At 40.8% G+C, this 576,716-nt stretch overlaps 5 protein-coding genes across 6 annotated transcripts; 3 read left to right on the top strand and 2 right to left on the bottom strand.

Annotated features, from left to right (window-relative positions):
• Positions 1–65,065: 65,065 nt before the first annotated feature.
• On the top strand, positions 65,066–69,310 carry RPL34 (ribosomal protein L34). The gene is made up of 5 exons (XM_074147793.1): positions 65,066–65,082; positions 65,935–66,008; positions 66,117–66,216; positions 66,957–67,060; positions 69,183–69,310. The coding sequence occupies exons 2-5, from the start codon at positions 65,944–65,946 to the stop codon at positions 69,265–69,267; spliced, it is 354 nt and encodes a 117-aa protein (XP_074003894.1). The 5' UTR covers positions 65,066–65,082; positions 65,935–65,943; the 3' UTR covers positions 69,268–69,310.
• Positions 69,311–73,038: 3,728 nt separating this feature from the next.
• OSTC (oligosaccharyltransferase complex non-catalytic subunit) lies at positions 73,039–78,179 on the top strand. Of its 2 annotated transcripts, XM_074147653.1 has the most exons (4): positions 73,039–73,266; positions 73,513–73,606; positions 75,236–75,433; positions 76,772–78,179. In XM_074147653.1, the coding sequence occupies exons 1-4, from the start codon at positions 73,128–73,130 to the stop codon at positions 76,788–76,790; spliced, it is 450 nt and encodes a 149-aa protein (XP_074003754.1). In that variant the 5' UTR covers positions 73,039–73,127; the 3' UTR covers positions 76,791–78,179. The 2 variants fall into 2 exon arrangements, with proteins under 2 accessions (XP_074003754.1, XP_074003755.1); XM_074147654.1 differs by lacking the exon at positions 75,236–75,433 and having other exon boundaries at positions 73,128–73,266; positions 76,772–76,790.
• Positions 78,180–111,616: 33,437 nt separating this feature from the next.
• On the bottom strand, positions 111,617–126,210 carry ETNPPL (ethanolamine-phosphate phospho-lyase). The gene is made up of 13 exons (XM_074147048.1): positions 126,142–126,210; positions 124,011–124,129; positions 123,694–123,853; positions 122,729–122,803; positions 120,896–120,989; positions 119,803–119,919; positions 117,997–118,079; positions 117,280–117,505; positions 116,256–116,410; positions 115,403–115,492; positions 115,061–115,191; positions 114,091–114,158; positions 111,617–113,216 (listed from the first exon to the last, which is right to left on the bottom strand). Exons 1-13 carry the CDS (start codon positions 126,195–126,197, stop codon positions 113,085–113,087), a joined length of 1,506 nt encoding a protein of 501 aa, XP_074003149.1. The 5' UTR covers positions 126,198–126,210; the 3' UTR covers positions 111,617–113,084.
• Positions 126,211–139,023: 12,813 nt separating this feature from the next.
• COL25A1 (collagen type XXV alpha 1 chain) lies at positions 139,024–475,842 on the bottom strand. The gene is made up of 36 exons (XM_074147547.1): positions 475,465–475,842; positions 474,761–474,830; positions 299,855–299,899; positions 297,604–297,611; positions 262,921–262,938; positions 243,298–243,324; positions 243,106–243,132; positions 231,117–231,188; positions 230,140–230,247; positions 226,212–226,247; positions 216,530–216,556; positions 213,747–213,791; positions 202,118–202,171; positions 200,508–200,534; positions 198,093–198,137; positions 193,163–193,195; positions 192,969–193,004; positions 188,982–189,026; positions 175,134–175,196; positions 174,233–174,301; positions 173,288–173,332; positions 171,189–171,233; positions 170,017–170,094; positions 166,951–166,974; positions 165,471–165,515; positions 163,811–163,855; positions 163,415–163,495; positions 162,629–162,691; positions 160,842–160,892; positions 160,479–160,505; positions 155,361–155,414; positions 149,617–149,670; positions 148,358–148,384; positions 147,561–147,614; positions 141,524–141,601; positions 139,024–139,197 (listed from the first exon to the last, which is right to left on the bottom strand). The coding sequence occupies exons 1-36, from the start codon at positions 475,840–475,842 to the stop codon at positions 139,024–139,026; spliced, it is 2,178 nt and encodes a 725-aa protein (XP_074003648.1).
• Positions 475,843–527,935: 52,093 nt separating this feature from the next.
• SEC24B (SEC24 homolog B, COPII coat complex component) lies at positions 527,936–575,510 on the top strand. Its single transcript, XM_074147349.1, has 24 exons — positions 527,936–528,059; positions 533,451–534,149; positions 540,991–541,176; positions 546,476–546,580; positions 551,644–551,724; positions 552,948–553,129; positions 554,742–554,926; positions 556,085–556,187; positions 557,062–557,188; positions 557,830–557,939; positions 558,899–559,011; positions 560,517–560,635; positions 561,000–561,055; positions 561,376–561,582; positions 562,222–562,345; positions 562,988–563,146; positions 563,588–563,761; positions 564,445–564,555; positions 565,580–565,755; positions 567,318–567,455; positions 569,572–569,676; positions 570,768–570,860; positions 572,577–572,680; positions 573,928–575,510. The coding sequence occupies exons 1-24, from the start codon at positions 527,936–527,938 to the stop codon at positions 574,040–574,042; spliced, it is 3,696 nt and encodes a 1,231-aa protein (XP_074003450.1). The 3' UTR covers positions 574,043–575,510.
• Positions 575,511–576,716: the final 1,206 nt, after the last annotated feature.

Raw genomic sequence — 576,716 nt, 5'->3', positions numbered from 1 at the left:
AGGATAAGGGGCAATGGTTTTAAACTGAAAGAGGGGAGATTTAGATTAGATATCAGGAAGAAATTATTTACTGTGAGGGTGGTGAGGCACTGAAAAAGGCTGCCCAGAGAAGTTGTGGATGCCCCATCCCTGGAAGTGTTCAAGGCCAGGCTGGCTGGGGCTTTGAGCAACCTGGTCTAGTGGGAAGTGTCCGTGCCCATGGCAAGAGGGGTTGGAACTCAATGATCTTTAAGGTCCCTTCCAACCCAAACAATTCTATGATTCTATGATAATAAAGGGGGAAAGAGAAGAAAGAACTATAGTTTTGAGTTGTAACTCAGCCATAGTGGTCTGGAGTCTGCCTCCCAATGAGTCTTCATGGTTGACTCATTGACTTATCGGTCCTTCATCGTTGACTCAGCAGAGAGATTAAAGATTGGACTTGCATACATGCTTTTTTTTCTTTTTTTGCTGAATATGGGGTCTCCAAAGGTAAAGCAGTAGTGGTTCTGAATAATTAGCCATGTTTAATCTCTGGTCAATGATACCATAGTAAGTTGACCGAAGTCAGGAAGGTGTCCCTGCCCATGGCAGGGGGGTTGGAACTCGATGATCTTTAAGGTCCCTTCCAACTCTAACCATTCTATGATTCTATGATTCTAAGTCATGTGCAGTTAACCATTGCAGAATAGCTCGCTTCCATGTTTGAGTTGCATTATCATCCATTATTCTGAACATACAATTTTAAAAACAAAAGTTTGAAAAATGTTGATTTTTGTTTGCCTCCCTAGCCATTTCGAGGCTAAGTTTTCTGGTATGGGCTCAGTGAATGTATCTATGAAAATGTCTTTCTTCTGCATGTGTAAATCCAGTAAGAGAGTGCACGTACTTGCGTGCCGAATCACCCAAATCACATGCACTGGTGTGGTGCCCAATAGTCATCGCCACCCCTCTGCAAGAACTACAAATGCCTTGAAAGATGTGTCCTTATACTACCCAAAATAGTCTTGCTCTACTTCTGTCCTCTCGTAGGTTTAATAGTCAAAAGGAGCGAATAAACCAGGTAAAGGCAATTCCTGGCAGATTGGTATATATCTGGATAGGTAAAGGGAGACAGAAGGAAAAGAGCTTCAGAAAAAAAATTTGCCAAAAAGAAAGCTTCTAAGTTTTCAGCTGGAATTTGCCTCTGAACATCTCCTAAAAATGAAGGTCTGTAATGATTCTGAAATAAAATTTCCAAAGTTGTACATCATTTTGTTTATGAGTAGCCTGAGGGAGAGAATTCAAGAATCCCTTTCTGGGTTTCTCAGATTACCTGAATTGCATCATACGTAATAAGAAAATTATTTTGTATTAAATATAAAAGGTGGTTTTCAACAGTTAGGACTTGCTATAACTTTATTATGCTATAACTTTTAAATTTTATTGCGTGCATGTGATTAAGAATTTTGATGTTGTTAGTGATATGCATTGTAGTGCCATAGCACCATGTGATGCTTGCCAGGAGCAGGGCATTGTACATTGGTGCAAAAGAAGCACATAGAAAAATCCATTCTCAGCCTTACTTGATATCTACCTGCCAGTTTGTTTTTATCTTTGTTATGAGTAGTGTTGTTGATGCACCGTCCCTCGTGCAGGAGGTCAGTTTTGGCTGAATTGCATGTCAGCCTTCTGGGTAGGCTTCGGGAGGACTCTGAATGACACTTGGTCCATGCATTGGTCCACTGCACGGAGAGAGATTTTACTTCTTGACCATCAGCAAGTGCTCACTTGTAAGCAGTGCCCATGTGTCATCGACTTCAAAGAGATCCTGAGGTCAGTCAGAACTAAGTTGAATTAGAGTTAAGCGTAATGGTGTGTCCCAGTAACAGTTGCACAAAATATTTGTTTAATGTTATTTATTTATTAATTTTAATTCATCCCACCTCTTTGAACAAAAGTAAAATCCCAGAACAGACTGTTGGGATGTGCATGTCCTTGCTCTGAAAGGTCTGGACTTGCAAACCTTGAGAAGTCTAAAGGGCTTCTGGAGCTTTCAAACTCTGCTCGGCTACTACAGCAGTACTGTATGCAGAGAGACAGGTGGGTGCACGTGCTGGCAAATGGGAAGATGGCAGTAAAACAAAAAAAAAAGAGGGTAAACTCACCTCCTTGAGAAGGTGAAAAGTGAATATAAACAATATTGTACAAATTACTGTAATCCTATAATATATCATTGGTTTTTGCTTCTGAATGGAGTTTTTCCAGCTGTCCTTCTGTACATTTGTGTATCATTTGTGATGTTATACTGTTCACGTTCATCAACTGATAAAGCTTTCCAGATTTCAAAAAAAATCTCTTAAAACCTTACTGCAGAGGAAGCTGACTGTCTAGAAAGGATTTGGGATCTTATTTTAGTTATCCAAAGGTCAGCAGGCAGAGGAGAGAAATTTGTGCAGCTTTGAAGTAACTTTTGCAAATGCCCTTTTGTCCTTAGGGACACACGTGCATCTTAGGTGCAGAAATACTCCAGCTGACTTAATATGAGCTAACTGGAAGCAGGACAGTGCACAGTAGAGTGAGACCACATCTGGCTCTGTAGGTCATATTTTACCATAGTTATGTCTGCTGAGTCTGAGCTAATGATCCTCGAGATCTCATGAGAGAAGAGTCTCTGGCTGTGGCTCATGTATATCACAGCTGAAGTATGTGGAGGAGTGCTCACACAGTAAATCAGATTTAGGTGAATTTACTAAGCAAGCCATGGGTCCAGCTTATTCACAGTAGGCACAGTTAGGTCCAGAAACAGCTGGTATGGTCCAACATACCAGCTCTGTGGTGACAATACTGTATCCAAAAGGTGCTGGAGGAGGTGTGTTGCTCTGAGGGGGTTGTAGATCTAGAAATCCCAGACAAATCTCCAAAGTTCACAAGTTCTTGTCAAGATTTCCAGGATTAAAAAATTGGATGTATCCAGCAGAATTACACGTTTTGTCCTCACTTCTTGGGCCATGGTGCATCTGGACCTCCATTAACACGGTTGGTATTCAGGTTTGAACGCAGTGTAAGGCAGGAGGCCAGGGTGAAATGTTTAGTACTTCTGTGTGTCGCTTCCCTGTGTATGCTGGTCAGGTATCTGCAGTAACCCCTGTTGCTTGAGAAACCACATCCTAAACCAGAGAGACACTTTTAAAACTCTACCTGAAGCCCACAGCTGTTACACTGATGAAAATACTGTGGCCTGGATTTTGTTCTTCCTCTTAGTGTGCTCTGTTTTCCCTCCTTTAATCTGCTATAGATTTGTGGCAAGGGTCTGCTTTTATGCCCAGTTCTCCAGCTGGGATGAATAAAACAAACAGAGGTCAAGTGACTAATTCAAACCCAAACAGTGCACCAGCCCTTCAGCTAGGGTTTTAGAATGAGCTTAATGAATGATTTTTAACTCCTTGTTGCAGCCACTGCTTTAAGCTGTTCCCAGCAGGCTGGCTGTCAGGTCCACCAGGCTGCTGAGGACAACAACTTGCCTGCCTCTTGGTGTTGAAACCACCATAGTACAAATTACCATAGACCCAGGGAAAACTGTTTGCACTGGTGAATGAACACGTATAGAGCACAATTGTGCGTATGACTGTTGTACAAATTACACTGGTGTCAGCTTTTAGGGGGCATGCTACCTGTGATTAGTCATCAAAAAAGCAAAGTCTGTATATGGGGTGAATGCACGACTGATCCTTGAAACCGAGGTGGTTAATTGAAAGAAATTGTGACACATTCAGAAAGAAAATACATAGATACTGTCTAATAAGCTGTTTGAATCTGCAAAGACCTGTGATAGGAGCAAGGAGGCAGAACTAAAGCCGAGAGGGTGAGAGTGCTAGACAGCTGACTGAAGCCGATGTTGTTTGAATTAGAGTTAGGAAAACAATTGCCCTGCACATCACCCAGCCTCCATCCCTTCAGCAGGAGCTGAGGGCTTTTTTCCATGCTCTTCTTAGGGTTCACTTCTCCCTCTCCTATACATGCTTCTCTGGGAGGGACAGGGATGAACAAAAAATTCTTCCCCTTGCAATGCTACTTGTTCCTTACATGTGGGACTATTCCCTGCCTGCTCCTCACAGTGAGCTCAGCACTCCAAGGGCGATGAGAAGCAGCTAGCGGGCTGTCTTCTCCCAGGCTGGCCAGCTGTACGGGGACACAGAGACAATCTTTTACCGGGATTAGTAACCGTGAGGCCTTGGAAGGGAAAATGCCCCTAGCAAGAGGGCCTTCAACATGACTCCCACCACAGGGCTGGGTCTAAGTGGCACAGCCTTGTCCGTAGCAACTTGTCTGTTCTAGTTTTATGTGACTCAACAATAGAGTTTCCACTGTTTCCCTTGCAAGTCTCAAAAGAAAGCATGTCTTACAGACCAGATAACCCTTCCTTATTCATGTGGAATAATCCCACTAAGAAGTCATTCATGGGTAAAGCAAAGAGAAGCTGTCCCTAAAACAGCTTTCTGCATGTGTTTGAGCCAGTGGATTCCTGCATGTACACTGTTTTGTTTGTGGAGCAGAACACACAGGCTAGGAGCAGCCTGGGGTATGTGAATGTAACTTCTTAGTAATATGAGCAAAACACCACCACAAACAGCTTCCCCTGCTCCCCACGTCTTTCTGGGTTCTACTTGAATGGAGAAGTAGAGAAGCAGGTCATGTCATGAATTCTGTTTGCACAAACAAGGAACAGCTTCCCCCACATATAACACAACAACCTCTAGTAGGTGTTCGGACTGCATGAAACCATGCAGTCCTCTGTGCGTGTTTTAGGTGATATAATTATCCAGCTGAAGGAAACAAATTTAACTCCTTTGTGGTGTGCACTCTTTCCTCTTAGGAGTGATGAGGTCTGTGACTCATGAACTCTGAGCAAGAAAGAAGTATTACACACTTGAGTAAAGACTTTGCTAGGCTTGGGCTATCAGGTTATGAACGCAGTAATAGTCCCAGGCCCTGGAGAGAGGCCCCTGAAGAACTGAAAGACAGGTGTCTTGTCAACCAGTTGACACGGCAGTTCCATCTTATCCTTTGGCAATCTGTGCTTCCAGTGAGTCAAGTGCAGCGGCCTTGATAACAGAAGGGGCTGCCTTTGGCACAGCTCCGTAGCTTTGAGCAAATACACTCTCGCAGTGCAGAGGAATGCCAGGTAGATGATGTCAGAGATGAATCCAAAACCTGTTCCTGCTTGTATTGCAATCCTTCAGATAGATTGGGGTTGCGACGAGTGAGGCATGGTTTGATAACTTGTCCAATGGGACAGCTTCAGGGGGCTGTGTGCAATATTCAGATGAGGAGTGACATGCAGAACAATGAGGAACCCCACAAGCCTCATCAGCCAGTCTCCCTTAATAACAGCTTGAAAGGATTAAATCTTTGGCTGGTTGCACCTTACATTCAACCAGACCGTGTGCTTGGAGACGGCACAGCATGATAGTGACAGCTCAAATTAGTGTGCTTTTGGTGAAGCTCTTAAAATCACCAGAGTTAAAAGGAGATCCTAGGGTCAGATGTGGCAGCATCCAAGAGTCTGTTAAGTTTCATAGTTGAGAAAGAGCAGAGACAGTTGCACTAGCTGTTTGTGAGGAGAACAAAATCACCTCAAGCCTTGTCTAGCTAAAGTTTAAAAGTGCTTTCCAAGAAATTGATCAGTGTAGTCAGTATGGGATTTGGATAAGGATTTTTTGGGCATTTTAAAAAGAAATAATATTGGAGCTTTTGGTTATGTCAAGGATCTTGGTAAGTGGTTTACTCCTTTAAGACTTTCTCAGCTGGTGTCAGGTCTGGGCCATCAGATATAACATCAGGCCAGCACTTTCATGCCCATGTTTTTTTGGGCATGATATATTAAGATAGAAAAACTGTCAGCTGGTTTGCTTGAAAATAATTGGACCTTGTGCCCAGGCATTATGACCAGGCAGCTCATTTTGTTGGGTTAAAAATGGATTTAACTTCTTGGACAATTTCTTGGCTGGCTGTCCTCTAATGTCAGTTGGAAACACAGGGCAGGGTTGACTCTTTGGCAGTCAGTCTTGCTACCTGATCAGCATGAACAGACAAACCAAGAAAATATTCCAGCAATGAAGTGACAGTCTGGGATGCAATGACAGTCTGGGACCACATCTGCAGCAGCAGTTTGCTCAGAACACTTGTGCTAGGAGTTCTTACTTGCTTGCAAATATGATAAGGTCTAGCAAAATATTTCCCTTCTGCGTTCACATGGATTTAACAAGGAGTATTTTAAGAGAATCACAGGAGTGACTTGTGACCTATACAAACTTCAGATGGACAACCGTATATGCTAACTATGGAAAAGTTTGATTCCTGCAACAGTAGGAAACTCCTCTCTGTAATTCATGCATAATTGCATCTGTTGCTATTAAATCCCTTGAATGAGGCATTAGGGGCTTCATTCCTATGCGTGATAGAATTACATCAAGGCAGTAAGACTACTTTTCACAAATAACCAGAAGTGTTGTCTATTGCTGTGAACTACCCGAGAGCTGAATGTAGCTTGTCAAATAGTTCTGGAGGCCTCTATGTCCTGGCAAGTCTATTGCCATGAAACTTCCATGATGAAAAGGTGGTGAAGTTCAGCACTTGTTTCTTTTTTCTGTGGTAGAAGCTGAGCTATCCAAGGAATGCCTGTCTGGGTTTTGGCACAGGGGCTTAATGGGTTGTCCCTATCAGTATCTGTGAGGTTGATTCCAGCTGCAGTCCAAGAAGGAGGTCTCTAGCCCTGCCAATTTTATATTTTTCCTTTATAACTTACATACTCGGTTTCTTAATAATCTCCAAATTTCTTGAGGTTGTTCAGAAAATATGCAACAGACACACACACACACAGAGACACACACACCCTCACATCCCCAGACAGAAACATTGCTGAAGAATATCTGGAAAGCAGAACTTTCAGAATTCATTGCAAATTTATCGATGAAGCAGAAATTCCAAATTGGAGATACCCGACTCCCCACCAAGATGGTAGAGTCAGTCTTAAAGAATGAGGTCACATTGATAAGAGTACATGGATAAATATGATCCACTGAAAAAGAACCGGCGTGACCTCTGTAAAGGGAAGTCTGATAGCATTCTGTGACAATGTCAATAAGCCTGTGGATAAAGGTCATCCAGTGGACATGTTACACTAGGATTTTCAGGAGGTCCTTGATGGTGTTTCACACCAGAACATTTTAAAGACATAAAATTGCTGTGGGGATAGAGGAAAGGTTCATTTCCAAACTGAAAGCTGATTTAGGGTTAGGAAGCTAAGAGTCACTTAGTGGCCACATCTTGTGGTGGAGAAAAGTCAGCAGTAGCATCCTTTTGGTATCGTTACTGGGACCAGTTTGACTGTGAATCTTCGTCAGTGACAGAACATCTCTAATTTTTGGATAAGCAGTTTTGGGAAATCAAATGCTACACCAATGGTGAGGAACAGCCAAAGAAACTCATAACACTGAATGAACAAAAAGGTGGTAGATACACTTCACTTTAGGTAAGTGTGAGGTAATTAGTCTAGAAAAAAAGTGATCTTAAGCAGGCCTACACTGTGCTGGACTCTGTACTGTAAGTTACCACTTTCATAAAAGAAATCTTCAAGTCACTACAAGATTCTCCAAAATTCTTGGCTTAATGTGCTGAAGCAGATAAAAAGCCAACAAAATCATCAGCAGGAATGACATCATGAACAAAACTGAAGATGCATTTTGTTCCTGTGTTGGGAGCACCATGCCGGGCACATTTCTCGTCTCTGCATCTGAAGAAGCTTATAGTGGGGTTAGCGAATGTCCAGAAAAGGATGACTGAAATGATCGAGGCAAGAGAGCAATTATCTTACAAGGAGAGATTAAAAATGCTGAGACTCTTCAGTTTGGAAGCAAAATGGCTGAAGTGGGATATGATTGAGGTCTGTATCACAAGAAGATGATATATAAACTAAGTGAGGAACTGTTACTCAGCGAATCCTGTAATACCAGAACTAGTAAGCACTTTGTGAAGTGAGTAGGTGATCATTTAAAAGGTATAAAGTAACCCTTGATAAGGCAGCTAATGAACTTTTGGACTTTCTTACCCAGGATGTTTTGGAGGCACAGTGTCGGCAGGTTCGAAAAATGTTTAGACAGATTCACAGATAAGAAGTCTATAAACAGATATTAAAAAGAATAGTCAAGGATGTGCCCTCTAGCACTAACACCACTGCAGTTCCTGAAGGGATGAGAGGGGAAAAGGACCACAGAAAATGGTTAGCATTATCTGCTCTCCATAAATGGCATCACTTATGTCCTGTGGTGTCATTGCCAATGATCAGCTATTTGTATGCTTGAGTTAGGTCTAATTTCATGACAAGTTTTCCCTCCAAGAATAACACTGCATGGGCAATTTATAGCAGGTGCTGATATGAGGTATGCTTAAGATTGGTGTTAGTGCGTTTATGATTACCACACATTGCATGACACCATTTGGCGTATAACTTGGTACAACTGATGTAGCGTGTTTCTTTGTGAGGCTTGCTTTAGGGCTTCTTTGCCAACAAGATGCTCACAAGTTCTTTGTCAGTCTTTGGGTGAAGGGGAAGAGATGTTCTGTACAGACCAGCACAGGCAAGATACTGTAGTGGAACAGTGCTAGTCCTCCTTGATGAATTCTCCATTTTCAGAAAGTACTTGAGAGAATTAAAGTTCTTAGAGGCTCTTGACTGCAAGGAGGTTCTTGCTGGAGGAATTCCTCTTTGAACAAAGCCATGGTGCAAACTTCACCTTCATAGAATCACAGAATCACAGAATCACAGAATGATATGGGGTTGGAAGGGACCTCTGGAGATCATCTAGTCCAACCCCCTGCCAAAGCAGGTCCACCCAGAGCAGGTTGCACAGGAATGTGTCCAGGTGGGTTTTGAATGTCTCCAGAGAAGGAGACTCCACCACCTTCCTGGGCAGCCTGTTCCAGGGCTCTGCCACCCTCAAAGTAAAGAAGTTCCTCCTCATGTTTAGATGGAACTTCTTACATTCAAGTTTGTGCTCATTTCCTCTTGTCCTGTCAAACTTCACCTTGCAGCTGCCAAAGGTATTGCTGTTGTGACTCCTGTAGTCTCAGAGACAGGATAGGGTGGTATTGACCCTACTATACAGAATGATGCAAAAAGGAAGGATTTAAGGTGTCTCCATTGGCAATTGTCACCACTTAGCTGGATCTGACTTCCATTTTGCAGCTTTTTTATTACCCAATATATGTCACTGCTGTGGACATGTAGTAAAAGTCTCCTTATTTTCTTGCTGAAGGAAATAAGAATAATTTTTACCCTTGGAAAAGCAGACTTCTGTGTTTCCCATAGTTCTTTTTCTTTACAGAAATGATTCTCACTGTCTTGGAATGAGTGTCTCGCTAAATAAAGATTATCACAGATGTCCTCCCCAGCCTCAGCAGAGACTTGGTGATTGGTCTTGGCTGATGGTACTGATGTGGCCAAGTTCCCAAAGTGCCAGTGAGTTTCTCAATGACAACTATAATGACAAAATGTGCTTGTAGGCATTTCCAAAATATTAATTTCCTTTATACATACTTGTGTTCATTGAGTGCAAAGGGCATTTTCTTGGGTGTCTGTGAAGTAAAATGCACTAAGGAATGAAATACAAAAATCTCCGTCCATCTCCCTCTCATTTTGCCATCTCCAGAGGAGGCAATTTCTCAATAAGCTGCTGAAGTTTAACTGTTCAGACATATGATGCAGTCTGATAGGCAGCACAGGTGACAACGGCCTTGTTAGCTTGCTGATTTTGCTTGTTAAATTGAAATCTGTGGCCAATGACTAATGATGTAGTAGGCAAGAAATATGCCTTCAGCAAGACTACAATTTCACTGTATTTCTCCGTGTGAGGCAAAGTGAGAACTATGAGCAATGTTATGATGACAAATGTCTTAGTCCCACAGAACTACAAAGGGCATAGTCTGTTTCTGATTGGGACTGTCTATCTAGTTGGCTTCAAGCTGATAGAAAAGTCATGCTTAAGAATCCCGTGATACGGCTTGATTTCCTCAGTCTGTCCCAGAGTTGTCATCTCAAATTGCAATAGGGCACGTTCATTTGTATCCCACAGTGGCAGAGATTTTATTGCAAGTGCTTGCTGGTTGAAGACTCCATTCACCTCTCAGGGGCTCCAGAAGTCTTGCTTCTTGTCCCTACTCCTCAGCAGGATCCAGTCCTGATGATCAGAAATTTGATGGCATATTTATGGAAAAGATTGCACAGACTTTCATCAGTAGTACGAGTTACAGCAGTGAATGAATGACTGTCCTGCATTCCCCTAGCTGTTGCTGAACGAAGACAGAGGGGAAGGAACAAGATGAAATATGATATAAACAAGAAACAGAGCACCTCAGATAGATAGGCATTAGCGCCACATAAAACTGAGATGCTCTTATAATGCATCCAATCATATATCTTCACCCGAGGGGAATGTGGAAGGACTGTGCACCAAAGAATTGATCATTGCTTCTTTGAAACCAGAGCAAGTCAAGTGTGAGCCTGCCTGAAATGCCTGTTGGAAACCTCTTTCTGACTAGAAACATTTAGAGATAATTTGTCAAATTGATCTTTTACCATCAAGAACCAAAGGATAGAGAGAGAGGTTTTAAGCTCTCACCTTCTAAAGAGAAACCCAAAGGAGAGGAGGGAACGGCCAGGTTCAGTGTTGCCATGAGGAAAAGAGGCCGCTACCAGGGGCTTCTATCACCTTCTTTCAGCCACAAAACTGGGATGGAGCAAAAGTAGGAAAACCTCTGCACATAAATGTGAGATGAAGTGATTTGGTTTCTGCCTAGCACAGGTCAAGAATCCAGCAAACATATGGCCACCAATCTAGTTATCTTTAAACAGTGAGAGAAAAATCCATTAAACAGAAGAAAAAGCTATTGTGAAAACACAGGTGGTGTGCAACAACCACTTCTGGGTATGCGTTTCTTAGGGAAAAGCACAGGAGAGACTTGACTTACCAACTATCTAGACTGTCTAACCATCTCTCCATACTGATAAGCTGGTGCACAGAAAAAATGTGGGGGATGATGCTGACAGAGGAAAGTGGAGCAGAAAAAGCACACACTTTATTTATGCAGAAAGAGTAGGCCCTCAAAGCTACAAAACAGGCTAATTGTTTAATGTAATGGGAAATTGTGGGAGAAAATGCTTATTGAGGTAAATTGCCACTGGGAGAACAAATTGAGAAATTTCTTTACTCAAGTGCCTTGCAAATCTGGCTGATGCTGAAATACAGCTTTGGAGTCTAATTTGAAGATACCTGTTTATCTTGACCTGAAAGAGGAGTTACCAGACAATACTTAAAGCGCCTGAAGAAAAGGCTTGGGGAAGCTCGTGCATTAGTTTTGGGTAGTGTGGTTTTACAAGAGGATGAGACAGCTAGTTCTGGTTCTGCACCTGACAGCCGTCAGGTGCTCTCCTCCTCAATACCCACAAAGTCATTTCTTCAGCTTTTGTCCCTCGTTTATTTCCCAAGTGGTAGGAGAAAATTGTGATTAGGTGGGGAAAAAAGTTTCTGTCTCCCACACTCCTGCGAGATATTTTTTTGAAAGGAAGATGCGGCAGGAAAGTTCTCAGTAGCTCACTGTAATGATTTTTATCCAATATCTAATGGTGTTTGTTTATTCTAAGCAGTATTACTTTCATCTGCTTAAAGGATGTAATAAAACTCCTTAAAAATGTTATGGGATCATCTACCTTGATTAATTCTTGGCAGGTAGGACTGCCCATTGTCACCCCCCGCCCCTAATCGTGCTCCCCATAAGCAGTACAATATTTGATCGTTAAAGCCACAAGAAATATCTCACATTACTCAAATAAGACGGTACTTTCCATTTTAGTTTACCTCAGGCAAATTAAATGGGCCCCCTTGAAACAGTGACAAGAAGAGTTATAGGAGCTTAGCACCAGACGCCAATTACGATTTGAGAACTAAATGCCATAATTAACAAGACGTATACTTTAATCTAAAGCAACTCAAATATGTGGCTGGATAAAGAAAAAAGGTAAGGGTAAACTGTGTAATTATAATAAATCGGTGTACTGAGGAAGTGTGTACCTTTGAGGTATATTCTTTTATTCTGCAATTAACTTTCAAGTGTTTTGCTAAATACCACCCCCTTCCACACACACATACAAAAACTTCCTTGCATTCTCATTTTCACCAGCCCTCCGAATAAGTATTTATTTCCGCATGTCTGTGGATGGTAGGTGTGCCAGTAGCTGCGCATGGCAGTTTTCTCCCTAGCTATGGACTTCTCACAGATGCTCTGTAATGGCCCAGTTCTGCCTTCAGGAACAGCAGCAGGAGCAGTATCCCTACGTGCTGCTTGGTGCAGAGCTGGAGTGCTTTTGAAAAATCTCACTGCAAACTTCTCTAGCATAAAGGAAGCTTCAAAGACATACAATTTCTCACTAATATTTAAGTAGCATGTATTTGCATACTTGGCTTTACATTACTATCTGATAAATAAAATCATGCTCCTTCTATTTTTCCTTTTAACATATTTGAAGGATAGCCTAATGCATCCTTTTAAGAGCCTTATTTATACAAACCTCTGCTTTTGCCATATTTCTACCACCTGCAATACACTTTTATGTGCCAGAACCAGACAAGTGAAGAGGAAAGGAGAAGGGACTGTTAAAAGTGGAGCTTTGCGAGTATAAGATGAATGTGTCAAGGTTAAAGTATTCCTCTAATCCTGGAGTCAGGAAGGAAAGCTGCAGCTAATAAAGTCCATCCATGCAGTTTTATTCACTTGTGTGCACTTTACTAAAGGAAGAGGTACAATCTGGAGACCAATTACAAATCACTCGTCTGGTTCTTTTAATCCCTTTATTTCCATATCTGATCAAACTAAAGATTTATTTTTTCCTACGTCTAAGTAAAGAAAAAATTCCTAAATTTATGTGCAATGCATTGTATTCTGTTATTGACATGCAATCTCATATTTTATCCTGAAGCTTTTCGGTTCCTTTGGCTAACGGTTTCTCATGGCTATCCATGGGTCAAGATTTGTGCTTGTTCAGCATTGTTTTTTGATGGTTTGACGTGGTTTGGAAAAATTGGGGCCATAAAGCTCAATTCTAGTAGAGAGCCGCTGCTTTAGATTGCCCCTTGGCAATCCCCATTGAAACTAGTGCCTGGAAGCTCAAAGGACAAGGATACGCACGGCAGCAGGCAGAATGGATGCCTTAGTATTTTCTGGTTATGCAAATATATTTCTGTTTTTAAAATACCGTATAGTGTTTTCTAAAAATTTGGAGATGAATTGTGGTACAGCTGCACCCACAGTTTCAGCTACAGACAGTCAGAGACAGCACGGAGGACTCGCAGCATTTAGAGTGAGAGCAGGGGAGAACGCTGCACTGTTGAGGATCCACCTTCAACAGATCATGTATCTGGGAATGGTATGTGGGAGCAGTGCAGGGCAAGGCAAGGGGTGTCCCGCTCCTCACTTGAGGGCATTTCAGCTATTGCTGGTCATCAAGGAATGCAGTGAATGGTTCAGAAGCTTGAAGTATTCTTTCAGCGCTGTGAAGAAGGACAGAGAAGGTTAAAAACAGAATAAACACCACAACCTCGGGGAGTTTGAGTGTCTGCAAAATCCTCAGTGTATGCGTTAGCGTTTGGACACAGAGACTTGTTAAAGAAGCTCCTGTCTCGATTCTAAAAAGACGGAGCACTTAATTGATCCTCTCACTCATTAAGGATATATATCCTCATTATATATCATATCCTCATACAATATCATTCTCCATTTCAGAAAATTTCTCTCTGCCTTTTGTTGGTCCTTTGAGTGATCTCTTCATGTATGTTCTACCCAATCCTAATTAATAGCCTATATTATCTTCTTGGTAGTGCAACGTGAGTGAATGTGACAGTTACTACTGGCATTCAGTGTGGTAGAACATGTATTTTATTCTCTTAATCATTATGCTCCAGATGCAAGAAATGCCCCACATCAATGAAGTTAGCTTCAGCATAAGTCTGCTGTGCAGGTGCTAACTGTGCAAGCTCTGTCTGCTCCTTATCACTCGTTCCCTCCATGTTATTCTTTCACTCTGAGGCTGCGTGTCTAATGCTGCTACCCAGCAATGAGAATGAAGTGGGTGCCTGCGAGACAGCAAACCCTGAAGTCTGACTGTTGCGCTGCTGGTGATAAGATGTCAGCTAAGATTGCATAACTCTTCCAGCAAAGAAGTCTAGCTGCGAGTGAGAGACTCTGAGCAAAGCTCACAGGGTTTGATTCTGTCCTCAGATAGGGAGAGCCCCAGCGATGCGGAGTACCTTATCAGATCAACCACCTGATTTTACAAGATTTGCAGAATGCTGTGCCCTTCAGCTAAGGCAGATGCTGAGCGCTGGGTATGCGTTGCGCTTTCATTCAGTGATGGTGTAATTTCTTAATACCTTACACTGTCACTTAGAAACCATGCCTCAAGTTAGAGGGACTCAGTGTATGTAGTGCCACACCAGTTTCCATTGCTGGCTGGGCTCTCTTGAGAATTCTCTATTGAGAATTACCTGAATGTTGTAAACCAGTGAGAAAAAGCCAGACAGGGTCTGTTTGGATGCCCAAGAAGAAATCCAAAGTGCAAAAAGGTTTGTACCCACCTTGCAGTCACGCAATGGCCAGATGTCTGCTATGGGCTGATGCACTTGCCACAACATAGCCAGGCACAGTGAATAAATGGTTATTTAAGTGCTGTGTGTATGGAGATAATGAGAAGCAGCGAATGCCACTTAAAGCTCTTGCACTGTACTTTGCTTAAATGTCCGGAGAATCACTCTCTCCTGATATTTACCTGCTTTTTGCCATTTCTCTCCGCAGTATCTCATTAACCCAAACGTACCATGAGCCCAGTCCACTGGTTGAATCTTGTTTGCAGGAATTGACAGCTTATCCATTTGTACGGGTATGTTGAATATCTTTGTTAACTTCTCACACTATTTTCACTCTTTACTGTTCCCTGGATTTTCACACTTCTGTGACAAGTATGAACCATTCCCTAATTTGGCTTTACTAGGCTAGGATAATGTTATTGAAACCTGTTGACTAGTTACTCTTTGTGTGCTTATGTTTCTAATGCGTGTTTTGTGTTTAGAGAGGGAAGTAAACTTTGCAAGAGGAAAAGAAAATGCATATGGCTGGGTAGGGCTGAATTTTCAGCCTGCTCTGTTACTGGAGGGAATAAATCTGGTATGATTGTGGATGAAAGTTTCAAAACCACGTGGTGGATCTAGTACCTTTGGAAGATACATGCCTAAATCTGTGCAACTGGCTTGATGTTCTCAATCTGCGTCTTGAAGCATTTGCAAAAGGTAGCAGAGCTGGAGCTCCTGGTTGCTCCTTTCATTCTAGATCATCTCCTGACAAAAGTTTCTAGGCTCCCAAGCTGCTTTTGAAAGTGAGGTGAGGATCTAAAGCCATTTAGATGTCTCCACTCCCTGTTAATTAACCAGGCAACAAGGTCTGAGCAGTCCAGACCAGCCTGCACCTGGGACAATAGTTCTCTTCAAACCTTTCCCATGTAACTGCATCCTCGCTGTTTCTGCCCTTGCTCTCAAGTGCCTGGGTTTCGTCTCTGTGCTGCACCATGCTTTCCCAGTCCATTGGATCATTGTGGGAGACCTTGTCAAAGGGCATTGTCCTGCTCATGTGATTTTTCTCTGATTGCAGAGGTTGTGATTCTAGAAGAGTAAAGCTAAAAGTGTCTACAAGTTGCAGTTTTTGGAATAAGATTTAGGTGTATAAATTATATGCACTTGAAAAAATTTACTTTTGCTCCTAATTGTAAGAATTTCCAGCATATTTTTGAGTTTGGCATGATTTCTTTCCTTTGCGTGTGTGAAATACTTGCCCATATCTTTTCATGTATCTGTATTTATACATATGCTACAAATAAAAGTAGATTTGAGGGCAAACACTGTAAAATATTGCTTGAGGATTTAAGCTGAGATTGTAATAACGTTGCTTGAAGACTCTGGACAATATTGCTTGAACAAAGGAACTCTTTTAATCCAAACGGGTTTGTTTACTGTAATGACTCTCAAACCCAATCAATATTTGTTTTATTAACCTGTTGGATGGATTCAGTTTAAAGTCTTACTGTAGTTTGTTTGAAGTGGTTTGTACTTGGAAGCTCTGTGAGAGGTAAACAATGCTGAGAGTCACAGCAACAGTGGCGTATTGTATTGAGCTATTCCCTTTTGTATGGAGACTGTTGACCACTTGTGTTGTTTTTGAAGATATCAGCATATGCTTCTTTCCTGACACAACCTCAAGCATTCAAAAATCCCAAAGGCTGGTAAATATTTATCAAGATGCTTTAAAAATATTTTTCTCGCGAGTGTTTGCTGGCTCTGCTGTGCAGTTTTCTTCTCTTTTAATATTGTGATACAGATGCACGAGGAGGTGAACAAGATCATTGTTCACAAACATCAAGAGCAATGCAGCTGTGCCTTATTATATTAAATCATATGATGACGTACCATTTTTGACATATGCAGCTTCTCTTTATTGTAAATTAATCACCCTAAGAATCTATTTTCATTAGTTAGAACATTAGTGTTTTGCCTCTTTATGTTTTGCATTATTTAGAATCATCATGGGCTGAGTTGTTTATTTACATAATTAGCTCCATATGTCTTCACAACGTTCAACATATGGTTGCAACTATGTGGGACTCCTGTCCCTTTAAGAAGCTGTGCTGGCCCTGAAGGCAAGCCTGGGAGATCTCCTCTGGGCATCTTCGTGATCCTACAGTCTTCACCACCTTGAGCTGCAGCAGCCACTTTGGACTTAAAATACGCCTTTCCTCTTTAATTGGGGTAGAAAAAAGAAAATATCTGTGCTTGTAATTGCTGGTGATAGCAATGCTCACTAGTGAGAGGTTGCGTGGGGAGGACCAAACCATTCTGCAAAACCCTGGTATTGTCTTAGCTGCAAGGGAGCAGCCTTCTCAAAAGCCGACTGTGGCCTCAATTCGTTATGATTTTGAGGCATCTGTAGTCCTGCCAGACTTTCATGCTCAAAAATCCCGAGCTACCCTCCAACATAATGTGAGGTTGATGGCAAGATCATGAGATTTAAAAAAAAAATAAATCAGTTCTGGATTCTTTTATTTGCCCTTTGATGTTCAAGCCCTTGGTGGTTCCCATTTCCAAGCTTTTGTCTGAGAATATGCACACTAGAAACTTTGCTTTAAAGAAAGCTGCGAATAATCCAAAATTACATGATCTCCGGGACCTATGGCGTTGACCTTCCCCTGTATCCCAGATTTGAATATTGCAGCATTTGAAATCCCCGGCTTGTGGTCACTCTTTGGTTGTCTCCATCAGTGCTGCTGCGGGTGTGCCTCGTAAAGCAGCCATCCCGCTCCTCTGATCCTCCATCTGCTCCTCAGCTGATCATCAAGGGGATGAAGCCTACGTGCTCCGAGCCGGGGCAGGGAAGCGCCAAGTGGAGGAATAAAGCAGCAGCGGGTTTGTAGCTCAGCAGGAAGGAAAACTGCAGACCTGCGTGCAGAAAACGTGTGAAAGAGAAATATTAAAAAGGGGGCAGAAAAAGGTTAAAGAGAAGGAACAGGCAACATAAATGTTGTTAGGTGTAAGAGGCACATAGAATGATAGAATTGTCTAGGTTGGAAGGGACCTTTAAGATCACCTGTCTTCTTCAGTTTTTACTTTGTTTCTGCAAAGTTTTTTTTGTTTGAAGCAGCCTTGCTCTGGAATTGGTATTTTGTACATCGTTATCAGAGTTTCCACATGCGCCTGTGGAGTGAACGATAGCACCCAAGCGCTGGCAACCCCTAAACTATCCGACTGAGTTTAGGCATTAAATATAACTTGGGAGCATGGTTCCCCAGTGGATGCTTCAAAACAGTGAAGGGTGCTTAAAGGTGTGTTATTCAGGGGACATAAAATTCCTCTGTAGCTGCTGCTGCCTTCTGATTTTATATTCTGTTTCATGAAAACACTGACTGCGAGTGCCCCAGATCTGCAACACGTACGCCGCGCAGTCAGAAAGGGAACTCGGTACAGCCAGGGGAGCTGTGCCAGCCATCCTGTCAGTAACGGAGCGCTGCTCTGTTATTTACCAATTTTATTCCCCAAACCCTCGGGGATTAGGGAAGAATTACTGCCCCTTTCCGAAGGGTACCGACACTCAGGCAGATTAAACACCTTGTTCAAGGTTGCACACAGAGTCTGTACTTAAGCTGACAAATGAATTTACGCCTCCTGAGTCCTAATCCAGAGCCCTTTCTACTAGAGCAAAGATAACTAATCTGAGCTCTTGAGCTGTATGTGGCGTGAGAGCGCTTTCGGCAGGGCTGGCAGGCGAAGGCAGCAGCGCGCTGCTGGCACGGGCTGCCCAGAGCCAGCTCCCAGCTGCGGGGTGAGGTGAGCTAGAGCCGGGGCAGCCCTCTTTGGCCCCCGTGGGAAGTGCAAAGCCATCAGATTCGGCCTTGCCCAGGGCTTCCCAGCTGCTGCCCTGGTGAATGGCATCATCTCAGCCAAGCATCTGGGACATGATTAGTGCCCCAGCTGTGTTCTCACCTCGTATCGCAGAGAAAGGTAAGCATGATACCCACAGAAAGGACCTGGGGGTGAGTTTAGGGACAGTCTTTGTGTCTTGTAGCTCTGCCCCTAACAGAGTTTAATATGCAGTTAGTAAACACAGTAAGTTTTGCCACTGAACCATTTTTGCCATCCTGTACTTAGCTCATGTAGGCATGTTGGGCTGATTTACCTACAGTGAAGTTACAAAGTGTACATATCTTCTTCTCCTCCTCTTCCTCCAATGTGTGCTTCATCCTTGAGCTTCCAGCCTGATCCTCTTTAGCTCCTCAGGGTTTAACTGCCTCGCACCGTTTGCAGAGGCTTTGCGGGCTCGGCTGAGACACTGCTACGAATGTCTGCAGAGAAGCATCCTGCATATGGCCGATATGATTCATGTTGCGCAAGTGAACCCACTCTAACAGCTTTAAGCAATTGCTAACTGCCTTCAAGCTCTGCCCCTTCCAGTGTTTGCCACCCCAGCGACTACAATAAGGCATACCAAGCATGATCTGTGGTAGACATTGGCCAGAAGATGTTGTCCTGGGCTAAGTATTGCTGTCGGTCATGGGCCATCCCACATCTACTCACAGAGAACACCACAGTAGACTGCAGCATTAAATCCCCTCTCTGCAATTATGCTGAATGCCATTCGTTTTGGACAATGCACAAGAACGGGTTTTGTTATTCATTACCAAGTCCTCTGAGGATTTGCCTTTTTTTCTCTCTTTCTTCTGGTGATTGTTCTAAAACCCTTGAATCTTTAATTAGAATGAAAATTTGCTTTATTGCTCAAGAGTCTCAACAATATAGCAGTTTGGATGAAATGCTCACAGTCCAGACACAGCTCAGCATGCTCCCTTCTACACTCTTCTCACCCCACCACCCTCCCATGTGCTACACATACGTGTCCACTTTTCTTGCCCCTGTAAATAAATTCAGTCCCAAGACTTCCACGCAGAGAGATGCTGTACAACCCCCATTGCACGTCCAGCTACTTTCTCTGTCTCCAGCTTCCTCCTTCTTCTTCACAATTGCTCTGTGTATTCTCTCTTCTTACCCCTTCTCTCCCTAATGCCTCCCGCACCGGTGTCCTGACACTGAGGTTCTCACACTGTGACTACCACTGTGGGAAAAAGAGCACAGCACTTACTTTTCAGTGTCTCCTGGCTGAAGCGGTAAGAGCACCCCTTGAACACTGACTTGTTATGGACTTTGCGAAAGAAACGTTTTTCCAATGGGCTTGAGCTTAGTGTTGCAAACCTCTGTGTAAATTAGTGGTTTAACAAAAGAATGATCTTTCCTGAAGACATATGAAATATCTTCCTTTTTGACAAAGTTACTTCAGTAAATATGTCTCTTCATCACCTAGCCTTTAGAAGAGTGCTAAAGCAGGCAGTAGTCCCCAAGTCCATAGGTCGCTTAGCTCTTCTCCCCTGATGCATAAGGATTGCTCATTCATCAGATTTTTTTTTTTCGCCTTCTAGTAAAAAGTGGCAGGAAAGGTTGAAACAAAGATGACTTTATTCCTGTTTTCTGCTTTCTCAATATTTTTTGTCCAGGGCTTAAGTGGGAATAGTATTCCAAAAAAAAAAGAAGAAAAAAAGAAGTGTGATTGAGTACAAGCTCCTGTTTAAACAGGATACATTTCAGGCTGCCAAGAGGACTTTTACAGAACTAAATACAAAGATCTTAACTGAAAAGGAAAATTGATTTAATATCTTGACACAGCCGTTTTTATTATTTATTTTTACAAGGAACTATTCATGTGTGTGTATGATTTTTAAGTCTTACATAAGTGACATGCCTTTTTTCATCTACAAATATTCAGGTTAGCACATGCAGGGCATTGATTTTACGGGTGATACCAAGTCATACATTTGTTACAGAAGGGCAAGTCAGATGCCTGGTTTGTAATTTCTTTTTTTTTTTTTTTAAAACGTGTAATCCATGTGTTTCAAAAGCCGCTTTGTTGTTGAAGAGATGGTCAGCAAAAATCTCAGCAGCTCATATTTCGCGCAGCCAGGCTTTTACCGTCTCAGCATCGAGCAGAAAGATGAGTCTGCTCATGATGTTTACCCACCTTGGGCTCGTGTTTGCCTAATATATATGAAAGGGATTCTGTTATCATCAGGCAGGCATTCCGGAGGAAACGCTTTCAGAGCCAAGGGAGAGGAGTGGAGGGGGGGTGGGGGATGCTGGCTCCCACCCACGGTGACTGGGGTGTCCCCGTCTCTCCAGCACCACCTTGTGGGGACACCCCCCCCCCCCCCCCCGCCCCGTGGGAGCCATGGGGGGCTTAAGACTTAGGGGTATGCACCGGTGGTCTTAAAAAAAAGCATGGGTATGTTCCTCCTCATCAGTCGTAATTTTTCCAGTCTGCTTCCAGTTGGTATCTGGTCTGCTTGATCACGGGTATCACTAGATACTGGGGCTCATGAGGGCTTCCTCTCGGCTTTTACTACTGTTCTGCATGAGCTAGGAAAACCGCTGAGGTTATTTTTGCTTTGGCTTTCCCATCTGTGTAACACGTGCCGTGGTTGAGTAAGGTTAATAGGAGGCATAAATAATCCCTAAATAAAGGCAAATGACCAAGAAATCCTGGACTCAGATCTTCTGATAAAGTTTTGCTACTTAACAACTGGATTGCTGTTGGCTTTTGGTGCTGCTTTACTGACCTGCTCGGGGCACACCACCCCAAAGGCTGTGCCTGTGTCCCGGGGGAGCTGTGCTGCTTGTGACCTGGCCAGAGCAGAGAGTGTTTATTTAGAGTTAAGGAGTAACATTTGGCTTGTGGGAAGGGGAGATGAGGGAAACAGATTGGGGCAGGATGCTTCTGGAGGGGAGTAGGTAGGTTGTTTAACGATGCGAGGGAGCAGCTCGCCTGGCCTGTGACAGCAGAGGACATAGGTGCTGGGAATACACCCAGGGCTGTGACTCCAGAAGCAGAGGTGCTTCAAAGCAGAAACCATCTCAAAACTGAAGCAGGATTTCCCCCTGCATTTACTGAAGGGCGATAATGCCTGAAATTCTTTGTGGAATAAAACCTAGCTGACAGATTTACGCTGGAGTAGCTTTAGCTTTTCTTGTCCTGGGCAGGAGGCAAGACTGCCCTGTAGCCTCCGTGGGGACGTTTGACATGGGCTGTGCGCCCAGCATCCCGTGACAGGAGCGTACAAAATTGTCACGCTGATGTTCCAGTGCAGGAAGCTGCTGGTTTCAAAGAAAAATCATAGCCACTGTGTATTTGCATAAGGCAGAGCTCAGAGACCTTCTGGTGAGCAAAAGTGGAAATGTCTTTTCCCTAAACGCAAGCAGCGTGTGCTAATCAACTAGTGTGTTGAATTTTCAGTCGTAGCTCAATGAGACCTTCCCAGTGAACCGTGTCAGCCTGTTAATAACATGAAGATATCTTCTAATAGACTGGTCATAACTGGGTTCTGGGTTAAATATACTCGAAGTTCCTCAGGATATGATTAAAAACTTGTAAAAAACCATCCAACTTAAACTGCAATTCTGCCACTTTTCTGTCCTGTATCTCCTAAGAAAGGAACAACAATTCAGAATTTTCTTCAAAGTCTCATGAAATTTCAGTTTTCAGTGTCCATGACTAGAAACAAGGGCTTAAGTTTAACCACCGAATAGATATGGTTGTGAACAAGTCAAACTTCCCCACAGAACATGCCTTAGCTCTCACCTACTATCTGAGTCAGGCTCCACGTAGGGTCTCTGCTGCGTTGGCAGTGACCATGCCTAGTGTCAGCAGCTGCCACGTGAGGTGCACAGCCATCAGAATTCGTGTTCTGGAGGTCACCAAACAAATGTGAGAAATTAATGTTGTTTGACCTTAGTTTCACTCCCGGATTAGGTCTCAAAGAGCTCTCAGATTTGTGCCCTGGTTTAACAGAGCACCCCAGCAGGCACTATCTTCCTCATCATAGTTTTGTGTTAGACTAGGGAGTCAGGCAAATAATCTCGTTATAGTTTACGGAGGCAGCAACCTCTCTGACTTCACTGAGGTTTCTCATATGTTTAGGACCTTGTCTGATTCAGGCCCACAGACATTATCAGTTCCCTGATCTGTTATTTTTTTTTGTAAATTCAGTAGTAGTTTGTGGAGTTGTAAGTTGTCATCCAGAATTTCTACCAAATCACATCTACCCTGGATTACTGATCTGTGTTTTTGCAGATCTGGCTGAGGGTGAAATTTGAATCTGAGCAGCTGCCAAACAGGGCATCTGTCAAGAAATTTACATACTGTTATATTTCTGTAGTTCTGCACTCTATGTAAATAATACTTGCCTCCTGGCATCTTTCACACAGAACTGATTTCCTCCCTGTGGTTTCTTGCCAGAATCTTGGCCATTTCAATAATTGAGACTCGCACAGAGACCTCAGAAATGTTAATACCCAAAAGCACTAAAATCACAGAACACTGCATGATTATGAGTATTCTAAAAACTGTCTTAGGAATCAAATACGCCATAGCTAGAGAAACATCGTATTTCCTTGCCCCAGCTCCGCACACCTTCATAATACAACAGATGGAAGCTGGAACAACACCTGCTTAGTTGATATTTGCACTCTGGAGGAAGGTGGAGGCCAGTACAACTATTCCAGCTCCATTTCACCCAGCACCAAAACAAGGGGATCAGGGGATGCATCAGAGTGGCGAGAAGGTAGACTCATCACCAGTTTCACCAATCCATATGTGGTGCTAAATATCCCATAACCCACAGCCAACTAGTATAGCGCTCCTCTGGCTTAGTTCAGGAAATAGCAGCAACCTGAGAGTCAGGAATTTATAACCAGCTCCCTAAGGGTCTCTTTAATCTTGATCCAGGAGGGAATGCGTCTCCAGTCTTTATCAGCAGGATCTTCCCAGACTGATTTTTGTCTCTGTGAGTGCTGTATCAATGAAATCATATGTACTGCTAGGCAGCTAAATAAAACAGGGCCAGGGAGCAAGCTGGACCACAGATTGCCTTTGCTGCCTAATTATTAGCACACTTCTGACACGAGCCAAGGAAAAGTGTACACGAGGACTATTCCCAACTGGAAGTATGGGGAACACCGTGCTGTTTGGCTTCTTCCAGCTTCTGTGGTTTGCTTACCTACATCCACCCCACTGTCCTCCCAGGCTTTGCACCCTCAGGAGGCACCCACATGCCTACCTACCCCAGGGCATGCAACATGTAACCTCAGCATCTTGCTGTGAAATCTGGTGAGCTGCAAGACATTATTGCACGCACTTTGAACTGAAATAAACACATGAAAAATAGTAATTATGTATTAGACTGCAGGGCATCTGTGGAGCCTACGAAAGACTCTGGCAAGTGCTACACCGTGTGGTTAGGCCATAAAAGGTCCTTGGCCCTTTTTTATTAACTTTATAGGCAAAGGTGCTGGCATTAAAAATTGTGTTACTATGTTTAGCGTGCTCCAGACAATGTAAAAATTCAATGAGCTCTGTAATCCTCAAAAGAAAGAAAACATCAACCCATCACCATGTCCAAAAACAAGTAGGAAGGTTGTGCAATTTCTGTGCCTCTCTTCTTTTGCAGAATATTTTGTATTCTCTCCCATGTTAGCTACCCTGGTAGAGGCCCATTCTGTTTTCAAAGGAAAAGATATTTTATTACTTAAATGCATAAATCACAATATTATCTCTCTATCTTGATGAACTATGTTTTCTAATGAACACATGCATGTCCATATTAATTGACACTCATTGAAGGGGAATTTGGTCCTCGTCTTTTTGAAGCTGAACTGAAAGGCATTCATAATTCATTCTCATTATCAATTTAGCTTTGCAGGGGAAAAAAGTATAAGAGATAGGAGCTTCTTTGCTTTTTTCATGCCTTTTTGGGAAAGACACTATTTATATGTGATATGTGATGAGATAGAGGGAGTAAGTGTATAGAGAGTGAAGATGTATCGAATACCTAGACAATCTTGAACTACTTTGAATTATACCACTACAAACCCAAACCAAGCCCAAGAGTGAAGCTGCTTTGGTTTTACAGGGCTAGTTTTTCCTGGGCTGTTAGAGTACAGACCAGATGGCGGTCAGAAAACCCACCAAGTTGTGTCATATCTTAGCCACATCTGTCTGGAAGCGAAGATTTATTTGCTTAAAATCCTCTTTCTGAAACTTAGCTGTTTTTGGTCAGTGCAACACAGCGATATGGAGGCGTCTCTCTGACCTGTTGTGCCCATTTGTTTGTGTACTGGATTTGTGGTGGATGCAGCAGGAGGGTAACGCACCTTCGCAGCTGCAGTCGGTGGGGACAGGCTTGGGCAAGGGTCTGCCCTCTCAGGGAGCAGAGAGGAACCCTTCACCTGTGAAGCATGGATAGGCAAGGCACTGAGATGGGCAAAGGCATGCCAAAAAAAGCCAGGGATGTGAGATGCAAGCACATTGCCAGTTCGCTCCACGGGATCTGTGTCCACGTCCTGCCAAACGTGAGTGGGATGGGGAGATGCCACCCCAGCAGGAACACCAAAAGCACCAGCGGATTACGTGGCCGCAGGGTCTATCAGCAGTAGACTTGGGCAGGATCTACTTCATTTTCCAAGTGTTTAAAAAGGGCTGATGGTAGAAAGACTTTTTTTGGTGGCCTCCTTCCCTCCCACATCGAGATCATCCTAACCTCTGGAGCTCTGGGGGGTGGCAGATGCTGCTGCTCCTTGCATGACTTCCTAGAGTGTGGCAGTTTTGCTGGGGTTCTCTGAATGAGGGGTGAGAAGCGTGCTGTCTTGCTGTTATATGACTTTTTTTTTTTTCCCCAGTGGTTGATTGTGATAGATTCACATAAACCAGTGAACAACTGGCCTTCATTATTTTTATTAAACCCCCCTGCCTGATCAGATCATACTAGCAGAATCACTTCAGTCTTCTCTTCGTATTAATTGGTTTATTTCTTCAAAAGGGATTTTATTTTTTTCCACAGTTCCACTGTATTTTCTATGTATCTTCTGGAGCAAAAAGAAATCAATTCTTTGAACAAGTTGCTTCTTTCAAGAGCTCTTTCCTTGTTTAAGTGGGCTCCAGTGTATTGAGAACTGAGCTGGATGCCGCTAAGCTAACAACATTTCCAAGCATATTCCTTGGGTGTTTCTCTACATTAGCTAGGTTTAGGGAGTTGCCATGGAGGTATATTTGCTGACAGATGAGTCAGAATTATTTAAATATGTCTGTCTGGATCAGAAAGTTTTATTCCAAATTATGAAAGGTGTGCAAGCCTTCATCTTTGAAGAGCCCCTGCCCCTGCAGCTCCCTTCCTGCTGGCTTGCTGCCACTTTGTTCTCAAAGCTCTTTCCCCTTTCAGGTCCTCTCCGGCTCTAGTGCTTTTGCGGGGTTGTCTTCTCTGCTTCCTCCGACTGGAATTGAAGGCAGTGAGCCTCTCCACCAAAGACCCGGTGCAAACCTTTGAAATCAGTGGAAATCTTGTCTTCCATTGGCTTCACTAGGTGTTTTTTTACCCATGCACCGCCTGCCACCCTTCAAGGGAATTAGAAGTAGTTTCAGGGTTTCTCCCTTCTGAACCCCCTGTAAATGTGGAATGACTGGGACGTCCTCTCTCTTCCTGTGCTTTTTGCCTGCCCAGTTTCTGTATGACCTCGTTCTTCAGGTCTGGGGTCTCCTTATCCAAGAAAAGGGAAACAATAGATTGAAAGTGCGATTTAGGGAAAGATTCCCTTCGCTGGGTGTCGCATCCATGGATACCTTAAAAATATGCCCGATGAATCACAGGCCTGAGTGGAAGAAAAGAATATTAGTAGAAGAGTGTCTGTATGTGCTTTCTTCTTCCTGAGGGCTGTGAGCCGAAACACATTTGAAATTCTTCAGTAGCTTGTTGACAGCAGAAATAAGCGCTCAGACCCGACACTGAAGAGCCCCATGCTGTTGTGGGGTTGCAATTGCAGTAGCTCTCTTTTGTCTTAGGTGGGCTTTCCTCTGTCTACAGGAACGTTACATCTCCCTGAGCATTGAGGTGTTTTGTGTTACCTAGTTCCTTTTCAATTTTCTATATCCTCTGAACTCTTACGCTATCAGAAAAGATGCTATCAGTTACCCCTTTACACACACCCACATTGGTTCGCCTCTGTAGCAAGGAGTATAATTGCTAATGTCTGTAAAGATGCACATACAGGTATGAAGACCAAAATAGTAAACAGATGTCAAGCGTAATTATGATATACATGCGTGCATGTCTTCATCTGTACAGAAAAAATAGCTTCAGAAGTATTTTGGTTGTGGTCTTAATCCAAATTCACTTCACCAGCCTCGGGTTTTTGCAGACCCACTTATCTCTAATTCTGCATTACCTCAAAACAGGGATTTCCCATGTTACTTTTTACAACGCCAGAAGCACTAGTCAAATGGAAGTAGGTCTGATGCAGCCATATGGAACAGCATGACCTGGAATTGCTTGCTTTTGGCTGTAGGCAACCTTGCTTTACCTTTATGAGAAAGTCTAGATGAAAGCAAAATCGTTAAGAGTCTGCAGGTACAGCAAGGTGAACTCTGTGGTACTAAAGGCACAGAAGGGCAGATGCTCAGCTGATGTCACTACTCGCAAAGTTTTTTCAATAAGGCTTTTTTAAATTAACCTCTTTTCCCAAATACGTAGTGTTTCAAATTGCAGGAAAGACAGTATGAGCAGCTGGAGTGGTAGCTGATTAGACCAGGTGGATGCTCAACTCTATTTCATGAGCACATATTTTCACTGAATTTCACTGAATTTTTAGAGTTGGAAGGGACCATAAAGATCATCTAGTCCAACTCCCCTGCTGAAGCAGGATTGCCCAGAGCATGTTAGAGCATGTTACTCAGGACTGCATCCAGGCGGGTCTTGAAAATCTCCAAAGAAGGGGACTCCACAACCTCCCTGGGCAGCCTGTTCCGGTGCTCTGTCACAGCTGTGTCATTTTGACACAGTATTTCTTCTGGTTAGCTTCTACACAATAGAAGGCTGAACGTAATTTTCAATTTTCATTCTCAGCAAATTGATGGAGTAAGATTTCATGGGACTGCATCTACCAAACTTTCTTCAGAGACTGTCTTAGGCACGTGCATCTTGTCTACCTCCTACCGTTTCTGTTGTCAGTGACACGTGTTTCTTCTCTGACATAATCGTGATGTCAAAATCAGTATAAACCAGATTCTTACCTCTTTTTTGGGTCACATTGGTCTGTACTTGGGAGGGGACTCTTACTATTCATACAGACTCAGCTGTACTAGCACAGAGCAGCTCAGAAATTAGTGACAAATTGTTATGTCATTAATATGCAGGGCCAGGAGGACTGAAATATCTGTGGATGTCTGCTAATTTTTGATTGTGCTTTTTGTTGAAACAGTGTTTCATATCTAAGAAGGTTCCTTACTCTCACAAAGCCTCACTTTTTTCAAAAAGTTTTATGTCACCAAAAATATCGTAAAATTTAAAGGAACTGAGTGACAAAGTTGTCACTCTCAAGAAATCTAGGAAGAAGCCGTATCAGTATGATCGGTCTGTGATTATTTCCATTTGCAGCAAAGTTGACTAAATAGTTAATTGTCCAGCAAATAGTTAATAGTCCACCAAATGTCTTTCTTCCTTGGAAGCAAAGCACTCACTGTGCCACCTTTTGCAGTTTCCTCAAACATGATCTCACCCCAGTGTATGAGTTCAAAGTGCTAATAAGGAGAGAGGCAAATGAGATATTCTTCTTTCACCATATCCCAAGAGGTCTGGAGCATTTGGTCTTGTAACACTTGCAGCCTATGTGGTCTTGGGGGTTGGGATCCTCTGGTGGTTTGGGAATGGGGCTGACCCATTTGTCCTTCCTTGCCAGGATGTGACTGACCGGCAGCTCGTACAGGTCTCGGCAGTTATTACGTGGTGCAGGTCTCCTCTAGCAGAGCTTTCCATGACGATGGGGAATGCCACAGCCTGAGGTGTTTGCCACCACGATGGTCTCTCTCTTGATGTCTTTCAGAAACGGTTTCCTGCATGCAGAGTATCCTCCATATTCTCCTGGAATCTGTAAGCCTGGAGAAAAGCAAGCACAGAAGATTTAGTAACTGCCCCTCCAGATAAACACAGATTTGCCACTTTCATAGATTTGTGGTCAAAACCCAACTTTAAATGATACTTACATTGCTTTTCATTTACTATATTCATCTTGTGTAATGACTTTTCTTGCTGCTGCTGCTAAATACATTAGGATATTGTCTTTTCTATTGCTCTTTATTGGGCATAGGAAAAGCACACAAGCTTCTGAGCTGACAACACTGAAGCACATTTAGAGGAGAAAACAGACTAACTGAAGACCTCACTTCCACCCAGAAAGTTTGTGCCACCAAAATTATTGTAAAATTGAAGGGAATCAGCTTTTTAATTTGCTTATGCTCTTCACATTAGAAACTTTAGAGCAATTTAAGTTCAGACACTTACCTGAGCTTTTTAATTGAGGAAACTTGGCTCCCTCTGTAGTCAGAGAGGAGAAAGAGAAACACATCTCCAGATAGGAGTTCCAGCCCAAGAGTCCAAAATTGTCTCATTATTTTCCATAAAGAATTAGACATCCTACACCATAAATACATGTTGCAGGTTTTTCCAATTTGCTAATGCTTTTGTGCATCTTTCACTTACTTAGTTTCTCATTCATTGAAGAAATCTTTACAAAAATATTCAGGAACGAGAGAAACTTGCATGCAGGATTTTACACGTATGCTAAGTTCAGGTCATGTATAAAGATTTCTCTTTTGAGAATTTGGATTAATTATTCAAACTTTTAGAAGAGTCAGCAATGATCTCTGAAACCAAGCCTTATATCTAGTGTCACAGCTAATTAATGCAAAACCCCCACAAAGTCAGCTCATCCATGCTATTTTATCTATATGAATGGGATTTCTGGTAACACTTTCACACACCATTCTTTTTCCACCTCCTCTGCTGATTTGGCATATAAATATCAGCCTATTTACAGTACCCACAGAAGAAATTTTGAATATTGATGAGGTTTTCTCCTGTTTTAAACGTGAAGGGCTTTGTGCCACATGAAAGCCTGCTTTCCCTCTCTCTTTCTAACATGTTACTTTACACATAAGTTAAATGACTTTCTTCTTAAGTGACGAATGTGACCAAAAGGTTTGAGAACCTATAAATCAAGCAAGCACGCTTTTAAGTTGTCGTCTACCTTTTGCAGTGCGAGTTAGGAAAAAAATATCATATTATCTTCCATGACAATGTAGATACATCTGGTAGGACTGGAAATATGTAATGAAAACTGTGAACTAATGTGAACTAATGAAACACCTGTCTACTGTGCTCTGGGGCCAAGCACAAGTCTTCTCAGCTTGCTCTTATGTTAGTGGGGCGTGGGAATTACTCATCCGCTGAGTAATCAGCGTTGCTTTCAGAAGGTTCTTCCTTCTTTCTCTGAGATACACACACACATAAACAAACAGATCTTTTAACAATTAGGATTTCTTTTGAGATTAGAAGATATTTTCGCTAGAGTGTTTAACCAGAAATGGAAACAAAAAATCTCAAAATTTCATTGGAAAATTTCAAGGTTTTTAAAACTAGTAAAATAAGGGGGTTTGCTCTTGAAATTCTTTTCATATTTTCAATAAAATAAAAAAACACAGTATTTTTCATAAAAAAGGGTCTGTCCCTATCCAGACATTTTTTTGTTTGTTTATTTTCATTACTTTTTAGTCTGACTTTGTTTCAGGATGTTCATTTCAACAGATTACAAAACTGCATAGAATGAGCTCTGCCATTCTTGTCGTAATTTTCTCTGTATTATTACTGACTTCAGCATGGCTATTTGATAGTATGGTTAAACTGAGTGAAGATGGCATACCCTTCTTCTGACTAATATTTTGTCAGATTCATATCTTAAACCTATTGCTTTTTACTAAGTTAAACTAGCATTGCTGATTCGTACATTTTTGGCCAAGTCCAAAAAAATCTCCCATTTATTGTATTAGGAATCTTGCTCTGCTCTAGGATTTTAACATCATTATTCATTAAAAGGAACGCTTGACATTAGTAAAATATGTTTTACTGACTAGTGCTTTTGGAAGGTTTGTTTTAATAGAGTTTATAATTTAAGAACTGAGTTTTCACGTCTTCCAACATATCTTAAACTTTGCTTTATAAATTACTACAGACTCACTGAGAATTAAAAAAGGGGCATCAGGAGCTAATATCAGTGATGAGAAGGATAAAAACAGAAACCCAGCAGCAAATACTCTGCCTGTTTGAGCCAGAGATTTGAAACTTTCCCCAGCTTGTGGGTAATATCACATTTCCCCCTCCTCTGTCCCCACCCTCCTACTGAGATCAAAAGACAATATTCCTGCCTCTTTGTAAGCACTGTGCCATCTGCACAGCTCCATTTGTAGAAGCAAAGTCCGACTCATCCTCTGTTTCCTCACTTAGATGTATGATACAGTCTGTACTGCCAGAGATCTGATGTGGTAGGAGCAGTTTTCTTATGTGTGAGCCTAACAAATTGAAACCTGCCTTCTGTGCTCCATCCTAGTTGAAACAGCTTCCCACAAAGTCAAGCATCAAGATCACAATCAGTGTTTTGGGGCATAATATGAGCAACGTATGCTTATTTCTTTTTAAATACCACAACTCTAGTGGACAAAAATGCTTTTTATTAAATATTTGTGGCTTGATACAGTTGTTTGCTCTTTTACTACACTGAGGAAAGGTAAGATGTATAGGCAGCCACAAGAAATGTTCTTCAGATGGTGGCCTCTCCATCACCATTCAAACACCTGTTGAAACCCCAGCTGGCTGGAGGCCAAGCTGTTCCTGATGGATGGGCCACCACTGCTTATTTTGGTGCGGCATGGCAAAGAAAAGCTTCCCGAGGGTATTTACAGCACCATCAGTAGTGCTCACAGAGGATGCCCTTCTTCCTTCTTAAATGGTTATGGACCAAATCAACTGCAGGAAAGAATTTTTAAAAGAAAGTAAAGATGGCAGTTGACAACTGGGTAGAAACAATTTCTGAGGTGGCCAACAGCCAGAACTGCACATTTGGAAACAAGGATTCTACTGGTTTTAAAGAAAAGAATGATTATTCAAGCAAACAAAAAACCCAAAAGAAGATGTGAGAGATGGGAGGTGGAGTGGAGAGCAATGGCAATGAGAAAGTTCTTAGCAATTGTTATTACCTAGGTATTAGAATATTAAGGAATGGAGGGGGAAAGGGATTCTTTCTAGAAAAAAACCCATGTCTGGTAAGGATAACTGAGGAATAATTTAGTCTCTTTGGAATCAAATTAGTGTGAATATGTTAAAAGTATTGCTAATAATGCAAACAAGATGAGAATGCTCAGAAAATATTTCACTTTCATGTTGGGAATAACCAAACAATACTTTGCTTTGGTGTTGGGAAGATTCAGATAATGTCACCAGCTGTGGATGAAACACTTTTTAATCCAGCAGTAGCTCAGGAGCATTTAGTGTTAAGCAGGGAGTCTGAACGTGGATATTTTCAGTCTGCAGGTCTTGTCACCCTACTCTGTTGGTGAATCCAGGGCATCTCTCCATGTTTCAGGTCAACGTTTGTTTGTATGTGATCCCTTCCTGGTGTTGTCATTTGGATTCTTGGGTGACTTCCCACGACACAGCAGGCTCTCAGGTCAGCCATTCTCTTTAACTCGGTGGTTTCTTGTTTTTTAGTGGTTTTGATAAATCAGTGACAGTTCTGGTTCCAAGTTCTGGGGTTTGCCTTTCACTGCTTCGCAGATGAAAGTTCAAAACCTTGAAAACCCTGTCGGCTGCATTTCTTCCCGTTATCTCTGTATCATGCTTACAGGTTTTGTATCTGCTTGAATAACAGGGAATATATATCTATATATCCAACTCTCAGAAAGTATCCCAAAAGTATGGATGTCAATAAAACCAAGGCATCCAGGTCACAGTGGTGCAATCCTGTCTGAGACCTTGCAGTGCAGCTCCAAGGCTATGGAGGTGGCTGTGGGAGAACGAGGTGCGTTCACTATCCCTCCACAGCAGAAATGCATGGCTTTGCAAAGATTGAGGACCCAGACCAGAAACGGTTAGGAAACGCTGCTAGCCAGCAAGAGCTCCAGGCAGGTCTGGAGGTGGGCTGTGAGGAGGTGCAGTCCAATCATACTGTGCTCAGCCAGGTTCTGCTCTGAGTCAGTTCTGGTGAAGGGCCTGGAAAACAAATCATATGAAGAGCGGTTGAAGGAGCTGGGACTGTTTAGTATGAGGAAGAGGAGCCTGAGGGGAGACCTCATCACTCTCTACAACTACTTGAAAGGACACTGTAGAGAGGTTGGTGCTGGTCTCTTCGCACAGGTAATTAAGGACAGAACAAGAGGGAATGGCTTCAAGCTCCAGCAGGGTAGGTTTAGACTGAACATTAGGAAAGAATTTTTCACAGAAAGAGTGGTCAGGCATTGGAACAGGCTGCCCAGGGAGGTGGTTGAGTCACCATCCCTGGATGTGTTTAAGAGATGTTTAGATGTGGTGTTGGGGGATATGATATAGGGAAGAACTTTGTAGTGTAGGGTAGATGGTTGGACTCGATGATCCCAAGGGTCTCTTCCAACCTGGATGATTCTATGATTCCTGAGCCAGGTCCTAAGCTCTACTCGTCCTCCCTACCCTTCCCAGCAGCAGGGGTGTCGATGGTGAGAGGGTAAGCGCACCTGCACTTCAGATGAGCTGTTTCTACATCCTACTCCTATACAATTGTGCGTGAAGCCTGTGACAGCAGGCAGTTCCAGGTAAGATGCACCTTCCATGCACCCTTACTGCATAGTTGCATCTTCCACCTTCCACCACTGCAGCAAGGAGAAAGCCTTGTGTGCAGTCTGCTACCTTTCCCCAAGCCTGGCTGAGACAAAGCCCTCCTTTGCACCCTGGCAAAGCAGAGGAGGCATCACCACTCTCTATACATGCAGCAATTGGCCTGCATACTACCCAGTTTTTCTTTATTCAGTCTGTCGCACACTGGGTCTGTGCTTGGTTTATGCTATCAGGAAATTAAAAAGGGGAAGTTCGTCAGTGGGGTTGTAACAAATTGTTCCTTGACTCAGCAGGAACAAGAATAAGCTGCCTCCATTTGAAGAGACTGTACAAACTGTCTGTATTTTCCTGGCCCTGTTCATAAAGCTCTTGAGAGTGTAGCATATTCAGCTGTTAAGAAAACTGCTGTTAGGTCTTTACAACACAGACAAAAGAAAAACCAGTGTGAGGTATGGCATTTTTGTTTAGTTCTCTGCTTCAGACAACTGGCTGCAGCCAGAGATACCAGAGCCACTGTGAAGTAACTGATTTCTTGGTAGGAAGAAGAACCCGCTGCTGCTGCACAGCATTTCATGTAAAACTCAGGTTGCCTCTTTCCAAGTAGAGGAAGATGCCTACCTGTGCAATGAAAGTCTCAAAGTGGCCTCACCTTTGTGGGCTACTAGTGGGATGCATGGAATGATGGATGGTTAAGAGAATGAGATTAACAAGCAGTCACCTAAAATCTACTCCTGCACGTGAAATTTATCCAGGTTTAACTATATAGAGCTGGAGATGTTCACGTAGCAGTTGTGCTTAAAGGAAATTCCTATGTAATCAAACAGCTGGCTTTTTAAGAAACTGCCCCGTATATTTTGCCCAGGATCCCCTCTGTGGATGACTCTTGATTTTTGGTGTTTTACCTTTGTTTAGCTCCACCAACATCAGCAGAGTCCTCTTTGTTTGCCCAGAGGAAGGCAGAACAGGACCCATCCTGTTCTCCCCAAGAAGCAGAGCAGGGAGCTGGTGTGCTAAAGCTCTGATTATTTATCTGGCTCTGTATGTTTCCTGAGAGAACTGGAAACAAACTCGTACATACAAGCTATTCAGCTGGAGGTGACCTATGAAGCTGAATTAAAAAGAAAAAAAAAGGGGGGAAAGAAAAAAGTTGTGGTGGGAAGGAAAGAAGACAGAAGGCGATGGCTTTTGTGACAGCAGACTATAAAATGCTACTGTCTTTTAGGGTACGTCTAGGTGTATATTACACTCGGAAAGCAAATTTCTCTGCTCTGGGCTCACCTAGTTTCTCAGAAAAACAGCATTTGATAGCTTTGGCTCAGTGAATGGACCACTTGGCTTTTGGGCAGGGTACTGGCAGAACAGTCGTAGGTCTGTCCCCATATACCATGCAAGTCTACCCCTAGTCATTCTGATGAGACTACAGAAAGGCATTTTGGGGAGTGCAAGCCACATAGCTCTCTGCTAGTCTTACTGTTTGCTGTGTATGCATGCAAATCCCTCGGATGAGTACCAGCTGAAAGGGTTTGGTTCTCTTCCCATTAAAAATAAATTGCAAAAATTGTATTGATTTCAGTGCAGGAGGATTGGACCCTTAGCCTCCAAGAGGATATTTAATATATTCCGTTACTAGCATCTTAATGGGATACAGCTATACTGTGCTGCACACGGAGCTGCATATGATACAGCTCCCTGAGGCTGCTTGACAATATGCTCTCCACTTCAGAGACTAGTACATAAATACAATTCACATGCTCTGTCTTTAGTCATGCCACAGTTTTGTCAAGCACATCACATTTTTCTGCCTCGGGCTGCGGTGTGTGCTGTTAACACATCTCTCCGGACTCAGGTCAGTGAGCGCAAGGGACAGGATTGCATTGCTTCTGCTTCCATGGGACTTCCCTGTCTTTTCCTGTCATGCAATTAATTTGCCTCATTCCTCTTTTAGCTTTCTTGGGGTTGTTTTTTTTTGTTGTTTGGGTTTTTTTTTCCTACCACATAACATATATAGCCACTGCACCTTTTAGCTCAAATAGGTCCCCAAAGAAAGAAATCGTATGTGGTGTCAAAGGCCTCATCTATAGTACTGAGTTCTGCTAAACCACGCTGATTTCCAGCTGCTGAAGATTTCGCCCATGACAATTAGTCTCCTTAGCTTGATATTATTACCCTGAATTGAGGTGTAACAAAGCAAAATCCAGGAGGGTAAAATCCTTTTCTCTTAGAAGACACTAAAGCTATATTTAATGTAAATATAATGTAATTTGTGCAATTCGTTCTTCTTTATTTTATCTTTCAAGCCGATGTAAAAAATGCTGAAATTTAGGAAAAATAAATACCTCTCTAATATATGACTATTCTGAGTAAGTGAGATTTACTCACTTTCTTTCTCAAATTGCCACCAAATCTACTCATCTTTCTCAGATTTTCTTCCAGAAAATTTTAAACCTGGGCTTCCTTAGAATTAATAGAAATTTATCATAGGTTGAAGTCTCGGATAGCCTTTGAACTCTTAAAAATTAACAAAGGAAAAAACCCTTTGGCTGCATTTTCAGAAATAGTTTCCCCACTCATAGAGCTGGTCCACAGCTTTCCGATTTTCCATATGAAATTTAATAAAAAATAGAGGGGGGTGGGTGGGTGAATAGCCATCAATATCTCTCTTGTGTTTAACTAACACCCAAGACGCTTCAGGTGGAGAGGCTGGATGGTGTATCGGGCCAGGGGGTCTTTGCTGCTCCACATCTCCATGGGCAATGTTTCTCCCAGGATGCTGGCATTATTCTGAGGTTTACTTCCCTCTCTCCTTGGACTGATTTCGCCATAGCCTAATGTACACAGCAATGAAATAGATGAAAGCTGACCAAGGGCACGCAGAAGGCAGTACAGCTGTAACTGCAAATCCTTTTTCCTCCATTCTTGTTGACCGACCCCACCCCTTAGAAAAGCTTTTGTCTAAGAAAAGCAAAATCAACATAAGACTATGCAGATGCATGACTTGCTTTGTCTCCAGCAGCAGTAGTAGCTGGATGAACAAAGAGACTGCTCGGCTTCCTGTATTTTCTGGATCCAAAATGGAGAGTACTTTACAATAACAGTTACTTCTTTCATCTTGGAAACACGCCTTCATAAAGAAAGCGTAGTTAAATAGAAATCACAACGACGTCTCTTTCTGGTCTGTTTTGTAAAAATTTAGTGGCATCACTCATTTCTAACACGTGAGCATTCATTTTCATGATTGTAAATCCTTCAATTCAAAAGATAATGAGAAATGTTAATGGCTAAAGGGAGAAAGGGCTTATTTCTGAAAAGTTTCTGTCTCCGCTGCACATCAAATGAAAACGTAAGAGACAAATCAGTCTTCAGAACATAGTTGCAGCTGAAAGGAGCTTGGTAGTAGTCATATACTCACAGACAGATTCTGGCCTCCAAATATAGTTTTGATGTACCATACAGATGGAGATGATCACTGTGTCCCTCACTATTTACTACTCCGTTGTGTTCCTGCCTGGGGTGGGGAGTTAAATGAACTCCATTTGTCTGTGAGACTCGTAAAGGCTGTTGATATCTAAGTAGGTACTGAGGCTACTGCTAGGACTTTGCGCTGCTCCTTTAGGCACATGTGATTTAGGGACGTGTGCTTTCAGGGGAAAGAGTGGCCAGTAGAGCTTCAAGTGGCCATTCCTAACCCCATCCTGGGCTTTTCTGCAGCTGCTAGCCTGGTTTGGACAGCTGCTTGGAGAGATCTGCCCGTGCTGGGACAGCCATCCCTTCTACCTTTGGGCTGCTGTACTGCCTTAGGTTGCTACAGCCTTAGCGCTGAGGCCCTGCCTTGCTCTACCACTGCATGACTAGTTCTGGCCAGGCAGCTATATGTTTGTCATCTTAAATTCCTTCATCGGTGACATGCCTAACGAAGGCATTTAGACCCCTTCGCTGTTACATATCTCTTCCCTGGGCGGGGGGAAGATGGCCTTATGTGAATACTGGACAGTTACAGTGGCTTTTGTTTGTAAGCAAGAGTAGAGCTTCATCGGAGCCTGCGCTGTCCTGATTTCTCCTTCTGCACAGATAGCTCAGCATAAAGCGTAAAACTCTCTTTCCGCTCTAGGCACTACATGGTCTGATTACAGCCATGCAATGCCACGTCCCACTCCCAGGGGACGGCTGAGGGTACTACAGTTGTTAGTTCAGACCCTGAAACCTTCAGTTTTGGAAATGGCGTGCATAGACTTGCAAGAAACAAAGGGAGAAAATGCCACAAAATACTGTGGAGCAAACACGACCTGGTTTGTGCAGGATAACTGGAGACAGTTCGGCAGAGGCACTTCCCAAAGTCACAAATTTTCTTTGCTGTCTCTGTGTCTGCTCCTGAAGGACTGCAGTGTTTTCATGGAGTCCAGATGTAAGACAATAGGTCAGTGTAAGTAAATACCCAAAGCAAAAGCATATTGCAGCTGCTAAATTGTATGGTTAACACCAAGAGTTAGGCTTCATACGTGAAAAGTGTTTTTTGGTTAGAGGACCTCGGATACAAACCCACAGAACAGCCTCATCTGCCAGGCAGGGCATGTTTTAGGATCTTAATTACTGAGGTCCTCATGTAGACTATGCATCAAGTTTGAGAAAGATAAAGGGGGTCATTTTGCTTCTGGTAGAGTATGTTTACATTGGCATTTTTTAATGATCAGATATTGCTTGTGGAAACACTGCATTCTCAGTTTGGGCCCAGTAATACAATATACATAAAACCCAGCAAAAAGAGTACCCTGGTACAGCATAAAACTACATAGGATGTGGCATTTTGTGTAAAACAACAGAGTGGGGGAGGAAAAGGCTGAGTAGTAATTCTGAAAAGGGAACACTTGCTTGTTTGAGATGCCCTTCTGAATCAGTGGAATTTTTTGCATGAACAGCTGCTCGCTGGCATGAGCACGGGCTGCAGAATTTGGCCAGTTGGTACCAACTGAGCTTTGGTAAATATAAGGCCCAGGTATAATTTTTAATATATACCATGGACACCCTTTCTCATAATTTAGTCTATGCACAAGTGAAAGGAAACTCATCTAGAAATAAAGAGGCTGACATGTCACATCATGACATTAGCGTTACATTTTGTGGCCCTTGTTCAATGCAGCCCTCGAGTGATCTGTTCCAATAACGCAGATAACAGCTAGTGGGATGATTCACCCATCAAGCAATAACGAGCAGCCATTGCATCACCTTCTGTTGTTTATTGTATCCTGAGGCTTTTCAGAATACAGTTGCCTTGATAAAAAGATAAAAGAAAAGAACATAAAACTTAGGTGAAAGAAAATTCTTATTAAACTGAATCTACTTCTCATCTCCTCTTTCTCTGTTCCCTTTAAAGTTATTATTAATAGGGCCAGACTGTTTGATAGTGAGCAAGCATCTGTATAAGAACCATTACTGGTGCAGCAACACCTCTGAATGGCTGCTCGAGTCAATGAATCACTGAGGTCCGAAGAACATTGGACAGATTAGGGCGAAGTCCAGCCCAGAAGTGAGAGACAGGTACTATGGGCCAAATTCTGAAGACTGTTCCATTTACTTGGATTTTCCAGAGGTCAGTAAGAACTCTGCCAGCATTAAGAGAGCTGAGTAAAACCTGAGTGACCCCCTAGGCTTTGAAGCCGTAATAATGTTTATGTCTCAAGCTCCTCTCGGAGTTCATAATGAGCATTAATTAAATATACCTCAGGGCTCCCTATGCAAGAGCAAAATACTCTTACTCCCATTAAAGGCAGAGAGGAAACCAGTCCTTGTACAGGAGGGCTTGGAGCTTCCTCTGGGAAGCTCTGGGTCCTATTTCAAAAGACTTCTGAGTTGCCAACTGGACATCCAGAGAACCGTTGACCAGCTTTAGCTATGACGTTGAAGATTTAGCTGTGACATTGATCCTGTGGCTTGATTTTCAGGAGTGCTGACTTCCTCCAGCTCCCCGTATCTTCAGGCAGAGTTGTTGGTACTTAGAGATCCATATGCCAATATTCTGTTTCGCTCTAAGAACATCAGGTAGAGCCATAATCTAGTGGACAGTCAGTGCAAGAAGATGTTGAAGATAGGGAGTGTGCTTCATCTATGTGAGGTAGGCACTAAGTGCTAACTTAGAAATAAATATACCTGAATCGTAAACCTCAGAGATGAACAATAGGAAGTCCTCTCTGGTCACCAAAGAAATAATTCAACAAATTCATTTAAGAAATTAAACAAATACATTGTTCTGGGTGCAAAATGAGGTGCCAGATTTTACTCTGGGATGCAATGTTAAACCTTCACAGCTTTCTTTTGGGAGTGCTGACTAACTCTTTACTGCAGAATGCCCCACTTGATGTGTCATCGCAAGCCAGAGCATACAATGAAACAGCGATGAACTTCACATTGAAATACTTACAGGAACAAAACTCACTTATTACCATCATAGGGCCATTTGCCTAGATAAGGTTTTCTGATCAAATGATCAAATGCTTATTTTATCGGCTCTTTCAGAACCAGCACCCACAAGAACCTTGATAATGGTGAAAACTTGGAGGCAGGGGAGAGATTTACTGTACAATAACAAATTATCGTGGTTCATGTTCTCTTTTGCTGCTGCTGAACACACTCTGTATGCAACCAGAAACTGCTCATGAACACACAGGAGGACTTCTGCTCTTTGTACGCCCCGTGGTGGCACTCCAGTGCTCTCTGTGAAAGCTCACTGTTGGAGTTTAGGGCCCTGACCAGCACCAATTTCAGTGAGGGATGAAGAAAGGAGAGAGTAATGTTGGGCTCTTTTAAAGAATAAGATGGAAAAAGCACCACAGATTTTTTTTTCTAGAACTGGCTCTGCATGGGCTGTCAGTCCTGCAATGGCAGCCCAGCGTTTACACACAGATCCCCCACACCGTGTGCCTTTGAGACTATCCTACCAATAAACTAAAGTAAGTCATCTGCACTTTGTGTGCAGGTTCCCTTCATCCTATTGTTTAGCTCCAACAGCATATGAGTGCATGCACTCATAAGAATTTCGTGCTAATACATGAATTTCTTTGTATTTCCTCCTAAAAATGTACAAAGATAAATCAGTCTCCCCTTTTCCCTGGATTAAATCCAACTTATGGCACTCCTGCTTTTCTGAAATCCTTATGGTTTCTCCAAGATTTCTGTGGTACACGTGAAAGCAGAGTTCGGTTTATAATTCATGAAATTTTAGCTTTAGTTTTTTTTTTAATCTAGATTATGTCATAAAATCTCATATTTTCACTTTGTCAGCTTCCTAAAGTAAGGGAAAAGTTATAAACTTTTGCCCCATGTCTAAAACAAGACTTTTCTTATGGCAAAGTGACCGGCAGGAGGAAACTAGCCAGACAGTCTGAGTGACGACCTGGGGGGGGTGATGGAAGCCCCTCTGGGACAATGCTTTTTCCTGCTTCTGGAAGTCCCTCCTATTTCCACATTGGCTTCTGCATCCGGTACTTTACCAGGATTCTCTTTCACATCAAAGCATCTCTCCCCGGGCTACACATGTAGGGGCACAGCCTTAGTTTCTATGGGAAATAGTTTTATCCCAAAGGAAAGGGAAAGAAATGTTTGGTTTAAATATGCCTAACACTCCCCCTTCTGTATGAGGCGCTCTGTTGTTACACTTTCTCTGGTCCCTTGGGATATCAACATACTCTTTACCACACTCAAGCTTATTTTCTTAGTCGAGGTGTTTCGAAGGGGCTGTGGGGGAATTTTGCTCTCATCCACACTGGTTAAACAAACATCAGGCTGAAAGCTTGCTAAATTAATGGTACCAAATTCTTTTTTGCTGGTCTTACCCTTAGGATGAGTTAGTCCCAATTCTATCATTTAAAAGAACTCCATGATGCAGACAATGTGGAGTTTCTGCTTCTCTCCTAAAGTTGTTAGAAACGCAGAAGGGTGATAGAGCCGCTGCTTAGCTTAGTGAACAGACAGGAGGGATCCATGAATTTGTATGGAAGTTGAAGTCAAGGAGGTTTCCTCGATAAAGAGCTCTAATCAGAGGTGAGCTGCTGACTCTATATATTGCGGAGTGTTTTGTGTAACTTCAGTCAGCCTACAGAAGGAAAAGAAATCCTTGGAAATGAGGCTGCTCTTGAGTGCGCCTCTTGAGTAAACAACCTACAAGCAAAAGTTGCAAGCTTCATGATAGCAGCTATCACGGCTGTGGTGAGGTTTGTAGCTGACAGAGATGAATGAAACAGATGAGCTTTTAAGTGCACTAAACCTTTTTTCAGACTTAGTGAGAAGACAAGAAAGTGTTTCTGATTTGACTGTGGGTGTGGGACCATTCAAAACTACACAAGTGCTTGCCCGGTAGCCATGGCTGATACCAAGGAGGAAACACCCGATGACTTCCGTAGTGGTGAATTAAACCAAGCCTGGGTACTCCAACCACACAGATTTCTCCATATCCCAAATACTTACAAAACATGTGCAATCCGGTAGCCTAGTTATTTGCTTTTTGAAGTCTCCTGATTTTATTTGTTATTCCACTGTTGATGCCATTAGTTCCTCCCCCATTTTCCTCAGTTGGCATTTAATCTCTTTGGGTTGGTTGCTCATGCCTTCAGGGTCACTGGGTTTCTTTCCACACCAGGCTCTTTGATTCTGCCCCTACTCGGGAGCTGGTTAGTCTTTCGATTATCTGAAATGCTTTGAACGATGACTTTAATTACACTGCCTTGTAAGAGGTTCTTCTACAAGGGTTGCTAACTGCAAGGCCCCCGACTGCCTCAGTAGCCATGCTGCTAGGTGGAGAAAGTGTGAAGGAGCACATGTAAATGTTTTATAAAGACACTGAAGTGCAAAATTGACATAGGACCTTCAAGAATGTGAGACTTGGTTTGGTTTGGTTTGGTTTGGTTTATATATATGTATTGGTACTAACAGAAGCTAAAATGCTTACGCCTACCGTGGAAAAATGTTGAATCTGGAAAGGGATCTCTAATGTCTCAGAAGTGTGGCATTTTTCTTAGGGACAGATTCTCAGCCATGGCCAAGCAGACCCCAGCAGAATTGAGGATGTAGATGAATTGGAGACTGTCCAGAAGAAAGCAAGAGGAATGATAAAAGGTTTATAAAACATGAGTGATGAGGAAATGTTGAAGAAACTGAGTTTGTTTAGTCTAGAGGAAAAAGACTATGGGGAAAAACGTATGAGTTTTCCAATATGTAAACAACTGCTTTAAAGAAGACAGCCATCATTTGTTCTCTATGGCCACTGTGAGAAGGAAAAAAAAATAAATCAATGTAATCTGCAGCAAAGAAATTTTAAGCTACACTTTGGGAATTAGGTTTTCTCTGGATGTTGAGCCCTTTCACTGGCAGATTTGAAAGCAGGTTAGACCAACACCTTACAGGTGGCTAAACCTGATCCTGGCTCACGGGAAAGTGTGGGACAAAGTGATTGCAAGAGATTCTTTCCAAGCCTTACAGGTTTATAAATTTATGAGGGAGGACTATGAAGGAAAATGGTTTTGGCTGGGTAAACACGTAGTTGCATTTTCTAACTGGACATTCTAGTCACCCTGATGCCACTTCAACAGTAAGAAAGTAGGTCTTTGTGGCAGCTGTACACTGATGTGGTAATTTTGGGAACAGCATTTTATAGTCACACAGCAGAAGCTCCAGTTCCTTCCTCTTTGGTCAGCCTCTTAACTTTCCTCCCTCCATAAGGCAGAAATCCATTCTTTTGGGATAGATGTTTTGGTTTCCCTCTTGCAGGACTTGGAGGAGCTTGATCAGCTCCTCCCACTGGTTTGAAAGAAAAGCCCAATCTGCAATCACAACCAATTCCAATCTTTCCAGTAGGAAAAAAGGCTGATGGTGCCATGGTGGAGCAACACAGTTGCTGGAGCCGTCACACCTTAGGCCAGCTGTTCTGGGCCCTCACTGCCACCTTGAGGAAGTTTTCAATGCACGTTCATCTGATGTGACGGTATCGGGCTCCTCAGTGCATGCCAACCGCTGTTGTACGGTTTGATTTGCAGTCCCGTTGGCAACAGCAGCAGGAGAGTGGTATTTGCTGTGCCTATATAACAGCGAGATTGCATTCAAGCTGGGGAAAGGTGCCTTCTGGCCCAGCCAGATGATGGGTCAAGGACAAAGTGGAGGAGCAGCTCAAAAATCAGAATGTTGTGGTAAGAATTTTAAAACCACTGGAAATTGCAAGGCTAATACATTTAGGCAATAGAGGAGGTAGACAGGGAACCTTCAGAAAATGTCCTTCTGGTTTTTTACCTTAGAATCCTTTTCCAGGGAATGATAATTCATTTATAATTAATTGCTAATGTATTTATTATTATCAATATTGATTTCAGTTGACAAGACAAGGCATAAAGTTAATAAGTATGAGGCATTGTGTGGAAAACCTGAAGTACCTCCAGGTTCGTTGCTGTGCCAAGTAGGTTGATCAAGAGCCAAAGTCGCAACACATGGCATCAGGGGACCCCTTACTGCCAGCCTGCCAGAGAGGACAAGAGTCCTGGAGGCAGAACTTCCTTCAGCAGAGGAGGCGTATCCAGGCAGCCTTGAGCAGGCCTGGGGGAGGTAGTTTACTTCTGAGATTAAATCCAATCTGTGTCTTAATAGAGACAACTCCTCTCCACGGTATCTTTCAGCATCCTGTTAATTAAAAGAAGGATTAGGATAAATTTGCAAAAATAAATAAATTAAAGAGAAAGCAACTTCTGCCAAAAAAATGAACTTTCATGTTCAACTTTTGCTTGAAACTAACTTCCCAGGAGCCAACTTTCTTGGGGAATAGCCTGTTATCAGATAAAGGAAGGACTGAACAAGAAAGATAATTCCTTTGTTATAAAAGCCACCCCCTTTTATCAAGACCTTCTCCCCTAGCTTTTAATGCTCACTGACTTACCTCTGATCTCTTGGCATTTTTTTATTTTCCCACCTGTCTGTCAACCTCCTCTGAGGGTATTTTCCTTCTTGAAGCTAAACTTTGCAACACAACTAAAAGAAAGCAAACAGAAATGGCTTCAATCACTCTCATTGCTTAAAAATTCATAATCATTTCTATAGCCGAAGGCAGAAAAGCTAATTATTTACTGTCCCAACCAGTCTTATCACCTCCCGGGAAAATGTGCAATTGAGCTGGCTGTGCTGATACATCTGCAGAAGGCAGCTCTCATCACTGGGACCCACGTGCACAGCATCACCGGTGGGAGTTTTTCAGCTTTGAACAGAGCTGCTGCAGCAGGTTAGCTATAAGGCAGAGGAGCTCAGCCACTGGGGAGTGGGAAGACAGCAATGTCTTGCTTCTCTCCCTAGTGAACCTTCTGGCCATCTTGATATTGGCACTTACAGAAGAGTGAGCTATTTAGGGAAAGATTGTGATTTTTTTTATTTTTTTTTAAGTGCAGCCTGTGTAAGCTTGATAGTTAGAATATTATAGAAAAGAAGGACCAGAAGAATTCTGGCTGGTGTGGACAGATACCCATCCAAAAAATCTTCCCTGAGTGGTGGCTCTGCCTTTCTGTTGATTTGCTTGTTAGCTTTTTATGGAAAGGTGCCCAGCTGTGGTGGCTGCTGTAAGAGATTTGGGGGATTAGGACTCACTCTCACTCTACCCTACCTTATGTTGCTGTAGGGTCCCACTGGAAACTCTTTTATGTGGACATCCTATTCCTCATCCCTTTGAAGTGACTTTTTCCCTCTCCTTCTCACCTGTCTTCCAAGGGCCTTTCATAATCTGCCTCCAAACTGAGTTCAGAGTCCAACATTTGTGACTTCTGCGTTACATGTTCTGGACCGAAAAGACCTTCCCCTTGAAAGCTCAAATTCGTTGAACTCCCCCACCCAAACTCACAACAGACTCTTTCTCCCCATCCTTTTCTTTGAGCAGGCTCTTGCATTTTATTGTCATCTTGAGTAGACTTGGTGCATTTCTCAGTCAATACTGAGGAAGATAAACTTGAATACACAGCCTATATTGAGGTAGTGTATATGTACCTCATTCATATAGCTGACATCTTCTGAGCCAGAAGAAGCATTTTAGTAGTTTTAATTCAAATTCTCATACATTTTGTTCATACGAATGTATGAGCAACATAGTATGAGCATACAGAGTACATAGATAATTCTGAAAAATAAGGCTTTGCCATGACCAAAATTCAGAGAAGTACAAAAATTGAACAGAAGTCAGGTTTGAGCAAGATAGAGAACAGAAAGCAGTTTGACTTCATAGAGGAAAACGAAGTATTGGCAGTTTCTTGTATGTGCTGTTGAATTGTAAGAACTCGAGCTGATCTCTAGCAGCCTTCAATTACTATAGCTGATCAAAAAGCCTAAAGACCTAGATCTTTCATGGTAGTTAACTGTGAGTGGTGGGGATCTAACTGAAGATGGCATGGGCAGGGACAATACAGCAGGAATGACATGGTGATAGTACAGAGAGAGTAATGTGGCCACCAGCACTGGGGCTGCATGCGGCAGGACTAGGAGAAGCAGCAGATCTGAGAGAGTGATGATGGGAAGGGCCATGGCAAGGCAGAGAATGAAGCTGGGGGAGCAAGCTGGGAGATAGAATCATATAATCATAGAATGGTTAGAGTTGGAAGGGACCTTAAAGATCATCGAGTTCCAACCCCCCTGCCATGGGCAGGGACACCTCCACTAGACCAGGTTGCTCAAAGCCCCATCCAGCCTGGCCTTGAACACCTCCAGGGATGGGGCATCCACAGCTTCCCTGGGCAACCTGTTCCAGGGTCTCACCACCCTCACAGGAAAGAATTTCTTTCTAGTATCTAATCTAAATCTCCCCTCTTCCAGTTTAAAACCATTACCCCTTGTCCTGTCACTACATTTCCTGACAAAGAATCCCTCTCCGGTCCATGTCCTTCCTGTGCTGAGGACTCCAGAGCTGGACACAGGTGGGGTCTCACGAGCGCAGAGTGGAGGGGCAGAATCATTTCCCTCGACCTGCTGGCCACACTTCTTTTGCTGCAGCCCAGGATGCATTTGGCTTTCTGGGCTGCCCGTGCACATTGCCGGCTCATGTTGATGGGAAAGGCCCTGGCAAGGCAGGGAATGAAGCTGGGGGAGCAAGCTGGGACTGAGATGCCAAACATATCCATGCTTGGCAGGTGGAAGAAGGTAGGCTTTTGTCATACAAGTATGTTTACGTCCCATAATTGCTTTGCCCAGTGAACACTGTGGAAAGACCATGCTACTTGTAACACTTGGAACCAAATTATGCTTTTGTGATTTGCATCATAAAGCAACCAAGCATATATACAGGCCTAGCCTTGTACCCAAGAGAGACTAACTTGTGCCAGGGTCACCTCACAGAGGTGTTTGAGGATTCAAGGAAAAGGCAGGGTCTCCAGCATGGTATTTAGGTCTAGACTTCAGCACATTCAGACTGCTGCTCAAAGCTTTGCCTTGCTTTTGTTCCACCTTGGCCTTTCCCACCCTGGCTGTGCCCCGGCTCCTGACATTCCAGCTCTTCCTTCAGTTGGGCTTTGGCTTCCTCTCCTGGCCTCATGTCAACGTGTTGCTCTCTCCACCCTGAGCACAGCAGCCACCCTGAATGGCCCGCAAAGGCTACCACTGCCACAGCTCCCTCCTGCTTGCCAGGGGCAGTGCCGCCTCCTCCCAGCACCCAGCTGGGGTACCTGCCTTCACACCTGGGGCTAAAGTCAGCAGAGTTTACTCATTTTAGGCAAAACCTCTCAGCAGTTGAGGTCTAGCAGGATAACTATACTGACACGTGCATGGGGAAGTTTCTACCTTCTCATTTGTTTTCACTGAAAGAATTTAGTGCTGTTTCCCAGGGCTGCTATGAGCTTATAGACTGCAGTCATGAAGTAATGCCAGGATTTTTCCCTCGTGAAGGCACAGGACGAGAGACCTTCCCCTTCCGGGAAAACCCTAACTTCTTTTCTTCCCATGTTTTCACTATCCCACCCACCCAGCACCACTCGATGTTGCGCTGATTGAGTAAATGGTACAGAAGGATGCTAACATCTGGGTGTTGGCAATGTGTCTCCCAGATGGCCAACACTCTTACTTCCTCCTTTTTTAAGATAAAAGAGTCCATATTACAGCCAGTTAAAGGAATATTAGAGAATTGATCTGAACACAACAAAGTGAATAGATCAACAGTTACATTTACATCCTCTACTGCCCTCTATTGAGGATGGGTACATCTGCAGAAGAAAATCTAAACTGCAGTTACTCACAACACAATACAATTCAGCTTAGAGATTTATCCCCACAAAAATCATAACTTTTTAACCCATATGTGTAGTTCAGGATCCATTTTCATTTGCAAAGCTTTTTGACATACTTATTGTATCCATTATTTGTAGGTTCCATACATGAAGGCAAAATTGTCCTGGATTAACCATCCAATCCCCTGGATACTCTCTGGGAGAACCTGTTATATTAATAACCCAATTAATAACAGACCTGTTATGATAATCTGAAATAAGCCATTTGGGACATGATGATGCCAGGTGGAACCTGCCCTGTAGGTTCCACATACAATGTATTCCACACAAAATATGGCAAAGGCCATTTACTTTTACCCTGACCTAATCAGCTCAAATTTCAGTGAATGAAAGAGCAGTTAGCTGTACTAGTCATGCTTAGAAACTGGAATGACAATGCGTTTATCTAATAAAAAAAAAAAAAAACTCAGAAGAAAATCTGCCTTGACTTTAAAAACACTCTCTGGCAATGTGATTCCTTGGCAGTATCTTTCCTTCTTTGGCAATATTTTTGGAAAAATGTAGAGGAACAGAACGAGTTATAGTGATGCTAAGAGAAAAAAAAGATAGACAAGATTATCATGCCCTGTATTTTTCTACCACTTATCATCTGAAGATCTCTAAAGGCTTTACAAGTAATTGTTCACCAAGTAATTATCTCAATAATCACAATGGACAAGCAAAGATTGAATTTGGTTTTGTTTTACAGATGGGGAAATCTGAGACAAAATTAAAGTTTAAAATGTTTAAATTCGAGGTGACTAAAACTAGGGTTCTCCAGTCTCCTCTTAACCTTTCAAAATAAAAACTTTGATATTCAGAGGTGTGTAGCACTTTCAGCTTCATAAGGGACAGCAGGGGATTCACACTGGTAAACCATATGACCAACCATTTTTGTACACCATACAAATGTGTGTGTACACCATACAAAATGGTGTCATTTTTACAGAGGTTGGATTTTCCTATCTTTTGCATCTCAGTTCCATGAAATGACAGGTTTACAATTCCATGAAATGACAGGTTGACAGCTTTGGTACAAATCTGAGCTCCCTGAACTGGAGCTGGGTCTCAAAAAAACCAAGGCACTCTACTAGTTGAGATCTTATGGCATTTCATAAAAGCAATAATCCCTCCTTTGCCAAGCAAGGATTCTCTCCCACAGACCATCTACGTGGTTTCCATCTGCACATTAATTGGAAACTGCTTGGGGTAAGAAAGCATTTATACGTTTCTAACTGCAGCTGTTCCCATGCGCTGGCAAGGTGCAGAGAGCTCTGTTCCCACAGCCCAGCCCTCCGAGGAGAAACCACAAGCCGGCTGCAGACCTCCAGCAAGGAAAATCTGGGGCATTTGGGTAGTGTCGGCCGGACCGAGGTGGAGCCACGTACTGCTCCTCACTAGAAGGAGCGGTGTGCCTGTTTTCATGTGGCAAAGGACTACCTGCTGCGTGTGCTCCTGCCTTTGAGTCTTCGGCAGAGAGTCTCTCCTCCTGTCTGCCAGCTGTGGTTGAAGGAACGTGTATTTTGTGTTGCTTCTGCCAGGTAAACGTCTTTAATGCCCCCAAAACTGATGCTGATGACTTCCTTCAGGCATGTGAGCCATGAAACACCTAGAAGAAGCCTACAAACACAGGTGAGCACTCTGAGCACAGAAACTAAGCTGAAAAGCAGCAGAGGCTGCACAGATAAACTACTTCAGGGCCTCACTCTCTTACTCAGACCCTCTCTGGAAACTGGGGTTTTGCCCATACAGAAAATTACAAGGACCCCGAAGAACAAAAATGAGAGCTGGTAGATAGGCTTTGCCTTGCTTTTATTGGGAATGGTCCAATAGTATCTTATACTCGATCGGTTTATCACAGCAGCTTTCTCTCTATGCGAGGGCTAACAGCCTGCATAACATTCACCCTCCAGGAGAACTCACAGAGCGAATCTGGGAAAGATTTTACTCATAAAAAGCCCACTTGGACATCTCCTCACCCAGGAGATGGTAGGCACAAGCAACCAGAGAAAGGGCCTGGATGGATTGTATGCTAACTGGAAAACTGCTTTGCAGACTTGGTCTCTATGCTGATCCCCCTTGGAAACTCAGCCTTGGGATCTCTTAAGAAAAAAAATACCATTTATAAAACATCAGAGCAAGTTTGTCCGTAGCATAAGCAAGCTTTATTCCACGGATATCATTTTAGCAGTGGATCCAGATGGTGATCTACAGCAGTTTAGTAATCAGAAAGATTTTTACACTGGTCTGAGATAAAATCTCTCTCTGGTCTGAAATCAGAGAAAATGACTGACAGTCTCTCTACCACAAATAAATAATATAAAAGAAGAAAAAGCCGTATGGAGTATTAATCATTATGATTAAAATAGTCAGCAAGTGTATTTTAATTCAATGTAAATGCAGGTTTTATGGAAGGGAGAGTACATAGCTAAATGCTATGTAGCGGTTCTCCATTGCTACAGGGACTTCATTGCAGTATAGTTAAAGCCTCATCCTATGTTTCAGCAGGGCTGAAAGCCTGTTAGTGCTCTGAAATGATGAAAGCAAATGAAATTGAATAGCAAACAAAAAAAGTTCAGACTTGATCAGTGATGATGAGAGAACTCCAACTGGGTTCTCTTGGGAGCAATGATCAAGAATTAAAGTCTTGATTTTTTTTTAAGCTAACAAATGAAGCTTCTTTATTCTACTTAAATGGGATAAGAAAAGCCCTATTAAAGAGAGCTAACAGTAGTACTAATCTGCAAACTGCATCCCTGTTGGCCCCAGTAGGAAAAAAAAAAAGAAAAAAAGGAAAGGCTTCTGAAAATGTTTAACAAAACCCACAGAAAATGAGAGGAGCAAGAGATAACTCAAAGATGTGCAACTTTGTGTCCACAAAAGAAGAAAAGTCTATTTTCACAACTGAGGGAAAAGGCGGGAGCATGGGGTGCCGCCCTCATCCCTTGCGCTCCAACTCCAGAGTTTACAGTCTGCAGGCTGGCGGCAGAGGGGCTCTTGCCAGGTGTATGAAGGTGGCCTGGGTTTTTGCATTTCTTTTTGTTTTTGACTAAGGACTTGATCCCCCCAGGCACCTGCCTTACCAGGATTACTTGCATTTCTGGCAGGAATGATCTCAGCAGGTGGCTGGGGGGGGGTCGGGGGGAGCAGCATGCCCTTTCCTGGGCAAGCCTCAATATTGGCCTTCTCTGCTGACACATTGGCAGCCTTTAATGTATGCTCATCTCCATATAAGTATTGCTTAGGCTCCAAATTTGGCCAGTTGTGAGATTATTACACCATCTGTAATCTGCTGTCCTGAATCACTGGCTGGCTTGCTGGCTAAGGGGATCTTTCAACTGTCCTGCTGTATCTCTCCCATGTCCATGAGCTCTTGGTGGCACCGTTCAGCATGGCTGACTTGATTCTAGCTGGCAGGGAGAGCAATAGCTGTGAAGATGTATCAACATCACTGGATGCCAACATGTGGAGGCAACCTGAATGCATGCCCACGACTCCTCAAGAATTAAAATGTGGCTGCTAAACCTTGAGGCTGTTTCTGCACAACCATGGTGACCTGTGCCAGCTAGATTAGTGACAGAGTAATGCCGTAAGGACACCTTCACAGCGCTGGTGGACTAATCCCTCTGCAAGGGAGGAGAGAGAAAGCACAAGTGAGATGAGGCAGAAGATCCCTTGGCATATGTATGTAAGAACTATATAATGATATAATAACTGGGGTCAAAAATACCCTCATTAATCTAAGACATAGGAAAGATGGAGGGGGGATTGTGCAGGGAAGAAGGATAAAACTTGGTCCCATTGTAAAACTATGTAAAGCAATAGTTGCACCAGAGTCTTGCATTACTCTTTTTTTTTTTTTCACATGGACCAAGCCCACCTGTGAATCAGTAACCAAAATGCAATTTCCTCCTTATCTCAGATCAATGTTTAAGTGCTAGTGATCAGCAAGAGCTCTTGGTATGCAGATTAGGACCCTGAGCTCATTTAGCCTCAAGATGAGAAGGCTCAGGAGGAATCTTATCAATTTGTACACATACTGAGCAAGGAGGAGTAAAGAACACAGAGACAGAAATACAGGAATTACTAAAATGCAGGAAATTCAATTTAAACATAAGATTAAGCTTATTTACTATGGAGATGATCAAACATGGGAGCAAGTTGCTCAGAGAGGCTGTGGAGTCGCCATCGCTGGAGGTACTCAAAGCCCTACTCAACACAGCCCTGGGAAAACTGCTCCAGGTGACCCTGCTTTGAGCAGAAGGGTTGGACTGGGTGACCAGCCATTTTTCCTTTTTCACCCAAACTCATCATGGACTCAAACTGCAATCTCTTGAGGAGATCTGTACAGTTCTTAAACTACTTCTCACCAAAGACATGGGAGATGTCCCGTGAAGACGCGTGCTCTTACATAAAACTCACAACTTCTCCAAGTCCTACAATTTTAGGTAAACATTTGCCCCTAACAATACAAGCCATAAAGTGCTTCTTGACTTCCTGTTAGTGATTGTATCAAACAGAGAGAGCAGTGGTGAATTCAAGGTCAAAATTGGGCCCTTTACATGAGTCTCAGAACTTCTAGCTCGTACACGCAAAGCCTGTTATGACAGTATTGTGACACAGAATAATCAGCTCATTTATCCAGGTTATAACGGGTCAGAGTTTGGACAGCGATTGCAAAGGGAGCATGATGAGGTCCTTTGGGTTGGGCTATATTTTTCAAAGAATCAAACCTGATTCCTAATACTGGGAGGTGTGCTTAAATTACATGACTATATATTTTAAATAGAAATCCCCCTTAATAACCTGGATTTAATGCATTTTACAATGTATTTATTATCTCACACTGTGATATTTTGTAACTTAGATTTTCAGCTAACGAGTAGCTCATCTAATGAAAATAATGATTTTTTTATGCTGTACTACATGGAAACTTAAAGTATTTCAATTAAACAAACCACCTCATTAGTGTGCCTCGATAATATAGTTGAGTTTTCTTTGATATGGTCAGAAATATCTAGCATGCTTTTGGGATGCAATCAAACTCTCCAATAAACTTGTTGCTCAAGACAGCTGCCTAGCACCATGTATTTCTTGAGCAGTCAAATGACCTAGTTTAGAAGTGTTTGAAGCCATTTTACACTGTGGAAGGAGAACAAATTAACCTTGTTTAACAAGTAGTTTTCAATTTGTGTTCCAGCACTCTTCTGCACTCTACCATCTCCAGCACTGTAGCACGGCCTTATTTCATCCTTCCTGTTACCTATCATATATACTTAATGCTACAGCTTTGGGAAGCACCCCTCACCTGCTGCACAGACCCTGGGAGGAGGCGCTACCATCGCACCCTGAAGCCACAGGGCTGGTTATCTGAGGTCTGCTTCACTCTTTCCTGCTCTATAAAGAACAAAAAAGAAAATCACAGTCATTGTTGCCTTTCCCTTTCATTTCTTTGGCCTGTTCTCTTGAAAGGCTTGTTTGAATGAATATTGCAAAGACAGCAGAGAAATCTGCAGCAGAAACCCAGCTTTTGGTCGAGCCAAGACCAAACTGAGCTACATCTTTACTGCAGAAGATTTCTGTGGCTCCAGCTAGTTCTTGTTGGGATGTGAGGGCCAGACCTTTGGCTATTATAAATCAGCATAGCTCTGTCCAGGGAGCTGGCTTTTATCAGGTGAAGATCTGGATTCAGATTCCCATTGTTCCTCTGAGAATGAGCATTTCTGGGTAATACTCTTTCTGTAGGGTTAGTGTATCTTAAAGCTACAGTGAGGTGCTGCCTTTAGGCTCTCCCCTTGGAAAATTTGGTTCGGATCTGGCTCCCATCATAGGCAAAATGAGTTGCAGGAAATCTCTCTGGTTTTTAAAAGTAATTAGCTATTCCCTTGTTAGCTGCAGTGAACAATACATTAAACACAAGATAGAACCATAGAATCATAGAAGGTTAGAGTTGGAAGGGACCTTAAAGATCATCGAGTTCCAACCCCCCTGCCCTGGGCAGGGACACCTCCCACTAGACCAGGTTGCTCAAAGCCCCATCCAGCCTGGCCTTGAACACCTCCAGGGATGGGGCATCCACAGCTTCCCTGGGCAACCTGTTCCAGGGTCTCACCACCCTCACAGGAAAGAATTTCTTTCTAGTATCTAATCTAAATCTCCCCTCTTCCAGTTTAAAACCATTACCCCTTGTCCTGTCACTACATTTCCTGACAAAGAATCCCTCTCTGGCTCTCCTGTAGGCTCCCTTCAGATATTGGAAGGCTGCTATGAGGTCTCCCCGGAGCCTTCTCTTCTCCAGGCTGAACAACCCCAGCTCCCTCAGCCTGTCTTCATAGGGGAGGTGCTCCATCCCTGTGATCATCTTTGTGGCCCTCCTCTGGACCCGTTCCAACAGGTCCATGTCCTTCCTGTGTTGAGGACTCCAAAGCTGGACACAGTACTCCAGGTGGGGTCTCACGAGCGCAGAGTAGAGGGGCAGAATCATTTCCCTCGACCTGCTGGCCACACTTCTCTTGATGCAGCCCAGGATGCGGTTGGCTTTCTGGGCTGCCAGTGCACATAGCTTCACCTTTTATATGTATTCATTATAAAGTAAAAGCGGACGCAAAGGCATTTACTTGGTGACACTTAGTCTCTGTGCCAGCTTACCAGTGGTAACCTTTCCTTTCACTCTAGTCCCTAGTCAGATCTTTAAAATAGGAGACTTTAGCGTGGCTTTTTTTCACTGTTAAAACTATATTAAGCAACAAACAAACAAACAACAAGCTTCTCACACACCAAACTTAACTGGTGAGCTGTAATACATTTGGGGAGCTACATGTTACTTCCCATCTGTGTTTCTGTCTCCCTCAGCAGCAAAACTAGAGTGGGCCATGTTACTTTTGGTTCTAATCAAGTCAATTTTTGATGCCTTCCATTCTCAGCCCAAAGATAAGATACTTGTCTTTGCCCTGTTACAAAGAGATATTTGCACCCAAAATCATAGAATCCAAAATGTAACCTCCCATCCACTTACACCTGCCTGTTTCAAAACCCTAAATTCTAAGCTTAATGTAAGTTGGCAGTATCCCTTTAATCAAAATTTAATGCTCGTCTTGAATCTCCTCACAGCACTTAAAATCTAGAGGCTTTAGAAGGCAGAGAATCATTAGCACCACCATCCCCCTCTGCTTCCAAAGTGAGCGGGATGTTTGACCGTGGGTTTTACACAAATGTGGGTATTGTGTTGCTCTCCAGAGCCCTGTTTCGGGATTCGTGCTGCTCTCCACGCAGCTCTGTTTCAGGATCAGCCTCTCAGACTTTTGCTCTGTTTTGCTGTCCACGGCGGGGGGGGGGGAAGGTGCAGAGCGATCTAAAAATCTGCTCGAGTGCAAGATGCAGCCAAAGATGAACTTTTCTTCAGAAGTTCAGAGGAGGCCCCTGCTTGCACCTGCCAGCTCTGTACAGACAGGTACTAAAACTCACATCTGAGTACATCAGAAATACTGCATTCAGCCATCTCAACTTCTGTCACAGGCATATCTGCTGAGAGAGGAGTCAGCCAATTAGTCTGGGATGTTCACAAGAGCTCGGTTCCCGTCCGGTTGATCCGATTCCTGGACCTGTGAGAAGCCTGGCTTGCAGCTTGGCAGCTGGGGGCTTGGAAAGCTGGCTGGCTGTGAGCCCCTCTGGAAATTTGGCCTTGAATCTGCAAATATGCAACTCAGAAACCCCTGTGAGGAGCAGCCAGTCTGATCCCAAGCATAAGCCAAGTTCATCGCAGCTTCATGAAAAAATAACACCTTCTGGGGGTTTTTGCCATGCACGGCAAAGTACAGTGTTGCAGAAATATTTTGTAGGCAGCTTTCTATACAATAACCTGCTGTTCTGCAGGCACAGCTACTTGACATTGATCCAGGCATTTTTTCCAGCACAGCATCACATTTCGTGGTGCTATCAAGCAGCACAATATACTTTGCTTTACATTTTAATATACTCCGTTGTTTTCTTCTCAAAACGCTTCCTTTTTCTTCCAGATTCCCTTCAGCCACAGTGATCTTGTATTATACGGCATTATTTCTTTCTTGCAAAACTTCATAAATACAGATATATATATGTGTACTTCTAGGCCTTAATTTTTTCTGTTAAACACCAGTAAAAGTGTATCTGGACAGATAGGTAGATATTTCAATGTGTCCCTAATTTTTAATGTGCAGTTTGGATTGTACCTAGTGAGGAATATCCAAAACTTCAAGTGCACATATGCTCTCTCTCTCTCTGCTTGTCTCCCTTTTGCATTTAAAGTGTGTAGTAACTCACTGGACTTTTACCTTTGGAAAATTTGGTTCAAATCTGACTTACATTGTAAGCAAAATTGAGTTGCAGAAGATCATTCTAATTATTGAAAGTGTTTGCCTAATCTTTAGCATGTTGGAGCACGGTGATTACCATTTGCAGTATGTTACAGTTATAGCTTTTAACATATGTTCACAGCAGGGCATTACCTTGATACCTCCTGTAGTGAAAACCAGCATGAGGGGAGTATACGCTGCGTACCATACAGTGTGACAGTCTGAAGGGGGGTAAACTTGGGCTCGTGAATGAGCAGTAGATCATTGTTCGAACGTGAATAATTCTACATCGTTTTAAGATGTCCTTACCTATACAGAAAATGCATCCAAAGGGATTGTTACCTGACTGAAGAAGGAAGGTATTTATGGAGAAGAAGGGTAGGGAGACATGGGGAGAAGGCAGGAAACAGCTCCTTTCATAGACTTCACGCCGAGACACAGATACACTTAACTGAAGGGGGAAGAGGGGATGCTTTCTTCTGTCTTCATATGATGAAAATAAGAAGTGATCAGGATAGATTTTTGTTGTCCTCTGGGCATTAAAAGTTTAAATGCAAAATGCATGACTTATTATATCTAGCCAACTCTTAGGGGTAAATAGGCAGTATGGGGAATTAGTTGTTGTTAATTGGACTTCTGAGCTGAATTCCCAGGGTGCTGCACTGCAAGCATACCCCTTTTGTTTTAATATTGAAATAAGGAGAATCCAGCTCTGCTATGGATTCATTCCAGTATAGAACAGCAAAGCACGCTAAATCATCTTCACCCAAATACTTAGCTGTATTTGTTGAATGTAAATATTTTAGGGTAAATTCCTACATGTACTGTAGAAGGTATTTGGTTTTTCCATTGGCCGTTTTAAAATTGTAAGGCTGATCTTCAAGTAGCATAAATTGCCTAATTGTTCTGTAACACCTGAAGATATGGCTCGCTGTTTCTTAAGCCATCATCTAAATATATAAAACATTTTCTATGAAATTTGGGATGCTCGATTCTGCCACTGGTGGATCGAACTCCTTAGAATTGCATGGCAATGAGTGTCGTTTCAGTGACAGAATTTTATTGCAAACAAGAAGTGCGGTCTTGAAAATTGTTTTTTGTGTTGTTCTATTGACATCATGCACAGTCTTTCTTCTTTAGAAAGTTTTAATAACAATCACAAAATAAACCCAAAGTTCTCTCACAGATTCGGGAGATCTGGAAAAATAGCTTTTGCTTCAGGCTTTTGTTCTAGAACCAAGTCCAGTCTGCATATGCTGAAAAATGTGATAACGTAGCAATGCCCGGAGCAGAGGCCACAGGTCACACATCTCCTTTAACACCCTCTTGTAGCTGATCCTCCTTGCATCACTAACTGCCACTGGTATAATCCAAAAGGTAACAGAAAAACCCAGGCTAGCCTTGCATGCTCTCGTCAGTAGAACAACACAAAAAAATGTTTCTAGTGCTTCTGAAGTGCTCAGAAAAATAACCTAGGGAGACGTTTAAATGAATTATAAACCCCTTAGAGAACCTAAGCAGCAAAACCTTCCTGTACCTCTTCATGTATCTTTAAATCATGAACACAGATGTATTTTTTAAAGGTATACTGATGCATGATTGATCTTTCATTATTCTTTACTTCACCCCAGAATGTCAACATTTGCCATGGTAGGTAGCCCTTTCTATTTTAAAGAACAAAGCAACAGCAAAATGTCCAAAATGCCAGATCCCTTCAACACTTAGCCTTTCACTCACTAGTTTGGTTCCAGTCAATTCAAAGGGATTTTATTGTTTATTGGACTCAAAATGGAGTCTAACCTATACCTTTCTCACCTGTTCATGGGATCCATGTCAATTTATGGCAGATGTTTTTGAGTTGTTTATTGTGGTAAGCAGCTCTGTGGAAAGGAGCAGCTACTCCTAGTATTTGGTGTTTGCTATTCTCCCAAAACTTCTGCAAATAAAGAATTGCACGCTAATTCTCTTCACAGAATCCCTGAGATTTTATTAAACAGTAACATCAATTACTCTGATTTTAAAACTGGGGAAGTTGGACTTAGACCAGTTAAGGACTGGCACGTAGGTAACTAGATTGTTGAGGTGTTGGGCAGCTCACACTGAGCCAGCCGAAGACACTACATCACCCAGAATGACGGTAACCACCATCAGTGCCCACACAGCTGATTACACTGCTATTAATGAAGTGATTTACTCAAATCTGCCATGGAAAGCCATGTCAGTGAGGGCGCTTTGCCCCTTTGATCCCAGGCACAGGATGCTGGGAGGCACATCTTCCTCGTACGGCAGGAGAAATGTGGCCATCCCCCTCGCCTCGGGCTGTTGGGGGAAGGAGCAGTGAGGTGAGGATTCTGAGCAGCTCTGGAGATGTTTCTAGCGTGAGTCTTTCTGGAGATGTGAGCTGCCTACAGCATTATAGACATTGCTGGGAAAAGATTGCCTCTGCGCCCTTGATGCCTGGATGGCCAGGAGGCTTAGACTGAGCAGCAGACAGGATTCAGCTTGCATTTGGCACCAAGGATGAAATACAATTCTCACAGCTTGGAAGAGCTGGGCAGAGCCCCTTTATTTTTCCATCGCTCCGCACCGTAGATGGCTGGAGTGATGCAGCCCCGGGGCACCAGGAGGACCGACACGGGAGATGTCACAGGGACCCCTACTTCGTCTCGGGGACTGGATGAAGAGCAGTCGGTGGCCGTGAGCCGCCAGCATGCAGAATTCCTGTCCCAGCTGCCTGCGCTGCCCGTGACCTTGGCACCCTGCTCCCTCTTAAACGCTTTCCGCAGGGGGAGGGGGAGCGCGCACAAAGCCTCTTTAATTAGGCGCTGTGTAGGAAGGACGAACTCCATCCCAAGTGAGATGGAGGATTGCATGTCTCCTCCAGATGGTGGAATTATTTTTTTTTTTTTTTTTTCCTAAGGCAGGAGAAAGTAAGCAGGTGTGAGTACGGGGCCTACCTGTATTGGTTTTAATCAGCAACTTTAAGCAAACTCGGTGTTCTCATCAGAAAAGGGGAAAAATAAACAGCTGAGCACTGTGATTCATTTACACTTCAAATATACTTTGAGTTGGTTATTCCTCAATTAATCAAATAGCTGGTGTATCCCTAAAGTAGTATAAAGTGACACGCTGTGTGAAATCAATTTTCCCTTCCAAAATCATTAAATTCAGTAGCCTGTGACTACATCCCTGCTAATTCTAGTACCGGTCCTTTCATCCTCCATTAACTTTGGCACGCCTAACAGGCTGTCAAAAATAATTTCCCAGAACGTAAATAATTCAGAAATTAAAAATTAATAAATAATAACAGAGAGCTACTGGGAGATAGACTGGGTCAATTAGTCAGCTCTGCATTCTGTTTCTTCGCAGCAGGGGGGCAGCCACATTCGTTACTAGAATCTTTCCTCCGATTCCTAGGTCTGATTTACGGCTCTTCATTACTGGATCCAGTCAGACACAATTACCTCCATCACTATCTCAGTTCCTAACTTCAAAGAAACACACATTTTCTTGTCTGTTTTTTTTCTCCTTGCAGCAGCCTCAGCTTGACGTCCCTGGAATTTCTTCCACGCGGACTAATTAATAAGACTTTGACTTATCATATTCACTTCTCTTCTTTGATGTCCTACCTTAGTCAATCATCCTATTTAATTAGAATTTCAATGATAACTTTACTTATCTCGTGGCTAGATGTAAATTAAAATAACGGGATTTTAATTCTCTTTCTTACGGGGTTATGACATTTCTGACAGAAAAAGTTTCAACCCAAATATGATGTTATGTACTTCCTATGCTAGGAGTGCATTCCACTAAATTGTTTTTCCCTTTGCTACAAAATAATTTTGCTTGTTTAACAAGCTCCACTGAAATGGAAATGAACTACAGTTTCTCGTAACGTAATTTGCACAGGTCCGTGTTGTGAAAGGTTATGTTGATATAAATGAGTATAATAAGATTGCAACACATGCCACATAGTTAACAAGGAAAGGGAACGGGATTTTTAAGAAAAAAATTAACTCTGGAAAGAGAACAGACCATAGGACCACTTCTTGTTTCTGCCCTTTCCGGCAGTTGCTAGTACTTTTCCAAGGTTTCTTGCTTCCTTCCCTCATTTACAGACCTAATCCTGCTCGTTGGATCCAAGCAGCACCTGAGGGTGGACTCTGATTTCAGTGAGACATTTCTAAAACACATGTCTATCTGCTGTTCATAGAAATGGTATTGTGGCTACGGCTTAACGGGAGCAGTGTATGCCTCAGCTATCACTTTTGTCCTTTCTGCAGTACCCAGTATGTGCTTGCATATACAGTCTGGCTTCCCTTCCCGTGCCTCTTAGAGTCTGCCAGCCTAGGTCAGTAGGACAGCAAGTGAAGAGAGGTTGATGGGGCAGCAGAGTCCTCGTGGGGCCTGGGAGATCCCTGGAAGTGGGACAGGAGGGTGGGAAAGTAAAGGGAGATGCTTTTTGGGGCTCCGGCCAGGCTTATTGAGCCGTACTCATTTGGGCATTTCTTGCTCTAACTCTGATGTATGCAACCAAGCAAACGGTTATGCACATAGATAGGGACTTTCAGGAAAAAGAGGGTTGTGGAGAGGACCATGTAGAAAAGAAAGCAAGGTTGGTCAGCATATTGAGAACTGGTCTTAAACTGAAAAAAGTGTTCTTCTGGTGCAGTAGACAAAATACAGTGATGACTTGCTGGCGGTGCAAAATGCACCACATTACTAATCTTCCATCAGATATGATTGTCTTCCTAACAATCTCTGGTAGAAAAGAGGTTTCCGGTTCTACACTGCCAATAAGCAAATGCACCCTGGAATCCAACCTCCAGTTTTCTCAGGGAAAAAAGCCCACATCCTCAGGCCCCACTGACATCCTAGGCAGAGAAAAAATGGGTTTTATAGGATGCCGCTGTTACTTTTCCAAGTCGATGGGTTGTACATTTGCTAATCCTTCCCCTTTGTTGTATTCAAGGCAAGAAGAAAGTGCAGAAAGAGTTAATGAGACATGTTGGACATGGAAAATAACTGCTCCCAAAAGAGATAGCTCGGTCCTGTGAAGAGGTAGGAGTAGCAGAGAACATGAGAGAATCACTTGACTAGCACTAATCTGTACAAAATGGGCTTAGCAAGCTCCTGCTTCAAATCTTATCCCCACATTAGATAGCATTAAACCAGTTGTCATAAAGCTAACATTTCTAGATGCTCTGGAGAGCCGTTTGCCTGACAGCCCTGTTCCTCTTACAAAATAAACTGAAAATGTTTGAAAAACTAGGCCAGTGCATCAGCAGAAGCAAACCGCTGGAATTTAACTGACAGCTCCTAGAATTTACACCAGTTGAGTTTAGAGCCCAAAATCAGGTAAGTTCAAAAAATATTGATAGTGTTGTTCAATAATAAAATAGTAACCTGTTGCACTGACAACATCTAAACTATTCCATCATAATTTAATAGTGTTGCTCTTTAACAATTGGATTCTGTTACACTTTTATATTTAGGCATCATTATTTAATCTAATTTAATTGGCTTTCTTAATCCCCCCAGGGTTCTGGGCCTAGAAAGTTCATATTGAATACTCTAATTGCTCTGAAATTTACTTGTTGTCTGAAATATGCTCCTATTTTAAATATACCCTAAAATCTAGTTCATACGCATTTTCTCTTCTTTCACGAATTAGAAGAAATCTGGTGTCCATAATTTGCACTTAAAAAGACCCAATAATTAACCAAAATAATAATTATAGATCGAAAACGGGGAGGATGCAGCGCAATGAGCGGTGAGTTACAAGCCCGTAAATAAGGCCGGGAGCACACATCAAAGCTTTCTGAGCAGCCGCCACTTTCCAAGAGCGATGCCGAAGCTGCTAACGATGGCAGCGGCGGCTTCCTACGTATTTAATGTGCAGGTCCCCGGCTATCACGGCAGAACATTGCTGAGGCCAACGGAGCATGGGAGGCTTTCAGGGCTGAGAGCCGCTGGGCCCAATCCCGTGGTCCTTGCAGGTGGCCATGTCCCCACGGACGCCATGCGAAGGCTTTGCCTGTACAAGTCAGCATCGTTGGCGGCAGTGGCCACCAGGCATCCACACGCACCGGGAGAAGGCAGGGATGGACTTGGTGTGGCAGAGCGGGGCCACCACCAGCACGGAGGCAGGGGAGCAGAAGGGATGGAAAGGCGTGCTTCAAAAACATCTTGGTCTTGGATGCAGTTTCCTACATATTTAATGCGCAGATCTCCGGCTATCACGGCAGAACATTGCTGAGGCCAACGGAGCACGGGAGGGTTTCAGTGCTGAGAGCCACTGGGCCCAATCCCGTGGTCCTTGCAGGTGGCCATGTCCCCACGCAAAGGCTTTGCCCGTACAAGCCAGCATCGATGGCGGCAGTGGCCACCAGGCATCCACACGCGCCGGGAGAAGCCAGAGATAGACTTGGTGTGGCAGAGTGGGGCTACCACCAGCACGGAGGCTGGGAAGCAGAAGGGATGGAAAAGCGTGCTTCAAAAACATCTTGATCTTTGATGCGTCAGTGCCACGTGGTGGGGCGGGAGCAGGATCCGTTAGGGAGGCTACCAATGGATAGCGTGGGCCTTCCCAGCTGCTGGATTCAGAGCGGAGAGGCCGGCTCGGCCCCTCAGCTTGCTTCTCAGCTCATCAGGGACCTGCGTGCGTGGGATGGGAGCTGACACAAACGCCTGGGAGAAGAGATGTAGGCCAGCGGGCTCCTTCTAGCCAGCGTTCCCCCTTTCCTTCCTACTGAAGTGGCACTTAACGCAGTTGTGAGGGGCTGATAGAGGTGGCTTTCATGTGTTTATTTTTTTAATAACCGCAAATCTGGCACCACTGGAATGCTGCTTCTGGCTGTTGACAAGCCATCTTACGCTCCATTAGCTCTTGTGGTTTCCTCTCTTTTCTTTTCTCAGGGATCTACAGCTATTAAACACAAAAGTCAGAAAACACGACCCAACTCAGGAAGCTTCTAAGGTGATGACTGCTGAACGTGGGGAGGGCGTATTAAAGGAATGATGGATTATGAGGCCCCATCTGGAGCACTGTGTCCAGTTCTGGGCTCCCCAGTTCAAGAAGGACAGGCAACTGCTGGAGAGGGTACAGCAGAGGGCTGCAAAGATGATGAGGGGCCTGGAGCATCTCTCTGATGAGGAAAGGCTGAGGGACTCGGGTCTTTTTAGTCTGGAGAAGAGAAGGCTGAGGGGGGGATCTGATCAATGCTTATCAATACTTAAAGGGAGGGTGTCAAGAGGATGGGGCCGGTCTTTTTTCAGTGGTGCCCAGGGATAGGACAAGAGGAAATGGGCACAAACCTGAATGTAAGAAGTTCCACCTAAACATGAGGAGGAACTTCTTTCCTTTGAGGGTGGCAGAGCCCTGGAATAGGCTGCCCAGGGAGGTGGTGGAGTCTCCTTCTTTAGATTAGATATTAGGAAGAATTACTTTACTGAGAGGGTGGTCAGGCACTGGAACAGCCTGCCCAGGGAGATGGTGGAGTCGCCATCCCTGGAGGTATTTAAGAAACGTGTAGACGTGGCACTTCAGGGCATGCCCTCGTGCCTGAGATTGTTGGGTTGTGTCTGTTTGTGGGTGGGTGTGGTGTGGGGTTGTGGGTGTTTGTTTTGTGTGGTTGGTTTTTTTTGTTTGGTTGTTTTTTTTGTTTTTGGTGTTTGGGTTTTGTTTTGGTGTTTGGTTTTTTTTTTTTTTTTTTTTTTTTTTTTGTAGTTGGACTCGGTGATCTCAAAGGTCCCTCCCAACCAAGAGGATTCTGTGATTCTGTGATTCTCTGGAGACATTCAAAACCCGCCCAGACACATTCCTGTGCAACCTCTCTAGGTGGACCTGCTTTGGCAGGGGGGTTGGACTAGATGATCTCCAGAGGTCCCTTCCAACCCCATGCGATTCTGTGATTGTGACTATCCACGTCCTATGTTTTTCCTAGGTACCTATGGCTTGGAAATGGGATTTTGGGTCGGGTAGACCTTTGACCTGACCAGCAGAGGAAGCTTTATCTCTTCATATTCCTGCCTGAGCGCCTGCCCTGGCGTAGGTGAGAGACAGCACGTGCTATGGTGGTAAATGGGCAGGAGGAATTTCTGCCCAGGGGTTCCCGTGCAGCTGCGAGGAGGCGCTCAGCAAGCGTCGGTACGTGTTGCTCTCCACAGACCCCGGTTTTGGGCACAGGGGCCAGGAAGGTGGGCGTCGGTGGGTTGTATCTCCAGAGGAAGGGAAAGGCAAGGAGAGCACCTGGGTGCCCCAGGCAGGGTGTCCTTGAACAACTTGAACACTGCAAAAAAGAGAGAAGGTGCAAACCTCCCCCCGCTAGGGCTGGCAGGAGAAGGAGCGGGGGACCCTTCAAAGGGGAACAGCCTTCTGCCCGGGTGAGTTTTGTGTGAGAACACACGGATTCCACACACCGGTTTGGTGTGGAAAAGCGTGTATATGAGTGATTTGTAATTTAGAGCTTAGAACAGCAGACTGAGGAATGGCTTATGGGCCTGCAACTGTGTAACTGCCATAATAATGGACAAAATGTTCTTTCGGAGGAAAGAAGTTGGTGTTCTAGAAAAACAAGCTTTTCAGAAAAACATATAAAAATAAAAAAGGTCAAGGCAGGGGGGAGGAGAAGAGCATTTGCGTAGGACCCCTGGGAAAAGTGAAGCACCTGCAGCAGAAAGGATTTTGTTGTGCTTTACCACATCCCCCCTGGCTCCACCACCTCCATCACCTCCACGAACCACCTCCATCACCTCCACGGACCACCTCCATCACCTCCATGGACCACCTCCACGGACCACCTCCATCACCTCCATGGACCACCTCCACGGACCACCTCCATCACCTCCACGGACCACCTCCGTCACCTCGGCCGGCCGGGGCTGCCCCTCCTTCTGCCGCTGAGCGGCGCCCCGCCCCAGCCGTACAACATGGCGCCACACTTGCGCCTCCGCTTCCGTACAACATGGCGGCTCCCTTCCCCACGGCGGCCGGGAGACAGGGCACGGCACGCATGTGCTCCTATTCCTTCCGGGTTCCAGTGCGCCGCTATTTCAACGTTGACCCGCGCCCTTCTGCTTCCTCTTCCGGGTCCGGCGGCGCCAGGTATGGCGGCGGGAGGCAGAGGGCCGTCGGTGCCCATCCACCCCCATCCGCGGCCCGGCGGGCGGTGTGGGCGGCCAGCGGGCCCGGGGGGGTGCGGTGAGGGGCAGGCGGCGCTGCTGCCCGCACCTGGGCCGGCGGCGGGGGGGCAGAGCTGCGCGGTGGAGGGGCCAGGCCTCCCTAGGCCTCCGCGGCGGGGTTCCCGGGCCTCCGGGAGCCGGTGCATGGGTGTGCGGCGCTGCGTCCCGCAGCCTCCCGGCCAAGCGGCCGAGGAGCGCCAGCCCCGGCAGCAGGGGGCTGCCCCGAGGGGCTCCGAAGGCGGCCGGCGCCTCGCTGGGACCTTGCGCCGCTGCAGGAGGGGGTTGCTGGCTCCGAAGGAGGTTGCGGTCTGGGCCTAGTTCAGTTCGCCGTCATACGAGATAGGGAGGAGACGGCGCTGTGTTTGCTCCAGCTCGTTTTTCGGCCTTTACCGATGAAGCTGGTAGAAAACACGCAGCTGGTGAAGTTCTAAACAGTTTCCTAAGGGAGCGTGACATCATACCGGTGAGACCAGGATGTTGAACTGCGTTAGTGCAGATGAACCTTCGTTGCGAATCACGTTCCATCCATTGTCACGTATTTTGTCGTGGTTTTTTTTTTCTCTGGGGTTTTTTGTTTTTGTTTTTTTAATGTAGTTGTGTTGGCTGTCATTGATGAGGAAATGCTTTAGTTTTGTTCATATTGATACAGAATCAGCAGCTGCTGATTCGGATCTAGCTCGGTGCTTCGGCGCAGGCGATGCTGTGATGTGTGAGCTTCCATTTGGACATGAGTGGAACCCTTAAACTAGTGCTGTTTCATTTTTGACTAATTTAGGTGTAAAAAATGGTTCAGCGCCTGACCTACCGCCGTAGGTTGTCCTACAACACAGCTTCCAACAAGACCAGACTGTGAGTAAGACGTGGTTTCTAAAAAAACGTTAATTTTTTAAGAAAGATAAGTTTAAATTTTGATTGTTACATTAGTTGAGTATTTTTTTTTTTTTTTGCCATATTTAGGTCCCGGACACCCGGGAACAGGATTGTTTACCTTTACACCAAGAAAGTAGGGAAGGCACCAAAGTCAGCATGTGGTATTTGCCCAGGAAGACTTCGTGGTGTAAGTATTAACCTTACTGGCATAACTACTTTTTTTACAACAATGGGTTTTTTTCCAGTAAAAAGAACCTTTCCAACTAATATGCCTGTTTCTTGAGGAATTCTTGTTGGAACAGTTTTCTTCTTTAAAATGTTATCTGAATGTTGTAAAGTTTAACTGTTAAAACAAGCTTTGAAAGCTTAAAGAATAAGTGCTTCTTTTAATGCTTGTGATTCTCGTTTCTTTTATATCTGAACCTTCTCGTTCTGTAAATTGTAACTGGCTGAAATGTTTATTATTATTCAGCAGGTTTACAAGTCTAAATTTGAACCTATTAAGTAGGCTTTAAAAAAAAAACAACCACACATAAGCTAAGTTTGACTTTCAGTTTTAAAAAAGAGGAATTAATGGTTTTAACATGGTATTTTTCTCCAAAGTATATTCTTGACGCAATGCGCTTGTGATGGAAATGCTTGAGTAATGTCTGTGAGCAGCTTCTATACTTGGGAAAACAATCTATTTTGTAAACATTTCTTTTTTTTACTGATGAATCTATTGGTGACCCCCTGTGGCAGAATGAAGAGATCAGCTTAGGAGTGCTCAAGACGGCATGTACAACAAACTGTGTCTTTTTTGCATTTGGAGTAGTCAACTTCAGGTGGTGCTGGGTTTTTTTAAACTATCGAAGTGATTTAGTTTTAATACGGCTGTTATTCAAAATTACTGTCTTATGATACACTTCTTATTTTCGCTTTCTGTAGGTCCGTGCTGTGCGTCCTAAGGTTCTTATGAGGCTGTCAAAAACAAAGAAGCACGTTAGCAGAGCCTATGGTGGTTCCATGTGTGCTAAGTGTGTCCGCGACAGGTAAGCTTAGAAGAAAGCTGACTTTATTCTTGAGATTACTTCATACGAGATTTTTGCGTCTCGTGTGTTTTCATAATGGGGGCCAAAACTTTTAAGACTCTTGTCCGACATCAGTGTAGTAAAATTGTGCCGGGTGAGCGTGGGGCACATTAGCAGTGATGTCTGCGATTTTTGCCCCTTGGATTTGAGATAGTTACTGTGTGTGGTGCTCCTTTGCAGAGAGCTTGTGTTCTTCATGATTTCTTACAGCACTGTTGCTTTGGTGCTGAACAGTCTGCGCATTTGGGATTTTTATTCTATTTTCAGCCCCCGTAGTAAAGATTTTTCTTCGTTTGTCTTACGCAAAGATACTAGTGTAAGATCAGTTGAGCTTTTGGCTTCGTTGTGGTGTTTTGGGATTCAAAGATACTACTTTGTTGCATATTAAGCATCTTTATGTGGTTAAACTTATTAAGATGGCCTTTGCTGGGCCTCACTGAGTTCAATTTCATTGGATAACAATTAGTCATGGTGAACCCCAGCCAGCAACCAGGACCATGCAACCCCTCGCTCGCTCCTCTCCCCTCCCACTGGGATAGGGGAGGAGGTTCAGAAAAAAGGAAAGCTTGTAGGCTGAGATAAAGACAGTTTAACAGAACACTGATGAAAGAGAAGATAATAACGGTAATGATAAAAGAATATATAAAATAAGTGACACAGTACAGTTGCTCACCATTTGATGATCCATTGCCCAGTCCATCCTGAGCAGTGATTGCGGATTCTTGTCCTCCAGCCAACCCCCATTTATGCACTGAGCATGGTGTCTATGGTATGGAATATTTCTTTGGCCAGCTTGTCCTGTCTTTGCTCCCTCTCAGCTTCTATGGGAAGCTGAAGAAGTCCTTGACTTTATAATATAAGCACTACTTAGCAACAGCTAAAACAATATGTATTATCAACATTATTCTCATACTAAATCCAAGCCGTAGCACCTCCTAGGATGAAAATTAACTCTGTCCCAGCTGAAACCGGCACACAACTGTACATCCTATTCTTCCTTGGCAAGTTTGAGGAAAAAATGTGTGTTATAAAGAATGTCATCGCTAGTAGTGGTAATCAAAGCAGATCTCTGGAGTCCGTAGTCTAATACCAGTTTTTTCATTTGTTGTGCAAATCTTGCCAGCATTTTTATTTTTTTGTCTTTGCTTCTGTGAGTTCAGTGGCATTAGGTTGTTACAGCTGCAGATCCGTAGCATAACTTCTATGTGTTAAAAGCCAACTTTTGTGGTGTTTTCCCAAACACTTTATGAGCTTGGTAGGTTGTTTTTAATACATGAGTATGCCTTATTCTGCCTAAACCAAAAATCACAGTCGCCTCCTTCCCTGTAATTGGCAGGTTCTTTCCTGCATCTGTTTAGGCGTATTTGGTGTAGGCTTTGTGTACTGCAATAGTAGGCATATGTGCCAGATGCATATGGAATGCCATTTTAATGTTTCAAGGTGGAAGAGTGTGTGGTATATTTGTGCTTTTAACTCGAAATCATCGAATAGGCTGTTGATGTGAGTACTATCCCTTAGGTCCATCTGCATGGTGGCCCTACATGTCTTCCAGAAATATTATATTTAGGCATGACGTGGCCTACCAGAGTTTTCTCTGTTTATGTGCAAAGAAGCTTTAATCCTGAGAGGGGAACTGTTCTTGCTTTGGTAACTGGACTCGCATAAAGTTTTCTGTGGCTCTAAGAGAGCTGACCACGACTGGTCACGCCAATTCTGACTTAAAGAACAGCTAACTAGTTTGGCAGTGAGGAGTTTTGCTTTTTGCCTTTGAAGTTAGTGAAGGTGGTACTACTTCCGGCATTCAGCTGTCGGGTATTACCATGCCTGCCTACAAGCCACTCGCCCTAAATTTGCAGGCACACTGGGCCTTCTTCCCCAGACTTCTACATTCTTACGGTGCCACTGTCCCTGTCTTTTGACACTGGCAGGAACAGCAATGGTTTCTCTTCTTATGCGATTGTGGACCTAACACCACATGTGCAATGAATGTTGGAGACAGCAAAAACTAACTGTAGCTTTGTCATGTTTTTGTGTTTTCAGTTAAGTGGATGTATGTTGTAAAGTTCTTGTTTTTTCTTTCCAGAATCAAACGAGCTTTTCTTATTGAGGAGCAGAAGATCGTTGTGAAAGTACTGAAGGCACAAGCGCAGAGCCAGAAGTCAAAGTGAATCTATTTGTAGTTTCAGCCCAATAAATGAAAGCTCCACTTTTCTTGTGTCCTGTCATTCCACGTGTTAGTCAAAGCTGGTAGGAGCTGCTTCTCACAGCTTCTGTGATGCAGAATTGGGTTCTGGCGCAACAAAACGCGTAAGTCAGGATGCTGCGTTCTGTGCTGCGGCAGATAGGGAGATCAAGCGGGTGGAAGGAGGCCCGGTTAGACAGGACTGTCTTGCAGTCCTGCAGAGGGGTTGGAGTTACTTCAACCAGTGCAGTTTTTTTCTTCGTGCAATGGCTGTGTGTGATGTCACCAGAGGACTTCGCTCAGGAGAAAGTTGGGAATCTGAAAAAAAAAAACCGAAGGGAGACTGTGACTTAGAACTGGAAGAGAGATTGTCAGGTGAAGAAGAGGCGAGCTAGTATGGCCCTAAGGTAGATGTGTTGGTTTTTTTTTAATAGTACGTGCTGCGGTTATTGTTACTCAAATCTGAGGGTGGAGGGGAATTGTCTGACTTCTTGAAGCTAGTGCTGTACCCAACAGATGGTCACGTACTGCTGCATCTGGATCTCCTGGAAGAAAGCTGCAGCTGTTGTATTGTGTTTGGTGTCAGGTGCTTCCTGGATCAGCAGTTGGAGGTACAATACAAGGAGAGCTCTGGGGTCCAGGTGGGATAGATCTTCCAGAATTGGGTTTTAGAGTAGCAATTTAGGCCTCTGGTATTGAAACTTGACTTGGGTCTTTATCAGAGAGGATGTAATGGTAGCGTAAAAAGCAATTGTAAAAGGTGGAATTGGGCTTGTTTTGCTGCTTTGCTTCATTCTGTTGTGTAGAGAGAACCGTAAATGTGCCTCTAACACTAAAGCACAGGAGTGCTTTAATGCACTTGGGGTATTTCCCGTGGGAGCAGTGGTATTCACCCCCAGCTCTGAATTTTGGAAATTTGTACGATGGGGAGCGGGTATCTATTTTTACCAATAACAGATCTTTGGGATTTTTAAATAACTACTTTTTTTTTTTTTTTTTCCAAAAAGTAGTGGCTGTACTAGTAGTTACAGGAATAAGGAAGGAGAAGTAATTACTGAGCGCGCAGACTCGCTGGGAGCAGCGAGGATGCCGTTTGAAGAAGTTTCTAGGATGACTGGCGGAGTCTGTGGCTCAAAGATGCGTGCAGGTTCCTCCCTCCTGGCTGTCCGCTCTCTGTTCACACCGTGCCTAGCTCTGAAGCTTGTCGGGCCAGGAAGGACCACAGAAAACTGAGTTGGTGGACAGACCTGCCCTTTCGGCGCCCGCGAGCTGGTGGTACCGTGGGTCAGCTGCCCGTTAGCTCTCCACCATGGTGTTGGTGCCTCCTGGGTTCGATGACAGGAGATGCCAGCAGTCCGGGATGACTGACTTTAACACTCTGCACGGGGAAAAGAGCTGCACCTCCCCAAGAATTTTCTTCACAGCGTCCCCAAGTCATTGAAATAATTCTGCCAGCATTCTCAAAAGGGAGAAATGTTGCAGCTAACTCATCTGGCTTCTAAGTACCAAGCATTTATTTCTCCTCAGCGCGATTATGCTGAAAGTTGTTCTTAAGGCTGGAGCTAATTAGAGGAGGTTCTAAGACTAATGTTAGTACCCTGACATTTTTGGGTGCCGTTACTATAGTTAGTCTACAAGGTTTTAAAATTTTATTGGTTGTTGCCTTTGCTATGCTAGTGCAAACTTAAGGACTTTGGCGTGCTAGAAAACCAGTTTTAAAGCAGGGAGTGGAAAGTAGGGCAGGCGTGTCTAACCAGCCACAAAAGCGCTCTTATTTTATATTAAAAGCTGTGAGATAAGTTCTCCTCGTGGCTTTTCGGAGAGGAGTCAAGATGGAGGGAGAATACTGTTGGAATAATGGGGAGAAATGTCATGAACATCTCCTGACAGGGAGATTTTTCGAAACATTTTCCTTTCTGCCCCCCCCTTCCTTCTTTCTGCCCCCCCCTTCCTTCTTTCTGCCCCCCCCTTCCTTCTTTCTGCCCCCCCCTTCCTTCTTTCTGCCCCCCCCTTCCTTCTTTCTGCCCCCCCCTTCCTTCTTTCTGCCCCCCCCTTCCTTCTCTCTTTTGCGCCCGCCCCCCTTCCTTTTGCGCCTGCCCCCACACCCCACAGCTGCAGAGTGGGTCTGGGGGGGGGTGCAGGACTGTCGTGGTTTTGGCTGAATTTACCAAAACCGGACCGGCAGATGGCCCTTCCCCCCACTAAAAGAGGAGAGAGGAGGAGAAAGAGATAAGGAGATTCAAGAAGTTTAGAATGAACTAAACTACTTTAATGAAGAATTAATATTAAAATAAAAATAAAGAAGAAAATAATGAAATAGATACAATATATACAAAACCGTATCAAGCTCCCAGGATGACAGTCACGTCACCGGCAGGCACTGGGGAAGTCCCAGACTGGACTCAGTGACGAATGGGAACTGGGTTCCAGGTCTGGAGTCAGGGACACACGGATCGGGATCAAAGGCAGATGAACAGACAGAGTCCTCTCTGGACGTCGGCCATCGCAGGAAGGGGCTGACCCTTTGATCCCTCAGCTTTTATACTGAGCATGGGGCAGATGGGATGGAATACCCCAGTTGGTCAGGTTTGGGTCACCTCTCCTGTCCACTCCTCCCCACCGATGTGACCCCTCTACGTTTTTTCCGTTTCCGACCCTCTAAGGGGGCAAATAACGAAATTGGCTGCCCTTGGTTGTTACAGCAATAAGGATAAGCAAGGGCTTCCCTGCGTACCATTCCTTGGCATGGAGCACAAACATTGGGCTTATCATTCTGAGAACGAGCAGTTTTCTCCACGATATGCCGTTAATTTCAGAGAGTTAGAGGAGGCCTAGCTAGGATGTAAAGTTACAGAACAGAAAATTGGTTCGGTTTTACTTCAAACCGGGACAGGGACCCCATGGGCTGCCGGTGCCTGGGGGAGGCAGGCACCTTCGGGCAGCGCATGCGCTTTGAGACACGCTCACCTGGAGCGAGGGGTTGGTGTTGAGGTGGTGTTTTTTTACTGCCTCTTAGTTGTTAAATTCTGGCTTCCGAAAGGCATCAGTTTTTCCCGTTTGGGGTTTTTTTTTTGGTGGTGGGTTGTTTTTTTTTTTATGGACCTGTTGCTTCTCTTCAGCTAGGGCTCCGGTTCAGCCCCCGGCTGTTGGCTGTCTATTCTGACGGTTGAGGCCTATTCCGGTTCTTTTCCTTTCCCGGGGGGCCCGGGCCCCTCAAGCGCAGACGCGGAGGTGGGTTTCCTCCCCCCCCCCGCCCCGTTGCCGCGGTGCTCGGGGGACGCTTCGCCCCAAAGAGCCCTCCCGCCCCTGGGCGGTGGCTGCGGGGCGGGTGTTGCGCCTCCCCCACGGGGAGAATTCCATAAGCGCGGCTAGTGGCGAGCGCTGGTATATCCGTGGGGGCACACGCGTGTCCGCGGCTACCAGCCCCCCCCCCCTCGGGACCCGCCGGGGGGGGCCACGTGGCCGGGCCCCGCGCCCCTGGCCCCGCCCCCAGACCCCGCCCCAAGCGCCTCGCCGTTACCCGGCACCGACACGTCAGGCCTGCTGGGTCCTGGCGGGTGAATAAGAAGGATACATCCGCCGCCGGCGGTCGGTCCGCGTTTCTAGATGTGTTTTGCGCAGAAAAAAAAAAGTTGTTGCTTAATGTTAGTCATGTCCACCTGGGCATAGCTTTTGTGTGGTTTCTCTTAGATTGCCTTTTAAAAAAAAATAATTATTTACTCCTGTCAGGACGCGGCATCCAATTTCCGTTTCCGCCTTCGTGTCCGGTGTGGGAGGGCGGCCGCGGCGGGGCGAGGCGAGCAGGGAGCAGGGCCGCCGCGGCTGTCGTTGGGCCGCACCGCCGCCATGGAGACGCTGTACCGCCTGCCTTTCGCCGTTCTCGAGTGCCCCAACATCAAGCTGAAGCGGCCGAGCTGGGTGCACATGCCCTCGGCCATGACCGTGTACGCGCTGGTGGTGGTGTCCTACTTCCTCATCACCGGAGGTGAGGCCGGGGCCTGCGGTGAGGGTGGGAGGGCGAGAGAGAGACCCCGCTTACGGAGTAGCCCGTCCTCTGTGGAGCGCGCTGCAGGCCCCTGGCCCGGGTAGCAGAGCCACTGGCCCCGTGTCCGGCTCCAAATCGGTCGTAAAACACGAACCTCAGGCAACCCTGAGCGTCCCGGTGGTGTTAGGGTAGTTCTTGCCGTTTGCTCCCATGAGTCGAAGGTGATGCTTGCTTTTCTCCCCACAGGGATTATCTACGACGTGATCGTGGAACCTCCCAGCGTGGGGTCGATGACAGACGAACACGGGCATCAGAGGCCAGTGGCTTTCTTGGCATACAGGTAGGAGCAGGGCTCTGCCCCCACCAGGGGGCTGCTGCAAGTGCCGAAGCACAAGTGGATAAATCTGTCTGGCAGAGCTGTACATTTGCGCTTTTTTGAGCACTCTGTGCAAGGCAGGATCTGTTCTATATCAGTCCTTGGTTTGTAAATATTTGGGGAAAAAAAACCAGCATTGAAATCAGTGGAAATACAAAAACTCAGTCCTTTTAAACTTTTAAAAATGAAAACTCTGGTAAGAAGAAAGTGTTGAGGTGGCAATACTTCTCTTTTTTTCTATACCCTTGCTATTAAAGTTGAGTTCTATAGTGGGTGCAGACACGTTTGGTCATATTTCATAGCAGCATACATAATATTTGTGAAACTTTTGGTTCTGGTCTTTTAAACTCTAGTGGAATTGGGACTCTTGTGTCTGAGGCTGGAGAACACAGTTACAAATGTGTAACAACAGTGTCTTCTTTGACTCTTTGGCTTTTACTGAAAATAAGTTAGAGACTGCTTAGTAACAAATTGGTCTGAAACGGGTTAAATCTACATTTGTAACTGTGTATTTTACGTATGTGGAAACAGATAATGTTTTTTGTTAAATGCCAAAAGAGTTCTTTGAGTCTATGACGTCTGTGACCTGCCTCATGTAGATTTTGACTTGGGTTAGATGTAGTATATGTCTCAGACTCGCTTGGATTGTTGCAAGGTAGATGAATTAGGCTACTGCAGGGAGCTGGTAGCACTTTAGTACAAGTCAGTGAAAACAACATGAAAGAAGAAGATATTGTCTTCTATATATAAGGCAATAATGATAATCTTAATTTCTGTATTAACATCCACAATAGTTTCAACCATTCCAATTTTATGAGATTGCTAGTATTGCTCATTGCAAGGATAGGAAAAAGGTTCAGTAACTGTGGAAAGCAGACTTGTGATCCAGGTGCAATATTCTTTCTGCATCTTGGTTTCCCCTCCCTCCATCTGAGCTTTGTAAGAAGGAAATCCAGCAGTGTGGACAGACAGAGGGCTGGGGCACTTTCAGGCTGGGTCCCCACAATTGATACGTGCAGGCTCAGCGAGCCGGTAGGAAAACATGCTGCAGGCAAGAACCGCTTTTGCTGTGTGCTGGAACCAGTAGATGTGCTTCATGCGCTGATATAGCGCTTTGAGTGGGATTTTTACCAAGATAAGGATTCAGGCGCTGCTGCCTAAACGTCGGGATGGAAGTAAGACTTGGAAAGCTCATTGGACCAGGGGTCGTGGTTCCATGCCTCGAGTCATCTCTGCCACCAGGTGCTACTTTGGACTAGATTTTTCTGAAAACTGATGAGCTTGCAGGGTAGCCATTGGTATACGCTATTATGTGTAAAATCGTTAGTATGCTTGGCTGGTCACCTTGCAGACTATCAGTCCAGAACATAAATTGAATATTAAAACCTTGATGTAATCCACAACATCAGTTTCCATACCTACTTTTTGCGAGAAAGCCAGCCATCAAAGTTAATCATTGTGTGTATTTGTACAGCTAAAGCAGGTTGAGTAGGTGGGGTTTTGAAGTGTGTAAATAATTTCTTTAAAACTATCTTTTTCTGACTCTCTCTTCTTTCCTTCACCTCCCCCCCCCCCTTTTTTTTTTTCCTTTAGAGTAAATGGGCAATATATTATGGAAGGGCTTGCATCCAGCTTCCTCTTCACAATGGGTGGCCTAGGATTTATAATTCTGGATCGATCCAACGCACCAAATATCCCCAAGCTGAATAGGTTTCTTTTGCTCTTTATTGGATTTGTCAGCGTGCTTTTGAGCTTCTTCATGGCCAGAGTTTTCATGAGGATGAAATTACCGTAAGTGATTTAATACTCTTCGGCTTTTCTTCTCTTTTGTGGCTCATGTGTGCCTATGTTAAATTTAAGACTAACAGAGAATACAATGAGGTATGGTAGAGATCTGCAGCTTGGCTATAAGTGGCTTTTTTCAATGCTTTGTTGGAACAAGCTACCTTGAATGAGGTGGGATGCTTTTGGGGCAAGCCACTGTAAGATTGTGCTGTGGTTAAAAAAAAGGTGACAGTACCCGGTATGACAGAAGATAGGATTAGTGAGTCTGACTTAAAATAAGGTAGACCAAACATGTACTGGTCAGGTAAAAGTAATTACAAGCTAGGGCTTTGAGGAAAAAGCAAATGTCAAAGAACTTGAAGAAAGGCAAGTGAGTTCTTTATTCTGACAGGATACGCAAGAGATCGTAACTAGAAGAACTGATGGCAGCAGTAATGAGTGTTCAGAAACATCCAAAGTAAACATCTAAAGTAAAGATGATGTCTCAGGTTTTCTTTCTTTGTTGCTTGTAAACTGAACATAACACTGAAGCATACAATATATGTGATATTTTAATACGTCTGGTTTCACAGATCAAAAAGTAGGAAAGATCTGGAGCTTTTAGGCTATGCAAAATTGAATTTTCAATTTATTTTTCCCTTTATATTTTTGAGTCTATGTATTTCATTTAGAACAGCTGAAACCTGATGTTTGGAGATGGTGGTAGTTAATTTCTGGAGTAGCTCTACTACATGTTGATTTAACAATGACAGTCATTCCTCCTTTCTTAAATATTTTTTTTAACCTCTGCAGTGTATTAATAAAAATTTGCTTTATAACACAGAATTGATGGGTTTCCTGGGAGCAGGAAGCTGGATAGGGACCTGCTCTGTGTTTTCTTGCTTCATTGAGTACAGATGTGTCTTAACAGTTTTCTTTCTTAAACTCATCAAAGAAACAGGGCTTGAGAGAAATGGAAGAGAAAGAGAGACCAGAGTTGTGCTGATTGCCAGAAAATGTTGGGTTATACTAAGTATCTTAACACTGGTAGTTTGCATAAAGGGTACAAATAAAGCACCCTTCATGGAGTGTAACCTGGGCTTCCAAAATTCTAAACAATTACCAAAGCTGGATTGAGAACAGGCTAATCCATTTTCAGAGTTCATGGAAGAAACTCAACTGAGGAAGGAGCGTGTAGTTAAGCTGGCCAGTGTGTACCTTGGGCAAGATTTATTGTTTTAAATAGCCGTGATCAGCAGAGTTTTTGGCAGTCTGAAGTTTTTGTTTTAAGACCATGTCTCTTCAATTTTGAGGAGTGCTGCCTGTGTTTGCTAACCTTTTTTCTAACTTAAATTTTTTCTGTAGGGGCTACTTGATGGGTTAGGACCTCTTGTGACGTATGAAAGCCTGAGGTGAATTTATTCCTCTTCATGAAGTGTTCAAGAAGAAGCAGCAAGAAACAAATCCCATAGATACCATCAATAGGAGACCTGGTCATGAGAACCAACTGGGGAAAGAATGCTTTCTCTGCAAACAAACTGTCATTACCAGTGGCTGATTTGTAGTTTTGAAGCAATGCTTTATCATTTCTGTTTTAGGGCTTTTGAAAAGAGCAAGTTACCTAGCTGGGTTTTTCTTTTATATCCCAACTCAGTATGAAATAGAGAACCTATCTTTAGCTCTACCTGAAATGAGTATTAGCCATTGGCTTGACAGTTCTTTGTTGCAGGTCTGTCTCCTCTTCCCTATGTGGAACGATTATGTGTGTGAATTGGAAAAGAAACACTGAAATGTTTCTTTCTGGGCTATAATTAGAAAATTAGTAACTTTGGATGCTTTACAGTCAAAATACGTGTCTGAAATTATTTCAAAGGCACCTTTTGCCTTGATATTAATGGCTCTATGTGAGCAAAACCAGACATGCACTGGGAAAGGCAAACTGTATGAATGTGGATTTCTTTTTGAAAAAGTGTACGAAAGGAGCCAAATAAAAATTATTTTCTACAAAATTATTTTAATTCTATGCAGTTTCTGAAGCTCTTTCTTGTGTGGGTGGCCTGTTCTACATCCAGGCTTGAGCTACCATACCATGACCACATAATTTCAGCTCTTATTTTTCACTACTGGACAATGACCTTTTTTTCTTTTAAATATCAGGGACAAGAAACCTCATATTCTCCATGAACTTGTACTGTATCCAAACGACATACTGTTATCAGTAGCCAAGAAAACTTAATTCTGAAGCTGCTGCTTTTTTTTGTGTGAGACGAGGGGCTCAAACTTACTTTGTCTTCATTTTAAAAGATTGAATGTTACTATCATGTTTCACTGAAATAATGTATTGCATTCTGGGGGAAGGAAAGATCCCTCCAAATCTCCATAAATGTATTTTTTGCAAGCCATATATGTTTGAAGCACTATTTTAATCTGTATAATAATTGTCAGTGAGAAATGTTTATTCCTGTAATTATGAAGTAAGTATTACTCTTCACCTACTTAATCAAATTTCTGAGCTAGCTGTTAATCATCTGGATTACGCCCCAGGATGTGTCGCTTCCACCTCCTCATACAATGTGACTTTTGCATATGCTCATGTTACATGTTTGTCATTAAGATTTAAGGTAGCTTAAGCTGTTTTATGAGGCTCATAACTGCAAAGTTTCCAGTCTTTTCAAAGCGGTTGTCTTTTGGTGACTCGGTTTTGGTGAGATGCATGCTTACCTTCCAGGGGGTGTATTGATATTATGTAAGTAAATAAATGGGTATGTAAGTCACCTTTTTGATACAGCTGGGGGGGAAGTCAAACCAGAAAGTCATTTCGCTGAGTATAATGAGATCCCTCTGTCTCAGTACTTGTCCCACTGCAGTTCAGCTTCAGCCTCCAAGTTTGTAGCTGATTCTACATGAGTGTGCTCTTAAACAGTTGTTTTAATAGTATAGTTGAATGCCTGTGGTCCATCAAATGCATTTGATTATAATTGCATGCTAGGTGACATAAATTGAAACAAATAAAGCAGATTCGTAATTGCAAAGTAGAAGATAGTTTTAGGAGAGTAAAACTAAGATGATGACTTTGTCTGCAACAAACAAGATTAATTTATCCCTTATGTTTCCTTGGTACAGGCTACGAACTAGATCTGCTATGATCCTCTGCCAAAGCATGAGGCACAGAGAGAATCAGGAAAACAAAGGCAGAGCAGAAGACAGACCACACAGAAATGAGGAGTGTGCTAGGTAGGAAGATGTGAGAACGCACAACTGGGGATTGGTTCATTTTGGATGTGAGTTGGAGGCTTCTTGGTCACTCAAGGGAAAATTTCTAATGAGCACTATCAAACTGCAAAGAAGAGGTGTTGCTGTGAGTTATAGAAGTCCAATTTTCAGTTAAAGAAAGGCTGGTATTTTCTCTAAATGTCTGCTGTTCTTCATCGGTGACAGCAGGTGGCCTCAGCTGTAGGAGTTTAGGTTACTAATAGGAATATTGCAGTGACTGAAAGAAAACTTCCTCTAACTAGTGACAATATCTGTCTGTGTTTGGTGCTCGTATCTTCTAGGGTGAATCGAACTAGATTGTGGGATGGGAAATTAAAAACAAAATTGAAACACTGTGATAAAGGTAAAGCTGAGCTGATAGGAACACATCTTTCCATGATGAAAAGCAGAAGTTTGGCCTACTTCCAGGTGCAACGGAAAGAGTCAAGCTGAAGTGTAGAGGTCTTGATTTTCTGGCTCTCTTGCTGGGGAAAGTACTGAATCCGTGACTCCCCTGTAGGCTTCAGTATAATCTCTGAGTGATGATGCCTAGTCAATGTAGTCAGGAAGAGATGTATAACCTGTGTAGCTGTTGAAAGTGAGTATATGCATATATGAGCCCTTAACAGTCCAAGTGATCTTATATTTAATTGAGTTAAGCTGAAAAATACCTCTAGGTAAAAAAGCCCAGACATTCTGGTTTCCATTTTTTTTCCCCCGAATGCTTTTTCCAGACTTCTGCAAATTGTGGAACAGTAACGTAGAATCATTTAGGTTGGAAAAGACCCTTAAGATCATTGAGTCCAACTGTTAACCCAACACTGCCAAGTCCACCACTAAACCACGTCCCTAAAACCCATGTCTACTCATCTTTTAAATACCTCCAGGGATGGTAACTCAACCACTTCTCTGGGCAGCCTGTTCCAGTGCTTGACAACCCTTTTGGTGAAGAAATTTTTTCCTCATATCCAACCTGACACAACTTAAGGCCTATCACTTTTTACCTGGGAGAGGAGACCGCCCCCCACTTTGCTACCCTCTCCTTTCAGGCAGTTGTAGAGAACGATACAGTCTCCCCTCAGTGTCCTTTTCTTCGGGCTAAACAACTCCAGTTCCCTCAGCTGCTCCTCACAGGATTTGTTCTCTAGACCCTTCACCAGCTTCGTTGCCCTTCTCTGAACTCACTTCAGCACCTCGATGTCTTGTAGTGAGAGGCCCAAAACTGAACACAGTACTCAAGGTGAGGCCTCACCGGTGCAGAGTACAGGGGAACAATCACTTCCCTAGCCCTGCTGACCATGCTATTTCTGATACAAGCCAGGATGCTGTTGGCCTTCTTGGCCACCTGGGTACACTGCTGGCTCATGTTCAGCCGGCTGTCCACCAGTACTCCCAGGTCCTTTTCTTTTGGGCAGCTCTCCAGCCCCTCTTCCCCAAGCCTGTAGCGCTGCATGGTGTTGTTGTGACCCAAGTGGAGGACCCAGCACTTGGCCTTGTTGAACCTCATCCCGTTGGCCTTGACCCATTGATCCAACCTGTCCAGATCCCTCTTTAGAGCCTTCCTACCCTCAGACTGGAGACGGAATTAAGTACCTCAGCCTTTTCCTCATCCTTTGTCACTATGTTTCCATCCCAACCAATAAAGGATGGAGATTCTCCTTAGCCCTCCTTTTGTTGTTAATATATTTATAGAAACATTTTTTATTGTATTTTATGGCGGTAGCCAGGTTAAGTTCTAGTTGGGCTTTGGCCCTTCTAATTTTCTCCCTGCATAACCTCACAACATCTTGGTAGTCCTCCTGAGTTGCCTGCCCCTTTTTCCAAAGGTCATAAATGTTTTTTTTCCAGAGCTCCAGCCAAAACTGTCTGTTCAGCCAGGCTGGTCTTCACCACTGGCTCGTCTTTCTGTCAACCAGGCTCCTCTATGGACCAAAGTCTGCCCTCTGGAAGGCTGAGGTATTAGTTCTGCTGACCACCCTGCTTGCTTCTCCAAGAATTGAGATGTGTTTGGGAGATCCGTGCCACTGAAACAATTTTTGGAGGGAGGGGGACACTTCAGCCATTTTGAGGAGATACTGATAAATACTCTTGCTGGTAAAGGTAAGCATGACATTAGACCACCATTAGATTTTCTTATTAATTTACAGCATTCTAATTCTAAATATGTTGTGCTTAATGGAGTTTTGCTTAGAAGGCTGAAAGTGCTCCAGTTAACTACTTGCAAAGCTGGATACTTGTTCACAGAATACTGCTTGATATGGTTATTATAGTGTACCTATTTCCAGTTCCAGTTGTTTATTTTATATGCATAAATACATGTTCTTCACATACATGAATTAGGAACCACTCCGTATTAGACTTCTTAAGAGTTACAGTCTTAGAATCTGAGACAATCCTAAATTTCTTCTGCTGCTCTCAATACAGGGAGCCAATGTGGGTATGATGAAGACAGCAATTCTTATTTATTTTCCTGACACGCATAGAGATGCTGCATACAATGGAAACTGTTTTCCTACAGCATAGCAATGTCTGTGACAATGCAATAGGTACTGCACGTTTGTGAATCTGATGGTTGTATTTTTCCTCCAGCGTTAACGGTTTTCCTCACAAAAAGGGTCATGGCGATAGTTCTGGCCTATTTTTAGAATTTCTAATTGCCGCTTCTCAACTTTGCAGTTACTTTAGAATATTTTTCTTCCGGAACATGGTTAAAGAGGATTGAAACTGTTACAAGAAAGCAATTGGAACAATTGTAAGAATCTTAGGAGAACATTTTGTAACACACTGCAGTCGCATTGAGGCTTTTCAGCTATACTGATGATTGGAGAATTCTGAATTTCAGTAAAAGCAAAAATTATAACTAACGCATTGAACTCTTTTTAAAGGGTAGTGTTTCATGGGAAGCAGCTACTAGAAATATAAAAGTTTCTAGATTATTTTGTTTCTTTGGTAAGAACTAATTATGCTGGTGTCCTTTTTGTTTGACATGGATACTCATCAGCAAAGAACTGGACTGAGACCATGAGCTCGTTTTAGAGCAACAGCTGTGGCACTGTAATGGGAGTCAAGCATGTCTGACTTGCACCAAGTTTTAATTGGAGATAGAGATGCGAGGCACTGCATTCTGATAGCTAGTGTCTTGAATCTATAAGGCAACTTGCCAAGCTCCTGTTTAATGATATCAGTTTAGTTACTAATATTCTTCGGGTATAAGATGGAGTTTCTCTTCATCATGTAACTATCCCATATGGGTTCTATAAATGTCAAAGCTCTTAGAATGTTCTACCTGCAGGCTGCAAGAAATAGTGTTTAGGTGTGAGTAAATCAGATCAATATGGTATCATCTGCTGCCTTATGCATTCAAAAAACCGACACTTGTTATTTCCTTCTTATTTCTGTATCAGTTTTCACTACAAAGATCAATGTTGAGGTGGGGACTGGTATGCCTTTGTTGTCAGTGGTCATTGTATGGTCCTAGCTGGAAGAAGGGAAAGAAAAGTTTTGAATGGACTCAGGCTGGTTGTGTTATTCTAGAGTAAACTCTGCAAGTTAAACTTTTTCTATGTTACTTAGTAGACAGGCTGAAACAGTTTCAGAACTTTTAGTTATTCCTGACAGTTCATGAATGATAGGTAATACGTTCACTATATTCAGCCTTCCAGTACCTCATCCGTCTTTAAATGCAGATGGAGAGTGTGAGGGATGGGGAATAATAAAAAAATAAACTTGAGTCTGAAGAAAAAGGTTTGGGGGGCAGGGGAAGCATTTTAAGCACCTGGAAGAAGACAGCAAAAAGATGAGCAGCCAACTTTGATTTTTAAAGAATAAGTCATGTAAAGAAAAAGATATACATGAGAGTTATGGGCCCCACGGATAGAGAGAAAACAGACGTTTAGGCTGTATCTTTTGATACAGTCTTGCATGTTATGGAAACTTGGCTTAGTCAAAACAACTATAAGCTGGATACCAAAGTACTTTGAAAACCATTTTCAGAGTGTTTACTGATTAGTTGATGTCATTCTGTCAAAGTGGAAAGACATTTTATGTTTGAGGTCTGTCCTGTGGTTAGTTTTGTTTAACACCCGGTGATCCCGATAGAGTAGGGAGTACATACTAAACTAGCAGAAATCATGTAATTCAGAGAGGAGGGCAGAATTAGGATGCATAATGTTCTTAACAAGTAAAAAAGAGTGCCCTAAAAAAAGTAGGCTGGTTTATTCTTTCTAGGAACAAGTGCAAAATACCAATGCTACACAAGCGAAATAATTGATGAAACACAGGATTCCTCAGAGGAAGTCCTTGGGTTCTGCTGCACCGCAAGCTGAAGAGGAATGTTTGCCTTTTTTGCAGCAATACAACATCACTGAGATATTTGCAAAACTTTTAACTACAAAGTATATGAGGCGTAAAACTAAGTGTGGAAAGGAAAGGAGTAATTTCCTTTCTGCATCAGGAGTTGACAGAGCTTAATTAGCAACAAGGAAAAGTTGGGATAATGCTAGAAGAATATTTTTGAGGGTAAAATAGTTGACTACTGGACTAGATGGTATGTGGCTGTGAAGGAATTTCTGCTGTGCACAGCTTTAAGAATAGACTAGGCAGATGCCTGTTAAAATCTGCAGATATGTCTGGTGTTTTGGGGTGAGTGACTGCCTTCTCGAGGTGTCTTCCAACGGCTGCCCATCTTTATTATTCCATGGATGAGAACAAAACTTTTGACTTTCCAAAGACTGACACTCTTTGTCTTTAAAAACAGTTATGGAAAGGTCTTTGTAAATAAGTAAATCCATCCTTTAAAAATATCCCTGTGGTGCAGTTGTGGGACAGAATCCTCCTGGCCTCCGTTTAGTCTGAAAAAATCAAGTAGTTGTACGACCTAGACATGACAGCAGAAAGTAGCTCCATTAACTGCCTACTGCCAGACAGAAAATGTATTAGCTGCTGGGAGTAAAGAAAATATAAATGTATGGATGAATGTTTAAGGCCTTTTCCTTTCATAATTTCCATGTTAGTCTTTCACCTAAAAGGTGTTACAATTAGGTGGCTGTCAGTAGAGCTGCTGTATTAGAACAGGACAATGAGTGGGTGGACGGAGCCTGTGATAATTCTAGGAGGTATTTTGCTGATGGAGCTTTCTGTCTGTTTCTGCCTTCTCTGAGCTGGAGCAGCAGTAGACACTAATACACTTTTCAATTACATAGGCTTCTCCAGATCCCTCCTTTCGGGAACTGTGCCCCACTGACCCATGGAATTTAATTTCTTCTGTGTTTTTCCCAAGCGTGTCTGCCTCTGTCTGCTACAGTTGGTTGTTAAACCAACTCTGAACTACTGTGTTTCATCTCTTTTTGCTGGCCTGCTGCTGGCCTGAGCTCTTTTCAAGGGATTTATGCTATTGTCTTTCAGCAGCTGCCATCCCTTGTTTCTTTGCTGTCATTCTAGACTTCCGAGTTTCAGGACACCACTGCTGGTTTTGATTGCTCTTTTTCTAACTGCTGTGGTATATCTGCCTTCAAAGGGTATTATTTATCAGTCCCCACAGCTCTTCCACTTCCTTATTCTTCCTCCTCTGGTACTTTCTCTTTTATCACACTGAAATCCATCACTTGGCCCCACCAGCCACTTGGCGATCCATCAGCTTTGCTCCTCTTGGCTTTCCTACCTCTCCGTTCCTTCTACTTTAACTAAAGGTCCTTTAATTTTCCCTGCTGACCGCTGTCTGAGCTACTTCACCCTGCACTGACTCCACACTTCATTAGCTCCTGCTATCCGTGGCAAAGCTCAACCTCCTGGCTTCTTTCATCCTTTCAGCCTCTCTCATCATATTGGTCGTTCCTTTAACTGTTCCAGTTTTCTCTTAGCCGTCTCATATCTTTGTCTTTATTGTTCTACACTCCACACCATCTGTTGTGCTGCTGCCTGCATGACTCATCCTGAAAACAATAAAAATCCTACTGCATCCCCAAGCATTACACTAGGGAGCCAGCGAAGGCACTCCTGTATCCAGAATCTACATCAACAACAGTCAAACCAAGATCCTTATGGAATTCAGGTACATAATTTTTGTTTAAATCAATAGAAGTTAACTGCCAAATACATCTGAGAATCCTGCCAAAGTTTCATCACAGCTCTAAGAAAAGGAGGCAATTGTTTCCTGGGGCTGAATTTAAAAACACCTCTGCAGGGGTAACCTGAAAGTTCTTAAGTTTCTTAGCAAGTAACTCTATTTTTTTTCTGCACATACATACAATTACTGAGTGTTTTATGAGCATAGACAACATATGGTCTGTACACAATGGAACAAACTAAGAAAAATCTGTCACAAATACCAAGATTCATATACACAGTAGACAAGGCAATAAATATGAAAGCTCATAAAACCAGGGAAATGGAATGTTCCATCAGACTTTTTTTTAAAGGTACATGAGGCACACAACGCTCAAAACCACTGCTACTTAACAAAATTGTTTAATAAATGAGATTTAAGCCATCACTTGGTTTCATAGCCTAAGCAGGAATACTTTTAGATATACGAGGAAGTTTTTTCCCCCTAATGTTTTCAAAGGCAGTAGAAAGACATAGTGACCTTAAATATTTTCTTGTCTCATCTAACACCTGGATAAACCCATTCTATACTTCACTGAAATCAATGGGCACAGACTGGTGCAAAGGGGAAATCAGGCTTCTGATACTTTAATGTGTCTAAGAGTGTTTAACTGCAGATTGTTTCATGGACTGTGACTGAAGAAGCCTCATTTTACCTACTTTTGATGGTCAGTGCAGAGTATTGCTGTTAAGAGTCATTTAGATGTGGTGTTGGGGGATATGGTGTAGGGGAGAACTTTGTAGAGTAGGGTTGATGGTTGGACTCAATGATCCCAAGGGTCCTTTCCAACCTGAATGATTCTGTGTGCAGCTGCATTTGGAAAATAAATGTCTTTTACTTAAACATTGCAACCGATATCTGAAGCTGACTAAAGAATTTCTTCTACCATTAGTAGTTACAGCATCATTATTAGCTACTACTCTTAATCTTCTCCAGCCTTCAAACTTTTTAATTTTACTTATCTGCAGTTTCAGTCATCTGTTAAGCCCTTGGTTCACCACTGGATGGCAGTCCCTGCCATGCTGTTCACTCTGGGAAGGAAAGGCTGGTTTTAAAAGTAGCATACTGAAATCTCATCCTGCTTTGGATGTGAATATGTACGTGAAATATTACAGTGGTGAGTATATTTGGATCCATATGTATGTGAAAGACTTTTCTGTAGATTTCTTTCACTAAAATTCATTTTCCGATTGAAACTTCAGGGGTTAAAAGTGTGCAAGAGGATAGCAACTTGCACTTCTATGGCACCATCCTGCCAAAAATTTCAAAACACTTTATACAGACTAGGTCAATGAAAAAGTCAGTGTGTGTGTGTATATATATATATATATAAAAAATATATAAATATATATGCTGAGTTTATACATAGCTTATAAAGGGCAAAAATATTTGGAGTATTCCAAAGTGGTATGAATTACTCAGAATTACAGTGTTTACATAGAGAGGTAAAAAAATAAAGCCTCAGTTGTTTGATTAAACATCCACTGTATGTCTGATGGTGAGAAAGGAATTAAATGGCTAAAAGGAACGGACTATTTAAGTGGTTAAAATGCAGTAAATGTAGCGATAAGAACTATGTAGTATTCAAGTGATGGCTGATGTCCATAAATTCCAATTAAAAGTCAGAACATAAGTTGCAGAGGTAGAGAAAGCCATGTGGACTTCACCAGGATTTGTGTGTATGGTTATAAAGTAAGGTGAGTTTACTACCACAAGGTTGTAGAAAACTTCCCACCAAAACGTGGAACTCTCCCTGCTGGCATCTGTCTTGAAGCATAATGTGAAAAAGTGTAGATGTAGCCCCCATAAAATACCGTAATCTGTAAGATGCATTTACCTAAGTTAGTAGGGATTTCACCCCAATGTATTTTAAGGCAATGAGAGTCTCTTGTTTCTCTTGGATAGAAATTTAACTGACAGCTTATTACAGATAAGCCCTGTAGATGTCTCTTCAACAGTGAAAGGGAGATAAATGAGAATAGGAGGAAGAATGTATGCATCAGTGCCTGTAGAAAAGACCCCTTTCAACACCCTTTACAGATGCCTGCATCTGAGCATTAATGTCTGTCACACAGATGGCTGGTTTTATGCCCCTTTTACAGATGGAATGTTGAGACAGTAAAGCCACTAGCCTAAAGTTACGCAGCAGCTTAGTAAGCAGAGCTAGGAATAAAATGTAGATCTAATTGTCGTTTCTGCATCCTACCAACAGCATGAAGCGCTGTCAGTTCAGCAGCAAGCATTCACTAGAGTTTATACAAAATTTTTTTTAAACCCTAGATATTTTCAGGGTAATGATGACTTTTGAAATGCTTTTGTCAAAGGGCGCTTTCTACAGAAAAAAAATATATTGCAGCAGCATTGTACTGAAACTTTAAGCACAGTACTTCCCCTCCTGCTTACTAGTTTGTTGCCAAGCTCTGTCTCTTCCATTTCCTGAGATGGAGACTGTTTCACTGCAAGATCATTCCTGGTGTCTCCTTCACCCTCCTTTACATCTCATATATTATTGAAACGGTTGCTCCCAGCTTTCTCGAGTTGGTCCGTTGTGCTTAACTCTTTCCTTCGATAAATTTTCATAGGAGCCCCGTCGTATTTCCACTGCTGTTAGCTTTTTTGCTTGTGCCCCATAAACTTCTGCATTATTCTTTTCCAAGCACACCCTCCTTAGAAACGGCCTTCAAAATTAGAAGACCAAAGTTCTGCTTTGGGGCTCAGACCAGCCCTCTCCATCTCCTCCTGCTGCCCATCTGTTTGCAGCCATCTGCTGCCTCTTGCCCAAGTGCCATTTGCAAGCTCCTTGGGGCAAGGGCCGCCTCTGTTTCTGCCACACCTTGTCCATGTAAAGGACTCCTCGGTGCTTCAGTTACACCCATAGTAGATTTTGCATTAATTAAATTTTATCACGAGAAACCCTACCACCAAATTCCTGAGCAACTGTACTGTTTATTTCCGTCAGATCGAGGTTTCCGATTACTTTCTTTCTAAAGCTCTCTTTGCAACTCTTCCACAGTTTTCCATGTCCAGCTTTCCTTTCCTTTCCTCTCCTCTCCCTCCACCCTCCTCCCCAGCTTTCTGCTCGCAGGGAAGTGCTGGTGCCCTCATTAGCGTGGCCCAGTTCTTTGCATTTCCGAGGCCTTTATTCAGACTCCCTGCCAGCGACTTTCTCCCTGTTTATTCCGAGCTTTTCTCTGCCTGGGAGCGTGCCCTGGCACACCCTCCGCTCCTGGCCAATCCTTTCCCACGCTGACGCAAGCTGTTTTTTGGTCTATTGCCTGTCCCAAGATAACCTCCCTCGCTGTCCCCTCACGGTCACATCCTGCTACTTAGGAAGAGAGGGAGTTTTCTCCTCTGCTGGATGGTCTTGGTTGGGGAGACTACTGTCTTGGGTAGATAATCAGGGAGACAAAGCACGTTACTTTTTATTGTACTTTGTGCTGACACCACAAGCAGAGGCAAGTTGTGCACAGAGCAGGGCAAGTGGCCACATGGCAATGATTTTAGAGCAGCTCCAGAGCAGTCAGATGCGTGCGCTCATCCTTTCTGGAAAATTGCAGGAATTGAATGATTTAGTACTTAACTTCAGGAGAGGCAGGATGTTTAGTTATTGTTGATGATTCTTTCACTTCCTAGGCTGAGGAAAATACCCCTAAAGAAAAATTGTCCCATAGGGTTAGAAAGACCAGTTGTTCAAAAAGGGTTAATTTGGAGTGCAGTCAGGTTAAAGCTGCAAAGCTTTGTTCCTCACTGAGATACAGGCTTCTTTATGGTGTGTGAACGTCCATGATTCCAGGGTTTTGGGTTGGCCCGCTGTACAGACAACCATGGCCCAGCTGTCACTGGCATCCAGAAATATAACACATTTGCCCAGGGCTTGGAGATGTCTTTTAAGGTTTTCCTGTTGTATGGCGGGCGTTTATAGCCTTCCCCAATTCACACAGTGGAACCATATTTGTGCTCTGAAATTCAGGTGGTGATTGCTGTGTTGCTCTAATAAATTCAGAAAAAAATATATCTGCCTGAAAAGTCTCCTGTATTCTCCTGGGTTCATTTATGAAATGAAATTGCACATAGGTTAGGTATTAGTGGACCAAAAGAGGTTGCTGTAACTTATGCCTGCTTAGCCATAATCTCACACAGTTGTAAAATATTTTATTAAAAGCTTTTCATAACTGAGACTCCCTTGCCCTGTTCATGTTTATCTGCCTCATAGTGGGGGCTTGGAAGAGGCTTATTATAGGCAGCTTTGTGCTATGTCTGCGCTGAAGGAAACATCCTTTGGTCCTAAGGAACACGCTGTGGGTTCACATACGAGCTTTCAGGCAGCTCCATGCTAGTTGCCCTCCACATAATCTCTGACACACTCTGGCCTGCGATGATTCCTATTTCTGATTTGTATTTTCTTGTTGATTACAGAGTATACTTTTTGCAGTTACTATTATTAAAAATATATGGTCATTGCTTGTTCTGTGGTAATGCTTAGAGTAGCAAACTCGCATTGAGTTTCATTGTGTTGGCTACGCAAACCCACGGATGGCGTTGCTGAGCTCATAGTAGGTTGGGTAGGCAGGGAAGAGGAGTTTGGTGATGACACAGCTCTTCCTCCACAGGTACCACCCCTCCAACCTGTAATCTCAGGTGAACTTGCATACGTGGTGGAATTGAAACTTTCTGGCTGCTGCCAGAAAGTTGTTTCTGACACATTTCAGGGAGTCGCTTGCACGGTACGTTTGACATATTTTCTCGTCACCTTGAGAAATGCCTGCCAAGTTTAATTCTTGCCTGTTTTTGCAGTTTGGGAGGATCTCTCCTTGGCTGATATTCCCCTGGAACTTCATTGCTCCTCATTTTACTTAGATATGGTGTCCTTTAGGGACCTTGGAAAAATTCCCTGGTGGGTATTGCTTCTGGGTAGACTGTTGATATTTATGTCTGTGAAAGTTGGATGTTTTGTACCATGTGAACACAGACTTCTTTTAAAACCAGACCGAGAAATATAATTGCTCTACACTTACTTGATGACTGCAAGGGTACATGGTATTGACTGCTCTTATTAATGCAGTACTTTTTTCTTGCTGATGAAAGGAAAGATGTGGGAAGTGTACTATCTTGGTCCAAGATCTTTCACATGATTACAGTTCATCTTTAGTAAAACCCAAGAGTGACCACCAGGATAGCAGAGGATGTGGATTATTTTGAATAGCTTCTGTATATACTATTTGTGTATGTGACTGTTGATATTGTAGGTGCAAAGGGTTAACCTAATCCTAAAAGGATTTCACATCCGCAGGAGGGCATATGATACTTAACCTAATTCCTGAAATATTTAGTCACCCAGTTCAGACACTAAAATGTATTTTTCTCCTGAGTCCCAAAGAGGACATACAATATAGGACAGAAGCAGAACTATAGCTTCATGAGCAAAAAAGTCTGCTGACTGGCTGAATCAGCCTTATCTGCTGTAACTAACAGGGAAGACAGAAGAATGATAAAACCCCAGGGGAAGGGCAGGAGGAGACAAAGATATTTACCTTCTGCTCTTTAAAAAGAAAGTTCTTTTCAGCAAAGAGATCAATAACTAGAGGTGGTGCTTGAAGGGAAGTGCACTTGAAGAGAAGTTTGCTTCAGTGGCCAGTCCAGCCCAAACCACACCACCTGCATTGCTGTGGAAGGTGAAATAGACTCTGAGGAGGGGTTAGGCAACTGAGATGGAGTCCTGCGCTTGTGTTTCAGATGCATGTAGCAGCAGCAATAGGTATGTCTCACATGGTGCAGAGCTGCCAGGTGGATGCTGACATGAATCAGGTATCCACACGCTGCAAGACAAGGACATGATGAGATGCTAGGTGGAGTGCTGGAAGCAGCACAGCTGCATTAGCTTGGTGCCACAGAGATATAAAAACTTATTGGTATGAGTTTGGGTGCTAATGTTCACCGTACTGTGTTGCTTCAAGGCCTGAAAATAAGTCACTTGGTGATACCTAGATCTTTGTTGTGTTGTGTAGACATAGCCTGTATCTTTAATTTCATTTGTGAGTCAAGTGATTGAGGTGAGAATTTCCTTTTGACAAACTGGGTGTAAGGAAGTGGGAAGGTGAAGTTCTGGCAAGAGCATGTATGGACTGTGGGGGAGTCTTGGAAAGTTGTGCCTTAAGATCTTGAGGACTCTGACAGGAGGAAAGAAAGAACATCATTGCTGGAGCCTGGAGAATGTTTTCAGGCCAGATGTAGTGCCCCTGTGTGAAAATTCTTCCCGACCAGAGCAGCAGGAAGGAAAATTGGGGTCCAATACTGAAATATGCTGACTGTTCACATGATGGACTCTGTCAGTGTTGCAATGATTTTCTTCTAGTTTTTTTATGGGCTTCGTTTTGTTGTTGTTATCTCCTCACCCTGTTTTAAGCTTTGCAAGAGAAGTTAGATCCTTATGCAGATTCCCACTGATACCAACAAAAATCAGCAGTGAGTGTCAGCGAAATCCTGACCAAATGTGAGTTTTCCCTGCAACGTCATTCATCTCAGGATTTACCCGACAAACTCATTCTTTCCTTGTTTTATTTTATAAAAAGATGAGGTATGTTCACTTGCTTATAATTAGTAGCATGACAGTAATAAGCCATTAAAAGAAGGACAGAGACTTTGCAGATGAGCTTAGGAAACTCTTGCTGCTCATGAGGGACTCAGCGGCAGTGATTGTGAGGGAAGCTGATGTGAGCTCTGGCAGAGCAGGTGGGGTGAGGAAATGTGGAGTTAAACATGAAGGGATAAACGGGAGGGAGGGAGGAAAGGAAGTCGTATCTTGGGATTTGTAGGTGGTGACAAGAAAACTATATTTACTGTGACAGTAGATAGTGAGCTAGTGGGACATCTGTCATCCTTACTTTTCAGCTCTATGGAAAATACTGTTAGGGCTTCAAAGTCATATTGCCTTTTCAAAATGAAATGGTCAAATAGCATGTTTCAGGGAGGATCACTGTCTACCTTAATCCCATAAATGATCTTTGCCTTTTGCCCTTGGTTTGTTAATTCCCTCAGCTGTTTTGTGTGCACTTATCAGACATGTAACAGCCAGGCCAGCATTTCTCATCGTTATCAAGGATGATACTTTGAGCTCTAAAGAAGTAACATATGTGGGTAAAAGGCTTGCAATTTGTACAATATATTAGCTACTGGTTTCCAAAGCATGAAAATCAGTGGAGCTTTATAACCCCATTGTAAATAGGGAAAGACAGACTTTTAACTGCTGGAGACAGCACCTGCAATGAAAAATGCGTTATGAAACCGTGAGCATGTTCCTTTATCACAGAACACTGTTGGGAAATGCATTAACTGTTAACCACCAGTTAACTGGCAGGTCAGGCAGACAAACCAAGGATTCAATGTTAAGGACTATTACCTCTTGCAACAACCCTAGGTATGACAGCTCAACTGGGAAGCTGGCATAAATCAGTAAGGTCTTGTCAGTGTGCTTCCCCTGATGCTGTCTGTTTTCTAGTGATTTGGGAAAGAGCGTATTTTGGTCTCTGGAGATACTAGAATGCTCAGCAGTTGCTCTCATGAATACTTAATCAAAGCAAATGAGTCTTCTCTACGAATAGGTATAAACTCTCCGTCTGTGCATCCACATTAAAAAAAAAATAAGTGCTATAAAATATGACTATGACATGTAGGGAAGATAACAGTTGGTCGTATTTCAAGTGCCCACTGATAGGCAATGGCTTTATGAAAAAGGACTTTAATTCCTCAAAGAAGGGCTGGTTAAAAATGAAGGCTAATGATTGAAAGTAAAGAATGTTGCTTGGGAGAAGTATTAGCAACTCATTAAAATACCTGAAAGGCAAAATAAGTCTGGTTTTCTTCTTAGTAAACTATGTGTAAAACCTTTCAAAATTTGTGTTGCCTTGAGTATAATTGAATGTGTTTCATTCAATGAGAGAGAAAGCAAGGTGTGGAGATATGTGCTAGAAGGAATTCAGGTCTTGTCCACCGAGCTTTCCAGAGCTGTCGAATTCTGGGGCTAAGTGACCACAGCCTGAAAAAGTGGCAAGACAGAAGGATTTCTAGTCATACCAGATCAAACTCTATTTTTGGCAAATGGTAAAACTGAAGTTTCAGAAAATGTTTGAGCCATCTAACAGTGTGCTGCTTTTTTGTTTTGTTTTGTTTGTTCAAACCAAAACAGCATAAAACTAAACCATGAAAAAAGAGGGATTAATTTTCTGCTGTCTAAGCTGACCTGGTTCTTTATAGCATCAGATAAGTGCCCGTGCTGGCCAAGGTGAAGGGTGGGAAGATGCAGGCAGGGGCCAAAGGATGTGGAACTGTCCTTTTGAGCAGCAACTAGCAATTCAGTAAGGCACAGTTTTACAGTATGTGGAAGCCAAAATTAACTCAAAGACTATGCAAAGAGGAGATTCAAAGTAATGCTATTTTAGCTAGGCGATATGAACTTTCTTAATCTTTTTTTTCTGAGAACTGTGTTCACCCCCGCGAGTTGTTGCTTCTAAAAAGGAACACAAAGTTGAGTATTCCAGATTGGGATAGTCACAGAAAAATGAAATAGAAAATAAAACCTTTTGGAAGTGAAATGAGGGGGATATAGAAACATGAATTTGGTCACGCATCAGAAATCAGGAGAAAGGGTACAAATCTATTGTTTTAATTTTAGATAGGCTGAAAGATTTCAAATAAATAAAAAAAGCCATGAGCCTTGCTAATAAATGGCAGCAATTGTCCAGCTTCCACCAAGTTTTTTTTTTATTCTGTGAACCAGGCCACCAAACATTGGCAGTCAGCGATTTGGTTCCAGCTTGATCTTGGAGTTGGCACACGGGTAAAACTCCCAGGGGGTTTAGGTGGAGACCTTCCAGATGGGAATGACAAAATAATTCAAACGTCTTCCCATTTGTCATGTCATTCCTTCTCTGGATATCTTTCTGGGGTCACGTGTGTGTGTGGGGGGTGATGTACGGTGGCATTGTGGATAGGGAATTGCTTTTTCATGTTAGATATATGTGATGGATTCCACAAGTGGCTTGATTCTTTTGTCTTTACCAGGCAAAATACCTAAGAAATTCACTAAGTATTTTGCCTGAATAAGGCCTGGAGAAAGGGGCCCAGAATGTGAATTCAGTCCCTGGGTCACCTGTGGATCAGTCACCCAAAGGCTTAAATGTTAAGTCCTTTCATGGCTCCATGAGGATCCAGAGCACCTTCAGAAAGATCTAGCACCATCCCAGCCTAACGGGGACCCAGCTTCGAATTGCTGCTATTTGAATTGAGGTAGACCATGGTCCTTTCCTGCTTCTGCTGGGAAGTTCCCCCCAGGCCTGTCATGAAAGGTTATCAGTGTAACCCAAGCGGCAGCCATTGCGGGATAAAAGCAGTTAATTTCAAGTAGAGGGACACAAGGTCAGAGCACTGCAAACCCAATACTGCGTCTTGGGTTACAAGGTTATGGTACAGGGGAAGGAGGGGGATGAAGCGTAGCCTAGTAAACACTCACTCAGCTCTCGAAAATAGAAAGTGACATAGATCCTAATGGGAGAAATATGAAGCTACTGTATAGTACATATTCACCTGCCATTATCACTTACATATGCTGAGAGGGAGGGCAGCTGGCTCCAAACTCCTCTCCAAAGCAGAGAGATATTTTTAAATAAAGTTAATGCATTAAATTTAAATTACTCTGGCAGCAGGAGAGACTCCGGAACCTGCAGGAACATTTTGGAAATGTTTCACTTTGGATAACAGTATTTCATGGTCTCTCGGGTTGAATCGGTGTTGTACCAGCAGTTTACACTCAGGTAAAACTGAATATAGAAATGATAAATCTGTCTTTCTGATACAGTCTTAATCCATTTGAGCATCTTCCTTTTCATCTGTTGTATGCCAGAAAGCAGATCTTTGAGGGACTATCCTCAATCTGTGTTCTTCAAAGGAAACCTCCAAGTGGAACATAGTTCATTGCAAGGGAATCACCCTCGGTGCCGTCTTTGATTTATGTCTATCTGCATATTTCATCAGCTGCAAAATTATATGTAAGACAACAGCTTATGCACTGTTGTTAGATACAAGCATAAGGGAAAGATTCTAGCTGTGACATTTACACTGCTATTGCAAATTGTATCGGAAATAAATAATGCAGGCATAGATAGTAACGGGGCAGTAATAAGATTAGCAAGAAAGTCTCACTTTACATTTGACAAGAAAACAGAAGACACTAAAGTAAGGAGGTTGGCCAAAAGACTCTGTCAACTGTTAGTCTGTGTAAGCCAGAGTCCTGATAGTGTCCAGCTATGCTTCTGAGCCAGCACAGCGTGCTAATTAGCTGGAGTGCCAGGTCCTGCTCTGCCTCTCAGTGCCTGTTGACATTGGAACAAGCCATAAAAAACAGGTTCTGTTTCACAAATACCTCCAAGGCTTTCAAAACTTTTGGAATCTTCTGAAATCTCTAATCAGACAAGACTTTGTTGAAACCTCTGCTAGCAGAGTGAAAAGGTCAGTCTCTGTATTTAAGTTTTTCTCTCTTATGTACACTGGACTTGCAAAATCTAGTCAAAAAAGTTGAAACTGATAGTTCAAACAAATGTGTTTGGTTTGAAAAAACAATTTCTGAAGCAAAATCTACTCATTAAACAGACCCACTGTAATTCCAGCCTAGTAAGCCAAAATAAGGCAGCTAGAGGGGTGGGTCTCTCACTCGAAGACTCCCGCACAGAATATTTTTGTAGTCGCTCTTTCTCACCGCGTCTCAATTTTATATGCCTCCATGGCCCTGGAACTTGTTGCATGGGTTTGGAACTGTTGATCAGAAACTTTATTGGCAGTTTGTTCCTGCATAAGGGCTGTCGATGTACCTCTGCCCTGTACTGTGTGGAACTATTTATTTGATTCTTTTCAGGCGAGCCATGGACTTTTACTCTCCTGATAAGTGTGTTCGTAGTACCTAGAAATAGTGTAGTGTCCTGCTGCTACCAATATATGTTCCCATGTATCTGGGAAATGAAGCTTCCCTACCTTAAAACCAGGCTGTCTAACAGTTTTAGAAAGCCTGAATCAAATTACAGCAATTCTCCTTTAAGTGCTTTAAAGTTTGATTATCTCCTTGTAATGTACATCCAGTCAAATGCAGTGCAAACAGTACTGTCCAGGGGACATGCAGACACGCTATGCAAGTGATATAATCTAGTAAACCGTGATATTAGTGCGTGGATGTCACGCCAGCCTCTAAAACCACAATTAGCTCTTCTTTTCTTTGCCAGTGTAATACAGAGATTGTCATTTACCAATGATTACACTTTGTATTTTATTAACGATCAATTGTTTCAGTATCCATGGGCCTGGACCAGACTTTTGACGTTCCAGGTGCTATACAACTAAACACCAAAATGGCAGTTCCTGAAAAACTTTCAGTGGAAGTAAAGCAATTCAATAGTAACATGCAGCCACTTAATATTATACTGGCAAACCCCAAGGAAGCGCATAAGAGCAAAAGACCAGACAAGACAGTTAGGATTACCTGATTTGATTTATTAATACACTCAGGCCTACATCATGCCTCCTACATCAGGCCACATCAGTCCTACATTAACCTCCAGCTAAACTGGAGTATTTATTCGAAAGAGCTGGAAAATAAAGGGAGTTCGGCTGGAGACACAGCTGAGAAAGGAATTGGAGTTAACATTGGTCACAGTAAATACAGCTTTGAGTAGATAGATAGATCGTGTGGGGGATGTTTGGAAACTGGGATTGGAAAGATGAACTGGATGTCAGCAGAAGGTAATTCTGCACCTCAGGACCCACCCATAGCAAAGTGTGCATTCAGATATTTGTTTTGAAAAAAGGAAGGAGAAAGAGGGAGAGATCAGAATCAAAAATTTCAGCAGGGCAGTTCTGGAGTAAATATTACAAAATGGGGGCAATTTAGCAGCAAGACAAGTAGTCAATATAAAACATGCCCTGATAGAAACCCATATATACTAATTTGTTTATGTATCTGTAGCCTGCTCCGCAATAATGTCAACCTTTTCCACGCCGCTTATTAATTTCCTCAGTCATCAGAGACACAAAAAAAAGGAGAGCCTTTAAATACTGATAGAGAGTATTTATTTACCGCTTTTGCCTTTTTTATTATTATTGATTAAGATACCTGATAGTGTTAATAGTAACTGACTACAAACAAATGATTACTCATGGTTGATGTCGTATGTCCTGCCAGGTTGCTCAAGGGTCAGTACGAAATTAAACATCAAACAATAAACCCTGCAATAGCTAAATGCAGCAAACCAACTAAAAGATTGGGGGTTCTGCTTAGGTCATGCTCTCACCACCTCTAAAGGGTGTATCTGCTGGCCACTGCTCCCTCTGCCCTCTGGGTAGCCTGAATCATGCATAACCCAGGAAAAGACTCAGCTTTTGCGATTACAGATTCCATGAAATTCTTGCAAACGGATGAGTGGAGTCAAAAGTTTGTTCCTCCCGAAGGGCACAGGCAAGTCACTGGGTCCTTGCAGTCCCAAGAGGGTTCAAGAAAATCTGAATCGGGGAAGGGAATGGATGCCCCATCCCTGGAAGTGTTTAAGGCCAGGCTGGATGGGGCTTTGAGCAACCTGCTCTAGTGGAGGTGTCCCTGCCCATGGCAGGGGGGTTGGAACTCGATGATCTCTAAGGTCCCTTCCAACTCTAACCATTCTGTGATTCTGTGGGAAAACTAAAGAGCAATGTTAGTCATTTTAAACCACTTGTTTCAGATGTTACTAGCTGTGTAATATATGCTTGAAGAAACCTGATTCCTGCATTATTTTTGGGAATTCAAATGATGTGTAGTGTTTCTTGCACATCCTTTTATGTTTATTTTTCCTATGCCTGGGGCCTTTGCAGTATAAAAACATTGAAGTCACATACTTACCCAGAGCTTAGAAAATATCCCCTTTATCTTCCAGTCCAACATTGTTCCTGTCACACAGTCAATGCACAGCCACTAATTCTATAAGCCTACTAGGATGTTATATCACCTCCTATGAAAGCCTTTGACGAAGGTGATTCAACTAACACAGTAAGCAGGTTATCCTATTGCATAAGTTGCTTTATAGTAAAATTAGACATGGACTCAACCAACAAAGTTTGCATTGAGATCCACATTTTTCTGAGACTCGAATTCACTGAAGTAATTTAAAAAAAATTTTTCCTGGGCTAACTTCATAGAATCCCTTCCCTTCCCTTCCCTTCCCTTCCCTTCCCTTCCCTTCCCTTCCCTTCCCTTCCCTTCCCTTCCCTTCCCTTCCCTTCCCTTCCCTTCCCTTCCCTTCCCTTCCCTTCCCTTCCCTTCCCTTCCCTTCCCTTCCCTTCCCTTCCCTTCCCTTCCCTTCCCTTCCCTTCCCTTCCCTTCCCTTCCCTTCCCTTCCCTTCCCTTCCCTTCCCTTCCCTTCCCTTCCCTTCCCTTCCCTTCCCTTCCCTTCCCTTCCCTTCCCTTCCCTTCCCTTCCCTTCCCTTCCCTTCCCTTCCCTTCCCTTCCCTTCCCTTCCCTTCCCTTCCCTTCCCTTCCCTTCCCTTCCCTTCCCTTCCCTTCCCTTCCCTTCCCTTCCCTTCCCTTCCCTTCCCTTCCCTTCCCTTCCCTTCCCTTCCCTTCCCTTCCCTTCCCTTCCCTTCCCTTCCCTTCCCTTCCCTTCCCTTCCCTTCCCTTCCCTTCCCTTCCCTTCCCTTCCCTTCCCTTCCTCTTTTTTTTTTTTTTTAAATAAATAGTAAGACTCTAAAAAATGGCATGCAAACCAAGTATCTCCTTCAGTGCCATTGTGAATTCTGCCCTGAGTTCTTCCCTTCAAGGATGTGACTGTCCACAGTGGAGGAAATGAGATCTGTTGCGGGCTGTGGGCAGGAGGAGGACTCTGGGGATCAATTCCTGGAGCTTCATTGCCCAAAATCTTTGTGGATGGCTGCTGCACTGCAGGTCAGTCGCTGCCACCAAGAGACTAGGAGTTGTGATGGATGAGTAGGGCAATGTGAATGCAGTGGAAGTCTCTGATAGGATGTAGGGTGCAAAGGGAGATTCCTTTTTCCAGACGAATGGTAAACATAATTTCTCAGACACTTACAATTACTTATTTAACTAGAAATTAATGCTAGGAATGAAGTGGAGCCAGCATGATGCTTGTTTACAAGCCAACCTGCTAACTTTTTCAACCATCTTGTTTAATTTGTGTTGATAGTTCTTTTTTATGGTATATTAGTGCAAGATAGCATGACCTGAAGGTTTGTGAGCTGGTAGAAACCGATGGAGTGTAGGTTTGAACTTCAGGCTATCTATGCACTTTGGGGGTAAAAGCAGTCTGTAAATTCACACTTTGTGTTTCATACGGTAGTTTGAATGCATGAAACTGGGGATACGGGCCCATGAATGAAGGTACTGATCCAAGGCCGTTGTGACTTGCATAACTTCACTGAAGCCAGAAGTGCCACGGTAATACCAGCTGGGAATACGTTCCATTCTAACAAACTTAAGAGCTGACTTGCTTTATAGAGCTGATGAACAAGCAGAAGCTTGATACATCCTTTCATGTGAAAAGCTCTGTGCAGCTCAAGTACTTATAAGCGTGTTTCAGGATGGACAATGCACACTCTTCTCTGTCTCTCTTACTCTGTGAGATTGCTCCAGACCTTTGAAATGTTCAAATTCTTGAGAGAATGTGCTTCTCAGGCAATTTAGAAAAGAACAGTCCATGGAGGCAAGGAATTAATGCAGGATAGGTAACAAGACATTTCCCTGCCGCTGTCATAAGCAATGTAGATAGTCTCTCCTAATCTGAAACACCTTGTCTCTTTTAGATTGATCCTGGTTTATATTGCAAATTAGTGGAAGACCAGTGGAAGACCTCCTGCAGTTATTCCACGTCCCTCAGCTCAGTCTGTATAGCTGGCTGTATACTTGGGTGGATACCTTCTTGTGAAATGAAAGATAGCACATACAGGTTACTTGAAAATTATTCTGGTGGCTCCCTACCCGAGCCACAGAGGGTTTCAAGTGTTAATATGCCTAGTTAAGTACTGTAACAGTGTGTGTTGCCACACACTGAGATTTTACGTATCTTAAAATGCATTGTTTGCTGCCAGCCATTTTATGTTGAATTCATACCGCTGCTGAAGCCTAGAGACACTCCTGCTAGAGACCTTGCGTCTCTTCTTTTTTAAATTTTGTTTTCTTAAGCTGAAAAACATTATCATTGGCATGTTCAGTGGCTCTTTGGGTATTGTCTCCAGCAACACTCTTCGTCAGCAGAGTCTGAGGGTCACCTAAGTCCTGGTGTGGTGATTTACAGTTGCAGTTTTGTCAGAGTAATGAGTGCCTCCGGAAGGCATCTGTATGAGACCGGTTTCTAACTCCCCAGCCTCAGGGTACACCATCCAGTACCAGATACTGGCTCTGTTCACGTCCGAAGCATCCTAGAGCCATGACTTGACAGAGATGAGATGAATACACTTGATGATTGAATTTCTATCAAATTCACCAAAAGCACATCATATGGAGTTTATAGATTCTATGCTATCTGCAGCAGGACAGATTATGCCTCAACTGGCATAACATCTGTCAAAATAAACTCTCTGCTCCCAAAATTTAATAAGCTGAATCTGTACTGAATCAGCTCTCTATAGCTGATGGCCACAGTGGTTTTGATCTGGTAGTAGCCAGCCTAAGACTGTCACATCAAATCCTGGCCCCAGGTGTATGTTTTGTGGTCAAGAGCACAGTACTGAAAACTGGGCTTCCTGCCTAGCTAGCTGAAGGCTCGGATACAAACACCACTCATATTCAGAACACCAGCTTTTAGGACAGTCAGAGCCACAGCCAAGGAGAAGAAATACGGAGTGACTTGAATGACCTGGAGTCATCTCTTGCCACTGTTTTGATTTTTTATCATTTTTATTTTTTTTATAGATTTTTGGTTCAATAGTTGTGCCAGGCATTCCCAATAGAAAGAGTGGTTGCACACGCAGAAGAGTGACCTTATGAGTCCCCTTGGAGGAGCTTGATCATTCAGTCTATGAGGGGTTAAAAGTCATTCTGCAGGCAGTTCTGACCTGCTATGTGGTACTGGAAATGAGCATGCAGGCTGTCCCTCTTGCAGGCAAAAGGAGTAAAAAGCTGTCTAAAGAGCCACTGATTACTAGTGTCATCCTTGCTCTGTTTAGAGTATGGAGACCAAAATTCCTATGCAAGACTATGGATCTCTCTAAAAGTAGCGCTGTTGGCTGCCTGGTGATTCATCGTGCAGCCGTAGTGTTCAAGCTCATCCTCACCCTACCCCTTGCAGAGTTAACCGAGACAGAGCCTGCTGTGCAAGCTGCAGAGGGGTCTCGGGCGCCATAGTCCTGAAGTTCTGAATCTAAAGGTATAAGCAAAGGCCTCAGATACCTGGAGATCATTAGTTACAACATTTGCTGTAGAATTCAAGGACGTTGGGAGGAATTAATCAATAAAAGGGTTCTCCAGAAGGACTCTCTTCTTTTTTACTATTCCCTTTATCCTTACTACAGAGCTGAATTAAATGTATGCCGAAAAGCCTACTGAAAAGGAAAGGAGAGAACAGTGGAAGACAATATCAAATTCAAGTACTTCTGAAAAAAGAGCTCTCAACTCTGATATGTGCCAGATCCCAAACTCTTTCTTTCAGAGTGGTTAATCTAAAGTGGAGTGAGACAGACTGATTCTGGGCATGTTTAGTTTGGAGAAGAGGAGGCTGAGGGGGGACCTCATTGCCCTCTACAACTGCCTGAAAGGAGGGTGTAGGGAGGTGGGTGTTGGCCTCTTCTCCCAAGGGAATAATGACAGGACCAGAGGAAAAGGTCTGAAGTTGGGGCAGGGGAGGTTTAGATTAGATATTAGGAAGAATGACTTTCCTGAGAGGGTGGTCAGGCACTGGAACAGCCTGCCCAGGGAGGTGGTGGAGTCGCCATCCCTGGAGGTATTTAAGAAACGTGTAGACGTGGCACTTCAGGGCATGCTCTAGTGCCCGAGATTGTTGGTTTGTGTCTGTTTGTGGGTGGGGTGGGGTGTGGTTGTGGGTGTTTGCTTTGGTTTGGTTTTGGTGTTGGTGTTCTGGGATTTTTTGGGTGCAGTTTGGTGTTTGTTTGGGTTTTTTTTGTTTTGGTTTGGGTTTTTTTTGTTGGTTGGACTCGATGATCTCAAAGGTCCCATCCAACCAAAAATATTCTGTGATTCTCTGTGATTCTGTGATTCCAGAACAGGTTTTCACACACGAGTTATTCTGCAACAGTTATTGCAATGTACATGTACTCTGTCCTGGTCAGAATTAACTTTCAAGTACAGACAAGCCCTTCCATTAGACTTGAGCTAATTGCGAAAACATCTATTAAAGGTAATTAGTTATAAAATCTGCAGGGGCATTCGTAGTTCATTTTGGCTTTGCTTTTCACAAACATTTTGTGAGCTGGCACTAAACCCCCTATCTTTTCCAAGCAATAGGAAACCTTGTCAATTCTTCTGTGACAGTGTTTACCCGAGTATTTATACCAGAACTTTCGGTGTGCCTGATCTGAAAATTGTTAAGGAATCAGCAACACGGGGAGCACTTGAAACTTAAATAATGAAATCTCTGTGAACAGTACTCACAGCATTACAGATCTAGATTATTCCTGAGCAGCCTACTGGCTCACACGAATGTTTATGACTTTCACAATGGGAGCACAAGTAGATCTGGCAAAGACATAAGCCTACACATGCCCGTTTGCCCAGACTGTGGCCATCACTAGCTTCGTTACTGCAGATTCATCCTGCAGTGTACATTAGTGCCAGTATCTAAAGCAACAGGAGAATGAAGTTCCCTGTGCATTTTGCGTCAAGTTTCAAATCAATGTTGAGTTTGTCATTGACATTTCAATGACAAGCACACCTCCCTGTTCAAAGGATGAATTTTGGCACTGTCTCCTTTAGTTAATCCTTTTAAAAGTGCTTAAACATCAATGGTAGTATTTGGCTCTGCATGCGTGATTTCTGGGCAAGTACTCAAAACTTACTAAGCAATAATCTTTTTGTTTAATCATTCACTGCAAACATGTTACATAAAATGGAGCGATAGAGTCACGAGACTCTTTTTTCCACTGGTGTTGTGCAAATGATGAGACTTGAAAAATTTTTGAAAGCTAGGCAGTGCAAAATTAAATTTGCTGCTGCTGTGAGAAACAAGAACTTTTTTCAATCCAGTGGAATTATGTCTCCTTAAGTCACTAGTGCATCTCTGCCCATGTGTAGTAGATGATCCTTTGGAAAACCCAGGTTACTGAAGGATTGATGCATATTTGGTTCAGTGACAGGCGGAGTGAGGCAGATGCAATGCAACATTAGAAGCTGCATAGGCTTTTATGGAGCCTAAACAAGAGGAAACGCTTCTGTACTGCCAAAAAGCTTCAACCAGTTCAAGAAAGCCATCATTGCATACCCACTGGGAGAGACTCTCAGGTCTGAAATGAGGCAATGCTGCTGCTCTAAGGCCCTCAGCAAGTACATACTACGGGCTGGATTGTAATAACCTCTACGCAGGCATTAGCAGGAGAGACTTATGGAAATACACTGGCACTACTACGTGCCCTGTTGGCTGGCAGAGATTTCTTCCATCTGTCCTTGTGTTGTGCACTTAGAAGGTGCTTAAAGCCGTGTGATTCTTTTGCTTCCTTGTTTTTATTTCCCGTTTGCCTCTTGCTTAAGACAGTCTGGTGCCCACGGGCTGGAATGCGTTACCAGTTTCTCCCTACGCAACCTTCTCGTTGTGCCTACGGTTTAGTTGCAGCGAACCTTCCCCCTTGGGCAGCCTGCTGCATGCTGCGTTCAGCAGGAGCCAAAAGCAATCTTTGCTTTGCAAGGAGATGTTGCGAATGAAATGGTATTCATTTAGAGAAGGCAAAAAATACAGGAATAGAAAATGCAGGTGTGAATGGCCAACTGCACTGCAAAAAATGAATGCTGTATTTGGGCAAGCCTTTGGGGTGTTTATTGTGTAAGTATAAAGCACTTAATTGAATAGAAACCAGTCTGGAAAAACAAGAAAGAAAGAATAGATTGTCTTGAGGTAATTCACCATTTGGCAAGCACAGGGGGTTGTTACCAGACGTGCCAGAGCTGCCACCTTTGATTTTCAGCCCACTAGCAATCAGCATCGGAGCCTGCCTTAAAACAAGGCGGAAGGACAGTCTGTGAAAGGACCAAGAGAAAGGGGATGAGGCAAGCTAGTTGTGCTCCTTTCTCTCCAGGTACTTTTTGGGCATGTGTGAGAGGAAAAGCGAGCAGAGAGATGAGTTTCATTTAGGCAGTTTTGAAGATACCATGTCTGTTGGTCAGTATTCCTGTAGGTGCTGTAGTTTTGCTCCTGAATGCTGAAAAGGAGATATTTTGTTTTCAGAAAGCTAGGTAATTTGTGTGTACCACTGGTCTTGGGCATTAATGACTGGAGAGCAGCCCTGAGGAGAAGGACGTGGGAGTGCTCATGGATGAGAAGCTCAACATGAGCCGGCAGTGCGCACTGGCAGCCCAGAAAGCCAACCGCATCCTGGGCTGCATCAAGAGAAGTGTGGCCAGCAGGTCGCAGGAGGTGATTCTACCCCTCTACTCTGCACTCGTGAGACCCCACCTGGAATACTGTGTCCAGCTTTGGAGTCCTCAACACAGGAAGGACATGGACCTGTCGGAACGGGTCCAGCGGAGGGCCACGAAGATGATCAGAGGGATGGAGCACCTCCCCTGTGAAGACAGGCTGAGAGCTGGGGTTGTTCAGCCTGGAGAAGAGAAGGCTCTGGGGAGACCTCATAGCAGCATTCCAATATCTGAAGGGAGCCTACAGGAGAGCCAGAGAGGGATTCTTTGTCAGGAAATGTAGTGACAGGACAAGGGGTAATGGTTTTAAATTGGAAGAGGGGAGATTTAGATTAGATATTAGGAGGAAATTCTTTCCTGTGAGGGTGGTGAGACACTGGAACAGGTTGCCCAGAGAAGTTGTGGATGCCCCATCCCTGGAAGTGTTCAAGGCCAGGCTGGATGGGGCTTTGAGCATCTAGTGGTCTAGTGGGAGGTGTCCCTGCCCATGGCAGGGGGGTTGGAACTCGATGATCTTTAAGGTCCCTTCCAACTCTAACCATTCTATGATTCTATGATCAGAGCAGCAGGATTTTGGGTGCTTGAACTCTGTGCAATCCCTAGTGTCAGTGCAGGTGGAGAGACTTACAGCCCCAGACCACAGCAGCTCCACCTCAGGAAAGCTCAAGACCATGGAGGCTGATGCCTAAGATACCAGATTTCAGCAAGGTACTGAGCCCTGTCGTGAGAACGATACATAAGGTGACAAAGTGGTTGTAGCTTTTGACGATTTTCCTGTGTGTACAGTTAAAGAAACCTGGGTAATTTTGTTTACAGACATTTTCTAAGCATTTAATGTTTCAAGGGTCTCTAAGGCATTTTTGCTTGCAAGAGCTCATTTCTGATAGTATTAAACCCATAGGTAAACCAGCTTAATCCATTTAACAGGTTTTGTGCAAAGATTTACTCAATTTGAAGAACAGCATGCATTGAAGACCTGGCCTCATAAGTGAGATTTTTTTTTTTTTTGATTAATATAGTCCAATTCATAGAATCATAGAATGGTTTAGGTTGGAAAAGACCTTAAAGATCATCAAGTTCAACAACATCTCTGAGCAACCTGTTCCAGTGTCTCACCACCCTCAGAGTGCAAAATTTCTTCCTGATATCTAATCTAAATGTCCCCTCTTCTAGTTTGAAGAGCCCATGTAAATGCCCTTGTAAAAAGTCCCTCTCCAGCTTTCTTTAAAGTACTGAAAGGCCGCCATAATGTCTCCTTATAGCCTATAGGAGCCTTCTCTTCTCCAGACTGAACAACCCCAACCCTCTCAGCCTGTCTTCATGGGAGAGGTGCTCCAGACCTCCAATTATCTTTGTGGACCTCCTCTGCACCCGTTCCAATGGTCCACATCCTTCTTGTGCTGAGGACTCCAAAGCTGGATGCAGTACTCCAGGTGGGGTCTCACCAGAGCAGAGTAGAGGGGTGGAATCACCTCTCTCGACCTGCTGGCCACAGTTCTTTTGATGCAGCCCAGCCTTTCTGGGTTGTGAGCACACATTGCCGGCTCATGTTGAGCTTCTCATCAACCAACACTCCCAAGTCCTTCTCCTCAGGCCTGCTCTCAATCCATTCTCTGCCCAGCCTGTATTTGTGCTTGGGATTGCCCTGACCCAGGTACAGGACTTTGCACTTGGCCTGGTTGAACTTCATGAGGTTGGCATGGGGCCACCTCTCAGACCTGTCCAGGTCCCTCTGGATGGCGTCCCTTCCCTCCAGCACGTTGACTGTGCCGCACAGCTTGGTGTTGTCGGCAAACTTGCTGAGAGCGCACTCAATTCATCAATGACACTTTTAAAGCTCTGCAGTTTTCAGGATTTGTACTTAGATGGTATTTCCTTTCTTGTCCAGCAGTAGTCTACAGATACCTTAGTGCCTTTTCTTTTTCCTTGCTGCCTGTGGAATATTTTTGCCCATGACAGCAGTATGCCGACATATTCTTAGAGGGTTCACCTGCAATTACTAGTCTCTACCCAAGACCCCCCCTTTCATAAAAGTTATTTTGTTCATCTCAAAAATACGTCAAACGGTGATTCCTTCTGTTTCATATTATATTTATTGAACATAAAGAGATCGCCTCACAGATAAATTGCTTTGGAATGTATCTGTATACATTGTGCATATATAAAAAGACATCTACAGAGATATATACACACATACTGTACATGCACACATATTATTTGTAGAAGAAATGCCCATATAAGCAGCTGCTATTTGTTTTTCCAGACTGTTCTTCTGGAATGTGAGATAGCAAGTTTATACAGAAGGTAGTATTGTCAGTAGCTGGCAAGGGACAGGGAGGAAGATGGTGCTTGGTAACTTTATGAATACTTGAAGACAAAATAAAGTGAACAGAAAATATATCTGGAGGTGGGTACCCAGCAGCACCTGAAGGTTTATGAGAGGAGGGAATGCTTGCAATACGGAGTGCTCTCTTAGCATGCTTTGCAGGGTGCCCCATCCCCTCTCACATCCAAACTAGCAGAAGATTTATAGAGCAGTTTAGGTGTAGTAAAAAGAGAACGGGACTCTTGTTGGGGATGCAGGGAATTAGTAAATAGGGGCATGAAGGAAAAGTCTTCTGAACTTCATATGAAGCCATGCACATTTGTAGGTAAATATTTTCATACAGTGCTCGCAGGTAACTCTGCAATCTCTCTTGTGATTCAGGAAGTAGCTTAACACACTTTAGACAAAAGAGTGAAGATGCAGTCCTTAACTGTAGATATTTGTTATATTTACACATCTATGTCAGAAAAAAACTTTCTTAAATCAAATCTAGATTACACTGGAGCTCCTTTTTTACCTGCAGTGTCACCACCTGCAACAGTGTCCTCATTTAGCTGTGACTCAAGAAAGCAGTTAAATGCCACGATTATTTTTGTGTAGATGTGTAAGTTGGAAGGGAATCTGGTCCTATCCTGTAGAGACTTGAAGGTCTCACCTGTACTATAATGCTGTTCTTCAAAGGTGAATGTGCAAAATATAGTCTGCTCTTATATTCTAATTTATTTATGATTTTTATGACCTATGTCTTGCCTAATAGAGAGTAGAATAAAGCTAACTTAATTGAGAGCTGATTGTAATTACTGTGAACAGAAATCTTTGTTCTCAAGAGCAAGCCACTGGAGCGTGTTAGCAGCGCATTTTCCAGATGAACTCCTTTCCTGCCTTGTTTTGTGACTAGAATGAAGAAACTAAGGAATGGAGAGCAAAAACTTTCTTTTTGCTTATAAGAAGTGCCCTGTGCCAGCTGAAAATGTATTTAGAGACCTTTAAGCTTCCTGGGAGATGCTAGCCAAACTGCTTGCTTCCCTGTTACTCTGTGGTTGTGTCGCTTCATTGCTTCATATTTCGCATAATCAGTCTCTGACTTGGAACTGCACATTGCAGGGCTTTATTTCCTGAAAAAAACACATGCAAGTAGGAAATAAAATGAGGTAACTGCAAATAAGTAAATTGAGCTAACTGTACTTTGTGACTTGCAGTCCTATATAATCGGGATTGTCCCTGATAAGGTGATTAACTTTTACAAACCATGACAAAGGTTATTACAGCTGCTTTTATACATGGAAGTAAATAGAGACGTAAAGATGTTAAATCACTCGCTGAGCCGTGTAATGAATCAATAGCTAAGCTGAAGCCAGGAATCCTTTTCCAGGCTTTCATGCGACCACAAGGCTTTCTTTCTTGTTGATTATTAAAGTCTTTTAGCAACATTCAGTGCCGTGCTGAAACACATTTCTTCATGTTCTTCCCCTCCTGCTTCCTTTAATTTTTTTTTTTTTTTAATTCCATATTGTTGTAAATGTATGTTATTGTGATATTAGAGCAGTGTTTACCCTAACACACATGAATGGCTGTGAGCAGAGGTGGGAGAGACTGGAGCTTGATTTGCTTAGTGCAGATTGGTCTTGAGCTGTGAAGCTCAGTGAAGGCTTTACACTTTTGATGCTTTTTATCTAGGGTCTATATTAAGGCCCAAATATGTTTCCTTATAAAATATCAACATGAAGAGTCCTCCTGTGTAGACTTCTCTCTTGGCCTTTGTAAGATACACGGCATCTCTGCAAGTTGAAGCCTACAGAGATGACATGACACAGTCCAGCCACACCACGAAATGCAAAAATATAACTTGTCTTTTCTAATTCAGCTTTTTTGCTGAACCACAGGCACGAACAAAATCAAATGTTCCAGGTGGGAAAATACAAATGCGTATGGGTAGCAGAGATAGGGAAATCCCGTCACAGCCATTTGGCCTTGTATTCCCTTGCATAATCGTTCTGCTGGAGCTTGGCTGGCAGCAGCACAGGCCAGGTCCAGGTTGAAAAGGGACACTACTAGAACACCTGCTCAAGCCATCACTGAGAAACTTGGAAAATTAAACTGACCTTTCTGCTGCTATGGGCTAATTTGCTCTGCTTGCAAGCATTAGTCTCTTGGTTTTTTCTAAATTATTATATTAAATGGAGAAAAAACCAAGGTAGATCAAACATGCTTATATACAATATGCTTATATGTATGTGTACAGTACGTAACTGTACAGTATAATGAATACTCTCTCATTGGCATCCCAGTTCCTTACTTTGTTTTCTCTAGCATATTACCAAATGCAGCTTCTTTAACAATTTCTGGTTTTTCAGCTCTTAGCTTAGAGTGTCTGCAGCACTGGGAACTTACTACCCAAGAGATACCTGTACCAATACTTATGTCCCATTTAAACAGACTTCTTCACTTAGAAATATTTTTCTGATGGGTGCTCTTGACTTCTTTCTCTGGGCTCTATTTTTTGCATGTTGGTGCTGAAAGCTGTGGTTTGAGATGAAGATGTCCCAGGGCCAGTCAGACAGTTGACCCGGACTTTTACACTGGAAGTGGACTTTCACATTGGAAATGAGATTTTCTTTCTGCTTTATGATGTTTGCTGGGGGGGTTTTTTGAACAGTAATGGCTTGCACATTGCAACAACACACATAAAATAAGTGTTTCAGGCTTCATTTCTCTCCCTTTTTTACCAGATATCATCGGAGCTTGCTTCTTCTGGGGGCTTGTGTGGGGACTTTTCCCCTCTGGACTTTGGTGTGTTGGGGCTGTCTGTTACTTCGCAGTCACCAAGCTTAACAGCTATGAAGATTATGAATGTATTATCTGATAATACTGTGTTGTATGTCTAAGAAATGATACATCTAAAAAGCAACAGAAAAGATGTAATACTCCTGCATAATTCTTCTACTCAGTGTGTTCCCCTTGCAATGTTTAATAGAGCTAAGGCTGAGGTTTTGTTTTGCCTAGACATGGGCACGTGGCATGCTCTGTTTCCCTGGCAGTTCAGTGGTGGTGTGTTGACATGGCAACTTTTGATCCTGATCCTTCTTCCCAGAACAGTGCTGTCTAAGGCACAGCCTTCTGACTCCACACAGGTTCAGTCCTGCTTGCTTTCATGTAAGGTAATTAACTGGCGATGGGTTTGGACTCTCACAGTGTCACTCTTTCATCCGTATTTGCAGCAAGCACCGACCTTTCTTTTTCCCTTGTTCTAACCAGTCTGTTTGCTTAAAAGTCTTAAACACGCAATATAAAAGTGATTGAACCAATGGTAAACTATGAGAATGCAATAAAATTACCTTGATTCAGCTTCCAGTAGGATGATGAGCTAGACTGAAGATAAAAGTAACTAACTTGGGATGGAGTCCTGCCTTTCCCTCACCCCACTGTCTCTTCCTCCTGCTGCATGTCCTGTGCAGACTCAGGACTCCTCCATCAGCCTGTTCGTTAGCCTTGCAGAAAACTGATAGGCAAAAAAGTGTGATCTTATTTTTTTCTGCAAGGTTAGTGAGTTGAACTGGCTTATGGAGGCGTCTGAAGAGTGTAAGGGCTACAGTGGAGGTTGAACTACATGACTAAAAATGGGAATTGCATAGGTAGGACAGGAGAGGTAGAAAGAAGAAAAAGGGAAGCAGAAAGTTGGAAAGCGGAAAAAAGCCTTGCCTGTTCAGTGGAGGGAATATATTTGATCAGTTCAGCTGACTGGAACTGCTATCTCTTTGTTTAGCCTTGATTATTTCTGCTTTCACTCTCTCATCCTTTAGTCAGTCTCTTCTAATTAGTAAGCCCTTCACAGTAGGGACTGTGCATAGTCTTGCGGGTGGACTCTGAGATACTGCAGGAACGTTAACAATGATATAGCAAGAGTAATTCTAGTAGGTTGAGTTCAACTACTGGTAACTGTTAGGTTGGTTCCTCCATTTAAATGATAGTGTTTGTTTTGGGGTTTTTTTTAAGTATGTATTATAGAAGTGATAGCCTCTCTTGTTTAAAGAGAATAGAAGACTCAGTTGTTCTAGGTAACTTGCAGAACCAATAGGTAGAGAGCTTCTTGACTTGTGAAGCAGAAACTGGGTGAAAAAAAACCAGTAAATTGGAGCAGTACTTGTTCCACCATGTGTTTGAAGAACGTGCAGAAGCAAGACACAGGTAGGGTAAAGGTAGAGGCACAGGCCCCTTGTGTTTATGAAGCTGTAATCTTAACCTCCCTCCAGACTTAGGCTAATCGGATTTTTTCTTCTAGTTATTTGACATGCGTTCGAAAATTAAATATTATCAACTTGCCGCAACAGTCAGTGCCATAGTCTAGATTAGTGGGCTGTGTGCCTTTGAGCTTAACCCTTCCAATAAATTGCACAAGCATTTGCTTGCTGGGAAGCACATACTGCTGCACGCGATGGAAGAGGTATAACATAAGTAGCCCCACTCCATAGGGTGAGTGACCTGAACCATGCCTTTGGATGCACACCAAATTAGGTTCATAGAATCATAGAATGGTTAGAGTTGGAAGGGACCTTAAAGATCATCGAGTTCCAACCCCCCTGCCATGGGCAGGGACACCTCCACTAGAGCAGGCTGCTCAAAGCCCCATCCAGCCTGGCCTTGAACACTTCCAGGGATGGGGCAGGTTGACTTAGGTCTTTGTGTAGTTTCATGTTGGAAAATCCTTCCTGGCACAGCATTAGCAGAGGCTGCATTGTGGCAGCTGAGGTAACATCTGGCTTGGAGGTTAAGAGCTGCCGACAGCTGAGGGCCATGTAAGGCCTCAGGGAAACACAGGCTAGCTAGTTCTGCTTCAGCATGGAGACAACCCCCAGCCAAAACTGAACTTACTTCCCTCATCAAATCGGTATTACTGAGGAATAAAATCAAAACAAAAAAACCCACCTCTTTGTAGAGGACATCATAATTACAAATAAGACATTTATTTTTATGGAAGAATTATTTAAGGATCATGAAACAGAAGATAAGCCAGCTTGAGGATGTTGGAAGATGTTACACTGGAAACATCAATATTAATGTAGCAAATTGTGGAAAACACGGAATTAGGTAAGGTGCTCAATTTTCAGTCATAGCAGTAGGATCATTAGCAGCAATTACAAAACAGTAGGACTTAGGGTATTAAAACTGAAGAGGAAATAAACTTTGTCTTTTTTTTTTCTGAAGTGCAAACAATTTGTAAAGCCCTCAGTGTCTTCCATAGCACCGAGTTGTGCATGTATTAAAAAAGGGAAGCAGGGCCTGCATGCTCTCGTTGAAATTTAACACTGACAAGGAGGCAAGTCAGCCTAAAGTGTCTGCAGCACCGATAGGCAGTGGCTGCAAAGTGTTTGCATGCATGTTTTATGCAGTGGTCCTCTCATTTTAGTAATCTATCAAAGGTTAGCACAGCCATTTATGTGTCAGGATCCCACGAAACTCTTCATCGCCACTGACAAAAAGTAACAGCACTGCTACAACAGGATCAGGCAATAATTCCCATGACAGTCAAAACAACTAAAATCCATGGGAATGCAAGCTGGGCTGTCCCTGGGAACCTCATTTTGAGAGACCCTCAGGTTAAATTCAATCAATCAGTGTGTCTGAATTGATATATGCTCTATTTGCATATTTTTTGGACTGAGAGGGTTCAATATATAAACTTTGGGGAAAAAATAATAAAATCTTACTCTATATAAATAGTTATCTATAAAAGTTGCTTTATCCATAGAAAATTAGAATGCAGATTCTTCATTTTCTTTGAACATAGAGTGAAAATGCCTTGTAGAAACATTGAGTCTCTACACACACAGTGGTAGACAGCATCGTTAACAAAGCTATACCAATTTGCATCAACTGGGAATATGGTCCATAGGACCTAAGTTACACTGGAAGATAATAATGATTTCTCTCTCAAGCATTGTTTTGTGAATTCAGCCATTAAAACATGGGAAGTAATTAACATCTCAATATTGCATATTGAAATTTAAAATATTGTAAAAACAGCATATTAAGCATATAATTTTAAACTTAAAAGGATTGGCATTTGCTTGTATGGTGGTTAAGCAATTCAGATTCTGTGTAATATGGGTAAATCCCCAGATTTCACTGAGTTTGTATACCTATGTCAAGCCTGCCATCAGCACCAAGGTATTTGTGTATCACTTGTCCATTCCGTCACATCTAGATTTCAAGCCACATGGTGCAGTTCTCATGTATCTGAAAAGGTATTTTAAACTCCTATTGAAGCTAATAGGAATTCAGCCAGTGTATGGAAGGTAGAACTAGGCTTCACACAGATCCTAGGACTTGGACTATTGCACTCTTCATCTCGAAAGCAAGCTGGACACAAATTCAAACTGAATGAGGAAACCTTCCCTCTTCATGTTCTTATTCTTTTACTTGGCACTGAGCGTTTTTTAGAATAAAGCCCATTTTCTTGTCTGCAGGCAGCTCCATTCATATGGCCAACACTTTCATTTGCACCTTCTGGTTGAGAGCTCCCTTCAGTTGTCTGAAACAGAAATTAAGTGTCAGTGAAAGCACATGCATGTCTTCCAACAGGTAGCCACTGGACTTGCTTCCTATTAGGTAGCTCTACCTGACTCTCCTCTTTCAGCGGCACAACTTCTTGGCTTTGAAAAAAATTGGACTGAGTGTGTATAAATGTCTGTAAGAGGAGGCTTGCATCCCAAATCTGGTATCATCTAGATAGCCAATAATCCACAGGGTCTCTGCCTTAGTTACTACGTCCCTAGACAGCTGAGCTATTGCCTTCCCACCTTTCACAGCATCACTGGAAAACTCACCAAGGGACAGCTCAACGAGTCCTATAACACAGTGGGTGACGCATTTTTAAGGGTGTGAAAAATTATAAAGGATTTATCCAAAGCTGGGGCTGCAACCTAAGATGTCCTAATTTGGATGCATGTCAGCCATTCATACTCGGAAGAGCTATGGTGGAAATGAAATCCTTGGAACTCTCCAAAAACTTGGACATCTTCCAGGCTGAATGCTTGCTTAGAAAGCCGAATATCCATCAGTAGCACACAATACCAAGAACTAGTAAAATTGTTGGCTGCTGGGCTCACCATTTTGTGCAGCTCAAAGTCTGGTCAGTCTTGTTTGCACACAAGGCAGACAAAGTGAGGGGCTTGTCTATAACATGTTTCTCATTGTAGGTCTGTATTACTCAACTCTTTTTAGATTTGCCCCGTAACACAATCCTCTCCTAGTCTAGTAGTGGGTTACGTTCTGAGCTCAGTTTCAAGGCACAGAACCACTCACACAACCAAAAATGAAGGTGTGCTCTACCAAAGTAATATATACTTGCTTTGCCAAACACCTATCTGAGTAAGAGTTCAAAAAAAAATAAATTCAAAACCTACTTTTCTTTTACACTGTGCATTTGTAGATGCATTATTTTCTGTCTTCATTCCAGTTGCCTCTTCCATTTCTAAAAAAAGTAATAATTAAATTAGAAAGAACCAGAGCTAAGTAAGCATACAGTCAATTTAACAGCTGGCTGAAGTAAAAAATACCTAATCAGCTATTCCTCTGGGCATTTATCACACAGGAGAATAAGTGAAGAATGATGAATACTTCCTAAAATGTTTTTCTGAGGCAATGTGATTAATTTATCACAAGTGATAATTAAAAGGGGGTGAGCCTGGGGGTGTTTAGAGAAAAGAATGAAATTAGCAGCTCGACTGTAGCATGTGGATTCAAGATAGACCTTTCAGAGCCGAACTCTGCCTTTGTCCACCAGGTTTGTGCTAGTGTAACTCCAGTTGTTACAATCTCAGGAGATGGGAGGGTTCAATGTAGAATGGGCTTGGAGAGTCCTTACACTAACAATATACCTGTTGTTATTTTCCCCTGCATTGGTCCCCAGGTAAAAGACAAATAGAGCTTGAAAACCTTCAGGCTAAATTTGAGCGAGACAATCAAGTTCAGTATGCCAGTTAAAAACAAAAAACAAACAAACAAACAAAAAAAAAGGTAGAGCACATTATGGAAAGTTTCACCAGTGTTTCAGCAGAGTCTTTCAGGCCTGTGCTGAATTAACATATTCGCTCCTTAACATATAGCATAGGTGACCAGAAATGAGTAGAAACACTGAGTCTGTAAGAGAAAGGATCAAGAGCAAGATTTGGCCTAAAAAAGTTTGGATGAAGTATGTATAGGGCTTTTTACTTATTTATAATAATTTACATTAAGAACAGCAGTTTGGACAAGTGGTATGAAATGTAATTGATTACTTTTCCTTGCATGTAATGGCCTAGATTATGGTGGCTGGTGTTTCTAGTAGGTCATCTGGAAATGAATGAAGAAGAGTATTCCTTTGAGCATACATACCTGTGAGAAGGGCATCAATTGTCTCCACTACATGTTTTGCATCTTCCATTGTGAAACACATTGGTGGTTTAAATTTTAGTATATTTCTGTGAGGTCCATCTGCACTAAGAAGGATTTGATGCTCTTTCAGCCTGTGGAAAGAGGAAACTTTTGCAATAGACACAGGTACAGAAGTATATTGTGTCCTGTCAGACCCTTCAGGCCGAGTTACATTTTGAAACTTTTCTTTTTCTAGTGCTATGTTATGAAAAGCTACACAAATTTAGACTGAAATTAATGGGTAACTGCTGGGGAACATTAGGAGGGTTTGATCACTGCGCATAGTCTTTAAAAAACATTTACTTGTAAATAAGGTGAAGGGCTTCAGCTGTGGCTGGTGTTCGCTTTTGTTGATCTTTCACCAGATCCACTCCAACAAACAATCCAACACCCCTGGAGAAGAGAAAAAAAAACAAAAACCACCCACAGACAGGTGAAATCCAGTGTCAGTAACGCAAGCCTTTGCTGCAAATGCAAAAGCTGTTTCTAACAACTGCAGTTCCCTTCCCTGGGGTGCAAGTGGGGAAGAAGCAGCAGGAAAGAGAGGAGACTTTTTCTTTGGTTGTCTTTTGGCACTGGCTATTTCAGACAATCAAGTGAGGTAACAGATATTTCTGGATAAATAAATTTATCTGGCTCATTAAGACTACATGGCCAGTTAAGACTAATAGAATAATTTTCTCTCTTTTCCTGCAAACCTCAAGCCAGGGAGCTCTGGAAGGCAATTAACCAAAACCAAGAACTACAAAACCCTACAACCCAGCCCCCCCCCCCAAAAAAAACCTCCAACAATTGAAGGCAGTTATAATGGTAGTGACATGAGATAAGGAAAACCCACACTGTGGACCGGAGATTTGAACAAGGTCTCCATCTGCCCAACAGTGTGCTGACAACTGGGCTATTGCACACGGATGGCTCTTTCTCCTACTCTCTCCCAGAACTTCTCTAGTGGCTATGCTTATACCTAACTAAGCAGGTGGATGGACAACTTTTTTGAAAAATTTATTGCCTTACAGTATCTGTTTTGGGTAGTCCATTTTAAAAAAGAGGGGTAGCATAATCATGACATAATGTTCCTGTGTTCCCCTCACCCCAAACTTGTTGATTTTTCTTGCACAGTTATTTTTCTTCTCTGACCTTGCTGTAAGGCACCCACCTGATATCTCCCACTAAGGGATGTTTCTCCTTTTGCTCAGCGAGCAACTCCAAGAGATAATTTCCTACGCATGTAGCATTTCCTTGGAGATCTTCTTTTTCTATCACCTCCAGCACAGCCAAACCAATAGCACAAGACACTGGATTGCCTCCAAACTGATAGTAAAGACAAATAGGAAAACGAAACCCATCAGAAACATTAACTTGTGTCCATCCATGTAGTTTTCAGTTGCCCTTTCCCACTTGGTATGTCATGAGGAAAGCTTGAAGAGGTGGGTTTTTTTGCGCTGTGGAGCCCTGACCCCCACACTTTGGGCAGTGTAAGAGGCCCAAGGGAGGGGCTCCCTCTTCCTCCGCTTTGGGTTTCAGTAATTTGAAGATTTCACAGCTGAAGCATTCAAGCTGCTCCCGTGGTTTGCTGATTGCATGCGTAGGCAAAACACTCCTGTGAAGAACAGCGGGTGACAGATCTGGTACTTCTTGAGCCAGAGTGTATAAACTCCATTGAAAGCAGGGAGATTCATGGTAGTTGGGAAGAAGGCTCAGTCACAGGAGCAGAAAGAGGACTCAGTAGACATGAAGAAAGCTGCTTTTCTGGGCCATGCACACAGCTCAAATGTTTCCTGGTAAAGGGTCGCTGTTTAACAAAAGGTGACAACTGCAGAACAAGGTCTGCCAGGGCACGAACCCCCCCCAGAACAGAGCCCATCCTAGAGAATGACATTTTACATGGTCAGCATTTCAGAGGGAGCGGAGAGAGAGAAGTAAGGAAGAATTTATGTGTATGTATGTGAGCTGAGATACATGACTTGCCAGAGATCTAGTGTTGGTCCATATTAAGATATGCCACTTGTTACAGAGCATATTTCAAAGCCTCTGCACTTGCTTTTAGATATTAGACTGTGGTTGACTTGAGCTCTTAGTAATGTGATACAGTGATGGATGCAGATGTTAGCTGAACCACCTGAACTTCTAAATGCAGACCAAAATTTAAAAAAAAGGCAAACGTTAATCTACAAACTTACTGTATTGAAATACTCCAGTCCGGAGGCACCAAAACTTTCAGCGATTTCCCTTGTTGTGACCACACAAGACATAGGGTGTCCATTGCCAATGGGCTTTCCCATGGTGACAATGTCAGGCACAAAATCTTCGCCTTGCAGCTGGAATGCCCAAAAATGCTTCCCCACTCTGCCAAAGCCAACCTGGACCTCATCAGCTATGAACACTCCACCCGCCGCACGCACGTACCTAAGAACAAACAGAATATGACTAGCGGTGCAGTACACGTCTCAGTTAGGCAAGCTAGGACAAGGGAGTTTGTATTACAGAAATTCTCCAGTGTGAGACCAGGTTAGAAAAAAAAATAGAACGTGGCTGCTGAGAGACAGCTATAGCTATTGCAATTGATAAAATTTTTAGTTTGCTAAATTTTTTGATGCAAAACAGGGGTACTGTAATGGTACTGCAGGGTCATAGCTGTGATGGTTCAACTTCATCTCCCACCAAAATTAGGGCCTGAGGATTAAATATAGAAAAGGAAAGACAATTATCCAGCTAAAAACAATTAGTCAGCTGATGAAAAATAGATCTGGAATCATACTCTTCAAAAAGTAGAAAGGAACCACAGATAGCCAAGAACAAGAGAGGGTTATAGCTGAATTGATTGGATAAGCCTATAGTGAAAAACCTGTTTCTTTGGTTAATTTTCCAGTTACACCCTTTTGAAGTGATGTACGTACTCTGCCACTTTCTGGAAATAGCCCACAGGTGGAATTACTTGGCCTCCACAGCTCTGCATGGATTCAGCTATGAAGGCAGCAATCTACAAAAAACAAACTCAGGTGAGAGCCGTGTTCATCTACTTGGCCTTTACACAAACATCTAACAATCTAGAAATAAATGTTTAAACATGTGCCTTAACTTAATCACACAATGGGTGGGACAACCAAGGGCTCCTGAGAACAGCTACGGCTAAAGCATTTATTTATTTTGTAATCTGGGGTGCCCAAATTCGCAGTAGCCAGGGCCACCTTTGCAACCTGATGGGAATACAAGGACCTCCGCTAAGGCCTAGTCCTACAGCTGTTGAAGTGGAACACACTGGTGTCAGCGGCTGTCGGATCGGGCTCCTGGGAGCTCTGTAAATTTATTTACAAATTTCAGTTTACAGGAATTTAAAGTGTTTGCCATTCTCCCCAAGAGGTTAATGAAACTTGCTTAATGCCAAGGCTCTCCAGTAATGGGTATATGTGGTGATCAGCTTTTTTTGTTCAATCCTGAACACCAAGTAGAGGTGGGCTGAAGCTGAACTGCAAGATGACCTGAGGCTATGCTTTGGGCACCCCTGCCTAATGCAAATAACTACACAAGTAAAATGTCAGCATGAGGCACTTGACAAAAGAGGAGAAAAATTCTACAGGTGAAATAATTCCAATTGCTAGGAATGAAAAAGAAAGTTATTTCAAGTCAGGAAGGGTAAGAGCAGCAGATCAGATACACTGGAACATCAAAATTTGTTTCTTGTCAACAGCAGAGGTCTACGCAGCAGAGATAGGATATTACCCCAAAGTCTCAGCATAAGTCTGCTATTTAAGGGATTGCATCCCCACACCACTTGTGAACCCCTCCCTGAGCATCAAGAGGTCTCTCTGGGCTGGTGCAGTCTTCCTGGAAACAAGGCCGAGCAGTAACGTGTAAAGAACCATACACTATATTTGAAGAGGCATGCTACGGCCAAAGAGTACGAAGCTTTCCATAGCATGTGAGGCTTAGCCTTTAGCACAACTTGTCCTGCCACAGGTCTATGTCACCAAAACCTAAGAAATATGCAAAAGAAAGGAAACAAGGGAAGAAAAAAACAAAACTATCCGTTAGTAGAGAATAAAAAAAAGTTGATGAAGAAACTAAAAGAAGAGTGATGTTAAGTCCATTGGACTAGAAGGAAATACGTTGTTCCAATCTCCACTGAAGTTTTCTGTGACTTCAGTGGGCTTTGGATCAAGCCCTACATGTCTCAAAATACTAATGCCATCACACAGAACATAACACACATTTTAAGTAAGCCTGTTCAGAAATTTTCTGTTTTTATCAAGGTCGTATTGTATATGATCGAAAGGTTCACCTTTGTAGATGACCCCGAAGTTATCTAAAGGTACTAGACTCAGAAATGTATAGTATCAAGATTTTATCAGCATATTCTCTCCATGTCCTGGGGACTTTTATATATCCTTGCTAGAATTTGTGATGTAGTTTCTCAGCTGGCCTCAAAGTTTGTTCTAAGATATTTACAATCAGGAGATTCAATGCATAAAATAGGAAATTAAACTGCTTTGATTCTATCTGCTTATTTACAACTATTGATGCCTAGAAAAATTATGACAAGAGCATCAGGTAGAAAAATGGCCTGTTTTGAACACAGAATCCACCATTGAAAAAAGAAGGGCAGGGGGAAGGAAGGGAAACTGAGTAAAGAAACGTGTCCTTAGTTGCCCCGTGCCACACTTAAAAGATGAAGCCTCAGCATTTCTAGAGCACAAAATGTATACCTTGCGTCCATTCTTCTGTGTTTCTTCAATGATCTTTTTCACCTCTTCAGCATAGGCACTTGCTGGATCTGGGTGGTCTTCCCTGTATTTCCCTCTGTAGATATCTGGAGAAGGAGCCTGAAAAAAACAGTTTGGTTTTTTTTTTTTTCAAAGCCCATCCTTCTATGAAACACTTAATTTATTTTCTATTGCTCTGCATTTTTGTCTTTCCACACAAGTAGACAATAGGAGTTAGTACAGCCTGAATTTCTGCATGGAATTGCAAAAATGCTTACAGGAGCATACACTCAATCCAGCCCTGTGGTGTGTTCAACATTACTGGACACAACTGTTGAATGAGCCATCATCTACCTGATCCACCTTTTAAGACCGTCCATCCTCTCCCCAAGACACACTACTGCATCATCTTATTTCAGATTCTTGCAGAAAGATCCATTTCTGCAACTGGAGAATGGGGTTCTCCAGTCTGTCGCTTCCCCTTCAGCATCCTAGTCACGGTACGAATCTGTATGACCTTCAAGCCTCTACAAGTGGTGTTGGGAGAGGTTCCGTAAATAGGAGAAAGGAAGCGGTATAAAAAGGTGGATACTACTTTGGCAGTGTGTTTCTAAACAAAGAGGTCTAGATAGGAAAGACCTGCTTGGTGTACATCTTTGAGCTGAGAATGAGTTTTGTCTTCATAAGATATACAAGTTCAGGCTGAAAATCAAATAGTATCCCACTCCGTTGGACACTCTTGAGCTCTATACCCAGATCTGTGTGAACTTGTGGGGTCTGCTTTTCCAGTTTTGGGAATTAGATTCCAAAGTCCTGCATATCTTTAGCTAAACCAACACAACAGATATTGGCAAATTTCTTCAAACAGTGCAGTGACTCAGTAGCGCTATGAAAGAAATCAGCCTCACAGCTGAATACCCTCTTAGAAATCCAAAAGCAAACAATTTTGCTGTATCTAATCCACTGACAAAGAGAAAAGTGTATATACTCTAGCATCAGCATATCAGAATGAAAGCATATTTACATCAGAAGTGGGTAATTCAATATGCTACATAACAGGCATAAAAATAACAAAAAGCAAAAAAACCACACTTACCACATGCACAAACTCCTTCTTGCTGTCCTTTCCCAGCTGATTAAATTTATAGGGACTGATGTCAATCAGAGATGTAACATGGCCGTGGTAAGCGCTGCATGAGTGTTAAATATCGAAGTCACTTTTCATCAAATTTACAGAAGAACTAAATTTACAACTGTGCCCATAAATAATCCAGAATAAGCAACTGTATCTGCAACACAGTAGCACTGTTTGCGAAGGGGTCTTGATTGGATTTACTCAGTATTTCTTTCAAAGACAACATGAAATTGCTGTTGACTTGAATTCACTAGAAAGACTGAAACCAGAAGGTTTTCTTCTTGCATAAGCATGGGGACAGACCAAGATGATGTCCCCTGGACCGCACTGCCCCTAAGGTGGCTGCCCTAGCAGCCTTACCTAGTGGCTGAAGGGGAGGGTCCAGAACCCTCATTTTCAACCAGTGGGCCCCACTCTGGCCAGCCCAAGCTTTGCAAGCCAGACCCCAACGCCGCTGCAAAGACTCTAAAGAGTGTGCTCTGCATCAGAAAGGGGAATCTTCTGCAGCAGCAATACCACACCACTACCTGCCCTGAAGGCCCTACAGGCTAGACTGTTTGGCAGAAGCCACTTTGAGGATAAGGATGAATATTGTTTGAATATAAAAGCTTTATATTGCAGAATATGCTCAAGATGGTTACTACTGAGGCCAATTTGATTTAGAAATGAGAAACACAGCCTTTCAAACCTAAAGCATGTAGCAGCTTCACTCAGGGAATAAACACTTTCGTTCAGCCGTAAACTTGAAGCAAAGTGAACCTCAAACCAAATCAAAGACCTGTCACAATCTCATAGGAGCACACTCCTTTGTCTTCTTTACACCTTTCTACTAGCCAGTCAACAAAATCTGCCAGCGGACACAAAGAAGGGTGAGAAAGCCCACCCTGACTGGGATGGCAGCTATGGCAAAAGCCTACAGAGCCTTGGGACCTGGGCAAAGAAATACCCGGTGGTGTTCAGGAGGAGAAGACATTGTAGTGAAACAGTGACAGAGCCAGCTCCATCCTCAGCCTCTCCTGATGGAAGCTACTGTCAGTGGCTCCAAATCTTGGCCACGTGAGTCCAGGAGGGCCAACAGGGATCTGAGCACAGCCGAGTCAAACAAGCTTGGTGCCATTCAGATGGAGACACATGCTCTTGCAGTTGCTCTGGCTGGACTTTCTAATCACAGCCTGAGAAGAAGAGCCATCCCTACAGCAGCGTAACTAACCCTAGAGCTGCATCTAGGACAGGGAAACCCAGAGACACGGTCAGCCACCTTCCCCATGGCTGATGGCCCTTTCAGTACCTCCTGATTTTGCAGCTGCTTGGTTTTGTGTGCGGACTTGTGTTCACTGGAGGAGAGCTGAGGATCAGTGCAGCACCGCTGCAGAGCTACAGGATCTTTCTTGACCACTGAATATTTATTTGAGCAAAAAGAAATGTGTCCAGCGGAGCATGACAAAAGGAAAGCCCTTTTGCAGAGCAGTCCAGTGGCCAGACCGCTCCTTGATGTTTCAAACCAACATTCAAGTCTCCAGCCTGAATTGCCTTGGGAGTCTCTGTGGGAAATGCCCTGTAACAGGTGATTGACCTTCTGGGGTGACTGACAAGCTTATTTTTCAGAGATCTTCAAAACTTGTGTTTATCCAAATGTGGAAAAGGGATTTCCTGACCTGTTCTAGTATGAAAGCAACAGAGCTTTTCTTTCAGCAGGCAGTGGAGTACAAAGAGCGGGGGGCTGCTGCAAAGCCACTTCTGAAGCAATGGCAGGAGTTGCTGGCTGCATTCACATAAGCTCCTCTATGTACTTACTTTTCAAGGGTGATCACATCTTGGTGCCCACGGTACTGCCGAGCCAGTCGTAAAGCAAGATCATTTGCTTCAGACCTGCATCATAACAGACACAGCCACAAAATAGTGAGGAAGGGCTTCCAATTAGAATGGTATTCTGACACAGAAGAGGAGGCTCAGGACAAATGGATATCATAAATCAACACAGCAGGCTCTGTTACTATACAGATTACAATGCTAAGGTTGAGACTGCAAATGCCACGTAAGAGGGCAAAGAAAAAACAGCTCTTTGTATAAACAGCAAACAAAGAGATGCTTTCTTTCCCTCCCCCAGTTTGCTTGTAGATATTTACATCCTCGTGGTACAAGTGACACCGCTTCGCAGCTGAGAGCTCAGCGCAGCCGCAAGCCCTCAAAAAGCAACAGTGTGCCAGCCCCGTCTCCCACCCTCCACGAGGGCTCCTTCCTCCCCAGCGCCTGCACCATCGGGCAGCAGAGAATGCAAATGTGCTCCCCGGATCAAGACTCAGACTTCCAGCCTGGCCCGTGGCAGTCCCTCTGCTCACAAGTCCCTGCAGGTTGTCTGTTCTGGCAATGTAAGTGATCACAGACTAAGCGGACCACCTAAAGACTACTCATTTCCAAGGTCATATGTCACTTTACAGCTGGCATTCACCAATCCGTACATAACATTCACCAATTTGCAGTCTAATTTGCTTTTCTTGCCTTTCCCCCCTCTTTTTTGAACAGCGTTCAGCAGACCAGTTCCGTGTTTTGGCTCTCTTGCATTGAGCCATCACGCTAAATATGACAGCCGCAGATAGGAAGGATCTTTCCATCAATACTGGAAATATTTTCGTGGCTTATTACTAAGTCCTGCTTCCTAAGATTTGGACCAAGCTGATCTGAGCGTCCATCTCAAACAGGCCCAAAATAGTCATAATGGCAAAAAAAAAAAAAAAAAGTAAATATTCAGACATACATACCCAGAGTTAACAAAATAGCAAACGGAGAGTTTCTCGGGCAGGGTGGCTGTGAGACGCTGTGCGTACTGCACAAGGTTGTCATGCAGGAACCGGGAATTCGTGTTGAGAAGTTCCATCTGTTTTGTTGCAGCCTTTATCACGTATGGATGACTGTGGCCAACTAAAGAAGTAAATAATTAGTTATTACTAGCAAGCAGCCAGTTATTGAACCACACAAGGGCATTCAGAGAAGCACTGTGAATATCATCACTTGGAAGAAGTGTGTTTCCTACTAGAAATGAGGGAATAGAAGCAGTCTTACAAGCTGAGCTGCTTACCATGTGCAACGTTGTTGATACAGTCTAAGTATTTTTCTCCTTTCTCATCAAACATATATTGGCCCTGAGCACGCACTATCTTCAGAGGGTCCTTGGCAAAGAAAACTTTGCAGGAAGGCCTAAAAATAATAATAAAACAACACCAATTTAGTTTTCTCAGTTGGTCCCCCTCCTTTGAGTGTTGAGGGGGTTGACGTTTTGCAGCTCTGGAGACAACTGCCTCCCTCTGCAAAGAGCCTGTGAGTGGTTTAGATGGCGGTGAAGCAGGGTTCTTGCTGAAAATAAAAACAGCCCCCGCGCACCTCCCCAGGCACAGAGGGAACAGAGGTAGGTCTTTAATAAGGGTGTTTTCAAAGCATGACTGTCTGCAAGTGCTTTCACAGGAGCACAGTGACTGCCAGTCATTCCAGGTCCTTATATGTCCTGCTGCATTTCTAGGCTGTAGCTCTGTTTGTTTCCATGCCTTATGAACATGTATGGCCAATTAACTGGCCGGGAATAAAACTAAAGTTGTTAAGCATTGTTTTATACTACAGCCAAAAATTGATTACGCAACGGATGACTGTACTGTATAGAGGTCACATTCAAGAACAAAACACTAACACCTTGCAGGCTTTACTATCAGAGGTGCTGAGCAGGCCCTAAACTCTCAGGATCTCATCCTGGCTGTTTTGGATAAATCTTTAAAAGTGGCTTTTTATAAGCATGCAAATCGCACTGGCTTCCAGCAAAACTCAGGATCCTTGTAAAATTATTCAAAGTACTTTCTAAACACTCTTTCTTCTTTTCTTTTCTTTTTCTTCCCCTCTTGAAGGACATGACAGCTATGTAATTAAGTTGAATGATATTGCTGAGCAGAAGGAAAGTCTTCTGAACTTTTAGTAATGTTTATATGGCCTCAGATAAACACAGTTGTTTCCAGGTAACTCAGACAGCGCTGCTAATGCATCCCTATGGTCACATATATTAAGATTATGAACTTGTAAAGTCCAAATGCGAATCCTAGAAAGTGAAGGTGTTTACTCTCTCATAGTTTCTAGCCCCGTTGCATTGATATTTTTCTGAAATCTTCGGCTATTCCTCTGGTACACTTTAAAAGCAGTGCACATCATCAGCAGCAGCAGCAGCGGCCACTGCTTGACTACAGTTTTTTCTTCTGTTAGGTGTCAGTCCTTTCTGTGACAGTTTCACTTTGTTTATCTAACACAGCCCAATGCTGTAATCCGTGCACAGGCAAGAGCCCCTTAACATTGAGCTGGCTCCTAAAGAGAAGTTTTTGTGCATGTTTTACGAAGCCAAAACTTTTATGAACCTGTAGTGAGCCTTTTCTACATTCCACACATTTAGGATGCAATCAGCAAATAGTCAGCGCCGGTTTTAACAATCTGGACTTATTTTTCCCTTGGTGACACCTACTGAAGAAGGAGGAAATAATACAGTATCGCAGCGCGGTGGGATCAGATAGGCGCACAGCCAGGACACAGCTCAGGTCACAACTGCAGGCAGCCTTCCTGAATTTCCCTCCCTCAGATACGGCTCCAGAAATCTCCTAAGCTTCAGTTAACAGAGCCGCCTGGTTTTCGGGAGGATGCCGCTTATTCACGCAAGCGCCCCGCACAGCCCCGTTTCCGAGCCGCGCCCGGGTACCGCGTTCCGGCCGCTGCCGGGCTTTGCTTTGCTCCGGGAAAAAAAAAAAAAAAAAAAAAAGGAAGTAGCGTGTGATGGGCTGTGTTTTAAGGAAGCGGCCCAAAGACTCGGCAAGCTGAAGGGCTGGCGGGTCGGGTCCTTCCCCTCTCGCCGGCCGGGGCTGTGCCCGCTGCCGCGCAGGGGGACCCTCACCCCCTCTGCTCGCCCCCGGCCAGCGACCGGCGTGGGGCCGGCCGGGTCACTGTCACTGCCGGGGGCGGGGGGCGGGGGTCCGGTACAGCCGGTGGAGACCTTCTCATAGACTCACGGACTGGTTTAGGTTGGAAAGGACCTTAAAGATCATCGAGTTCCAACTCCCCCTGCCATGGGCAGGGACACCTCCACTAGACCAGGTTGCTCAAAGCCCCGTCCAGCCTGGCCTTAAACAGTTCATTATCATTATCCTCCTCCTCCGCCCCGCTCCCGGTCCCGCCGCATCCCCTACCCGATGTGCTTCCTCCGCAGGGCGAGGGTCTCCGCCTTGCTGTAGCGCTCCTCCATCCCCGCGGCAAGGCTCGGCACGGCCGGGGGCTCCCCCCCCGCCTCTTATACCGGCACCGGCCCCCGCCAAGCCCCTCCTCCCCGCCTTCCCGGGCGGGACGTCCCGGCCGTCCTCTCCGCCCCCCCGCTCCCCGTCCCCCTCACGGAATCACGGAATCAGGGAATTGTCAGAGTTGGAAGGGACCTCTAGAGATCATCCAGTCCAACTCCCCTGCCAAAGCAGGGTTGCCCAGAGCACATCACTCAGGACTGCATCCAGGCGGGTCTTGAAGATCTCCAGAGAAGGGGACTCCACCACCTCCCTGGGCAGCCTCTTCCAGGGCTCTGTCACCCTCACCAGAAAGTTTCTCCTCATATTTGACTGGAACTTCCCATGTTCCAGCTTGTGCCCATTGCCCCTCGTCCTATCGCTGGAAACCACTGAAAAGGGTCCGGCTCCATCCTCCCTCAACCCACCCTTTAGGTACTTGTAAACATAGATAAGGTCTCCCCTCAGCCTTCTCTCCTCCAGGCTAAAGAGCCCCATCTCTTTGAGCCTTTCCTCATAAGGGAGATGCTCCAATCCCTTAATCATCTTAGCTGCCCTACGCTGGACTCTCTCCAGTAGTTCCCTGTCTCTCTTGAACTGGGGAGCCCAGAACTGGACACAATATTCCAGTTGTGGCCTCACCAGGGCAGAGTAGAGGGGGAGAATGACCTCCCTCCACCTACTGGCCACACTCTTCCCCATGCAGCCCAGGATCCCATTGGCCCTCTTGGCAACAAGGGCACATTGCTGGCTCATGGAAAGTTTGCTGTCCACCAGAACTCCCAGATCCTTCTCCTCAGTAGTGCTATTCTTTGGGCCACTTGTGTGTACAGTTTAGCTAAGGCTCTGCCGCTACAGGCATCCTTGGGGGGGGGGGGGTCACCAAGCGGTTGATATAGTCAAAATTAGTGCTGTAATTCAAGGACCTTCCCAAATCCTGATCTTCCAGAACCTGTTTGTAAGTGTGGGCTGCGATATATACTTGTATACATCCATCAAAGCCAGTACCTGTACTTCTTATAAAGCGGGGCAAGGTAGTAAGAGTTATGGTTTTCTATGTTTTTATACATGTAAGTAGAAAAAGGCTCTAGCCCTGGTGCCCAGATGCATCGGTACACTCTTTTTCAGTAGAAACTGAAAGAATAACGGATCCTATGATCTCTTTCTAAGCACAGCAGCAACATAGAAGCGATTTGCTTGAATGCGGCGTTCCTTCATGGTTACCCTTGATAACCATCTCACTGGACATCAAAGCCCGTAAGAAAAAGAGGGGACGATTTCATGGGGAAGAAGGGCAGGATTCACGTCTCGAGGCATTGGATTTCAACACGCAAGCTGCTGGTTGGAGTGCCTCAGCTTTTCCTTCTCCCTGCCACGGATGCAGCCTTCTCGTCGTCTGGAGGCTGCTCCTTGAGCTGCATGGGCCGACAGCAGAAAAACCTGCGCCCACGTCCCTGCTACCCCATCTGTAGATCATCTGTGCCACCTGCAGCGCTGCGCTTGGAAGAGTCTCCAGAGAGCATAGTGAAGCCACACAATTTCCTGTGCTGATGGTACTTGTCTTTTCTAGATCAGCATCCGGTAAGTCATCCCAAATTTTGCAGACAGAAGAAACATACCTCCTGATTTTTACATTTTTTTATATCTCTGCCAGTAAGCTTCTCTAGTTAAGCATTCCTTTCCTAGAGGTGTTTTCCTGAGCTTCTTCAGGCGGTGTTAATTTTGAAGCTCCACAGCTTTCACATCCCTGCTCCATTGGAAACTTTGCCTCACCAACCAAGAAAACAGCTGTGTAGCAGAGGTGGTAGGAGGCACCAGCAGCTCCGTATCCCGGCAGAGACAGCAGCTGCCTGTCCTCAGTGCCTCGTCTGGGCAGAAGGCAGCATGGACTTAAAAGACAGGCGGGCGCTGTCGGCTAGGACAAGTAACGTACAGGCAGCGATGGGATTCGTTGGTGGCTCTCGAGAAGAGAGCAGGCGTTTAGCTCTGCTAACACCCGCGTGGAGCCCAGGCTAGAGCTGCCAGGAATGCTGTGAGCAATGCTTTTCTGTTTTGCCCACGTCTCTGAAAGCTGGGGAATGCTATTTAGCGCGGGGTAGGTGTAGTTCAAGGTGTACACATTATATACTAGCCCTAATTGCAATCCCTTTGGAACAGCAACGTACAGGACGGCTGGGGCCCAGGCAGTGGATGGCAACATGTGAGTCAGAGTCCGAAGGCATTTCAGGAACGATGATTTTCCTGCACCCAGCTGGTGCCTGCCCTCTGTTGGTGCTGAGCACAGACAGCCTTGTCCCTCCTCCGGCGCTGCTGGGAATGCTAACATGGAAAAAATTGTGGTGCTTATGCTGACTTGCCCCGTCTTGCTCACACAGAAGCCCTGGACCACAAACAGATTTAACTGATATGCAAGCTGCTGTGCTTCTACTCCCTGCCAAGCATGCGTCGGCAGCCAGCGCAGCTTGTATCAGGGCTTTTTGTTCCAAGTTTAGAAAAAGAAAGTTTGTTCCCAGCTAAATTAGTAATTGCTTGAAGGAATACTAAACTTCATCAGGAAAGCTCAGAGCAGTAGGTGAAGTAGCTTGTCAGGAGGCAGGTTGCTTCTCTGTTCCTTCACAGCCATGGGAGGAGGCTTAGCAATCACGAAAATACCCCTCCCTCTCGGCTCGTAGTTCTTGCACGCTCTTTTGACGGTATCAGCAGGATACAAGGACATCAGTGTCTTCTGTAGAGCAGAGGAGGTCTTTCCCCTCCATTAGCAGAGAGATCCTCCCTGAGACACAGGGCTTCCTAGCATCTTGTCACTTGGCTTTTTTAGACCTCGCCTGCTCCTTCCACTTGCCCTCATAATGCTGTGGAATAAATACTAGCAGCTCTTTCTCCGTGATTTAGAGAATTATTAAAACGGAGGTGAGGTGGGGTAGGGGGGGTGTATTTTATTTTTTTTTAACATACTGTTTTCTCCACCCTGCTCTGTTTGCTTTCCGAACATTTTAACTGATTTTTTTCCCACACTTATTTAAGGGTACCAGCAACCGGCAGCCTGGCTCCCTGGATGAATGATCAAAAGGAGTAAATATTTCTAAGAGCTATTCAAAATATCCAAGTAAGGTGCCTTCCTCTCCTTATTTAACTGTTAAAGGAGTCACTGGGCCTCTGAAAAACAATGTATTGCTAATGCATCCTGCGAAGCGAACCCATTACAGATGCTCAGTGGAAAATGCCCTGCACTGAAGATGGGTTTCAGTACAGAAAGGTAAAGACGGACAAACCGTAGCCCTCCACACCTTCTCAGGGATAGCCGGCTGCTTGGTATTGACTCTGAAAGGGGGACGGACTTGCCCACAAGTTGATGCAGCGATCGGTCCAGCAGGTCCCTGGGTCAGTCAGGTGCAGGGTGTGTTAATCGGGTACAAACAGGCCGAGGGGAAGGCAGAAAAGAGCAAGATTATGTTACTCGCCGAGCCTCGTGGCAGCATCGCTTTCCGGAGGCATTTGCATGCTTGCTGAATAATTTTTGTTAAGAATGGTTTCAGTGCTGAATGTACCAGTTGTGTTTGCAGTTCCGGACTTTTAAATGGCAAATTTACTTTATACACATCTTTCTGACACAAGCTAATCGATAACTAAGTGCCGGTTGATATTTTAGATTATTTTTTCCCCATGCTTGTTTTTTAACAGTTTTAGCTCAGCCAGAGTCTTACCACAAACACAACAATCTTAGCATGCCTAAGAGAAGAGAGCTCCTAAAAGCTGGCAAAAGTTAGCTCCAAGAGGGAGCAGCCAGACAAAGGTGATGCCAGTGAGAGCTCATGGCTGCTCAGTTTAGATGCGGGCACCTGGAAAACTCAGTCAAGCTGTAACCTGCCCAGGCAAAAATAATCAGGGTGTTTATTAGTTATTTAACATTCTGTCTTGGTATAAGCACATGGAAAACCTGCGTCTTGGTTGGTGTCAGGAGCTGTGTCCACCTTCCATCCCAGAGACAAACTAAGGCAGCTTGAGCACAGCTGTGCTAGCAGGCTGTGATCTCCCTGCAGAGGTTCGTGTACAGTATTTTCCTGAACACTACAGGTCATGCCTATATATATTTATGTATTTATGCATATATATTTCTCTCTATGCATATATTTATTTATATGTGCCCATAGACATATATATACATACACATATAAGGAGCATCCAAGCTCCAAGTTTTGAGCAAGAATCCAAACCCGCTGCTTTTTTCTACAGCAGTCAGAAGGAGAGGAGAATGTCCATGTCTGGAAATTAGCAGAAGCCCAGAAATTAGCAACCCTGGGAGACAGACTCTGTTTGCAGAGATATGACTTAAATGTTTTGGCATTCCCTTGTTTATTCTCTTTTAAAATGTTTTTGGATGTAGTTGTTACTACTTGTTGGAACACGAATGGTTACCAGCTCCTTGTTTTGTTTTTAAACATTTCTTTGTGTGTGGTTATTCTAATTGAACCACTAGGTGAAGCTATGTGAGATGACGATATAAAAAGCCACTGCTGTTTCATTTTGTTTTGACTTCTGCAGAATCCTTGTTACAAATGCGTAGGGATTAGCACGTTTGGTAGGTCCACAAAGCAGAGTTTGAGCTGAGTAATGGCCGTTAAGTATTTAATTAAAAGCTCCATTAAAAAAAATAAATAAATAAAAGAGGGAGGGAGAGCAGCAGGCGTTTCACACCCAGCCCTGCGTGTGCTTTGGCACGTCACAAAACTGTGAGGGAGGTACTGGGATAGGAGGGAAGTTGTGTCCCAGGAGTGCGGTAGGATGTGAAGGCTACAGGGTACCGGTTAGCTGAGGTGTGGCTTTAGAGGGAGCGTGGTACCGAAAAATAGCAGGGAGGCAGTAAAAGGACTGCACGGGAAATGGAGGGACAGTTACCTCTGCCCGCAGCAGCCAGAGCACGCTGGCTGTCACCGTACCTGTAACGACACTACCAAAAATACGTACCCTGCAGGCAGAGCGCTTACGGTGACCCGGCTGACATCAGAGCAGCCACGGCACCGGGAGGGATAAAAAATGGGAATTATGCAGAACACACCTTGTGTTTGTTTCTCGGCAGGACAGCTGCCTCGGAACCACCTTCCCTCCCCTACAAAAGGAGAAGAAAGCTGGAAAGAAGCCAAGGCCAAGAGCGACTGCGGCGAGAGCAAGGACTTCTCCTGGGCCAGGCGTGCGGCCGTGGCACAGCAGCCTCTGCTCTCGGCACGGCCGGGTGCTTCGCCAGGGACGCCGGGCACGTTAAGCTGTAAGCACCTCATCCGAGAAAGGCAGCAAAGCTATTTTTAGCCCCTCAAGAGTCTAAAACAGAGCTAGATAAGATTAACGGACATTTATGGAGATTACCAAGAGTTAAGAGTAGAGGTCAAACCCCCACGGTGCTCGTTCTCTCTCTTAGCCTGGAGTGACTGCGTTTTTGAGGTGAAGGAAGGGGAAGCCAATGGGAAGTGTTTTGTTTGTCTGAAATATTTTGGGATTTAGATTTATGCTTTGAAGAGATTACAGCTGCTGCCCTATGTTTACCTTAAAAAAAACCCACAACCCTTTGTTCAAGAAGACTCCTGCAAAAACGTGTCTTCTTAGACCGGGGTGCTTGAAAATACACCGTTTTGCAATAATTATTATGCTCCATCTTTTCTGAGCAAACCCGACTCGTGGTAAGACAGACCTTCACATTTTCCAGCTTGCGCCGTTTGCGTGCCGCTGCCCGCATACATCTTTATTTCTCATCAGTTCAGGTTTATTTTTCACCTTCAGTATTACAGAAAGGGAAGATCGGTGATTTCCAGCTTTATTTCTTCGGATCCTAGGGTTCCTGTGGACTCACCTAAGCAACAGCTTCGACTTCTGGTTAATACACAGATCCTTGCAGCTTTTCCAAAGCGAGGAAAAGCTCCGTGGTTTGCGGCAAAGCTTCTTCCTTCCTTACTTTTGTGGATGCCCGTAGCCTGTGCTGCCTGTTTAGAAAAGATGACTGGACGGACTTGACTATGGAGGGAAAAGACGTATTAAGAATAGGAAAAGTGAGGCTGGTTTGTTTTTGTTTTTTTATTGCACGCTATAGGAAGATGGAACGTGGTGCAAAGGCCCTGATTTTTGCGTGAACGCGAATACTGACCGACACGACCTGCACTGGATTTCAAACTACAGATTGGCACACGCTTTTTCCAGCCCGGACAGACTAGAACAATTCTTTTTTTTTGCCCCAACACTAAGAACTTTATAACTCTGCAAAATCAGCACCAATGGTTAAATTAATATTTTAATAATTACACACTTTTTTACATTATGAAAATAAATCATAAATAGTGTAAAAATAATTCTGAAGATCAACTTCTCACAAGAAAGAAACAAAACCCGAAGTACAAAACTGAAAGAAAACAAAACAGTATTCAACTGAAAAACAAGGAGAAATTTTAATAATAAAAACAAAAGCATGCTGTTTGATCGGGTTCAATTAAGTCAGGACCAGAGGCCACAGGAAAGTGGTAATTAATAACAAATTAAAATGGGTGATTAAAATCTCGCAATTCTTTACACTACTCGTCAAAAGAGGTCTCGTGACATATTTACAGTGCTAAGACACTCAAAATATTTCTAGTATTGATAATATGATACTGACCCATGTGTTTTTCCCCCCAAGCATTGTAATCCTTGCCAAATTACTTTTCTTTGTATTTTTATCTCTTCTACTGCATTTATGAGACCATTTGCAATACAAAAATAACGGCACATATAGATGAACTTAAAAAAGTAAAAAATACAAATAAAAATATATAATATTTTCCAAAGGAAAAAGTCAGATACATACATCTTAGTAGCATTTTTAAAGTTGTGTGATATTTTCCCAAACATGTACAATAATATAAGAACATCCACATATATGTTAACAATATGTAAAACATTCTTCCACCAACCCAACTCTTCATAATACTTCAGAGAAGCGTGCAAGTACCAATGGTATCTGGGAAATTCATACAATTTCTTTTTTTTTTAAATAGAAACAAGTAAAACACTAACGGTCCCGGGTTAAGTTAAGGCCCCCTGTTTTCCAAAGAAAATTCCATTTCCAAGCAGCATTGATAATTGGATGCATTTAAAAATAAAATGAAACAAAAACCACACTCCAAATCCTTTTTTTAAAATACAAACTCCACTTGTTTTGCGGAGTATCTTTTCCAAATTCTGTCAGAAATTATGGCGGCAGGCACTTGTTTCTAACAGCATTTAATGAATCCAACCACCATGTAAAATACTTCAATAACAGAGGGTGCAAGAAAACCTTCATTTGTACATTACGGCGACATTCAGATCCAGAAAAGCAAGTTGCAGAAAGGAAAAAATCAAATAAAATCAAAAGCAGGTGTTAGTTTTAATTCTGGTCACTGAAATTGAGTAATTTTTTAGCAATGACTAAAAATTAGACTTTCTTTTGACCACTGTCTTTGCAGATATTAGTGTTTCGTGCGACTCTGCAGTGTGAGAATTTAGATCTCTCATTAGGTAAAATACAGAGTTTTAAAAACGCAACTTAAGATTGTCAAGCGGCAGAGATCAGGAAATTTTAAAAAGAAAGGTCAACTTCCGCATGCCTTGAACATCTCGATCCCATTCAGTAGCCTGCGAGTATCTCTGCAGTTTGCGCTCACTGAAGTGGTCCTGATTTAGGCAAAACCCCACCGTCGAGGCTGATAATCCTCCCCTCGTAACCAAGCACGGGCCCTGGGTCCGTCCTTCTGCACGTCGCAAAGTGCCCTGCGAGGGAAGGACGCGTCACCCTCCCCGTTTCGCTACTGGGGAAGGGGAGGCATGGCCAAGCGAAGAGCCTCGCGTGGCTGCGCCCGGGTTTACCGTCCCGCTTCTGCAGCGGTCAGTGGGACAACTCTCTCTAAACCGTGATGGGATCCAGGATCTGAACCACGTCTCCTGGCGCGGCCCCCAGCCTTACGCGGCACCACCTTCCCAGGAGGAGCACAGGTCTGCTCCTCTCATCTGGGGTCGCATCGTCTCTTCCGCCGGCGCAACTGACGCGCAGGCGCACTCGAGTGTAACGCTCGATGGAGCCAACGCTAACTTTCCACACTGTACATCAATCTTAACAATTATCCCTTTTTAAACTCTATACGCATGGGCAGGTATATGGTTTGATCGTTCTGAAACTCGCTCACGCTTTGTACACGGTACACTGAAAGGATATACAAACAGCTGGATGAAGAGTGCCATTCTGCCTTGCTACACTATCAGAACGTGACATCAAAATCAGCAATAAATAAAAATATAAATCAAAAAAATACATTGTATCATCTTTCCATGAATTAACATTTCATGCTTTACCTCAGGAAAAAAATAAAAAGGCGTCCAAAGCATCCTGAAAGAAAGATTCCCCGCAGCTAATCTATGAATATGAAGACAAGGACCATGTATATCAGACGTATTCCATACAGCGCTTAAAAGACTTGCTGCTTCTGTAGCAGGACTTCTGCACAACGCGCTTGTAATACACTGGAGTCACAGGTGATTACAAAACGTGGCATGAAACAACACTGAAAACTCTCAAAGAAACAAGAATTAATCACACCTGAAAAAGTCAGGGATATAGAAACCGTGTAGACTGATACCACTACACATTTCTACAACTGAAAAGACCGGTAGAGGAACCAGTGTTCCTGTCACAAACTAAACAGAACAAACCATACCTATTTGGAGGAACGCTACTAAAAGGTACAACACCACACGGGGGGGTCAAACTGCAGCTTTGCCGTCAAAAGAAAATAAGATATACTAGCACCAAAAATAGATGTTTTCTAAACGAAATAAACACGTTGCAAGTCTTCACAGGGTGCTTTGCTCGATGGAATACTAAAGCCAGTTCTTTTTTTTTTCTTGTACTGAACGTGCAACTCTTCTAGATACTGTTAGGTTTCATTTCAAACCAATCCTTGAGAAGCGAATATTAACATCAAATCTACGTCTGTAGTTTAGCCTGTCAAATTAAATTTTTTTATCTGCTGTTCAGCCACGCTCATTTAAAAAGAATGGACTTTTAATGATATTGATCAACACAGAAGCTTTAAAAAGTTAAATTATTTGGAAAAAAGAAAAAAAAAGTATTCCTACCTGGTGGGAGTTAAATACAGAAATTACAAGACCGAAAAGAATGTGAATAAAGGTGCTTAAGCGTTTCTTCAGCAGGGTCTCAGTGCCAGAGAGTTAAGGGAAAACTGAGTTTTGACTAACGCCTAACAGTAGCATCTATAATTATGTCCTGAATGAAGAAATCATGAGCAAAGGTTCTATAAATGCATATAGAAATGGATGCTATGGGGACATTTTAAAAATACACATATAGAAAATTTAAAAATATGAAAGTGCTCATGACAGCATGCATTTAAATAGCTCTTTATCTTCTTGCTATTTTTTAAATGAGTTGTGTTCGTGGACACTCTCGATACGGAGTTGCTAAAACCTCTAGCCAGATAATAAACATCCTACTGGATTTTGCATTTGGATACTCTGAGGGACATTTAAAAAAATATTTCATCTTACTGTATGATTGCCAGTATTTGATATTTTATAAAAATGGTCAACTTCTAGTCTTCACATCTATAATATACCTAGCCAAATGTGCCAAGTCAGGACATGGGCATAAAAGACTCTTTTCTTTTAGGTGGGCAGCTTGTTCCTCAGCCTGTTGGCTTTTGAGATAGTGCTTCTTAAACAAGCAGACTACAACTGGCAAGTTGGAGGGCTTACACGGTCCTCCTCTTGTCCCCTTTCTGGAAAGTCCTTCGTTCACATTACTGCTGTAGCACTCTGGTTATTAACAGTTTATACTCAGTCTATGCCATGTGAAGGCTTTTACTATTGTAATCATGATTATTCAACTAGATCAATATTTGCATCTCAGAAAACTTAGGCAAAGAAAACCATTTTTCCTCATATCTGTGAATACTTTTTTATTTCTTACTATTTGAAAAATGGAATTGAGTAGTAAATATATATATATATTCAGTATATCTCTATAGCATTGGAATTTTGTTTTTATTAGTAAGGTACTACTGGATGGAGGGCACTAAATTAATTTGTAGTCTTAAAAATCTACGGAAGACTTTCCTTCATGAAAAGCTTTTTTTGTGTCTGATACGCCAAAATGACAATAAAGATTTAGCAAAGTGAAAGATGGCATTATAGTGGCTTCTCCATTGATCTGAGATTGTGAAGCAATACAGAAAGTGCAACCACAGCAGGTCCCCATCTTCACATGATGGAGCAAGGAAAAATTTGCATTCCGAGAAGGGCAAGGTGCCCACACATGGACGGAGACAGGCCGTCTTCCTCAACTTTAGTTTTGGTCTACATATGAAAGACAACTCTCAGAAAAGTAACTTCAAAAGTTTGTGATCATCCTGCTATACGCTGGGAACAGGAGTGGTATAAAAAGAATTTCCATCTGCCAAACACGGCACCATTTCTCATAAACTGAGTCTCTCAAACTCACTACAGTGCACCATATGAAGACTCAAAACTGGAAAAAATACCTCGTGGCAAAAACTACAAATGTGCACAAATTTAAGCATTTCTAGCAATAAAAAAAAAGCGGCGAAGCAAAACTTTGCCAATGTTTCTCTAGAAAGCTACTCATCTGAACAGAAGTGGATAAATATCGACACCTTTAACAATGTAATGTGATGACAACTGTGCAGTGGTAATCACACAGACTTGTTTCTCGCCAATGTTTTTTGGGTAACAAAGTCCACTAAGTTCACTGTAACGGCAGAAAAAGAACAAGATGAATAAATCAGTCTGTGAAACACAAAAATAAACTTTTTCTTTTTTTAAAGGCTTAAAGACTCTCAAATCAAAACTGTTAATACTGAAACAAGATGAACATATGGCTCGAAGTATTTTCTTCAATGCCATCATCACAAATGTTGAATAGATTATTGAAATGCATCCTTTATGGCAACACTTATGGGAAAAGGAAACAAAATTAACCAGAGCTTCCAAAAAATTCTGCACAGAAGTTCAGCTAGTTTTGTGTAATTTAAACTGAATCACCTGAAAACCACACCATGGTACATACGTCTCTGGTCAGTTCCATTATCCTCCTCCTCTGGAGGATGTTCTGATTCATCCCTGCCTCAAGAATGCTTTTTCCTCCAGCAGTCCCAAAGCACAACATGCAGAGCACACACTCCGTCTACCCTTGAGTAAGGTTGAGAAGCTTCTGGTCTCAGGTGGTGTCTGCCATCAAATGATCTCTGCAGCACCTCTGTAACCTTTTCAAACAACCCACAGAGAAGTCTGGTTTCTTCTTCAAACTTCTTTCCTTCTCGATTAAGGACTTGACAGGGCCTATCGTGAATGTCTTCACGACCGTGAGCAGTGCAAGGCAAACTGGTGCTGATAACAGGCAGGACCCTCTTTGATCAAAGGGGCCAGGTGACCCGCAAGACTGGAAGCCATCCACCTGCAGCTGGAACTCTATCCCCCAAAAATTCAAGGCCTCTTTCTATCCTCCTCTGGTTTATCTCTTTTTAGCAATAAGCCATGGTGTGACTCCCTTGAGATGACAAAAGGAAACGATTCAGAAGTTGGAATCAAAGTTCACCGTGAGCAGCCATTTAGCATGTGATGTGATCACACAACAAGCGGGTTTGGCACACAAACTCATGCTTTTAGTCCACACAAGCAGATACGGTGGCATGAAACAGCGAAGTGTTTAAGATGGACATGGAAGCCAAGTCAGTAAACTCCAACGGCAGCCGGTACAGTACATTTCATAGCACTTTGCTCTTATTTGGTCACAATTTCTTGTAAACTAGTTCATGGCACTCATTGTCCATGCAGGTCCACAAGCCAAAACATAAGAATTTACAGAAATAATCAGATTTCTATTATTGATCGTTGTATCGAGATCTCTCTCATTAGAGAGAGAATCTTCGCAGGTTTACCCTGCAGTTATATTATCATCTAACTGCAGACGTAAGTGAAAAAAAGATGTACACATGGACTATTGCAAACAAGTAGAAGCAGCTACATGTAAACATATCTCAGACTTGTAAAATAAAATTTTCAGTTTTCAACTATAAATACAAAAAGTGGAGCACTATATACACAACTTCATGCTCGTAAGGTTAGATTCATCACTGCAGAGACAAAAAAGAGACACAGATTAATCAAATTAGTAAATCGGTATTTCAGATTTCTATTCCAAATACATGGATATGGCAGGGTTGCAAATTCGGACGGGTATTTCCTCAGCACCAGCTATTTTTCAGAGACAAATGCATGCAGGAGGTCACTTATGCTTTATGTTTTCTAATGTATTATTCTAATGTAGTATAATGCCACCTACGTTATTCTGAATACTCTGTTTTTAAATCTAGCACTGTCTAGGTTAAATCTTTACTAAAATAATGTTGCCAGTTAAAATTAGCATACGTAATAACCAGGAGAATGTATTGAAGATAGAAAGGTAAGGCAAAGACAAGGGCAGGATGCACTGGTCTTCTAGGTATCCCAGAAAAATAATAACATAATAGATCAATATAAATACTTGATAAAAATGCCACATCCATGAACTTTTATAAAGAATGGGAGGCAGTGATCATGTGCAGAAACCAAAGGATGTATGACTTTTCATATGAAAGAGAAAAGTCTTGGACTTTCCAAAAATCTAACGCCAACTGTTTCTACAATACTGCCTCAATGAGGCAGTACGTCTCTTACAGCCTCGTTACAACCTCTACACATATTACAACCTCATCACACCAACTACTGTCACAGAGAGGTCTTATTTTGTGTTGCTGCATGTATCTGTCTAACAGGCTCTGAAGTACATCCTGATATTATGACAGGCTCCTCTGTGTGCCAAGGATGTACTGCCCCTGGAGAGAAAAAGCTCTGCCATCCTACCTTTTGCCAACAGCCAGGCATCGGTAATCCATCGGGACCCTGTTTCAGCGGGAGGAGGGGAAAAAAAAAAAGACATAGTTAAGTTTGATAGGATAGGTATCCCATCAATATCTGCTAGAACAGCTGAAGCAGCTCTGACTTTTTATCTAATAAGTAGCAACCAGTGCCTAACTTATTTCCTCTCTCGGCCTCAAGGTGAAGGAAAAGCCAAAGGAGAGGTTTACGCTCTAAATACATACGTGCGCCTCTCTGCCATAAAGATTTGCTTTTTCCTAAATCATTAGAACATCTTCATCAGTTTCTTATTGCTGTTAGAGCTCAGGCTGCACATTATTTTAAATATAATCTGTTATTCACAACAATCTGTAGCTGAATGTACAAGATCAATGAGAAAAAAATATATTATCGCTTTTATCTGGAGGGTATTGTATTTTATGGGCCCCTAATATAAAGTTAACCCAGATAGCAAGACTCAAATTTGAGTGGTATCTTTTCTGTTCACTTTCATTCTTAGCTTTTGAATGAAGCAGCAAAAACTCAAGGCCTGAACATACCTCAAGTGGCACAGTGGAAGAAAACATCAGTGGTGGGAGCAGGGCAGTAGAGCAGCACTATTTCATCACTTGGATAACACAGCTATCTAATTTCTTCGTATATTAGCGAGAGTCACTCCATTGCTCCTCTGCCACCGCCCTACTTCCACATATCTCCACGCATCCAGAAAGATCACAGACAACTTTTGACCACAGTCATACTGGTTTTCATGGAACTAATTCCAATTTATGCGGCTATACAGGGCTTAGCCAAAGAGTTACATGCTCATAGTTAGGAGCACATATCATGTTACTCGACTATATATGAGAAGAAAAAAAAAAGATCAGGCCTTGACATTTTTTAGACTATAGAATAACAACGATTATTATGTGAATTTACAGGTGAAGATAGTGGTTAATGAGAACTTTTTGAATGTGCTTGCATGTAATCTGATGGGAACGGCTTGCTGCCTCAAGCCACAAACAGTGCTCTTCGCTCAGCAGCTTATTCTATGAACAGAACACTTTTCAGCCATCAGCGAGTGAATCTCCAGATAGAAATGATAATACAGAGACAGAGAAACATTTTTAAATTACAAAAGCATGCTCGATTATCCCCAACAAAATATGAGATATGGTTACCATTAACTGGAAGCAAACAAAATGGACTATGGAATAATCTTAATGGGCTATGTATTTAAGATTAAAATCCATTGACTTCAAATTAGAAGTGCTGTAGCTGAAATAAATTCTACTTAATTTAACATTCATCTTAGGAAGAACCGTGCTTAACCACCAAACAATATCAGAACATGCAGATCAAATTTTACTGCGAACAATTAAAAAGAAAATCATCCTTGTATCTTTAGGAAATGTGTATGTACTGTTTCTTTTATCTTTTTTTTTTTTTTTAATTATTTATTTTTTTTAAATGGAAGAGAGTTTAAACTTACTTTGCCATTAAATAAAAATCACTGTTGCCAGATTGGTACAAGGGAGAGGGTCAACAGGTAGCATTTTAGTATAGGTGGGAACTTGAATTCATGCTAACATAGGGTGGGGAGTGTTGTGTGTATTCCAGGAAGGTAAGTTCCAAGGGTAAGACCATTAAATTGAAGACATTAAATAACAAAGACAGTGAGGGTTTGGGCTGCAGACCGTTATCTTCTTACAAACCTCAGGTGAGCTTTTTGTTTCCAGATCTGTTTGAATAATATCTGACGAACAGGCCAGACACGCAACGTATTACGAGTGTAAGGTCTGGGAGAATGGGCTCCAGCTTGGCTTACTGGAAACCTACGACTTGATTTTCAGCAATAATATCTGCATCATTCTGTACGTGACTCATTTTGGCCAAATCCTGAAAATATGAACCCAAGACTGTACGGGTTGCCCAGGGTGCAGGGTAGCTCTGGGACAGGGTAGCGTGAAGAACTGAGCCAGTGCAGACAGAAGTCATCAGACTTGATTAGAAGTGGACATTGTGCTGGATTTCTACAAAGACTTTCGCTCAGGGTGAGTAAGGCAATAGGCGTTTTGTGAGGAAAATAACAAACAAACGATTCTCAGGGGAAATGTAGGAAGGACACAAACTTATAAATTGCCATGTGATGTGGGAGCAAACTGCCGAGAGTTAGGTTTGAGGTGTCAACAAAAACGTGTGTTCTCTCATTGCGGTTATGGTCACTGAAGCAGCTGGTTTGTTCATGCACATGCATGTGTTACGTGAATAATGTAAAGTCAGCTGTAAAACCCATTACTTTACATTGAGAATGGCTGACTACAAACAAAGGAACTGCATGCAGGGTTGGTAGGAAAGAGAAATACTGTACCAATTGGCAAGGGGCATCCAGCCCATCCAGGCCAGGCTGGCCTGGCTCCCCTTTTTCCCCCTTAATTCCACGGAATCCCTGTTTGTAAAGATTAACTGGCAATGTTACTGTCAAGGAAATGCCTTCAGTATTGACTTAGCTGGAGGTAACAAATAACAATGGAGAGGCAAGAGGAGCAAGCTGACCGCCGTGGTGTGATTTTAACCTGTGGGGCACTGACTCTGGCACTGCTCAAATTTGGTTCCTTTGGCTTGAAATGCCAAAGGCAAGAAAATAATTTAAAAGAAAGACCAACAAACCCCACAAATTTAGCCTGAAGGTCTTACGTCTGGTGCTTTAAAAGAGATGTGGAGGTTGACAAGCAAAATCTGCTCCAGAATTTGCCAGAACTTGAGATAAGGCTGCATTAACAAAGGGTAAAGGTGATACAGTTAGCTGGTGCTTGTTCCTCTCCCCTCATTTCTTATTCCATCAGTCTACAGCAGGACAGTCGATTGTCCAATACACAAGTGAGACGTACCAATGGGCAAGGTGCATCTAATCCAGGAGCACCCTGTTCTCCTTTCTCCCCTTTAGGCCCCTTTTTGCCTTTCTTTCCCTTTTCCCCCTGTGGATACAATGGTTTGGATAAAACAAGTTTCATTCTTTTGGAAAAAAAAAAATTAAAGAAAGATTGGTTTAAAAGTTTGGGTTTTTCTTTTTAAGCCAATGGAGAGCTGAAAGGACACTTACCACTGTGTTCTGGTTTGGATGGTGCATTATGTGGAAAAATAAATTATATGATCACAAGCAAGTACTGCAATCATTCGGTATTAGTTTGTGTTGGTATTTCATATCAGTATTATGAATATTTTGAATCCTAGGACAGGGCTTGAAATCATTGATTTCTTGAGACAGAGGCAAATCTGCAAACCCCCCCCAAATCCACGCTCCAAAATAAGAGTTCTCCTACTTATTTTAAGTGACAGTACTGAAGTGCGCACACAAACCTACGCTGAATTTGTCTGCTTCCCTAGAAGATTTGTCACCAGTCAGGTGTAACTTTGTGAGAGCAGAGTACACCAGCAGAGTCTCTCTAAAAAAGACCTGTGGCACAGATGCTTCGCAGGGACGGCTGGTCTCTGGCTAAATTCTATAAACTTTCATGGTGTCACGTCAAGGGTGAACTTGGCCCAGTGCATCCTTTGCTGAACTGACCCTTTGCACTCCGGTAAGAGCTTGGGATAAATCCCGTTCTCAGCGGTGCCCACAGAAACGCACAGACATCACTGGGGGTGTGCTGCTGTCACTCCACATACAACAGGACCATTTCAAACCCTGTTACAGGAATCAAAACATCCAAACTGCTTGATGGAGAGGCGCTATGACACTTTCAATGATTTCATAATGTCTTGATATCATAATCAGAAATGATAATTAGATTCTTTATTTAAATATTACAACATTTAAATGTACTCTCTACTGCAGGCAACATTTCATCTACATTTGTTACCAAAATTCAGTCCTATGATTTGACCCTGAGGTGTTTTTTTTTTTTTCAATGCAAAACTTTCAGCGCTTTAATTCCTCATGGAAATGAGCTGACTCCCCTCAACAATGCTACCTGCAAAGATGGCCTCACCTTCAAGCAGTGCAAGATGTTTAGGGAGTTCATTTTATAATTGGTTTCACACCAGTTGATCACAATGGTAAATGAGTTTCAGGTTTGCTCTCAATTTCACAAAAATCAAAAAAGGTTCTGTTAAAAAAAATGAAACAAATTGGACTAGGATTGTAAAAAATGGGATAGGAAGGATGAGTAAATCAGGAATATCACAAAGAAATGGGAAAAATAGTCATAGGAAAATTAGTATGACATTGGAGAACCAGCAAGCGAGGTTGTGGCTATTGGGAGGATTTAATTTGTGAGGAAAAGGGTAAAAAAGACAGAGGAATTGTAAGGAATGAAGGTAGAAGGAGAAGGAAGGAATGCCCCTTTGGAAGACAGACGGATTTTGGTGAAGCATAGTAAATAGACAGTTAACTAATTCCACACCAGTACAGAAAAACTTAATTCATTAACAAGAGAGAAAACCCATTTTTACACAATTAAAAAAGAATTAGCTATATCATACTTAAAAAAGGAAGGAAAGCACATTATTCATGTAATATCATAGCATACTTGACACATTAAAATGAAAAAAATCTTTTCCTTGAACCAAACATACTGCATTCATGACACGATAGGAGCAAAAATTTCTTGTCTCTCTTTTCTGTGTGCCAAAAAGTTGCAGGATAATATTAAGGAAAACAGCAGCCCGATCATTATCCTTTACCAAATTATAAGATTGTGATGTAAAAAAATCCCCACGAGTCAGGATCTGTAAGCTGGTTAAGTTTTCATCTTAAACCTGGCATGCGTAGCACAGAAGACCAACAGTTTCAGCATCGAATCTCGTTATCTGTGCTCCATGCAACACCCATGTGTTTGCAGCAAGTGTATGCAAGCACAGAGCATGGACATGCTCCAAAATTTATTCTGAAAATGGACACTACAGTTTGGTTTCTGACTCTTTTTTTATATCTTTAGGACTTTCATTTCTTTAACTTGTTGGGTTACAAATCAGCAGATAACTATTTAAATTCCCAGTTTTGCAGGGCAAACCTATGAACTTACTAAAACCAATGCAGCCGTCATCTGTGTAGAGAATAGTCTGGATCTCCTGAGTACTTTACTGCTTTTTCTATGGACTGAGTTCTTGTCTCTTAATCTTCACCTCCTTACTAGAGAGACTCACAGGAGATACGGAGAATCTACATCTGATGAAGATTAAAAAAAATTAATTCCTGCCTTTCCTCAGTGCCTAGAGAAATACAAATTTGTGCCACTTCTGTAACACCATTATGGTTGGAAGAATCTCCAATCCTCACATGCACGGATTTTCATCAGTGCAGAGTGTAGGGGGAAGAGGACGATGCCTTTCCAGCCACTGTTGTGATACGTCGCACTCCCCTGCCAATATTTATAACAAGAGACACAACTGCACATTCGGGATCAGGGCGCCCTTCCCTCCTCCTCCTCACAACACAATCTCTACCTTTTGTTAAAGGCTATTCATTTATTAAAAGAATTTTTTTTTTCTATTCGTACAACTTGAAAACACAAAATGAATTGTACAAACCTTTTTTGTGCTGCGTGCTCCTGGACTATAATTTTATACGAGTAGAGCTAGAACACTTTTAAAAATTATTTTTACAGCCAAGTTAAGCAGACGTTATAATGCAAACACTGACTTGCTTTCGCTGTAGCAGAACTGACAGGCTAAAATAAAAACCATCAATCTAGGACTCATCTCATACTGGAAAAAAAAAAAAAAAAAAGATTTATTCCCTGCCTATCATAGCATGTCTATGAAAAAAACCAAGTATGAGTGGTTCTCAATAGATTGTTAGTAATGATATATATTTTTGCAATGCAATCTGAATTAAATTTCTCAACTAGAAACTCACTAATCTCAACTTGTGTGACGTCAGTCTAACAGCCAGTGCTGTAAGGAATATTTAAAAACCAAGAAATCATGAGCTGGACTCTCAACTTGTAAACTGGTTTATCTCTGTTGAGATAGATGCTGTTACACCAATTTGGTCAGAGACAATTGGTAATTTACATAAGAAAAAACATCAGAACTGAGAAAATTTGTTATAATGAAAGCTTCTATTAGCATGAATATGAAAGCATTACCTTCTGTCTTTTGAGAGTCAGCCTTCCATTTGGAAAAGGAATGACTGAAGCAGCTAAGGTGGTTTTGGTGAAACCACTTTATTTGAAAGATACGAGTATTCCCTCATTTCTGGAAAAAAATGTGTCAAACCTGTGCAACAGAAGTCTCTTTCACAGAGGTTTCAACTATTTCTTCCCTGATTTTTCACAGAGGAAGACCTTCCTTTGCCTTCTAATTTTCTTTGAGTATTCTGAGAATTTTTAAGGCAGAGATTCCATCTCAATTTTCACTCTACAGACTTCCTGGCAATCCTCTTAGTCTGAAAGCCTGTAAGATACCGTAAGACATCTGTCAGACCTGCTAAATACTTTATCCCATGAATTCTCCTCGAGAAACAGGTTTTGCCTTTTTCTGAATTTTTAGGGAGATGGAGTAGACTTTCTAGGAGATGTGTCCTGCAGCCCAAGGTGAACAAGGGGCAGCCTGAATCGCAACTGAACTCCAAAAAGGGCCTGACTGTGCCTTGTGGCCACACAGAATTCCCACACACAATTTTCTCGCCCTCTTGCAACTGGAGGTCCTGTGTTTGAGCTATTTAGTCTCTGGGAATAATGAACTAATAGGCAAAAGCAGTATGCTGGACTCCAGGACATTAAAATACTTTTACATCCTCAGTGCAAGAATCTCAGCTGTTCCATTTTCACATGATATCAGATTTATATAAGCCTGTTTTACCAGCTTTCCAGCTTTTCTTCCACAGATCTGGGGCTCTGGTGGCTTTATTTTGTCTGCCTATCTCTAGCTGTACATGGAACCACAAATTCAGAAGGTCTGGCTGTAAGGGACTTCTGGAGGTCACCAGCCTAACCTCCCATCCTGAGCAGGACGATTCCTGACCATAGATCAGGTCAGACCAGACCAGGTCCTGCAGTCCTCCATGGGCAGTGGTTAAGCCACCTCTCTGGGTAAACTGTCCCAGTGCCGTGCTGCCCTTCTAGTGAACAAGGTTTTCCTGATAGCCACTCTGAACCTCCCAGGAGCAGGTCGTGGTCTTGTGTTTTCCCATTCGCCATTACCCAGAATAGTTTTGCTCCAACATTTTTGTGTCTTCCCTTCAAGTAGTTTGGCCTCCTCTTTGTCAGACTAAGCCAGTCCACCTTCAACCTCTTCTATCAGTTGCGTGTGCCCCAGGTCCCTGCCAGCTTGGTAGCCTTCTTCCTCTCCAATTACTCAGCTGGGAGGCCCCAGATACCATCTGCAGTATTTAAGCAACCTCACCAGGACTGATCAGAGAGGGGTAACAACTTACTTTAATCTTCTGGACACAACCATTCTGATGTATCCCAGTATGAGAATCAGGGAATTGTCAGAGTTGGAAGGGATCTCTAGAGATCATCCAGTCCAACTCCCCTGCCAAAGCAGGGTTGCCCAGAGCACATCACTCAGGACTGCATCCAGGCGGGGCTTGAAGATCTCCAGAGAAGGGGACTCCACCACCTCCCTGGGCAGCCTGTTCCAGGGCTCTGGCACCCTCACCCTAAAGTTCTTCCTCATATTTGAATGGAACTTCCTATGTTCCAGCTTGTGCCCGTTGCCCCTCGTCCTGTCACTGGGAACCACAGAACATACCGTTAAGCTCATTCAATTTGGCACCCGCTGTAATTCCCACTTAGCACAGGCTGGCCATTTTGCCAGTCATCTATCAGAGCTGGCAGTTATCAGTTACACCTTTCTACTGATAACTGCTCTCAAAAAGAAAAGCTGTTTGCTTGTGACAGACAGATCTGTAGTCTTTGACAGCAAGCAAGAGCTCACCATTCATTGTGACTACTCTGCCACGTCAGACATTGCCTTTATAATACTCATAGAGCACCTGCTTAAGCAACAGTTATTCTGCAAACTCAGTAGCAGATTGGTACTGTTGTACTCAGTACACATTTGGTGTGTAGCATGGACAGGCATGGTACACTAGGATCAACAGTTATACTGCAAATACTGCCAAGGAACTGAGGTCTCCAGTATAAAATTGCTACCACAATGACCTATTTCAGTCGTCTGCATTAAAAAGTTCAGGTTGACAAGGATTTTCAACAAGTGTAGGACGGATTGGAGAAAAAGAGCCTAAAAACAAGGTGTGCTTCGGAAGATGTTGATATTATTAATTCTGTGCATAATTTTTTGTGTTTTTTCATGATTTTGCTTAGCATGTATCTGTGACCTGCCTTTTGGCACACAGTAAAAACAAAGATAAGTTTTAATGGGACAATTTATAGCATAAAGACAGCAGAACTGACTAGGCCGAGGAATCAAGCAACAGTTAATAACACTGTGGTCACCTTTTCTCCCTTTTCTCCTATATCACCCTTTTCTCCTCGAGGACCAGGGAAACCCTATAAAAACAAAATGGACAAAGATCGGTTGACTTTTATTCACATGCAGGTTAAGCTTTCAAATACTCTTGGAAAACATAAAAAAAGACGATTTCATTACATGCTTTGTATGTATATGTGTGTTATATGTGCACATGTGCATGCACAGAATAGCATGTGAGACAAGTCAGTCATAATGTTTGGTGGAGTCATTTTGCCAGCAACGGAAAGTGATCATATCACTCAAAATGGCAGTAGTCCATGCTATGTAGCGTATGCATGTTCTGGAAAAGACTCCTCCAGGTTAGGGATTTTAGTGTAGGACTAGAGGAAAAGGCTTTTAGTAAGTCCTTTTAGCATGCCGAAGAGAGAGCCTATATTTTGAAATGTATCACTTACAGGTTATGGAATTATTCTCTTTAATAAGGATAAATTTACTTAACCAAATGTTAGTGACTCCTTGTTCTTCTACAACCGAGTCACAAGTCTGAATATTTTCTTACCAAGTGCAGCTTTTCAGCCTATTGACTTCCAAAGGACCAACTACTTGTATTACTAAGCACTATATCTGGTGGGGTCTGTCGATAAGAGCTGTATTTTGCATAATCTTTGTCCTCTTTATCATAGAGAATGAACAAATGCAGCATTTATCACACTGTATGTACTGCATGCACACTAAAATGAAAGGCGTTACGCTCAGTAAGCTATTTCTTGAAAGACGCTTACCTACCATTAAGAGTGCATTTGTCATACATATTACTTACATCAAGGCCAGGCTCGCCATCTTTGCCCTGCCAAAGAACCATATAAACTACATTAGCATCCCTAAGCTGTGATACAAACGGCCACCTTGATGCCCAACTTCTGTGCTCCCTTCATACAGTGGTACCCCCTGTCGCTAAGGGGGCACAGCCAGCATTGCCTTAGTGAAGGGCATTTCTGTCAGTGTTTAACATTTCCAGGAACTGATAACTTGACTGTAAAATCTTGCTTGACTGTAAAATTTTGTTTGCACGCAGATACCAGGGGCAAGCTAAAAATACAGAAAAGCCTATCCTTTTTCATTTTTAGTTCACAGGAAGGGGAAACAGAAACTGGATTTTTAAAATTTCAACTCAGAAAAGTGACCCTCAGATAAACATGCACTGCAAGCTAATTTAACACTCCACAGAGCCTGAAAACTATCCTTCGTCATTGACTCCCGATCCAATTAAATGGATCCAATTAAACCGTGAGTCTGTATTCCAGCTTAAATTAATTAATCAAATAGATTAGACTGGAGAGGGTATGGAAACATTGCAAGTCTCTTGCAGCAGCTGGTTGTGCCTGGCCAAGCACATTTACACGGCTTTTCTTGTGTCAAAGTACAGAACAGACGTGTATACGTACACATCCAACCCAGTCACCAGCAGAGTAAACACAGCAAGTCAACTGATTTTATTTGGGCTACCCTCCCTAGGCCAAAGGAAGTTCTAACTCTTATTTTAGAAATGGATAATATTTAAATGGTTGATTTAAAGCATACCATCTCCACCTATGAATGATCAACAACGAGCTTCGCAAATTGCTTTTGAGCACAGGACACAAAAAGGAAAACAAAACTGCTCTCTGAAGTGTCAAACAAAACAAAAATACACTGGTGAAGTAGCTTTGCAGCACGGAAATCCAAGGAGCTTACCGACATTAAGAAAATCACAGCTTTCCATAGTTGATCCTGAACTCCTGTCACTCTCGCATGGTCCCCAGACACGCGAGATGGCCACAGCTGGCAGAAACAGGAGCACTTGCATTCTGGATTTCCTCTCTCTTGCTGGTTCACGTCAGGTCTGTTTCATTACTTTTGCACGACCACACGCACGGGTAGGAAACTAAGTCTGCGATACAGACCAGTGACCTTGCACTATCAGGGATTATTATCTTTCTTTGCCTTTTCCAACTAATTGTATTGCCAGGTGAAAAGCAGTCATAAAGCACACAAAGTTTAATCAAGGAGTGATGAAAAGTACAATGTGTACAAACTTACAGGCAAGCCGTAGGGTCCTCTAGGTCCAGGTTCACCTACAGTTCCCTTTTCACCCTAAAAAAGGTTACAGAACAAGCAAACAAAAAAGTTGTCTGTCTTAGATAGAAATCATCTCTACCAAGTGCTTTAGGTTAAAGTTTATGCATTCCTAAATCTTTTGAGGGAAAAATATCCAAGCTCATTTATTTTTATTAAATGATTAAGGGGGCAAAGAGAAGGCACTTTCCAGGCAAAATGACTTTTCAGGCATACGATATTACATTTGTTTTTAAATCCATTAGTAACTGAAAATATTTTTCAACCTGAACTTGCACCAAATTCAGCCTGTAAAAGCTGCAACATCACGCTCAGTAAAAATCTGATGTGGCAATGAAAACTGAGGATATACAGCATCAAGCTCCAGTACAGCAGCTGAGATGTGACACAGAGACAAGCAAAAATAATGTGTCAATCAAAACTTGTATGTAAGCAGGCAATGCTATCAACAGTGACACTGTGAAGATTATCCCATGCACTGTACTGTGTTGCTAACTGCTCTGCTGGATTCTAGATTAGTGATGTAAATACCCTGGTTTATGAAATCAAATCTGTATTAATGTGCGAGACAAACAAGTATCATAGAATCATAGAATACCAGGTTGGAAGGGACCTCACGGATCATCTGGTCCAACCTCTCTTGGCAAAAGCGCGGTCTAGACAAGATGGCCCAGCACCCTGTACAGCTGAACCTTAAAAGTGTCCAATGATGGGGAATCCTTCACTTCCCTGGGGAGATTATTCCAGTGGCTGATTGTTCTCATTATGAAAAATTTTCCTCTTGCGTCTAATGGGAATCTCCCCAGGAGTAACTTGTACCCATTACCTCTCATCTTTTCCATGTGACTCCTTGTAAAAACGGAGTCTCTATCTTCTTTGTAGCCACCATTTAAATGCTGGAACATTTACCATTTATGACCATTTATGAAATACGATTTCATACGATGATTTATGAAATGGTCATAAGGTCTCCCCTAAGTCTTCTTTTCTCAAGGCTGCACAAATCCATTTCTCTCAGCCTTTCCTCATACGGCAGGCTTCCCAGTCCCTTGATCACCTTTGTGGCCCTTCTCCGGACTGTCTCAAGCCTATCCAAGATTAGTACAGAGATTACTCCAGAAGTTTGGTCTCATTCTGCACTAAAATCCATGGAAAAATTACCAGTTTCCAGAGGGATGCTACCAAAATAATTTTGCAAGCTTAATACAGAGCAAACTTTTCCAAATGAAATGAAATTTCAAGATGACAAATTTCAGGCTGACAGTAGTAATCATCTTTCCTCTTCAATTGTTCTTCATCAAGATCGCTATGGAGTTAAACTTCCTGAGTTAGCCAAAGTTATCCCATGTAACTGCAAGCACAGTGCTCTGGGAGCTTGTTAGGGAGGCAGGGCTGGTAAGCAGGTGCAGGCAGCAGTCTTGTTTCAGACTGTGGAGCCCTTTCCTCTGAATAAAATCCAGCAGAAAAGCCATATTCTCTTGAGAGAACTAAACTGCTCAAAGCAGATAAAAAAGAAAGTCCTGACCACCTCCAGTTTTCAAAGCTCCTACTCTGGATTTGTTATGTAGAGTTATTTGGATCCCTTCTTCACCTCCTTTCCTTAACATACATAATCTAATGCAAGGCTTTGTGCAAGTCTCCTGGTCTACAGAAGTGCTGTGTTTCATCCTAGCAATTGCTGCGCTTAAGCTCTTCAGATAATTCTGTGTACAAGAGCCTCTAAAAATCTAGGCTACTTACTACTCATTATTAATTTATTATTCTATTATTAAAAGCACAAGACAGAGATGTAGATGTGTGCCTAATTAATACTGGTGATCATCGGCACAGCCAAGTCCCTTAGCACAGTTCTGAAAATGGCTTCTAAATCTCAATTTTATTGGCTGGATAATACAAAAAAGCAGGCACCTGAATAAACCGAGCCTGAACCTGTTGTTGAATAAGCACAGCAGTAAGGAGTTTGTCAGAGCAACTGACATTTGATCAATTTTAGATATTTCGTATTTTTACATAGGCAGACACTGTCTATACTCACTTTAGTCTCGGTGTGATTGGATGTGTAATGTCTGGTCTTTATGGATTCTGCAAATCTCCAGCTGTTTCTGAGCAGCACTTAGGCTGGATCGCCTTGCAGAACAATAGGAGGTGTTGGGAAGTAACAGCTGATTTGCAATACAGTAAATCCCTTGCAGTTTTAAAACTTTCTGCTGATAAGAAACTAATGTGCTGACCTATGTATATAACAGCTACAAAACTGATCAATACGTGAAATATGTCAAGACTAGTTAACTATCTTTTTTTAAAACCTTCAACAGCAAAGATGACTGTACGAAGTTCTCTCAAGATAGGCCTGTAACGTTGCTAAACATATGGTAGACATAAAGATCCTGAATGTATCAGTCTAGGATATAATCTCATCTGTTATGTAAGAATATATTTAGAGAGATGTATCTCACAATTTTTTGCCTCCAATACAAAGCACATGCTGAAATGCGTTTGGAATATCAGATGAGATCATGAACATTTACAGATTATATAAGATTGATGGACTGTCATAGGCATACTGCCCTCAGCCACCATGATAAAGCCCTTCCTTCAAGGAAACAGACATTTGCAAACTTCAGGAAGGTTTTTAATGTTTTTTTGTAAGATAATTCATCAGTACCCAAAGAACAGAAACCATAGCCTTTGGTTTTGCCTCCTATTTCACTTCAGTCTCCTGAATCATGAGCAAATATGAACTACCAATTGCATGAATAAAGTTGCATAATTGGTGTCTCCATTAAGATTGATACGGAGATTTCATAACACTGCCACGGAGACAAACATTTTAACCAAATTAAAGAGAATGCACTTTCCCTCTCAGTACAGAAATTGTGTAGTGATGACAGTGCTGCACAGGCTACACATCTGAGAGCCAAAACCAGCCTCAAAACCAGGTCTTTGCCATCAAGACGAGTTTCAGGAAATTAGTAGTTTGTTAATTTTGTCTTTCAGCTTCTTTTAGGTGGACAAGAAGTTGGATACACATTGTGCCTGTCCTTACCCTTCAGTTTTACATGTCCCCTTTCACTAGTAGTAGTTGAAGATGTTTAACTATTTACCAATGTTCTCTATTTTTGCTCGACAATATGTGAGATTAATAGGTACACAGCCAGATTCAGAGGCCTATTATGATCAACTCCTCTATTTAATGAAGATGGTCTCAGTAAAAGCTGTCTAAGTACCTAGCAAAATGGTATTTTCAATAGCCAAAGAATTCATTAAGGACTTTAAGACACCAGCCTAATAGATGATATTATTTCACACTATTAATTACCATTTCTGTTTCTACCAAAAGAGATGCACAAAAACACAGTATTGGAATGTTCACTAGTATCATACTTCAGGAAGTGTTAAATCCTGCATTACCTTTTAATAATCAATGAACAGTTTAAAGTTGAGGGAGAAAATTACATGGTTAAGCTCACACAGTGAGTTAATAGCACATTTGTTCTAAAATTCATGTTTTCCTATTTTCCAGCGACATGCACTATTTTCCTAGTCTACTTTCTCACCATCTAACTACATTTTGTATAAAGACTATCTGATGTTTTCTATTTTAATTAAATAGCTAAATTGGAAACAAACCAACCAACCCTGATTTGTACAACAGTCTCTTCTACCTAAGAAGAGTAATTCAGCATTGCCTCAAATGCAGCCCATGCAACAAAGAATCCATGACTTCTGTAGAAGAAATCACTAGGCTTCTGTTTGATTATATTTGCTTTCCTTAACTTTTAAGGAGACATAAATACATAGCGACCAGTATTTTATATGTATTCTCTTAAAGTGAGATTGTCTTTCCAAATTTTACGTAATGTGGATTTAAGAACATGGTTTTATTTCACGTTAGGAATCCCTAGTGCCCTTCTAGGTTAATACTGGACCAAAGTTTTTCTTATCAGAATGGAAAAATGTGATCCTGTCCAGTGATAGCGAGCAGTGGCACTATGCAGCATTTTTAATTAAAAGCCAATGTCTGAAAATTGCAGGCAAAAATGTTTTCCTCCTGCTTTCACATAAACAAGTTCAACAGTTGCAAATGCAAGTTCTAAAACTGCATTAAAAACACACGATATGCCATTTAGATAGGGAAACATCAATGCCAGGCACCTGTTAGATAACTATGCTACAAACAACTTCTCCTCCCAAGCAGTACTGAATAATTCAATGAACAATTACAGCAATAATCTTGCTGGTTGATTGCTTGGAAATAAACCCCTTCCGTCTTTCTTGTGAACTTCCTACCATTCATTTAGCTACACAGAAAACGGCAGGTGTGCAGGAATTTCTTGCACACCTTAGTTTCTATATTTTTGCAAATCTGTCCCTCTGTGCTTATGCGATGATTGAACTGCTTTATATCGCAGCAGTTCCTATCCCCTTTGTAACTACTGCTTGTCAACAGCTGTAGACTTATTATGGCTTTGGATACTTTCATAAGAACAAAAAATTACAGTTATCTTCCATACATTAGGAGAATAGTTTATATTGTAGCACATTGGTTTTGAAAGAAATTTCAACCGGTAGTACATACACATATCCTTCAAGATAAAAGCTCATACTGCAAGAATAAAATGTACAGTATTTATATATGCATACATGTATATCTCATATAAATTATTTCCTGAAGTTCAGAAGATGATGTTCAACTACCTTTTCACAGAGCTGATAGAAAAAAATGTTACGTCCTGGTTGAAAAAAAGACTTGAATCTGTAATCCTCTAGGAGGAAAAGAAAAATATCCAAGTCCTTCAAACAGTTAACTAGTCTGAGTGGTAACTACAGTCTACTGTTCCTGTTTTGGACTGCGCTGTATGTCTTGTATTTATTTCTCAATACACAGCTCTGTAAAAATGAATCATCAAGTCACGCATACCTTTCTCAGATGTACTGCTGTTAAAGCTAACTGAACCTGTGCCATATGGCTGCGTCCTTAATACAGCAAGTCTGAAGTCGTTTTAGCACAGCTGTTTTGTTAAAGTGAGAAATTCAGAGAGACAAAATTCTGAGCTGGCAGCTCTTTTAGTTAGTTTTTAGTTAGTGTAAGGTATCATCTTTCGTTTTGTTGTACAAGTTGATGGTTGTATTGTTGAAGATGATTAAGGTCCCTATCCGATTTCCACTGGAGAAAATCTACTGTGACTATTTCAAATGAAATAGGAGGGGTCCTATCTTGTAAGCTTAAAATAAAAGAAGGAAAGTTTAAATTTTATAGAGGTTAGGGATTTTTTTCAAGATAAAAATATTTAAGCACAAAGAGGTGAGAAATACTCCTTTATTTAACCATTGCATACATATATAATCAGATCACACTATCTTCTTTTGTCCCAGTTTGTTCTCTCAATCCATTTAAACAAAATAATGGAACCAAAAAAAATTATGCTCTTGAAAGCCTTGTAAGTTGAACTTAAAAGTCCTGTAAGTTTCTTACTGATTAGTCATTACAATATACCAGCTCCTCTGAAGTTAATGAGTTACAAAGTCAACCCTTCAACAGATAAATGTGTGTGTAACTAGAACACCTATACAGTTTGGGGCTGATTCTTAAACAGATGAGATACTGTTTTGTTTAGTAACATCTGGGCACACTCTAAGTAGCCATATGACATTTTGCCATCCTGGCAGTCGCTTTGTAAAGACAAGCACACGGAACTTATACTTACTCTGTCTCCTTTAGGACCTGCAGGGCCATGGGGACCAACTGGGCCATCTACACCCTACAAAAGGAAACAAAGAGGGTAAGAGAGAGATCTTGTTCTTTACAAGTCTTTGGTCTTAATAGCTGTCTTCTAGCCAAGAACTAACATGGAATCAGTCTTCACCAGTTGAAAATTCAGACTTAATTGTGATGGGATCTGGCCAAACAAATCCATTAGGCTTTCAAGACTCCCCGTATAAACTCTCATGTTATGAGGTAACCCATCTTTCTTCTAGTTGGATTTTACTTTATTCATGGAAGTCATAAGATTTACAAAGATTTTAAAATTATTGAAAGAACAAGGGTGAAAGATTTTTTTTTTTAAAACTTTGATTATTTTAAAAATTGAAATATCCACCTGTAAAGTGGACATACTTGTTGCAGTGATCAATGGGAGGTTTATAGAAGCCTTCAAATACACAACTCCACTCTTCTTTCACTTTATCCAGTTCTTTATCATTATAAAAAGCAAAGAATTCAACACTTCTGTGAAATTCAAGAATGCCTGCAGCCCCAGCACGTCTGCATCCATTTCACTGATTCCATATTAGCATTAAACAAGGAACGTTTTCCTGTGTAAACCAAATCCCTCATCTTCCTCAGGAAAATAAGCACCCCAACCAAGGCAGTTATCCAACCAAAAAAAAAATCAAAACCAAACTGCCTTTTTAAGATTCAAGCTCCTTCTACAGAGAATTATATTCTCCTTCCCCCACATGTTGTCCTAAGAGTCTGCTGGAAGCCCCATCTTATACAGCATGAGAAACGTCTGTGGCGTTTGGCCTTCCTTCCTCCGTGCCGTGTGTGAGCGTGGGTGGCGGAGCTCTAAGAAGACACAGACTCGGTAACAAAGAATGACACAGAAAGACGAGGGACTCACCCGGGGTCCTGGCTTTCCGTCTAAGCCAGATGCTCCCTGTGTGGTTAGGTGGAAGCATGGATGATGGGTACAACACGAATGACAAGAACGTGAGATTAGTAAGTGGTGCTGATGAATAAACATAATTCAAACGTACAGTACAAGTTGTGACGGGGTTCTGGAATGGGCATCACATTACTACAGCATGTTAGTTAAATATTCACATAAAACATCAAGAGTCTGATTCTCTTCTCCCATTAGTGTAACATCACTGACCCACCCCTGCCTTCACATCACAGCATATTAGACCAGAATAATGTCAGGCTATAGGAGTGCTACAAACATCAGATGTTAGGCTGATTTTGAGCCTTAACGCATAAATATTTGCTTTGTAATTTACTTGCATGCTTCCTAATTTGTAAATAATGACTGTAAATAATACTTGAATACTGTACTACACAAAGAAAGAAAAATGTATGTTAACCGTGATAGGAAGTATTTAAGTGCAAGAATACTGCATTATGCAGCCAACAAAATCTGGATCCTGACTATAATGGTCTCATTCATTTCCAAGAGCCCGGGAGACAATCACGTTTCCTGTTTTCCCAAAATACTCCCAGTACAGAGCAGAGCCCAGGGCTGGAAGTGGGAAGCACCCGGCACTGCAGGCTACTTGCTTCAGCATCCTCGGGGACGGCATGACCTCTGGTGGATTTTACGCGAATAACAGAGCAGCAGCGAAAGATCTGTCCCACCATTGCTGGGGCTAAAGGGACTAAAACTATTTGGGACATAGGGAATAATCTGGGCCAACAACCCTCCCCCCCCCCCCCAAACCAAACAAACACCACCCCCCCAAACAAAAATAAATCCCAAAAACCCAAAAAGCCTCATTAATGGTGAAAATGAGCCATCTTTAGAAAGTCAAACACTTGGACTTTGCACCTTAAAATGACATTTAGAAAAAGTAGCAAGCAGGAGCAAGACAAGATCTATATAGAGTTTAAAAACTAATGGCATATTTTGCTCTGGGTTAGAACAAACATTTATTGCAGAACCAAAACTTTCTTCTTCCTTTCAGCCATTTTAAGGGGGTTGGCTCAGACCTCCAAAGCTCCCTCTCTACATAGCCGTAACTGTCAACTTGAAAATGATAATTTTTTTCAAAATATATTAAAACTCTCAGTGACATTGACCTTGTCCAGAGGCCCTGCACATCATTCTTGAAAGTATTAATCTGAGGGGTTTGGTTTCCTTTGGGTCAACTAAGTCTTTTTCCTCCATTTTGCTATTAACAATGTAATCACACGGAGTAATCCTCATGTTAAAAAAAAAAAAAGAAAGAAATAATGCACTCTTTTGTGAGGAAAAAATAAATCTAACTTTTCAGAGTCCTTTCAAACACACAGAGTAAGCACACAAAGTATTTTCTCTTTTGTCAACCTTAATTTTAAGAACCACAATGTTCCACGTGAACATTTATTTTTAGGGTCCTTCATTTCTTTGTAAGACAAAATTAATGCCAAACACTCAGAATGGAAATTTTCTGAAGAACAAGGCAAAAGTAACAACCCCCCATCCTTGATGAATGAGAAAAAAAAAAAAAATTCCTTAAACCAATTTTTAACTTTTCTCAGTTAGACCTCTCCATTTTAACTGCAGAAGTGCAAACAGGAAGAATAATCGAAAAGACGGGGGAGAAAAGGAAGATTCCTTTTTCAACGCAAACACCACACAACACTTAAATAACAATATGACTAATGTAATGGGGGTGATGGCATCCTTGTGACACTGGACACTTTCAACTGACACGTAACAAAAACCTGACAGCACTGGGTGTTACAGGACATTACTTTGAATGACAGCACAGATTTGGGGCAAAACAAAACCAGACTGATGCTCTGCTCTAAAATGGTATATTCTGTGTATGCTGTTGAGTAAACCAGAGTTGTTCATCAGGAGTAGAAAGAGAAGTTTGCACTGAGATTGAATAGTTGGGGTTTTTTACTTACTGGAAGACCAAGGGGCCCTCTGTCACCCTTTTGACCTGGTTCACCCTTCAATCCTTTAAGACCATTTAACCCTGGTTCACCCTAAACGTAAAAGTATAAATGCCAAATTTTTGGTGCTGTAATGGGTGTTTAAGCTGGGATATAAGAAGCCAGTCTCAGAAATAGCTGCAAATTCCAGTTTGAAACAAGGACACAAAGTCAACCTTCTCGGCCTGCTGGCAATTTACATACTGCTCACTGGGCAAAAGCACTTGGGAGGTGTCTGCTGGAGATTTAAAATCTGTGTGAAAAAAGCTCCAGGAAACTTACGAGTCACAGATTCTTGTCAATCTTTTCCTAATAATTATCACTATAGTTAGATGGTTTGAATTAAGCGTGAGTTTCACGGGTTTTTGGAATTTCCTCAAATCCCATAAACTACCCTGTAGAGATAATTCAAACTGAAAGAAAACTTTCAGAAAAATGAAGCTCAAAACTGAAGGCTTCTCCAGTGGGATCTCCTGAAAAGTACATTTTGTAAGGAAGCAATATTTTTTTCTTACGGCAAACTGGAATTTGCAGCAAAACCTTACATAAAGATATTTTAAACCTTTAAGCACATATAATTAAACAGTAACCAATTAAAAGACTCAGTGTAGGTAATGCAGTGCCAAGCTATTTGGGAGGCCTGTAGTTTCTGAGTTCATGGAGAGAAGTTTAAACAACATAAGAAACGGCACTTGTCTTCTTGTGATTGTTAAATTATGCATTGGCTATTACGTTGAACGTTACTAAGAGGATAATGGTGGGCTTGGAACTGCCAATAAATCATTCTCGCATCGTGAAAAACTACCTCAGCATGAGGCCTGCCCAGTCAAAAAGCGTGCTGACCATGCCTGCCTCTTTTGGGAAACAGAAATACGTGGGTATTTAATCCAGACTGCTCCCCATGGCCTTGTTCCTAGGTTTCCCTTTGATGTGTTATGTTACCTTATACCATATTCATATTTTTAAAAAAATATATATCTGCATAGAATCTAGTTTGCTGCTTTAAGTAACTCCAGACCCCGTCTGCCTGCTTTGCACCCTGCCTAAGTAGCCACTTCTTCATTCTTCTTCTATTTGACTCAATGTGACTTTCAGAGTGGTAGCACTGAAATTGCTCAAGTTTTGGAAACAGACCTGAGAAATCTCACAAAAGCCTGAGTCTCAGGCCAAAAGCCTGAGGTAAGGCAGGGCTGGTGCTAAGATGGAACAGACCTGACTTCAAAAAATGATTTATGACTCAGGCTTCTTGCACCAAGGTAACACAAACAGTCTCATAACGATTCAAACCTGTGATTTTCTGTCTCACACCTTCAAAAAACAAAACCAAACCCAAAAACTAAACCAAAAAAATGCTCTTCCTCTTATTTCTTTTTTGAGAAAGGTGCATGGAATTAGGGAGCCATAGTGATTAAAATGATCATGCCTGACAACACCACTGGCCCTAATGAATGCTATGCTATAGTGTCATACTGAATTTTGGTTTACTGGTGATTACTGAACTAAAGCACAAATTAAAATATTCCAACTCTGCCAAAACCTGCTTCCCCCCTCCTGAGCTGTTTTCATGGGCTTAGACAGTCCCCACAGTGTATCTTCATGTACTATGCTGTGGAAAATGTTCAAATGGTATTGAAGGGCTGCCTGATCAGGGCTTCCAGGTTGGAAAACATGAAAATACACACATGAGCTTCTGATGGGGAACTTGCATATTGTGTGAAGGAACTCGTCTGCAAAGTACGTGGCAGCTAAGAAGGTGAAAGGCCATTGGTACTGGAACAAGTAGGAGATGCAAGAGAGCAAAAATGAACAAGAGCTTATTTGACTCCATTTCCTGAGCGTGTGTAACACGCTTCTGTGTTCAAAAGTAATTCCAATTGCTAGATGAGTGAGTGAGTAGCTTGGCCATAAACAGGAAACTAAATAATTTAGTGCCACATCACAAATATTAATAAAAAAAATGGATTCAGCCAATGCTCAGAAGAAATACTGTTTGGAAACAACCAGAGAAAATTTAAAAAGCTTTTAAGCTATCTGTTAATATTAAAATCTGCTTTAAGGTTTAAGAATATCAGAACCATTTATTACATGAGGCATAAAACAAAACATAGGTGCATGCATTAAAGAACAAAGCATGACACTTCACAGACATCCAGAACATGACTACTCGAGACAGCCATTAATTTACCTTTGGGCCAGGCAGTCCATGAGGTCCCTGAAAATAAAGATACCATTTTTCATTATGGAAATAGGCCACGCATTTTTAAGAGTTTGTTGCTTTATAGGGGTGCAAGCTGCATCTGTATTTTTGTCCTCACAAATTAAATGCAGCTGTCAATAAAACAACTGTAAACAACCAATTCAGAGTATGAACCAGACCTAGGCATGTGCAATTTGTTTCTCTACTTCCTGTGAATTTTAAGACATGCAGAAAAGGTCCTAAACTACATCCCTCTCTAATGGTCACATACTCTCATAACACTTCAATTAAGCAGGCATTAAAATGACAATTTTTAAGCCCTTTCTAGCCCGCTCTTCCTCCCAAGCTTACCATAGGGCCTGGAGGACCATGTGGCCCTGGTGGTCCAGGTGGTCCTATCATCTACAGATAAAAAACAATGGCATTAAATCATGTAGAGTAAAGAACTCCCTCACAAATACCAGAAGACAGACTGACCCTTTTCTTGGCGAGCAAACATAGCAATGCAATGGTGCACATTGACAGCATATCTAGAAAGGCTTTTAGGAATGGGAATTACTTTGATTCAAAAGACAGGGTACCTGAAGTGTAGATTTGCCTGTGCCATATGGCAGCTTGCCTGTCTCCTGATTCTTGATCCTAGGGTCTAAGATACTATGACTTTATATATATATACTTTAAGACACTATGGGGAAAAAAAATCTCTCTAAAACAAATAGTACTGAGCAGGGATACTTGAACTTTTAATATTTTATGGTATGTGCTCCTTAGTTTTCCCTACATTACAGAATCTACAGAAACAGAAGAAGATGATGTGTGATTTTATTCCTCCACAATACTGATGAATGGAAAAGATACTAAATTTAAGCTAGGGTTTGAAATATTTTCAAAATTGCCCTTTTTCTCTCCTTTTATTTCACTTAGCCCACTTGTACCAAGAATTCCCTAAGTCACTAAAATAGGTAATCAGGTTACTCAGCATTTAGTGCATGCATATTCTGGGTTGGTTTCGTGTGTTCCTAACAAATCCATGGAAGAGAATTTCATGATGATATTTACGGTTCGGTATCATTTCTCTTCTTGGGTTTAATTCTAAAGGGCTGTTATCGTAACCTGCAAGGTGGCAGCAGGTCAGGAATTCCTATTCCAAAATCAGGTCTCCACATTTATGCTCATCCCCTCTGCTACACTAGCTGTTGGTGATGGCAATAGTGGAACCAAATGAGTTTTGAAATGTCAGACACATCTCATGAAATCTGAAAGCCTTTTTTCGAGTGAAAACAAGCAGAACAAGATGAACGAGTTAGTGAATTAATTTGTAACGAATTAATTTTCATTTCTGAGAGAGAGAGAGCTGGAGATACAGTGTGCCCAGCATGTCCCGCTATGGCAAAAGGTAACCACTTTGACACCTCAGAACTATGGCTCCAAATACCCAGGGCATGTCACCACTGACAAGGTAGTGGTAGTTAACTTCTGCTCTGAGGTTTTGAGGTTTCCTAACTTACTGTGCTCTGATAATGTTAACATCTATATCAAAAAGGTACTGTCTTTATGGGGAGGAGTTTTTGTTTGGTTTGGGGTGTGGTTTAGCTTTTTTTTTTTTTTTTTTAATGCCTTTATAACGCTTTGACAAATCAGGAGAATGTCTGGTCCCATAAAACTAATCTCTATCCTGGGTTACATGTCACTATTCCTGACATCACTGAAGTCAGTCTAGCCTGGTTCTCACTGGACTTTCTGAGATCCCCAGAATACAAGGTGTTGAGAGAGATTTGGGTGGGTTTTTTTCCATCAGTTTTATCTCTCTGTTTTATGTTGCAAAGCATTTATCTTTTGATGCATTACGGAACCAGAAAGCTTTCACTGAGGTGAGCAGGGCTGTTGTCCATAGTGAAAGAAGAGGATTATATCTTCAGAATTTCTTAAACACTATTTCGCTCTACGACCAGACCTGTTCATTCTCAAAAGGGCAAATGATTATTCAAAAAAAGAAAAATACACTGAAAGTTCAAGCGTAGGAACCATCAAGGATGTCAGGAAAGATCAGCCATGAATATGAAGTATTGTCCAGAATGGAATGCTGGAGCACCACTGCTGTATTCCTATGTTCACAGCAACACCACGCTGAGACTTACTGAAGGACCTTGGGCACCCGGCAAACCAACATCTCCTTTTTCGCCTTTAATACCATTGGCTCCCTACAAAACAGCATTTATAAACAGCTTTAATCTTATTAGTATTCAATCTAGAAATGATAATACTTATTTGCAAGTAATTGTAATTTTTTGAGAATAATAATACAGCTGACATATAGTGGGATTTTTTTTAATTTATCTTGGTGTTACTTTATTAATAACTGTTAACAAATGTAAAGGTGTGCTTTGATTTGTCAGCTATCAATTGCAGCATGATATTTATCACAAGTCCTTAAACTGGCATCCCATTCATGATATATTGGATATAGTTTTGGAATTGTTTCTATTTTTACTGAGAAATTTCATTTGTACATACATATGTATATAGCAACAGGGTGAATGCATCCCGTAAATACTGATGCATTTTCTCTCCCCTCCTCAATCTAAGTCATCTGAAATTCCTGACAAGTGTTCAAAACATAGCTCCTTTCTCCTACAAGCTACACTTGCCCAAGTTGTGCCGTACATTACAAGAGAGGTACAGATCTGATCAGCATGCCAACTAAGCTCTTCCCAAAGCAATGTTATGTTTGACCACAAGGGGAATGAAAAATTCTGACAATCTCACACCTCCTCCTAGATTAGCTGCAGAACAATCTCAGAATTTTCCTCCCCAGCGCTTTCTGTCCCATTTGCAATTTATCAGCACTGTTGGAAATTCTTGATAGTGGAAGAGAGAAAAAATACAAGTATTTTAGCTAAAATTAATTCATTTTTCATACTCACTGGCAGGCCAGGCAGTCCAATTCCTCCCTTTTCGCCAGGCATTCCAGGATCACCTGTATCTCCTTTTGAGCCTTTAAGACCCTAAAATATGTACTTATTTAGTAAATTGTGTAAAAAAAGGAGACACCAACAGAAGTCTAGCTTTGATTCTAACAAAGTAAGATTCTAACAGAGTAAGTCATTCTGCAGATTGACCTTTGCTGTTGATATGTAGAAATGCAGCCATTATTAGACCTCAGAGTATGCAGCAACACAATAGTGAACTTTATTAATTACTGTCATGTTATTATTTAGATCATGAAATCTCAGCTACGACTTGGGACCACATAAATAATCTCCTGAAATAACCCATGGTTGCTCACATGACCCGCACTCCATGATTTACGCATACTGTACCTGCTCCCCATCAACTCCTGGAGTTCCTGGGGATCCTGGTTCACCCTGCAAGAGATAAGATGGAATTGTATTATCCCAATTGTCCAAGACATTAGAGGAAAGAAGCAGTGATAAATGAACTAAACTGCTTAGTAATGTCTGAGATTAGTAAATTGCTACAATTAACAGCAACAAAACCAGAGAATATTCGGTCAAAAAGAACAGTCTACATACAGTACCTTTATGCTACATACAGTACCTTTATGCAACATGTTGAATAAATAGCCCTGCTGATTAGGCCAGTACACATATTTTGGGTTGTATAAAGGCCAGACAAGTGCATAAGAAGAAAGAAAAAAAGAAGAAACCCCAGAAACCTGGTGAAAAGACCACAATCCAATGGAAACTTTGTCAGTTACTGTAATAAATACGGAATCACAGCTCTCAACGTATGTAGGGTAGAGAGAGATTTCATGTTTTCTTTTCCTGGCTAATATAAGTCACCCAGTGAAGGAGTTCACATTCACAACGTTGCCCACAAGTTACACTGATGGGCATAGACTATATTAGAAAGAAACTCCTGTTAGGTTGAATTCTGCCATACATCATTAATTTTGGATGGGAATGCTCACCCATATGAAGGAACACAACCTCTTCCGTTCTCCAGCTCCTCTGTGTTTTACAATACATTCCAGGCTGCAGAAAAGCTGGGTAGATCCTAATGCAGAAAGTCATTTCTGCACATTTAACTCTGTATTCCATTATCAATTTTCATGTAGAAGAACAAACCTGGTTTCTCACAATTTATCAAAACAATTAACATGTATAAGGTGATGTATTTCCATACAATACCTTGGATGAAGCCTAAAATTGAAATGTCTGGCATTGTTATTGAAGAAACATGTATTTACTCTTGGAAAAGCTTAGTGTGACTGATAGAAGATACAATATATCCAGTATTTAAAAAAATAGGAGAATTATCTCAACTGATTTAAAAGCAATTAAGGAGGGTCCACTAACTGCAACACTTTTTTTGTTTCCTTTTTAAAGCATAGGCAAATTTATTATTAAATTTTATAGAACTGTGCTGCATATGGTATTCATTGTCTCTGTGTGGGCTGCTCACTAAGAGCTCTGGTACTACGCACAGCACCAGCCAGGTGGGATTAGCAAACCTGGGTTTGCAGCCAGGCTCCTGCCCACAAGCGCATGTTTTAATTTTTCCTGACATTAGAAAATACTGTGCTTGTTTGGGTGGGGACCACTGTAATATAAAGCTGCCCTTATACTGTGGCCAGAGGTGCTCTGCACGTAGTTTTGTCTGCCTCATTCCCACCCAGCCAGAAGTGATACTTAGGAGCCACGCTCTGATTGTGTGGCTACTTTGCGAAGTCCTAGGGAACAGCCTCAGTGCAGATCCATGGGCGAGATGCTTCTGCCCTCTTTCAGTACCAATTCATTTCCCTGCTTCTCAGATGAGCATCTCTGTGTGGCAACTAAACAAAGCACCTATTCTAGAAAGCTTCATTTCAAAAGGCGAGGATGCAAAGTTTGAAACATGCCATATTTGGTAAAATTACAGTTAAACATGCCGTACAGGAGAGCTCCCTGTACATGTGTGCACACATCAGTTAAAATACCTCCACCCTTAAGATATAATGGGTAAAATAAGGAAGATCACCTTTGGCCCTTGCAGCCCTTGGGGTCCCGGTGGTCCTGGTGGCCCCTAAACAGAAAAATACAAACCTCTCAGCTTTTAAATAAATTCCTGCAGGACTTGCCAGGTAAACACAGGCTGAATGTTAATATAGGTACCGTAACAAAATGGGTTAGATTTTTAACACAAGGGGAACCAAGACTAGTTATGGACAAGTTGTTAATTTATGATGTCTCTCAACAAACAGAAGGGTACCACAAAAATCAATGCTAAAAAAACAGCGCAGTTCATATTTGTTTAATAAAGTCCTGCTGCTCCCATTGATGAAGTGGCAAAGCTCCTCTTAATGGCAGGGAGGTCAAAACTCACCTCAGCCACGTTTGCCAGCGTTCACATCCTGATCCAAAACAAGCCATGCTCAGGAGAAATCTCCAACTGAATGCAAAGAGGATTCTGCTAAAAGATGTTAAGTGCATTTGGGGATACCCAGTGCTGTGTGAAATTGCCATGGAATAAATTGTAACTATTTCTTCCATTTCTGCCTCAGGTTGTGGACACAGTGCCATGTATCAAATATTGGTCTGGATGGTGAACTGTGGGGATGCTTTAAAAAAAAAGAAATTTAAAAATCCCCTCCATGAATACAGAGAGACTATTTGTACGCATAGGACGATAGGACTAACGGCAGTCTTGCAGAGAAGAACTTGAAACAATAAGAAGAATAAAATAATTTGCTTACACCAAGTCTGCAACTTTAAGGGAAGGCTGAACTGCAATACTATAAGCGTCTCCAGCTGGTGTCAGTATTCTCAGAAATTGGGTCTGGCCTGATGTGGCTACACCTTCCACAGAAACTGGCTGGAGTAAGAGCACTGGAGCATTCAGTCATCCGCACTGGGACAGGTGCTGGAAAATTTATCTTTATTTCTGAGATCTGATAAGATGGGACAAGAGAACTCCTCACACTTGGGCTTTCTGCTTAGCTTCAGTTGTTAACGGAGACAGGCCTTTTTCAGAAAATACTTTGCATCTGGTCTGAAAACTCCCAAATGATGTTTCTTCACAAACCAATTTGAAAGAACAGAGTTTCTGCCCTGAAAATAAGGTTGATAATAGAAAATTGTATGGTCCTCAAATCCTGCTTCATGTTTTCTCTGGTCTCCCATGTAGATGCACACAGATGGGAACATACACCAAAAAGTCCAAAGCAGCTACCGGCCTAGATGTGTACCTACAGAAATACTGAGTTCTGTATTTTCCTGGTCTCTAACTTAAGTGAACTGAGGTTTTGCCATTAATTCAGCAGGAGCAGAACTGGTTCTATTGTTGAATTGCTTTCAACAATGGGTTCTCTGTTATGGGAATGCCAAGCAAATAAATACATGTGATGATGACCAGGGTCGACATCCAATGAAGACGTGTCCTGAACTGGCAGAATTATGAATACGCTAAAACACAAAGGGGAAGTTCTACAACACACAGTAAGTCATGCGATAGGAATTACCGTGACAGTCAGGGTGGCAATCCTCTGTTGGCAAAATGTATTAACAAGAAACACCATTACCAGAATTGAACAAGGATATAATTATTCTGCTTGCTATATTTCTTATCTCCACAAAACCTAAGCTGCACCTGGAAGACATCATGCCTCCAAAAAAATAACAGTAAAAACCATATTATTTTTAACTCTCAATGTTCTACCAGCTGCTTGGCTTCTATGTGTATCAGGATTTTACATAAGCGAAGACTGCAGGTTCTCATACAATTTGAGAGATCAAATAAATTATAGCTAAATAGCAAAATCATAGCAAAAGTCTTCCAAAAGTTTTTTTAAACATTTTAAGAAAACATGATGAGTTTGTGTCTTAAGTTGAATAAAGGGCTTGCCATATGTTTTGCAAACTCTGCAGGTTTCACACCAATGTTTAATTAACAAATATATTTCCTAGAGTGGAGATATAACATTGATTTTCATATAGAAATGCAGATGCACAAAGGAGTTAAGTTCTAAATCCAAAACTGCTGGTCTTCAAACTCAGTATTGTTATTGTATTGTATTGTATATTACAATTCTGCTGAAAGGAAAAAAGACGTTTTTATCAGGTAAGGAGGCAAAATATCTTGACCTGCTACTATTATTTTGCCAAAGAAGAATCTAAAAGCAAGTGAAAAAGTGTTTAAATGTCATTAAAATGCTTGTCTATATTTTTAAACAGTAAAACCCCCAAATACTGCTCCTTGCACATGCTTTGTTATTGACTGTGAAGAACCTACTGGCCTACATGGAACAAGAAATATTTAGCTTTTCTAGTTTTCCTATGTGCAAACAAATATTTTCAAATCTTCTGTTTTAAGCTTTAAAGGAATCTTCATTTGCCAGTGAAACAATATACACTGTTGTCAAGAATCTGGAACCTGCTCAATACAAAGTACTTGGAAAAAAAAAAAGTTCTCTAACACATGGTTTTAATATATTGATTTATTTTTTCATTTTAACATATTAGTGGAAATATATAAAGAACTTTAAAAATACTGAAAAGTGCAGTTTTTCTAGATATGAAAACCTAAAATAGCCATCACAAATCAATGTTTGCATGCTTACACTAATGAGTTCCTTTTCAGCAGCATATTCAGATTTTAATATCTGATCCTGTAGCTCCTACAAAGGTTAAACTTTTGCAGCTACTACCTGTTGCCTCAGGAAATTCTGCAGAATAGGTCTGAAAAACAATTTCCATAGAGACAGGAATTTTGTATCTGGTCCTCCAAGTGAAAGCCATGCGCACTCAGCAGGGGTCTTGCTCGAACTAAGGTGACAATTTTAAGATTGCAATTTGCAGTGCTGGTGGACCAAGAGGTCTTATTCTCCACTGACACATGAGATTGAGTAGGATGCACAAGGCAAAGTAACTAAATTGTTCTGAAGCTTCTAGGCTGCTTGATGATTTATTACTAAATTCCAAAAAAGCAGACAGGCAGCAGACTCTTGTCAACTTCTTAAATCAGCAGGCCAAATTCTGTGCAAGTTCACAGCTCAGTGCTGAGCACTGAAAGTTCTCGTATGGGAGAGCTGCACATCTCAGAGCCCCTAGGAATTTGTCACCAGGAGACTTGGGAATGGGTGCTTGCCATCTGAAAGGACTAGGCTGGATTTGGCAAGGGTATAATTGATTGATCCTGTATAATCTTACTTATACCATCCTTGCTCAGCCATTCCCATTAATATCAATTATTTGTTGCCCTGGATCAGAAGGTGATGACATTTGAAATGATTTACAATGGGATAAGGGCTTCCCAATCTGTTTCAATCACTGCAATAGGCTTTAGTTGCTTTTTAAGACTTCTTTATGTGCTGCAGCTTTTCTGAGGAAGCTTAAGAGTAACATTGATGCCACAGTTAAGACACACAAAAAAAATACAGGATATACAGAGGCTAAAGACTCTGGTAAAATGATACATTAATTTTGGGCTACTTCAGGCATCTAATGCAGAGAGCAATATAAAAGACCGCAAGCTGTGAGTTTCAATTCCCTTAAAAGTAAACAAAATAAGACAGATACAATGCAGACCCTCAGAACGTGCCTATGTAGACTTTCCTGTAGACACCACTCACAATGAAAGAGTGGACTTAGCCTTAATGACATACAGGCTTTTAGATTTTAGTAAAGGCAGTGAGATTTTTTTTTTTTTTATTTTTCAAAAGAGTCTTGAAAACCAAATGACTGGCCAGACATCTATCCACTCCCACTGAGTAAAAGCAAGAAAAAAAGTTCAGCCACTTCAGTGAGAAAATGATCAGATGCACAATGAGCCAAATTCAGTCTTCAAGTTGCACATAAGCAAACCATTCACTTTGGTGGGGTTATACTGCACAGAATTTGCATCTGAGTATACTGCAATGTAAATCACCTTGACTGCAATGACATATGTCACCTTGGTACTTTGCTTTTATGCAAACACTCATTCATTCTTTTTGTAACCTTCTTTTAATCCTCCACACTTTCCTGCACACCAGTCAAAATAAGTTTTCTGGAAATGAATAAGCGGGAAGACTGGTGCTTGGTCTATTTAACATACTCAAGTTGCTGATTGAATCCACAGCTTGCTAATGGAACCATGTTACATGGTCTCCAAATCTCAAACATTCTGCTCTTTGCATTTTGCAGGAAGAGGAGGAGGAAAAGGAGGAAAAAAAGAAATGTCAATATTATACTACATGAACTGAAAAGCAGACACTTCTGTTGAACCTTTGTATGTGGTTTATTACATGAATTCAGCACTAAGCACCAGAGCCAGCAATGAATCAGCTTCATCCTCATGAGATGATGTCAATTCTCTCCAGGGGAAACGAAATTAATTCACTCAGCTAAACTGTATCAAGGAAACAGTTTGTCTAACACCAAACAGCAAACCTGGTTTCCAAATATAGGATGAGTTCCTGATTAATAAGTTCAGCAAATCTTTGCACACAAAATGTTTTCAAGGCCTACACAAAAGAGAAATACAATGATGTCAAACTGCTTTTTCCCAGACCAGACTAAGCCACTCCAGCCTTGTTATGTTTGCATACCTGCAGAGCTTCATGGATATTGCCATTATAATCAATTATCTCTGTTGCACCTTGATCACCCTTCTGTCCAGGTGGTCCCTGTAATATATTTTCCATAAACATGTTGAGACACCTGCCAAAGACTACTCTAGACATTTAACTACAGACACATGCTTTGACCTAATTATGCTGTGTTGGAATCTTGTTGTACTTAAAATATATTACGACAAACCACAGAAGTTAACATTAAACTAAAGTTTGTTTCTAAAGGTATCGTGGCTTAAACCCAGCCGGCAACTAGGTCCATGCATCTGTTCACTCACTCCCCCACTCCCAGTAGGGAATCACAGAATCTTCTTGGAAGGGAGAAGAGGGACAGAAGGAGGGGGAAGAAAAAAAACCTTGTAGCTTGAAATAAAGACAGTTCAATAGAGCAGTAATGGAAGAGGATAATAATAATAATGGTAAAAGGATATACAAAGTGATACAACACAGGTTGCTCTCACCACCCAACGGTCAATTGCCCATCCCATCCCAAGCACTGACTGCAGATTCCTGCCCCTGGCCAACCCCCGTTCATGTACTGAGCATGACATCTATGGTATGGAATATCCTCCTGGCCAGCTTGTCCTGTCCACGCTCCCTCTCAGCTTCTATGGGAAGCTGAAAAAGTCCTTGACTAATATAAACATTACCTAGCAACAATTAAAACAATATGTGTTGTCAACATTCCTCAATATTCTTCTCATACCAAATCCAAACCACAGCAGCTACTAGAAAAAAAATTCACTCTATCCTAGCTGAAACCAGGAATAAAAGGAAAACAATTTTTTAAGAAAGATTAACATAAACAAGCAAGTCAGTACACAGTGACTTGTGCTGCAGTGGGAAATATATGAAACCTCTGTTGCTAAACATTTGAGCAGTTCCAATACTGTAGTTCTGTATTGGCTGTGAACAATGTCAGAAAATCCGGCATGTAACATCCTGCTTGTGACTTGTGAACAGGAGACTGCTTCAAAAAGCAGCAAGGGCTGTTAGTCATATTAAAGACCAGTTAGCAGCACCCATTCCACCGGAGTCAAACGACCGATTTCATCAGTTTAACTGGAGTTGCTGCTACAATTTCAATTCATAGTGTGGACTGAATCTACGAGTATAAAACAAAGAGCTGAAATGCGAAGCACACTTACCCGTGGACCTGCAGATCCTGTGTCACCTCTGTCACCTGTATCGCCCTACGTAAAAATGACATTTGAAAATGAATATGCCATTTGACAGTTTATCCCTTAGTTCTTCCCCTTTAAATACGTTTGCCTTAAATAAACCAGTTTAAAAGGCCTCTCATCATAAACAGAATGTCAATCTTAATTAACTAAAGGAAAAAATCCTTCAAAATCTGTGTATGGTAAAAGGGTTGTAACATTGTTACTGTGTATGGTAAAATTGTCAGGGATGACAATGTTGCATTTAGTTCTGTGTGAATTGTTAAGAGCAAGGTCTTGGGTTGGAATAAGAAATCCAAAAGAACCAATCAAAGACAAATTACCAATTAAGTAATTTGTGTAACTTCCACATTCTTAATAGAACTATTATCAAAAGCTTTAAAAGAAAGCCAGAGAAATTAAATCACTCAGTCTGAAAACACTCAACAACTTCTTCAAAGCTGTGTTTCAAAGTATATAAACTTTTCTTTCTGTGATCACTACTCCACTTTCTCAATGTCCCTGCTCTGAGTTTTTGCCCCCCCTACAAACACAATATTACTGTCAGCAAAACAGTTCCTTTACTCCCTTAATGCAACAGGCTTAAGATCTTTACCAGTTTGCACACTGCTTTTTCTTATATATTTCAAGCAACAGAGGGAATTTCAAACATTTATGCATTCATTACCCAACATCCAGTGATTATGATTAATTTTATTTCAGTCATTTTCACAGTAAGCTCTTATATTTTTTTATTACTCGAAATTAATTTGGGTAAGATCTGCAACTTTTGCTCCTGTTGATATCTATACAATTTTGGTACAAGTCAGGGAAGAGTGATTAATTCATCAGTGGTAACAGAAAACATAGAATCCAGAAAACATTTGTGAGGCTAATGAAGGAATATAGAGAGCAGTCTGGTGGCAGGACATAATCAAGGTTGTGCCATCTGCCTTTCCTTTCAGTGTTGCCTTGGCAGCAGCTAGTGAACACATCACTGGAGTTGCTCAAAAATGAAGTTCCCAATTACTAGATCAACTTCTGTGGGCCAGATTTTCAAGACAGGTATGCAGGTAAAATGAAAATGATATATTCATTTTTGATAAAAAGAGAATTAAAGGGGATACCCTTATCTTTTTGGTGCATTTGTGAGGTGCCCAGGTACTGTAGGCAAATGAAAGGCTGATTTACTCTTCTACTCTCACTCTGATGCTTTAATCCCCTCATCAGCTCCCTCACTTTCCAATGTTTCTTTCTGGTGAGAATGAATGAGGTTGTGGCACTTATTTAATTGTAACCTTAAGCACTGTGAATGGGCAGCTCTTCAAGTACCTTTCAAGTACTGTAAATACTGTCCTACCATCCTACATTGTCTCATGTCTTTACTCTGACAGTAGACTCAATAAACACCTAAACAAATCTCTTTTCATTTTGCTTTGACTCCATAATAAAGCATGGAGTTCGGTGAGCACAGTATTCACACAGCAGACGAAGTAAGAGGAAAGCATATATTTTCTCTCTCTCTCTACATCTATGTGAACCAATGATACCTGTATAGAGATGGATGGATGCATGGATGGATAGATAGATATAATCAAAGTAGCTTTTTAAAGCAGGTAAAGCAGTAACGTAACCTAGAAGTCTTGCCTTTGTAGAACTTCTGGCCATCATATCTCAGCCTGCAGTCCATAGGATACCACTGGTTCCTAACTCACCAAAGTGTGAATCCATAAAATTTTTGTGAAAACCAACTAAATCTCCACAGGCAGGTGTTGATTCCTGGCATGTGTGAGGACTAAACCACATCAGTTACACAGAGATAAACCAGGTTGCATGAGGAAAACCAGAGCAGAGTGAAATAGATGTTATAACAGAAAAAGAACTAGAATCAAAGTGTTTAAAACACACAGGATTCAACTTTAATAGCTAAAGCTGAAAGTCAGAAGGTTTCACTTTTAAAGAACACTGCAGACTGTTACAGGTTCTTTTAAAGAGTTAAGTGAAGTTTCTGTGAAATGTCACAAATAATTTATCCTAAAAATCATTGTGTTAATTACTCCACTAAAGACAGTTTCTTTACTACTAACCTTTGACCCTTTGGGGCCTCTAGATCCCGGTTCACCTGTTTTCCCCTGTTTGAAGGAAGATAGAAGAAATATGATAGAGAAATGGGAGTGCACGTAAAATGAAATTAGTAATGACTAACTACTGTATGGAACAGCAGAAACACTTCATTTTATATGAACAAGATAATGAATCTGTAAAGGCACTGAATTTATAGCACCTACAGTAATATATTCTTTAACACCAGCATGCAAAGGCCACAGATTCCATCCTTCCAAAGGAAAAGTATGATTGGCATTAGTAAAGAGTAGACATCACTAACACTGGTATGCAGGAATGACCTATGTCATTCCATAGCTCCTGAAAAATGACAGCTAAGAGACAGAGAAGATAGTTAAAAATCCTAAAATAAGGATATTAAAATAAAGTATTACCACAACTTTTTTTCCCAGTGACTCAGATGAATACAAACTAACTGGCCAAAGAGCACAGAATCTGCCTGATTTTTTTCAAGATGTATTAGGAAAGGAAAACTTGATGGTATTGACACAGTGGGAAATATTAAGACAATGCTAAAATGTAGTGAGAACGATCTTTTTTCTTACAGGGTTAGAAGACAGCATGCAAAATGGATTTTCTCTGCATTCAATAACTACAGTGGTTCAAGCTTCAATGCTGATTGTTAGGGACCCGGAGGTCAGGACTTTAGCTGGAATGAATTAGGCCAACTCCATGACAGTGTGTGTAGGTAGTGTCTTTACTTTGTAGACCAAATAAGAGTCCATTCAGACTGCAGGTCCACAGCTGCGAACACAAAACTGTCATTGTATTCTGGACTGAAATGGATTATTTGGCAACATTTTCATTTAGAAGCTCACTCACCAAGTTTTGTTCTATTTTTCAGCAGGAAAGGATGTGTTCATAGTTGTAAAACTAACAAAACATTTCCAATGTAAAATCAGACTGACCTTTGGTCCAGGAACTCCAGGTTCACCTCGCTCGCCCTTCCCAACAGGGCCTGCCTCTCCTCTGTCACCCTATTGCAACAGAGACACACACATCACAAAACACTGGGCAGCCTTCAGCGCACCACAACTCAGAATGACCACAGAAACCAAGCCATCAGAAGAAAACATTTTTGAGTTCATTTATGATTTGTGATGGGCTGGGGAACTATCCCCTGAGTAAATACAGTCTTCTTGAAGGCCGGAGAAGAGGGCTTAAAAATGGCAATGGAATCTCTAAGGTATTTTTTTCCCCTAATCTGAAAGGACTGGAATAAAGTTCCCCAAACTGTGAGACTGTTGTAGGATTCATAATATTCTAACCTTGCCACACAGTGGCAAAAAACCAAAACCAAACCCATAGTAAGAAAGAAAAACCTACACGTCTAGTGGATCTGTATTTTCAGAGTCTGGTGTGTTGTATCAAAGTTCTAATGCCTGCACACATTTTCGAGTTTTTTTTTCTAAAAACCATTTATGACAACATAGTTTCTTTAGTCACGCATATTCTGCCTCTTGAACAAATAACTTTCGGGACGTTAACAGGAACAAAAGCAATGGATGAACTTAAGTTAGGAATGGATATAACATCTGCCTTCACATTTTTTGAGTACAAAGACATATATATCATAGCACTGGTCCATGAACTATGACTTGCCATATTTCCAAGCACTGCATATACCATATTTTAACCGGAACTTTAAAATTCCTGGCCATTATGAAAACATGACTCAGCATTTTATGTTTCTGGATAAGAGACTCTTATGCAGTTAGAACAGTCTCAGTCTCTGCTACATGCTGAGGAAGTTGAATTTGACTTTGGCTCTAAGGGCTTCACACCAGACTGTTGGCCAATTACCCTTACCTTTGTTCCTGGCAGCCCTGGCAGCCCAGGTTCTCCTTGTGGACCAATGAAACCCGGCTCACCCTTTAAAAATACGATATGAGAGGAATATAAGATTATTAGCTATTTATCAGTATGCAATTACAGTAACATAAGTGTCTTTTGGGTAGTATTTTCCCTGTATTGCTTACAGCTCTCCAGCTGTGATGCAACAGTTACACAGACACACTTTTCATCATGAGTAACTTTCATCAGCACAAATTCTTGTAGCAAGCCATCACACAGCCTGTGAAACACAAACGAAGCAGAAGGTGTCAAACGTAGTTTTTATGAGGTTAAGGACTGTTAATATGCAACCTGGACTATAACATTATATACCAAACTAATATTAAAGCAAGTCTGAAAGCAGGAGGGAAGCTCTGGGTGATTCCTAAATCTAAAAAGGGATAGTTCATTTCAGTCATGTGTTACGAGGTAGTTTTCTATTGCAGCATGTGAATGGATGGGCAGGGAGGGTGAGGCATGACAAAGCAATGACAAATGGAGAGGCCAGATGGTACTGCTGCAATGTGTAGTACCAGGGAGGTACTTAGCTGCATCATCCCCAAAAAGGAGACCATAGACTCATTTAGGTTGGAAAAGACCTTTCAGTTCATTGAGTTGGATCAAAAGTGATCTCCTTTCAAGTCAGAGACTCCCAGCACCATGGTATTCTCCCTCCTCATTCTGACAGTAAAATACTTCAGTTCTCTGCACCTGGACAACTTCTCTGGCTGTGAACAGCTGGGAAAGAGCCACAGCTCTCCTCATTCCCTCTCTGTTCTGCCCACATCTTGCCCATTCATTTGTACAAACATGACAGAAAAATAGCAGGAATCAAGCTGACTTGCAGCAGAAGCAACATTAAGCAGAGGAGTAAGGACATATTTTATTACCTATCTCCATGCCTGAAGGGGGATAAGGGAAGATTAATAAGCCATATGTTTTCCTTCACAAACTCTCCTGAACAAGGTTTCCTGCTATTTAATCTTGTATTTTTTTCACATAAATTTGAATCAAGAAGATGTACCCACAAGCTATTGTAAATTTTAAAATCGGTGGTGTAACCAATTTAATAAAGATTTTTTTATTAGCCTTTTAACAATATAACTGAACTTAATAACTAAAAATTACCCATAAAATGCCTCTTTAAATAGCTAAAAGACAGATGTGTCATAATCTTGTCTTGACATAATTACTAACAACATATTGAGACAGTGAAGATAAACAGTTGGATAATATTTCTCTTCACCTCTTAGTCTCCAGAGAAATACAGGTATGCTGCACGAGGCAAGCAAATTAGGAAGCATTCTTGCACATTCATCTGCACTCTCATCAACAATCTGCCATTAACAGTTCAAAGCAAAGAAGGTCTCTAACAAACCTATAATCAGAGAAATCTTTCCTGTGACTATATCGAGAGCCATAGCAATCTCTCAGTGACCTCCACTTAGATTATCGAAAAATACAACTGGATAATGAGTTTTCTCATGTGAAGTTCCATGGTTCAAAATACGGTAACAAAGGAATAAATGAAGACAAATATGTCCTAGAGAAGCATGGTATTTTTCTGTCATAGGAAAATAACCCTACAACAAGTCTTTGTATCCGTGCCCACCAGCAAGGATAACATAAAGTTGTCATTGCAGATGGAAGCACTTTACTGTCAGTAAACGCAGCTTCAATCATTTCATTTTAGAATAAGACGGTACTTGATTACCCCAAATTGTTTTAATACTGACTTTACCAGGCTGAATATTTTGGCCATCTAATTATGACTTCAAGGCAGAAGAAATATGCTGTGACTACATGATTCAATCTTTTCAGGGGTAAGGCTGAGAAGTGTCATTCAGAGGTTGATGCACCATTTTTGAGTCAGATTCTTGCACTTTGCTCAGGACTGTACCAATTGCCAAAGTCCAAAAAGAAGGCCCACCTTCCCACAAAATCTCTTAGAGGCAAAAAGAAAGTGCTTTGCGGTAGCTAGTGGAATTGATAATGGAAGAAGCTGGTGGCTTGACTAGCATAAGTAGAACACAGATCTTACATGACACAGCTTTAAAACATTATCAAATGTTGGGTGGAAGAAGTGGTGTGTCAGCCGACACTAGGAACTGACTGACTGGGTAGCAGCTCTGCTGAGAAAGATGTGGTGGTTATGGTGGATACCAAGCTGAATGTCATCCAACAGCGTACTCTTATCACACATGGAACAAACCGCAGTAGTTAAGACCCGGCTACATTAAGAAAAACATGCTACTCTCCCTCTGTCTGCTGCTAGTGAGGTTAAGCAGATTAACAGACAGATCTGTTTTGCCATCTGAACTAAGCTTCTAAGTAAAAAGACAACATGTTTGGACCATTTGAAACTAAGCCGTGTCCTCTCTAATATTTCAAATCTCTTGAGTGTAACCACAGCGTAAGGCATTAACTGAAATGCTCATTGGGTGCATTTCTGCACCATTCAAAGTTAGCAGAGGTAATGACCATATCAGGTTTGTCTCCGGCATTTCTGTCCTGCTTACTCGGAAGAGAAACATTTACCTGAGAAGCGATGCCCATTCTTCATACCTACTGTATCCTGCAACTATATTCGGCAAATATTGCTGGCTTCCTGCTTTATGTTATGCTTTATGCCACTCAGATAGCAAAAAAAGAAATGAGAATCTATCAAAATTAGCACTACCAACGATGTGTGAAATGTAACGTTTCTCTCAGTAAGGCATGCAGATGTCCCTGCTATGCAAAGGCCAGGGAGACTGTTCTGATTAGTCCCATCACACAAACACGATGCCAGAGCCGTAGAGGAATGTGGTTAGGAAACCAAGGACTAAGGAGTTTAGGTTTTGTTTTAAATATATGACACATCTGTGATTTAGCTGGCACATAGCTGCAGGAAAGCAAGAGTAAAGGACTGCACTTTCATTTGACAACATTGTAGCTCTGGGATTCACTGAAGCATCTACTGATCTTGTCTCCTGCTAAAATGAGCTCAGAATTTGCTCCAAACTACCGTGAAATGCTGAATGAAACAGAAGCAACCAGAGTGACCAAGAATTGCTTTTCTAAATTTTTCTAAACATCTCACTACAACTTCTTACAATAAACCCAACGTTTTATCCATTAAGAATATACCACAAGCTTCTTTGCCTGCTAAAGCCAGGGCAGGTGTCCCGGTTTGAAGTAAAACTGAACCAATTTTCTGTTCTGTAACTTTACATCCTAGCCAGGCCTCCTCTAACTCTCTGAAATTAACGGCATATCGTGGAGAAAACTGCTTGTTCTCACAATGATAAGCCCAATGTTTGTGCTCCATGCCAAGGAATGGTACGCAGGGAAGCCCTTGCTTATACTTATTGCTATAACAACCAAGGGCAGCCAATTTTGTTATTTGCCCCTTTAGAGGGTCAGAAACGGAAAAAACGTAGAGGGGTCACATCGGTGGGGAGGAGTGGACAGGAGAGGTGACCCAAACCTGACCAACTGGGGTATTCCATCCCATCTGCCCCATGCTCAGTATAAAAGCTGAGGGATCAAAGCATCAACCCCCTTCCTGCGATGGCCGACGTCCAGAGAGGACTCTGTCTGTTCATCTGCCTTTGATCCCGATCTGTGGGTTCCTGACTCCAGAGCTGGAATCCAGTTCCCATTCGTCACCAAGTCCAGTCTGGGACTTCCCCAGTGCCTGCTGGTGACATGACTGTCATCCTGGGAGCTTGATACGGTTTTGTATATATTGTATCTATTTCATTATTTTCTTCTTTATTTTTATTTTAATATTAATTCTTCATTAAAGTAGTTTAGTTCATTCTAAACTTCTTGAATCTCCTTATCTCTTTCTCTCCTCTCTCTCTCTTTTGGGAGGAGGGGCGGGGGGGAAGGGCCATCTGTCAGTCCAGTTTTGGTAAATTCGGCCGAAACCACGACAGCGGGGAACACAAAATCTGCAAAGAGGAGTTAAACAGGTAGGTTTTGAAAGAAAAGTGAGGTACTACCCCATTTGAATTACTGTTTGGCAACTGTGTAGAAAGCGATCAGCAAGTGACGACTCTCTGCGCCTTTTAGTTTAAGCGTTTTGGCACGGTTATGAAATCACTGCTTAAAAACCACCACATTGCACAGGAAGCCAGCAAGATGAATTCCAGTATTCAAACTTCATCTACTGTTAGGGCTTGGATTAATTTGTATGAATCATACCACACAGGCAACTTAGTATTAAAAAAAAATAAAAATCAACAAGCTTGTGAATTGCTTCCATTTTACAGAAGTGATTTTTTATCTTTTTAAGAATAATTTTTAATATCTTGATATGTTAATATTTTAAGACATTAAGAGACTATCTCTATGCATACTCATTTTCACCCTCAAGTGTCTGTGAACTATAGAAATACTAGTGGGTCAGACAGCAAATGATATACTACTACTCACAAAGCTTGTTAATGTTCATTTTCAACCCTAATCATAAAACGTTGGAAACAGAAAAGGGCCCTATAATGGCATGCTGTACACCTAGCCTAATGTGAGCTCCATCAGAATTTAATAGTAAAAAAGCTACCTTGTAATTTACTTCAGAGGATTTTTACGTCAAATTTTTATGAGGATTATTATCTAGACATATTCATAGCTGGTTTTCATGATGATCAAAGCTTTTATGGGCTGAAGCCGAGGCTAGCTTTGATATTAGAGGTTAACCCTAAGACACTCTCTTCGCTGTTGCTGTCTTCTTTTAACTTTTATAAAACCTGTAATTGGCTGAAATTTAGACTTTCACTCAAAAAAGGTCCACCCGTTAAAATCCCATTTGCAATGCTAATCGGTGTTTTAGACAGCACTGATTTGGCAAACGTTTATTAATAATGTAGTTCTAACACTAGCTCATTAGCATTAGCCTTCATTGCCCAGCTGAGACATGCAGCAACACAATTATTTTAAACCTTGTTCTCACAGACAGGCTGAGTCCAATTCCAGTGCCTGAAATACACAGCTCTATGTTGCTACCAGCAATCAGTAGAGAACAGCAGTTGTTGGATACACTGTTTTCCCACAGAAGGCTCTTCCTTCTATAATTATTCTCCTAATGAATATAACACAGATTTTCCTATCCAGATCAATGTTTGCCCAAAAAGAAAACCTGTGCTGCAGAAAAGCGCTCAAATCAGCAATTTTTCTGTAACAATGAAATAAATTCTCTTCTGTTTCTGAAGTTACAGAAGCTATCCTACTTTGGTAAATAAAAAATACCTGAAGTCACTGATAAAATACTTTATGGTTGCTAAAGCCATAAAACACACGAGCCAGTTATTCCCTTCATGGATATAAACTGTGCAAGAGCTCTTAAATTTTTTTTTTAATTCTCATCGCCACCTTACTATTTTCCTTCTACATCAGATTAGTGCATTATTTTCTCTGTGCTATGGAAACGAGACTAAACCAACCTTTAGACCATGAATTTGCAAAGAACAATGTAATTTCAATCCTTACCCTTATCTAGTGCCATGGACTAGAACTAGCCAGAGAAGTTTAAATGTCAAACTCCCACCTTTATTACACAGTACATTGGTCCTGCGATATTTTATTCGCTGTCTGCCCCAGTGCTGGGACCATGGCAGTCCCGTGCCTCAGGGCTTACTGGAAGGTCTACCATGGAGCCAGAACACAAGCACCTTTCCCTGGTGTTCACTTGCAGGTCTGAACATGCCAAGGCCAGGACTGCTGCATGCACACCTCTGGGTTGGCAAATCACACCAAAGCATCCAGAATTTTTGTGGAGAATTCTGGTAACATGGGTCCACCCCACAATTTGGAGAAAAATGGAAATAAGCAGAAAACCTAGCTGTGTGGGTCTGAGGAACCTTGACGTGCTCCAACACAGAACCTGGGGGCAGGCCCAGAGCTTCCAAACTCCTGCTGGTAGGTCTAGCAGTTCTCCAAAAGTTCCTGTGTCTGGCATGGGGCAGCCGGCAAACTCCTCAAGAGCCACAAACCTTGGGAGAGCCCAAAGTGTCTTTTCTGACAAATACTGATATGGAAGGGTCCCCATCTTAAACACATCAAGAGACCAAGGTACGCTTGTCTTAAAAGTTACCCTGACTCCCTCAAAGACATATTTAAAAGAAAAACAGTATGATGCCCTTGCCTTGCCTAACACTACCGAAAGAAACATGCAAAGGTGGAGATACATAGAACGAGAGCTAGAAACACCCCCCCAAAACCCAGATGCAAGGCAATTTTGAGAACAGCTATGAAGTGATAATAAATTTGACTTGGTTCACTGGTGTCTGTGCTGACTTTCCAGAAATCGCCATCTGCTGTCCTCAGACTTTGTTTCTGAGATTACCATCTAGCCGAAATACTGCAACTTCTCCACTCCGGAAAGGAGTGGGGGCCAAACTCTCAGGAGTCTAGAACAGAGCAATCCAGGGCAATTGGTGAACCCGTGCTTGCTCGTGCCCTGCCTATGTCTGCAGCACTCGGTTCCAGTAAAGAGATTTCTCAGAAACTCAGCCGGCCTTAGACTATAGAAGTCAGAGAGAACGGCACCTTAGACTTTCTCACTGTGAAGGGCATTAAAGGGACTTTATATATAGCCTGATGTCCATGGGAATTTTGCTCTCGGGAGGACTACAGTATTCAGCTCATAAGAAGGAAATGAGCAAAGTAAAAGGAAATCTGATAAAAAACCCTAACCCCATTTTATAAGGTCTTTGTTAAGGCTTTTCATACCCGTTCTGAACTGGCTCCAGCAACGGCCAGTTAAAACAGGTTGTCTGGCTCACTCACCGCATTTGAAACAATATCTTTACTCCCTAATCAGTCTCTAAACTTAGAAAAACAATTCTGGTTTAGAATTTCCAAACGCATGTTTAGCCTTTATGATTCATTTACAGTTAGAGAAGTAAAATCTTACAGCCTGGCTAAAACCCTGAAGGTTCACAATGAGCCCTACGACATGTATTGCTTTTTAGCGAGCCTAATTTCCTCATTGCTGTTAAGTTCTGCCTGCTTAGAAGGTATGCTGCTTTGGAAGGCTGCTAACAGAACCAGCAATAATTCTGATTAATTCTGCATGCACTAGTCATATCAAGGACTTCTTACTTAAAGGCTAATTATAATTCAAGTTAGCATGGTACCTACTTTTGAGGATTAGAATAAAAACACTTGTTGTAATGAGTGCCTCGTTATTAAACTTTAGCAATGACTGAAATGCTAAATTATGAAGAGTCTAGCTCCCAACTGTTTCCTTTAGAAAACAGATGACAAATATAAGGAATTTTTGTTGCTACTCTGAAAGATAAAGAAATTTATTGCATGCACTCATTTCTGACCATCTAAAATTGTGTATTTGAGGCACAGAGATACTTTCAGAATACTGAAGTAACATCTTTGTGGATGACAAAATACTTGATTTCTGAATACAGCAGAATACTGGACTCTCAGATTATTGTTCTGTTTTCAAAATTTTGGAATTGAATTTTTTTTTTTTTTTTTTTTTTACAAAGAACAATTAAACTATGCTATAAAAAAGATGCTGTGAAATAGATCCTTATAAGCTCAGTCTTCCAACTAGTAATAGCTTTAGAGGAAACAACATCCTGTGTTTCAGTTACTTATGTTTTAGCCTTTTCCAGGAAAGAAAATGAGAGCTTTCATACTGGGGAGGATATAGTTTCTGATGGATTAGTAAGAACTGTGTATATCTCAAAGTATGCCCCCAGTAAACACTCCTGACACATGCATACCATCCGATGTTAATGATGATTTCATTTTCTGGCCCTGATTCTCAAAATTAATTCTGGGAAATTACATGTCTACCCTATGCAAGTGATTACTGCCATAACATATGGAAAGCAGACAGCTAGGAATGAACGAACAAAGCTAGATATGTAAGTACATACATACAGATATATGTTTGTATATATTTTTCAGCTCTGGAAACTGAATACTGAAAATTAATTGCACAGTTGTGTAATTTTTTTATTTTATATTTTACTGACCCATGCATAGAGCTACTTCTGAAAACCAGCCCTCCAAATTCAAGTACTAAGTCCTGTTTTTTTAGATCAGTTCCCATTCTCACAGAACATGCATCCTTATAGTCTACTTTTCAGTATTTCACCTATACTACATTGCACATTTTCCCCTACTCAGGCAGAAGACCCACTCTTGAGAACACGGTATGTGAGTGATGAAAGTATGAGTATTTCAAAATATATATCAGCCAAGGCAAGTGCATACAGGGAGAAATCCAAGTTTGTACAAAGCAGGGTTTGAAGCTGAATCCCCACAATTTCTGTTGTTGCAATTAACAGGTTCAGCACATGTCTGTATCCAGGATTTGGAAATGCTTGTCGCAAGGTCAGCTGGTCCCTTCCAGCTCCCAAGTTCAATCTAGAAAGAGTTCTGAGAATGGCGACCTATAGGATAAAGACGAACTGAAGCCTGGATAAGAATAACTGAGTCCTGGAAAAAATGGAAAGAGATAGATATAGGCCCTGCAGGTTTCCTGGTAACAGTCACTAACAAGGAAGAAAAACAGGAAGAAGAATGGAAATACGGAAAAGGAAAAATGCATTAGGAAAAGGTACTCAGCCTTCCTAAGAACTCCTGGGAGAAAAGCAGAGTTTGAAGAACTTTCCTATAGGTCGTGAATGGCATTGACTCCAAAATGAAATACTTGGAACTACCATTTACTTCAGATTTCCTTCCATTTTGCTACCAGATGACAAAAGCAACATCTAAATACATGAGCTGCAACAACAGATGCTTTCTTTTAGGAAAGAGTTTAAATAGGAGATTAACTTCTATGCATCCAGCTTGAAACTTCTGCCTCCCATTCTCTCTGAAAGTTTTCTCTTGTAACAGAACTCACTGGATGAAAGGAGTATCAACTCTTCGAGAGCTAAAAAAAAAAAGTTCTGTGGAGCAGTGAGTTTTTCACTGTTTACATGGAATTAGGAAACTCACAGGATAAGATCTTCGAGTATGAACAGAAAAAAAAGAAATTTAAGTAAAGAACAGATGAAAATTGTAACTGCTCATATGCCCATATCCTTGTCCAGGTTCTTCCAAAACCTTGCTCAGGCACAGTCCCAGGGAAGTCAATCTTTGGATTAACTGTATAAAAAGATACAAGATGCTGCAGACTGGCAAGTCTATTGAATCAGCCGGTTTGCAAACACAGAAAACTTGCTCTACATCCCCAAAGCAGAAGGGCTAAGTGGCCTTTCTTTTCTCATGCCAAATCACTCAACAGCAGCTTTCTTGAACACGATAGAATAAAAACTTAGTTGCGCTCACAAGCTTTGTTTCAGGATTTGTTTTGAAAACAGAAAGAGAAATGCCAGAAAATGCTAAAGAAAAGCCAGATCCTGCATAAAGTTCAGCTACTGAGAAAAGGCTTGTGTTTTGTGAAGGTGTCCCACTGCAGTGATGAAGTTGAGGGCTGTACTGCCCAAATGCCAGAAAATGTAACACAATGGATTTGAGAGATGTCTGACATTACAATGAATAAGGGTATGCATGATTTCCATTACAGTAAGCGCGTGCTGCTTTGGACGCATCATCCCATGAAAGTTATGAGTTAAAACAGACATCTGAAGTTTATGTTTCATAGAAAATATTCTGCGTCTGCTTGGCGTCAGATATCAGAGCGATGAGTTAATATTCTGTGTTTAGGTGCCTTACTTGATTCCCGAGTGACACAGGGGAACACATTCAGGGGCTCATTAAGTTTCCAGCCATTCCTAAACAGCAACAGGTGCTTGAGAAACGTTCCCCAGCATGTCACAGACAGCTTCATCACTGTCTTGGAAATAACTGACTGCACTTGTGTTTCCTCCATGGCACCAACTGACAAGGAGAGAACGAAAAAGAACAGGAAGAACTCCCAAAACATCCGCATGTGCATAGTGAATGGGTCTAGAAAAGTAAGTAATGAAAGACCCTGCTGCATACTCTGAATGCAGACATGATACTTGCATGTCCATCCAATGCTGCTGTTCATTCAGACTCCAGTATCCCGTTCAACCAGGCTCTAACAGGTTCTGAGGAACGTTGATTAATTAATTGAAATGGCATTATAAGAAGCTGAAACTTTTCCAGCGATTAGTATTTATTAATCCTTTAAGTAGTTTGGCTACATGTTCAAGCATGCTGGACTAGATGCCTTAGGAAGTTTCTTCAACCATGAGAAGAAAGATGAGATGTAGCTGGAAAGATATGGTCCACTGCCTGGCATAGCATTTAAGTTTTCACAGGCTGGTTTAGCATTTGTAAAGTGCTATGTATGTGCACAGTTACCTAAAGCATTTCATAATACAGCCTGCCACTGGAGAGATTCATTCACAAGAAAGCAAATTTGTAGTTCAACTAACAAATTTAAAGGAGGCTTCAATTCCTTACACTACAGTCAAAGTGAAATATTTAAGACCAGAAGAACTACATCCAAGAGTTTTCTATTTGTAAAATATCCCTGTATCTTGACCTTCTTTTCTTTATATGGAAGTACTAGAAGATACTAAAGGAAATTCTTTCAAAATCAGGCAACATGGAGTCTTTTCTTGCCTCTTTCTTCTCATCTACTTGAAGATGCCTGCATGTATGAGTCCACCAACATCCAACAGTTTCAAAGCTGTTTAGAACATAAAAGCCCTGTAAACATGATCCTCAGACAATTAGTTTGTTCATTTGAAACCTCCTGTGTGATTTGAGTTACTGTATATCAAACGGATATGAACTTTGGCTATTTATTTAACTAATTTCCAGAAAATATATTGCCCCCATTACTTGACTACTTGGCTGGTTGAACAAAGGGTTAAGCTATATCCATTCATCTACAGGCATTAATGCATTTCAGATGCCCTTGCCTCCTAGCCCTAACCTTTCAAACCTGCTTGGGAAATGTGTTTTATCAATAACTGAGGGTAAAAGCCAGAAAACAAATGGAATGTGTTAATTTCTAGAACATCATAGGAGACACAAATTTGGAGAACATTCTGTAATTCCAATTATATAGGACTGAAGAAACATCAAAAAGTGTAGCGAGAATCCTAAAGCTTTTTAACTACAAGGGACCTCAACAGGAAATTTTGCAGAAGACTTTCTAAGTGTACATATGCATGCCTGTGTAATGTAACAGAAACCGAAGAGAACAATACTACAAAAAGCAAGATTAGTATCAAAATAATACCAGCAATACAAGAATACTCAGCTTTTTGTACTGGGAAAGAGATTAAATGGCCAGTGCTTTACATTGAACCCCATCACTTTCTCCTACATGCCCCTGTTGTGTTTTGCTTGAGTTGCCAGATGTCCATCTCACAAAGGTTGCGAATCGGCTGCAAAATCCCTGCTGACAGCTACTGTGCTGGCACGCAAATGCACGAGAACTCTGTAATCCATTTAAGTGTTAGGAAAAACTTCCCTTATGGAAACTTCTTATATGTTGTAACAAGTTCCTAGATGTTGTAATGACATTTTGTGAGGTTTGTACTACGTCTGATGCATTATGACACCACTGCATATCACTATTAAGATAGAATAACAAAGACATATCTTAGAGAGTTTTATAAGGTCCTGATGGGGTCAGATCCCAGAAGCCCTGAAAAAAAAGGTAACAAACAACAAGGAATAATTTAAAAAAAAAAAAAAAAAGTCATTGCTCCAAATAAGATTCCTTTCAATTTTGTGCAGTAACACCATGATAGCACCAACAGATTGCAAGTCCAGACAACTGGCTTTCCTCCACACTCAAGTTTCTCGTCCTGTCACTGCTATTTCAAAAGTAGCTTTCAATCAACACCACTTGACTGGAAATATGCTTCTCCAAAAGATATCACTGAGGTTGTTCTTAGAAATTAATGAGATGATTTTACCATGGTGGTACGTAAATCTTTGCTAGCAGAGGGTGAGAAAATGGGTTAAACTACTGCTTTTTCTTTGCTGATGAGTGCCCACATTCCTAACCCCAGCCATTCTCTGGTTTTTGCTACCACTTCTCGTGCCACTGACATAGTCCCTGCAGCAGAAAAATCCAGGCTTTTTTCTATAGATTCCTTATTTAAAGAGAGTTTAAAAATGCCTTCAATCAAACAGCACCCATCCTGCCAGTCTGATGTGACCAGAGCTGCTTTGTGCTCTCCTATGCACGTTCTGCTAGCTTGCTTGTCACCACCTAGGGTACACCCAGCCACCTCAATGCAGGAGTGCACCAGATGGAATTTCTTCGCTGAACCACCACTAGTCTCCCTCTGGCCTAGATTTTTAATACAAGCTAGCATTCTCTTAGAAGATTAATATTTGATCAAATTATTCCATCTTATTCTGCAGGCATTTGTACTGTTTTCCACTGTATCCGTTGAATTCTGAAACAAATTTTCTGGGAAAAACTCCCACTCTTCATCCATTTTTCACGTCACATCTTGGCTTTCAGGTGAATCTGAAAGCTCCCCTTCTGAGACATTCTTAAGACCAACAAATAAAGCTTAACAGCAATAATTTTCCCAGAGCAGAGACTCAAATTTAGACTTTTTTATTTACTTGCTGATAATATGCATGGACATACATGGTCTGTGTGAACATGGAATCCCCAAAGACCAGTTGATTTTGGGGGTGTAACTCCAGCTGGTTTTGGCGAGTGCCCTTGGGACGCTGACAGTGAACTCCAACTGAGCTACCTCTTTGCTCACCATTAAAGTAAACAGAATAGGGACTGCTGTCAAAGGTCCATATAAAAATACAGTTTCATCACACAAAGGACTCCGCTCCTACATGATCGTCACTAGTCAATACAAGGTTCATTCTTGCAGAAAATGAACAACCTCCCTGGGAACTATATTTTCAGGTATTGCAACATACAAACTTTAATACGCACATTCATTTCTTCCCCTAATTTACCAGTAACACAGAAGGGACATTATGCTTCAATGCTGTGGCAATTCACAGGTCCCTTGAGAAAACCACTGCAAATGTTACATTCCATGAGATGAATCCTGAATCCTACCAAAACGGACAAGATTTTGGCCTCTGGCTCATCCCCCTTGTTATTAGAGAAATTATATAAAGTATCTCCTGAGGTATACACAGGGCCATGCTGGAATGCAAAGAAACAGTTTCAAAGAGATTTTTTTTTCTGGAAGAACAGTCTTTGCCATGAGGGAGAAGCAACCACTCCAATCTGCACTCACTCAGGATATGTGAATCCACTCGCTTTGTGCAGCATTATAGAGTCACAGCTCAAACTGCGCAAGCGTCTGCAACTCCCAATGCAACCACTTATGCTAGAACTAAACCAACCACATGTCTTTCGTATCAACTTACCTAAAGATCCCAGACAAACTGGAAGCCAGGGACTAAACCAGGCATTAGGTCAGGGACTGGAGCTAATACTGAATAGAATCTTATTAAAGCATTTTGGCTTGTCAGTGGAAATCACTGCTGAGTAATGGAGCACAGAGTATTTTTGTCGACAGAGCCATTTCTCTACAGCCTGTGTATAATTAATGCAGTTCTCTGACTGGAGGCTTGGTAAATTCAGTAGGCTATTGCTACTGGAAAGCACCCATCAAAGTGGAAAGCAAGTAAAATTTTGATGACAAGCCTCTTCCATTAAATAAAAATATAAAAAACTACAATATTTGATTTTTATTTTTTTTAAAACACTTTGCTTACTCACAGACACTTAACCAATTTTCCACATGAATCCCCAGTTCAATACCAGAGACTAAGAGGAAGCTATAGCACAAGTACAGTAAGTCCATTTTAGTCACATTCTTACAGTCCCTCCCTCTTTGTGGTGTCCCCCCAGTACAACAGAGACTATGGTTTATTTACCTTTATCCCAGGAAGTCCAGGAAGCCCAGGAAGACCTGGTTCACCCTATACAGGAAAATTACATAATATTACAGACATTATTCAGTTATGGTCACTGTCCAGCGAACACCCCTGTATATTCTGCAGCAAGATAAAAGAGCACAGATGGCTGCTAGGCAGTTCAAGCAGGACTGGTATTTTCAAAATGAGTGACTTAATGTACAATTAGTAAGAGTCATGTTAAGAACCTGAATATCTTCTGGGAACCTTGGATGTGAAGACAACACCTAGGTTGCAAATCCATGTCAGGAAAGCCAAACAGGAATTCACATTAGCCTTCACCAAAAAGGGAAGAAAACAAGCAGCACTGGTTCATTTTACACGCTGCCATTTCAGTTCCATACTTACGACAGATGTTTGATTCTGTTCCATTTTCAACATTCAGCTAGATATTGTGCTGTGTAACTGTCTGATTTAGCCACAAAGCAATTCAGAAAAGCTTAGTATAAATTGTGCAATTCAAGTAGAACTGCCTAATTGTAACTGGGCCATCTTTTTTATTGAGCTATCCGTAGCATCATTTCAGTGCTTGCTATTTATCTGCGAATACACATGGTGTAATGAAGGACAGCGGGAACGTAACCTTCTATTGCTTTATCCAGAAATGCCTTGTTTATTTAAAACTGCAATGAAAAGACCTACAGTACCGCATTTGCAAGGGTAGTTTTGTAACAGGAATTGAAAACTGACTGTATTAATTTTGAAATGAAGTTGACATTAGTCTAAGATGACATTAGTCTAAGACATGACAACATTCGCACAAATGGTCATTTTGAGATATCAGTTAAATGGAAAGATATTGTCTAGGGAAATAAAGATGATGAACAGAAAAAAAAAAGAGCAATAACATGTGAAGAAAACATTATTTTAAAGGCTGGAGATTTTATTTTAACAGAGAGATGGATTCTAACCAGCACCTTGGATCTGAATATTCCTTGAACCTTCTGGAAGCTCAGGTCTGAACTCTGAAGCCAACTTTTACCTTTATAACGAGTTGAACTATATTCCAGATTTTGTACACTCCTGAGCTTTACAGAAATCCAGATTTCAACTCTGTGGTTTGGGCTGATTCATACAGATTGTGCTATTAAAATATTTTATATGTGTGTGTATACACACACACTTACATACATTCATACACTCACATACACACATATATATACACACAAACATAAACACATGTATACATAATACAGATGTTCATCAGACTACAGTACCCAAAGACGCTTCTTTGAGGCAGTAATATTTAACAAATTTGAAGCTCTAATAACAAAATTAATTCTGCCACAAACTTAAAGACACAATAGAGGGTTTGCAAATTGCTTTACCAAATGAAGTGATTTCTAAATGTTATAGAAGGACCTGATAACAGCTTCTTTGTACATTTCGGTCACTCCAAAATCTTAACTATTCACATTGCCTGAAAGCACAGGAAAGATTCCAATCTCAAAATATTAACAATAAAATGAGATGAAAGAATAGAGGCTAGGATATAATTTTCAATAGACACTATTATTTCCTAGTATGTTGCCCAACACTTTCTAAAGCAGAAAACGAGTTGTCACTCCTGCAAAAGAATAATCCTTAAAAGGCCTCCATTACATTACTTCCTGACAAAATGCTAGCTCCGAAATCCTACTCCCCTCTCTTTTGCTCTCCTATTTGAGGAGCCATACATACCCCATTAGTACTGTGACCTTTTCTCATTTAATTGTGGAAGCACTAAATTTCACTTCTAAGCACAGCATTTGAATAATTATAACTGTAAATCTATTAGTATTGCTGCAGTAGGTCACTGTTTAGTCTCAGGACAGAGCTAACCCTCATAGAGCCAACATGACAAGCAGAAAGGATGCAGCAAAACCAGTTCGGAGTCACAGTAATCTAAAACAATTAAAATGCCCCTCAAAGATACATTGAGCAACTTGAAACACAATGAAATCACTAATGCTTCATTAGCACTAGTATTGTAGATGAATGCATAACAGTTTCTTTTCTGGACCTTTCCTGATACAAAAGCTCTGAGCATGCTACATAAGATGAATGATTTTTAAAGAAACCAAGGCTGTATACTAACTCCATCTCATAACGCTCAGGTTGGTGGGGCAGGTCATTCTATCACCTCTCCAATACATACAGCACACAAGAGGCTGGTCAGGCCATTCGAATACCATCGCATTTCACTTCGTGTAAATAATATTCAAGTGGGCAGCTGAATATTTACCTGTCCTTAGAAAGTGGATAAGGAATAACTGGAAGAAGAGGAAGTAGTAAAACATAAGGAAGGAAATAGGAATGGCACACAGTAGGGGGAAAAATGTTGAGATGATGGAGAGGGTAGAGACATGCCTCCAGTTGAAAAAAGGGTTCCCCCCAACCTCTGGTTAGGTGAATGGGTCCCTTCTAAGCAGGGGGAAGAACAGCAGATACGGGGCACCTGGCTGGCGGAGGCACCTTGAAAGCACACATTATGGGAGCTGCTGGTTCATGTTGGGGACGTGAATATGGCATACTTGAAGCTTGTGATGTGAAGTGGAAAGAACACATTAAGCCCCCTTTGGTGCGAACAGCAAGCTGAACTGTAGAAAGTCTGAACCGCGTACCTCCTGCTTATCCAAGCTACCTAAAGGAGATCAAACCTAAGTGCCTGGGGACGAGGATCCACCCTGCTGATAAATCACTGCTAGTTTTGCCTCCATGGCAGCCAGATAATGAAAGTATGAATCTCAATGGGCTCTTAAGTACATTTTCTAGTTTATTACCCAAGCAGAGCATACGCTGCGGAATGCGCACACTGAATGATTCTGTGCATTAGATAGCTTTAAACTACTTTGATTACCTCTCCTAATTAAAACTGCATTTTACTGAAGAACTGTGTTTGCAACCATAATAGTTTTGTTTATTCTGTTATAATTGATGACAGTTAAAATTTCTCAAACAAAAAGACTTAACTTCTTATTTTATTTTATATTTATATGTGTTTTGGGGTTTTGCTTAGTCACCTTAAGTATTAGAAAATGGTTGTACTGTCATTCACTCTATAGAATTTTAGTTCTTGGCTGTCTGTCTAGAATACCTGCTAACTCAACTGGCAGCTGGACTCTGCTCCATTCCAGCAGCAGTGGGTAATTTTCAATGTTATAAGAGGCAAGAACAGTGCGGAAGGCTCCTGAGGGAAACCAAATACTGCAAAGCAAAAATCTGGTTGCCTCATTGTCTCTTTTCTTTGCCCTTTCACCAGCTCTCCCAGCAGGACCTGCCTCCTGTTCTCATGAAAGGCAGCTGAAGGCACAGCATTCACTGTGTTTGAAGTACTATGGATTCAAAGAGAAAATTCCCCAGCTTCAGAGGGCCTCATGCAACGCAGTCATTACAGCTCCTGCTGGACCTTTACTTGCAAAAGCAGCCTCAGCTACTCAGCACCCAGGGGAATTTCTTCCCCTGGAAGGAAGAACAGGGCAGCATTAGCTGGTCTATGTCCTTCCAAATGTGCCGCGTGCCTCTGACAGTTTAATTCCCCTTACAGGTATATGTGAAAGGGTTTCCAGTCAATATTTATTATCTTCCTAATGAGATGTAATAAGGTACCATAGTCTGAAGGTTAATACTCAGTCATACATGCAGGGTTAACTTGTGATCACTCAAGGAGCAGAGCCGTTCTTTGTCAGTCTCACCAGCTGCAACTGGATAAGCTTTCAATGCAAGAAGTGCGCTGTGGCTAGGAGAGGAGGCGAGTTATTCTAACATTGCTTTTCATGCTAATTAGTATCATCATTCCTGTGCTTTTTTAAAATACAAAATGATCATACACCAAATGCGTACAGGCCTTGGGCTGTTAAATTGGGATCATCCTAGTATGGGTAAGTGCCACTGGTAACATCTGTGTAACATTATTTACCACAAATCCAACAGAGAGGAAAAGGAAAGCTGAACATTTCCAACTAATACCTTTTGTCCAGGCCGTCCAGATTCACCAGGTTCACCCTAAAAGAAACGAGATGAATGACATGAGATCTGACAAAATGAATTAGAGCTGGGGAAAACCATTAAATTAACAGTACCTGAAATGTCTATCACATTACAAAGTAACACAGACCAACCACCCCTCTTCTCCCTGTAAAACTGCTTTAAAACTAAATTACCTTAATTCCTGCAGCAGAAGAACCAGGGTCACCCTGATACAAAATCCACAAGAAATAATCACACATTACATATACAGTTTTTGAGGGAACAAATATAACAAAACTTACTATGATTCTATGATTCTATAGAAAGGCTATATAACAAAATAACTATATAGCAAGATTACCTGTTCTCTGTGCTGCTACATAGAAATTTACCCAATGAATTAAATCAATGTGATGCACAAAAGGAACAGTATTGCTTTCAAGAACACGCAGAGAGATTTAATTTTGCTCATCCAAACAGCATAATAGTTAGCCTCAAATTTCACAACTAAAAATGTAGATGCAATAATTGCAGATTTTGTATAAATGCACTTCATAAAGCCAGAAGATGAGACATATTTTGACACCTCCAAATTGCTGATATAGATTAAAACTAATTACTGCCATTTACAAAGAATACGAGCAATCATTTTGACCTATTCTAGAGACGGCAAGTGTCAGGTCTCAACTGAAAAATCTTTTTGTGCAAGGTTAGCCTTGAAAAAAACACCCCAGTGACCTATGTGTTTATCTCCATCAGGACAGGTAATAGCTCTATTTCCACAGCTCTTCAGCATATTTAAATTGATAGTTTAATGCAGTTAAGGGTTATACTTTAATGGATGAGAGAGCTATAGTAATTTATGTATTCTGAAAGGTCTCTGTTCTGAGGGGGCATCTAGCATGCAAAAAGATGTGCCTGTGTTTTGCTGGGTTGACTGGATTTGATAGGCAGTGATATGCACAAGGGCAGAGGATCAGCGAGTGACATGGTCAAGGAAGCTTTTAGCTCCTAGTTTTGTACAACTGTCACAGGATCCTTAAAATTCTTGTATACTCACTTCGCTGCATTTTTTTTTTTGTTAAATGACGTGCCAAACAAAAATGAAAAAAAAACCCCTAAATTAATGAAAAGTTTGCTAGTCAAACTACATGCTGTTGAAGATGGCTAGAGTGCTTTTATTTGAAGAACTGTCTCATTAGTCATTATTCAAAATAAATTTTGATTGCTACACAAAGCAACTTCATCCTCCCCAACAGCCTCCTAGTGATTTACATAGGTATCATAGAAGCCAGTACTGTAATCCACTTTGAAGATGTTTAAGCAGAGTGTAGATGTTTAATATTCTTTGCATTAAAATACAAACAGGAGATACCCATTCCTGCTGATTTGGTGAAGCTGGAGAAAGTGTTCTGTGAATGTCATTGTTTCAAAGTTGGTTTGGGTATGAGGTCTTTTGGTCTCATAAAATTAAATGGTACCAGATAACATGCTCACTGTTCTTCGAAGAACAGCAATAGATTTTCTCTACACAGTTACTGCAGCTCACTCTTATGTGAAGAAAAAACAAAAATCAGTTTTATGAAGGGTTGATTCATGTCTAGAAACCTGAGCTGCTTCATTTTGATAGACATGCATGAGTGATACTGCTGATACCCCTTACAAGCATGTACAAATGCAAAGCCTCGAGGACTTTTTATAGCTATAAAGTGGCAAAGCAACTGGTAAGAGACATTCACCAGTTAAACATTTTAAAGGATAGTGATGGATGTGGGGAAGATAAGACGCAAAGTATTTATAATCCACCTTCATGCAAGAATGAAAATTAATATGGGATTAAAGAAAAAATTATGGTACAGCATGTTCTCAGTTCTCTGACGAGTCAGACAGTTTGAAAATGAAGAAACTTTAGCAGGGGAACATGCCCACATAAGCAAGATACTTGGTAGTTTCTAGGGACTAAGGCTACAATAGAAGAGTAGAAGCAAGAACTCAAATCTGGCATTGACACTGTCTACAAAGCAGGACAATTAAACAAAGGCGGTTTCTTCCTTATGTCACAGGTCAAAAAGCAGGCACCTAAGTTCATATTTCTGAGAGCTACCAGGTACAGCAGTTCAGAAAACAAAGCTACATTAATTGCACAAACAGGAACCCATTCCTAAACCAAGTCTGAAACTGTTGTTGCCTGATCTCTCTCACCATATAGATGAAAATTTAGAATGTCACAGAAACATTAACCTTTTAAAGAAATGTTTTTAAGTTCTGTGAACTAAAATTATGTTTTTAAGTTCTTAAGCATATGTGTAGCGTTATGATCTGGTGCAACGGTCTCTACACTCATTTACATAAAAAAAGCAGGAAGGGTTTGTACGTGTATGTGGTTGAACACCTGAGAACTGAATGGATACTAGTATTATCTTACCTCTGAACAATAATTCTAGCAGCTCTCCTAAAAACAGTCTTTAAAAACTGAGCTTTAATAAATCTTACACTTGTCCCCACAAGCGTTCAGCTGGCAAAAAACTTTCAGTACTCATCTGGTAGTGAAGCTCCATAATGTAACACATGCCCCAAACTTTTCAGAGCTACCCAGATACAAGGCACAGGTTGTGTAGTAGGGAAAAACTGGCACAGAAGATATGTATAAGCATAGTGCCTCAATAAGGCTGGCTGTTAAATTTGCTGGAGCTCAATTTAATCTGCTTCTTTTAAGACAATAGACATAATTTTTTTATGTTAATCTCCTGCCCAAGAGGGAGCACCCAGTGGAAGACACAGAAGGAATGCTATTGAGCTACTTTGAAATCCTGCACTATAGCAGGGATTACAGTCAAGGTAAATTTAACTGCCTCCTCAAGATGATCATGACACCAGTAGAGAAACTGCAGATACAATACAGAAAAAAATACAGATGAATAAATATAGCAAAAAAGTCAAGGCTACTCCATGTAATTGTCAATTAACTGTGTCTGTAACAGTCATTCTGATATACTCTAACACTTATATGATTAGCGATTGCTGGGCAGATTCATCCTGGAATTCTACATAATGATCATACAGTAAAAACTCCCCCCTATGCTGAAGAGCAGGAAAGAATACAATGCTTGTTAAGTACTACAAATGTAATGTAATGACACCAAGTTTAATGCTTGCTCCTAAATTATCTGTCCAAAACCAGCCTCCTAAGCTCCCTACAAAGTGCTGTTTGCAGAGCTATCTACCAGAAACTTTCAGCTGCAGCTTTCCTTTAAGATCTAGATCTTTTTTTCTGGGTGGCAAACTGTCTTGCAGGCAGGGAAAATAAAAGAAAAATAATGAAGTCAACTAAGTCACAGTTCTGCTCACTCTGTTGTAAAAATTCCTGCAGTGGATTCTAGCCTGTTTCAGTTAAAGCAAGGCACTCCACACATAAAGCATATATTCCCATGTCACCACCCCACCTCTGAAATTTATATGAAACTTGAAAGAGATGGGAGACTTCTGTGTCACAAAGTTCAAGTTTATTGAAACTTCTTCAGATACAGCAGTATAAGAAGTTTCCCAGTGACCTATATTTTCCACAAGTTTATTCCAACTAGACTGCCAAACAGTTGAAAGCTCCCACAGAAATATTTAAAACTGTACTTGGGGAGAAAGGATTTACCACTGAAAGAGGGAGAGAACTTTTTCTTTCCTTAAACAAGATCCCAAGCAGGGCGATATGTGCTCTGCAGACCACAGCGCAGGATGGGCATTTTAGTGGATGCAAACTCCCTCTCACAGCTGACAAAGTAGAAAAGCAACAAGTGAAGCTACATTAGGCTTCCCAGGGAGACTATTAACTTCATGTTTACTTGTTGCATGACTATCTCGCTGAACAACAATCTCATACTTGCTATGAAATTATATTCTTGAATCACATAAAAGTGGTTCAAGATGATCTTACTGGCATACACTGTGTAAGTAACTAAATAAGGTTCTTAAGACTTTCATCTGGGTTAATAAGCACGACCACAGACGAAGTATTATTTAAATGAACTCTGGGAATCAAATAACTTGATATTCTTAAACCTAACGTCTATTTTTAATTGCTGATTTTAGAATACGCCCCATAAAATCCTTGTGTTCTTGAGAGCATAGCTTTACTGTATCCAAATGATAGGACCTGAAAGATTTGCATGCATTCCTTACCAGCTTGATAAATCCATCATAAATTTCTCCTTGCACTAAACCGGTGTGAGTTGGTTAAGCAATCACACATATAGGGGTACAAGAAGAAATTTTTATTCTTCTGCCCAAGTGTAGTCACTAAAATGACTGTTTTTAGAAGCGTATGAATTCCAAAGTGATGGCCAGAAGAGATCATTATGACTGATCCTTCTTCCTGTGCGGCACAGGCTTTGTTCCGACTGCTAAAGACTATGACTTGTGTAAGTAAAGCACATTTAAAAATTCAAGTTTTTTCTTTTTTTTGCAGTGATACAGCATGAGTCTCACATAAAATAAATCAAAACTAAGTAAAATAAAATTTTGACAATGTCTACTCTTTAGTGACTTCTACCACACGTTGGTACTTTGCAACAATGAACAGACAAGGTATTAAGTGAGGTTATCGCTGATGTCATCTGGCAAAAAATATTTAAAGTGCAGTTTTTACCTTCAGCTCTCAATTGTCCAGCTGGCAACTCAGAGGGAAGTTACCTATCATGATACCATACTTTTTGTCCCATATTGGTTTGGTCCCTCTCTTTGAGGGGAACAGAGAAGGCAAAACGTAAAAGGATATATCAGAAATGGCTATAACTCAGCAGACCTAGTTCCAACAGTCTGGCAGGTTGTGACCATAGTATACATACCAGGTTGTATGATGCAAATTTCAGCAAAGAGGGGTGCTAATTAGAGACATGCTGATGTATCCTGTCCTAAAGCTGTTGCTGTATAAAGTCAGAAATTTTATGCTTATTTGGAAAGAAGAGCAACATTTTTTCTGCTGTTCATAAAAATGAATTCAGTCAGATCACTCAGCATTTAAAAAAAAGGTTTAAAATGCATTTTTCTTTTGATCAAATGATTATATTCATTAGCTGACTGTACTGTAAGCATGCCTAAAGCATGCATTTTCTCTACCAATAAGTAGTGTACCTTTTCTCCGGTGTCACCCTTCGGTCCATTTTCTCCAGCATCACCCTATAATTAAAATACATATTATATTTTAGTGATTTTATGTAAGCACACAGCATGCAGAGAAGAGTCAGCATTCCAAGATGATTAGCAAGCTAATTTTTTTAATCAGGTAGTCAACCTCTCTATGACATGGTCAGGAAGCATGGTTTATATAGCTGCTATGCCTGTTGATTGATTATGTCTGAGAAGATTACAGTCTTCAGTATACCTGTAATCCCTTTCACAGGTCCTCAAAAAAACCCACAAACTATCAAATAACTATCTTCCTGTAGGTGTAGTCTACGGAGTTCCCCAATTCGTTGTGGTTTAGCAATGAAGGAATAATTTCATGATGATTCAGCATTTTAAATTGCCAGAATGTATAATTTTTTCCAACAGAGACATTAATCTAAATGCATCTAATCACATTCGGTGACAGCTGCACAATTCCAATACTTTTTATTAGGATTCTCAAGTAATTTATGGTATATACTCTCTGAATCTGAAGTCCTTCATGAATGCTTCACAAACTAGAAAAGTTTCACTGAATGCCACCCCTCCAAGGAGCTACCAGAATTACTGTTCTCTCTACATAAATTCTATGCATTGTTCATTGTTAAAAAAATTGATGTTCAGATAACTTTTTCATGATTGGGTAGACATTTTCTATTTTATAAACAGGTTTGTAAAGAAATATTTCAAAAGATTTATCTATATAAAGACCAAATTTCCATGTATATTAATAAGGCCATATAGTAAGTGCAGACTACACCATAAAGTCTTCATTATAGATGAGACTGCAGGCCAAAAATTTCTGTGGGATTTGAGACTCATGTAAAGTGTGAGAAATATTTAAAATGCCAAAAGTATTGATAAATGCTGAGTCTAAGTAGGCTAAAAAACTTTCCACTAGGTCTTGGTCGGATAATCATAGCAGTAATCAAATAATACTCAGCATCTGTCATATTGCTCTGAAAACCTTAATGTAAAATCCCATTCAGGGGACTTATAACAGAGATCATTTTATATACCACAGTCACTGACACAATGGGAACCAGCTAACAATCCAGCAGCACTTTCATTAAAGGCTTGATGAAACATGGAAACATGAAACAGCAACTGTTAGGAATGTTATTCCAAGTTCTTTTGACATGATAAAGCATATTGAGGGCATTTATAATTACATTTTTTAGGAAAAGACAAAGGTTAATTATGGAAAAATATACTGATTTTAAGTAATGGAAATTCAGTCTATGTTAACATTTTTGCTTATTCTTTTTGTGTCCGAAAACAAACGATTACTGAAGTTCTCCAACAAATATGATTTTAACCGAAGTAATTATTTAATGAAAGAGATTCCCAATTATATACTTCTACACAAAGGGTATATGCTTTCAAGATTCCCCTGGACTATTTTTATGATGTGCTTTTGAAAATGTGAAATGAATTGCCTTTGCAAAGCATGCTTGCAGCTGCTATTACGTGGATTTACACAGATCTGGGAGTGAAATTCAATTGCAACTGCGAAGACGTGCAAATTGCACTTGAATTCAGCATCTTACTTTTTAAAAACATATCTCAGTGTACTCACAGAAGATGAGTCTATGTACAGATTCCTACTCAAAATAAGGCTTACACCATTTCTCAAACTGCCCTTGTACAGATGCAGAAGCTTGACTATCACTCAGTGTGTACTCTTATATGGATGCTCCTACTGGCCACACTCCCTGGAAGAGCAGAATTACACCCATGTTTTGCCGTGTGGCACTCGTTCTGCCTCCTCGTCTTGGCGTGGCTGTAGACATCAGAAAAGTAACTCCTCACTAACTCACTGCAAATCTGAGCACTGTTAGTGTACCATTTGTGCTGCCAGTACTTCTCCCGACAGTCTATAGCCTAAGATCATCGAAGCAAATTCTCCTGCTCCGACTTAAAATGACCCAAGCAAGAACACAGGACTAGACTTTTAGTATGCAGAGAATGGTTATCCATATATCATTTAGAGTCAATGTATTTATCAGTCTGTTAACCTACTTGTTTTACTCTACACAGGTGACAGAGCACTGAAATCAAGTTATGAGAAATGTGTGGATCTTTCCCTTATTCAGATGGGCTCATCTTTTTTTCTGAGTCTAATCACAGTTAGGATTAGTTGCACAGTTGTTCAACTGTGCAGCCTTTAACACGTGACCGTTGCTCTCTGTGACTAATTCCACTGCAGTAATTGCAGATCAGTAACTTCCATTAGTAGGTCTTATTTGACACTAGTAAAGGCTGCACAAAGCTGCTCAAGTTCTAGGTAGTAGCTGCATTTATTTCTTTTTAAACTCTGAATCAGTGCACTGGCAATTCTCCAAAAGAAAACCACCACAAAGGAAGTGAAACATGTCTCACCTTTTCTCCTCTTTCTCCAGGGTCACCCTGATGAAAACAATTGGAGCAAAGAAGTTGTAAGTTACTAACACAAGCAAAAATCAAAGTGTTAGTATTACTATCATTAGTATGTCAATTATCAACAATTGGCAGTACTGATGACATTGCCTCAGATGACAAAATCCAATACAAAAATCTTCAATAAACAATAAAATATTGTAAATTTAATGGAACTTAACAGACAGTATATCTTCAACATAATTTCAAAAGCTTAATAATCTGCATGTAAAGAATTTCCCACCCCCCACCTCGCCATTTTGTCCTAGATTAAATCCTGACGAATGGGCATATGCCTTCGTGAAGTGGGCTGCCAGGACCTAAGGGACCCCTACATTCGGTTGTCCTTATTTTGGGAACGAATGAAAGAAAAATCCAAAGGCTAAAGCAAGGGGAGTTTTATGATTCTGTTAATGGCTTAGAATTAATGGCTTAGAAGGCTCTTCAGAAGAGACAAAAAGCCTTAAGTGTCTTGAACTAATTCATAATTGATTCAGAGGAAAAAGCCTTTGGTGCTCCTTACATTCTCTGTAACAAAAAGACAGCATATGGCCATTATTTTTTTAAAATTATTTCTTGCTTGAGAAGCTAGCTCAATGGCCAATGCATTTCTGCGCACCAGCCTGACCTTGACAACTCATCTCTGCATTTCTGGCTCAGAATTGCACTCTGGCTCATCTTTGCCCCTTCTGATGGCTGGCGGTCGCTAGGCAACTCAAAGACTACAGCTGTGAATATGAATTAAGCATCAACTGCCATAATTTGGTTTCTTCTGTATACAAAGTAAGAAAAGGTCATGCTCCCAAATGGTTTGTTTTCATTCCTGATGGACAAGCAGCCAGTCAGTAAATGTAAAAATCCTGCCCTGCGTGTCTGTCAGCAACAGCGTGAGGCACAGAATCAGCTGAGGAGCACATGTGCAGCAAAGACGCACGCTCGCAGCTGATGGGATTAGAATTTAGCATTACCCATTCCAAGAGGCCCACAGATCCCATCATCTCAAACATGTCGAGCTTTCTTTTAAATGAAGTTATCATAAGCTTTATGTTTTCTTTCACTTGTTCGATATTAGAATAGCAGAAAAAAATATTTGACAATAAAATAAATGCAAAGAGACATTCAAATGTACCAAATACAGATCGACACATGCTCCTAATGAAGCTTGTTGCTAACTTCCATAATAGCAGGATCAGCCCTCAAGACTTAACCCTGACATTCATCAAAGAATTGACTGCAGTAGCTCTTGAAAAGAAGCCTGAAACACATTGTAAGGAGTATAAACAAATCCTTTCTAAAAAAGGTCCCCAAATTCCCAAACACTTGCAGGCATATTGCATTCACTTGGCAGTGGATGCATATGTGTCAGTGCCACTGACTGGGATTATACATGCACAGCAGAAGAATACGCTTCTTTATGGTGAAACGTGTAAAGCATCTTACAGCACTGATCACTGGAGGGAGCAGATCATTAAAGGCCGGTCAGAATATAAACCCAAATTGGAAAGCATGACCATCATCTCTACATGCACTCACATACTGTGCGCTTCTCTTTTTAATCCATTTTCAATACCAACCTTAAGCCCTGCTGCTCCCTTCTCTCCTGCTATGCCAGGCAAACCAGGTTCACCCTAAAGGCAAAGAAAACAAAAGATGGGGTTAAGAAAAACAAGATGAAGAATATTAACAGCATTTCACCGACTGTCTCACATTGGGTAAGTAATGATAAACAGAATTTAAAAAGATTCTGTGAATATGTACTCCACAGTTGGGCACTAAAATGCCTTATTTCATCAGTTACAGTGGATTAATTCTAATTAACTCCTGTATAGATAAGAAATAATTCTATTGAAGGCAGCGGAAATACACAGGTGTCAAACTAAACAGAAAACAAAACTGCAATCTCCGATTCTGAAAAGCTGGCCAATTAATCTTAAGAGCATAGTCTTCCCAGCAAGACTGTCAATGCTTTCCTCTTCTCTACAACTTAGAAATATTGCAAGAAAAGTTTATCCTAAATGATTTTGACATTTGTGCTTCTGGTCTCATATGGAAGGCAGATAACGAAAAAATGAGAAGGGCCCATTCCAGAAATGGAAGAGTTGGGAGAAACAGGCAGCTTTTTCATTTTTTAAATATACCTTACTTGTCCATTGTTCATACTCTTATACAACTGGCTGAAAAGTAGATTTAAAATATTTTAAAATTTTCTTCATTACATCAATGATCCACATTTTGGGTATGTTTAATGGACAGCATATATATTCTTCCACAGCTCAAGGAGTCATAAATAATTTTCCTAAATCAATCAACAAATAACAACTATTTACAAACTTCTTTTCTTCCCCCAAATTTAAAAACAAAAAACCCAATCAAACACAAAAAAATCCAAACCCCAAACAAACCCTTATAGACATTTCCTAGTGTTTATTTCCCAGATTCATGAAAAACCCACAGATATTATTTATTTTAGGTAAAATGATAAAGCAATGGTTAGACTTTATTGTAAAACAAAAAGAGGTGACGGCTAACTATGTAAAATCTTCTGCAGAAGTATGCCTCAGTTTCACAACACCTGTCTTCTTTTGGTAACCCTCACGTACACACAACTGCATTGCACTTCTAGGGTGGCAAGGCCTGTTAAAATAACATCCAAAAAAGACTTGAAAAAGCCTAGGTTCTTCTATAAGCCCTTTGCTATGTAAATGTATAAAAACGTGTGAAGGTTAAATGCAGTAACGAACATAGTAATCAAACTAGAAACAGTAACTCATATCAGAAACTCAGTGGACAATTTTCATACAGTATTCAAACTTAGTAGACATGGTGGACCAACCAATTTAATTTAAAGGCTTGCTCCAAATGCAACAACACATATCTTCCAAACCTCCGTAAAAGCCTTCCATTAAGAAAAGGCTTTTCTCCTTACTTTCACAGTCTTATTTTAATCATAGATATATAAACTCTGATTTTCCATGAAAGAAGGATCTATTCTACCATTCTCTTTCTAAATTAGGTAACAGGATCATCAATTACATTCTAATTTCATCAAGAGTTGGGACTATTTCAAAATATAAAACAAAACCAACGAGGTTCTAGTGAAATTCTACTGAGGTATTTTCCAAGCCAGAGAAAAAGCGTTAGGTACCATTAAACTCATAGGGAATTAAGTAGCTCTTTGAGTCAGCCCTTTTCAAGGCTCCTTTGTATTACAGAAGCTCTTAGGGCTGATACAGTAGGACAGGCATTCGATATATAAGTGGTCAGGATTTGAAGCTGTTGGAGATTAGGTGTAAGTGTCCTAAAGGATTGACCTAACAGGTACTTGAAGAAAACTGCCAGTTGACAAAATGAAGCAGAAGGGACCAATGAATATGCACTTCTTTCTTCTCATCCCCACACCCCAAACAAGTTTCTGTCCCCTTCATTTTAAAACAGCTGCTGGCGGCTGACACTTTCAGAGGCTTAAATCTCCAATCACAGGTTTCAATTCCCAAGCTTGCACTTTCCTCCCAGGTTTACATACCAGTGCTACGAATGCGGAGAGCTACTACTGTGACAAAAAAGTGACCGCAAAAATGGGACAAAAGAATTATCTTATTTTCTATGGAAAAAAAAATGAAAACCTCAGGCTGTCACCTAGTCATAGTAAATCACTATTCATACTAACAGTCTCATTTCTGACCTACATGCAAGGTTCCTATGGCCAACGCCACACATCTGGCACTCCAAGTACTAGTCATAGGCATTAGCACAGCAGAAATTAGCTCTGGGAGTGGGAAAGATTGAAAGCAAACCTAGAAGGGCAGCACAGAAATGACACCGTGTCTTCATACTCTTGAAGCGATTACCCTTCTCTTTCTAATGACCAGAAGAACACGGGCTAAAATAATTTTCTGTCATACTTACAATATTCCTTTCCCTATTTTAGAACCCTATTTTCTTGTCCATACAGGGAATCAGGGAGTAACAAGATGAAATAAAAACGTACAGCACATAAGCTACTCTATATCCTACCCCTGGTGAACATTCCCAGTGCACAGCAAAACAACCTTTGTGCCAGGAAGCCTCCCTTTTTCACACTGCATGTCTTGTGGGCATGGCAGTCTGGCTTTAAGTGTAGATATTTAAACAATTCCATTAAAGCCTACCGTAAAGAAAACAATCAAACAACAACAACAAAAAAACCTCCACAAAAAAAACCCAGTGTTTTTCTCCATCCCAAATCAAACCCCCAAAAGAGCAAAGCCTTGACAGACCACCCATCAGCTAGGAAATTCCAAAAGTAGTTATGAAGCAAAATGGCAGCTAACATTTTGAAGGTGAGGAAATTAATAGCTCTTCCCTTGCTATGCACTAAAATACTGTGTTATTTTAGGAATATTGGTCCCAAAAGGCCATTTTGATTCTTGGCCTGAAAATAATTCAAAATACTTCTGTTAGGAAGTATACTTAATTACTTTCCTTCCATTTCAATACTCTTATTTATTTATTTATTTATCAAAGCATTAGTTAAAACTGGAGTGCAAAATGCTGTATGAATATGTGTCAGCTCCGCAGGTTAGTGTTTTGGAGATTAACAAAAAGTATAGCTGCCCTTTAAAAGGCTGAAGACAGTTACACTCCGGGAGTGATGCATACAAAGGAAAACTAGACATTCAGTAATGTCATCTGATGCTATTTCACAGAATCACAGAATATTTTTGGTTGGATGGGACCTTTGAGATCATCGAGTCCAACCAACAAAAAAACCCCCAAAAAAACCCACAAAACCCCCCCCCAAAAAACCACCACCAAAAAATCCCAGAACACCAAACACCAAAACCAAACCATAACAAACACCCACAACCCCACACCACACCCACCCACAAACAGACACAACCCAACAATCTCGGCCCCTGGAGCATGCCCTGAAGTGCCACATCTACACGTTTCTTAAATACCTCCAGGGATGGCGACCCCACCACCTCCCTGGGCAGGCCGTTCCAGTGCCTGACCACCCTCAGTAAAGTCATTCTTCCTAATATCTAATCTAAACCTCCCCTGCCCCAACTTCAGACCATTTCCTCTGGTCCTGTCATTATTCCCTTGGGAGAAGAGGCCAACACCCACCTCTCTACACCCTCCTTTCAGGGAGTTGTAGAGGGCAAGCAGGTCTCCCCTCAGCCTCCTCTTCTCCAAACTAAACAGGCCCAGTTCCCTCAGCCTCTCCTCGTATGACTTCTTCTCCAGACCCCTCACCAGCTTGGTGGCTCTCCTCTGGACACCCTCCAGCAGCTCAATGTCCTTCCTGTAGTGAGGGGCCCAGAACTGAACACAGCACTCGAGGTGAGGCCTCACCAGGGCCGAGTACAGAATCAGACCGCTTTTCAACCTGGTAAAATGAAAGAAGTTATAAAACTAGATACTTAGTCTCACATATTTTTTACATTCACCAGGCCATGGCTAATGTCTTTCCTGACTCACATTCCAATCTCTCTTTAATAGCACTGACAGCAAAGGTATTAGGCTGCAGAAACAACTGCCTTCTGCACATCATCTACCTTTCAGATCAAGACAGCATAGTTTTATTTCTTTTTTTCTTTCACAGAATCACAGAATGGTTGAGGTCGGAAGGCACTTCTGGAGATCATCTGGTCCAACTCTCCCTGGTCAAGCAAGGTCACCTAGAGCTGCATATTCAGGACCACGTCCAGACAGCTTTTAAATATCTCTAAGGGTATATCCAAGGATATCTACAGCCTCCCTGGGCAACCTGTGCCAGTGCTCAGTCTCCCTCACATTAAAAAAAGGTGTTTCCTGCTGTTCAGAGGAAACGTCCTGTGTTTCAGTTCGTGCCCATTGCCTCTGGTCCTGTCACTGGCCACCACCAAAAAGCACTTGGCCCATCATCTCTGCACGTTCCCTTCAGGTGTTTGACCACATTGATGAGATTTCCCCCGAGCCTTCTCTAGACTGAACAGCCTCAGCTCTTTCAGTCTTTCCTCACAGCAGAGACACTCCAATCCTTATTCATCTTTGAGAACCCTCATTGGACTCTCTCCAGTATGTTCATGTCTCTCTTGTACTGAGGAGCCCACAACCAGACACAAGAGTGTCCTCACTAGTACCCCAAGAGTGGCCTCACTAGTGTTTTTTCCCATTTAAAGAGTAACTTTGTTTATAGTACATCTGATTTTAGGTCATAGCTTGCCTTTCTGCAGTCATGAACTCCTGCAAAATCATCACTCAGGGGCAGAAGGACTGAAATCACTAAACCACAACGTGATCTAAAACCTTCTAGTGCCTATGTAAAACACAATCCTTGATCCCAACTAAAATTATGATGAGGGCCACACTGCACCCTCACACAAGAAAAAGATGCAACGCCCAGAGAAATTGTGTGAAGCCACCCTCAGAGCTTGGAACTTTTCCCTGAAAGAGATGGACTGTGGGGAGATGTGAAATGTCTCAGTACTCAGTTTAAAGGAATTGTCACTAGCCCTTTCTGCCCTTCTCCTGCGTTCTTGTTCTCAGCTAGACCACACCACGGAAGCTGTGCTGTTAGCAATGAACACCACGTGGGACAACCATGATATACCATAACAATAAAAAATTCTCCCTGCTGGCATTGAAATGGGCTATGATTTCCACATACTGCCTCAGCAATGTGGGGCTTATTTGACACCGTGACTGACAGAGAAACAGCCTAGTGGGATGCTGTGGTACCAGCACCATCTTATCTGAGTATACTGTTTACCAAGATTTTGCTGTACTTGTAAAAGTAACAAAACTACCAGATGCGCAAATGTCATGCCCCAAACAGGTAAACCTGCAAACACTGCATCAGAAATATCTCTAAGGGTATTTAGGTAGCCTTTAACTTCTGTTTCATATAAAGTTAATTTCTCTTGCCTTTGAGTAACTGGACCAACCCCAAAAGAGGATTGTTTTCACGACATGACCCACTGCACAAATAGACTATAAAGTACTAGAAAATGCAAGAAAAGCTGTCTTTTCCCAGATTTAATGTAAAAATTATGTAGTACTAGAAAGTAATTCTTTAGCCTCTTGTCTGCTGCAGAAAAGGACAAGGCCACTAGAAACTTTGTAAGCACTTAACTCACCATTTATTCACCACTAGCATCGAAATTTATTCAGATCCAGTTTGCTGAATTCACAAATGGTCTCAGAATGGTGGAAATAAAAATTTCCAGCAAATGTGTTATTTTTCTTTCACTTACCGAAAATCAAGCAGCTTAACCCAGCAGGAGTGTAAATGTTTTTGATGGTCATCATTATTTGATGACCACTCACACAGAAGAATGCTGCAGACACAGTGGGACTTTTCTGCTGTTGTTTATAAGCTATAGGGAAATTGCAGGGTCCCCATCAGTGGAATGATGATGGCACATTTTCAAACAGATACGTTGCAATGTTGTGTTTCCTGCCAGTAGCAGAAAAATCTTTAACATGATACAGGAGCTAACCTGTGGATGGGGAGCTGCCACCAACACAAGTTCCACGTGTTAACCCCAAATGCACTGATGGGAGGGCAGGCACTTTGGTTCCTCAAAAGTAGCATCACTCCAACAAACTTAGTTATTGTTACTACTTAGCAGGAAGACTGTTCCATCAGCAAACTGCAGTGTGAAGGCATGACTGAACGAGTTATGTAAAAGATCACCACTAGCTATTTGAAACCTTCTGATAATTTCCAGAACCGGCTTCAACAAAATGCTCTGAGACTCAGAAATGTTTGGATTTTTCTTCCAGTTAATATCAATTACCAGGGCAAACAAAATGCTAACATGCCAAGAATAGACCCAACCCAGCCATTCAATTCAGGAGTTTCAGGCAATTCAAAGACTAACCAGAAGGATGTTCCTTTAGACCCTGGCACTCTCAAGCGTATATCAACTGTATAACTGCATTAACATTGACAGACTGTCTCTGCCTTTCCTGTATTTGGGAAAAGAGAAACTTTCAGCACCTTGCCCAATAAACAGGTGTAATAATTTTCTCAGATATCCTCATGGTACAGGGAGTCTTAATGCTTACACTGATGTGTAAGGGTGGCTACAAACAACATGGAGACTTCCTTTTTACAAGGAGCCACATGGAAAAGACAAAGCGTAATGGGTACAAGTTACTTCCGGGGAGATTCTGATTGGACACAAGAAGAAAATTTTTCACATGAGAACAATTAGCCACTGGAATAATCTCCCCAGGGAAGTGGTGGATCTCCCATCGTTGGACACTTTTAAGATTCAGCTGGACACTGTGCTGTCTAGACTGTGCTTTTGCCAAGAAAGCTTGGACCAAATGATCCATGAGGTCCCTTCTAACCTAGTATTCTATGATTCTATGAAGCGAACCTGAATTTGATGAGCACTCAAAACATCTAGAGCACTGCTTGGGCTCTGCTGCTAATATGAGAAAAATCTGTCAGTGTGAACTCATAAAATCTGCTTCAGAAGAGGTCTGAAAATGTGTCACCCACTAGAGTTCAGTTCATATCAAAGGAGTCAAGGAAGTTGAAAGCATGTTTCTCCTTACTGGAGTGCTCTGTGCCCTGGGGGCATATACCTTCATATCCAGAATTAATCAGCTAAAAATAATGTGGCTGGAGGCCCCAGCTTTTCTTGCTTGTAACAGGAAAACAGCCTGGAGGCTGCTGTTCTGAAATAGGTTTGCTGTTGGTGAGATGCATAACTCTGTCTACACCAGCTGGTTGATATCCACCTCGCCCTGAGAAGAAAGGCTGTCAGTATTGCTATATTTTTCAGTCACTAGAATGTAATCAATTTTAAGGATAAGGAAATACAAGAGGCCCCCAAACATAATCCAGTCTAATTTTACTCTAAAATACATAAACGAGGACAGAAGGGGAAAAAGTGGTTTCTCAGACATGTTACTGCGATTTCCATTTCAAACCAGGGTTGAATTACCTCCTTTCAACTTGCTTTTCACCCTCCTCAAAAGTAACTTAAAATTGTTTGTTTAAGGACTGGAAATCTCTCCTGGCCCACTCACCAGCTGAAATTAAGTGGAAAGACTCTTCAACAAGACTCAGCTGGCCTGCAAACCTGTCTGAGAATTTGTGAACTACATTTAATGATGTTTCCTTGCTTTAAATTTCTTTATTTGAAAAAATGTTAGTACATGCATACCCTTTCTCATTTTTCTAAACAAATGTGATAATACTGCTTTCAAAATGTGTCTCCTACAAAGTAAGCACACACTGTTGGAAAATGTATGTAAATTAGAGTAATAAGAAGCATGAAAAAAGTAATAAGAAATCTGCACACCCAGACTCTGTCTGCTGATAAGAAAGGAAATGCTCCTGAGGTTTATCAGATTGCTAATGCCAAACTACAGAAACAATTTGAAATGAAGGGATCTGTCCTGACCACACATTCTGTTCCCAATATACCTGTACAAAAACCCAGAAATACCAAGTACTATGTAAGAAAAAGCGTTCCATGGAAGTATGGAGTGAGGGGTTTATGCACTCCAGACAAACTCCTATTTAAAACAAAGATAGTTAGTTGCACAGACTCCAGAAACTGGGTTCCTTCAGCCCAAATGCAATCCTTACTTAGGGAACCTCCTTTTTTTCCTCCTTGTGTTGTTGCTGGAGTCACTTGGAGCCCTTATCAAATCAGTACCACTTAACAAATACCAGAATATGTATTCTATACTTGCACAGTTGAACTTTCCAAGAACCCCTCTGTGGCCATTTCAACATGATTAATGTAGAGATCAGATATCCCTAGATCACTACAACCTCATATCTCCATGCAGGTATAATCCTTCTTCATACTATTCAAGTGTCTGAGGACCTCTTGCCCGGGATCAAGAAAGGGAAGGTTATCTCCCATAAAGTCTTGCTAGGAAGCAACCTGCTACAGGTGGACTGCACAACAGTGTGCGAAGAAAAGGGAGTACTCGGAAAGATTCTCCTTGCTATCTAAGAAGGTTTCTGTCCATGCCAGAGGCAACACTCTCTCGAGCTGCAGATAATTATTAGGCAACTCCTTTCCAGTTACTGTTCTCAACAAGATAAGCAGAGTGTGGCTATAGTTTCCCAAATGTAGGAACAAAGAAAGAATGTAAATGCCCTTGCAAGACTACCTGTAAAGTTTCATTGGATTGAGCCTAAAAGAAAAAAATGTGTTAAGCTTTTATGGCAGTGACTTTGCAACCTCTCTTAATACAAGAAAAATCTACTAGTTAACAGTTCTGCAAAAACATGTGGGTTGTGTAAAATTGCACTTACTCTAATATCTAGAAATTGTCTAAGAGAAGTGGTTCATATGTTAAGGGACTAGAAAATTATTCTAAGTGCACTCAGAATTTATGATCTCATTTCCAGACCTATTGGTCAGACTTGTCAATCGTCTCCCATAATCCACTATTTCAATTAAAGAAGAGGTGAACGGAAAAGAAAAGGAAAATTACAGACACATAAGATGGAGATGACCTAACTCTGTATTATCCAACAGCTTAAGGAAAGAGCGAAACTAATTCACTGCTGACATTCATCGGCTGAAAAATATTTCATTGTCCAGATGAGGAAAACATTCACGCACACACTTAATATTAAGCATGTGCTTAACACTCACTGCCTTTTAAACTAAGAAAAAATATTAACTTGGAACTTAGACAGAGCAAACTCACTGATTAAAAGGCTACCAAGATAGTAAGGCTTTTGTAAAGCCTTTTGACTACGTAACTTTGAAAAGGGGATGACTTGCATCACACATTCAAGTCAAGTTCAACTATTCTGCAAATCAACATGAATCTGTGTGAGTAAAGCCAGGGGTACCAGCAGCCAGCTCATAGTACAGCCCAACTCTTAAAATTACTACTCTGGTCTTCATTCAACAATATCTTCTGTGTCACACTGTACTGAGAATCTGTTTTTTCATAGAGGTTGGAAGAATGGACCTTCTGGTAGGAAATACTAGCATGGGAGTCCTAGATCGCACTATACTTTCTAACTTTAGATAAATACTGCTTCAGTTTAACTTTATTTCTACTACTACTTCCAAGCTAGCGGAATTCATTATTCATTAAAAGAGATACCAACATTCAACTTTCATCTGCTTAGTATTATATGGAAATAATACATTTTCTGCACATAAGGAATTGCTTGATAGTCAATATCAACCAAAAACTGTGAAAGAAAACAACAGAATGTGACCACCTTTCATTTTTATCTGTATGGGTTTTGTCCTGGCATGTAGATTTTAGTTTAGTAATTATTCTATTTTTTTCTTAAAGGGCAAAAGTAAAATAATCCAGCTGTACTAAAAATATGTTCACATCTTTATTAAAGTGGTAATAATTTAAGAATGTCTTCAAAGCTTTAGATGCCGTAAATATTGAAACAAATCAAATAAACATAAACCCATAAATATTGAAAATACTAGGAGCTGTTTTTAAAGCATGATTTGAAGTTGATAAATAGCATTTAAAGATGTGTTTGCATTTTCCCTTAATCAAAAGCAATTGCATATTTCTTTTCTTCCCCATGAAGCATGACTGGAGGCAGGTCTTCTAAAAATAAACATACAACTTTGCCAATACAGTTTAAAAAAAAAATCCATATCTCCCAAAATCGCACTTTAATAATCAAATAAGTTTTGCACATTTGACTTACTTCGTCAACATTCATTTTTTGTGCTCATCTGAATGAAGATTTCTGGCTAGAGTTTGTGTGATGATGCTATTAAAAGTAAAGCTCTTGGATAAAATGTGAATCATCAGTTCTATTCTGTTCAATGTGGTTTGCAACTTCACCTTGTCCAGTCTTCTTACATCTTCCTCAACATCCAAAGAAAATCATGCTACAAAGTGTGTCTTCACTGGCTTTTCACTCATACTTTGGCCACAAAAACTACCTGAATTATGTACAGCAACAGCACCTGTATTGGCAAGTACTGTCTACCATTCATGTTGCAATTGAATGTAGCTATAAAATACGATGAAAAAATCTCAGGTCTTAATGCAAATTTATTTCATAATATTTTCTTGTAATTCCCCATGTGCTATATATAGTTAATTCTTTATATATATATATTTATATATATATTTATATATATTCTATAGCTAATTTTTCTTTTGTTGTTTCAGAGTAGTCATAATACTCTGAATATTTTGAAAATAGTTTAATAGTTTCCTGGCATAATAAGTATCACTGAAGTGAAATATCTGGTTGGACTATATGTTACGCTACTAGAAACGATATATCATTTTGTCAGGAAAGAGGAATTACAATGAAATTATTCGAAACATCTTAGCGCTTTTATTCCTAGGGCTTTTGGGGAGGGAGGCCACAGAAGAGATTGTACAATATGATCCTCATACACTACCATCTATTGCTGCTTAAGTGTGGTGAACAACCTCTATGATACATTTTTCTTTTGGTATTCCCTGCAAGTTCTTTTGAAGTTCACTGGGAATGTTAGTGTGCTTGTGAGAACAACAGATGGATAATACTGTTTACAGTCAGGGAGGGATATTATTTAAACTTCACCACCTGGATTTGCCAACAAACCTTAGCAACGCTGTGAAACAGCCCTGCTGCTTTATCGTGTCCCCTCCTTATGGAGACCTGTTCTGAACTAGGGGTTAACTTGGTGATGGCACTGAAAGATGACACCAAGTTGCCTGAGGTAGCATTTCCTCCAGGTTGTGTTCAAGAATATTTCTGTTTGATTTAGTTCTCTGCATTTTCACCCCCAACTTAAATTGCACATTATATTATTCTCCACCCGTGTTTCCAGTCGCTTTTTAGTCTCTATTTATAGGTTGTATTAACAACGTATTGGTTCTATATAAATACCCAATTATCAACATACGTGTTTTTATCATGGGAGTGAGGTAACAAAAAGTAAAAAAAAAATCTGCAGAAAAACTTAGTTTGTAAACATACTCTCTAAAGTTGCACACCACTAATACGCATCTCTGGAATCTATCAGTCATCATCAAATCTGAACATCGAACTTTCAGTTTAATTAATTACATTTGCTGCCTGTTCAAGTAAAACTAGAAAAAAATACTTCAGAGCACAAACCAGATTGTACAGTCTTTTCCACGAAGCCAATTTGAAACCACAGCTCTGGATGTAAGGTTGCGTATTGCTCATGTGAACAAGCCCCAAGTAGTTTTAATCAACTACATAAATAATGGCAGTGCTGACAAAGTCGGTGAACTCACCACTTGTCCGTCTCTCCCTGGAACACCAGGCACTCCGACAGAACCCTGGTGGGAAACAGACGCCGGTGTTTAGCAAATTAAACAGGTCATGAAAGCTTTCATCTCTTAATACAGTACTTAGGAATGATGGTGAATACTTGCTTATTGTAACTGCAATAAATTTTTCAAAACGTAATTTTTATCCAAGTTCTCTTTTCCGTTGACATTTTATACTAATTAGGCATGTTCTCATGTTGTATATTTTAATGACTATCTCACTGTATGGTCTTTTCCAGAAACAAGCTTCAAGCTGATGGTTGCTTTGCAATGTCGTGGATGCTTCACAAGAAATGTAAGAATTAAAATACAATTCCATTTAATGCTCTCCATACATTTGAGACTGATGATACACAATCAAACACAGCACCTGAACAAAACCATTAATGCTTTAAGAGGGATGGTTCAAGCTCAATAACTGCTTGCGCCAACCTATTTTAAGGCTTTTAAGAGAGAATCTGCAACAACTCAGCCTGAAAGTGCCAATTACAGATACCTTCTTAAATTGCATCAGTATTACTGCAATCCAAATTTAAAAGCCAACACAGGCCAAACACAAGGAGCAGACAAAAAGGAAAGCAAAATATTAGCACTGACTTGTGATATCAGAGGAATCTTTCACAAAGCTCTCACACTATAAGTTTCTGTATGATGGACAATTTTTTTAAGGAACTTCTGCAACTGTTGGTACGGCTGTTCAGTGAAAACCTGAGGTATGAGGAAAGCAAGGAAACTCATGGGCTTACATGGTGTTCTCCTCTTTTTATATAACAATGGTGTTTCTCAGCAAGGAAACTGAAAGCATAATTTTTATTTTTCATTTATAAACACCTTAACAGGATACAAAACCACAATAGCTATTTGAAAGGCTGGCACGCTAAAAAGAGGCCAGGGGACTGGGAAAGGCAGAAGCTTTGTCAATAGTGAAATATGCAGTTTCCCAGAACCCTTAAAACAAATAAGCACCCTGTGAATCCTTTCATGCCCTGCTTTCTCTGCATCCCAAGAATCAGTGCATGACATTTCCCCCTCTATTCATATTGGTTAGAGGTTTCCCTAGAAATGGTTTAGTCAAAGGACACCAACGCCCAGAGGGAATCTATCCAAAATGGATGCACATGTTTGTCAATGAATAGAGTTGAGAAATTCTGTGAAACAAGAAAAGGAAGCAACCCATGAGGGCCTCAAAAAACCTCCAACATTTGAATGCTCAGGAGGCTCCAGCTCATAGCAGAGCTGCAAATCAGGAAGAAATAATACACTGGCATCCCAGTGCATCTCCATGGCCCAGAACGCCGTCCCCTTACTTCCAAAAGCTTCCACTTTGGCATTCCCGTTGTTGCCTCTTTTTGCTAGATGCATGTTCATGACTGCTAGGGACATGACAAAGGGACTCTAGTGAACATTTTCACTTCTTTGCATAATTTTTCCAGAAAACTTGAAGACAAAGCTCAAGAGGGCATTACACCGTCAGCCTCAATAAACTATCCTATTCATAACAGTTCCTCCTCTCAGTGACAGTCTTCTATAGCTGCTGATTTTTCTTATGAGACATAGGATGTTAGAAAGTGTAAATAAAGCTGATTCTACCACGCCTAGTAAAAGTTTATCAGATATGTAAACGCTCATCAGCAAATGGATTTTGCTGATGCTGTACATGTAAAATACCCACCTTCTCAAGTCTAAGGGTATAATTGTAGAATGGCAACTTAGACATCAGTATGACTTTACAATGTCGCATTCCTTCATTGCCGAACATGAAGGGTAGGTAGTCTTCTTCTTCAGCCTGCAAACTCTGTGCAGCTGACAAAATTCTACCAATTTATATGCTTTGGGATTATGTTTTTATGTATCAGTGGATGCTTCTTTTGTTCAAAAAGTTCAATTTGAACAGATCCAAGCAAACCTTCCCCTTAAAGAATATTATGTCAGAACAAAAAACAGAGGTGGCATCCTTCTCACATATGTTAATACTATTTATTCCTTTCCTATTTCTTTTTTCTTCATATAAATTAAGCCTGTTTTATTAAATATCTTCCATACAACTTTTTCATCTTTTGAAATCAACTAGAAAATTACCTGCCGTGGTGGTGCATGGGTGAGATGCTGGGAAAGTGCCACTTATTAGCTGTTATTGCTGATATATCTAGGACCATTTTAATAGTGTAATTCCATAAATCCTAAGCTCACTCCATCAAACTAGGCAGTCAGCTTTAATGAGTGTAAATAATGCTGAAAGCATTCCCAGGAAGTCAGGTCTCGGGTTACCGAAGGAACAGGAAGACACCGGCAGACCACCTGAACACCGCCAACCAAGCACCATTTATCAGCAACACCTATGTCCTTTGTTTCTGCTGCTCAATTTTTTAGTCATATGGCACTGATCTACTTGACTAAGGACATACATTTAATCAGAAACTCTATCTCCCCACCTTTCACGACGTTTTAACTTTGGTTTCCTAGTGGTACTAGTGCACGAATAAGAAAATTATAGTGACCTTTTCACCTGAAAGTTAAGTAGACAGATTGAAAACAGTCTGCTCTGCATTGCTTGAACTTCCTATGATGGGGGAAATGAGAAATCTGATGTCTCACATTATGTTGCTGTACTTTGCAAAAACAAGATTCAGAATCTAAACTAACTGATTCAATGCGGTATGCAGTAGCTAATTCCATTCACCTTTTCTGCTCACAATCGGGCACCAGGAGGAATAATCACTTTCACAGTATTGTTGTTTATACTATACCTTTTGTCCTGGAGGCCCCTGAGGTCCCTGCAAAGGGAAAACAATTCAATTAACATCACAGTTCTAGCCGATTTAAACTGAAACGACCAATTAAAACAGCCTTATTGTGTAAGCATTCTGACACTGGACTGAAACCAGCCAATGTTTTATACATCAAGGAAAACTAAAACTTTATGCTCAAAATGCACAATGGGTCTTTTCTCTTCTCTTTTGGAACTGATCTAACTACAAACTGGAAAACTCAAATGTTCTCCCCTTCTGATATTTTCTCTTCCAACCCATCCGTTTCTTCTAATACTGACAAATCCTTCAGCATTAAGACAACTGTGTTTTTTCCTCTTTCTGATACCAGCTAACAGGCAGTTGTGTGTTCACAGCATAAAAACAAAGGTTATGCAAACAAGTATTTTTAAGATAGAGAAAAGCGTAAGCCTCAAAATCTTCTCACCTTCTAGGTATCAGCATACTTGACTACGTGTTACTCAACACATGATCTGTGCCATCACTTGCAAGTTAATAGAAAAATCATTAAGAATCATAGAATTATTCAGGTTGGAAAAGACCCTTGGGATCATCGAGTAATTAACTTCAGAAATTGTTAAGAGCACTCTTGGGAAGTAGAGTCACGATTTTTGTCCCCGTGACCTAAGAAGGCAGGAGGAGGTATTTCAATTCAAGAAAGCTTAACTGCTTAAATTTAACAGGAGTCAAAGTCTCACTGATATTAACAGCACCCATTTCTCATCTGTCACCTCTGAAATACCCAGGTGGTTTATGGCCACAGTGGAGAGGTGAGGCAGCAGGAAAATTGACCAGCCAACAGTGTCTTTGACATTTTGGCAGTCTGATTTGGTAAGAGCTAGACTATGTCCAGCACAGTTCTTACGCAGCCTTTCCCTATGTTCCTACTATGGGTCCTGGTGCAATCTGTGGGTGCTCATGTTATACCAATCAAGGTGAATTCTGAGGCCGTGATGGTAAAAAACAAAAAGCCAAAACTGCAGAATCCAAATGCTTCTGATGTGTGAAAGAATAAAAGAGGATTTGATTGATATCAGAACTGCAATTATTCAGAAAATCACCTTGAACAAAAGGATTGCTGTTTCGGAATGCAGGGACAATTTTATTTTTAAGGTAGTGTGAAGTTTGATAGAATCCTCCCCTGTTGGTAGATGCAGGGCTTGTTGGAGTATTGCTCTGATGTAACTTTAAATTGCTAACATGGAAAAGCTCCACTGGTGGTAATTCTGGAACTGGATCCACTGATACATATGAAACCTTGCAGTTTTAAATGCATACTCGTACATCTAAGGTTGGACATCAAACCTTGTAAAAGGTTTGCAAAGATCAGTGTTGCTTGATTGTCTCAGCAGAACTAGAGTCTCGTAAGCATCAGGACAGGGACAGATTGCGTTAATGCAAAGCCACCTGTGAGGTGCACTGTGACAAATTCGCTCCCCTGTCTTCAAAAGGATGCAAAAGTACCACAGCACCCAGCACTGGTGATAATCAGAGCAGTGAGTAGAGTGTTCATCTGCTTTTTTAGACTGGGGAAAAATCCCCCCACCCCATTGCATTTCAAAAAAACTGCTGTTTAAATCAGGTCTTTTCACAATAAATGCCTGAATTCTAACCCCATGAGTTGCTAGAGGCTGAGGACACCAGTAATACTGAATGTGGTAACTGAAGAACAGCCTATTTCTTAAGCACTGCTTGCAGTCTCCAAGAAAACTAAAGATGGGGAAAAAACTAAATACAAAAAATCAAGAGAATGTGGTAGATAACTGGCCTGCTGGGTAAGGGACATACTCCACAATTTTTTTTTCCCTTTTTTCCAGAGAAGGAGTAAGTTTCTTCCAGAGCATCCCCTTCTTCTGTGAGAAAGATGCAAGTTTGGCTAACATCTTAAAAATTCCAAGAAATTAATGCTCAAACTAGAGCCTTCCTATATCACCGTTACCAAAATAGGCTCCAAATGTCTAGGTCCTGGGCATCAGTTATCTGTAGACCTTTCACATATTAACCTGTTGCATTCTGGGGGTATTTCAGGTCTTGAGAAAAATCCCTCCATCAGTAGGTCAGACTGAATAACGAACAACTGAAGACTACCTTCATACCTCATTCCTGTTACTTTTATGTCCAAGGAATGGATACTGCCTTTTCAGTTTCTAACTACTTAGGAAGCTAATAAAACCTTCTAAAGACATTCAGCTATATCAAAGTACCATTTGGGAGCCCTCAATACAAAGTTACTATTTGAAGGTAAAATGATCATTCACTTATTAATACTATCCCCAAAGCAAACTGTTAAACGTGCTGCTCTGCTGAGCGCTTTGTGCCTGGTGCTTGCAGCTGTCAGCCCGTGGGATGGATGCAATTCTCCAGGTGTCTGCAGGAAAACATCTTTCCCCAGAATCTCCCCCTCACTGTTGTCACCATTCCAGTTCCTCCAGAGGAGTTACTGAGTAAGAAAATATGTACATAGTAGCATAGTCTTGCTCTTATTTTGCCTTAAAAATTAATCATGCAAAGAAGCAGCAGATACTCATCGATAAATATTTTATACAACTAGCAGTTTTTCATTCCTGGTACTTAAGCCTTTACTCAATCTGGAAATGGCTGTGGTGTCTCATGCCCACCGTGCCACCTCGTGACAAGAACTGTCCTCAACAATATGGCTACCTTCAGCCCTATGCTAGGAAACCAATCACAATTAAAAGCTTACTTAAAGGGGTACATGTCACAATTTACACATGATAACAGGTGCTTCTTATCCTTTTAAAGTTCAGACTGTAAAACATAGCTGAATAGGAACAATTTTTCTTTAAAGCACTGCTCCCTAGCATTGGGAAAGAAAATCAAAGCCACTGGAAACTTAGGAGCTCATCCATTGACAGCTCCCATCCCTCCCCCACAAAAGCCTGCCAGCAGCCACTCAAACAGAAAACTTGAAATTAAATTACCAGCAGAAAATGACTTCAAAAAACTGTAAAATACTCCAGAATTGCTGTAAATTGCCTATTTTTCTGTGAGTTACCTACATTCTCTGAGCAAGGTACAGAATCACACTGGTGAGATAGAAATAAGCAAGTAAATGCAATCTGGGAGAAAGGGAGGAACATGAAGGGATAAAATAAAATAAAAAATAAAATAAAATAAAATAAAATAAAATAAAATAAAATAAAATAAAATACCAACAAGACTTAAGTTTACTTCCAGATGTGTAACTGATACCTTCTAGAAGAATTTAGATAGGAAATTCAATGACCATGTGGATTTTTCCCCCTGATTATTCCACTGAACTGGAGAGAGTACTGTGTTGCCCACTTGAACAGACAGTAAGACCAGCAAACAAAATCTGTCTGTAGCTCTTGAGACAGGAGCAGAAGGCCAGAAATACATGGTTTCCAGCCACCTTAGCTTGTTTTGTTTTTGATTTCTTTCTCTTCAACTGTTCTGTGTTCCATAGCAGCCACAGTGGTATACGAGCCCTGCTGGTTGCTCCAGTACAACCAAAGTGAGGCTTTGCAAATACAGACTTAACTAAACTTCACTTTAGATAGTTCTTCTGCCACTGGGTCCAGGCAGCCCAGTGCAGACAGCTGCTACGACTGCTCCCCACCTCAAGCCCAAAACCTCTGCTCTGCAGTGACCAGGCACACATGAAACACACAGTAGTCTTCACTAGTTGGAGCTCAATCTACTACCACAGTTAATATATTGTCACTCAGCCTCCATCACTATCATCTCCGGGAATATGAAGGAGGTAAAACGAAAGCCTTTAAGACAAGAGCTACAGAATTCTTTCACCTCCTGCCTATATATATGGTATTCATAATTGATCGACAAACCACTCCATAATAGTTTATGCCGATGATGCTGATAGTAAAAATTTGTCTTTTGCCTGTATCACTGGAAGCTGCCAGAGCTTCCATGGAGGGATGCTCAGGATCAGCTCCTATACCACTGCTGACTAATGTTAAAAAGCTCATTTTATAAACAGCATCTAGGCTTCAAAAATTCCACTGAAAGTTCATGAAAACCGTTTGGATGAAGTGACCGCTGAGCATTTTTGAAAATTACACTACTTTTCTTTAAATTGACACATTACTGAGAAACTAAAACTGAGAGGGTTGAAGATTTGGTTGTGAGAGTTGCCCAGGATAGGAAGATAACTAAATATAATAAAAATTAAAAATAGTTCTTGCTGTTTCAGATACCATGAACGCTTCAGAAGAAACCTTTGCCAACATGTGCAATTGAGTAAACTAGTTAGGCAGCTATGACAAGCTACTGCAGGGCTTCACTGAATTAGGTTCTCATTCAAACAGCTCCTCAATAGGTGGATGGAAGAAGAAGGTACGCTGCTCCAAAGAAATTAAACTATCTGTGTTTCTCTGGAGATGGAGAATTATTTGATAGTTACTTAAGCACTTGGAAGACTGGGTAAGCAAGTATAAACAAATGTTTATCAAAGTTGTCTATGCAATTGTGTTTTTAAAAGATAAAATATTTTCACTATGAATGTCACTCTTCAATCACTGCGGTTTTTTTGAGATCAACAGACCTCCAGAGCTTGCATCATATCAAACCTTGGCATAATAGAAATAATTGAATGAAGGTGGACACTTCAGGCGGGCCTTGACAAATAACTATCTTGAATAAATTAAAAAAACCTGAAATGACTGCAGTAAATGTAAATGTAGTAGTTCTTCCTAGGCTTCCCTTTTAATGTTACAATTGTGTTTTCCTTTAAAGCTTACTGTGTTCCTTGTGCTTTAACAAGCTGCAAAATAAGAAATAATTCTGCCCTGTAAAGGTTAAAGTTTAAGTTTCAAAGCACAGTAATTCAGGGTGTGATACATTAGCAACAGCCTCTCCAGGTGTATCTGTATCCAGCTTCTAGTGACTCAGTTGCTTAACATGAAAACTTGAACTACGAACTAGAAAATCTGGGCATTTTCAATTTGCCAGTCGGGGGCGGCAGCAGTAATGATTTGTTTTACAAGGCATCGGAGTTCATGGAGAGGGAGAGCAAACACCAAATGAAAATACCTAACAAAAATATAACGGAAGAGTGAATGTTTTTATATACTGAAAAAGTTATGCAGCAGAATATGTCACAATGGTGAAATACACTGCCATACAAGAAATCTCTTATTCCAAAGCTTTGCAAAAAAAAAAAAAAAAAAAAAATCCTGTTTTTTTAAGCTTCCAAATTTCCAATGTAAAGTGAAAGCTCTTTGTACCTAGAAGACCAGGTAGGTACTGTGTCTATATGGGACAACAAAAGTTCTAAGACTGTCCCTGATAATATATATTTCCCCTTTGGTCCATATAAGAATCTTTAAACACTTAGAATGGAATCATAGAATCACTTCGGTTGGAAAAGACCTTTAAAATCATTGACTCCAACTGTTAACCTAACACTGCCAAGTCCACCACTGAACCACGTCCCTAAGCACCACATCTACACGTCTTTTAGATACCTCCAGGGATGGTGACTCAACCAGTTCTCCGGACAGTCTGTTCCAATGCTTGACAACCCTTTCAGTGAAGAATTTTTTCCAATCTAAACCTCCCCTCGCACAACTTGAAGCTATTTCCTCTTGCCCTACCACTTGTTACTTGGAAGAAGGGACCAACACCCACTTCGCTATAACCTCAAGTAGTTGTAGAGAGCAGTAAGGTCTCCCCTCAGGCTCTTTTTCTTCAGGCTAAACAAGCTCAGTCCCCTCAGCCACTCCTCATCAGATTTGTGCTCTGGAGCCTTAATCAGCTTTGTTGCCCTTCTCTGGACACGCTCCAGCACCTCAATGTCTTTCTTGTAGCGAGGGGCCCAAAACTGGACACAGTATTTGAGGTGCGGCCTCACCAGTGCCGAGTACAGGGGGACAATCACTTCCTTACTCCCACAAATCATTTTCTTACCAGTCTAATGGCATAAAGTACTTAAGAAGGAAACCTGAACTAGCAGATGTACATGAAGAGGAAAGCACAGGTTTCATACAAAGTAGTTATCTGCATTTCAGTTGAGCCCGTGTTCTACCCACTGATAGCATTTTCTGTGTGTAACGTTACACGTGTGTAACGGGCACATGATGTAATTCTGAAAAAGTGTTCCTGCGTGGTTGAGCAGTGTTTCATAAAGACTGCAATTTCCAGAGTACTAGTATTGAAACGCGAAATGCTTTACTATTGATGAATCACCTAGATAAAAGGACAACCAGATAAGAAAATAGATCACATATGATGGGAAACCTCTTGTAACTTCTGATTAAGCGGTGCCCCCTCCAATGCTATCTCCCTTAACTGATTAAAAGAGCAGGAATATCTATTAATTTAGTGCTCAGGCAGAGCTTCTTATAATCATTCTCTTAGTCACTGTTGTGGTAGCCATCACTGAAGTACAGAGGTCACAAAATGTCAAAGTCTTTTTTTCCTGAGATTTCCTGCAAGTTAAGGTCCATGCAACTGTATTGGGGAAAAAAAGATTAGTTGCTGTGAGAGGCACAGGCTGAAATTTTCCATTTCATCTGTGAGTTCTTAGTAAACTTTTGCAGCTAAACAGCTTAAGAACAACACCTTATAAAATTTACTGTGAACATGCTACCAGAATGAAAAAAAAAGAAGGCTGCTGCAGAACTCTGGCCATTGAAAACAAAATCACAATTAGTAGTCTCCCGGAGGAGCTATGAAGATTCACACCGACTGAGGATCTGGCCTTGGCCATTGGCCGGAAAGGCTGAGTTGAAGCCAGCAGCACTTCCCAGTCAGTTCTGCCTGGTCCCTGTGAGTTCATTTTGTTAATTTTAACCTAAGAAGAAGAATTAATATTAATTCGTTTTAAAGATGTCACATTTTGCAGTCTTAGCTGCAAGGTTACACTTTCCCACTTTCACAAATGGTAATATCCTTTGGCATAACATCCTCTTTATTCTCAAAAACTAGCAAAAGCAGTAACATTACTTCTTACTTTCTTGAACAGATGCCCAGCGAGGCTGTATAAGCACAAAACTACTAGTTTGGAAAACAATATATCTTAAAGCAGAGGGATTTTGCATTTGGGTTAATCATTATAGTATAGATTTATTTTGCAAAGAGACACCTTTACCTGAATTCTCTGGTTATTCTGGACTATTCTGTTCATGCTAAACAACTGTAAAATCACTTATCTGTCTTTAAAGCCAATTTTGGGGGATAAAAAAAAAAAGCGGTTTTTTTCAGTGACAAGAAGTGGTTGATTCATACAGTGAACACGTTTAAATTTAATTCTTTTCCAAGGAGCTGAAAAGATTGCAAATTTTGATCTTCCAAATTTTTATTACTATGCACTAGTTTAAAATACTTTAAACATAAAAGCACCAAAACCTCTACCATGTGAAAATTAGAAACAAAACCATGCATACCTTCTATCCTATGAATCTGAAAACGTTAATCTATCAGTGTCAGCCTTTGAGATTCCCCATCACTGACTCACTTTAAGTTCTCATGAATAGTCTACAACGAGAAATCCTAGCTCTTGGGTAGAAAAGAATCACAAATTCATTTATGATTCATTCTGAAAATGAGATGATAAAACAGAAAAACTCTCGTATGGTATTTAAGAGTCCTTATCACCAGGAAGAGCAGACAAATGTCATGGGAAAAAGGATGGATTATGAGAGGCAGGACATAACTTTAACTGAAAAGGTTGAAAAGCTAAGAAAATTACTGGCCTTCCCTCTTGCATAGCATACATTTTGCTAGTTCCACATAACGCTTCCTATTTGCTCACATGTCCAAGGCCCTTTCCAGTAAGAATCAAGTACTGTGGCATGTACTCTAGTTCTTCATCCAGGATGGAGGCAAGATAGAGCCAAGGAGAGCACCAGATGCTGTGAAACATTCCCTACAGTTTGGATGTACTTCCTGAAGGTTGCGGAAGCACCTGAATAATTGCAGCACCTTCCGTAGGGAACAGAGTCTGGAAATCTGTACAGGCATAAGGAGTATGTCAGAAGCACCAAGAGGAATTAAAAGAAATTAATTACCTCTCCCTGATACTCTGATGCTCTTTACTTGATCTATACACAACCTAACATTTAAGCTGTCAAACTGCCTTTTAGAGCAGGCATTCAGAGCTGGTAATTCATGTAAACTTCAATAATTCATGCTTGCTGATTTGATTTTTAAAGCACCTTTCTCCTTATTTAAACAAACCTTCATTTAGAAAAACAGTACCAGTTTTTTAGTTCTTACACACAGACAGTTACTTTAGAGCAGTGGGAATCTTCTGAACATGAACACTAAAAGGTGACGGACTATGTTTTGCTTTAAAAGCCCTCAGGTATTCTATGACCCCAAAGATCTGATCTTGTGTAAAAGGAAGACATTGTGGCAAAATCTGAGTGAGTTTTGTCCAGAGGCCAAGTAGGAGAAAATTCCAAACAAAATAAAACAAAACAAAACAAAAAACACACACACACACCCTTCCCAGCTATTGCACCTATTATTACCAGGCCCTCAGAAAGCAAAAGGAAAAAACAAAAAAAGAGCCTGGAAGCATGTTAAAACACTAGGTGATACCTTTGGGAGGCTTTGGTTTTGATTTTGTTAAACCATTATCTCAAAACGAAAAAGTCCAGGACTTTGACTGCCTGATCACAGCAGGTATTTCCAAGTCTCAGAATCTTATCTTTTTCTTCCAAAAGATATTGGGTTTTTTCAATTCAAAATGTTTTGCAATTTGTCAAAATAAAATATCATCACACCTGTTTAAAACTACATAAATTCAAAAAGATAGCATTCATATCTGCACTGATTGATGAGTATATAATCTTCTTCCTCAGAAGCATTCAGGAATCAAAACCACATGCCACGGGCTACAATTGTGTCATCTCTCATAAAAATAAGAATGACCATGAGTGTTTAGGGAGATCTTAAGGGGAAAAAACCCACCACATGTTTCACAGTTCTGGGAATTTGTGACAGGCAGAAACTTCTGATGCCTTACCCTGTGGCTGAAATGGATTTACGACCAGCGGAGCTTCAATTTGCTTCCAAATGAATAGGATTAATTAGTTCCTGATGCAACAGAAAACATATACTCCCATATATGATTATTTGTAAAAAAAATGCATTCATTTGGTTGATACATTCTCACACACACTCAGAAAAAACCCAAACCCTCAGGAGAGGAAAATATTCTGAGAGTTTCAGCATGCTGTGCTGTGTCTTCACTGTTCCATTGGGCAAAGGGCCAGAGCTATTGCCACAGAGACAGCTGGGATTTTGGCCCTTAAAACAACTAGATGGTTCTTGTACTACTCAATGGTCTCAAGGTGGAAACAGCTCCACTCTACAGACAGTAGTAAGCGGGCGCCAGGAACTGGGAACACCTGACTTGGCTCTTTTTTGCTTTGCTATGCCCTTAGCTGTTTTATTTCCCTCTACTTCTGCAAGCTTACAGAAGTTGGCCTTATATGACAGGCAACTGTATGTAAAAAGAGGATATTGTCTTTCTCATGTTTTCTTCACAAATGAGACTTCAAATAGTCTGTGACAAAGGAAGGTTAGGAAATACACAGATATAAAGATACAGATATAGATATAAAGCTTCCTGGAATTTCACATTTTAAAATCTGTATATGCCATGTATCTGTTACAGTTTCTTAGCAAACTGAAAGAAATGAGTACTTACTGTCAGTCCTTGTTCTCCTGGTTTTCCTGGCTCACCCTTAAAATATAAAAAAGAAGAGTGTATAATTTCAGTAGCACGTCTTGAATTCAGTTTTCTACCTAATAATAAAGTATCTTAAAAGTCCATTCTTAAACAGGTATGGCAGCTGACTGCACATTAAATGTATTACTTCTTTGCTTTTTAAACTAGTAGGCCAAATCTCAGACATTTTAAGAGGCAAAGTACTATTTCACAATCATGTAATTGTATAGTTCTCAAGCCAACAGTTAAGTATTGGTGTCCTGACTCTGTCCCTTGATTCCGAACATAATATTCCATTCCAGTCAGTGGTGCTAATGGACACAGAGAAAGGTTATTTTCACATATGTGCCGAATGTAACTGCTTACATATTCCAAAACTACTGCTCTGTGTCATCACCTCAGTCAGCAGGCATAACTTAACATTACAAATTACCATGTTCCATAAACCCATGAATATTGGTATTTTGAAACCATGCAGTAATTACTCAGCTGTTAAATACCTGGATTGGCTTTCAAAATGGTAACTCATCATTTTTCCAATGTATTCTCTTTCTGTGGGCACAGCTCTACATAAAATCAGAATCTACCTTCTCCCCTTTCTTCCCATATGAACACATACCACTGTCTGTAGAGACAGTAAAACATATCAGTTGTACAATACGGGCTAAAAATACCCATCCAAAAAACAGAGTTCCTATCATTTCAGTGATCTGGTTTATAGATCACTCTCCTGTAAAACCAACAGAGCACTTGTCATAAAAGAAAACCTGTCAAAAAACTGATGAGAACTGTTCTGATGCTGCTGTTCTTGGCAACTAAAAAGAACCAGAACTGCTTCTTTGGGTGTATGCACATTGCATTTAGAAGCAAACACGTAGCATCTGCAAACGCACCTAGATATTCAGAAGACAGAAACCACACAGACACAGGTTTCTGATGGCTAATTACCCAAGCTTGTTGGACTTTTCAGGTCATTGTGAAGCCTTGCTAACTCACGTATACAGCAACCACACAGCCTGAAGTGAGCATCAAGACATCCCCACAAATGTTGGGAAATAATGGTGAAATAATTTCAAGAGTTTGTATCATATTCTATTCTTATTACCAGCAAAAAATCCTCCTTCTTCTTTTACTACTTCTTGGAGGTGTTAAAGTTTCAAAGTCTTTGTGCTGGTGTCTGTGTGATGCAAAGGGAAGGCACATATTCTAGGTATCACTTTGTAGGGAGGCAATTACGCTTTGGTTTCAACATGTTCTTCTGTTGACATCCAAATAAAGGCTTAGCAGAGGGATGGACAACCCTCTCTCACACCTCTACTCTTCCTTGGTTCTCTCTCTGCTGGCAATAGGCCCAACAGCACTTCCCTAACATTTCTACCTCCTTAGCTCTAGCGATTTTCTGCCTGAGAAACCAACACATTCTCATCTCTGGAAGCTTTAAGTATCTGCAACAGGATGCACACTTCTGGGATGCAAAGCGATCATGACACAGATGGAGACGTGTGGGCACAGATGGAGATGTGTTGGCACAGATGGAGACGTGTGGGCACACAGGCTGCTCCTCAATCCTGCAATACTGTGGGAGAGAAGTAATCGTGATTGCTCCGTGTACCTTGCTACCTCGGCTGCCTCACTTTCTCAGGATACAAAGCAAGTGTATGGGCATGGGGGAAAGCAAGGGCCCAAACATCATCTTATGGCTCTGGTGATTGAGGAGGACAGGCTGGAAGAGAAGCCCCTGCTTTGCTTAGCACTGCAAAAGAGTGCCTTCTAACTGCCTTCTAATGGTGGTTGGCCATTGTAAGGACCATCCTATAGCTGTGTGATGCTGCAGTGTCTCTACTCATAACACGGTGCGGCTATTTTTTTGTTGTCAGCTCTTTAGCTCAAAGGTCCATGCAAGCCTTTTAAAAAGAAAGTTCTCACTACCTCTCAGCTAAGTTTCCCTTTACAGGCTCTCCTGCTTGACTGTATATCACATAGCCATGGAGGAAGAAGCCTTTTGAGGATCAGCAACATTAACCTGAGGGTACAGGACAGTAGGAAGGAGCAGGATGGTAACAACAGTCAGCAATCCAGATGATTTCTATCTGAGTGCTTGTTTGTATCTGATTCTAAAGCAGTATTATGAACTGACTTTCCATAATGCTATAGGTCTTAAGATAGCCACAGCTTAAAAATCTATAAAAAGAAACTCTCCCTTGCCATCTAAAGTCAAAATCACCACAGAACTATTATGAAATGGAATGATCTCATTGCATAAAATGCATTACTTTCCTGTTATGACAAACACTAATGTTCCCTTTGCTAAGAAGCACAAAACCCCAAGCAACACACAGTCGCGCCGCAGTCAGCAACACCAGCTGATTCTCCCAGCCTCTTCTACGCAGGTTATAAAAACGGTATCACTGCGGCCAGAAATGGCCCCTGGTTTCAGTCTCACCCTCACTACATCAAACCAGAAGCCACTCTGCTGACCGCAGTCCATCTCACCGCATCAGAAGGGCACAAGTGAGGCCCACATGAGGCCCAAAGCCTGAGGTGCTCCAGGACCAGGAAGAAACGAGGAGGTGGCCAAAGTAAAGCATTGCAATGGAAGCCATAAGACTCTGAATGGCATTTCATAACCTCAAGCTAGAACTTATAGGCAATAATGGTAAAAAAAAAAACAACCCAAACCCCAAACGACAACAACAATAAAAGCAACCCCAGAGAACTACAGGCCAAGCCTTGCTGGATTTTCACAGGAAATTTTAGCAGGAGCCTTACTACTATCATTGTATTATATCATATTTGTACAGTTAATACAATTTCAGATGAGGAAAACTGAATAGGGCCAGAACAGGAGCACAGATATTTTCTTCCCTGGTTTTATCTAAAAACGGGCCTGCAGGCAAATTTTATGCCTTCCTGCCCTGGCCCCACAAAATGAGCTCTGCTTTTTCTTCAAAAAACCTGTTTCTGTTTCCAGCGCTGGTCCTCACCTTGCTAGTTCCCTACGTGTCCTCTTGGCCGTGATCTTTACTTATCAAGGGGGTGCATGTCTGTGTGTGGGGGGGGTTGCATCTGTACACGTGGCATGTCAGTTGTCGTGTCTCCTTCCTGCCTGTGACTCCATTTCCAAACTGATAAGGCAGTGGCATTCGTGACGAAAAGAGAGGTATTTCTTTCAAAAGAATTAAAATTAAGGAGGCTACAAAATACAAAACCAAAACCATACTCATACTTTGCTAAAAAAAAAGAAAGAAAAAAGAAAAAAAAAGCCTGTGTTTTATGCATCTGCTTAAAAACTGTGTAGTCATCAGGTCACGAAGTGCCAAGGGCAGTGGGTCTGATCCTGTGCCTAAAACAAACAAGAGGCAATATACTGGATTCTGCTGGTTGTTCTAATGAAATATGGGGGACGAGCCAAAGAAAATGGTTCTGTTCTACTTGTGTAAAGATGGCAGAATCCGACTGCAAAATTCATCATACTTCAGGCAGCATTTAGCAGTTTCTTGCTTTAATTCCATGATTTCTGAGGCTAAATCATTAAGAAGCGAGAAGTCAAGCCCAGCCACTCTACAACGTCTCAAATTCAGCTTTATCTCAACGTTTGAGTAGAAACATTTGCCAGTTGTGGAACAGGGCAGACCCTCCTCATGTAGCTATTAAACATCAATGAGCAACTGAGAAACCTTAGAATGTGTGGGGAAACAAGTGGGAGGCAAGGAACCTAGGTGTTACTCTTGGCCCTGCTAGGAACTTGCTCTGTGTGTGGGGGACTTCAGGTACACCATGAAATCTTCCTGTGGTTCCACTTCCACGTGTCTTACTTGCCAATCTTACCTCAGAAAACTTCTTTGAAACTGAGCTGGCACACACTTGAGAGGAATTTGGATACCGCGACAGCAACAGACTAACTTACTGGTATGCCAGGCATCCCACGAGGACCATCTTTGCCGGTATCTCCTGGGGGACCTCTGGGTCCTGGTGGCCCTGGAGGCCCAGGGGGGCCAGCTTGTCCTTGGTCCCCCTAAATTAATGAAAAAACTCATCAGAAGTTTGCTTTACAGGCATCAACCACACAAAAAGACATCGATTTACCCAGAAAGACTGAAAGACTGGCTGGAAGAAGCGGTCATGAGTTGGACACTGGCTTCTTCACCGCTTATGGCAGAGACTGCACTTTGCCTTGAAGACCAAGGGCTTGTATCTGTCCAGTGCGATCAGCTACAGAGCAGAAGGCTCAAATTCTAAACCGCTTGTCCTACCACAGGACGTAAGCCAAAATTTGGGGTAGCCTTGCAATATTTTACTCATACAGTTTTCCAGAGCAAGTAACTGTTTTCAATAACCAGCTGTTCGCTTCACAATTGGCATAATCATAACAAAGATAAGGTAAAAAAGAGGTCACATGCGAGAATATACAGTTTGCACAGCAATTTTCCAAGCCCATCAATGATGCAGGCATGGATTTCAAAAATGAGCATGGAAAATAACTGCTTTTCCACAAAGTTCTACATAATTTTTCATCTGTTTGGAGGAGTTGTTTTATAGTGACAATCAGCCAACTCCTATAATGACTTAAACCTATTAATTTGTAAAAGCCAATTGTCAAGAGAGCTGCCAAAACATCTTACCTTCCCCTTTAAAAAAACAAGACACCAAGTCTGGTGCTCAAGTTGTTAAATTTCCAGCACACCACTGCAAACCGCTGGAAAAAAGTTGACTGCATCTTAAACATGGATCATTTAGCAAAGCTACCCATAGCCTTTTAATTGTTAATATCATTAACATTTTCAAATGAACAACCTGCGATAAGAAGGCATTTGACCAAAAAAGTACAGCAAAGAGTAAACTGAATGTAAAGAAGAACCCGATTCCAGTGAGATGAAGCACTACCTTAATGAGGCGGCGTTTAATGAGCTGCTGATCAGCAGAGAGAAACCCATGATTGATTTTAGGAAACACCATCTGATCAGGCAGGTGAGGTCAAAAGTTGAAGATCAGAGATGACAGAATTGAAGAATAGACATCAGAAGGCCCGAGAAAGAAATAAAGACATAGTCATTAGATTTGTAATAGCTAAAATAATATAAACCGGTGCTTCTGCCTGACAGAAACTGTGCATTTTCTTGGGAAGAAATTGACCTCGAATGTACAGGACACACTGCTTCATGAATTAATCAGATACAATGAATTAACTGTGTAACTTTTTTCTCTTCAGATTCCAAGTGAGCATTCTTCATTTGTATTAATTTTTTCATTACCCAGGCCCTAAAAATCAGTATTTTTATACGCTGTTCCTTCAGCAAAGCTTCTAGAGACAAAGCACCAGTTCAACTTTCAGTCAGATTTTCTAACCAGCATATTGTGCCATGAAGAATGGTGTCATTTTAACAAGGACTGTAGTTCCAGCTTTACCAGATTGCTTCAATCCTTCCTGCTTAATTTGCAAACGCACTTTGAAAAAATCTGTATCTACAGATTAAACCTCTGATACCCAACACAAATAGCTGACTCTATATGTAACCAGTATAGAGTTCACTGACATCTTCCACACTCCTGTATGCCTCACGGACCAGAGCTACAGACAAATCTCATCTGAAAATAAAATGCTGACCCAAGATCCCACGGAATGTGGGTGCTGCCGGGGTTAACACCATACACAGTTGTAGATTTGATCCCATGCTCTGTATCAGGAGTACTTATAGCAATGTAAAGGCAGTGAGGGTTGACTTAGGTCCACCGTAAGGATTCATTGGTGTCCCGTGGTGCAAACAATTTTTCATGTGCACTTTTATGCTGATACAGAGAGACCTGACTGAACAGGTACATGTCAGCCACAAACCTTGACGGTGAGGATCTGATTACTGTGCAGAGCAGCGACTGTGGGGAAGCCTGGCAGACCCTAGGGACACAGCATAACATAGTACCAAAACAGCACAACACAAACATCACAGAGACAATTTACTAACAGACAAACGGAACGAACACTATGTTTAGTATACCCCACATTACCTACTGATGGGAAACAGCCTCTCTGTCATATGGGAAACAGAGTTAGCTTTGCACTGCACTGCAGATGCAGGCTCTTACTTTACAACTAGAATATCTAGAGATTTTAGAAGAAGCAGTCCCATGGAGGTGACTTTCCTTAAAATTACAATAAATTTGACAGTTGTTAGACTACCAGCCAGCTGATGACTGAGCCATTTTCAATTCAAATGTGCTACAGCACTTCAAGAGAGCTACGTAGAAAGCTTTGATTCCGGATTGCTGCAGAGCTTGGCAGCAGTGACGGTGGATTTTGAAGCGCTTTGTATAATTGTATGTATAATTTGTATAATCCCGCTCCTCACGTTCTGTTTAACATATGACATTCAGCACATAAACTGGTAGTACGTACACAATTATAAACACTGAACAACAATCTACTGCTAGATCTTGGGTAGTCCAGAATGGCCAAGGTCAACGTTTCCAAGACACATAGCAGCATTTTCATATCCAGGGCAGAATTTTTCCCCTCAAGCGCTTTGTGCTGCATATGGTTTCTCATATCCTACTCTACCAACACGTGCAGAAAAAAAGAAGAGTGTGGCGATTGTGGCCTGCTGTGACAATACAAGGAGTGAATTTTGCTCTCGGTTCAACACTTTTCTTGTGCTGCCTTGTAGGGTGCAAATTAGACCTTCTGATAAAGCTGAAACCTCACAGAAGGAAATCCCCAAGTCTTCTCCCTGCCTTTAGCATAGCGCACTGTCTGAAGCACAGGCTTATTCAATGGCTGAGAGACATCAGGCTGAGGAACATAGAGTAAAATACAGTCTAGCAGCTCCAAGCCCCCTACATGCATGCACGCACACATGCCACCTCTATGAGGTGGAGCTGGTAGCACAGCCGCTCTGTATGTGGCCCTGGAGTACGTGGCAGCAGCAAGGCTGCAGCTTGGCATCTCCAAAAGGGAGGGCTGTGCCTGGCTCTGGCTGCCGGACGAGGTGGCTTCCAAGAAGTCCAGTGTGAAGTCTCTGCTGGGGCAACACATGTTGCCACAGTGCCCGAGCCCTTTGCAGCCCAGCTGGCCTGGTGGAAAGCACCAACAGGCAACAGCGGCCTGCCAAGGTCTTCTCAACTGCAGCAGATTACTTTAACATGGCAAATACTTTCCCTATTCACCTCCAGGAGCAATCACATCAGTGATCCTCTGGATCAAAAAGACTGCACCGGTCTTGACAAAAAAACGGCTCAGCAACTTTCTGATGCGTACATGTCCTTCACTAGCACCTCTGAGGTGCATTTATTCCTGTTGTTCCTCCACCCGTGAGAGGAGGAAGCGGAGACTCTGTGAGGGGATCCCATAAAGCCGGTGGCAGTTTTGCCAGCCTTCCCACTTCGTTCTGACAAACCGTGGTGTGGCTGACTGCATTGCTCAGTGACCTGAAATCTCCTCTTTAGAAACAAATAAAACAAAACCAAAAAAGGATAAAACTCCAAACATTTAAAGAAACTCACTCCTGAGACACTGCTAAGACTGGAATGATACATCATTTAGAAAACAGATGTATCAAATTTGCATTTATCTTATTATGGAATATAAGTTAAAGAAGTTATTAGATGGTAATGTGCCAGAATCTTTACATCTGTGACTCATTAGCCCTGCTGTGCACATGGTCCCTTCTCTTCTAGATAAAACTACAATACCCATGTAATGGAAATGAGTACAAACAAGAAACCTACAAAAGAACTAAAATCTGAATAGCAAGCAATAAACTTTAAATGTCATTTATTAAAAAAAGGGATAAAGAGAAAATCTTTTAACAACTTCACTTTTACCCATCAGCCTTTAGGATTACAGCACAGTAATTTTCAGTTACCTCTAAATGTAGCATATTTGCAATTTGACATTTTACAAGGTGGAAACTCAAAACTCATATTAGGTTTGGTTTCATCTTGAACACGGAGAGCTGAGCATTAATTAAGAAAGGAGTTTAGTAAGAAAAGGTACTGGTTTGCCAAGAAAGACTTTTTTTTTTTTTTCCTTGAGAAGAAATGAAAGAATTCTGAAAGTTTTGTGTAGCTCCACACAAAAACATTTATGTAGAGCACTTCACAGCCCAGCCCTAGTGCTCTCAATGCCTCCCAACACCACACAGACAAGTTCAAGAGTAGCTAGCAGTACTGCAGCTTTCTGCCTATATATATATATATACATATAACACATAAGAAAAAGGGACGACTCCATTCTTCCATCATCAGCTTAGTAACTTCTTTCAGCTTGTTCCCAAGAAGGACAAAGTTTTCTTTCCTTTGCCCAAAGCAGGCATAATCTCAGACCTAATGGTCAGAGACACGCAATGCCAGCTTGGACCTGGATCATCTCCCCGTAAGTAACACACATATTTAGAGAGAGCCAAAAACACGGGGATATTAAATGGAACCCAGCAAAGAAACTATAATGGGTACATAGTTTTCGTATGCGTGGGACGCTTTAGAAGGCATCGCATCTTCTGGCATCCACGAAAGATAATGTTGGCACACGATGAGCTTCTAAAAAGGCATAAAAAGAGCTATCCTTCCCACAAAATGAGTTCTCTTCCTTTCCTGTCACTCTGCTATAAATATAGCCACAAATATCCCCTAGATCTGTTTTATTTTTTCTCTATCTAAAGCTGTTCTCAACGATGGATTCAAAGTTACTCAATTTTCTCTTTATTTGGTTTGATTCTTGAACTGCACATAGGAAGGGCTCTTCTTCTACACCCTGGGAGGCCCCCACAGAATACAAAACACTACAGTGATCAACAGCGACCACTGGCCCACTAAATTCCTCTGCTGACAGCAACTCAAGCTCACCCTGAATTGCTAGCTGGTTACAATTTCTAAATTAGCACATTTGTTGCATGCCTTGCTGCAATTTTTGCTCAAATGCCAAGCAAAACATGATGCTTGGTGGAGGCTAATAAACATGTGATCACAGAATGTAGGATCCTGCTCACCTACCTGGAAATGTAGATAAAGCCTACTCGTCCCCATACAATGGCTACAGAGAAAACCAAAGGATGCCAGAACATCATATTATTCCCTCTGTCTGATTTTTTACTTAGATTAAATAGTTTTCCTGTTACATCCATCACAGCCTCCAAAGACGTAATTTACACTAGCAGTCCCAGATTTTTCACAGTACGTTCAGTGTATTCACAGTGCATTGGCCTACATGAGGCCGATATTAGAAGGTCGTCATAACCTTGTCATATGGCAAGCATAATAACATTAAGTAACAGCATTACCGGTTTTACACTATGCTGCGTACACTCCATTTTTACTATACTGACACAGTCCTCCTTAGGATTTTCCTTCTGACCTGCCAATAAACCCAAGCTGCACAAGCTTACGTGTTCCTGCGAAGACATGGTAAATGAGACAGGAATTACCACCTGCTGTTCACTTGCACTTCCTAAGGTTACAGCCAGCTGCTGCTATTTCACATCAAATCACACAGGCTTCAAGCCAGAGTGATCCTGACACTCTTTATGGCTGCTTTACCTTCCCCCAACACCACCTCCAGTTCTAATTAATCCCTCAGACCAAGTGCCAGTCCTGCAGCTAATTATTGTACCTGCCCTGGGGAATACAGTGTTCGGTATCACCCTGTATGGTGCCATGGACTCCCAGCAGGAGCTCTTTTATATAATCCCTTTTATCATAACTGCTGCTTTCTCCATCAGCAGATCTGCTAACTAAAACAGTGCACCACAACAAGCCAAGGATCCAAGAATTTCTTTTCACTTAGGCAATCATTCCGCAAAGAGTTTTAATTTGAATACACTATGTAATGATTCAGACTTTGTATTAAAATAATAAAAGTGTAATGCTTAAGAAATAACACAAACAGATCATTACAAAAGTGTTATTTTCTGTAATGACCTCTGTATTTTCACAGTAAACTCTATCTGACGCCGCACTCAAAATGAACAAAACTGGAAAAAGCCAGCATTTCTCTATTTTGGTCCTAGTATTAGACGAATTTTCAGTGAGGCAAATCTCTTTTCCACACAACTCAGCTACGAATTCTGATGAGTGATCACCATCTGACCTGCACAAAATACCCTTCCTGAAGGTAAACCTATCACTCTCACTGAAACTGATGGTAGGCACCCAGTTAACTTCCAGAGAAGTTGGTCCTCCCTCAAACCAAATTGTTTCTCCCAGCAAAAATATTCTGTCCTGGCTTATGTTGCTCTTAAAATTTTATACCCAACTAGAGTTATGTGACATAAGTAAGTGGTTCAAGCCACTTCTATGATATTGATTAGGAGTGGATGAAATATTTTTAAAGAGTTGTTTTGGATCAAAGTGCTCTAACTCAAGTGCTCAGTATTGCAGCACTTCTGTAGGACAGCTGTGGTTTGAGATAAAACGGCTACATGATGTTTTCTCCGTCACAGGACAGGGCTGTAGGAAAAGGAACAGGATGTACACAGACTTCCTTCCTCGCCATTCCTCCAGCATTACTAAAAAGGGGCAAGATGCAAACCAACTGGTGGTGAGTGAAGAAATGCACTGCCTAGCTCTTAAGACAGGAATGACAACATCCTCATCTTGGGAGCAGGTATGTGGCACTCTCTCTAGAGTGTCACAGCTGTTCTGCATTCCCCAGGGGAACCTCAGGAGCTGAACATCAAAGGCATAGCTTGGCCCTGGAGAGTCATCCAAAGCCAAAAGGCCATGGAAAGGCGGCACATCTCAAGTCTGAGTGTGCCAGTGCTTCAGACACAAGTTGGCAGCCAGCAAATCTGAGTTCTTTCCTACCCTCTTCTAGTTACAGAGCTCCCAGTTACCTTGCTCCAGTTTGTTACCCTACTTTCAGCTTAACGGAGAAAAACCTAGGAGCCACAACAGCCTAATACTAGTGAAGCAGAACAGATAATTAGTCCCAGGAATGGAGTAGGTAAATTCCCCTGTTGCCTTTCGGCAGATAAGGAAACAAAGTCTCAGAAGTTAAATTAACTGCTCACAGACAATTTGGCATTAAACCAGACATCCGGCAGTTTTTGTCAATGATGCTGCTTCAGTGAAAGTTACATTAACCGAAGGAATCATGAACAGTTTTTTAGCCTTCTTATTGTGGCACACTAGGGGTATAGTTTGAAACAGTGATTAGATGTAGTTTATAACTTGAACTATAATTTGCTTTACACAGGACAATTAACAACAGAATAAACAACTATGTGGGCAGTCGTACTGTTAAAGCATGAATTTAAAGCAGTACTGCGTTTGTACTGTATGTTTGAAGTAACACATGGTAAACCGGAAAATATGCTTTTCTACACACGTAAGAATATCACTTAAGGGAATAACATCACTATATCACCACCTTTACTGCAGCTTTTGACAGCATATTCATATAAATGAAATCAAAGAGTATTTAATCAGAAAAGAAAAAGCCGGGCACAAGGCTAATTTATGCTAATGAAAGCTACACAGTCCTTCTATTAAGGCAGATAAAATTCATGAGCAGTATTTATAGAAGAAATTAATAGAAAACTTAGTAGGATATAATCAAACATCAAGGACAGTCCTGGAAGGAATTCACTGAATACGTTTAAATTATGTAAAATTATATTTAACATAAGACTCCAACTATAATACCAAACCATTTTTGTTTTGACAAGAGGTTGAATGAGGATAAAAATTAGAAGCATGCACTGTTTGGGAACAAAACTTCCTATTACATCACTGATTTACCAACATCTGCTACAGTTTGCAATGCCTCCAAAAAATGGAGTCTTGCTTTTGGTGAAGGCAAGAACTCAGATTAATTTATATACTACCATCTATTTTGTGAAGCAAATATGTTCCTTTCTCAAAAAAAAAACAACTGTTCTTTTCTTAAAAAAAAAAAGGGTCCACTTTTGAATAAATATAATACAGAATAAGATGACTTTAAAAGAGGGTGAAAAGTTAATGATCACGGTTTAATCATCACTCAATAAGTAGTATTTTCTGATTTATGAATGAGGTACTGATTCTAATGACATGAATATAGGTTTTAGATTTATTGCCAGTAGGAGCAGGAAAAGTCCCAAAAAATTTATATAAATAAAATATATATTTCCTTAGAAATATTTATATATATAAAATATATAGTATATAATATTATATATATATAAAATATTTATATAAATAAAATATATGTTTCCTTAGAAACATATTAACTAATAATGGACACATATTCAAACCAGACTTTTTAAAATTTTCTTAAAAAACAATGAGGTCAAAACCTATTGCTTGGATATATTTAGTTTCCCTTTGATATGGGACAGTTTATAAAAGTTGTATATATAATGCAACAAATGAAACAATATTTCATTTAAAAAGGTTATTACATGTATAGATACATTTTTGTATTTAGTTATTTCAGCAAATAGACTGCTGCCAGGACCATTTCTGTCAATATCAGATAATTTTAAAATATTTTCCCAGCACAGAAGTGTAGAACCTGCAAAATTTATATTGTAAAACAATGATTTCTCTCTAGCTGGCAGCAAATAAGAAGCAAATGTATTAAAAATAAACAGGGAAGAGGAAAGAGTTAAATAGAAAAGAACATTATATCACTACCCAAACCTAACTGTTTTAACAATACACAAGGAACCTTTCTAATCTTCAAGTCAATAAAGGTTAACACAATAAAATAAACTTCTGAGTACCTTTCTTTTCTAGAACTTAATCTCTTCTGCTGAAGATATTTTAGAGACGTTATCAGTTCTCTGCAGACCCAGCTGCTGGGAAAATTTACTTAAACATACCAAAAGGAGAAAATAATTTTATGGAAATACTTATGTATGGCTTCTGGGTGGTTTCTCATCGTACCTAGACCAAAACCAATTTAAAGGCAGCTGCTAGCTGATGATTTCTAGACCTGATAAGCAGGCAATCTCTCACGTATCTGAACCAAAGGACAGAAGATATTTATTATGTCATTTACAGAAGGATGGGAACAGACTGATTAAGACACTCAGTACTAGCTGTTCCATTCCCAAACATTCACCTTTGAAGAACTATTACCATTAATCAGGGTACAATCTCTACTTGGACAATATATCCTTTGCAATCCAACCATTACGAAATCTTCAAAGGCTGAGCAACTGGAACTGAGCAGTGTACTGACATCAGCATTTATTCTAAGAGTCCACAGGCTAGAACTTATCACTTTTAATTTTGTCATGGCTCAGTACAATAACGCAAATCTCCATGGACATGTCATGAAGCCATGTCCTCTGCAAAAATAAAAGCATTCAAAAGATTTACTAACATTACTGTTTCTTACACTGGTGTTGAGGAAAGCTAGTTCTGCATTTGACCTAAATGTTTAGTCTACCAGAACTTCAGAGTAACAAAGAGAGATCTGATATAAAAATATATAAAGAGATCAAAAAGAGCATTTCTTCAAATGGACTTTCGAATGCGTCCACCACTAGCTTATCTGCAGTCTCATGTGACCAAAAGCTATATTAACCTGCTGTTCAAACCCACACTCAGGGCATGAATTTTGACATCACCCACACTACCGGAATGTAGTTTTGGCTCACATTTTCTACAGGCAGTATGGAATTAAGTAGATTAAGCCACTTGGCATTATGAACTAGAGCCCTTATGCCATCTCTGTGTGATGGTGGAGACTGATCAGCAGATTACTTCTGAATACTTAAGAAAACCCCTGAGATTCTTTAAAAAAAGAAAAAAAAAATCAGACCAATTATTTTAAAAACAAATGTCTGATCTCTGGGCAGTACTTGCAGGGTCGGGTTCCTACTATGATATTGATTTAATGAAGATATTTGCAAGAAAACCTGAACCTCAAAGCAGTTCAGGTTCATTCAGGATGTCCAGTGACTGTGAACAAGAAGTCTTGAGATAACTGATTACCGGTTTTACAGTTTTGAAATGATTTCAGAAAGAAGGATCTCTCAAAAGTCTCAAAGTCCAAGGTGAAAACTTGGGTGGGGATAGAAAGCAACAATTCCTTGTTTTACAAATATTTCTCTTTTCATTTTAGCAGGACTTTAAAAATTTCAGGTCTCATCTTGACCTGGACAGTGTTTACATATTATTTTGTTTTCTTTTACTAATGAAAATGCCCGGAGGAAAGAAAGTAGATTTATAAGGACAAGGGTCATTTTGAAATTTCAGTATTAAAAATTACTTGGAACAATAAAAATCTTTGCAAAGCTCAATATTAGTCTCAAGCCAATATGTAAAATTATAAAACCAATGAAACTTCAGTCTCCTTATCTGTAAAGCATGAATTAACTTTGAAATGTCCATCACTTTTAGTTATTATATCCAGTCAGTCTGCAAATTTGTCAAATCCAAATGTTGATGTCATCCCGCAGTCATGTTCAGGTACAATATTTCTCTAAAATAATACAGTACGACGGCTTCTCCGAAAGCAGTTATTTTACATAGGCAGTATTGGAAAACCATGAGCAAAGTAATCAACCAGGTTTAAATGGGTTTAGTTTCATTTGGTGCATGACTGGCTTACATGTATAGTTTCCATTAATTATATTGTAAGTCCTCTGGCACAGCAAGTTGAGCAGATTCACCCTGAAGACAGTCAGCAGAAGAGAGAACTGCTGTACCATGAAACATAAAATAGTCAGAGGCACCGTAGTACTTATTACTTGTGAAATACAGAAGGCAAAAAAGGAGAAGTTGCTGTAGAACACATTCAAGTGCAATTCAAAATACCAATAATATATATATAAAATAAAGTGAAAACCAACAATACTGGCCAAATTACCTAAGTTATATATTTTAAAAAAGAGGTACGTTACTACAATACACATCGACTAAACAATCAGTGAAGGTTCAGCTAGCCCACAAGGTGCTATTCACCACATCTTCCTCCCTACTGCTGACCTTATTCAATTCCTTTTCTATATTCAGATATAGAATTCAACCTCAACTGCCATCTGCTGCTGCAGATAAAACTTTGTGATGTCCTTGATTTAGCAAAACCATAAAGCAGCCATAACCATGATTCGTATGGACCAGTGAGGACTCTACTGCCCTCCAGTAAAGGGGGCATATCTTGGCAAAGTGGGACACAACAGTCTCTGTAGAGTAGATACTCCACTGTACTCCTTGAAGGTGTTCTGCCTACAAGGTAACACTGAACAAACTTGCATCTTCTTATTGGGTATTGCCAACGCTGCCAGCCCAGGGACTGAAAGCCACACACGCTTAACCACTTTCTTACATCTCTCCAACATTTTGCCGAGATTTCTGGACCAGTGGAAGCTCTGCCACCTTTGCTTTCCCTCCAAAACTGTCCTCTGCTCTTCCATTTTAAAACTTCTCCAACATCCATAATTCCACGTTTTTATCCTCAGCTGTGTAATAGTCTTCACAATATTGTCTTTCCGTATTTATTTTTTGCTGTATCCCTCTCTGATAGCTCCATCAAATTTGCTCTCCTGCTCTGAACCGAACACTAGTTCTTTGGAATGTAAGGTGACTTAGTGCAAGCACCTACGCACAGACCTCTGACTCACGCGTTCTGCACAGAGCATCTCCTCTCCCAAGCCACGGGCACTGCTCCACTCTCCTCTTCTGCCCTCCCTCCTCACGTTCCCCACAAGGTTCTGTAGCCCAGAACCAGCCAAAATATACAGGCTGGATTGGCATCTGAGAGATACTAAATTTGCTTAGAAGTTAAAAGGAAATTTTTACATTCTTCAGAACCTTCAGTGTGAGTATTAGCTAGCCTAGATAAAACATGTTCTCATACTGTTACTCTCTGCTTCCTTTGTATTTCTTTAAACAGTTTTCCAATTCTTCTTGTTGAGTTTCAACTGAAATAATATTTAAAGCTGTTCACTAATTGGCTTCTGTCGTTATAACGTGCCCTCATATCACCAAGCGTAACAGGACACCTAATTGAACCCTGTAGGTAATACACCACCAGTAGCACCAACACCAAATTCAACTACAAAAGCATGTTGTGACTTTAGATAATCTTATTGACTACAAAAAGTAAAACAAAACAAAATAAAATAATAAAATAAAATAAAATTGCAAATTCAAAATATTTAGTACAGTTAATAGAAAAAATAAATCCATGGAACAAGCTGTTATGGAAAAATTTATAAATGTGTAACTGAAGAGAGTCACTATATCATCAGGACAATACAACCAAACATTTTCTAATGAAGCACAGATGTAAAGAAAAATGAACTGGCACGACCAATCTATCTGAACTTTCACCCCCGTATTCCTTTTTTTCCTGTTAAAATAAACATGATATTTAAAAATTAAAAAAACCTTTCTATTTCCACAACTAAACCATGTTCTGTCTAATTGTCTGGATGCATTTACAAGGTGATAATATTGTTATTATTTAAAATATTAGATACATATGTGTCAGGAAAAAGCGCTAATACGTGCATACGTGATATTTGTTTAGAATTCACTAAATACTAGATCCATCTTACATGAAATCTAGAAGTACATTTATTAGAAACCCACCAGCCCTGTGTGTTGTGGGAGCCCATGCAAGGCGTGAAAACATTGCTGGGGAAACTGAAAGGTTTGGTTAGGAAAGCCAGCTTTTATACAGCAGAGCAAAATCACTGTGAAACCTGCTGTCACCCGTAATGGAAATCGTATATTCTAATGCATTACTTACTATTGTTGCCCAAATCTTCCCAGACACTATCTGGTCATGTTCAGTATTTCTGTCCTGCAGACACTTACTTCAACATGCAGGGTAAATGCAGCTAATAAGCATAATTAGCTCAGACAGTGTATTTAATTTAGTTTTGCACTAAAGACTAATTGCCTACTCAGCGAAGGGGAAGTGTAACATTGTTTTTAAGATGCTTACCCGAGGGCCCTGATCACCTTGATCTCCCTGCAAAGTGGAAAGATGAGATGATAGGTTTAACACAGCATCTGTGTGCTACCCAGCTCTCTTACATATTCTAACATTACACTGCGTCAATACAAACGGTCTCTTTAGTTCATGCTGGGAGGGCTTTCCGTTCACCTTGCAAGTGTCACCCGGGCATCAACTCACCTTCTCGCCTTTTGGACCAGGAGGGCCCTGAAAGAAACAGAAGCAAAAATGAATTACTGATGCTGCTGAAGTCCTGGGACACAGCAAGAAAGAGGTCTGTGCCAACCTGCCATTTCTTCCTAACAAGGTATTTCCTTATCGTTTTTCACTCCAAAGCCCAGGGCTATTCCAGAAGCGGCTTCTTCACTGCAGTAATAATAGGCACTGCGTGGTTATTTCTTGAATAGTTTGCTCACCCCATGTGTTGAATCCGACCACTTAGACATGCAAAACTATGCCTGAAATGGCAAAATTTCTATTGATTGCAGCAAGGGACAACAGTTTATCTCCTATCAGATAATAAATGTGTTCTAAGACTGTAAAACTTCTTTGCAAGTGCAGCTAATAAATTCAGAGACGCATAAATCTGCCATGTATTTTGGCACCCTCCTTGGCTTAGATTGCCAAAGAAAAATGGATCAGGGAATCTAAAAGTTGTGTTTTCATTCCTATCTTTGGCAATGCTGAAGCTGATGTTTAGTCTCAAGCACACTGTTTTAGGCAAAATGGGCTCTTTGAATACCATGATTTTGCAGAAGTAATATTTACTGTTACTTACCCCCAGACCAACAGTAAGGTGACAGAATCACAAAACAGCGAGGTCCTTTCCTATTCCGTTTTTATTGAGCACCTTCCAGAAAGCTACCAGCAGGTTTCTAAACCACTAGTCTTCAGGTTAGTATCGTGTGAATAGAAATGCTAGCACTCTGCAGAGAACTGACTGTTTACACAGTGCAGACTCTACCTCCAGCTTTCTGAAAGATACACAGGTGTTTCATTACAAAGAAGGACCCGAGGTACATACGAAAACAGCTGGAAACCGAGAAGGAGCCATCCAAGCTAGCAGGGTCCACTGCCGTAACAAAAAGAGAAGGTGTGCGTGTATGTATGTGTAGGCGGTACAAGAAAAAGTTGCCACCGGCAACATAATTAGAAATAACCCAGTGCAACATAGTTGAGCTGAGCACGTCTGAACCATTTCAGAATATACACTGGTAAAAATTCATGTGGTTCACATAAATTCACGTGGAAGGAAGGTCAGCCTGCTGTGTATTAAAGATGTGATCAACCACAGGCAAGTCTTCCAGAATCCCTATTGTAGCCAATTTTCTGCTTATTTTTAAGGGCTTCTGATGCATGCCAGAGAAGAGCATCTGCTGGTAAATCTTTCAAGGAGTTAGAGCATATGCCTCTCCTTCCATAATCTGCCATCTCTTCTGTCTCTTGCAGAGGACGCAGAAACAAGTCTGCTACCTGACGTCCCCGCATCTCCTTTAGAATGACAGTGCTCACTGCAAGGGAGCTCTGAGCTCACTGAGGGAAAACCATCTACTCAATTAACTATGACCCCTCTCCACTTTGTGTTGCCCTGCAAGAACTTGTCCTCTTTAAAAACAAATTAAACAAAATGACTTAATAAATGGATAGGACCTTGCTGCACTTTTAAGAGTTCTCCATCTTTTTTTTATATTTTTTTTTAATACTTTATCCCCTACTGTCCCTTTCCAATGCACTGGAAAGTACATGCAGCAATGTCTGCTGTTAGCTACAGACTCCACATGTGCTTCCTTGGATGTGACATTAGAGCAGACCAGCTTTTCAGCAGGCCCATTTTAAAACATGCATACATGCCCTTGAGCTTGTGAATTCCCAAACTCCTACCATCAGTAACACAGTAATTGCGGAACAGGAAGAACTAAAATCACTCAATTCTGGCTGTTACTGCCTTTTCCAGAGCGAACAACGAGCACAAGCAAAGGGCTGTGCTCGTGTGTTCAGTCTCCTTGAATTATCAAACCATTACTGGCTCTGAATATCTTACTGGCTGCAAACTGCAAATAATATGACCTCTATCTGCTACAGTCAGAATCCTATTTCTTGGGTCTTAGGCGTGAAATTATAAATAACATGACATGACCAAGACTGCAGACACATGTTGGTTTTTGGATCATGCCGCGATTGGGGGAGTTGCTCCTGCCTTCATCCAGATGCTCAACGCCGTTGTTACGCCCAGGGGTAGCCCTACTTCTGATGGGCTTTGGCTCACAACTGTTCCGAGGCGTGCCTGCCACAGCTCTGCCAGCTGGTACAAACTAAGACAGCAGAGACCCCGTCAGCTCCCTGAGCTAAGCGAGCTCACTGGAGCAGAAATAAGGCAGAGAGTGCTCACACGAGAGGTTCAGCCGGCAGATCTGGGGGGCTACCAGGCCATCTTGCCGGCAAGATGCTCAGCTGTTTCCACCCGCAGAAGTGGCCTCTCCCCTGCATATTTTCCTCTGTTGAGAGTTCTCTGAAAGCATAATCCATACCTAAACATGTTTTTCAATAAGACTGAACCACATAGCTCAATTAAATTTTGTTCTTTTCCTGTGCAGGGTTTTCTGAAAATTACCTGTCCACATCATATTCAGAAATCCATGGGGTTTTTTTCATTGCTGGCAAAGCCAGCAATTATGACTGCTTGGTGTTTGCTCTCCCTGAGTGCCACACACCATTGTTTCTGTTAAGTCAACCTTCCAGCATACAGATTTTTCATACAAAGTCTTCACCAATACCTGACAACTTCATTGAACCAGAAGTTAAAACCAGCTTTTTCAAAAGGCCAGAAGAGCATTTCTGGTGTGAACATTCTCACAAGTCCCTGCACTTGTATTTGCAACGCTTTTGCTTTCTACCAAGAGTCTTGAAAAACAAACAAACAATTGCAAACAAAAATAGCTCTTTTGGACGCTAGTGAAGAGAATCAGTGGGGTTTCATCAAAACAAAATTAATGCAATTCTTTCATGGCTTGTTCACCCATCTCTGGCTCTTCCCCCATTGTTTCAATTGTTCTCTATTGTTTTTGCAACTTTAAAAAGAAAATTCCTATCCTCAGCCTTTGACATCTTCTTTCCATTTGCGCTGAGAAATTCTCCCAAGGTTTTTACTGCAGAATTTATTAGTGTGTACACGGAGTGGAGGCAGGGAAGAAGAAAAATCTGAGGGAAAGCTGGCTTTGTGGGGGTGGGGTGTGATTAGGAGACAGATTTGTTTAAAGGAGGGCAAGGTTTCTTCTGTTTAAGGGTATAGACACAAAGAACAGAGTGAGTAAAATAACACTAGCTTTGTAGGCCACAGCATAGACATCCTGCTTTTTTCCCAGGGAGACTTCTGTGCTTTCGTTTATGAGATGGCAGAGATCAAGCCGTTAGCTGCTGCACAAATGTGAAAGCATTTTGTGTAAGTTATATGAAACGTCTGAGGTCAGAGCATTTCTGAAATAACTTTACAGTGTTTTCACTGGAAACAGAGGCTCTTTTCTCAAAGTGTAATTATCTACTCCAGACTACTATACATTTCCAAGGAGAGTTTATAGCCTGTTTCACATAAGCAAGGCCTTGTAAATCACAAACACATGCAAAATCTGCATTCATAATTAGGCGACAAATACTACTGTTTTTAAAACAAGGTCTTCTAAACCAGACTGAAAGGCCTCCAGGCACCTGCTAGCCGAGAACAAAGCCGAAATTAAGGTCAAATCCATTCAGCAGTCATATTCAGGATTACTGACAGGTGACCGTTGGTGTGGGTTTTTTTGGCTGAGTATGATCAGCATGATTTTTTACACAGCTGGCATTTTATACGTCTTTCCCTGAAAGATGCTCATTTTGTATTCCACCCTTGCAGCCATTGCCACCTTTATAGTTTTGCAGCAGTTACATTCAGAGGACCTCTTGAAAAGCCAGTATTTGATTTATACTGGTTTGAAAACGTTCAAAATTATCTGAATTCTCTTATAGATACACTGTCTTCATATTCCCTTTGTTCTAGATCTGCCTTTCATTGTAATACAGGCAGTTCTACCATGACTTCATCAAAAAGGCTCCAAGCATCAAGGGGACAGCAGAACTGAAAATAGTAAGGGATTCTCAGGAAGGGGTTCAAAGAAACAGCAATGTTTCTAGGTTCTGCAGAAAGCTCTAAAGTCAGGGCAGAGGAATCCAGATTTTTAGTGACTTTTAGATAACCCATATGATGCCGCTGCAAAAAGGACCTGCCAGTGCTCAGCACAAGCTGGCAACCACCAACCAAGCAGAATCAGTGGGACTGTGATGGTCCCAGGTCCCAGTGGAATTATTCACCTTCAAGACTCCTAAGGAACCTGAGATGTCAAACTCAGCAGTTCCCATCAGACAGAACTGCCACAGATGACATGGGTAATAACAACCTTTTAGACGCAGGCACTGCTCTCCTAGAGTTCAACCACAACAGCCACAGGCTAAGGCAACCCCGCAGCGAGAGGACTGAATGTTGCTTGCAAGATCCAGCCTTTCTTTTCATCTGGGACAGAGCAGCATACAATGCCTTCATCCCTACCAGCAGCTACGGCACCCACAGTAAGAGAATAACCAGCAGTGTAAGGGAATATTGGCCTCATGGAGACAGACAGAAAAGCGAACCAGACAGTCCAATGTCATCTGGACAAATTCAAAAAGGAAAGCAACTTGCCAGCACCATTTAATCATGTTTTCGCAATTAAATGATGTGCCATACATTGCCTAATTTAATTCAATTCCTGCAGTTTCTTTTGAGGGCAAAAGAAATGGTTTCAGCACATAACAACAAGGCAGTGTGCACTTGCAGCCCAGAAAGCCAATGCATCCTGGGCTGCATCAAGAGATGTGTTGCCAGCAGATCCAGAGAAGTGATTCTGCCACTTTGCTCTGGTGAGACCTCACCTGGAGTACTGTGTGCAGGTCTGGAGCCCTCAATATAAGAAGGACATGGACCTGATAGAGAGGGTCCAGAGGAGGGCCACCAAAATGATCAGGGGGTTGGAGCACCTCTGCTACGAGGACAGGCTGAGGGAGCTGGGGTTGTTCAGCCTGGAGAAGAGGAGGCTCCGGGGAGACCTCATAGCGGCCTTCCAGTACCTGAGGGGGGCCTACAGGAAGGCCGGGGAGAGTCTGTTTACAAAGGCCTGCAGTGACAGAACAAGGGGTAATGGCTTTAAACTGGAAAAAAGCAGATTTAGATTAGACATTAGGAATAAGTTCTTTACCATGAGGGTGGTGGAACACTGGAACAGGTTGCCCAGGGAGGTGGTTGAGGCCCCTTCCCTGGAGACATTCAAGGTGAAGCTTGACAAGGCCCTGGGCAACCTGGTCTAGTTGGGGGTGTCCCTGCTGACTGGGGGGGGGGTCGGACTAGATGACCTGTGAAGGTCCCTTCCGGCCCAGATGATTCTATGATAACAAAGTATTCAGTTACAAAAGTAAAAATTTTTTTTTCTTTGTAATTTGGCTCATGACTTTCACAAATTACAAGTTCCTGACTGGAACAACATCCCCCAGTCTAACCTATAGTTGCTGTAAAATATTAGGATCAGATATGCTGAATCATGAGACAAGAGGTTACACAGAATATTATGAAATACAATATTATTTCAAATCTCCTACACTCATTTTAGTCTGGTGTCCACTATGCAAGCCCTGAACTACCGAGCAATGTGGTTTTGGCGTTTGCTAATCTTGGCCATGTTTGCAGGCAGTGTTCACACACGCTAGTTTACAATGCCAGCATCTCACCTTGCATCAATTTTACAAGTGCTCACAAGAATTTCCAGTGAATCTGAACAGCTTCTACCACTGAAACTATATTCCCTTTTATGTATTTTATTCTTCCCTTGGGATATGACTGACTTATGGTGAAAACTTTAAAGAAAAAACCCAACCCACCGCCAAAAGACTCTTACCAATCTTTCCTTTGCTCCCCTTATACCCTCAAGTTTTTGTTACAATATTCCAGAGCAGAGAAAAGTAAACATGAATATTTGACGCAATAACTGTGCCTGACTTAATAAACATTATCTAAATGGTGCAACCTGAGAAACATAAAACTGATATATAAGAATCTAGATAAACAGCTCAGTTAACATTCACGTCAACAAGTAAATTGTAAGTGAATCCTGCCATAAATTCATACAATCATATTCAGGAGTTAGTGATTTATGCCAATACATAAATTAGACAAGTTCATAAACTGCAGGCAGGAGAACAAAATCTACCCAAAATGCAGCAAGAAAACATTTAGACTGTAATTTAGAATTGTATTTTCATTTCTCATGCAATGCTCTTGCTGGGATCTGCATGGGGTGCTTTTTTGAACTTTATAATGCTGCTCACAAAAATCATCAGATTGCATCACAAGCTGCAAAGGGGTCACTGCTGACTAATCCAGTCCCAGGAAGAAGCATAGGGCTCAGTCTCCCAAGCAAGAACCAGCTAGTGGTCTCCCCTTCCTTTCTCTGACATACTCGCTTTCTTTAACTAATCGATAAAGCTGTCCTCTCCCCCTGCTTTTTCTCCCCTTCTACAGACAAACACAATGTTTTCTTTGAAAATCTACAAATCTCAGCACAAATAGTCCCATCAAGATTCCATGCTATGGAGAATATATGACTATGTACTCAGTGCCTGAGCATGAAAAATCAAGGATTGGCTTCGCTATTACCATAAATGAATTTAAGCAAACATTATAACCTGAATCAACTGTGAAGTTTCATGTGAGTCGAGTAGCTGACATACATGTCAGTAAGACCAAAGACACTGTGACAGAAAAGCTTGTCACTTTATTAAAGGTAAGAAAATGTCTTCTGGTAAAGTCAAAAGCCTCCTGACCACCACTTACTGCTCGATGCACTGCAATACCTTATTTCCTGAACCTAAGCCCTCATTGCCTTGTCTACAGTGCACGTTCCCACCCTCCTATTTGCAAGACAAACAGAAATTTACTGACAATATTAGAGTTTTGATGCAATACTGTTAAAGAAAACCTCAAAGGAAATCCCGCTCTACTAAACTTGTAAAGCAGCACGTAAAAACACAGGTGAGAAAATCTAATACTGCAAAGTCTCTGATTTTATAAGAAAACATCCAGAGTTTCTGTTTTCAATAACACCATAGGTGCAAGGAAGATACAAACACATAATCTTGGTTACATCAAAAAGACAGAAACACAAATTTTTGGCTGGTGCTCAGAACTGCAGGAAGAGATTTGAAAACACAACTGATGTGTGCCCTACAGAATCAAAATTCCTTAAAACAGACTGAACAGCGATCTTTTTCTATTATGACTGTTACATTTGCTGTTTCCAAACCAGTCTCAGGATTTTTCTGGTGTTGAATTCATGATTTTAAATATTTTTTTTTAATGACAGTACAACAAAGATACCAGTTTCAGTGTTCAATACTTGGTTTCTAAAATGTTCCAAAAATGAGACATCTTTTTGATACAGACTGGTTCAAGCTTCCTACTCTTCCGCCAGTCCTCCAGCAGATCCCTGTCTCATTACATGTCCGCCTGGGACTTGAAAAAGCATCGCATGCTATCTCTGAGACTAACTCCTCATCCTCCAGTATCTCCAGTAGTCTGTTCTGCACCCCTTTACCTTCTCAGAGGCTCCCTTCTTCTTTCTCCTCTTCCTTTTGCTGCATTGAGAACAGACACTCGGAGTCCCACTTCATCTTGTACTGGACTACTATGCAGCAGGTTACTTTTCTATCTCTGTTTTATCCTCTCCAATAGGAATACACGCGTGTGTGTGTGTCTGCATGTGTGACCACGCTGGTGGTGGAACTTAAAAACAAGACTGTGTTCCTCTATCAGCGTTCACTCAGTAGCTGAAGGCTTATGCCGCAAGTGACAGAGAAATTAATATATGGCATGGTAGATACGGAATAGGCAAAAAGGAGTCTGCTATAAGTAGATGAAAATATTTATTATAGATCACAGACTTCTTGATAAGATTCAATAGGTTATAAGATTCAATAACAAGAGAAAGTACAGTTGACTGGAGCTTTGTACTTTCATTAATAAATATTCACTGCAGTCAACAGAAATGATCCCACAGAAATTCAAGGAGCAATCAATTAAACGACTATAAAAAAGCATGTTGGTGGGACAAGAAAACAAAGAAGAAGGAAAGGCTGCTTTCAAATTTTGCAATAAAAAAAACAGGAGTGCGAGAAGTTTTCAAGGTAGATTGCTTCACCTTTTCCTCAGAAGAACTACATTTATTGTCGTGTCAAACTACTGAAGCGAGAAGGAAGTTATAGCTCTAAACAGTTTTTATTGCCACAGACTTCACGCCTTTTATTTTGCATTGGACATTAAAAGGGATATGAAACAAAGGAAAAAAAAAATAACTAGCACTGCTTAACCTCCCAATTATCCCCATTTATTAGAATAACGTAGTACCACTCGCCAATGCAGTCTGTACCAGTAAACAACATTGTACAAATAAAGAGCTATTTTGCTCAAAAAGCCCGATATTCTTCTGGCCCCCTGGTCTAAGGAGATGCAACAGGTATTGATGCTTTGAACCCCATCAAAACATTCTACTTTATGGATGCAATTAATATGCTTCCAAAACCAAAAGAGAACTTGGGAAAACAATAATTAAAAAAAAAAAAAAAAAAAGACTTAAAAGGAAGACCAATATAGTACAGTGGAATTTAGGGCTTATAAAACTGCAGGGATCATGGAAGTACATTCTGGCTTTCTTTCCCGACACAAAAGAAATTGAAAAGAAAATATTACACCTCCTGCCAATCAAACTCATGAAATCCTTTTTCCAGATTTTTGAGATAAAAAATACGCCATCAAATATTTTTTATACTTCCTTTGGCAGATTTTTATCCATAGGCCAGCTCCCTCATTTATTCCTAGAAGCTTAGAAAGAAAGCAGCTCCTCACTGGGAGTTAACAACTTCCTGTCATTTTCAGAAACAGTAGTTGACATTCTAATGTTTCAGCCATTTTTTACCTAAAACTTGCACAGTGGCTTCTAAAATTCAAAGACCTCTGGGGCTTCCCTGATTGCTTAATGGCCTGATAGATGATGCAGCTGAAATGACAGCGTCCTTTGGTCATTTGGTCTTTTTTTGTTTGACCTTGAAAGAACCTTTTTGATGATGATGACAGGCTGAACTTCAAGCTTTTTGAAGAAAATAGACAAAGGAAGAAAGCAAGGGAAGGGGAGCGTTACAGAGCAACGCAGATTCACCATTGCCGGTCACTACCTACAAGAGGAGTACCTGTGGTCATTGAAACGTTTTCTAAGCTCCCTAGCCTTCTGCATCTTTCAATTTTACTGTCTCTATTACTACTGTGGAAAGAAATAGCATTAGAAATAATATCTACCAGCCAGATCCTCCTTTGACCAACAATTCGGTCGAGGAGAGGATTTATGTACTTCATTAACAGATGCTGCATAGGATACAGCTCTACGAAAAAAAATCATAACCACAGAGAAACAAATGATTGAAATACCTGAAAAACTCTCTGTTCGTCTACTTGAAATAAGTACTAGTTTAAAAACAGTGAAATGAAAGTCAGCTGATCCAAGTAAAAAAGCCCAACTCGATCATTGTGACCCATACCCATTTCTTTCTGTTTTCACAGATTTTCCCACTTCCCCATCTCTCTCTTTGGAAGAAATTAAAAACAACCCAAAATTCATTATTGAAAGCACTAAGATTAACTTCAAAGAATCTGCTGCTAGAAGCCTTGTACTCTTTGGTATTCTTCTTGAAGCATTTTGGCCTGTACCTGCTATCATATCAAGGCATATTTGCATTAAAGTAATAAAGGCTGAACTTGTGTAAATGAGCAAAGCTGGACACCTCACATACAAACAAGGTTTTGCAGCCAACATACGTTTGCTGTATTTCAACATTAAAACTGAATTTCAGCAAACGGATTTTAATACAGACTTTTGAACAGGGGAGGTCAATTCCATTTTCCACTTACTGTGGCGAATCCAGACTTGTTTCAGTAGCGATGCCCTGAGTTTCATTCAGTATTTCACGGGCATGTCATCCTGTACATACACGGGTTTTAGTTTTCCAAACGTTACTACTCGGTACTGGATACATTTGCTCATTCAAGGTAGTAAAATGACAAAGAAAGATTTAGATATTCTTTTAGTGTTGCCTACAAACGCTACCATAAAATGCTATTGTAAAAGAAGTGGTGTGTTAGATTACTTAAATCATGAATGGTTAAAGGAGAACGCCAGTAAAATATTAGTATAAAACCATAGCCGAGTAAAATATAGCCTAAGGGACAGAAAGGCTTCTGAGACTGCAGTATAATCTCCACAGTTTAAGAGCAATAAAATTATTTCACAACCTAGCTAACTTTTTTAACTTGAGGATATGCTAATGCTTGAGAAAAACATATTTTAATGAAACGCCAACATATATTTCTCTGAGGATCTTATCCTTCTTTCTTTCCTATGCCCCTCTTGCACGTCCTGTAGTCCCTTAAATAGTTTCCGTGCATGCCAGGCAGGCTACGTCGGTACCCAAACAAGACTTTTTACAAGAACTTCCTTGAAAAATGTAGTGATAAAACCTACACTGTACAAATCCAGCTGAGGCAACCGGTATTCACTAGGTTATTGCAAATGTCTCCATCTTGCTATCCCGGCTACAAGTCATTTCTAAAAGAGACAAAGGCTTGACACTAAGTCACAACTCTACTCTTGATGGGGATGTGTCAACCCTTAATCACAGATTAATTTATTAGAAGCCATTGAGTATATAGAAATAAAAGTGCATAAAAATACTATATAAACTAATGTATGTTTTATAATAATACAAAAAAAATGCCAGCAGAAGAACTAATTCTTTTGCATCTCTTCCTCAATTTCCTCATCTACAACAGGGGAAAGCTACAATGACATACTTCATAGAGCTATTCTGAGAACTGTTCAGATTTGTAAAGTTTGAGTTGAAACACTGAATAAATGTGAAGGAATTTTTATATCAACTACAAACATACACATACTTCTATACATAGGCTTATATAAAAGTGAATATCTGAAGATATTTTTGTAACCTTTAAGGCTGGCAACATCTTTCTTTATACAGGAAGCAATTTAAGACAACATAAAGTTTATTAAAAACAAAACAGTTTTCTCCTCAAGACTAATAGTTTGGTCTACAAAATTCAGAACATCTTCAGGGGAAATTACACACATATGTATATGTATACTTAAATGGATATTCGTTCTTTTTGGCAAATGATCACTAACAGACATACTGTGCAATATAACTGGATTGTATTTCTGAAAATACGTGGTTCTCTTATATGTTTCTCAGCAGCTCACAACTCTTGAATGTTACTGATGGATCTCAGCAAAAAAACAATTATTAGGAACTCCTATGCTATTGCATGGACAGGCAAAACATTTTTCAAAAGCAGAATTCTGGATTAAAGCTCACAAACAGAATGGACGCTTCCATGCCATGCTCATTAATAACATTATTGGCAGCACACAAAACACTCCAATGAAAGGATTTGCTACGTTTTCTATTTTTTTCCTTCCTTCTGTCCTCCAAACTTGACTTGTGCTTAAAGGAGACAATAAGTGCATCATCAGAGCTTTCCATGCCAGCACCAATTCAACGTAATGAACCCGAAGCATTTCTGCTAATATCTAAGGTTGCTCAAAGTAAAATTTCAATTGATAAAAGTGTCACTTTATAATGGAAAATACAAATTTTGAAGCTTCCATCTGGCAGCCTGAGATCCAAAGCTCCCAGGTCTGCTCTAGTTTGCAGGACTTCCAAGCTTCCAGCACAGAAAGGTCATCAGGGCTCTGGACTGATAATGGGTGATCAAGGAAACTGATATTTTGAAGACCTTGTGAAAGACAAAGGTCTTCGATATCACAGTGCTATCTTTAAGTCACCATAAGCTTGGTGAAATACACATTTTTATAACTCTTAGTTTCATTTTAATTTTTTTTTTTTAAACTAATGAAACTACTGGGATCTGCAACAAATTGAACTGGAATTCAAAGCTGAAATACAGCATTAGGATCAGCAAAAACAATAAGCCAGTAGGAGTTTAATACTGAATTAAAAACATGTGCAGCAGGATAGTAAAATACTATATAATATCCTTGAACAGGGTGCAATACTTCGCTTTGACATAAGTCCTAATAAAACACAGAACACATTAGTGTATTTCTGCCATCTGTAGAATAGGATGAAGGAGATTCAAAGGTCTTTTGATAAAGAAATGATTTAGGAGCACAAGAAATATTTCAGAGTTCTTAATTATATTTTGACAACTCTTTGTACATCTCATAATGTAACCACAGTGCTAGGCTTGGTTTTTGTACTCCTATGTACTTTGTTAAGCTAAGCAATGCTATGCAAATTAAGGATTACAAGTAATTTTCGCTTCACAGTTCTTCACTTGCTGTTAGAAGATCTAGTATGCTCTGTTGACAGCTGCCACTTCTAGATGAATAGGTGGAATGATAATGTGTAATTCCCCATAACATTTATATTAGCATATGTACTGCGTGAAGCAGACTTTCATGTTTATTTTATTAAAACAAAACATATTCTTTTCAGAAATTAATGATGCCACCATAGAGAAAAGTTGGTAACATCCTACAAATAGAAAGCTCTCCTTCAAGTTTTCTTTTAGTTATATATATATTAATTTTGTACATTTTTTTTATTCTATGACTTGTTCTTTTACAGTACCATAAGCGGTCACTATGTGAACTATGAAATGAGGGGATCAGCTTCTAAAAGTTTTGGGCCAAACGACTTAAACTCTTCTAAGAATCCATCTTCCAAGCTTTCTTCATCTATTTCATACAGCTACTCTGGAGGGAGATCTGCAGGTTTACCAGAAGAAAATACCTTCATAACAACAGAGCCTATTTTACGAAGGCGTCCAGAGCTGGCATTACCTTGCATGAAGAGCCCTTTCCACAGAATTCTGTGCAAGGAATATTCTTATTTTTGTGTTTTTAGAAAATCGAAACCTAGTTTGAAGAGGTAATTGTAAATTCCGATATTTTTCTGAATCAGGTAAACAAATCAGAAATAAATTGCCAGTCCCAGGAAATGCTGTGGAACATTTGAACATCTTGCTATTTCAGCACAAGATTTCCAGAGATTTTTTAGTGAAATTTTAGCTCAAAAGCACGCCTATCAGAGTAGGTAAAAGAACACAGTAGCACAGCCGGGGCCATCTGACATAGGATGAGCAGAGCTCTAGCAAGCGTGATTATCCCCAACTAAGTTCACTTAGCAGGGTACAGTAGGGAAGTCATTAATCTGCCATTAGAGGCTCCTTTGCAAATCCTGGCAAAAGGGTAGAAAAAGTCAAGTAAAAAAACATGTTGGAAGCAAAGCACAATATTTAATGCTACAAGAATTTTCCTTGTTGATGCCTGGAACTTACTCCCCTTGGCTTTTTCAAATTATATGTAGTGCTTCATTAGTCTTGGGACAACTGATAGTCCAGCATAATTTGCCTCTAAATCTCCAATTCTGTGCTCTTTTCACAAAGCAAAGAATCCTCTTATTTGCACTAATGTCATCTGCTTAGCTGAAGAGGCATTTAATATTCATAGCTATCCTGGTTTACACACGTACGTAAGTCTACCAGGAGAAACTGAAGTGGTTTATATTTTAAAAGTGCTTATTGTTGCTGCCGATTCCTCTTAAAATTCACTTGTGCTTTATTACATATAAAGCTGAGAAAGCAACAGTTAAATACATTAACTCTTTCTGGGAAGGTCTATTTCTTGCATTGTTTCCTATCATAAACATCAGACAGTAAACAAAATTTTGTGCATGATTTCTCCTCCTACATTCTCTGATGTGGTTCAAAATGACTGAGCTATATGGTGATAAATCTGATGGAAGACAAGAGCTAGATCCTTGCTTCGTATTTGGCAACTACCAAAAAATGGAAAGCCCTTATGATGGCATTAGTTTCTTCAGGTTCACAAGTCAACGTGGGCTGTTTCCTAAAAAGATTGCACAATTTCAACAGTGTTCAGGAATTCTATTACAGCTTTAGAAAGGAAGGAAAATGGTAAACAAGTGGTAAAGCTCTGCCCACTAAATACCTATTAGACTTAGTACAAGCTGCTTTATTTATGTGATGCCCTCAGTTAAGATTCATTTCTGATCTCAAAACTGATAGCAACACGTTATTGGCAGCAATGGGATCAAGTATTTAGCCTTGTTATTGGTACGGATACAAGTAAGAAACGGACTTGCTTTTTAGTTTTTTCAAACAAACATACAGTGTTTGGCTGTCTTCCTATGTCTACCTGGTCATTAGATGAGACTAATTATTTTTTAGAAGACACTACAATAATCTATTTCTGCTGCTGTATACAAGCTCAAGCTCTCAGACTAAGCCTAAGCTTATTTTCATTTGCACAAGTATAACTAAGTTTGGACTTGATGACAGTAGTTGGGATGAAATGTGTGGTGTGCATATGAAAACTTAAAATCTATAAATGTTTTAAACTTACTTAGGAAGAATTTCTTCGAAAGACAAATAAACCTGTTACTTTGTCACCGTCAGTACTTGTTCTTCTTTGCCAAAGCCTAACAAACTCTTTGTTCTCCTTTGAAAATACATTTCCTCCTTAACTCACAGTACCTACACGACGTCAAGGTTCTATTTTGCTGTATGCAACACTCACTGACACCAATAATACCTAGGGCAGGACATGGGCAATGCACTATTTATACGCTGGTGAAGACACTTCGGAAGAAACAAAAAACTGAACCCAAATCTTTGGATGCCAAATGGTCTTTGGCTCCCTTTAAATGAAACATTTCAGTAATGGGGTGCACCCCCCCATGAATTTACACTGTCTAATGCATATTCTGATATCTATGTAAGTAATCACAGTTTTACATAAGGTATTAAGAAGAAACTAAGATGCACAAAGTTTATTGAAGGAATTTAATAATCTACACTGAAATAAGGGCCTGACAGCGTCTGACAAAGCGCATACACACACATAAAGATATAAAACAAAGATAACATCTCTCCATATTTGCCTTGAAAACAAAAACTGTATCTCTTCTTTGCTAACAAACTGTTAAAAGTTTGATAGCAAAATCTGACCCGCAACTTGTAACTCAAAAGTAGACTAGCATTGGCATATTCAAACTGAATCATACAACCCTTCAGCAGGATCAGAAGTTTACAAAGGAGCTTAGGGTATCAGCTGCTATAAGAAGAAACAACCTGCAAGATCATTGTCTAGAGTATGAACAGCTGATGGCCTGGATACAACCACTGGGCTTCTCTAAAGTAAAGTAGAAACTTTACAGCACTGTGTATCTCAAGGTGATGAAATGTTTCTCCAGCCTCATGCTGATTCTGTCCTTCCTAAGTGTACTCCTTATCTCCCCCACTCTCCACACAAGTAGAGAGACTATGCAAACTGCTGGGAACAAGGAACAGGGGGCTTAAACTTCAATTTATAGTGATCAGAACAAAAGAAGCATGTCCAACTCCAAGGGTCTGACTGGTAGAGACCACTTTGCAGCATTAGTCAACAGGACATATTATGTATCTTGGCCATAGCTTAAAAAGCCATCAGAACACACGCATGATCACTTGACCTTATCAACCGCCCCAGTACTGATTGGCATGTGCTGAGAGGAATATTTAACAAATCTTGGAGTGCAGATAACTATCCAAACTACCCAAACTGAAACTCAGCAGGACTTAAAATACATTTTCTTTAAACAACCCCCTTCCCATCCTTCCTGCTGTCAGATCTTTAACTCTTTCCTAAGGTCCAGGATTCTTCCTACCACCACAATGTTCTCTAGGAAGTGATAAATAAACTTCCTACACACACTGCTGCCATTCAAAACAGCTAAAAGTTACAGCCTATGTCCTGCTGGTTATTTTTCTCAGGCCTTGACAAAAACCAGAAAGAAAAAGTTAAAATGGTTCCAGCTAGCTCTGTTGACAGCACAAGCCTGTAACAGCCTGTCTAACCGTGACTCAGAATCTCTGCCATCAGAAATTAAAAATACTCCAGTCACATACCCTAAAGCTTGACGGTGAGAAAGACACATGCATACATTTGTCACCAGAATTGCTATGGTAACCCTTTATCATGCACACACAACACTGGAAAATTTCAGACTGAAATAACATCACTTCCATAGACATTTCACATACAGGAAAACAAGAATCTCATGAAAACAAGTATCGATCATGAGTATTTTGTCCATTTCCAACGCAGATTCGAATGGCTGCCAAAGAGAAGGGAGAAGCATCTGTGGGGCTGCTGTATCTCAAAGTCCCACAGAGAGAGTGATCATGGATGCTGACAGGAGAGAAAGTATGTTGCACCAGAGATGGGCTAGGGAGAGGATACTGCCACGAGGAAGAAAACAGTTGGCTGACTGAGACAAAGTCACAGCGAAACACCACCCTGCCCCGCATTTATAGCTGCTAACAGTTTTACTTCAGCAGGATCTTGTAAAGGATCATTTTGTCTTCTGCCACCATAATACTAAATGCACCGTTTTCTAATATTTATATGAACTTTACTTCTAAACAACAAAAAAAGCTTAAACATAACAAGCCTCCTCTCTTTACCCATTTAGTACATTCCTTATGGAATTAACTTTAGACTAGAAGCTGTACTCTGTTCTTTGACAACCATGAATACTTGCATTATACTAAATGGGAGATCTATGTGCAGAATTTGGTTGTATAGATTTATTAGGAAAATAAACCTTTCTGGTACAAGCTAATCTAAATACGTATTTACATTCTAAACAAGAAAAAGCAGGTATTCCTTGGGTTCACTTAAAAGCCAGAATTGAAGTTTCAGAAAAAGTATTAAAAGTTTTATTATTTGCTCTTCTACAAAGAAACTCAGTTAACATGGTATTTGAAACAGCCTTTTTCTTTTTTTTTTTTTTTTAAACAGGAAACCAGAATCATAATAAGGTATTTTATTTTTTGGAGGTTATGCTAGAAATTATTTAGCTATTGATCATGGTCTCTACCTTTCAGTGATAAAACAGAGCCATGAGCTTTTTCTGAAAAAATGTTTGTGGGTTGTAATAAAGCTTCTTTTTACTTAAAAAGGGAAAACACGAAACAAAATTATCTTTTGTGGTGTATTTTTGAAGAAAAGAAGCAGTAAAAATTCAAAGATAAAAAGATAGGAGGTGTTGTTGATCTGTCATGTATTTATATTTTTAGCCAGCAATTATGTACGTGTTGGGTGAATTTAGTGTGTACTTTTAGAAAATCATAGGAAAAAAGAATATGTGTTAATAAAACACTGAGTGTAAAAAGGATTAGAATTTATCTTTGATCTTAGCGTAGACTTACATGGCTATGACATCAAAAACTTTCTAAGTGCTTCTTTTGTCAGCATAGCAATTCTGATCTTTGAAGCCAGGAAGCCCTTACTTACTAACCAAACCAACCAATACCTTTCATTTCGGATTTCTCATGGACACAGTTAAGACCGGGGAAATTACTGGCAGCCATGGGTGGCTGAAATTTCTGCAAACATTTTTTTTAATGACAAACTGAGGGGTTTGGACATACTTTATCTGTATGTGAACAGGTTCTGTTTTCTAATTTTTTTAAGTCTTGAGATTTTCAACACAGCTTTCAGCATTTTTAAAATGCTGTCTCATGAAGTTATCTGGGTCTGGGTTTCAGTTTAAGACATCTAAATGTACAGCCTACATGTAGTTGCCTAAGACACGCAGATGTCAGCATAGGCTAGAGAGCAATTCAGTAGAATGGCTATTAGATTCAGTAGCTGCCTGTAATCAGAATCTATAATTAAGAGGCATGAATGTATGCAACTAGTGTCATGTGAGAGGTTCCCTAGGTATCTAAGACAGCTGTCCATGACTGACAGATACAACAATGGCCCTACACAGGCTCCAGCCCTTGTACGCACAACCGCCAGAGGCAAGGCTGGAGACCCTGGATCAGCAACAAACACCTGTGTGCGGGGAATGTAATTGAGCCTTGGGAGCTTACAATGAGCTGAAGAGGTCTCTAGGAGCACTGAATATTGACTCAACCGTCACTGACTACAAGGGGTGTTTACCCACTTCCCATGTCAGCACCTCCACACAAGCTTCTCTCTAGGTTTAGGCATCTTGATCTAGAGCTGAATCTTGCTCTGACTGTCTCGTGCCATTCTGACCTCCTCACCAGTGCCCTTGCAAGAATTATCCCTGGACTCAATCAGCCAGTCGAAGTAACTGAGTACATAGATATCCTCCTGCCACAATACAAGCACCTTGAGCTGAAAAAGGAGGAAAAGGCAGCATTAAGAATAATGGTAAGTGCTGCTCAGAGCAGTGGCAATGGCACAGAGGTGAACATTTCCACTGGGACGAACTATTGAAGTTAGGATGTAAGAATTTTCATCCTAAGTCTTGTGGGTCCTAGTACCTTGTACCCGTTTTCTTTATAATCATTCAGGGCACAGAGAAGTTGATACAATGAGGCAGGGGGGAGATTTTTAGAAAGTTTTTCCTATGGTTTGCTCCCCTCTTCTCTTGCAATCATGTCAAGATTTCTCTGCCTTTTTGCCCTTTACACAGCACTGAATGGTGTGATCTCCATTGAGGTTTTTTGCCTACAGTCACCTTTGGGCATTTCATGTAGAGCAATGAACTCCAAAGACTGAGAAGCTGTTTACAAGCATTAAGCAAGAGACACTCTTCAAGCAACTGAAATGCAGGAGGTGGGGGTCCAAACCCAGAGGGAAAAGACACGGGTGGCAGCACAAGTCAACGTCAACTAGATGTTGATGAGGATACTCATTCAAACTGAATGGGATCAGGGCTTGTAACACAAACCATCTTTCAACAGAGAATGGTGATTAGAAACAAGAAGCCTGAGGAGTATGCTTCCTTCTCATAAAGAAAATCTCAACTTAAAAATATTATCAGGCCCTCACAGAAATCCTGGTTCAGGCAACTCACTTGTGCTAAGATTGTCCCACAGACCAAAGTTTACTTCCCATAATGCATCTTGGGTATGCAAAAAGGTAGAGATTTTCAACTGATTTCACTAAGTTTGGCTTTGGTACTGGCTTCCCTCTCCTCTTCCTTGCTCTTCCACATTTCTGTACCGCTCTTTAACTCAATAATTTACATTAAACCTAGTGTTTCCTTTCTGCTGGTCAATTTCTACCTTAAAACTGAAGTTAGATCCCTAGATTTCCATGTCTTCAGTTACAGCTCACAAGACAAAGTTCTACTGTTCTTAAATAAAGCAGAACTAATTCAAAGCAGTGTATATAATTAATCAAAATAGCTAGCAGTGCAATATTTAAAATAACTGAGGGCTGCCTGGATTATAGCAACATTATTAGCATGTGATTAATAAGCAGTTGAAGTATTACATTTGCTACACATTTGCTAAGTTATTTTATCTTGCTTTAAAGTTAGGTGGCAAAGTTTCAAGCCATAGTTAGGAGATTTGCTTTATTCAGTATTACGTTGTTAACCTCACCATCTGGTCAAACAGCTGAGGGAACTCAGACAACCATATGGGGGGGGGTGGGCATGTTTCTCTCTCGGGAAAAATTTGCCTTACTGAATTATGCAATGGTTACCAGTTTCTACCTTCTTACAGTAGGATTAAAAAAAACCCAAACAAACAATCAAAATAGTTTGAAGATAATCCAAGTTTGGTGGGCCCTGTATTTAGCCTTAACTTATATAGAAAAATAAGTTGGCACTTACTTGGGGACCAGGCTGACCCTGAAAAACAAGAAAAGGAAAAGGTTATGGAAAGTTATGACAAGGATTAACTCCTTAAATAGTAGCAAATAGTTACAGTATTATAATAAGGAGATAACAAAAAGTACAGTAAATATATTAAAGTCAGACTCTGGACTCTTAAGTTATATTAAATCTGAATGTTTTAATTCAAACTGATGAAGTTTCTTGCAATTAACTGATTCCAGAAATAAATTATAACAACATTAAATCTGCACTTAAGAAACTTCATGCTTGGGATAGTCAGAACAATATAATTTAGAAACAATAGAAAGACCTAATTTAATTGTTCTCAAGGGAGAAGGAATCCACAGATGCTGACCTGATTTAGAAGTAGCTATTGGGTGCTTTTTCTCTGTTATTGCTCACCCCCATGTTTCAAGGAGGTGCTAATTACTGCCTATTGAATGAATAAAGTCTAAAAACTGAAGGAAAACATTGCTGGGCAAATGATAGTCTCTTGCCATTGCTGCAAGCACCACAATTTTAAGCAAGTTTAAACCAATATTTAAACCAGCAAGTCAGCAGCAGATGAACCCTTGTCATTCAGCCCAAGAGATAGCTGATATATTTCCTCTCCCTTATTTATCAACACCACCTTCGGATCACTCCATGCACCCTCTGCACCCTGCGGAGGTGTATGCATCTCTTGTCGCTGCAAGCCCTTACAGAGCAGACTTTCTATAATTAAGATTCCTAGCCTAGGAAAGTCAGTGAAAGTCATCAGTTATTCTAGCCCACTCATTAGAAATTATTTGCATGAAGCATAATTATATTACAAAACAGTATAGTAGCTGTGACTATGAACTACAACCGCCTGCCTGGTTGTACTACAACCACTATCAACTCACACTGTAAAACAGAGACAAATATTTATACATTTCTCCCTATAAAGAGAGAATTTCTTAAACCCCTAGGGCTAGCTTAGCTTCTAGCGCTTTATGACACTTCAATAATATTTCAGCTGAATTGAAACTACATTTCCTTTTGTTGAAAGAAAATGAACATGAAGACTTCTCATAAGTCTTATAAAACCTCTTCACTTTAGCTAGAAGGAACTGCTACACAGAGTTGAAACTTTTCCATCTGAGCATTAGGAAACACTTTTTTACTGTGAGGGTAACCAAGCACCGGCATGGGTTGCCCAGGGAGACTGCGGAGCCTCCATCCTTGGAGATACTCAAAAGCCGTCTGGACATGATCCTGGGCAACCTGGTCTAGATGGCCCTGTTTGAGCAGAGAGGTTAGAACATATGACCTCCAGAGAACCCTTCCAACTTCAACCATCCTGTGATTCTGTGTGATTTTAAAAGGAAGAGGGGGGGAGCATGTCAACCGGGAACTAGTAGCTACAAGAAAAGCAGTTGAAGAAAAATGCATTTTTTAGTAATTAATAAGATTTTTTTCCTGCTACATTAAAATGAGGAAAATGTATTTTAATTCACATGCAAGTTTTTAAAGATTTAAAAAAAAAAAAAAAAGAGATAAGAAATATTTTAAATAATGTTACAGGGAATCATGTTAAAACACAGAATTATTGTGGCTATCTAATCCTTACACCGAAGGCAGCCTAAAGCGTTCCTTGTTGTAGATGCTGCAGTTTTGTATTAATTCCTTACAACAACACTGCACTATAGAGGTTTTCAGACAACAATTGTTCTGGCTGAGGTTTGCCAGTTCCAGTATGAAGTAGAATTTTCTGAATTGGTCAGTTCCATGAAGTTACACATCACACTGGGTTAATGAATACAAACGGTACTCCTCAGCACACAGCCTCTGCCTCAATCTTCCCATCGTAACAGGTTATGCTATATCTGATCCTAAATTCATCAGGAATTGCTTGCTGCTGCAATGTTGCACAGCCTGTACAATAAATACGTATAAATTAACTAAACTGAGACCTATGCATGCAAACTTTTATATACAAACTCACAATACATGTCTCACAAGTATATCTAAAGTTGAAATACGTTTTGATGAAATCATTAAAGTCTGTCTCCAAGATGTTTTTAAAAAAAATTGAAGTCTGAAATTACCAAAATGTTTCAACAAAATGTTGATTTAAAGCAGTAGAAAATTAATAAACAGAATATATACATATATTTTAAACAAAAATATTTGAAAACCGATAGGTTTTTTTTCAATCTAACTCAGACATACAGGCTACTAAGTGTCCACATGGTACGTGCTATCTGTATGACATAAGAGACATACACACAACACAAACATACACTGAATTGAATGTCAGGGACAGAATCGTGCTTCCATGAAAGTGTTTTCTATTCTGAATCTCAACAACATTACCAGTTTGCCTTTTTGTTATTGTACATTTATAATTACTCTTTTATCACGTTTGCAGTATTGAGAGAGGAAAGCTGGAAACTGAATTTCTATAGAATAATTGTTTTTCATGGTGACACAGAACTCCATGAGATAATGAGGAATGTAATAGTTGCATTCCTCTTAGTTTATGCGCGCTGTTAATATTGCAATTATCCTGCATTTAACTGTAAATGCAGGTGCTGAATAAAAAAGTACTCATAGCAGCATTGTTTTATCCTGTTGGCTATGAGCCCCTTGAACATGGAAGGAACTTTGCATTAGTGAAAGTAAGTATTTTGGGTTTTTTTTTTCAGTTGCCCCCAATCCTTCAGTATTTTTATATACTCTTAGATACTAGTACTGCAGTTAACCTTCCCTTCTCACTAATGATCCAGTAAGTGACACTAACCAGAGGCTGCAGCAAGCACTATATTATGGAACTCATCAGCTCTGCTTACAAAATTACAGGTAGAAAGAGGCATCACAATACCGACCTTTCTGGTTGTAAAGGGTCATTGTCACACAAGAACAATTCAAAGTGTGGGAGACGAAAAAAGGGGTTGTTCATTTTGCCTTTTCTCACTTCTGTATGCTGTGAAAGGGTCAGGGTCAGTAACTCTGTGAGTTCTGTGTTCATTAAAAAACCCTCTAACACGAATACAATCTGATAGTATAACTCATTTGAACAAGCTCAATCTCAACTAATATGCCTGTGTTCCCAAAACGGCTCCAGTATTGCTGAAATCACTCTGGCTCACTGCTGTGTAAATTGTTCTCAATGCATGCTCCTTGTGTATTAAAATATTTCAGCTGGAAGTATTTCTCCAATTTTAGATAAAAAACAGGGTGAAAATACTCCTCAAGACTGAAAAGTCAGCATTACTCTTATTTTTTTCTAAGGAACATCTCTTTATTCAAATGTGTCATGTACTCTAAACTTGATTTTTGTAGCTACCAACTGACTGCTGTTCTTTGCATGCATTTACAGATCAGTTCCAACACCAATAATTAATCAGATGTATTTTAGTGGCTGCTGCTTTGAACCTCTGGATCATTGCTCATTTACTTGATTATCCAATACTGATTGCTGCTTTTCTTTTTTTTTTTTTAATCTGCATGACTACAGTGGGTATAACTCGATAATATTTCATGAGTACGGCAAAATCTTCAGAACAATTTTCGCTTCTATATTCTTATTTACTGACTTACTGCATTATTTTGCAGGAAAGAAAGGGGTTTATTTGGCAGTCTATTCTAATTAACGTGATGGAAGGTCTTCTACGGTTGATAGTTAATCCCTTCCTAGCAATTTAACCTAATATTGGTGGCTGATATGTCAGTGATACTAAAAGAAATATAAAAGATATATGGAGTAGCCAGGTCTAGCTGAAGTCAACAGGTAAGCTATCAATCTCCTAAAACAGGAGATTAAAGAAAAAGCCTACTGACTGGAGGCTGCAAACATTGCAGAAAAGTTGCTTAACAGGAGAAAGAGAAGTCAGGGAGTACAGGAAAAGGTCTTAAGAGAAGAAAATGGAAGCTGACACTGCCAGTTAGCAAGTTGAGCTTGCAGAGGAAACGGGGCTTGTAGTAAATGAAAGGACAGAAAAGAAAAGAAATATTCAGGGTATCAAAGAAAAGGGCTGTCCTGGAAAAGGAGGAAGAGAGAGGGAGCAAAACCAACAGCATGAGAAAGTGAAGAAACTGGATTTTCACAGTTTTTGCATGATTTTAAAGAGCTGGGAACATAAACTTCCAGGCTCATACATCCAAATATATGGATACAATAATATATGCACAAATCAAAATATGTTTAGAAATGCATTGTATAAAATTAAATGTTATTTCTAACTTAATTCAAGTAGCATCTCCCTAAAGATTATCTGGGATAGCATACAAATGCATTTAAAATGAGACACGGGGCTGTTGAGATCTCATCAGCTAACAAAATCCAGGCAGAGAAATTAAAACACAGAAACGAAGAACCTGGGGAAAAAGGAAACCAGCAAGAGCCACAGACAGGCGGTCAGAAATAATACCCGGCTGTTTGAAAGGCACCACCCAACCACCCTTGTGAAGCACTCTCTGGACAGAGCACCCAAGCAGGAACATCTGTCTTCCAATCTAACCCGGAGAGATAATGATGAGGAAACAGGAGGGGCATGGCTGACCTCCATTTCCTCCGAGAGACACAAAAGACCGAGGTGGCTTTTCAGCACTCTGTTAAAATCTACGCTACCGAGGCTGAAGTAAATTATGCCGAATGAAGCCAATATGTGATTAATATACATTTCAACATGAGCAATTAAAAAAAAAAACAACAAAAAAACAAAGAGGGAAAATGTGCAAGACCTAAATTACACTGGTTTTGAACAAATCACCTACCAGCTTTCCATCCATACCAATCGGACCCTGGGATAATCAAAAGTCAAAACAAAATGGAACAGTTAAATCAGAGGAACGCTGAAGATGGGGAAAAATATACAGACTTGGGGAATACTGAAGGCTTTAGAAGATGAATAGCTAACTCTATGTCAGCACTTAAATGCGATACCTTAAAGATATTTTGAGAATGAAAGCACAGAAAAGAAACAAGAAAGGAAGCAGACCTAAGACAGAAGTAATAAAAACAGTATTGTGGGAAGTAGCCAGACAATAGCTGGTGTTTAACAAAAGATAGGTTCAATATACAATGAAGGAATTGTTAGTTCAGTAAATCACAGTGGTACAACATAACTAAACATATGAAATAATGCATCTGGCTTGTGTATTTTTCTTTAAATAATTGAGAAAACAATAGGAAGCTATTTACTGAATGCTCTTATCACATGGTTGCAAGATGAAAAGAGCTAACACTTAAAATCTCACAACAAATCTTAATTTAAATCAACATTATAATAATGACAGTTAATAAGAAACTTCAGCTCATGCAGGTCACTGAGGTACTGAAGATTTCTGCCTATACTTTGGCCAGTAAGTCCTGTGCTTTACACTGCTTTCCTTCCCCCCTCATCCCCCACCCTTTGGAAATTAACCTTACAATTAACCTTGCTGATACTTTGCAAGTTACTTATTTCCTTCAGAGTCCAGAGGTTGATTCCAGTTATATGGATGCAAACTCTAGAAAGGATTTTATGTGAACGTACACTGTTGTAACTCAGAAGGTGGTTCTAAACTGCATGTTTAGGTGATCAGAGGAGAGGGAAGAGAGCTAGAGAAAGTTGGATTAATTTGAAATTTAATGGTTAATTGCTATGTCCTCTGAGAAATGAACAGTCAAGTTACCTTTCACTGAGAATGGAATCAGAGGAGACAGAGAAGTTGTTTCTGCCATTAAATTCCTCTGTTAGGCTGAAACTGTGAGCTTTCAGGCTTTTGTCCCATGCGAAAGGGACACTCAGTTTACATCTGCTGGAAATAAATTTTCTCGTAAATGCTGGCACTGCAGCCAGGCTATCCCCCGGAGCTTCACAGGCACTCCTAAGCATGCAGCCCCTTAGGGATGATTGCTCACACTGCTTGATTTGGATCACTGTTGCCAAGAAGACAGCACATAACATATTTGCTGGGTTTATGTTGATCCATCTTACCCTTGCTGCCTTTTGCCCCGTTTCTGAGCACTAGTTTGGCTTGTGAGCAAAACCTGAAGTGTAATAGTTTAGTCTAAATCAGGTCTGCAGTGCTTCTGCTGACCCCTTCACCCTGGAGTGTGTATTCTTACCTTCTGCACTATTACTAATAGATACTATAGTCATACGAATGAGTCAGTTCAACCAGCTATCAAGAAAGCAACGATGAAAAAGTGATGCCATATAATCTAGTGAGTTCCCTAGCTATCTGTCCTCTCCCAGCCTAGATCATGGACTCTGCTAAAAACTCCAGACATGCTTAGTTTGAAAGAGGATGTCAGTTGGACGTACATATTGTGAAACTCATGATTTTTCGTAAATTATTGGCTTTCTAAGAAGCCTGTGCGCTAACCTACTTGTCAGATCCAATAACAAGTTACTGTCTCTGGGCAGCCCTACAGGAATAAAACCTCTTACCTCTCCTTCCCTCCAGCTCTTACTGTGGATTCCTGTCACACCATGAGTAGATGACACGCTGACAGTGTAAAGCAGGTCACCAGCATCTTGGTTATCTGCATGACCACTACCTTTTTATGTGCTGATGTCCTGGGAAAGTTTGGGACTGATAGGATGACCTACCATATCTTTCAAATGTTATCTCTGAGACAGTTTTTCCCTGGTATCCAATAAAGAAAGCAATGCTTTCCAGTGCATTAACAGGACGGTTTTTATTACTGTGCTTCCTCAGTGCCTCTTGATCCCACGTGTGCAGCACACATACAGCACTTGTTAATTTTCTCATAGTTATTGAGCAAATTTCTAAATATGGTACTGTGCACCCCAAAAATCAAGCCAAGTCTGCAAATTACTAGCTTTCCCAGATTTTTCTAGCACTGTACTACAGGATATTTATCTAGTAATATTTACACACACAGCCTATTGCAAGTGCAAAAATGAAGGCTGAGCTGAACCTTGCCTATGAATACATTTCCTTCTAGAAAGCAAACTACAGATACTACCAGCTAAAACACTCAACAGTAAGGTCATGGTAAGTATATAAAGTTCCTCAGAGGATTGTGTAGGCCAGCAGCTAAGCTTAACTGTTTGGTCTGCTGCAAGCTTAGCCCAAAAGATTTAATTATTCTTATGAGGAATGAATATAGAAAAGAATTATACAAGTATTTGTAGAAGGAAAATTGCGGGGTCAAACTGTTGGTTTAGAGGGACCAGACAACAGCTCTTGCAGTTGTAACAATGCTTGTATTTTGCATATAAGCACTGTAGAAAAAAAAATAAATCTATTTGTGCTCCTTTATAATGATAGGTATTTTAACTACTGTTACATTTTTGCCTGCTCTTTATCCATGTTACATAGTTCCTGCACTTGAATTAAAGGACTATACCTAGCATCTTGAAGAGTCTCAATAAAAAAGAATCAGAAATTCCCAGTAGGCTGAAGAGAAGCACCTGCTCACAACTCAAAATAATAGGAATTTCCCTCATGACTCCTTTTGTATCAGGACTGTTTGGTCTGAAGTCTAGGAAAGTCTTCTGGGATTGGCTTTATAGAATAGAAGAAAGAAATTTACTTGAGACATACTGCCCTAAGGAGAAAATCAATTATCTCTGAAGATAAGAGTCCACTACTGTGAAAATGGGTAATAGTCTTTCATTATAAAAATACTAAACCTTTAACAGCAAAGCATGGTAATTTCCTTCTTTCCTCAATTACTTATTTCTAGTGTTGTAAATAGAGAGAAAACACTTTTCAAAAATGGAAACAATCAAAATCTCCTCACCTGATACAGGCTGGGTGAGAAAGATGACCTTAATACATAAGGCTACTTCAGAATGCACTGAGAAAAATTCAGTATATCACAATAATTATTGAAGTTCATTACATGATTACATGTGCAAACTACTTTCTGCTTTGCTCTCTAAATAACTACTTCTACAGATTAACATGTAATTTTTGACAAGTACCAAACACATGATCTTCTATAACACAATCCCCATAAAATATTGGAGAAAACTAGACAAGGTAATGCATCACGAAAGAGAAGGGGATGTGTAAGGTTATACAACAGACACGTACACCAACTATTTGTTCACTTACTGTAGATACTACAGATGGTATTGAAATTTTTTCCTCTGGACTATGCATTTCCTTTCTAGGTTTTCCCTTTTTTAAATGTATGCTATTATTGGATATTTACTTATGGTATTACATAGACTTTTTTCCAAGATCCACAATAGTTAAGATCGTAAAGATCTTTGTTCAGTAGATTTTTTTTCCAAACAACACCCAACTATTTACATAGCACCACCTACCTATCTAATAACCCTAATACGGACAGAGACAACACGTGGGAGGAAGGGGAATATGAGTGCCATTTTGGTGTGGTTTTGTGAAAATTAGCTTCCACTCCTCAGGAATACTATAAATATAATATTTCTCAAAGAAAGATATTTTTAGTCAAATTTTGAATGCTACACAAAATCAGTTATTTTCCATTTAAGGAGTATCTTTTTACATATGGGTTACTCTGGAGGTAAATATTTTAAGGATTTTGGGTTGTTGTTAGAAACTGAATATGTAAGTAAATGCATGAGAAATGTTTAGAGTGTTCCTATCAAACAGATAGCCAGTATTATTACTTTAGGCAGCTTTACTGCAATATTCGTTTCTTCAGAAAATTCTCAGGGAAATGCGAAGATAAGAAAAGATATCACATATTGAAATCTACTATGTGATAAAAGAATCTTCTGAGGGAAGGAAAATAGGAAGATTTAGATTATCTTCTTACTCTTAGCTTCTTCACTCATCCTTCAGAAATCTTTTTCATTTAAGGAATGCTCTTCAGAAGACTGAGTTGTGAACCAGGAGATACATAATAAACAAAAACCAGCCACCATTTCTTTATAAAATGCAGACCACCATCTATCTAAAGGAAGTTTTAGGGGTTTTGTTTTTGTTTTTTTAAATAAAGTGGATTAGCATATTTTAATACTGCATAATTTTGGCAGGTTTATATTAATCGGAAGTATGCAAAGAAATGTGTTTGTTGCAAACACATTTCTTTGACATTGCAAATAATTCCAATTCTAGTTTTGTGTATTAAATTACAAGCAGGCCAATTATTATTTCCAAATGCATAATGATTTCTCAAACTTTGATGGCTCATTGTTTTTCCTGACTATTCAGTGTGAAATCAAGTGTTTTGGAAAAAATTCTCTCTCCCAATGCATACCATAGGTGTCTAAAATGCTCTTTATATACAAAGTTAATACAGAAACATCTGCATGAATACAGAGACATGAATACAGAAAACTGACCAGAGCCCCAGTAACACCATCCTGGATTGTGTTTCAGTTTACTGGAACTTCATGGCACAAATAAGTGGCCAAGGTTATTTCAACATTTCTGATGGCCAGTGTTGGCCCAACAAATCAAGACAGTGAGATATAACAATGCCATAGCTCAAGTTGGCCAGCATACAAGTATTTTCTGGACTCAGTTTGTAGTATACTGAATTAAAAGCAAGTTTTCGCACTGAGTGTGATTTGGCACTCAGTTGTCACAAAAAAAAAATTTTAAAAAAATAAATGCCATTTTAAGGTATCCACCAGTCACTTTTTAAAAAATCTTTTAGATCACACATTTGACGGTTTTAAGATATAGCAATTTAGAGATCACAGCAGCATTTCAGAATTCAGAAACTCTTATCTGATCAAAACATGTGAATAAATTATTCCACATTTCTAAACAATCTGCAATAAACTCGTTTGTTGAACTGTTACTTGCAGCTGCCTGAAATCTCTTGTGTCGACACATATAGAATAGGAGATTCAGAAGAAAGCAGGAATCTAGTTTTACAGCAGCTGTATGAGCTGCATGCCAGTTACTATGTCAGACTGAGTTTAAAAATACCTATGTGGAAAAAAGAAAAAGAAAAAAAAAGAAAATCTGTCTCAAACTCTCAAACAGCAGGTTTGCAGATCATCACCACTAAGTTCAGGTAAGGTGAAAGATGACACATTGCCTTTTCAAATCACTTATTTTAGTTCAAGATTGATAGAAGTTAAAAACCCCAGAACTGTCAGGTTTCCTCATCATGATAACATTACAATCCAGAATCACAGAACTGTAGGGGTTGGAAGGGACTTTCAGAGATCAATTAGTCCAACCCCCCTGCCAGAGCAGGTTCACCTAGAGCAGGCTGGACAAGAATGCATCCAGGTGGGTTTTAAATATCTCCAGAGAAGAAACCTCTCTGGGCAGCCTGTTCCAGGGCTCAGTCACCCTCCAAGTTCAGAAGTTTTTCCACATGTTCAGATGGAACTTCCTGTGTTCCAGCTTGTGTTCGTTGCCCCTTGTCCTGTCACCAGGCACCACTGAGAAGAGCCTGACCCCATCCTCTTGACACCTGCCCTTTAGATATTTATAAACATTGATGAGATCCCCTCTCAGTCTTCTCTTCTCCAGGCTAAACAGATCCAGGTCTCTCAGCCTTTCCTCATAAGAGAGATGCTCCATTCCCTTGATCATCTTGGTAGCTCTCTGCTGGACTCTTTCCAGCAGTTCCCTGTCCTTCTTGAACTGGGAGGCCCAGAACTGGACACAGTACTCCAGATGTGGCCTCACCAGGGCAGAATAGAGGGAGAGGATAACCTCCCTCGACCTGCTGGCCACACTCTCCTTGATGCATCCTAGGATGAATCTCCACATCTGTTTTTCTCTCTCCTTTGGTTAATTACAGGTTTATCAAGGCTGACTTTAATTAGATATAATATCATATTCCTAGAAAGAATATATAATTCCTAGCAAGTCTGATGAGATTGCTTTTCAATGAAGTTCTGTTTTAGAGCTTATGTAGGTAATGAGTATGATAAGCTCATCAGCTAGCTAAATTACTCCTAATGATGAAACATTATTGGTTCTTTTCCAACGACAGGAAGAGATTGTTGTTAAGAGCAGTGAGATAGAACAGCCCAGGTACAGAAGTCACTTGCTCCAGGCGTGGGAGAAAAAAAAGGGCACTAAATCAACCTGCAAAAAATCTCTTCGGCCAGCAATCAGGACGTTATTGGAAAAAACCCACATCATCCAGATCATTTGGACTAGAGAAAACTTTACTGCGAAAAGAATGAATTACAAGAATACAAGAAAGATAAGCCTGCTGTCTAAAACCCTATTACCCCCAAAAGCAAAATTAGTGACAAAGACAAATGAAGTACTGCAGTGCTCTTTCAAAGAAGTCAATTTCAGAATTTCCTCAACTCTTCCCTCAAGCAGTTCGTATTAGTTACTATCCGAAACACAAAATTCAGCTAGATGGATCACCACCTGGAGATGGCAAAATAAGTATAAATGTATTCCAAGGCAGGGATTTAGAGTTTTAAATTAAGGGTTTTTAAAAAAACAACAAAATTCACAACACTGTTAGGCTGCTTGATCTTCACCCCTCCCCAGTACAGCCCACTGTTTTTATTTCAATGGAAAAACTACATTCACTGAAAAACAAAAACAAACAAACAAACAAACAAAAAAAAAAAAAGAGAAGAAAAAAACAAAGAAAGAAAAAATTATATTCTTCATTCCTTAATAGCCTCATGCTGTATTTCCAGGAATCTCTCATTAGGTTGCAAACCATGTATTAGCTCTCCCATCAAGAACTCCTATGAAATTGCCTTTATTGAGCCAACAAGCATCTCAAAACATACCCTGGAAGCACAGAAGAGACTCAGAAGCAAGGTCCTCATAAAACCTGGAGAATGAAGAATGGCAGCACCATGATTAAGGCTCTAGACTATACCTCCATCAGCCAGAAAAGCTACACCATGCCTAGACTAGGCTCTCAGCACTGAGACTTCAGTTCATGAGCGTAAAAGTAATCGGAAGTTATTCCAATTTATATTTTAAACCACCTGTCAAGTGTAGTGCCTTCAGTACGGAGAAAAACGCAGCCACTGTCAATAGTTGGCTGCCAAGCAGAACTGACAGGAATCGTACACATACTTTGCTGTTCTTGTTACAGAAAAGAAAATATTTCCATTTTTTCATATGTTCATAAAAATATTTCATTTTTTCCTCAAATTCAATTTCTTTGAATTTGAAGAAAGAAAAGGACAGGCGACCTGAAGTTATGAATTTCATGAAGTGGCTCTAATGTCCAGATTAGCCTAAATTAGATGATGGAAATCATCAATAATGGAACAAGAGGGAAGATGTGGGACAGTTTCAAAGATTCCAAAATAAACCAGAAATGCCAGGTACAGTCTCCAAAACTTTTCCTTGAAGCAACATCACTCTAGAGAACAAAATTCCTAGCCAGGAGCCCTACATGCAGTCTGAATACTCTAATAGCTCATTTGCAAATATGTAAGATGCACTGGTTATGTCTAGAAGTAAGCAATTTGGAGTAAAGAAAATTGTTCAGAGTTTGGCTAGTCAGAGAGTGGCTGAACTACAAAAAAAGCGCCACATATGGTAACAATAAGGGAGTACAAAGAGTTCTGTGCAAGAAAAATTATAGTCACAGCTTTTCAAAAGTATATTTCACAGCTGAAAAATAATTGCCAAGATACTTTTTGTTTTTATAGTTTATGCAGGAAGTCTGACAGGCAGTTTGTTGTGGTGCATTTTTGAGCATCTGAGCGCTATAACAGCTCTTACTGCTGAAATATTGTCCCGGTTTGAGGTAAAATAGAACCAACTTTCTGTTCAGCAATTTTACGTTTTAGCTAGGCCTCTTCTAACTCTCTGAAATTCACAGCATATTGTGCAGAAAACCGTTCACTCTTAAGAGTGGTAAGAGCAATGTTTATACTTCATGCCAAGGAACGGTGTGCAGAGGCTCTTGCTTATACTTATTGCTGTAACAACCAAGGTCAGCTAATTTTTTTATTTGCCCCGTTGGAAGGTCCAAAACAGAAAAGCATAGAGGGGTCCCACCTGTGGGGAGGAGTGGACAAGTGACCAAAAACTGACCAACCGGGCTATTCCATCCCATCTGCCCCATGCTCAGTATAAAAACTGAGGGATCAAAGGCTCAGTTCTCTTTCTTCAATGGCCGATGTCTGAAGAGGACCCTGTCTGTTCAGCAGCCTTTGATCATGACCCATGTGTTCCCAACTCCAGACCTGGAATCCAGTTCCCATCCGTCACTGAGTCCTATCTGTGACTTCCCCAATGCCTGCCGGTGACATGATCTTGGGAGCTTGATACAGTTTTGTATATATTGTATATATTTCATTATTTCATTTTTTATTTTATTATTAATATTTCATTAAAGTAGTTTAGTTCCTTCTAAACTTGTAAATCTCTTTATCTTTCTTCCTCCTCTCCTGGGAGTGAAGAGTGGGCAGAGAGCATCTGTTGCCTGTAATAGGCCAATTTGGCCTAAACCATGACAAATATATATGCATAAAACCATAAGAAAGAACTGTGCAGATCTAAGTTGGAATGAACTCTTCTAAAAGACTGTAGGTAGGCATCCTTCTGGATGAGCCAGCAGTGTGTCCAGGTGGCCAAGAAGGCCAACAGCATCCTGGCCTGTATCAGGAATAGCATGGCCAGCAGGAGTAGGGCAGTGATGGTGCCTCTGTACTGGGCACTGGTGAGGCCTCACCTCGAGTGCTGTGTTCAGTTCTGGGCCCCTCACCACAAAAAAGACATTGAGCTGCTGGAGGAGAGCCACCAAGCTGGTGAGGGGTCTGGAGAACAAGTCACACGAGGAGAGGCTGAGGGAACTGGGCATGTTTAGTTTGGAGAAGAGGAGGCTGAGGGGGGACCTCATTGCCCTCTACAACTGCCTGAAAGGAGGGTGTAGAGAGGTGGGTGTTGGCCTCTTCTCCCAAGGGAATAATGACAGGACCAGAGGAAATGGTCTGAAGTTGGGGCAGGGGAGGTTTAGATTAGATATTAGGAAGAATGACTTTCCTGAGAGGGTGGTCAGGCACTGGAACAGCCTGCCCAGGGAGGTGGTGGAGTCGCCATCCCTGGAGGTATTTAAGAAACGTGTAGATGTGGCACTTCAGGGCATGCTCTAGTGCCTGAGATTGTTGGGGGATTTTTTTGCGTGTGTATGGTTGGACTCAATGATCTCAGAGGTCCCTTCCAACCACGAAGATTCTGTGATTCTATGATTCTATTTATCATCGTCAACACTGCACACATTGCAATATATACGAAAAAAGGGTCAAGTATGACTGTGAAACCCAAACTGTGAAGCCCCTTTGTTATTTCATACATCAGGCTACCAGACAGACACTGTTTTTCTCCTTGTAGCTTATACATCTCATCAGCATCTGCAACATTTGGACAGTCATGCCTGTATGACAAATTACTGCAAAGGGAAACTACTGTTGACCTCAGAAAGAGTAAGAGCAATATAATTCAAGTTATAGTAAAGAATGGAGTCATGTGGACCCTGTTTTTTGTTTTCATTCATTTTAAACGCATTGTTTACCGTTGACTAACATTGTTTATGTAGACTAAAATGCTAAGTATGAGATACCTAAGTAATACTCAGATATTTCTTCAGGAGAGAAAAAATAAAAAAAAGAAAATGACTGGGGGATGAACAGATTGAGAGCAGCCCTGTGAAGAAGGACTGGGGGATACTGGTAGATGAAATACCAGGTTGGATGGGACTTTGAGGAACCTGATCTAGTGAAAGATATTCCTGCCCATGGCAGGGGGTTTGGACTAGATGATCTTTAAAGGTCCTTTCCAACACAAACCATTCTATGGTTCTACGAAAATTGTAAAATGAACCTGTCTAAGCTTGGCAATTCATATATGGTACAGTGAGCTAAGAAACAGCACACTGTAACTGCCTGCTGTTAAAAAATGAACTATATTAAAATTGTGATCTTAAAGTGCTTACTCCCATATGCTTCATCTATCCATAAAAACAGCCTTGTGAATGGTTGCAGAACTACATGTTTCCATAAAAATACTTCATTATGCTACTGAATTCCAGCATCGGTTACGAAGCACTTGAACACGAGGAACATACACACAGACCAGAGAGAAATCTGCAACACTCTACTTAAAAGTTCTTGTTTCTCCTGAAGAAATAGAAACTCCTGTATCCGTAAATAGAAAGCACATGGCTAATTCATCAACGTCAACATCACTGTGTGAATATATTTGAAGTGGTTGGTGCCATATTGATGAGAAAACAATAAACTGTGAAAAATGTCACTTCTCAAAAATTAGCTGGCTAGCATTCAGCAGGAGATAGATTGTTGTAACAGCTGTGGCATAATGACTTTGATGAATTAGAGTTTTGTTCTCCTGAAATAATTCTGAAGAATCCATCTCCTCACAGTACCATGGAAGTGAATCCATTTGCTCACTGAAGCCCTACTAAAGAACAGTCTTCCTTGTTATCCATATTTTGGTGTCTTTACAAAATATGAAAGAAATCAATTTCACTTCTTTCAGTCAATCTCTTTTCTGGTTTCCACAAATATTCTCTTTTCAGGGGGAATGAGGTCCATTAAGGAAAAAGAAAAATACAGTCTTTTGGTAAATAACATAATATCATGGAGAACTAACCTTCAGAGGTCAATTTTGGACCTTCCCTCAGTGGAACCATCAGCTTTGGAAGATTAGCAAAACTCAAGGGTAGGTAGGTAAATTGATTTTTGCTCCATTAGGATAGAAGAATCTGACCATCATGCTCCTTTTATCCTCCTGTAGAGGCACATATTTTGAATGGGGCTCTCAGGGAATTAAGAAAAAGATACAGCTGCATAGAGATATTTTGACTTACAATAAAGGAGATCAAGCAGAGTGGATACATTTCCATAAAAGAGGAGAACAGTTACAAAAGGTTTAAAAGAGAACAAAGCAAAAAGCCAAGTTACTGAAGTGTTGATAAATAAACATGTAGATAAAAATCCCAATTCTCTTTCAACTATTATATGGTCAAAGAAAGTTTTGTCTGAACAATTCCAGGATACCCAAAATCACAGAATCACATAGGGTTGGAAGGAACCTCCGGAGATCATCTAGTCCAATCCCCCTGCCAAAGGAGGTCCACCCAGAGCAGGGTGCACAGGAACGTGTCCAGGCGGGGTCCAGTGAATGTCTCCAGAGAAGGAGACTCCACCACCTCCCTGGGCAGCCTGTTCCAGGGCTCTGCCACCCTCAAAGGAAAGAAGTTCCTCCTCACGTTTAGGTGGAACTTCCCATGTTCAAGTTTCTGCTCGTTCCCTCTTGTCCTGTCCCTGGGCACCACTGAAAAAAGACCGGCCCCATCCTCTTGACACCCTCCCTTTAAGTATTTATAAGCATTGATCAGATCCCCCCTCAGCCTTCTCTTCTCCAGACTAAAAATACCCAAGTCCCTCAGCCTCTCCTCATAAGAGAGATGCTCCAGGCCCCTCATCATCTTTGTAGCCCTCTGCTGTACCCTCTCCAGCAGTTCCCCGTCCTTCTTGAACTGGGGAGCCCAGAACTGGACACAGTGCTCCAGATGGGGCCTTACCAGGGCAGAGCAGAGGGGAAGGATAATCCCCCCTCGACCTGCTGATCACACTCTTCCTGATGCACCCCAGGATGCCACTGGCCTTCTTGGCCACAAGGGCACATTGTCAGCTCGTGGTCATCCTATTGTCTACCAGGACTCAAAATGCCAATGTTCCTATGCTACTCCTAGTCCATAAATGCAATATTTCCATCTGGGATACAACATACAAAAAAAAAAAAAAAAAAAAAAATTGTGCAGATGCACCATGTTAAAATTTAAATACCAAAGCAGGTGCTTCCAGCTATGTGCTGCCATATGTGCTCAAATACTGGAATATAAAATTCTGCACATGCAAGCCCATTCAGATACTTCTGTCATGTACCTACCAGATTTAGAAGGCACAAATATACATGCAGCTAGTTTAAAGACACTACTGCTCTCTTAAACACACTATAACCTATATCATTTGTTAAAAGATGATGGTGCTGCATACAACTCTGTCCCCTCCAAAACGACTTGGAACCAGTAAATTCTCAAAAAATATAAATTATTATGGAAAACTTTTATGAAGTACACTTAAAAAGATTATTTCATTCCAGGAAATAAAACAGAATTCAGGAATGCACTGGAACTTTTTTTACTCTTTCTTCCTGAAATGTTTCCCCATACAGTTTTCGATGATGCACCAACTGTTCTATTTCCCCAATTTAACGTCAAAAGAGGGCTGTAGCAATGAAAGATTTTGTATTTTAAGAAAGGATTATTTCTAGTCCTTGAAGACAAACTTTCACATAAATCTTGCCATGATCAGTACCAAAATTTGGTTTCCAGAAGGAACGTCTATTACTGTGACTATGAAAACAAAATCATTAAACGTGTAATAACAAAGATTATAAATCACGAAATACTCAGACAGGCATACAGCACCTTTATTTACATGTCTGTGCTTTTACTAGTTATATTGTACCACAGTAGAGTATCTGAACGCTACCTTATTTACTGCCTTAATGTCCTGTCCCACTGACCTCAGACCTCAGTCCTAGCGGCCTTTCAAGCAAAACACTAGACAATGCAATTTAAACCCAAGGTGTAATATTTGGAAGTTCATGACAAGGTTGAAAGTAGCAGGCTGATCAGTTCACAAGAGCGGGGAGGATGAGGAAGAGGAGTGAGAGGAGAAGTTGCATATTTGTTATTGTAAGCTTAGGTATAACTCGGCCCTGAAACATGACAATGAAGAGAGTCTGAATAGGAGACAATGTTTGAGATAGAATAACCTTTCTATTGGTATCAATATTTTTATAAGAGATCATAGGGAAAACTTAAGAACTTTCTGCTTTTCAGTGTTTTACTCAAGAGCAAACATCAAAGGCATTAAAAAGCAGGAAAATTCTAAGCCTACATTAAAAGTAAAAATAAAGTGTTATCAGAAGGAAGCAGATGCTTGAGAGTGTAAATGCAACACCATATTGGCTGCCAAAAGATTTGAGGGACACAGAAACCATTTTGCTTGGTAAGGAAATGAAGCAAAAGACAGAGGAGGAAGAAAAGAAACTCAGTCAAGAATGAGTCAATACAATAAAGCAGCCGTGAAGGGGAAAGCCTGGAGCCATATGTTCACCAGCTAGGTGGAGTGTCTAAAGGGAATTTTGGTTTGCTTATAACTGGCTCAACAGAGGCAGCGGAGAGGATGCTGGAAGAATCTTGTCATTTTAATTCAGAGCCTCGGCAGCAATGCTGCTTCAAATTACTTCTGCAGTTCTTTTTTTTTTTTTGTAGGTGAAAGGATACACAGGCCCAACTTTCAAACAACTTCTCCTGACAATTCTTCCTCTTTTATGGCAAATTCCACTTACATATTTTTGAAATTTATGTGAAAGGAAGCAGATTTTTTGGTGTGGTTTTTTTGTTTGTTTGGGTAGTTTGGTTCTTACACTGGAGAACAAAAGTTCATCTCTACAAAAACTTCCTCTTGAGTTGGTGCCTGTTTCCCCCCTCAAGCTACTTGGGAAAAGTACATCTGCTTTTTGAAGCTTGCCTATCTAGAAACAAATTCAGAGATTTTTCTAGTTTGATTCTGAAATCCCCTTTTAACTCCAAGTAGAGACAGCATCTCATTGCGCAGTCAGAAAGAAGTCTTTCCTTCTTCTTTGACAACTGCTGCACAAACAGAAATAAGCCAACTCAACCAACAAAACATTTAACCAAAGAAACAAAAGTTACCAAAATCAGATCAACCTACAGTATGGAGCGTGGGTTACCCACCCCAGCCAAGAAAACCTGCAAATTCAAGTATTTCATACCTGTGCCTTTCTGAGCCATAGTCCAGCAAATCATATACTCCTTGCCCATGTTTTCTAATTTCAGTCAAATTAGGCAAGTTAAACTGCATTTCACCAGAGCTGAACAAATTAATCCAAAACTAGAATATAGTTCAGTGAAACAGCTTTTAAAATCCTAAATCATTTACCAATCTCATTAGTACACTTAATCTCAAAATCTCTAGACTATTCTTTTAAATTTTGTGGATCCACACATGAATGCATCCAAATAAAACATTTGCATGACTTTTTTCTGACATAACTGGTTTTCAAGATTATAAAAGGATTTTTGCAGAAGCTGGTGACAGCACAAAGAACAAAAATGTGTTTCTTTGCATTCCCACCTAGGGAGAAACGATTTGGATATGATGGCAATACCAGATTACACTTTACATACCCTAAGGGCAGAGACCTAAAACGAGACATCTCCTATCGTATGCAGAGTGGATTAAGAAAAATCATGATAATTGATCCACACAGCTGGAAGTGGAAACACTGAAGTCATTTTCTCTTCAGAGACTGGCTAATCAGTCAGACTACCTGAACAAAAACCACAAGCCTCACTCCGAAGGAGTACTCCTATTAAAAAAAAGGAATGTGGACTTGCACTTCCACAATGACTAGGAATGCAAATACTACGTTATATGTGACAAATGTTACTGAACTTCTGTATGTTACTCTTGGTGCTTTTGGAGCACTTTCAATGTTCACTGTCACTTATGAACGACTGTACCATTGTTAACATCACCCTCTGAAACTAACTGCAAGTGGCAAACTAAGACAATTCCAACCGCTGGAAGACAAAAATGCACTACACATGTCTAATACTACTGAACTAAAATATCCATTTGAATGTAAGCCTTAAACTCCAGCAAGGTGATACCACTGTTTCACAAAAAAACTGTGTGAGAAATAAAGAGCTTCCTTAGCACCCACAATTTTTCTCCAAATTTTTTCTCCACATAGGTCCCAAATCCACTTTGCCCTCTCATAGTAAGTAATACTGATTTTGTGGATTGCTTCTCTGAGTAAGTGCTGTTCAGCATTAACAAAAAGTAGAAGAATCTACCCTTACCTTTACTAATCTTAGTTGCAATTGATCTGGTAAAATGAGAAATCTCTACAGAAAGAACAGCGTGAGTTTTTACAATTTCCAATTTTTTCCTGGTTTTACCTCACTTGCTAAGAATTCCAGCCTTCCAAGCAGGAGTAAACAGCAGTTTATTTTGGTAAGAATATCATGTAGCAGCAATAAACCTGTTTTTACATTAAAAACTTAATATTCTTTTCAACTGATGTGTGCATGATTGTTTTTCATCATGCTCCTTTTGTGAGGCAAAGGGTTAAATTCCTCTCATTTATACTGGGAATAGCTACTGTGAATGTATACAAAATAATCCGAAAAGAATTCTTAACTCAGTGGTTCTCTGTTAGATTATCAGTACTACGCAGATCTCAAGACTGGCAAAAATAATAAATGTTAATTGCTTTACCTTAAGCCGAAGAGGGGAAAAAAAACCAAATAAAACCCACCACTTTGTGGGGGTGATTTATGATCTGTATCCTACACAGTCACAGAAAAATTCTCCAACTGACATTCCACACTGCTTGTATAAATCTTTCCTATGAGACAAGTATGTTTGCTTTCAGAAACTGCTTTAACTAATCTTGATTTTGATATGCACACATGTAGCTGAGGAAATGAAAACAAGGGCAGTCCAAACAACACCCTAGTATTTCCTTGTCATACAAGAGGCAAGACACACACTTAATGCGCACATCCCAAAGATCCCCAGGAATGGAGAAAAGGTACTTGAAGGCTTTGTTCTACCAGCTAACTTCTGGCATTAAACAAGAAATCCAAAAACATAGAGCTGAGAACCTTGACAAACGCTAGCCAAATAATTTCTGGTGTAATTACTGGATGATGCTCAGCAGTATGGGGCCCATTACAGGCATATGAAAGAACTTTTTGATCCCCAGTAGGGAAAAAGTTCTTCAATCAGCTTTATAGGAAGAATCAGTTCAGGTGCCTGCCTCCTCATATGGCCTTTCTCATAAATGGGAACTGAACGCTGGCTGCAGAGGAAAGCAGGCGTCCAAAGAGCCTTCGAGAAAACACTTCCACCTTGCGCTTTCTGGAAACCAGAGAACCCAACCACCTAGTCTAGCAATTTCGGAACAAGTTTCTTCAATGAAATTTTACAGCCTGGACCTCGGCTAGGATTAACAATGCACTTAAACTGCCACACAGGAGTATTCATCTGGGACCTGTATGGGTAGTAATGTTTAACGTAACTTTCAGTTATATCTTAAGTCCTTATGAAAAATCCACTGTGAAAGAAAATGACGTATCATGTTTCCAACCCTCCTTCAAGATGAAGGAACCAATGACTTAAGAATTCTTATAGGGCAGTATGGGATTTCCCTTCCCATTTGTGACAGTTATAAATAGTAATTACATATAAGATTTCTATCGTAAGTGATTTAACATTTTCTTTGAATCTCAAAAATTCTTGCGAGGAAGTGACAATTCAGGCAAATTGTAAGAGGCATTTTTAACTATCACTGGCTACTCGCTCTACAGCCACCTGCAAATGTCAAACACAAATTGAGACCCAGAATTACAACTCCTATCTGTGTGTATACTGGGAAAACATTTGGAACACAACGTTTTCCTCCAAAGTGGTTTGTTTCATAAATAAAGCTATTTCTGTTACACTAGAGAGTTATATCAGGCATTGTGAGGAAATGACTGGGAAATTTCAAGTAGCATGCCCAAAGAAAGGCAAGTATGGATGACCTTAGGTACAGTTCAAGCATTAATTATGTCTGTCAAAGCGTGGATGTGAAAATCATAACTGTAGCTTTCTGCATGCCCACCTGCTTAGCTGCCAAGCTGAACTCAGTAGAGTAGCCTATAGAGACTAAAAATTTATGTGTACTGTCAAATAAATGACAAACCAGCTTAATTCCTTTCTCTATCTATACATGCTTTATTATGAAAGGTAAGGGTGAGGGTAATTTTTAAAGCTGCAGAGGAAAATACTGAAAAAACACATTTGATTTTTAAATTAAACCTACCCTATCTATCTACCACCAGCTATAATTCTGTATTTACCTGATAGATAGATGGGGTTGTATCATTTTGAACTGACATCAGCTGTGAGTCTAATCTACACTGATTCACACTAGCCCACAGCATCCTAGCATATCCTAGCACTACGCGCTTAGTTCTCATCACACACTGACATCTACGAAATGCCATGCAGAGATGTGGATTTAGCAATACAGGAGTTCTCTGTCCATGCATCTGAGATGGAAATTGCTAGTTTATAGAAGGATCTTGGAGGATCCAGCACATGGTAACAAATGTAGGTATTACTGATGATACCTTGAGGTTATCTATTATAATTTTGTTTTATTATTCTACTGACTTTTTATATCCTTATTTATAATGCTATGTAGAAAATGGACAAAAATAATTTAGAAAGTTTAATGTGTTTGAACCAGAACATACTATGTAGACGGGCATTTGCTGCAGCACAAGTAATTTTCTTAAGTCATCATGTGAAGTTCCTACTTTAGCTCATCTATGGCAATTTTTTTTTTTATAATTGCAAGTGAGGAAAAGGGTAGCGATATCTTCTTATATTGCTGCCTTTTGCAGGAGAGGCTGCTGGTACCTCACTATCACAGTCACAGATATGGAATAGCTTGGGGCACTCCAAGTGTCCTCCAGAGAGCGGCAAGAATAAACACAGCCTTCTCTTATTTATGCACTCAGCATTACATGAATGTAACAGATTAAAGCATTCAGCCTTCTCAATTCACTCAAAATTAAAACTGGCTTATAAGAAGCTAATAAACATGTTCTGATGTGTAGCTTTAGTTATCATCTGTGACAAATTAACAGAGCAACTGTAAGCATAAGAGGTCTCAAACTTTTCTGTCCAAGTCAACTTTTATGATTATCTTCAATCACTGAAAAAAAATAAGCATACAAAGAAATCAAACTGATGAATTGTATTATATATTATATAATATATTATTTATAGACCCAAAGGTCATAAAAAACATTATGGTATTAATGTGGCTGACATCATTACAAAGGCTACAGCCATTACTCAGACAGCTATGTGAATTTAGAGCCTCTCCCACAATTTGTAAGAAAAACTGGAAGTTTATTTGCTGATTATTAGTAGTATGTCTTCACCTCCAGTATTTTTCTAAAAAAATTACCACATTCTTAGAGCCTTCCTCTGGTTCTCACGGCACAGAAACACTACCTAGTCAACCTACTTTACCAGCAAGCGTGTGCTAAGCCTGTTTAAACTGAAGCATGTGTTTTGGGAGGTAACTGTTGTGGATTCTGGCATTGTATTATTGATAAATTCCGATTTACTGTGTTGTGACTGTTAGGAAGATTTCTGAGGTGCCATTGAAGTTTTCTGGGAACAAACAATTCAACCCAACTTGCCACTATAGACCTATTAACCTATTCTACAGGATGGCAACAACTGCAAGCAATAAAGGTGTAACTCACTGTTTTACAGAGTGGACTTTCTCTCTTAGGTATCCGAATATTCACTGCCAGAACGCAGTTTTTGACACTGCAGTTTAAAATTGCAATTGGGACCATATCTATAGTTTGATATCAACGCAAAATTTGCACTTAAGCAAGCAATGCACCTCTGGTTGGCCTTTGTTCAAGGCTCAGATCACATAACACGGCTTTGGCCTCAAAAAGGTCATACTGGTATCCATCACTTAGAGTGCTCAATTCCAGCAGCTAAAGCTACCATTGAGTGCTGGACGTGACAGATGTATCCATGGAAAAGACTGAAAGCATCTTTTGCCTACAGCTGTAGAAAGCTGGCTTAGCTTCATGTGTAAGAGTGGAACTAAATGCCATGTCTCCCCAACTCTTGCTCCTGCAGTTGCTGGCCTGGCTAAAATAGAGAAACGCAGCTCTTGCTGTAGGTTCTGTGACAGGGCTGTAGCACTTGTGTACAGCACACAAGGAAGCCTAGGGACTGGCTGCGACAGATCAGTATTACACTCCATGTGAGCTGAAGTATGTTCTTGGAAGACTCACTAACAAATGGCTTGTATGCAGAATCATAGAATCGTCTAGGTTGGAAGGGACCTTTAAGATCATCTAGTCCAACCATCAACCTGACTCTGATAAAAAAAACAAAAGAAAACCATACAACACCTCCCCCCAACATCACTAAACCATGGCTCTAAGCACCATTGTCAACCCATCTTTTGAAAACTTCCAGGGATGGTGCCTCAACCACTTCCCTGGGCAGCCCATTCCAATGCTTAATAGCCCTCTCAGTGAAGAAATTTTTCCTAATATCCAATCTGAACCTCCCCTGGTGCAACTTGAGGCCATTTCCTCTTGTCCCATCGCCTGTGACTTGGGAGAAGAGACCGATCCCCGCCTCTCTACACCCTCCTTTCAGGGAGTTGTAGAAAGCAATAAGGTCCCCCCTCAGCCTCCTTTTCTCCAGGCTGAACAACCCCAGCTCCCTCAGTCTTTCCTCACAAGACTTACTCTCCAGACCCCTCACAAGCTTTGTTGCCCTCCTCTGGACACGCTCCAGCCCCTCAATGTCTTTTTTGTGGGAAGGCGCCCAAAACTGGACACAGCACTTGAGGTGGGGCCTCACCAGTGCCCAGTACAGGGGGACCATCACCTCCCGAGTCCTACTCACCACGTTGTTCCTGATACAAGCCAGGATGCTGTTGGCCTTCTTGGCCACCTGGGCACACTGCTGGCTCATGTTCAGCCAACAGTTGACCAACAGCCCCAAGTCCTTTTCTGCCAGGCAGCTCTCCAGCCACTCTGCCCCAAGCCTGGAGCACTGCATGGGGTTGTTGTGACCCAAAGTTTTGGTGAACCATGGTAAGACTAACTGGAGTTCTGATTTGTTGTGGTGAATGTATTAATGGAAAGTGGTTATGTGAAATAAGAAAAAAAAGGTCTAAGGACTTATTTTATACTCATCCTGAACAGTCACTCATTTTCTGCTGAATCTAAAGCATTGGCATCAGCCGGCAACTTTTTGTAACAATGGTCAAGGAGTGCATGGTTGCGATAAATAAATCTATAAATCCAGTAACATCTTGAGATGGACAGCTGACCAACTGTATCTCTTGGAGGAAAGCAGAGGATTCTGTCTGCTCCCTGAGAACAAGCAAGAGTTTGAGGCAGATGGATCAACTGAAAACCTCATGTCTCCCCAGCCAATCACCTCTGCCAGGACTAAAAACAAGGATAAAGTATATAGAACTGAGAAAACACATGCTAAGATCACAGTACAAAGAACATTTTCAGATTACAGATGTTTTTAATTTTCTACATATTTAAACATTAAAAAAAAATAAAATTAAAATCTGAAATAGTTATCAATGCTTCACTACCAAACCTGAAATTTATTGCAAGTTTTGCTGGTATATTTTTAAGACGTTACTTTGGTCAAATGCCAAAAATAAAAGGTGGTCTGCAAAGACACCTGCTGAGAAAAATAAATGCTGGGAAACTTCCATAGGATCACAAGCCAAATCTTCAGGGTAAGGTCCGGAACCAGCATAGCTGCTCCTTGAGCTTAAGACATTTATATTTTACTACAACTGTGAAAAAGAGGAGACCTGACCAGCTACTGGAAATACCCCAACTCTTGCAGAAGTGCTTAATTCTGCCACAGGCTGTGCTTAATCACAGATGAAACACTCCCAATCTTTGGTCATTTCTTCTCTTTTGATTATTCCAATTATGTTTGTTTTACAGCAACTGAGCTGTCATAGTATCTGAAGTTGAAAATCTTGCATTTAGGTGGGATTAATTTTACATACTATATGCTTTATTTACACTAAAAGGTAGCAACAGAATAAAGACTACTAGATACATCTGAACTGACGCAAAAACCCCAGCCAACACCTAACCCTTCTTTTGATAGACTTTCACACCAGATCTGTTAAACGAGAGAAAACAAGTTTTCCAGAGCGATTCTTTTATTATTTTTTTTAGCAACACTGACAGGGAAGAAATAAACTGGAAAAGCAGACATCCCAAAGGACACCCTAATAAGAAAAATTTATGCATCAATAGTATTTCACTTCTTATGCTAAAAATCGATTTATGTCATTTAGTTTTAAAGAATATATAAAATAACTCCAAAATCAAACCGGTACTCCCCTAACTCTGTAGGTGGCCTAGAATCTCCTATAAAAACCCTCCCAGAAACAAAGTCAGTTCCAAAACCTGGTCACAGCTACATTACTGAAATGTCATACCCACAGCTTGTAATCATCAGCAGCTCCTGTGAGATATTGGTCCCGATACCTCATGCACAGATAAGAAACATTCTCTGCGACTTGTGGTCCCAATGATGTGCACGGAATTGGAGGCAGGTACAAGAGGAAGAAAACCTCCAGGGTAACTCTCCCATGCAGGTAAGCCTCCTGCTGCTGACTTACAATGGCATTGGGTTTTCTCATTTTTAAACAGACAACACATACATAATATACCTGAGAATATTCTTCTTTTGAGAAGTTATTGCTGATACTGAGTACTTGCCCCAAGTGCCCACATCAGTATTTCTGTCTGTTCTGCAACTGCTTTATGCTTCTTAAAAATGAACAGGTGGGAGAAGAGACAGATTTCATGGCTGCTTAATGCAGGCAAATACACAGGAGCCCTTAAACATTGCCTTGCCTTGTCGCTGCAGGGAACAAAGAATGAAACCCTGATGCTTTGCCCTACTCAAAGGTGCTCTTTCCAAACTGGAAATTTAACCCGTATAATTACATCTGAGTTTCACGCTAGGAAAGGAAGGAGGGAGGAAGGAAAAGGGAAGGGTCTGTGCTACACTGTTTCTTACTACGCAGCAACACAGCAGGACAAGAAAATGCCTTTTTCCAATTTTTCACAACAGCAGTTTTCATGTTCTTCCAAATTAGGCCTACTTCTTCAAACTCGCAGCCCTTCCCTGTTCTACCTGGAATCCTCTATAACTTTAGTAACACAGGACCAGAACTGGGGCTGAGGGGGAATCAGACCCTTCTAACAGCAACCAGGAATTCTTTACATATCAGGATAATAGCTTGTCATATGGTATACTGGGACACATTTCTGTGGGTGCAAAAATCAGCAGTAGGATGATAAAGACATTTTCTAAGTTAGAAGGAATTATAGCAGACTAAAGAATAATGGAAATTCTCTTCTGTAGCTCTAAACTTTGCCACTTTGTTATCTTCACCACTCAGTTGTAAGTCTGTCAAGAGTTAGGAATATTTTAAGTAAAATGACAGTTTTGAGCAAGTGGTGGCATTTTACAGTTACAGGAGAACAATCTCCAATTTAGACACATCCTTTTCTGCAAGAGAGGAATCCGTCTATATTTCTTGAAGATGAAACAAGAACGTTAGGAGAAATGGGATTTAATACAAGGCACATGGTCGCTTGGAGTAGCCATAGCTCTCCACAGCCCTAAAGGTCTTGTAAACACATTAGGTGACATCACGGAAAGATGTAGGAGAAATTTCCCCGATACCCTTTTATGAAACAATACTATATGGGAATCTTCATACTCTGACACTTTATTCTGAAAATAGTGCAGCTTTACCGCCATATATGCAACAGCTTCCAGGATGATTTACTTGGATGTTGAGCTTGATCTGTACCCCAACTTGGGAGAAGGGTTAGGAAAAATTTTCTCAGTCTAGTTCAGTTTTTCAATGGAAAACAGTAAATAATTTCTACCCATTCAACCAGTTTTTATAAAATTCTTTTTCCCCTGCAGAGCACTAACACGGTTTGGCCTCTCCAATGCATTCATAAGCTGCTGGGGGGTTTGTTGAGTTTTTTTTTTCCAAGTTCTAGGGTTATTTCTCAAGTGACATTGCCATACAAAACCCCTGCACCAAATGCCTTTGTTCTCATTCTCTAATGTTTCTGCACTCTTCTGTTCTCTTTTATTTAAGAAGATGTGATAGCCTATTTCAATTTTAGACTGAAGTTGGAAGAGTTACTACTCTGAATTTGGTCACTCTCTATTATACAAAGCTCTTAACAAGGAAAAAAAGAGCTGCACTGTTGTACATTTTTAGAGTATTCATAGTGCCTTACATAAGAACCAATTAATCATGGTCTTATAAACCCCTTAATAACTATGTTACTCATTAGGAGTAAGTCCAGCTTATTTTCTTGACTTTTGATACCATATCTTCCCAGGAACTTAGATTTCTCACTGTAATTCCTTTTTACTATTATTATTTCTTAAGGTACCTTTAAAATTAGAATGAACACAGAAAATGAAAACTTAAGTCTTGGAGGAAATAGCCACTAGCTTTTGTGAGATCACAGTGCCATGTTTTGGCCTACTGAGCACACAGCTTTTTTAGGTTATACGTGGCAGATATATCACTATCCTCACAGAATATCCGATAAAAACCAATCAAGATTAAAGCAATAAGGTTTCTACAGGACTTAAATAGGACTCCAGAGAAATAACTTTAAACACTAATAGCCTTTTCATAGAGCTCTACAGGGCTGTATAAGTACTTTTAAAGTGTATTGCACTTGCCGTTACATATTTCCCATTCAAAGTAGGAGGATATGGCTGAAACTGAAGAGGTCTAAACAGCCAGCCAAGTGACAACTTTCAAGAACCAAAGCCAAATTCTATTCCCAGTCATTTTCAAGCAGGAAGAAGTGCTCAATCAGTGCTAAGCACTACTGAAGGCATGCATTTGCCTCTGCACGCACAGATGGCTGCACGCATGCTCAGAAGTGCATTCAGACTAAACTTTGCCCATTACAATGCCACTATTAGATGGAGCAATTTCAGTAACATGGCTTCCAAGAACCTTTATTGTCTTCAGATCCCACAACAAATCTCTTCAAGAAAACACCTGGACCAGGACAAAGAACTGGACCTTCAGCCTCTAAAGAAATTCGTATTTTTAAACTGTCCCTGTAGAGCCTTCAAAACATGCATGAGTCCATCACTAATACATTCATTCAGCTTGTCAACTTACATGTTAGGCCAAGAAGTTAAATCTATGAGGCTTTTGCGCTTTGCACAACATAAACTGTACCTTGTGTGTTAAGGTCATTAACTGGAATGAGGAACAACAAAGATACTTAACTTCCATGGAAGTCGTGACACAAGAGCCTGAGGGCTCCTGCTGAATGCCTTCTTTGCTTCAGTCTTTACTGCTCACGCCAGCCCTCAGAAGTCCCAGACCTTGGACATAACAGAGAAAGTCTGGACGAAGGAAGACTTCCCCTTGGTTGAGGAAGACCAAGTTAGAGACCAGTTAAGTAAACTGGATATCCACAAGTTCATGGTTTCCTAATGGGATGCACCAGCAAGTGCTGAGGGAGCTGGCAGAAGTCACTGCTGGGCCACTATCCATCATCTTTGAAAGGTCCTGGAGAACAGGCGAGGTGCCCGAGGACTGGAGGAAAGCCAGTGTCATCCCAGTCTTCAAAAAAGGCAAGAAGGAAGATCCAGGAAACTACAGGCCAATCAGCCTCAGTCTCCATCCCTGGAAAGATGATGGAATGGTTTGTTCTGGGCATCATCTCAATGCACATGGAGGAAAAGAAAGCTATCAGAAGTAGTCAACGTGGATTCACCAAGGGAAAATCATGTCTGACTAACCTGATAACCTTCTACGATGGCATGACTGGATGGATAGATGAGGGGAGGACAGTGGATGTTGTCTACCTTGACTTCAATGAGTCTTCTGACAGCATCTCCCACAGCATTGTCATAGGTAAGATTAGAAGTGTGGGTTAGATGAATGGACAGTAAGATGGATTGAAAACTGGGTGAAAGACAGAGCTCAGAGGGTTGTGATTAGTGGCACAGAATCTAGTTGGAGGTCCGTAACAAGTGGTGGTCCCCAGGGGCCAGTACTGGGTCCAGTTCTGTTCAATATATTCATCAATGAGCTGGATGAAGGGACAGAGTGCACCCTCAGCAAATTTGCTGATGACACAAAACTGGGAGGGGTGGCTGGCACACCGGAAGGCTGTGCCACCATACAGCGAGACCTGGACAGGCTGGTGAGTTGGGCAGAGAGAAACCTAATGAAGTTCAACAAGTGCAAGTGTAGGGAGCTGCACCTGGGAAGGAATAACCCCATACACCTGTACAGGCTGGGGGCTGACCTGCTGGAGAGAAGCTCTATGGAAAAAGACCTGGGAGTCCTGGTGGACAACAGGATGACCATGAGCCGACAATGTGCCCTTGTGGCCAAGAAGGCCAGTGGCATCCTGGGGTGCATCAAGAAGAGTGTGACCAGCAGGTTGAGGGAGGTCATCCTTCCCCTCTGCTCTGCCCTGGTAGGCCCCATCTGGAGCACTGTGTCCAGTTCTGGGCTCCCCGGTTTAGGTACAGGGAACTACTGGAGAGCGTACAGCAAAGAGCTATGAAGATGATTAGGGGACTGGAACATCTCTCTTATGAGGAAAGGCTGAGGGACTTGGGTCTTCTTACTCTGGAGAAGAGAAGACAGGGAAGATACCATCAATGCTTATAAATATTTAAAGTGTAGGTGTCAGGAGGATGGGGACAGTTTTTTCAGTGGTGCCCAGTGACAGGACAAGAGGAAACGGGCACAATCCTGAATGTAAGAAGTTCCACCTAAACATGAGGAGGAACTTCTTTACTTTGAGGGTGGCAGAGCCCTGGAACAGGCTGCCCAGGAAGGTGGTGGAGTCTCCAGTCTCTGGAGACATTCAAAACCTGCCTGGACATGTTCCTGTGCACCCTGCTCTGGGTGGACTTGCTTTGGCAGGGGGGTTGGACTAGATGATCTCCAGAGGTCCCTTCCAACTCCATATCATTCTGTGATTCTGATGTCACCGTGGGTCTCTTTTCTTCTAAATCTCAATCTTTGTATATAAAGCTCACAGCTGGATGATGACCAAAAAAGGTTTATTTTTTAGCAAGCTTTTCACTCCATCTTGTCTTCCACACACTTGTGCACTCACACACGCAGGTTAAGGACTATAAATGAAATGGGAATGTGTACTCTGAAACTTGATAATGGTTTCAGTATATTCAAGCAGGTCTCGGTACTAATGATTGATTCCTCACCAGCTGACTTTCAACTACTCATAATAGTAAAGACAGGCAATGGATGATGTTTCATTGGTAACATTTCTCAGTAAACTCTGCAACTACAGAAGATGCCCAGAGAAAAGCATTGAAAGGAGCAGCACCGAAAGAAGCATGACTGGCAGGTCAAGGGAGGTGATTCTGCCCCTCTACTCCTCTCTCATGAGACCCCACCTGGAGTACTGTGTCCGGCTCTGAAGCCCACAGCACAAGACAGACATGAAGCAGGTATAACGGGTCCAGAGGAGGCCACAACAACAATCAGAGGGGTGGAGCACCTCTCCTATGGAGAACGGCTGAGAGAGTTGGGGTTGTTCAGCCTAGAGAAGAGAGGGGTCTGGGTAGACCTTATTGTGGCCTTTCAATATATATTATAAGAAAGATGGAGATGTATTTCTTTTTTTACCAAGACCTTTAGTGACAGTACAAAGATTTGGGCAATGATTTTAAACTAAAAGAGGTTAGATTTAGATTGAACATAAGGAAGAAATGTTTTATGATTAAGGTGTTGAGACACTGGAACAGGTTGCCCAGAGAAATTGTGGATGCCCCATCCCTGGAGGTGTTCAAAGCCAGGCTGGATGGGGCTTTAAGCAACCTGGTCTGGTGGGAGGTGTCCCTGCCCATGGCAGGGGGGTTGGAGCAAGATGATCTTTCAAGGTCCCTTCCAACTCAAACCATTCTGAGATACTATGATTCCATAAAATTGTCCTCTACCTGCAGATGTTCAAGGTACACAATTTGTATCTACCAACAGAAACATCTTTAAAATTCACTGAAAAATTAGGCATCTCTTTATGAAAGACACAGGCAAATCAGTATGGGAGGCCCCTCCATGCTATACTTGAAGTGCTCAAAGATTATTATCATCCTTTAACAGTCACTATGTTGTGTACATGTATTGTCTCTGAAATGCATTCACTAAAACACTTTGTCACTTGGTTTCTAATACACACATGACAGTAGGCATATACTTCTTTCCTTGAATGGGACACTGCACTCAACTTGCCTGACTACTTGAAAGAAATATATTATTGTTACATTTTAGAAAGATGCATTATTTCATATATTATTTTTTTCAGGCAATAAATCATAAAGATATGAATAAAACTGACAGAAAAATATACATTATCAGAAGATTACTCTGTGATAGACAACACAGCCAACTGCTAGGACCTCTGTAATAGCATTGTACTATGTTCAAAATGCAACGGACGAAGCAGTCAAGAGCAACAGGACACAGCTAAAAGAAAGGACTTAGAGGTTCCATATGGCAACTGTACAGCTTTCTAACATGGAAAACTGAGATGCAGTATCCCACTAAATAACTTTTTAAAATTAGAGTAAACAAATAATTTTGTATGAAAGAATGCAGAAGCTCAACATAAAATATGTAAATGTCAAACAATAAGCACATCGCATTTATGCACTGTAAACACTCAAGTTCTTTTTAAAAACTTCTAGAAGTGAGCTTTTTTGCTGTGGGTATTTTTTTTTTTTGAAGGAAAGTCCTACATTTTCTAGGCATCTAAGAAACAGAAAAAAAGATCTTTTTGACAGTAATAAAGCAAAACCAAAATACAGCAACAAGATTTTAGAGTAATATTAAGCTATCATAAACATATGATGAGTTACCGGATAGCCATTTCGCCCTGGTAGACCCTGGTTGAATGAGATGAAATGGTATGACACACATTAACAACACAGTCATGACATATGGCATAACAAACATGCAGAGTACATTACCGGCAAATTATAATTTGCATATCTATTAAGTTTGTGTATGTGATGATATTACAAACCAACAAATATGAAAGAGGTACTACACAATGAAGAAATGAAGCTTTGGTGATGGAAATTAAATGTTTTAACTTAAATAAACATTCCAATTAAAAGGTTACTGGCTACTTCGGATGCTCACTGAAATTCCTTTTGTTATGAAGAGCATTATCCATGAGGGGCTGATATGTGGTTTAAAGAAAAAAAAATTTCAGTGCCTAGGCAGTAAAGTAATAGACACATAAGGCTACCACCAGAACATAGGTGCCAAACAGGAAATTTGAGAATGCTACAATAGATCATGAAAAAAAAAAAAAAAATTGAAAGCCTCAGACTTTGACTGTTATCACGTGTGACACTCAGTAGTCATTTACACGGAAATAAGCAGAGCACTGCAGTAGCCGTGGAAAACACAGCATACGCCTAATTCCATGCAGTGCTATGTGGGATATACAAATATTTTCTATTTTAAATGAAAACGATTACCACAGTCTCCCAGGTGAAAACACTAACTGAGTTCACAACAGTTGCCCCTAGCCAGGCTGTCTATGAAAATAAAAAAATGAATTAGGAACAGAAATTACATTTTTTAATGCCTTGTAGCAACTTAAAACCTTATTACCCGTCAGTAAGATGAAATCTTGTTAAGTTATGAATGTGAAACTTGGAATTTGAATTCAGATATTTCTTAAAAATATTCAGTCTTGGGAGCTATTTCAGGTTTGCGTTAATATTGCAATATTGCCATGATCTAGACTTTTTTTTTAATGGACATATACTAAAACAGTAGGGAGCTGAAGTCAAAGACATTCATAACAAGGCACATAGTGAACTCTTGCCATGTTGTCTTGCTACAGGAAAATCACTTGTATCATGATTTACGGTTGTTCCTTTCTTTCATGGGAAGACTGCAAAAGAAATTGGGGAAGTCAGTGTTCCTTTCAAATAAACAGCACCATTATGCATTAAGCCTGGGTTTTCATTAATAGCTTGTTAAATGAATTTGCCACTATGAACTGCTGAGCACATGGTCAAAACCTTTCAAGGATAAAATAGTATCACTGCTCAGTATGTGCAGTTTACAGTAAAATCATTCCATCACAGCAGAAATTCAACACATTAATTCACTATTCTCAAATATGCATGTAGTATACAATAGATAGATCATCTGGTCCTGAAAATATTGTGGAAATACTATATCTATCAAAGAAAAAAAAAACAGAAGTCTGCGAACACTGTGAAAGAAATACTGTCTTAATGGTCACGCTTTTGCACCATATGGTGCACATGGACAATTGCATGACAAACACAAATGCTTGAGATGTATGTGTTTAGTCCCATTCTTCAAGTCAGACTTTTGACCTACCCCAGAAATATACAACAAAGGAAAAAAAATCCAACCAACTAAAAAAACAAACAAACAAACAAAACCCCAAATAAACATAAAACCCCAGAAGAGAGAAACTGTTTTCTTACAAACAGGATTAGCACAAGAGTCAATCACTTTACGAAACTGAATAGTGCTATTTTTCATTTTACAGGAGCACTTTGTGGCTGCAGTAACAGTTACACTGCAATGAGCTGGAGAGCCTGTAGACCTCCAAAGAACAAGGAGCCTGAACTCCACCAGTTTGTGATAACTGCAGGGGAAGTCACCACCCAGCTAAAGGCGGAGTGGACATAAGAGTCCGGACGTAAGATAGCCCACACGCACATTTTTATACTGCAGCAAAATATCTGTTATCAAGCCTTAAGCAAAACGAACGTAACATACTTACGTGGAACTGTGATCCAAACTGCTATCTGGAGTTCTGAATACAAAGCTTTACTGTTTTAGAGACTTATTTCTTAAGGAACTCTGTGATTAAATTATTCCGCTCCGAGATAATTAGTGTTTATACTGTGTAAGTATAAGTATCAAAATTCCCTCTCGATGGTACATGATCATTTTATCACGGTGATAACTTAACAGGATCTAACAGATTTCTCCCTGATTCTGGAAGTACCAACAACGTATCACTGTACTTACAGGAGGTCCTGTGGGGAGGGGGAGAGGGAAAGAAGGTAAAAAAAGAGAAAAAAAGAAAACGTAAGCTTATGAAGTTATTAAAGAAAGACAACATATGTACGAAGCCACGCACACGGCCTCAGGATTGTAAGTGAGCAACACTGCTAAGACATTGTACACATTTTCCCATTCAAGGACTTTTTAGCTTCGGTTGTGCTTTGCAACCTGTAAATATGGCTAGTGACTAGCTGCATGCAAGCGCGCCTTACCAACTCTTCAGTTACAACCATGCAATCTTATGCAAGTTGCTTCTCCATCCATTCCCATGCAATTTCATGCCAGTTAAAAAATACCTGCCGTGGACTACAATTCGTTTTGTCAGACTCCACAAAAAGCACACGTAACCACATCGCCAGCCCCAGCTAGCCGTGCAGCTGGCATTTGATCACAGCTTGGCTGCAAAATCGCACAAAGTACCCTTGGCATTTAACCTTGGCATCTCGTCAAAGACATACATGCACCGGCATCTTCCAGCCTTCCAACTTTGCCTACGAGGGGAGGTCTCAGTGGCCACCTGACAGGGCTGAACTTTCTTTTCATCACCTTCCTTTCTCAAGGCACACATATAAAATGCTCCCTATTAAAATGTCACACTTCGTGAAGTGATATTTGCACATTTTTTCAATTATTTAGACTCAAAGACTTTTGTATAGCAGTTCTTGGAAACATTATCAAAGGGCCACAAATCAAATCTACTATTTCAGTCTTATTAAGTTGAGCAGCTGCAGCTCCCAAATCAATGGCATTTCATTAAGCTTTTATGCCTCTCTCTAATTTCTGAATAAAGTGAAGTGCAAAAGGAGTATAAAACAGCAGCAGCTGTACTTTGAGATTGCTTTTAATATTGACAGCCTTTTGGTTTTAACAATGCAATTTTATTGTCCAGTAACTAAAGCAATTTCTTTCTCCCGGTAAACATTCCTGAACAGCATTTTAAGGTGCAGGTCTGTTTTTAAATCAATTTCCTTTGTTAATAGTTTAATACATGTTTATTTGAGATGTAAAATGAATCGACACGCATCCTTCAAAGCAATTGCCAGGATCATTTGTAAGACAATCTTCAACCATAGAATTTCCTTCCGTATCATAGCATTTTTCTCTGCGGTAAATACTAATCCAGCACTGAATGGAAACACCAAGGTGATTTATATGAACCTTTAGCAGGGCTCGCCTTCAGTTCTGTGATGCAGGAAAACACAGAAATAGTTTTTAAGAGCCCGATAAGTGATCATTTACAGAGATAAGAAAGGCCACATAAGATTTACAAAGATCGAGTTGATTGGAAGACTTTCCTGACTGGCAGATTAGACGAGTCAGCCAAGATGATTAGAAACGATCATTTTCTCCTGCATCGCCTCCAGGAAGTTCACAGTTATGAAAGACTCAGTCCCGCAAGATAATCAACAGTTCCCATTCCCTGACTGTCAGCAGGAAGAGGTGCTCAGCATCTCGTAACATTGTCTCATATGAAATTTCAAGCTCCACACCAACAGCAGGATTCTCTCAACAGCAACCTCCCTGGTACAGGGTAACAAACCAACAAATGTTTTTCTTGTTTCTGTAAGAACTTAATTGCTACTCATTTCTAGTAAACAACTTCTCTCATACAGAGTAGTCTACTTGTCACGTTATTTCCCTGAGTACCAACATTCTTAACATAAGTGATTTTATTTATTCTTCCTTTATTTCCTTCTAAAATTGTCTCAAATCAAGGGTGCGTGATGACGGAATCACGGAATCGTCAGAGTTGGAAGGGACCTCTAGAGATCATCCAGTCCAACTCCCCTGCTGAAGCAGGGTTGCCCAGAGCACATCACTCAGGACTGCATCCAGGCGGGTCTTGAAGATCTCCAGAGAAGGGGACTCCACAATCTCCATGGGCAGCACTCCCAACTACTGACTTACATGGAGTTATTCTAACTCGCTCGTGTGAGAAGACACCAAAAATGGATTGACAATTACCGATGTGTTACCAGTGGTACCATGTCAAGAATTATGAAGTGTGCCTACAAATTAATGACGATCAAGTCTAGAAAACTATCTGGAAGGCCACCAGGTGTATGCCAAGGGACACAAATTTTTACCAGAGAAATTTCAGAAGTCTGTCTCAGAGCACACAAGCAATGAAACTAAAAATGAAGGCATGCTGAGTACGCATGCTCACAAAAACAGACATCAAATAACAATGGATCTTACGAAACTGAAGACTTACCAGTCTCTCCTCTTCTGCCCCGCTTACCTCTTTTCCCTGGAGGACCTAAAAAGAAGATGATGGGTTGTTAACTTTTTTTCTTGAAATTGTAAGTAGACTATCATTTGTGTTCAGATGTAATGGCATTAAACAGATGCATTACATGGAGTCCAGAGACTTTGGCTGAGCAAGGGTAAAAGATAATGTCCTGGTTTGAATAAGATAAAGGTGAAAATAAAATTGACAGCTACATGGTCTCAGAGAAAAGGCTGGGAGAAACTTAAGATGTCATCCAGTTTATCCTCTTTCTCAAGGGAAAAAACACATCTAAATTATTACTGCTACTTCCACAAGCATTTTTTCCCCAATATTTCTGACAAGTGGAACATTTTTCTTTATGTCCAACTTGATGCACTGAAGCCCATCAGCTCTTGTGCTCTTTCCACCAAGAGAAGAATCCCAGAGAAGAAATTGTTTCCTTCCCTCAAAAAAAGTCTTTATATTCCTCAGAATTGCTACACCATTCCTTCAGTCTTCTTAAACCAAACTTATCACTGGGCATTAAATTTCATTCAGTTATTCCTGTATTAAGCCCAAAGATTTGTATTTATTTCTAACAGTAAATCCTCCTGAAAAAGTATCCACCCTCCACCTGAAAACATCCAGGAGATGAAGAAACCATAACCTGGCCATCCTCCAAACACTACTAACAGCGTATGTGTTGTTAGACACCGTCTAAGGTGCTTTGCTTCCGGTTTGTATCTGTTAGCCATAATGCAACAGCTTAGTCCCTATATGCTTTTTGGTAAGGAATTCTTTACTACTCATTGTCCTTTCTCCACAAATATTTACATCCTGTAGTCACTGTCTTTTACCACTTCTAGAGAAAAAATAAAAAAATAAAACATATAAATATAAATAATAAAATAAAAAAAATTTTGTCCCTCGTTTCCGCACTCCAACCTTCAACACCCTTTCTAAACTGCAGACATCAGTACAACCTTCTTCCTCTCTTCTCGGTGACCTTGACGTACTGCTCCTGAGAATGCAAGGAAAGTACATTTGCACTTCTCCTTGTACGGCTCAGAGGAGAGGCAGCAGCTGTGGCCGTGACACAGAGTACTGAACTGCTGCTGCTCTGAAGAGAGAGCTACAGGTGGGACTCTCAAAGCTGCTGAAGAAAGGCAAGTGCACAGGTGGAACTTCCAAAAGCAGCGACGCGTGCAGGAGCACAAGTACCTCTGCTGTGGCTGCATCCCACTGTTTGTAATGGGTATTAGGTGCACAGGTGTTTTTATGCAAATAGTTAAGCAACTGTCTGCTGCTTTAAACAGCTAATGGATTTTACAAATCATCTGAACTATCATCCCGTAGCTTTTGAACGCACGTGAATGCCAAGTCTTACTTTGCATTATATATTTGGGGCAATCTGGCTTAAAAGACTAAGATGCTGAAAAAGAAACATTAGTGATATAATTTCAAGCTGTTGCCTTGAAGGTACAGAGGTTTATTCCTATTAGAACATTATAAATCTCACTAAAATCCTTCTTTCTTGTTCTAATAATTACAGTAGCGGCATAATGCAACACAAGTTTAAGACAACAATATTATACAAAGCAAGAATGGCATAGGATATTCATTATCAACAGCATACTTAACAAGAGAATCCTATTTTGTTATTGTATGCTGAAAAATAGCAAAAGCGGCACTTCAGTGCAGAGAACCTTGCAACTTCCTCCTGAGACACTCCAGCCTCTGCAAGAGATTATCTACGGAAACTTCTTACACAGGTAAGGGCATGTTAGAGCACAGAAGTTTCTATACACACATACTTTCTTTTTTTTTTCCCCAACTAGCACTGAAACCTATGAAGTCCCTATGCTTGCATATACCTCTGCAGTAGTCCTCAGTGGAGATTTCCTGGGCTATCCCCAAGCTCTCAATACAGCTGTGGTTGCTCACAAACATGGAAGCACAGGAGAAAATTATAAGGTTCTTCACCAGGTAATGACCTGTCTTTTGGCATGTAACAAAATATCCCCATCCTGTTTTGCAGAATATTATTTTATTAAACTTCATCTGTGTTACAGATGTGCACACGCACACACACAAAGGTGTCTGTTACCAAGTTTCCTTCTGAGAAAACAACAGAACTTTGAAACTAAAAACTTCAGCTACAGACCAGCAAAAGGCATTAAAGCCACCAACAGAAACCCCTTCAAGCTATGAATTTTAGGAAGGAATGAATTTTGTCCAGCAAATCGTATCTCCATAGAGCATTAAACTGCCATTTTAGTAGCTGTGCACAGTGATGACAAAGAAGGGGCTCCATTTCAGTTCTTTCCTCTAACATCCAGCACTCATCCCTTCTAAACTCTTATTCTGAGATTACTAGATTCAGGTGTACGTGTCAATCATCAGAAAAATGCTTATTATTAGAATATTTCCAAACTAACCACATGACCAAAGCTAGGAAAATTACTCTGGATTTACACCAGTATTAATGAAATCATACCACCGCCCCTGCCTTTGATTCGTCAGGCCAGCAGTATTTAAAGGCCACTGGGTGATGTGAATCCCTTCTCCCTCTCATTAAAAGCTTTTTTGATTTCTGCACTACTTGGATCTATGTTAAGGTAGCAGCATCTGCAAACCTCTTAGAAATTGTGAGATGAGAGGTGGATCTTGCAAACTTCTGGGGCTTGGGGACCATTTGAGTAAATAATTTATATATAGTTACCTATTTTTTTAATTTTTACCAATATAAAAAAGTTATTTTCAACAGTTAATTACAGTTGGTTCAAGTTCACAGAAACACTAACGCTCACGTTTAAGGTCATCAGTAGATGACCTACAACTTCAGAAACTACACAAGCTCTCATGTTTTCCTGAACAGGCTCTCTAAATCTTAACTGCTAACATCATCTGTTGCTCCAGGAATTTCCAGTTATCAAAACCCTGGGCATTTTGCTATAAATATTAATTTTCCATCTGTTTACAGTTTTATTTCTTTGCACTAATCGGAGGATTTCGTGGAGACTCATTGCAGCAGAAGGAGCAGTGAATGAAGTCATACTAGACACATTGTCATCTTACAATAAGTCCACAGACCTTCACAGCTTGCACAAGCTACACAACTATTCGGAATTTTCTTGCACGGGTTAAAAATCTCTCTAGAATAGTATCAGAAATGTGCATGCCGAATTGAATTTAATCCAGAGTATTTAAAAACTAGTTTGTTTTGAACATCTTTTTATATTAAAAATATAAAACTTAGAAAGAAAAACACAAGTTTGAATCTCAGCGGAGTGAGCTGGATTAATAAAGATTAATGATACTGAGCAATAAGCAAAAGCTAGTTTATAGTAGCCTAGTTTGCCAATACATTGTTTTCCTAAGATCACTACATTTACCTACAGGTAGGGAGTAAAAGTAAAGTGCCAGAAGATAACCTGGTTTTCATTTTTAACTTATTTTAGCTTTGAAATATTTGAAACAATTTTATTCTTCAAAAAAAAAAAAAAACCATTTGTGAATCTAATTTTTATGAAGAGACAGTTTAGAAAGGAGGTTTTTTTATTCATTCAAATGTCAAAAAAATTAATGTCACTGCTATTCCATATCTACCAAGGGAATTTTGAAAAGTAAATAAACTGGGAGGGGAGAGGGGCATTATATTCCCAAAAACTAACAGTGAATTACTTATCTGATTTTATCTTCTCAAGCACAAGCTAACAAAAAAAACCCCACAAACAAACAAAAAAGCCCCACACCCCCAACACAACTGATGTCAGCCAGATAACAGCTTTAGACTTTGACACTTGATATTTTTACTGAAATATAAGCAATAAAAAGTAAAAGTTAATAATAAGGCTTTTCTCCTCCCTCCCCCAAATTCCTCCAATACAACCTCAAAATTCTACTCAATCTTCAGTAGAAGTAGCTGTCAAAATAACTACTGATATAGTACCATTGGAGAGACCACGTAGGAACAAGAATGTAACTATTAACAGGTTTTCCAAGACATTTTCAAAAATATCAAGCACAACTTTGGTCACATGCACCCTCTAGCAATGGGTATTCTAATCTTTGCAATCAGAAATCTCATATTATAGTAATCCAAATCAGAAATAACTAGTACAGATAGACTATGGTCAAGTCACTGTTGTGGTCCTAGAGAGGTTGCCTCAATGGACCTTATTTCTTTTTAATAATTTAATAATTTGTCCTTTATGGGCACAGTAGTGACAGAGGTCTGCGGCAGATGTACTATTTTTATACTGCTGTATGGGAGACAGTTTTTACTAGAGGAAAGCAGATTACAACTGTGTGTACTGCACAATATGCCTTGCTGTGTATCAAAACAGGTCACATAACCGGCCACGCACCCTAAGGGGTGGGAGCCAACGTGCCATCTTCACGCTACAGAAAGACTCAGCTATGCACTTAAGCTTTAATAGATAAAAGAATCTATCTTAATCTGATTAAGAACACCATAAATCTTAATTTTAGATCTATGCATATTTTTAAATCAGATACAACAGATGGAAAATACACTCTCTTAAAATGTATTCATTATTGCATTTTTTCCAGTGGTTAGGCTTGAATCATGAGTTAAACTATGACATCATTAATTTATTAAACACCCCAAAACGTAAAGATGGTGTATATTTTTCACACATTAGACAGCAAAAGCAGGATTTTCTTCATTTCTCCATCTACTTTCTAAAAAAGACATTCTAAAAGCATGAACAGGTTCTCCTTGCTCAAAGGGAAAAAGGACTGACCTATCAATAGTGTAAAACAAGAATAATGTTTTTGTTCTCAGAGATACATTTTTAGCTACAGAATGAATAATATGCACTTCAATAATGCACATTTATGAGGCACTGAAAAACTGGTCTCAGGTTTTTAATTGGTATGAATCAATGACGATGACTAAGTTACGTTGCTTCACACCAGCTAAGAACTTTGAAAACAGAGGGAAAGACAGCGTGCAGTTTCCCTACATCAAGCTTTGGCTCCGTAACTTTCTCTTAATCTTCTAAAGACTAATCCTATGCTGTTAAGGAGATACATTCAATAATTAAGTGGCCAAACTGTGAGAGGAAGTTACGCCATAACAGTCGAGTCTTTCAAAAAAATCCATATATTCATCTTTAAGGATAAGGGTGGTGCTAGCATATTGTTAAACTGGCACCACCTGTGTTCTTTCATTTATTAATATAGTTACAGCAAACAAATTCTACTTTTCAAAGCATCAGATTGGAGAAAAAAAAAAAAAGAAGAAAACACATTTGGTGGATGAGAACTAGAGTCCCTCTATCAGCACCTGCCAGTGCTTTGCCGTCTGGTCATCAGCTGACCTAGAAAGTCAAGTTTGTCCTAATTTTGGAAAGAAGTACAGTGGTATTGTCTAGTCAAAGGAAAAGGATTTACCCATCTCGGGTTATACCAAACCCTAACAGGTACTCACTGTCTCTCTAAGGAAGAGCTCCTACACCAAACCGACGCACCAACCTAGGGATAGCACAGGAGTTCAGAATCCTGCTCCCTGTTTTACCGATGCGCAGGCCCTTGCTCACATTATCACTTGACACACACACATCGCTACTGTTAAAGGTAATGAGTATTCCACGTGTACATGAAAAGAAGAATATTTTCCTGGCCATTCGAAGGACATCCATTTCACACGCAGCTTACAGCAACAGAAGATTTTGCCTGTCAAGTCAGAAAACTGCATTGATCCAATGGCATTTTCAGAGTAAATCTTGAGCAACTTCGCTGAAGTTAGTGGAGTTACTTCAGTATCATTAGGCATAAAACTGCCAACTTTGCTGAAATCACATGATTAAAATATCCAGAAGTCAGCTGAACCAAACCAACCAAGCCACCCAAACTACTTTTTCCAATTTGACTGTATTTCAAGCTCCATCACCCTAATTTGTCAATGGATTCAGCTCTCTCCTTTCCACTTCCAGAATACAACCCAGCTGCCATTATTTAATCCTGTTCCACATTTCTCCCTGCCAATCAAACTCAGGAAGGACTTCAGTACGGCACTGAACAGAGCCAACCCCTCACTGCTCGCGGGGAGAGGATGGCTTCCCCAGCAAACTGACGCCTCGGTGTTTTTACAGCCGTAGGAGCAGCACGTTGACAGTACAGACCAGCGACACAGGCAGGCAGCAGAGCAGAGCGGCAGCCACGGAGCCTGGCACCTCTTCCTGTGAAATATGCACACCATGAGCAGCACGGTGACTCCAGCTAATGCTGGCCTGATTAAATGCCCCATCCTGCTAGCCTCCTCCTCCTCCTGGAATGGTCACTGACTTCAGTGAACAGTCCTGAGACATCCCAACAGGCTGAGCTCTCACCTGATGGATGTTTGGGCACTGTGAGATTCGGCATACACAGCCATGGTCCTTTACCATAGCACTGCCATCAGTTCCATCCCAAGCAGGGAAGAATGGGAAGATTTCTATCTCCCAAGCTGAGCGTGTTTCTACAAACACTGTATGGATCTATTCCTGCTTACTTCATCAACCTTTTTCCTTTTCCCTCTTTTCTCAGATCTTTTAGCTCATATAACACTTGGACTCTTCTTTTCTCCCACTATGCATAATCATCCCACCCGATGTGTCGGTCTTCTGCTTTGTACCTCAGTCTGTCTGGGACAGCCTGCATGAATTTCCTTCCTCAGAAAATTATCTACCTCATTTTGAGCCTCAGCTGGATAAATAACATTCATTGTTTCACACGCAGTACATCATCTTTTTGGCTCCCCATGAAACGTCATTGCATGGCTGGCTTGGATACATGTCAGAGGCTATTATGCAACTCGGCTGAGGAAATGCCAAAATCAGTCTATCTGATCCACAGCAAAGAAACCTGACCTCCCTAAGGCAGATTATTTGTGCCACTTCTGTGCATGCTAAATACCATCTGATTAGAGGTATCAAACCTAGCATCATCTCACTAGTACCGGATACTACTGAGAGAGCTCAAAGAATCCCACGATCATCACTTTTAAGATAGCCAGAACTGCGCATACACCTACATATTCTCTCTTTTTCTTCTCTGGTAGTTAAATATGCTTAAAGCTTGAAAGGGAACATCCCTTCCAAAAATTCTAAAATAATTCAATATTATAATTCTGAATTAATTCTGTAACTATATCATTGTCTACCCCTTTTTTCCCCTTAACCCTGTAAAACTCTTGGACTAAGCAACAATGTGTGACAATAAGTCTCACAGTGTAAAAGATACTTCAATAAATATTTGTTTCTTTTTGACAATGGTAAGTATACTGTCTCCTAAAATCACAGATGTCTCTTTCTGTGTTGTTATGAGACTGAGAAACTTACATTCCTTACCCAGCTTCTTGATACCATTGTGCTAAATAGCACATGCATTTTTGAGATGTTCTCTTGCTTGCCTCCTTTGTAAGGTGAACATACCCTATTTTTTCAATCTCTCCATCTGAATTTTCTCAAATATTATTACCTTTTCCTAAGCTTTCTCCTGCTTCTGCAGTGAATCTTTCAGCATGTTAAGGCCGAAACATCTCATGCTTTGTTCACAGTCCTGAGCTCTCCCTTCCATACCGCTCCTACAGGCGGAGCGCTAACGCATGTCCAGCAGAGCTGCCCTACTCCAGGAGTCAGCGGCTGGCGAGGAACAGCCTCACACAGCCTTTCCTGCAGAGCCTGGCAAGAAGCCCCTCTCGGCCCTTGGGTTCTCAAGTGCTTTCCCAAGAGCAGGTCCTCCTTCTAAGCACTGTCTGTACTCAAAACTTATTGTCATAATTTCTCTAAAGACAGATCGCTTTAAATCTGCAAGTTTCACTCTGCTTCATCTTTCCCCCTAACAGTACACTGGCTCCAAATGACATCCAAGGTAGATATTTCTTAAGCAAGACTTAATATCTTCAACTATAAAGTAGAAGATAAGCCTTGACAAGCAAAACATACATAAAATTCAATTTTTGACACAGGTAACCACTGGACATACTTTATTGTTTTCCATCTAACCTAGAAGTCCCAAGATACTTTCCTTCTGTAGCAGCTGCAGTAGAGCAGCAACCCTGGGTTTGGAGTACTCCCTAAACATTGCGTAACTTCCACTTCTCTCTCCCTCCACCTCCAGTCCTCACAGATACAGTTTTCTGGCAAGAAAACTTCACTTGTTTGGCCCTATTCAAACCCAGACACTGGGAGTGTTTGAAGTCGGGCTTTCCCTGCCCAACCCACAGATATTTCACTGGGCTGAAGCTGCCCGAGAGCTTTGTGAATGCTGCTGGTGCTGCTCCCTGGTGCTCGATGCTCGAGTGCTTAAGGGATATTCCCCCCTTAAATTGTGCTGCTGGCTACCAGCTCCCAGCCTAATCTGAATATTGGACTCATTAAACATTACATAAAACATCAGGTGCACGTATCTTCTCTTAATGTCACGATATAGGGTGGGTTATCTACTTTCTACAGATACAGCACGTGACCTTATTAACGCAGATAATAGGTGTGAGAGCAAGTTGTTCTGTCTACAAATCCTCCTCCTACCAGTTCGCATTTTTTTTTCTCTGTGTTTGTTTCATTATTGTTGTTTTCATGTTCTGAGTGACCAGCGTTCTAGCAAAAATGGCACCACTGGTTTACCTAACAGACCTACAGCATATTTTGCATTATTCTTCATCCTTACGTATGCTAACACTTTGGCCATACCCTTTGTCACAGCTGTAGCGTTAGGAAGGCCTTCACTGACCTACTCATACATATATCACAAATCTCTACAGGAGGTTTACAGGAGTCTTGTGATGCACTACAGTCCCAAAGTTTAATCATATTGATGTTTTCTCTCTCTCTTTTCTCTTCAGTAAGAGGAGGACGGGGATAGGAAACACTGCTGCTTACATGGCCTCATTTTAGGAAGACTTAAAGCAGAACAAATAGGTTCTTGAACTTTGCGTTTTTCCCAGGTTGCTGTATCACCAAAGTGCTGCGGCAGAACGTGTACCTGACGGCATTTCAAATACTGTCAGAGGTGAAGATTCACATTTATAAGACAACCAACAAAGCGATTCACCTCAGATCACAGCTTTTGTTTCCAACCAGAAGCTCGAGTTATGATTTATCTTGCTAAAACAGTCTGAAATAGATACCAGAAGCCTGGGCTGGAACAGTCTGCTGGTTTTTGCAGACTAAGTTTTAGTGGTGAGGCTACTAAACTATTTTAATGAACATATAACACTCCAAGCACACATGGTCATCTTTGCAAACACAGAAATAGCTGCTATCACCTGGCTGACAAATATTGCTGAGGGACAGCTGAAGTATGTAGGGATAGCTATTCTACACTAGCAAGTCATGAAAGTCTTCTCATCATTTCAACTTTTCATTCCATTGTACTATTATCATGCCATATCAATAGTTGGCCCTATGATGCAAAAAGCATATGTCATAGTGAGAAAAACTATTAAAAAAAATTTAGAAAAACTATTTAAGCTTCATTTTACTTTTTCAGATACTAAAGAAATAAGGTATCAGAATTAAATTCTTCTTCAACCTCAACAGAATTTAAATTTAGGTTCTTCAGGAACAGATTTAGACGTCTAGACATTTTTTGAGGACATGCAGCCATACCGGATTATTAAGCAACTACACAGTACGACTCTAGTTGTATAAAAGAAAAAACTTCAGAATTAAAAGTCCTTAAAACCTAATCCTGCATCCCCCTTTAGGATCTCATGTTATATCTCAAAGTTCTGCCATCAGGAAAACGACAAACAAGAACAACATAACAACAGCGGAAAGCACATCGTCTTTCTCAAATGCAGCACTTCGGTCACACTAACTCAGAGAGTCTGTCACAAGTCAACTTTTCTCTAGTACCTACACATTAATGCAGGCTATGGCTCAGAACAGAGCAAGACTGCAGCATTTTAGGTAGTGCTGTTGAGAAACAGGGACTTTTCCATATCAGTCAATGCACCCCACCACCCCAGAAAATGGCAGGTACCCTTCCATGCACTAAGCACTATGCAGACAACCATCCTGGCTGTGGCATTCACGTTACTTGTGTTGAGTTACGCTCCATCTGAGCGATTTTTCACTTAAGCACATTGTCACATCAAGCACGTGCACGGGAGGCTTGGGTCATTACTGTCTCTGAGGGTTCACTCTGACCTAAGGAAACCCGTGACCTCAAAGCTTTCTCAGGCAACCAAACGTGCCCACCTCTTCTCCCTTGAAGAAAAGAGGACACGTCTCCCATGTTGTAGTGGGATGAACGCAGGTTTAGATGTATGGGCCATACCAGCGCTGAAACCCCCACAGCATGTTAGAATCAAAATGGCCTTTTTTATTTCCTCCCAAGTCCTACATCAATTTCTTTCTCCTGCTATAACTTCCCACCAGGTTCTTCATGTTCTTTTCCCTTTGCATTTCATCAACTGGAATTTTTTTTCTGTTTTGTTTTTTTAAAATGCATCCTTTCTCCTTGCTGGCTATATGGGCTCTCAGCTGCCAGGCCCAGTACAACAGCAAGTAGGTGCAACAGCTGGAGAAAAGTCCTGCTCAAGCACCCAGATGCCTATTTGACACCCCCTCAGTACTCTCGGGAGATGTTACACAGGCTGTCGGTTTTGCTTTGGACTGCTTGGAACAGCTCACCTCAGTGCAAATGGGAGCTGCGTTAAGCACATGAAAATGTCCAAGGCTTGTAACTTTGTGAAACTGGACTGTCATCTTTTCCCCCAACATGACAATAGCAGAAGGTCATATAAACCTGACAAAAATACCAGCCAAGGTTAAATCTCAGTCTTTCGCTCCGAATTACGGCTAAATGAGGTTTTATTAGCAAAGAACAGGCAAAGCCAGAATATATTTCCTTTAACAGCTGGCTCTGATTAAAAGGAAACACCAACAGACTGCGGTTAATTTTTGGCAAAAACATAAGCCACTGAAAACTGAGTCTCACAACGGCGAGGGAGAGGCAATGTTAATAACTATGTCAGCTACTCGCAAACCTTGTCGCAGTCGCTCATGTTATTTTCACTAGCAGTAGTGAAAATAAAAGTACCTAAGGATCAACGATTCAGATTACTCTGAATGTTCCTCATAGGTTGGGAGTTTTGCTACAATTTTCAACAAGTATCGATTTTGATTAATATAAGTGCTTTTGAAAACCTCACTTAAAGTGCCTTCAAAAAGATTTTTCACTTTAAACACTACAAAACACTCTGAAGGTAAAGTATGACACTCCAGTTTCACTTTTTACACTGTTTGTTACAATACCTACAGAACTAGTCATTTCTTGAAAAGAGTATCACCTTTTAAAATAGATATAACCCGACTTTTTTAATCCGACGATATTAGCAATATTGCCTTAGACATTATTGAGAGGGTATAAAATTTATCATTTTATGTAATGTGGATAGATACTGAGGTAGCTGCTATATGACCAAAGAGCAAGACATTTTTTAAGTCTGCATTTGAAATGAACCCGTAAAAGCAGATGGCTTACCAACGGTTTACAAGCTGTAGCTGAACTGAATACACGCTTAAGTGACTACAGTCTCTTTCAGTTTTAGTGCTTCTTGTAAACCTGCAGTGATCTACCTTAAGCTATTTATAAGCTACTCAACTTTTCCACATCTTCTATATATTCTTCTCAGCTCAAGAGCAAGTGTAAAATCCAGATTAGATGGAAACAAGTAAAATTTCCATCAGGTAATTTGTCACATCAGTTTCATTTTATCCTCAAATATTCTCCTGCAAAGGCACTGAATAGTCTTTCGAGATTTTTAAAGATGTGGAACAACAACATCAACACCATATTCAGTTAAAACTGTACAACACAAATGAAACAAATATTTAATATCCTAGACTATCTCCACTTACATTGTGGAGTCCAGGTGTCTCCTCTTACTACAGATTTGATCCGCATGCTTAACTTTTAAGCCATGATTGACAAGACTTTCGTGATTATGATGACAGATTAAAGTGTTCATTGAATTTAGAGGGTTTTTATTTCAGTTGTGACAGTAGTATACTGGGAGACAATGAAATACAATACCATAGGATTAAGGGCAGCACATAACTAGTCAGGCACTGGTACTGCAATCATCTTGGCCTAACCCACACATGCTGATCACCCATTTAAACATAAAACCCTACCCTGAGCAGAGCATATTCCTTTCAAAGTCTTACTCACGTGCCTCCTCTCATTTCTAACATAATAAATATATCATCTGACGAGGAGCTTAGTGACAGCTGCAGAAGTTAGTTCTAATTACAAGAAAAAATAACTGGCTTTAAAAGGTTCAATAAGTCTCTATTGCATAACAGCACCAAAGCAGTACAATTGCTGCTTACTAGTAAAAGTAAATAAATAGCGTGCCAGGGCTGTGTTACTCCCAAACTCCAAATATCAGTTTCTTCTGGATAATGTATAAAAGCATCTGCTCTGTTGATACACCATTCACCTACAGAAAGGGAAAACAACAAACCGAACACAAACACTTCAAAATGTTTTGTTTGAATTATCACAGGAGCTACACAACTGCAAAAGACCAAAAATGATAAAAAGGAAGTAACTTGTTCACTTTGGTTTACATCTTACAGCTGCCTGTGAACTTTTGCAGTGATACTGGCTTTGGTGCCTAAGGAGACATATATTCAACCTGACAGCAGCAGTAAAATATTTTTATTATCCTGGGCTATATCCTGCTCCTTAGTCCCTATTATTTCAAACAGCATACTTGCCTGAAAAAAAGTCTTCAAAGAAAGTACAATCTCCTATGCTTTAAACACTCTCGTGAGACTACGCTCGTGAAATATAGCAGTGTGTCTTTGATCCACTGGACATTACTTCAGGTTGAGATGCGAGTGCACTGGATAACGACAATAAAAAGAGACTTCAGCAGATGCCAAAACAGCCAGGACTTGGATCGCTCTTGCTGTACAAGCCTCTTTCTTAATTTAAGAGGACAACCAATGAAAGTTGTACTGGATCAGGCTCAGAGTAAGAATTAATAGATGAAAGTTTATTGTACACTATACACCATAGTGACTTGTTTCACTGTAAGTTTTCAATTATTTTCCAAGTGTCAAAAAATTGTCTAAGATAAATGTAAAGCTTGGTACATGTCCCACACAGAGAGCTCGCAGAAAGCAGCACAAGGGAATAGATGCTCTCAGCTGCTTCCCTGTGACCAGCTGTATCTTCGGTAGCTTGGAAGCCATCCAATGCTGTAACTTTGTCAGCCAGCTGTAACCCCATGTTGAACTTCAAGAACTTAATCCACTCTATTATTGCCTTTTCACAGGTGGAACCTGTGCCCTTTTCTTTTATCAAGGTCTGTCTCGTGACATAATAGAGACTCCAAAAATCTAATGACTGTTCATATGAATTTATATAGATCATCCTTTACTCATAGAAAGAAAATGACTAGCAGTACAAATAAGTAAAAAAATTCCATCTCTAGCAAAGCACATGGAGTTAATCTATCATTTTAGACTGCCAGACACACAAATATACACTGAGTCAAGTACACACACAAAAGAGCTTTCTACTTTAAGGCAACTCCAGAGGGCCTTATCAGCTTTGATTGAGGCAAATCTCCCCCTGAGGCTACAGGGCTTTTACTTGGGCAAATGCTGAATTAAAAAAAAAAAAAGGCTTCTTTTCATTTGGCTCAGTCTCAAAGGAAAAACAAAGTAATGGATATACTTCCTAATATATTGTAAAGCTAGCTTCCTCTAACATACAATAGTTTACACATCCTATTGTGTAAATAAGAGTTAAAGATCCTTATACACCAAAATTACACACCAGATACTTAAAACCTGTTATTGTTCATGCTTGAAGGTTAGCTACAAACCTTACTCATAGTATTTTCAGAGTGAAATGAAGACATTAACCATGTTTTTTACATACCTACTACAAGCACAGAGTGAATGCTAATTAGACTGGTACTTCAGTCAATCAAGTTAATCAAATTCGTAGATAGCAGCATACTTTTCTAATTGTGTCCTTGCATGAACAGGTAGGGGTGTAAGCCAGTTACAAAAATAGCACACCTCACTCTCAACAGGGCAACCTGCTTTGGTCTTCCATCTGCAAAACACAACTGCAGCTTTCCACAACCAGAAAGTAGCAGTAACATTTGGAGTGAAATAACAATAATGGAGAACAAGCTTGCAAACAGCGAGCTCTTGGCTTTTTACAAAGGAGCCTGGCATGTTCTGCGTGAAGAGCTATTGAAAATCTGACTCTGAGCATCACGATATAATCTTTAAGGAGCTGACCATAACAGAAGGTTATTCCCTGTACAGATGTCTGAGCAAGAGTTACATTATTAACCTGCCCAGATGTGACGTATTCAAGGTGTCACAAATTGAATAAACCACTTTTTACAAACATCTTTCTTAGTGAAACTGGACAGTATGACCTAACATTGCCTCAAAAGAATGGGAAGTTGAAAAGCACTAGGCTCTGTATTACACCTCAAGTGCTGTCCGGAGCTAATAAATTTATATGGTGCTGTACTTAAATAACCTGAAAGCAGAGTTTACAGGAAGTTAAACATTAACACTTTGCTATGACTAAGTGTTGCTTTTTACTAGAGGCAGGGAAAAGTGATATTCATAACATAACGGGAAGTTATATTCATAACCCCCATCAAGGTTAAGCATTAATAAAAGAATCTTCTTTTAAAATTTAATCTAAAATTCAAGGACTGTCTGAGTCAGGAAGTGAGACATCCTCCTACTCCCTTATGGTTACAACACTGTCCTAGCAAGGGCCACAGTCCTGCCGAAAGTGTCCAGTGTTTTTCTTGTGAAAACAACAAATGTGAGAGAGAAGAGCTCTCAGATCTTTACTTAGATCCCAAAATCGGTGATATGAACTCATATGTTCCTGAATAAAATACTAACTTGGCAACAATGTTTGGAACAAGCTATATTTTGCACATAAACCTACTTGGCAAGCCAGACCGTATGTTATTGGAATAATTTCTCTTGGATAAGGGCACAGACTAACTCCTTGGTGTCAGGCATGAACAAGCATGCTAGGGTCTGGCAATGTTTCTCAGATGTTAATACAGGGTCACGATCATCCGCTGAACATAAAACCCAAACCACTTCTGAATTAAGGCTACAATATCAACCCTAATTAAAGGGATGCTAAGTGCAGCCAGCAAAAGCCTATCCAAACTGAAAAGATGCTGCAAACCCACCTGTTTACTGCTGCCTTTCAAATACAGCCATAAACCCGGCAGTGCTAGAGTGCACATGCACGCATACCTACAAACACGCACAGAGAAGGAAGAAGACTAGCAGACCTTGGAGAGGCAAGCCCTTTCTGTGGGCCACACAATGCAGAACCTGAAAGTCCGCTAGGTCCTCAGGTATGTTAAACGCGAAAAACAGACCGTAGAGCAAATATTAACCATATTATTACAAAGTTTAGCATTTTCACTATAACACGGTAAGAACTGCAGAGAAGAAAAGGATTTTTATTGTTATTTGCAACTCTTTTCTTACGTACTTACACAACCTCTTACTTCCTTACTTACCTTACTTCTCCCCCTCTACTCTGCACTGGTGAGGCCACAACTGGAGTATTGCATCCAGTTCTGGGCTCCCCAATTCAAGAGGGATAGGGAACTACTGGAAAGAGTCCAGCGTAGGGCAACAAAGATGATTAAGGGATTGGAGCATCTCCCTTAGGAAGAAAGGCTAAGAGAGCTGGGACTCTTTAGTCTGGAGAAGAGAAGGCTGAGGGGAGACCTTATTAATGCCTATAAGTATCTCAAGGGTGGGTTGAAGGAGGAGGGAGCCAGACTCTTTTCAATGGTTCCCAGTGACAGGACAAGGGGCAACGGGCACAAGTTGGAACATAGGAGGTTCCACTCGAATGTGAGAAAGAATTTCTTCACGGTGAGAGTGACAGAGCCCTGGAACAGGCTGCCCAGGGAGGTGGTGGAGTCCCCTTCTTTGGAGATTTTCAAGACCTGCCTGGATGCAGTCCTGAGTAGCATTCTCTAAGCAATCCTGCTTCAGCAGGGGAGTTGGACTAGATGATCTATATGGTCCCTTCCAACTCTAAAAAAAAATTCAGTGAAATTCAGTGAAACCTGTTGGCGAGAGCAAACAATTCAAGTTGCCCAAGTTAACACTTAAAAGTAATCAGGAAAAAAACCCACAAATTTTGTTAATAATGCATGAGTCTCTACTAGAGACAAGTGGCCCAAACACGTTTAATTGAATTAGAGAACAGGCAGATCCAGATCGTGTCACGAGAAAACTGAGACAACAGATGAATGAACAATTTAACATCAGGACAACATTCACATATTAAATGAAGTTAGACCTTTAACTATTAATCTATCTTTTTGAAAGATTGTATTCATTTCTGTGCCAAAGAATATCCACTCAGCTACTGGTGCAACATCAGGCATACCATTAAAATCACTTTATAGCAGAATCGGAGACAAAGGAAGAACATCTCAAGAATTTAAGGGTATATCAAAATCAATGGTGTTGAAAGTAGTACTAGGATTAAGCACTTTTGGATGAGGATAGATGGGAAGACAAAAATCTGCAACAGGTCACTGAGAGGCTCAATAGGAGTTCAATAGGGGTGGCCAATTCGCTTCTATGCTCTTGAAAATCTTGCTCCATTCACCATGGAAAGAGTACTTTGACAGCCAGATACTGAGTCATGTAGCTATTACGTATTAAAAGAATCATTTGGTGGAGAAAGGGAGGAGGGAGAGAAGCTTTCTGCCTTTTTGGTCTTGACTGCCTGCAGAAATGTCATCACTGCCAGAAAACATCCAGATTTCAGCTGCTTCGGCTTCATGGTCTGTAATGTCATTACTGTTAATATGTTCAGATTTCCCTCTTCTCATTATCACAATAGTCAAAGAAAGAGATTGTTCCTTCACTTATGGAACAACCAGTAAATGCAACTAGCACCCTATGATTGAACCCTGATTTTGATTATTCATATGTTCACAAAGATGCTACAGTTTTCCCTCTTCTAAGGTATAACAAGATACAAGCAATCTTTCCCCTAAAAATAAAAACCAACAAAGACAAGCCAGAAAACAAAGGTGTTGCCAGTTGGTTCAAAAGGTCTCTGAACCAAGTATCTTTCTGATTCGTGAGCCTGGTACTCTCCTTGGCCTTGTCTAAAGCCTGTCTGAAATGACCTACAGACAAGGCATGTTCTCCATTGAGCCTCAGGTCCCCCAGTACTGAAATATGTATAAGGTAATGGATATATGAGGTTGGTTAGGACCTGTTATGTAACATCTACTCCCAGTTTATTCAATTAAGGCTTTTTTTCAGTGAGATTCACACAGTATTTGCCCCCCTTCCCAAGCCACAAACATTCTAGCACCACGTTACAAATATTCTACATTTAGTACGCAGGTTATGGTAATTTCCTCTGTAAAGCACGTGAGTTTTATGGAAGAAAACGCCTAAGTGAGAGCCAGTTACTGTTAGTAGCACCATACTATCAGTGCCACTGGTACACTGTCAGTCTTAAATAATACTGAGCTCATCTTCCAGGGTACAATAAGGTAACTTTCACCATTCAACACATACAAAGTTTTGTAAGGTAAAAATACATACCTTGGATATACACAAGAAATACTGTTACAAAAAATTCATAATAAGCGGTTGTCTCATTTCTCAGACCGTCGTGCATAGCAAAAACCTCTGAATTCCTCTGAAGAGTTTGGCTGTAGATATTATGGCTATTAAGGCATTGATTTCTTCTTTGTATGCTTGATCAGGAAGTGTGGAACCAAAAGTTTTACGTTAAAGTCTGCAAGTGTATGTAATGTATTGTCAATATTTGAGGAAGAACAGCTCACAGCGGTGAAGCTATTCGAAATCAGGTTATTACTTCTGCATGAAGAAACAGATTAAATATGGAAAACGGTTTGCTAGCACCACTAAAATTGCAGGTGCTTGCTACCATGGAGCTTTTGGAAATATTCATGTATTTATAATCTCTGGTTAATATAGAGTTTTTACAGCAGGACCAGCAGGGAATTAATGAAATTACCTTCCAGTCTTCTAAATTGCACAAAGAATTCTAAGATTTTGTTCAATGCTGTCTTGCAGTTCTCTCAAACAGCGAATCTACCATACAGAAAATAAAGTAATACTGAATTATCAATGGTACCCAAGTCATTTGCCCAGCATGCAATGTAAAATCTTGATCATTAAGTTTTTCATACATCTTAAAAAGCTGAATGTTAGTCATGACTATAAAAGAATCTTTGCCCCACTAAGAAATTTTGCACCACATGGACAGAACAGGGTAGAAAATACTAGACTGGAGCCCAAAGTCCTCATTTATTACAGTAAAGGTGTAAAGTGCTTTTTCTGTTCCTCCCTCTTCCTGCAATCTAAACAGTCCTCATAGCCTCCTGTACCCAGCACCAACCCCTGGTATCAGGATCAGTCTCAGTTTTCTGAACTACCTCATTCTTGCTTGCTACACAATGTAGAAGCATCTTCCAGCTATTTCTTTGCTTTCCATGAGACCTAAAGGTATTTGTATATATCTAGACATATTACACTAGAGTGCAGAGTGCACTTTCACAAAGAACAAAAATGCTAGCTGACCATCCAAAGTATCTCAATACCTTTTCTTTGTAATGAGACTCTCAACACCTTCCATAGCAGTAAAATGCATAGACATCACTCCTTTTTTCATAATTAACTGTCCAAGTTCAGGATGCTGTCACATATAAAAATTACAAACAAAGAAATCAGATTGAGAGTTGCAATCTTCTTAACCTGTGCTTGCATTCCATAGAAAATCACACTGCCATACCATATGTTGAAGACTTCCATCAGTTAATACCTGCCTGAAGAATGGGAATTTTTGAATAAAGGACATAATGTGCAGCCTTGGGAATTAGCAGTTCTTATTAATTTTTTTAATAAAATAACAAAAATCTGACAAGCACACAACTATTATTTTGTCATCTTTCCATCAACATGAGAAACCGTTCTCAGGACTACATAAAACCCTTAAAGGAGTTTAAACTGCTTTCTCACACAACACATAAACTAAGTTTCAAAGCCCAAAAAGAATGTGAATAAAAATGGTACTTAATTCAGAATCCTGCTGTATGTGTGAATATCCTGAGCCTTTCCAGTATTTCTAATATCTTTGCACTAGTTTGCTATATTCCTCCTATGAGGAGTGACTCACTTTGGTTTCTCTTGAGAACTTGGGCTCCCAGGATCACACCATCACCATATGAGCTATAAAAATACAGAAACTAAAAACTAAAATTTGAATCACTCAGTATTTACAGTTGCTATACTTTGCACATGAAGATAGTTTATATACTGTCAATTCTTAGAGTAGCCATCTACTGTAAAGTCTTGGTCAATTAACATTAAAAGGATCTAATAGACTTTCTATGTTTCAATGCAGATTGACTCTACTTCCTCTAATATCAAAACTATTACATGAGGGAAGAGAATAAATGTTCTGTATTCAGAAATCACAATAAGCTTACTCTGAAATGTTTATTTAGTAGGATTATTATGGATGAGAATAATATTATATTACTATGCTTATTACTGTTTCTGGCAGTGCAAGATCAACACATATGCGTCTATAACGTTCATGCTATTAATGTATTGCTCTAGGTTTCAAATCTGCAAATAATTATCTCCTCCCAGTACTATGCGTACTTCTGCAAATTAAAATGCACAGTTCCTACCCTACCACAGCAGCCAGGGTTTTAAGTCCAACCTCGCAATGACGGGATTAAGAAATATGCTCGTGTACTGGTATTTAATGGTTCTAAACAAAACCCTCATAGCTAACAAAACAAAAAAGCAGTCAGTGCAGGATCATTGGCTTTCTTTTTTCAAAATTACAATCTCTTTAGAGACATTTTTCAATTATTTCAAGGTCAAGACTTACTTCTCAAAACTCACTACTGCTAACAACAGGAATCATTTACTAAGCACTGCAAGATCTTTAAAAGGCCATGCATAAACATCACGTACTCCAGAGCAATAGTTTGTATCAGCCCAAGTAGCTATGGCACATTTTCACATCAGTGACTTAACATTATCGCTACAGGAGGCCTAAATGTTTTCTCGACAGTAAGCTATCTGCTTCATGAGTTCATGCCAGTTCTGCAATAGCCACGTGCAAACTTGCAGACTGGGATTTTATTCCTGTCTAAAGCAATGAACTCTGAAGACATCTGCAGTTGGGCATAATGCCCACGCTGGTACAATTACAATGCTATGTCAGCTTCTCATTGTTTAAGGTGATGGATTTCAGATCGGGGCACGTTATCTTGCTGGAGTCAATGGTATTTTTTTTCTTGGAAGCAAGCTGGAACAGCAGAGGGCTCTGCCAATTTCAAAGCACCGTAATGTGTCTCTACTCTACAGCCTTTTTCTTAGGTGACACTACATAGCAATTTCTATTGTGTACCCTGCCAGCACTTTATCCTGAACAGGTGCTCAACAAATTTTCAGACTATTACAGTGCAATGTATCTGAGAAAATCAAGATATGAACAGCCAAGCCTCTCGACAAAACAGTAACAGTAGCATGCAAGCAGACTGGCACATTACGTTTAACAGGCCCCTCAGTGGGATCCCACCCCATTTATTTGATCAAGGATCACATGTTACGTTGACAAGGGCAAAAGAGCTTTGAACTTTGAAACAACGGACAAAATTCATTCTCTGGAACAGTGACCAGTTTTGTTCAGAATTGAAGAGAAGCCTTTTGGCTTCAGAGTATCTTCTTGTTACTCAGCCACCACAGAATGCAGTGTGATCCAAAATGTTTTCCCAAGGCTTACTCTTGTTAATTCAACACTAGTAAAATGTAATACCTTTGGTATCATGAATAAAACAAAACTGGCCATTTACATATTTTAACCTATGGTATTTGAATAAAGGTTTGTAACATTCCTTACAACAGAAAAAAAGACTGTGAATATTAAGTATCTTGTTGAAATGTACAGCCTCTTGTTTGGTTCAGAAAAATGGGAAAAACAACAAATACAGAGTTGTTTAGAAGTCAATGCTGGATAAAGAGCAAAAAAGAATCCCACACCCATCCAGCACAACCTAAAAAGCTACCAATATGATTCACTATGGGACACTTTCATAAAGATTGAGACCATACCAGATGTACATTAGAAAAAGGATAGGTGCGGTCACCTGAAAAAAACCAACCCCCAAACCAAAATTACTTTATATAAGTAGCTTTTTAGAAATAAGGATACCGGTTTTTTACAAATAAATTAACTACAAACATCTTTGAAATAGTTATTCCAAAGGTAAGCACGTAAAAAGCTGCCAGTATTTTGAAAATCCATAAAGGGATAACTTCCCACTACAGACTCTGCTCCCAGGAATGCACTGTTGGACATTAAAATCACCTGAAAGGGGTTCACAAGGAGACAAGAGGTGGCAGAGGCCTGCAGAGCGCAGCACCAACAAGCCCTAGAAATTAGTAAGTGAGCTACCTTCACAAAGTCTTCACTGCAGACCATCCTTGATTTTAGCACACGCTAAGGCCAGAATATCCTGGAAGGAGACATTTCCAGGTTCACAATTCATGTGTGTTATGTGATTCTGAGCAGGTCATGAAACCTCTCCAGACTTCAGTGTTTCTCTGAATGAAACAGGTACAACCACCCCAAACTCTGGATGCTGCTGATAAATGCGATGTGTGCAACACAGCTTGAGATCATCGATCAACATCCTGTAAAAGAGCAAACTATTACTAGTTCTTCTTCATCTGCTGCTCCATGCTTGGGAATCTAGTTTTAGCAAAACAGATCATACAGAAAATCACAATATCTTCACAGACCTTTTAAGGAGCTAGTTAAAAGTACCACCAGAATTTCTCAGGCACCTACAGAGCATTATCTGAGTGCCACAAACAGATTCAATAACAGGTCCAGTGGCACAGTAAATTGCATTGTGTTGGGCAGCAGGGGTCGAGGTAAGAAAAGGGTTATCAGACAGTGAGTAATGGAACACCTGCTGTCACCTATAGTCCGCTTTGAGTCCACACTATCCAGTTTCACCACTGACAGCATCAGAGCATGAGTAATGCTGCAGGCCAAACATGGACCTGTCCATCAACCTCCCAGTGTTTGGACAAAATGTCCAAAGAAGCTGATGTAGTAGCGACATTCAAGAAATGCAGGAATCGTGGCTGGATCCTAGCCACTCAGCAATGGCATTAGTGATTCATGCTGTGGGCATTATCCTTAAATTCTATGAAATCCTTCATTGTATGAGAGTCACATACAGGGAGTCAATATGGCCCCTCAGGACAACTCAAAACCTTCCTCCCTTGTAAAGCTCTTCAGCACTGAAAAGAATTTGAACTGATATCTCTAAATTGAAGCATGAGGGCAGACAAAAGTGCTGCCGAAGCATCCAGCCGTGCATCCAGACGGCTAATGCCGGCCTGATCCACCACCACGCACTGACCCAGTGCACCCCTCCCCATCCACCGCCCGGGCTCTCGTCTGCACAGGTGCAGGAGGGGACTCCAGATTTAAATGGAAACAGCAGAAGCGCTGCTCATTTGTCACGCACAGGATACGTGGTTAAGACCTAGAGGCCCTCTTCTTTACTTTGCCTCCTCAGCATCTCAAAGGGAAACATTTACACACGCCTACAGACAAGGATTACGGGAGCTGGATCCCACTCAACCGGGGTTGAATTTTCTCTCTTCCCTTACTACATCATTGTATAGAAGAAAAATATTTACAGTCATGACTGAGAGTTTCCCTCTGAATCTGAATCAGTAATTCTGGCTCTTTCTAAAGTCATGTTTATTCTACGGAAGCTTCCACCAATTTTAAAGATATGTTTTCTTGCATATGACCTGCAGGATATCTGGTATCTACAGCAGTGGTACATGCTGGAAAACGATCAAACAACTCTATACCTGCTTTCTAAATCATCGTAAGTCTCAAAAATATGAGAATCATTAGAAACATATACAAATGCTTCTTTATAATGGAATCATATCATTACATATGTATACTGGAATTATATATTATAAGCTCATATTGGGTTAGGAAAAGGGTATGCATACCGTGGTGTTCAGACCATCATTATATACTTAGAACTAATGAAGTGTCTGCCTATGAGCAAGAAGTTCCCTGAGAAACTACCTTTATAAGCTGGCAGTACAGTGGTAGTCAGCTCTGAAAGAGATTTCATTTTCTAGAAAGGTTTTCAGACAAGTGGAACTGAATCAATAGCTACTTCCTTTCTCTGATGTTCTCTAGGTTCTTCAGTTAATTTAGAGTTGTTGCCTACCTACAAAGAACAACTTAAAATCTTTTTAAAAACCAAGTCACTGGAAAACACAAAACCAGCGTTCAGCGTTAGCCTCAAAGTAAAATAATATCTTTTTAGGCACCCTTTCACCTTGCCAGAACTCAATCACTAGGGAAGTACTATATTTCAGGCAACGATACTTGAGAAGAAAAAGCTTCTATGAAGTGCCTCGGAAAATCCAATTTCTAATCATTCGATTACTTGAGCTCTGTGGCTCCCTTCCATGTTGGGACAGAGAGGTTGACGTGGAGAGGATGTGGAGACCAGAACCACAGATGGGCAGTGCAGAGTACTCCATTTATTACCATGGTCATAACCACAGGGCTCCTGTATCACCAAATAGGTGGCTGCAAACACCACCTTACTGCGGGGCTGCCGTTAGCTTGTCCAGTTAATATTGTGCCCAGAATTCTCATTTTCATAATACACACCACCAGGTGTTACCTACCCAAGGCACTGCCTAGATAAATGAGACTTGACTAAATCTGCCCAGCTCAGACTGACTAGATTAATCCAGCATGTGCCAGATAACAAAGGTAACATTTCTTATAACACATACAGGCAAGAGGCCAGAGGGTGATAGAAACCACAGCAGCAGCAACCACTAATTAGCCTCAAGGAAGGAGGAAGTCACAGAGATTGGCTTGGGGCTATGTGACTATGCCAATGATCTAATATAGAGAGGAATAAATAGTTAAGACAATACTCCCAGGGCAGGCAGAGGGACTGGGGGGGAGAAACGCGATACGTGGATGTTGGATACCTTGTAGAAGCTGCAGTCTGATGAGAACAACTGCTACACGTAGAAGGCAAGCAGTCATCCACACACTTTGCATGTTGCCTAGTTGAATGAATACCCCATTCCCCCAGAGCTGGACAGGTCTGACCTGTGGGACTGAGCTCTAATTTGTGTGCGATACGCACATGTTTGTTAAACAGGAATAGCTATTGACCCACTGTATCTGTCTTGCCAAATAAATACATTTTAGATAATACGTCAACATGAGGTGTGGTTCTCTTCCAGTGGCCACCTCACTCTCTCTACCATGACTACTTCTGAGCATTAGTTGCAATGCAGTGCATGACTAACTATACTAATATGAAGACTCATAACAGCTTCAGAAAAGTTTTTAGAAGAATTAAGATACCAGGAGAAAAAAAGGAAGGAAAAAAAATATTAATTCGATGACCACATAAAAACCCCAAGCAGATGAAGTAGCTATGTAATACACAAATGTCACACTCTCTTTTGGAAAGGTTAATAACAACAACTCTTAAAAGAAAATCCAAAGCCTTGTGCCTCACATCTGCAAACTGCCAGGTGTTTGCTCTTAAAAACAAAAATTACCTTTAAGTGACAGAAATCACTTGTGGAGAAAGTCAGAATGTTTTTAAACGAAATTATTTCTCTTGAACAAGGAAGTCTTTTTGCATTTGTATAAAGCAAATATTCTAGACAGACAAGGAAAGAGACATAGGAGCGTTGTCAAGCTTTTTCCAAGGTTTAGCCATTTGATAAAGCCTTTGATAATTTATTCATGAATGTTTAATCTGGGGCTTTAATCTTCAAACGCCTTCGTAACTAACAGATTTGCTTTATTTTCCTTCCATATCCTGCTCCCACATAATTACTTTTTAGTTTTGCAAGCGATTTTCTGTATCGATTAGCCCAGCAAGGAACACGTCCATCATCCAAACTTAACTATGCTTATCACAAATTAGTGAAAACTAGTGGGGAAAGAACCCACTCATGTTGTTTACTCAGACTAAATTAAAAGGTACATTTCTGGCATGTGAGGCAACCACTGAAATATAGGCCTTTCAAGTACTGAAATGTAAATGAACACTTTCCTTCATCTCTAGTTCGCTGCAAGTGTTACTGTGATGGTAATTTATTCATAAATGTTATGAAGAAATACTTTCCTTGTCACTTTCATTTCAAATACTAACACTCCATTTTGGATGTCCAGAAGAATATACTATATTGAAATTACACTTGAAAGTTTATTTTCTCAACCACCATCATCTGAGCTTATAAAAATAACAGCACTCTAATGAGTAAAGTTATTTTGGGTTAAGTATGAGGTACTGAGTGATGAAGGCAGAAGGGCACAGGCAGAAGACAATGCTTGTGGCAGTGTTTCTTGAAGAGTCATTTATAAGGATAACTAAACACATTAGTCAAAAAAAATTGAGTATAAATACCTTCTACAACTGTGCATGTAGACTCATTTCCTCATTTTTTAACATTGTGAAAAGGGGGGGGGGAAGTAAGTCAATTGCAGCGTATGTTTATAAGAGGCTTACAAAGACATGGAGAGCTTTCAAAAGCAGCTTCTGTCACTTCTGAGGTCAACAAATTATTTTGGGGTCAATTATGTCAACTCTTCACAGCCTAAGTATAATGTGTAGCAGACTACTCCATTCCCCTTTTGTAACAAATGACAATTCTTTAGCTAAAACAGTCATTTAACCAATTTCTTTCTTTAGAAAATGATGCAGTTGAATTTGTTCCAATCTGAAACAGGCTGACGCATTTCAACACTTATCTGGAATAGTCTGCCACTGGGCTTGCATGTACGAGTGAAGTAAAAGATTTTCCAAGGACAACGCTCTGCTGTTGAATATCTTAAGATCAGAAATGAGCCCCAAACCTGACCACTTGCTAACAGAATCACTGAAAGCTAAGGAACCCCCAAATGGTACTCAAAGCCATGGTATTTATTTAGGTGTCCAAAAAAGACCGAAGAACCTAACATCTCAGATTATTACTTACTGAAATACACCCTTCACCTGGACGTCAACAGCATATAAAGAGGAAATCTGGATATCGGTTACATTCCTGTACTTCAAAAACACCTCTTGTTTGTCAGTCTCAATTATGAAGAAGAGATAAGGCAAACATTTTGAGTTATTATAGAAACATATGTATCTTTGGCAAACTAGTTGATAAGAAGGTGGCTTATTCTGGGATAAAAACACAAAACCCAAAAATGCTTTACCTAGAGATTTTTTAAAAACATAGAACAGAGTACTGTATTTTACAAAAACAGGTTTTTTCATTTTATGATGCAATCTTTTCATACCTACTACCATATCCTGAGTTCTAAGGATTACTTATTTATTTTTTTTAGTGATAAGACAATCCAGCTTTCCAAATTGTTTTCAGTGTTTCATATTATGAATAACATTCCATTCAGCATTTTTCAGTGATTCAGTTCACAGTGTGAAACTCATTTTTTCTCCCATTCCAGAAAAAAACACTAAGGTGATCAAAAGCTCTTAATACAAATGTTAGCTATATATTCTGGTTTTCCCTGAGGATAAGGTGTTCAAAGAATTTGCTGGAATGAAAGGATTTGATAACTGCATGGAATAAGATGAATTCTGCATCATTATCATTGAACACAACCAACTATGGAGAGATGAACTTGGTTATCCGGGAGAACTAGCTAAATTTTTAAAAGCAAGACCTTCCCAATTTAGGTGGTAAACTGTCACTGCATTCCCTTCACTGTATGATCACAGATCACTGCTCTTCTCACTACTTAACCTATTTTGATGTCATCCCATCACTTGACTAATTTCTTCTTTCACTAACTATATCAATACAGAAAACTTTTTAGAGACACAGCTGGCAGACCTCATAGAAACTAATTGCACAAATTATGCAAAAAGCAGCAGCTTGCTGAATAAAAAAAAAAAGCAAAGCCACAAGATACTGAGGTACTAGTGCAAAACAGTCATCACATGAAGCACAAGAAAACAGCACATGGTGGATTTATGGTAAAAACCTCCCCGTTCACATGGGAGAGAGATCCTCAACAACTCCCGCCACATAATTCACTTGCTGTGTCACCGCTGAAGCGGGGTCTGCAAACCCTAGGTGGAACTTTTTGAGCTTTGACAACCATAACCTTATGAATATTTCTGCATCTGCACCTAGTGCCAATCACTATCATATGTACAACATGGACAGAGGTGACTGCACAAAAGGTACTTCTTTGCAAACATGAATGTCTAGGGACCTCATAAAGGGTCTAATCTTCTCCTTATTTGCTTTGGGGCAATTAAACAGCACTTATTCTACCACCTTTGGAGCCTCTTCCCTTTGAAAGTCTTGCCCTGTACCCGTTTTGCTACAGCTGACAGTCAGTCCCCAGAAGGAGGCAAGCTTTCAGAAATGGTTCCTCAGTCAGCAAGAGATCCACCAAACAGCAGTTCCTTGGTGACACAGGCTATGCCCTCCTGAGAAACAATTTCCACAACCTTTTCAGATTTTTCTATTTATTACAAACAGTACTAACAAGATTTCCTCATCTGACTACAAAAAAAAAAAAAAAAAAAAAAAAGAAAAAAGCTGACAAAGTGTCAAAGTGTGCTGCTACCAGAACAGGGAACCATTAATTCAGACAAAAGCTGCTTAGAATGGGCAATTTTACTCTTTCCTGAGTGCACTGTAGTCATTACAGAGATAAACTGTATTAAAAAACAGCCAATCTCTGAAGACGTGTCAGAGATGACTAGTAATGAAAAATGAAAAAAAATTGAAATCAGCATTGCATTACAGTTTAACTCAAAGACTGCATAATACACAACTTTCCATTTGTTACTCAGAAGTATCTCCTCAAAACTATGACCAAGGCTAGATTAGTCTTTTTTTTATTTATCTCAAGTAAAACATAAGTGCCAGCCAGCTCTTTGCTGGTGAGTGACATCCATCCTTCCTGATGCTGAAACGGTCCCACAGATCACTGCCGACCAACCCTCCTAGCACATGCGATTTTGTTTTTATACAACTTGGAGGTGACTCAGCAGACAGGGTACCTACAGCCTGCCGGCTAAAGAGCCAAACCAAAGCTTTGATGAGGTGCAGTCAAGCATCTGTACAGCAGCATATTAAGAAGTCTCCCCAGCGAAGAGGGGGCAGAACTCCTGAAGTCTCATTATTGTGAAAAAGATGGCAGCCCAAGTTGTGGAAAGTGTTGGCTCAGTCTGCACTTGGACAGGCTTGTCTTTTGTGAATAATACGTGATAATTTCTTTTTATGGAAAGGAAATTATTTCCACTAAATTCTGCAAAAAAATTCACTGTCAATCAAAAGCATTTTTAATGAACGTGGAGACAGAGCAGATTGCACTCTTACACAGAATGTCCTGTGAGGGCTAAGAAAGCCTGAGAACTTACTCTTTGAATGTGTTTCCACGTAGAAATAACCTGGCACCTAGCCCACAAAACAAACAGATACCTTGCAGTCTCACAGTACAGCTATTTTGGGAACAACAGTGAGTTCTAGAAGCTTCACAATAACGTAAGAAATTTCTCCATAGATAACTACTTTATATTGCATTTAACAGGGACTGATTCTGACCTCAGTCAACATCCTTTCTCTCTCCTCTTCCTCTGTAAGGAATGATTTATTTATAGTGATACAGCAGCAGTGGCTAAATTAAAGAGGAATCACAAAAGAAAGAAAACTTGGGAAGAAGTTTTGCATGCTAAGCAACAAAACACACTTTGTATTTCAGGTCAGTTTTTGGTCCAAGGACAACATACCTTCCTAGCTGTTCTGTGACAGCATCCAGTTGTAGCCACGTATGTGTTCGTAACTTGGAGACTTACTAAGACATCAGACTCATTTCTCCATGAAACCCAGTTTAACTTCAGTGCTGTATACGTCAGGTTCTCCAAGGCGCCAATTACGATGCTGGAAATGGATTCATCATTTCTTGGAACTGACATTACAGAGAAACACTGAGTAATTAAAAATAATTTCAAAATTCAAGTATTTGCATTTTAATACTCAAGTCTTAGAATCTCTGTAACAGGCTTGTTGATCCACTAGCTAAAGAGGAGTTTCAATAAAAAGGCTAAGGAGCATATACGTATTTGATGCTTTGAAATATCTGTATCTAACACTATTCTGATAGAACAAAGCTGCATGGCAAAAAGGCTGGTAGAAGCTAAATTTTATCCTACAGCATAGGAATACGTTACAGATGAATTAAAAAAAAAATCTTCTCTTGCATTTGCTCATCATCTGTTTATTTTTTAAATACTCTGTGAGATATAAATATCCTTCAGTCAAGGACAACAGGAGAAAAGATAAGTTATTCCTCACCTTAAAGAAAAATTCATATAGCTTTGGATATAGCCTGGCTTCTATCTGAGTGATTCTGGAGAGTTTCTTTTTGAACCTGCATTTTATCCTTTTTTTTTTTTTTTTTAAATTTATTTCATAGACTATTTATGTTTACAGCTTAATTTCCTCCATAATGGCATTTTAGGCATTCATAAAAAATCTCATGAACGTGGCTGGAATCAAGTACTCATCTCTCCAAGTAGTTCTAGGAGGAAAAACTCTCAGGGTAGCTCTGCAGGCTGGATGTCCCACTGTTTTCTAATCCTCTTGCTGTTTCTTGACTCCATTTTCTAGAAGACTGTGCCTTTCATTTATTTTGTGTCAACACTGTGATTGCTATTACTTTTCTCCTCCTTTATCAACTGCAGGCTTCTAGTTATCAGCTAGCATAGCTGAAGTTGGGTATTGAGCTGAAAACATTATTAGGTTGCACTGCTGGAAGAAAAGAAGGCACAACAACATGTCTAGAGCCAAAGCACAGTAGCTAGAGAGACGGACAAATTTTCAGAACAAATTGCAGCTCTGTGTAAAGGTAGTCTGCAGCATCCAATACCATACTTTGAAAAAGGATAGACGTTTGCGACATTAGACTTCACTGAGTAATATGAATTAAAAGCTTTTATGGTTTTGCAAGCAATTATCCAAAGGTTATAAAAAGTCCAGCTCAAATTCTCTTTTTATTTATACTTCATAGCGGGATTCATGTATCATGTTCTCAGATTTTATTACCTTTCCTGTCAAGAAGTAAAGAAACAGCTATTTCAACCAAACTGTTCAGTTAACAAGCTCGAGTCCGTATGTTCAGCAACTGTTCACTCAATGCATGAAAACTGTAGCTTTCCCTACACAGGGGCACCCCATAAGTTATATTCACATTTGTTTCTCAATAGTTCATCATAGTTACTGCAGGTTCAATTATTTAACAAGCTAATACAGCTATTCCCCCTTACAGGAATATATTCTTATTGTACTGATAACTGTTTAATACATAAATATAAAGCAATCAGATTACATAAGTGACAGACGATACCATACCTCATTTAAAGATCTTTAGAAGAAGAGGTCCATATTGAGCTTGCACCAACTTAAAATCATAGAATCGTTTAGGCTGGAAAAGACCTTTAAGATCATCGACTCCAACCATTAACATAGCACTGCCAAGTCCACCACTAAAGCATGTCATCCCTAAGCCCCACATCTATGTGTCTTTTAAACACCTCCAGGGATGGTGACTCAACCACTTCCCTGGGCAGCCTCTTCCAACGCTTGATAACCCTTTCAGTGAAGAAATTTTTCCTAATATCCAACATAAACCTTCCCTGGCACAATTTGAGTCCATTTCCTCTCATCCTATCACTTGTTACTTGAGAGGAGACTAACCCCCACCTCACTACAACCTCCTTTCAGGCAGTTGTAGAGAGTGTTAAGGTCTCCCCTCAGCCCCCTGTTCTACAGACCAAACAACCTCAGTTCCCTCAGCTGCTCCTCATAAGACTTGTTCTCCAGACCCCTCACCAGCTTCATTGCCCTTCTTTGGACACCCTCCAGCACCTCAATGTCTTTCTTGTAGCGAGGGGCCCAAAACTGAACACGGTATTCGAGGTGTGGCCTCACCAGGGCCGAGTACAGGGGGACAATCACTTCCCTAGTCCTGCTGACAATACTATTTCTGATACAAGCCAGAATGCTATTGGGTCTTCTTGGCCACCTGGGCACGCTCATATTCAGTTCACTGTCAACCAATGCCCCCAGGTCGTTTCCAGCCACTAACCCCCAGGTCTGTAGCACCGCATGGGGTTGTTGTGACCCAAGTGCAGGACCTGCCACTTGGCCTTGCAGAACCTCATGCCATTGGCTTCAGCCCATCTATCCAGCTTGTCCAGATCACTCTGCAGACCCTTCCTTACCCTCAAGCAGATCAACACATCCACCCAACTTGGTGTCATCTGGAAACTTACTGAGGGTGCACCCTCATCCAGATCATTGATAGAGATGAGAAGAGAAGAGAACAGGCCACAATAGTGAGTGACACGTGGGAACACCACTTGTGACCAGCCGCCACCTGGATTTAAGTTCATTCACCACAACTCTTTGGGCTCGGCCATCCAGCCAGTTATTTCACCCAGTGGAGTGTATGCTTATCCAAGCCGTGAGCAGCCGTCTTCTCCAGCAGAATGCTGTGGGAAACGATGTCAAAGGCTTTAGTAAGGCCCAGGTAAGCAACATCCACAGCCTTTCCCTTATCCACTAGGGAGGTCACTATAGGCTGGACCATTTATGCTCAGGATATGGCATTTCCATGATCTTTACATAGTATGCTAATACCAATCAATTGCCTGGTTTCTAAACTATTTTAGCAGTATGTTTTTACAATTTTCCTTCTTCATGTATGGGAATCCTTTTTTTATTTCTTACTACTTACAAAGAGTTTATCTTAAGCCATATATGTACCTCGTGCATGATGTAAGGTTCACAGTTTGGTTAGCAGGTTGTCAGAGTTCAATTAAATAATTTACATCACACAGATTTGGCAACACATCTCATGCCATCTGTTTGAAAAGTTTTGAGAGCTCAGAGATTAGTCAGACAGAAATATTAATTCTTACTCGGAATACATATTGTGATACTTCATTTGCCAGGAAGCCGCAAGGGAAAGAAAGCTTTGAAGTATTAATTCACTTCACAAAAAAATAAACAATTTGGTGGATCATCTATAGGGTCAGGGGAACAAACCAGACAAAACCAAGAACTAACTTAAAAATATCAAGAGACATTTTACAATTCAAACTGTTTGGAGGAAGAGATAATAAATGAATGCTATTCACCTTCGTTTATATTGGCCATATGTAGAGGAGAGAACTTCAGAAGCAATTTTATTTTAGGTAAAGGCTCATGAGAAAACCCAGGTTGGATCAACTACACAAAAACGACTAAGCTACTCCAACAAAATAATCTCTAGAAAGGAAAAAAAAACCTTGTATTACTTTAAGGTTAATAATACTAAAACCCTTTGACCTGGTTAAGAACAAAGCCTGGGCTCAAGGTAAACAGAGGTTTTTGAGCATGACAAAGCACTGAGCAGACCATGGTGGAAATGCAGGACTCGGCATCATTCACACAGCTAAAGCCTAAAAAAGGGCATCCAGCACCCTAATGGTGGATGATTCTCTGCTGAAGGAAGCCAAAGTATCGCCTAAGAAGAGGAAATCTACTCATGCCCAATAAGAGCTCAACACTTAGAAGGAAAATATAAAACTTGTGTCAGATTTTGATGACAAAAATATTAGAGTGGCTGATGGGTAAGTAAGATGGGCATAGGGGTTATTGTATGGTAAGGGAAGAGGCCATGGTACAAACAAGGTTTAAATTTCTCTTCAGAAGTCTCTCAGCTGGTTTGTTTCCTGAGGACAAGCACTTATTTTCAAGATTAATGACTTCAATCAGAAGCTCTCTCATTTTACTTTAAACAATATGTAGGAAAAATAATTTATTGTTGAGTTATGGTGTCTCCTCCTTTCTAGGTGTTCTTAGACTTTATATAAAATATTCATTACTATTCATATTATTGCCAGTTCTGCACAGGGATTCACCACAACAGCAGCAATACTTCACAGCACGGAGCTATTTCTTATCACAGGGCTGCGGTTGGCAGCCCTAACAGTTGGAACTTCCTAAATCAATATTGTGTTATCCAAAATAAATAAGAAATGCCATTCTTGAAGCACTAAATGAAGTTCCCTTGAAACAATGAGGAAACAACATCCGCAGAGGGAGAGACGGTCTATCGATTTTCCAAAGAACTCCTCTATACAGTCCTACTACATCACTCTACATAAGAGTGTATGCAAAGGCCTTCATCGCTTCGGACAGTAATTTATAGTCCTTCATCAAAATCACGTGCTTCCTGAAAATATTCCTGGACTTACAGCATGCTGCTTTTATTTAAGCAGATCCACTGCTGCTACATCGCTTAAAGCTGACACTTGCTTTGCAGGATAAAAGCAATGGAGTATGTCTGTCTGTTCACAGAGAAAGGGGTACTTGGTAGCTGGAATGGAATGTGACCGTTTAACACAGGGGAAGACCCGAGGAAATAAAAGGGGTGTTTGGATGCCCACAACTTTAGGAGACCAAGCCGCTGAAATGTATCAGCTTCTACCAGCGCTGTTCTCTCAAAAGATATTGTCAAAGCCCACATATCCAAAGATAATAACTTAGAAGACATGGGTAATCACCTGCTGTGCTCTAAGCTAGTGAAATGTTTTCTAATGTGCAAGAAAGTATGCTTGAATCTAATTTAATTACCTTGGGCATACCAGAAGAGGTATCCTTTTCCATTTCTCTTTCTTTCAGAATAATAATTAAGCATTTTTTAGCATGAGACTAGCTTTGATCCCAAATTTACACCAGCCGTCATCACCATCACTTGAAAGCACTCCTGTCATTTCCACTTCTTTGTTTAACAAACTTGGAACACAGGCTAATCCCACTCAGATGGCTTCACCTGTTTGTAAGAAACTTAATACATGCAGGGAGGGAGGGAGGGAGAGGCAGAGATAAAGTGACATGATGCATCAAGCTCCCTATGCCAGCAAGTTTTTTCGTGGAAACCACTATTTGGCAAACGAACAAGCTAGATGACCGAACAACGTGACGCCCCCAGTGTTTTGTCTATAGGGTGTTATGTAACAGCTGCCCTACCAACAATACTTTCCCTTTCTGGGGGAAAGCAGGTAGGTAGGCAGTAGAAAGCAGTTTCACTTTTAGCACACAGAATCTCATTGCCCGGTTGGGAAAGCTAAACCTAACAGCAAAGGAGATTACCAGCTTATTGGATAGACAATGTTGAGCCCATTCTAAAACTTTGATGTGAGCATCAGGTGTCCAAATCCAGTATTTTGATGTCTAGACAGAAGGATGCAATGTTTCAGTGCTGTACATATACCCAATAAATAATGGAACAAGGGCGAGCTTTTCATGCTTACAATAGTTTGTTTCATGAAGACAGTCATTCTAATCTTTAGTAAAGATAATAATCCAGTCACATTTCAATACCATGCTTATATATCACATCATACGTACAGTGAGAGAGAAATTCAGGAAGTTCCACGTGAAACTGGCAGGAGTTGTTTTGGAAGCAAAACTAATGCTCAACCAATTCCATTCATTTCTGTGAAGGAGAAATATATATTTTTCCTTCAATTCAAAATAAGCTGTGTTTTATTCCACAACTTAACGGCGGCTTTAAGAAAACACACAGCTCCATTGATCCACTTGGCTTGCCTGCCACAGGTTACTCACACTCATGTCAGGAAAGGCATATTGTCTAATGATCAAAGCCAAGGGGCTGGCAATCAAGACACCCGGCCTATATTACAGAAAAAAAAAAAGAATAATAAAGTGGATTCATTGATCAAGGATAGGTTGGGACTGTTGCTTGCTCAGGTGCTTACCAGAATAGCTCACAAGGCCTTTGCACTTCTGCAGCAACATTAATAACTAGGCACAATCTCAGCCTCTGCCTTCTCCCAATTCCAAGCCTGTCTATGACTGATACTTACGCTCTAAGTTCCTCTCATGTACACATTAGTCTTGTGACTAGGAATAATAAGCACATAGTGTATGTTTAGATGAAGAGCAAACTCTCCAAAAAACATGTCACTGGTCAGGTGCAAGGCTTCTACAGCAGAGACAAGAGTCAGAGACTGTTCAGATGTGTCCTGTGGTTATATCTGACCCACTCCATGGATTCTGATCCATCAACGTGGGAAATAAAATAACCTAAATAAAACTGCTTGGTTTAAACCATCCATGAACAAATAAGATACTGAAAAATCATAATTGCGTCTAGAAATCTCATTAGAACAGTACACAAATTTCTAGAATTTGCCACCTTTGATCTCATTTGCCATGTCACATGATAAAAGTCTGCAATGGTAATCTGGTGCTTGTTCATCCACAGAAATTTGTGAATCTGTACAGCGCTGCCATTGAGTTTCTCAAGGTCTTCACATTTTGGAGATGCTACAGTTGACCAGCGTCCAATCTTTCTGCCAGGCAGAACCATGCAGGACGCGCCCACTGTCAGGGGCTGCCATGCCTGTGCTCGCCTCAGCAGTTGCCTCTGCCACTGCATTGTCGGAGCTGCAGACCCCAGCCCCGCTTGCCAAGCTGGCACAGCAGCAATGGGCTGCTCTTGCCCTCTACCCGCTCACTCCTACAGGCTCACCTTCCCACAGGCACCTCCAAGCGCTCACTGCAGTGGGTTGAGAAGTGAACCAACTGGACCTGTAGCAACCTTCTCCCAGCTGCCACCTCCTCCAGGGAAAGAGAGGGAATCTGGCCCTCCTACTGCCCATTATCAGATGCTGTGCCTTTCCGCACCCCCAAAGACGATGCCACCATGGGCTGGAGAAATGATCTCAGCAGGCTACAGGCAGTCTATACGCACTTGTGCTAAATGAGTTATTTCATCGGGAGGTTTGGAGTGCTTTATCAATGATGGAAAGGTAATAATGGCTTTACATTCCGATCTAGTGTGAACAGCATCCAAACAATTAACAAAGCTTTTCTGAACTCCTTTTCCAAGCAGCCAGATAATTAGTGTCTCCTCCTAGGGACATTTTTTGGCCCAAATCCTCTTTACTTTTGTCAGCAAACACCAAAGACTGTTCCCGATTCTCCTATCATCATGTGAGACTACATCTTTTATTGCTGTCCTAGCAGCAACAAAAGAAATATTAAACACATTCTGATACCTAACTTACTTTCCCCCTCTAGTTACAATTAGATGCTTCAGCTCACAAAGCAGCGAGATGCTGGCTTTTTTCCACTACCACCAAGCTGCATTTTCAGATCTTGCCCAATCACCCTTGAATTGTAGGAAGTTATTTCTCTCTCTCATTCTTGATCTAAAGCAGATGGAAGCGGAATTCCAGATTTTGACTTGTGTAAGTGACGAATAATTTAAAATAATAAAGCTCAAGGGCCAGATTACATGCAAGGAAAGCAAATGTGGGAAGCCCTTGGAGGGCACGAGATAGAAAGAAGGAACAGACAAGAGAAGAGGCCAGATTACAGTGGTCTACATGTACATGAAGTTTTTTTCACTGTTTCAAAATAATTATACAGTGAAATCTTTTAGAATATGCTCATACTTAAGCACAAAGATAAATTTCCTGATTTTACAACACATACTAAGTGTATTTATTTGTACTAAGGCTTTCATTTCACACTTTTCATTGTGAAAGCACAGTCAGACAGGTATATGATCACCTACTATAAGGCAACGTCACTTGTGAACAAAGACTCTGACTGCAAATACCGCAATTCAAGAGGAGCTTTGGTAGGAAACAAAATAAAACTGGAGATATCTGAACAATCATGAAATGTTCAGATTTTAATTAGCCTTGAGCTAGTTCAAAAGAGCATTGTTTTTCTACAATATTTATCTGAGAACCACAGTACAAAATGTTTAAATTTCATCTGCTGCATAGTTATAGCACTCGAGGTCAAAAAACTTTTTCCCGAAGCTACTACTAAATCAATTCTTTGTTTCTGCAGTGAGCACAGGACTGTGAGGGCCTGATTCCAAACTAAGTACCCTACAATTTTATTGAAAGTTAAGGCAGGAAACATACAGCACCATTGAAAGATGTCCCTGAGCAGGAGAGGAGAATATTTGTTTTGTCCCATTTGTACCACATCACATTTATAAGAATCTACAATTAGGGCGTAAGTCTTGGAAGATCCGAGAGGAGTAAATTACTTTAATAAAAGAATTTATTTTTAATTATATTCAACAGGGTAGGAATAGACCAAAATAGCTCAGTACACAAAGATGTCAAAGAAAGATATGGAAAAAGTAAACAGGCAACCTTAGAAATAGACCAAAATAACACAGAGTCCAGAAGTACAGCTTTTTAAAATGTTCCCCTACTGTCTCATTGAGTAATAAATTAATCACTATATTTAGCATTCTTGTTAGCTGTTCATACAGCACAATCTTCCCCATACCACTCAGATTAGTGGAAAGGTACTCTATTTGTGAAGGGCAATTCCTGTCAGTCACTTAAAGGGCAATAACCTTAGCCTCAATTAACTTGCCAGTTTTGAAACTTGTATTTCAACTGGGAATCAATCTAATATCATAGCTCATGACAACCCAAGAGACCTCAAAAACGTCAACCAGTAGTGAAATGTTCTCTATTCTACTGTCCATAGCAATGCAGTTGTTACCAAAGCAACATCACCACAATACCCATATTTTAACTTCATTCCCTTAGCACAAGGCTGGAGATGGGTATTTCAGAACACAAATATTCAAGAAAAAAAGTAAAAAGACAAAAATGTCAGGAATAAAAGGCCACCTGGCCCTGAATATCTCCTTACTTTAGGATGGTGTTAATGCAGCCATTCTGTTTTCTCACAATATCCCTCAATACTGCCTTTCTCTAGAAAGAAGTCTAGGTGTCTCTTGAATTCTTTTACGCTTTTATGCTTCAAAATAGCTTCCCCATAATTTATTCCATGTGTTTATCATCCTCTCATGAAATACTCCATAGCCTGAACAGAAATGGACAAAAGTTTCCCCATCAAGGTGACATGTGGCTATCTCTTTCTGCTCCTCCTGGGCCTTCCCTGCATCCACACAAAGCTGACTGAGCTACTGATGAAGTTTTCTTTTCTCTCCCCAGTGAGAAATTCATAACCAGCAGCTCTCTGTGTCTCACCTTACTAAAAAAAAAAACTCTGCTAAAATCGCAAGACTTTTTTTAAATAAATGACATGAAATCTATCCCTTTTATACTATTAAAATATGTTGTATTTCCTTCAAAAATTAAATGCTTTAGAAGTACTGTTATCCAAGACCAATAAAGACCAATAATACAATCTCAGAAGCTCAAGTCTCATTTACATTGAAGAAGAGCATAAACAGGGCACATCCTGGCCCTTGTAATAGTTTGCCAGACATGTAGTTTCACATGACTCTTCATACATCAGTACAAGGAAATTAATTCAAAACAGTCTGTTTGATGTTAATAGCATTAAACTGGCCCAAGAAAAATGAGCTCAGTCTTGATTTTATCCCAGTATCTTGGCATTCAGAAGAATCATAGAAGCTGTACGATAATCTCTTGACCACTCCACTTGCAAGGTGTTCTGTGAGAGACAATGTTCCCTTCCACTCAGAGAAATGCTAGAGCTGGATCCACAGAGAAAATCCACAGTATCTCAAAGGGCTGTTCCTTCATTACATATTCTGATATAAGCTAATTTGGCTACCTTATATTCCTTGAAACCTCAAAGGAAACCTAGATAATATTAATAGCAGAAAACTGATGGAGAACAGTAGAATCCCATGTTGGATACTGCAGAATCCATGCCCTTCCATGGCAGAGCCATCAGTGTGCATAGACTCATGAAGCACAAGGGCTACCCTCTATGAAGAGCTATAACACCAAAAGAGTATCTGACCACTCAGAACAGTTGTAATACAAATTCCTTATATTTGCAGCACATCCCTCCATAAAGGAGCTCTTCTGACTATAAGGAAATAGAAATCCTACATTAAACCAGAACTTGACTTCTTTATTTTGTATACATACTTCAGAGCAGAAACAGAAGGAACCCACAGTATTATTTAATCACCATGAAACTGTCTCATACTTCCACTTGATCAAAGTGTCACAGATTAAATTACACTGGACAAATGAAGAGAACTTGGACATAAGAAATTATTTAATCTTAGATCTTTAAAAGAAAAAGAAAAAAAGAAAGAGAAAGAGAAAGAGAAAGAGAAAGAGAAAGAGAAAGAGAAAGAGAAAGAGAGAAAGAGAAAAAAGATCAATTGGGTTTATCTGCTTAAAGGAAAACTGTGTCACCAGCTATTTTATTGGGGGAGAAGGCATGAAATGTTCCTGTAGCTGACGACTGAGAAACAATTTCCCTTCTATTTTGCCACAATACATGACATTTTCCTTAAACACATCCCATTAAATATTGTTCTGAAAAAGCCTTCAGTTACTGAAAGAGTTTCTAAGGAGCTCAGAGCACTGGAATTTCAAACCCCATAGGAGAATTTGGTTAGAAAGACAGATGTGGTCGTATTCATGAAAGCTTGTTTTCCATATTCTTAATCACCTCCAGACATCATAGAAGTCATATTGTGCAAGGAAGGTATAGTAACATATGTTTTGTTTGCTGCCTACAGTGTGTGTTACATTCCAAGGAAGGATTAAGTATCTGTTTGGGAATCAAACACAAACCTCATGCTTTATCAATAGCTAGAGAGTCCCAGGATTGATATCCCAAGATTGATAACATTACTGAACGTACTTGAGAATTATTTTTCTTTTGCAGAGCGAAGAAATGAATTATGTAATTTACAAATGACAAATTCTATTTTACAGATTTTTTTACTACATTACCCATTTAAAAAAAATAAATCTGAATCTAGGATCAATATCAACAGAAGTCCACCTCAAAGGTAGTAAAAGTCAGGAATTAATTCCTGTTACAATCTACATGAAGCACACAAAAAAGTTTCTCTTTCTGATGCTCAAACTCTGTTGAGCCTTTGGGCTTCTGCAAAGCCTTCTGTCAAGCAGTTTTCCTAAAAGACTTTGTTAGCACATAGCATAAATAATCCTTAATTCTTTCCTTTCTCTGATATTTTGAGACAATTGTTACCAAATGAATGAACAAATAGATAAAGCTTGCTGTCAAAAAACAAATAAAGTCTGAGACTTACAGATGTTTTTATGGGGAAAGCATGACTAGCAGGTGAAGTTAAGTAGATACTGCTTCGCTAAGCTGTCACGTTACATTTCATTATTGTCTTTCAGTTTCTAATGGGATGAGAACACTATATGCTTACTGAATTACCATAAAAAGAGAAAATACTCAAAATTATTCCACTAGCCAATGAAAATTTGCTCCTGTGACACAGAGCAAAAAAAGCAAAACTGATCTGCATGTCTTTCCTTGACTATTTTTTGAAAAACATAAATAAAGTATAATCACAAATACCATGCCACACTCACATAGTAAAATTGTTGACAAATTAAGTCAACAAAAAGGAAAGCAAATGTTCACTACATCAAGTTGATTATCTGCAAAATAAAGACAACCATCAAAGAAATACTGACATCTTTTAAAAAATGAATTGCCAATTGGAAGTGTGTTAGCAATTTTCCCTATTCACAAAAATAGCCACAACTCAGCCTAATTGGAATGCTAGTCAAGTCTGTTTCTGCAAAATTTTAAGTCAGCACCTTTCAGCACCCATATAATATTTCTAAGGAGAAAGCATGATAAATATACTGTTCCTGCTTCATGAGGCAATATCTTTAATGAAAAGAGATTTTCAACTTGTATTCATAATCCTCTTCCTTTCTTATGTCATTTCATTAACCAAGAAATGATAGCTCAGTCACTGAAACTGCAAGCAAAAGTAGGCTGAAGCAAACATTCAAGTTTTTACAACTTTTTGACACTTAACTCTTTATTTTTTTTCCCCACAGTATTGTCCCATAACCCCTTTCTTTCATTTTAACACCTCATAATGAATTCAGATAGCTTTTCTGTTATGGGTTGTTTGGTTTGGTTGTGGTGGAAAATTCTGTGTAGCTTTGATTTATACTGCATTCCATATACAAATTTGAGGGAACAGGTCATTCCAGATGCAGCACATGACAGGTTTTGCTCTTTTCCAGATGGGTGTTATCTTTAAGGTTTCAGTTTATTTTTACATTTTCCTGTATATTACAATGACTAAACACGGAAAGAATTCATTTATGCAGTTAAAGACTAACTGGAACATCAAATTATAGGTCGAAAGAGATTCATTTAAAAATAAGATTTTAAGGAAGCTAAATTAATATAGATTAAGCAAATGCAGCGAATATGCTATGAATGCAATTTTAGAAGACGCATAGAACATTTCTCTGGCAAGAAGAAATCACTCCAACCACAGATATCTTTTATTCGAATCCTTACTTACATTCATACCTGACAATTGAGTACTGTCGTTCAACACCAATCTTTTGTCAGATGTGCTATTTCAGTATCCGAAGTTGTCAAAGCACTACGTATGGCTGTTAACTATACCTGCAAGACTAACACAAGGAACAAACTGCAGATTCTCAATTATTTTCCACCAGCTTTGTCACAAACTAAATTGCAGGAAAGTACCTTGATACTCATTGCCTTCCAGCCCTGAAAGCCATGCATTAGCAGAACTTTGTTCCACATTTCTTGGTCTTAAAATATTTCCCATTGCCTTTTACTTCCCTGTACTTTTCTGTTTGTACAGAACTCCTCTAACCCTTCTTTTCAGAGAGAATGGGGGGTTTAGTGATTATTGTAATTTCTTTTTGTACTGTTTATCCACTGGAAAGTGAATGTAGTGAAAAAGAGCCTACGCGACTCTGAGATCACGTCATCTGGGTTCTGCAAATAATCAACCTGTTGCCTCAAAAGCTAGACTAGAAGTTACATTATACAAATTATTTGACACTGTGCAAGTCTGAATGACTGCAGCAAAGCATAGACCCTTCAGACACGATTGCCACTGAGCAGTAATGGGCTGACAATGTTTTTCTCTAAATGAGGTGTTAATTTCTCAGAAGTCTTCCATGGTCAGGGCAAAGAGAAGCAACTTGGCTAGAGAGTGGATCCCTATGAAGCTCCAGGACAAGCTGTTCACTGTTGACACTGGTTATCTAAGGAATTTGTCAGAGGAGATTGTTTCTCAGGTTAACACTTCCAAGGGCTGGGGAAAGGAAAAAGCCAGACTAAGAAGGTCCTTCTCATTACAGCTCATTAAACTCTGGGTTGGGTCTTAGCAGCTTGGCAAGCAGTGGGCAAAAAGAGAAGCAGGAAAAATGAGACTCATCTTCAGCAAAACATGGGACTGTATTGCCTCCTCTTCCTCTTGTGGACAGCAAAGACTACCAGCACAGGATAGGGACTTCAGAGACAAACCCTCCTACCACCTGCGAAGGTAGCCCCAGGAAGGAGGGCTCTGCTGCCACTGTCACCGCCACACTAGCCTGGCAGCCGGCTGAAAGGCAGGCATCCTCCTCACTCCCAGCAGACCTGCCCAGCTGAGGAGAATTCAGCTGAATGCCTAGGGACAGCCCAGGAAGCTTTCCCTATTACTCCTTCAGCACTCAAGCCACTGTGTTCATCAGTATCCCATCTCTTTCACGGGGAAAGACTGTTACAGGGAGATCTACTGAAGTTTGGCTTTTTTTCTGGTGGTTGGTTCACTGGTTTTTTTTTTTGTGGGGAACAGTATCACTATCGCCTTGCATCAGTAAAGCCATATTCCAGCTATCAAACAAGAAAAATTAACTTGAATCCATATATCAGGCCAGCTTTGGGTTGCTATATAGCTAGACGTTTAATACTTCTAACTAAAATTCAAGAGTGGTGAAATCCAATCTTATCTATTAAAATTCACAAAGTAAGTATATTAGAATAAAATATACTTAAGTTCACTTCAGGTCTTATGAGAAGAAATAGACAGTAATAAAAATTCTTATAATTGAGAGTTATTCATGATGATTATATAGTCTCTCCAAAGATACGAGTGCTCATTTTCTTAGTTGCATCAAAGGTTATGTGTACAGAAGGCTGTACAACCCTCATGGTAACAGCTAGGCCAGAAACATTTTTCTAAAATAAAATATTGGTGGCAAAAAAAAAATTCCATCATAGCTCTATCTGAGCAAGTCCAATAGCCAATGGCTCCGTTCAGCTATCAGTATCCACTCTCAACAGCTTTGCCACATCCCTCGTGTCATTTGGTTCTAGTATCAAACTAAAACCAGCACTCTCAAAAAAAAAACCCAAAACCAAACTCTCCCCCCCCCCAAAAAAAAAAGAAAAACACAAAAAAACAAATAACCCCAAAAAAAAGAAATACTTGAAACTATTTGGCTCATTTATCAGCTCATTAAAACACTGTGATCACCTTCTCTAACTTATTAGGTAGGTATAATTGACCTTAGATCTTATCTTCCTGTAAGAAATTACTCCTGAGAGTCTGGAGCCCTATAACTGGGGGGGGGGGAGGAATCTTTTTCAATTATTTTTTTTAACTGGAAGTGGCAACCAGTGTAGTAAAAGACATATGTAAATTACTAAAAATTTCTTCTCCTAAAGTCCTGCAACAGTATCAACTGTCAAACACTGTGTGGAGAATAGTCTTCTCTATGGTGAATCATTCTATCTCAATTACTGGGGCTGAAGGCATATCCAAAACACCAGACAGCACTCTCCACAAATATCCTTCAGTCAGGCTCTGCATTAAGATAACCACACATCTAAAATGACTCAAAACTCTGGAGGCTACCGCACTTAGTCAAGACACACATGACAAGAACTTTGTCTCTGGGTTGATGATTACATTAATCTACAAAATGCCTTGTTTCTTTCAGTCAAATGATTTCACAAGTTTACCTAATAATAAAAAACTACTCAGTAAGACAGGAAAAATAAATGAGTTGACAAGATGACATCTGAAGTTCCATATTTTCTTAACACTGGATGAATGGAGTAAAGAAAAAGTCAAATATATGAAAAAGAAATGTAATGGTAGTATTGGACAACTGTGAATAATCTCTTTCCTATGATGTATTTCCCTGAACAGCTAAGGGTGGATAAAAGTTACCTTAACAGAACAGGAAGACAACTGCTCCTTTAACCCCCTGCTGACAGAAGCAAATTGTTTTGTAGCTATGGGGAGAGATTTGCCACAAATGTGCAAAACAGATCTCTCCCCCTTGATACATACAGAGCTACAACACTGCAGTTTCAGTGATCACAATTTTTATTCTCCTTGCCATGCTCCTTGGTGGTATGAAGTTTTTTTACTTCATAAAAAGTATCTAATTGTTGAATTGTCCTTTTCTGCTGGCAAGAAAACCCCACTCAACCTCTGAACATTATCTGTTTCTCAATTTAGTTCTTTAGCCATATAAAAAACAAAAACAAAGCCCACTTTTTTAAAACCTGTGTTCTGATGTTGAACAAACTCCTTTTGCAACCATCAATATTACACAACAAAGATGATTATTTATTTTGTTTCTGTTATTATTTTCTGAAGTCTGTTTCCAAATTTCTACTTCTCAGGAGCACATTCCGTGAAATCACTCAACTGAACAATTCCCTACTCAACGCTAGGAATAAAGAACCTATAATCTGGTTTTAAATTATTGACATCTAAAAAGTATTTCAGTCGTAGCAGGTACAGCTACAACTAGGTTTTTATTACTAGACATACATAAGCTTTATCAACATCTTTGTCAGAGACATGGACATGTTCAACATCTTTGTCGGAGACATGGACATGTTCAACATCTTTGTCGGAGACATGGACAGTGGGATAGAGTGCACCCTCAGGAAGTTTGCCGATGACACCAAGCTCGCTGGCGCGGTCGACACGCTGGAGGGAAGGGATGCCATCCAGAGGGACCTGGACAGGCTTGAGAGATGGGCTCGTGCAAATCGCATGAAGTTCTACCAGGCCAAGTGCAGGGTCCTGCACCCGGGACGTGGCAATCCCAGGCACAAATACAGATTGGGCGGAGAATGGCTGGAGAGCAGCCCTGAGGAGGAGGACTTGGGGGTGTTGGTGGATGAGAAGCTCAACATGAGCCAGCAGTGTGCACTGGCAGCCCAGAAAGCCAACAGCATCCTGGGCTGCATCAAGAGAAGTGTGGCCAGCAGGTCGTGGGAGGTGATTCTACCCCTCTACTCTGTGCTCATGAGACCCCACCTGGAGTCATGTGTCCAGCTCTGGAGTCCTCAACACAGGAAGGATGTGGACCTGTTGGAACGGGTCCAGCGGAGGGCCACAAAGATGATCAGAGGGGATGGAGCACCTCCCCTATGAAGACAGGCTGAGAGAGCTGAGGTTGGTCAGCCTGGAGAAGAGAAGGCTCCGGGGAGACCTCATAGCAGCCTTCCAATATCTGAAGGGAGCCCACAGGAGAGCCGGAGAGGGACTCTATGTCAGGAGAGGCAGTGACAGGACAAGGGGTAATGGTTTTAAATTGGAAGAGGGGAGATTTAGATCAGATATTAGGAGGAAATTCTTTCCTGTGAGGGTGGTGAGACACTGGAACAGGTTGCCCAGGGAAGTTGTGGATTCCCCATCCCTGGAGGTGTTTAAGGCCAGGCTGGATGGGGCTTTGAGCAACCTGGTCTAGTGGAGGTGTCCCTGCCCATGGCAGGGGTGTTGGAACTCAATGATCTTTAAGGTTCCTTCCAACTCTAACCATTCTATGATTCTATGATTTACCATCAACCTCCCTCCAAAAATCACATCTTACATTTACTACACTATGTACTACACCTGTGTTCTGTATGTATCTGTAGAGGCTTTTTTGGTTTGGGTTCTTATCTCCCCCTCAGTAAGCATGTTTCAAGATGCAAGTGAGAGGGAGAATTAGAACAACTTTGGTATGCACAAGAATGCCAATTACAGTTGAAAGCCCTGAAAGCTGCACTTATCCAAGCAGCCAGCAAAGCACAAAAAGTGGAAAGATACAAGTCCCTCATATTTTTTGCTCTGGCTGTGGCCTTTCTCTCGACATAAAACAAAAAAAGATTCTGTTTACAATAGTGAACTCTATTACAGAGATCTCTGGCCAGTAGATACTGCCCTTACACCAGCTGATTGATTCACACAGAAATATGAAAGTACCAGTTACATTCTTTTTTGATTTGATACATGTTAGTTTACTAAATTAAAATATGGAACGAAAACACAGAAACACAGGAAATCTTTTCCTCCACGGAAAGTTTGCAATGGAAATTATTACTTTGACTTTGGCCCTATTTTTAACTTTCTTTCTTAACCCACCTGGATAGATGAGATTGCTAAAGCACCCAAATTTGTGGTACCTCAGGTTACACTTTCCTTGGGAAAAATAAAATATGCTTCTTACAATGTTAATGATCACTTCATCTTTAAGTAACAAGCTGAGAATATCTTAAAAAGCCTCTGATGGATCTATCTTCAGATGAATTGTAATAATATTTTTCATTACCACACAAAGCAGTATTTTTGACTGATTTGTTTTGCCTGAAGTTGTGCATCAAAGACAATGAGTCTGAGCACAGTTGCCTTCTCAACTCCCAAGTATGGTTTTCCACACAGACTGCAATTCATCCTGATGCACAAAGCAGGAAAAAGAACCTACTTTAATTCTAACAGGAGTAATTTGAGTAATTTTTTTTATAGGGGTACTTTTTGCTCTTTGCTCTTGCATATGTTCGTTGCGGATCGTGGTATTTTAATTATGGTCATTTTTATGTGCTATACCAATACCTCGGTTGATTCTGAAATGTGAATGATAATTGTCTCTTCTTACAGGTCCAAAAACGAAGACATCTGGCACAAAATTATGACAGACAAGTGAGCCTAACAAAAATTCAATGTGTGAATCTTTTCTTTCCCCTGACAGAGCATCAGACTGAGATGATTTTTGCAGAGGTGGTCAAGTAGAATAAGAATCTCCATGATGGGGGGAGGGGGGTAGAAAATGGTCATCATTGATAAAGAAGGAAGAGTGTCTAGGTCACCAGTAAAAGTGCTAATATCTATATGTGCCTAAAAAAAAAAAATACCTTGACACCTACAAGACCACCACCTGTGGAATAAAAATCAACTGAGACTAAACAATAAAGCAATTTACAAGCCTGGAGGGCAGACAGCTTTTCTTTACCCTTTCATAGGCAAAATTAGAGCTTGAACAAGTGTCATTGGAATGGTATTACAGAATGGGGAATATAACTTCCTGCATTATACAAACATGGTGAGAGAATAACATACTTCAGAAATCATCACTTAACTGTTTCATTACTAATTTACTTTCTTCATCCTCCTTCTGATAATCTCATAAAATAGTTTACACCACAGCAAGGAACAGGAAAAAGCTATATGCCAAGGAATCTCCAATCTAAAGAGAGCTCTACATTAAATATGAATATGCCTTCCTTGGCATCGTACAGGGTATATAGTAGAAAGAAAGGAAACTATGACTCACGTTTTCCACTCAATTTATACAAAGGCTTCCATTAACATACCAACAACCAAATGCTTGCAGCAAGGAGAGCATAACCTCTTCACCAGTAAATGTAAACTATATGTCCACATGCACAGACATCAAGAAGGTCTGATTACACCCAGCGTACTAGAAACTCAAGTGGTTTGTGATATGTAAACCCAAGATGCATACATAGTCTTAGGACCATATGCTATCCTTGGATGGATCCTCACAGGTTGCATGGATTGCCATGTTTCATTGAAGCACTGCAGTAAAACAGATTTTGATAGTGGGTTTCATATTTCAGTAGCATTTGGCTTTAGCACATTGTAATGAAAATATAATTTAGATTAAGCCTCATTTCAGAGTCCTGGATATTGACAAATTCGAATTCAAACCTACCCTCTTCTATGCCTGCTCTTAGAGAGTTCATCTAACTGCTGATCTTCTGATTAATAAACAAATGGACGATTATCAACCCATTGCTATCTATTTATGAAGTGATACTTTATCTGTCTTTCAGGAAGCAATGATTTCTCAGCATTTCTCAACTTTCACTACATCATAAAAGCACCTCTCTCTCACAAATACTACTGTGTACCTTTGTGAGATGTTTTTCATCATCCTTCCCACCGTACGTCTACAGAGAGCAGAGAGAATGAAAACCTAACTCTCAATTCTAACGAGGATATACTGGCATAACACCAAATAAAATTAGTGGTACTTCACTCTTCAGCTTCAGTGTTAGACTTACCTAAGAATAATCACAACTACCTCATAAGAGCAGACAGGGGAGAAGAGAAGGGGAAAGGGATGAGGCAAGACTACAGCTGTAACTCAGGGTGCTACATAATGGTCCCGACTTGGCTATTTGCAGCATGAGAAGCAACGAGGTGAGCACAATGTGGCCCTATCTGCCCTGCAGGCCAGTAGGTGCAGCCAGTCAGACTACCGTAGCACTGTAGCTCCCTTTCTTGACATGAACATCCAACACCATTAAATAGACATGACAGGAAGCCTCAACGACAGCTCTCTACAACAGGTCCAGTGCCTTGTCCCTCTTTGGTGATAGGAGCAGAATAGCATCTGTGGTTTGGATAAGGAATTAATCCCATGGCAGTACACTACCTAACACCCTGATTTCTGGGAGAGGGCACGCGGAAAAGCCTGAAGAAATTCTAAAGACAATAAAGTTCTGCAGTAAGATCCATATGATCATACACTGTGTGCTCTGACGTCCCTTGAGTGATGCAAATTAATTTTATATTCATTAAGAACACGAGAACAACTTTCATACTGAAGCACGCAGACTTTGCCTTGTGCCAATTGCCCATTAAAATCTGAATAAAATTTTCCAAATATTCTTACTCGATGTTACTACACTTATTTGGCTCTACAGATCTTACTATTTAAAAATAACAATGAAAACAATATTCAGGAACAGTGTGTTAAAAGTCGGCAGCAACACAACAAAGCACAAAGGAAAAGAGATGGTTCACTATTTCTTCTCTATGTTGCCAAAGTATCAAACCTTTAGAGTAAGCACTATCACTTGAACTACTACTACTACTATTATTTTGGCATGTAGTATTCCAAGGACATCACCCTTGGGTTCCATATTAACAAAAAAGAATAGCCCCTTCCCTTCTATCCATAGAGTAAAAAGCTATCAATATGGTGGGCATGACTGCCAGAAGGGAAAGGTTCGTAGCAGAAAAACCTTCATCATCCAAGCCACCCTTACCAAAAGCTAGCAGAGTTAGTGAATTATTCTTATACTTCCCCCATTTTCCACTTCAAAATGTCCGTTTTCTTCTAGAAAAAGATATTTATGTAAGGGATTATTGTTTACCATTTACATTTGCACAATAGGGCATTTTTCAAGTGTTTCATATATACTTGTTTACCACTGAGCAGAGAAAGAAAATAATTTTCCATGGAATAGCAGTAGTTTTCAAGTTTCAGTGCAAATCCAGAGGATCAGGTAGCTCATAAGGAACCCCTATAAAAGCTTACATTTCAAATGCAGTTCATGTAGCAAATCATCAGAACTATAGAAAAAGAGTAAGAAATCCTTGTGCAAATCAGCCGTATTATTCTCTCCGCTACTACTGCTCAGAACAAATAGTTCAATGATTACAGTTCAGACTATATTTAGGATAAGGTAAGCAAAAGGCATCCTGGTGAGAACAAGAAAGAATGGAAAAAAAAAGATGACCATACTTTCCAAGAAAAGCTTAAGTACAGTTGTCGATGGAAATAGTTTTTCTTTTCCATAAGGTATATCCAAGGGTTTTGTAAAATTAAGTTTTCCTTGCTTACTCCTAGAGGCTGTGAGAAGGAAGAGAAACCAGACAGCTATCCATTAGGGGAAAGACTTTGATGAGTCTGCCTGACTAATGAACACACTGATAAAAATCCATTCCTGTAAACTTTATAATCTATTTAACACATACCGTATCCTCAGTGGAAGGGAGCACAGCCCTTCAGGATGTAACGCTATAATGGTAAGCTCTCTGAGAGAAATGTGGTACATAGCTGAGGGTCAGAAAAAAGTGTTCACACCCAGTACATGTTTTACTGAACTTATACCTATGCTGCCACATAAAACTCAATATTTTTAGGGAAAAGGTCTGCAGGACTTTAAGCATTATTTTGAAAGCATGTTTTACTCAGCCATATTACTCAGAACCTGTTCACTGACTATATGCAGTTTCATTACAACAATTAGCTTAGTGTGCCAATTAGAAGCATTTTATTTTTTTATTTTCCTGTTTCTGCAAATTTAGCTGCGTTTGAAAGGTGGTATTGCCTCTCCTGTTCACATACAACCTAATGGGGGAGTGGGAGATGGAGGACGGGGACAGACAGTCTTTGTCCATCTTACATCACTTACGCTCTTTTTAGGGTTAAATGGTGTAAATTAGTAAAATGTTATGCTTTCAGCCAATCAACACAGAAAACACTTCTGCTTCATCAAAAATCTCAATGTTTCACTTAGCCACATCTCATTTGAGTCCCTGAGAGAGGACTGACGTTTTCAGTAAAGATACACTAGAAAAGGCAGTCAGTCATCTGATAGTTCAGAGGCTCAGTTTTATACCCAAGAGATTCGGTGTAAATAATAACAACTCACAAATACATAAATAAATAAATTTCATAACTAAATTTAAATAAAAAAATAATAAACATAAATAAATAATTCACAAATAATACAAAAAAAAAAGTAATCATGTCTTCTACCCAAATTAAGGTGATGCACAGATCACTGCATCTATCCAAAATTTGTTGATAGTCTGGATGCTGCTGTTTCCCTGCCATTAGCTACGTAACTGAAAACATATCCTTCCCTTCAGTTGTTCAGAGAAAAATAGGGAAATTCCATGACAACAGAAATAAATCCTTCAATAAAGATGATGAAACAAACTCTGCTGGCTCTGGTTTTGGCACTATCAACAGGGAGACGGACTCCCATACCTCAATCCTGTATAATGATTAAATTTGAACAATTCAATAAATTCAGCTTTACCTTTTTCAGTTTCGCAACATCTTCATATCGGACACTATTGTGACCAACAAATTAAAAGCACACAAATATTTCACATAGATATTCCACTTTTGGTCTATGTCTATGCTTTTCTTACATGTACCTCCTTTTAAAGCCAGGCCACAGCATGTTAGTACCAGTAAGAATGTAAATCTTCAAACAATAAGGTATGCTGATACATAACATTTAATACACAGCTGACTAAACACGGTAAGTGTTTGCTTCAATGTCATTACCACCTCTGCCCACACTGAGAATATCAAATACTGTATAATCACAGTGCTATGACAATAACAGTTCCAGAGAAGGCTGCCTGTGGGACCTGCTAGTATCATAATGGCTCCACAAAACCTACTATGCTACTGGCTATAAAAAGCAGTGAGTTTTGCAGAGGTATGTTCTGTGTGCACGTGTGCATTCGCACATGTCAATGTTTGCATATGTTCACGTGTACAGACGTGTATTTGCCATACTATTTGTATTTGCAGTCTTAAGAGAGACTAATTTTAATAATCACAGAACGTTTTAAAATAGCTTTTAAAGGACTTAACGTTGCATAAATGCCAGGAGAAACTTCTTATTCTCAAATTACAGCACAGGTTGAATCTTCAAAAGAGCCTAAGGGTCTCATGTACATGGTAGAGATACAGGAGCTAGCTCTACGTGAACCCATAGCAGGTGTAAGACTCAATATAGCCCTGTTGGCACGGAGCTCTGCACTTCTCAGAAGAGTAAATTATCACGCGTAGAACTCCGTATTGAAGTTGCTGAACTGCCTTTGCCATTGACTACAACCAGCTTCTCTAAAGCTGCACACAACCTCATTGCGCACAGAATCGGATCAATGCTAAAGCATCTGAATATCCAGTATCAGGCATCTGGAAACTTCTGCTGCTGTTGCTGAACTTCATGCAGAATTGTTACTTGGCAACTACAAAGTCCTATCAATTAGGAATGAGAATTCACCATTGTGGGGATTAGCCTCATAATTTCAGTTTGCATTAAATGTAACAATGGCTTCGGCTATCTCCCAAACCCAATCATTAGCAGGGTTCCTCTTGGACCATACTTGCTTAGATCATGTACAGAACTCCCTCTCTTTCCAGCAGTTTGGAGTGAACCGAATCACTCCGTTAGCATTACTCAGCAGGGAGAGAGTACCTCAACTGTTATGACATAGTTTTAGCTCTCAGTTACTGAGTAAAAAAGGGATTGAATCAACAACTGCACACAGTTTTTTTCTTGAGAAAAATCTGGACCCCTGCCAAATGCAAAGTCACATCTTCAAGAACAAAGCACGAGGGCCAGTGTTACGATGGGGAAACCTTATCAGAGACAGCTACGAGTTCAAAGAGGCCTCCACAGTTGTAGTTGCTAACCAAGAGAAGAGGACCATCTGCAGACGCTGCAGTTGAAGTAACACTAGCTTACATATATAGTGAGGTAATGCTTGTACTTCATATAATATTAGTTAGATCATTACTGAAATTAAGTGGTCAGTACTACTAGTATCAATTTTAAAATGTGAATCTGACAACTTGGAAAGGGTTCAGAGAGCAGCTAAATAGTATTATTCAGGGCTTGGAAATCTGCCTTAGAGTGAAAAGCTTAAGCACTTAATCTATTTATTTTATCAAAGAGAAGGTTGAGATGTGACCTGATTATGGTTTATAAGTAGCTACACATGAACAGACTCCTCAGATTAGACAGCCATTTACTCTAGCAGAGAAATGCACAGCTAGATTCAAGAGCTGGGAACAAGATGAAGGTATAGATTTTTAAATGACATGAATTAACCATTACGATGACCTATGAAAGGGTAAGACAGATGGATTTTTACTTTTTTTTTTTTGGTCATGCATTTAGTCATAAAGCATTGTCTAAACAGATGTTTACCACATGAAATTATATGGCCTGTTACCAGAAGAAAAGAACTGTTCTTACCACCTAAGGACATACACAGCCTTCACATTGTGGTGGCATTTTTACTTGAGGCTGCAAATCGATCAACACAAACTACTGGGCAATTACATTCCAGTAAGGAGCTGTCAAAGAAAGAAGGCAACTACATTATCTCATCTATATTCTGCCTAAAATCAATTCCACTTTCAAGCACTGACACACAGAGGTGGATATGCAAACCTGACTGTACACGCACACACAAAAAAAAAACCCAACCCCTCAACAAAATGAAGATTTTTGTTTCTAGTCTTGAAACATTTTTACAATTAACTTTGCTCACTATAAAACTCACTGGTCTGAAGAACAATGTAACCAAGATATAGAAAGTGAACAGCAAGATCCCTAACACTTAAAGGCCCTGGCATCTTTCCTTTCCTCTCAGCAATACCAGTTTAACACCATGATCACAGGGTAATCCAAAGCAGTGTGACATTTCAGGATGCTGAACATTACAGTTCCTCTGTGTGCCTTCATTAGAGTAGCAGGAAGAAAAACTATTTCACTCCTGAACTCTTCTGCATCACTAAGATCTGCTTTGACAAAATAGTTCCACTGAACTCCCATTCCCTACTCAAAACAACTGCCAAAGAGGATATCAGAAGAAGAAGATTAATAGCATAATGCATTTAAAAAATGAAGACAGTAGAACTGCTTTTGATCTGACTCTTACGCTAAAAATACACTGGGAAGTCTGAAGCAGCACTGTAAACGTTCTGAAAAGTGAGATCCTGCTTGGCCCTATTTGGCTCCTTTGAATTCATGCTTTTTTGTTATTTATGCAGGACACTAAAAACGATTATGAGATTTTACTGCATAGAATTATTATTCTTAATCATGTTTGGTAAAAATATCATTTTTATATCTCTGTAGAGCATTCAGCATTTCCTTTACTTTTTTTCTATTGCAAACCAGTAAAAATTCAAGAGAGCATTAGATCGTGACTGAAAAGTTAAAATTGAGTGGTGTTGAGAAGTCAGTGTAAAACATGAAATTTATCCATAGAATCGGCTGGCAAACTTAAGCGGCACCAAAATGATGGAATTAAAATGCTGTGTTCTTCAAGGATACAATAATTGAATCCAGAAATTAACTATGACACAATATACATCTCTTCAAGAGTAAGAAATTTTGAAAGATAGTAGGAAAGCATAAAAAAACCTAATATTTTATTGTGTCTTTAAGCTTATAAATACAGACAACACAGAACTAAGTTGGGACCTTCAGGACAGAGAACAATCAAAGGACTATGATATTGTATGGTATTTACTCCTTAGCTAATTATGGTTCATGAGAAAAATAAGATGAGCAGGAGGAATTTGGTGCTCATGAAGCACTAGGCCATGTCAGTGACACAGAGGTCAGCAGAAGCTGATGAGAACTTACTCGGTGAAAACACAGGGAGGCATTCTACATCTATGACATCTTTTTGTCTACAAAGGTGGAATATGCCCAAAATTAAACCCTTCCATGGGCTATACCATGTTGGGTTCTCGGCTCCTGCCTCTCCTGAAAGCATAGATCTGCTTCAGCTCCAGGGCTGTCTCAGTTGCCACATGCTTGCGGGAAATAAGGATAAGCCAGTGACAGTATGTTCCCAATACGATTTATGGTTCTTGCAGGATTCCTCTCTGCTGGTCTCTTCCTCTTTTACATAGACATATAATAATCTTCCAAAAAAGGTACAGAGGAGGTGGTTCAATAGGATTTTCCTATTTTGCAAGATGAAAGTATTCTTTTTACTCCTTCCATCTGCAAAGCTATCTGACTGAGCAACAAAACCTTTTTAGGACTTACGACAGAAAATTCAGGTAATTTTTTAAACTTTATTTCTGGTATTGATTTGTTGGAATGTGGTTAGTACATCTTTTCATATAATATATATATTTAGTGTGTAACAACCACAGGTAAAAAGGCAGACTAAACTTAAGCCACTTCATTACCAAGAAAACTGATTTTTCCATAAAGTATGGCTGTATTGAGATATTATTTTCTAGAAGTATAAACTCCATGAGGAGGTATGACAAAAAGAAAGAGGAATTTACTCTCAGTGACCCAGCAAATCAAAAAAGACAATAAAATAAAAACCCCAAATTAATCAAAAATTAATTAAAATAACAATAGAATATAATTGTATAATGATATAACATGCATAAGAAAACAAAAACAAAACAAAAAATAACAACTCAGCATGAGTTACTGATGTGTAAGCAATCTTTGCACAACCCCCCTTGCATCAGCAGTATAAGGCAGACGATTGAGTAGCAGAAGTAGAGTCATACATTCCTCTCCTGCTGATCCTATGGTGGGAACAGTAACCTCCAGAGAGAGGAGAAGTTAGGCATCTTGAAATGGTAATTTTAATTAAAGTTTCCATATATGCCAGAGACATCCTTTGTTATCATCCAAGGGAGCATCATTCCTATGAAAGCACAAGTGAGAGTTTCATTGTGATTTTAAATTAGATTTAGCTTTAACTTCGCAACAATAATTGAAAGTAGGTCTAAAATCCTTTAAATGCCTGTTATCTTACTTTAGGCTGTGCAAGATTGAAGAAAAAAAAAAAAAGAGGAAGGACTGAGATTTGAGTGGACAATAAGTACTTCTGAAGCCCAATTCTTGCTACAGAAACAAAGTTCACAGTATATGTTTGCCCCTCTGACCTCATGCATGCTAAAGAAGGAATTGTTTCACTGCATTCCCTTTATTACATGATTTCAGTTCCCCTGCTGTTCTCATTTAGCTGTTTACCAGCTTGTGACTACATGTGCGCTACTCAGACCAGGAGCCACCAAATGTGCATGGCTCTGTTACGCTCTTCCCTTTCACCTTCTTGCACACAGAGAAAGCGCATGTAGCACATTGCGGTTCAGATGGTAATATTTTATGGAGGATGATACAACATCATTAAGGGTGTATTAAAAAATAGCCTCTTGGCTCCAAAACTGTGGTGTGCCTCACTCAATAAATCACAAGTGACAGGTCTTTCACTTTATTAACAGGCCTGTGCGAGACTCTGCTATTGCTTCACTGCCCCTGTGAAATTCAGTTTAACTTCAGAATGTTTGTGTTGTTGCTTCTTTTGGAGTTGCAGTAGGATTACTGATAGTAGGATTAACCATCTGCATTCATAACAGTCACAGGAGCAATATATAAATTAATGACATACTTTTTAATGAACCTCTAAAAGATGGCATCACGATGACAGGTGATGATTTGCTCACTGCATTTTGCATTCAGACCTCAGATTTATGCAAGAGACATGAAATCTTCTATCAGGATGACAATAATCTAACTGCTTCAACCTTTGTTTCAGCAGAGACATGAAATATTCCATCATCCTCATGCATTAGTTCTGAACAGAAACTGAGAACTGAAGTTACAGGTGATATAAGTGACTATTAAATAAAGGACTAAAAATCTCGATTTTCTAACCTTTCTTACTTTCTATTTTACTGTGAAGACACGTTACAATTGTGTTTTGGGTTGAAAGGAAGTTAAAATTGAAAACAAACAGCACAATTAGTAATAAAAAGTTATGCATACTGTGTTCCTAGAGTGCTAAAGCTAGAAACTTATTTAATATTACTCATCTTTGGATAACTCCCTTTGCACGATCTCTCTCTGCGCTGGGCACCATGTCCCCACTACATTTTCCTGACAGTCATCCAGTCATAAAAAGATGACAACTGAAACAGAGATGTACCGTTTCTCTTAGAAGTGTTAAGCTCCAATGTTGAATCTTTTTTTCATGCTTTTAGTTTTCTGTGATTTTAATTGTCATTGACTCCTGTTCTTCCTTTCACATCCACAAAAAGGCACCCCGTACACAATGTATTTTCTTCAAAAAAGTCTTACAATTATGTTATAAACTTATCTTTTTTTGATACGTTAAATATTTTTTCTTTAGCAAAAGGCACAAGGATATCTGAGAACAAAGGAAAAATGTTTCAACGCATTTGTATGGTGTTGCACGCAGCATCCAACTAAGATGTCTAATCAGTTCTGCTTAGAAAGTATGGTAAAGCATCACTCACACACACACATACTGCTGTTACGTAGGCTGCTTTCCATTGAATCAGAAACTAATGTACCAATAAAATAAAAAATATTCAGAAATGCCATATTCACTGTGAAGTTGATCCAGTAACATCTCTGATGGAAGAATTTAGCAGTCTTTCCATGCTCTGTCCTTAAATAGCATCATTCAGGTTAATCGTGACTGCGCTCCACTAGCAGAGCATACTCATCCCCAAGACTGCACTAAGGTTTGGTGGAGAGAACTGCCAAGAAAAACTGAATTGTCAAATGCCTACACACCGCCTATTCTACATCTCTTAATAATGTTAAAGCAAGGTCTACTTAAACTCATTTTTACTTTTATCTGCATACCTCTTAAACTTTGTAAGATCTCACCAGGAATATTCTAAGAAAGATACAATATCTAAGGCATTTTTATCCTCTACTTCCTGGAAGAAAAAAATAAATAAAACAACAATGGCCTATTTGTGAAGGCCGCTACTGCAGGGACGCTGCTGTCCTTTTCAGCTTTGATACTTGATGATCTATGACACCGCCTGCTTATCTCCATCTAGCAAGGGCCAAAAGGGGAGGATAAGATTGCCTGTATTGACCTCCAAAGGCTCGTAACACTTTGCAACACTCGGTGTGACTGAATCTCATGCTTCGGGGCTTCAGCCAGATGTTGGAGAGGTCAGGAACAAATGCTATTCTGCAGTTGACTGTATTCGAGCAGGCCTTCCCATAGACCATGAGAGACTAGTCACAGGTTCAAAGCAGATATGAGATGAAGCAACCCACTGTTCAAAAATTGCAATCGGAATCTGTCTTTAAGATACCTGACTGGTATGTGACCAGTTCACATGCTCAAGGCATTACCGATCACCAGACCACTCCAATATGAAAAGACCCCCTGTGTTAGATGAGCGAGGGCCTTTGCTTTGGTTCCTTATTCCCCTCTCCAATACAGAACACAGGCTTTCCCTGGGGGTGCTGGGATATATTTTTATACAGCCTGGACAATAGAAAAGGCTCGGATATTTAACAATACATTTGTCTCTCTTGCTCACTGCTTCTGGCATGCAGTCTCCTGAGGAATAAAATATTTTCATTATGGTTTCTGGGTAAAATGAATTGCCTGTGATATACAGGAGGAGGTCAGCATAGGTTATCTAGAGGTCCCTTCCTGACCTTACTACAAAACTTTGGTATCAACTACCATATTTTTAAGGGGCTAATTCCAAAGAATATTTTTGGCTACAATTGCAGAAAATGAAGTACCTTACTACTATAAACTGCTGATGTTTCCTTTATTAGTACCATATACATGTACAACTACATGTATGTACATATGGATCTGAATATACATTGATATACAGTTGTATGCTCACACACATTAACATATAAATGTAACTAAGCAGCATACACAACAACTTTTTTTTTTTTTTTTTTTTTTAAATGAATTGGTTTTCTTGTTCCTGAACCAGCTTAACCCAAAGGAAAAACATGAAGTAAATTGCCTGTGGGTTTGCTCTCAAACAGCTCTCTGTGCTGGCCAGGAGAGTGAGACTATGAATCATGCACTGGTCATCCACTCATACCGAAACAATAATAGACAGTGTGAGAACAGCATCCAGCATCGTTGCTAGAGTTCAGGAACTGTGTTCCTATTAGATGCTTCTGTTTTAAGAGGTTCAAGAAAATGGCATTAAGTGCACTTGCTTTAGGCCAAATTTGGCGTTGAAAGGAACCAATTCAGAAGGAAACATACTGAACAAATTAACTCTCTTCCAGTATTCTACTCAACCATTTTAATTACTGTGAATGTTGGTAAGTGAAAAGTCAGCTAGTCAGGATTGTTTATTCTGAGCTTGCAACTTAATGGGAAGGGTCAATTACAGAACCATAAGCAAGAAAATACGTGCATGTGTGAAATGGTTCTTAATAGCTTAAAACTATTATTTTTAAGTGGTCCATTCAAAGCATCATCACTGAATACTTTTTGCCTTTATATTTTGAAGGAAACTTCATAACTGATTTGTCTGCACCATTTCCTTGCTCAAGTGGTAAAAACGTCTAGATTTTTACCAAGCTTGTGTGCAACCTGCTCTACAGAATGAGAAGCAGACAAGATCACTAAGACAGATCTTTCAAAGACAACGAAAAGGAATGAGTGATTTGCACTAAGAAAGCACAAACGAGGGAGAATGAAAACAGGTCACAGAATACAATCCCAGTTTGGGATTGGTCTGTGGAACCATAAATTGATTTTCCCTGTTTGCACTTTAAATATCCACAAACCTATTACTAGTAGCATTTTTTAAAAATGAAGTATTCACACTGTATTCCTCTCAGAGGACTGACTTTCTACATCTCCTCTTTGCTATTTTCAGACTCTTTTTCCTTGTATTTATGAATATATGCAACACCAAAGAGTTTAAGTTTCAGATCTTGATCTGCAAGATAAAATTCACGATTTAATGTCACTTTTTACACTTTTATTTCCAGGATCATATCCTTCTCAATGATCTTGCTTTCAGTCAACAAGAACACTTGCTGTTAAGAGATTGTAACAACAACACACAGTAGAATTAATGGAAGTTACATATAAAACATATACATTCATCCTGACAGTTACTGAGATTAATGTTAATGTGAAGTCCTCATATTATTGCGTACAACACAGTATTCTTTATTACATCTTGGGAAATATATTTAAAGTCACTTTGCTAAATACATAACAAGAAAATCCTTTTAGCCCTTGTTTGCAACCTACACTTCACTTAGACATCTTAACATCACAAAAGCCATCTACAGAGAGAGATTTAAAAATCATTACCTTAGAATACTTCTTTAATAGAAAGTGATGGCTTAAATGCTACAATATGTTCCTTGAATATCTTCACATTAAATGGTAATTGAACAAAAAGTTGCCTGGCCCTCTTCAAGGGCAAGTCCCACAAAGCTCCTCATTATCGTAATTTCCAATTTGGAAGCCAAACTAAATAACAAGAAGTAATTTGCCAATTAGAACTTCCTGCTCTTTTTCCCTTTATTCCTTAAACACCATTCAGGGGCTGAACCAGTCAAACACTTTTAGCTTCAAAACTGCAACTGAAAGAATTTAATTTGTGTCTCTCCACGGTGAACCTGTCAAGAGGCAGCAGTGATGCATACCATGTCCCGACACAACAGTTGCCCTTAAATACACAGAGAGTTCTCCATGTGCTTGCTCTGTCTAGCGTTTCTTTTTCTCATTTCCTTCATTTTGCTTTCTGTAAAATATACGCACACACTTTTACAAACTTAAAGACTTCCCATCAATGATTTCTGACATGTGGAAATGTCCCACAGACAAAATTTGTCTTCTGTGTTTGAGAAGCTTTTAGAAAAGTAAGAGGCACATAATGATAAAACCAACACAAAAGAGTGCTCAGAAGAAACAAAGTTCCATTCAGCCGGTGAAAGCCACAGAGCCCAGACCATTCCAGAGAGATTTACAGTTTCAAAAACAAGACCATGTATGAATTCTGGTATATGCCATCCTGAGAATTCAAATCCTGACCAAAAATAATGAAATTGGTTTACTTTTCAGAAGCTCATTTGAAGTGCACACATGCAAGGCCAAGTACAGGTGTACGGATGAATGGTACAGCGTAGCAGTGATGCTCAGATCTAAGACTAGGACTTCGAGTACACTAGTGCTCTGTCACATAGGGTTTCAGCATTCCTGAAAGCCTTTCAAATGGGAACTCGTTTTTCTTTTCTTGACCAAAGTGGTCAGTGAGCTCATATGCCTTAATTTCTAAGGAAGCAGAAAGAGATGGGCAGAAATGGAAAATGCTTTAAGAAACTTAAGCCAGAAACTCTATCACACGTAATGCTACGGCAGGTGGGGGAGGGAACTAATTAGTTAAGCACCATGCTAATATAACTACAGTCCTTTCAGGACATAAGCAAGATCTTTGATAGTACGCTGACACGCCTTTGTGCTATGCTGCACTGAGCCATGCCAAAAAACTCTCAACCTTGGGAAACATTTAACAGCCACAATTACTTTTGAGGTTAAGAAGTATATTAGGCTGAAGATGTTTCAAAATTGAGAAATTAGGGAAGCTCCATTTTAATCCGTGTCTATCAATTTCAACTTCCAGTCACTTTGCAAGAGAGAAAAGATTGGGCAAAACTTTGAGGTATGATAAAGAAAACTTATGTAACATGACATTAACCATTTAAATTTACCCAGGGTTGTGATAGGCAGCATATCACTGATGACATCCAACTGAGCGAAATCCAACAGTGTTTTCCTAAAGGAAGAACTAATTTGGGGAATTCCACAGACCTATTTATACACTGAATCATACTAGCAGATCATAACAAACCACTATCAGTTAAATCTATGCTTTTCAACGCATTGAAATTGCATTCAAATTAAAGTGAGAATAAATTCATGGGCTGCTTGTAAAGCAATTTGAGACAATCAAAAAAGGCGTTTTCTTAGGTAACTGAAAATATTGTATTGCTATGAAAGTCTGCCATGCATTTGCAAATATGCTTTTTAAGAAGATATAGAGATATTAGAAAAGAACAGTCAATGTAGAGCAAGGATCTCTCTGCAGTTTTTGTATGCTTATGGTAATATAAATGCCAGACACTAAAAAAATGGGGTTTAGAATACTTTTTTCTCTATACATATGCCCTCAATAAAAATCTATGTGCTTACTTGCTTACAAGAAGGTATTTAGCCTTTTCCTTGTATTTATTTATGGAAGGTTTTCCATTCACCTTTCAGATCAGCAGCTTAATCTAAAGAGAGTCTACTATTTCCTGCAAAAGTCTTCTATATGAGAAGAATGAAAAGAAGGATCTAATAGCATACAGATTAAATTGCCTTTTGAGGAATCAGGGCTCTGGAGTCAGAACATCACATTGCCACAATAGAACGCAGGGGAGGAAAAAAAAAGTGTTATTTTGAAGGCAACAAGAAATTTCGAACTTTGTACATTAGTAATTTTTAACATAATCATAAGCCCTTAATGCTATTCTGCAACTGCCATGTCCATTACGTTGACTACGTAAACATTTTTTTCTGTTCTTCAACTGTTTCTGGATAAACCCTCCTGTTTTAAGGGGAAAATTTTCAAAATCTAAAAACACAAGAATATGCTTAGCTCATACATACTGTGTGAATAACATGGGCTAGATTGTTCAGAACAAGTCTCTTTTTGGCCTTTGTGATCCTGTCTGTGCAGCTATTTTGTGGCCTAAGTGGAAGGCAAGATTTAAAGAAGGCTGCAACAGAGAGAAATCAATCAAACGTAATCTAACTTATACCATCCAGCTTGAATAGCTGAACTGCATTTAAGACAGTAACAGACAGTATTTCTTGTTATAAATGATGCAGGAAAAAAAATATAGTAGGACACACGTAAGTGATACGTTTCCTGGTTAAAAAGGTCTATGAGGAATAATAACAAAAATGCAAACCTAAGGGACCCACGCAACTCTGAGCACACAGCAGCGATCATGACTTATATTGATTTATCTAAGGCAGGTTTAAATCAGACAGCACAGAAGAACTGATCACTCAGCCTGGGTAAAAGATCTCCATGGGAAGTTTGTGCCTGATTATATTTGAGTCAAAGACTTTAAATTTGACTCAGGTATGCAGCTGTCCAAAATACATCCTTCTTATGCTGAAGTACCAGCAGACTGCTATTTGAGAAGCTTTCCTAGTCCATCCAAATTGCAAAAGACAAGGGGAAGACGTGAGAGATAATAAACACCTCCATATACTGTCAAATTTAACATCACTAAGCTAGGGTGGACTTAAAGTCAAAGGTGCCTTAATAGCCCTAGGCCTTGATCATTTCACCATTAAAGTCTTCTCCAGCGTGGGAACCTACTGTTTTCTGTTCAGTCAGACAAGCTGCATGTACCTAGATTTTTTTTGTTTTTAACATTGAGCATAAGGTTCAGCACTTTTGCTGCATAGTCCAGTCAAAACATTCCTTCCCTCACTAACCCTCACAGAGTACAGCAGGCACGTGGATAACAAACTACTGCCTAGCAATCATACCTAATGCAAAAGCCTTTGCTATATATAATGAAATCTGAAATAGAGATACTGTGAGCAGCTAGATAAAAGCTTTGTAATAAAGCACTGCAACACTTTAAGAAAATTGCATCTCTGTCAGTCAAATTCTACATTGTCTGCTGACAAAAGGCAAAACCAGAAAAGGAAGACAAAGCAAAAAAAAGTTGAGCATGAACAAGAGGATTTAACCGGTCTACAAGATGATAAAATATCATTAAATCACATCCATTTAATGATACTCTCTCTCTATATATATATATCAGAATATAAGTTGCAATCTCATTTATATATGAATTCTGGTGGAAAAGATGAAATATCCAGTCATCGCAAACTACAGCTGTGAAAAACAAAGGTACATTCATAGACCATCAAGATAATATAACTATATATTTCAAGATCAATCTTGGTGTGGATACTCTGAAAATTGGCTTATCCCAGTACGGTTCTAAAAATAAAATAAAAAAAAAAAATTGATAGGCATCTTGAATTTCAAAAGTCTTTGGCAGTTCTCCTCAACTCAGTTAATCAAGTAATACCTCCTAAGGGTCCTTCTGAGATGACTGAAAATCCCATTTTCATAGTACTCAAGGAATTATGACCCAATCTTTATGCATGGGGTAAGACCCAGGAGTGAATCTATGAAAGAGTATTTTGTTTGGCAAAAAGATAAATATATGTACTTGAAGAAACATCTTTGCAACTTTCTAATTTATTTTAACAGCATGCATCACAAATAATTTAGTTCAAAAAGAGAATGAGCGGGGGAAATGGAATTAAATGCTAAAAAAAGAAGTAACTTTTCTAAGTCTACAATAAACCTCCAAGGAGTGACCTTCACTGTATGCTGAAGTCACGAACAAATATATGAATGCTTATATTAACACTCACTAGAAACAATGTATCATTACACAGTGTATATTACACCCAGAGATCTCAAAGCATATTATCAACCATGGCAATAGCCCAGTTCCACGTGACATAGACATTAGTACACGGATTTTCAGGGTAGGTAAAATGAAGACAACACTGATTTTTCTGTTTCCTTCCTAAGGAAAAGTACGTCACTATGGTCTCATATTCCAAAACCAAGTGTTTGCTGAGTGGCATATAGAAGACAGCAGTGGGCAAAGTCACGGAATCACGGAATTGTCAGAGTTGGAAGGGACCTCTAGAGATCATCCAGTCCAACTCCCCTGCTAAAGCAGGATTGCCCAGAGCACATCACTCAGGACTGCATCCAGGCGGGTCTTGAAGATCTCCAGAGAAGGGGACTCCACCACCTCCCTGGGCAGCCCGTTCCAGTGAACAGTCCCTTGAACCAAATTACTAGATTTGGAAACGCCAAAGAACTCAGTAACGGCTATTTTCCAAGCCACACGCTGCTCAGCTGCTTAACAGCTATCAGTAGCCTCACTTTTAAATGACTCCACTGTCACGTAATCCAGCATCATTCAAAATACTTTGTCATTTTCCTATCAGACAGCTATGGATTAATGAGATATCACCCAAAGCTGTTCACAGCAACTTAGTCATCAACTAATTCCTTTTTTCAACGGAATTATGTCAGGCTGCGAAATCTTTCTTACCTACAGAAACACAGGAAAGTTTTTTAAAAAAGCAATCACTTTTTAATCCTCCACTCCTACAACATGCTTTGTATGGTCAACAATGACTTAGACACAAAATGTACAGCTCTCTGAAACCCAAATCAGGACTCCTTCAAGCTCTCTCTACCCTACTTGCAAGCATGACAAGAATACTCAAGGCACCATTTTTCTAACTCATGCCTGCAGTCCCTTCAGCTGGTGTAAATACAGAGTGATAATCTGGGTCCACAAGAGAGCTGTGAGACCAACTAAGAGCACATTCAAAATACTGCAGCAATGAAGTTATAAAATTAAACAAACACCAGAGCACCATGCTATCAGATGTGAACTGCTTTACAGAGCCAAGGGGCAAGGCCATGTGTTCTCAAATTCTGTCCTAAACCACAAGCTTGGCCGTCCCTCATCCCACGCTTGGGCAAAACGGAGGAATTTTAGGAATAATATGGCCACCAATGCACTGCCACCCTTTGCTGAAACATGCCTTTGGACAGCCTGTATGCACTGGTCTCCATTTCTAGGAACCAGGAAAACTCAAGAGAGGAAATGGGAGAAAGTAGGTTTCTGCAAAATGGCTTTTCATGACTATTGTGCATTCCTGGTATCAAAGCTACTTCTGCAGTACATAGCATGGGGAAAATTGCTCACAAACAAGAATATTCTGTCACGCTAGTTCAGCCTTTTAGTTTTTACACAGAATATATAGCCAACTGTAACATTTTATTGTATCAATTAAAAACATTCTCTGGAAAACTCATAATACGGTGTATAAACACTAAAAATATATAGCAATACATTTACACATACAGTGATACTCAGTCTTTGCTGTTCCTTACTGTGTCAAGTGATTTGGTGGTCCAATTCCTCAAGAACACCTGTTAGCCTCACAAAAATCATCATCATAATTGGCAGTTTATTGGCAGCCTGAGCAAGGAGGCCAATGACCAGCATGAGGAATGAATTGCCCTCAGAGTCCTGGAAAGCGTCGTTCTGCAGCATGGCTGAGGCAGATTGGCAGGAGCTGCCTGCGTTAAACCTGTGCTGCTATTCAGTAGAGGTGATTAAGCAGATATGTAAATACAGCTCTGCTCAAGGAATCACACAAGCACAAGGTAAATGGCTGTTGACTTCAGTAAACTTCAGCACATATGTCCAGGTCCTGCCATATCTCTTTTTTCCTTCAGTTTCAGGAAAGCCAAAGACATACTCTATGAACAGACAGAGGGTGATGTTCTCAGAGGGCACCCACCTTAGTTATATTCACATCTGCTCAGAAAATCCACAGCCTGTTAAGTCCCACTATCTGTGCTGTTTTGCACAGCAAAACTAGAACTGCCACTGGCTCCTGATGCTGCCTGCAGCTCCCACATCTTCATCAATTCACACTGTTTAATACAAAGACAGTGACAAGCTGATGAGATGCAATATTCAGTATATTTATTTTAGGAGCCATGGAAAGCAGAAGATGTTTTGCTGTTACTGAAGGAAGTCTAATATAAATATTGCCAGGTACAATATTGGATTATCTATGACTCAAGACCAGATTCTGCTGATGGCTAATACTGTATTTGGAGAATAGTCTTAACTAAGTACTAAGTCATAATCAAGGCACATTTTTAAAGCAATTTGGTTATTCAACATTTAATTAGGAAATATTTTACAAGGTAAGCTATTTTCTTCCACATATGATGCTTCTCTCCACTTAGCTTTTAAAGATAATGGTCCATCCTTTGAAGCATGTTTGTTTTATAATATATAAAATGTTCACTATAAAGCATAATTACCATATATGTAAAACTAGCTGCATAATAATGACTTGTAATTAAGAAATAATTTTAATAATGACTTTAAGGGAAACTTCATTAGCCTTACAGTTTATTTTGGTAATATCCTACAGATGATATTCCACTGGGATGGGATAGAAGTTTAATTAGTTGGGACGCCTTGAACTTCACAGGCTTCACATTAGACACTTAAGAGCAGAACAAAGAATCACACGAGCTTCAGTAATACATGAATGAATAATTGTAGCAAATACATAGGAGAACAGATCAAATACCATTTGCAAATAATTGATATCCCACCAATGTTACTATTAAAATATTGAAGCAACTAGTTTTAAACTCTGTAATTTAGTAAATAATTTAATTCTTAAATGAAGTATTTCTATCCCCTGCTATACTTCCCAGTATTGGTATTTTAAGTAACACAGTAGTTAGATTTGGAAATATTTAATCACAATAAAGAAACTAAATTACATGACTGCTTCAAAACTCAACACAAATAGAACTGAGTCATTTGCAACTGCTAATTCACTCAAAATACTGGTTTTAACACCTTAACATGTATTTATCTAGGTATTTATCAACGGCTTCTCCCTGCAGAATCCATGCACTGAGAGGCCCATTTGGCCTATGAAAAATGAAAGGTCATCCAGAAAAATGCAGCTTCCATCAACAATTTTTTTTGAAGCAGAAATGTTTGTGTTTGAAGAAATAGTCAACAGGCCTCATTAGGCTCTGAAAACTGACTCTGCCACTACTGCTAGAGCACGCTGAGAACAGGCTTGAAATAATCCTTCAGCAGTTTGGTGATGGTACCAGTGGATGCGATACTCTGCAACATACAGACCTTCACTTCCAAGAGCACGTAGCCTGCCCCAGCTACCTGATAACTAGTTCCACCATGCAAGGGCAGGATGCCAGGTTGGCTACCCATCCTCCACTGCAGGGTAATGCAGTTGTCCTCCATCAACACAAGGAACCGCTCTAGTTGCTTGTCTTATCTGTGACTCTTGCCTAACATCTATCATTAAGGACTCAATCCAGAAAGACTACTGGAGACAACTAAACAAGGAAAAAGCCACAGAATGGATTTTCATTATCAATGAAAATGGAAAACATCTAGCACTAGAACAATTTCTACAAGACTGGACAACACGTACTTAGAGAACCATCCTGCCTGAGAAAGGATAAACCTGAGCCTTTTCTGGTCTTTCATTCTCTCAATCCCAACACAGAAACTAACATACTACGATGACATTTAACAAAAACCTAAGACCACAATTTGCAGTTTTGATGATGCTACCAGAGGCAACAGGCTGGGCAATTCACAATAAAAGGCAGTAATACTTGCACAATTAAAACTTTTCCGGAAAGGTTCAGCAGCAAAATTTTTTACTCAAAGTAAATCAAAACAAACTAATCAAAATTTACACTAGAAAAAGATAAAAGACCTTTAAAGCAATTTCTTAAGTTGTTTTGAGACAACTGGCCTGTTTGGATTTTTTTGTTTTGTTTCAAACTAGAAGCACCAAGGCATTGTAAAGAAAAGGCAAGGTTGCCTCTAGAGCATGTCTGACCTCCACATCTAACCCTGAGCCTACTGGGAAAAAGCAGCACATTCCAAACCCCCATTTATCACTTATTTTAACTGTCATAAATTACTTTCAGTGCTATAAAACAACGGGTTATAATCCAGTAAAATATTAGGACTCCAGAAAGTTTATTCAGGCTTAGGTATCAATTTTAAACACCCTAGCACCCCACCAAATTTGCTTATTATAAGAGTTGTTTCAACAGCTGTAATTCATAAGTGAGGTGCCCTTGCTGCAGAGAAAAGCAAAGCAGCAACTGGTAGCAAAGTTTGATCCTACATGAACAGTATCATAAGGACTAACAGAATATAACTAAACAAAGCATTCCATTGACCCTGCCTGTTCTTCTGGACCCAGCTATTTCATGCTGTTATTCTAGTTTGGTTAACACATTTTCAAACATATGCTGAAGCACAAAAAGACTGTATACATACATTCCAGATTTAAATTCTACTCCTAGCTCTCCCTTTCCATACCCAGAGTAACTCCACTGGTTTTCCATTAAGTGATCCTAGAACTGCATAATAATTAGAGTGCTAATTCTAGATCTATTCAGCTAAGAGACATGAGTCTAATGTTTCACAGCATACTATTAGTTTTGTTCACAAAATGCATTCATAATACCCTGAAGCAATTCTGCTTAGAATGCCAGTATAATGGTAATATAGGTAAAATAGGAAAAAAAGTGCAAGCATTATTCTTCCATATGAGACCAAATGAAAGCCTTTACAAATTCCAGGGAACTACCCACTTACCACTCCTGTTATTTTATATGGTCTCACCAAATGGGAAAAACAACCCTTAAATTTAAGGTAGGAAAACAGCCCATGGGAAAGTAAACACAAACATGTCTAGCAGATGCTCTTTCAGAGTAAGAAATTTTACAGGGATTATAGTTCCAACCATCTGCCTGAAGAGGCAGAACTGAGCTGGTCCTGTCAGCTGTCACTGCCACAGCTCAGAGTCTGGAAGCTCTACTTTGACCCTTCTGGAAGATAAATGCAATTAGAAACACATAAAAGGAAGCATTTAGGCACTGCTGTTTAGCACACTGGCTAACTCAGTGTGTAGGTGTCAAGTGAAACAAAAAGATAAAGAAATTTTCTAAAAGGGTTTGTATGTTGAAGATAAAAGCAACAACCTTAAAAGACTCAGCTTTTGAAGTGAGCTTCCCAGGACTAAAACATGGACAAGAGTAAAACATATCTTCATTTCCACTGACTCTTCACCTCCCATCCCACTCCTTCCGCCCGCTTTCCTCCAAGGGAACACCAAAAACTCTAGGAAAATAGAAACATGACCTGCAAGTATTGAAAGAGCAGTCAACTGAGGAACAATCTAGTAAGGCATCTTCATGCATCTCTGATCCACCTCCAAGAACCCTGAAGTTGTACTTTATCACATTCATATTCTAATATGAAGTATTACAGCTTCACAGATAGCTTTACATATGCATCATGGAATCATAGAATGGTTTGGGTTGGAAGGGGCCTTAAAGATCATCTAGTTCCAATCCCCCTGCCATGGGCAGGGACACCTCCCACTAGACCACTTTACTCTAAACTCCATCCAACCTGGCCTTGAACACTTCCAGGGATTGGCTGAACTCAATTTCCTGAAACAGCATCTTTTCCAGCAATGCCACATCAATAACCAAATCATACAGATGCATGAAGTTAGTCTACAAAAGACAAGACAGAATTTTGCACAGTACCCATGTAACTGTAGACTCCATATTGTAAACAAGAAAAAGACGAACAAAAAAAGTGTATAAAATTTTGGTTATACAGCCTTTTATCTGAGTCTTGACACACAAGTTAAAACTGTTGCAATGAGAGGTTTGATATGACATTACCAGAATATAGTACGGGCACAGCTCTTGAACCAAGAGCTAATACATATTACACTGCAGACACACAGTAGAAACGTGTTTAAGAAGTTAGTATAACCTTTTCTAGCCCTAATTATGTTTTTTCAAAGTATTTTTAGTTGACCTTTTTGAATTATTTCCAATAATATTCTCACTACTATTAACATGACTACCAGGTGAAAGCACTGCAAAGATGACATCTTTCAAAAACCTACACAGATTACTTGACGGAGTCCAGCAGTCAAAAACATCTTCATGACCTTCCAGTCAAATCTTCACTTCAAGCATTCATTCATGTTTGCCACAGGGATTCAAGCATAGCTCTGTTTACAAAATCCTCTTTGTTAAAGGCTAACACTGATAAACCTAACATTAAAATTTTGTAGCTTTTCAGATACGAGCAAGTTCAAGAATGCTGTGAAAATTATATAGTCGCACAGCCTGAAAATTTTACTAGCTAAATATCACAAAATAAACTAAATTTCAATGGCCTCCTGGGGTGGAGTGGGAGCCTGTGACCCACTCAGGTCCTCCCCATTCTCAGTGAATCCTTAAACACATGGATCTGTAGACAATGCATTAAAAGCCAAATCCACCAGATGCTAGCAGTTGTGATAACAGCCATCCTCTGTTGTGTCCCTCCACATTGTGGTTTTTCACCCATATGATATTCAATATATGGTAGTGTGTATTAACCAATTGCACAAGCAATTACAAGTCATTGTTTTCACTCAGGTAAAGAAAAAAAGCTGTCATTTCCATAGGATTTTCTTTACCTTTAAAATAACATGAAATTATACACTTCAACAGGGGATCTTCTAAGAATATTAAATAGCTTCTACCCAATTAACACAGTGATCTTTAAAGACAACAAAAGTTTACATAAAAAAAAAAATATTAGAAAATCCACATTTTAAAGGCAATTTAAAAATAACTAGAATTAAAAATTCTTAATAGTATCCTTTACTACTAAAGTGATTATAACTTTTTTTTTCTTCAACATTTTTTTTCTTCAACAGTTGTATAGGATGTACTTGCTTACAACGACCATACATTAAACACTTTCTACAGTAGTTTTATGCCAATATAACCTACTAACAATCCCAACTAAGAACAGTCTAATATAACAATGTATGGTATTAAATAAGACAGTCTATATAAAAATCTCAAATACATAATTCTCACAGAAAAGGTGAGGATGTGCCCAATACTGAGGGGTTTCCCAGTTTTAATTTTTGAGGCATGGATATCGAACCTAACACATAATATAAACAGGTAAGAGTAAACTCCCTCTCCTACCTTCACTAAGAAGATGCATAAGATTAAAGGACTGTTGAAGGTGGGGGGAGTTGAATGGCACACGTACATATTTGACATTACTATCTTTTAACCATTATGGAAGCATTACGCAGTTCCCCTTCAATATCTGTTGAGCAGAGAACCACTGCAAATACAGAGTTACTTCTTAGCTTGCTGTTCATTATTCTGCCATAGTAACATCAGAATCAAGCTCTTTTGTGATAATCCTTGGTACATTGGATTTGATGCATAAAAGGAGCCACTTTTGACTGAATAAAAAGCATTGCTAACTACTGTAAGTACACCGAGCCATTATTTCAGAAGGCATCTTCAGAAATCTATCATGAGACAAACAGCTCCTACAGTTTTTTCTAAAGAGTCCAAGATAAAGTAGGTAACTGTGCATCATTAGCCATTATTTAGGAACATTTTAAGCAAATAGTAAAGCCCTGTCTGTATCTTTTCTTATCTTTACAACAAAAACATATAAACTGTCAATAAAATATATAAAATGCCTCCTTTAAGGCATATTTGGCTTGTTAGGTGAACAAATTATTTACGTGTTCTTAAACAGTGCAGTGAAAAGGCTAGGTCTGAAAATAAACCTGTTATGTCACAATCCGAGGCAACCACTGAATTTCTGACAGATTCTGATGAATCTTATGGATTGCAGTTTTTCCTTTTTCAACCTTTCCTGATTGCTCTAGTAATAGTAAATAATTTCCTGTATGAGTGGCACACACTGCAGTAGTATTCAAAGAAGTAAATCTGCTCCCAATTCCCAGGTAAATCGCGAATCTGTAATCCTCAGTCTCAGTCAGTTTTAAGGCATTGACCAGCGTCTTTTTCTCCAGAAGCTGCTGTACCGGAATCTCAGCAATTCAGGGGTTTTTATTCCAAACTTCACATCTCTTCAACTATGGCAGATTTTTGCTTTCACTGAAGCAGCCTTCAAATATTATACTTCTGGCTAGCACAAGATGAACATCCACACACAGTTTTCTCTTTTATGGAGAAAAGTATTAGTTTGATCTGTCAGAGAACATAACCTACAAAACGGATCATACATGCCACACTCTTACCTGTAACACTGGTATTTCTCTAACTTTTTATTCTTGAACATCATCAGTAATTCCAGATGAGACCATCTATCACAAACAAATCTTGTCCACTCAAAGGGCTGCTATTATATGCACCAAATTATGAAGTTATAATTCTGCTCCTGTGACACCCAAGTTAGTCAACTGACACATTGTTTAGCCTCTTATATTATCATTGATTTCTGCTGACTTAAAAGGTATAGAACAGGCTGTGGTGGGAAAGGGTAGCCCTAGACTGCTGACAAAAAACCAGTCCAACTGGCATAGCAACAAGCAATACTGCTCACTGCAAACACTAGGCAAGGTCTCCAACACCCCCATGTGAAAGGAAATGGGTTACCTAGAACTTATCACCGCCTTCACGTATAACATAAGGGTCAACATAAGGACCTGTCTTTTAGCCTGTGTGTCTCAATTCTCCTGCTTAGCAGTTCTGGTTCTTGTCTTTGGGCACTCAGGCCACTCTGCACAGGAGGATGCAAATATCTGCTGTCAGGGGTGCAACTTCAGCATCCTCATCCTTGCCCTGCTGAGCAGCTGCATAACAAAGAGGTGAAGAAGACAGCACTGAGCACCGCTCCACTGAACAGGCTTAAAGTGCTCATTTATCTTCCCCTTTGGTGCTCCTGCTCCTTAATAGAGTGCTTTAAACTGACAGGAAGAAACATTGTGTTGTTCCCGGTGTCTTAATCAGTGGGGATGATTGACTTTTCTGACTACATTCACGTATCCTCACACTGCTCTTCCTCCTGCATCTGTTCTGCTTTTAGTATATCCGAAGAAAGCCCATTATTTTGCTCCTCTCTGAAACTCCGGACTTGATAACAAGTTGGTATTTGGGGTTTGTTCCATTTCAAAGTGGTGGTGTTTCTCATGCCACATCACAGCTCTTAGGGCTGCAAGCAACGCTAGGGAAGATCTAAGCAATCGCTCTTTCTTTTCCTTACAGCTGCCAAGGCATCAAAAGAAGCAGCTGCAAGTGAAGAAGGGAGAAGCAACTACAGAGTACACAGCAGACCAACCATCAGCAACCTACTAAGCAAAATGTGAGAGCCAATGAAATAAAGACTATGCATTAGAATTCATTACTTACTATTTCAATGACTATAAACTAAAAATCTGTTATTACAGTTAGATGTTACTATAGAAGGTTATCTCCTCTGCAGTGTGATTTTAAGTGTACAAGATCCATGCAAGATCTCTTAGAGAGCGAACAAAAATTTAAGGGAAATTAATGTAATTGAGGGAACTTCACCCAAAGAAGGCAATTCACATTGCAGATTTAAATGAAAATTATCAGCCTACAGGTAAGTAACTATTTTTGCCATAGAAATCTCGATGAGCAGTTGTCAGAGCTTGTTTCTCTTCCATTTTCACCTACTGGTGAAAATCAGAAATGAACATGATTTTATTTCAGGTTCATGGGTAGAGAGATTGTAATGAATTTAAATCTTAGTTTCTTCTTCATAAAAAAAAAAAAAGGCACAGCAGCGTAGTCTGTATCAAGTGCCTCTGACTTCAACAGCAAAAAAAAACTCTGTTAAGCTTAAAGAAAGCAACATCAGGCTCATTGCTAACCAATTCCTTTTACGGAGACACAAACAGACTTTAAACACATCAAGGACCCTTGGTGTTATCATAGGAATGAAAATGTGGTAGAAGCAAAAGTATGTATCCGTGATTGTGCCCTTCCCTCATGTATACTGATACAAATCAAGAAAGTCAGTAGAGCTACTCAATCTAAATGAGAAAGAAACCATCTGTCAGAATGCAAAACTAAAAAAAGATAATATTATTTACAAATTTGAAGAAATCTTAAGGATTTCAAATTAGTTGGTTTGTTTTCATCCAGGGGATTGTAATACTCCTTAAGCCACCCTTCAAATCAAAAAAGCATCATCATTTCTTCCTAAAGGTTGCAGAGAATGTAATATAGCTCCTTCTGAGAGACAACAAAAATAGAACACACACACATATAATCTGCATGGACCAGAACCATTAACAAAGCTGACACTTCAAACCATGCACGATTACCTCTCTACCCATTAAACTCTCACGTTCAGCCAACAGAACGTCATGCATTACCAAGAGGCTTTTTTACTGTGATGTTTGTAACACAGTGTTCATCCATATTATCAACAAATCTGCGAAACCCAAGCTTTACTACTCCAGCTGCCTTTTACATGCACAGCACGAGCAGTCATTGACACAAAAAAGTATTGAGCTGGCACCAAGCACACAACCATGTAGCCAACACTGACATACACTGAGTTTAAATAGTGCCATACCATTCCCAACACTGTAGCGCCAGTATCAAAGGCATGGACATAATTGAAATGCCATAGTCTATGTCTCTAAAGCTTCTGAATACCTCTATATAAAATTACAGTTATGTTGACAAGCCACCTGTTAGGCTGAAGAAAAACTGTGTAACATTGTGCCCTTGCGAGGCCACCTTTTAGCGCATGTCCTCGTGACATTTTTGATTTTTCCCCCCGGCACACCAGCCCTGGTGTGTGAACCACCACGGCTGTGCGTTCGGGGCAGGGCAGAGCCAGGCAATGCCTGCTAGAACCCAGCAATGGCCCTGGCTGGAGAGGAACGTTGCCTTGCTCAGCTGGGCCACGGTCCCTGGGAATGCACGGGTCCTGTCATCGCTTCGGGCAGTGCCGCGTGCTCTCCCACGAGCACCGAATCTCACATTTGTTGTGATGGGACAAAATGATAGGGGCAGAAAGAGAAGAGGTTCCTTACTGTAACGGGAGCTCTATGGGAAAAGAAGCTTCTCAAAAAATTCACAGGCCATATATCACATTACTGAGTTGGGGAGGGGGGCTAAGACAAAACTATTTCATTATCCATCTCTGAGACTAAGGATTTTAATTTTTAATTTTTCAGATTCTTATCTGTCAAAGACTCTCTCACCGATAGGCAGGGTGTATATCTGCTGAAAATACCAGTTTTGATGTTCTGTACTTACTTTTCAGTATGCTCAAATGCCACTGTAGCATTGCTCTTGTGGAAGACTGGGATCGTGAAAAGTGATCTGGGAGACAATATCAGAGGAGAACTACCACAGAGAACAGGAGACAATTTCAAGGGGCTTCCTTGATTTTATTTTTTAATTCATTGGCTTTTTAAAGTTTTAATGGCAATGTTGTAGAACATAAAAAATCCATACATTGATAATGGGCGCTTTCTGATCTTTAGATACTTAGATTAGGCTGTCTTCTTACTGTTTCCTTTTTACAAAAGAAATTTAGAGATTCCGGCACAGCCATCTTGGTCCCCATATTAAATGTTCTACCTCCCCTTGTATGCAGTTTAAGAAGAGAATACAAGAATTGCAAACCTTATCATCTTGCCCACAAGTAAACTTCAGTGCCAGTTTGGAGAAATACTTCTTAAGTGCCACAGGGCAGTTAATTCCTACAGCAACCCAGATTTTTACTCCCATAGAGAGACTAAGCTAACAATTGTAGTAGTAGCTCTTTTGCACGGTAAACACCTGTTCACTACAAACTGAAGTAAGACAGGCTACTCATTTCACATAAACCACCAGCTGTTAGATGGTACCGAGATTCAGTGACTACTGACCTGGGATAGATTTGAACTGGTGACCCAGGAGTGGAAGACTGTATATCCAATTACAAATCCACACTTAAAAAACTTAACTTGCACTTTTTAATTGCATTCTAATCTCAAAGATCTCCCTTTTAACAAATGGCCCTCATTTCAATGAGGTGCAGGCATATCTAGGAACTTTGTTCTTTTTAGACTGGGGATTTAATTGCGCACATGCTTGATTGCATTATATTCTAAGAGTGTATTGGTAAATAGCTATTATCTTGACTTCCTGTTTCTTGGACACGTAATAAGAACGTACAAGTCTTAAAAAGTCTGTGCCTAAAACAGAATGGGATTTACAATTTCTATGCAGCATGAGTTTCACTACACAAGAAGGTATTTAAACACAATTGAGGTACATTCAGTGGTTCCAAGCAGTTGGAGGACATGGGATCTGATAATAAGTATTAGCAGATGGTTACCATTAAATATGCAGAACCAAAAAAAGACTACTACTTTTAAGAGCGAGGAACAAGTCGACCTGGAGAGCAGAGAAACAGCTTGAGAGACATAACAGAGACTGGAAGAGATGGTAACATTTAAGAAGTTCTGGAACGGCGGTCCTCTTCTCACTGTTTCTGCGGTAAAAGAAACATGGCAGCTGCACTGTGTAGGATGCCTCTGTTTACTGAAGAAGGAAAGAGAAGAGAAAAACAAGAAGAGAATAGAGGGAAGAGAAGGAAATAGAAACAGCTTTGCACTAGTGGTGAAGAATCAAGGGTATATTTATTTATTGATGACTGAAGTGGCACAGAGGCCCAGCACAGATCCCTGTACTCAGCTTGCTAGATTTTAAACCAGCATGGCCATCTTGCAGTCTAGACATAATCTAAGCCTTAGGAAAAATGTTCTGATTGCACTCTAACTTAGGTGGCTCCACTGCCAGAACAAAGGTAAAGACAGGACATCTCAAATCAGATTTTGAGTTCGTAAGAATGTGGAAGTGAAAACACTTCTGTAAACATAGAACCTATTCCGGAGTAAGAAAACTATGGACAGAATCTTAGACTGTAGAATTACAGGTTTACTGAACTTAGGGTCTTTGCAAGTAAAATGTTTCTGAATAGGTGCAAGTGCTACAAGTGGGAAACTTCTGAACAGACACTGAAGTACTACAGAAGCTGACTGACAGAGAATGTGGTCAGGCGGGCCCGAGAACAAGCTATAAGTAAAACAGCAGCAGAAGAGATGCTACAAGCAGCACACTTCAGAGGGAAAGCTATACAACTAAAGATCACAAAATAAAGCCCAAAGAAAAAGAAAACAAGAAAAAAGAAAAACCACAGACCTTCCACATGCAGAGAGTAACTCATGCAACCCAGTGCTTGAGGAATAACCCAAATTCACTGGTTATAAAAATTTATTTTTGTATGCTACACAATGCACAATGTATTACACAGAATCACAGAATCTTCATGGTTGGAAGGGACCTTTGAGATCACCGAGTCCAACCATACATACACAAAAGACCCCCACAATCTCAGCCCCTGGAGCATGCCCTGAAGTGCCACGTTTACACACTGCTTAAATACCTCCAGGGATGGTGACTCCACCACCTCCCTGGGCAGGCTGTTCCAGGGCCTGACCACCCTCTCAGGAAAGTCATTCTTCCTAATACCTAATCCAAACCTCCCCGGCCCCAACTTCAGACCATTTCCTCTGGTCCTGTCATTATTCCCTTGGGAGAAGAGGCCAACACCCACCTCTCTACACCCTCCTTGAAAGGGGGAGTTGTAGAGGGCAATGAGGTCTCCCCTCAGCCTCCTCTTCTCCAAACTAAACAGGCCCAGTTCCCTCAGCCTCTCCTCATGACTTCTTCTCCAGACCCCTCACCAGCTTGGTGGCTCTCCTCTGGACACCCTCCAGCAGCTCAATGTCTTTTTTGTGGTGAGGGGCCCAGAACTGAACACAGCACTCGAGGTGAGGCCTCACCAGTGCCCAGTACAGAGGCACCAGCACTGCCCTACTCCTGCTGGCCACAGTGTTCCTGATACAGGCCAGGATGCTGTTGGCCTTCTTGGCCACCTGGGCACACTGCTGGCTCATGTTCAGCCGGCTGTCCACCAACACCACCAGGTCCTCTTCTGCTGGGCAGCTTTCCAGCCACTCTTCCCCAAGCCTGTAGCATTGCCTGGGGTTGTTGTGACTGAAATGCAGGACCTGGCACTTGGCCTTATTAAACCTCATCCCACTGGCCTTGGCCCATCGACCCAGCCTGTCCAGGTCCCTCTGTAGAGCCTTCCTACCCTCAAGCAGGTCAACACTCCCACCTAGCTTGGTGTCATCTGCAAACTTACTGAGGGTGCACTCAATCCCCATTCCAGATCATCAATAAAGATATTAAACAAGACTGGCCCCAAAAATGAGCCCTGAGGGACACCACTGGTGCCCAGCCGCCAACAAGATTTCACCCCATTAATCACAACTCTCTGGGCAGGGCCATCCAGCCAGTTTTTTACCCTGTGAAGAGTACACTTGTCTATGCCATCATTTGTCAGCTTCTCCAGGAGAATGCTGTGGGGGACGGTGTCAAAGGCCTCACCAAAGTCCAGGCAGACAACATCCACAGCCTTCCCCACATCAAGAGGCGGGTCACAAGGTCATAGAAAGAGATCAGGTTGGTTAAGCAGGACCTCCCTTTCAAAAACCCATGCTGGCTGGCCCTGATCCCTTGGCTGCCCTGTACTTACCGTGTGAGCTCACTCAAGATGATCCTCTCCATGATCTTTCCCGGTACCGAGGTCGGGCTGAAAGGCCAGATCCTCCTTCTGGCCCTTCTTGTAGATAGGTGTCACGTTGGCCACCCTCCAGTCATCTGGTACCTCTCCTGTTGACCAGGATTGTTGACAGACGATGAAGAGAGGCTTGGTGAGCTCTCCCACCAGCTCCCCGAGTACCCTTGGGTGAATCCCCTCCAGCCCCATAGACTTATGTGTGTCTAGGTACATAAGCAGATCGTTAACTACTTCCTCCTGGATTATGGGGGGGGGTTGTTCTGCCCTCCATCCTTATCTACCAGCTCAGGAGGCTGAACACCCTGAGGGTAGCTGGTCTGACTATTGAAGACAGAGGCAAAGAAGGCATTAAGTGTCTCAGCCTTCTCTTCCTCCTTGGTTGCAATGTTCCCCCCCGCATCCAGTAAGGGATGGAGATTCTCCCTGACTCTCTTTTTGTTGATGTATTTATAAAAACTTTTTTTGTTGTCCCTTATGTTAGTGGCCAAGTTGAGCTCCAGCTGGGCTTCCACCTTCCTAATTTTTTCTCTATATAACCTAACGAGATCTCTGTACTTCTCCTGGGTTGCCTGTCCCTTCTTCCAAAGGTGATAAACCCTCCTTTTTTCCCCTAAGTCCCATCAAAAGCTCCTTGTTCAACTAGGCCCACCATTTTCCCTGCCCTTTAATCTTGTGCCTCATGGGGACAGCCTGCTCCTGGGCCTTTAAGATTTCCTTCTTGAAGAGCATCCAGCCTTCCTGGACCCCTTTGCCCTTCAGGACTACCTCCCAAGGGACTCTCCCAACCAGAGTTCTGAACAGGCTAAAGTCCGCCCTCCGGAAGTCCAGGGTGGAGGTTTTGCTAACCCCCCTCCCTACATCACTAAGAACTGAAAACTTGACCAATTCATGACCACTAAGCCCAAGACAGCCTCCGACCACCACATCTCCCACTGGTCCTTCTCTGTTTGTGAACAGTAGGACCAGTGAGACACCTCCCCTGGTAGGCTCACCTACCAGTTGCCTCAGGAAGTTATCTTCCACACACTCGAGGAACCTCCTAGCCCGCCTGCTCTCTGCTGTGTTATATTTCCAGCAGATACCTGGTAGGTTGAAGTCCGCAACCAGAACACGGGTTGGCAATTGTGAGACTTCAGCCAGCCGCTAATAGAATACTTCATCAGCCTCCTCATCCTGATTGGGTGGTCTATAGCATTCTCCTAGCACAAAGTCTCCCTTATTTGCCTTCTCCTTCATCCTTACCCATAAACACTCAACTTTATCATCACTGGAATCTAGCTCTACATGATCAAAACACTGCCTAGCATACAGAGCCACACCCCCGCCTCTCCTTCCTTGCCTATCCCTTCTGAAGAGCTTATAGTCATTCATTGCAGCATTCCAGTCGTGACAGTCATCCCACCATGTTTCTGCGATGGCAACTACGTCATAGCTGTCCTGCTGCACAATGGCTTCCAGCTCATCCTGTTTCTTGCCCATGCTACATTGTCACGGGTGGAGTGATCAACTTCACTCATAAGAGAAAACTAGTGAAATATTTATGAAGGTGAAACAGTGATTTAACAAAATTAGTAGTAAATGCGACAGTGTTTTACGAGATTTGATGTCAAGGTACACTCTATTATTTACTGCATAGAGGACAGGGTCAGACAAGCTGTCAGGGAGACCCTCCCATTGAGTCACGAGGTTCAGAAAGGACCCCCTTGCTTTCTAAACTCCTTCTCAGAGAGGAGTCTAGGTGTGGCTGGATCCAATCCTAGTCCCAGACTTGGTCAATGGTTTATGTCTAAAGGATTATATACACGCAATCAACCCTTTATATTACTTAGCTAAGATTTCAAAGTTTAGCATGCTATTAGTCACTTACCGAGAATCTGTTGCGGCAAGGAATCTCTCAACCTCGAGGTGTAGAACCTTAAGCGAGCGTCCTCACAGAAGGGGAGATCCTGGCGTGCAGACCACTACCATACAGGAGAGCTCAAGGGGCTCTTGGGCTTTACAGAGTAAGATAATTGACCTATAGTCATATTCTCATGGGAACAAAATATCTAGGTCCCCACTCCAGACAGTGTTTTGGTTGTGTTGCCAGCCATCCCCTAAAGTCCAGGTGCAACTTATTGCAACTGATGTTCTGACAGCCATGACGGCCACAGCTGAAGCAGGAGCCGGCAGGGGGAACAGGGGGAAAAATGGGGAGAGCACACTGCCACATACATGCATTAGTGTAGATGCACTTGAGCTGGGCTACCAATTTCACCCCCATCCTTGGCTCTTTACCCCTAGGCTCATTACTAGTTGGCCTGGTTTTATCCCCTTCCCCCTTCACTTCTAGTTTAAAGCCCTGTCCATGAGCCTTGCTAACTCTTGGCCTAGTACCCTTTTCCACTTTCGGGATAGGGTTTTCCCATCCTTTGCGAGCAGACCTGGTGTCCTGGAAATCAAACTATGGTCAGAGAACCCAAAGCCTTGCTGGTAGCACCAGTTTTGGAGGCAGGCATTGATCTGCCTGATCTCCCTGTTTATCCATTCATCAGTCCCCAAAACTGGAGGGACAGAGGAGAACACGATCCGTGCTCCCGAACCCTTGACAAGCCATCCCAAGGCCCCGAAATCTTTCTTCATTGCCCTCAGACTTCCCTCTAACTCATCATTGTCTACCTGTAAGATCAAAAGAGGATAATAATCTGAGGGCCATATCAGGCCAGGAAGCTTCCTGGTTATATCCCTAACACAGGCCCCAGGGAGGCAGCAGACCTCCCTGTGGGAAGGGTCCAGCCGGCATACAGGACCCTCAGTTCCCCTCAGAATGGAACCACCTATAACTATCACCCTCCTCTTGCTCTTCACAGAAGCAGTCTTAATACATGGAGCTGACTGCTTCGGCAACTCCCTGGATGAGGCTTTATCAGCATCCTCAATTCCCTCATCCTCTGTTTCCAGAGGCCCCTATCTGTTCTGTACGGGCACCTGGGAAGGTGGGGGAGGTCTGGAGGGGACTCTCCCGCTGCCCCGAGCAGGTACCTGCTTCCATTGCCCCCCATCCTCTCCTAGTTTCCCTCCTTCAGCCTGGTGACAAGAGGGCAGGGGATCCTCTGCCTCTCCTGGAGCCTACACCTGCTCCTTCTTCCCTAAGGATGGCAGGGTGTGGCTCCACCAACCCACTTCCCTTTCACATTCCCAAATGGTCCTCAACCTTTCCACTCTCTCCTTCAGCTCAGCCACCAGGCCGAGCAGATCATTTACCTGCTCACAGCGCACACAGGCCCTGTCTTTGCTGCCCTCCTGCCAGAGGTGACAGGCTCAGGCATTCCACGCAGCCCATCACCTGGACAGCTGCATGTCTCTGCAGCGGATCAGTTTGGGTCGCTTTATTCCTTTTGACTGTGGCTGCAGACCGAGCGGGGACCATCTCTGGATGTTTTCCTTCCAGTCAGCCCAGCCCGCCCGCCCCTCGTTCCTCTCCTCACACTCACCCGCCACGCGCCGCCCCCCGCCACAGCCACGCGCCGCCGACCGACCGCGTGCCTCCTCTTCCCGCCTTTAAATCCCCACTCGGCTCCTGACCACGCCCCCTCCGCGCCTGATTGGTTGCCGCGGACTTCCTGCTTCCCGCTGGGGCTGGGGCTGTGAGGGGGGGGCGCCCCGAGCTGGGAATTACGCACAGAAGAAAGTAGCAGTGGTTGAATGTGGATATTTTGGGGGCGGAGAAGTACTACCAGAAATATTGCGTGACTTCTTATGGAAAACACCAAAATTGCAGCAACTCGTGTCTAAGCAGATTTGGAATTCTGACCGAGATACACACCTGCAAAGGGAAGTCACGGGATTGCTGAGGGGGAAAGGTTTCCATTAGCCATTAACCACAAAGAAATTAGTCTCTGAGATCACCGAAGGCTCATTCCCCTTGATTCTTTAAACACCCTTTATATTTACAGCATCCCATGAATGCTAATGGCTGCCCTAAATCACAAGATTTATACTTGGATCAAAAAAAAAAAAAAAAAAAAAAAAAAAAAATCACAGTATTGATCTATATCCTGTCCCTTCTGAACGTAACTCCAAAGCCTGCTCCATATCTCGAGTCAGATTATTGCCTCTTTAGGATAATCCCCCACCCTTCCAGAATTTGTTTCTTCTATAGTGGGAGAAACTTGTATCTGATGTGCAAAATCATCAGCTTTTCAGTAAAGCACGGATTAAAAATTGCTAGATATTGGACAAGAGCCTGGGTCTAACCTACCTGCAGAGAAGTTGCATCACAAGACTAGGCACAAATCACTTTCACACACTCACTACACTGTCCTTCTGACTTGTGCTGCTCTCACAGCAGTAAAAATAGGACTAATTTGTTCTTGTCGGAGCCACAAACAGATGTGAAGTGAAAGCTAGACAGGCCAGCTAGCAAACTCACTGAATTACGTGACTATCTTCAAATGGTTGTACCAGAAAAAAGAGGGAGATTATAATTCAGAAGTAAACTTGCAAGGTATTAAAATACAAAAACACACCGACTGATTCAAAAGCACATAAACATATATAGACATGCAAATATACGTATGCATACCTACATCTTGGCAAATCTATTTTTCTGCTTCAAAGCACCCAATATCCCACACTGTCTGCAGCCTGTTTTCCTGCTAAATTTATTTCTGCCTTGCAGAGGCTGGCAACGCAGACTACAGGAAAAAAAAAAAAGGCTTTATAAATTTCTCGAGGTAATGAAAGAAACCTTAATCCACGCAGCTCTTTTCTGATAGGAAAATTCACATTTGAAATGACAACTTGCATCATGCTGAGGCAATTTACAGGTGACAAGATACTATATTAGCTCCCCAAGGAGCATAGTAAGTTAAATTGACGCTCAGTCTTAACTATCGGCCAGCTACGGCAAAGGGAATAAAAGGACAAGCCAAGTAAAAAATGGAACTACACACAACAGTGGCATTGCAGGATTGGAATCATCAGCGTGGAACCATCTCCATGCACCAGCACAGAGAGCGGGTGGCCAGCTCTCACTCCAGGTCCGAAGCGAGTCGTGTCTGGGACCGAGCGTGGGACCGGGATACCAGCGATCGGTCGGTGGCAGGATTTGTGCTGTCCACCCACACTTTGACAGCCCTTCTACTTACACGTTAAAGGACTCCCCCCTCCTCTACACAGCGCACATCACACACGGCAGTAGGATACAGTTTAGAACACATCCCTAACACTGCTGTTTCAAGCTCCCGCGTGACTTTGCTCAGGCTTTGACCCTAGAAACTATGAGTATTTGTTGGAAAGCTGCGTTCCCAGAACATGATGATAGGCACGCATATGATACGGGGAATTAGGGATCGTTTAATCAACCCTGGGAAGATGACTCAAAATCTTGAGCTTCTTTTTCCTCCCACCATATGTTTCCATCGGTCAGGAGCTTAAGCAAAACCAACACGAAGTCATGCATCTCAAATACAAGTTCATAAACAAATAGTATTTAGATTTTTTTTTCTTTAAAATCATGCTTATAATGATATTACTTACTCTTTGCATATTCATGAATACTGTCTGACTAATATCCTCTTTGAAGGTCTATTACTGAATCAAACATTGCCATAAAGATATCAAGATGAATACACCACATTTGCTCATATAGATAGCATGCACATATATGTAAAACTAAGTACCGTTAATGGCACGATTCAGCAATCATCTTTAAATGATTACGCTTAAATCTTCAAGGGGTCAGGGTCTCAAAACAAACCAAAAAACAAAATTATATAGAATCTAAATTGTTATCGGAGTTTTTCTCTCTGTACCATATTTATACCAAAGATGAAGGGACTGTCAAACAACACAGAGTCATAGAATGGTTAGAGTTGGAAGGGACCTTAAAGATCATCTAGTTCCAACCCCCCTGCCAAGGGGCAGGGAAACCTCCCACCAGACCAGGTTGCTCAAAGCCCCATCCAGCCTGGCCTTGAACACCTCCAGGGATGGGGCATCCACAACTTCCCTGGGCAACCTGTTCCAGTGTCTCACCACCCTCACAGGAAAGAATTTCTTCCTGATATCTAACCTAAATCTCCCCTCTTCCAATTTAAAACCGTTAATTTAAATTTCCAGTTTAAAACATGTCATTTAGAGAACGCCAGGTTCATTCAGGTGAGAGTGAAACTCGTTTAGCTTACACTGTTCTTTCAGCTTTTAACCACAGCCCTGGCCACCACCTACAGACTCCTTTAAGTCCGAGCCTTGCCCATCGGTACAAGCTTGCCACATTTCCTATAATTAGGAGAAGAGCGGTCACTTGTTAACCCAATGTCAACTGACACGCTGGGCCAGCAGTCAAGCAGGAGGAGACATGTGACCTTTCTGTTGACCTGAATGACTAGGTGATGACCTTTATGGTCCAACCCGTAAAGGAAAAGGAGCATTTTAAGATGGTCATTATGATTAATGGTTTTCCAGGTCTAGGCCAAATGAGTAATTGCTCAAACAAAAACCCCTCAGGCCCCAAATAGTTCGCTTTATTACCTGCAGATATCAGGTATCATTTCAACTTCTAATCCTCTTTGCTGTAAATGGGAATTACACAGCACCATTTTTGATTTGTACTATAGGAATTCAAATTCAGCTTCTGGGAATAAAAGTGTACATAATTAAAATACATTCCCCCTGCAAAGCAGTGGTGTCTTTCATAACTCCCTGTTACGCTGAACTTCGGGTCCCAGCTGGTGAGCTTTGCTTGTAGCGCCCCACTATCCCTTGCAAAAAAATGGATTTCCAAGGAAGATGTTTTCAGAAGAAGAGAAAATTAACAAGACGAAATTGTTAGAAAATTAAGCATGCTTTTTTGAGTTCTTCTTGAGTCAGACAATTGTCTCTTATTGTTTTGAGCACATCAGCAATCTGCGCTGTCAGCCCAAAAACATTTGCCATACCAATAAAATTGAACAATTCAGCGCTGTGAATTACCAGCCCCTGTTCTGACACAACACAGGCAAAGTTATATATATATATTGCTGCTCACAAGTTCACAACACGAGAGAGCTGTCAGTGATTTCTTGACAGGGCATTGCCGATGTTTACTCTTAAGTGAAATGTTGTTGCCAGTACCACCCTATTCACTTTCATAACCTTTCCAATCTGCAAAGGGGTGCCAACCTTAAGAGATAAAGCCCTAAATATCCTACTAAAGCGCTGACTTTTCCTAGCCACCAAAAGTTAGCATATAATTGACAGATAACTGCAATTAACTGCGGAATTCCTGTCATGTGCGTTGGTGAAGAGGAGGACACTCACAGTTCTGAGATCTGAAATACCTGGGCATTGAATTTGCATGGGGGGGGCTGTCCTTCACATCTGCCATTATTTCAGCGCAACAGGCTTCAGAATCAGGCCTGATTAATCTTTGTTCACCATTACTTCTCAATCATCTTTTTCAGTATAGAGGGTGGGCAGAGCACCTGTTAGCCTTAAGGGAGCTCTAGGATGAATGCACACTAAACGATTTCATGGCTTAGGACAAGGGCAGGGTCTCATTTATAAAACACAGTAACTGTTGTCAGAAAGCATAACCTGTAACAAGAGTTAGCAGTTCATTAGAAGGAATATATCCTGTATATCCTATATATTGTCCCTGCTGACTGCGGGGAGGTCGGACTAGATGAGACCTTTGGAGGTCCCTTCCAGCCTGGATCAATCTATGAATCTATGAATATATCCCTGAAGAACCAAAAAAAAAAAAAAAAAAAAAAAAAAAAAAGAGTAAAAATCTGTTAGAATTCCAGAAGTACCAGGCAGAAAATCTCTGGAACTGCCGAAGAAATTGCTATGACTGGGTACCTGCTATTCGCTCACCTAGCATTCACAAATATTTTTATTTTACTTTAATTTTTTCAAAGCCAGAAAGGCCACCAGTAATACCCTTCTGCCTATATCCATGGAGATAACAGCTCTGAGCTTCGAATTCCACAACTTACGATTAACTTAAAAAAGGTTACCTGGAGACTTTAATGGAGAATCCATACACTGCAAAATTGAGGACACCGAATTGTGAAATACTGCAGTCAGTCCAAGAGTTCAGTATTTCATTTCCTATGAGGTCAGTGACTAAGTTCTCACAGAAAAATGCTAAGCAGTCTACAAAAGGAAAGGTTAACTGACCACTCAGACCTGGTTGGGACAAAGGTTGACGATGATATAAACTATATAATGTAGTTTATCCATTTTCTTTTTTATTTAATCTTGACTGGTATTTACAGGTAACGTGAGGAGATATATCTTACAGGCTACTAACTAAAAGCAGTAAATAACAAAAGAAATCCTTGTATGTACTTTCTTGCTTTGGAAAGGAAAATGACATTTTTAAATCTGAACTCTTGAAATGCTAATGCAATTGTAGTGTCTTTATGCATAATCACTCAAACTGAACATGAAAATACTAAAGTGCAAGTCTTTACTTGCTCTTAGCTGCAGGTAAAAATAGCCATTTCTTTCTTCGAGAGAGATTTATTCATATATGATTATTTTATTTTCTAAAAAAATCAGCTTTTTATCTCTGGACTATCTTCGAGAAATCTTTGCTTAAAAGGTTGCCTTTCAAGATTGCTGCCCTTATCAACTGCTCTCACTTCTCTGTCTTGTCAACCTTTATAAAAGTTTAAACTCCTGACATTTTCTGCCTCTTTTCTGCATCTGTAGTTCCTAACCTGTCTCCGCGAATTGGCTCGTATACTGGATTAAAACTGCTCTATAAAAACTGGCTTCAACTGCTATGAGTCATTACTCAGTACTATTCTTTCAATTACCTGATTTCTTTTTTTTTGGTGGATTCAGTACCTATTCCCTGTTCCAAAGTGCCAAAAGCTTCTAAAATTCTCTCCTCCACAAAAAGGCCACAGCAGAAGGACTAGGAGGTAGTAGAATACACATCTTACTCTGCTTTCCCTAACACCGTAAACTAGTCTTCATTTTTCTTAAGACATTGAATTACATGATGTTTTATTCTCTAAATTTTATCCCTCTAACTTTTCCAGGTGAAGCATCTATTGTTGGTTTTGTGAACTGGCTCAGTTATAACAACATGGCAGCAGATACGACTATTACCATGAAGGATGAACGCTGGCAGAATATGGCTATAAATCTGTACCTCCCCGCATCACATCTTTCTACTCCATCCCCCACCAAGTTTTAGGTATAAAGCATTCAAAGAACTGCTGACACACAGACACTGTTAAGAGCTTACAACCATCTAAGCTGGCATCTGGCTGAAAAAACCCTCCCACCCTTTACATTTTTACTTTTAGAGTAATAGAAATAGCATCTCAAAAGGAACTTCTCCAAGTTCTTAGATACTTCTGTCTTCCCAAGAGTGTTCTCAGTCACATCCATCCAAATTCTTACAGCTCTGTAAATTCATATAAACCTTAAGAAAGAGACATTTGTTTAATCACACTAGTGGCACTCACCATCATTCTCTGTATCCCCTCCAATAACTGAGATCTCATTTTTAATTTTGTATGTAATTGTTTCAAACTCACTTCCATTAGACAGCTCGAGTAATGCTGAATGTGTTAGGCCTGTAGCGTTCCCATGATCTGGAGCCAACACAATATCCAGTTCTATGTTCCCACAGTCATTTGACATGTTCCTTGTGTTTTAAAAAAAAAAAAAAAAAGGTATTACCTTATATTTACTTGCTAAGTAAATTCCACAAAAAATGAGATCATTTTTATTATTATAGCAATCCCTACCCTATGTACTCCTTTCACAGATGTAAATGAGCAACCCGAAGCCCTAATCAGAAAGTAAGCCTCTTCAAAGTAAAAATAAAGCCTAAGTTATATAAAGCTTTATTGCGGACTAGGCTCAGTTATACCTCTTGAAAGGTTTCAATCTACCTTTTAGCAATTGCTTTTACGTCTGCTGGGCATAAAACCCATTCATATTGCTAAGGGATTTGTTTGAGAAAATACATTGGGGCTCAATTTGGGTAGCCTTCAGTAGATAGATATTGTTGACAGTCCTCCACATGCAACTTTACTTGCTGGATGATAGAGATGTGCAGCACTTATTCATGAGCTTTACCGACCCATTCAAATTCAAGATGTGTTTACCAACAGACAGAACTCACAGCTGCTGGGCACACAGAATCCAACCAGCAAATAAGATTTTAAAAGCTTCTAAAACTGCCATAATTGCTGCTATTGTTTAGTCCTGATTTTTATATTTTCACTAGAAATACTGGACATAAACTACATGTCTCATAGCACTTCAAAAATTCAATCTGTTATTAAAGAGCTGAAGTCAGATTTAAGTTATTTTACTACTTCCATTGGGTCTATATTTTGTCTATGAGAAGAACAAGCAAGTAGTATAGAAGAAAAAAGACTTTCTCTTCCTTCCTGTCTCCTATTTCTCCCTCTCCAAAGCCCTGGAGATTGAGCATGTTCCTTAATTGGTTTCAGCCTGCTATATCCATCTTTTAAAATCACAGTGCACCAACCAGGAGTTAAATTCAAAATTAGGTGCAACAGTGATGAAATACAAGATCTGACAGCACTAGGTTATTTACTCTCTTTAATCCTGTTCTGACTGAGGGAGGTGGAGGGGGGAGAAGACTTCTGCAATATATAACAAAAAGATGTCTCTCTGTTGAAAAAGCAAAGTCGAACAAAAAGAACACAACCTAGTTGAAGCTTATATTGTGAGCTCTCTAGGACAACAACCATCTTCTTGTACCATGTTCACACCATACCTGACAGACTGCACCAGCCTATCAATAGAGTTTCCAGGCACTTCTACAGTACATAAAAAAAACTTATTAGGACTATTATTGATAATCCACAACTGGATGGTGACTTTTTAATGCTTTGAGAGAGCTTGTGTGTCTGCATGCTCAATGAATATAGAATCATAGAATTGTCTAGGTTGGAAGGGACCTTAAAGATCATCTAGTCCAACCATCAAGCTAACTCTGACAAAAACAAAAAAACCACATCACTAAACCGTGTCACTAAATATCTAATGCATATCCCTGAATGCAGTCCCTCCTCAGCCTAGATGTAAGAGTTATTAAATTTGACCATAATTCTTTATTAAAACATAATACAGGAACATGTGTGTATGCACAAATTGATGCAGAAGCCTGGGGGGGGGAATCAAAGAGAGTGAAATTGTTTCTTGGGAATGACTGTTGGCATAATTTAAAAATATACTTTATTTATATTAAGTTCCAAGCTGTGCTAAAGGGTTTCAGTAGCATATATTTTATTCCCTGTTGGTAACAAATGTGTTTCACTTGGCACCACTGCTATATCAATTGCCACAGCCTCCATCCATCCATCACTAGCTAATTTTCAAAACCTGAAAGATTTTCTTTTAAATACAGCTGTAACTCATTAGCTTCTTTTTGCCAATCTAGTTGCAATGCACTTCTTCAGTTCCTTCCCACACACACACCCCTTTCTCACTGAACGATAGCACCATTTTCATGCCTTGGTTTTAACTCTAAAAATCAGTAAAATTGGTGTCACATGTATGGTCAATGTAACTCTGTTATCCTTTCTGTTTCTGGCTCTCAATTAAATTATTAAGCTCTATTTTACCAATAAGTTTGCATTCATTTGGGTTGTGTGTACCACAGCAGGAACAGAAGTTGCTATCTAATCAGAGCAGATATTTTAGGGAAAATATGAAATTGGTACAATCATCTTTCCCATCCAGTAATCCCTTCTCAAAGTACATCTGACAACAGACCGCACAAATTTATTATTAGCTCACCACTTGGCCCTTGGAGCTACCGTCCCTATATTGACTAAGGAGTACATACCGTGTACCATCTACTAGGACACACATCTAGGCAGAGACAAACATCCAAGTCTTGATTTACTGAACCTGTTCTGCCTCTGTGGGAAAAAATCTTTAGGTCTAAATGAATCATGAATCCAGGGAGCATAAACCCCCAGTCGCACACAGATACTGTCCTGGTAGAACATTGCCCTCAGCTGCATCCACATTTCACAGATAGAGACCACAGTAACTGCTTCTGCAGGATTACAGAAAAAAAAAGTAATGTTTTCTCTGCCTGACGTATCTGCCACCACAGCAGAAGAGGGGGTTGGTTACAAACTAGCTTCTTGAGATGTGGACCACTGGTCACAGACCGTAAACTGTTCAGAATTTGAATCTGTATAGAAAGACCAAGACTCTTGAGACCTGGGGAATCTTTAGTCCAGAGAAATAAGTCTGGACTTCTTTGCCCTTTTCTTGAATTTATTTAGAAATCATAGTCAGACACAAGAAACAGTCCCATTGCAACGTTTACAGTCTCCACAAAACATCCATGAATTGCTGGAAACTCTTGTAACATCTATGACATACACAGAATGCCATGATGTCATATAAAGGCTTAATGGACACTCATCTAGAGCTACAAACATGATTCATCCACCGTTAATGAAACCACAAAAAATTATACACAATTAAATAATCTCTGAATATCTTGTTAATAAGACTTTTTGTTATCTCTACCACCATGCAATTCTTCTCATTCTCTTTTTTCCATGGAGATATACAACTGTATAGACGTAGACAGAGGACCAGAAGTTCTGTCATGTGATGTGGCTCAGGAGAGCCAACTGAGATCATACTCTGTTGTAACCTTTTAGTTTATTGACACAAAGAAGCAAGAACGAGTAGTAGAAAGTTCACCACCCTGCCTGGGGATCTTCCTACCTGGCAGGTTCCTGGTCTACAAAGGTTGTCTACCCTACGGGAGTAAGAGGAGATCAGGACAAAAATAAACACTACCTATATCTTCCAAAACCAGCCCAGCTACACGTTGCCTCGTGTTCAGTATCTACAGAAAGGCAAAAATGAAGTCCATAAAACAGAGCTTCTTCAGGTGCAGGCTGCCACCTGAGCAATCATTTTGCACTGAAGGCTTGTCTACAAAGTGCAACGTAAATGGAAGCTGAGTGATCCTCAAAATGACACTAATATTTCTTAAAAGTTTTGTGCAGAGTGTTAGAAACAGTCTTGAGGAAATACCACAAAAAAAAACCCCAAGCAGAACAAAACGGTGAGTGCCTGCAAGTCAATGATTGCACTCTTGTCAGTTCATGCATAAGACCACATAACTTGCTTAAGGTGAAACACTTCTCTTGAGTTATGAATCTTTCTGTCACTTGTAAAACCGTAAAGCAAAGAGTAATACAATGCCAAACCCTTTTACTTTATAATATATCTATGATAACAAAAGCTCTCTCCACTCTGACACAAAACACTCTTCCTTCCCTCTCTACAACTCATCCACAAAACGGGTGAACACTACCAATACCAAAAAAAAAACCTACTGAAGACAAACAGTTTTATTCCCTACTGCATATTTCCTTCCAGTTCTTCAGAAGATAGTTTCTCAGTGAATTAGGTAGAATTGAGCGCAGGAGCCCAGGAGGTTGGCAATGGGAGGCTGCAAGGGTGGACCCTGTGAGAAGAGGCCAGGGGCTGCCTGTGCCATACACAGCTGGGTCTAGCAAACACCAAGGACCCACAACAGGGTACAGCTGAGCTCCCCAGCCAAGCTGGTGCCGCCTCTGAGAAAAGGCAGAAAATGCCATGAGGGTAAAAAAATGCCACTGCAGCCCATGGAGGATCCCATGCCCAAGCTTGTGGACATTTCCTGAAGGAATGGTGGCCCATGGAGAGGACCTGTGCTGCAGCAGGAGAAAAGCGTGAGGGAAGAAGCAGGACAGAGGAACTGCTATGTAATGACTATACCCCTCCCAAATCCCACCCGGGGCAAGTAGAGGAGTCTGGAGTAAACAAGTGAAGTTGAATTGCGGGGCAGGAAGGGAAGGTTAACATTTATTTGCTTCTTAGTATCCAAATCAATTTTAATTGGCAGCAAATTAATTTTCCCCAATTGAAGTCGTGTGTTGCCCAAAACAGTAATTTAGAAGCAATCTCCCTGCCTTTATCTTGACCCTCAAGTTTTCTCATTTCTGTTTTTCTCCCCTATTCTTTCCCTGTCCCACGGAGGAGCAAAGGAGAGAGTGGGCGTTTCGCTGCTATCTAAGACTAACCCCCCACAATTCATAACACAACTTCTATGATTTTCCTTGAAGTTATTCAGTCACTTGATGCATTTGACAGAATATTAATTGTTCTTCCCACATCTTCCATTTTCTTATATTGTTTTTAGTCATATGCTCTGCTGGATATCTTACATTTGTCCGTTAAGCAGCTGTTACTCTTCTTTACATCATGTATTTGCCAACGAATACTAAATCGCCATGTTGAACATGTCATATTTACAACATATCCTTTTTCCTTCAGAGCAAGGCTTTCTCTCAACATCTGAATTGTTCTTGCGCTTCTCATTTACTGGCTGGCACCAGCATTTGCCCAGTATACATCTGTAACATGTTTAGTGAACAGATATTTTGCTTCCTCTGGTAATTGCCTGGTAGTGCAAGAGCCACTCTCCAAGAAGGTGTTTTGGGAGGAGAGGTAGGGTGGCTCATTTCAATTGTTTCCACTCTTGATGGACTATACAATATCAGGACTTCATAAAACACTTGCTTCTCAAAATCACTATTTTTAGTATTTTCTGCATCTCTTCCAAAAGTATCTCCTCTTCCAGTTTTTCCTGCCTGTCATGGTTTAACCCCAGCTGGAAACTAGAATCATGCAGCCACTCACTCATCCCCCCTTTTAAAGGCTGAAACCAGTACAACTGCCTCAATTCTCTGAACAGCCTGAAACACTGATGTTTTAGGATTCTCCCCCTTCATTTTAATTGTATCTTTATTTTAGGATTCTCTCAACTGCCCCAAGTCAAGATGGATGCGCTCGTACTCTCTCAGATTGCTCTCTGATTCTTTCAAACATATTCCTATTCAGGAACAGAAACTTGGTGCTGGAACACAGTCATCACTTCATTCCACTTACCATTACTTATCTCGGTCATATTAATGTGTTAAATATAAAATGCATGTAAAGACACACACATTTATCTAAATCTATAAGTACTTAACACGTGAGACTAAGCAGTAGTTTACTCATTGAATAGTGAAAGATACAAATTTGATTACCTCATTTAATTCCAACTTAATTTGTTTTATCCTGAAGTAAAAACAAATGCATTTGTATTTTAAAGTCAAGACCAAGCAAAATATGTTTCATAGGACTGAGACAACAGTTCATAGTTTTCCAGAGAAAGAATACAGGAAATTAAACAAGCATTCTTGCATATATTTCCTGATGTTATTTTCATTACAGAGAAGTAAAATTACATTTACTCCCTTGACAGCAAAGGTCAAGCGATCTGATAAAATGTAGTTAATGCACTGAAAATGATTGATGCCTAAATGAAAAAGTCATGTTATTTTATGTAGCAAAAAGTGTTCTCTCTTCCTTATTTTCTCCATATCTCTAATATATTTATGCTTAATAATAACAAAAGAGTCTACAACCAAACTAAGGGTCAGAGGAGCCTTCTGAATTATGTACTCACATATCCAATAAAGATTTAGCCATCCATGACATTTTCATAATGATAACATACCTCCTTTACTAAGTACTGTAGTTCAACCGCAAAATCAATTTTTAGCCTAATCCTTGTCCTGTATGAGTACTCAAAACCCGGTTTTATAAATTTCACATTTCTCTGAAAGAAGCAGCGCTAGATGTTACCAGTAATGATATGTACAATAAGACAAACGCACCCGTTGAACTTGTAACATCTTACAGGATTTGATTTAAAACCCCTTGGAATAAACCCTGAACGTGGCTTTTTAGCCCCAAAGAACTGGTCACTCATCATTATAGGTAAGTGTGTGCTATCAGGTCTCTTCAAAATCCACACGTGTAAATAAAAAAGCCTTCCAAAGAGCATACAATTCATGTAGTGTTTGATACAGTGATGTTCTTCTGCAATGGAAGCATTTTACAGAGTTGCAGAACAGCTATCAGTGTTTACTGCACATGAAGTTGCTGAGATGTTCTAGAAAAACACTTAAAAATGCTCCCGACGCACATCAAGACCATTACTCACTCCCCCCACTAGCTGAACAGTTGGTCACTGCCATGACCTAATGATTCTTCTCATAGACCTTAGAAGTAGGACAAAAAGTGGGATGATAAAAAAAACCCAAGGCCATATGATATTTTTTCTGAAGTTGTTTGCTTGTTCGTCTGGCAGCATTAATTTAATTTCATGGCAGTGGAGCTGTAATAGGCGATCAGTTGCTCAGGGGTTCTGGATGAAAATCACAGTGAGACAGACCACATAAGCCAGATATTTAACAGCGCCACGTAACACAAATCTATGGCTCTAAATGCATGCACCATTATATTAAGCTGGACTGACTGAACCAATATCGATGCTATCCTATTTATGAGTATTTTCCTTCAGGATAGCAGCAGTTTACTACTTTCAAATCCAGTTATGATCAGCAATACCACATTTTCTGGTGTGGACGTCTGACACAAGCTTTCTGCTGATATTTTGCTTTGAATTTTTCTTTTCCTATTAAAATCCCACTTTGGTTTGGCAGCTCAGATTTGGGGTTACCTCGGACTGCCAAATCACCATTAAGGAATTTTATTTATTTATTTATTTTCAACTCTGGAAGGTTGCCATTTGAAACACTCTCTAGCAACCACTTGCAGTGTCTGAGAAGTGATGCCTATTCTCTGTTCTGGGTACAGCAAAAGAAACATCTGAGGTATTACGGAGCAGCAAAATAATCTGAATACTAATTTTTTTGTTTAATGTTAACATGTATACAGTCGCACATTGGCATAAGAAACTCGTCAAAGCCTAGGATATTGTTGGGCTATACCAAACGGAAAGAGAAGTATGTGACTACCAAGCTGGCTGTTTCTTAGGTACTGTTCTGTTTATTTACAGTATCATAACCAATGAAATGTAAGCAACAGAAGCAAGTTTCCTGGATGAGAAATTCAAGCCCAGTTTCCATCCTTTGCATATTGCAAAGCCAAACCCTTTCATGGATACTCAGCCATGCCGCTGCCTTACTTCAGTCCTTTCACTTTTTCTTCCATGGGCTTTCTATCACCTCTGAACCAGTGACCTGGCTCCTACCTGTTTAGACAACCCCTAAAAAACTTCTTGGCTTATTTGACATAGCTTCCACCCTCTCCTGTGATCCTGATCAGGGTCCTGAAAAATATTTCTCTAGCCTCTGATACTGCTGTAGAAAAAGGCATTTAATTGCTCCCTGTGTAACTTCAAATGAAGCTTAATCAAAGTCTAGACTATAGACCAAAGATTCATTTGTGGGCAGGTGCCACAACTCTGCAACAGAGAAATATTATTTGCTGAAAGAAAACAAAGATTAAATTTCATGCTTGAATTTGCTGATAAAACATCAAGCTCTGTCAGAGTCGGCCATCAAACTTACATTAAATCTCAGAGTTATTTGCAGGTGTAACTTTACCAAATGAAATCTGAAGCAGAAAAAAAAGGACGCAGTATTAAAAAAAACCACAAAACTCTAGTCTTCTCCACCATTTCCTTCAAATCAGACAAAAATACTGTGCAAAAGCATAATTCTTTCTTATAGTATTACATATCTTACACATATGCAGTTCTCTCATCATCCTTATAACTCATTTTAGTTAAAAATCCTAGAAGTCTTAGGGACAGTAATCTCTAGGAGGAAATCTTGATTTCCCACCACCACCACCCTTAAATCATTGTCAAAACCCTCTTGACTTCAAGATGACCAAAATTTCACCCTACATACTAAATGTACCAATGGCCCTCTGAAACCTTGCTGTTTGTTTCCTAGTTGAGATGCCTCTAGTTGTCATGCAAATGAAAGTTAGGCTTGGCTACCAAGGTCTTGTTTCCTTGCCGAAGACAAACAAGAAAATGTTTGCTTTAGATAGAAGTTACAAGAATAAAAGGGATTTCTTTCAAATTTAAAGCAATAAAAACACTAAGCAATCTCCTCCTAAAAAAGCTTAAATATTCTCTTCGGTTGCAGAAATTTATTTTAGGGAGGAATGAGGCACATGGAGCACAGTTGCGCTCGTGACTTTGTCCCACTGTAGCACTGTATTCAGTTGGTAAGTGACAGGTGCCTACATAATTAAAGTTTGGACTGTTATTCTTCAGCAGTACAAGGCAGCAAGTTCTCTTTTTTTATCGCTTCTTATTCAAACGAGTAACAAAACCTTCTTCTAACCATGTCCTTGCTCTTCAGCCTAACCCATCAATGTGTAGCCAAGCTCCTTCAGGGCTAATGGAGTGGGTACCATCTGCTATCAATACTGTCCACACGCTCCCGAGTCGAGACTTGTTTCAGGCCAAGTTTCTCTTCTGAGTTAACAGGAGGTGACAAGCCTGGCAGTTCGCAAATTTTCCCTGCATGAGTGATTCAGCCTTGGCTGACCAGATCCATGCTAATGAGAATGTGCCAGCTCACAACAAAAACATTTCTGAATAATTTAAAACTTCAGAGCTCGGTGTGCCAGATAATACAACTCATTGTTTTATTATGGTGCCAGAAGAATCTGCATGCATCTACTACAACGCTGTTGACTGCAAAATCGTCATCAGACCTAACTTTATAAATAATGCAAAAAGAAAAAGAAGCAAGATTCCACAAAGCCAACTTCAACTGAGTCAGAGGTACTCTTTATCTTTGAAAGAAAGCTAAGTATTTACCAAAACACACGAAGCCTCAAAATGAAGAATATATGAAATGTACTTAGAACATTGTAGCTAGTCTCGTCAGTATTGCTGATGCAGATGAAAAGTTTTACATTCTGAAATTTTTCACAGACAATACTTAACTGTTTGTTTTTTTTTTTCCTTCTAGCTTGCTTGTGGAAGTGTATCACCAACACCATCCACCCAGGAAGGCAGAAGTGAATCAAAGAGGTGCTTCAAAACAAGCAAAGAAAAAAAAAATATCCAGAGCACTGGCTTTGGTGATAGGTCACATCAAGCCACTGTGGAATAATTCCTAAAATATAATTTTTATTAGAAATATATAGCATTGTTCACGCATTAAGGAAAGGTATAAAATCAAAATGTTTCCAGGGTAGAACACAGCAGCAGCTGGTATGCGAGGAATCCGCTACATCTATGACTCCCTGAGCAATACTGCTTGCAAAAGCACCACGGAGGATGGAGTGGAGTGAAGATCCCATGGCCAAGCTCTGTGATTACACAGCAGAATGGGAACAAGGTGATCCTATGGAACCGATAAGCGGTATGCTTGCTACCCTGAGCCAACAGTCTGCCAAATTTTGATGAAATGCTGTCCTTTGTGTGAACTTTGCTCATTATAATGTCATTATAATACCAAAACACACCTCCAGCCCGAAGGCTACCTGCCTCCAAGGTGCCACCACTCCTCCTTGAGTCTGCACCCTGAATTTTTCGTAAACTATACCTTTAAATGCGAGGCAAGAGAATTTTACACCAATCATAACAAAAGTATTTATGACTAAAGTCACTCAAACTCCACCTTGAAAGTAAAAAATGCTATAAAAATAGCCTGAGAAAGGGGGGATGCTAGGGAAGACAGCATCATAAACAAGTCAGGGAGGACCCCATCACGGACTGCCTCTGACTCCTGGGACCAGTCGAGGGGCTGAGCCTTTCTTCCCCCCAATAGGGACGCCTGTGGGTCAGACTTAGACTATACCGAGTGCTTCCTCAGGGAACTTAGAAATCTCTCTAGAGGGTTACCTGTTACATTTAGAGCCAGGCTGTATTGTTTGTAACTTTGTCACGCGCTTTGTACCATTAACATTTTTTCTTTCCCTTGCACGTGCTTTGCAGACAGTGTATTTATCACCGGCAAATCATAAGAACCTTTATAGCTGTTGCTTAAATAAACTGCACTGTTTAAGTAGCTAGCCGTTTCGGTTTCTCACCGAACGCGACCAGACACTAAAGTGCAGCCGTGCTAGTTCGTGAGCACAACTAGACTGAAGGTGCAGTCCACTATTAGTGCATCCAGAATCGTGAAAGTTTAAAATACATTAAACACGACTGGACTAATAGTGGTGAACTGGGCATCACTCAGAATTTAAACCCAGCCGCCCCTAGCCTCCCACCTCGGTGAGGAGTGTTAGAACGCAAGGGGGTTTATTTTCTGCCAAAACTATTTTGCCTCTTCACGCAACAGCCACACTATGCCATTACTGCAAGCCCTTCCAACTAGCTAGACTAACCTAACTCGCAAAATCCTGCCATTAGCTGCTTTCCTACACAGCAGAATTCTTGACTAATCCATCCTTAACAGCCAGAGTTGAAGCCCGGTGATCCCAAATACTGTTGAAAATCCAGTCATGAAATCAGACTTGTTTCATTTTAAAACGACTGTTTAACCCAAGGGTGAATTTGGGTTTGGTTTTTGTTTTGTTTTTAAATATTTAATATACTGAACTTGTAACAATTTTTAATTAAGGAAACCTTGCCAGACATGAATAAAATCATCCTGATTCTTCAGAACAGTTGGCACCAACAGAAGAATTGCTAAATTCAAAACCTGCTCTGAAGAGCAGACCACTGTTATTTAGATGCTTTGGAACTGATGCAAATCCCTGATCCAACATTAAGTTGAGGATGTAGGCGCACTTTCAGCATCCCGATACTACCTGTTGAAATAGAATCCGTCTGACATTTCCGTGAATTAGGGTAACTCAGGCATAGCAAGCTTTGGAATTTTATTAGATACTTTAATAGACACGGACAGGCAAAGGTTAGAAGTTTTGTAACTACTCCAATCTTTCCACGTGCCACAGAAGATTGGCACAGTGCTACAATAGGTAGTGTAATTAAAGCCCAGTTGGAATAGCAAGAATCGTCGCTGAACTAACATTCTATTAAAAGAAAACACACACACACCCCCATAAAGGTTTGGGTTGTTGGGGTTTTTTTGTTTCTCCCCTCCATTATATGTTATGTTTTGACAACTGACAGTGTGTTCAGAACTCCACAAACTATGAACTGGCCTTTGTTGCAGAAATCTGTCTTAATTTTGATAAGCCTTTGAACTTTTTTATATGTTGCAGCACGATTAACTTATTGCTTCCTTTACAGATTTATTTCATTTACACCAGAAAATTTTTGTGTTTGACAACCCAAGAACACGTTCTGCCACTCTCACAGGAGCACGTTCTTGTCATTTCCTCATACCTTGTTAGCACTTCCCGCTCATTGCAAGTTGGCCTTCGCTACGCTATGACCGCCGAAGGCGACGGTCACCATCTGTATGCCCTCGCAGCTTCGTGGGCTGGGCAGCTGATCTTGGAATCCCTCCAAATGGGCAAAAACACATCCTCCACCACGTCACCCACTGCTTTCCGTGCAACCTGCCGTGACTGGCCCCGGCTGCACCTGACACAACAACTGCTTGGACAGCTCCAGCCAGGGCTGCCGCTTTCAGAGCCCTGTACGGTTAAACTATGCGTGCTGGTCTCATCCTGGTTGTGCCGTGGTCACCCGAGACCTCCGATATGTTGTCACGATCCCAAACATTTGCTACGTATCCTTTGGACTTCAGAAACTAAATCCCGATTCAAACTTCCATATAACACCTTCAGACTAGAAGGTTTTTCCCCCTTTAACATCACTCTCTGATAGTCTATTATGTAAGACTTGAGATGCAATATATTTTGGTGTCACATCTCCTGAAAACCTAAATATAATTTCAAAAACAAATCCTAAGGATTAGACATATTTCTCTTACTCTTCCATCTCTTGCATCTCCTTAGCTAAGGTGCAAGAATAGCTGGAGGTGGGTTTAGACAAACTATTGGATTGTTGCTGTTACTGGTACTTCAAGAATTCAGAATCTTATCTTGCCTGCTAGGTGCTAGCCTCTGCTCCATCCACCAGCTTTGGGAAGTCCACCAGCAGTTCTGAGGTAATTACAAAGCCTGTGCTCCTCCTTGGCCTTTCTATACTTTCATAGGGTTGGCTGCGTTCGATATTAAAAGCACATCCCTTTTATGAAAGGAATGCAAAAGTAGGCTCCACTTCATTTTCTGACTCAATTTGGGTGTCTGGCTATTTCGGTATGACAGTTCTATTGCAGAGATTAGGGAAACCATGAGCTATTTAAAAGTAAATAAAAAAGTTGTCAGACTTTCTAGTCAATTAGTGAGTGCTCATAAATTAAGCATTTTGAGCTAAATACCAAGCCAGTTTTTTGTTGCACTGACAACAGATGAAGACTGCTGATAAGATGCCAAGAAAGCTCAACACCACCAGCGTTCTTACATTCCTGTAGAACACTGAACAAGGAATTTTTGGGCTCTGTCCCCAAGGTCTGAGTCCTCATTTGCCAACTTATCAGTGAGGCCAGGTTTTCCTGTCTCTCCATTTTCTTCCTTGTGTCCTATTCTCACTTGAGGGTTCACCTGCCTAGTGACCTCATCTCTAACAGATATGTGGGAGGCCCTATACAAGACCTCTATTTTTTCAGCTGCCAACCTTGCTGTGCCCTCACTGTTATGTCATCAGAGGAACAAGAAGAGAGAGAAATGAAGGGTTTGACCCTAACAAACTCTGCATCAACATCAGTGTACCCTGATGTGCTTGCTGGCTGGATTTTGTTTCAGTGATGATACCTTCCTTTAAAATGAGGCAGGGTACAGATGACGTACGAGACAGTTGTTCCACGTTCAAAGACACTGCTGAAACTCATTCTTCAGGTGTTTATGGGTGTAAGAGATTAGCTTTCTAAGAGTAAAGGTGGCAAAATAATCAAACTGTTCTAAATGTGACCTGCAACGACCTCTTCCAGACCATAACCAAACCACGGCAAAACTGAATTAAGCATGTATCCTGGCTGCTGCAGAGATGATAATGTTTTTACAGTCCCACCTTTTTCAGACACACCCCAGAAAGGGCAGGCTGTGATTTTCTTGGCTTTTGGGGTCCTGTTACCAAGCAGTTGGCTCTGTTCCAGATGTAAGACTTCAAGTAATATTGCTTGTAGGACCATACAAACTAAACAATGAGCAGATAATGTATTTTATTAGTTTAGGAATGTTTGGTTTTCTTTGGAAATTGCACTAACAAGTCCAGAATGCCTGATGACGTATTTCTCCTGGGCAAGTCAGGTGGTTATTCCAGAATTTTCTCAATAAGACAGCGTAGGGTTTTTTTCCTCTTTTTTTTTTTTTTGACACTGGAATAAAATGGATGCACTGACATATGGCCTGAAGACCACATCCCCATTCTAATGAGGTGTTACAGGGCTGAGCAGAAAATAATTCTCCTGCACAGGCCCTGGGTGTCTAGTACACAAGTGTAATACTGATTATTTCTATAACTAGAACCAGCCATGACTACTTAAAGCACAGACTTCAATGGTATAGCTTTGGGGAAAAAACTAAAGTTACTTGGAAAGCTTGATAGGATCAGGATGTAGCAACTTCAGGGCTATACTTCACCACGTCACATGCAGATTACACATTCAGTAAAAGATGACTTCCCAAAGCAACGAGAAAAGAGAACGGGGATACTCCTTGGTATGATTTCCGGGTAAAGAGACCTCTTTAGCCACAGGCTTAAACTAGGCACATGCTTACATTGTTATCTCCAAGTATGAGAGGCAGATTTCGACATTGTCTGGTGTTTTTGCAAGCAAGCATCTGTTAAAGACATTGAGCTATATGAGGAGTAGCCAAACTGGCAAAGTCAAAGTCAGTGTTGGACTTTTTTAAACCAGAATGAGTTCTTAGTCACCCCCCATAATACTGAATTCCGCCCTCCTAGAATACTGAAACCTGTATACTTTTGGGAGCAAGTACTTTGAGAGCTTAAGGTTGACTATCATATCTAGGTAGCAACAGGGGGTGTGCAACAGCCATTTAGGGCTCTGAACCTGTGGAAGGGCTGTGTTCCACCAGCTCCCCTGTGATACTGAAGTCAAGTTAGGGTAGGACAGCATGCTGTTACAAACCTTCAACAGGCACAACACACGCTACTGCTGTAATGGCTTGCCCTCCTGTCTGTTACTCCTACTTTAAAGCTCTACGGAGGAGGGAAACTGCAAGCTGTGAACACACACCAACAGGGCTCCCTTGCAAATCTAGTGGGTGTAACTACCCCTTCTGGGATAAAGTTTGGGTCTTCCTGCAGCTGCAATAACAGCCAAAAGCTGCCAGAATGCCAACTCGTGTCAGAGTGTGGCTAGTGCCCCTAACCACTCTCTGCCTTTGCCAAAAATAAGTTGTAGCACATTTCATTTGTTTAGCAGCCAGGTAAGCAGATTCATTACAGGAAACATTACGGTACTGTAAGGAAAAAAAAAATAAATCTTCCTCCTCCATAATATTGATCTGTCCTTGTTGCCTTGTGCCTTTACAAAATTCTCCATGCCAAAACAGTGACATTGCAGTCTGAAGAGGCAATACTGATCTCTGAAAAACATATCCAGAAGTCCGAGAACTTCATAACTCAAACCAAGGTGATGCTCACAAGTGGTAAAAACCCCAGTAAAAGCATTGGGATTTACCATGGACTCCCATTTAGAAGCGTGATTAAGCACCCATCCAAACAGGGGCAAGCTGCTGAATCAGGTGTTAAAGCAGGTAACTACTGAAGTTTGATAACACAGGATTATATCAACTCCCAGTCACTTTAAGACATGCTCCTTGTAGAGCAAAAACCTGGTAGCAAATTCAAGAAAAAATTAGATAAATGCTTATGTAAGTTTAAGAAATAAGGCACACTTTATTGCTACTAAATTTTGAAATTATCCTTTTTTTCTAGATTTCTAGAGTATCTTATTCGTGTCTTCCCAAAAACCTACGCTTCTGAAAAATAACTGATTTTTGCTGAACAAACTCAAACTTATTGCTTGAAAGACATTTTAAAAACTTATCTAAACACAAGCCTGACTTCTGCTTTTTCCCATAGTTTAAACGCCTGTAAAAACATAGTGCCATTGCACAGGGAAACCACAAGGGGCCATTACTCAAGATCTACTCTGATGTTTGCAGACCTTTTGAACCTATCCTGTCCACATAAATTTCCAGCTATTGTAAACAGAGCTGTACCCACTAGACCTACTAGACTTAATGATATGGAGAAATGCCACACTTTTCAGTCTGGAAAGAACATACTTCATACAGCTTCCAGCTCAAAGCCAGAATTAGCATAGTGGCCAAATATACACTTGGTACAAATCAGTGTCATCCCACTTCACTACTGGGGCTTTTCCAACTAATGCCAGCAAGGAGTCATTAAAACGTAGTGACTTCTTTGCATCACAATAATCTATAAGTAGTAATGGCAGACAAGCCATTATAGCAGGACAGATAATTAAATCTAGAAGGCATTACAGGGCTGCAGACCCTGGGCCTTATAGGGCTTTTGTATAGCCCATCTTCAGTATGTTTTAGTAAAACCTGTGAAGCTAGGGAATGAAGAATGCAGGTTGTGCCCGTGCAGGTGTGTAGGAGAGGGTGACAATGTTGAGGGCAGGGTAGACTCCTTGTGGTACACAAGGCCAGAACCACTGTGTCTTGTACCAAGAAACAAGAAGGACCCGTGACATTGCCCTACCATCTACCATCATAATCAGGCAGACAAACCATTCCGTCTACAACATACAGCTGCAGATCTCTGGTATTGGGCTTATTTAACTACCTGCAGAGACAGCAGCCATCACACAGGAAACCCCATTGTCAACTACCTTGTGTGTATGTCAGGTGGTGTAACAACTCCTGACAACGAAAAAATGGAAAAGTGTTGAAGAGCTCAGTGTCTCTGTAGGTCAACAGACTTATCAGACTGAACAGAAGTCGCTTTTCACATTACTATTCACATGGCCAGAGCAGATTTAGACCAAAGTTCACTGCAATACCCAATTATACATATGACCTTGTAGGCTGCCAGGAAGAATACCCTGTGGGAAACCCAGAAGAGAATCCTAGTTATCTGATTTGGGTGATGAACTTCAACAGCTGAGGCTAGGAACCCCAATGTCCCTTCATTCTCACTCTGCCTCTCTCCCCTAGAGAGATTTTACTCATCACCCACAAGAAAGAGAGAGAAGTGAAATGAACTTAAGCAGCTGTTCTGAAGAGGCCAAGTACTCACAACCTACCAAGCAGACTCTGGTGTTTCTCCAGTGCCCAAACTCTGAATCTGTTTTTCCTTTATAACCAACATAAAAACATTATCCCAGACACAAAACAGCTAATCTATCAGGATGAGCTCAACAAAATACCTTACTCAAAGTTCCAGGAATTATAGTGATAGATAGAAGCTAAGAGCTGAGCAAGTGAAAGCTACTCATAGTGTAATTTCTCTGGCAACACCACTGCCTTCCTGTGTAATATCAAGCTCCTATCTATCTATTTGAGATGTTGGGAGATCCTATATATTCCAGAACAGGGAATTGTATTTCAACAGAAGTAGTGACTTGCAGACATCAGTTAAGGGCATGGACTTGCAAATTGGCTTTCACTTGTGACCTTAGTCAGCTTTGCACCGAAGTCCGCATCGGTAGATGGGAAAATCTGTGCTTTAATCTGACCTGCTGACTAGATCACAAAATATTCATATTTGATTACGATCAAATATGTCATATGAGAGGCTGATGGACCGACATTTTCAGTCTACTTAAAAGTAAGTACTTATTTTGCTAAATAAAATGCCACTAAACAGAAGAGTGACATAGAATTCCCCCATTAACTGCCCTTTGTCCAAATAAAATTTGGGAGATGTCAATATATATTTAAGTAATGAGAAAGCCAGAGCTGCCCTCTCTCTAGCATTTTTTGTCATCTCTCTGACCTTAGTCTATCTTTTTAAGACCTTGCCTTACAAAGAATTCCCCAGAGGTGCCATGCCTTGCACAATCAAAGTCCTAAAGAGCAGCGCTCTGTGCTGGGCAGGGTATAGCTTTGGTTCCACAGTAGCTAGTCTAACAGCACCACAGACCATTACAAATGCAGCTGTTCTTAAAATACCCATATGAAGCAACTAGTGCTTGAATCTTTAATGTGTCTTTTAAGACTTAAAGTCACAGTACTTCAGAGTTGGGGTTGTTTGTTGTTTGTTTGTTTTTTTTTAAGTTCCTTATGAAAAGCTCACCTTCCGAGCTCTTAAAATTTTATTTTGATTTTTTTCTTTTTTCCTTTTCTGAACCATGTGTTTTAGCCGTGAAGGCAGGGAAACCCTATCTTCACCCTCACCAACCCTACTTTTTCAAGAACAAGGCTGAAGCAAAAAACAAATCATCATATGGCTCATTTCAGCTCACAGCTCCTTAAATGGTCACAAAACAATGAGAGCACACAGATGCCCATCTACTTATCTCCATCTTTCCAACCTGCCTGGCAAACTCTGAGGATAATATCGAAATATAGCAGAATCCTGGCCTCAGTGGTGTTACTTGAGTGGGATTTGCTGCTGCAGTATATAATTCTGTGAAGAACTGCAGGCAGTGAAAGGACAGCGAGACACAGCTGCAAACCCAAACAAAACTATTAAGTCCAATATTAAGAGCCAGCAGCTTTGTCAGCATACCTTTAATGTAAACAAACCATAGGCTGCACAGTACACCCTCAGGAACACAGCTGAACAACAGCCTTCCTCCTACTACCAGACTTCCTCTGCAACATGAAGACAAGGCTTAGGATTCATACTTGAGACCTAACTAAAATTTACAGTTTTCCAGACCCTATCATCTTGAACACATCATGACACACAGAAGCCAAGGAAAACAAATGAAATTCATGTTTTACTGGGTCCCACATGCTGTGATATTTCCAAGCCTACTAGCATCCAGCAAGAAACATGCAGAACACTCAATTCTGAAAACAAATCCATTACCAGGACAGAGCACAGAACAAAATCAACTCAACAAGCTACTCCATGTGTTTTTCATTTAACTGTATTCTGCAGAGGAAGTGAATTTGGTACATAATATACTTGGCTTCTGTCCATATTCTTTTTATTAAGCTTGGGGGGCAGGAGGGCTAGTGCCCATCTTTGCAGCCCTGGTTCCTCTTCGTTCTTGGTGTATACTCGCTCCCACCCTAAGCAGATGGCACACAAAAGTAACCTAATCAAAGCTGGATGAGGGTACTACTCTGGCGGTGAGGTATACACGTGGAGATGCATTCATGTGTAGTGTAAACAGAACACATGCTGTACATACATTGTGGAATTATTAAGCTAGATCAACAAGATGGGAAGCCGGACTTAGAGACCCTGGTATGCATACACGGTAGTAGAGGACAACTGGCAGCAAGCAGAGCCAGGCAGCTTTCCCTTTCCCCTTAACGAGCTTAAAATGGCAACCTAAAGATGACCGTACAGCTTGGCTGTCACCCAGAAGTTTACTCTGAAAAAAGAAATTTGATTTACTCAAAATTATGTGCTGGATAGATACCATATGTACAGTAAGTACATGTCTTCTGGAAGGATATACACACTCCCACATTTACATATTATATACCAACTGACTGAAGTGCCATCTAGGAAAATGCAACCGATAACTTCAGCAACTTAAGCCGTTACTTCAGTGAGTTACAGGGGACCCCTTTATACAGCTGTGGTTACTTATTACCCCAGAGCCTTCCACTTGCACAGAAGTGGAAGTCACTGCACATACCTTGTTTTGTAAAATGTCTGTATAAAACTGCACTATTAGACAGCTCTCCCACACAAAGTACAGAAATAGGTTAACAAACAAAAGAGGAGAACCTACAGGTGAAATGATCTATTCTGTACATTCCTTCCACTGAACAGTGTATCTAGCATACTGAAAATAATAGTATAAACACTAGAGATTAATAAAACTGAGCTTTTTACTTCTAGTACTAAACCAAGGCCAGTTTAGGCACAAATCTTATAATGTAAATCACCTTTCAAAGCTTATACTTTATTGCCAAAATTTGAAGACAGATTTTGATACCAGATTTTTGTCCAGTATACAGAATCACAGAATCTTCTTGGTTGGAAGGGACCTTTGAGATCGAGTCCAACCACCCAAAACCCAAAAAAACCCAAAAAAATCCAACCAACCAAAAAAAAAAAAAAACCCACAAACAGACACAACCCAACAATCTCGGGCACTAGAGCATGCCCTGAAGTGCCACATCTACACGTTTCTTAAATACCTCCAGGGATGGCGACTCCATCACCTCCCTGCGCAGGCTGTTCCAGGGCCTGACCACCCTCTCAGGAAAGTCATTCTTCCTAATATCTAATCTAAACCTCCCCGGCCCCAACTTCAGACCATTTCCTCTGGTCCTGTCATTATTCCCTTGGGAGAAGAGGCCAACACCCACCTCTCTACACCCTCCTTGAAAGGGGGAGTTGTAGAGGGCAATGAGGTCTCCCCTCAGCCTCCTCTTCTCCAAACTAAACAGGCCCAGTTCCCTCAGCCTCTCCTCATGACTTCTTCTCCAGACCCCTCACCAGCTTGGTGGCTCTCCTCTGGACACCCTCCAGCAGCTCAATGTCCTTCCTGTAGTGAGGGGCCCAGAACTGAACACAGCACTCGAGGTGAGGCCTCACCAGTGCCCAGTACAGAGGCACCAGCACTGCCCTACTCCTGCTGGCCACAGTGTTCCTGATACAGGCCAGGATGCTGTTGGCCTTCTTGGCCACCTGGGCACACTGCTGGCTCATGTTCAGCCGGCTGTCCACCAACACCCCCAGGTCCTTTTCTGCTGGGCAGCTTTCCAGCCACTCTTCCCCAAGCCTGTAGCGTTGCCTGGGGTTGTTGTGACTGAAATGCAGAACCTGGCACTTGGCCTTATTAAAGGCCCATCATATTAAAGGCTCATCCCATTGGCCTTGGCCCATCGACCCAGCCTGTCCAGGTCCCTCTGTAGAGCCTTCCTACCCTCAAGCAGATCAACACTCCCACCTAGCTTGGTGTCATCTGCAAACTTACTGAGGGTGCACTCAATCCCCATATCCAGATCATCAATAAAGATATTAAACAAGACTGGCCCCAAAACTGAGCCCTGAGGGACACCACTGGTGACCGGCTGCCACCAAGACTTCACCCCATTAATCACAACTCTCTGGGCACAGCCATCCAGCCAGTTTTTTACCCAGTGAAGAATACAAGTTGTTACTCAACACATCAAGTTACTAAAACATAAAAAGCGCCATGCTATTTTTGTGTTGTTAGCATGATAAATCATTCATCTAATTCCTTCACTAAATACCACCTGATTATTCACCCCCCTATTCAGCAAACACGCATTCTTTGTGCTACAAATCTCATAGCTGACAATCACTGCCATGCAATTATTGCCGAGCACATTTCTATACATTATTCACATACAATTTAAAGATTAAGTGTCTTAACTGTGAAGCTCTTATCAACCTAAAAGTAGACTAAATGGGTATGTTAACACAACTGTGTATGCATCTGCACATGTAACTTGTAGAAACTATTCTGAACGCAGATAAAAATCTTCGGTTGTGCAGGAACAGATCCTTGTCTGAAAATAGATGGCTGCTACAGACGTCTGCAACTTCATACCTACTGAAAACATGTTTCTGGCCAATATTCCAGGACATCATTTCAAGACAGCTAAATCAGCTAGGGAGACCCAACCAGTCTTGCGATGAAATTCTGGGAAAGCACTATTTCTACCCAAATCACATGATATAGAAGGTGCCCAAAGAGCCACTCTACCTCCAGGGAATCAACAAGCCTGTATGGCTACAATGCAGATATATAGCCCTTGGCAAAAGGAAATGCCTACTTTTTCCCATCTCTGGATCTGAGAAACTGTAAAGCACTATGGTCAGACTTCTTCCCTGAATGTTTAAAATCCTCCAGGGAACAGCATATTTATTACTACTATACGTGTACCTATATTTAGTAATATTTACTTATTACCATACGAGATTAATGCAAGAACATTCTGCTACTTGGAAGTATTCAGGCTTCTCAAAAGACCATTCCATATTTTCATACGTTGAATTCTACCTCCTTTCTAAGTTTGCTTGCAGTTATTTTATTCCAGCTGTGAAGGTATGAGCAATCTCCTTGTCACTTACAAACCACCCAGCAGGGGTCTTAAGTAAACAACCCAGCATAGCTTCCCACACCTCAGGAACACAATTAGATCTTGGGAAATAAAATTACTCCATGCATTCCAGTTAACAGTTTACTTTAATAACCAGATCAAGTTGTGCTTTCAGCTAGAACAGGATACATTTAGGAACACAAGAGCATGACAGCCCTCCCGGGTCATCAAGCTCAGTGCTGTGCTGTTATCATACAGTACCTAACAAACTCCATTTCAGAATACTTGGGGATTTTTGACCCAATTTAACTCTAATTAGAACACTGTTCCATACCTTTGATTTAATGATGAGGGATTTTTTCCTCATTTGCAGCCAGAACTTATCCATGTTCAGCTAAAGCCAATTTGGAAGCAACACAAGCTACGTCAGGTATGTATAACCCTCAATGAAAGTAAAATTCAACCTGAAAACTCATATAACCAAACAAATTTCAATCTAGAAAACAAATTAAAAAAAAGCGACTTAATTTTAATTTCTCTTCCAAGTGAATTACAATTACGAAGAGACCTTTACCTCTGTAAGAAAATAGGTTTTAAAAACCTTGAAACCTACCTGATAACATATTAATCTACTGAAAGGCAGAGTCCAGCAAAAGAGATTCCTGTGAGATTCTCCAGAGTTTGGAGGGAACGCAAGCTGTAATACAGTGTTCCAAGAAGGTCACACCACAGAGAGAAGATACAAAATCACTGGCTTTTTTTCCCCTGACAGCAGGCCTAGCCATTTTAATCACCATATGAAACACCCAAAACTAAAGCCACTCTTTTCAAAAAGGATTTACTTCATTCAGTCCTTCAGTTATCTGTCATATTAAAGCAAACCAGACTAGTGTCCCATCCAGAGCTGCTTGATCAAAACTTCCAGTAAAGGCAGAAGCAATATCTATAAGGTCTAAGAGAGATTTTGAAATACAAGAATCATAATTTCATCTTTAGATGACAATTTTAAGATGGCTACAGAGTCGACATTGTACTTTTGGGGGGTTGTTGCTTACTGCAAAAGGATCTGGCCAGACATTTGCAAGGGACACTGTGTAAGTGCACTCCTCCAGCAAGCACATCTTTTCAATCCACAACTCAGAGTGTCTGGAGTTAAAGTGTTATGACAGCAGTAAAGAAGTTGGTCACGTAACCACATTATTACATGAACACTACCCGAGAAGGGTTAAAAAAAATGCAGATGAAAGACAGTTTGGTTATATTTCTACTGTTCTGCAGATATTCTTGTCCTAGAAAGTCAAATCTTTTTTTTTTTATCATTTCTTAAAAATGTGTTCTAAAGGTTTTAAATCTACACTTATATACAGAAAAAGCGTAAAAGAAAATGCAGAATTTACGCAGGCTGGAATTAACAGACATCTCCTTTGTTTTGATAGAGAGGAAATTGCTAAAGGTCAGAGTGTTTGCAGTGTACACTACAAAAGCTATCAGTCACTCGAGAGCCTCAATACAAAAGCTCTGTACAGAAGCTGATGGCTGCAAGGGTACAGTCCAAACTCCACTGTCATTGTGTTACAGTAAAAGGCACACCAAGGAGACACTTCCATTGCCACAGTAAAAGGCGTACCCACATGGCCCCAGTCAAGCAATGCATTTTGTGTGGCTTTTATCAATAGTGAGAATGCTGAGATAGAGAAACTTTTTCTAAAAATAAAGTCAAAGCTTGAGGGGAGGGGGCAAGATTAGAGAATTTTGACCTCTTATGTCATTGGCCTAATCCTCACTATGATCCAATGAACGATATGGAGATGAAAAAAGTGATAGTATAACTGGTTAGATGCGGGCAAAGCCAGGAAGAACGAACACGAAGGCTTTATGAAATCTCACACGATGACCTCCAAAAATCTTCAGTTATAATGACATCAGCAGGTACACCTATTTCAAGTCATATATTCTCTTTCTACTCTCCTCTTATAGTGGGAAGTAGTAAAACTTCCAAATGAGCTAAATGTTCCTTTTGAGAGACTACAGAGTAATGAAACCATTACTGTAACAGTCATCAGTATCTTCTGGTGTCTTCTCTTTCACAGAACGCGCCTCAGTCCAGGCTATCACCTTTATGAAAACAGCTTAGCAACACACAAAAGCCACGAAACAGCAGCGTAGAAGAGAAAATAAAAGGTTGATAATTTTGGGAAACATGGCTATTTCATCAACAGCAGTTTATCGCATTAGTTACCGTATGCCTCAGGGTTGCAAATGCCAGGCTTGAGGAGATCACATACCACTGACTGTAACCAGAAGAAGAGATTAGATAAACAGAAGAAATAGTTTACCTTATTGACCGTACTGAAAACAGGCAAAAAAGGAACTAAATGCCCCCAAACTAAAATCTATTTTTATTATATATATTGGCAGGCAGTGAGATTTAGAATATCATCAAAACATAACAGAAGGTAGCACAGTTAAGACATGAATTTTTTTTAAAAGGCAAAGGCAAAAAGAGTCAAAAGAAGCAACATTTTTTTTTCCTTTTTATTTTTTCTCTCCTTTTTTGGGGGAAAGTACTTTTAATAGAGGGAGATCATAAATGATTAAGACAGATAAATATAATTATTTGGGTGAGAATCAAGCAAAGGGTTCAGAAACTTCATTTAAGACCAAATCCCACGAAATACACATTGAGAAAACTGAGGTACATGTCAATTTTCTCTTGGTAGGACAAGATTTGTACAGATTTAAGCAAAAGCCTGTTACGTGTCTCTGGGTTTTTCTGAAAGTTATACTTTTCAGTTACTACATTTCCTGAAAAGTCAAACTGAAAAACCATGGTCCAGACCACTAGAGCTTTAGGAAGTGCTGTAGTTGAGCCAGTGTTTTTAGGGAACTCTAAAGGCAGCTTAACTGCAAACTCTCCTTCCTGTGAAGTTACATTAGACCAAGACCCTGTGGCTAAGGGGAATGTCAGATAAACAGGGCTGGCTCCTTTACAGACCACCAACATGAAGATTTAGCTGCACCATGGGTTGAATACTGAGGCACCAACCACGGGAGCCTGGAGAGCATACAAAGTATTATCAAGGAGTAATGAACGATTACGGTTCAGCTCTATGCAAATCCATCTGGAACAATTTAACGGAAACCATTGAGTTATTACAAGATTAACATTTATGGAAGAGGAAGAAGATTATGTCCCACTTACTGGGTCCTTTTCTGATCTAACTCCAGTGTTAAGGTGACTTTACTCCAAGTATTTCAGTGAAGTAAAATTCACAGCATGGAAACGCCACAACGAGAGGAATTCAGGGAGATCAAACAACATTTGCCAAAACAGAAGTTAGGTGAGGCCACAGGAGAAATTGCAACCTCCTCATTTCTGAGGAAAAATAGGTTTTAGGGCAAGACCTAAAGTGAAGAGTGCCACCTACTGAAGTGCCAATACACCCTACTGGAAACTAGTTTTTTCCTGGAAACGTCCCAGCTGTATAACGACCAACCTAGCTTTGCAAGATCACAAAATCGCAGACTAAAGAGATCTGGTTGCAGACACTGAACAGAGGCCAGAGCCGAAGAAAGCATTTGACATTGGAAATGGATGGAAACCTAAGAGGTCTTTGTTTGTTTGCTTTGTTTATCAGAGATTATCCTAGACACAGAAGGACCGGGATTTATCTGTTTAGATTTATTAGAGAAATCAAGCTGTGCTCAATCACAGAAATTGGAATTTTCACAGTAAAAATATGGGACTCAAAAGAACTCCTCTGGTTCACATTTGCCTTTTTGACAAACAAATACAACTTCTCAGGGCTCCAAGGAACCTTGTCATAAACTGATCAACTACCTAGTCCAGCAATTCTATTTTTCATTTTCCTATTTCTACTGGAGGAACATGCAGAAACTCATACTTTCAACAGATAGATTCCTGGTTTCCTGCTTCGTTTCATTTGTAGAGAGTTTACACCTCTTTGTTCCTGTGCCAACATTATCCTTGAGTTTAAATAACTTTTTCTTCCCTGATGATTAACCCTATTCAATTCATTTACAGGCAGGAAGCATTTTTCTTCATCTTCACTTTGCAAGGCCATAGAAGCCAGCTTCTTCAGCCTCTCAAAGACAAGCTCTCTTCCCTACAGTGATTCGTATGCCCCTGCTCCAGCATGAGCTCACTTTTCTGAATGCAATGATAAGGTACTCCAGATAAGGCTTTAGCAATACCCCTACAGTGGCATTAATATTCTCTCCTGATATTTGTTGTAATTTCCTTGGAGGGGACAGTGTTGTTTGGTTGGGTTTTTTTAAATGCAGATATGCCACACTGAAGACTCAGTCCTTCAACTGACAGAAAACTTTCTCCTTTTCCAGGGATTCTACCTGCTGGCCCCCCATCTTACAGTGGAAATTATGATGACTGTTACTCCCCAAATGCATGACTTTTCACTTTAGACTGCTTTATCTCTATTTCATTACTCTAATCCTCAAGGTCTTTCAATTCTTCTATATGCAGGTTTTTTATTGTCTTTGGATTGACGATAATTTCTTTTTTTCCCCCCTTATAGGTAGAATTCTGCATTTCTGTGCTAAGTTTATTCATGAAAATACCAAATAAAATTGTGTTGAGGACAGAATTGTAGAATCGCATTTACACTACACATCCTTGTAAAATTTTTTTTTGCCTCCCTGAGAGCTTAGTTACATACACTTCCGGAACTAACCCCATCTTCTACAGCTAAATTAATATCTCGGGTCCTTACCAAATGCTTAGAAGTCCACATTAGACCAATTATACCGTCTGTCTTCAACAAGACAATTATATTACAGAGTAATTTTCAGTATTATCTTTCCCAGCACTTTATTAATCACTTCATTAGTACTGGTAAATACTCCATTAGTTGATAAATCCACATTCTGTCCTGTGCCATTACATGCATTCATACCTTTCATAAATGTTTCTCAGAATTTAGTCTCATATTGGCATTTCACGTAAAATAAATTTGGCAAGGGTCTGCAGAAGGAAAAGTTGAGAAACACAAGGTTAGGCAAGAATGCTGAAGCCATGGCATGTGTACTACCAGGGAAACTGTTTATCATTTCCTCAATCTGTCAAGTGGAAGAAGAAATTAGCTTTATATTAAAGAAATACCTCAATTACTACCTGTATAGGACTATAAAACAATAATTTATAACTTAATAGCAAAGAAAACATATACATGGATTATTAATAACTTTAAAAAAATGGACAGGTAAAAGAGGAACTTTTAGTTCAGTCCATAAATTAATGTGCGTTTTATCCTTAATCTGATATCTGACACCAAAGCAACTCTGGCTAACATCCTGTTTACCCTCACACTGGGTTAAGTGAAAGACTTCATTACTTTTGGGTGAAGTGCCAAGTGTTTCAGCATGCCCCGTGCTGATTTCGGAAGCTGCCAAACATTGAAATTAGAAAGGAGCACGCCAGCTGCCCCTGTACCTCATTCTGTGTATATATGATACTGCCAAGTCAAAGCGGTCCACATCAGATAATCAATTAGCTGGAGGAGGGAGACTTAAAAATCTTGGCACAGCCCTAAAGTATGGTTATAGAGATGTAAATAATATTGGTGCCTGCATGAATAGCAAAAGGGACATTCAAGGTCTTACTATTAAACAGTCGCCACTCCCTTTCTTACACATGCTCGTGTTTGAGCTCTGCTACAGCATCTGGAAAAAGCTTCTAGGGCTCTGTCAACCAGAAGTACAGTTTCCCAGTTGGACTACATATCCTTCCACTGCTTCCCATTTTAACATGAATTACCATATGCCTCCTTTCAAAGACTAAGGCTTTACCAATTAATACATCTTAAACATTAATTTCTGAATTCTGATTCTGGCTTCCTTCACAGGGAAAGAAAACATGAAAGAGAAATGAGCTCAAATTTATGTCCTTCCTGTAAGGAAAAAAAAAAAGAAAAGAGCACCTTTTACAATGAAGGCATCGCTATAATTACAAGCCTAACTTTAAACTTCAGGGTATTCTAATTGGAGTTGTAGCACCATTACTCTTGTGCCCTTTTCCATTGTTAGTCACCATTATTATTATTATTGCTTTCAAGTGCAGAACAGTGAGGAAAACATGAGGAAAAGTTCCAAAGGGGAACAAAACTGGGAAAGCAGCATGCTGGCATGATTTAGGTGAAAGTATACACAGAAACTTTTATTCAGGAATTTACCTTTGTTGAGTTCTGTATGCACAGGCTGTACAGTAAGTAGCCTCATGTTTCTGCTTGTCATATTTAGGACATGCTGAGGTTTTCTAGCTAATGAAGGCCTTACAAAGTATATCATGGGGTAAGTTCCTGTATTTAGTATGCTCTCCTCAAGAGAAGGCCTGCAGGTTTGATGTGACTATTTTCCATATGAGGCTGATGCCAAAAACAGGGACCTGATCATCAAATGTTGTCTTTGCATTTCCTGAATCTCAGAGCTGGACCTGAAATCATACAGCTTTCAGCACTATTAAGGGAAGTAATCAAGGGCTGTTCAACCAACCAGAATCCTACCCTCCCTTCTCACTTCACTGCTGCTACAGTTTGAAAATAGTTAATGAAGGAAAGAGCAGACATTTCCATATAGCTTCCTCTGCAATACTCTGCAGCCATATAGGGAATAGGCAAAAGCTAGGCTTCGCGAAGCTTGAGATTCTCACTATCTGGCTCTATCCTAATTTTGGGATTGCCCATGCTGTGCTGTTTAAGTAAACACTATATTACTTATAACTATTTAAAACTACATCCATGAGCATTTTCATCCAACAGATTCAACACATCAACACGTTTACTGGGTGGGAACTCTCTAATACATATGCTGATGTCCATGCACCATCACATCTACTGGTGAGTCAAAGCTATACCTGCCAGAATTTCCATTTTAAGAATGATATACACACACCCCAATGACCGAGCTCTATAATACCTGTCTAAAGTAACGTTGGCATGCTGGTTCTACAACCGTGTTTTATCTGAGCTAGTAATGGCTGTGGACATGAGCTTATCTTGAGAAGAGAGTTTCTAACTCCATCTACACCTTGTACTTTTTATCTTCACCCCCAGATGAAGGGAGACTTGACAGCCTGTAATCATTACAAGGTACTTAACAGACCAAGTTTAGAAATGTAGGCACAGCCAGGAAGGCAACAGAAAAGCAGCAATGCACAGCATAGAGAGTCACATTTTCAAAGAAGGAGAAACTTCTCTCTTGCTAGACAGGACTCAGTGGCAAAACCATAAATCCTCTCCATTGACCAAAGCAGGAGAAAGTCCTTGAAATTTATTATTATATTACTCATTAGGATGAGAAAAAGACTGAATTTATTAACTTTATTATTATTAAAGCAGTCCTAAACAAGTCACCTAAGTTGATTAAATATCCTGATATATCCTTCTGCTTCTCCCTAGATTCTCTCCCCCACCCCGGCAGAGTGTGATCAGTGTATCTAGCTGGAAGACGTACCCAAGCACAGCGGGACTAAGAGTAAAATACTGCTGAAAAGCTTTAATCACACTTTGGGCTTTGGTAAGCTCCACAGTTGCATCGGCGACTTGAGCTCTCCCTTCAGGTTTGCTACAGGAATACCAAACTGATAGGACATCTGTTTGTTTGGTTTCCCCCCCCCCACAGCATTTAGATCTACTATGAGAAATCACAGAAAACAACATTTTCCAATTTCCCATATGCAAATCCCATTGTAATAAAAGCTGTATTTCCCCAAACACACTTTCTCTTCAACACCAAGCACAAGTTCAAACCATCATTAAAATCCTCATTTCTAGAAAAGTAATACAATTCTGAAGACAGGCTCTCACTGAATGTTTTTTCCTGTCTCTTTAAGACTCTGCACTCTCTGACAGAGGCTCTATTACACTCAAAAAATCTTACATGTTAATTACTGTCGTGGCTATTAATTACTTAAGCAAGGGAAAAGTTTATAAGGCTCTAAAAATAAAAAATTAAAGATACAAAATCTGACCCATGTCATAAGGAGACTGTAACAAAATGGATTGCTAAACAATAGCTATCAATATTCATTTCTAAATATATTAATACTGTTACAACATTTAGAGCAGATAGCTAAACTGTTTTCCAGATAGCTCTATGCAGTGTAACTCATCAATGCTGGAAGACTTTATTTTGCGCTCCCTAGACACGGAGTTAATCATTGCCATCACACTGATGCAGTATTCGCCTAATAAACCAGCATAAAAATCATATTCCACTTACAGAATCACAGAATCTTCTAGGTTGGAAGGGACCTTCAAGATCATCTTGTCCAACCATCAACCTAACTGACAAAAAAAACCACCCACAAAACAATAAAATGCAACACCATCACTAAACCATGTCTCCCAGCACCACGTCAACCTGTCTTTTGAACACTTCCAGGGGTGGTGCCTCAACCACCTCCCTGGGCAGCCCATTCCAATGTCTGATAACCCTTTCAGTGAAAAAAATGTTCCTAATATCCAGCCTGAACCTCCCCTGGCGCAACTTGAGGCCGTTTCCTGTAGTCCTGTCGCCCATGACTTGGGAGAAGAGACCAACCCCCGCCTCTCTACACCCTCCTTTCAGGGAGTTGTAGAGAGCAATAAGGTCCAATGATGGTACATCATTGCAAGCAATAAGGTACAATGATGATGGAAGTTAAATGACCCGCTACATCGTGATAAATCGCAACAAAGCTAATGTAAAAGCGGATCAAAGTTTTGAGTACACATAGAGCTACAGTTAACAGGATTCTCCTTATATAAATTAAGGTGATCTGTGACCACCTGAGCATTCTTCAGGCACACAGGCAGGGCTGTTCTCAAACTGTGGGTTTCTCCCAGGCTGAAGTACAATCCTGTGCAGCAGAACTTCTTCAGTGGCTGTTTGAAAACCAGCCATTGGTTTTCAGCCACCAACCAACACAAACACCCAGCCTGGGAAACAAAGAGAAAGTATCACAGAATCACGGAATTGTCGGAGTTGGAAGGGACCTCTAGAGATCATCTAGTCCAACTCCAGTGCCAAAGCAGGGTTGCCCAGAGCACATCACTCAGGACTGCATCCAGGCGGGTCTTGAAGATCTCCAGAGAAGGGGACTCCACCACCTCCCTGGGCAGCCTCTTCCAGGGCTCTGGCACCCTCACCGGAAAGAAGTTTTTCCTCATATTTGAGTGGAACTCCCTGTGTTTCAGCTTGTGCCCGTTGCCCCTCGACCTATCGCTGGGAACCACTGAAAAGAGTCCGGCTCCATCATCCTTCAACCCACCCTTTAGGTACTTGTAAACATAAATAAGGTCTCCCCTCAGCCTTCTCTCCTCCAGGCTAAAGAGCCCCATCTCTTTGAGCATTTCCTTGTAATGGAGATGCTCCAATCCCTTAATCATCTTAGCTGCCCTACGCTGGACTCTCTCTAGTAGTTCCCTGTCTCTCTTGAACTGGGGAGCCCAGAACTGGACACAATATTCCAGTTGTGGCCTCACCAGTGCAGAGTAGAGGGGGAGAATGACCTCCCTCCGCCTACTGGCCACACTCTTCCCTATGCAGCCCAGGATTCCACTGGCCCTCTTGGCAACAAGGGCACATTGCTGGCTCATGGAAAGTTTGCTATCCACCAGGACTCCCAGATCCTTCTCCTCAGGAGTGCTTTCCAGAAGATCCATCCCTAACCTATATCGGTGCCTGGGCTTCTTCCTCCCCAGGTGCAGGACCCTACATCTGCCCTTGTTGAACCTCATTAGGTTCTTCTCTGCCCAGCTCTCCAGCCTGTCCAGCAGCTAGACAGACAGGTGGGGTTTTTATACCTTTTTTTTCCTCAAGTATTCAGGCTACTAGGAAAGAAACCTTTGCACATTTTACCCTTCCTACAGCATTTTCAGAAGATTTTCTCTTCAAAAGGTGCAGTCCAGCTTAGAAAAAATTAGCAGGGAGCGCATAGACAGAAAATCAACTCACCACCATTTGAGGGAGTAGGGTACTTCTTCAAAAACGGCAGCCAACTGTCATCTCTGCCTTCCAAGAGAAAGAGCTGGTAAAAAGCCTTATAAGCAACTCCGGTATCTGAGAGGAGGTTGTGCTGGAAGGGAATGTCTGGGACCTCTCCCTCTAAGCTGGCTGTCAACATCAACACTAAGAATGTCAGGGATCAAGCATTCAGTTAGGTTTTAAACATCAGACAGTCACACTTTTTCATCCTGTACATCATATCACCACAAACAAGCGCCAAACGCGACAAATGCATTGCTCACTGTGGTAAACAAGCTCAGGAACATCAGCTCCTCGGCTTCCACTCTCTTCTCACCTCTTCCCACACTGATGTTTTGTGTAGCGGGTAAAAGGGTGACTGACAGACCTCGCAGAAAATGAAAGACTTTCTTGCCTATTGGACTGCTAAAGTATTTCAGTATCTAGGAACGCAAATAGATGTCCCTAAAATCACAAACAGGAATTAAGTGCCGAGGCATTATTTTTTAATCCCAAGAAACTTCTACGCGTACCTTTAAGTACCCAAATACCTTTGAGAACTTGGCCTCTGGAGCACACAAGTCAATTGAAATCTTTGTGTCTACAGAAGAAAAAAAATGCATCAAACATTATAAAGCACAGCGTTGTCTGGGAGATATTATAGGATGATGTCAGCTATGTGAACTGTGGTTTCTTTATTTGGCTCATTACATTTCGTCTTAACCATTAACTGATTTGCTCTTCAGTAGACCCTTGTTTGAACCTTAAGGCTCCTTGAGATTGAACAGACCTCCAGATCACTCTAGGTACTTGTATTAGCAGTTTAACTCGCACTGAAGAGACATTCAGAAACGCCCATACAGAAGACATCTATTAAAAACAAAAGCAGTTAAGTAGAGACAAACAGATTGTCTACAAAGGTCATTCATGAAGCACGCATTGGCTTTTTTGGCTGCGGAATGCAGCGGGGAAAAAAAAGTTGACCACAGAATTTTAATTATGTTAAACAAGACTCAGCTAACTCTGCCAGTGCATCAAATTTGAGTTTAATAGCCCTCAATCAGGTGCACAAAGTGCTGAGCGTGGCAAAAGGGGCCGTGTTGTATACACTTATGCTGAAATACGTTGCTCAATTGAATGAACCTTTTCCCGAGGAACGAAAACAAGACAGGCCCAAAGCTCTCTCCAATTTATTTCTAAATCCATATAATAAAATCAGAAATATTTACCAAGCAGTTCTTTCAGAAGCGTGGTTTACATTTCAGAAAATGAGGTCTAAATCAACATTTAATTTGAGCAGATGGAAACAATTTTCCCTTTCGTAGGGCAAACACACAGCATTTTTTAACCCTGAGTTGTTTCAACACTTTATTGGCCTGATTGCATCAAGTTTCAGTATGTCCAGATATAACAAAGCATCATCGCCATCTGCAAAAAACAGTGAAGTCCAGCAAGCTACACTACTATTAGCAAATGATGGTACCTTCAAGGTGAAATTACACACCTACAATTCAGTTCCTCGTGTACCGAGCGTCCCCCAGCTAATACAGCAAGTTGCTACACATTTCCAAATAATTTTTTTTTTCAGCTGAAATGCCAAACTGTTTATGCAGTCCATTACTGCATTACACAAAGGGTGCGTGTACCCATTAATACACAGTGTTAATGCACACTCTCATTCAGATGTCCTAGCATACTTGGGTTAAATTAAGTGATCCATTCCTAAGTCCAGGCACCATTTTAAAGAAAAAACACCCCTAAACTTTAAATTCACCATAGCAGCCTACTTAAGGGCAGACCTGTGCTTCAACGGCTGCACACAGGTCAGCTGCAATAGGAGATCTGACTATCGACTAAAACGTGACAGAGAAATAGAGGTATGTCATATAGCTGTCCTTCAAAACTCATTTAGCTTACACTAATTTTTCCACTATGTTTTATGTTATGAAAAGAATCACCAGTACAAGTTCAAATCATACATCAACTTTGCAGCTGGTGTTGAGAGTGAAGCAGGTTCCCAGAACTCCCCTATGCCTCACAGCACCCGTTCACCTATTTAAGAAAATAAACTCTATTTTCAAGACCTCCCCTATTTACCTTCCGTACATGGGACACTAGAAGCCCTAAGTTGTTATCAAACCCAAGTTGAATACTTCTGAAAATACAAATGAAAAGTGTACTGAAAAAAAAAAATAAAAATTCAAGATATACAGATCATTTCAAGAGTTTGACTAGCTGGAATTATTTCTCCTTTCAATTAAAAAAAAAGTTTATATCTATTACAAGAGCAAATAGCAATGGATGTCTTACTGGGGTTAATAATTCCATTGATTCCTTTGTGCACAGTTAACCAAAATTAGTTCATTTACTTCACACTCATATTTATGTGAAAGGCACTCATCCTTTGACCTCCTGCCTAACCCCACACTGGAAATGCATTTATGCAGCACAATTCACACTTTGTTAGGTCTTATTCCAGAAAGCAAATCCTTATTCAGGCTGTAATCAAGGCATCAGTGGGAGTTCTGTCCCAGAACTACGTTTCTATGGCTGTTGTGATGGTTTATTGTCTATTCTGTGAACTTTTTCAAGAAATCTGACTGAACTGGCTGACAAACAACCCAGTAATTTCAACAAATTCAGATATCGAAACCTAGAAGAAAGCATTATGATTATCCATCTCATTGGACCTCTTGAATTTCATCAAGTGATGCTTTCAACAGCCCCGTAATTTCTACTGGAGATAGAGCATCTCTTTTAGAAAGTCTTGACTGAAGTGCTTCAAGTGCTGAAAAATCCACTGAATCAAAAGATAAGTTCCAGTGTTTAATTATTATTATTTTCTTGTAAATCTTTCATTTGACAGGAGAAAACTCAATGACTTAGAAACACTTAGAAATTAAGACGAGCAAAAATTCTCAAAATACGGTGTCATTTCTAAGGAAGAAAAGAATCAAAGCTATAGAACAGCTTAAATTGGGTTTTCTTAGAAGGAAAACCTAATCAAGATTTTTAAATCCATTAATCTCTAGAAGAGGGCAGGAGGAAAGCCAAATTATTCAAGTTATTTTGCTCAATGACATTCTGATGGTAGTAACCAGCAGAAACATTTAAGGAACATGTAGTTTTCAAATTTGACACCTAATAGATATCTAAATTCAAGATTACTAACTTGAGAGTCATGCAATTCCTCAACCCTACATGCTGCCGTACAGGAATAAGAGAAACATTTGATGACTTACTGCTTTCTGGCAGTAAACGGTCGATAATTCTTACTTCATTTTAAAAAATTCTACCTCACTTTACATTGTGTTTTAAGGCCTCAAAGATCAAGATTTTTCAGAAGATTTGGGGGATAACTAAGGACAGATTTGCCTTTGATTTATGAAAAAATACTACTAATGTTTGTTTAAATTAACTGGGGAGTAACTAGCTAGTGGTGTAATTTGCAAAAGCCTAGAAGTATAGGAAAGGTTAGGAGGGATAGGGGGGTTTGGTTTGTTTTTTTCTTAGGTTCCCCCCCCACAAACATAGAAAAATAAATACTATTGCAATGTAAGAGCAGTGCCCCCGAAGAAAAATATAAAATAATTAAAAAAAAATTATTTTTTTTTTCAAAACAATGCCATTTGCAATGTACAGAACCAGTAATCTAGAGAATAAAATGTAGGTGATCTTTTATGGAAATATCTGTTAGATGCCTTAACAGGTAAAGAATGATTTTTTCTTTGTACAGCCCTTAAGACATCGCTTCTTAAAGCGGAATTGGAATATTTAGTTTGCACACACAGAGAGAACAAACACTGAATTTTATAGTATGCGCTCTAAGCCTCTAGTCTAGAGAACTAACCCAGCACCTTGTATTGGTCAAAGCAGAATTGACTAGTACTGAAGTTTTAATCTTGTAATTGTTGAGACTCCCAAAGCATCAAAACCATTTATATACAGAAAATAGAAGACCACTACATTGAATTTAATTTATGGAGATCAATTCATATGCTCAGAGCTGGAACTATTATAAGCGTTTAAACAAACTTTCTGCTTAAGACAGGTTCACACAGTTTCCAAGTCCAAATGTGAAGCTTGTAAATCCAACAGTTCTCTAATTCATTGCAGATTCATGGGTGTGACTCCTGTCAAGACACTAACCTCCAGATATACAAAATTATTCAGATATGCAACTCTGATGCAGATGATCCAGTCTAGAGCACAAGTCTCATGAGGAGCGGCTGAGGGAGCTGGGGTTGTTCAGCCTGGAGAAAAGGAGGCTGAGGGGAGACCTTATCCCTCTCTGCAACTCCCTGAAAGGAGGCTGTAGCAACATTTGGGTTGATCTCTTCTCCCAAGAAACGGACAAGAGCAGATGGCCTCAAGTTGCACCAGGGGAGGTTTGATTGGACATTGGGAAAAATTTCTTCACTGAAAGGGTTGTCAAGCACTGGAACAGGCTGCCCAGGGAAGTGGTGGAGTCGCCATCCCTGGAGGTATTTAAAAGATGGTCAGACATGGTGCTGAGGAACATGGTTTAGTGGTAACCCGGCAGTGCCAGGTTAACCGTTGGACTTGATGATCTCAAAGGTCTCTTCCAACCATAACAATTCTATGATGCACTACATTTAAAGCCTAAAACAGGTACCTACATAGTTTCTCTGCATGCAAGAAAAGTAGGACTTCTGCCCTGTTCTTCACTGACAATCACTTTTGTAAATAAAAAAATTAGAGACATAAATAGGAATTATGCATTTTTTTTTCCTTCAACAGCTCACATCACTAATGCATTGTTTCTGAGCAAACCAGTCCCTAGCAGAGAAAGACAGCTACACAGCTAAAACCAGGGCATAATTTTTAACCTCTGTATTTATAGTATAAATCTTTTGTGATTTGTGTCAATAACACGGGAGGGCCGAAACTTAAAGTTTGATCCTTTGCTCTTTAGAACTCCATCTGCAAGCTACGTTAAGGTTTCTTACCTACTTCTCTAATGTTCTTTAAACACTAAGCGAAAAAGCTCCACATAAAGTGCAAATTAATCAACTTATTTGTAGAACGTAGCTTTTCAAATTTGACTATGAAGGTTTTTCAGTGGCATAGTTGCCTCGTCAAAAATTTAAAGTGTGCCACATGATTCTGAAGTTACTTGTCTAGTTTCAAGCCGTTCCAAGAATTTGTTTATCAGACATGTTTGTGGATAGTCATCACAAGGCTGCAGTATATAATATTTTCTCAGAAAACTGTCCCAGCACCACTGCAGCTCAGGCATTTTGCTAAGCAGGGGTTTACGCCTACCAGACATAAACATTTCTTTCATAAATTCATAAAGGTCCTTTCTGAAGCCATATACACCATCAGGATCCATCTTCTGTGGCAAGGACTCACACAGACTGTACATTGCACAGAAGTCATTTAACTCTGCTTACTGTAAGGAAAACAGTTTTGTGTGATGGTCACTTGACCTTGCATTAAAGAGACAAGTGAGTTGTCATTGTCTACTCACTTTCTCTGGATCAACTGAGATTTTACACACAGCGATACAGGCACCTCCTTCAATACAAAGAATCTTAATCGTTCCTTACGCAGAACAAGCTCCTTAGCTTCAGTCAGCCTTTTGGCCCTTTCTACGACTTTCCTAGTTCTACCACATCCTCTTTGAGGCAGGGGACCAGCACTACGCAGATGCCAAGGAATCACACCCTGATACCATGAGGTTCTTCTTTGTTCTTTTCCATGCAGTTCCTCAATATTACAACATCAACGTGGAAGTTGATAAATGCAGGTTTTGGTTTTTTTCAGCATGGTAAGTAATGGCCTACTAATGAAAGGTTCGTTTATATCCCCTGTGGACACCGAACCAGTGGGCAAGACATAGTATGGACATTTTCACCTTTTCGTATTGCATGTTATTAGCCAGAATTAGAAAGAGCTAGTGAGAGAGCCACCCCGTACTTCACAGAACAAGTACAGCAGAGGCTATAGTAATAAAATATTTACCTTGCCTAACAGTTACCCTTACTGAGCTTTAAAAAAATAAAAAATAAAACCAATTCCTTATAAACACAGCTTTCCCTAGAGGAAAAAACACATTTATTCCGCTCAAACAATGCATTTATCTATTTTATTATTATTATTACTATTTACCCATCAGTCACTTTTCAAATAATGCAGCTGATATTTAGATCTGCCAAGTGAATGACTTAGAGAGGAAAATGATTCAATTCCACAAAGAAGGTTGGGCCGTGGGTTGTTAATTATTTTTTTTCCTGAACTTCGATCTTAACTGATGTCATCAATATTAGGCTATGAAGATCTACTACCCTAACAGCTTGGGATCCTCTTTCTTCAACCATTAGACTAACATGCACTGCTACAAGGACAGTAACCAAATCTCATTGATATCCAAGCCCAGTAAAATTTATAGCAGCTCCTTTTTCTACATATGAAGTAGTCCAATGTCAATCTGAGCTTTATTACTCTGTAGGAATATTTCCACATACTTAATGGGAATTGGATTGAAGGACTGCATTTTTCTGCAACTCTGGCTGTTATTTCCACAGGTCAGTAGAATAAACCTGACCCAACCTTTTCCTGGCACCCACCTATCAGTGCATTATTATGCTAAAATGTCATTGCACTTGACAAAACGTTGCATTAACATCAGGGAGTGTTGTTGCACCACAAAAAACTTCTTTTCACACTTCCCACGTCAAAACAACATTCTCACAATGTAGTTCACTCTAAAAGTGTTTGTTTGAGGTAGTACTACAAAAATTAGACATGACACTCACAGTTGAATCAACAAAAAGTTATTGTATGATAAAATTAATCAGATGTCTTTTCATGTCTTTCAATATTATCAGCATCCAGAACAACCCACTGAAGACACTGCTAGCTAATTTTCTCATCACCACCCTCAGCCGTTGTAGTATCTCTGCACTGCTTCTCATAAAAACATTTTTCTTTATCAGCTTCTCATTGTCTAAGTTTTCTTCCTCAAACATCAAAATCACCTCTGCAGTACAAGTGCCCACAGTATGATTTTCAGCTCTAAAAAAACTACGTAATCACAGTCTTAAGCACCTCAAGTTAGATGTCTGCAGCTGATCACATTGCCAGTACCTTGAGATAGTTTTTGTTACATGCAAACCCAATTTTCAAATTCAAGTTACTAAAAAAGAAATTATTCTTAATTTTTTTTTTAAAAAAAGGTCAGCTTTATTTAACATATCGGAATGAAATTGGGAATTTTAACTGGGAGAAAAACAGAATTTTCCTGATGCTTGTATTAGGACATGTATAGATGGCATATTATGTATTGTGAACCAAGGTGGCAGGCATTCAATTAAAGAGACCATCAAGAAATGCTGGGTGGACAAAAAAAGTCAGAACTGGGGGAATCGCATCCCTCATGAAAACACCATACGGGAGATCCTCTTGATTGCTAACATTTAGAATCATTTTAGATGCAAGAGTTAGTAGCCACAAAATTTTGTAACATATAATATTGTAACACATTATATTTGACAAGGTTTTTAGTTACCCTGTTGGGTAATGACTACTGAATGGCAAGGCTTAAAACTTCTGCCCCTTACAGAAGAACAAAGCACTTTAATTTAGCCACTTATTCTACTGCTGGTTAGACTTAAAATAACCTTGGTGTCTTGGTTTCAGCATGCATTCATTTTTAAAAACCATCAAGAGAAAAAGTATTAATCAGACAGAGCCAAAGAAGCAGCTGGCACCACCACTATGTGAAAAGAATGTTCCCCAGAAGTTCAAGCATCTACATTACTATCCATCATGGTTCCCCCTTCTAATATTTCAAAGTCTTAAAAAAAGCGCTAATTGCAGTCTTAAGGGAGAAAGAGGAAGTAACAGACTGCTGGCATGAGAGAGGATATGGGGCCATCCAAATGTAGACAGATAAGCCTTCTGCTTCCTGGACACTGCCAACGTCACAGATTTGCCAGCCCTTAACAGAGGTCCAGAGAGAGAGAGTGAACCCGAAGGCTTACAGCTCTTCACAGGCTTTACTAGAACCTCCAGATGCAGAGCTACCGTTCAGTCCTGTGGCCTCCTGAGACATAATTCCCTATTCTCAGCTCTCTTGGGTGTTCTCCAGAATACCTGTTTGGATTTAAAAAGCTCAGAACTAAGATAAAATGGGGGGAAATTGGATACACAACAGGGAAACATCCAAATCTTTGGGCTTAGGCTTCTGCCTTCATGTAACTAATCAAGATGAAACAACTGATCCTTGCTTCAGCACAGCAGTCATAGAATCATCTAGGTTGGAAGAGACCCTTGGGATCATCGAGTCCAACCATCAGCCCTACTCTACAAAGTTCTCCCCTACACCATATCCCCCAACACCACATCTAAGCAACTCTTAAACTCATCCAGGGATGGTGACTCAACCACCTCCCTGGGCAGCCTGTTCCAGTGTCTGACCACTCTTTCTGTGAAGAATTTCTTCCTAATGTCCAGTCTAAACCTACCCTGTTGCAGCTTGAAGCCATTCCCTCTTGTTCTGTCATTAATTACCTGTGCGAAGAGACCAGCACCAACCTCTCTACAGTGTCCTTTCAAGTAGTCATAGAGAGTGATGAGGTCTCCCCTCAGCCTCCTCTTCCTCATACTAAACAGTCCCAGCTCCTTCAACCGCTCTTCATAAGATTTATTCTCCAGGCCCTTCACCAGCTTTGTTGCCCTCCTCTGCACTCGCTCCAGCACCTCGATATCTCTCTTGGATTGAGGTGCCCAAAACTGGACACAATACTCCAGGTGTGGCCTCACCAGTGCTGAGTCTCTCCAAATGACAGCTTTTTCCTCTCTCAACACACCCTTACTACTTTTTTCAGCTCTTTCCAAACCTGTAATAGGCCTTTGAGAACTGGTTTCTCAGGGCTTAACGTGCTGCTTTTACCACGCAGGAGAGCAGGAAGGTATCTAACATGCACTACGCCCAGAATCGTGCAAAGTCTGAACAGAACACATTCATGCATCAGGTACACATCCAGCTCTGGAGCCCTCAGCACAGGAGAGACATGGACCTGCTGGAGCAGGTCCAGAGGAGGGCCCGAAAAATGATCAGAGGGCTGGAGAACCTCTCCTGTGAAGACAGGCTGAGAGAGTTGGGCTTGTTCAGCCTGGAGAAGAGAAGGCTCTGGGGAAAGACCTCATTGTGGCCTTTCAGTACTTAAAGGGGGCCTATAAGAGAGATGGGGGCAAACTTTTTAGCAGGACCTGTTGAAATAGGACAAGAAGTAACTGCTTTAAACTAAAAGTGGGTAGATTCAGACTAGATATACGGAAGAAATTGTTCACGATGAGGGTGTTCCAGTGAAACACTGGAACAGGTTGCCAAGAGAGATGGTGGATGCCCCATCCCCGGAAACATTAAAGGTCAAGTCGGACGGGGCTCTGAACCACCTGATCTAGTTAAAGATGACCCTGCTCATTGCAGGGGGGTTGGACTAAATGACCTTTACAGTTCCCTTCCAACCCAAACTATTCCATGATTCTATGTACAATAGACTATTCAGCATGGATGTAGAAAGCAAGTTTTGGGGGGATTTTATGCTCATTAAAAATACAGAGAAGTTTATGACTTTCCATAAAATAGGAAAAGAGTTACTAATGTAAACTCTTCAGTACACAATATCTGTCATCTTGGGTAATAAACGCCTCTCAAGTAGAATTCTTCACAACTCTGAACACTCATTTAACTCGGTGGTAGTTATACGGCAACTAACGACTCAAGAGTAACTCCACTCTCACAATCCAGCTATGGCACACATAGATAATCTATTTTGAAAGTGGCTAGACTGATAATAAAAGAAGCCACAGCCACCAGTAGCAAAATCTTCCCAAAGTATACAGAAATCACCTAGCATTGTTCCCCACTTTACTACTATTTCCCAGATAGCCAAGGTATTTCACACAACTGCAATCACTATTTCAAAGTATGTTGTAGGTCCATCCTTCGCTACGTCAGTGTGAGAGGGTGGGCTTGAGCCTATGTACTTCAAAAGCACAAATTAAAACATTGGGCTTGTTCAAGAGATACAGGACCTCACACACAATATATACCAGAGCCTAGACAATATACACCAGAACCTGAATTAGCCTTGTGTGTAGTAACCTGTTAGAAAGTATGGTATATTCCTGCTATGAAACCAACCTGGTCTTCTGGCTATTCTATCAAAGCAGAATATTGTTTCACCCATTCTTTCCATGCCTTGTCAAGCTTCCTGACTTACCTGAACACTAGGATTTTTGTAGCAGGGCCTCCCTCCAGACCTTGCTGCTGCAAAATGGGGGGTGTATGTGCGTGTCTACATGGAGAAAGAGCCTACGGCTTCGCATGGCTGCGGCACAGGCACCCACATCAAGCTGAACCTTTAGAAGTACTCTGCGCCTTTTTAAGACGTGACTCGGAGCAGTAGTGGCACCAAAGACAGTCTATGCCTCTGGGACGTCACTGTGTCTCTGAAGCCCCCTCTGTGCACTGCCCCCTCAACCCAGGCATACAGCAAAAAAAAACCACATTCTAGCCTGCAGCAAGAGTTTTAAGTCTAAGTAAAAAGTCAAGGTATTCCATTTGACACAAGTTAGTAAAACTACCAACTTGGTATTTTGCAGCCGTCTAAACACTATTACTCCGCTCTCCATTTAAGTTCTCGAGTAGTTTACATTTCAAAAGAAAGGGTGTCATTGTAGAATAATAAGTCAAAAATTGCCTGTAACTGCTCTGAATACGCACTGAAAATGGGATTAGTCTTTTCAAAGAATCCAAACTTTTGGCATGGCACCCACTTTTCATCTTGTCAAAGTGCTACTTGATGCCTATATATAACCAGCTACATTTTTTGTTGTTGACAAAAACCAGTTTAGTGCAATGCTTGAATAAATTGCATAAGAAACATCTAAAACCAATTTTCTTTCAAAAGGAGATCTGTAGTCCCCTGACTGCCAAAAAAACTGAGACTGGCAGGGCACTTTCAACTGAGATTTAAAGCTCCGAGTACAGCTGTAACTTCCTAGATGTTTTTAAAAGCCTTTGCGAACAGTCATCCCTGACTGCTGGGCCTGTACATTGCATAAATTCAGAAAGTTAGAGGATACTAATAAGTTGTACACATCCTATGAAACTCTTCACCAAATGAACCAGTTTACATCAAAACTTGACTATGGAAAGCTTCTAGACGTTGTTAGTTCTACACAATCACAATTTTCTTGACAATGGAAAGACTGTTCAAAGTAAGTTATTGCTCATGAGAATTGGTTTATTGTCAAGTAGAAATTCCCCTTGCTGATGTCTGCAAATCAAAATTTATAAGAAGTAGAAGAGATGCATTATGCATTGGAGGAACTGGTGCCCTTATGCCCAGTTCTGAGGCTATGGGAACGCATTCAGCAGGTGTAAATCAGCGCTTTAACTTCAGTGACATCACTCCAGTTTGTGCTAAGTGATAATCTGACTCACGACATTTCATATCCTTCCTGTTTAATATTCTCAGCCCCGGGAGAGAATTAAAAACACTTAGTTTGTTTCTGTCATTCCAATTGAACTATCAGGCAGCAATGAAGTGAATGAATGCTAAGACCATTGCATGCCGTTATAGTTACGCATTTTCACTAGGCAGAAAAGTAGCCTGACGTTGTTTCAGATCCTTGTAAATTGAGGTCCAAATAAATGAAACTGTGTAAAGCGCTACCATATGACCTACCCTTGTCATTCTGGAAAACACATCTGCCTTAACAAACTTGAATCAGTATGATCCAAACCAGTCATGAAAAGAGAACAACTTACATTGTGTTCTGCTTTACTCGCAACTCTTACCACGGTGCTGAGAGTATGATAACAATACCTCTGTTTCTTGAATTGGTAAGCAGATAGTTGCACATAAAAACATTTTAAATGTGATATATTTCTTAGAGAGAATAAGAACTCCGGTTTCCCGGAGGTGACTATTCAGATGAACATCACCACAGCACAAAAACTGGAGGGACGCATTGTCACAAATTGTCACCCCAGAGGGTGGTACTCAATGGCTTTAAGTCCAGATGGAGAGCAGTGACTAGTGGTGTCCCTCAAGGGTCCGTCCTGGGACCAGTACTGTTTAACATTTTTATCAAAGACATAGACAGAGGGATTGAGAGCACCATCAGCAAGTTTGCAGATGACACCAAGCTGTGTGGTGTTGTCGATACATCGGAGGGACGGGATGTCATCCAGAGGGACCTGGACAGGCTGGAGAGGTGGGCCCAGATGAACCTCATGAGGTTCAACAAAAGCAAGTGCAGGATTCTGCACCTGGGAAGAAACAATCCTCAGTATAAATACAGACTGGGGGATGAGGTATTAGAAAGCAGCCCTGAGGAAAGGGACTTGGGGGTGCTGATGGATGAGAAGCTGGACATGAGCAGGCAATGTGCTCTCGCAGCCCAAAAGGCCAATCACATCCTGGGCTGCATCAAAAGAAGTGTTGCCAGCAGATCCAGAGAGGGGATTCTGCCACTTTACTCTGCTCTGGTGAGACCTCACCTGGAGTACTGTGTGCAGGTCTGGAGCCCTCAATATAGAAAGGACATGGACCTGATGGAGCAGGTCCAGAGGAGGGCCACGAAAATGATCAGGGGGCTGGAGCACCTCTCCTATGAGGACAGGCTGAGGGAGCTGGGGTTGTTTAGCTTGGAGAAAAGGAGGCTCCGGGGAGACCTCATAGCGGCCTTCCAGTACCTGAGGGGGGCCTACAGGAAGGCTGGGGAGGGTCTGTTTACAAAGGCCTGCAGCGACAGGACAAGGGGCAATGGTTTTAAGCTGGAGAAGGGGAGATTTAGATTGGATATTAGGAAAAAATTCTTTACCATGAGGGTGGTGGAACACTGGAACAGGTTGCCCAGGGAGGTGGTTGAGGCCCCTTCCCTTGAGATATTCAAGGTGAAGCTCGATGAGGCCCTGGGCAACCTGGTCTAGTAGGAGGTGTCGCTGCTGACTGCGGGGAGGTCGGACTAGATGACCTTTGGAGGTCCCTTCCGGCCTGGACCAATCTATGAATCTATGAATCTATGAAATTGTTTCAGCATTAAGGATGAACAATAGATCAGATCACTTCTGGCAGTACATTATGAAAACAAGCTGTTGAAAATTTTTTCTTGGGTTCTTTATTTCAAGGTTTCAGGTAATCCCTTGATTATTATAGTCCATTATCTTAAAAATGAAAATGCATCTTCCTAACAGTGCAAGAATGAAGAGTGTCTTTCCTTACATGAAAGAGCCGGGCGGTAGATTGAGATGCTATAATTTCCTCAGAGACCTCACAAACAGTTCCTCTGGGTTATTACTTCTTCAGAGTATTCAGAGAGCTAAAAGTGCTAACAGTGATGATTCATACGAAAGCCATTGTGCAGCATGGCCTGCAGGCAGACTGCGCAGATGGCAAGGTTGCCACTTGTCAGGTAGGAATTTAGGTGCAGTTTAAACTCTGCACAGCTATAGATTTTAAATCTTTATTTTAAAAAAAAAAAAAAAAAAGCAGCTCCAAGGTTATTTTCTTTCATTATTTTTTTTCCCATAGCAAATATCAGAGCTGACTTAAGGCACAAGCACAGTAAGACACCGGTAGGAAACTCCCAGAAGGACCTGGGAGTCCTGGTGGACAAGTTGATCATGTGCCAGCAATGTGCCCTTGTGGCCAAGAAGGCCAATGGTCTCCTGGGGTGCATTAAAAAAAAAAAAGCGTGGCGGGCAGGTCAAGGGAGGTCATCTTCCCCCTCTACTCTGCCCTGGTGAGGCCGCATCTGGAGTACTGTGTCCAGTTCTGGGCTCCCCAATTCAAGAAAGACACGGAACTGCTGGAGAGAGTCCAATGGAGGGCTAAAAAGATGATTAAGATAATGGAGCATCTCTCTTATGAGGAAAGGCTGAGAGATCTGGCTCTGTTCAGCCTGGAGAAGAGAAGACTGAGAGGGGATCTCATCAATGCTTATAAATATCTGAAGGGCAGGTGTCAAGAGGATGGGGTCAGGCTCTTTTCAGTGGTGCCTGGTGGTGGGACAAGGGGCAACAGACACAAACTGGAACACAAGAAATTAGCACCATTAGCAACTTCACTGAAGGTACCAAGCTAGGAAGTGCTGTTGACTCTCTTGAGGGATGAGAGGCCTTGCTGAGGGATCTAGATAGATTGAAGCATTGGGCTATAATTAATGGGATGAAGTTTTACAAGACCTAATGCTGGATTCTGCACCTAGGATGGGTAAGACCAGGCAGAAGTAAAAAGACCAGGCAGAAGTAAAAATTGGGAGAGGAGTGGCTGGAGAGCAGCCCTGCAGAAAAGGACCTGGGGGTGCTAGTCGACAGCAGGCTCAACATGGGTCAGCAGTGTGCCCTGGCAGCCGAGAGGGCAAACCACATCCCGGGTGCATCAAACACGGTACAAACAGGCAGTCAAAAGAGGCGATTATCTCACTATATTCAGTGCTGGTGCATCCTCACCTTGAATACACTGTGCAGTTCTGAGAGCCACAATTTAAGAAGGATGTGAAGGTCCTTCAATGTGTCCAGAGGAGAGCAGCAAAGCTGGTGAAAGGACTGGAAGGAATGTCCAATGAGGAGCGGCTGAGGAGTTCGGGCTTGTCCAGTCTGGAGAAAAGGAGGCTGAGGGGCGACCTCATTGCTCTCTACAGCTTCCTGAGGAGGGGACGTGGAGAGGGAGGTGCTGATCTCTTCTCCCTGGCATCCAGCAACAGGAGACTGGGAATGGCTCAAAGCTGCATCAGGGGAGGTTTAGACTGGACATTAGGAAGCATTTCTTTACCAAGAGGGTGGTCAAACACCGGAACAGGCTCCTCAGAGAGATGGTGGATGCCCCAAGACTGTCAGTGTTTAAGAGGCATTTGGACAATGTTCTCAATAACATGCTTTAACTTCTGGTCAGCCCTGAAGTGGTCAGGCAGTTGGACTAGAAGACCACTGTAGGTCCCTTTCAACTGAACTATTCTATTCAGTATCAAAATCTTTTATGGACACATTGCTGTATCGTGTTATTTATTATCTGTGAATAGAACTCCATTTTCCCATTTCATTTCAGGGATGAAGACAAGTGCACAAGCACATACATACATACGTAACATATGAGAATATTTTTTCCAAAGTAGTTTCAGTTCATGATAAATTGCAAAGTGTATTAGTAATCTTGAATTATTGATAGTACTGAATGCTTTCACCATAATTAAACATTAAAAGCAATTCAAGAAGATTGAAACAAAATAATTCAACTGTATCTCCATGAAATATGTGATTACAGCCAAGTTTTATGGAACATGCATTTTTGTGGTAGGCTGCTATGCTACAATTGCACCTTTTCCTTAAAAACTTACATTTTTCCATTCAACAGTAATTCAATTTTCTCACTGGATAAGAGATATCACGTAAAAATACGTTCAGTGTAACAGACAAGAAAAGCTGCAGTAACAATGCACTGCCATATCAAGTAGGACTGCAAAACAAAAGGACCTTTCAGCCATCATTCTCCACACATGCCTCAGTTCCTGTATACCTTCGCTGCAGCAGTGGAACCGATTTATTAAATTTAATCGGGCTACCTTCCGGAGCATGCATCAAACAAGCATTTGCAGGGAATTCACTTTAACAGAGTTTATTGCACGGGTGTTATACAGTCAAATGAAATAAAATAAAGGGAGGAGGAAAAAAAGATCACCTTGAGTTCTACCCAGTGGCAGACAGAGAAAAAAAAAAAAGTGAGAATGATTTTATATGTTATTTGTGAGGAAAAAACAGTCCCTGCATCTTAATTTTTTTTTCCCCAATCACCTCTTTCAGAGCAGTTCAGCCAAACTTTATTAAACTTGTCAGCATCACATTCCTTTATGTATGGACAGACCGCTCCTGAAAAAGGTCAACATAAAAAGCACAAGCAAGCTTTCAACATCAAGAATGCATGCCTTCTCTTCTGACTCCTCCTCCGAAAAAGAACTTTCTGAAAAACTCATGTCTCCATAAAAGATTAAACCGCTAGTAAAAGAATCTGGAGCTTTATCTTTCCACACTCAACTACTCTGACTTCTGTCTTGCATCCGTTTAAGCAGGTTCCAGAAGGTAGGACCTTTGTTCCTACATATATATAAATATATGCTATAGATGTCGGTGACAATATAGTTCTTTAAAAACTTTGGATGCCAAATGTTAGGCATCTAAGCATACATCAAAAGATACATTTTCCCTTTGAAGTCAGTAGGAACACTTTGAAATCAACTGCTGACGTAAGTGTCCAAACACAGAGTGGTGTGCCTCGTGTTAGGTACCCAAGGTGAAAAGTTTATCTACATCCTTGCTATTGTAATGGAACCCGCACACACCACTAGTGGCAGAAGGGCTCTGTGACAAGGCATAAACAGTACAGAATATTCCACCTAGAAACACAGCCAAGCACTGCCACAAAAGCAGAGCTGTTTTCCTCCTGCCAAAAGGCGGTGGGAATTCTGTCTTCTGTCTAGCGAGTGACAGTTACGGGATTTTTCTGGTGTTCCACCTTTCTCTTCCTCCAGGAGTCTCCCGAAAATTTTAACATCTGTACCTACCCCTGTTCTTAGAGGAGGTGATGGCATACTGCAGTTCCAGAGAAAAACAGTTCATTAAGATTCATCCTCTGCTCCTAGTTGTGCCACAGACTCCTGTGGAGTTAGCTTGGACTCTCATTGATCTAGCAGAGGAAAATATGCACTAGACTACATGTAAAATGCTTTGGAAGTCCATAAATTAATTTCAGATGAAGGGAGAAGTACAGAAATACATATGATCTTCACAGGAAGAAGGCATTACATCATGAATGTATCTGGTTATATGATGTAATGAGGAGGTCAGCCTCTACTTTTTTTTTTTTCTCCTATCACAGAAAGACTCGTATTTCTATATTGCTCCAGGGACACGCACATACGTGCTGCGTGCATTCAGAAGAGCCATACATCTGCACATCATTTCTTGTAACCTTGTACCCACCCATTGAACCAACACATGCAGACACCCAGGTCCACCTGCAAATTTTGTGGCAGCATTAATCAAAGGATAAGTTTAGACCACATATTAGGGGAACATATGCTAAATAACCAGTGATTTAAGAGGCAAAAGTTCAGCTGATTTAAATCAGTATATCACTGTAAAAGTGGAGTGAATCTCAGTTCCTCTTATCTGTGAATCTGATCCTAGCATACAATCTGTAGAAAAGGGAAATAATCTTTAAGTCACACATAATGTGGACATGCACATACAGACACAACCCTGTGGAATACAACTGCAAACTCGGTGTCGTATTAGTATCGTCTTTAAAACAAAATAAATTCTCCAGTGTTAAACTAACATGAAACAGAGCAACGCTATTATCCTTCCTATCCACAGGATTTAGAATACCTCCTGTTCTATTTATCAAGGCTTAAGTTTCTGTGTGAAGTTATCAGCTGTAGCAGGGTAAGCAAACTACTGAACCTAAATAAAGAAAATTAGCTCTCAGGAGTACAGTGCTTTCAGCATTACATACACTATGTGCTACACTAGAGAATTCATGGAAGAAATTTGAATAAAATAGGATGGCAGTAGCACTGGACCTGATCTTATGAAGCTGTGACTATCTCACAGAGCTATTCTCTCTTCTTCTCCGTTTGCAACCAAGACAAGGGCATTCGGCTCAAGCAGGCAGGGCTCCCTTCAGTAAACATGTGGTTTCAGCCAACTTGAAAGGATTAATGAATCCAGGTCAAATTCACTGACTAATTTCATCTGGGGAAAAACAAATTAAGAGCTAGTATCATAAAACCTTCCTCAGAGGCTGGAATTGTTTCCTCTTTACCCAATAGCTCAGTCAGAGCACTGTGGTTATGTGGGAAATCTGGGCTCCACCTAGCACATCCAGGGCAGGTAACACACAACTCAAGCCATCAGATGAAAGGAGATGCCTTCTCAGCAGTTCAAGCCTCATTTTTTATTCACAACTCCACAGGGCGTCCAGAAATGAAGTATTCTGTCTCTAGTCAGACAAACCATTTCATCATAAACGAAGCATCACTTTTACCTTGCCACCTTGAAACACTACTTTTGGTTCAATCTGAACTGACTTCATTTTGTAATTTTATGCTTTCTGAAGTGCAGGTGCTGAAAATACCTACAGCCTTTTGCACTGTCCTGTATACTCTATTTAGTACCGCTTAGGATGAAATCTAAATTTCAATTACGCACCATCTAAAGGGAATATGCACATACATGCAATATTCTCCCCAAATACAGTCAAGTCAAATTGCCCGTTCATCTTTTCTAATACTATACAATGTTAAATAAAAAAAAAATAGTGACTGCAAAGTAACATTTAATGATTTCATTCTATACAGCATGCTACTTTGTAGAAACAGGCTCTTTCCTTGAAAGCAAGGAGCTACAAATACTGCTTGTACCTTGATGCTCTCCCCAACCTTCAATCCCCTTTGAGCTCCCAGACGGTCTTAATTAAAATAGAGTAGTTTCTAATTTACAGCACAGGAGACATTTTGAAACTGTTGTTGACGTAGTGTTAGTGAAACCCCAATAACCCAAATCTCACCCCCAGACAGGTACATCAATATCTTTGATTTATCTAAAGTTCCTGTTGTGCTCCTAAGTCTTCTTTACTGTAACAATTGTACTGTGTTACCCCCAAAATAAAATAACCCCCAAAAATAAATAAGAAGTTTCATGTAAACATGTGTCACCACGTAAACAAGTATTTTTTCCTTTCCATTCTTGCATCCCATTTCTTTGAGCTGTTTCAGCTCTGCAAACGGGGACTAACACACACAGACAACAACCTTTCTGGCTGGAATATTACCAGCAGTCTTGCTTTTTCTCTCTGAAGCACATCACATTTCGTAAAAGCGACATCACTACCCCAAAGCACCCAAGTGGGATACCATACCTCTTTGCAACAAACTTCTCATGCATCCCATCAGTCTGCTTTCCTTGTAAGCAAGCAGCCAGAGTGCCCTGTGTACAGCCCAGTAACTCAAAGCATAATAGACCAATAACCCCTCTAGAACGGAATGCAGATTTTCAGTCTCATTGCTAGCTAGGTTTTTACAACAGGCAGTGCTTTATTTTTTACACAAACACAAGTGTATTAATAGCTTACCACCAAAACTAAAACCCGCAGGAAATGTTTCTTAAGCTTATGTATGAATTGGAGTATCATTCAGTCCCACTGGATTTCATTCACTGCATGTGTGATGTGTCCCCCTTACGCCAAAATTATACATACTTACCTAGAAGAACACCAGAGAGACAATATTATTAACATGCTACATAAAAATACACAAAGCATACTGTACAGTAAGAAGGAGAAATCAGTTGTTTACTATACCAGAAAGTTCAGAAAAGCTCTCTATATATTACCCTGAATGGAGAATTTTCCCAAAAAAACTGGTTTTTTTCCTCCTTGTAGAATTAATTCTAAATCCTTGGCAATGAACATATATTGCCTCTACTTTCTTTTTAAACTTCATGAAATAAAAATTTTAGTTTCGAGTTAAATTGACTAACAGTTCAACCATAGGTATTGCTCTTTCAGAGAATCACATCAAGCAACATTATGTTTCAGAAGAGCAAATTCCCTTAGCTGTGCACTGTTGCAGTGATAAAACCTTAAACATGGGTTAATTTAATCCAATGTTGTTTAACTGATGGTGCACATCCTCATTTCAGCATCTCAGTAAGGTTTGTGATTTGTCAAAATGAGTGACCACAAGCTTTTCCCAATGGCTTCTCACAATTAAAGATTACAGATGAAAAAATGTGTGTAAAGCTACTATTAACATATGGCTTCTTTGCATACCAATCTTTTTTTCTCCCCTTCTCTGCTGTTTATTATCTTTCCTCCTCCCCCTGTCAGCCTCTTCTAATTGTCCCCTTTGCCACTCTTCTGCCTCCTTCTTCCCACATTTCTATTTCTAGAGTTCCTCCATTTTCCCATTCCCAAATGCCTATCAGTGTCTCTTACTGCAATTCACTCTCATTTGCTCAGTCCCCAGCAACTTTCCCTTCATACCTTTTCTCATTTGAGGTATTTTTATCTGAGAGCAAGGCAACATGACAACCCCCAAGGATCACTCTTCTTTTACACGTTTCAGTGCTCATGTTTCCCACCCCATTTTCTGTTTACACCCTTTACTTGGAACATAGTCCTTTAGAAAAAGGACTATATGTCTTCTTTTGGCTTTACATAACATCTAATACAATAGGATCCTAACATCGGGCCCTGACTGATGTTTTCAAGTGATTTGCAATGCATTATCACAAATGCTGAAGCTAACAATGGAGGTTTCCCCAATACCTGTATGCAGATTGCTCTAATGAACTTTAAGGTGACATACACTAACATTTATTTTTACACAAACACAAGTGTATTAACAGCTTACCGCCAAAACTAAAACCCACAGGAAATGTTTCTTAAGCTTATGTATGAATTGGAAATGGAGTATCATTCAGTCCCACTGGATTTCATTCGAAGCGCAGCTTCGCATACATCCCCAGGGAAACCCTCTCGTACCTGCTGAAGATGGCCATGGGTTTACTCATCGTTGCCAGGAAGTCTATTAAGCAGCTTCAGGAGGCCCAAGGATCTCGCTGCCTTTGGAAATGCTTTCCATAATACGCTGTCTCGAGGGAGACATGGCAGATGTCTGGGTATGTGTACCAAAAGGAGCCAGCTTGATTGATTTAATAAACTGTACCAAATACCAATGGTTTGCCTGGGTCCTTGGCAAGAACAGAAGAAAGACTTCATCAAGAAGGCCTTGAAAGGAAAATACCATTTTTACACACATCACTCTCACTTCAACTTCCTTCTCCTAACTTGCTGCCCTGCTGTGTAACTCTACCTTAGCCAAAAAAAAAAAAAAAGGAAGGTCCAACAGCCAGTCAGAAACTGAGCTCTACTTTATCAGTATTTTATTTTAGCATCATTTAAAAAAAAAAGTACATGAAGTAACATGCCTCTGTAGCAATTGTTTCTACAACTCCATTACGCAAAACCAAGTGTGCAAGCAGAAGATTAGAAAGCAAAAGGTGAAAGGGAAAAAGCTGGAGAGAAGAGAAAGCAAGGCGAGAGACTGCTGTGAGAACACACACATACACCTATAGCGAGGAAAAAAATCTCAAATTCCTTCCTGCTACAGAAGTCAGGAAAAGACTACACACAGCCACACTAAGTGTACAGCAAATTTATTACACTTTTGGAGCATGGAAATAAACACTCATATAACTTGCAAACATACCCAGTACCCTGGGAGTTCTTCAGTCTCTTCACCCCAACAATGCTCTGGAAGCGCTCGGCAGCAATCTGCTTCCCCATATGCGTTTGCATGCAAAACATTACTTAGTTTTCAGTCGATCTTTTCTTAAGTCAGTATTCAAGCTTTTTCCTGATATTGTGGTAAACAATCACCCCCACTAAAAATTTCCAAGCTAAGATAAGCAGTTTCTCCTCATTTGCTCTACCGACTTACTGGTTTTTTGAATGCTTTTACTAACTGAAAAGTGGAGACATGACCTCAAACATTAACATGCCCAATAATTCAGCATTATTTCTCAGATGATAGCCTGGAGAATGATTGTCCTGCTTAACTATTTTCTCCTCAATCTTCCTTCCTATAAAAAAAAAAAAAATACAGTCCAGTGCTCTTAACCAATGTCAGAATAAACGTGATTTTGTGGTGTTTAGAGTCTCTGACCACTGCATTTTGTAACTGATGCAAATTAATTTATTCATAATAAAAGATTAAAAAAACATATATTTGAGCTTCTGCAATCACCAAAGATACACAACCCACATATGATTTTTCATGGAAATAAAACCTCCCTGCTTTGGCAGGGGGTTGGACTAGATGATCTCCAGAGGTCCCTTCCAACCCCATATCATTCTGTGATTCTGTGAAAGGAATTCAGTGCAATCCTTGATGCCTAACTACAGCATAAACTTAAATGTGGTTTTTTTTTCCTCTCCTTTCTAAAAACAGACAACTTTCTCGCTTGAGACCCTGAACAGCAGCACCTGAAATTCAGGCTCCTACAGCCCCCAAGATCCAAAGAATGACTTTGTTTTGCTGGTGATTTAGAAACCGTTTTTAAGTACCCTTTGATGACTTGAACACTTTCATTCCTCCATGGTTCAGATTGTGCATTTCCTTTCAAGAGTTGAAGCCTCTGTTTTTCTCTCTAGTAGATTTTTCTATAAGGGCAAGGAACTTGCTGGGAAAAATCTTTTTCATTAAAAGGTTATGCAACAAGGTACAGAAGTAACCCTTCTTTTCAAACTCCCACAAAGCTTATAGAAAGAAAACAAGAGACAGTTAAGAAAGTGGAGTTAAAAAACGTTAAAAACCAAGCATGTTTGTTAATTACTGTATTAAGTGTCTTTTTTGTAGATGGACATTCTTTTCATTATCAGGGTTGAAATTTTACAATTACAGAGTCACAGCAAAGGACCTGACCATACCAACATAACTCGATATCCTTTACCATCCCTAAAGCTATTTCCTACAAATCCTTCCATGACAGAACTCCAGTGGTTTCACAACAGCGTTCTCACCGGCCTTTGGTAGCTCACAAACCGCTGGCAGCTCGATAAACAGTTACCCTGCCTCCCGCTTGGGCCAAACACCAGAACAAAAATTCATCGCTGCCAGTTTAGTTCCGCAGCAGCGGAATGAAGGTCCTACCTACTCCACTGGCTCCCTTGCAAAGGTAAGTGCTAGCCACAGCCTTCTCCTGAATCACAAGCACTGCATTTCACGTGCCCTCTGCTCCGACAGGAGGTATTTCTGCAGGTACTTTCAGAAAGAAGATTCATGCATCTCAAATTCTACGGCAACGCATGTCATCACCAAAAATGTACTGAAGTGACTGCTTGGCAGTACCCAAAGCATTCAAATACAAGATTCAACCCAGGATATTAAGAGAGATTTTTTATTGTTTTTTATTTTTGTCTCCCCTCTCCTCCACACCCCACACCACCTCTTACAACAAGGAGCTCCATTTCTCCTCTCCAGAGGGACTGCCGACAATCAATTTGCTTTCTGAAATAGTTTTGGGACTCCAATCACTTTTGAAGTGTAAAACCAAGAAGTATAAAGGAAATTCCCTGGAGTCACGTTAGTCAATACAGTGAAATTCATGCTTAACACACAGAATGCTAATGAAGACAAACTACAGTTGTTTTACTGTATGCTACATCATTTAAAAAAAAAAAAAGTATTAAAACTGCGTTATTTCCAAAGATTCAGTTTTAAGAATGCAGAGACCACCTGAGATGCTTAGAATAACAATCTGAGTTTGAAGCGATGAAAGCATTACCTCTTACAGACCCCTCTTTTTGTCAAATTGAAGGTAGAAGACATCTCACCCAAACTGATCTGAAAGGCACCCTACATTCTTCTCCTTCATTTGCTAGGATAAAGTATTTTGAAAGTCTGTTTGATCATTGAAACATCTCAGGACACAGACATTCCTAGAAAAAAAAAAAGCATCCCCTTTACAGGCAAATCTTTTTCTAACAAACAACTTCTGCAGTTTTATACCCTTTACTATTTTTTTTTCATAGCATCACTTGTTTTTTTGCACGATCCCCTTTAAATCCAGTATAAAGAGTTGTGTAACCTAAGCCAGCCTCATTTGCCTGAATAATGATAGACAGAGTCCTGTAGTCTGTCATTTCAAGAGTGACCCCCCTTTTTTTTTTTGTTTAAACTTAACTTGAAAGCCGTCTCACAGTTGAGTTCAATGACAAACTTTTGCGCTCTTTCTGAAATGCAATTAAAAAGTAAATCAGCTAGCCATTAAGAACACTTTCAAGTTCTATTTTAGCACTTTAAAGCTATTAACATGCACTGCAGTTATAAAAAGAAAAAAAAGACACTTTCTCCCCCTCCCCCATCAATAATATGAAGCGTTAATCCATGACATAAAACACACATGCAGTGGCTAACTGGATTATACAATCATGGCTTCACATGAATAAACAAGCTGAGGAATTCATACAAGATACTTCGTGTAACTACATCTATTATTAAAACTTAACCCAAAACCTAAGTAGATCTATTTTCAACGACTACACAAGAAAGTACATAGTTCTTAGGGATCGTAAGATCAAAAAACCCCTGTTTTTTCCCAGCTCTCCACATGTTTGACGGGATGCTATAGTTGCTTCCACAATTCAGTTTAGCTTTCCTTTAGTGAAATGTACATTTAAATTTGATTAATGTTGAGCCTGACTGGTGTGGAAACTGATGGGTTTGTCTTGTTTTACAAGCAGGCCCAAGTTAATCTAAATATTTAAACTACTGATCAGCAGGCGTTCCTTAAGTGTGTATATTTGGCTCAATTCTAGTCTCTGGTAAAATAACAGACTAATCCTGTCAACACACATGGACATATTCCAAAATTAAAGACATAGATGTGACAGCAGAAACGGTTGCACCTTTCCGTCCATCGGGGACAAATAGCAGTTACCTACAATCAGGTAAGAATTAAGCTAATCATCTCTGTATTAGATCAGACAGAACTCTGACTTTGTTCCCTTGTACTAAAATAAGTTAAGAATAAACTCCCCAATCTCTGTCCTTCAAAAATAAAACACAAAAGCAAGAAAATAAACCCAGTGCTGTGTATCAAACGTATCGCCCGTACAATCGCCTGAGCAGTTTGCTCTGCCGGTACGACCAACGTGTTGTGCTTCGGGGTTGCCGCTCTGAAGATGACCTCCATTCAGGAGGTACCCCTCGGAAGTTGAGGGAGTTGCTCTGTTTTTAGCTTGAGGACCTAGCTTTCACCCTCTTTGAATACAACGTAACAAGCTTGCCACACCACGTTCTCCGAAAAAGAGCACACACATTTAAACAGATTAGGTGGATGCATTCAACATCTGATAGGAGGACATTAAGACAACATCTTTCAAATTGCTTGGAAGTTTAAATTCATTAGAGAAAGGCCAAAAGATCGGCCGATTCTACCAAACTCTACTATAGTCAAAGAAATCTCCAACAAATATCCAAGATCAAAGCCTTTGGATACAAACAGATAGCACATCCAGAGAACTCCAGTTTCACCAAGAGAACTCAGGGTGGAAGAAAGGAGAATAACTGTCATCAGCTTTCGCTATGTTTTCATAGTTCAAGCATCCTTTCAGGTGCATCTTCTGGTAGAATACAACAACTTATGACCTACAGTCTCTCTCTTCCTTTTTATACATGAACCATTGTTCCTTCTATGGGCAAGCTGTCTAGTAGTACTCATACGGTCTGTAGAGAACATCCAGAATTAGCTTTTTTTACTCCGTATTCCTTGAAGGGATCTAATCAAATAACTGTATTTCCATTAAATATCATATGCGCTTCCGTAAAGTTTCTTTGCAAAATTACAGCAATTGTCTATGATATGGAAATCCAGAATGTTTTCATTACACTTTTCCCTGCTCCTCTCCATGTTGCATTTTACACATCTGGAACCAGTAGAAAAGCTATAGCATTAGTGTGGGCAATAAGAGTCCCAGCAAATCCACTCGCAGTACAGACACGGCGTTCTGAAAAAATACTGCCAGTAACGGACTTTTTTTTCTTTCCCCCCTCCAAAGTTCACAGAACTTCTGAGGAACAACGGAACTATTTTTCACCAACAGGCAATACAGAAACATACATAGTATGTTAGTATGAGGAAGAGGAGGCTGAGGGGAGACCTCATCACTCTCTACAACTACTTGAAAGGACACTGTAGAGAGGTTGGTGCTGGTCTCTTCTCACAGGTAACTAATGACAGAACGAGAGGGAATGGCTTCAAGCTCCAACAGGGTAGGTTTAGACTGAACATTAGGAAAGAATTTTTCACAGAAAGAGTGGTCGGGCATTGGAACAGGCTGCCCAGGGAGGTGGTTGAGTCACCATCCCTGGATGTGTTTGAGAGTCGTTTAGATGTGGTGTTGGGGGTTATGGTATAGCGGAGAACTTTGTAGTGTAGGGTAGATGGTTGGACTCGATGATCCCAAGGGTCTCTTCCAACCTGGACGATTCTATGATTCTATACACACACAGACAGAAAGGCGTAACGCTCCTTGATTACTGGGCGTTTCTGCAAAACCGAATCACTTAGTGACCTCCTGCAATCACGTCAGTCAGTAGCGGTGCTACGGCCAGTGCTCAGGAGTAGTTATGCAGAAGGGGAAAAAAAATAAAAAGTTGTATTTAGTTTGGCTTTCTATTTTCTTTTTACTTCTGAGCAGTAACATGGTTGTATCCTCCCCTCTTAATTTTGAGTGTCCCCCTTTTACACCCCATCGTACCCACAGTTATATATATACAAGGCTTAATTTCAACTGTTTTTCCGTTCCAGCCATAAGACTACTATGAAGAGGCTTTGCTGAACAGAAGCACGCTTATCTGGTTTTTACCGTCTCTCAGAAAAACAGCCCTGAGACTTGAAAAAGCAATGTATGCCTGTATATTCCATACACCTGAGTAACTGTTGTAATTAATATTCTAAGAGGCACAAACTAGTGCATCTGGTAACGAGGATACCAGATTAAACGTACAGAGCACCTGCACGTTGATATATTTTACAACCTGTGAGATTTATGCAGAACTGCAGCCAGTAATATAAGTCTTCCTTTTCATTTTCACAAGTAGCACTTTCATCTATAAACAACCCCAAGTTTAGCAACCGTGTCAGACAAACAAACACCAGCACTTACCTTTAACACAGCCTACTTTTGAAAAAGATGACATGGTTCCAGAACTGGGATCAATGAAATAGTCCTACACAGAACCTGTCTGGTTCACTGCAGCAACACTCCAAGTGCATCCTTCTGTTTTAAGACAACTGTATTAGCCCAGGGAGGTGTTGTTTCTTTGCAGGCAGGTACTTTTAGAGTACCTTTCATCAGCTTCTTGAGAGTGAAATAAAAAGGCAAATGGTTTGCCCGCAATGCATTTTAGTTGCTTTCAAGCAAACCCACAAGTTTCACTAAGAAGCAGAATGAAGTTGAACATCCTTAGATCACAACCTTTCCCCTTTAGCTTCTCTTCCTTTCTTAGACTCTTCACAACAGTCTCTCCTCCTGCCCCTCCTGCTAACATCTCACAGGATGAAAACAACTCTGAGAGACATTTTGCTTCGGCAGATGGAAGTACTCTGGTAAGGCAACTTCAGAACAATTCTCCCAACGTAGTATCAGAAGCTACCACACACTTCAGGTGTAATGAAATGCTAGTAGCACCCCCTAGAAACTTTGTGTTGGTTTGGGTTTGGTTTCTCCTAATAATCATGTCAGCGTCTTAAAATTGTGCTAATTTGTTTCAGATTGGGGTATCCCAGAGTTTGGATTCAAATAAAAAAAAAAAAACAAACCACCACATCTCAGCTGCAACCACCATCACATTATGCTTAAAATATACATTTGCCCCAGACTCTTACAAAGCTCACCTCAGAAATCAAATCACATTTTTCATCAAAAAAGGTTTGTTAAACTCGTATTTAGACTGAGACTTGGGAGTTTAAGCTGTCAGACCGTCTCCTAGCCGGGAAAAAAAACCCAACATGCTGACATGCATATTCACAAAAGGTCTTATAGCAACTTCATCTTCCTACAAAAAGTGCTTTTCAGAAGCTTTTAATACTGCTTGCAATAAATGCAGGATCTGAGGACTGCAGGGGGTAGATAACTCTTTATAGTTTTCTCAAATCCTCTCATTCCACCCGCTCCGAGAGCTCTACAGCCCAAGTTTAATGAGTAAGCGTACCGCTGTTCTGCTGCAAAGCTCAGCCACATTTGCACCCAAAACCACTCCCAACTCCAAATCTTTCTTCTTCTGCAACTACTCTACAGAACCAGGCCTTGAAATACTAGTTTGAGGTCATGTGCCCATACATCACCGTATCTCAGCCTCTGAAGCGCATTCTACCTTCAAATAATGAATGTCTTTTATTGTTTCAGGGCAAATCATGTTGTCTGTGTTGCATGAAGGATGTGTGAATATTCAGCAAACAAACTGATGATTCATTATGGTCTTGAACAGCAATAGGACTTCATCATAATTCCAAGCAAATCTGATCATTTGCAAAATCATTTTTTAAGAAATATAATTAAAGTTTTGTGTTCATGCATCATGCTCAGATGGTGACATTTCTGACATTTTCAATTTGAGCAATGTCACTAAGATGGAGAGGTCTGAAATTTAGTCATCTCAGCAGAGCCCTATTACATGCCAGTACCTACTTTAAATAATCAGAATTTTTAAGGCCTAACCATGCTCTCCCTGTGCAGCTATTTTTTGTTTGTCCTCACAGACCATTGACCAATTCTAATATTTTGGAAGTGAAAGAGTCCAAAGTGCTCAGAGTCCAGACTAAATGCTCCTGGCTTGATGATTCTGTCATTAAGTCTGGTACAACTGGGCTGCACTACAGGCACAGCATCATTGCCAACGGAATAGCAATTTTCAATCATGCATGAGACTGCTGAGGGTAACTGTGAGCGTGTTCTTTGTATAAAGATAAAAAAATAGATACTTGGCTCTTACTGTATTACATTTTGGCCCTGGTTTAAAAAGACATCTGTGTTTGTAAGGCAAGATGCACAACACACATCATCACAGTAAGGACTTGCACTTATATTGATTTCAGCACCTAGTGCCCTTTTTAATTAAGTCAGTGAGAAGCAGGTTCTAGAACAGCTTCAGAAATCCAGCCCTCCCTTAACTGCCCCCACGCACCTTCTCTAGGTAGTCACCAGCTTTTTTAGTTCAATAGTACGACCAAGATGGAGAAGTCCAGAATGAAGTCACGTCAGAGTCCAGTGATATAACCTAGCAATCTGTTGTTTCTCAGCTCATCACTGAGTTACTCTAATATTTTCAACATAAAAACGGACATCCTGAGCCTTCCATCATCAGACTTCTCTCCATGTCTCCCAACTCAAGGAGCAGTGAATAAATTCCTGGTCAGGAACATAGTCTGCACATCATCTTGGATACAAGCCAAATGCGAGGACCTATACGGAAGTCTATGCCTGAATCTCCATCTGTCTGTTGGCATTCCTTTTTCTAATGGGTCAACACTTACCTTCAAGTACTTCCACATTCCAAATAATTTCATCTCCAAAACATCAGTCTCGATGCCTAAACAGTAAATAGCAACGTGTGCCCACTTTTGTTTTTTCTATTTTTCAATGCAGTATCTTTCAAAACAGCTTTTTCCATCCTGCCCTCCCCATTTAGTAGTGTATCTTCAAAGATCTGCAAAGCTTCCTTATGATCTTCTCTAAAGTCCCACTTAAAAAGACAAACATTTTTTGACAGAAATGAGAAAACTTTCTAGTCAACAGCTGCCAATTGCTACACGATATTACTATAACATTTTTAGGGTTCTTTTAACAATGTAGAATTGTCCAGGTCTCAGGAAACGGTAAAGACGGTATTTAAAGTAACCAAGATTTCCTAACCCAAAAAGTTACTGATGACATGTGAAAGTTTCCTTGGCAGTGCAGAGGTACAATGTGGGAAACCACTTCACTTGAGCGATCAAGTAGCTGCTGCATTCTTTAAAATTCATTAAATATCATCAACGTTCTGCTCTGCGTTAAAAAAAGAAACAACAAAAACCAACCAAACAAAAAACCACGCACAACTGGTGCAAACAACCACGAGAAACCAAAACCAACCCAAAACTGCTGACAGTTACAAAACCCTCTCGAACTAATTTAATGAAAATCTTTCCTTACCTTTTCAATACCGTTACAACATAATTAAGAACATTTGTTATTACAGACTCACGTTTCTAAGGTCATATAAAATGTACTGTTGTAAGATATGCCTTTATATTACCCATTTAAATAATTAAATTGCTTAAATCTTAAGGATAGACTATAATCCACTGGTTACAAGAAACAGCCCCCTAACTGACATATTCACACAATTTTTATGCACCTTTGCACTTTCATAAAAGAGAAATATCCATCACCCCTATTTGAATGAGTCTAGATCACAAAGACATTTCCTCTTTCCCTGCTTCACACTAACAAATCCCCCAAAGACTACAGACAAGCTTCCCACCACCACAGGGGTGCAAAGGCCAAAAAGCAAACTTAATGAGGCCAAACGGAGGCCTTCTGTTGCAGAAATGTTAATCTTACTCTTAAGAGAAACAGAGAGGTAAAGAGAACCCCATAAAATCTGTAGGTGCACAAAACAACCTAATAAAAATGCTTACAGCATTTCTTTTTGTCCAAGGTTATCATAAAGGGCTTTCATTCAGGAGAACTAGTGGGAATACAGTTCCTCTTATTAAAATATATTAATTAGTGTAATATATACAGTTGTCTCCTTTGAAAAGCAAACCAAACCCATGAGATGAACAGCAGGGTCCTGAAAGGACCCGCCCACCATCTTGGATTTACTCCTCTGAGGACTGAGTCCCAGAAGCTGCCTCTGAAGCTTTGGCTCTTTTCATGTTGAAAACCTTCATTTACAGGCATAAATAACAATGGCATAATCATTAGCAGCAACAAAGCTCAAACTTCATCGAGAACTTGCTGTCATTCCGATAACGACTCTCGAAAATAGGAAGGCTAATCTTACAAATTGGCACCTAGCTTTCAAACTGCAGATTGTCAGTAGACTCACTAAATATATTTCCCAGGTCTGAAACACGAGCGCCATTAAGACACTGGTCTTAGTGCTTTGTTTTATATCTGCAGGTAACTCTGCTTATTTGGTTTAGAGGGATATCCTCATCCCTAGGAGCTTGCAGCAGCAATGTAAGTACAATTATCCCACGTGCTGGCTGCTTAATAAATAGCAAGTTTTAGCAGTCAGCAATGGCCACTGAACAGCTTATTTCAGGTGAAAGCAATTTCAACGCATAATTTTGGATACCAGTTTGGATGGTAAACTGTAAGTGCCCACCACAAAAGACATCATCTCTACCTGAGCACCACTCCAAGAAGCAAATTACTGGAGGTTGCCAAGTGTGTTTTGGAGAAAAATTACTGTGTGTTCACAGCTGACAGTGATCTTTTCAGCTTTATGTTTCAGATTTACCCATAGATCGTAGAATCATAGAATGGTTAGAGTTGGAAGGGACCTTAAAGATCATCGAGTTCCAACCCCCCTGCCATGGGCAGGGACACCTCCCACTGATATATAGATATATTTGTGTCCAGTGTATGTTTTTCTGCAGATCTGCTACTGGCCGAAAGATATAGCAGTAAGTGTACAGGTGTTCTTAAAAAAGAAAAAAAAAAAAAAAAAAAATCAGTCTACAACCTATTTAGAAAAGAAAACCCACAACACCAAACGGAATCGTTCTTATTTTCATGCACACTATTGCCATAAAGCTTGTGTAAGTCAAAACATATCAGTCATTTCACTGGCAAAGACCTCTGCAACATGAGCTTATGAGGGTTAGCGTGGGTGAGAACGATTAGCCTTGTAACTCACGCAACGATTCTGATGATGCCTAAGGAGAAATAGCAGCTAACCCACCCTGCTGCTGACAGGACTAGGAATAATCATAATTTTTGTCGCTTAAGTCAATTATACTTCGTGTCTTCATACACATAAGGAGCAGAGAGTCAGTGAAGGTGTTAACTTTACAAGTCAGTTTTTAGAATTCAGCCACGCTTTAAAGCCACGTTTCTTTAATCACTGCTGCCACCTCGTACATGAGGCAAGGATGCCAACAGTACTGGGTTTTTGACTGCAACGTTTTTTCATCAAAGGCAAAGAAAGCACCCAGCTCGATCAAACCGTGACTCAAACCACATAGAGTCTCCCCTTACTGCGAGGCCCCCTGGTTTTTCTGAACCTAAGGAGCATTCATCCACCGTTCCAGCATTTAGCTAGCCATGCCAGCTTCTTAAAGGTTTAAGGAAGACTTGAGGAGAAGTGAGGAAAAACACATTAGACTCAGAATTCGTGAAATCTTGCAGGAGGTTTCCCATTAAATTCATTTGTGAAGAACAAGACAGGTAAAGGTTTGGGGGGAAAGAGGAATAAAGAAATACAGCAAGCAGATCCAGTCCGGGTTCTATACATATGTAAAAAAGACAGCTTTTCCAAGTGTTGCCCTAACAGGTTTCCTAACAATTTCAGAAGTACTGAAGATTTAGAGAGGTATGTTCTACCCTAACTTCTATTAATACGTTTTACTGTTTATTTTAGAAACAGAAGTGCATCTATCATATCAGTGCTCACAATTTCAGTATACACCATGCCAAAAAATAAAAGAAAAAATACTAACTCCACAGTTTCTCCAAACACTACTGTAACCTACTGAGTCAGCAACAGCACAGAAAAATAAAGTACTGTGAAACTTAACTCACTCCTCCTGTGGCATGTTTACTTTTTCTACTTGACAGTCTACCAACCAAGTGTTTACTAGAACCATACTTGCTTGAGTTGCATGTAAAAATATCACCAAAGATACACACAGCCTCACTGAAACCAAAGTAAGAATTCTTACCAAAAAAATACCCCACATACATGCCAAACAGAAAGAAACCAAACACCGGCAAGCGGGTCTATAAAAGTTTCATCGCTATGCTGCTATAAGCAAACGTATGTCCAAAAAGCACTCCCCTCCCCTCCAAATTGCGTTAGCAGCAGAGTTTAGTTTTTACCTTGGCAATTTAGAAAATTACTCTTCAACTTTAAAAGCTATGAATTTGTTGAAATGAAATCATCTGGCTGCAGTATTTCACTACTACCATTCTAGGAGCCCTGCCAGTCTCTCACCTCCTTGGAACCTTTTTCTCATTCACAAGCGGTATTTCTTAGCCCCAGCTTTTGAGCCATGTTTCTCCTTTCTGAACTTTGGAGGGAGAAAAAAAAAATATACGTTTCTAATATCAACATCACAGCTATACCTACAGGCAGTCTATCTTTCAAATTCAATTCAAGTGTAAAGACAACAGCAAACAAATCCTGGTGTTCTAAAAAGTAGCATCTATGAAAGCAACTGTTCGCTGATGATACCAAACTGGGAGGGCTGGCCGACACTCCAGAGGGCTGTGCCACCATCCAGCGTGACCTGGACAGGCTGGAGAGCTGGGCAGAGAAGAACCTAATGAGGTTCAACAAGGGCAAATGTAGGGTCCTGCACCTGGGGAGGAAGAAGCCCAGGCACCGATATAGGTTAGGGATGGATCTTCTGGAAAACACTACTGAGGAGAAGGATCTGGGAGTCCTGGTGGATAGCAAACTTTCCATGAGCCAGCAATGTGCCCTTGTTGCCAAGAGTGGAATCCTGGGCTGCATGGGGAAGAGTGTGACCAGTAGGTGGAGGGAGGTCATTCTCCCCCTCTACTCTGCACTGGTGAGGCCACAACTGGAATATTGTGTCCAGTTCTGGGCTCCCCAGTTCAAGAGAGACAGGGAACTACTGGAGAGAGTCCAGCACAGGGCAACTAAGATGATTAAGGGATTGGAGCATCTCCATTACAAGGAAATGCTCAAAGAGATGGGGCTCTTTAGCCTGGAGGAGAGAAGGCTGAGGGGAGACCTTATCTATGTTTACAAGCACCTAAAGGGTGGGTTGAAGGAGGATGGAGACAGACTCTTTTCAGTGGTTCCCAGCGATAGGACGAGGGGCAATGGGCACAAGCTAGAACATGGGAAGCTCCATTTAAATATGAGGAAGAACTTCTTTACTTTGAGGGTGCCAGAGCCCTGGAACAGGCTGCCCAGGGAGGTGGTGGAGTCCCCTTCTCTGGGGATCTTCAAGACCCGCCTGGATGCAGTCCTGAGTGATGTGCTCTGGGCAACCCTGCTTTGGCAGGGGAGTTGGACTAGATGATCTCTAGAGGTCCCTTCCAACTCCAACAATTCCATGAACTGAGGAAGCAATGATACCTGACACAAGCAATGAATCAATATTTAACTTGCAGGACGTTTAACACTTGAGCAACCGAGAAGCAACACCGGAAAGCATTTCCAAAGATCATCTAGACTACTTCCATTAAGTAAGGGCAAAAGTTATCAATATCACTCCTGACAGGTATTTACAAGTCTGCTCTTAAAAACATCTTGTGATGGAGATGCAATAGCCATCAAACAGAATCTGTTCTACTGCTTCCATTATCTCCTGAAGAGAGGAAAAGAAAAAAAAACACATAGCTTACCTCAAAATCAACTGGGGGGGAAAAAAAAAAAAAAAAAAAGAGTAGAGTACTTGAAAATTTACTCCTCCCCTCAGTTGTATCCATTCTGATCTAAACCACTCCAGTTCTCAAACTCTCTTTAAATTCAGACTTTCTTCTGATAGCTGTTGTAGCTGTGCTCTAGATGCTCCTCATTTGAGCCATGTTTGTATTTAAATGCTTCCCAGAACCGGACAAAGTTCTGCCAGCGATACCTTAGCAATCCCAAGTGGAAGAGCTATTTCATTCGGATAGCCTGATTCGATATACCTACACGCTGTTTGTCGTTTCTCATAACAGCGTAACGTTTAACTTACGCTCAGCTTGTGATTTGACTATAAACTCCAGAAATTTCTTCAGATTAGCTACTTCATCAGTGTCTGCACAGCAGGCTTATTTGCATCCAAAGTATTTCTGTATTTATTTTTTTTTTCCCCCAGATTGTTTCTCTACTTCCAGATTCTTGTAAACTTTTCAATTGTAAGACATCTGAATTCTAGTCCTGTCCTCAGATAAACTTGCAGATCCTCCCAGGCTGTTGCTCCAGAAACTAAGACACACACAAAACAGCAGTGGAAGGAAGACCAAAGGACAAAATGCTTTTCAATTTCAATCCTTAAGTGGGTAATTAAAACAGTTCTCACTAGCTCACCTTTTAAACCAACAATCAAAGCAGTGCTAGACATCTAATAAGACTGTGTAAATGACTTAAAATATGCAAAACATGGCATAAATTATTCTGGTGAGTATATGGTACGTAAAAGGGAGTGGGTGGAGGGGGTGGTGAAAAGCCAAACCAAAAAAGAGCTTGCTCTAAGAACAGGGTGTGCTCTTTTATTTCTGGTACTATATCATGGGCAGACAAGAATTCGTGAAAACAAGCAGCATTCAGGGAAAATGCAGGTTTAAAAGTACTGTTGACTTAAAGAGAACCAATTGTATCCTCAAGTAACTTCTTTTATTAACTTCTAAGTAATTGTAAATATCTAAAGTATTACTGTAAAATAGTTATTCACTTGTCATCAATCACTCATGAGAACCCATCAGTCCTCCAGAAAAAGTACATTAGAAACTTTGATACCGTATAAAGTATTCGGAAGATGTTAAGAAATCCAGTGGGACAATAAAGGATCATGCAAACCCAACCTGCTAAATTTTGATTTACTTAAACAGAAAAAGGAAAAAGCTAACTTTGATAGACATCAGCAATAAATGAGATATGATCCAGGCTACATTTGTTACATGAATAGGACTTTTTTTTTTTTATTTATTTCCCCAAATGCTTCAAGAATAATGGAAGGCAGGGGAAATCCATAAATTTGGATGCAACAACTGGAGATTTAAGTGCTAATGTAAATTCTTAAAGCCAAAAATTCAGAAAGAAAGCAGAGCTATAAACATATATCCATGGCCAGGATTGCACCAATATATCTCGATAGCTGCACATGCAAATAAGTAGCTAAGGACCTAACACCTCATATATATGCAATACATACCCTATTAACACATCCAGCCAACATCAATACACATCCGTTTGGGGAACTTGCACCTTCGTTGTAGAAAAGGCAGTCCAATCCTTATTTTAATGGGAAAGAAGAAAGTAACTCAGAAATGTCTCACCTTATTAACCAAGGCTCTTTCTGGCCTATATACCCTTACATCTCAACAACCATCTCTACATGCAGAGAAGAATCTCCCTAGAAACAAAATAAACAACAGAAGTGCAAATGGCATGTTCTGCCTCCATGATTCATCAGAAGCACTACCTCAAAAGCTTTATTATTGACAGTGATTCCTGGTGGGAGGCGGGGGGGGGGGGGACGGACACGGACTTTACACTGACTACAGCTTTGTTTTTCACTTATTAGCATTAGCTGCAATGCTGCCAAACAGGAGGGAAAGACCCTCTCTCATCTGCAAACAAAACACATGTACGGAAGACATAGAATTAACTTTTTCAAAGTCGCTTTTTTCCATATATCTTAACTATAGTTGGCTAAAACAAACACAGTTTCTAATTCAAAATCAAGGTCGGTCCAACAAATGTAGCAATGGTGGAGTACCACAGGTCCATGAGGAAGAACACACTGAGCTATTCTAAGCTGTTTAATGTAATAGTATAAAGGGTTTATAATAAGTGCGATGCACTGGAAATCCAGCCCAGTAACAATTCAGATCTTGTATACTGTGCAAAACAGATTTGTAACCCTTAAAAAACAAAGTATTTCATTCAGTATGAGTAGCGCTCCATCACCAACCATTAAGTATGTAAAACCCTATGGCTGGGTTCATCAGCTAGATACTTCCTGTATACCTCGTTGGTGTCCATCCAACAGCAAAAAGCAAATGACACCAATGAATAAAGGCCAATGTTTTTCAATAACTGTGGTGATACAGCTACCTGAAAGGAGGGTGTAGAGAAGCGGGGGTCGGTCTCTTCTCCCAAGTCACAGGCGATGGGACAAGAGGAAATGGCCTCAAGTTGCACCAGGGGAGGTTCAGATTGGATATTAGGAAAAATTTTTAAACGGAAAGGGTTATTAAGCCTTGGAATGGGCTGCCCAGGGAAGTGGTTGAGGCACCATCCCTGGAGGTATTTAAAAGACAGGTAGACATGGTGCTTAGAGACATGGTTTAGTGATGTGGGGAGTTTTGTTTTGTGGTTTTCTTTTGTTTTTTTATCAGAGTTAGGTTGATGGTTGGACTAGATGATCTTAGAGGTCCCTTCCAACCTAGACGATTCTATGATTCTACGATTCTATTTCAAGAATCCATTAAAAGTTCATCATATGAAATAACTAGATAACATTGCAGTATCATTCAAGTAAAATGAAAATATTTCTACCAAATCAAGTAATATAAAGATCAAGTCTCCAGAGAAAAATCACTTCCAATTCTGTATTAATGGAAATATGATAAAATTTCACAAAGTTATCTGCAAGGAGCTGATTTTCCTCTCACCTTGAGGGGATACATTTGGATAAAACGGGCAATGACTTCTGTAAAAAGGCTAGAAGAAACACTACTAAGGGTCTTGAAAATTCTATTCCTCCACTCCCTGGATATCCCGTAAGACCATGAGGATCTAGGAATGCTGAGGAATGCTCCTTTGCCTATAGCCAACCTCCTGTTTTGTTCAATCATTTTTCAAGCTTTTAATGAAAAACTTTCATGTAAAAGTGGGGTCTTTTTTGGTTTGGGTGTGTTTGAACTTTTCTTAAAGTTTCGCTTGAGAAAAATCAAAAGAGGTACGTGTTTGCAGACAAGTTTTCTGCAGTTTTCCATCAACTTTCTTAGCAGATCAGGCTCCAAGATTTTTCAAGTTCCACGTTTTTACAAGAATGCTATAGCTTACAAGGGTAGATGATTTTCGCCAGTTATCTTTTTACTTAACAAATTTTCCATTGATAATCTGTTCAGTGATTATTTTTTTAAGCAAAAATTTTCATTTGTCTATAATACACAACTATATACCCTAGCTCAAATTCCAAGTTTTCAAACAGCAATTACTGAAAAAATGCACAAAATGCAAGAACAGGTTAGAGAGAGAAGTTATTGCTAACAACACTACTAAGAACACTTTGACCCTACAGTTCATCTTTTGAGGCAAAATTTTGGACCCATTGTTTCCATTTAATATATTCAGCTCTCGGCAACCAAGTAAACCAGCAAGATTTGTATTTACTCTTACTCCCGATGCATAGAGTGAATGGGCAAATAAAAGTGATTATTAACATATTATCACTAAAATATATTGCCATTGACCACAATAAGGAATGTTCCACTTGGGAAACAGGAAAAATAAAAAATAAAAAATCATACTAACTTTAAGTATGTCATGAATGGATAAAAAGACTCCCAACTTCCATATCGTTATTTTGTAACTGTTCTTAGCCGACAGAAGTATTAAAAAAAAAAAAAAAACCACAATTATTTCTCCCCATAATTAAACCAAGATGCATTTTTAGACTCTAAACAGACCAATGTCATAAGATCGTATTTTGTATACAACTGGAAAAGAAGATTAATTGAATGATAAAATGCGACATATTTAATGCATGCAAATGAACATCAGCCACCTGCTGCTGGTCAATACATCAGTAGCTATATTATTTGCAGCATGTTTAGGAAAATTGATTTGTTATGTACCTTCTTTGCTAATCAAAGAGCATGTAATTAACTTTCTTTATGGACAAAATTGTCATTTAATTCAGTTCAATCATTTGACAGCACAATTTAAAAAAAACTAATTGTATTTTACCAAAACACAAACAACAGGGATTTGAAACTACTGGTTGTAGCTTTCATTTTGAATGCATTTCAGAAAGAAAACGGGGGCCAGTTATATAGAAGGTATAAATGTATATAATGACATTCTTTATGAAGCTGTTGTTTTTCTAAGAACCCCACTTCACAAAAGGGCAGTCTTATTCCCTCAACAAAGCAGCTGAAAGCAAAGCAGCAACAAGTAATTGTCCCCCTGCTGTGTCTGTGAAAAGGGTATGCTCCCATCATGAAGCAACCCTGCAACCTCACTTGGTGGGGATGCAAGTGCTGGTCCTATCGTATATTCTGCACGATCTCAAGTGGAGAAAAAAACATCTGCCCCTTTGCCATGAAAAGGACCCCTACGAACCTCTCCTCACAGACCCTACCATTTCCTCCCAGACTTTAAACCGATGGCTGTCTGTCACAAAAAGTCCTCCTCAAGCCCCTCTTACTCAGCTGCTTCATAGGGTTTCGACTGAGGTGACCAATCATGGCCTAACGAAGAGACAAGTGTGTCTGAACACAACGCAATACAGAGATGTGAGTAACCCTCTTTGCCATCTCCAGCAACGCAGTTTAAAGAACACTGAAGGCAGTTGAAGAAAAAGAAAAAAAAAAAAAAAGAAAAAAGTATCTGAAAGACAGAGGGCAGTCCGAGAAGATACCTATCTTCGTTTGAACACAGGGGTTCTTCAGAACCAGCAGGATTTTTCCCCAAAGAGTCTGAAAAATTTTGGCTGCGTTAGTTCCTATCCAAGAACTATTATTAGTAAGTAGGTTAAATAACTACAGTTCATCTCAAAGTATGATTAGTGGCAACATAATAATATTGTGCCCCACCAACCTTCTTCTGTGGAGTCCCACGCTTTACAAGACAAACACACACGTGATAGGAATATGTGGTCACTAGGCTACTAAGCCAAACATATAAACGACATGCCTCAGGGAAGAAAAAAAAAAAAAATCTGAGACCATAGTCAAAGCCCATTTCCAGCAAAATACCAGTCCATAGGAGGGATTAGAGTTCAGGCCCTAGTTGTTCATAGATTCATAGATTGGTCCAGGCCGGAAGGGACCTCCAAAGGTCATCTAGTTCGACCTCCCCGCAGTCAGCAGGGACACCCCCTACTAGACCAGGTTGCCCAGGGCCTCATCGAGCTTCACCTTGAATATCTCTCAAAGTATCTCTCAAATACCTTGTTGTCCTTCCTGCTCTACACAAAGGAGGAAATCAAAGAGAGATAAAGGGCTGACAGTAACATGATCAAGCAAGGAGGTAGGATAACAGCTTTTGGAATAAATCGAGTCCATCCCTGTGCCTTTAGGACTCCAACGTCAACTTCTACCACAGACCACTGATCGCGACGCTTTAATATGTTTCAGTAGAGATAAATAACATGCAGAGCGTGATAGCTCTTACAGGCTTTGAGGAACACCACTGCAGCACAGGGGAAGCCAGCAAGCGCACTATTTTCACGCTTCGTCAGATCAGAAGAGAGTGATGTAGAATTGGAAAGAGTTATGATCACTTCCATGCTTCGGGAATAACTTACTACTAGTTCACACCAGCCTCCATCTTCCTATCAATTCCTTCCTTGTCAGCTCCACACAGCAGGATAACACCCTCTGTCAGGAAGGCAACATTCAGGCTGTGCATCCTCCCTGCCCAGCATTTTGCAGAAGCTAGGGGTGTGCTACGACTACTCGCCTATACACATCATCCAGGAGACAGCCTAGAAATATAAGAGACACTTATCCCGCCTTGTGCCACCATTCAAGTCCCCAGCCAATCTGCCATTAAACATTAAACCCAGACATCTTAGATGAGTACACAATGTCAAAAAAGGGTGCTTCAGTAGAATACATCCCACAGACATGTCACCTTTTTTTTTTTTTATTTCTGACATCAGGAGATTTTCTTCTGACTCGGGAGGTGATCGTCCCCCTGTACTCGGCACTGGTGAGGCCCCACCTCAAGTGCTGTGTCCAGTTTTGGGCCCCCTACCACAAAAAAAGACATCGAGGTGCTGGAGCGGGTCCAGAAAAGAGCAACAAGGCTGGTGAGGGTTCTGGAGCACAAGTTTTATGAGGAGAGGCTGAGGGAACTAGGGTTATTCAGCCTGGAGAAAAGGAGACTGAGGGGAGACCTTATTGCTCTCTACAACTCCCTGAAAGGAGGGTCTAGAGAGGCAGGGGTCGGTCTCTTCTCCCAAGTCACAGGCGACAGGACTAGAGGAAACGGCCTCAAGTTGCGCCAGGGGAGGTTCAGGCTGGATATCAGGAAGAATTTTTACACGGAAAGGGTTATCAGACATTGGAATGGGCTGCCCAGGGAGGTGGTTCAGGCACCATCCCTGGAAGTGTTCAAAAGACAGGTTGACGTGGTGCTGGGAGGCATGGTTTAGTGATGGTGTTGCATTTTGTTCTTTTGTGGGTGTTTATTTTTGTCAGTTAGGTTGATGGTTGGACAAGATGATCTTGAAGGTCCCTTCCAACCTAGAAGATTCTGTGATCACTGTCTTCGCTAAGCTTTGAGAAGCCCTTTTAAGCAGTTTACACTTCAACACACCCTGCTGCCGCATCTGCTGCTCAGACTGAGTCAGCAGTAAGCACTACCTGATTTAACCTCTAGAATACCAAAATCCAAATCCAATCTGAGCTAAACTTTCCGAGATGCTGCAGAGAAAAGCTGTATGGAAAAAAAAAAAAAAACGTCAAAAGACCATTTTACTGTTTCCCCTCTTAAGACTGCGTCAATCCTTAATTCTTCTTCATTAGGCTGCCTTGGGAGACTATGAATAAATCCAGCACCTTGTCTCTACTGTGGTGTATTCCTCCTCGCTTACCTCAGACTTTGACAATGGGATTTTCTTCTGAGCATGGATGTTTCTTTTAACAACACAGACTGAGATATTCTCCCCTCCGCTAGCGCACTCCTGAAGCACGTTGAAGACAACTTCTTGGTGCAGGTACTAAGGGAGCTGACTAGGAAAGGTGCCCTCCTAGATTTGTTGTTTGTAAACCGAGGCGGAGTTGTGGGCAAAAAAGTGGTGATTGGTGGCTGTTGTGGTCACAGTGACCACAAAGTAGTTGAGTTTCAATTCGTTGGCGATAGGAGGAAAAACTGCCAGGAAAACTTCGACCCTGGACTCTTCAATCATAGCATCAGGAAAGTGGGGAGTAGGGGAGCTAGTTTACAGAGTTAAAACAACAGCCTGAGCTGATCAGAAAGATCACCTCTTGCACAAGTATGAAAAAAAAAAAAAAATCTATTTGAGTAGAAAAACGCATATGCAGAATTCGGTCATGTTGGTAAGGAAATTAAGATGAAGGTCCAGCTGTATATATGGGTCTCTTTTTTTCTGTCCCTCAGAAATGATGTTTTGAACACTCCTGTAGGATTTTTAGTAGCTTTATCTAATCACTTCTAAACAACCAACAATCCTGAGAACAATGTTCACTAGGTCTGTGAACTATGAATTAAGATGTTAGAATATGTAACTTGCACATAAAGATAAATAAATTTAATAATTTCTACTGTTCAGACTGTCCCCAAGTGCAGCCAGAACTCTTACAATATTACAAAACTAATTCTGTAATCCTAGAAGAAGGTATAGACATAATGTTCTTGCTCAGATTGAAAAGAATAAACAATAAACTGAATGCTAAATGAATTGAAAAAATAGTATGTGGAAAAAACCTATATATCAAAGCTAAAATGGATTATATTGGCTGCACATATAAACAGGTAGGCATAAGGATTAAAAAAAAAAAAAACAAAACCAACCCATACCACTAAACTAAAAAAAAACAAAACCACACACCAATTCCAGACTATCCACGGATTTCAATTAAAATCTCTGGGACTATTAATGGCCTAAAGTAACGTATTTGCACATATCAGGTCTCGTTATTGTCAGGCAGAATTCCAGTTAAAGGCTAAATAATCTACCTTCAGTTAAAAGTAAAATAACGTTTGGATATCAGAAACTGTGGTAGCACAAGAAGCTACTTCCATCCCCGCGTGAGTGATCTGAGCTGGCACTGCCCACCTGTTCAACTAAGAAGATTCTTCAGGGCTGGGTTGGTTTTAAAACAAAAACATCCTCCAAAAAAAAAGTTCCCAAAAGGTTACTTCAGTTGCAAACCGTAGTAGTCGCAACCACTTTCACACGTAATAATTCGGCAATCTAAGTGAAGAAAAAAGAGCACTATGCAAGACCCCATTTCAGTATCCTCAGAAAATGAACACGCGACTGCCAGCAATGGTTCTTCAACAGACTCCATCCGATTCGGTCTTGCACTGCTGGTCAAAATGGAGCGCAGAGAGGCGATTACCAAAATTAAAAAGTAGAGGAGAGGAACGCATTAGAGAGAAGGAAACTTCTGCTCCTCAAGACAGTAACTTTATTCAAAATTACAAATACTTGGCCCTTGTCTTTGGCACGCTTTGGTTAATATATTTACACCAATTCTATTTTACAGATGGAAGAACTCAAACATGAAGACGTTCCAGCCCACCTTTACAGTCCTGTCAATGAATACAATCACAATAGGGAGCTGTTACTTAGTTGTCCTTGCTGTAATTCATTAAGCACAATGTTTCCTCTAAGGTGTACTCCTTTAAAGTTGCTATGAGAGAGCTTTTTCCAGAGTGTTTCCAGAGTGTTCTAGTTATTGTAAGACACACTGAAAACAGATTAATTTCTCCCTACTATCCTAAAATGGAATGGCATTGTTTGGAATACATCAAAAGACCACCTTGTAGCAGCAAATCAATTTTAAGAGAGAAAGGAAAAAAAAAAAAAAAAAAAGTGAGGCTTTCAGTCTTGCTGAATTTCTCCCTCATTGCTGGAGGTTTGGTTTTCAAGGCTCATACTTCTTTTTAACTGGCCACTCTAACAGCTTATGCGCTGCTTCTTAATCAAATGTGCTAAAAGAAAGTCCTCCTACCGCACATCAGGATGTGGCTCAGCCCGGAATCCAAACTAAGGAATTACGCAAAGCTGTCCTAAAGTGAAATCCACAACTGTCGGGCTTAAATACTAATCTCTCTTCACTAAGATTAGTTTCCCTACGCTAAAGAAGTCCCGTGCGCTTACATGCTTGCTGCATTGGAAAAAAAAACACTTCATCTTCACATCCAGAAACGTTTCCAGCCTTTTGCAAACATAGCTGTCATCATCACACAAAAGACACCAACTCTAAGTATCAGCAATGGCTGTCTAATCACCAGTTCATTTTAAACCGGCATCATCCCACCGTGTCTTTCAGCCTCTCTGGTCAGTCACTATTCTGCAAACCTGCTGCCAGGAACCACTTGGGAACCATCTGCAAGATGATCCTTACTGAACTGTTGACTTCTTCGTAAAACACACACAGCAAACCCCACGACCCGTTTCTGTAATAGCGCTGCGCTCGTTTGGAAGCGCCAACTAAAGCCATTCCCCAGGCCACACACTATCACCCGACACAAACGACCGTCAGGCACCCAGCAGGAGAGAGAACAAAGAAGAGCTCAAGCTCAGCACTGCCATAAGGATCACCTTAACAACGAACACCGCTTCGGTCCACGCTTGAGAACGTCTGCGCGGAGCGCACCTCCTGGTACGAGGCCCACATTATGAGATGCGAAGTATTTTTACTTAAGTTTGAGACAGCTATCCTGTCTGAGATGCAGGGTGTGAAATCAATAGTATAATAATCACTTTTGTGTCAAGCTGAAGTGACAGTTCTTAGCATTTGTCATCCTTCAGCTGGCAGTAACCAGTCGTACAGCAGTGGAGGTGCAAACATTAAAGGAACTCTCTCTTATGAGGAAAGGCTGAGGGACTTGGGTCTTCTTACTCTGGAGAAGAGAAGGGAGGGTGTCAAGAGGATGGGGATGGTCTTTTTTCAGTGGTACCCAGTGACAAGACAAGAGGAAATGGGCACAAACTTGAACATAAGAAGTTCCACCTAAACATGAGGAGGAACTTCTTTACTTTGAGGGTGGCAAAGCCCTGGAACAGGCTGCCCAGGGAGGTGGTGGAGTCTCCTTCTCTGGAGACATTCAAAACGCGCCTGGACACGTTCCTGTGCAACCTGCTCTGGGTGGACCTGCTTTGGCAGGGGGGTTGGACTAGATGATCTCCAGAGGTCCCTTCCAACCCCGTATCATTCTGTGAACATTTGATAAAAAGCAGCAGAAAAGTTGACAGTACACAGACTCTCCAGCCAACACTTAACAGTATTCTTCATAGCGATGCCATTGGACATTATCTAGATGTAAACTCCGTGACTGGAAAAGAGAATATTAATACACAGACTATGGAGTTTATCCTTTTAATCCCCTATGCTCAGGTACCACAGCTTCCCCTTAGAACATCAAGGGAATCAGAAGAGGAGCTGACTCGGAGGGTATGGGCACAGGGAGAGGAGGGGTGCCTTCAGGCAGCTGGTTCTCATACTCTTAAGAGATTATTAGAGGTGCCAGCTAAAGGAAATACCTCCTCAACTTCAGATGCATACACTTTGACTTTCAGCACTGCAGTCCTCCACAAAAACCCTACCATCGTGCAGCTGAAGCACTGCTATATAAGGAACCGTACATCATTTCCTACCAACACAACTGGTACTACCAGCACAAGCAAGGCCTTAGGCTGTAGCCAGCTATGCTCTTCCTCTTACAGATTGTACATGATCTTAATCACAGAGATACCTTTGTGGAAAGTTTATTTAGCGTTCTTCGTATTACCAGGTGCTGTTCCGCTTTCGGATACACATACACAAACCTGTTACTGCAATGGCAGCCACAGCTCTGGTAAAAGATTTTGGTCTCCAATTTTCAATACATTTTCCTCGTTCCAAAACTCCTTCTGTGTTCCTCATCCCCCACCCCTAATTTTAGACAAGGTCTTTTAAATAGCAGCTTTGCAGCATGATCTTAAGCACAGTCCACTAAGAATGAGTTTATACTTATGGAAGGAACCTCATTCATAAACTAAACCTTTAACGTATACTTGTGGTATGATTTTTTTTTTTCCTTTGCTATTATAATCAGAGAAGAGATATGGAAAATACTCAAATGGAAGGTAAAATAAATCTATTTTACTTAAGACAGCATAAACTGGAAATGGCAGAACAGCCAAGGCCTTAAAACTCCTTATTTTCTACAGTCTTCCTCCCATGATATTTACAGCTCTTACACTACAGCCGAGTACTGTACTACTCCCTCCTAAGAGTACTAAAACTCTTCAAAAGGGTGCAAAGAGCCAACCTGATGAACTAATTGGTTCAGTTTCTTTTTTTAAAAAAAAAGAAGAGGAAATAAAACACTTCCACAAATCTTTGCTGCTCAGAGGAAGCACCTCACGGGTATCAACAGACTGAAGCAGCACCAGGAAAAGGCAGGAGTCAGCTATTTCAGTCAGGGGAAAGCAGTGGATCAGCCACCTGGCTTTACGCGGGTTTTCCCCGCCATAGTGAGCTATATCCTACGCTATGTCACCAGGGCTCGGCAGGCAGCCCACTACGTGTCCAAGTTATGGCAGAGCATGAGAGACTACCGAAAACATCCTACTGCTATGTTACATGGTACAGTGTACTGCACTACGGAGAAGATCAAAGAGAAAGATGATTTGATACCCTTCTTCCTCCTCTCCTCAGCGCTTCTTCTGCTGAGCTTGTAGAAGAGTCACAGGAGGGCAGGGGAAGCTACTTAGAGGGACTCGTGTCCATCATTATTCCCTGTACAGCCTCCTTTTCAACCTCCCCAGGAGTCCATGAACTTGCAAACCACTCTCCATCGTTAGCCCAAACAAGACATACTGGCAAAGGTAAACACTATGAAAAAAATTTAAGTCGTGTTTGCAAGTCATGTTCATAAGAACCCAAATTTAAATTCCTAAACACTTTAAAAAAAAAATACACAAATTATTAAAGAAATGTTCTAACATACTTGCCTGACACACAATAATTGCAAGATGAGTTTCGTGCACAACCAAAACCAAGCTCATAATTCTAACACAGACTAAACTAACAGTACTGATTTTCATAGAGCTTCATCTATTTTCTCATGTAATTCATCTGTGAACATTCTAAAGAAAACTATACCTTCTTTATACTTGACAACCTCCTGCTCAATTTAAGACAGTGCAGGACCAACTATTGTTGCTTAAAAGCTACGTTGTTTCTTGGTTGAGCATGTCTAAACAGAAGTCTTTGAAATCATTGTATTAATTTTCAGAACATTCTAAAAGAAAAAGTAACATCCCGGTTTTATCACCTCTGTTATTCCACTCTCCCGTCATTCCATTTATTGTTTCTTTGCCCTACAAAGGGCTGTCATCTTGTCTCTGATAATTATAAGGACATATATTTCTAGTAAAAATATTTACATGAGTGTATAACAACTTTATATTTCTTCAAAAAGCTTGCCAGGCATCTTCATCTGTTTCAAAGCTTTCCAAGCAGCAGAAGAAATAGTTCTCCCCAAACACACATGCAATATTTACAACTGCATGTAAATGCCTGCTCCTATAAACATACATCTGCAAGAATCAATTTTAATACAATCCCTCCTTGAAAAAAAAAATAAATAAAATAAAATATAATACAGAAGAGCAGGGTAGGAGCAGGACGGATAAGAAGTTTTATAGTGTGCATCGCAGACCAGACTGTCTTCTAACATACTTTAAAAGCTGTTTTAAGGAGAGGACAATAATCAGGTTTTCATGAACACGAAGGATGGGACAAGTGGTTTACTTCATAGATAAGGAAACTGTAGCTTGCCTGCTAAGAGTTAAGCAATCTATGGAAATATTTAAACAGTAAATTATTTTAGATTAGGCACATCAATGCATCTGCAATTTCTTGCGCTACCATTTACCTATTTACAGAGCAGCACATTTTAACTGAGGAGACTATTTACATGAGGCTGCTGCACTTAATCACAAAATTAAGGCAGATCCAACAACTTGTTGAGCTGCACTGAACAACTGCGCTACTGACTAGACACCGCTGTTGTGAACCCCATGGAAGGAAATACCTGATAACGATGGCCTAGATACATTTGCTCCAGAGAACAGGAGCATGAATAAGATGATCTCCTGGGGTATCAACCCAACCTGTATTTCTAAAGTTGTTCAAGTCTACATAGAGAAAAAGTAGCTGTATTTGCATCAAAGGTACATATGAATCTTACACTTTCAAATTTGGCACTCAGTTCTGAAAATTTGTCCTGACGTTTACTTTTATTAAGCTCTCACAAACAGCTGCTTCTGCTTAACTTCACCCCATGAAAAGACCCAAGCAGATGAACTTAAGCAGGCACTGCTCTACTGTAAGTCTAACCAGTAAAAACATGACAGCCCACGAGCTTCCAAAAAGCAAGCCTGCAGCACCGCGTTCACTATTGTGTGCATTATCTGGCTGCAAGCTGCAGCTTTAATCATATAGGGTAAAAAAAAAAAAAATTAAAAAAAATAATCTTTGTTCCAGCCTGTATTATTCTATGCCTTCTTTCATCTTCTTCATAGGTCAAAGTAAGCAGTCAGATTCCTTTCTGTGGCTGATTTGGGAAATCAACTGAAACAATGAAAAGTGTTCTGCATAGCCGAGCCTTCCTGAAGAGGCTGCAGTTAGCAACGGGACTCAAGTCCTGCGTGCGTTAAAGATGGATGGTTTCCATCTTCTTTCTCCCTGGAGAAGAGAAGGCTCTGGGGAGACCTCATAGCAGCCTTCCAATATCTGAAGGGAGCCTACAGGAGAGCCGGAGACGGACTCTTTGTCAGGAGATGTAGTGACAGGACAAGGGGTAACGGTTTTAAATTGGAAGAGGGGAGATTTAGATGAGATATTAGGAAGAAATTCTTTCCTGTGAGGGTGGTGAGACACTGGAACAGGTTGCCCAGAGAAGCTGTGGATGACCCATCCCTGGAAGTGTTCAAGGCCAGGCTGGATGGGGCTTTGAGCAACCTGCTCTAGTGGAGGTGTCCCTGCCCATGGCAGGGGGGTTGGAACTCGATGATCTTTAAGGTCCCTTCCAACTCTAACCATTCTATGATTCATGGGGTTGGTAACTTGAACATATTAACTATATGGTTCTATCTGGTGACCTAAAAGGCTCTATAACAGCCAGCTTCTGCCAGCCATTCTGTTTTCAAAGCTACCTGATTTTTACTGCGCTAAGTATACACGAAAAAATAAAAACAGGCAGATAGGCTGCAGCCCGTAAATTTTGAAGGGAGTAAGAAGGAGGACGGGTGCTGTAACGCAGGTGCAGCAGTGCTGCTCTTCTGGCAACACATTCCCAAGAACCCACTGACCTTTAAGTAAAGGGGCAGGGGAGTTAGTTTTGCTGAGCAGAACCATTACCCCAGCTTTAAAGGCTCTTTAAGGAAGGAGATGCATATACTTAATAATTTAAGAAAGAGAAGGAAAAAAAAAAAAAAAAATATTCACCAAAAACCCCAAAACACACATAGTAAAAGCACTGCTCCAGAAGCAGGCTTCACAGCCACTTCTCACACTGCAAGGCTCGCTGTAGTCGAACGGCTTTGACGGGACAAGCTGCCATATGGAAGGAATCGTAAGAACATAAAATACATGTTCTTCTATTAATAATCTCATATCAGAAAAGTCAATGCAGACAGTTAAACCTTCCTTTTAACGTGTCCGATTTGACAAAACTATGCAAGTTCAGTAAATTTTTTAATTGAAGTCACAGGAAAAACTTTTGCTAATAAACACTTCTGTCATCAAACCAACCTTTGTTACACCACCACTGACACCAGGAATATTACAAAAGACAGAAATCTGGTGCAGTCCACCTTCAATCAGTTCTCCTCTGAGCCACGTTATGTTTCATTCATCATGCTGCACACCCTATCTCCTTACCCAGCGGGAAGGGAATTAAAAGGTCACATCTTAGCCAATAAAATATATTTAGCTATTCTGTGGGGAGAAAACAGTATCTCTAATCAGTCATCCAAACAAGACAACAGGCTACCCAGAAGGTTGCATGCTGCTGCACATCAATAAACATCTTTATCCAGGAACTGAAATGAAAAATATCAAACCAGTGAAGGTATGAAAGGGGAACTCAAAGCCCTGTCAGAAAAATTACAAAATTAGAGCTGAGCACTGCATTCAGCAAATAGATGATACAGACATGGCAGAAATAAGTATTGCTGGGAGCTAGGTTCAGATAGCATACTCCGGAATTTTAAGTAACAGGGAAAAACATACTTTCTCTATATATGGATACTTAATATATACATATATATCTGTATTTTCCTTTGGGTCTCTCTACTGGTAAACACTTAAGTCAGCTCCTCTTTACCTCTTCAGCCTGTACAGAACGGAATCATAATTAAAAAAAAAAAAAATACTCCACTGATATCAATTTTGGGGATTAAAAGAATTCTGAAATAGGTTTCTCCTCCATTCTCTCAGCCTTACTAATTGAAATGCTGCAGGAAACAGTACTAGTGAAAAACACCGAAACAGGAAAAAAAAGCCTAAATTGTACTTTCACTGCATGTCAAAACAAACACTAGATGCTTAGAAAGACAAAACCAGTACTGGGATGCTAAGAAAATACATTGATTTTTGCCATCTGTGCTGGTACCAAAATACATACAGCAGACTCATCACCTTACTGGAGGTCTGTAGCTGTGGAACAGTGGGAACAGAGTTTTCCCACTAGAATTACTATAACCAGAATAAAACCAACTGGTATTCTGTATCCCCCCCAGAAAACACCTTGGCTTGTGACATTTCATCTCCTGAGCCAACAGGTTTATATACACACAACTACACTGAAACAAGCTTTATAACCCAATCGCAGCAAACTGCAAAGTGAAACAGAAGGTACTTCAAATGCCAAACCATAAAGCTCTTTAGGACTGGAACAGAGAATCAAGATGACATGATTACAAAAACAGCACAAAAGAGCTGGCTAAGAAAGAAGAATGATGGCAGCGTCCATGCCTGGACAGGGTTTGAAGCCACAGGTATCTGAACACAAGAGGAAGAAAAAAAATGCAGGTTTATTGATAGGAAAGATAGAAGAGGGAGAGCAAAGGACCAAACACCGCCTGTGGCACAAAAGAAAAACGTAAATTTGTTTGGTCAACTTTGCCAGGTACCCATCAGTGAAGTTTAGCTACTGTTCTGTGCAGGGAAAAAAACAACAAACTCAACCAAAAGAAAAAAAAACCCAAAACCTGCAAATCCCATCATTTTACACGCAAGCTATAGTGAACACACATATACAGTGTGTCATAGCAGTTAGAGATAAAAAACATCTCTTGTGTTATGCAACCTACCCTTTGTCAATGCAGAATTAAAGAAACATATGGCATATAGGCATTCTTGCTTATATCCTACTGTTGGCTTTTTTTTTTTTTTAAAAAAAAAAAAGGGATAAATTCATTATAAAGGTCTTCCTCATGAGAGAAGGAAAAAAAAAAAAAAATATTTCTTTCCCAAAACTGGCCCAAAGGCACATGCAAAACCATACACGATCGCCTGCTAGAGCCTTCCTGCTGACCAAGGCTGAACTTTCTGTACTAACAGACTTGACTCCTACTCCTGCCAACACCACCTGACTCCAGGAGCGGGCTCCGAGGACCACTTACAGAATGAAACATCATGACCCTCACAATACATAAAGGACCCATTCACTCGACCATAGGTTAATTTCTGTTAAAGTCTACAGATCCCAGGTACACACGTGAATGCCTTCCGGAAGAGGAGAGCCTGAATCTACAAAAAAAAAAAAAACAAAACACTAAGGCTTTCTTAAAACTCTATTGATTGGGAGTATCTCTGTGCTTTCAGCACATGTTACTCTTTGAACAACAGATAATTCTAATAATTCCTGGCACTTGGCAAGAAGTTTAGTATGGGGACTGTTTAGTATGAGGAAGAGGAGCCTGAGGGGAGACCTCATCACTCTCTACAACTACTTGAAAGGACACTGTAGAGAGGTTGGTGCTGGTCTCTTCGCACAGGTAACTAATGACAGAACGAGAGGGAATGGCTTCAAGCTCCAACAGGGTAGGTTTAGACTGAACATTAGGAAAGAATTTTTCACAGAAAGAGTGGTCGGGCATTGGAACAGGCTGCCCAGGGAGGTGGTTGAGTCACCATCCCTGGATGTGTTTAAGAGACGTTTAGATGTGGTGTTGGGGGATATGATATAGGGGAGAACCTTGTAGTGTAGGGTAGATGGTTGGACTCGATGATCCCAAGGGTCTCTTCCAACCTGGACGATTCTATGATTCTAAGTATCCAGCACGGTGCTTGACTGTTCCTCGTAAAAGCTGATGATGCTCCCACCGCCATTTAAAGGAAGATTCAAATGTATGAAATAATTACCTGCGCATCTACGTTGGTTTTGTTCATCTTTCGCAGCAGACAAACATTAATCTAGAAGGAATAATAAATCCGGCAAAGGAAAAGTAGCTGATTGTGCTTAAATTGATTTTAGCCCCTCAATTTGCCCCCCAGTCCTATGTGCAGAAGGCTAACTGCTGGCAGTGACTGCAGCACTAGTTGCAAGCATGGGATTTAAGCTGGCACTCTTGTTAGAGCTGAGGTAATTTAAGAGGAATGTCAGCACACATTTACTTTTCAAACTTTATTACTCTGCTTTAAGAGGAGAAAGAATGCCTGCTATTGTCATTTTAAAAATATTTACAAAATCTTTGGTATCTGGTTTTAGTCCTGCAGAATTAAAATCAAAACTCTAATGTTTCCTCACGTTGTGTTCCTTTTGTAAAATAGAAAGTAATAATTAGAAAAAAAAAAAAAAAACAAAACACATTTAGTGAAAACAAAGGTTTTAAAGAGAAATGTGACCACTCTTTCCTCTAGAAGAAGTCCAAGGCTACTGGTGAGTTAAAAGGAGTTACATGTGGACAGCTCTGCAAGCTAGGAGCAGTTGGGAATCTGGCTGCCTTTGGTATCCAAGCCATTCAAGCCCAGTTTCCTTTGAACGTGCGAGTTCCTGCCACGGAGAGCCACAAGGGGATGAACATCTCGAGCTAATGAGATCTACACCAGTTGCATAGCTTCAATCCCAAATCAGAGGCCACGTTCTCACCCTCCTGTCTGCAGATTGAATTTCCCTCTCTTCTTTTGGTAGAGAACAATGTAACCTATTTTTAAATAATCTTTATTTCTCTTTAAAGAGCAGGATGGTGGAAACTGTCTTGGTGGCCATTTGGCAGCGGCCTTTTCTCACAGGATGTTTCAAAAAAAAAAAAGTCACCTCTGCACCAGGAAGGCTTTCCAAAAAGTCATCTCTAACAAACAGTATTTTATTATTACAGAAACCCAGGGAAGAAATGCAGGAGCTGAGCAGAATAAAGCAGCAAAATGGAATCATGTGGGGAAGAAAAGAGGCAATTTACTCTTTGGCTTCACAAATAGCAGGCAACAGAAAAACCACTGCATTTCCACGGTACTTTTCCTATTAAACCAAATGCCTTTCTGAACACAGTAGTCCAAATTTGTAATAGCAGCATTAAGCATGAAACTAAAAGCCCGTCCTGCCCAGTCAAAAAGGAATTCTGACAAAACAAAGGGAATCAAATGAAGAAAACAACAACTTAGTCGCTCTGTCCCCTCCTGCTCTGCCTAACACTTGCTGTTAGGAAGGCACGCTGCTCAGGTAGCGGTGCCGCTCAGCCCTTGTTCTCTCAGCCAAGGCTCCCAAGACAATGCCATTTTGAGGGAGACACCTGTCCACCGGCAGCAAGCATGAGAGCATCAACTCATTTTTAAGCTGTCCAAAACGAGGCTATCGCATGGCAACATCTTTCAGTCGCCACAAAACTTGCTTCCAAACTGAAATAGCTACCCAGAGGTGAAAAGCTCCGTATCACATTTCTAATCCCCACAGCAGCTAGTCCTCTCTGCAATTTTTTTTTTCCTTTTATAATGATTCATAAAAATTTTCCCAATCTTATGAATCTTGCTCCCTTGAAAGTGTTTCCCACATCACTATTTTGACTTTCCTCTGGCAAGGATTTCTACGATGCATATGAGGAATATTCTGCTGCTCATTATCTATTTGATAAAGTATATTTTTTAAGAAAAAGGTCAGGTAAAAATTGGTATGATGTGGAGCTCTAGTGGTAGCGGGGAAGTAAAGCAGCACATAACACCAACTGTGAAACAGTAGATACTGACATTTAGTATGAAAACAGCAAGCAAAAACATTGAAACAGATAAATTTAAACAACGAGAAGGAAGAGGGAGAGAGCTTGGCATCAAATTCGACAATTTTTCAGGCTTACAGAATAGATCTTTGCATACAAGGTGACAAGCAACCCTCATTTTAGCGCACAAGCTTGAATCTTGTAATTTATTGCAGTTAAGCAACAGAGAAAAATAAGATCAACGCTGTACGCTCATATTAGCCTTTAAGGAAAAAGTTATATATAGAACAGCAGGAAACGAATGTTCCTTACCAAAACTAACTGGGAGCCGATTAATTCTGTGCACTCTTTTAAAACAGTCCTAGTTATATACACCGTCCTTTTCATGCTAGCCATGGTAACTCCTATACCAGCCAGTAAATACTTCGCTCTCAGTTCTATCATCAGCAAAATACTCTAACGACCATCGTAGCCAGTTTAAACACTGGGATTCAGTAGTCCTTTCAGACGGATGAGGCAGGAATTAAAACCTAAACCAGAAGAACTCCTTCCTTATATACCCAGCACTATCACACACTCTACCAGCAAACATCATCAGCTTAACTCTTGCGGGCAGTCGATATTCCACCTGTAAAGGAGATGTTTTGGTTTTGGTTTTTTTTTTTTTCAACCAGAGTGGCAGGATGTGCAAAGCAAAGTGTGTGCCTAGTGTGTGCTTCATCACAGAGAGGATGCTGGAATTCCCAAAGCACCCTGTGAAACGCTGGCATTATTTTCTTCACTTTTAAGATGCCATTTGAACTCGGGTACCCATTGCAGGAGCGTACGAGGCTAAAACAACACGGACAGTTATCAGAGTGTCAGAAGCAGCACACCACAGGAAACGCTGCAGCGCGTGTACACAAACAACTGACCCCAGTATTAGGAGGCCCCATATCCGAAGTCTAGCAGCATCACCGGTTGCACAAACAGACACGGTTTTGAACCCCCAGTATGAAGCCTGCAATCCCATCCTAGGGAAACTGCTTTCCTCTACGACTACAGAAGAACAAGACAGAAAAGCTCTTGTATATACGACCGGTAACTTGCAACAGGCTCTCCACCTATTTCAACCCATGTTATAAGTCATTTGATTTTTTTTGCTGCAAACTTCTACTTCCCAAGCTGAGCACACAATGCCTTGATTCAGCACTACCCCATTTCAGACAGAATATATATCTTTTTATTTTATTTTTTTTTTCCCATAAGTGTTATCGTTTGGAATCACACAGCCTAACAGGGGGCTCTAAATAGCATTCCTTCCAATCAGTGCCACAGCGGAAACAGCCGATTCTGGGCTTTATACCTTTTCCACCCAAGGTACAGCTGTTGTTTGAAGAGGAGTCACCTGGCTCTGAATTCAGTGTAGCTGAAAAACACGGGGTACCGAGCGCACACACACACCCCGAGTTACAAGCCTCAGAGAGGAGATTCCCAAGCTGTGCCTGTTACCTGGTGGGCAGTTGCACTCTGGAGGCGCTTCTCTCGCTACTCGTATTTTTGCCAAGTGCTCGTAGGATTTCTGCGGGCGAGAGAACCACAGTGAGGGCACTGTGGGCGAGCTCACACCCCCCCATACACCCCCCACCCCCCCACCCCCTCCAACCCGCGCTCCCACAAGCTCGCATTTACCGCTATCCCACAGGGTGCGCAGCCAGCGATGACTTCCTCGCTTGGACTCGACCCAAGGTGACTTCTCCACCCCCCAGAACAACAAAAACAAGCCCGACGCCACCGGCTCTCTCCCACCTCCTCCGCAAAGGCTCCCCCCCACCAATTCTGTTCTTTTGCCCCTTTCCCCCCTCCCCCCGAGATCGGGAAACGCAGGGACTAATGGCTCGGCGGAAAGTCACGGATGAGAAAAGCGCCGGTGGGGCCCGCAAAGGTGTCCCCCGTCAGCGCCCCAACCCGCTCGCCCCCCGGCCCGCTTCCCCCCCTTCACCCCCCCGCCGCTACCCGGGGGTGCGGACTCGCTTTTCGCCGCTTCTCCCCCACCTCCCGCCCGCGGAGCTGCTCCGGCCGCCCCCCTCCCCGCCTCAGCCGGCCTCCCGTCGCCCCTCACACATCTTCCCCCCCATCCCCAGCACACGCAGAGCGGCCACCCCCCCACAGACACCCCCCCCCCCCACACACACACACACACCCGTCCCGCACACCTGGGCGAGAAGTCGCTCCACTTTCTCCTGCATCATCGCGTTCAGCTGCTCCAGGGAAAAGCCGGGCAGGGGCGGCAGCGGGGCGGCGGCCGGGGAACCCCCTCGGGCGCCCTCGATGGCCGCGACCCTGGCCTGGAGGTCGCTGGTCCGCACCCCCAGGTAGAGGCAGGAGGCGGCCGCCAGCGCCGAGAGGAGGGCGGCCAGCGCCGAGCCGCACGGCCCGGCCCGCCGCGGGCAGCGCTCCCCGCCGCCGCAGCCGGGCTTCCCGCAGCCGGGCTTCCCGTTGCCATCCCGTCCTGCGGCCCCGCTGCTCTTCCCCAGCGCGCTTTTACACCCTTCAGCCGCGGCAGCTTTGATTTCCCTTCCTCCGCCCCCCATGGAGGCGATTAGTTTGCAAAAAAAACAGCGGGCAAGGGCAACAACAACAACAACAAAAAAAAATAAAAAAAAAAAAAGAAAAAAGAGAAAATAATAACAACAACGATAAAGTACGAGAAAATAAATAACAAAAAGGCGAAATATGAAAAAAAAAATATAAAATTTAAAAAGCGATGAGTAGAAGCAAAGCCCGCCACCGGCTCCCACACTTGGCAGGAGAAGCGGAGGCGCGCACCGCACGCCGCCCGGCAGCGGGTCGCGACTCAGTCCCGCAGCGGGGGGCGGCGGGAGGGAGTTGGGGGGGGGGGGGAACGGATGATCCAAAGGGCGGCAGCAGGGGGCTGGGTGCGGGGCGAGCCCCCGTCTCTTCCACCAACCCTTCGGAGGGAGCAGCCTGCTCTGCTACGCGGCTTGCCACTTGTCAGAGAGGTTTTCAGGCGCGGGGCGGGAAGCGCCCCCTCCCTCCCTCTCTCCCTCCCTCCCTCTCTCCCTCTCTCCCTCCCTCCCCAAACCACCACCCCCCCCCCCCTCCGCTTTCCCCCCCGCCGGACTTGTTGCTCCCCCCCCCCCCAAGCCTCCCCGCACCTGCCCGCCGGCGCCCAGCAGCCGGGGAAGCAGGCAGGCGGCAGGAACCCCCCCGCGCCGGCAGTCAGCCCCCACGCTGCCCCCCCCCGTCAGCCGAGCCCGCCCGCCGGCCCACCTCCCCCCCCCCATCAGCATAATTGTGTTCACCTAGGCCGAGGAGCGCGTGGGGCAATTAGACTAACGAATGACGGAGAGGGGGATCGGGGGGGGGAACACCAACACCACCCCCACCACCATCACCACCACCCCGCGGGTTGGGTTTTTTTTTTGGTGGGGGGGTTGGGAGCGAACGATCTTTCCTGGAGGTGTCGGGGAAGGGGCGGCAAGAGGTGGCCAGGGGGAAGTTGTGGGAAACGGCGCTAATTTACAGCAGTTTAGGAGCGGGCTGCCATGCCCACGGTGCGGGCATAAAACACGGGGAGCGCTCTGCCCTCCCCTTCTTATTTTTAGAGCGCGGAGGATAAACGTGTATAACTCAGCGGCTGGCTCCCCGACGCCAGGGCTCGCTTCCAGAGGAGCAGCACGCACCAACCCCCTACTTGCACCGAGCTGCATCTTCACCGTATCATGAAATCATGGAATCGTGGAATTGCCTGGGTCAGAAGGGACCTTTCAGATCATCTAGTCCAACCATTGACCCAACGCTGACAAAAAAAACATCGCTAAGCCGCCATCTCTAAGCGCTGTATCTACCTGTCTTTTAAATATCACCAGGGACGGCGACTCCTCAACCACTTCCCCGGGCAGCCTGTTCCAAGTATGACTTACAAAACAGAACCTCAGCACCGTCTAAGTCTGGAGCTAGTGAAAAAAAAACAGCACACACCCTTTTCTTGACCCAGTGTCATGCTTTTTGGCACTGAAGACATGAAAGCCCTCAAGATTAGGTGAAGACTTAGACACTGTGAAAAGAAAGAAATAAAACAGGTCAGAGGTTTTTCTCCCCTTCTTCAGTTTCAGTAGCTACTTTAATCTGGAGACTACTTTCTATTAATTTAAAAAAAAAATAGTATCTGAACAACTGCTTTGTCGCCTTTACGAACCATGGTTACTGCCCACTCTTGTCAGTATGCGAAGCCTCTTTATAAATAAGCATCAGTATTTCTTGCAGCCCCTTTCCTTTCTTCCTAGGAATGGCACAATTTCCACACAGTAATCCCAAGAACTGGAAGAGCATCAGCAGAATAGCATTTTCTATTTTTTACTGTCTTTTACCACAAAAACAAGGAGGGCCAGGGTCATGAGAGCTGGCAAGGGGGTCCTACAGCCTACCAACAACAGCCTTGAACACCTTGAGTTGGTGTGTCATGCACACCGACCCGTTTGCATTGCTCCCGGTTTGTGCAACTGGAAAAGAATCAACATGCGAAGAACAGCAGGCATGGCCTGGTGGAAAGCTTGTTGGTTCCTTTCCCCCCTGCCTCTTATCTTCCAAATGCTGCATTTACCTGGTGTGGTTTGGTTCTCATCTTGGCATTACCACTAGCGCTTGGCGTGGCGTTTCTTGTGAACCAGAGGAGCTTCTCAGAGCAGAACCAGCCTCTGAAGGAACAGGTTGCTCACCCTGGTTGGCATTTACTCACATGAACCATAGAATGGTTAGAGTTGGAAGGGACCTTAAGGATCATCGAGTTCCAACCCCCCTGCCATGGGCAGGGACACCTCCCACTAGAGCAGGTTGCTCAAAGCCCCATCCAGCCTGGCCTCGAACACCTCCAGGGATGGGGCATCCACAGCTTCCCTGGGCAACCTGTTCCAGTGTCTCACCACCCTCATAGTGAAAAATTTCTCCCTGATATCTCATCTAAACCTACCCTCTCCCAGTTTGAAGCCATTACCCCTCATCCTATCTCTCCATGCCCTTGTTAAAAGTCCCTTTCCAGCTTTCTTGTAGGCTCCCTTCAGATATTGGAAGGCTGCTATGAGGTCTCCCCGGAGCCTTCTCTTCTCCAGGCTGAACAACCCCAGCTCTCTCAGCCTGTCTTCATAGGGGAGGTGCTCCAGCCCTCTGATCATCTTCGTGGCCCTCCGCTGGACCCATTCCAACAGGTCCATGTCCTTCTTGTGCTGAGGACTCCAGAGCTGGATGCAGCACTGACAAGATATAAAGACTCGTGGGATCAAAAAGAGACTTGTCCAACTATGGCGCTGGTTTGTACTATGAATCGAGTTTCCTTATGGTGTTATATTCGTGCATTTTTATTACCTATTGTTTCCTAAGTATCCAAGCAATCACAACTGCCATGAAGACACGGATCCAAAAAGCTTTGTGACTTTCAGTATAATTACTTAGATTTTTAATAAAGCGTACCAGAAGTTCATAGCTAGTCATTTATTCTTCGTCATTTGGCTTTTTCCTCTCTAAAAAAATGTTTTCTGAACTCTAGTCAGGGAGAAGAAATCGTGATGACGTAGCCCTAGGTGATAATTTCTTCACAATAAAGAGTTAATAGTTGCAATGGACAGTTTGCAAACAAATTCCCCCAAGCGGCACATACCTTATGATCAGGACTTGGGAATAACAACTGCTCTTTTCAGAAGGAGGACTCGCTCACAGACTATCTCTCTCGGCACCAAGAAGCCGAAATGGTATTTTGGAATGAATAATAATCCGACAGAAGAAAACAAATAATACCCACATGCTCTTATTTGGTGCATCGCACGGGCTCCCCGAGAGCGGTATGAGCAGCGCCCGGGCTGCCTGGAAGCGGCCGAGGGGCCACCGGCGCCAGCTGCAGCGCTTAACGTGACCCCCCGCTGCGAGTAGCCAGCGCCATTACTCACCCCTGCTCGCGGTGACACCCAGCAAAGCAAGGCTGCAAACTGAATGTTTGCAAACTGGATGTGATTAACCGCCCCCGTTTATGCCGGGGCCGGGGGGAGATTACTGAAGCACTGCCGGGGACAGGACGGCCGCCCAAACCCCGCCGCCGTCTGTCCCGTGCCCCAGTGGGTGCTGCCTCACCTGGGCCAGGGTGGAATTTCCTCCCAAGATCAGCTCTTTTTATTTCAGTGCAGATACGGACATCCTCTGGCTGCTTCAATGCCCCATAGGGGGCACGGACAACCATGTACCCATATACCAATGTCACCTGCCTCCATGTTTTGTTTGGCCAAAGGATGGAGCCTGTCTGTCCCAGCATCTTTCCGTCCCGGCGTCGTGCTGTCCATCAGCCTGGAGAAGAGAAGGCTCCGGGGAGACCTCATAGCAGCCTTCCAATATCTGAAGGGAGCCTACAGGAGAGCTGGAGAGGGACTCTTTGTCAGGAAGTGTAGTGACAGGATGAGGGGTAATGGTTTTAAATTGGAAGAGGGGAGATTTAGATTAGATATTAGGAGGAAATTCTTTCCTGTGAGGGTGGTTAAGTGCTGGAACAGGTTGCCCAGGGAAGCTGTGGATGCCCCATCCCTGGAGGTGTTTAAGGCCAGGCTGGATGGGGCTTTGAGCAACCTGGTCTAGTGGAGGTGTCCCTGCCCATGGCAGGGGGGTTGGAACTCGATGATCTTTAAGGTCCTTTCCAACTCTAACCATTCTATGACTCTATGATTTGTTTTGGACAAGGCATATTCCACATCAGAAATGAGATATCCTGAGACAGAAAGTCCCTCTTTGCATTGGATTTATTGTAAAAATTGCCAAATGACCCAGATCACCATATTTACGTGGGACGCAATGCAAAGCCGCTTTCCTACCAGATGGCAAATTTCATGCTGGTTGTTTCGTAATCCAAAGACGTGTGATGAGAAACCTCTATTTTTCTGTTTGGGACGAGTAGAAAACTCTGCCATACTAGAATCAAAGCCCAAACCTGGCAAGAACAACTTTAAAATATCCAAGAAATTGTTTTCATGGGTTTTGTTTTGGTTTTGGGGTTTTTTTTTTTGCAATGCATAGCTATACCTCTACACACCTGGGAGAAACGTTATCCCCGCCTGGTCTCCCCTCTGAAAACAGACAAGGCTCACCCATTCCTTGTGCATCCATCTCCTCACACGTATCCTCAGACAAAGGGTGAAGATGATGAAGACATGATGAAGAAGAGGGAGAGGAGAAGGACCGATACCAAGCCTTCCTCCTCACTCCAGCTTAAAGCTACATTTTTCTTTTTGCCAAAGCTTGGTTCTGGTAAAGATGCCACCTAGGAGTTTGCTAAAATGCTTAGAAATGACAGAATTTGAGAATAAATTATTTCAGATAGCTTTATTTTAATGTTTTCACACAAAAATAGCCACCAGAGAGGCTCTGAAGATGAAAAATAGCTGTGTCCTCTTCTTACAGAAAAGCCATGGTGATTTTGCTGGTGGAGGCATATTTATCCACCTCACAGCAAGGCTGGTCCAGAATAGACTAGACTGGACCACAGAATCTGAGCAGCAAGCTAAATTAAACACCGCTTGATTAAATCTAGCACAGGTGTTGTTAGTGTAGGTGAAGAACATAAGACAGTCAGTTTACCTGCTATGAAAGGACCTGGGGGTGTTGGTGGACAGCCAGCTGAACATGAACCAGCAGTGTGCCCAGGTGGCCAAGAAGGTCAACAGCATCCTGGTTTGTATCAGGAATAGCGTGGCCAGCAGGAGTAGGGCAGTGATGGTGCCTCTGTACTGGGCACTGGTGAGGCCTCACCTCGAGTGCTGTGTTCAGTTCTGGGCCCCTCACTACAGGAAGGACATTGAGCTGCTGGAGCGTGTCCAGAGGAGAGCCACCAAGCTGGTGAGGGGTCTGGAGAACAAGTCATACGAGGAGGGGCTGAGGGAACTGGGCATGTTTAGTTTGGAGAAGAGGAGGCTGAGGGGAGACCTCATTGCCCTCTACAACTCCCTGAAAGGAGGGTGTAGAGAGGTGGGTGTTGGCCTCTTCTCCCAGGGGAATAATGACAGGAGCAGAGGAAATGGTCTGAAGTTGGGGCAGGGGAGGTTTAGATTAGATCTTAGGAAGAATGACTTTACTGAGAGGGTGGTCAGGCACTGGAACAGCCTGCCCAGGGAGGTGGTGGAGTCGCCATCCCTGGAGGTATTTAAGGAACATGTAGACGTGGCACTTCAGGGCATGCTCTAGTGCCCGAGATTGTTGGGTTGTGTCTGTTTGTGGGTGTGGGGTGGGGTTGTGGGTGTTTTTTTTGTGTGGGTTTTGTTTTTTGTTTTGTTTTTGGTGTTTGTTTTGTGTTTTGTTTTTTGGTTTGGTGGGTTGTTTTTTTTTTTGTGTGTGATTGGACTCGATGATCTCAAAGGTCCCTTCCAACCAAGAAGATTCTGTGAGTCTGTGAAATTTTCTGGTCACGTCTGCCCGAATAGGGAGCGTTAAGCAGCTGTACCCTCCCGTCTTCAGTTACTTGATACCATCAAGTGGACAACCGGCAGCTTTGCAGCACGCTCACCCTATCTAAACACAATAAACTGGACCAAAAAAAACACCCACGGAAGACTCAGCTTTGCTGCTTTTAATGGCTTTCCGCAAGCGAAAGGGAGGCAGAGCGAATGCAGGACACGCGTATGTTCGGTGCCAGTGAGCCTGCTTCTTATTTAGCAGCCATGATGATGCCGGAGTCAAGAAGGCATCTACTTAGGATCATAGCTAAGATTGAAAACAGATTGCTGTAGCGCTTTTGAGAATGCTATCCATGCAATGAAAAAGCTGGTTTTCTTTTTTTTTTTCCCCCTCTCCCTTAAAAAAAAAAAAAAAAAGACACTATTTTTAACATTTTTTTTTTTATTGGTGAAGATTTATAGGTTTTGGATTAGAGCGAGTAACTTGGTCTGAGGAGCCAAACTCCTACTCCAGGAGTAAAACAGATGGCTGTTCACATGGGCAAACAGCAATTTAACTGCTTGCAGGCAGGAACTGTACCATCTCAGACGTTGCTGGTCACACTTCAGGTGACATACCACCCAAGTGCAGGTTACAAAACGCTTAAAACGCTTAAGAAGCCTGCTTTGTATCTGGTAGCTAGAATAAAGCAGCTCGAAATAAGAACTCTACCCCAGATAAATTGAGCTGGCCATTAACACACGCAGGTGGAGCATAAGAGATGGCAGATCTGCAGCGATCCAACTCAAACAGTAGCGAAAGAGGAGGAGAATTTTAAAGAAGGTCCGCTGAAGTGCTCATGCACGCAGACCCGAAGCAGCCACGCTTCCCACCAGGAGGGGAGTGCTCTCACTTTGAAGATCTGAATCTCTAAATGCCACGTTTTCAGCAGATCCCGTGCACGACCAGGCCAAAGGTATTGACACAAGATGCTACTGTTTGCATTTCATGGGTCTGTGTTTGAAGATGTGGATGGTGTTTGCAGATAACAATTTTCCACCAGACAGGACTAGTGTCTGGAGTTCTTTCCATATTTTTATGTGCTGTATTCTGGCTGACCAATCCACAATCCACTACTGGATTTCTTTACCAGATACAACATAAACTTGTGATTAGAATTACGCAAAAACAGATCAGTGAAAAATAAGTACTTATCTGCTGAAACGACAAGGCACATTCAGCTTGTGAAATATTTTCGCACACATGGTAAGGAAAGGCAGGAGGCAGAGAACAAATGCAAGTAGAAACCGGAGTCTTGGACTCTTGTTTTGGAACTGAGGTGACACGCACAAGGACAAAAGCTTGAATGGTTAACAGTGGTCCTGTGTGCTCCGAGACAGAGTTAAAACCTTCTATTCCAAATGTTCCTGCTTCCAAATGGATCTTACCTATTACTCGCTATATGTGGAGTTGAATTCTATCTGCACTCTACTGCTTCCTCCATTCCTCTCGCTTCTGCTCAGTTCAGCCTTTGAATTAGAGCGCATCTTGTACCCTAAACGAGATTTTACTTGACTTTTGTACACTTATGCGGATAAAATGCAAGGTAGAGCCAGAATCCAGCACTCCTGCGACTTGCCTCCCTCCTCAGCACTCTGGCAGGCTAGGTAGTATGGTATTTCTCATTGAGCTGCTCATAAGATCTGCCAAGGTAGCACAGAGTCACCAAAAAAAAAACCCAGAAAACAACTTACTTCACTGTTTGGGGAAAAAAAGCTGGAAAAGCCTTTCACTTTCAAATATCCAAATTGATTGCCTTCTGTCACTTTAAATCTCATATAAGTACATTAAAGTACAGTATACATGATGCAGTACATTAATATACTTAGCAGATGGATAACACTTGCTCGTGATTTAATACTTAGATATACTCATTTCACATCTACTGTACAAACACTTCATATATTTGAATCTTTAAGTCAGACTTATCTGCAGACTAGAGGCAATTGAGTCACATGAGCATAGGATTTAGTTTATTAGTTCCATAACCTTACTGGTATTTTGGCAAACCTGATAATAAAAAAAAATAAAAAAAATAAAAAAAAAATAAAAAAAAAACCTCCTTGCATCTGGATTTTAATATATTTCACAGGATTTCCTTTTTCAACATGATGAAACCAGCTCTCCTAGGCCTACAAACTGACTGATTCAGGACAAAATTCAGACCCTGCATGTTATTCTTTATACTGTTGCTTGTTATTCACAAGCATTTTTCATGTGAATGTTTTACAAAACACTTCATAACAGATAAACCCACTATCTTACGTTTGTCGTAGCTTCAAATAACTTGCTTTAAAATGCAGTCAACGCTTGAGAAGACCTGGCAAGAATTTTACTGAATGAAGAACCTTAATCAGAAATGGGACGAGGAGACCAGACTTCAGAACCCCAGACTGAAAAAAAGACATCCTTACACTGGCTCCAGGCCAATTAATATCCCTTGGTTCCCTGGTTTGTTTATTTGTATATGAATGAACACCGCTGGAATTCACGGGTCGCGGTGAAAGGGTGGGAGGACAAGGTTCGGACAAAGAGTTTCTGAGCCTGCAAAGCCCTATATTAACATGTAACTTCACTCATGTGAGTAGTCTGATCCATATCAATAGGATTAGTCATGGAAGTAAACTTTCATGTGTGCTGGAGTATTTGGAGGGTATAAAAATGCCAAGATGAGGGTCAAGATGTAGGATCCAGCACAAAAAGCTAAGTACACAGCAGGGAAATCTTCTATATCTTGTAAATTCCAAATTTCTGGTTGCTTTTTTCCTATCTTTTTCACACGAGGTCATTACTAAATAATTTGTGTATGCAGAAGCAGTTACTTTTAAGAAGTTATTTTATTTCTCGAGAAATTATTACAATGAAGAGCGTACTCCTGAGAGATCACAGTGGAAACCATCTCTGAAGAAGACAACAGTAACTCTGAGGACGTTTTTATGCCCTAACAGAAAGAATATGTTAACAGAAATGTAAAGGTAAAGAGCACAGGACAGTGGCAATCCTAGAATCCTAGAATCATTATAATGCAGATAAACTAACATTTCTATAAGCACTGTCAATGATTTCTATCCTTAAAACGGGCTGACCCTCCTGAAACCTACACATTGCGGGTCAAAGATGGAAAAGATTATTGTGGGACAAACAGTTAGGAATCAGATAAGGCAACAGACGGAAGGAAGATGATTTCATTACCAAATTAAAAGGAAGGAGCCAGGAAGCAAGCAGAAGAAAAATTGCTGTATGGATTTTAAGAGGGTGAGGGAGTTAGTTGCAGCAGGAATTCTTCCCTTGGTTCAGTGGATGGTGTCCTCCAACTGACTTAAAGACAGATAAAGTCTGGTGATTTTTTTTTTCCTTTCCCAGTTTGGAATGAGTATATTCCAAATAATTTATCTGGAATAAAATATCTTCTTAAAATCACTGCATATTTGAGTATCTGTGCTTCATTTTAAACCGGCCTCCACAATTCCGCTCAGGGCCATGTTCTTCTCTCTGTTTAACAAAATTATTACGATGATATCAAGTGAAAATCTTTATTACAGGATGTTCAGTACCCTCGATTATCTTCAGCTTCCCTTCTTGATGTTATTAGTGATTCCTCTTGAGGTTTCTATTTTATGTTACTAGGTCTGAAGAAGGCGGTGGTGGGCTCTGAATATTTGTCTTTTCCAATCAGTTGTTGAATCTCTCATTACCACAGCAAGGTCTGGGCACAGATGTCCACGGGCTCATTACTACCTCCCCAGTCAGTCACATCTCAGGAAAAAAGTGTCACATCATTCAGCAGATTGTGGAGAAGTCAGTAGTCCAAGCACGAGTGCTCCGTCATAACTCTCAAAGCTGTTGTATCTTGAAATAAAAATTTGAGAACTAATTTAATTTCAGATTTGGTTTCCAATGTTATAGAATTTAATGAGATGTTGATATAAATTAAATGTATCATTCTTTTAATAAAGGATGATTCATCATTTTGGGGTTCTAATTGACAAGCGGCTGAATATGAGCCGGCAGTGTGCCCAGGTGGCCAAGAAAGCCAACGGCATCCTGGCTTGTATTAGAAATAGCGTGGCCAGCAGAAGTAGGGAGGTGATTGTGCCCCTGGACTCAGCACTGGTGAGGCCACACCTGGAGTATTGTGTCCAGTTTTGGGCACCTCAATACAAGAGAGATATCGAGGTGCTGGAGCGAGTGCAGAGGAGGGCAACGAAGCTGGTGAAGGGCCTGGAGAATAAATCGTACGAAGAACAATTGAAGGAGCTGGGACTGTTTAGTATGAGGAAGAGGAGGCTGAGGGGAGACCTCATCACTCTCTACAACTACTTGAAAGGACACTGTAGAGAGGTTGGTGCTGGTCTCTTTGCACAGGCAATTAATGACAGAACGAGAGGGAATGGCTTCAAGCTCCAACAGGGTAGGTTTAGACTGAACATTAGGAAAGAATTTTTCACAGAAAGAGTGGTCGGGCATTGGAACAGGCTGCCCAGGGAGGTGGTTGAGTCACCATCCCTGGATGTGTTTAAGAGACGTTTAGATGTGGTGTTGGGGGATACGGTGTAGGGGAGAACTTTGTAGAGTAGGGTAGATGGTTGGACTTGATGATCCCAAGGGTCTCTTCCAACCTGGATGATTCTATGATTCTATGATTCTATGATTCTATGATCTCAGAGAAATTTATTCTACTCTTCTGAAGACAATCATATTTCAGCCACTGCTGAAGACAGATTCAGGATAAAATACAAAAATTTAAGCAGATCAAACCTGGAGTCAACAGAAATCCTGATTGTATTACTTCTTGTATTTTTTTTCTATGCTAGTCCCTAATTTGACTGCCTCTGTCAATGTTGGTTGGTCCCTTCCCCAGTTATGCAAGTACAGTTTCAAAATGGCGTGCCATTAGCAGCTGAAGATTTTAATCCACTTTTGAAGGACATCAACAAACTTTTCGGGGAAATTGTTGCTTGTTCATAGAAATTTCCCAAAGAAAAATCTGTCCTTCCCGATCATGGCCAGATCAGGTATCTATAGGAATTCCTTTACCGGGAAGATAAAAATGCCCAACTACATTACACCTCAGGTAGGGGGAGAAAAAAAAAAAAAAAAGGAAAAAAGAAAAGGTAACAAAAACAACCAACCAGAAAACTCTACTCTAAAAGGCTTATTTGCACCTGCAAAGTAACTGGTTACTTTCTCGGCATCAGAACAAAGTAAGTTTTAAGCTGCCTGTAAGTACATGACAAAACCTACCCTACAGGGTTACTATCGGGTGCAAAAAGAAGTGCAAAACTACGGATTTGACTTCTTTCTCAGATGTTTTGAGAAAATACCCTAGTTTTCTCAGACCTTTTATCCCTACCAAACTGCCAGCTGTCAGATCACTCACTGTGCTTCTCCTTGCAATGGCTTGGCTCTGGTACGTGTGCTGCAGGGCAGGAGTGTGTGAAGATGGCCAGCAGGCTTTCCAGAGCTCCTGCCTTTGTGACTCTCTAGGCTTCTCTTTCTCTCTCTACAAAGGGAAAGGAGGAAAAAAGCCCAATTCCTTGAAGGAAAAGCTTTGAAAGGGTCGTTTATAGGGCACAGGATGGTCAACCATTGAGGCCGATTCCAAAAATAAAAAAATCAATGTTCATAGAATCATCTAAGTTGGAAGGGACCTTTAAGATCATCGAGTCCAACCATCAACCTAACACTGCCAAAACCGCCACTAAACCGTCCTCAGCACCACATCTACCCATCTTTTAAATACCTCCAGGGATGGTGATTCCACCACTTCCCTGGGCAGCCCGTTCCAGTGTTTGATAACCCTTTCGGTGAAGAAATTTTTCCTAGTATCCAATCTAAAGGTCTCTTTCACATGTCTCTCCACCTCTGAAGAGCACTGTAACTTTTCCTGTGCGAAATTCTCAGGGAAGGAGAACAAGGTATGATACCTGTGATACCTGGGCAAAAATTAAGTTGTTATCATGAAAATTATGGAACTAAGGTGTCACTGAGCACAGCCTCTGGAGAGTCATGGATCTGAAAAAGTAAGCTGGCAGCCAGAAAAGCAACTGAAACCCGATCACAAACATTTAGGACATTTTTCCTTGCCACCAGTAACAAGATAAAGGACTCTAGTCAGGAGATATTATCATCTAAAGAATCCATAGATCTCCTGTAGATTTCACAAGTATTCACGTGAATAAGCATAATAAAATAGCCCGGCTGCTTGGGATTACAGGTCCCAGCCTTGTGTCTGCACCATCTCAACTCTGTCAGGCCTCCAGCTGCCAGAGACTTTACTGCATCTTTCAGGGGCACAAATTCTTCAAATTACTCTCATAGACTTCTTGTAGCTCTCATATTCTTTACGCTACTTGCATTATTTTTACACCAAAGATAAAGTCAAGCTGTTTTCTTTTCCCTATTTGCCGTGCCTGTAAGAAAATTGTTTGATGATAATGCTGGCTGTGGAGGTCTAACCCTGCGAGCACTGCCTTAAGGGAGAAAGGGACCACAAGGTAACCTCTTAATTTAGCATCCTTGGGATGAGTCGTGAGCTTTAGTCCTAGATCTCTCCTGCAGGGCTTCTATTTTCAGTAGCCCTGCTATGCTGCTTCTTCATCTATAGCCCTCCATGTGTACGCTTTCCAGAATATTGCCCTGCTGTGTTATAGATGGCTGCTTAGAAGTCAACACAAGCTTTTCTGTTCCTTTATCTTTCCGAGATTGCACTGTCAAAACCCAGCCAGCTGAAGGTTACGTGTGTTAAGTGCTCTCTCTGTCTGAGTCTCTCAGGGAGTTCGGAGAGACGTTGTCTTTCCAGGTGAGCAGAAATATATCGGCGAGCAGTCCTACAGGATAACAGCAAGCGTCAGGAATGGTGGGGGCCTGATAGAAGAGGAAGACATAGGGCAGAAGGGTAACCCTGTGCTAAAATTACCCACAGCAGTAACGTTTGGAGGGAAATATGAGGAAAGGGAATTCATTTTATAGTTGAGGGCAATGCTCCTAAAGGCTCTTTCCTGACGGAGCAGCGGTAGGACTGAGAGAAGGCAATGGACAGGCTTTGATGGTGGGGGATAATAGCGCTATGGATGAAAAAGCAGAAGGGCAGAAAAGATCCATCACGGTGACACAAACCACTTCATATTTATATGTAGGGGGAGTGGGGGGAGATACAGGAACTGTCAAGCCTGTGTTTTGCCAGCTAGCTGGGGGACAGGATGAAGCCATCTTATCTGGGCTCAACAGATCTCAAGATCAAGAAGGTGGCCTCTTGCATGTGGCGAGGCTGCTCTGTGCGTGGTGCTGGGAACGTCTTCTATCAAGAAAGTGTGCAATGGACTTATGGACTTAAGGAAGACTGTTTTCCAGCTGAGAGTTTTGTTCTGGGTTAGTTAAAACCTCAAAAATCGTGTCTTTCTGATGTTTCTGGTTAAGGACAGCTCGGGTCTAAAATTAAAACAGTCCCCGTGTTAGAGGGACAGAAACAGACCCCCGCAGGCTTTGGGAGCAGCATTCCCCCAGCGGGGCAGGAAAGGGAATATGTTTGATCGCTGCAGCTGAAGTATTTTCTGCTTGATGTGGAAGGCCAGGTGGGTCAGCAGAGATGCTGAGTTTGCTCTCCTGGACGAAAGCAAGAGAGGAAAAAAGGTTTGGGGAGAAGTCCTTTCCCATGGTACGTACTCATATGTCTGCTTTCTGACACATACCTACCCAACATCAGCGCTCCAGTGGTTTTTGTCTGACATCATATTTAGATAAACTACCCTCCTGAAACAGCAGGGTGATTTGTGTGTAGTTCCTCACTAGTACTGAATGTGGATTTCTACCTATTTAAGAAACCCTGTGCTCTTAATTTTCTGTTTCATCTTGCCCTGGAGCACGGTTTGGTTTTACTGTATTTTTCTGTACTTTTCTATCCTCTGCGATTGTAAGTGTTTGAGACTTATTAAAAATAAAAACTCTTTGATATCAGCTGGAGCACAGCTGAGGATTAAGCCTGGCCCTCAATGCTCTGCCTGCTGCTGTCGTGTGTAAATCCTACATAGGAATCGCTCCCTTCCACAGAAATCAGCCGTAGCCTGCATGAAACATCGCAGATGCTTCACAAAACAGATCCGCAAGGAAGCGAAGATACCTTTCCCAATGAACTTCGTGATGAATATAAAAACCGTCATCAGAGCAGCTCCCCTCAGGAAGCCAGCAAATAGGCACCTATAACTCACTTGGCTATAAAATGCCTCCTGGAATCTTTAATGGGTGTGAGCAAGCACCTGTCAGCGTTCTGCCACAGGGGGAAAAGACGGTAAGGTCAGCTCACTCAGAAACCGTGCTGCCAGGCTGGTGTGCTGCGCTGCTCGGGAGGGGGCTCATCGCAGCCACCCGGGAAATGCCCCATCTGGGCACCGAGCTGGGCTGACCCCGGCTCAACCAAAGAAAGCTGACAGCGTCGCAGTCCTAGCTGTTACGACTGCAGGCAACAATACATCAATCTTGAGAACGTAAGGAATACTTAAAAGTTACCAAGACCGAAGGAAACTGGTAGTATTGGTCATCAAAAGGGTAATGAAATTTGGCCATAAGGTGGGAATCTCCTTTTTTCTGGCAATGCTCAAATATTTTGCTGCCAAGGTTTCATCAGCTGTACTTTACGTTTTAGTTATTTGAGTCTCCATTAACATGTCTGTTCTGGAACTAATTTTTAGGTGGTTTACCCACAGGAACACCAGCCCATATGCTTAAAATAAAATGGGGGAGACAGATATATATATACACACACGTAGAGAGATGGAATATAATATTATTGGGGTTTTTTTGCCAGTGATAGCATGCCTGTATCTGATTACAAGGCGTAAAAAATACTCCAAAGCCTTCTCCTCGATCCGTGTTTATAGGAAAAGTCCTATACACTTATAAAAGAGTGAAGAGTTCTGAAACCAATACCATAAATCAGCTGTAAAATTTCATGAGCTACAACCGTGATGTAAAGCTTCCTGGACCGATGTGAGGGTCTTTGCAGCCTCTTGGTTAGGTAGCTGTGCTGCAGGCTAGTCGCTCCTCAGCACTGCTCTGTTTCTTACGGGAGCTGGACGTTGCTTTAGTGATTTCATCCGGTGGCTGGTTTGCTCGGGCTGTGATTTTTTCGCTAGATGCTGATTTGAAAAGATCCATTGACAAAGAAATGCAGATAAGCCGTGGGCAGGTTTACTGCTGTAGCCCTCCCGCTGCTGCCATTCATACCCTCGCGAATCAGCGCGCACGCTGGAGCAATCAGCTTTTCAGAGGTGTCTGCCAGAACATCGCTTCTTCCAGATTTGAGGCTAACATGTATTGATTTATTGCAGCCAAGAGATGGGACCCATCAAAATTAATCACCCTCTGTGTTTACGTCCCACCTTTGTTGTTTCTTCCTGTGGCTCCTGCGATGCCCCCAGTCAAAGGCCGGTCTCGTCTTCCCCTTGGTTCAGAGACAGCATCCTTCTCTCCAGCAGAGTTTGTCCCCTTTCCGACCGCAGCTGCACTGCCGCCCCATCCGAGCTCTGTAGGTTTCTTCAGAGCTCTACTGCCAAACACCCATTGAAGGCTGACCTGCTGCATCTTCCTATCATAGCTCAGTACAAATGTTTGCAATGCTGTCTCTTGAGTTTTTTGGGGGTTTTTTTGTGGCCGTATGAAAAATCATGGAAGGAGGTGTATTTCATCATGGGATTTATCACATGGCATAGCAAAAAGAGGAAGGAACGCTCTTTACAGTAATGCGCTGCTGAAAATGAACGTGTATTTGCAGTTATCTGATGGCTGAAGTCAGCAGGAGATCTTTATTATGGACTACATATCTAATGCCATTACTACAGGTCAATGAGATCTACTAGAGGCAAGGAAGCCTCCTGAGTTTAGGATATGGCTCTCGCATCAACTATCTTTTTATTTCCTCTGTTTTATTGGTCTCATTTTGTTTTCCCAATGGCTCGTTCTGTGCATCTCTACTCTGCATTTTTTTAGAACTTAAGAAACTTGCTTTGGCTGCCACTTGTGCTGCCCTGAATTTTGTAGGATCCTATTTAAGCCCACAAAGGTCACTGTTCTTTCCCCATGAGCTGTGTATTCAAGTCCCATTAATATTAAATAGGATTTCAGGGAATACATTGGGGGAGAATAAGCCTCTTAAACACCTCTTTTACCATACCAATTTTACTTCTTTGGCATTTCTCACCTCTTGAAGCTATTTTCTTATTTCCCTGTCTATACAAGTGTAGACCACCTCTCGCCCTTCTAACAAGAATCCCTCCCTTACCCGGTTGAAGACTCTCAAGGAAGCCAGATACATGGCTCTTTGCACTGTTTTCCATTCACTTCCATTTAAGAGACACAGTTTGCTTCCTCTCTAAACCCAGAGACCAAAACTACTTCTCTGTTTTGCCCTGAAAAGGAGTATGTACTTGCCTGAAGCCACACGATGTTCTTCAGATTAACGTAAAGACTCATTTATTTACTAGCCTTCTTTGACCTCTAAAAATACAAAATATTTCTGTACTCAGGTGAACCATTTACCTCGAATCCCCGATTTGATTGTTTTTCTATAATTAAACAATGAACTGTTAAATGACTTGAAAATCTGTTCTGAGCTAAAGATGTCTTTTCCGTAGTACTAATTGCTAACAAAGTGAAACAGAATATCAAGCCGGAGGAGGATAGAAGGTCACTTGCATGCAATGTAGTTTTAAAAAAAATATCTGGGAATATATTAGCCATATCTTAGAAATCTTAGAGAGAAGGCACTAAACACTTGAGATTTTGAGGATGTTGCAATTTATCATAAACGATTTCTGCTTTAACTGCCTGTAAACAGCTTCTGAAGATGTCTGTATGACTTCATAGTTTATGGTTACCTGGGGAGTACGCTGGTCACAATTTTTAGCTTTGGGTGACGATTTCAAGGCGTCTCTAGCTTCGTCATTACCATTTTTGCAATGATTGTTAGTTAATCTTGCCTATCTTGAGTGCCCTTGATATGAATTTGTAATTGCACGGGGCCGATTAACTTTTATTTCCCAGGTGAGTGAGGCAGCTTAGATAGTGTGTAATGAAGGAGTGCTTAAAGAAAGTATCGTTCCATCTGGAAAACCTACAGCAGGAGAGGGCGAGAGAGAACAAGGACCCTATCATGCAAGGTAGCTCTTAAAAGGTGTGCATAATAAAGGGGCTGTGTGAGCCATACACAGGGACTCCAGTAACAGCTCCTGTGTTAAGGGGAAAGTTACCACATTACTGTTTGCTTTTTACTCTCCCGCCCCGCCGCCCCCGTCCCCATTAACAGTGGCTTTGTGAGCAGCGCAAAGTAAGAGCTCTGGCTTGCGTTGGCTTTGAAACCACCACAGCTGGTTGCTGCAGGCTTGCCCCCGGCTGTTCGTGCCGCCGGAGGGGACTCCCCTGCAGCACACACAGGCTGTGCCCCTCAACCCCTCCACCTCGGCCGCTCACGCACGCGGAAAACTGAGGGTGGAAGTAGCTTTCACAGACTCACAGAATCTTCTTGGTTGGAAGGGACCTTTGAGATCATCGAGTCCAACCACACAAAAAAAAAAAAACCAAAAAAACCCCCACCAACCAAAAACTAAAAAACCAAACACCAAAAGCAACAAAACACATAAAACCAACACCCACAACCCCACACCACACCCACCCACAAACAGACACAACCCAACAATCTCGGGCACTAGAGCATGCCCTGAAGTGCCACGTCTACATGTTCCTTAAATACCTCCAGGGATGGTGACTCCACCACCTCCCTGGGCAGGCTGTTCCAGTGCCTGACCACCCTCTCAGTAAAGTCATTCTTCCTAATATCTAATCTAAACCTCCCCTGCCCCAACTTCAGACCATTTCCTCTGCTCCTGTCCTTATTCCCTTGGGAGAAGAGGCCAACACCCACCTCTCTACACCCTCCTTTCAGGTAGTTGTAGAGGGCAATGAGGTCTCCCCTCAGCCTCCTCTTCTCCAAACTAAACATGCCCAGTTCCCTCAGCCTCTCCTCACGTGACTTGTTCTCCAGACCCCTCACCAGCTTGGTGGCTCTCCTCTGGACACCCTCCAGCAGCTCAATGTCTTTTTTGTGGTGAGGGGCCCAGAACTGAACACAGCACTCGAGGTGAGGCCTCACCAGTGCCCAGTACAGAGGCACCATCACTGCCCTACTCCTGCTGGCCACGCTGTTCCTGATACAAGCCAGGATGCTGTTGACCTTCTTGGCCACCTGGGCACACTGCTGGCTCATGTTCAGCTGGCTGGCCACCAACACCCCGGGTCCTTTTCTTTCTGAGTCACCACTGGCATGCCAACGCGTTGGCTCGTTCCCTGGCCTCTGCTATTCCTCCCGAGGTCAAAGATACCCCCGTCATCAATGCCCCGGTCTTCCTCTCTGGGCTTCATTCATGTCTTTATTTTATTTCTAGGGTCACTAGTGGTTTTTTTAGCTGTTGAGCAGGGCTGTGTAGCCAGCGATATGGGGATGTCATGGAATAAAACGCGTTCCCCGCTCATTCTCGGCAAGACAGCGCCAGGGGTGGCAGCTGCCACTTAGGGGAAGCTGTCTGAGGTGGGGTGGCAGGGAGGGACCTTTGCAGCCCCGTGCCTAGGGTCAGGGTTACACAAGAACTTGTTTAAACAGAGAAAAGAGAGAGAGCGAGGTAAGTTCTTGCCCTCCACATCTCAGAAGAGTTTGAAAATGTGAACGCTAAGGCTCTGACCGTTAAGTCAAGTTGAAAAGAAACTGGGTTTGTGTACTCTGAAGATTCACAGCCAGTCTCATGACTTTTTTATGAAGACCTGTCGGATTCAAGCTTTTTGAGTCCTTCCCGTTGGTGGAACGGGTGGTTTACTTCTCGGATCCTTCTCACTGCCGCTGCTACCTCAAACACATTTACTAACGCAGGCAGACTCCTCTTGCCCATCAGGAGGCAGAGCAGTTGGATTTGCCTGAAAGTCATGCGGAGCCATGTCACACTGACCTGTTGGCTGGCGTGAGGAGCTCAGGGTGGGGAGCAGACTTTCCCCCTAGCCCGGCAAGCGCAGGGCCCCTCACAGCAGCACCGAGGGGAAAGCACATGGACCATCTCTTCTGTGCATCTGCGCAGGCAGCACCGCTCCCAGGGGAGCAGCGCCGGGAGGAAACAAGATGACTCCTCCTCATTTACCAGGCTGGAATATGGGGGGATTATCTACAGCATCCAGGAGAGCCTTTAGTCAGTGCGCTATTAAATAAAATGGCGTAATTGTCAAAAATAGCACAGAGCACTTCTGTACTGCCTGCTGTGCTTCATAAGCACGCACAGAGCTTCCCTAACACGCCGTCAGTATGTATGGTGGCACTGAGAGCACGGCATACGGAGGGAAGGCGTGAATAAATTAAGGTTTTTCTGTGTTACCAGGTCACCAACAGAGAGGCAGAAAGGGAGAGGGGCACCTTCGGGCAATGCCCCTGCCTACAGCAACAATAAGAGGTGTTCGGCAGCTGCTGCCGCATCAGGCTGGGCATACATTAGCGTGCCAGCTCAGACCAGGAGTGTGCTTTTCAAGTGAATTGCCTGATTAACCCCCCATTACCACGTTCAGGTTGGCAGACCGGGATCAGGAGGCTGGGTGCCTCCCTGCTGGAACAAAACGGGATGATGTGGTTGGGAACGAAGCTCCTGAAGCCTGTGCAGAGTCGGTACTGGGTCAGGAGCAGCCGTGGTTCTGCTCTGCAGCTTTGCTCCTCTTGTCCGCACTGCCTGCCAGGACGCCACGGCCTCTGTGCCCCTCTTGGTAACCCTAACATGGGACAACGTGTATTTATGCAAGGAGAAAATGACAAGGCAGGGATCACAGAAAGGAACAGGTATTAAGGGGGTTGGAGGTTCCAGGAACTAAGGAAGTTCTTGATGGCTCCATGTGTTGTAGCATGCTTAACTTAGCGGAACCATTATGTTATTTTTAGGTCCAGTTTTCACATGTGAGGTGTGAACACAGGCTTCGTTTTGTTTTGAAAGGTGTGACTCTTCCTCCACAAGCTGTTCTAAATACGTGCCTCCATGTTTAATGTGCCAAAATAAATGTTCTGCTGCATTCTGATTCTGGTTTGGATTTTGCTTCTGAGTTTTAAGCCAGTAACGTGCACAATGACAAATTTGATATCAGCGTTAAACACCATCAGATACATGATACCGCATGGCTATGTTGCTTTGGTAATCTTTCTTCTTCCCTTCATAAAATCATTGGCTCATTCATTGCTAAGAAAAATACAGAGAAAGGAAAGTCTTAGAAAGAAAAATTCATTTAATTCCCTGATATGAACCCAAACCTGTGGCCGAATTTTTATTTCTTTCTTTTTTTTTTTTTTTTAAGGGAAAAGTCTATATTCCAGTTAGGTTTCAGAAAAAGCCTGATTTTTTACTTTTTAACAAGACTTATGATCATGCTGGTAAAAGTCGAACAAGCATGACTGACTTTATTTAAAGCCTCAGCTGCTCAGGTAGCCACCAAATATAGCTGAGCTCTTACAAGAACAGCTTGCAGGATTCTAGTATTGTTTAATTTGAATACAAACCCCAGTCTAGGGTTTCATACCACAACTAGACTTAATGTAAGTGAGATTCTGATCTGGAGCCAAGCTCCACATCTGACCCAGCTCCAAATATGTCAGAATCCCAAAATATATTTTAAGTATACCACATGACAGAGTCCCAGAACATCACAAAAAGTTATACGATAAATATATCCAAATAGGAATGCTTTCATAAATAAATAAGTTCTTGTGCCATTGAGTCCTTTTGTTGAGGATATAGGGTCAGGTCCTCGTCTATTTGTGCAGAGTAGGTTTGCACCGTGCTTATGGACTTGGAGTTCTCCAAAGCCACATGTGAAGAGCACATCATCAATTGCAGAGATGAAGAAAAGAGCCAAACTTCTCAAATGCTACGACCAGACGACCCAGAGCATAACGCCATGGCTGGTGTGCAGGAGGGGTCCACGTTGAACACTGCTGATCCTCAGGGCCAACTGTGAGGCACCCATTTGTCTGAGAGATGTGACACCACGGGCTCCAGCGCCTGGCTCTTTGGTGCTCTCAGCAGGTGGTTACCAAGCAACATCGCAGCTTCAGACCCGCGTTGTCCTCCCTGCAACTGGATGGATGCGTCAGTCACAGCTGCTGCTATGGGAAGCGAGAGAATATGATTTTGGGGGAGGGTGGGAGGAAGGTGGCCATAAAGGAAGATTTATTTATTCCCCACCCTCTAGATTGCTGCAGATCAGCTGGCTGGTACTTAGAGATAGTCTTTGAGGAAAATTCCGGGATCTGAATTCATTCATTTCACAGCAAATGAGATTACTGTAGAAGAGGAAAGATCCCAGATGCTTGCTCTCCTTGCAAAAGAGCTCTTGCATGATTTTTTAGACTAGGTAATTGTAGCACCTGCCTTTGCCGAGTTGTGTAATGATGCAGCTCACCCTTACAGTGACCTTCAAAGAAAAAAAAGAAAAAAAGAAAAAAAAAAAGAGGAAATAGCTCGTATGCAGAAATACCTATAACACGTCTTGCAAGGAAGGACTCCAGAGCGCTTGCCTGCTGGCTATGCCGTATGTGAGGGGGTGGGGGCTGGGACTTCAGCCTGGATTCTCACACCATTCCTCTTTTACAACCAAAGAAGGTGACTGGTTTCTGCTTTTTCTTAGCTGTTTTTCCTACGGCTGGGTTTGTAGCCTGAATAGTTAGGACAGGAATTTGGTACAGCACTTCATCCTGCTCGCTGCTATAGCACTGCAAATACGTACAAAAGAAGGAAGAGGGACCTCTGAGGTGAAAGCCGGTGGAAGTGCAGCGCAGGGAGCCCTCGCATGTGAAAACTGGACCTCGCCTGCTCTGGCGGTATAGCCAGTATCTATGCCCAGCCTGCTGATCCCTACTTGACGCTTCTACAGAAATGCCCAGTCCTGGCCAGCAGTACCACCTCCTCCCCTTGAGCTATGACGAAACATCTCTGCAGACCACAAGGGATGTGACACAGGGGAAAGAGAGGGAGTTGGGAGGATGCGCTTAACATATCCGTGTAGGACAAAGCAGAATTTAGCCCTTTTGCTTCATAACTAGTTGCCCTCGGCTGCAGTGCAGCAAAAAGAAGCCTAGACTTCATTTGCTTTTCAGATTTCTCAGTTATGTTAGATACCTATTCCTCAAAAGAGCTTCCTAAAATAGGCACACAAAGGGTGCCTGCATCTAGGAGTGCTCACTTAATGGAGTTACCTTGCTCGCAGGCTGAATGAGCTTCAGAAGGACTCTTTTAAAACTGTATCCTGCAAAAACTGGTGCAATTTATTCCCGTTAAAATTTATGTTTAAGCAAGCAAGGGAACTTGATGAGCTATGTCTAGTTTCCACCCAATTTCAAAATCAGAAAATTTTTCTGTTGGTAAAAAGCAACCTGAATTCAGCAAGCCCTATTCTTTCCATATTCTTGGCTGTGAGATCTGCTCACTGCCGGAAAGCGCTCAGCATCTCTTAGGGTGAGGACCTCAGGACCACGTTCAAGGTAAATAAGGGTGGCTGAGGCTGTATCTGAGGGAGGCCTCACCTGATGAGCAGGAGCGGCAGCCGTGCCTGCGTGGCAACGCGGCTGCGTGGCAGGGCGAGGGACACAGCACATTCTTCTCCCTGCCACAGGCATTCCCGCAGAGGCAGGGAGGCTCGGGGGCTGCCAGCTGCTTGGCCCTTTGCTGCTGGAAGAATGCAGCTGAATGTGAAAACTTGTCACCAGGCTGAAGCCATGATACACCTGTCCCTCCTGTCAGTCTCCTGCAGCAAAGTCTCACAGGGACTTAAAAACTCCAGCCATAAAAGTGGGATTTAACTAGCCTTATTCTAGAATGCAATATGTAACACCCATGCTCCATATGTCCCATGACGGGAATGTCCATTTAAACCGTGCTATGTAAACAAGACAACAGCTGCGGAATGGCATGAGCCGTCCCACAATAATTCAGAGAAGAGTTAGGCAAAACTTTAGAGGAACATTCCTTTTTGTTAAATACCTATGCCCAGAGAAATGGGAAGAATGTATGGTGGGAATCAGTGTCATCGCCTTTTTTAAGTGGCGGAGCTGTGAGAAACCCGTTAGAAGGAGGAAAATGGCTCCTCCAGCAGTGAGAACAAGGGAAACTATTTCCCTTTTTCATGTTGTTAACAGTCTTGCGTCTAGCCTGGAAAGATAACACTTAGGGAAGATCCTAGCACTCACCTTTTATAGGTCAGCGGTGTGGGAGCCCTGGAGGAATGTACTCTGGTAAATGTATGGAAACGGCTGGCTGCAGCTGAATCAGTTGTTTCCTCCCTGGAGATAAATGTTTGTCTGTCTTTTCCCCCCCCGTTTTCTTAAGATCTAAATTAGACTCCCATAACGCAGAGAAATTTCCTGATACGTCTAGTGAAAGCACGTATAACAACTGCAATAACAAGCACTGCTCAAAGCACTGCTTTTTCTATTTGTTGGCTGAAGTGAGAGGACAAGGACTGTGGATTTCTGTTTGTTCCTTCAGTGGGCTTTTCTTCCCCATAAAAACAAATATATTAATAGCTGGTTAAACAAAATGTTTTATTTAACTATAAATCAAACATCTTGGCTGTTTCTCCCCCCACACTTTCCTTTATTAAACTTGGAAAAATTGAAACTAAGCATCTCCAAATTGCAGGTCAAGATGCTTGACCACTCTTAAAAAAGCAGCCTAGTGGATTGATTAATTTGACTTTAACTTGAAAATAATTAGTTCTACCAGACTTTCATTATTGGTTAATAAAACTTTTAGCTTTTTCTCCTGTTCTAGGTACAATATATGTACTGACTTTTGTAACAGACACTAAGATTTAATATCCTCCTAGGCAAATATTGACCAAGACAAGAGGTCAATATTAACCTGTCAAATCAATAAATCCAAGCATTCGCACTGGCAGTAGTTAATCTGCTTATACTTACTTCAAAAAAAAACCCAAAAGCCAAGATTATGAAAGAAGTTAAAGTTGCTGAAGCTCAGAAACATACTTATTTATCACATCATTTACAAAACTAGTAACAAGTGTTTACTTGGAACATGGAAATTAAAAGTTAAGACCTTCATAAATCTTACCTACTTTGACCTAACCAGAAGCTAGGAACCATCATCACACACACACTTTGCACGGGGATATTTAAAAGCTGCACTTGACCAAGGCAGCTTGTAATTTTAGTGCCTGAGTGCAGGCCTGCAGGGTCAAAAGTGAGAATTAGGTGCACTCTTTTCCAAATACCTGCTCTGCTAAACACCCTGGCTACGCTCACTTGCATTGAGACACTGGTAGCTCTGGGGGGAAAAAATCTCTTGGGTAGGGGAGGAGAGATTTTATTAGAGCAATTTGTTCAAAGCTCTGGGTAGGAAGCCAAAATCTGCATTTGCGGAGGTTTTCAGCAAGGAAATCAGGACAAGGTGTCCATCCTAAAGAGCTTTCCATCTGTGGTTATGGAGCAGTAAGACTTCCTATCAATGGTTCCAACTTCCCCTAAAATCCGTTATTTATGATGGCCTTGTGATAAAAAGTTAGTATCCTGCCTGAGTTACAGGGAAGTGGGCATACACCTCATCAAGCTTTCAGAGAGGATTTTGAAACGAATTTCCCACTTACTGCATTAATAACTCTGTGTTTAAAAGAGGTACAGTGCAGAAGAGGAGAGCGGAGAGGGAACAGTCCTTTTTCTCCTCTGCAAAGCATATCCTTTAATAGAATATTTAAAGTCTCTGGGCCCTTTCTGTTTATTTCTAGAACTCAAACAACATCCTGGCTATGGATTATCTGTGAGCTGAAAGAGCGAATCACCATGCAAATGAGTACACCGAGGACCCTTATTAACAGGAAGGCAACAAAGACTCTTCAGGAAGAGAGAGGGGTAGCACGCAAGGATAAAAGGTTCCTGTGGGTCAGCTGTGGGGTTAGCAGAGGGAATTCCAGGCTTGGAACTGAACCATCAACAACCTCTCTCCGTTCTCACAATGGGGCATTGTTCAAGCATCTCAGTGATGTCCTCTATTAATAATGGTGTATTCTCTTTGAGTAGCCTGCCCTAGAAACCGTATGGATTAGACATCAAGTCCCACACACTTTAGCAAGGGGGAAAGAGAGAAAGCATAGAAAAGCTAGGTTTGCTCTTGCATTCCTTCACTGTTGAGGGCAAAGGAATAACACAAAGCATGCAGAAAAATATTCTTAATAAGGTGTGTAATCTGGTTGTCAAAAGGGGAGGGAAAATACAACTGTAACACTACCAGTTTGATCCTAGCTTTCAACATTGGGATCATGGTTGTATTCTCTGCCCTTCATGCTAACGCAGCCAAAGTGGGAGAGGTTTGCAGAGCGCCATTTATTTCAGTTGTCAGCTGTAATCATGATCACCATCACTTGTACTGCGGCAGTGCCCCCGTGTAACAGGATAGGGGATCCCCCGTTCTCCTAGACCTTGACAAAGTAAAAAAGACATCGATCCTGTCCCGAATAGCGTACCATCCAACCAACAGGCAACAAGCCTGAGCAACTTAAAAGGAAGCAGTAAGGCAGAGGAGGTCCTAAAGGGAGTTTATAGCATTTCTGGGTTACAATGGATAGTTTTATACCCAGCCAAAGGTGTCCAAAAAATTAAGAAGTGTTGAGCTTATTGTAAAACGCACAATTAAATGATAACAGCTCTGCTCAGGCATGGTTCTGCATGGTCCTCCCCTGAGCATGCTGCTCTCTGAATACGGGGTAAGTCAGTGAGTTCACACTTAGCTTGCATTAAGACTTTGTTCTTCTCACACAACTCTAATCCGAGCCAGCTACAAAGAGCTGCAGAGGAGGCAGGGGAAGATGAAGTCAGTTGTGGAGGACAGAGGAGGATGGCCATAGAGGGAATACCAGCAGCAGATGGAAATATGGCAGTGGGTGTAGGCTGAGCTATCGGCCCTTGGCATCCATGTCTTCCAGCAGCCAAACCTAGTGCCGAGAGCTCGAGGCCGTTGGTACCGCATGTGAGAGCAGCCGCAGGAGCTAAAGGTTTGCCCAGTGGGTAGTATGTAATGAATGACTCTCAAAGGCAAAAATGAAGATGCATCCATGAGCATATCCAGAAATCAGACATTTGAGGAAAAGCAACATTACAAGCCACACAAGCTAAGTAGGTGGATAGATGGTAGGCTTGTCTACAGGGGAAATTTGGTATTGACTAAGATAAGGTGTGAATTTATACAGCCCTAGCTACTCTGCACTAGCTTCCTGTGCGGATAGCCTTAATCTGTTCTGAGAATGCTTTTGTGAGCACAATGACACATTTACTACAGGAGTTAATGTAGAGCGGCTTATGCGCTGCAAATTCACACCCCGGTGAATGCCGTCCCGCCTGCCCCGGCTGATCACAAAGCAGCGCTTTTTCAGCAAGGGGCACTTCAAGCCAACTACTGTCAGGGAAAGCATTTCCAAATGCTGATGCCGTATGGCTGCCTTTGCAACCATCATTAACAAGGGTTGAACAGGGATGCTTGTGAAACAAATAGGTCTGGACTTTTTGATAAGGTTGGGAGGGCATCCCCGAAGAAAAGCTTTTTTTCTCAGGTGTTCCAGAAATATTTCATATTATTAAATAATGCTTTGAATATATGCATGCTGATATGCTTTATGTGTCCTATAGATATGATTCCCTTTCACCAGATAGAAAAGTTTAGGTACCTCTTTATTGGAAACAGTGAAATTGAAATACAAGTGAAATGATGCACCTGAGATCACATCTGGAAAGGGACCCCTAATCTCCTGATACTAAGCCCTGCTCTTAGGGAGTCTAGCTATCATAAACCACAGTATTTTGTCTCTCTGAAGGGAAGAAAGAGTGGAGACTTTGGCCCAGCTATGAATCTGGATCCAGATTTTGTAGCTGAGGCACTGCAGTAGATGATGAACCTAGCAAAAACCATGCTTGCTGGAATGCATCAAAAATAACACTTAAGAGAAAGAGGCTTTTAATAAATCCCAGTCACTTCTGAAAAAATGTTCGCTTTAATCCTACTTTCATTGCCGAGACCCTTAATCCTGGAATTGTCTCGCTTACTTGAGTATGTGTGGGGGGAGAACAATCTGGTTCTATAGAAACAAACATACTCTTTTTATAAGTGCTAGGTTAAGCATGCAAAGTCTGTCATTACCATAATGACAAGAGTGATGCTCTATGAAGAATACTAATGCATCCATACTCATTCCATCACGGAGGACATGTCACTTTTATTATTGAAAGCTGCTGATGTGAATAACACAGAAAGGTTTCTCAACATTTCCTGTTTTACTGAATAGTATGTCACATTGTCACATCACACCGTTACGTGATCTGGTAATGAAACACCATAATGCACTTGTATGTGGAAACAGACTTAAGGATACAGAGAGTACATTAGCTCTCAATTATCTGGCCTGGGATGGCCTAAATCTCAACCTTCTGGATCCTTTCATGTCTTGCATAAATGCAAAAAGTAGCATTCAGAACTGACAAGCAGCACTGGCTGCAGGAACGTAACAGCATCTTCTGGGAAGGCAGACCGAAAAGTGTGCAGCTGTACATGGAACTATTGGGTATTTATCAGGCATCTCACCTGCTCTTAACTCTGTCTGATTTTCCCCTTAATGTTTTGCAAATAAACAAGCTTCCGTAAACACTCAGCTATGTTGTGTTACGCTGCAGTTACATAAAGAAGCTGCAGTGTGCCGCTTTGCAGGGATGAAGCTGTTTTATAAGTGGACGCTCCAATAGGAAACATCTGTCCCTTATTTATGGGCATGCTTTAAGCCACTGAAGTGCTGATTCTTTACTATTTCCTCTCCCCACTCTCCTAGCGGCCTATTCTACAGTTTGCCAACTATTTACCGTGTATTCCAAATGTCCTTCTCTTACTTCCAGGCCTGAAATTAGCCATGATACTACTCGATATGCTGACATTTCTGATGTTTAGCATCCAAGGAGATGTCTGCTGCTTCCTTTCCAGCTCAGAGAAGATGGGTATAGAGTCAGTGAATTCCTCAGGACTCCGAGGCAGACAGTGCAGTCAGGCAGGGAATGGCTCTGTGTTACCATATCCCATCTGCAATGCTATCGTTACATGGTTGAATTGCAGTTTCCATTATAAGCCTCATTTTCCGGGGTTTGTAGCTCATCCGTAACTGGCCATTAAGGCTGTCAGCCCAGCAATGAATATTATTCTAAGACTTTGTTAGAAAATTGGCTTAGCTTGCTTTTTTTTTTTTTTTTTCCCTCTGTAAGAGCTGAAATCTAAAAATAGATTTTAGATGTGGGCTGTGAAAATCTCGACAGATCGCAATGCCCTCACCAAAATATCAGGGGTACTTTGACGCGCACTCTCAGCAAGCAAAGCAGCACAGACTGAAACATGGAACTTGAATTAAGGTTAATTGAATATCTTTCTGCATTTTGTGTGCCATGCTGCTCCATTCCTGGCCTTCCAACTCTTATTAGAGACACTGTCTATATTTAGCCTCCCCACACTAACCCCATTCAGTCTGAATGTTGGACCTGATGTCGCAGATTCTTCGTTTAGTTTTGCTCAATTTCAATAGCAGAAAAGAAGACTTCTAAAAGCTCTATACGCCTCCACGGAATGTAAAATAAATTCCACACCTAGATAGGGGTTCAGAGCATTATGATTATTTACAGTTGTGAGTTTCACCCTCCCTCTGCCACCTAACTATATTTGCTTGTCCATCTAAGTCTCCATCGGGCAAAGGAGAATCACTCTTACGGGAAGGATTGCAAGGAGAAGGTGCTTTCTGCCATAGTTAGGCTGAAGGAAGAACACTGCTCATTCTCTTGTGGAAGAATGTCTTCAGCTTACAGGATCCCTAATTCTTTGGGAAACCTGGGTACAAGAAATGTGAGCCATATTTTTGGATGTTTTTTGCCTCTGCTCTGCTCTGGCACCAGGGCCCTCTCTTTTTCCTGCAGCTCTCAGACAATGTGTGTTCAGATGGATTTCTCAAGATGCTTAATCCATTGCTGAACGTCTGCAGCGTGGAAGGGTCAACTCATTCCCTCCTGATCTCACCTGAGCTCCTCTGCAGCCACAGAATTTCTCTCTCAGATAATGTGGTTGTGGCAGGCTGTCTACCACGCTATTGAAAAAGACTTGCATCCCTGTGTCATGGTCTGACTGTTGGGTTACAAACCCTTCAGAGCTAGGACCTGCTTTTGGTTTTCCTTGCAAAACGCTGTGAACACTTTTGATGAAGTCAGGCAAATGGCAAAGAGTCTGATAAATTAATAGCCTTGTCCGTTACCTTTGGAAACCAAAATTCAAGTGGAATTCCACAATTGTGACCTGTTAAACTACAGTTCAAGGCTGATGAAGGTAGCAGGGAACCTAGGGAAAATGTACAACTGCTGTAATATTCTAATGTATCACTAATAGGGAGTTTGTGCAATTATAATCGTTCTCTCCCCACCAGTTTACATTTTCCCAGCTTAGTAATATGGTACACAATTCCCAGCACGTATAGCAACACCATGCAAAGAGTTTGCTTCCCCTCAAATCATCTCTGTCCCTTTGTCAAAAGTTGCTGCCCCGATGGCAGACACAGCATAGCAGGCAACGCGTCAACTCCACTGACGCTACAGTGCAAAACCCAATATATCAACTTCAAGCACCATGGATTTATGTTTATGTTAAAATACTGAACAGTGCACTGCTGCTGAGGAGCAGTGTAGATACATCTCCCACTCCATCACTTCTACTACCGAAGCAGTAACGTTAAAAAAGGGGCAGGGCTGCCAGCTGGGTCAGCTAGGATTGAGCTGCCACTGCCAAATCTGACAGGGATCACAAACCATAGCCTGCAATTTCACCTACGTTATTCGCTCATGTGAATGAGCAGTAACTCGCTCCTATCAGTTTTTACTGCTTTGGCTAACATATGTGGATATCATATTGCCTATTGCTTAGCCAAGCTTGCTTCAGATCGCCACTGGAAAGAATTCAGAGAGAAGCAACGCAATGAGTTTGCCACTAACTCGTCCGGCAATGACATACCCAGGAACCAGGGCAAAATTCGTCCAGGATCCTGCAGAGGGAAGTACTGCTGCCTCCCCGCTCCAACTTGCGAAGGAAAACACGTTTTCTTAAGTAAACTCGAATGCACAGTAGAAAACTGAAGCATTCTCCCAAGTCTCCCTTTTGCTTGTTCAGTTTCTGAACTCCCAGGTTTTATTTCTTTTTGGAATGCCACTGCTAATGTAAAGGAAATTAAATATCAACATTTCTTTCAGCACTTTTTAATCATATGTTTTGTGGCTCGAACTTATGCTGTTAGTAAATGCATGCTAAACATTGAGAAGATTACGGTGCAGCCCTTGGATTTCAAGAAACTCCAGGGAAATAACCAGTCATTGTCCCACTATTGTGTTACAGCTACCTACAGTGTTGGGAAACAGAAAATTAATACTGATTAATGTGTTTCTCTGAATTACTCTCAATGCAGAACAAGCTAACAAATTGAAATCTAAATTAATTTTGATAGCAATTAAATTTATTACATCCAAATTCATATCTGAAGATGATAAAAGCCATCTCCTAGAAAGGAAGGAAGCAAAACACAGTATCTCCAAACCCAACTCTTTCCTAGCTTCACAAAACAAACGTAGACCTGCCTTAAGTGAGCCCAACTCCCTGAAAATAAGAACTAAGTAGCTCTTCTAACAGGTCCACAATTCCAATGTATTTTGCTCTTGCTTAAATTTAAAATTTTGCAGACAGTAACTCTTCTTCAAGGGGGAATTGTGGTCCTAGAGGGAACATGAACAGAAATGCCTCGAAGAGAGCAACTGCCAATACCAGAAAATGAAGCAATAAGCAATAACCTACTAATAATGTGTCCTTGAAGCCAACGGTGACCAGTCCTCTGAATACTTCTTCTCTGGATGCATTTTATTCAGGGGCCTTTTTTTTTTTTTCAGTCTTTGGGGCAAGGCTCTCCAATAAGCTGTAGCCAACTATGAATTTAAAATACTGCCTCAGCCCTACGGGACTGCTGTCTTGACACGAGTTTGTGCTTTGACAGTTCACCCTGCTGCCTGCACCGCCTTTCATTACGAGCCAATCCAGCTTCCTCTAATTCCCCCATAACCTCTGGAACGATGAGTTTGCTTTCTGCTCAAACACCAGCTAACAATTTAACAAAGTGGAAGACTTTCCACAGACTTACCAAGCCAGGAAAAACCATCACCCAGCAGAATGCTTTCCCTTCCTTTTACACTGCTGTCTTATGGGCACCTGAGTCACATTAGCAGAAATGTTTTACACTGGGATGTGCACTTCTGCAAAGATTGTTGTCTCTTTGTTTTCTGCATGTGAAGCAGCAAGAGTGGTGGGAACCTGCAACACGCAGCACAATATCCGAACTGACATAAACAGTGACAAAAAGGGACTTGCTACTTATACCTAAGGTGCAAATCAGTAGAAAAAGAAAGACGCAAATGGTGAAGTCAATTCAGATTTGATACGTTGTGGATGCAAAAGACATCAATGTGTATTCTTACTTAATATGAGGCTAGAAGAAAGGTAAAGTGCAACTAACAAAAGAAGTTGTACATGGGTCTGGAAGACTAATTTATTTGAAGCCAGTATCGTATATGATTTTCTTGTTAAACTCGCCTATCCTCGCAGCACAAAGTTATTGTTTTTTCACATGCATTACTGTAAAAATATTTAGTGCAAATAACACTACTTTCCCACATACATCTACTTTTCAAGCATTTTGCACCTGAGGTGCAATTTTTATCAGTACTGAAACTAATTCCTCACATCCTACTAGTGAATTTTTTCTGGCTGTGAGTGGTTATGTCAGCACTAGAGCCTCATAGAGTATAATGTATGAAAATGCACCATACCAGTGCTAAACTCCATTATCATGGGACTTATTATAGGTTTCTTTGTATACCTGCTTGTTCTCTTCAGTTATGACTTCAGTGTCAGCACCAAATGCCAGTCGTCTGACTCTCAACCTTTCCATCACAGGATCCCTTTAATATAGACTTCCCATCCGGCAATAAAGGAAAGGCCTTGTAATCCCCCCTAACACTTAATACTAATGCCTTTGCATGACACTCATCAAAAAGCAAATAGTCTGCCGCTGTTTTAAACCCGGTGGAAAGCAGAGTTTACATTTGTATTTCAGGACGTAATCTACAAAAACTAGCACCACCTAACAAAATGGTAAAGCTCTTCATAGCCCTTGGGAAACTACTATTGGTACATTCCTAACGCTGACCCATGAGAAGAGTCCCAAAAACAGAGGAGCTCAAGGCCAGCTGGTTAGTTTTACTGAGGTTTGGTTCCTGGAAAAGTAGCACACGTCACCTCCACAGCTGGGGACTGAGGCAGTGAACTGCAGCTGCCCCCTGGGAAACCTGTAGGATCTGGCAATAAATACAGATTTCCCACATGTCAGTCTGAGACCTCGGTGAGGTCTGGGTAAACTGTGCTTAAAATCCTCACCCACACCAGACTGCCCCATTTGAGTACCCTTGCTCTAAAGCATCAGAAACATCTGTACTAAAAACCATCCTGCGGGTTTGCGAGGTGAATTCAGTGCTCCTCCGTCTTCTATAAAAGAAGGTGAGCAGCTCCCAGCTGTAACACAGAAGTCTAAATATCCTCTAAAAGCATATTTTTCTTTCCACTGCAACTGAGACACAGTGCCTTCCCACTTCTCTGTGCAGGGCCAAAATACATGTTATTGATTCATTATGAATAGCTTTGCCTGTTCTGCAGGATAAAGAATCCAAGAAGGAAGGCTCAAAGATGGTGGAAGATACTTTCAAGAAAAAGGTTATAAAGGAGCTGTATGCTATCTAACACCTTATTTCCTCATTTGCAGTTGAATCCTTCCTCATGAGAAAACTGCGAGGGGACTTTGCTACCATATTTATGCTGAAGCCACAATAAATCCAACAGGATATTCCACTCAAGGGAGAGATCCAGGGGGGAACAGTATAAATTGCCAGCAAAAGCAGAACTATTTCAGGGTGGTCTACTTAAAACTAACTTCTCTGCTTGTTGATTATGTTGTTGACAGTTGGCCAAGATTTTTTTCAGAAGTTAGCTCAAAAGGTCATACTTGGGAACAGGAACAAATGGCCCAAATTACACACATTCTGTGCTCCAGCATCTCAGTCACCAGTTTAATTACGAAAGAACCATGTTACTTATTCATCTTCCTAAACGTTTTGAAACTCTTGATCTTTGATTTTCAACCAACTACGATGCAGTCTTATTCTAACAGTTCTTAATCTATTCCACCAAGAAAAGAAGTAAAAGTCTGTACGCACGGGACTGTAAAAGGCATAAAAATGAAGAATGAGTTGAAGCCAGTTTCTCCAGAATGGACAATCCAAGAGCAAGCTGCCAACATTCCCACTTTTTAGATCCTGGTCTGCCAAGATAGGAGAGTCTCTTTCAACCCTTCCTAAAAAACTCTAGCGTGGAGGATGTTAGCTTCACTCCGTAGTATCCTGTTGAGGGACCTTGCCAGGAAGCAAGTGCACGGAATTAGATAGCAAAGGAGAGACGGAGAGATCTGAAACACAAACGGTGGGATCACAGTGGGGTAGCACTGAAGAAGCTGGCGCAGACCCAGCAAGCTGTTTGCAGTAATAGAGGAGAGAATTACTACAAACCCTCATCCTCATTCCACAAGAGCAGTTGGTAGCTGTTAACTACATGCAGACTATAAAAGGAGAATGAGAACCCGCCACCTTCAGCCAAAAGAAGAATGAATAAAATGCATTAGGTCTCCTACATATGAAGAACCAAAAACCTATACAAATAAACTATTTCTGCAACAAGGCACAGTGCCAGCAGCAACAGTCTGAACTACTAGTCTGCTCTGACAGCAATGAGAAATGGCAGCTACTCCGAAGACATCACCTTAAAATAATAACAGCAAAAAGCGCCCCAAATCTGCATATGGAGCTCACTGTCTGGCTTTTTTAGGAACAGAAATACTTTGGCCATAGATAGATTAGTTTCTGGGTTTGGCTTTTGAGTAATTGAAAGAATCAGGCAATGATTTAAGAGGAGTAGATCACCCAAAGCCCATACACGGCTTGGCTGTGTTAGCAGAGCTTACTGCCCTTATCTCATCTCGTTTGATTTTAAAAAGACTAATCGTCAACACAGCAGGGTACATGCAGAAAACCAAAAGGTCCAATTCCACAGTTCGCCTGTTTGCATAAGCCTGCAGTAACTCACTTGGGTGAGCGGTCAGTAGAAAACTGATAGGAGACAAGGATCTGACCCCCATCTGGAGAGTCTCAAGGCAATTAAAGGAGAGAGAAGCAGGGCTTCCATTAATGTTAAAAGCATTTGTAAGACTAGATTCCCCCTTTTCCTATGAAAATGTGTTTAGATACATCTGTGTATTAAACATTGAGAAGAGACCCTCTTTAAATTCATACACACTTTGTGGTGGGGTGAAGTTACAGTAAACAGCAGAGAACAGGAGAGCCAGGAAGAATGGATTTGACCAGAGCCTCCAGTTAACTGTTCTAATTCCTTCCTTCCTTGTACATTTTATTTCATTCCTTCAATCAGACTGTGTATTTTTCTTCTGCAAATTAATCACTAGGGAAAGATGCACTTTTTAGAAAGGTTAAAGTAGTGCTGGCATTCTCCTACCAGACAAAGGAAAAAAGTCCAAGCTCAGCTCCAAGCAGCTCCTGATTGTTTTGATGAGCACTGAAAACACCACCATCTGCACATTAAACGAATTTCCATTTCCCCAGTGCTAGCTTTGAAATTAATTTCACACAAAAAGCTTCATATAATAGCAAGTCTGTTTGCAAGAAGAGCAGTGTTGGCATCAACCACTATCTTTAGTTTCTTTCTTGCCCTCTGTGACCGTAGACTGGTTAATCAAGATTCTTGTCCAGCTGAGTATGTCTCCCATTTTGATACTCCTAGGAGCACTGCTAATCCTCCTTCCAAAGAAGGACACACATTTAAGATTAACTTTTATAAGAATTCACTGTGAAATGCTCACAAGCAGCCAAGGGAGTTTTCAGGCTTGACACTTGCAGATCAAATATCTTACGACTTGCTTGGTGAGACTGTTCTGAATGTTGTCCTGTCATTTACAGATCAAGTCTGAACATTTCATCATAACCTCTCACGTGCAAAGCTCCCGCCACTTCCTCCTTCAAATCCCTCCTTAAATGCGTTTCCTTTGAAAGGCTTCCAATGTTCCTCTGCTCACCAATAACATCTGCACCCACTTTATGGTAAAGCAGTATCAGTGACTTGTGCCTAAAGTAGACTTTGCGCTGCCTGTAGCAGGGCCCAGTGTTCCATCTGTTTGCAAAGGGTAAGATCATCACCTTCCTTCCCCCCAAAAAGCAACCAGAGACTGATATAACCCAGGATCAAGTTTTGATGGCAGATCTTCCGGCTGGATCCTGCCAGTGAAGCGGCTGAAGAAAACAGCACAATCTTCCAACCAGTTTCTTAGAGAAAGAAAAAAAAAGGTAATATTTCTATTGTGCATAGGAATGTTTGGAAGCCTTGCAAGTATACTCACACAAGGAATATTTGCAAGCCTTATAGAATAGAAATAGCAAAAATTAAACTATTTCTTATTATGCTCCCTGTTCTACAAGACAAACTTTTCCTGGAAGCTTAGGGCTTACCAGCATAGGCTTTCTGATCAAGAACAAGTTTTTCAGGTTACCCAATTAAATTGAAAAAGTTACTTTATCCTTTCAGAGTATATTTATCTCCCTGTCTTCACCCTGCAAAGCCCCACAGAATTACAATTGGCTTATTGGCAAGGCTCACCTGGAATTGTGCTGTATCACCTGATTACTGCTGACCCACGCAAAAATATCAAATGTATCATGCAGCACATACGTGCCCTTCACCACATCGATTTTCAACTTCCTTGGGACCTCAGACCCCAACTCCCCACATCCCACTCCTACCTCATGCTGCTGGTTTTGCCATGGATTGATGCCTTGCTTCCCAGTGCTGCAAGCTGCCAGACGGTGGCTGCCACGCTGACCCTCAGCAATGGCAACAAGTGGCAGCAGCAGCGGTAGAAGCCTCGTAGAGGCAGTGGCTGAGGAGTATGTTCTCCCTAGAATGGCACCTTAAAGAATATACATTTGCTTTAGGTGCAAAATATAGTATATGCATAAGGTGAGGGGCCATAAATGCACAGAGAGTTGAGTGTGACTGGGAATCGAGCTACTTATTTATACACTGTTCTGGACTTTTAATTCTATATATTTAGATACCCAAATAAATGGCCTCTTTTTCTGCAAGGCTGAGAACTGCATTTACTAAATATGGAAATAGGGTATCTAAAAATAAACACACAAATATGAAGACATTAGCCTTAGTCTATAAAATGGGGGCAAGAGAACTGCAGCAATTTATGTCCAAAATACTTCTAAAAAGTATCCTTTCTCCCACCCACCCCTCAAAGAGCACTGAGCGAAACAAACCAAAACAAAAAAGCCTTCACAAAGATTCCCAGAGTTGAGTGAACGTGTCAAGAAAGGCACAGCAAAAAGATTGCTAGTGATAAGTGGGCTCCCTGTGGATGAATAGCCATTTATGTTGCCAAAGGACAATACAAATTTGACATTGTTTTACTAAATTTTACATTCTTCTTTTTATGACAGCAATCATAATAAACCAGCAGAAGACAATACTATCAATGGCAAATGAACAATGAGAGCACTCACAACATCCCCAGCCACTGCGTAGTGTGACAAAGCTACACAGCAGCTGGACTTTGCTACAGTGACAAGCAAATATAAACACATAAATGGAGTTTTCAGTTAATCTTCATATTTTTGGAAGCCCTTCAACACAGCTACAGCAAAAGCTTTTCCAACACCTTCGTTTTGAACTGGAATCACCATTAAACCTATCGAGTTTCTGCCCAGACACAGAAAATCCCCTTACTTGAAATCCCAGGTGTCTTTCTAATTTCTCTGTTTAATTACATCCCTGAATTTTAATTTCATTTTATCCGGGAAGTTTTTTTCAATATATGTTTAAGTCATATTATCAAGTGGGCTAAACCCTTTCACATATAGAAACACAGATCTTTTTGTTACCCAAATCCCAGCAGTCAATATTCTAGATTAGAGAAGTAAATTCCTGGGTGAGTAATTTATATCAAACTAAAAGGCAATACCTTTCTTTAAGTGCTTTTAAAGTAGCCTTCCCAAATTACTGCAAACTGTAAGTTACTGTTTCACTCAACACAACAGTGTTGTACATATTTCTGTCTCAAATTTCCCCTCTAAATGCCTACACACACAAAAAAAAAAAGTGCCATGGCTCAGCCTGGTTTGAAGTATTTCTTCCTTCCTTTTTGCCCTTTCCCAGCACACAGCATATTCCGTGTACAGCAGCATCTCCTAGTGGCCACACCGTCTCTGCTCAGTATGAAAGGCAGTGAACGGGGGAATTTTTGTTTTTCCCCACCGTTTTTCACTTAATTTTTGTGTGCAATACAAGGAATCGGCTAGGATCAGGAATCGGTACCAATGCTGCACAACAGTATTTACCTTTGTGGAAGGGAGGGCTGCTCCCTGAGTTACAGGGGGACCTGGCGATGTGAGGGCCTTAGTCCTTGCCATCAGCTGCTGAGAGAGGCAGGGTGAGTTTTGCTGAACAGCCCTGTCCAAGGGTCCTTTGTGGGAAAAGTTTCTCCAAGGCTCGAATCAGATGTCAGGCCTAACTCTGCACTAATTTGTACCAGTTCAATGCTACTGAATACCTGACTTTTATCAGTTTAAATGAAAAAGGTGTCTACTTACTTTCTCAGCAGTTCATAATGAAGAATTTATTCTCTGCTTTATCTGGAAAAAGAAAAGTTCTTGCATGAAGTTATGGAAGTACTGTGGATAGTTTCCAGATAGGCAACAATTTACAAAGAATTGGGGTAATGCTTCAGTGCACTGAACGCAGCAGAGAGATTATAGACACTGTTAACATTTCAGCTGTAATCTGTAGCTATCAGGCTGGAGCTGGGTTCATCAGTGTGTGCAGAACCAAGTACAGCGTTTTCAACACTCACAGGACGGCTGTAACCCTCTGAGCCGCTGGACACCCACTGCATTCCCTTTGGCCATTGCCTCTGCTGGGCACAGCACAAAAAACCTGCATTCAAGAGAATGCCGCTATTCAGGGCAGCTTGCGAACCCGCTTAGCTCCTCTTGAAGTCAAGATTAAATATTAGGCACGTGTTTCGGAACTTTCCTGAATCAAGTCAAGTCCATTATTTGGAAGGGAACTCACCTACTGAATTCATTCCTTATCCTCGTCTTTATATCCATGCTTGCATTATCCCAGTCTGCAACTGTTTGGAGCTTTGGTATTGTGTCCTCTGAAGTCCGCTGAAGAACATTAAAACAGAGCAAGTATTCAATCTCCAGCGGTAAAAAAAGAAGAAAAGAAGTAACATCAAACTTGTGTGGGAGTGCACACTCACAGAGTTTCCTGTCCTCTGCAGAGATAAATCAGGGTACGTTTTTTTTTTTGTTTCATATAGGTTTTGATCTCTGCTCCACCATAATTTCTCTAGCAAGGGAAACATCATACAGCAGTAACAAAACCAGCATTATTTACTTATTGAGCACTTTCTGTGTGATTGACATTTACAATACCCAGAGGGAGACACAGGCCCAGTCTCAAGGGTCTCGCAGCCTGGAAAAACAACACAGCTTAGAGTCACTGGCCAGACAAACAGAGCTAAATACGTGAACCTCAAACAATTCGCCATTTACATTTAAATGTTGCTTTTTTTGCTGGATTGATATAGAAAGGCTTAGCAGATGAACAGTATTTGGGGGGAAAATGTAGATTATTTTCACTGCAAAGTAGAAAAGGCAGAGAAAAAGGTATTTTCATTTCACCTGGAAAGACAAAGTACCCTTGAAGAACCAGGGGATCAAATCTTCAAGAGGACCAGATGCTGGTGCTCCTTAATAGGTAGAATTAAAAAAAATAATCCTGAAAATAACTGCATATCTCTTCAGTCTGAAGTAAGAATTAGAAATGTGTTAAGTGTTGATGTGATCTTGAAAGCGAGGACCCACACCACTCTCCTCTTCACCTCTCTCCCTGCCCAAACTCCTCTATGAAGCTGCATTATATTCTCCCAGGTAGGAAAATCCCATCTAAATCTAAACTGATTCTCCCCTTTTTTCCTCAAAGCCCAAAGAAGGTACTGCAGCACAAAGGGAGCAGGATTACGTCCGGGAGCTTTATGAAGTGGGAGGAAGCTGCTGCAGAGGTTGTAGAGCAATCAGTTTTCTCTGAACTATTGTGCAACCCGTCAAACTAGGCAAGTAAAAGCCCCTATATACTATTAGTAACCAGTATCACTGGCGATGGTGCTTCAGTTCAAATGTTATTTCAAATATCATCCTACTGATTTTCCTGATACTTGATTGCCAGTAATGCTGCCATATTGTACACTGCTTCTGACATGTTATACACAAATGGAAGAAAAATACAAATGAAAAAAATCAGTAAAATTCCACATTATTTGTTTAAATTCTGAAAATAAATAACCAAGTTCAAAAAATCAATTATTTCTTTAAAAAAAAAAAAAAAAAGTATTATTCCCTGCCATTTGTTCAAAATCAATGCTTTTTCTAATTGAAAACCTTAAGAACGAATGACCTCAGCACATTAAATGTGAATCCTGGGGATAGATTCATGTCCAAAGCTAGCAGAATGATTCTTGGTTACGGTTCCTGCAGCTGGGAAATGCGAATGCCTGCGGCTATTCTCAGGGGGCAATTTATTTATGGTCCCCCCTGTGCTTTACCAGCTCTCTTCATGAATGCATTTACTCAGGGAATAGCAAAATAAAATCTTTGAGCACAGGCTTCTCAGCTGCTCATGGGTCTCCAAGGAGATACGAAAAGAGGTCCCTCATTTCTCTGCTTTCTGCACCCTGCAAGAACATAAAGGTTTTGGTCCTGTGGCACAACCCCGGTGTATAAAAAGCAAACACTGCGCAACAAGAGCAACAGAAGTCGTCACAGCTATAGGAAGTTAACAGCATGAAATTTTGAACAGGAAGGCTAAGTTTAACCCCAATTGCCCTGTTCAAGTCTAGCCTAGAGCTGGAAAGAAAATAGCTGGAGAGAAAAAACATTGCTGCAGGATGGTGTTTGCTGCTTCCTGAACAGCTCCAGACTCTCGGGGGGGGGAACCTGTGAGTGCTCCCAGTTTCACAGACCTCAGATCACATCGAGTTAATTTATCTCCTACGGACGTAATCTGCACTCTAAGCAACAAGCAAACTTGGGAAATAGGGCCTGTCCAGTTGATTTTTCTGGGCATGTTTTGCCCTTGGAAACTATACAGGAACACACTCAGGCATATGCTTAACATTCTTAATCTAGATGGCATTTAAACACATGATTAACTTTGGGCACGTTTCTGAAGCAGACTTGTTTAAATCATAGAATCATAGAATGGTTTAGAATCATAGAATTGTCTAGGTTGGAAGGGACCTTTAAGATCATCTAGTCCAACCATCAACCTAACTCTGATAAAAAAAAAACCCACACACAGAAAAACCAAAAAACCAACCAAACAAAAAAACCACATCACTAAACCATGTCCCCCTGCACCATGTCAACCCATCTTTTGAACACCTCATGGGATGGTGCCTCAACCACTTCCCTGGGCAGCCCATTCCAAGGCTTAATAACCCTCTCAGTGTAAAAATTTTTCCTAATAATCCAATCTGAACCTCCCCTGGTGCAACTTGAGGCCATTTCCTCTTGTCCTATTGCCTGTGACTTGGGAGAAGAGACCAATCTCCCCTGGCTACACCCTCCTTTCAGGTTGTTCTACAGTGACAAGGTCTCCCCTCAGCCTCCTTTTCTCCAGGCTAAACAACCCCAGCTCCCTCAGCCTCTCCTCATAAGACTTGTTCTCCAGACCCCTCACCAGCTTCATTGGCCTTCCCTGGACCCACTCCAGCACCTCAATGTCTTTTATGTTGGTGAGGGGCCCAAAACTGGACACAGCACTCGAGGTAGGGCCTCACCAGTGCCCAGTACAGGGGGACAATCACCTCCTGAGTCCTACTCGCCACACTGTTCCTGATACAGGCCAAGACGCTGTTGGCCTTCTTGGCCACCTGGGCACGCTGCTGGCTCATGTTCAGCCGACAGTCGACCAATACCCCCAGGTCCTTTTCTGCTGGGCAGCTCTCCAGCCACTCTGCCCCAAGCCTGTAGCGCTGCAGGGGGTTGTTGTGACCCAAGTGCAGGACCGAGCACTTGGCCTTATTGAACCTCATCCCATTGGCCTCGGCCCATCCATCCAGCCTGTCCAGATCCCTCTGCAAAGCCTTTCTACCCTCTAGCAGGTCAAGACTCCCACCCAACTTGGTGTCATCTGCAAACTTACTGAGGGTGCACTCGATCCCCTTGTCCAGATCATCGATAAAGATGTTAAAGAGAACCGGCCCCAATACCAAGCCCTGGGGGACACCACTCGTGACCAGCCACCAACTGGATTTAACTCCATTCCCCACCACTCTCTGGGCCCAGCCCTCCAGCCAGTTTTTAACCCAGCAGAGAGTACTCCCATCCAAGCCATGGGCAGCCAGTTTCTCCAGGAGGATACTGTGGAAGACTGCATAAAAGGCCTTACTAGTCCAGGTAAACAACGTCCACAGCCTTTCCCTCATCCACCAAGCAGGTCACTTTGTCACAGAAGGAGATCAGGTTGGTCAAGCAGGACCTGCCTCTCATGAACCCTTGCTGGCTGGGCCTGATCACCTGGGTGTCCTTCACGCGCCGCATAATGGCACTCAGGATGGTCTGTTCCATGACCTTTCCAGGCACCAAGGTCAGACAGGCCTGTAGTTCCCTGGATCATCCTTCCAACCCTTCTTGTGGATAGGCATCACATTTGCTAGACACCACTCAGCTGGGACCTCTCCAGTTTGCCAGGACTGCTGGTAAATGATGGAAAGTGGCTCAGTGAGCACTTCCACCAGCTCCCTCAGTACCTTCAGGTGGATCCCATCTGGCCCCATAGACTTGTTTATATCCAGGTGTTGGAGCAGGTCCCTCACCACCTCCCTTTGGATTACAGGGGCTTCGTTCTGCTCCCCACCCCCATCTGCTAGCTCAGGGGTCTGGGTACTCAGGGAAAAACCCACTCTACTACTAAAGACAGAGACAAAGAAGGCATTAAGTACCTCAGCCTTCTCCTCATCCTTTGTCACTATGTTACCTCCCGCATCCGATAGCGGATGGAGATTCTCCTAAGTCCTCCTCTTGTTACTCATATATTTATAGAAATTCTTTTCATTGTTCTTAACATCCAAGGCCAGGTGAAGTTCTAGTTGGGCTTTGGCCTTTCTAATCTTTTCCCTACATAGCCTTAAAACACCTTTGTAATCTTCCTGAGTGGCCTGCCCCTTTTTCCAAAGACCATAAACTCTCCTTTTTTCCCTGAGTTGTGACCATATCTCTTCGTTCAGCCAGGTCGGGCTTTTCCCCCGATGGCTCGCTTTACAGAGCACAAGGACGGCCTGCTCCTGTGCTTTTAAGACTTCCTCCTTGAAAAACGTCCAGCCTTCTTGGACTCCTTTGCCCTTTGGGACTGCCTCCCAAGGGACTCTGTCGAGCAGGCTCTTGAAAAGACCAAAGTCTGCCCTCTGGAAGTCCATGGTGGCAGTCCTGCTGGCGCCCCTCCTTGCTTCCCTGAGAACTGAGAACTCTATCATTTCATGGTCACTGTGGCCAAGACAGCCTCCAACCGTCACATCCCCCACAAGTCCTTCTCTATTCACAAACAGCAGATCCAGCAGTGCTCCCTCCCTAGTTGGCTCCCTCACCAGCTGTGTCAGGAAGTTATCCCCAGCGCACTCCAGGAACCTCCTAGACTGTTTCCTCTCAGCTGTATTGTGTGCCCAGTTGATATCTGATAGGTTGAAGTCTCCTAGCAGGACAAGGACAAGTGATCTTGAGACCTCTCGCAGCTGCTTATAGTATATTTCATCTACCTCTACATCCTGATTGGGCAGTCTGTAACAGACTCCCACCATGATATCAGCCTTGCTGGCTCTCCCCCTGATTCTTACCCATAGGCATTCAACCCTACTTTTACCCTCAATTAGCTCTCGACATTCATAACCCTCCCTAACATCCAGGGCCACCCCTCCTCCTCTCCTTCCTTGCCTGTCCCTTCTGAAGAGTTTGTAGCCATCCGTTGCAGCACTCCAGTCATACAAGTCGTCCTACCATGTTTCCTTGATGGCGACCACATCATAGCTTTCCTGCCACACAATGGCTTCCAGCTCCTCCTGTTTGTTGCCCGTGCTGTGTGCATTAGTGTAAAAGCACTTCAGCTGGGCTACCGGTCCCACCACCTTTTTGGTGTAGGAAGGCCTAATTTCTACCTGACCATTCCCAGGCTCAGCCATAGTTCCCAATCCATCAATGACCCTTGTGTCTCAGCTGATGGATTCCCCCCCTTCCCCCTTCAAACTTAAAGACCTTTTGATGAGGCCTGCCAACTCCTGCGCAAAGACCCTCTTCCCCTTTTGAGACAGGTGTACGCCATCTGTCTCCAGTAGGCCTGGTGTCATGTAGACCTTCCTGTTCTCAAAAAACCCAAAGTTGTGCCTCTCACACCAGGCTCGGAGCCAGGTATTGATCTGCTGACTCTTCTTGTTACTTTCCTCGTGCTTCCCTGCGACTGGGATGACAGAGGAAAACACTACCTGCGCTCCTGACCCCTTGACCACTTGTCCCAAAGCCCAGAAGTCTCTTTTGATTGCCTTTGTTTCTTGTTAATAATTCATCTCTGCCTGCCTGAAAAATGAGTAAGGGGTAATAATCTGTGGGGCCTACCAGGGAGGGAAGTTTTCTTTTATTGTCTTTAACCCAGGCCCCAGGGAAGCAGCAGACCTCTCTGAGAAGTGGGTCAGGTCTGCATATTGGTCCTTCAGCTCCCTTCAGGATGGAGTCACCTATAACAATGACCCGTCTTTTTTTCTGACCTGAGCATGTTTTAATGCTGGGTTTAGTATGACTTAACTCCGGCGACACCTGTGTAGACAGTGAATTACCCTTCCCATCATGATTGGGTTCCCTTTGCAGAGCCTCATATTTGTTTTTTAAAGGCACCTGGGGAGGTGGGGGAGTTACTGGGGAGACACGCCTGCTTCGTCGGGCAGGAACTTGTTCCCACAGCCCCCTATCTTCTAAGTTACCTTCTTCAGCCTGGCAGAGAGAGGGCAGGGAGTTCTCTGAAAGGGCTCCGTCTGCCTGCTTGATTTTCGTTATGGGAGGCAGGGTGCAACTCTGGCAGTCCTTCTCCCTCTCACATTCCCTGATTTTCCTCAACTTGCTAACTTGCTAAGCTCCATCACTAATTGGAGGAGCTCTTCTACCTGGGCCCATCTCCCACAGGCGTGCCCACCAATGCCATCTGACACCAGCATAAGAGCAGGGCACAGTCTGCCTGATACGAAAACAAAAGGCTTTTTGACATCAAGGAGAAAAAGAAGGATGAGGGGAGCTGCATCCAGTATGAATCATTTAGTTGCATTTCAGGACTACCAGTCCTTTCATCACCTTTCCTTATTTTGTATTCTGCAGCAGTCAAAGATGCTAAAGAAAGTACTTTTGAAACTGAAAATATTCAATCGCGTTTCCAAACGGTGTCAGGCCAGAACTGCCTTCTTTGCAGGTAGTAAATAATTTGTCAGCAAATGTTCATCTACTTCTAGAACCGACCCCAAACTGGGATCCCACTTAAAATGAAAGCAATTAGGTAGAGGTAGAGGAGAAAATAAGAAGCAGCAATGTCTGTTTGTCCCAAGTCACAGCAAGCATCTAGAGAAAAATAGTTCGCCTCATAAAACAATGCCACAGATTGTGCTACTTTTTCTTTTGTAAACAAAACGCTTCCCCTTTGTCCTTGCAGGTGTGGTCTGCATCTGCACTATTTCCAGTAGAATGTGAAACCACACAGCACAAGCTGCTCTTAAAAGATAAGATGGCAGAGACCTATTTTCACTTCTTTTTAAAGCAAAAGCATCACACCAAGAGCAAGTTGATTTTTGAGTATGAAAATTTACATTCTATGTTAGAAAAATATTTAGATGTAGGCACTTTATTATTGAATGGAAGTCATTGGATTTTATTGCAATTTTTATAATTCTATGTTGTGGGATAGTAAATGTTGCAGTCTTTGCAAAAGAGGCGCTACACAGAGGTGCTCACGCTACTGCTTCCTTTTTAGGTGAATTTGAAATTATAGTCACCACTTATAATTTGAAATTATAAGCCAACCACTTATTTTAACAGAAGTCTATGGTGTAAAAACAAAAGGTGAATTTCACCCACTGTGAAGAATGAAATTAAGTTAGGAGGCAACTGCCAGGAAGAAGCTACAGATAGGTGAAAAGCCACAGTTAAAAAAGCTCAAAGTAAGATTGGGACTGGTTAAGGCTGTCAGAAAAACTATAAACACAAAAGGATTTTTTAGATGGGCGGTTTACATGTCCGAAAAGATTTTAAAAAAACATGTCCATGAAAGCTACTTGAGCATGGAAATTAAACTGAACATTGCTGTTTGATTTTTTTTCGTGCATATAATTTTATAGGAATCAATCTGTAAACTTTTTATTAATTAGATTTATTTATTCTTCTGTACAGAGAAAAGCATTCTCAGGGTTCCCTCGGCTGACAACAATGCACTGCTACTCATGAAAAAAATCTGACCTTAAATAAGTAGTACTTGATGGGGTACTACGACTACATGGCTATAAAGGGAAAATATGTCACTTTACATGATGTCCTTGAGTAATGTTTTTCCTACCAGCATGGAGCTTCCTGTGCCTCCTCCAGAGTTAGTCTCACTGAGGAGGACAAGGCAGTCAGTGCAGAGTCTGGCCCTGGTCAGCCAGAGTCCATAATATTTAATTGGTATGACAAGCTTCCCAAATATTGCCAAAACATCTTGTGAGAGGAATTTTTCAATTAGTTTCAGAGGGCAACAGTCTCTTCAGATAAGGATAGAGGCAATTTCAGCTTCTTATATTGTTTCAAACGTACACAGAAAACCAGAGTTACTACAGTGCCACTGCAAAGTCCTTGAGGTTTACAGCATTAAGCTGCTAATCCACAGCACGGTACTTTTAAGTTTTAATTGTGCTTCAATGGTTTAATTATCTTCTATTTTAGTTTTGGATGGTTTGATCTACAGTCCACATGAGCCTATCTCATTGCCATCATTCACATGAGAAATCCTTTGAAGCCAAGGGTATTACCATGTGACTGAGCTCCTCAGGACCTATGGTGTACATAAATAGCAGAGCCTGCGCAGTCATATAATATGGAGGAGGGACTGTGCCTTTTGGTTTGGGTCTGTGGGTTTCTTACGGCCCATGTGAAGATACAGTGGGGACCAGTGACGTAGACATCCAGAAAAATTGAGAAGCTATTTTTGGACACAAGTTCCCATGTTTGCAGCACGTTTCTCTTTTAGAAGTAACAGCAAGCTTTGCTTTGGGGGCACATCTGGAGCCACAGGAGGAAGAAGGGAGCTCCAGTGGTTCAGATGAGTCATTGTTCCATCTTAATGGAAAACCTATAAAATATCAAACTGCCAGAGAGATTAATAGATCTTTCAGGGGTTTATTAGTTTTACAGGTCTTATAAAAATTACTGGAAAAACATAAAACTTTAAGAGCTGAAAACTGAAAAGGTTTCATGAGCTTAAGCTCAGCCTGTTTGGATCACGGCATGGCTACACTTCTGCAGCTGGGATGTGGCACACCAGCTGCAAAAATTCCCCAGACTCTCTTGCTTTTGTTTAGCTGTCCTCCAAGGTCACGCGAAAGCTTGTGGCTAGAGTTTCCCCTTGAACACAATTTCATGAAAATATTTAGACCTCTGGATATAGCTGAGGTTATTCCTTAGTCGTAGCTTGCCCAGTGATTTCTAAGTACTAATGCCGTAGAATGAAGCTTGCAGCTGATGAAACCACCCAGGAGTATTACAAGTCTAGATACAAATATCCATGTTTATCTGCACTGCATACTCAAGGGGCTTACCAGGCATAATTGCCGATCAGGAGTATCAATTTATGTTAAGAATTTATATCATATTTCCAGATTTGAAGAGGTATCACAGAAATTATAGACCACACTGTGAATGGGGACTTTCAGTCTCAGACACAAAGGCCATCATGATTAGCTACATTTAACAACTATCAGCTGTAGCACTTAGCAGAGCTCATCACCTTGGTCCAGAGAAGAGCTAAAACCGTTCTCTTACATCACTTACAGCCACCACAGGATGATGATAATTAGACTGCTGTTGATGCCAAGGGAATCAAAGGTGGCTGGATTGCTGTTAGATTGGTAGTGGCAATGACAGTCCCCTCCCTCCTACAATCTGCACAGGCACTGGTAAAGACGATGTCCATATAGAATGTGCATGCATAAGGTTCTCCTTAGAGCTGGTGAAACCACAGCTGGGGAGATCCTGCTGGTTTTTGAGCCTTTTCCATTACAGGCATGAATAACCCAGGAAAAGAAAAAAAAAAAAAGAAAGGGAAAGTTAAAACAACCCACAAAAATTAAGCACAGTTCACTTTTCTGTACGCAACCTGAATACATGCCAAGTGCTTCAGGCGGGCAAACAGAAGCCCTGCTCATTGCTGAGACAAAGAACTCCTCTGGAGTTACCTGGATAATAAAGAAAATAAACTACATGGAAACTAAACCTGTACATCTGTAAGAAAGCTGAGCTGCATCACAACTGATTTCTCTTTCTCTGGTAGGTTTTAGATCTGTAAAAGATTTTTATCCGCAGTGGAGCACAACTACCCTGGGGCCTCTTCTACTAATTAGCCAGCTACAAATGAAGTATAGCACAGATCTCACCCAGCGGATGCAGGGATTTATCCTTCAGTCAGATGCAGAGGTCACCCAATCAGAAGCACACTTTATAGTAACATCAAGAGTCTTGATTTCCCTTTCTCATTCTGGAAAGCAATCACACTACAGCAACTACAGGCAACTTACCCAAATACAACGACTTTAACACAGTCTGGGACTTCTGGTTGTGAAAAAGTGAAGCTTTGTAACTTTGTCCTGAAGTGGCCCACTTCCTGTAAGAGAAGCAGGAGAACAATTAGAAATTTATTAGTGAGCTAAGGTGACCTGCAGCTATATTTTTTTGACGGTGATTATAAAAGGACCTAATTTCGGCATTCTGCTTCTGAAATGTATGGCAAAGTGGAAGAGACTTGGCTAAATTATGTTAAAGCTCAAAATTATTTCTAACTCAGTTTACAACGATTTTGTTCCCAGATGTTCCTCATTGCGAAAATAACTTTTGCTCTCTGGGTTTGGACATTTAATGCCCCTTTTATCAGATTATAGTTAATGAGGTACACTTTCATTTTTTGCTCCTCCAAATCCAAATAACAGAGTTACCTTTTTGTGTCATTGCGAAACGTATCATAGAATCATAGAATGGTTTGGGTTGGAAGGGACCTTAAAGATCATGAAGTTCCAACCCCCCTGCCACTAGACCAGGCTGCTCAAAGCCCCATCCAGCCTGGCCTTGAACACTTCCAGGGATGGGGCATCCACAACTTCCCTGGGCAACCTGTTCCAGTGCTTCACCACCCTCACAGTAAAGAATTTCTTCCTAATATCTAACATAAATCTCCCCTCCTTCAGTTTAAAGCCATTATCCCTTGTCCTATCACTATAATCCCTCATAAGGAGTCCCTTCCCATCTCTCCTGTAGCCCCCTTCAGGTACTGGAAGGCTACTATAAGATCTTCCCAGAGCCTTCTCTTCTCCAGGTTGAACAACCCCAACTCTCTCAGCCCGTCTACATGGGAGAGGTGCTCCAGCCCTCTGATAATCTTCATGGCCCTCCACTGGACCTGTTGCAACAGGTCCATGTCCTTCCTGTGCTGAGGACTCCAGAGGTGGACACAGTACTCCAGGTGGGGTCTCACGAGAGCAAAGGTCAAAATAAATCTATTAGTAATTAAGCCTCACCTGTTGGCCAAAGAATTTGTTACTCCTGTAAGTTTGTTACTAAAGTAAGCAGAAGCAATGGCCTAGGTGAGCCAGCTCATGTGTTATTGCTGCATGATAGCATAAACAGCAGACATTAACACTCATTTCTTGCCAATGCATTCAAATTCATTATAAATGGGAAAAAAAACTAATGGATTTGAGTTTACAGTGGATTTCCATTAGGGCCTTGTGTTCTAGCTGCCAACACATCTGGATTTCCTAGGAATTAATGGGTTTAACCACAGCGTAATTGTTGTTTGTGGAAAATAATTAATTAAGCCATGTAAAAGGTTTTGTAAAAGCATTCAAAATATTGGGAAAATTCCCAGATGGCTCTTCTTGCTTTTAGCACAATGATATGTATCCCCTTGTGCTTGATCATAAATTGATGTGCAATTTTCACAGATTGTGATATAGAGTGTATTTATGGTCTCACAGTGCAAGGAGTTAGAGAAACAAGACTTTGGAAAGAGAAAACCTTTGTCAGCACACAGATTCACATGTGTTGCACCACGGGACAAAATATAGTTGTAGTACAAGGAAGCGGTTACCTTCTAAAATGGCATGGAGAATGAAAAGACATATTCTGAATTATTTTCCTGTCATGAATTCATTTCACACAAGTATTTTGTGTGGGATGGAGGATGGGTTGCAAAGAAGGAAGAACAGCTTTAACAGTGGAATTTGTCAACCCTGTCACAACAACATAGCCCTGGGAGGGACTTCAAGAGGTCACTTGCACCAAAGCTGGATGACAATCTGACTCTCAACATGTTTGTGTAACCCCCGTTAAGAGTCCTTCAGTTATGGCAACGTCACACCATTCCCATGTCACCTAGTCCTTTAGTATCTTAAGGTAATGTTTTTTTCTTAATAGCTCACCTGAACTTTGCTGCATTTTGAGCCCCTTATTTATTGCCCTAGTTTATAAGGACATGGAGAAGAAATTATTTCTTTCAGATATGGATCTACAGTCTATTGAAGGACTAATGGGGGCCTGTGCAAGACACCTCTGCATAGTTTGATAGGGTGTGAAGGCTGCGAAACCTTAACATACAGTCAATTCCTCCAATATTTAAAGATGCCCTGCATGCTTGGTAATAATGGTCAGAGCTGGACCATGTGCTTAGCATACGGGCATAGTAATTAAAAAAGTATTAAGGTATTTAATGACAAACATGCATAGTAATCACTAGGGAAAAAAGCATACAAAAAGGGAAGGAACTGGTCAAATATATGTAACAAGTAAAGGTGACTCAGTTTTGTGGACATAGTCTTGACAATAGGATCACTGGTGTATGTCACTGTGCTTTCAACTTCTGTATATAACAAAAGAACCCGAGCAGCGAATTCAGTCTCGAACAGCATCTGAGTGAATGAGATAGGTGGCAGAGACAGACACACAATCAAAATTGATATGGTTTAGTGTTTGATTGACTGTGGAAAGTGCTAAATTGAATGCAGTTCCTTTGCCAACAGGGGAGGCTCACCAACACTTTCGGTTTAGGAAATATATTGTATATATTCTGTACAAAGACTGTAAAGCCTTGCCTTATCTCGCCTCATTCTTCCTTGGCAAGGCCTTTCTGTCTATATAGATAGTATATACACTCTATATAGAGATGTTATGGTTTGAGAAACCCACAACAATTTATTGTTGTTTGGACAATTATTCTGTCACCCAATGACCCCTCCCCACCTGGGAAACGAAATTGGGAAAAACAAGAAAACACAAGGGCTGACCTATAAATAAATTTAATAGGATAAGACTAAATAATTAACATTAATAATACGGAAGAACCAGTATTGATCCTGACACGAATATAAAACATACAAGAATTATACTCAGCCAATTCTATCAGCAGGAAGCTGTGCACTCCCAGCAGGGACAGCAAATGTCGGACACTGCAAGTGCTACGGCTTCGGGAGGAAGGGAAGGGCTCAGGGGCCCAGCACCGGGGCAAGAAGTTCTCTGGACTGCCGCCATCAAAGGAGAGAGAGCAGCAAACTTTATAATTTATATTGAATGTGACATTTATGGTATGAAATAATCCTGTTGGCCAGCCTGGGTCAAGTGCCCGGGTCTTGCTCCTCCTCATCCCTGCACCTGGCAAGGCTCGAAAACACGGAGACCTTGAATCCCACAAAGCACAGCTGGCTATGAAGTAAATATTTTCACAAATTCAGACACTAGAGTGTTCTAAAAGTGCCGTTTCCCCCAGCATTAGAAGATAAATTAGTCCTCTGTCGCTCAAACCAGGACAAAAGAGAATACAGAGTGTGCACTCCTGATACAGAAAGAAATGCCTTGCCTCAGCTCACCCTGCCTCACTGAGTCTTTTCTGCCTGAATATAGAATAATTACAGAGGGAAAGTGTCACCTCACCCCACCCCGTGAGGCCTTTTCCCCGCACGCAGAGCACGTACATCACCTCTACGTGTTCCAGGGAACATATATTCTTAAGATATAGGTAGCATATATTGTCGATATAGACAGAAAAGCCTCAACAAGGCAAAAAGATGGGAGGTGTATGTATATATACTATACGCACATGTCCGGGCTCTGAGGCAAGGACAGAGACACCTCACCCTCCACCGGCCTGTCCGTTCGCACCCACGGGGTTACACACAGGGCACGCGGGCCCCGCCGCGCCGCTTCTCCCTCCCGTAGAGGCCGTTCCCCTCACGGGGCGGGTCAGGTTAAGCACTTCCCCAGGCTCCGCTGGGCCCAGGCTCCGGGCTGTGGCCGCCGACCCAGGGAGGGGAGTGCGGCCCGTGCGGGCGGCGGCAGGCGCGGCGCCCGGCCTCCCTCACGCCGGGCAGGGCGGGGCCGCCAGGGGGCGCTGTGGGCGGTGGCGGGAGCGGCGCTCGGGCCCGCCTGCGCACTCCTGCCCTTCCCCGCTCTCGTGGGGCGGCCGCGGCCTCGGCCTCCCCCCGCCCCCGGTTGACGACCCTCGACGCCCGGTCTGCGGTTGGGGCGGAGAAGAAGGAGGAAGAGAAGCGGGCCGAAGTGAGGAAGAGCTGCCAGGAGCCATGTCCGCGCCAGCCGGGCTGCCGCCCCGGCCCGCCGGTGCCGCCGCCGCCGTTTACCCGGGCGGGCCCGGCGCCTCCCGGGAGGCCGCGGCCCCTCAGAGCGGCGCGTCTAGCTACCAGAACGGTGAGGGGCCGGCCGCCTGCGCGGGGCCTAGCGCCGGCGGCCGCGGCGGTGGGGAGAGGCTGCCCACGGGGTTCACCGGGGCGAGCTGCGCTGCTCCCTCGCTGGCGGCCGGGGGGGGTGGGGGTAGTCCCGGCGTGGCGGGAGGCGCGGGACACCGAGGCGGCCGCGGGGCCGGCGGAGGGCCCGGTGGGCCGCGGCGGAGCCGGCGCCTAAGTTAGAAGCCCTTTCTCTGAAAGGCGGAGGGGGCCGCCGGGGAAAGGCGCGCCCGGGCCCCCGCCGCGGCGTGTGGACTTAACTTTAAAGAAGGCGCGGGCTCTCCCGGCCTCGCTGAAGGAGGGGAAGGAGGTGTGCGGGGGGGGGGGGGGGGTGTCTCCGCTTCCTTCCCTCCTCGCTAACTGGGATCCGCTGGGTGCTGTGGCGGCTGCTTTGTGGCGTTCCGGGAATGCTCTGGAGGCCAAGGTACCGCCAGGCCTCGGCTCTGGCGGCCGGGCCTGAGTCTGGGCAGAGAACCCACGTATTGTGGGTGAGAGCCCTTCCTTACTTTCATGGCTGTTTATGAACGTAAAAGTAGTAGGTAGGTAGGTGTTCACACAACTTTGTCTGGGTTTTTGAGTTGAATAAACACGGATGGACCAGTGAAACGTGGGTGGCTGGAAAACAAAGGTAAAATAGTTCAGAGTCGCAAAGCACTGGCTTGTTTTTCAGCTGAGAGGTACTGAGACTAACTGTGCTATCAATTAAAGTAATTAGCGTGCAGTTTCTCAGTTTTAAATTGGTGCACTACAAAATCAGTTCTTTATTAATACACCTCATTAACTTCTCAGAACGCCTGTATGATCTTTGTCCGCACTTAATGATGGTTTGGTATCTAATTTGGGCCTCTTGCCTGCATAGAGTTTTAGCTCCTACTGTTAAATCCTTTATTTTGTAGTCAGGCTGTTTTGTGCGCGGGTGTTTTTTCTGCACGGATCAGTATGCAGGGTAACGGCCTAGAAATTTTTTTACTCGTGAATATTTCTCATGTCCAAAGGGGCAGTTAGGGAATAAGCACTTACATGCCTGTAAAGTAGGTTTTGAGTCAGTTTGCAGGTAATGCAAAAGTCACTGAAGTGAATGAAAAGGAAGGCGATTAATGGTAGATTTTAGGAAGATGCTAATGCCTCAGATGTGTCCAAACTTTAGTATTATAATGCTAAGTTTTGTCAAAATTATTCAGAAAACACCAACTTCTGTGTCTTTTAATGAAAACCATGTCGTTATCAGGACACAGCTACTACAGCATCAATAACCTGGGGGTGTTTCACAGAAATAAGTAGAAACTTGACATCATACGTTCTCCTTGTGTTCTTAACTGAATGAAACAATAATTTTAAAGATTCATCATTACTTTTTGTTATTTTAATTAATTAACTCCACGTTGCTGCTGATATTCTTAAAAACAGCATGTTTACAACCTTGTAATAGACCATTTATTTTCTGCAAAACACTTTCTTTAATTCCAAGAAATTTATACAATGTTCTGTAATAGTCTTGAATTTTTATTGTATATCTTGGTAACTACTCAACTTAATTTTGGCTTCTGTGTTCCTTAAGGTATCTTACAGTGATGCATATTTGATGATTTGTAGGCAAGAGCTCTGAATTTGTCATTTCGTGTCATTTAGCAATAGCATTCCAGAATTTTTAATTAGTACTAATCTTTAAGTACTAATCTTCTGAAGTTATAACACAGGATTTGAGGCTTCTTTCTTTTCAAAATTGTAATAGGAGGGGGAGTAGAGGGGAATAGAAGCAGAAAAAGACTGTACTGGAAATTTCCATTTGGTCCAATAGAAACTAAATTTCACAAAGATTGTCATTGCTTTTGAAATTTGGTTTTGTGTTGGTATAATAGAGTTTAAATGTAAGAAACTTAAGTGAATACAGCTATTTCTTTATTGGCTGAAATAATACACTAGTGCATCCTTTCAGATATTCAGAGTGCCCTGTGTTTTAATTTCATAAAACGTGGATTCTTCAGGTAAAACTGAAGTTACTGGGATCTGATGAAAGAGGAGCTGTTTTTTTTGAGAAAGCAAGCAACTTATTGCACATGCAGTGGGACTGAAAAGGATGTTCAGCTTTGTTTTTAATAAGTTTTGCCTGATCCAATGACCAAGTCCATTTGAGACTCTTGGAGACTTTAGTTTTAGTATAACTTAGGGTTTTTTAAAAAATAAATAAACTTCTTGTTTGTATTCTCTCTTGCAGTGCTCCCGGTTTGATCCTATGCTGAAAAAAAGAGGCCCTTGTTTGGGGTGTTGTTCATAACTCTGGCTTTAAAATACAATTCTTCTGACTAAAGTCTTGCAAGTTCGAGGCGATTTTATTGTAGTAGTCTTACAGGTGGCTTTGCATCTAAGTGAAAAATTACCTGTTTCCTAATGTCAGCGTAATAAAATGTTGCTTGTTTAGTCAGTACTAAACGATGATTTGATTTTCCAGTAGTGATGAAAGTTTTCAGTGCTAGCAGTTTAATGTATTGAATTATAACGCTGAGAGAATAATCATATCGAATCCCAATATTTATCCAGAAGATTTTTGTCTGGTGTTGTCTACAACTGGTTTGTAAGATTACCATTGGTATCTCTACTAGCGTTTTGGGACCATAATTTTAATTATGACGTTATTTAGCCTTGTTTTCCATCCATCCTCAGACTGGTTTCATTAAATTTGATAAAGAGGATAGAGGTCTGAAAGATACAAAATCCCTGAATGTTTTGTGAAAATGGGAAGCTGCGTGAATGAAGGAGCTAGACGGTAATTCCATGACTGAGCTGTTGTGAGAGCTCAGCAGTGGCTTGATTTGCTGGCTTGTTTGCTGACAATTAAGGGCATGCAGAGCTTAACAAGGCACAGTAGCGCTGGCCTCCCGCCTGTCCTGGAGGGGATATGTGAGGGAGCTGTGATGGGTAAAGGGATGTTAAAAGTTACAGAAAACAGGTGTTGGCTAGAAAGGAAGATGGTGGTGTAGGATATGTAGACTACATGTAGGTAGGGTACATGGTAGTTGGCTTAATTATTCAGGTGAGAGAATGTCTGGACATAAAAATTCAAACAAATGTGGCACTAGCAAGCAAAGCTTTACGAAGTTAAGTTATAAGGCTTGTGGGGTTCACCTGTTAATGTCTGTGTAGTTGTACATTATAACATTATAAAGTATTGCTTTGTCCTTAGGAGAGGTTTGTGGCTTTCATTATAGAGATGATGTTTTAGCAGTATACCTTCTGTGTGCAGCTGAGGTTTTCAACTCCTCTTACGGACTTTTTTTTGAAAGAAATTTGTCAGGTGTTTTGGAAGGAAGGTAGAGTACCTGAGACACGAGGACAGATTGTGCAATTAACCAGATTTCAAAATGACACTGAAGATGTACTGAGATTTCCAGTGTTGAAAACTGTCCAATTATCTAGTCATTAGGAGCTTCAGCTACTAATTGCAGTACAAAAATTACTTTCTACTCATGTTCTTCATAATCAAACGGACAAAAAACTCATTTCAGATAATGGGAATAATCTTTCATCTGTTACTGTAAAAATTGCTTTTAAAGGACCAGGGGGTTGAGATCTAAAATATAATATGTGTCTTTATTTATGGCATGTGTTTTTAAACCAGAGCTCGATACTGCAAGACTTTGCAGTAGATGATTTGATATGTAACCTTTTATTTAGGAGTCAGGTACTCCTAAACCAGTTTCTTAATTATACCTGCTCAGTTAGTTTATTCTGCATATTTTAGTAGAACAAATGCGCAGACTCCTCAGAGAAGACATCTTTTCTTGCCATCTTAAGTGATAAAACTGCTTAAAGCAATAAGAGAGACATAAGTTATTGATGTATTTTTGAATTTGCTCTTTCAGACTTTAAAAAAGCAGGTCGAAAGTCTGCCAAAGTTCACACAGCTGTTAATGACTTGCTAACTCAAAATAATTTTACCTTAAAGGAGAATAAATTACACAGCTTTGTGAAGCAGCCTCCACTTTTTCAAGAAAATAGTGAATCAGAAACATAGTTACATATTCTCCTCAAAGCTCAGGATATGGTTGGTTGGGGTTTTTTTAAGCTCCTTACGCTTTCTCTCAAAACGCCTGTCTTTTGACCCAGCACTCCAAGTTACTGTTGTTCATTTTTTTAGCTCCTTTCTCTTCTGCTCAACTTGCTGGCTTGTCAATTATGAAAAGGCATTTTTAGTTTTATCAGAAAGCAATTTTGGACAGTATGTTCCTTGCTTACAAGATTCCATTAACAAATTCATTATTAAAATTGCCTTGCAAGTTAATCCTAGAACATCTGGGTGTTACTTTGAGAACAGTGATTTTTCAAAATTTCAAGATGAGAAATAGTGCTTGTATTTTGTAATAATTGTAAATATAAGGGAGGAAATAAACAATTTATTATTACCACTCGCTGTTTAGATTTGCGAGTGGCCCAGTGCTGTCCTTGTGTTTCTGTTCACCAAGGACTGGGAGATAGTCATTCAGCGTGACGTGAGCAGTAGGGTGTGGTAATTTTAAGAAAGGAAGTTATCCAGGGAAGTGCATTTGTGGTTCACTAGAAAATAGAAACAGGGTTCAGGAAAAGAACTTTGAGATTTACCATTGGTCAGTCGAAAAAAATAGTTTGGACGCAGTTAACATTCAGTGTCTAGCAAAGAAGTACTTGTTTGACCCTTGCTGGACCAGTATGTAATTAACCGCTAATGTTGGAGAGCCAGTTGCAGTGACAGCAGAGGTCAGTTTCTCTGATATCAATATCTCCCACACCTCATGTAAGTATCAGGCAGTAAACAGAAATGAAGTGCCTTTTAAGATACTCTGTAGTTTCATAAAAATGTCGGTTTTCATAAAAGCATAATATAAAAGAACATAGAAGGCTAAAATAACTGCCTTGCAGCACTTTTTCATGGTCACTTTATTGAGGATTTGTAAAGAAGTATACAATTGTCATACTGGTTTGACTACAGCTTTTTTTTTTCCATACTCTGTCAGGTTTTTTAAGGCATACTGTTGTATTCAGATGCTTAGAAACATCAGTTTGATGCTTACTGTTGCTCGCTATTTGTTTAGATATCAATCTCCTAAAAACTTTTAAAAAATATTAAAAGTACAAATGTGAGGCATAAAGTCTTGGATAACGGAAGCAATGTATTTTTCTGTTGCTTATCTGTGTGTTTGCAAATTACTTAAAATACTGTATTTTGCATGCATTATACTTGGTTTGTTCTCTTTCTGCTGAAGGAAACTGACCTCAAAAATAGTGACAGAAAAGAAGAAGAAACCAATTGTTAGTCAGAGTAAGTACAGAGTCTATTGTCAGATGCACCTTTAATACATGTGATATTTTTTCTTTGTTTCAGGTCCTGTGCAAAGTCAGATGCCGTTCCCTTCTGGCTATGGCTCGCATCCTCCAAACTATAGTGTGCCCTCAGGACACTATTCCCAAGTGCCCAATAAAGCTGCTGCTTCACATTTGGATAATCAGTATAGAGCCAATTACTACCCTACTTATTATTCAGCACCAGCACAAAATGTTATGACACCTTCTGTGGGTACCAGTGTGTTGAATACACAGGAATCCCAGCAGTTGTACAATAAAACTCCTCCCCATACAGTGGGGTCAGCTGAAGGACCTATTCAAGGAGCAATATCATCTGCATCCTACTTGCATACGAGTGCTCAGCAGTCATATTCAGCATTTGGTAATCACTACAGCACTTCTGTCAGCTCTTCAGTTGCATCTCAGGGATTTCCCCTTAATTCTGATCACTACGCCATGCCTGTGGCTTCTAGTGCCATGTATCCTAATGTTTCCTATCCTGCGGCTGCTGGCAGTGTGTATGGGCAAGCATTTACCTCTCAGAGCCTACCTGCTGTTGGACAGTCCAAAGAGACAAATACCTTTTCTAGCCAGAGTACATCAGTACCTCATTCACTTCAACAGCACATTCCCGTGGGATATAATTCAACATTATCAACTATTTCATCTGCTCAGTCTGACAGCTTCAGCAGGAATCTCGCTGGATCGGTTGCTAAATTAAACAACCAAATAAACACAGGTATGGTATTATTTGAAGGTTACTGAACTTCCAGATGTGTCTGGAAAACATGGGGAATCATGTGGTCTGGTTGATTTGTACTTGTTCACTATGTGAAATTCTGTATTGTACTTTTGAATTCTGTCGTATTCATTCTTGAAGCCTTTCCCATTCGGTTACCACAGTCCTCACAATAGCAGCTAATCATATCACTGATGTCTTTCTATTAAGAGGTACAGAAAAGGACGATGTTTAGGGAATGTTTTTAGTTTATTGGTTTGGGTTTTTTTTCATCTAAATGGCCTTAGAAGGGAATTCTTTTGTGTGGTTTTGAAGTATGTCTATTCTGAATATTAATAGACATATTCTGAATCACAAAGGTACTTTTTTCCTTTTCTGGCTAGAGAATTTTTTTAAGTCATGATCTATATTGATTCTTTAAATTTTACCTAAATGAACATTTATGCAGTCTTCTCTTCAGAAGAAGCTGAGCCTACGTGGGTTTGGAGGCAATTGGGGTTTCTTTAGTTGATATTTTTTGGTGAGCATTTGAATGAGAGTGCAATTTGGGTGGTTTTAGCTGATTTTTGTGAGCAACATCTTGATGTTTTTAGTTTGGATCTAGCTATAGAGAATGAAATTGGGAAGGTGAAAGTTGAGGGCAAGTATGCTCAGTCCTTGCTAGTAGCTTCATGCTAGTAGCTTCATGCAGAACTGAGTACAAAGTTCATAGGGTAGGCAGGACTCATAGGAAGAACGGAAGAGAATAGAGATGTGGGGGTGCCTCCACATTGAAACGTCTCACCCTCTGAGAGAGCAATAATGTTTGCAGGAAAATTCTGTAGGTTTTTTTCTCTACTGGTAATTTTCTGACTTCGTGTAGTTTTGACTTGTAAACTGTGGAAGACTAATTACTTTCTTTTTCTGATGAGACAGAGAACTGTAGAATGTTTCCTTTTTTATGCCAGATAGCTCAGATTATTGTTTAACATTGCAATTGTTTTAGGAGTCCTTGTAGACAAGGTTTTCTAAGACAAGGATTTACGAAAGAACATGGTTTTGATGATAGTAAAGCTTTGCCTGAGCAAAACAGATAAGCTGAAATCAAGCTTGTCCAATCCATACCAAGGTTGAATTTAGTTTTAATGTTGCTTTTTTTTTCCCCCCAAGAGTAGGATGTAGAGTGTCATCCTTCAGCTCAGTTTCGGTAGTTCAAATATTGGTAGATTTGAATTCTGTCTCTATGAGGTGCTCTGCGCGGTTTTCTTTAATATGTCAAAAACGTGAAAAAAAATACTGTTTAAAAAAGAAAAATAGATCCGTAAAAAGCTTCTGAAGTTAATGACGTTTCAAGGCTGAGTATAAAAATTACTTCTTTCAAGGATTAAAGGTTTAGAACTCTGTCCAAGAAAAATTTATTCAGTTGAGCACAGAATCTACATCTGGTCTTGGCAGAATGCAAGTATCATACCAGAATAGTAAGATTTGCAGTAGTCGTAGAATCAGAGAATGGTTAGAGTTGGAAGAGACCTTAAAGATCATCGAGTCCCAACCCCCTGCCATGGGCAGGGACACCTCCCACTAGAGCAGGCTGCTCAAAGTCCCATCCAGCCTGGCCTTGAACACCTCCAGGGATGGGGCATCCACAGCTTCCCTGGGCAACCTGTTCTAGCGTCTCACCACCCTCACAGGAAAGAATTTCTTTCTGGTATCTAATCTAAATCTCCCGTCTTTAAATTTAAAACCCTTACCCTTGTCCTGTCACTACATTTCCTGACAAAGAGTCCCTCCCCATCTCTCCTGTAGGCTCCCTTCAGGTACTGGAAGGCCATTATAAGGTCTCCCAGGAGCCTTCTCTTCTCTAGGCTGAACGACCCCAACCTTCTCAGCCTGTCTCCATGGGAGAGGTGCTCCATCCCTCTGATCATCTTCATGGCCCTCCGCTGGACCTGTTCCAACAGGTCCATGTCCTTCCTGCGTTGAGGACTCCAGAGGTGGACTCTACTCCAGGTGGGGTCTCACCAGAGCAGAGTAGAGGGGTAGAATCACCTCCCGTGACCTGCTGGCCGCACTTTTTTTAATGCAGCCCAGGATGCGCTTGGCTTTCTTGGGCTGTGAGGCCACATTGCCAGTTCAAGTTGAGCTTCTCATCGTGAGCACTCACAAGCCCTTCTCTTCAGGGCTGCTCTCCAGCCATTCGCCACCCAACCTGTATTTGTGCCTGGCATTGTCATGTCCCAGGTGCAGGACCATGTACTTGGCTTGGTTGAACTTCATGAGGTTTGCATGGGCCCACCTCTCAAACCTGTCCAGGTCCCTCTGGATGGCATCCCTCATATGAAAACAACTTATTGTTTGTTCAGACTGTTAGTGTTTCATTTACAGAAGTTTTTAATTTAATTGCCTGTTAATTTTATTTCCTATGAGGGAATCTTGAAATACATTTTTTTTGTTCATAACAGTATTTTTCGTGAGGAACAGCTCTTTTAAATGTGAAACAGTGGAGCTGGCCAGACCATGAAGAGCAATATGAGCAATGGATAGTCTTATTTCTGAACCATTCAGTGCTCTTCTTAAGGGAGTGATTGAGTTAATACATGGCCTCAAGAAAAGTAGTGATATTCTGCTTGAATTTCAAAGAGCTGATGATAGAACTGGCTTTGGTAGTGGTGTGTGATAGGTACACACTTTACAGTTAGGAAAATAAACACTGATCCATTGTTTCTGTTACACTTGAGTAATATTGCAGTACTTGGGTTGTTTGCTGGACTGTAGGCGTAATTATTTAAACCACACTCAGATTCTTTCTAAGCTTGTAGAGGTGCTGAGATAAGCATGCCCTGTGCTTCCTTGCACAGTGGACTGGATTGTGGAACTGATTTAACTGGAGAATAACTTTTCTCTTCCCTCTGAATCTTGGTTAAGCCTCAGCATACAAATGATTCTGTATTTACTAACTGGGAAAGAGCAAATAGAGGTAGCAATCAGTAGCTAGGCTGAAGGAAGAGCCGGGGTGTTTTATTACTAAATTCTAAAGACTTAAGTGACTTTTAAAGTCTGGGGCTAAACAGACCGCCTCCAATAATATGACTTATTTTTTAGTCTAGATTTCAACATCTTTGGTTAAAATATATTAAAAATTAAATTGCTACAACACCTGGCTAATAAAAGATGACAAATAATTGTTTGGTCCTGGCGTAATTGATTTACTTTTTGCACACTGTTATGCTTTCTACACTTCCCAGTGCAGTCTTACTGTTCTCAGATGGAATAATTTGATTCCATTAAAAAAAAAAAAAAAATTAAGATATAGTGAAATTCCTGAGTGTGCTCTCTGTAACTGTTCAGGTAAAGAAATTTTGATACACTATCCTACTATTAAAGTGCCAATAAGAAAGTTTGCTGTCGTTGCTGCTGTGCTGTGAAAGAAGACCCCTCACAATCCTTAAATTATAAATAAGCCAATCTTAGGAAGACTGTCACGCGGGATACTACTGTCTTAATGTATTTTTTAGCAGCAGTTTTGTGTGCTCAGTGAACACTGAGAGCTCTCTGTGATGAAAATGAAACACAGTTTATACAGAAGAATGTCATGTTTTTAATAAAATGTGTGTGTTCAAACAGGACTTACTCAGGAAACTTAGGCTGAGGCAAGCTTTTCAGAAGTTTGGCGATTTCTGAATTTTTCTCTACTCGAATCAGAAAAGTTCTAAGCCTTGGACTTAAAATTGGATTTTTAAGTAAACCAATTTGAGTAGGGCCTTGGAAGGCCCCCAAAACTGAATCTATTAAGATCAAACCCATGAGCTGTTTTATGTTATGTACTGAGGACGCAGAACTGCAACCAAATCTTTTTCTAAAACTTCGGCAGCAACTGTCTGAAATCACAGAAGTATTTTCAGTGAAGCTTGCTGAAGTTTCACTAGAGGAAAATAAGAAATTTATTTTAAGAGGCATCTTTTGCTGGAAGTTGACCTGTTTTGATGAGTAGCAGCCAGTGAGAATACTTTTCTTTGCTTTAGGATGTACAGATAAAGTAGAATACAAATATTTAATTTGAGACTCTTCAGCTTGCTCGTTTAAACTAGTTTCATCTGGCAAAAATGCCATTCTCTAGTTTTAAATTCTGTATTTCAGCAGAACAGCATTGATGTAAAACCGTCCAGTAACAGTGTTAGGCTGTGTAAATAACACACTCTGTATTACTTGGGCTTTTTGTCTTTCTAGGTCATTAGCTTTCCTTAATGTTTTTCCAGCTTATTTGGGTTGGAATTCGTGCACTCTCATTTTTCTTGGTGCTTTCCAGTCAGTGTGGATGTCAGCCAGAATGCCCAGATTTTACTGGACTCCCCTCTGCCTCCCTGAGGAGAGCAAGGTAGAAAACTCCTCCTGCGGGTATATGGTATGGATTTCTTTGTTTCCTGCATCTTGTCTACCATCCTGTAACCATAGGCAGTCTGCTTGAGCAGGAGACACTTTAATTTCTTTATCTCATGCACATACTTCCCCTTATGTCAGATCAGGATCTAAAGTCCTTGCTGCCCCAGTTCCATAGAAATGTAGGCTATAATCCTGTAAATCTGCTAATATAGGTGTGGTTGGAAAAAGGGGAAGGACTGCAGCTGAGATACAGAAAGTCAGGGAGATAGGATGCTGTTGAAAACCAAGCTGCAGGGAGGTGGTAAATCTCTCAGTAGAAATTGCATGTTATATTGGGGTTGGGGCAGAAAATCAAGATTGGAGCTGTAGCAACTCATTGTCACAGAGAGCAGCCTTAGGAATTTCAGTATATCCTAATTTTTTTTTCAAGTAGTTCTACTAAAAACCGTGCACAGACCGGTACTCATTGTACTCTAAACTGGTATTCAGTACGGCTTTGTCTTGAGCTAAAATACGCCGTCCTAAATTGATCAGTATTTATATGACAGAGTGCAATCTTCTTACTGGCCAGAGGGGGGAAAAAATTAATAGTCTAATACCGTAACCATAGAATGTCTCATGTGATGATAGTTACTTACAATGTATTTTTAAAGATTAACTTTCTCTTAAGTGTTACCTTTGGTCCTAGTTACTTATGGCTTTCGAAAACTTTCCAGAATCACCAGATAAGGTTTAACGTGTAATTTTGCGGGTTGGATTTTTGTACAAAGAAAAAGTTATGTTATTTTTTTGCTCAGAGTTTAAAAATGTTATCTTACAATAAATCTAAAGGATCCACATAATTTTGAAGGATATTTTGGGTAACTTTTGTTTGAGAGTAGATAATAGTACTTGGCAGGAAGGTATTACATCTTCAGCTAATCCGGGTGTAAATTGGTTTTGGCTTTGAACACGTGACACTGACATTATAGCATTTAGCATGCTCTACAGCAGTTCCTGATGCTGCAGGATTGCTGTATTGACTTGAAGTGTGGAAAATACCCTAACCCCATAAACAATTCTCTCTGCTCCAAAACCTGGGTGAGCATACTAAGGTCGCAAAGAATTTCCCTTGTCGTCTTGCGTATCTAGTTTGAGGAAGCTGTGTAGCTACTGTAACAAGAACACTTGTGCTGACAGGTGCTGATGCTTCTGTGGAGAGTCTACCTGACATAATGTGTAGAAGCAGAGGTTATAGCAAGTGCGTTTCAATAGAAAATGCTGCGTGTATGTACTTCGGAGAAATACGGATTTTAATTTTGATAACACTTGCCAAAAAGCCGTAATGTATACTCAACATTATATTTGAAAACTGCATAGTAAATAAAAGTTCCATTAAGGTGGTGAGAATGTATGTATGCTGTTAATTTTGACACTAAATTAAATAAACAGAAGGGTCATTTTAAGCTGCCTCCTCTTCTTCCCCCTATAAAGGAAGCCTCAACTTTCCCATAAGGTCCTTTCGGATATCAACTCCATTATGTAAAGAAAAGCCAGGGACTGTATGAACTCTACTGCTATACGTGCATAGGAACCAAAGTTAATATTACATGTGCATCCTCTAGTGAATTCTATAACTTAAATAAGTACTCTAGAAACAGTGAATTTTGTTCTTGCTTAATTTCTGTGTTTGTTTACTGAGTACTATTGGTCAAACACTTTCCTTTCTATTGCTACTTTTAACAGTTTGGGCTGTCAGGTTTTTCGGAAAGAATCATAATTCGAGGAATTTTTTCAATTTATAAACAAAAAGCAACCCTTTTAAAAGGTGACTTAATTGAAGTTATATTGTCCTTATCTGATAGGAGTTTCGACTCTGCTGTGTAAGTCTCTCAAAGCACTAATCTGACTTTTTTAAGCAGATTATATATAGTCCAGATGTTTAAAACACATCAGAAGTTCTGCAGAATACTCAGAGTTGATTGAAACAGATTGCTTGGAGTATGGGTCTCATAATTGAGAACCAAAATTGCAAAGTGCCAGCCCTGTAAGGGAGGCAGAATACTGGTCTGATACACAGCTGGCTCTAGGGTTTCCTGCCTGTGGGAGGAATATCGGGAGGGAGCTATTCCACATGGACTGTGTTCCTCTTATCTGGGAAGAGAAGCCTGTGAAAGCATGGAGTTGTGAGGATGGATCAAACGGGGATCAATTTATCTGCTGCTTAATCTTGATATTACTGTGTCATGCTTTTCTTTTTTGCTGTTAGTTGTCAGTGATTTGTTCATTTTAATGGAGTTTTAATGTTAGAGGTGTTTAAGTTGAAAAAAACCCCCAACTTTTCCATATATACCTGTTTGAAGGCATCTTTCTTTGAAGTACTGTATTATTTGTGGAATAATTTATTTATTGTGAATTTATTGTGAAATCAAATGTGATTGCTTGCATTGTGTAATTGTGCAAATACAAACAAAGCATTCCTGCTTTCTGTTGCTATTTTCAGGTGGCGTTGATTCTTCACAGCCTGTGCGCTCTGTGAGCCAGAGCATTCCATTTACCAAGCCTGGGGCTGGAACATCTGCTTCCTCTGCTGTGATCTCCTCAGTAAGGACGCCTGCTCCAAGCCTTTCTTCACAGCCACGATCTTCACCCTCTGTTACACAGTCACCGGAGTCGGCCCTTCAGGAAGGTACTAAAAGGGAATGGGAAGTTACAGTACAGACTTCTGCCCAGTTCCACATGTGGATTATTGCTGCTCTTCCGCATTTGTCTGACCAGAATACAACTCTTGCATCTCATCAAGCTCCCTTAGTGTTCTTGTTTTGTACTATCTTGGTTCTAGCTTCTCTTAGCTCTTCTGTTTGATTTCTTTGGGCCATATGTCATCTTTGGCTTGTTTGTCTTGTTGGCAGTCTTACATGTCTCTTCCTCAAAAAGCCCTTTAGTTCCCTTATTGTTCTAAAAAGCTGCTTGCTTGTTTTAACTTCTTGGAAGAAGGTCTTAAAAGTAGCTTTTGTAATCAATCTGTATGGAAAAATCAGATGTAAACTAGCAATTTGCTAGCGCTAGCACTGGGAAACAGAGCGAGTTTGAGTATTAAATTCAAACTGATATAATTATTTTCTTATTCCATAGCTGTAAGCTCCTGTGGAAAGCTGCTGCAGGAGTGCTTGTATAAGTTTCTTCCTATTCTGATGTTGGTAGCCTCTTGACAAAGAATCAGTTGGGTCTTGAGCCTTCTTCAGCCACGCTAATTCTGCCCTGAGGTTTTGATTTGCCTGTTGACTATTACATATTTCTGTTATCTAGTATTCAAAATCTAATTTACCACACTTTTTTTTTTTTTGACTGTGTTTTCTCTTGGTATTTTCAGGATTTTAAATTCTTACAGAAAAAGAACCTGCTGTATGAGGTGGAAGTAGGCATTAATTTTGTCCAGGACAATGTAATATGTCTAGTGTTCAAAATAATTCTCAAAAGCATGGTGTGCGGCTGTCACAGCATGTTTTTTATTCTTAAATATCAAAGTCCTCTGACATTAATGTCCAAAGTTTCCCTTTTCCTCCGTTTCCTCCTTTTTCTGGTGGAGTGGAGAATATAAGGAAATAACTTGTCTGTGAATCAGCTCTATGTATCTTACAGGCGAAAAGTAATTCTTCATTGCTGTGAAGTCCTATGTGCAATGTACCATTTTAAAGAAAATGATAAATCTGTTTTTGGAACTGTGCTTGGTTCTTGCACAGTTTTATAGTTGATTTTGGTACTGGGTAGAATTGGTAAGGTTAGATGCGCTTGCTAGAAGGTACGGTTGCTTCATCTTCCAAAGAAATTGCATAACTATGTTTCTAATGAGAAAAGGATTTTAGCTGTTTAACTGTGCTTGCCTTGATGTGCAACATACATGTTCTTGCAGTGATTCTTGTATAATGTGTGAACACTTGGTACATTAAATACAAATCACTGCTGGACTTTTCACTAAATTCATGTACTTCCACATAAGTGAAGGTTAATGCAGTATGTAGCTGAATGAGCACACTTTTAAAATTAACAATATTCTTATGTCAGGAATATAAACATAAGTCATCAGGAGTTTGTGTTGATCTAGTATTTCTGTTAATGTAAACAATAATAAATTCACGTGCATGGCATCACACGCATGTTTCTATGTTTAGGTGATATTTTTCTGAGCATTAGAAGACTTCAGACACTTTTCATTTAGTTTCGAGTGTAAAATACACAATGTACTCTTGCAATACCTTTTTGTTACCAATCAAGTGTGATAACTGTATTTATAGAAATTAACCTACTGAAAAAATATTCAGTAGATGTGTTCTATTTGTCTTGGTTGTTAGAATTCCAAGTGTGTTTCTCATGCCAAGATTAAATGGACTGATTTTTTTTTTCTTGTTACAGAGTAGTATTTTTTACATGAAGGCATTCTGGAAAACCAGCTTGAATTAATTTTTAAAGTGGATTTCATTGTTTTAAGTTCCTATGTGGGCATTCCTATACAGAATTAAAATACTCTAATTGTTTACTTGGCTAAGTTCTAGCAGGACAAAATCTTAAAATGTATTAAAGCCTATTTAATCTTACATAAATATCCATACTAATTTAATGTGGATAAACTAATTTACTTGAAGATGGCATCTTAGAGATGAACTTTGAGAATGTGTGTCCTGTCCGGATGTTATTTGTAGACCTCCTTAGGTTTTATGTTGATGAGACGAGCTGATGAGTTAATGAAAGGAATTTAAAGCAAAGAGTTTAAGAATGGAGGAGAGTTCATTTTGTAAGAGCTGCTATTTGTAATATTAAGATCTTAATGCTGTAGTAAATTCATTGAAAATGAGGGCTGTTGGTAGAGAGCTGGTTAAAGAATTTCACAATATAGTTTATTTTTGCATGTTATTTCATTTTCATTTTTGGTGGGCGTTCCATTATAAAACTATAAAGCCACATAAAATACACACTTTATGTTTTAAAGTCTTTCATGGTATGGGTGCCTGTACTTAAAATACCTAAAGAGTTGGTTTATTTCATAGACAAATGAGTTCTTATCACAGTTTATCTTTTTGTGTCCTCCCACCTACATTTCTAGGTGTCTGTAAAATATAGTGGGATAAAGCCTTGGAGTTCAATAGTATTATATTACAGGTACACTGGTAGAAGGGTTTAGAAATTTCCAGTTCAAGAAATTTGTGACAATTTAAATTACATGGTTGCATTTTAAGTCAGACCTATGAAGTAATCTCATTCCAAATAAATAATGATTTCAAAATAAGCTTTTTTGCAGTTTTAAGAGTGGGAGATTTTAGCGTTATTAGCAACTCTGTAAAAAATTCTAAGCAGAACTGGGTTGTCACAACAGAAATCCTGATTAGGCACATGGTGGCACGTGGAACTGCTGTCTTCAGCCACCCATTTCTGTCCTTAAGTTGCTTTCTCCCCTGTGCTGGACTACTGGTGGCATTGCTGGGCAGTGAACTAGAATTGGAGGCTTCTCCACCTGAGAATGACGTTTTGAACTAGATAATTTGTCAGCCAAATCAGTTCTCAGATTGTTTTTGTGGCTAGACAGTTGTGCTAGCACAGGAGTATCCTAAAGGCAGAAATTTGTAGTACTGCTGTCAGTGAAAATAAAAAAATCTACACAAACTCAAGGATGGTAAGAGTCAAACCAGCCTTGTCTCCAGAGGACTCATAGTGACATAGTTGATGATGCCTAGGCTTCTGTGTCAGTAGCATAATTTTTAATTTCTTTTTCTGTATGCTCTCTGAACACATGCATCCTTTGTGTATATGACCAGTGACTGGAAAAGGGGGAGTTTTAGCAGTAGAAGTTTGTTTTCCAAAAAACATTCTGAAGACTCCAAAGGAGCGTTAGTAGAACGACGAATTCAGTCTTTTTTTCTCACCTGCCCATGGTTGGAATTTTTGCATTGGCGTACCCTTTCCAGGTAGATTGACTTACGTTCTTCTCCTATCTGTGGACGTGGTATTTGCTAGAGGTCTGTCTATGCACTCTCACACTGTGCCCATCTTCTTTTACTTTGGCTGTCTGTGTTACAGTCCATCTCTTCTTGTCATCCTGACTTTTTTCCCCTTTTACTTGCATGTTAATTATTTCAGGTTGTTTTTTTCTCCTTCACAATAATGCGGTTGTTCTGTCTTGCTCCTCAGTAGCTCTCCGAGGCCTGAGAAAACACATAGCCTCCTAGGCTGTCGTCTGGTTTTACACAGAGAATTTTTTTCCTGTGTCCTCCTTATCAAGTGCATCCAGGAGCCTTCATAAAAGACAGGACTATGAATGACTTGAGTTAGTCCTGTCTTTTAGCAGTATAGAGAAATTGAAGCATTGTACATCCTCAGTTGCACTTGGGTTGATTTTGCCTTCATCATTATGTCTACTTATGTGATGGAGAAACTTGATTGGAATTGTAGGAGTATTGATGCACTAGATAAAGTGGAAAAAATGCCAGTGTCTTCCTTGCACTAATCTCTGTATGAAAGTTGAGCTTCTCAAGAATGTTGTGATATGGTTTGGCTCTGTTTTCTTTTTACTTCCACTGTTTTAATAGATGCTCTTCACCTTGGTTCTCTTGTTTTGTCTTAAGTGAAATTGAAGTGGTCCTCTTGGGTTCATTTGCTAACCCTTTTTAAGAAGCCCATGAAACTAACAGCATTTTTAGCCCATTGTTTAAATAAAGATTGATATAGCTGCTTTAAACTGTGGATAGAGGGATTATTAATTACCATCATGACTTCAGATTATGTATAACATACAACACTTCTGTAGTGCTTTATAGTATTATTTAAAATAATGAACACTAGTGATGCCACAGTGTTTCTACAGGGGAAAAAAATCCCAAACTCTGAGTCTGAAAAATTTTGAAGAGTTTTAAAGAATTAGGCTATTTTCTTGCTATAGCAATCCATTGGATTGCTAAGAGAGAAACAGTAGTTGCTTGCATTTATTTAGGATGCCTCTGCCTGACTACGAGCATGTTTAATATCCTTGCTAACCCTGCCCTGAGACAAGAGAAACTTAAGGTTTCTTGGAGATGCTGAAGTTTAATCAGTAATGAGTAATGTAGGAAATTAATTATGTCATTGCTGCATGCTTTACTCTGTTTTAAAATGGTATATGTATGTGTTGCTTTTGTGTATTGTTCACATATGTTGAGAGTAGACGTTGTAAAAAAAAAAAAAAAAAAAAAGGGCAAAAAACCCACTACCAAGAAAAACCACTACCAAAAACTTTACAGATCATGGTTTGGAGGTGACAGTGGTAACAATTGTGTTGTCACCAGATCTTAAATGCAGTTAGCTTATTTAGGTGCTTAAATGGGTCTATGAGCCTGAATTTCGCCACTAATTTAAAAATAAGACTATGGGTTTACATAGCTTAAATTTCACTGTCGGTGTTGCTGAGGTATGTTTGTACTCTCACATATTGCAGCAGCAGTATATTTCATGAATTTCTGACAGTGTTCAGAATTTCAATATGAATTATTCCTGTCTTAAAAGGGGCAGGTGTGCCAAGCAGAACTTTAATATTAAAGTTTTCATAACACAGTTTGAATTTATCTGGGAACTCGTTTATTTCTATATATTAACTTATGAAAGTATTCTAGTGGACAAACTGATACTAAATACGTACGTACTTTCTAGTCTCTGTGTGTGTTTAACTTCCTAATATACATGTGCATACACACACAAATATATATATAAACTTTTCTGCTAACTTCCATGTGCTAATAATACTTTGCTAACCTAGCCCACTAAAACCTGCTTCTGATGTACTGCTCATGTAGTTCATATATGAACTATAGTTCTATAGGTAGGGTTGTAGACTTAACTTTCTGCATGCTGGGATTTTCTCTAGAATGGCTAATTTCTCTCGCATTTAATGCAATGATTTGTGACTTTCGTTTCTCATCTTTCCTGTCCGTCTGACTCTTATGTTTGTGCTTTCCACTTCACAGGCATGCAGTATGGTGGATATGTTAATAATCAAGCTAGCTCTGCACCAGCTCCCTTGTCATCAAGTTCAGATGATGAGGAAGAGGATGAGGAGGATGAGGAAGCAGGTTGGCTTTAGCTTTACACCAGTATCTTGTTCTCTTCCTACTCAAGTTTTGTTCCGTGTTTCCACCCCCTGAAACTTTTTTTTTTCTTTTAAGACGAAACGTCACTCTAACTCATCATGTATCACGTTAATTAGAAATTTCCCATCTGTTTCTAGTATAGTAAACAAAAAGGAGTTCAGTGGTGGGTCAGCAAATGGGCTTTTTTTTGGTCATATTAATATCAGATGTGTTTTGTATCTAACAAAGTAATATTCACAACTTGCAAGACTCCCATATTTTTAATAGTTTGTTTTGCAGTAGGTTTTAAACTCTTGATGAAAGAGAAGTAGCTCTAGAACTGAGACTGATAATTAAGCAACTAGATGCCATTTGTACTGTTATATTAAACAGTGTTTACCTTGTTTCTCATTTTACGTATAGGGAACTCTTGCAATTAAGGTAGTGAAGTACACTTTGAAAGGTAGTAACTGTGCCTTTTAAGACCATAAATTTAGTATTTGCTGGTGGTTTTTTTTCCTTCTAAGGTATGTCTCTGTGATCAGGCACATAGGTTCAGTTTTAACCTGCTTTCTTTGTAGGGAACTTAAAATGTTTGTTTACTTTTTTTTAAAGAAGTGGTTTGTCCTGATTGATTGCAATGTTACGTTCTTGGTTGCAATGATTCTGCCTGTATTTTGTCAGAATGGCCTGGTTTTGCGAGTTTGATATTTCTTATCACCGTTGTTTCTTGGATGGTTAAGTTTTTTTTTCTTCTAACTTAAAGAAAAGTCTTTGTAATCTGGATATGAGTGGTAACCGTGTAAAAAGCTTTTTGAGATCACAGAATCGTGAAATTGTCAGAGTTGGAAGGGACCTCTAGAGATCATCCAGTCCAACTCCCCTGCCAAAGCAGGGTTGCCCAGAGCACATCACTCAGGGCTGCATCCAGGCGGGTCTTGAAGATCTCCAGAGAAGGGGACTCCACGACCTCCCTGGGCAGCCTGTTCCAGGGCTCTGGCACCCTCACTGGAAAGAAGTTTCTCCTCGTATTTGAGTGGAACTTTCCATGTTCCAGCTTGTGCCCGTTGCCCCTCATCCTGTCACTGGGAACCACTGAAAAGAGTCTGGCTCCCTCCTCCTTCAACCCACCCTTTAGATACTTATAAGCATAGACACAGACTTCTAACCTTGTTGATAGATGGAAGCAATAGCACATACCTTGTGCTGATATACTCTCCCATTTGTGTGTGCTGGCTTTGAGTATTAATTTGGGATAGCAGGCCTTTGTAACCTTTCCTTTAAGCTTTTAATTCAGATTCTAACTAGACAGGAAAAAAATATATAATTCTGAATTTTATTAAAATAATTAAATTGTAAAACCAGAATACCATGAAAGTGGCGTAATGTGCTCAATGTTATCGTGAAGAATGGAGCAAAACAATGAATACGTCCAGGTCATAATTAAGAACAGTGTGATGGGATCATGTTATCATTTTGAATAATATTGATTCAACTTTTACGTTGAATTATTAGTAGGACATCAGAAGAAAATAGTTGCTGTTTGTATTTTTCCAAGGATGAAGGCATTTTCAGCTGAAGACACTTGCCATTGTTCCAGCCAGAGAAGGACAATGTTTGGAGGGTGATATTAATATCACCATCTATATAAGTGATATTATTACCCCCACCCCTAGTGGAGCACAACTATTAGGATACTTTGCATATCCTATGTAATTCTTGATGTTTCAGATTATTGGTTCACTTTCTTTACTTACTTACCCTTTATATGATAAAACATTTGATCTTTGAACAAGCTTGAGTATTAGTATTACGCATTATAACTCTTGGATAACTCTTCTTTTTAAATTTAACGTATTTCCTAATTTTAGATACCAGGGGTTTTTATTGCTATGAGTCTAGTTAGACTTTACCAGCTAAAAAACAATTCCACTTAGTGGTATAAAATTTGCTTTAGCTGTTGCGATGCAGCTGCTGTTTGCTAAAGAGTAGGCTAAAAGAGCCAGTAGAGGATTTTGGTGGTTTTTTTTTATTGCAGGGCTACTTAGGGAATTTTCTGCAGATAATTATCTATTGTTGCCTAATCCCATGCCAAGGCCATATCAAAGAATATGCCAGATTTTGGTTTTTGGTGTTTTTTTTTTATTAACCACAGCCTTTGTCTCCTTACTTTGTTCCCTAAACCTTGCAGAGACAAAGCTTTATACTCCTTACCATTTTTGTCTCTCAAGTTCTGTACTTCGCCAAAGCCTGTAGCCTTTGAGCTATTGTTATATTTAAATTTATCTTATGCAAAAGAGTGAAAGGGCACCCAGGTTCAGTACGTAGGCTACCTGATTAATAAGCATCCCCTGTCACCGGGAATTAATGTAAATCCTAAACAAATTCCGTAAATGGGTTTCTAGCTCAGGCTGTGCCAGTGGTTATATGAAAAGTAGGTGTTGGACATCTGGTTGCTTGTGTTTGTGTAGGTTCTCAATTTTTTGTTGCTCTTACCGGTTAGATCTTTAACTAGGTTGCCGAAGAGTTCTTGAAAACTCTGAAAGCAAAAGTTCTATTGATAAAATAATTAGTTAACTGTAAAAGCATGTTATAATTATTACTTTTGTCTAAGCAGTGTTTTCTAATTTTTTTTTTCTTTACAAAACTTTTTTTTTTTTTTCCTGTCTTCCTAGTATGTTCTCTGGTCTGTTGCTTATTATGCTAAAGTAAACTTTGACAGCTGTTGTAGCTTAATTTAAGCATAGGAAAACTGTTGTTTATTTTTGTGGAAGTTCTTGTGTTTTTATTGGTGGAGAACCTGTGAGATTTCCATGACATGTGATCAGCTTAGAGCTTGAAGCTACTTTTGGTCTGCAGGAAACTTTACAACTTGCTGGTTTTGACTCAAGCATTTGTTTTCCAATGGAAAGTGGAACAGGGCACGTTGTAATTCTTGTAGGCATTGGGACTCTGACAGTTATCAAGAACGTGTTACAAAATTTGAAAGTCCTTTAGAAGCAAAGCCAAGACCTTAAGTGAAAGGTCTTCAGTAGGTAAATGGGATACTCAGTAATAGGTTTCATCTTCTTATTTTAGTTTAGGCAGACCTTGTTTGTGTTTCAAAATATCTGAGATTTTACTTTCTGACTCAAACTTTTCTGTATGTCAGAAACGATGCATAGATTTATTTTTTTTTTTTAGAAGTACAACTAAGTTGTGTGCTTTTAAAATACATTCTTTCATATGTTTATCAACTTGGTTTCTCTCAACTTTTCTAGCAGATCTTGGGGAGTATATAATACTTCTTTGCAACTCACTGGATCATTACTATCTTCCTACTGAAAACAGCAAACTCATTTTATGTGGAATTATATAATAGATGGATATAATTTTATGAATACAACTTACTGTGGGGAAAATTGAAAAGAGTGACATAGGGTTTAAATCGGAAAGCTTGAATGTAGTGTCTTACATGTTCACAACTGTGCTTATACCCTCTTGATATATTTTTGAAATGCAGAACTAACTTATGGTGAGACAAGAAAAACTTCTTCAAAATTCTTAAATCTTAATCTTGTTGACCTAATAAAAGTACATTTGGGCTTTTCTGTAGTAGGACTTGCCAAACCTTTAAAAGCCGTGTTCTTGCACAGGGAACAAAATAATGAATCCTATTTCCTTCGGTTTCTACAATAGAAAAAGAGGAAGGAAAAGACATTTTGCAGTTATGTTCTTTTATAAACTTCAGGGGGAAAAAAAAAGGAAATTTATGGTGAGAAACAATCTGAAAACTAACACTGTATGATTTTCACAGGATTAATAGATTATTTAAAATAATACCTCTTGTTGTGGTTTTTTTGGAATAGGTTTTCTGTTTCTTAGCTGAATGCTTTGAAGGCAAAGTGGTCAAAAATAATCTATACAGTCATGAAGTTGCCATGGTATTAATGTATCCCAAGTGCCAGTGATGTTACGTTTTCATGTGGAGGAGTCTCTTTACTTGGAAATCTCAATTGAAGGAGGATCAAATCTCAAATGTTCCATCATTGAAGCTCTCCCTTGAAATACTTTCAGCTTCACGATGGGATGTGTGGTCACGTTGATCATTCTGAGTAGAACAGTATCAGTGAATATCTTTTGAGTCTGTTCTGCCACAAGAAGTTTTATATATATATATAATGGTCTCTTTTGAATTCTTCAATATACTAAATCTTTTCTGTTGCACTCAGTGGCTTGGGTTGTTTTAAGGAGCAGATGCATTTTCTCTCTTTGATCCTTTTTCTTCGGGAGCGTACGTGAAATGTCACTGGAGGAAATGTTTTGAAAATATTTTTGTTTCCAATGTTTTACAGCGAGATATTCAAGTATATGCATAGGGTGAACTAAAAATTAAGCATTTGGGTGTCTTCTCGGTACTAGCAACTATGTATGTGCCCATGTGCTTTTTTTGCTTTTGGCTAGTTAACTTTTGTTACTTACTTTTACATAGGTCCTTTTCACATAGTTACTTTTGGCTCTGACCGAATCTGAGACCTCTTGTCAATATTCGCTGGAAAATAGAAGCTTTACATTGAAAACAAAACAAGCTCTGAATAACAAAGCACAGAAGGGAGGAAAGAATGAAATATTTGTCAGTTTTGCTTGAAGCTGGGGATGGTGTATAGTCACTCTGAAGACGATGGGAATCTTCTCTGCACTTGTGAAGGAATTCACGATAAAGACTATTTTTAAAATGTTGTACATAGCTTCAGTTGATGCAGTCTAAAAAGTTTAATAGAAAAATATTTTTTGTTTGAAGAAACAACTTTTTTTCATTGTTTTTGTCCTTTTCCCATTGATCTCTCTTGCTATTTGGCCATGTGCTTTTTTGTTTTTTTAATATCATGTTGTTTGTTTGTGTCTTGCTCTCCCTCCTCTTTGCAGTGGTATTAGCTTTCAAATCTTAGGGCTGCAGTGGTGTTTTATTCACAGGACCTTTCTTGACGATTTCTTACCAAAGTTTTTAGGAATAATTCTTAGTCTCTTATTTCTCAAAAATTTGCCATTTCTGAAGCACCTAACTTTAAATTATTTTTCTCCCCCAGCAATTGATAGTTCCTCTACTACAAGCAGTGCTTCTCCTGTTCTGAACAATTATGATGCTCTGGAAGGAGGTGGCTATCCAGGTAAGCATTTTATCATCTGTTTATTCTAAATCGTTTGTTTAAAGACTTTTTGTTTGTGACTTTTTTTTTTTCTATTTCTGGTGTTGTTTAATCTTAATTAACAAGTAGGTGAAAGGAAATGCCTCTGAAAGGATTGGGGGCAATCATCAGAGAGAACATACCTCACTTTTCTAATCACTTTTCATAGTTTTAACTCTGTAGTTGGAGTAACCATTTAATAAAACTTCCCTGTATCATAAATCATACTTTCCATTGTAATATTGAGGGTAGTGCTGAAACTATGCTCTGTGTGAAAGCAGGCATATTTCTCTACGTTATACTGTGTGCCTGATTGTTGGCATTGGTAGCTGCTAATAGTTGACATGCCACTGAAGTTTTGAGAGACCAACAATATCAGCTTGCAGAGGTGCTTGGATCAAGTTATTTTCTTCTGTTTTTCTTCTTTTAAAGAAAATGTCTACTATTTTGCTTATTTTTATCTCTAAAAATATCAGGAGTGTCAGGTTTGTTCTAAATGAACCTGCTAGCAGACTACCTCAGTTTCAGTATCTGTAGAGCTGTTGTATTGAGAGCAGGTGGAAGAGGTGCTGTTCAATGTAGGTATGTTAACCAATACTTTAAATAATAATTAGATTAATTTGTGCCCCTCCCCCTCTGGCTCTTTTGCATTGCTCTAGCCTCCGAGAACGTCACAGTTGTTTGCTTTCAATTTGGCCTTTAAAAATAGTGGGACTAAACCGTGTTGCAGGGATATATAGGAAGGACTTGCATTACTTCAAGAAATGCTCTGTTCTTACATTTAAAGAATAATTCTGTTGCCTTAGCCTTATGTTTAACAGTATTCATAAGTAAGTGGTACAGGAGAGACTAAGCATGAATGCTCTCTTTTGCAGTTTATATCAAGTGCAAATCTTGGAATAAAGTGTGGTTCTAAGGGGGTTTTATTGAAGTACTTTTTTTAGTATCTTGCCTTTTTTTTTTAAATAACATTTTGTTAGTAGTTACACAAGTCTATGGTCATCTTCCCATATATACCCCCTTTATCAGCCTAATTGCAGTAATCTTGCTAATTTATTTGGTCAGTACAGATAAAAAGCTTCATGGACAATGCAAAAACTTACAAATGGAAGTGTTATTTGTTAAGCTTTTAGGAGTTTACATTTAAATTAAGAAAGAAATAGTAAGTATATTCAATACCTGTGGGATTTCTTTTATCCTTCCAGAGACACGTTCTGTGACCAGCAGCCCAGTTCCAGCTCCATCAGTCCCCCAAACATCAAAAGCTTCCAAGCCCTTTGGTTATGGATATCCAGCACTGCAGCCTGGCTACCAAAATGCAGCACCACCTACTCCTGTGCAGCCCAGTAATCCAGGTCACCATCCTGGGTTTCAGCACTATCCACAGGTTTGTATTTTTAATTTAAAAGTTACTTCATGCAGTAACTTCACGGGGAAAGTCTTTTCTACGTGATAAATATTTCTCTTTTTTTAACATATTTTTATATTTTATTTTTATAATTTCTGAGACAATGTTACGTATAATATTGATGTCATAACTTACCCTAACTTCTTATTAGATCTTACAGAATCTTAACTCCTTATTAGAAGGCTTTTGAATTAAAATTGTAAGTGTATCTCCAAATAGGCTTAACAAGTTTGCTTCACCAGTTATTAACAGCATCCACAGTTTTAAGGTTTAGTGTTTCTGAGAGGTGTACTTTGTTGATAGGAAACCACGAAGAAGCATAATATACATTTGATCAGAGCGCTGCTATGGCCTGTGATCTCAAGCATTAAATCACCTTGTGAGCAAGGTATGGCAGAGGGTCCAGATGAAAGAGCTCTGTAGAGCCTGTGCTGGGTGTGTGATGGCACAGGCTGCCTGCATCTGCTCTGTTTTTCTGGTAAAGAGAGCACCAAACACCTAAGAAGGTGTGTACAATCACCTGGCTCCCATTGTGTATGTGAGTCACCCCAGAGCAGTGAAATCTGAAGAAGAGGCAGACGCTGAGGCAAAATGGAAATGCTGAAGCAGTGCGAAGAAGTGTATGTGTGAAGGGGTATAGAAAACAAAATCTGAGTGAGATTTACAAATCTCACTCTCTGAAATAAGGCCCAGCTGACAAACACATCAAAGCTGCTGTTTTACGTGATCAGAATTCCTTACTGATTTGAATGTAGTAGCGTAAATTAGCCTCTGAGATCCAGGAATGCTTTCGCTGTTATGAAGGTAATGTAAAGTGTGACCTGGAGGAAAGGATTTATTATTATTATTTTTTTTTTTTTAAGTTGAAAGACTTGGCTTCATCTTCACTATAATGCAAGGTAGAATTAGGCTCTCTCCAGGAGTGCACAGTAAAAGAACAAAAGATAACGTGAAAGTTGCAGCAAGTGAAATTTCAGTTTGACATATAAGGAGAAAATTCTTCAGAATGGGAGTGGGGAAGCACAAGAACAGATTGTGCTGTCAAGTCTTCAGTCCTTAGATACTTTAAAAACTTAGCTGGACAAGGCTAGGAGCAACCTGATCTAACTTTGAACTTAGCCTTGCTTGAGCAGGAGGTTGGACTATCAGACCTGAAAGGTGCCTTCCAACCTAACCTTTTCTCCTTTTCTATGGTGTTTTGTTTTCATTGCAAAATAAATATATAAAACCAGTTTTTGTAACTTGGAAAAGTTACAGTGTAACATCTTCGAAGAGGGGAAAAAAAATTTGTCAGCCTTTCTAGTAGCTTGTTTTCTTATGCCTGGAAAACTTGAAAGATTATGTGTGACTTGCAATGTTGATTTATGTCATGAATCTTAATTTTGTCCGGTGAAACATGTTTGGAAGTTATGTCACATTTGTCTTAGCATTTTAAAATTTCTACCATGCAACTTTGTTGTTGTTTGATTGGGTTTGTTATTAACTACTGCTGTATCTTTTTTTTTTTATTGCACGTCTGGAAGAATTGGGATTACGAGAAGATTTAAGGTTGTTATTTAAATGATCGTGTGTTTACTCTTACTTTTTTCAGCAATATCCAGGTGTGAACCAGCTGTCCTCTTCTTTAGGAGGGTTAAGTCTACAGCATTCTCAGCAGCCAGAGAGCTTGAGACCAGTAAACCTTACACAAGACAGAAATATTTTGCCTGTATCTTCAGTTCCAGCACCTGTGCCTAACTTGAATTCTGATCTTAGGAAATTAAACTGCAGTCCAGAGTAAGTGTACTGTGTCTAGAACAGCATGTTACATTTTTCAATGACTAATGATTATTTAAAGTGTCAAAAAATGGCTAACCTGATTTTAAATGTTTGTGGTAAGCTAATATAACCCCTTTCGCTTGAAAATAAGTTTATCCTTTGCATCCTTACGCAAATGTTGAAACTGTCCTTCCGTCAGAGTACATTATATGCAGTGTGAGTGTAGCTCACATATTAAAACATTAAGAAACCTTTGCCTTGTTTTATCCATCTGAAAAACCCCACCTATTAATAAACACCTTAACGTTACGTGGTACATTTCATAGAATAGTTTTGTAATATTGCATAGGTTTTTTTCCAGAAGATTATGATGATCATGCCTAAATACACTGAATAAACTGTGAGTATATTTTACTGCGTAATCCTGCAATCATGATGTATCCTTTCACTTGTAATTAACGTTCAGTGGTATTATCTACTGTCCCAAATCAAGTGAAGCTAGGTGCGATGGAAATTGCTCTCCCCTAAAGATCTTAATTCTAATTCCAAAAGAAATTTTATTAATTGTGCCAAAGTTAATTCAGCTTACTACCCTAGTGACAATGCATGGTCCTACCAGAAAACAGAAATTGGGAAACTGGGGGTCTCTTAATCATTCTTAGGTGTTGAACAGTTTGGACAGCACTATTGGTGCATTGGGGGTTTTTAGTGCCCTTTTGTTTAGCTTTGAGTCCATCCTCCATGTACACAAAAGATTGTGACTCTCAGTATTCAAGATCCTTTTCTTCTGTTTTCTAGTATAAATAATACTTTCTGAGAACTAGAAAATACTGTATTCCTTCTTTAGTTCCATCACCAGAAAATCTTTATAATGAATAAAAATTACATCATTTTACATTGAGTGTTGTACCTAAAGCAGTTTTATCTCTTTATTGCAAATTAATTTTGGTATACTTGCGTTGCTGAACTACTTCATTGGGGAGTGGGGAAGTATTTTTTCGTTTGTTTGGGTTTCTTTTAGGAGGCTTTTTAAATCTCTTTGCATTAATTTTGTTTATTAAATCAGCTGTAAAACAGGATTTAAATTTCAAAATTCTTTAAAATCGGCTGTTAACGCAATGTTTTTAACATGTTTTAAAATGTCATTTTCAACATAATGTTTTTATTTCTTTTCAGCTCATTTCGATGTACATTGACAAATATTCCGCAGACACAGGCTTTGTTAAACAAAGCTAAGCTTCCTTTGGGTTTGTTGCTGCATCCCTTCAGAGACCTAACGGTAAAGTAGCTTACTTTTTTTAAAAAATATATGTATTTAATATACGCATTTGTCCTATTTTTGTTCAAACAATAAAATATAATGAACTATATGTCCTAAATTTAACAGAAGTAGCAAAAAATTGTTTGGGACTTTGAGAGGAGGAGAGGAGAAAAGCCTTGAAATAGCAGCTTCATTGAAATTGAAAAGAGAAAATCTTTGGACAAGTCCTTCAAATTTTATTTTTTTTTTTATTGTTGCTTGCCTGTGGTTCTCTGAAGCTCTGAGTTGCTACTCTGTGTGTTGGGCTCAGGACTGTCAGATACCTCTTGAAAAGGTGTTTTTCCTCTTGAAGAAGAGGTGCTCATGTTGAACGTATTAACAGCATGATAAATGCTGTCAGTAGAAGGTATGCACAATGTAAGACTGAAGCTGTGTTCATAACTTTTAAGGAACTCCCCTCCATATAATTTATTTGTGTTTATGTAAAAAGGTGGGTAACTGTCTAGTAGAACTTCTTTTCATATAATGTGTGTTCTTTGTGTAAGGTTTGCTGTTTGTCATATTTAGTCACCCAAAGCTGTCCTGTCTTTCATAATTCCTCTTGCCATAGTAGCTGTGTTATTGTAACTGTGCAATTTAAAGTAACATCATTAAAAATCTTACTGCATCTTTGATTTGTGAGATTGGATTAAGACAATAATTGTTATTTCTTCTGATTTTAAAGAGGAGGATATTTTTAATAGGCATCATAATTACTCTGTATGAAAATGAGTTAAAAAGATGAAAGATGATAGAATATCTAGTCTTGTGAAGTTTTTATGCACTGCACAGCAATGTTTTCCATAAAATGTATTATGTACCTTTGTTACAGCTTTCCATTGTTTCTTTTTAGCAATTACCAGTAATAACATCAAGCACAATAGTGAGATGCAGATCCTGCAGGACATATATCAACCCTTTTGTTTCTTTCATTGATCAAAGGAGGTGGAAATGTAATCTCTGCTATAGAGTTAATGATGGTAAGTTTTTGTAGCAAGAGATGCTTGTGTTTGTAGAATCTCTCAAGTATTTGGATCGTATCAGTCCATGGCATACTCTAGATTAAAATGTAGGTTAAAATGACAGTCTCCTTAAGATGTTTTTTAAAATCTCTGGATCATAAGTCAGATGTGCTGTGCATTTTCTGAAGCAAAAGTGTGTTTTGACATTTTCTGGGAGACAAAGTAAATGTTACCATATTATCCTGATTACTTGTATAATGAAATCAACTTATTCCATTGACTGCTGTTGCAATACACAGATGGCAACATGATGACAGCTAATACTGTCTGCAGTCCAGGCCAGAGGTTATGAGAAACAATACAGGTCGAAGCTTGGTGTTGTGAAATGCTCTATTTGCATTGGTGTTTTAAAGTTGGGGATGTGTTGCTGCTTAAAATAAACCTGCTTTTGTTTCCTGTTATTTAAGTTTGATGATGCTTGGGATACTTGAAATGTTCCTTCGTTTTATATATCCTTAATGTGATTTTTTTTTTTCTGTTGTTGGTGGTAATTGAAATATGTCTGCATTTGTTTTCTTGTAGCTGCCATAATGTTTTTTATTTGCTGACAAATATATAAATTTTTTTGTGGGGAAAAATATTCTTTTTATTTTTTCTAGTTCCTGAAGAGTTTATGTATAATCCTCTGACACGATCTTACGGAGAGCCTCACAAACGGCCAGAGGTCCAAAATTCTACAGTGGAGTTCATTGCTTCCTCAGACTATATGGTAAAAAAGTTTTCTTGGTAACTTCAACAGCAATTGCATGTTATTATCAATGCACTTGAAATTTATGTTGCATATTGCTGCTGTGGTGTGTATTAATTTTCCTGTCAAGGTCCTCTTAACATCAAAGAATAGTTAAAATTCATATTTATTTTGAGTTTTGGCAAATGGATATTCAGAGGCTTGTCAGTTAAAGGCAATTGGAATGCGTGTAGTTGTCCAGTGTAGTTTAATGTGGCATAGTCTGATTTGAGTCTGTTGCGATGTGGTTTCTTGGTTTCTCTCTCATTTTGAAGAGGTTTTGAAAGACCAGTAATGGAATAACAAGAGAATTAAGTTGGGCTCAAATTTTGAGTTAGTAATTGTGACAGAAAAGATTCTAACTAGGAGTCAGCCTACAATTGCTGTTACAGTTGTCTCCAAGAAGATAAACAAGGCCTGGGAAAAGGCCCTGTTCACAGTGACATTATTAACAAGAGTTAAAATAAATTGTTCTCTTGTCTTTGAATCGAATCACTGTGGCCAAGACATTTGGCAGTAAATAAATACAGCATGTTATATGGTTGGGAAAAGGATATAGGTAGAATATTTTAACCCCGTTTAATGGATCGCATTGTCCATGTACTGGAAGACCAATGGTGTTTTGAAGAGTGAATTCCATATCTGGCATCAAAGAGTCATGTTTGAATTGACTGTTGGAAGGAGAGACTAAAATATCCAATTTCTGTTCTGAAGCAAAGCATTATATGCTTATTACAGATGGGAATTATTAACCCCTGGGAATCATGGTTAAGTCTGTCTGCACGACTCTTAGTAAATAAGTTTTATTACATAATGTATACCTTGCGTTTTTCTACTTATTCCCTTTTCCCGCTTCCCTTTGTAATGACTAATCATTTTTAACATTTCTTTAAATATGATTTTTGAACATTTTTTATTTTTATTTTTTTTTTACTTTGTAGCTTCGTCCTCCTCAGCCTGCGGTATATTTATTTGTTTTAGATGTGTCTCATAATGCAGTGGAGGCTGGATATTTGACAATAGTCTGCCAGTCATTGCTGGAAAACCTAGACAAGTAAGAATATAAATAACCTTTTCAAATTAGCTAACATTTTATTATGAATGACACTAACCTACAGTTTTGCAGAAAACTTGCATAAAGCGTTTAAATATTCTGTCCCTAAAGGACAGAAGTTCTGTTGCCTGAGATTCTGAAGTGCAACTTAGATGTCTGAAAAACAACCAAAAAATCCAAAAACGCCAACCGAGGGGGGAAAAAAAAAAACCAACCCTGCCAAAAAAACAGCTGCTGAAGCAATTTACATGATGAGAGCTGTCTTCCCTGCATGTGATTAAAGATGGATCTGCAAATAATTTCCTTCTTTATCTGCAAAGAATATTTACCTGTAACTTCTAGCAACCCGTTGATTGTACGAACATCTATGAAGTGTTCCCTTCGCCCCTGCCGAGACCAACAAAAATAACTAAATTACAGAGATGGAATTGGCTGGTTCTTGCACCGAAACGGCTGAGGTGCTGCATACTGGAATGTTGTAACTACTAACGGGACACTGCCTCGGGGAATTTTTTTTTTTTTTTTTTTAGATCACAGTTACTTAGATCTACTTGTGCTGCTTTCTTTCTGTTCTCATTTTTGCATTGGAACAGCATGTACGGGATTGTCGGCAGTGCTTTTTGAGCCTGGGTTAATAAACTTCACTATATTCATGTGTTTTGAAAACTAATTTGCATCCTGTGGAGGCCTCACTCTGAAAATTGGTTTTCTACAAGTTTTTCTTAGGAAACTTGATTTTAAATTCTGATAAAGACATCAACATCTACAACAAAATTCTTCACTCACATTTATTGCTTTAGTCTTTTCTGTGTTCGAATCTTTACAGGTATTTTATTAACAGGTTCTCAGAAACATGCTAAATTATTTTAGGAAAACTCATCCCATGCAAAGTCTATGGGAAAATCGGTACATCCTGTTAGTTTATATACCCAGATGGTAAAAACAGTATTTGCCTCTGTTGGTTTTGTTCACCATCAGGGTTTTCAGCATTTGCTGATGTTTTATGTTTTATTTGAGAAATACTGCTGAGGTTTTCTTTTTTGTATTTTTAATGCCATACATAGGAATATGGTCCACATGAGAAATAAGTATGTTGCATTGTAGAGATGTTGGATTTCGGTTTAGAGCTGCAAGTACTCTGTAACTACATTAGTGAGTGGGGTTTTTTGAATTAGGAAAGAGCAGAAGGCACTATTTTATTTAAGAACTGAGAAGGCTACCTTCTTTCATTTGTCAGTGTAATGTTTAAATGAACTTGCTACGTTCTCTCTTGAAGCAAAACATCAATATATTAGTGAGTGATTATCTGTAACACTTAGTCTTGTAGATTGTATCATTATCCCAGCTTTTCAGGAAACACTGAAGAAATATTACTTGTATTCAGGCTTCAGATCTCCATTCGTTTGTTCTCCCTTCACCCCTTGTATAAATCAAGAGCTGTGTGTATGTGTGTGTCTTGAGAGAGAAATTTAGGGCTTAATAGTTTATTTTTTTTAATGCTTCAGGCTTCCCGGAGACTCAAGAACAAGAATAGGGTTCATAACGTTTGACAGCACTGTTCAGTTTTACAACTTGCAAGAAGGTTTATCTCAGCCTCAGATGCTGATTGTCTCAGATATTGATGGTAAGTAAAAAGAAAATGGAAACTTTTTTTTTGAGAAGTTACTTTTTTTTTCCCTGAAGAAACATTAGAATCTCAAATATTCTGGTATTATGTCAATTTTATTGAATGTATAGAGGACATATTTTTAAAAATAATCTTACACTAACTACAGAGCAGGTGGTGTTTAAAAAGTGAAATTCAAATGTTAATTTTGATTTGAATAAACCAAGCTTTGTATGGGCTGTATTATTCTTGTCTCTAATATATGTCTCAGAAAAGTAGACAATTTCATGGCATGTATAACAGTGGGCAGTGAAATGTTTTGTTCTATTTTAATGTTTTTTTTTTTCTTTAAATAAAATGCTTTTTTCCGTTCTCCCTGCAGATATTTTCCTACCTACACCAGATAGTTTACTTGTAAATCTCCATGAAAGCAAAGAGGTATGATTGCTCAAAATATATCATTAAATTCAAAGAGTTAAATACTCAAAATAGATGTTCCTTTTAAACTTTGAATTCAAGCCTGTCTTCATAATTTGTAAATCCAGTGTTGCTTTTTAATTATAGAAGTATTACATGCTGTTTGTTTGATGCATCATAGTTTTTTAAATGATGACTTTGTTTTCCTTAGTGTGATGAAACCAAACTGAAATATTTGGTACTAATTGTTCCACTTCGGTTATGGCAATACAGCTTTTTAAAAAAAGCAGAAAATCTCCAGCCTGCAAAATCTCATAAACACCTTTCAATCTGTTCTGCAGCTGATAAAGGATCTGTTGAATGCATTACCAAATATGTTCACCAATACAAGAGAAACACACAGTGCGTTGGGCCCTGCTCTTCAGGCTGCGTTTAAACTGATGTCTCCAACGGGTGGCCGGATATCTGTGTTTCAAACTCAGTTACCATCTTTGGGAGCAGGGCTTTTGCATTCCCGGGAAGATCCCAATCAAAGGTCAAGCACAAAGGTACAAAAATTGCCATCAGTATTCATCTCGTGAGACTAGGGACTTGCTACGTCTCTCTGACTTGCATAGTTTTGCAGATCAACTCTTGTTTTTTGTTTATAGCAATTAACTGAGTTTTAATTATTCAATGTCTGTGTGCATTTAAGATCACTAGTTTATACATATATGTGTGGTATTACTTGTTTCAAAGTGCACGAGCTGTCTTTGGGGCCTCTGGCCCATAACTTTTCTTGGCAAGCAGAAGAAGCTGCAAATGTCGCTGACTCAGTTAACATAAAGCTGGGTTTTGAATTAAAGCGTGGATATATTAAATTGCAGACCTAATACATGTTTTGTTATTATTTTAATAGCCGTGTAGTTTACAGCATCCAGTAAGTGTTACATGGTTACATGTGTGCTTATTTGTATGAGAACATAACTCCTTGAAAGTAGGATCATAACTGCTTGTAAATACAAACTAAAAGAATATGGAGCATGAGGAAAATAATATCTGCAGGTGGAAATGCCTATAAAATATTGCTTAGAGGAGACTTTGTTTTCAGATAGTGTGCTACTGAATAGTATGTCTTTTGTCCCATGAAGTTTTAAGAGAGCACGATTGTTGTCTTAACTCTTTCCTGTATAATTTATTCACCAAAGGTGGTCCAGCATCTTGGTCCAGCAACAGATTTTTATAAGAAGTTGGCACTAGACTGCTCAGGCCAGCAGACTGCTGTGGATTTATTTCTCCTAAGTTCACAATATTCTGATCTAGCTTCTCTTGGTAAGGAGTACCTAATGTGTGCATTCGCTGTTTCCACGCTGTTGTCTGTCTTCAGCAGCACAGGCTACTTCAGGAATTCTTAAATCATGCAAATAATTTTGAACTTTTGTAAATGCAGCTGATGCTGCAAAAGAATTGACTTTGAAGCTGATCTCAGTAAAGAACAGGAATATTGGATTGGTGGTGTCAAACAATTTACTCTGGGACTTCAGTTTTAAACAAGAAGGTACTCTCCTGCTCAACAACAGGAAACAGCCAGGTGGCAAGGAATTAATAAAGTTTAATCACAGGGGTAGAAGAGAGTTCTCATCTTTCAGTATTAAACCAAGATTTGTCTCTGTGCACACACTTAATTTCACCTCTACACCATTAAATGTTTCTGCATGCACTCCTGTCTTAACTGCCACAGGTAGCATGCTTATTGAAGTAAGTGTATAATCAGATAATTGGTTTTTTGGGGTGACTAATCACTGTCTTCAGTGGCCTGAGTGTGGGCCAGTTTTCCTTGTCTTACAGACGTGGGTCATATCAAGAAAAAATGAACGTGAATGTGACTTGCAGAAGGTTGCACACAGTTTTTGTGTCTGTCCTGACTTCATGTTACAGTTTTACCTCTTAACCATGTGTTTTCCTCCTCTACAGCTTGCATGTCCAAGTATTCTGCTGGATGCATCTATTACTATCCATCTTTCCATCGTAGCCATAATCCTGCTCAGGCTGAAAAGTTGCAAAAAGACCTTAAAAGATACCTTACAAGAAAGATTGGATTTGAAGCAGTTATGCGCATTAGATGTACAAAAGGTACGTTTTAAATACTGAGTCATACGAGAAAGTTGATGTAAGCGTGTTAACTAGAGTTTTGAACGTGCTAAGTCTTTAGCAACATTAGATTTCAGGTCATCTCACTGAAGAGTAAGGTAGTTGCCTTCTTTATGTAGGTTACGTTAGCTTTTGCCACTTGGTTTTTTGTTTTGTTTTTTACTTAAGATGGCACCATCTCACTTCCACTAAGTTGGCGTGTAGTGTAAGGGCACCGCTTAGGTTGGAGTGCTCAGAATTGAATGTGAACTCTACAGGATCATGCTGAAATGTCTAATGATTCACATAATTGATCCTGCGTGATAGTTAGAATAAGTATTTCTACTGTTCTTTAAATGTAGCTTGAGGGCTGTGTGTTTTAGTTATTGATAGGAGTTTTTCAGGCTGTTTTAACCTCACTGAATTTTTTTCATCTGCTTCTAGGTCTTTCAATACACACTTTTCATGGGAACTTTTTTGTACGATCTACTGATTTATTGTCCCTTGCCAATGTCAATCCTGATGCTGGATTTGCAGTACAAATGTCCATTGAGGAAAGTCTGACTGACACATCTTTGGTTTGTTTTCAAACAGCTCTTTTGTATACTTCCAGCAAAGGTAAATAAATTGAAATGAATTTGCCACTGGGCTTTTTGTTTCTTTTTCTAACATGATGTTTGTATAGTTAGTTCCACAGCCTTTTGTTTTTCTCTATACCCTAAGAGGATCTTGTCAAAGCTAGTGAGTCTGCTTGACGGTTAATCACATGACCGCATAAATCTTTATAAACTCTGTTTTGATGGGAAAATGTAATTTATCTCCATCTTACATGGAGTTGATTCAGCAAGATTCCTTTACTTCAAAGGCATACCATTGTTATAAGCAGTAACATGTTTGGCACGCACTTTGTCTGAAATCACAGACCCGTGATGGATTGGAGCGAGCTGCTGATACGTTGGGTGGGCATAAAGAATAGCAGCTACTTTCTATTTCAGAAACGGCCACAAAATTTGGGGATGCAAATCAATGTACTTCATTTGTAGGATCAAGACACTTACTATGGATGTTATTAGTTAGTTTGTTATGAACTTGTGCTGATTCATAAGTTGAATGCATTAGAGCGTTGCAGAATTTGAACAGGTTAAGAGGCAGAAACGAGGGATAGTGTTACAGCAACTTTCGGACTGGTGTGTTTTTACAAAATGAGTGCATCTTAGATGAGAGGAGATATGTTGTAATGACTGAATTTATATACCTCTACCAGGAGCTATTGCGTAACGATTTCTACTTATTTTTGTTAGGTGAACGTCGAATTCGAGTGCACACGCTTTGCTTGCCTGTAGTAAGTTCACTGGCTGATGTATATGCAGGAGCGGATGTACAAGCTGTTGTATGCCTCTTAGCAAACATGGGTGAGTACAGACCAGGAAGATTCAAATGAGATATTTCTTAGTCTAAATGCTTAGCTGACTTTAGCCTTTTAAAAGGAGAGCCTTCTTACATTGTTCTCTAGAGTTTATTAAAGGACAAAGAATCATAATGCACTCGGATCAAAACTTATTTTTTGTACGATCATCATCGTGGTATCTCAAACTTTAGCGTTCTAGGATTAGTTATGGAACAGAGTGATTCAGTTTAGTGAGTTGCTGAAGACTGAAGGGGAATTTCTGACAAGTGTGTCCAGGATATGTATTATTTTCCTATGCTTCTATCCTGTCACTGCTGGTTTGAGGATTCTTACTTATCCCCTACATGTGGATCATAAGTAGCCGTTTCATAGACTGATCTCTGTTACTGTGAACATGTATGGCTGTGTGCAGCTTTTTAGTGTATGCTATGTTGTGTATTTATAGTCAAATAAATTGGAAGAAAAAAATAGTATTTCTGTACCTCCTCTTAAATGCGCATTCAGTCCAGCAGGTGGCTTCCTCCAACCAAAGGATTTGCAGCCCTTTCTCAGCAGAGGAACACTAATCATAATTACACTACTCATAATTATGCCATTGAAATAATGGAAGAAATTTCTTGTGAGAAAAAAAAAAATCAAAAATAATTGCTGCAAATCTTATCTTGGAGGTAGGACAGCAGAAAGTTTCAGCAATAGCTAAGTTATTTGTATATTTATATTTAGTCTCGAGTATATACCACAGCTTGAAACATTTTTTTTTAACTCTCCAAGAGTAGGAACTAGAGAGTGGGGATCAGCCACACTGTATTTTTTGAGCCTCATGAAAGTGAGTTAGTGAGTTTCCGTATGGGCAATAGTCTTAGTTACTCCTAAAAACAGTTAAGACCACAGGTGTGTTTTGTGGTGTGGTTTGTTTGTTTCTTTTTAAATCTTAAAATACCACTCCAAAACACAACTGATATTTTCAAAATTCAAGGGAATAAATGAGGCCAACTCTGATAACTTTTTGTATCCTTCTAACCCAATAGCTGTGGATCGCTCAGTTTCATCTAGTCTTTCGGATGCAAGAGATGCCTTAGTTAATGCCGTGGTAGACTCCTTGGCAGCGTATATGTCAACTGCCTCAAATCTCCAGCAGTCCATGCTGATAGCACCAAATTCCCTCAAGCTGTTTCCACTGTATATTTTGGCCCTTCTCAAACAGGTATGTATAATCTAGTGGATTAATGTTTGATGTTTAATTCATTGTTCCATTTGAGGGATTCTTCAGCTCTAGATCAAGCAATGTCTACGCTTTTCCATATGAAAATTGGGTTATCCTGTTAAAGATAACTATGTTAGATTATTTTAGATTATTAGTGCCTGAACCGTTTATCGTTTACTTGATTTCAAATTTTTGTATTTCGTCTTGTTTTACAACGAAAATAAAAAAATATATATCTTAACGGTTGGCATTTCCCAGATTTTCGGCAGCTAATTGGTGTTGCCCATATTGTTGGACACCACTGATTAATACTTCTTCAATTTTATTTTATGAAGAAAAAACAAATATTTTTCAATGCATATTCTTTGTACTTAGTTTCCGTGGAGATGCAATTAAACCTGTTAACTAAACTGAAGTGATATAGTTTAAAGTTCATATAGAAGTAGTTACTGCTTTTTGATTAATTCTTCTTTTTAGTATTTTTGTACTGCAAAACGTGATACTTAAAAAGAGAACTTACTGCAGGGTTTTGTTATTAATAAATCTCATAGCTCAAAGACTTTCATGTCTGACTGTTCTGTGTATTTTTATTGTGAATAAACCTTTTGTGCAAGTTTGGTAAGAAATTCAATCATAATAATAGCTTATTTTCTTTGGCTTAGTGATTACTTTAGCCTCCAATATGCTGATCCTAATCAGTATTATTTGGTACTTGCTAATCATACTTAAGCAAGTACCAAATAAGTAATACAGTTAATGGTGGGTAAAAAACAGACCATTTATTACCAAGAGGATCCATGTAAAAGACGGAAGAGTGGCTGAGAAAAGAAGTTGTTTAGGTTTGGGGTTTTTATTATCCTTGCTAATAATAAAAAAGCCTGGGATGTAGAGAAACCAAAACACTTGTGGTAGCCAAGGGGAAGAGGACTGATGTATTTAGCTATGTTGTGGGAATATTCTGCATTGAATCAGAATATGGTGCTTACTCCCTTGTGTTGCTTCTAACAGTGATCGTTTACTGATCACTTCTGAAGGAGATCTGAAAAATCCAGTAGAAAAGGTTACCAAAAAAATTTTATCCTATGAGAGCCTGGTTTCTGCTGTAAAACACAAAAGTATATCTCCCTTCCAAAGCTTTTCCTAAATATTTAATTCTTACCAGTTTAAAAATTGAGTTCATCTTATCCACAGAAGTATCTTTTTTGACCTCTGTTAGGCTCGTATCTTCCTGTAATAACTTTCATTGGTGAGTTTCACAGGCCAGTAACATTTGTCAAGAACAAAAATGAGAAATGCTGACCCAATCGCATACAAATTTACATAGTTGGGGAAAATTTTTTTTTTAGTTTCCTTCACTAGTAAGGAGGGAGAATGGATTAATTTTTAAAAGGTATTGTATTCAAGTTTTGTTTGACTGAGATTCTAATGCGTCTCAATAAGATGCATTTCTTTACAAAAGCTTTACCATCTTTGCTTGACACTTTCAAAAAATCTGAAGTGTACTGTTTAGGTGTGACATAAAATACAGGATTTATTTGAGTAACAACACTGTTCTCTTACAGAAAGCATTTAGAACAGGCATGAGTACACGCTTGGATGATCGCGTGTATGCGATGTGCCAGATGAAGAGCCAGCCTCTTGTTCATTTGATGAAAATGATACATCCCAACTTGTACAGAATAGACAAGCTGATTGATGAGGTAATGCATGAAGCCTGTTTTATAACATCTTCTGGGTTTAATGGTCTGTTAAACCTGATGTTGTCCTGCAATAATTTAATTAAAAGTTGTTATTGTAGTGTAAATTCAGTTTTTCCATAGGTTATAAAAAATTAAGAAAAAACTTTCGAGTTTTGAATTGGAAGTACAGTAGTGTGTTATGAGCAGAACTTTGTTTTTACTTCACCTTGTTTCAGTGACCGCAATAATCCCATGTTTTTCTATTACACAAAGAAAGCAGAGAAGATTGTATGCATTGGAAACATCGCCAGTGTGGTTTTGTGTGTTAGAACTGTTTGCGGGAAATGGATGAAAAGTAGATTTAGTGGAGGATTCTCGGTTTTGTATACTGAAACTAGATAAAGATGCCTGCAATAACAAACTTCCAGTGGTTTCTCAGACTGCTGTGGATGAAACACAATTGTACTTCTAGATGGTCACGATCAGACCGAGGAAGTACTTCATGTATGTAACCAGGTTTTATTAGTTTGCCTTTTACAGAGGTAGCCTAGGAAATAGGTACATTTTTTTTAACATTAAGAAGTGAGATGGGATTTTAATTGAGGTCAAAGTTAGTTGCAATTGCAAAAATAAGTTGGTTTTTTTAAGTAACTTTTCATGAGGTTGTTAGTCACTAGCTTTGGAAAAGTATATGTAGGAGTTTGGTTTTCAGTGTCATACAAGATTATATGGTAACTTGAGTAGTTTCTCTGACGGTTGGTATTGTTCCGCACAACCTGTGAGCTATTTATAGTCTCAAAGTTTCTTTTAAGGTATTTCATAAACTCACATGTGCGTGTCTAAACTCTGTTCTTCAGTGGAATGGATTAGTTAGTCTTTTTATACTCTCCCCCCAACCCCCTCCAGTGCTTAAGAAGCCAGCTTCTTCAGCTAACTGTTTTTTGTGGAACTTATGCTGAAAGGCTACATTCACTATGCAAGCGCTGCAAAGAGCCAGCAGTGTCTCTGGGAGATCAGGTTTTATTAGCAAAGGATTTCAGTTATTTCTAGTAGAATAATACAGAAAGTAGGGATTATTTGACCTACTCAACTCAATTGACAAACCACATTTTAAATCATATAACAGAGTGCTAATCTGCTGTTTAGTACTACTTTAGCTTAAAGTATTTGTGACGGAGGCTGTTCCTAAAATTCGATGATACATATATTGCAGGATTTTTTAAAATGGTTTTGCTGGTTTTCTTTTCTCTTAACACTTGATTCTTGAGGGCATTGAGTAAAGCCTGGAACTTTCCCAAGTGGAATTCAGTAGCTTGATTTTCATCATTATGTATAAATCCCTAAAAGCTTCTAATCTATTGCATTAAAATATGGAATTTTTTTAATAGTGATTATTTTTTTAAATAATCTTTTACCATGTGGAGATGTGCTTAGTCTCTAAACTGTTTTTTCCCAACATTTATTTGCAGAATGCTTCGCAGATTTTTAATAGAAACTCAGCCTATTTTTGTATTGGAGGGGGGACCAACCTGAATATGAGGGTTTGAAGTTTTTTATTGTTAGTTTGGGTATTTTTTACTGCTGGAGAGGATGGGGGGATATTTTTAACGATGTTACTGCTACAGCCAGATGTGTTTCATCAGTTCAGTCATAGTGCTCTGGACAAACCCATGTATAGCTTCAGGCAGGAAATCAAGGAACTTTGTTACTTGAATGCAGAATACTATTTATAAGGAATAGAATAATTTCATGTTTTTCTCTTCTTGCAACATTTCCAGTGAAGTTGAATGCACTGGAAGAAAATCTCTGGAGGTTGTTTGTGGAAAATCTAAGTGTAAACACTAGAATTCTTTTGAAATCCTCACATCTATAGCATAAGAAACGTTACATGCATAACTGAAATGAACGTGCATTATTCTTTTTTAGGTAATAAAGTAACCTTTAGTTTAAGTAACATTCTAGAGTTGTTTGATGTATGTAATAATTTTAGAGCTTAACGTGGCATTTTGTTACGTGAGAATCCTCAAAATTTTGCTAGAGATCAGCAGTGGTTTTTCCTGTTTTATTTTACCTGATTAAGATAAAAAATAGGATTTATTTATATTCTACTGCTATTGAGTATTGGTTTTTGTTACAGAGTACTATACACGTAAATGACAGAGTTGTTCCTCAGCCACCTCTTCAGAAGTTGTCTGCAGAGAAGTTGACACGAGAAGGAGCTTTTCTTATGGACTGTGGTTCAGTAAGTTTCCAGTTTCACACCTTCCTTTTTTTTTTTTTTAAAAAAAAAAAAAAGGCATGCTGAATTATTAAAAGCAGTGAATTCTCAACAGTAACAGCGTAGTGAATCAGCATTTCAGGTAACCTGCCAGTAATCTGTGTTCCAGTGAAAGACTTTCATATTTTGATCAGAGGACTATCTTCGAGGTTGCATATTAAGGCTTCAGAGGTTAATTTTTTTCCATGCTAGGCTGATCAGAATATACCAAGAGTTCACATTAAATTGGGGTTTTTTTTCTGGAAACACAATGCATTTCTGCTTTCCAAAACTTCTCTTAATGGTTATTAAATTGTATGTACTACACTGTCTCTAACAAAGTACTTCTCGCTGATGCAGGAATCTTCTCAGTTACACACAGATATAAGTGATTTTATGATTTGTGGCTTGTGTGACATAAGAGTTCTAAGAGTGAGGGAATTGTGGGGAGTGAACAAAATCTGTAGATACAATTTAAGGTATTCATGGAAATATATTAAAACACGTTTAATTGGATAAAGCATTATGCTACTTGAATAAAACATCGTGATCCTCTAATGGCAGTCTAGAAAGTGCTTTAAACCTCGTATGACTTCAGGGGTTGAGTGTGAATGTCAAACTAGCTTCTGTCTCCAGATGTCTGAAATAATTACTATAATGTGTTTTCATAATTGATGCCTTTATGACTTGTTTAGATTGGGAAGTCACTGTGCAGTAACTGATACATTAGGGTGTGACTTCATAAAATTTTAGATCCTTCATTTTAGGAGCTAACATGGGAAGTTAGTGCATTAACTGTTCCAACACAGGCATGTCCTGCATCCCCATTCTTTCAGTATTTGCATTCTACCTATACCTTTTTTGGCATCTAATGATTTTTTTCCAAATGCTACCAATGTATTAATAAGTAAACGTACAAATAATGAATATAGAGATGTATATATGAATTGCAGCTGGAGCTCTCAAGCGATGCATTTGCATGAGAGGTGTTATTCTAGTATTATTCCAGTTACATCACCACTTGTCTCTAAAATGTATGCAAGGCCTTTACTAAAACTGATTCTGAACTCTTACAGATTTTTTACATTTGGATTGGAAAAAACTGTGATAACAACTTCATAAAAGATGTTCTTGGATACCCAAACTATGCGTCAGTACCACAGAGAATGGTAGGTGTGTTAATGAGCTGGCCTGTATATGGCTTACATTTGGAATCTATATTTAATCTTTTTTTTTTCTGCATTTTCAGTTTTTAGTTATGTAACTATGAATTAGGGGGGTTTTATTGGGTACTTTCTAACCTCTTGCCAACTTCACAGGAGACAGATAGAAGTTGTCAAATGCTTTCAAGGAAAGAATGTAAACATGTAAATTTTGGCATCTATGGAATGCCAAAAAATCGTTCACTGTTTTTATTATTTTTATGGAGGTACATGTGGGTTCACAAGAACAGGATGGAACTTCATAGAATGAATACAAAAAGTATGTATCCAGACGTGTTAATTGTTAAGATGAGTTATGTTATTGATATCATGGTGTTCAGAAGTCTTGTGTTCTCCAAACCTGGTGTAAGACAACAGGCCTATCACATCATAGCATAGGCTTGGAAGTAAAGGGTAAGAGTTAAGTTTTGCTCATCTTCCAAGCTTTGAGTTAACATTAAAAAGAAACGCTTTTAGATATTAGAACATCAGAGACCCTTGGATATGTGTTTTGGTAGAGGGGTTATGTTATAACTCGTACCTTTAGTCTTGTGCATGAAACAGAGCAGCAATTACAGCTGGAGGTGTTCAACACCAGGCTGGGTGGGGTTTTGAGCAACCTGGTTTGGTGGGAGGTGTCCCTGCCCATGGCAGGGGGGTTGGAACTCGATGATCTTTAAGGTCCCTTCCAACTCTAACCATTCTATGATTAAAAAGACGACCCCTCTTCTGTGGGTAGTGATTCCAAAATGTCAACAAGCAATGGGTAAGGATGGACCCTTTTAAGACACTCTAGAATAAAGTTCAGAATCAAATAGTTATATTCAGATAGTACCAAAAATGTGTTAGTCATTGTAGAAAAATATAGGAAGATATTTCCTGCTTATAAAGCTTTCATAGTATGAAGGGGAAAAGTAAGTGACAAGTGGTAATTATAAAAACAGGTTAAGAGTGATGAGCTTTAAGACTGCTATAAAATTGGACTGCTTGTTCAGAGTTTTGTATTTTGCTTGTATTGGCAAATTACAACTGTTCCCTCTGATCAGCTGGTGATAAGTATTAGTTAAGAGAGTTTTCAAGAAGAACTTAGATAAAGGAAGGATGATTGTTTGGTTTTTTTCCCCTCTCATTTTCATTATAGTAAATGCTATATAACCATAGGAAAAAAGTTAACATAAATAAGTTATCTTTGCTGTTAAATTATGTCTTCCATTTGTTTATTATGAAGGTAGCAATGCAACTACTTTTAAATCTGTAATCAATTCTTTTATGTCATATCAATTGTCTTAAATGGTTATATTGGCCTAGGAGTTGGCATATTTAGCTCATTGAATGGCTCAAGTTTTTTTAATTGTTTTTTTTCAGCTCATTCCCAAACCCAATAGTCTCATATAATCGTTGTGTTGAAATTTGCTTACAATTCAGATTTCACTTCCTCATGTTTTGTTCATCTGTTCAGTGATGCAAAATGCAACCTGTAGGAATTTGACTGACAGGGGAAGACAAAGGCAAGAAAACTGCGAAAGCAGGATTTTGAAAAGATGACTTTTTAAATGAGCTCACTTTCTGAAATCTTCTGCACTTAGAAGGCAGTCTTTAAAGATGCACTGCTTCCTACAGAACAGATATTAAAGTAATTTTGATAGTAAAAGATGATGACTGCTTTCAATTCCCTTCAACCAGACGCAGCTTCCTGAGGTAGATGCACTTTCTTCAGAACGGACGCGATCTTTTATATCTTGGCTTAGAGACAGCAGACCTTTAAGTCCAGTTCTTCAAGTAATAAAGTAAGTGTTTCTGTTAGATAATGAGTAATTATTGGCATCTTGTAGTTACAGTTTCTGACTGACACTGATGAAAAGTGGGAATATCTGACCCAGAAGAAACTGAGTAACATCCTCTTTCCGTCACTATCGTGCTATTATCTAACACCCCGTAGCAGCAAAGGTCATTTTTGATACTAGTGCAAATTCAGTTACTAATGGTTTTATTGGTAGGAATTAGCCACATATTTTTATATTGTTAAGAATGTACTAATGAATGATCAATGGGCTTAACCAGGTTAATTTCTGCTGTAACTGTTATAATTTCAATACCTACGTATTAAAAAAAAAAGTCAAGTAAGGTTAATAATCCATAGATGGTTTAATAATTGTATGTATTTGTTACTGAGCTCCATAAGGACCATAGTTGATTTATGACATGTAGCAAGTTCTGAAGCCTTTTCAAGCCACGACCTGCTTAAAGAAGTTTAAATTCTATAAAATGCTTATACTTAAGTTTACATTTGTCTTCTCTAGAGTACTCAGGTTACTGAGCCTGATGGAGATCACATTTTTTAAAAAGTATGATGACTTCCTTACTCAAATAAATAATATTTAAATATAGGACTGAAGCTCTTCAACTGTTGGCTCTGTGGCTGCTGCTTGTATTGCGAGTAGTGCTGAGAGACCATAATAAATAGTACAGCTTGCAGTGAAGCTCTGCTATGCCAGTACAGAGGACTGTGCACCAGCAAATATTTGCTATGTCCCAGCAAATTTTTATTGGGGTGATAATTTTGGACACTAGGTCTTTGACGTGTTTACCTTCTCTGTTCTGTTGCCAAATAAGAAAACCTGGGGAGGGCACTGAGATTACATGTAACCAGAGATGGAAATTTTCCAGTTTTTTAATCTTTACAGGATTTAATTTAAGCCTTTCAGAATTCATTGCCCCCAGCATATTTGTTCGCTTCTAAACCAAAATAATTTTTATGCTTACTTTTGTGTGTTTTTGCAAGATATTTTAAGTGCTATTTCACCCACTTTTCTACCATTTTATACTTATTAAAAAGGTGCTGTTGTTTGATAGTGTATTACAAGCTTTAGGGTTTTTTACTAAACTTTGTATTATTTGCAATTGTAGTATCTTTGGACTGAATTTAGACTCAAAAGGACAGTAAGCAATTCATTAGAACTTATGCCTCTGCTTGAATTTACAGTGAATTTTTTGCTCGATGTTTGGACTAACATATCTTCCCCTCTTCTTTCAGAGATGAGAACCCTGCCAAAACAGATTTTTTTCAGCATTTAATTGAGGATCGGACAGAAGCAGCTTTCTCATATTATGAATTCTTACTTAATATTCAACAGCAAATTTGTAAGTGAACAAGGAATAAATAGAAGAAAAATCCCGACTTCGGATAGAAACATGGCCCAAGAGAAGCGTATGGGAAGTTACAAAAGCGGATACTCGTTCTTCACAACATACAGTGACCAGCACTGTCTTGGAAGCTTTACAGCTAAAGAAGTATACATTTCCAAAAGAATTTTGCAGATTTACTTCAGTCTAAAAGTGCTAGGAGCGATGAAGCTGTTTCACTAGTAAACTTCAGATTGGTTTATACGCGTTTCCAGTTGTGCGGCGGTATGGTGCTCTGTTTATTGCAAGCCGGTGAATTTACGTAGCTATGTGGGATGATATTTCTTAACAAAATGTACAATTAGATAAAGCCTTTTTTTTACGTTTATTATAGTAGCCCTTCCAGATCCAAATTCTTAACAGAGATGTCAAAGGGCAGTGCTGTATGTTGGTTGTTTATATGAATTTCTTTTTAAAAGGAATGATTCATATTTACTAAAGACTTTAGCGAATTCCCTGTGAAAGTTGTAGAGTTTCAGTAAAGTACATCAATTGTAGAAATAAAATATATAATGTACATAAGTATTACATTTGTAAAGAAAATGTAAAAAATGTAACTAAAAAAAGACTTAGCTCAGTGTGCAGAATTGTTGAGTGCTCAATGATGAATTGTTTTGTCCCAGGCTAGACAATGAAGTTGACTATTAAAACATGCTAAAGAAGTGTCCATGTAGAAAGAACATAGCTGCTTCTTCTGTTAATTTTAGGTGAATTTATTTATAATTGGCTTACTAATTAAAATATTTTGCTTTATCATGTGTTTTTATATTTATGCAAGTATAATCTTTTTGCAACTAAACTCTTACTGAACTGTCTATTGAAGAGAACATGTTTACCACTTTATTTCACAGACCTCTGGAAGGGAGGAGAAAACACTGCATAGTCTGAAATGAGCTATTGATATATAGTTCCTAAAACCCTTCTTATGTATTATCCTAAAGAAGGCATATCTGTTAACCTTGTTTTACGTTTTGTAAACTACTGTAGTCTTGGTCCAGGTTTCTGTAACTTGTGTTGTCTGCCATTTAGAGTAAGCATGGGTAATCATTTACTCACACTTGATGATTTGATTTCTGCTGTGTTCTAAAGGAAGAAGAAGAAGAAGAAAAAAAAAAGGCGGGGGTATAAAAATTAACTACCTTACATCAGTGAAAGTAAAGGCTTTAAAATGTCAAAATTCAAAATGTAATCACACTTGCATCTTTCTGAAATCTTGTTTGTGCTAACGTTTTGGTAACTCAATGGTTTGGGCTTTTGGATAGATTTACCCTAGATTTTTAAATTTGGTTGTTAAGTTGGGATGGTTTTGGTTTGGTTTTTTTTAGAGGCACGTTAGAAATAATTCATAAAGCACAATCACTCATACTTGCTATTCTGAACTTTGTTTATTTGTTTGGTCTAATGAAATGTGACTACAATGAAATAATTAAGTACAAAAAACTAAATGATGATTAGTATGATTACATTTTCTTTCAAAGTAGCCTTGAAAATGCTAACATTGCATTTTAACTGCCATATCCCCTGAATCAAATAGTCAAAAAAAAAAGTACTAGATATGGATGGCAAATGCTTTAAAAGCTGCACTAATTAAGTTCTGCAAGTGGTGTTAGTCTGCATGTTAGCACAAACTCACTGTTTGGAGAAGATACCTTATAAATTAAATTTGTGTGTTGTCCTTAACTAAATGTGTTTAAGTTACCCAAAGATTACTCAAGAGAAGCTTTCCATTTAGTAAATTGATTTATCATGTAATAAATGTCTGAGGCGATGCTGAATGTTGTCCCTAAATCAGACCTCCAGGATTTCAGTACTTGTCTGTAGATTAATTTGCTTTGGGTGAAAGCTAAGTGCTGGTGAAGAGTGGGGTATCTTAAAAAACCATTTGTAATTGCAAAGATGAGAAGAGCATGTTACAATTTTAAATGCCCCATGATAGATGCTTCTTGACTTGTGAGCTTGGTATCGAATAACTGGGAATATACTATGCCATGATTAATTGCAATGTATTCTGTAAAACCATTACTTAAAGCTTTATTCTTCTATGGTTTTTGTATATAAAAATTATGAAAAGTACATCTTGAGAGCTATTTGTTCAGTAAAGTTATTACCCGGCACAGAGAATCTAGTTATTTTTTTACTAATCGTAGAGCACATCTCCATTCTGACTGATCTTTAGTTTAAATCTTTAAAAGTCTCATAGAAATATCTTGAATTTGAAACATTTCAGGATATAGCGTTTTGAACAATGGAGTTTCTGTAGGCATGGCAAAAGGATCCAGAAGGCAGTTTTACTTAAAATGGTTTGGATCACACCAGTATACCAGAAGATATGCACCAGAAGATTAATCCCTACCAAGGGATGCACTGTGGAACTCAACAAGCATTTTGCCTACTGAGTAGTATTTTGGAGGAGAGATAAGGAGCGTGCTTTCTTATCTGTCCAAAGAAGATCTCCAGCCATTAGAGGGACTAAACTCTTGCCAAGACGCCTTCAACACTGCATAATATAAATCATGCCTACTTAAAGAGAAATGTAAGGTTTGCTGGGGAAGATGTTTTCCAGCCCTAGCTAAGCAAGTATTTGGGGGGATCAGTTCAAATTCTCAGTATTTTAAGTGCTGACAGGAGGTGTCCCTTTTC

This window comes from Numenius arquata, chromosome 5 (assembly GCF_964106895.1).
Source record: "Numenius arquata chromosome 5, bNumArq3.hap1.1, whole genome shotgun sequence".
Taxonomy (NCBI): domain Eukaryota; kingdom Metazoa; phylum Chordata; class Aves; order Charadriiformes; family Scolopacidae; genus Numenius; species Numenius arquata.
The sequence above is the reverse complement of the archived record's forward strand: the minus strand, read 5'-3'. Positions and strand labels throughout refer to the sequence as shown.

Coding starts and splice junctions, on each gene's coding strand:
- SEC24B (XM_074147349.1), top strand. CDS start 527,936: ATGTCCGCGCCAGCCGGGCTGCCGCCCCGGCCCGCCGGTGCCGCCGCC. Junction 528,060..533,450: donor CGCGTCTAGCTACCAGAACG/GTGAGGGGCCGG, acceptor TCTTTGTTTCAG/GTCCTGTGCAAAGTCAGATG. Junction 564,556..565,579: donor ATGCCTCTTAGCAAACATGG/GTGAGTACAGAC, acceptor CTAACCCAATAG/CTGTGGATCGCTCAGTTTCA.
- RPL34 (XM_074147793.1), top strand. CDS start 65,944: ATGGTTCAGCGCCTGACCTACCGCCGTAGGTTGTCCTACAACACAGCT. Junction 66,217..66,956: donor GCCCAGGAAGACTTCGTGGT/GTAAGTATTAAC, acceptor CGCTTTCTGTAG/GTCCGTGCTGTGCGTCCTAA. Junction 67,061..69,182: donor GCTAAGTGTGTCCGCGACAG/GTAAGCTTAGAA, acceptor TTTTCTTTCCAG/AATCAAACGAGCTTTTCTTA.
- ETNPPL (XM_074147048.1), bottom strand. CDS start 126,197: ATGGAGGAGCGCTACAGCAAGGCGGAGACCCTCGCCCTGCGGAGGAAG. Junction 124,130..126,141: donor CTGCGGAGGAAGCACATCGG/GTAGGGGATGCG, acceptor TATTATTTTTAG/GCCTTCCTGCAAAGTTTTCT. Junction 117,506..117,996: donor TATTTCCAGAAAGTGGCAGA/GTACGTACATCA, acceptor GTTTGTTCTTAG/GTACGTGCGTGCGGCGGGTG.
- OSTC (XM_074147653.1), top strand. CDS start 73,128: ATGGAGACGCTGTACCGCCTGCCTTTCGCCGTTCTCGAGTGCCCCAAC. Junction 73,267..73,512: donor CTACTTCCTCATCACCGGAG/GTGAGGCCGGGG, acceptor TTCTCCCCACAG/GGATTATCTACGACGTGATC. Junction 73,607..75,235: donor GTGGCTTTCTTGGCATACAG/GTAGGAGCAGGG, acceptor TTTTTCCTTTAG/AGTAAATGGGCAATATATTA.
- COL25A1 (XM_074147547.1), bottom strand. CDS start 475,842: ATGGGGGGCGGAGGAAGGGAAATCAAAGCTGCCGCGGCTGAAGGGTGT. Junction 474,831..475,464: donor TGGAGCGACTTCTCGCCCAG/GTGTGCGGGACG, acceptor TCTCGCCCGCAG/AAATCCTACGAGCACTTGGC. Junction 155,415..160,478: donor ATGGACTGCCTGGCCCAAAG/GTAAATTAATGG, acceptor TTCCTTTTGTAG/GGTGTAGATGGCCCAGTTGG.